This window comes from Typopeltis vanoorti, chromosome 13 (genome assembly GCF_054136105.1).
Source record: "Typopeltis vanoorti isolate ZY-2024b chromosome 13, IOZ_Tvanoo_1.0, whole genome shotgun sequence".
Taxonomy (NCBI): Eukaryota; Metazoa; Arthropoda; class Arachnida; order Uropygi; family Thelyphonidae; genus Typopeltis; species Typopeltis vanoorti.
Window position 1 is genome coordinate 37,691,980 of NC_143561.1, and position 482,403 is coordinate 38,174,382.

The window sequence follows — 482,403 nt, forward strand, 5'->3', positions numbered from 1 at the left end:
AGTCTGTGGTGGATGCTGTGACAGTGAATGAGTTTAAGGCGAGGTATGATAGATACTGTATGAATGTCGAATAGTTGTGATGAATATGATTTGGGGCCTCCCTCGATGAGTCTAATGACTCCCTGGAGTTGCCCGTAATAATAATAATAATAATAATAATAATAATATCACCCCTCCTTCGCCTATCGTCCAATCTCTGCAACCCACAAATCTTCAACCTATTCTCATAAGGTTCTTTCCACAGACCTTCTATCATCTTGGTCACTCGTCACTACTACTACTAATAATATATTGATGAGTCAAAAGTATATTTTTCAAGTGAAGATCTTATGCAATAATAATATCGTTTTTTGATTAGACATAACACTTATTTCTCAAGTGCTTTCCGTGTCTATTTTTATCATCTAAACTTGTAGCCTTTGCTTTTCGTCGCTATTATTAGATGGCGTATTTTATCTAGACTACGTATGTTAGAGTGTTAGATATCTTCGTTGTTGAATTGACTAATTTTTTTAAAAGGATGGCAATTGTTGAACCGTTGCTTGTAGGTAAGGATAGCAAATACTTTCTGAATGAATGTGTTTGTTTATTATTTTAGGTGTTCCCATCGTTGCCTTTTAAGAAGAGTTACTTGCAATGTACAACTGGTGTTAAGCATTTAACAACCATGTGGGACTGAAACACTAATAGTATCCGTAATATTGGACCCGGTGTATTGTTTCCAACTGTTTTAAAAAATGAAATAATATTTGAGTGGAGTGGGAAAATGCAAGTTTATGTGATAAAATTATTGGAGACTAAGTAGAACATTTTATTTTACTCGAAGTGCTTATATATATATATTGGACTCCCTGCAGGTGTTACATAATAATATAATATATATATTATTACATCACACCTCCATTTGATGATCCAGATTTCAGGGAGTCCAAAGACTCGTCGAGGGAGGGCATCTACTCTATATTTCTTCGTCTCACCACTCCACCAACCTTCATCATCTAACACCAATGCCATCTACCACCACTAGTACTTTCATAGACAATCACAAACATGTATGCCCACAGTAGGATTCAAACCCGCAGCCTTTTGGCTGGAGAGCAGATGCCCTAACCACTCTGCCAACCAGGCCGGCAATATATATTATATTACAGTATATATATTACAACCGTGTACAGTATACATGTTACAAATAGTTTTCCTTTAATTTGTTAAAAGTCACGACAATAATGCTCAAAAACCAAGTTAAACTTACCATCATGTTTACGGTAGCATTCCATATTAAGTTTCCCTGTCATACTGCATTGGTTTTGTAGGCTGGGGAAGTTTAAGATAATCACACAAATCGGAATTTGTAGTACATGAGTATCACGCAAAGTGAAGATATCATGTGGCAATCCACCTATAGACCAGATCATAGTATTCAAATGAGTTCAGACTGCCAGTCAACATCTTCAGGTCATTTAGGTGATGAAAATCATCTATCATGTAATGACTTGTCGCATTTGTGTAACAGTGATTCATACCCACACCCCCCATTAAATGCAAGCAGAGGACACCAGCAATCTACTCAGCTAGCAAAAGCATCAAGAAATAAGCATAAAGCATTTCAATGTAACCAGTTTATTTCAGTAGAAGATGTTACATATTATGCATTTCTTTTATATTATTATTTGGAAGCTTTATGGAGTCATAGGCTTATTTTGGGTGCTCCTTATTGTCATAATGTCTACCATATCATGCCCCAAACTCCCATCCCTCCCAGGCATTTCGGTCCATTCATCAACTGTTCTCCAAGCAATTTCCTCCATTCTTATAATCTCCCCAGTTGGCCCAACTCATTTCCTAACTCCCTCTACATCATGAAACATTTCTATATTGATCTGGCACAAATCCAAGTCACCCCCCCCAATGTGCTAAATCCATGCACAGTAATGCAGCTTAATGGAACCACTATCTCAATTGCTTACTCTCTGCTATAAGTCCACTATTCTGTCATCACAATTTGTGCAGTGCAGCCCTCAAATTTCAGGGCCACCAAAGACTACCTGTCTCCTCCCCCCCCCCCTTGCTCCCAAGGTGCTCTCACTACTATGTACAAAATCCCATCATTACCATCCAGATTTCAAATAAAAGTTATGCCTTGCAACCACAGCTCTGGAGTCGGAGTCAGAAGCATTTCTTGTTTACTGGGGTCGGAGTCGGTAAAAATGTGCTAATTCCAAATCATAATGAATTTAAATTGTAATATAAATAATATGTTAAAATTTACTATTTCATGGATAATAATTTGATTGACCTATTTTTTCCAGATTATATTTTCAGGAGATATATTTAATTTCAAGTTCTTTGCAAATTTCAAAATAAAACATATTTTATGATAATCTATATATCATATTAGTGAAAGCGGCATCCCATGAAAAAATTCACAATTGTAAAAAAAAGTGTCAATGGGGTCCACTGTTTTTGAACACTTTACAGTAACAACAGATGGGAAATATAATGTGTGTCAATATATTATAGAAGATGATTGTGAAAAAGCATGCGATGCAAAAATTAGTAGTTTTTGTGGTTCTGATAAAAATGCACCTACAAGAGCAACAAATTTAAAAAGACAGCATTTTCATCCTGAAGTGTTAGAAGCTGTGAATGAGAAAGACAGCAATAAAAACATTCCCTCTATTTCAGGGCTAAAGAAAGATCAGAAATCTACTGGAGGCCAAACACAACTACCAAGATTCTTTACATCTGGCAAAGTTATTGTAACAGTGATGCCAGAAAAGTTTAAAAACTACATAATTGAAATGGCAGTGAATCCTTTTTTTTTTTTTTTTTTTTCTCAACCAGCCTTTTTAGGCTTAAATGGGGAAATGGCTAGAAAACTTGTCAAACTAGTCAGTCAAATGTATTATAAATTGAGGAGTTGGAGTCAGAATTGCAGTTGAAAGTTATTTGTACTGACTCCACAGCCATGCTTGCAACTCTTTACCTGCTAATCTCCCTGCCTATACCAGTGGTATAGGCAGGGAGATTAGCAAGATTCTTCTAGAGAGATATTAGTATCACTCTAACTGCTGTATCATTCACAAACAACTGCACATTGCTATCCACACTCTCACAGCATCACTAACAGAGGTTTAACAGTAATGAGCTCAGATTTCTCTAGAAACAGGTGGAATAGCAGAAGTTGCTCCCAACTACCTTAGCGATGAACCAAAAGGTTCGACTACCAGTCGAAATGGACGCAAAATTGTTGCATTTCTTATTTTTGGAATCATTTAACTTTTTTACATCTGTTTTAGGCTGTTTGTGTAAGCTGAATGGGATACTGGAATTTTTAATTTAAGCCATTAAACATATGCTGCATTTTTATCATGAACTGGAGAGATGCTTTTTTTGAGAACCAGAGCTTGGATATGGGTTGAATGTTTGCTGTAGAGCAGGGAATAAAGGTTCATATTTTAACAAGGGCTATTTCAGTTATTAGTTCAGTGTAGCTGTTTGGATCAGGAGAATGAAAAACAATAATCTATGTATAACAGGCATAAAAATTCTGGAGGTCATCCCATTCTGCACAGTTCTTGTGCCATATGATACAAGACTGGGAGGAGAAGATTGAACTGTAGAGAAGTATGCTTAAATAAGATTGCAGTCAGAATTGCTGAGAGAAAATCAGTCATCTACAATATATTTGGAGGGTTAGCTAGTTAAAAAAAAAAAAAAAAAAAAAAAAAAAAAAAACTCTAGGATTGGAGTTTTTTTTAATAATGAGGATTGTCTAGTATTCTGGTAGATAGGTTAACTATTTGTGGTAGATCCCAAATACAGTGATACCCTGCATTATGACGCTTTGCTTTGTGAGGATTCACTCTTATGACCAGAGCCCCATTTATACAATGCTGCAATTGCTCATATGATACTTAGTGACATGAGCTCCTGTATCAACTGATTCACAGTTTTTGTGGACTAATTTTATAACATCTTTGCTCACTGCATCTCTGTTTTGCTGTGAATTATAAACTATTTATAACTATTTTTTGTTAATAATGGCAGATAAAATTCAAAGTAAGGATGCTATTGCTTCTGATGAAAAGATGTGTAAACTTATTACATTTCATAATAAGATTAAAATGATTAAATTTAGTGACGATGGTATATTGAGGTGTAACAATAGAAGTTACAAAGATAAAATTCTTAGTGAAAAAAGTGCTACTCTAGTTAATACTACAGTTATCCATAAACATGACAATCTTGTTACCGAAATGGAAAAATTTAATGGTATAGATTGATGATCAAACTGGTTGTTGTGTTCCCTTATAAGCCAAGCTATTCAGAATTACTTTTTCATTTGCAAAAATTCTGAATTTTTTTATTTCTGTATCGATGTAAATTAATCCTTTTTTTCTGTCATTCACACACTCATCTCACTGCTTGAAATGTTATTAAACCATTACATGCATCTACAAGTGACAGAAGAAAGGTGGTGATTCGCTATACTAGGTGAACTCGAACCTAATTCGTCATATGACCAGTGTGTATTTGGCAAATGATTCAGCTTCCTTTTACTTTATCTGTGAAGTTGGAGTAATGGAACTAGTTTGTTATGGTTATTAAAATGCCCTAGGAAGACATAAGTAATCAAAGATTGCAGCATGGTTGCCAGTTAAGGAAGCATTAAATGAAGGCTATGAACTGAGGTAAGGAAATTTTGAGCCAGAATTTTGAAAAGCGAGAAGACCAGGTTGTATAGCCTTTTGGCAAGGGATATCAGGTTTTACAAAAGCTCATATTCCTCCTTTTGTGTGGAATGCACAATGCCAAATGTAGTTGGGACAGTTGAAGTGGGTTGTGGAGGATACCAGTTGGTGTTCTATTAGAAAAAGGAGATTAGATTTTGATGTAAGTGATGATATATATCACTGATGTTTGTGTGAATGCCTCGAACATTGATGAAATGGATATGGAACTGTATTTTTTTTTGGATGATTTGATGTTATTGGGGGGGGGAGGCAGCATATTTTTATTATTTTTGCAAAGTTTAAAAAATTTCTGCATCTTAGGGCAGGATGAGCAACTTACAGATTATCACAACACTACCTGAGTCCCCTACCTCAGTGACACTTAATGGATAATTCTATTTATTTCATATGGGGTCCCCTCCCTCCATTCCTCCCCTGTCCTGCATAATTCAGGAAAATCCAGTAGCAAAATTTGATCCCACCTGATGAGGGATTAAGTATGTATTTTATGACTGTAGATCCGTGTGTGTGTTCACGGGGCAAGTTTGCCTGTTCTGAGGGATGAAAAACCTGCATTTCTGGTTTTTCATGTTTCAAGGTTCTTGGTATGTCATGGAAGAGAATCAAACCCAGGTCTTTCCGATCAAAGGGCTTCAATTCAGGAAAATCCAGTAGCAAAATTTGAGCCCACCTGATGAGGGATTAAGTATGTATTTTATGACTGCAGATCTGTGTGTTTGTGTTCACGGGGCCAGTTTGCCTGTTCTGAGGGATGAAAAATCTGCATTTCTGGTTTTTCATGTTTCAAGGTTCTTGGAATGTCATGGAAGGGATCGAACCCAGGTCTTTCCGACCAAAGGGCTTCATCTGTACTGACTGTGGAACGTATGCTCAATGGATAATTGATGTTTTATCAGGAAGTAGTTATGGGAGCTTTTGTCATAGAAGACAATGTTGTTGCTGGTAGACAACTAGACATGATATAATTTGTTACATGTAAATTTTTTAATTTAACATTAATACCACAAATTCTCTTCATAGCCTCAGGTAACCTTCCATGATCTGCAGATAGACCAGTATAGGTTTAATTTTAGTCATTGACTTCAACTTTTTCTAGGCATTTTTTTAGTCATTTTCAAATAGCCTCTGTAACTCAGTCGGTATAGACAAAGCCCATTGGTCGGAAAAACCTTTGTTTGGTTCCTGTCCATGACGTGAGGAACCTTTATTTGGTCTCTTGACTAAAGGTGAGTTAGCTGTGTTATATCTTCTTTCTTCTTCTTTGTGTGGCGTCACTTTCTTGTTAATTTTCTATCTTAAATCCTTGTCGTACCAACTAAGTCTGAAATCTCTAACCTATCTCTCTGGCACCGCTTCTCCATTCGGAACTCTGACAAAATTTATTTATTTCAGCTGCCTTTAACCTGGCTTTTCAATGAAAGTCTGGCTTCGACAAAGGTGCCCAGGGAATGGAAGGAAGGTAAGATAGTGCCATTGCATAAGGGTGGTAACACACTGGAAGTGTCTAATTATAGACCAGTCTGTGTGTCATCAGTAGTTGTTAAGATCTTGGAGAAAGTAGTGAGGGACCGTATACAGCACTGGGCAGATGAGGGTAATGTTATCTGTGAGAGTCAACATGGATTTGTGAGAGGGCGCTCTTGTTTTAGCAATATGCTAGCCTTTTATAATAAAGTTACAAGAACATTAGATGAGGGAAAGGCATATACTGCAATTTTCTTAGACTTAGCAAAGGCATTTGACAGGGTGCCACATGATAAGCTGATATTTAAGTTGCAACACATGGGTCTGGATGTCAGATTGGTCAACTGGATTGGCTGTCTGATAGGTATCAGAGAGTTGTGTATGGTGGAGCAGTTTCAAGGAGGCAGAGGGTTACAAGTGGGGTCCCACAGGGCTCAGTACTAGGACTTATATTGTTTAACCTTTATATCAATGATGTTGCCAGTGGATTGCAAGGGGATATTCAATTGTTTGCGGATGATGCAAAGCTGGGAAGGATTATTAGTAACAGTGCAGATGTGGTAGCCCTGCAAGAGGATTTAAATAAGCTAGATAGATGGGCAAATGAATGGGGGTTTCAGTTTAATGCAGCAAAATGTAAGGTCTTGAGGTTTGGGAAACATCGATGGGATGCTGCATACTCTATGGGATGAGTTATACTGCAGGAAGTAGGGGAGACAAGAGATCTGGGATTGATGATTGATAGAAACCTGAAGTTTAGGGGGCATATTGCAAAGGTGATGAAGGTAACACAAAGGATTGCTGCAATTATGAGAAGGACACTGACCTGCAGAGATAAGAGGGTTATCATTCCATCAAGTCTCTGATCAGGCCACACTTGGACTATTGTTCTCAGATTTAGTCCCCAGGATTTGAAGGGGATAAATTAACTGTGGAAAGGATACAAAGACAGATGACAAAGATGGTTTCAGGACTCTACAAGCATAGTTATGAGGATCGGCTGAGGGAATGCAGACTGCAGAGTTTGGTGGATAGAAGAAGGAGAGGTGATATGATTGAGACTTTTAAACTGTTGAGAGGTGGTTACAGGGTTGACACTGGGGAGTTCTTTTGCTTGGTTGAACAGCGGGAAGGAGTGATGAGAGGAGGCCATCCCTGGAAGTTACGAAAAGAAACTGTGAGCAAGAGGGTAAGGAGTGGTTTCTTTGTGTGGAGGGTGGTTGAACCATGGAATGCATTGCCTGATGGAGTGGTGGGAGCGAGAACGGTCAATGAGTTTAAGGAGTGGTATGATAGACTTTGTGTTTCTTAAGGGGTCCTCTCCTTGATGAGTCTTGACAGACTATGTTCTTAGGAAGGACCTCCCACCATGAGTCTTTTGACTCCATGGAGGCCTGAATAATAATAATAATTATGAAGATTACATACATTAAGCTTCCACACATCAAAGATATGTCATATCAAAATTCTAATTTACTAGCTAAACAATAAGGAACATTCTATTTATCAAAATACTCTAATCTTACATCTCTAGGTTAAATAAGTACACGTTCATCATAAAACACTAGTTCAAATTCTAAATAAAACTCGCTAACAAAGATCAATTCACATTCAACTAAGTGTTGCATGCTCTCATGCTTTCACACTACTAGATCAATATGACTAACACTTATATTCAAAGCTAATCAAGATCAATACTAAAAAACAGGTAAAGCAAGGCAGTGGTAATCAAACAGGCAAGTTATTTATACACTCTCATGATTCATCTAAATCACAAACATGGTTCCCGATATCAAATTAAATTAGTGCTACTATCGACCCATACACATTAACTAGGGTTTAGACAATCTAAGAACGTAGACTACCAGTCCAATTCAATCAACTTAACACATGAAACTGTCTCTAAATTCTCACTATCTTCTTTTCTAATCTCTGTCCATTTTCTCACACTCATCACTAATAGATAATACATAAAATGAGATTTTGTACATTTCCACCTTGTTAGACGATTTCTCGATCCTTCCATCTGTTCTTTGTTATGGCTTGTCCCTCTGTACGGTGATCTGCCGCCACGTGGAGTCACATGCTCATCCCGATTTTTTTCCTTTGTTTCCTCTGGGCTTACGAACTTTTCGCGACACTGCTTTTAACACAAATTATCTTCAAAGGGAATCCTTTGCAGCCTTCTCATCGGTTAGAACCAGACCAATGGCCGAAACTCGAAACAATGTCGTCATCTCATGCTCAACTTCTTCGATTTGCACCACTCAGCAACTAGAAACATGTTGTCGCCATGCCGTCTTATTGGATATCAGCCGTGCTGACCCGCCTCGGAACTACGAACATTAAACTCGCCACCCTGCCATCATATCAGATATCAGCTGTGCTGACTCGCTTAGGAATTACGAACCATAAACTCGCTGCCGCCATGCCATCTTATCAGATATCAGCCATATTGACCCACTTCAGAATTACGAACCATAAACTCGCTGCTGCTGCCATGCCGTCTTATCAGATATCAACCGTGCTGACCCGCTTCGGAACTACGAGCTAGTAACCCATGTGGGGGGGGGGACACGTGCGACCGGGGAACACCACAGGAACCAAAACCAGAAACGTAGAAGGAGCCAAGAGAGAGTCTCCAGCCCTGTGAGTTAGTTTTTAAACTCTTCTATAGTGCCCTCTTCCGTGCTCTAAGCTTGTCTATGATGCTTTCCAATTGGCTGTCACCTCCTCGCAGTACGAGGATCGCTCTCTTCAGGGAATGCGAAATTCGAGCGCCTTCCATGAATGCCTACTCATCATTTGTTACGTCACCTTTGGTGGTCACACAGCAACCTTTGTACTTTCGTTTGCACGACTATACGCGATTTTATACATGCCATAGTTTAATATTGGTGCTTTTGAAAGTTTAAGATTTCCATCTATTTTAGACAATACTTTAAACATAGTACAATCTAATACTTATTTCCTTCTTCAATTTCATTTTAATTTAGGATTCAATTTCTTCCTTTATATTTTAATTCTCTTCTTAAGCAAAGTTAACATCTGCATTTTTTACATATTATATCTGTTTTGCCAAGAATACAAGTGTGCTTTTGCTCGATATGGTTGTTCTTGTTAAATCTTGAATGGAGCAGTTCTATTCTTGATGGAGCCATCATTCAAGATCTAACAGCTGGTTTCATACAAAAGTAGCGGTTTTTTTTGTCCCTCAGAGCAGGCAAACTGGCCCGTTAACACATGGATCTACAGTCATGAAATACATTCCTAATCCCTCATTAGGCAGGCTCAACTATTCCTAAGGGACGGTTGAGGAAATGGGGGAGTAGCCCATACGAATAAATAAGAAATAAGCCATTTTCAGAGTTGCTCTTTGGCAAAGACAAGCATGACCCCCCCCCCCCCAGAAAAAAGTGTTGTTTTTAATCCTACATAATTCAAGATGATATCAATCTTCTGGCAGAAAGTGAAGAAGAATTACAAGAGGTAACCAGCCACGGTTTTGGAACATTAAAAAAATAGGGATTATACATAAACCTACAAAAAACAAAAACAATGATGACCTAAAATCAGACATTGAATTCTTAAAGATGCAAATTGGCAATAAACAAATTAAGAATGTAAACAAGTTCACTTATCTAGGAAGCACTTTGAGTCAAGATGGTCGCTCAAAAACCGACATTAAATACCGAATTGTTAAGGCAACCATGGCCCTACAGAAGTTAAAACCATTGTGGGGAGATTATTATTATTATTCAGGCCTCCACGGAGTCAAAAGACTCATGGTGGGAGGTCCTTCCTAAGAACATAAAGTCTGTCAAGACTCGTTGAGGAAAGGTCCCCCTTAAGAAACATTCTGTCATACCACTCCTTAAAGTCATTGACTGTTCTCGCTCCCACCACTCCATCAGGCAATGCATTCCACGGTTCAACCACCCTCCACACAAAGAAACCACTCCTTACCCTCTTGCTCACAGTTTCCTTTCGTAACTTCCAGGGATGGCCTCTTGTCATCACTCCCTCCTGCTGTAAAACCAAGTGAAAAAAACTCCCCAGTGTCAACCCTGTAAGCACCTCTCAACAGTTTAAAAGTCTCAATCATATCACCTCTCTTTCTTCTATCCACCAAACTCTGCAGTCCACATTCCCTCAGCCGATCCTCATAACTATCCTTGTACAGTCCTGAAACCATCTTTGTCATCTGTCTTTGTATCCTTTCCACAGTTAATTTATCCCTTCAAATCCTGGGGACCAAATCTGAGAACAATAGTCCAAGTGTGGTCTGATCAGAGACTTGTACAACGGAATGATCACCCTCTTATCTTTGCAGGTCAGTGTCCTTCTCATAATTGCAGCAATCCTCTGTGTTACTTCACCACCTTTGCAATATGTCTCCTAAACTTCAGGTTTCTATCAATCATCAACCCCAGATCTCTTGTCTCCCCTACCTCCTCCAGTATAACTCCTCCCATAGAATATGCAGCATCTCATCGATGTTTCCCAAACCTCAAGACCTTACATTTTGCTGCATTAAACTGAAACCCCCATTCATTTGCCCATCTATCTAGCTTATTCAAATCCTCTTGCAGGGCTACCACATCTGCACTGTTACTAATAATCCTTCCCAGCTTCGCATCATCTGCAAACAACTGAATATCCCCTTGCAATCCACTGGCAATATCATTGATATAAAGGTTAAACAATATAGGTCCTAGTACTGAGCCTTGTGTGACCCCACTTGTAACCCTCTGCCTCCTTGAAACTGCTCCACCATACACAACTCTCTGATACCTATCAGACAGCCAATCCTGAATCCAGTTGACCAATCTGACATCCAGACCTATGTGCTGCAATTAAATATCAGCTTATCATGTGGCACCCTGTCAGATGCCTTCGCTAAGTCTAAGAAAATTGCAGTATATGCCTTTCCCTCATCTAATGTTCTTGTAACTTTATTATAAAAGGCTAGCATATTGCTAAAACAAGAGCCCTTTCACAAATCCATGTTGACTCTCACAGATAACATTACCTTCATCTGCCCAATGCTGTATACGGCCCTCACTATTTTCTCCAAGATCTTAACAACTACTGATGACACACAGACTGGTCTATAATTAGACACTTCCAGTGTGTTACCACCCTTATGCAATGGCACTATCTTACCTTCCTTCCATTCCCTGGGCACCTTTGCCAAAGCCAGACTTTCATTGATAAGCCAGGTTAAAGGCACTGTCAGTTCCCTAGCACATTCTCTCTAATAGAATAGCAATTACAACCAGACTAAGACTAATTGACACCTTGGTGAATTCTATCCTCCTGTATGGTTGAGGTCTGGACTTTATTGGGGGAAGATGAGAGAAGACTCCTGTCTTTTGAAATGAAAACTTACCGAAGACTTTTGAGAATTCCCTATGTTGCTCACGAAACCAATGAAAGTGTCCAAAAACTGATTGATTCAGTAGACAGGAGAAAAAGGGAAAACATTCTGACAGTCATCAGAAGAAGACCGATGAAATGGTTTGGACATGTGGAGAGGGCCAATGGCATTCTAAAGCAGCACTAGAAGGAATCGTTCTGGGATCAAGGATTATCAAGAACAAGAGACTGAGATGATTGGAGGAGGTTAACAAAGAATATCACCTACCAGCCATGAGTGACCCAATGGTGCATTTAGGACTACAGGAGAGAAGAAGAATTCAAGAAAATCCAGTAGCAAAATTTGACTGTAAAACATACATAAGTATATTCAAATAAATCTTAAGAGACAGAATACCTAACCTATCTAGTTAGAATCTGTAGCAATGCGCTTAACCTTCTCATACATGAATTTTTATATTCATTTATAAAAAATTATAATGCATGCTACAGTACCATTTAATCTTACAGTATTACCATGAATTCATTAATTTTGCTAAATTTGTGTTATATATGTTATATTTATTAAACACAAATGTTATTTGTGTTTAATATATGTTAAAAATGATGTCGTCATATGAGGATATCATGCACCAACAGACTATAGACATATTTCTATTGAAATGACTTTGACTAAGGAATTTATTTTCATTGAAAGACATTACAAGTATGACACAACAGATTATAAACAATTTATATTTTGCTGAAACACTGCATGAATGATCAAAATTTGGTTTACTTAGTGCATACAAAAAAGTAGATCAATTAGAATTTGCATTAGAGTAAATCAAGAACAGTCTTATTCTCTTTGTCTCATTTTCTATGGAAAGACTGAAAACATTCTGGACAGATTGGAACCTCACATCTACCAAAGATGTGTCTTGTTTTACTCTTGCGGTGTACATCTCTGCAACGATTGGCATTAGCACCTGTTGTCTTCTTTGGGAAGTGTCCACCGCCGTCAAAACGTTTCTCATGTGACACAGAGCAAGTTTTGCGTTTTTTTAGTGCTGGTGGTGTCTTACTTGAAGAGCAGCCTCGTTTCATTGTACCTAGCTGAGCTAAACCTTGATATATCAAAGCAGTTGCCACTCTTGATTTGCATTCCAACAAATCCAATTTTTCTTTTTCTTCCCATTTCCAAATAATCTGTGCATTACAAACAAGTACCTTAAACATATGGGAAAAAATTCTCATATACCATCGTTTGTTCCTGGTATCATTTAGATACACAGCCACAAGAGAGTCCATAAGGTCCACTCCATCCATATGTTTGTTATCAACAGCTATGCTGTGAGGCAGTGGAATTTCAACATACTTTTTTTCTTTTTAGCTGAACCTCTGACATACACTGAGGCTCCTTTCCTAAGTAGCTAGATACTGTTATGTCCCTATTTACGATTGTTAAACTTTCTTTTATCCTGTTCAGGTGATTCTCTATTTCATCTTTATTCAAAACTATACCCGAGATATTACAAAATTTAAATATTTTAGCATTTTCTCCCATTAGTGTCCCTAATTTATATTACACTGCACCTTTCAGGACATTTAGTTTAAGATATATAATTCGAAAACAAGGAGCAAAATACAAAAATATGTCTGAGTGTGAAACTATTAAGCAGTCGTGATCCTTTATCTCGTAACATAACACATTAATTTCCTGCGATCGTACGTTTTTTCAAGGGGTGCATTAGGCAGCAATTTCAGACAACTATATTATTAATGAACAGAAGTTTATTTGAAATCTTATACATGGTACAATTCAATTTCTGTTATATAAAACACAATTCAACACTAAGAATAAAATTACAAAATTTCACAAGCGAAGTACAAGTATTAGGGCAAAATCCTATAAGGGAATTTGCAATCATGCTGTCATAACAGGCTTTATACATATAAATATACACATGTATTCCTGGAACAAAATTAACACTTTACTTAACCTTATACTAGTCAGAATGCTCTATATTGCTATAATACCATTGGACATTAATGTTTATATTCAGTTTATCTAACTTACAAAACAAACAATATAGGTTAAACTATCCTATCGCTATGCCCTTATGTTGGAGGTTTAATGTATTTTTTACAACACTCAAAAAGAATTAAAATAGAATTTAATACTTCCTATATTTCGTCCTAGTCACTAGGACATCTACGGGGATTACAAAGACAATTAATGTAACATGCACACAAAAACTTACAATACTAAGCCCAACCACGTGGGTGACAATAAAGTCCTATCTAGGTGGAGCGCCCTCTAAGGGCAGTTGTAGGTGGCCTGGAATGTAAGGTGGGACCTCTGGCGATGACTGTTTCCCAAATCTTCGGAAGCTTAATGCAACCTTATTTGTTAAGATTTGGTTGGTTTTTGAGAGCTGCTGCTTCTAAGAAAAGTCTCTCTTTCTTGAATTTGCTGTGGTGGAGCATGGTGGTTTTCTTCCATGATACTCTGTGGGTGGTGTCCAAAACATGGTCAGCCAAGCCTGAATGGCCATAGTTGTGTTTAACGATGTACGACTTGTGTTCCTCTAGGCGGATGGATGCTGATCTGCCTGTCTGTCCAAAGTACGCAAGCTTACAGGAACATCAGCATCCATCCGCCTAGAGGAACACAAGTCGTACATCGTTAAACACAACTATGGCCATTCAGGCTTGGCTGACCATGTTTTGGACACCACCCACAGAGTATCATGGAAGAAAACCACCATGCTCCACCACAGCAAATTCAAGAAAGAGAGACTTTTCTTAGAAGCAGCAGCTCTCAAAAACCAACCAAATCTTAACAAATACGGTTGCATTAAGCTTCCGAAGATTTGGGAAACAGTCATCGCCAGAGGTCCCACCTTACATTCCAGGCCACCTACAACTGCCCTTAGAGGGCTCTCCACCTAGATAGGACTTTATTGTCACCCACGTGGTTGGGCTTAGTATTGTAAGTTTTTGTGTGCATGTTACATTAATTGTCTTTGTAATCCCCGTAGATGTCCTAGTGACTAGGACGAAATATAGGAAGTATTAAATTCTATTTTAATTCTTTTTGAGTGTTGTAAAAAATCCATTAAACCTCCAACATAATGTCCTCACAGCACTTAAGCCTCTACACAAGTATCGCTATGCCCATACATACATTTTGACTTTTAAGACACTCTCATATGAAATACCATGTGCATACATAAATCTCTAGTACATGAATGCTTATCAAATAATATAAACTAGTTTACTCTGATTTGTACTAAAGTCCTAGTATATCTTCGACTGTCCAGTCATTAACAATGAATGCAACTATATGCAATTTCAAGATACAAGATTTTACAGTACCTCTTTTAGGACGAACCCTGGTTTTCACGATCTATACCTTTCGTGCTTGAATAAAGGACACACACACAGGATCTAGTCTATCATTATGGAACTCATCACGTGGGCACGGATTTCTGTATGGATTTTCTTTCCCTCGATACGAGTACTGGATGATGAGATACATAGACAATTCCTTCCTTCTTGTAACTATACGGCGTTCCTCGTCTCTTGCAATAGGAATACGGGATCGAATTCCCGCACACTTTGTTTCCTTGTTGCGTCGGACGGAGATAACTCCTACTCCGTCACTCAGGAAAACCTGTGTTACCTATACGAAAATTTCGTGAAGAAAATCTGAGGAAAAAAAGCCTCATGGGGGGGAGATTCCTCACTCTTTTATCTGCATGGCTCCTATCGGCACCTTCTTCAATTTCTCCCCCCCCCCCCCCTCTACTGGAGTTGATCCTATTCACCAATTAAAGTCGCATTTTTCTGCCCAAAACATGCTACGGTTCGCTTGCATGCGACTCTCACGTGACGACGTCTCACTTCGGGAATTGACCTTGAGCGATTGTCATTTGTTTTAAGCTAGCCTCTATACTAAATTAATCCCCCTTTTTGAATTTTTTGAATATTTTAATCTCCTCTTTTCAAGTGTTAAACTAGCCTCTCACATACAAATTCTTATATCTAATCTTCTTTGTCTTACTTAACCTATCTTTTTCATATCATTTTTTTTGTAATAAGATTTCCTTTTTTATTATTTAATTAAACAAACAATTTCTGCTATAATTAATTTTCTTGGATGCAATCATATTTTCTGTCTTTAAAGATCTTGTATTAACTACCTACATAAGATTTTATATTTTTATTTTTTTGAAACACCATGATAACTGAAATTTTTACATTCTTGGTTATCAGGGTGTAACAATGCCACATGTACTATTGAGTTATCAACCCATCTAGTGACAGTAATGCCATCAGAGGACGTGGTAACTGACATATTTCCTCATCCCATCTTCTGAAAATCCTTTTCATTTTTCAGTTTCTTGTCAGCACCTTGAAGTCTATTTCTTCTGCATGTACCCACATAATAAATATCATCTTCCTTTAGTTTCTTAATTAGGGAGATGCTCGTGAAGGAGTTGTCTACGTATACCTTGAAGTTCTTACCAGCATGCTATATTTTTACTTGCACTGAATCAGTCTGAATTTTGTCTTCCAGGATCTGCACCTACATAAAGATCAAAACAATATACATTGCCTAAAATGCCTGCCCTCACCCACGTTTTGAAACTCCATTTTTTTGGTTTCTTAGGTAAGTATTGTTTGAGTTGTGAACAACCTTTGAATAGAATCATCTCATCTACATTCTGAAATTCTTCTGGGCTGACAGCAGCATGGAATGTTTCATGAAACGTTTGCAGCACTGGTCTTATATGTATTGCTTTGTCTTTATTGTTTAGGTATTGTGTCTGAATCAACAAAATGCAAATATTGCCTTCTGTCCTCCCATCTGTTCACTGACATAGCATCAGCTATAACATCCCTGCAAGTCCATGTTCAGAAGACTAATACTGCCTTACACGTGGGTATTTTATGTATGTCATGACAAGTACAATTCAAGGTAAATTTTGAGTTCAGTCACAGTAAGTGCTAAATTATCTTTGCCTTTACGGCATGTAGATTAGTTTGTTTCACAATTTCATCCATCAATTCATCTGGAAACAGCTGTGAAAAATAATCTACAGGGCTCTCTCCCTGAATATTTACTGTGGTTCAGTACCAGCAAAGGGATTATCTTTCTCACTAAACCACACTGGTTGTCTCTGCAATGGCATATGACCAGCAACAGCTGTATTTTGCACACTAGCTGGACTTTGAATGTTGTGAGTCTAACCAACAGGGAAAGGATACTGAATATCATGGTCTTCACTTGAACTGTCACTCTCTGTAGGATCAACATCAGAATCACTCAGCTCCAAACCACCTTCAGATTCCTCCAACAGTTTTTCAATCTAAAGTGGATTGCAGGAGGATATTCAGTTGTTTGCAGATAATGCAAAGCTGGGAAGGGTTATTAGTAATAGTGCAGATGTGGTAGCCCTGCAAGAGGATTTGAATAAGCTAGACAGATGGGCAAATGAATGGGAATATCGGTTGCAGCAAAATGTAAGGGTTTGGTACACATCGATGGGATGCTGCATACTCTATTGGAGGAGATATACTGGAGGAAGTAGGGGAGATGAGAGATCTGGGGTTGATGATTGATAGAAACCTGAAATTTAGGGGACATATTGCAAAGGTAGCGAAGGTAACACAGAGGATTGCTGCAATAATGAGAAGGACACGCTGACCTGCAGAGATAACATTCTGTTGTATAAAACTGATCAGACCACACTTAGTAGTAATGAAAATCGGCTGAGGGAATGTGGACTGCAGAGTTTGGTGCGATAGAAGAAGAGGTGATATGATTGCAACTTTTAAACTGTCGAGAGGTGGTTTCAGGGTTGACACTGGGGAGTTCTTTCGCTTGGTTGAACAGCGGGAAGGAGTGATGACTATCTGTGATTGGCCACTTCTTCATGTCAACTTGACCATGAAAATATTGCGAGGTCCAAACGATGCCATATTTCACATTAACTTTTTTTTTTTTTAATCATCCAGCATTTCCTGTAATTTGTGGGTTTGTAATCAATTGGTTTTTTTTTCTAACTTTGGTTTTCCAAAATAGAGAAATAAATATTTTATTCCAATATATTTGTTTGTTTTTTTGTTGCATTAAAATATTTGTTGTATTAAAATAATTAAAAGTAATAAATAAATTTTTAAATACACAAATAAAGATTTTAGTTATATATTTTTTTTTAGTTGTTTATTTGTGCGTAATCAGATATCAGGTTGGGGGAACATGATCTATATAAGAGAGTAGATCGCCGAATAACTTATTATAGAAAATAGCTTGCGTAGTAAAAAAGGTTGAACACCACTGCCATACGGCATCTGTAGATGCCCAGTGAACTCTCACACACACACACATACAGGTAACCCTCGTATAATGTGGATGTTAGGATTCATAGAAATGCCGCGTTATATAAATCGCATTATGCGAGACTCAGATCACATAGAAAAAGTAGGGTTAGGTTCCGAAATCGTTTTTTTTTTTTTTTTTTTTAAGATTATATAAACAATGACATATCCAACAAAAAAATATTTTTATTTAATTCAGGTAATTCATGTAAGTTAAGAAAACATATAAACTATGAAACAAAATAAGTGTACACTTATAAAAATATAAATTTTACGTAAACTTCATTGCACATAATACATGAACGTTTTAGGCAAAATAAAATAAAGTGCATATTTTAATCGTCATCACTCTCTTCAAAACTAACATTCTGTAGATGTTCTTTATTTACGAGTGGCCGGACGTCTTCATCACTTGAAATCTCTTAGACATCATTTGCATAATTCTCATTGCATACTTCAGCTGGTTTAGTTATCAAGAAGTCAGTAATAAGACCTTGCTTACCACCATGCTGCAATTTTTTATTAAGTTCATAATACGGAGCTAAACAAATATCCAATTGTCTCGTGAATTTTCTGGAGTATCCATTGAGAGAGATAGTTATCAATAAAATAACTTTCTTGCCAAGTCCAATCCTTCTGCTAATGTCTTTAAACTGAATTCTTTAGTGGATTATCACAATGAGAATCTTCTGCAGAACTTTCCTCATTTTGACGTCATCTATAAATTGTACCAGTTCCTCCTCAGTGAAATCTATTTCCCCATCAATTAATTCACTAATTTCGTTTTCAACCATATTGCAAAAGCGCTCTAAGTGGCCATTACTATAAAATTAAATTTTTTTACATAAAAAGAAAAAAAAGCATTACATATTGTATGTAACTCATCAGAAAATAAAGTGCCTCAGCTTGAGATCAACACACTTATGATTTTTAATGTGCTTTCCTAGCAAAAAAACGAAGACAATTTTCAACAATAAACACTTTATACGGTAAACAATTGATGTACATGTGTGCTAAAGGGTATTTCCCCTAATATAAATTCGCTACTTATAACTACATGCGTGATACAGGCAGACACAAATTTAACGAAGATAAAATTTGATTTTTAAGTTGCGTGTTGAAAAATATATGAAAAGATAAAGGGCTACTACAGTTTGTAGACCATCTTATATCGAAACCGTATCGTATAAGTACCACGTTCAACAAATATATATACACACACACACATTACCAATCAACCAACAATGTCCTCACCTCAACAAGTTATCTTCTACACTAGCAGAGAACACAGATGACTGCTTTCATTAGTGGCATGTTAAACTACATGTTCTTTCCAGAAATACTATAATAATCTTTGAATGTATATAGATAAGAAGAAGAAGATATAATTAAAATACTTGCATACACAGCCATACATTTGCTTGGATTTTGTGTGATGATCTTTGAAGGCAAGGGCTAAAACATTAATGCATATAACACTGATTTAAAGAATTTAAAAATGAACAGGAAACAACAAAAAAAAAGTTTAGTTGCTTAGGTGGTAAAATATTTTACATATTTTATGCACTTCATCTGATTCCAAGAAAAAAAAATTTAAGGAAATATTTGTTAAAGGGGAATCTTGCTGGGCTAGTTTGAAGCAGAGAGGATACTAATGAGCAGTTGAAATATGACAATTGCCTTTTAAGCAAATTGAAGTTTAGAATTCTAATAATGTTCGTAACATTGATTTTAATTTATATTAATACAGTTTAAGATGAGCAAAATATTCTGAAGCAGAACATTTGTTTTAGAAACAAATATCTCACTAATTTTTATTCATTGAGCTTTTTTTTTTAACACCAAGCTAGGGGGACCAGTGGTCTTTCATTCATTCATGGACCTCCAACAAATGAAGATTTTGCAGGCTTTCAGAAGTAAGTCATTCTTAAAAATATCATACCTTGCCTTGTTACTATTCTCTTTTGGATATCTGTTATATCATTAACTACACTTCAATGTATTTTTTAATAATACTGACCACTGGAAAGTATTTCCTTAATTTTGTTTTGTTACAATTCTAATCTGTTTCTGCTTCATTCAGTAAAAAAAAAAATGTAGCTATTAGAACTGCAAACATTCTTTCAATCACATAATTTTAAACAGAAGTAATTGTAGTCTGGGGTCACTTAAGGATCAAAGCCAAATAACTGGGAGGAAACCTCCATATCGCCTTTCAGGAATTCAGAGAACCGACTGGAGCTTCTGAACTAATGTCCAATCCTCACCATCTCATAGTGCACCCAGTTAGTAGGTATCCACTGACTGAACGAATGAGGATGGACTGGCTGTTTGGGACTTAGCCAACCAAATTGCACACTCTATTAGCTTAAAGCCATAAATGCATAGGGTGATATGGCATGATGAGATTTCATGCTGGCTGGGGCATCGTCCAGTTAAACAAGGCCTGTGCTGTTTCGTCAGGGAGCCAGGGTGAACAGTGAAAATTCAGCTACTAGAATAAGCTCCGACTCAATATCTAGAACTGAAGGTAGGAACCATCATTATAAGGATTATTAATGGAAAGGAAATTGAGCTTGCAGAAGAATTGGAATAGTACCACTTTATGGACATAATTGGCATTATTAAGACAAAGAAGACAAAAACAAGTGAGATCTTCTAAATAAAAATGTATAGGATGTTATATTCAGACAATAATGATCAAAGAAACTAAGGAGTAGTAATACATTCAACACCAAACATGAAGATAAACTTCTTGATTGGAAGGCAGTTTCAAGTAGACTGATGTGGACACCCTTCAAAATGGGAAAAAGGACAACGAAACTTATTTGTGACTATGGTCCCACAAGAGGTTCTTCTAAGAAAGAACTCTAACAGTTTTTTTCAGTCACTAGAACAGACAGCTGACATTAAGAGAAGAAAGTGGTACTTGTTGATTTGAAATGAATCCCAAATGAAATTTGAAGAAAAGGACAAAGCTAGTAATAATGGTAAGTATTTGCTGGATTTCTACTTAGAATACAGACTAGTCATTACCTAACATTACATTCAACGTAAAGATTTGCACAAGTTCACATGGAAAGAAGAAATAAGGAAAAACCTCATTGTCTGTGTCATTGTTGATAGTGATATCTTCATGCTAGATCAAGATAAGAGTGCACAGAGGATTTGAAATTGGAAGTGTCCATTACTTAGCACTAAGGAGGATGAGGATAAAAAAATGGATATTACATTGAAATGAACAGTATGTAAAATGGTTTTAAAAAGAATTAAGGTTCAGCAGCTTTTACATGTAGACTTCAGTATACAAACATTATTGAAGAAAAAATGAAACAGATTGAAATCAAGAACCTTGGAATCTCAGTGTCAAACTCGGAAGAAGACATTGATTGATTCAACTAAGAGTTATGTTGTGAAATTGACTGCAAGGATCAAAAAATAAGAACTCCAACGGTAGATACAAGAAGTTAAAGAAGCAATTTTGGAAAAGAAAAGAAAGCTTACCAAAAGGTCCTAGCAAATAATTTGGCAGATGCCCAGAAAGAATGTAGAGTGAAATGTAAGATAGCTAAGCTAAGTGTAAAAGTAGCTAAACGAGTCATGGGAACACTTTGGTAAGAATATAGAAAATAAATATCAGGAAGGGGCAAAATATTCTGGAGGCTATTGAAAAAGCTCAGAAATGGAGGAAAGAGTACTGTTAAAGAAATCATCTTTATGACTGTTGATTTGATGAAAAACTGAAGATAAGGTTATCCTAGATGTTTGGAGTAATTACTTTGAAAGACTGGTAAATGAAACAATTAAGGATAGAACCATAATAAAACATTTTCAAGAGTAATGCAAACAGGAGTACATATCAATACCTGGTAGCCTTGGTTGCACACCTTTTGGCCTGAGGCACCAGGCAAGTGCAAAAATGAGCAGCCTCCTTGTGGCATTCCCTGAATACCTTCGGGTGACTAACTGGCTCATTACGCTATTCCTCCTATCTCTGGCTAGAACCCCGGGATGGGTTAGTTTCCTCACTTGCAATAATCAAGAAAATAGTAGGTCTGACTCTGATTGGTTAGATCCAGGAATTGATTCCAACTTCAGGATGTGTTTGATGACGTGCCTGTCTCCCATCCTTTCAGCGTTTCTAAATGCCTGCAAGAATCAACTCTTTTCTATCATACAAGTCATTGTTCCAGCAGGTTGGCAATTTCGGGCATTCATAATTTTATTTGACCTGAATGTAATTGTGCCTTTACTGCTGCTGTTAGACTTGGAGTGCATCATTCTTCTAGACATCCTGAGCGCATTAAAGCACACTGGAGTTCAGAGGAGGAGTGTATTCTTGCTGCCCATGAAGTTCGTTTGGTGGTGGTAGGTGTTTGGAACTTAAATGATGATTTAGTTGATGTACTGCCTCATTGTACTTTTCATGCTATTAAGTCATCAAAGACTAGCAGGTTACAAACAGCTTGTTAACGAATTTACAGAACTTTCTAGGGATGGTGATGGGTAATATCTTCGTACCTCCCACCACACCTTCAGTTCCTACTCAACATCAAGTTGATTATCAGCAACAGAGGCGCTGATATCCAAGTTAGCATCAGCTTTAGACCATTAACCTTTGTCAGAATATAATCATACATCTCTTAGAGACATTATTTGTACTCATCTTAATGGGTATGATATCACTAACAAACTTCAGGATTATCTCCAAAGTGTATTTTCCAAGTAGCAACATTGGCCTCGACAACCACGACACATCCCCAGTGTTATATCTTCTTCTTTCTTTGTCTTTGTGTGGCGTCACTTTCTTGTTAATTTTCTATCTTAAATCCTTGTCGTACCAACTAAGCCTGAAATCTCTAACCTATCTCTCTGGGGCTGCTTCTCTATTCGGAACTCTGACAAAATTTATTTATTTTAGCTGTGCCAGCCAGAGTCCTAGTACAGAAGAGTTCTTGTACAAAGAAACCTTCCCAGTGCCTATAGAAACTTCAACATTGCAGTCATGGCCCAAACTTTCTAAACTTTCTTTAATTTCCCCTTATTCACAGGTTCGAACTTTAGCGAGTGGTAATTTCAATCTCATGCTCAGACAAACTCAGACTTACATAGAAAAACCATGTTTATTAATTATCAAAATTTCATACAATAAACTTTTACATATCAAGATATGTCATATCAGAATTCTAATTCATTAGCTGAGCTATAAGGAACACATTAATTATCAAAACACTCTAATTTTACATCTCTAGATTAAGTAAGCACATATTTATCATGAAACAGTGATTCAGAATTCTAAGTAAAACTTGCTAACAAAGGTCAATTCACATTAAACTAAGTGTTGCATACTCTCAGGCTTTCAGACTACTAGTCCAATATGATTAACATGTTACCGAGCACAAAAGTCACTTAAAAGTTCTCTCTTTTTCTCAATCAGAAATCTGTTCTTCTCTCTTTGCCCCAATACTAATCGTTACAAGAATAAGGAATTTACTGTACGTTACCAGTGTCCTGAGAGGATATCGCGTTTCTTTTCATCTGTCCTTTGTAGTCAGATGTTTTCTGCTTTATCGAGTCGCGTCCATGTGGAGGTTACGCTGATCGACGCAAATCGCCATTCCTTGCACTTTGCCGTATAAACGCTCGTCTACTGGGTTGATATCATCATCTCGGCTGTCCTTTTTGGGGGACTTATTCCGCTGTTTTGCATCGGTAAACTTTTACCGATGGCCCTAGTTGGTGTCTGCCGTCAGCTTGCGTATAGCATGCCCGACTCCTTCAGCTAGCATCCGGAAAGGGGATTACTTCCGGTGCCGTCGATCAGTCAGCACTCTGCTTGTCCACACGAGAAAGCTGGAACAGAAAAAAATGGGGGGTTCAAACCCAAGTGAACTTGCTTTTTATTCTTCCTTTTAGCGCCCTCTTTTTGTAATGGAGGATCTCTCACTGTGCTCTCCTATTCGCCCCTACGTGATTGCATCACACTTCTGCTCCTTGAAGAGCGCTCATTTCGCCGAATGCGAGTTCAGCTCGCCTTCTACAAACGCTTCCATTGCGCCGTTACGTCATCGTAGGCAGCTAGCTAGCAACCTTTGAACCTTTGTTTGCACTTAGATTTACATTCTTACACAGTATAATTTAGACATCGATAATTTTAACAATATAATTCTATTTAGACATACAATTTTCTCCTCAACTTTAAGTCTAAGGTAATTGTAACAGGTTTTCTTTTATATTTTTCTTACTTAACTAATAGTGCAAACATTTCTAGCTCAGAATTGTGTTTCTTGTTAAATCTTGAATGAATGAATGACTTTTTTGTTGAAAGAGTCTCCCATTCAAGATCTAACACCAGCCTCTGTCGGCCTTCATGTAGGCGATTGAGAAAGAGGGTTATGCAGAAATGCAAGCCTTATATAAGAAGAATTGCAGGTTGTGTGTAAAGACTATATTAGATAGAACATCTCCACCTCCCTCCGAAGAACAGCACAAAGATTTTGTGGAATTTTGGAGTACTGTTTTCTCCACTCCACCTCATTTACCATATCAAGACCTGCTTGGGTCTGTCCCTGAATCAGCGATTTATTCTTCCATATCGCATGAAGAAATTGTATCGTCTTTACCCCTAGTAACTCATCTTCTGGCCCTGATGGCTTTCCAGTGTCACATTTTAGGAAAGTGCCCATTCAGATCCTTCAAGATCTTCTGAAGAGTTTCCTGTCAACTAAAGTTATTCCACCTTATTTAACTCAAGAACTATATTTATCCCAAAGAAGGATATCACTAGTAGAGCTGCAGATTACAGGCCTATTACAGTTTCTCCTGTTTTTCTTTGACTTTATCATAAAATATTAGTCAAAAGACTGCAAAAGTATATTCAACATGATGTTCGGTGGAGAGCCTTTGCCCTTCGGATGGCTGTGCTGAGAACATCTATATTCTTTCTATCCTTTCTCATTCCTGCTGACATATTAAGCCTTTGTTTATGGCTTCCCTGTACCTTCAGAAAGCCTTTGATAGTGTTTCTCTTCCTCTTTTAAGAGCATTATCTATTGCAGGCTGTCCAGATTCTTTTTTTTTTTTTCTCTCTCTCTCATATGTTTTAATTATATTCTAACAATTCTCTAACTATTAATATAGGGGCTTGAGCAAATTCTATTCCTGCAGTTTGAGATGTTTGCCAAGGTGACCTTCTATCTTCTCTTTTCTTCAGCTGCATCATTGAATTTTTTCATTCTCTACTTAACCATATTGGTTACTCTCTTGATGCTTCTTCTTTTAATGCTATGGCCTTTTGTTGACGACCTTATTCTCATGGCCTCCACTAAGGTAGGCCTGCAGGAATTCCTTGACTGGGCAGTAGACTTGTTTCATGTTGGAGGTCTTACCATAAATGTGGAGAAGTCCTACTCATCATCACTTGTCCCTTCGGGTCATGACAAGAAGCTAAAGGTTGAAAATCTTGAGTTTTTCCTGCACAGTAGGCCATTGCCTTGCTTTACTGTCCTGGAGGAATGGAAATACCTTGGTATTTTCTTTACACCAAAAGGATGGTCTTATATTCCTTCTCTTTAGAAAATGCTTTGTCATCTTTAAGAAAAGCTCCTCTCAAACCCCAGCAAAGGCTTTTACTCATTTCAAATAATTTGCTCCCTAGGTACTACTTTATTTTAAAAATCTTCTCACTGAAATGCAGTGCTACGTACTGCAGTCTACCAGAGAAAAGGCTGAAGCCAAAATACATCAAGATCTATTCCATGCCGGAATGAGGTATTCTGGACGTTATTTGTTGGTGACGATGTTGAGTTACCAGCGTGCCCTGCAAAGCTCTAGGCAACACGATCTTAATGTTGCTGAAGTAATGCCTATAGAAGTCAAGTCTTTGTAACTCTCATTGCACCATATACCATGTGGATGGTAGCACTAGCGAAATGAGGAACTACCCAGACTCCTCTTTAGTCTGTTGAGTAAGATCTATATTCTGCCTTTAGTATGAGACCTTGTTCCTATGACCGACAAGTGGGCACGCACCCAGTACCCACTATCTGTGCATCAGTAACCTAAACTGTTTCGTCGTTTACAATTAAATTGGGCTTTCTAATACCAACTATAGTCCTATGGCGCGGCTCAACCGCAGTATCTCAATCAAACATTATACAGAGCAATACATAGTCTATATTTAAGTTGTGAGTCAGCAGTCTGAATTGAAAGGAATACAGGAAGATGATTTTATGTAAAATCAGGTGTAAGAGAAGGATACACATTATCCTCACTCTTATTCATCATCTATATTAATCACATTATGAGAGAAAGTGGCATTAAACATGATATTAGAATCAGAGATATCAAACATAGCTCTGCTTTGTGCAGATGATGTTGTACTCCCAAACATATCCATTGTAAGCCTTCCAGGTTCTTTAACTAAATTGAATAACAGCTGTAACAAATTATGCATGAAAATCATAATTTGTTACAGCTGTTACAAAAAGACCAAAACTATGAAAATAGTCAGTAACATAGCAAACTTAAGCTGCATTCTCAATGGAGTGCCCTATAGAACAATAAAATATATCAGTTATTTAGGCAGTTTTTAGTTAAGATGGCAAGTTAAATCTGGAAATATATATATTATATATATTTTTTGCTGGTCTGGTTGGCTGAGTGGTTAGCGTACCCGCTCTCCAGCCAAGAGGCTGCGGGTTCGAATCCTGCATAGGCATGGATGTTTGTAACACTCGCCCAATATGGACTGGGTCACCATGGGAGTAGTAGACCCAAAACATCCTGCACTGGGAGAGGCCTTCACCCTGCACTGGGAGAGGCCTTCACCCTGCAGTGGGTAGAAATATATGCTGTTCATTTATTATTAATTTTTTTATTTATAATATAAATAAATGTACATATAGCTATATAACTGAGAGGAGACCTCCACACAGCCTTTAAAGGAATGCGGAGAACCGACCAGGGCTTCTAACCTAATGTCCAATCCTCACCTTCTCGTGGTGCACCCTGTTAGGCATCTACCTGGATACTGAATGAATGAGGATGGGACTGGCAATTTTGGGGTTTAGCTAACCAAATTGTATTTTAAACCAAAATATAAAATGACATTGAAGTTGAAAGTTTATTTTCCACTTGGTTAGAGTATAATAAATTTAGTTTAATCCTTTATCCAAGTGTGAGCAAACAAAGTTTGCGCCTGAAAGTATCTTCAGGACTGGGTTAAGGTGGTACACACCACGGCAACTCGTTGCAAAGGTGGAGCAAGCTACCAACACTCCTATCCTAGTATCTCCTATAATGCAAAACACATCTCCTTGCAGATATGTCTACTGTTATGCATTAAGGGAAGGGCCACTACCCAGACCGGTTTCGACCTTTATTGAGGTCTCTTCAGTGGGAGCCAGGCCCAAGTCGAGATATCAGGCAGAAGCATTAGCAGGTCATCTCCACCTATAGGAATTGCCAATTGGTGTGCCACCCTTTTTTAATAAATTACTCTGGATTTAGAGAAAGATGTTGAAAGTTTATTTTCCACTTGGTTAGAGTATAATAAATTTAGTTTAATCCTTTATCCAAGTGTGAGCAAACAAAGTTTGCGCCTGAAAGTATCTTCAGGACTGGGTTAAGGTGGTACACACCACGGCAACTCGTTGCAAAGGTGGAGCAAGCTACCAACACTCCTATCCTAGTATCTCCTATAATGCAAAACACATCTCCTTGCAGATATGTCTACTGTTATGCATTAAGGGAAGGGCCACTACCCAGACCGGTTTCGACCTTTATTGAGGTCTCTTCAGTGGGAGCCAGGCCCAAGTCGAGATATCAGGCAGAAGCATTAGCAGGTCATCTCCACCTATAGGAATTGCCAATTGGTGTGCCACCCTTTTTTAATAAATTACTCTGGATTTAGAGAAAGATGTTGAAAGTTTATTTTCCACTTGGTTAGAGTATAATAAATTTAGTTTAATCCTTTATCCAAGTGTGAGCAAACAAAGTTTGCGCCTGAAAGTATCTTCAGGACTGGGTTAAGGTGGTACACACCACGGCAACTCGTTGCAAAGGTGGAGCAAGCTACCAACACTCCTATCCTAGTATCTCCTATAATGCAAAACACATCTCCTTGCAGATATGTCTACTGTTATGCATTAAGGGAAGGGCCACTACCCAGACCGGTTTCGACCTTTATTGAGGTCTCTTCAGTGGGAGCCAGGCCCAAGTCGAGATATCAGGCAGAAGCATTAGCAGGTCATCTCCACCTATAGGAATTGCCAATTGGTGTGCCACCCTTTTTTAATAAATTACTCTGGATTTAGAGAAAGATGTTGAAAGTTTATTTTCCACTTGGTTAGAGTATAATAAATTTAGTTTAATCCTTTATCCAAGTGTGAGCAAACAAAGTTTGCGCCTGAAAGTATCTTCAGGACTGGGCCCTTCCCTTAATGCATAACAGTAGACATATCTGCAAGGAGATGTGTTTTGCATTATAGGAGATACTAGGATAGGAGTGTTGGTAGCTTGCTCCACCTTTGCAACGAGTTGCCGTGGTGTGTACCACCTTAACCCAGTCCTGAAGATACTTTCAGGCGCAAACTTTGTTTGCTCACACTTGGATAAAGGATTAAACTAAATTTATTATACTCTAACCAAGTGGAAAATAAACTTTCAACATCTTTCTCTAAATCCAGAGTAATTTATTAAAAAAGGGTGGCACACCAATTGGCAATTCCTATAGGTGGAGATGACCTGCTAATGCTTCTGCCTGATATCTCGACTTGGGCCTGGCTCCCACTGAAGAGACCTCAATAAAGGTCGAAACCGGTCTGGGTAGTGGCCCTTCCCTTAATGCATAACAGTAGACATATCTGCAAGGAGATGTGTTTTGCATTATAGGAGATACTAGGATAGGAGTGTTGGTAGCTTGCTCCACCTTTGCAACGAGTTGCCGTGGTGTGTACCACCTTAACCCAGTCCTGAAGATACTTTCAGGCGCAAACTTTGTTTGCTCACACTTGGATAAAGGATTAAACTAAATTTATTATATAAAATGACAGAATTTCATGCTGACTGGGGTGCCATCCCGGTTAAACAAGGCCCGCGTTGTTTTCACTAGGGAACCAGGGCAGACAACGAAAAGTCAGCTACTGGAACAAATCCTAAAACCCACTCCAACTCAACATCACCAGAGTTCAAGATTGGTGCTATCAACATACGAAGCCTGAATGGTAAAGAAATGGAGCTAGCTGAGGAATTGCTTAAGTACCGGATCGACATGATAGAGGTATATGCTATATAACCCTATCATGCTATACACTCTCCAGTGTATAGCATCCAGCCCTCCTTCCTCACTTTACCCAAATGCTTCTACAACTGTAAAATCAGTTAAAAATGAAACCTTCCATCAGATACATGTCTACTGAAAGAGTCTCTTTGTTCACAAAAAGTCAAAAATTATTCCTTAGTTAGAATGTGGTGTGAAATATGTTGAATAAGTTTCAACTTTAGAAAGTGTGAGCTTCATCATTATATGTAAGCTCACACTTTCTAACAGCTGAATTCTCGACAGAGTCGATCTTGAAGGCTCAACCAGAAAATTTGCTATACAACTCAGACACAACAATTCTGTATGTAACAATGGCTGGCTGAATAATTAAAATTGTGTTTATTATTAATTAGCACTGTTTTTTATTATGGAGAAATAAACTGTGTTTAACATTAAGTATATGGTTTTAAAGTTATAGACAAATAAACTGTGTTTAATATTAAGTGTACTGTACACAAGCATATTCATACAAATAATATCTAAATACATAATTATATTTTGGGGTGCTTAAGGGTCAAAGCTGTATAACTGAGAGGAGACCTCCACATAGCCTTTAAAGGAATGCAGAGAACCGACCAGGGCCTCTGACCTAATGTCCAATCCTCACCTTCTCGTGGTGCACCCTGTTGGGTATCTACCTGGATACTGAATGAACGAGGATGGGCTGGCAATTTGGGATTTAGCCGACCAAATTATTCCTGTTGGTTAAACCAAAATTCAAAATGATGGTACAACATGACAAAATTTCATGCCGGCTGGGGTGTCGCCTGCTTAAACAAGGTCCCCATTGTTTTCGCCAGGGAACCAGAGTGAACAGCAAAAAGTCAGCTACTGGAACAAATCTGAAAACAAATCCCAACTCAACATCACCGAAGTTAAAGATCGGTAATATCAACATAAGAAGCTCGAATGGCAAAGAAATGGAGCTAGCTGAAGAATTAGATAAGTACCAGATCGACATAATAGGAGTGACTGAAACAAAAAAGACAAAACCTGGTGAGATCTTTCTGAGCAATAAATACAAAATGTTATATTCAGGCAATGACAATCAAGGAAAAGAAGGAATAGCCATAGTATTCAACACTAAATACGAGGCTAATCTTCTTGAATGGCAGGCAGTCTCAAGTAGAGTGATGTGGGCAAATATCAGAATGGGGAACTGGACAATTAGACTTATTTGTGCCTATCCCACAGAAGGCCATACTAAGGTAGAAGTGGAGGTATTTTTTGAGGCTTTAGAGAAAGCAACTGACATCAAGAAAAGTGAAGAGTTGGTCGTTGTTGGGGATCTAAATAGCAGAGTAGGAAATGATTGTCAGACATACAAAAATATTTTGGGAAAATATGGAGAAAAGAGCAAAGCTAATAATAATGGCAAATACCTGTTGGATTTCTGCTCGGGACATGGACTGGTTATTACTAACACCATGTTCTAACATAAAAATGTGCACAAATCCACATGGAGAGAAGAGGCATGGAATAAGAAAACTCTCATTGACTATGTTATTGTTGATAGTGATGTTTTAAATTAAATTTAAACTAAATTATTATCCTATATAGAATTATAGTTGGGAACAGAACGGATATGTAAGGGAAGATCATGTGTAGACTCACCTTTTATATTAAAAATAATTATAGAAAAACATAGAGAATACAATATTGAAACATACATAGCTTTCATCGATTATATAAAAGTATTTGACAAAATCTTGAGAAATAAACCATGGGAAACTTTAAAAGAATATTACATTCCAAACCAACTATACAAAGCTCTATTAAATATATACCATAATAATGAAATAGCAATAAGGCAGAATGATATCATATCCACTTGGAAACCAATAAACAGAGGAGTCCATCAAGGCTGTCCTTTATCACCCATATTATTCAATATATACATATGTGAATAATGTTATCAAAAAATGGAGAGAAGTAAATACATGTGGTTTCCCAATCAATCGACATACAAAAATAGACACGCAACTCTTTGCTGATGACCAGATCTTCTTTGGAAAGACTGAAGATGAACTGCAGAAATCAATTTATAATTTAAATAATATTATACAACAATATGGCCTAGAAATGTCAACGGAGAAAACTAAACTCATGGCTTTTTATGGAAATAATTCTGTCAGAAGTAAATTAGTAATAAATAATAAAATAATTGAACAAGTTAATAATTTCAAATACCTAGACTGTAAACTAAACTCTCTTATATAAATGAAATAGATATTGATTTTAAGATGACAAACTTTATAAAAATCACTGGAGTAATTAACAGAAACTTTAAACCTAACTACGTACAGAAACACACAAGACTCTGAGTCTACAAAACAATAGCAAAACCTACACTATTATATGTAAGTGTGAGATATAGACCTTTGGAGAAAGAGATATATAGAGAATTCCTGCAGCAGAAATGAAATTCCTTAGGAAAACAGAAAAACTCACTCTATTAGATAAGAAAGAAATAGTGAAATAATTAAAAATCTCAAAATCAATCCCAAACAGACTCAATGATTAAATATAGGAAAAACTGGCTAGACCATATAGCCAGAGAGAAAGATTATCAAAAAAGATCTTAACATATAATCCTAGAGGAATAAAGAATAGGAGATGACCAAGAAGAAGGACTGAGTCTGGAACAGGCCATGAAATAAGAAGACGACAACTATTATAAATACAGGTAACCCTCATATAACGTGGATGTTAGGTTCCATAGAAATGCCACGTTATATAAATCTGAAAGCTAGAAAAACAATGACTTGATCAATCAAATCATTGTTTCTCTAGCTTTCAGTTTGAAATGTAATGCAGCTTGTCTTGTATATTTATGTATGTTCCAGATGATGATCTTGATATGAAGATTGAAACGTCGGGATAATAAAAAGAGTTATTTTAACACAGTTGTAGAATCCATAATTTCAAAAATGATTGAATTTATCCACATTTACGTGAATACAGTTTTTCACTGTGTTCCTGACTGGGATGTTTAATTCCATCCACGATGTGAGGAACGTACGTTAATGTATTTTCATTTTGAAGACACATGCATCATCATTGCCCATTGGTGTTCGATGCCTGTTTCACCCTCCTTTACTATTACTTTTTGTCCACTGCCAGATTACTAAAATCCTGCGAACTCTTTCACATCATCTACCCACTCTTGCTTTGGCCATCCTCTTCTATTTGTACTGTTCATTGTACCAAGCATCTTTCTGCTGCTATCCATTTTGCAGATATGTTCAAAAAAACTTCAGTTTCCTGTGAATTATTTTCTGCATTATATTTTCTTTGCAGTCTACTTTGCGATACAGTTCTTCATCTCTTACCTTTTATACCCATCCAATTCGAAGAATCTTTCTATAGCATGTTCTTTTGAAAGACAATATTTGTCTCAGTCTTTGACCATTACCAATGACTGACAACCATAGAGAGCACTTGTAAATGTACATGTTTCCAGCAGTCTCTGCTTTATGGGAAGGTTCATTGATCTACTCTTCCTTATCTTGTCCATTGCCTATAGGTTTACTTTAGCTTTTGCTATCCAGGATTGTATTTCTTTCTTACAGTCTAAATCATATCTAATGTTGTTCTGTAAGTATGTGAAGTTCCTAACCTCTTCTAGCACTTGTCTGACCTTTAATTGCTTTTTTCATCCTCTTCTCTCTGATTATCATTTGTTTTTGTTTTATCGACGATGTTCATTATCTGCCCATATCTTTCTTTCTTAACAGCAGGCACTGTTCTTTCTAGTTCCTTTTCATCTTCAATATGTCACCTGCAAATTGCAATTTGTTTTTCTTCGTACCTTGAATTGAAATTCCCCTTATATTATCCTTTATGACATCTATTGAAGATGCATTAGCTACATTCATGTGAGATGACAGTTTTTCATCCTCTAAAACAGGCAGACTAGCTTTGATGGCCTTAATGCTTCAGCTGTAATTCCATCAAACCAGATGTGTCTTGTTGCCACACAAGGTTAGAATTATTTTACTACTGTACTCTCTTTATTCAATAAAGAAAACTTTCTTTACTTTTTTTAATGATAACATCTTAAAAACCTTTTATGAAGAGGGTTTCAGTTCATTTCAGTAAAACGAATTAATTTATTATCAAATAGTTTAATATTAAATTCAAGCCTTATTTAATGTTTTTAATGAAAAGAGAAAATTATTTTGCACTGTAAAATATTTTAGTATATATATATATTGAATATGAGGTCTTTTAATATTGATTTTCAGTTTTTTTTTAACTCATTAAAAATTCTTTTCTTTACGATGTAGAGATACTAGCTCACTGTGTCGAGTAATGGCTTTCTCACAAGATGGGGGGCTTTTTGCTTGGTGTAATGGAAAAGAGTAAGTCATGTACTGTTTTATATAAGCATTTGTCTCAGATATAGTTATTACAATAAATGGCTCATAGTCTTCCTATTATTACACCCTTAACTTAACTTTATACCTCATGACCCAGAACAATCATAATAAAAATGAAATTCTGTTTAAATATAATATAATCAAAAGAATTATAAAAATTTCAATAATTTCATTATTGAAACAAATAATATAAATAAGAAATAGTTAAAATTAAACGTATGCAGCACAATTGCATACATAATATATACAGATTTTGTGTAATAAACAAAGTGAAAAATGTAAACATTGTTGAATTGAAAGAAGTTTTTAATCATCTTCTATTGTAGAACCTGAAATTTGAGAAATTACAGGGAAGTTGAAGAACCCGTGAAATCAGTATTTTTTAAAAAATTCAAAGTGAACTCAGAATGCATTTCTATTTTCATGTAGAAATATTATAGCTTACCACTTATCTAGTGGAAAGGCTGGGCTTGTTTTTCTGTGACTATTCATGGAGATAGAATGGCAATCCTCTGAAATCTTCCTGCAACTCAACTTGGATACCATATATTTTATGATCTTAAGAGTAGTAGCTAGATAACTGTCAGTAGGCTGCTACAGCATACGTATAAGGAGTGCAGAGAACTGACTCGATGTCAGTCCTCACCTTCCCATAGCACTCCTGGTTATTATCTATCCATTTAGATGCTGAATGAATGTGGATGGGGGTTACAATTTGCAACTTAGCTGGCTGACTGTACTGATGTTATGATGATACATCATTATCATCATCAAATATCATGCTATATGAGACACTGCCTAGTTATTCCTGCCTGGTTGGCTGTGTACTTAGTATATCTGATCTCCAACCAACACACTGCAAGTTTGATTGCAAGGAGTGCTGTGGACCTGAATGTTTGTGTTTGTCTTTAGATGGAAGATGAATTTCATTCCCCAGTGGGAGACCAATGCCCCTACATATTGGAGGCCTGAAGTGGCTTGAAAAAGTTCAATGTTTGGTCTCTTTTTACATAGTCCAGATACTTGGATGGCTATATATCAGTTTTCTGAAGGAGGCTAATGAACATATCTTTCTGGGTATTGATCTAAAGTGTTTTGAATTCCATTTCAGTGAGAAGCATGCTTCTGAAAGAACATGAAGAAGAGGAGAATGATTTACCACTGTTTTGGTGAATTTTTGTTACTAGTAGAAAGTATATTGATAGATCATAGTTTAAAAAAAAAAGTTAGACATCTTTCTTTTCATATTAAGACACAGAGCACATAAATCTTCCTTACCCCAACACCCAATAAAATTTTGCATATGAATATTCAAGTTCAGTAAGTTTGTTTTTTTACCTCCATTCAATCTTTAGTTTATTCATGTAGATACTATTTTAGTTTCATCTGTTTTGTGTATTGGATTGAGATTCAAAAAAAAAAAATAATAATAAGTAGGAGTTTAACATAATATGTAGATTAGAAATAAACTTGTTTTTATTTGGATGTAACTGACTACGAAGATAATGAAGCCTACTGATTTTGCCACTAAAATTTGCATGGAGCTCTTTTTCCACTCAGTGTGTGTGTGTGTGTGTGTGTGTGTGTTGGGGGGGGGGACAGAGATGAATAGCCAGGCTCAAGTTGTCTTCTCTGTTATTCTTGACATCTCCAATATGTTCTTTCTGTCTGATTTCATTAGCCTCTGTAAGAAAGACCATAAGAGCATGGAAAAACATTATAAATTACCTTCCAGAATGTTTGTAGAAGGGGTTGTGGTCATTAGGAGAGTGAAGTGAACATCTTATAGTCAAAATAGGCTTGAAAGATGTTGGAGTAGTATGTAGTTCTCCATTAAGTTTCTTTTCATCTCTTAGGATAGAGATCAGCTTTTTTTTTTGTGTGTGTGTGTGTGTGTGTGTGTGTGTATGATACCTAGCTTTTGTGACACGTGGTGCAAAGAAGATGAGTGCAGGTGTCAAGAACAACAGACAACTTGGGTCTGGCTTTTCATTTTTCCCACGCACACATCACACATTGAGTGGAATAAAAGATCCATGCCTTACCTGTAGGAATAGGCTTAAGATATACACCAAGGGAAAAGCGTTAATCTTTTTTGTTAATTAAAACATCAAGGAAGGATAGTTTCCCCTCACTTTCTAGTTCCAGCGTAAATTTGATTTTTTGGTGGAGTGAGTTGAATAGATGAAAGGAAATTGTGTAAATCAGCAGCATTATATTTCTAGATAATGAATATGTTATATATGTATCTCCCCCAAATTGAAGGTTTATGATTTGTTGATGCAAGAAAACGTTTTTCAGAATTTTTCCATAAATAAATTGGCACATGGAGGAGACTGGGTACTTCCCATTGTGAGGCCAGAAAGCTGCTTGAAAATTTTTGATCCCATCATCATCATTGTCTTCACTCTAATTACTTCAGAAATTCTACTCCAACAACTTGTTTGAAATGGATATGCACAGAAACCACAAATTGCCATTCTCCTGTTCCACAGAAAAATCGTGACATTCACTATAGGACTTTGGTTTCATCTCTTACATTGGTAAACTTTTTATCAAGATTGCTATTCTCTTCAAAGCTCATGACATCAGGATGGCTTTCATGCCTGTTTTGACTATATGATGTTTTACTTCATTCTCCCAAAGACCACAGCCCCTTCTACAAACATCCTGGGTTTATAATATTCCATGCTCTTGTGTGGTCTTTCTTACATGGGCCAGACATCACAAAGTTTTGAAATCAGATGGAAAGAATCCATTGAAAATGTCAAGAACAACAATGACAACTTGGGCCTGGCTTTTCATGTTTCCTACACACATCATAATATTGAGTGGAATTAAAACTCCATGCCTTACACAGAGGACAACTTTTCTGCTTGCAACATAAAAGAATCTACTGTGGTCATCTTTTCACAAGGCACTTGATGGGAATCATGGATTAATCTTGTATGATGTTTGGAAATCGCTTATCAGATCTTGTCATACATTAGCCTTCAACTTTTCAACCAACTACCACTCTACACACACAGTGCTCAACCAGTAGCTAACTCATGTCACCTCCCACATTCCATGTGATTTTTGCCAGCTTATATTGTAATGGTTCTACATAGTTTGTTTTTAGTAATGTTATAGTTCATGTTTACCTTTATTGGATTTATTTTATTTATATTTCACCCAGAAACACATTACATTTATTGACTTTGAAAAAGCATTTGACAAAGTTAAGAAAAGCATATTATTTAACATATTAAAGGAAAGACAAATACCAAATAATATTCTAAGAGCTATCATAAGTTTAGTTTAATCCTTTATCCAAGTGTGAGCAAAACAAAGTTTGCGCCTGAAAGTATCTTCAGGACTGGGGTAAGGTGGTACAACAACAGGGCAACTCGTTGCAAAGGTGGAGCAAGATACCAACACTCCTGTCTCAGTATCTCCTATAATGCAAAACACATCTCCTTGCAGATATGTCTAATGTTATGCATTAAGGGAAGGGCCACTACCCAGACTAGTTTTGACCTTTATTGAGGTCTCTTCAGTGGGAGCCAGACCCAAGCTGAGATACCAGGCAGAAGCATTTGCAGGTCATCTCTACCTATAGGAGTTGCCAAATGGTGTGCCACCCTTTTTTAATAAATTACTCTGGATTTAGAGAAAGATGTTGAAAGTTTATTTTTCACTTGGTTAGAGTATAATAAATTTAGTTTAATCCTTTATCCAAGTGTGAGCAAAACAAAGTTTGCGCCTGAAAGTATCTTCAGGACTGGGGTAAGGTGGTAAAAAGGGTGGCACACCATTTGGCAACTCCTATAGGTACAGATGACCTGCGAATGCTTCTGCCTGGTATCTCAGCTTGGGCCTGGCTCCCACTGAAGAGACCTCAATAAAGGTCGAAACTAGTCTGGGTAGTGGCCCTTCCCTTAATGCATAACATTAGACATATCTGCAAGGAAATGTGTTTTGCATTATAGGAGATACTGAGACAGGAGTGTTGGTAGCTTGCTCCACCTTTGCAACGAGTTGCCCTGTTGTTGTACCACCTTACCCCAGTCCTGAAGATACTTTCAGGCGCAAACTTTGTTTTGCTCACACTTGGATAAAGGATTAAACTAAATTTATTATACTCTAACCAAGTGAAAAATAAAATTTCAGCTATCATAAGTATATATGAAAATAATCAAATACAAATAAGATTTAAATCATGAGCTATCATATACGAGAGAGATAAACCAAGGAGTCAGACAGGGATGTCCCCTTTCAGCAACTCTTTCTAATATTTATCTAAATGAAATAATAATAAAACGGAATAAAAATTTCCATCAAGGTATTAAACTTTCTCCTACTGTGAGCTTACACTCTCCTTTTTGCCGATGACCAAATAATAATGACAGTTTCTAAAATACCTTTCTGAAGATAACTTACAGAAAGATATTTTAAATTTAAATGAGATGGCCAAAGATTATGGAATGATAATATCAACAGAAAAATCCTGAAGATACTTTCAGGTGCAAACTTTGTTTTGCTCACACTTGGATAAAGGATTAAACTAAATTTATTATACTCTAACCAAGTGAAAAATAAAATTTCAGCTATCATAAGTATATATGAAAATAATCAAATACAAATAAGATTTAAATCATGAGCTATCATATACGAGAGAGATAAACCAAGGAGTCAGACAGGGATGTCCCCTTTCAGCAACTCTTTCTAATATTTATCTAAATGAAATAATAATAAAACGGAATAAAAATTTCCATCAAGGTATTAAACTTTCTCCTACTGTGAGCTTACACTCTCCTTTTTGCCGATGACCAAATAATAATGACAGTTTCTAAAATACCTTTCTGAAGATAACTTACAGAAAGATATTTTAAATTTAAATGAGATGGCCAAAGATTATGGAATGATAATATCAACAGAAAAATCAAAAACGATGGCCTTTGAAGGACAAGATCCAGTAAGAACTAAAATAGTAATAGATAACAAAATTTTAGAACAGGTGAATTCATTTAACTGCTTAGGATGTATGATTACATATGAAAATGAAAAAGATATAAACCTAATCTATTTAGGTTTATATCTTTTTCCAAAATATTTAAAAATAACAGGTGTAATTAACTCTGTATTTAAACCAAACCTAATACAAAAACAAACCACACTAAAAGTATACAATACATTAGTCCTACTAGTCCTATTGTATGGAAGTGAAATCTGGACAATAAAACAAAAAGACAAAGATTAATAACAGCTGAAATGAAGTTTATGAGACAAACTGCAAAGTATTCTCTATTTGACCACAAAAGAAACGAAGAAATTATTAAAGAATTAAACCAGGAATCAGTAATAGAAAAATATAAAAAAAAAATATAAACACAAATGGATGGAACACGTTGAAAGAATGAAAACAGAAAGATTACCAAAACAAGCCTTAAATTACAAGCCAATAAGAAAAAGAAATCCAGGACTCCTCTTAAAAGGCCGGAACAGGCCACTCTAAGCTAAATCCTTAATAGGCATGATGATGATTTCACCCAGAAGAGCCACAAATATCTAGTTTTGCCACTAAATAAGTGGCAAAACTAGAGATTTCATTATCTTTGTGATCAGTTACAACCAAATAAAGCCCAGTTTACTATCTAATTAATTAATTCTGATTAAGTTTACTTTTTGATCAACAGTCCTCCATATTTATAACTTGCAGATATGATTGTCATACATGTTTATCTATTACTAGTGTTATGGAAATAAACCAAATGAAAAGCAATATGTGATGCCAAAATTGTTCACTTTTGCAATATACATCATTGTGCAATTTTTTTTCTTTCTTAACAGGGTTACAGTTATATCACTTGAATCATTCCAGGCTGTTGTGAAGATCAGTCAACCTAGGACAATTGCCCTTCATTTTTCGCCAAAAGGCAGTTTCCTTTCTATGTGGAAACCATATACTGGTAAATATAACTTCAGAGTAATATGCATTCATTAAATATAAATATTGTTTTATATAGATCAGGTTATATTATGTATATTATTGTTTTTTTTTTTTGAAAGGATGTCCTTTAATAAGCTAGGGAAAATATAGGACAGAAAACAGTGGAGAAAGTAAAGATTTTTCTAAAATTAGTATCTTTTAACTTGTAGTCTTTCCTTGTCCATATGGTTTTACAGATGATAGTGCAACCAGTAAATATAATAGTTACAGAAGTGTCTGTCACATGACTTGTTGAATACTCATGCCAGCCTGGTTGGCCAAGTGGTTACCATACCTGCTCTCCAGCCAACAGGCTGCAGGTTCAAATTCTGCCATGGATGTTTGTGATTGTCTTTAGGTGGGAGATGAATGTTACCGCCCAGTGTGAGACCACCTCCCACTTATTTGGAGGCCTGAAGTGGCTTGAAAAAGTTCGATGTTTGGTCTCTAGAGCAGGATTTCCAGCTATGTAAAAAAAAAAAAAAAAAAAAAAAATGAAAAATACAAATATATATATATATATATATAAATATGATAAAAAAAAAATAGTGGGGGGGGGGGTATATATATCCCTAACCTGCCCATGGTACAAAATGTGCTATAGGTTTACAAATAGCATTTCATGGGTGAGAGCAATATAAAAAAAAAAAAACTCAGTTCAGTAAATAGCAACTTATGGGCTGCATGAATATACATCTCTTCTTCATCAGCCATTTTCTGTCCACTGTTACTGAAATACCCCCACCCAAGTCTTTCATTCAGTCCTATCTTGAACATTTTTTTATACCACTGAGTTTCAGTCATCTCTTTAATTTCACACTATCTTTTTCGTCCTTCTGCAGCTCTTCTTTCATCTCTAGGATACTATTCAGATATCATCTTTGTCCATTTTTTAGTGTTACTTCATGTGATATGACCTGCCCATCACAATTTGAATCTTTTAATTGCCTGTAATGTTTCTCACCCTAGTCTGAGCTCTGAAGCTATATATATATGAAGCCTGATTTACTTGGTTGTTGTATACATTTTTATAAAAAGATTGAATGACTAGAACCGAGAGAAATGAAAACAAAGTTTATTAGTACTACACAACTAGTTTCAGCTTGTATCAGCCTTCGTCAGGTGCACATTAAAATTATCTTATTAGAGTGAGAAGTGAATCTCAAGCCGCCAAAATTCAAAATGACAATAAATTGAAACTTATTAAAAAATTCGAAGCCCTTAGAAAAACGTGAAGTAATTTGACTTCTTTGAAACCACACCTCCATCCTGACAAAGTTGTGATTAACAAATCAACTTATAATATTTCTGATGCAGAAAAAAGTGTCCTCATTAAAGGCCTAAATTTCGTTTTGTCTCCTAGATCTATTTCGCAAGAATTATTACTTACTAAGATAGAAAAAACTACCTCCTTTCTTCCTACCCAAGAGGCAAACCTACTCCACATCAAATCCATTTTTATCATCAGTAACGCCAAACCTCCTACAGACAATATTTCTTCATCAGAACGACAGGCTCTTAAGAAGTTACAAAACAACAAAAATATAATTATTCTTCCTGTATTAACATTGATGAATATCAAAATAAGATGATGGAATTGTTACGGAGTGACACTTACTCGATCCTTGAGAGAGAGAGATCCCATTCGTGAACTCCACAACCTGACCAACAATTTACTGAGAACTACCTTGAAACATTCGTCTTTCTCTTCGTTCTCTCCATCCGCTTATACCACGATTATATGGACTTCCTAAAATTCACAAGGCAAATACCCCCCACTTCGACCTATCGTAGAAGGAATTGACTCTCCAACATACAACCTTTCCAAATATCTAGCAAATCTCTGAAATGTTTTACCAGTAAGTCATCGTCCTTTATTAAAAACTTCGCGGATTTCGTATCATGTATAAAAGATATCATTATTAAGGAAGACGAAATCATGGCAAGCTTTGACATAGTCTCCTTATTCACCAATGTTCCTACAGACGAAGTTCTTGTTCTACTCAAGGATAAATTATCTAAAAAGATCATGGCCTTACTTACTCATTGTGTCAACTCTGGATACCATCTATAAACAGAATCATGGTCTTGCAGTGGGTAATCTGTTGTCTCCTGTACTTGCTAACATCTATCTAGAAGATCTGGAAGTTAAAACCATCTCTTCCTATCCTTTAAAACCAAGAATTTTGGGAAAGATATATTGACGACATTTTCCTGATTTGGAGCCATGGCCGTGATTCTCTCATGAACTTCCTTGAACATCTAAATAGTCAACACCAAAACATAAAATTTATGGCTGAGTTTGAAGCTAATGGTTCTTTTCCTTTTTTGGATGTCAAACTGACCCGTTCCTCAGAAAAACTCAAAATCTCGATTTACAGGAAACCTACACATTAACAGATATCTCCACGGTCATTCCCATAATTATCCTCCTCAAAAGTTTGGAATCATTTCTACTCTAGGACACCGCTTGCTCTGTTCTTGATGATGGGATAGAACTTAATAAAGAACTCAATTTTGTCAAGTCTGCTTTTCAACTAAATGGTTATTCTCAAAAAACTACTGATAAATTCCTATTTAATCCTCCTAGTCGCCATAATGAAGAAACCATTAGTGTAAAAGGCAATATTTTTATTCCATACATAAGCTCTGTCTCACCCAAATTAGCCACAGTTCTTAGAAAATACAACATAAGAACTTTATTTACTCCTCTTCCTAAAATCTGCTCCCTTGTGAGCCATCTGAAACCTAGACATCATAATCTTAAATATCCTGGTGTTTACCAGATCTGGTGCAACTGTGACATACCTTACTTTGGCCAAACAGAGAAGTCAATCTCGTTACGCAATGAGGAGCACAAGAGAGAGATGTCACTTACAAGAGAGCACGAGCCAGTGCTTTGTCTAGTCATGTTCTATTCTCGGCCAATTTTAATGAAGAAAACCCTAGCCATACAGTCCTATGGGACAAGTCTAATAACATTTTCCGTTGCCATGATGAAGTAGAAAGGAAGAAATCATTCTCAACCCCCTACATCTCAACAACAACCTGAGTTCAACCTTTCAGACTGTCACTGTGCTGTGATCAAATACTAGCATTCACAAGATGCTATACACATGCATATGCCCAACAATGAAGCCAATGAGGGAACAATTTTGAATGCGTAGACTTCAACGTTGAAATATATATATATATATATATATACACACACACACACACACACACACACACACACACACACACACACACACACACACACACACAGTTATTTCCTCCATGTATTTTTACTGGTTATTTCTTCTTTTTAATGTGCACCTGACGAAGGCTGATACAAGCCAAAACTAGTTGTGTAGTACTAATAAACTTTGTTTTCATTTCTCTCGGTTTTAGTCATTCAATCTTTTTATAAAAATATATATATATATATATATATATATATATACACACACACACACACACACACACACACAGCTAATTCTCTTTTTACGCGTTTTGGAAATAACATAGTATAGATAAATGCAATTCTATTTTTACACGGTATATTTTGAATTAACACAGTTCAAATGGTACTTATTTTTAAAATTTCTGTTTGGATTCAGTTCTGTTATTGTTGTTGTCTTGTCCTTTGAAGAGTCTTAGATATTTCCATGTGCTCCTTGAACTGCTTTGGCTATGTGGATGATTTTGTTCGTATAGAGCTGTTGTTCAGGATTAGGGTCTATTGCTTGCAACGCTGCTGTAATTGCTAGACAGATAAAAATGTGAGTGGGTGTCACATTAGGGCAATTATTGCAGTTTCTATATGTTCTCATATCATCTGTATTGATCTTCATTCCTCTAAAATGTCCTGTTTTCGGAGTCTTGCTATCGTGGTGGAAGCCTTTCTGTCAGCATTGATTTCAGGAATTTGGTGTTGTATCCCTGATTTTAATGGAATTAGTTTAGATTTTGCTAGTGCATTAGCATCAGCAAGAGTTATCATGTCAGTTTCCTGGATGAGTTCTCTGGCCTGTTTTGCTAATTTATTAACTGCTTCATTGTAATCAATGACTACATGAGCAGGAATCCATTGTAAAATGCAACTTTTTCCCAAACACTTTAGTTGGTTTAAGAGTTAGGGATGTCTTGTGTGAACTTTGTATTGCCATTTTTGATTGCCTCCATAGCTAATCTTGAATCACTGTAATTATAATTTCCTCAAATTGTTGGGATAATGGTAATTTTTAGTAGGCTTCAAGTGCTTTATTTATTGCACAAAGTTTGCTGGTAAAATTGGAAGCAATTCTTCCAAATCCAACTTTTATTGAAAGTTTTTCACCTTTCAGAAGTACAAGAGCAGCATCGCTTCCATTAATCATATTGGTGTCTGACGATCCATCGGTATAACAAATAAACTGTTTGGAGGATGAAAGACAGTTGATAGTAATTAAGGGGATAAAAATTCCTTGATGTTTTATAGCCTGCAAGTGAAACTCAAGATCGATGAGTTTCATGCCGAAAAATTATTCAAAATTTTTCGGCATGAAAAACTGTCCAAAATTATTCAAAACTATTGGCGAAACCAAGCGTAAGTGACCACTTGGTAGTACAACACCAAGGCAACTTGAAGCAAAGGTGAAGCAAGCTCTCTCAATATTTTTGATATTTTCTCATAATGTAAAACACAGCTCCTAGGAGATGTAATACTGTCATTACATTGTGAGGAGAGGTCACTACCCAGACCAGTTTCAACCTTTTTTGAGGTCTCATCAGTGAGTAGGTAGACCTGGAAGATATCAAAGCTTAGTGAAAAGAACTTACATACCTTCACTATACGAATGCCATAAAGGTGTGCTTATATTTTATAACTAAGATGAAAAGCCAAACGGTTAGTTTTCTGGCAACCGTAATAGAAATTAAGGGGATAAAAATCCCTTGAAGTTTTATAGCCTTTGCTTCAAGTTGCCTTGGTGTTGTACTACCAAGTGGTCACTTATGCTTGGTTTCGCCGATAGTTTTTCGGCATGAAACTCATAGATCGTAGTTCTCGATCTTGAGTTTTGCTTACTGGCTATAAAACATCAAGGGATTTTTATCCCCTTAATTTCTATTAAGGTTGCCAGAAAACTAACCATTTGGCTTTTCATCTTAGTTGTAAAATATAAGCACACCTTTATGGCATTCGTATAGTGAAGGTATGTAAGTTCTTTTCACTAAGCTTTGATATCTTCCAAGTCTACCTACTCACTGATGAGACCTCAAAAAAGGTTGAAATGGTACTTATTAAACGGTCTGGGTAGTGACCTCTCCTCATAATGTAATGACAGCATTACATCTCCTAGGAGCTGTGTTTTACATTATGAGAAAATATCAAGAATAGTGAAGGAGCTTGCTCCACCTTTGCTTCGAGTTACCTTGGTGTTGTACTACCAAGTGGTCACTTACGCTTGGTTTCGCTGATAGTTTTTGGGCATGAAACTCATAGATCGTAGTTCTCGATCTTGAGTTTCGCTTACTGGCTATAAAACATCAAGGGATTTTTATTTCCTTCATTTCGATTAAGGTTGCCAGAAAACTAGCCGTTTGACTATTCATCACAGTTGATAGTATTTAGGCCTTTTTCTTTGAGCGTTTCTTTTGATTCTTTTTTTGGACAGAGTTTTCTAAGGTTTAGATTTATGGAAGTATTTGAAGGTAAAGGACTGGAAAATACAGGTTCTTTGCTTATGTGGGCATTTAGGTGATCATGTGACCTATTTTCTTCCTGATAGTGTCATCATATTGTAAAGTTGATGATCTGTGAAGTCTGCATTTTTGATTCCAATGTTCATAAGTTTTTAGAGAGATATGATCACTTTGGTAGTTCTGATATTATTAATGAATTTTATGGTGGCAAATTTCTGTCTGTTTTCCTGCAGGTCAAGTCCACATTCCTATTGGGCTCTGATGTTGTTAGTGGATGAGGCTGCACCAATGATAATCTTGAACACTTTTGCTTGTACTTTGTCTAATTTTTCCTTTACCGATGAAGCCGAAGGTGACGAGATAGGTGCTGCATATTTCATTATTGGCCTTATTAGTGTAGTGTAAGTAGTTTTGAGAATTTTTGGCTTTGTGCCCCAATTTGTTCTGCAAAGTCTTCTCAATATATTTAGTGTTTTGAGAGCCTTATTGGAAGTGTCAGAGATGTGTTGTGCAAAACGTAATTCCTGATCAAGTGTAATACCAAGGTATTTTGGATTTGCGACTTTTTCAATTAGTCTGTTGTTGATCATGATTTTGAGATTGTAGGAATGTCTATTATTCCTGTCTGTACTAAAGGTGCTTAGTTTTATTTTATTTTATCTGGGTTGATTTTGAGTTTAAGTTCATCTGACCGTTTTTCGAATTCTCTCATGGATTTGTTTAGAATCTCTTCTGATTCTTTAATTTTAAAATTTCATTTTAATTTCAAATGGCACTTATTTTTAAAATTTCTGTTGGAATTCAGTTCTGTTAAAAAGGGTATTTCCATTATAATTATCATTTCCTAGAACGGTACATATGTACTTAAACTTGAAGTTTGGAGAACCTCTTCTTTGTTTTAAATATCAGGGATTACTCTATGCTACAGAATGTAGACAATTGTGGTGACAACAAAAAAAATCGATTTTTGTAATTACGATTCCCCGAAGTTAAGCTGACAGATGATTCGTTGTATTAACTTGCCGTTGGTTCCTGGAAGAAGAAGAGCTATGCTGATTCCTTGAAGTTAAGTTGGTCCGTTACAGGAGGCCTGCCTATATAAACCTGCTTGGAAGGAATTAAGCTGTTTGCTAAACAATTGTTTCTTGTTTACAATTTGAGATGTTTTGTTCGTGCAATAGAGTTATACAGGTATGAATTAAATTTTGAAGTTTTGTATGCATAATATCAAATTAGTAAAATTAATTATTGATTATTTTCAGATATTTTCATAACATTGCCCCATTAATCACGATGTCAGATAATTCAGTTAGAAGAAGAAAAGAAAAGCTATTTCTTTAGAAACTAAGATCCAAATTTTAGATCATTCAGCAGCTGGAGAAAGTTCAACATCCTTAGGGAAATATTTTGGATTGAACGAAGCTACCATGAGAATGATTAAGAAAAATGAAGAGGCCATTAGAAAATCTGTTCTTTATGGAACAAAATTAGATGCCAAGTTGTCATTGTATACAAGAGACATTATAAAAGTGAAGATGGAAAAGGCTGTAGTGATGTGGATAGAAAATTGCTCACAAAAAGGAATACCTTTAGACAGATCATCCATCAAACAGAAAGCATTACAGTTGTACAGAGATTCAGGAAAAGGAGCGAACAACAATTGGGATTTTTCTGCAATCACAGGTTGACTTACAAAATTTCTCAAAAGATACGTGCTTCATAATGTAAAAATAAAAGGAGAAGCTGCATCTGCAGATGAGCCAGCAGCTAGGGAATTTCTTTCAAAACTGTCCAAAATTATTCAAAATGGTGGCTACACTCCTGATCAAATTTGGAATGCAGATGAGACTGGCCTTTTTTGAAAAAAATGCCAAGTAGAACTTATATATGATATGAAGAATCTAATCAAAACAGGATTTCAATGATTAATTAGAGTTCGTGGTAAAAAAAAAAAAAAAAAAAATCAACCTTCAGAATTATTGGAAATTAGTGCTAATTCCAGGATCGCACAAAAGAATGCGGCTACTGTCAGAAAGTGATGGTGAATAAAATTTAACTAATAACCATGTGTGGATGTATTTGAGAATTTTTGAATTTCTGTTTTTTTAGTGATACACTCTTTTCTTTAAAAAAGATACATATGTATGTACTTTAAATAAGTATTTAAAATAAAAAAATATTCCATTAAAATTGCATAGTTCTATTCAATGATTTTCATATGTTTTGTTTGAAAATAACTTATTGTTCATATTGGGTTTTCACATCTGGAACCATTCTTCTATTTTTTCATATGCACTGTATTCTTTTTTACACGGTTTTCATTTACATTTTTTTTTTTTTTTTGGAACCATTCTACCGTGTAAATGGAGAATTGTGTATGTGTGCTTGCGTGCATGTAAACTTTGCCAGTACACCGTATATGACAAAATGTATGATTTATATAATTTTTAAAGACAGTAAACCATAGGATGTAAATCATTACTTTAACCAAAAACACATTTCATCTTATTTGCACAAGATTTCTTCATCTGGCAATTTGGGATTTAGCTGACCAAATTGTATTCTTATTGGCTTAAACCAAAACTTCAAATGATGGTACAACATGACAAAATTTCATGCCGGCTGGGGCATTAAATAAGGCCCCCATTGTTTTTGCCAGGAAACCAGGGCAAACAGCCAAAAGTCAGCTACTGGAACAAATCCTAAAACCCACCCAACTCAGCATCACCAGAATTCAAGATCGGTACTATCAACATAAGAAGCCTGAATGGCAAAGAAATTGAGTTAGCTGAGGAATTGGATAAGTACCAAATCGACATAATAGAGATGAATGAAATAAAAAAAAGGCAAAACCTTCTGAGATCTTTCTGAGCAATAAATACAAAATGTTACATTCAGGCAATAACAATCAAGGAAAAAAAAAATACCCATATTATTCAGCACTAATTATGAGGCTAATCTTCTAGAATGGCAGGCAGTCTCAAGTAGAGTAATGTGGAAAAATATCAGAATGAGACTTGGACAATGGGACTTATTTATGCCTATGGTTCCACAGAAACTTCTCCTGAGGTAGAAGTGGAGGTATTTTTTGAGGCTTTAGAGAAAGTAACTGACATCAAGAAAAGGGAAGAGTTGGTCGTTGTTAGGGATCTAAATAGCAGAGTAGGAAATGATTGTCAGACATACAAAAATATTTTGGGAAAATATGGAGAAAAGAGCAAAGCTAATAATAATGGCAAATACCTGTTGGATTTCTGCTCAGGTCATGGACTGGTTATTCCTAACACCATATTCCAACATAAAAATGTGCACAAATTCACATGGAGAGAAGAGGCAAGGAATAAGAAAAGTCTCATTGACTATGTTATTGTTGATAGTGATGTTTTCTCCCTGGTGCAGGACACCAGAGTGTACAGAAGATTTGAAATTGGAAGTGATAACCATTTATTCTTGAACAGGATAAAATTGAATTTCATATTGATAAGAAGAGCATGTAAGAAAGTTTTAAAGCAAATAAAAGTTGCACAGCTCTCAGATGTGAACTGTAGATTAAAATACACGAATATTATTCAGAAAAAATGAAAGAGATTGAGAACAGGAACCAAACCTTGGAGATTCAGTGGCAAACTCTGAAGAAAATACTGATTGATTCAGCCAGAATGGCTTGTGGTGAGATTGTCTGCAAGGATAGAAAAATCAGAACTCCATGGTGGACACAGGAAGTTAGATGCAGTGAAAAAAAAGAAGAAAGCATATCAAAAGTTTCTGGCAAATAAATCAGCTTTTGCACTTAGAGAATCCAGAGACAAATGTAAGAAAGCTAAATACTGTATAAAACTAGCTACACAAAAGTCATGGGAGGGTTTTGGTAAGAAGGTGGCAAGATATTCTGGAGGTTGTTGAAGAAACTCAGAAATGGAGGAGAGAGTGCTGTAAAAGGAATTAGAGATGATAAAGGTGACATGAAAACAGGAGATAAAGATATCCTTGAAGTATGGAGTAATTACTTTGAAAATGAAACAAGCAGTGATGACAGCGAAGTAGTAAAAAACACTGACCAGGCATGCAGTCAGAAATACATATCCATACTAGAAAAAGCCATCAAAAGCCTGAAATGTGGAAAGGCAGCAGGAGTAGATCATTGAGCAGAAATACTCAACTATGGAGGTATAAAAGTATTACAGTGGCTTCACTGCATAGTTCAGAAGGCTTGAACAGAGGGACGAATCCCAGATGATTGGAGTAGAGCTCTCATGGTATCCATATTTCATCATCATCAAATTCCTGCCATGTACCCTCAAGGGGTGTACAGGATATGATAGTACTACATGAAAAAAATTACATCATTACTAACTTCCTATCTACAATTTTCCTCCAAATCAGTCTTATTACTTGTCAAGGCTTCAACATTATCAGATCTTATATTTCTATCATCTAAGGCACTTTGTACCTTATCAATCCACCTATATCTTGGTCTTCCTCGGGGTCATTTTGCTGCCAACTTGACAAAGAACACTTGTTTTGCTAATCTTTCTTTGCTCATTCTGTTTAAGTGACCATATCACCTGAGAATAGCTCTGGTAATGCATTCCTGGATGTTGACAATGTCAAGTTCTTTCCTAATATCCTCTTTTTTAATATGATATAGCCATTGATGCCATCTGTTCACGCCTATAATCTTTCTCAGGACACTCATATCTGCGGTCTCTAATCTTTGGTCAAGTGTTTTACTTCTGACAGAGCTCTCAGTTCCATAAGTTAAAACTGGTTTGAACACTGTCTTGTATACAGCTAATTTAGTGTTCCAACTAATTCCTCTCTTATTCCATATGGATTTATTCAATTGACTTACTACCATACCAGCTTTGCTGATTCTGTTGTCTATTTCTATATTTAATTTACCATCTTCAGTAAAAATCACGCCTAAGTAGCTGAAACTTTTCACTTGTTCCACAGGTTCTCCGTTCACAACACAGTTGATATTTTCAATGATTCTGCCTATTTTCATTGTCTTTGTCTTTTTATTGCTGACCTTCATACCATACCTATTACAACAGCTATACAATTTAGTCAGAGAATCATGCTGACTTGTAGCGGATTTATTTAGAAGAATTGCATCATCTGCATAAAGCAAAGAGCTGACATTAACCTCTGAAATTCTGATATCATGTTTAATACCACTTTCCTTCATAATGTGATCCATATAGATAATGAATAACAGAGGGGATAATGTACATCCTTGTCTCACACCAGATTTAACATTAAACCATCATCCTGTACTTCCTTCAATTCTAACTGCTGACTTACAACTCAAATAAAGACTACATATTGCTTGATATAATGCCCCATTGACGCCATATAACTGTAGCGTATTGAATAGCTTATCTCTTGGCACCTTGTCATAGGCCTTTTCCAAATCGAGAAAACTTAAATACAGATCTCTGTTATATTCCCATGCTTTCTTGACTATTTGTCGTAAAGTGAAGATCTGATCCTGACAGCCTCTATTTGGCCTGAATCCAGCTTGTTCTTCACCAAGGTTTTCTTCCACAATTCTTCTCAACCATTTTTCAAGTATACTTGCATAGATCTTGCCAGGAACACTCAGTAGGGAAATACCTCTATAATTCTCACATTCAGCTTTATTTCCCTTTTTATATATGGGTACTATGAGAGCTCTACTCCAATCATCGGGAATTCGTCCCTCTGTCCAGGCTTTCTGAACTATGCAGTGCAGCCACTGTAAGACTCTTATATCACCATACTTCAGCATTTCTGGTCGAATATCATCTACTCCTGCTGCCTTTCCCCATTTCAAGCCTTTGATGGCTTTTTCTATTGTATGGATATGTATTCCTGACTGCATGCCTGGTCAGTGTTTTTTACCACTGTGCTGTCATCACTGCTTGTTTCATTTAGCAGATTTTCAAAGTAATTACTCCATTCTTGAAGGATATCTTTTTCTACGGTTTTCATGTCACCTTTATCAATTCCATTTACAGCACTCTTTCCTCCATTCCTAAGCTTCTTCAACAACCTCCAGAATGTTTTGCCACCTTCTTGATATTTATTTTCTATATTCTTGCCAAAGTCCTCCATGACTTTTGTTTAGCTAGTTTTACACAATGTTTAGCATTTTTGCATTTGTCTCTGTATTCTCTAAGAGAACAAGCTGACTTATATGACAGGAACTTTTGGTATGCTTTCTTCTTTTCCTTCACTGCCTCTTTAACTTCCTGTGTCCACCAGGGAGTTCTGATTTTTTTATCCTTGCAGACAACCTCATCACATGCCTCTCTGGCAGAATCAATCAATGTTTCCTTCAGAGTTTGCCACTGAATCTCCAAGGTTTGATTCCTGTTCTCAAACTCTTTCATTTTTTCTTCAAAAATCTTTGTGTATTTAGTCTACAGTTCACATCTGAGAGCTGCTAAACTTTTATTCGCTTTAAAACTTTCTTGCATGTTATTCTTTTCGATATGAAATTCAATTTTATCCTGCTCAAGACTAAAGAGTGATCACTTCCAATTTCAAATCCTCTGTACACTCTAGTGTCCTGCACCAGAGAGAAAACATCACTATCAACAATAACATAGTCAATGAGACTTTTCTTATTCCTTGCCTCTTCTCTCCATGTGAATTTGTGCACATTTTTATGTTGGAACATGGTGTTAGTAATAACCAGTCAATGTCTTGAGCAGAAATCCAACAGATATTTGCCATTATTATTAGCTTTGCTCTTTTCTCCAAATTTCCCAAAATATTTTCTCACAATCATTTCCTACTCTGCTATTTAGATTCCCAACAAGGACCAACGTTTCCTTTTTCATTGTCTCAGTTGCTTTTTCTAAAGCCTCAAAAAATTCCTCTACTTCTATCTTAGTAGAGCCTTCTGTGGGACCTTAGGCACAAATAAGTCTCATTGTCCAGTTCCCCATTCTCATATTTGCCCACATTACTCTACTTGAGACTGACTGCCATTCAAGAAGATTAGCCTCATATTTTGTGTTGTATACTATGGCTACTCCTTCTTTTCCTTGATTGTCATTGCCTGAATATAACATTTTGTATTTATTGCTCAGGAAGATCTCACCAGTTTTTGTCTTTTTTGTTTCAGTCATCCCTATTACGTCGATTTGATACTTATCTAATTCCTCAGCTAGTGCCATTTCTTTGCCATTGTTCTTATGTTGATAGTACCGATCTTTAACTCTGATGTTGAGTTGGGGTTTGTTTTCAGATTTGTTCCAGTAGCTGACTTTTCACTGTTCCCCTGGTTCTCTGGCGAAAACAACGACGACCTTGTTTAACCGGGCGAAGCCCCAGCCGGCATGAAATTTTGTCATGTCGTTCCATCATTTTTTATTTTGGTTTAACCAATAAGAATACAATTTGGTCGGTTAAATCCCAAATTGCCAGCCCATCCTCGTTCGTTCAGTATCCAGGTAGATACCCAACAAGGTGCACCACGAAAAGGTGAGGATTGGACATTAGGTCAGAAGCCCTGGTCGGTTCTCCGCATTCCTTTAAAGGCTATGTGGAGGTCTCTTCTCAGTTATACAGCTTTTAAAAAGGGAAATAAAACAATGTGAGAATTACAGAGGTATTTCATTACTGAGTGTTCCTGGTAAGATATACACAAGTATACTTGAGAAACAGTTGAGAAGGATTGATGAAGAACAAGAAACAAGAACTGGGTGAAGAACAAGCTGGATTCAGGCCAAAAATCGAGGCTGTCAAGATCAGATTTTCACTTTACGACAGATAGTTGAGAAATCATGGGAATATAACAAAGATCTGTATTTAAGTTTTGTCGATCTGGAAAAGGCATATGACAAGGTGCCAAGAGAGAAGCTATTCAATACACTACAGTTATATGGTGTCAGTTGGGCATTATATCAGGCAATACTTGGTCTTTATTTGAGTTGCAAGCCAGTAGTTAGAATTGAAAGAAGTACAGGAAAATGGTTTAATGTTAAATATGGTGTGAGACAAGGATGTACATTATCCCTCTCGTTATTCATTATCTATATGGATCACATTATGAAGGAAAGTGGTATTAAACATGATATCAGAATTTCAGATGTTAATGTCAGCTCTTTGCTTTATGCAGATGATGCTATACTTCTAAATAAATCTGCTACAAGTCTGCAAAATTCCTGACTAAATTGAATAACTGTTTTAATAGATATGGTATGAAGGTCAGCATTAAAAAGACAAAGATAATGAAAATAGGCCGAAACATTGAAAATATCAACTGCATTGTGAATGGAGAACCTATAGAACAAGTAAAACATTTCAGCTACTTAGGCACTATTTTTAGTTAAGATGGTAAATTAAATATGGAAATAGACAATAGAATCAACAAAGCTGGTATGGTAGGAAGTCATCCGAATAAATTTATATAGAATAAGAGAGAAATTAGCCAAATCACTAAATTAGCTGTATACAAGACAGTGTTCAAACCAGTTTTAACTTATGTATCTGAGAGATGGATTAGAAGTAAAACACTTGATCAAAGACTAGAGACCGCAGATATGAGAGTCCTGTGATAGAATAGGGGCACGAACAGATGGCATCAATGGCAATATCATATCAGAAAAACGAGAATATTAGGAAAGAACTTGACGTTGTCAGCATCCAGGAATGCATTAGCAGAGCTAATCTCAGGTGGTATGTTCACTTAAACAGAATGGGAGAAGAAAGATTAGCAAAACAAGTGTTCTCTGCCAGGTTGACAGGAAAAAGACCCACAGGAAGACCAAGATATATGTGAATTGATACAGTAAAAAGTGCCTTAGAAGAGAGAATGATAAGATCTGATAATATTGGATTCTTGACAGGTAACAGGCTCATTTGGAGGAAAATTATAGATAGCTACTGATGTAAATATTTCATGTAGTAATATCATATCCTGTACACCCCTTGAGGGTATATCAGGAATTTGATGATGATTTATTCACCTGTAGAAAGATAACTAACAGACAAAGAAAGTAAAAGATTAATATGGTGACAACCATTATATCAGTGGCATCACGTGCCCATTTCAGTTTGGTGTGCTGTCATGTGGGTTATGCAACCCATGCTACAAATGTCACATGAATTTGACTGTATGCATAGGTGTCTGCAGAAAATTTTCTGGTGGGGGAGGGGGGACAAAGCTTGAAGACAAATAATTACATCAATAAAATACCTTTCTTGATTACATCAATAAACGTATTTTAGCATTTTTTGATGTAATTATTTGTCGATGTAAACTATAAATGCAGTATTTACATTTTACATTGATTTTAATGATCTTTAATTCTTGGGAAAAAAAGTATTCAGAATTAATACGTTTTTAGCACAATTTCATATAAAAAAATTGACCAGCTTATTTTATTAAAAATCAACTAATTAATTAATCCCAAAATCCTAAATGAAATTATTTCACTTTAAAAGCAAAAAAATCATAAAACTAACAAGTAAAATAATATTAAATTATATACACTTAGCTTTTAAAAATGTATTTTTCTGTTTAAATTTGTTTCACTATAAATTTACAATTCACACTCCACTTAGTGATTCACTAGACACAGAGGGAAAATGAACACTGGTTGCTGTTCACAACAGTAATGAACATTTTTTTCACAAATCAGAAAAAGATGAACCAAAAGCAGGAACACGTGCTTTATTGCTGTAATAAAACACGTTCTCTGGCTACCCTGCCATGGGCCGAAACAGGCCAACCCATAATAAAATTTTAATACAGAAAAAGTGTCCCATGGTCGATGGTATAAGGTTACATATCTCAATCACTTTTACGTTTATAATTTGTGGAATTATTTACTCAGTCCTGGGGGGGGTTTCCCCATTGTCCCCACCCTGCAGATGCACATGAGCGTATGATTGCATTTTTATTGATGTATGAAGTTTTGAGAGTGCATATCACATCAGCACTCTCTTAATTTGTCCAATGCAATTAATTGCAGGATAACTTTGAATACTTCTGCAGTGGGTGAACAATTGGTTTGTTTTAGGATTTATTAGAAAATAATGAAGGAGAATGCTATATTTGGTTGGTACCCAACTGATGGTATAATACTACATAAATATGGCATCCTGCCCATCAGCAGTAATCAGAGAATCACCACAGAGAGCACCACTGCCGCCCCCCATACACATAACTGTTTTTGTTCTGGAGGTCATTTTATTCTCAGTTTTCACTAAGTGCATGTTCTCAAAGTGCCATTGATAATGCTAATTTGAGCTTTCAAAATGTTTGAAAGCTCAAACATTTTTTTTTTTTTGGTTATAATGAGCACTCCAGGACCAATAAAATTTCCTCATTATAACCATCACTCACTATATCAGTGATGAAATAATCTACCCCCTATTTTTTTTAATTCTCAATAATTTCTCCACGTAGTACTGAGCTTGTTGGAACACATGCAGCTGCTGCTCAACATCCATTCACAGTGCACCTTGAAACCCACAGAACAGGTTTCTTTTCCTCCTCCTTCATCCTTGCAACTACTGTATTGTGGAACAGTTTTCTCCTATTGTTTCCCAAGGAATACAATATATAGTCTTTTAAATCAAATTTAAACAAGTTCCTCCTTGCCCAACTCACTACCCATATATGATACTAATGTACTATAGGTTGATCCATTAGCCTCTCGTGTATGGGCTCAACATAAAAATTCGATAAAAAATACATTAAAAAAAATCAAAATCAACTAATGCCTTTTTGTTCCTGTATAGGGAGTAGACAAGGCTGTTTTTAGCCCTATCTAACTTTCAGAGACTGAGTGGGCAGTTCACTTTCCACTGGTAGCCAATCAGAGATAGCTGGCCTAAGGCTATCACTAATTAACCAGCATGCAGTAAAGAAGATGGCTAACAAGTGCGACTATCTCGTTGTTCCTAATCCTAACATAATATTTTTAACGTCTGAAACTAGTCTGGGTTTTTGACGGCCGATTTTCTTGAGTTTACGGGACGAAAAACCCAAGTTTTTGGGAGAAAAAACCTGCTTGCCCATGTCATAGATTGACTAGTTCTGATCAATAACCAGTTATAACTGTAAACATAATGTTTTACTCAGGGCTTTCTATACTGTAGTCAGCTAAGACCTAACACAAAGCTAGTTAAATTATTAAATGAATTATTAGACAACTCCCATTCTTGGGATATGTCATCAGTTGCAAAATTAAATGTTCATTATACCAGTTCCTTATCTATTTATGATCATCCTAAAGTGTACAAAGATTATTTCTGAAAAGTGATTGTATCTCCTGCTTACTACTTCTAAATTTCCAGTTTCCTTTGCAACTTTACTTGCTGCCCTAGATTGTACATTAAAATTAGTACCAATTTTAAAGATAAAATTAACGATCTCTTCTATTTGCTTGACCCGAGTATGATGATGATCCTCTCTTATTCATGAACATTCTGTTTCAAGAATCTTCATTTCTTACATTAAGATTTCCTGGAAGATATGGACTTATTTAAAGTTTCAATCAGTGCAGGCCTCTTTCACTTGGAAAAACAAGTTAAGCAAATCGAACAGAAAATTGGATCAGCTATGAACAGTCCTATCTCTCTTGCATTGGTAGATTATTTCATAAAACACTTATAAAGCCAAATATCACCTCTTAGTACCACATTCTCAACCTCATATCTAGCTTTATTTTGTGGATGACACATTTGCAGTGTGATCATACTCTGACTAAATTATTACATTTAAATAAAATTAAATTCCATTTACAATTGTATCAAGTTCACTCTTTAATATGAATCAGACAACTTCTTTTTAGAAAGAAGTTATTTTATTATCTCACTTCAAAGATAATTAGCTTTCTTTCTATGTGGAATTCCCCTTTTACTGGCTGATACATTCATTAATCCATCCATCTACACATTATCCATCACAGAAGACGCAACTTGTGTGCACAAATGAACAAAATAAAAATCACTGTAATTGCTAATGGATATGTCCAGTTTATAAAATAACTTCAAAACCATTTTGTAAGCTGTTCTTTTCTACCCTATGAAAGAAAAATTATCACCTCTATCCTTACTTAGCAATCAAGTATCCTATTCTTGTCAGCTGCTGTATCTTGGACAGACTGGCCATCTGCTGAGGTAGGAATTCAGGAACACCAAGATTATATCAGATACTTGAAATCTGACAAATCTAGCCCTAATGTTATAACACTAATCAGAGTTCACTGAAACTAAACTAGAATGCTTCACTCATTCTGATATATATTTTGTCTTTTCCTGGAGATGTGTGAAACTGTCTGAATCTTAATTGCTCAGGTTGTATGCCTAGATCCATTTTCTGGGAAGCAATCACTATTATTTGTCAATATTTTATTATTATTGTTATACGTATAGTCCTTGTATTATTAGAGTAACATATCTGCATTGTTTACTTTGAATTCTTAAGGGGTTTTTTCTCATACGGCTGTAACTTAACTAGTAAATGCATGTTTTGTAACACATACTTTTAACAATTGACAGAATATTAGAGGCTGTGTGTTAGGTTGATGGAAATAGCATTTGCATCCATACTGCTAGGCTGCTCAAAGGAGGACAGCTCTATTTTAGTCGTCAACTAGAGGAACTTTTTCCTAAACCTTTATTCAGCTGGTTCCCGAGTTAGTTGATCTGTGGCATGGTCAAGCAAGTTTTTTTTTTCTCCCAGAAACTCTAGTTTTTTTGTCCCATAAATTCAAGAAAATTGACCATGGGACCTACACTATTTCAGACATTAATATACTGCTCTAGGGTTAGAGACCATGAGGTAGTATCACTTGTATGCCTCTCTTTACCAGATACTGTAAATTAATGCACTCTTGTGTCAGAGATAGCTGACCCAAGAGTTCATTAATGGCACTCTTGGGTCAGCTATCTCTGATTGGCTACCGGTAGTAACTGAACCCCCCCCCCCCTCAGTCTCCAAAAGTTATATAGGGCTAAAATGGCCTCCCTTACTCCTACTCCTTATAGAGAGTTAAGGCTTAACAGATTTATTTACTTTTTTTTTTAAGATTCATTTCCATTTTGAATAACTGCTGAAAAGGAACGGAAGAACATATGGTCAGTGAAATTTAAAGATATATTAAATGAAATTTAGGTTTAAATTAATTGAACAGAAAAATTTTGCTGTATTCAGTGCCTTTTATTTGCTCTAAATTTTTTACACACTAATAAATACTTTAGAAAACAATTCATATCTAAAAATGACAGCATAACATTAGATATGTGCATGTAAGATTCTCCATGCAAATTTTGCATATGTTTAGATTATAGTTGATTTTAACTTTTTAATAAGTCTTATTTGACCTAAAATTTATATGAAGGGAACCAATTTTAGGAGTAAAGGAAGCATCTCAAGACAGTTCAAATCTACTTATTTGGGATATAAAAAAGGACATATGTGCTCATTCTTTTATTCAAAAGAAGCAAACTAACTGGTAAGTGGTACTTTTTTTTTCCTGCGTATTTTTTTTGTGTGTGTGTGTGTGTGTGTGAGTGAGTGAGTGATCATAAAATTCTACATATTTACCCCCCCCAAACCATACAGGATACTGTAATAATACCACATGAAAATTTTAGACTATTAGTAACTGCCTATTAGCAATTTCTAAAAAATTGGTCTGTCTTTCAGGACTTCAATATTGTGAAGTCCTGAAAGACAGACCAATCTGACTTTTAGCTGTATCAGCCTACCTACATCTTAATATTGTGTAATCAGGAATGCTGCTGATATGCAGTACTTGCAGAATGATTTGAATAGGCTGGAATTGTGGGCATGGGAAAATGGATGTCAGTTCGATGTTAGTAAACACAAAGTAATGCACTTTGGCATGATTAGATGTCTAATGTTATATTATATTGGTGGAATTATGCTAGAAGAAGCTGATCAGGCGAGGGATCTTGGAGTGTTAATAGATAGCAATTTGAAGTTCAGGGCCATGTAGCAAAGATTGCAAATACAACTCAAAAGATAATTGCAATGCTGAAACAAACTTTGCCATGTAAAGATAATGTCATTTGCCTCTTTACAAATCCTTGATAATACCTCACTTTACTATTGTACGCAGGTCTGGTCTCCTGGTTTCTATTGTAATTCTGATACAGTGGAGAGAGCGCAAATGAGACTGTTAAAAATGATATCAGGATTGTGGAATACTGATTATGATGGAATGTTAAGATTGTGGAATACTGATTATGATGGAATGTTAAAAATGATATCAGGATGTGGAATACTGAAATTGTAGACTGCAGACACTAACAAACAGAAGAGGAGTGATGTGATATGATTGAGACTTACAAACTTCTGAAAGGGTCATGCAGGATTTCAGTTGATGGAATTTTTCATTTTATGCAGGGTGAGGAAAGGATGCGAGGCCATCCATGGAAGTTGAGAATGAATGCTGTCAAGAAGGGAGTTAGAGCTAGATTTTTCTCTCAGTGCGTGATTAGAATGGATTGCTGTTGAATGTTGTGTGTGCAAGTACCGTGAATGAATTCAAGAACAGGTATGACAGTTGGTGTGAATAGATGTGCCTTCCTCAATAAGTCCCTGACTCCTGAGGTCTCTATTTATGAAAATGATAATGATCTTACAATATAATACATTGCTTACAAATAGTCAGCTTACTAATTTGACAACCATTGTAGGCTTTGCTGCCTTTCATGTGTGGGAGTGATTTATTTATTTATTCATATGGAGTGTCCTCCCTTTTCTCCCCTGTCCCTGTTGGGGTGAGTTGAGCCCCCCCCCCCCCTCATGGGGGATTTAAGTATTTATGGCTGTAGATCCATGTGTTCAGGGGGGGGCCGGTTTGCCTGCTTGTGGGCTGAAAAACCCCAGATAAACTGGGGGAAAAACCCTGCTCTCCATGCCCAAGACCGGCTAACTTGGCTATGGCTGAGGAAGATCCTTAAGCTCCTCACGTCGGCAACAGGAATCAAACCCAGGATACTCCTTCCTGAGGCATATGGTTGCGAAGCGCATAGCCTAGTGGCTATGCGAAGAATATATATTAATATATATAATACGAAGAATATATTAATATATTCTTCGTAATATATTACGAAGAATATATTACCACTACAAGTGCATCCACTTTTATCAAAACAAGAACCCCTTCCTCAGTCCCATATTAATTCCTTATATATATATATATAAACAAAATTACGACAATGAAAATAGGCAGACACATTGAAAATATCAACTGCATTGTGAATGGAGAACCTATAGATCAAGTAAAACATTTCAGCTACTTAGGCATGATTTTTAGTGAAGTTAAAGCCAGTATGGTAGGAAGTCAACCGAATAAATTTATATGGAATAAGGGAGAAATTAGTCAAAACACTAAATTAGCTGTATACAAGAGTGTTCAAACCAATTTTAACTTATGGATCTGAGAGCTGGGTTAGAAATAAAACACTTGACCAAAGACTAGAGACCACAGATATAACACTCCTGAGAAAGATTAGAGGTATGAAGAGATGGCATCAATGGCAATATCATGTTAAAAACAAGGATATTGGGAAAGAACGTGACATTGTTAGCATCCAGGAATGTGTTAGCAGAGCTAATCTCAGGGCTCTCTGTCAGGTTGGCAGGAAAAAGACCCAGAGGAAGACCAAGATATAGCTGGATTGATACAATAAAAAGTGCCTTAGAAGACAGATATATAAGATCTGATAATGTTGGGGTCTTAACAGATTGATTTGGAAAAAAAATTGTTGATAGGAAGTTAATAATGATGTAAGTTTTTCATGTAGCACTATCATAATATCCTGTATACTCCTTGAGGGTACATGTCAGGAATTTGATGATGATGAAATATTTTTTTTCTTTATTTAGAAATAAAGAGAAATTTATTTCTAAATATAAACTGTCATCATTCAAAGCAGGTGCTATCAAAAGCATGTTTCCAAATAAGTAAAACATTATTTAATAAATGACAAACTGTTAGCAAATTGTAAAATATTTAAGAAATAATGACTTTATGCATTGACTTGAGTTGCTGTTTTGCTTTGTTTTTAACAGTTGAGAATATTTTTCATGTGTATATTGATATTGTAATTTTAGGAATCCTCAGTGGACAGAAGACGAAGCTGTTTGTGCAAGAAGTGTGAGCAGTGAAGTTCATTTCTTTGAAAAAGGCAATTTTGGTAAATGTTTTTAATTCTTATTATTTTACTTGTACTTTCCCCATTAAGGGAAGATGACTAAATAAGATATTTTGCATTACATTCATACATCTGCACTGAAAGTTTATTTTAATGCTGATTCATACATTAGTGTAAGAAATGCTAGTAAACAAATTATAATTCATGTTTACCACTGGCTAGTGTTGATCTCATTGAACGGTCTTTAACAAACAGAACATTTTACAGATTTTAAGAAGCAAGTACTCATACAAAAATGTACTACTTAGTCTGCATCTTCATGACTTAGCTACTTGTATATAGTCTTCTGACTTCGTATCAAAGAAGATATAGATGAAGAGTGGAAAACTTTGAAGAATAGTATATTAATGCCATTTGAATGTCTCTTTATGTAATAGATTTTTTGTTAACAAAGTGCATATTGTGAGTGGATTTTGTTTGCCATAGCCTAGTACAGTGAACAAGTTGAAACTAAGATGAATGTTATATTATATAGTGACATTTACTCTTGCTGTAAATTCAGAATTTTTCTCTGAAGTTTGTGATAGCAGCAGCTTATATTTCATCGTATAAATTTGTCATATAAACCTAAACAGTACTCAATTCAATTTTTTTTTTTTTCCTCCAGTACAGACAGTAATTTCATTCATGGGCTCATCCTCTTGTCTACTGAAGTCAGGACATCTGTCTGAAAACTTATTTCACTCGCAGAAATGAGAGGTCCAGGGCCTATAGCAAATAAATGCTGTGTGTGAGCTAAACTGGTGTAATTTTTTTTTTTAAAGACAAACCTGCTTGAGAAAGGTTGGAAGTGTATATTGGGTTAGATGAAGGAACCCTGCTTTAGAACTGACCCTGATTATTCTGCCACCAGCCATGTTCAATAAATAATTGTATTTATTTTTTTTATTTCTTCACATATGTTCATTCTGTATTGTGAGCCTAGGATTAAATGAGACTGCTCTTTTTTTTATGTCGAGTCCATACACGAGAGGTTGGTTGATCAACCTATAGTACATTAGTACTGTATATGAGTAGTGAGTTGGGAAAGGAGGAACTTGATTACATTTGATTTAAAAGACTATATTTTATTCCTTGGGAAACACAAGAGGGGAAAGACTGTTCCACAATACTGCAGTTGTGAGGAAGAAGAAAAGAAACCTGTTCTGTTTGTTTCATGGTGCACTGTGAAGGGATATTGAGCAGCAGCTGCACGTGTTCCAACAAGTTCAGTACTAAGTGGGGAAATCTGCTATTTCAGATAAACATTTTCCAAGGAAATATTTGTAGAATATACATATAATGGAAACAATGTCTGTGCAAAAGTGGGGGGGGGGGTGAGTTGGTAAGAGATGGGTCATTAATAAGTCTAATTGCTCTCCTCTATATTGAGTCCAGCATTTTGAGGGAGCTTTTAGGGGCCCACCCATATATGAGAACAGTATTCAATAGCTGGGCAGATTTGTGATTTGTACACCACAAGGGTGGTCTGAAAAGTTATCGACCTCGACCATAGATGGCAACACTATAGGCAAGATTTTTTTTTTTTTCTAAGTTGCTACATCTGTCATAAGCATCCATGTGAAATTTCAAGTCATTTCTATCAAGTAGTTTGTTTTATACAGCTGTTTGAAGCAAAAGTATTGTCTGTATCCCTTGAAGTGGGTAAAATTGAGTATCGTGCGGTTATAAAATTCTTTGTAAAAGAAGGTTTAACACCAAAAGAAATTCATTCAAAGTTCGTAAAAGTTTATGGGCACTCTTCTCCTTCGTTTTCGACAATTAAGAAATGGGCTGCCGAGTTTAAACATGCCATACCAGCCTTGAAGATGATCCATGTGAAGAACATTCAAAAAGTGTAACAACACCAGAAATCATTGATCAAGTGCATGATATGGTATTCGATGACCGGTGAATCAAAAGTGCATGAAGTTGCTGAGACTATATGCATTTCAAAAGAACAGGTAGGATATATTTTGCATGAAGAATTGCATATGAAAAAGTTTTGTGCAAGATGGGTGCCATGCTTGCTCACAGTAGATGAAAAATGCATTCGCATGAAAATCTCTGAACAGTGCTTGGAGCATTTTAATAAGAAGAAAATTGATTTTCACTTTGATTTATTACTATGGATGAGACTTGGATTCACCATTACATACCAGAATCCAAACAGCAGTCAAAATAGTGGGCACTCTTCTCCACTCTTCTTCTAGAAGCCAGTTGTTCAGCACCCAAGAAGACAAAGTCAGTTTCATCACTAGGAAAGGTCATGGCATCGGTGTTTTGGGATGCTAAAGACATTTTATTAATTATCTTGAAAAGGGTAAAACAATAACCGGGGAATCCGATCTTTTAACCAGACCAGATGAAAAAATTCGTGAGGAAAGACCTGCTTTGCAAAAGAAAATAATCATCTTTCATCAGGACAATGCACCTGCTCACAAAAGTGTTTTGTCAATGGGAAAATGAAGGGATCTTCACTATGAATTGTTGGAACTTCCACCTTGGTCCCCAGTTTTGGCTCCCTCTGACGTCTATCTGTTCCCAAAACTAAAACTCTTCATCGCTTGTCAGTATTTTTTTTTTGAATCAAGAGGCGATTCCAGCTGTAGAGGGGTATTTTTGCAGATCTTATTGAGAACCACTACATGGACAGGATAATGGTGCTGGTGTATCGCTGGAATAAATGTATTAGTCATAAGGGAGATTATGTTGAAAAATAAAAATAATTTTGAAAATATAAATTTGTTTTTTCATTGTTAGGCCGAGGGGGGGGGGGGATGTTAACAGGGGTGAAGTAACATCTTGAGTGAAAGAGAAATCCTGTTTTTTTTTTGAAGTTGAGGATGCGATAGTTGTGATGTGCTTATGCCAGGAGAGGTTTGATGTCAGGGTAATTCCAAGAAGAGAAATCTCATATTGTCTGGATATTTGGATATCGTCAAAAATAATACAGGGAAAAAATGTTTCTTTTTTATGAGAAATAAGACACGACTGGTTTTTATTAGCATTGAAATTGATGAGGTTTCAGTGCATATGTTTGAGTTGGAAGACTGGAAGCAATAGTCCAACCATAGGAATGTGGCATAGAAGTTGCAGAGGCTGTCCCACTTGGCACTGTTATAATGCCAAACTACTCTTGTATGGGAGTGGCTGTGTAATTGTCATTGCATGGGGAGAAGAGATGAGCACTAGGTTATGGTCAGAATTACCTAGTGGGCCCACTGCTTTCACTGTGTATTTGTAAGGGTCATTGGTGAGGAAAAGATCTAGGGTACTTGGGGAGTGTTCTGGTTGGCATCCGAACAAGTTGTGTAAGGTCATTAGTGACGGCAAATGTTTCAGCATCTCTGCCTGCAAGATCTGTACAACTGGAGGAGGAAAAACCAGTTGGTGTTGTGGACATTAAAATTTTGTAGAAAGATAATTTCGCTTGTGAAAGTGGGACTGGAGAAAATCAGTTTCGAGGAGAGAAAATTAAAGAGCTCAGTGTGGTTGTTGTATTGGGAGAACGATAGAGACAGCAAATGAATTTGACTGGGCGGGGAAGGGATATTTTCAAATAAAGAAGGGCAAAGTTGGATGATTTTAGGTCAGATGCTCTTTGGCAAGGTATGTCAGAGCAGATGACAGATGCCACCCGTGGGTCAAGAGTGTGTAGTTAAAAGGTTGAGATGAATAGTACTGGGGAGGTGAGATTTGAGTTTCTGCCAGAAGGAGAAGGGATTTGGTAGACTGAAGGTGGTCGGTTAGTGGACACTATTAAGGGTGGAGTTTAGGCCATGGATGTTGGTGAAGTGGATATGCAAGGTTTTGTGAGTCATATATTTGACTGCAAGGTTCTTGCACATTTCCTCTATGGTGCCTGCATAATGGTTTCTATGGTGGCTACTAGTGGTGTCACTTGATTTTTGCACTAACTTAACTTTTTTTTGTAGTTGATGATCCAATTGTTGTCTCCATTTTGGCATTTTTCTTCAAGTTCTCTTTGAAGATTGCATCCTTGTTCCCTCTGGGCAAATGTTAGGTCTGGTCGAGCAGATATGCACGATTGGGGAAAGTGTCTTTTAACTTGCTGTCGATCACTGTTATTAAGTTAGATGTGCTTATCGGCATGTCACAAGTCACTTTTACGAGGCATGGAAACTTCGTTCCATCCTTTTATTTATAGGCCCGAAACAATGGCACCAATGATATTTTTAGAATCGATGCTGCATTCTTCTGCTAATTTGTTGATGTCTTTTAATGATTTTCCATTTTCTGTCGGAAAGTTCAACATAATGGTGTTTTGGCCTCCATCAAAGCATACACCATTGGTGCGATTAGATCGCAGAGTTCATTGATTGTGAATTAGTTTAAGCTTAGCTTCCACTGCTGTATTATGGAGGGAAAAGTTTCATTCTTAGCATTGATGTGCTTTTTGAGGCTAACTTGTTTACCTATGTTCAGGAGTTGTTTTGCATAAGGGAGGCACAGCAAACAGAAAAAGGGCTGGTTAATGTCAATAAATAGCTTGTGCGGCGATTCGTCTATTTTTGCACAGGAAGCGTGCAGCCAGTGCAACAGAACTTGAAGAATATACTCCCTTTTTTTATTATTATTATTATTTGTGATAATAATAAACATGCCACAACTGTGGCATGTTGTGGTTTTGTCAGCGATCAGTAGTGCTGCACTGGCGAAACACAGGGTGCTAGTTCGTCATTAGCTTTTGTTGCCACCATCTTTGCTTCTTATGCTCTACAAAGTAAATAACTTTTTTCATTCTCTTCATTACTATAGTAAGCAAGGTGATGGTTGTCTCATGCCAGGTAGCATAATCTGCCATCTAAAGACATTAATAAATCCCTGTCTCAGCTTTTCTACCCAAGTACAGTGTATATACTTATCCATTCAGGCTTAGTACCGAAACATTAGACAGCTCTGTAATGAATGCCACTATAATGAACACCACTATGAAATCAAAAATTAGGTTAGAAATTTAAATTCTGAATGAGGAACTACATGTATCATTGAACCTCTGTAAGGAAGCTGATATTCACTGCAACTGTGTTAATCACTTATTTTCTCCATCCCCACCCCCATTAGATTGGCTAATGCAGATGACTAACACAGACTTATGTTCATCACTTGTATCCCCCCCCCCCTGCATTTGTAATTCAAGGTAGAGTTAACTAGTTATATGAAATTGATTTACTGCTGAAGTTTTAAAGCTGGTTTTGGTTGTATAAACTGCACATATTTATTATGAACGTTTTGAAATTTAAACATTTTCATATTCTTCTGTTTAGTTCTTTTGTGGCCTATTGTTGCTTGCATTTGTAATTTTCCATGTTATCATTTTGTGTGCTTAATATATTGTTCCTTCAAATCCTTTGTTCTATTTTTTGTTTTTCATGATTGCCTTTCTTTCATGAGAATGGAGTGGGTAAGGGGGAGGTCTGTATTTTTTTTCTCTTAATTTGCTATAGCAAACATTGCACTATAAGTTATGCTTTCTGGTCCCTAGGGACTATAGCAAGCAACTACTGTAATTGACCTCTGTAGTTCAATTTGTTGATCAGTGGATTTTTTCAGACTGTACAAGGAAGGAGGATCACTTCACTGATTCCATAAATACTATAGTATTTTAGCAATATTTTGGTGTGAATGATAAATAGAGTGCTTCTTTTTTGGGATGTACACAATGATATGGAATATCAGAACTTTTTTCCATTCATTTGGCATGCAGATGAGTAAAAGGTTATTGTATTCAATAACCTTTTACACATTTACCTAGCATTCAAACAAGCTTAGTTATTTAATGAAATTTCCATTTATCACTGTCTGTTGTAAAGATATTTGTTATATAAAATTTTTATTAAAATGATAAATTTTAGTTTTTTTATATATACTTGAACAGTTTGTTTTTCATATTCAAAAAACATTATCATATATAAAATAAAATTATCAGTAATTTTACTTTATTTATTTTTTAATGTTCAAATTTTTTCCTCTAGTAAAGAATGAGTGCTGGCACTTACTTGTTTTACAACACTGATAATAATTATTGTTGTGAAAGCAGTCCTAACCTTAAATTCTTTCAGAATCTTGCTAGTTTTGACATCATTGTGCTTGTGTACTGTAAAGAGATCTGGCATGCATACTCTAAATTCTTTAAATTCCTTGTTTCCATGCAGTCTTCCTCCAAGTTAGTAGTAGTCTCTTTATATGCATACACTCACTAACCACAGTGAGAAATTGCATCACAAAATGGTTTAAGTTTTATCAGTTTGTCATTTATTCCATAATGATAAGAATTTAGATTAAATATGAGACATTTTCTTTGGATTTTATTGGACCATGATTCTTCATAAATATATGCATATAATCATCTACCAGTTTCACCAGTTGGAGTCTGTCTGGCTTCTTCAGTACGAGAGTGGTTACACTAACATTAAATGCTAACAGAAGAATGCAATAACGACCTTAAAATCAGTTAAAAAAATTGTAAAGGTCACGTGACATTAAGAGCATAAAGCATGGAGACTTAATCCTTGTAGAAAGGCTTATACGTTGGCAACACATGACTATTAAATTATTTAAGGAATTTGCAACGTATACTGGAATATTAATTAAAAGACAATTTAATAAATACTTCCCATATTTCGACAATGGCACATTGCCATCTTCATGGGAACATACAAATATGGCATGTGCGTGCAGGCACTACAAAAAGCAAATGAGGCAGAAGATAAACTATTTTTGTTCCTAAAGTCCTAATTGTGCCCCCCCCCCCCAGCGGGCTATATTGGGTTGTCTTGGCTGTTGGGCTGATGTTCTCATGACTATTTGGCCACATGGCTCAGATACACTCCACCCCTTCTTAACACATTAAACAACCAACACCCTCAGAAACCTTTTCACCCGGAAAAAGAGGAAAACAACCATCTCCCTTTCCTAGATGCTCGCCAACCTGATGGATCCTTGATTTTCTCTGTCTATAGAAAACCCACCCATACAGGCAGATACATTCACAAGCAATCCCCTCCCTCCCCTTCACAGCACTATGGGGTTATTAAAACACTATATAACAGGGCAAAATTAGTCTGTTCAGATGACAATGTCCTGACCACTGAACTAAACCTCATCCTTAATACTTTCTTAGCCAATGGCTACAACCCCCCAAAAAATATTAAAACCAGTAAACCACAACCCCCCCCCCCCCTCACAATAAACATTACACTAAATCTATCACCATTCCCTACATCTGGGGCACCTCTGAAAAAATAACCAAAATCCTTAAAAAAAAATATGACCTGACTTCTTGTTACAGACCATATAAAAAGTTGGCATTCTTTATCTACTCTACCAAAGACCAACCACTTCCCCTAGACCTACTTGGGATATACCAGGTCCCTTGCAGCTATAAATTTTGGCCAAACAGGCAGGATAGCGAATATCAGAATTTTAGAACACAAGCACTACATCCTTTTTCACCAGTATAGCCACTCTGGTCTTGCAGACTATGCTCTGGATACATACCACAGAATACAGTGGAAGAAAGCCACAATAATACACCGTAGCAAGTTCAAATTTGAAAGAAGACTTTTCATGGAATCAGCCTCAGCCCTAAGAAACAAGCCAAACCTCAACAAATTTGGTTGCATGAGACTGCCCCAAATTTGGGAGACTTATCATGAGAACATCAGCTCAACAGCCAAGACAACTCAATATAGCCCACTAGGGAGCACCATTAGGACTTAAGGAACAAAAGTAGTTTCTTGTAGTGCCTGCATGCATGTGCCATATTTATATGTTCCCATGAAGATGGCAAGGAGACTTAATCATTGTTAGTAAATCTCGTTTTATAATTTTTCGCGTAATCCAGTTCTGATAAACATAGGGAATTTATTAAGCTTTTCCAAATGTCTTTTAATATTATGCCTTGATTTCTATTGAGATTGTCTCCTGTCCAGAGTACCACTGTAGCTTCTTTAAAGTTTCTACATTTGAAATCTTCTTCAATGTATGGCATGGAGCTGTTGTCCTAATCAATGGAATGGTTCGAAATTGAGAAATGATGGGCTAATCCTGAGGTGTCTGTTCTGTTGTTGTTGACATCTCTGATATGTTCTTTTTTTTGGATTTCTAGGCTTCATGACGTTTGACCTACATAATTCAGTCCACAGGAACATGGGATGTTGTATACTCCTGCATATTTGTAGAAAGCGATGCTATCCTTAGGAGATCTTAATACCTGCCGTGTAGTTAAAATAGGTTTAAAGGCAACCCTGATGTTGAAAGACTAAAGTGAAGAATTAGAAGAAAACTATAAAGAAGCTGCAGTGGTACTCCAGACAGGAGACGATCTCAATAGAAATCAAGGCATGATATTAAAAGACATTTGGAAAAGCTTAATAAATTCACTATGTTTAGAGAAACTGAATTACGTGGAAAACTATAAAACAAGATCTACTACAATGATTAAGTCTCCATGCTTTATGCTCTTAATGTCACGCATCCTTTTCAATTTTTTAACTGATTTTAAGGTCTTTACTGCATTCTTCTGTTGTAGCATTTAATGTTAGTGTAACCACTCTCATCTTGAAGAAGCCAGACAGACTCCAGCTGACGAAACTGGTAGATGATTATATACATATATTTATAAAGAATCATGGTCCAATAAAATCCAAAGAAAATGTCTCATATTTAGTATAAAAAATGACCAAATATTAACAATCAAAAAGAGAATTTAGATTATGTTTTTGTATATATATACTTCACTTTTTTGATGTTCTTGAAATAATAATAAGCTCGGTTGGAACTAGTTGATGATAAAAACAAACTGTAAGTAATTTTTTATGTAATTCTGAAATGGTATAAAATTTAATCATATAAACCTATGGTATTATGATTGCTTTTTGTGCTAAGGGGCCACTTAAGAATGAAAGCCAGATAACTGGGAGGAGACCTCCACATTGCCTTTAAGGAATGTGGAGAACCAACTGAGGCTTTAACCTAATGTCCATTCGTCACCTTCACATGGTGCGTCCCATTAGTAGATATCCATTGAATGAATGAATGAGGGTGGGTTTAAGAATGTAGGAATTAGCCAACCAAATTATACTCTCTCTATTGGTTTAACCATTAATAAACCTGATGGTACAACATGATGAGATTTCATGCCTGCTGGGATGTTGCCCATTCAAACAAGGCCCCCTGCCGTTTTCTTCAGGAAATACCAACCCAGTGTTCCTGAAGATAAGAACCATCAGGTAATCAGTGGAAAGGAAATCAAATTTGCAGAAGAACTAGAAGACTGCCATATGGACATAATTAGTGCTACTGAGACAAAGATGACTAAAACAGGTAAGATCGTAATAAATAATAATTTATGTTATATTTGGGTAATAATGGTCACGGAAAGAGAGGAGAGGAGTTGGCTTCCTTCTTAACAAAAGAACTAGAGGCACTGTTAGGCTACAAACCAGTCAATGAATGAATCATAGTAGCAAGTTTTCAAGCAAAACCATTTAACATATCAATAGTCCAGATATATGCACCCACATCTGACAGCACAGATGAGGATATTGACTTATTTTATAAAGATCTGACAGAGACAATAGAAACAGTACCAAAGCAAGATGTACTGATTATGGAAGGATTGGAATGCCAAAGTCGGAATAGATAATGATGGTTGGAAAACAGTCATGGGAAAATATGGTTTCGGAGAAAGAAATGAACGAGATAAAAAAATATTACAATTTGCTGTGGATCATGAGATGTTGATCTGTAACACTAGATTCCAGCAAAAGGAGTGTAGAAAATGGGTGTGGCAATCAAATGATGGGAAAACCAAGAACATGATTGATATGATTTCAATTAAAAGAAGATGGATAACATCAGTATGGCAGTGTCGAACTTTTCAAGGAGCAGATATAGACTCGGACCATAGTTTAGTGATTGCCAACATCAAGCTGAAATTAAAAAAGAAATATAAACCCCATCAGAAACGAAGAGATACAGCAAGAATAAGTGAAGCAGAAATAAGAAGCTACAGAACAGTATTAGAAGAGAAACTTAAAAGTGTAGACAAAGAAAAAAATTCGAATCTAAGAGTGAAAAGAGTAATGAAGACGATAGAAGATACAATTGAAGAAACGTTACCAAAAGAAGAGAAGATCAAGAAGAAATGGATTAGACAAAAAACACTGAAGTTAGTACAGGAGAAAAGAATCTTGAACATAAGAAGGGATACATCAGAACAAATAGAGGAGCAATATAGAAGAAAGTGTAATGAGGTGAAAAAAACAGTCAGAATGGATGGAGAGCTTTAAACAAGGGAGATATACAAAACGATTAGAACCATTAATAGAAAGTGGCAACCAAAACAGACCACAATTAAAGATGAAAAAGGCAAAGTATTGATGAATAAAGAAAAAATTGTACAGCAGTGGACTACTCTAGTGAGTTAGTGTTGGGAAACTGACTGAAGAATTGAAGCAGATATCACCACCAGATAATGAGTATGATATGGACATTTTAAGAGGAGAGGTAGAAAAAGCAATAGGATGGCTAAAACACAACAAGAGTCCTGGTAACAATAACATCATTGGAGAAATGATTAAATATGATGGCAAAAGTATGGTTACAGAAATGCACCAACTATGTAATATGGTATAGAAGGAAGAGAAAATGTCAGAGGAGTGGGTAAAATCGATATTAGTGACATTATACAAGAAAGGAAATAAGCTAGAATGTAAAAATTATAGAACAATTGACTTGAACAATTGTCAATATCATCACTTTCCCAAGTCATCTTGGGAAAATGATGATATTGACAGAAAGATTGAGAACACATTTGGAAGCATACCTTGCAGACAAGCAAGCAGGATTTAGGAAAGATAGAACTATAATTCAACAGATCTTGACAATTCAGTTAATAGCAGAGAAAGCTAGGAGAAAAAACAAAAACATATATACTTGCTTTGTTGAATTTCAGAAGGCATTTGATAGTATTGACCAGAAAGTGACATTAGCAATTATAGAATCCTGTGGAATTGATAGAAAACTAATAATTATATTAAAAGGTGTTTATCAGAATGCAGTTACAGCAGTTAGAATAGGTGATGATTTAGGGTAATGGTTTAGAACAAGCAGAGGTACTAGATAGGGGGACCCAATATCACCAAGCATTTTCATTGCACATTTAGAAAGAACAATGGACAAAATGAAGGAAGATGCAAAAGGAATATCAATACACGGAATGAGAATTAACAATCTGAGATTTGCAGATGACATTGTTATTATTGAAGAAGATGAAAGAGAACTACAAAAAACACAAACTGTTAAATGAGGAAGGGAAGAGATTTGGACTTGTTATGAACTTGGAAAAAATTAAGACAATGGTATTTGGTGAGAAGAACATGAAACAAAAGATACAAGTGGATGGAATTGATATAGAAAATGTAGAACAATTCACATATTTGGGAAGTAAAATGACATGTGATTTGGACTATAAAGAAGAAATAAATATCATGATTGCAAAGGGAAGAACAAATCTGAAGGTCATGGATATCATCTGGAAAAGTAAAGTGATCAGCCTGCAAAAAAACTAAGAGTACTGGAAACATGCATCTTTAGCAGTGTACTGTATGGATCTGAAACATGGGTAATAAATAAGGAATCAAGAAAAAGAATTTTGGCATTTGAAAGAACTTGTTACAGGAAGATTCTAAGAATAGGATGGGTACAGAAAATCACAAATGAAGAGCTCTATCAGAAGATAAAACCAAATGAGAATTTAATGCAGAAGATTATAAAAACGGAAGCTGCAATTATTTGGACACATCTGTAGAATGAGTGAGGACTGGAAGATAGATAGATATTTATGTTGTTATGGATTGTGTAAACAGAAGAGGTAAACCATACAGAGAATGGATAGATGACATATTAGTGTGGAATGGGTGTACAAAAACTGCAACACTGTGCACTGAACAAAGAAAGGTGGAAGAAGATAGTGAAGGAAGCATCAGATACCAACGGGCAGTGAGCCCATGGTTCGTGATGATGATGAAAGAGATGAGTAGCAATAGCATTTAAACCAAATTGAAGATACTTTTTGATTGGAAATCGGTTTCAGACAGAATTATATGGAAAACTTCAAAATGGGGAGATGGACAGTCTTATTTTATGCCTTTTTTTTATATTTTACTAAATAATTTAAGGAAATTACAATGTCAACTAGGATATACACTAAAATAAATTTTAATATACTTCAATATTTTGGCAACGTCACATTGCCATTTTCAAGAAACTTAAGAACAAGGCACGTGCAAGCAGGCACAACAAACAGTAAGTGAAGAAGAAGCAGGAAGCTATTATTTCTCCTAAAATCCTGATGGTGCCCCTTAGCGGGCAATGTTGGTATTCTTGGGCGATTGGGCTGAAGGTCTTCTGATGTAGGTTTCCCAAATTTGAGGCAGTCTCATGCAGCCAAATTTGTTGAGGTTTGGATTGTTTCTTTGGGCTGAAGCTAATTCCATGAAAAGCCTTTCATATTTGTATTTACTACGGTGTATTATCGTGGCTTTCTTCCACCGTATTCTATGGCAGGTATCCAGTGCATGGTCAACAAGACCTGAGTGGCTGTATTGGTGAAACCGGATGTAGTCCTTCTGTTCTGAAATTCTGATATTTGCTGTCCTTCCTGTTTGGCCAAAGTAGGACAGCTTACAGCTGCAAGGGACCTGGTATACACCAGGTAGATCTGGGGGGGGGGGGGTGTCTTTAGTAGAGTGGATAAGGGATGCCAATTTTTTATATGGTCTGTAACAAGAAGTTAAGTCATGTTTTTTTAGGATTTTTGTAATTTTTTCTGAAGTACCTTGGATATAGGGTATGGTGATGGATTTAGAGTAATCCTTGTTGTGAGGGGGGGGGTTTACTGGTTTTAATATTTTTTGGATTTTGGGGGGGGGTAGCCATTGGCTGAGAATGTGGTCTAGTTCTGTGGTTAGGGCATTGTCATTTGAACAGATAAGTTTAGCTCTGTTGTGTAGTGTCTTAATGACTCCATATTGTTGCGAGGAGGCGTGGTGGGATTGTTGGTGAATGTATCTGCCTGTATGGGTGGTTTTCTATAGACTGGGAAAACCAAGGTTCCATCAGGCTGGTGGGTGACTAGTGTGTCTAAGAAAGGAAGGCGGTTATTTTTTCTTCTTCCAGGGTGAATTTGATTCTGGGGGTGTTGGTTGTTTAAGTGTGTTAGGAAGGAAAGGAGTGCATCGGAGCCATGTGGCCAAATAGTGAATACATCATCAGCATAACGAAGCCAAATGGTTGGTTTTTGTGGGGCAGAGTTTAAGGCTTTCTCTTCAAAAGTCTCCATATAAAAGTTGGCCAAGGGTGGAGAGAGAGTGAAGAACCCATGGCTGTCCCCTCTATTTGTTTGTAGAATTTTCCTCGCCAAACAAAATAGCCCGAGTTCATTGTGAACTGAAATACTTTTCTAATAAAAGTTGGTAAATCTAATAAAAACTTTTATTAGATTTACCAACTACAAATCATTCACATGGTAGAAAAATGTTTTATTTATGTGTAATATATTACTAAAGCAAACATCAATTTTTGACACACACTGTTTGTTTTGTGTAAATAAGTTCGTCATTTGTATTGTAAGGTATTTTTACTTCATGTACATTTTATCTGAAACCTAACAACACATTTGCACAAGAAAAATTAGGATATATTCATTTTTTTTGTTTTCGTTAGGAAGTATGACACTTGATAAATATCAGTAAAAATTTAAAATTACATGATATTGTATTTTATTTTTTATTTACCCTTCCTTTTTCTCCTTTCGAAATATCTTAGTAGGTAAACTCTGTTAATAGCTTGGGCTATCTAAACACAATAACAATTTCAATTACCTATGGGGAGGGATGGGGGGAGAAGAAATGTCGTGGGGTGACAGCATACCCCCAGGTGAGCAGTGATGTCATCCATAAAAGGGTGAGGAGTCTTGGGTTAAGAATGAATTTGGTGTTTTCCATAGTTAATCTTTTTCTGCTGTTTTACTTAGCATATTTATTAGAGTGTTTATTCAGTTTAAAGTCCCAAAGGCTATATGTTATAATCCTCGGGAATATAACATCTGTATGAAGTAAAGATTTGAGTTCAATATCTGTAGTTTTGATATCAGATTTATCATCATACTCAACGTGATGCATGTCAGTAAAAACATGAATATGAAGTGACCATTGTAGCTGAAATAACATAGATATTAATCATAAAAAATTTGAATGTTTCATTCACATGGCTAGTTGGATAGTTAATAGTGTACCATATCAATGATGAACAATGGAGGATAGCATACAGTCTTGTCTTACACCTAATTTTACACCAAACCATCTTTACTTGCTTCGATTTTAACAGCTGATTTACTATTTAAGCAGAATCGAATCTACACAGAATCTGAGAGGAACAAAGACCCATTTTTGCTGCCCCTTCATAATTTGGAAAATATGACTTTACAAAAGCACAGGTGTTTCGTATTTCAAGCAAAGAAAAATGTGGTATGAAAAAATAGTTTCATTTCTTCTTTGACGAAAAAAACAAAGCAAAAAATATTCACCAAAAAAAAAAAAAAGTCTTCAAATTTTACTTTGTAGACTTTGTGCTTAACAAATGGATTTAATTTGATCATAATTTATTTTATGTTTCTTTTTTGATGGATGGGATTGCTAGGCTTGATAAGCATTTGAATGTTGAAAAATTTCTCCATAAGTTATTTTGATACAAAAAAGATTAGGCTACATCAAGTGATAGAAGCCAAAATTTTATTTTATATTTAGTAAAAGCATACTACTGAACTGAAAGAATAACAATTAAGTTTAACTTCTTGCACTGTGATGCTATTATCATTATTTTACCTATTTTTATTTCTGGTTTTGTTCACATTCACCATATAATTTTAATTCTGCTTTCATTTTTGTCACCTCATCAAGTATTGTATCCTTCTTTCCCAGATCTACAAAATATAAATACAGATAATTTTTATATTGTAATGGTTTTCTTAACTGTTTGTTGATTGATAGCTCTACCCCAATCATCTAAAATTTTGACTATTTTATCAGACCTGAATTACATAGTGCAACTACTCTAAAACATTTATACCAAGATGCTAGTTTATTTAACGGTATTGATTCACAACACTAAATGATAAAATAAATATTTATTAACTTATTAGCTGATATTTTGATGGTACTATATCTAGCATCTTCAGAGTACAAGGAAAGTTTGTCACAGTACACAAAACAACAGTTTGGTATAACTGTGGGACTAGTTTAAAAAATTGTAACAGTCAGCACAAGGAACTAAAATTCTAATTGGCACCAGCTATTGTTGGATAGAGAGAGAGAGAGAGAGAGAGAAAAAAAAGTATTAATTAGATCTTAAAATGACTCTCCCAGATTTTTGGTAAATTGATACAGATATACTTGTTGAGCTTTGGAGTATGTTTCAAAGCTGCTGCTGATTCCAAAAACAATTTCTCTGACTTATGACTTCTGTGTAGCACATTTGTTTTCTTCCATATGATCCTGTGTGTAGGGGTGTCCAAGACATGGTCTGCTAAATTTGACTTGCCATAATGATAGTGCCAAATGTATTTTTTATGTTCTCCAAGGCGGATGTCAACAGATCTTCTTGTCTGCCCATAGTAAACCAGGTCACAAGAAGACACTTCCTGGATGTGATAAAGAAGAGACTTTGTCCTTAGGTGAAAAAATTACAATAATATAATCAGGAATTTGCATAAAAAATAATGTAATATTTCCCATAAAGGGGATAATCGAAGTCCATCAGATCTGTTTTAGTTACGAGTTGCCCCAGTCCTGAAAATACTTCAGGCACAAACTTTGTTTGCTTAGACTTGGATAAAGGATTAAACCAAGTGCAGTATATAATTTCTTGGTATCTTTAATATATAGTATAACCAAGTGAAAAAACTTCCAACAACTTTGATCTTTCTGCTTTACATAAATTGTAAAGTAAAATAAATAAAAACATACATTGCAGTGACTGCATTATAAACACTACAAATGTGACAAACAGGACAAATGTGTTAATTTAGTTGCTACGTTTAGTGCTACAATAAATCTGTTTTGCTTGCATGCAGCATGGTTTGTGGTAGGGGAGTGTTTTTCCATTGTGAGTGTTATTCCAGTTGTCTCTAATTACACTAATTATTGCTAAATATAGTACATAAATTGTAAATGTCTCTGTACTGTATTTAGTTATAAACAAAGCTACATGTTTTTCTTGCATCTGTTGAGGCTATACTGTTGAGCAGCTCTCAGATGTGAACTGTAGACTAAAATAGACAAACATTATTCAAGAAAAAAATGAGAGTTTGAGAACAGAAACCAAACCTTGGAGATTCAATGGCAAGCCCTGAAGAAAGCATTTATTGATTCAGCCAGAGAGGCATGTGGTGAGGTCGTCTCCGATCAGAACTCCAAGGTGGACACAGGAAGATAAAGAGGCAATGAAGGAAAAGAAGAAAGCATATCGAAAGTTCCTGGTGAATAAGTCAACTTGTGCTCATGGAGAATACTGAGACCAAGGTAAAAAAATCAAAACACTGTGTAAAACTAGCTCATCAAAAGTCATAGGGCTTTTGTTTAGCAAAAGTCCCATGACATTTTCTAAACAAAATGTTTAGACTTTGGCAAGAACATAGAAAATCAATATCAGGAAAATGGCAAAATATTCTGGAGGCTGTTGAAAAAGCTCAGAAATGGACTGCTGTAAAATTATTATTACATGACACCTCCAAGGAGTTCAAAGACTCATCAAGAGAAGGGCACCTACTACACAACAATCTGTCTCCACCAACTACTTTCCCCATCGACACCAATGCTATCTGCCACCAAATACCACCACCACCACTAGTATTTCCACAGCCAATAACAAACATCCATGCCCACGGCAAGATTCGATTGTGCAGCCTTTTGGTTGGAGAGCAAATACTCTAACCACTCGGCCAACCGGGCTGGCAGAAAGAGGATTAGAGATGGTAAAGGTGACATGTAAACTGGAGAAAAAGATATCCTTGATGTATGGAGTAATTACTTCGAAAAATTTCTAACTGAAACAAGCAGCAAGAGCACAGTGCTTAAAAAAAAAAAAAAAAATAAATAAATAAAAAATCACTGAATAGGCATGCAATCGGGAATACGTATTCGTACTTGAAGTAGAAAAAGCCATCAGAAGCCTGAAATGTGGAAAGGCAGCAGGAGTAGATGATATTCAACTAGAAATGCTGAAGTGTGGAGGTATAAAAGTCTTACAGTGGCTGCATTGCACAGTTCAGAAAGCCTGAACAGAGGGATGAATCCTAGATGATTGGAGTAGGGAATTGCAGAGTTATTTCCTTACTGAGTATTCCTGGTAAGATTTATGCAAGTATACTTGACAAACGGTGGAGAAGAGTTGTGGAAGGCAAGCTTTATTCAGGCCAAATAGAGGCTGTCAAGATCAGATTTTCACTTTATGACAGATAGTTGAGAAATCATGGGAATATAACAAAGATCTGTATTTAAGCTTTGTAGATTTGGAAAAGGCATATGACAAGGTGCCAAGAGAGAAGCTATTCGAAACGCTACAGTTATATGGTGTCGATGAGGCATTATATCAAGCAATACTTAAGTCTTTATTTGAGTTGTAAGTCAGCAGTTAAAATTGAAAGAAGTAAAGGAAGGTGGTTTAATGTTAAATCTGCTGTCATGTAAGGATGTACACTATCCCCTCTGTTATTCATTATCTATATGGATCACATTATGAAGGAAAGCGGTATTAAACCTGATATCAAAATTGGAGATACAAATTCAGCTCTTTGCTTAATGTGGATGATTTACTTCTAAATAAATCCGCTACGAGTCTGCAAGATTCCCAGACTAAATTGAATAACTGTTGTAATAGATATGGTATGAAGATCAGCAATTACAAGACAAAGACAATGAAAATAGGCAGAAACATTGAAAATATCAAATGCATTGTGAATGGAGAACCTATAGAACAAGTAAAACATTTCAGTTACTTGGGCACAATTTTTAGTGAAGACTGTAAATTAAATATGGAAATAGACAACAGAATCAACAAAGCTGGTATGGTAGGAATTCAACTGAATAAATTTATATGGAATAAGAGAGAAATTAGTCAACACAGTAAATTAACTGTACACAAGATGGTGTTCAAACCAATTTTAACTTATAGATCTGAGAGCTGGGCTAGAAATAAAACACTTGACCAAAGACTAGAGACCAAAAATGAGAGTCCTGAGAAAGATTAGGGCATCAATGGTGATATCATATTAAAAACGAGGATATTAGGAAAGAAAAGGACATTGTTAGCATCCAGGAATGTGTTAACAGAGCTAATCTCAGGTAGTATGGTCGCTTAAATAGAATGGGAGAAGAAAGATTAGCAAAACAGGTGTTCTCTGCCAAGTTGGCAAGAAAAAGACCCAGAGGAAGACCAAGAAATAGGTGGATTGATACAGTAACAAGTGTCTTAGAAGACAGAAATATAAGATCTGATAATGTTAGTCTTGACAGATTAATTTGGAGGAAAATTGTTGATAGGAAGTTTGTAATGACGTAAAGCAGGAGTCTCAAACTCAATTGGACCGCAGGCCATTTGCTATAAAAGTGTATCTCAAGTGGGCTGCAAAAAATTTTCGACTAAAAAAACCTGCACCTAATTAAAATTGAAGGGAATTGAAAAAATGAGTATAAATAAATTGGAAAATTAATAATAAAAATTTTATTTATTCTGAGTCATTACATGACATAAAATAATAGTATAATGATTATGACAACTCAAAAAAAAAATAATATAAAAAATTTTTATTATATTAATATTTAGAATAGATAGCATTTAATCTAAATTAAACCGAAATTAAATTTTATTCGAATAAATCAAATTTTTTACATTCTAAAAAAAAGTATAAACTCTCATTAATAACCATCACAAAAATTTAGAGCCTCCTGTCAGTTTGAAATTTTTTGTGTTGAAATAAAATACTTCTATATTTTTTTTTGTGGGGGTGGATCTATATTTTGGGAAATTTTTTAAATGTTACTGGAAATATTTTGGGGGAAAATAATATTTTTGGGTTAATATATATATATATATATATATATACACACACACACACACACACACACACATACATACATACTTGCATTTAAGTTTCAGTATTTTAAATACTGAAACTTTAATCCTAATCCTTGTCGTACCTATTAAGCCTGAAATCTCTAACCTATCTCTCTGGGGGCTGCTTCTCCTTTCAGAACTCTGACAAAATTTGTTTAATATAGCTGCACCAGCCAGAGTCCTAGTACACAAGAATTCTTGTACAAAGAAACCTTCCCAGAGTTCAAGTATTACCTAATTTTATTAGAGTATTAAGTGTCTATAGAAATTTCAATATTTGCAGTCATGGCCTAAAACTTTAATTTCCCCTTATTCACAGGTTCGAACTTTAGCAAGTGGTAAAATCAGTTTCATGCTCAGACAAACTCAGAGTTACATAGAAAAAACATTTTTATTAAGTATCAAATTGCATACAAATAAACTTCCACAAATCAAAGGTATGTCATATCAAAATTCTAATTCACTAGCTAAGGAACATTCTAATTATCAAATACTCTATTTACATCTCTAGGATAAATAAGTACACATTCATCATGAAACACTAGTTCAAAATTCTAAGTAAAGCTCATTAACAAAGGTTAATTCACATTCAATTGAGTGTTGCATATTTTCAGGCTTTCAGACTACTAGTCCAATAAGATTAACACATCTCTGAGCACAAAAGTCACTTAAAAGTTTTCTTTCCTTCCAACTATATATCTGTTCTTCTCCCTTTTCTTCAATACTAATTGTTACATGAATAAGGAAATTACTGTACATTGCCAGTGTCCTGAGAGGATATCCCGCTTCTTTCATCCGTCCTTTGTAGTCGGACATCTTTCTGCTTTATTGAGTCATGTCCACGTGGAGGTCATGCTGATCGACACGAATGTCATTCCTTGCACTTTGCTGGACAAACACTCGTCTACCGGATTGCTGTTATCATCTCGGGCGTTCTTCAGAGGAACTTTTCCGCCGTCTCGCATCTGTAAACTCTTACAGATGCCCCTAGTTGAGTTCGACGTCAGCTCACGTATAGCATGCCTGACTCCTTCAGCTAGCAACCAGGAAGGAGATTACTTCTGTCGATCGGTTAGCACTCTGCTTGTCCACACGAGGAAACACGAACAGAAAAAATGGGGGGGGGGGTCAAAACCGTCCAAACTTGCTTTTTATTCTTCTTTGTAGCGCCCTCTTTCCATATTGGAGGATCTCTCATTACGTTCTCCTAATCGCCCATACATGATTGTGTCACACTTCTGCTCATTGAAGAGCGCTCTTTTCGCCGAACATGAATTCAGCTCTCCTTCCACGAACGCTTTTGCTGCTGGCGTTACGTCATCGTAGGCAGCTAGCTAGCGACTTTTGAACCTTTGTTTGCACTTAGATTTACATTCTTACACAGTATATTTTTGACATCAATAATTTTAAACAATGTAATTCTACCTAGACATACAATTTTCTCCTCTATTTTACTTCTTTCTAAGGTAATTGTAACAGGTTTTCTTTTATATTTTGCTTTCTTAACTAATAGCACAAGTATTTCTAGCTCAAAATTGTGTTTCTTTTAAATCTTGAATGAATGATTCTTTTGTAGATAGAGTCCTCATTCAAGATCTAACAAAGGTCCCCCTTTTTTTAAAAAAATTTTCCTCCCCAAGAAAATTTTCTCTTTTAGTTTTCCTTCTTTTCTCTGGAGGTGACCTTTCCATTATGTCTGGGCCTTAATTGGTATCTTGGTGAGGGGGAATGCAGTGTTTCTCTGCAACTTGACTCCTCCTTTTTCCTCTGATCCCTTCAAACAGCATTATCTCCACGATTTGTGTCCAAAGTTTCTCTGTACCTGCCCTGTCTGGGAAGATATTCCTCTGAGAAGTTCTGTACCTCCTCTCCGTTGTTGTGTGCTCTGGAGTGGGTCTTAACTTTGTTTTCTTGGAAGCCTCTTCCTTCTGTTAGCTTCCCTCAGATGTTTTCTAGTGAATCTCCTAAACAAACTATCCTATCAGATCTATTCTTGTACAATTTCAGACAGTCCGAGTGGACGGTCATAGTTTTTCCTTGACGTGTTGTTTCTCTAATCCTGTATGTTACTGGGGACAAGTTTTTTTATAAAACTTGTCCCCAGTAACATACATAAAAAAACCTTCCAAACTTTCCTCCTTCTTGTGGAGTTCTGCTCCAGTAGGACCAAATTACCCAGATTTAAATCTTTGTGTTTTTTTAATCTGTTGGCGTATGTCCTGGCACGTTGGGAGCACATGTTGCTGGATTCGGCCCAATTCATGTGCTAATCTGTTTTTCTGGATGAGGTTGTTCAGATATTGGTCGATATCTGGAAAACCGGTGTTTTGCTGTAGAACCTCTGAAATCAGTGGGGAATAAAGGTTCAAACCCGTAGAGCACAACTGCAAGGGTGGCATGGAGAGCTGTCCTATAAGCAAAAAGGGCGTGTGCAAGATGAGTATCCCACTCCGAAACTCATCCTTCTGTCAGCTTGGAGAGCGTGAGTTTCAGAGTCCGGTTCATCCTTTCGCACATTCAATTCCCTTGGTGATGGTAGGGGGTGGTAAATAGCTTCTTTATCCTCAACAATTTGCAATATCACTTCAGCAGTGAATTGGTGTCTTGGTCTGATAAGAGAGTTTCGGGCATTCCATATCTTGAGAAAATTAGCTTGAAAAGCTTATTTGCCTCAGTTTTTGCCATCTGATTAACCTTTGAACCTTTGTTTGCACTTAGATTTAGATTTTTATACAGAGTATAATTTTGACATCAATAATTTTAAACAATGTAATTCTACCTAGAATACAATTTTCTCCTCTACTTTACTTCTTTCTAAGGTAATTGTAACAGGTTTTCTTTTATATTTTGCTTTCTTAACTAATAGCACAAGTATTTCCAGCTCAAAATTGTGTTTCTTGTTAAATCTTGAATGAATAGTTCTTTTGTTGAAAGAGTCCTCATTCAAGATCTAACAATAGAATATTTGCTGCAAACTTTTTTAATTCCAGATATTTTTGACCTAAATTACTGTATATTTTTGGTACACCAACTTCTTTGTATTTCGCTTTTAGAAAGGAATCATTTTGGAAATCAATAAGTTCCATTTGAATTCAAATAGGAGCTTTTTCGAAATTAAAGGAAAAGGGATACATAAAACAAAGAAACTTCTTCTTGCTCTTGAAAATCGGCTATCAAATTCTTCTTTTATCTTTTCTAGTTTGGGACAATATTGAGAAAAGGTAAAACTTTGATTATTATTGTTTAACTGTTCACACATAGGAAAGTAATTTAGAACATTCTCTTTTAAATGATTTTGAAACAAAACTAACATCTAAAACTTGTCAGTGCATCATACATGTGTGTTATTAACTGATCTTTCCCCTGAAGTTTGACATTTAAATCATTCAAATGTCCTGTAATATCAACTAAGAATGCTAGATCTTGTACCTATGTCTGATCATTAAGAAATGCAACATCATGATTTTTCATTTCTAGGAATAATTTGATCTCCTCTAAAAGTAAAAAAAAAAAAAAAGCTTTTTAGAATCTTATGACAAGATAACCAACGAATCTCTGTGTATTAAATTAGCCCTTCAAATTCACTCCAAGTCTTTTAGAAATTGTGCAAACTGGCAGTGATTGAGGCCTCTGGATCAGATGAAGTTCACAGTATTTGTCACAGGCTTGAGTACGCTGCTCAGTTCCAACACTTTGGGGTACAGGACCTGCTGATGAATGATGCAGTGGAAAGATTGCAGTTTTGGAATGTCTGGATACATTTTCTTTAACTTTACTGCAGGTCTTGACACAAAACCTTTATTTTTGCCTGTCATTGCTGGAGCACCATCAGTTGTCATTGCTACGAGCCTGTTCAGAGGAAGTTGGTATTTTTCAAAAATGTCTTCCCCTGTAGTGGTTCCATGGATTGGAATCATTTCCAAGAACTCTTCAGTGATATTCATATTGTCGTTGCAACCCCGAAGAAACAAAGCAACTTGAGCCACGTTGTGAATATCGAAGCTTTCGTCAAGTGCAATTGAAAAACACTACGTTTGCAGATATTTCTTGTAACCGGTCACACAGATTATCTGCCATTTCGGTTATTCTTTCCATCACAGTATTTCTGGACAAAGAAATATCGCAAAATACTTGCACATTTTTGGGACATACATTTCTGGCTGCTTTTATCATACACTCCTTAACCAAGGAACTGTCACTAAAAGTTTGGAATATTTCGCCACGAAATAGCTGATTTCATAACTGGCTCTCACTGCTGATTCATTATCTTTCATAATTTTTGAAAATACTTGTTGTTGACTTTGAAGTGAATTCCTCATACTTTTTCATTTTTCTTCTCTCAATTTACCCTCAAAGCATGGATATTGTTCTTTGAGAATTTTATCGTAGTGCCTTTTTATATTATATTCTTTGGTGACACTAATTGTTTCGTTACAAATAATGCTCACAATTTTGTTCTTTGTTTCAGTGCAGAAGTAATTTAATTCCTTTTTTCTTGAAATTGTCTCCTCTCATCAGCAATTTTTCTTTTTCTTGTTGGCTTGGAAAGCGATATTGTCTCGGTAAATAAATATATTATTAATATTATTAACAATTTTTATAAAAATGTTTGAATAAAACTCGCAAAACTGTAGACCAGTGCACGATACTATTGCAAATAAAAATAATAATAAAATAAAAGGGATTTTCTCACTGCTAGGTCTTTGAATCATGCGCACTGAACTTCAAATATCGCTGATTGACTGTAGCAGGCAATTATAAACTCGTAGCTGGATTCCCATGAGTGCGTATGCCGCACGTCACGTGAACAGCTGGTAGCCAATAGAAATCAACTTTTTCATTATGCTACCAGCAGCGTGCTATAAATTAACAATGAAAGCATAAATATAGTTTACGATTGATTAGGATCGGATCTAACATTGAAATTGCAATATAAATTTTTATTACTTCAATTACATTATAGCAGGTCGTTGCATCCATATTGTAACTATAAATGTCGTATGAAAACGAATAAATCGATACTGTATATACTCGAATATAACTCGCACTTTTTTTCCCCAAAATTAAAGCTAAAAAATCATGGTGCTAGATATGTGGGGATTTTTAGAAACTAAAGTTTTCAGAAAAAAAACTGAAAATGTGGATGACTTACCAAGAATCTCCTTTTCGTTATAGCTACTTCCGGTCTTGAGTGTGGTTTCCTTGTGTGTGCATTGTCATCTTTCTCATTATTACAAGTAATTTACAAGATTTCATATACGTAATGAACACCTTTCACAAATGTCTGAGAAGTGAAAGCAGAACGTAAAATAGACAGCAATGGTAGGCCAGAAGAGATAGAACAGCTATGAAGATGTGGATGTGATTGGTGCGGTATTAACAGAAGATCGTGTTACCAAAACACAAAGTCAAGCTGACATTTTTGAGCTGAAATGCTAATTCTCTTCAACCCAATTCCATATTATGTGAAACTGTCTTAACAACATTCACTCTATATGTCTTAGTTTTAACACGTTTACGAATTTTATTCAGCTTTGTGTTTGAGTTAGTGGGGCACTCACATACATCTAACTAAAAACAATAGATTTTAGTTAGATGTGTGTGTGAAACATATGGTTTTGCTTAAGTCTGAACAGCATGGTTAATGTGGGGGTGCAGACATGTGACTCATTAGTTAGTGCCATTTTTATACCAGTTGTCTCTAATCGCACTAAAGAAATATATTACACAGACAGCAAATGTCTCTATACTTTATTCAGTGGTACAATACTCATTTTTCTTGCATCTGCAGTATAATGGCAGTTGGGGAAGGTGTGTTGTTTATTACCGTGGGGAGAGAGTTATCATCCCGAAGCGAAAGTGGTTAAACTTTATTTTCATGTGCGATGTACAGTACATGCAAAACTTTTTAATTTCTTTTTTCATAAAGTAAAATCAGGGTACAGGGGTGAGTGATATGCAAGGGCGAGTTATATTCAAGTATTTCTGTTGTATTATAAAAAGCAACCATCCTTTTTTTTTAAATCTTTCCTTGAGGCATCAGGGATAACACGAAATTGCTTTGGGGGCCGCACGCAGCCTGCAGGCTGCCAGTTTGACACCCCTGATGTAAGGTCTTCATGCAGTGCTGTCATAATATCCTTTCCATCCTTTGAGGTTACATGTCAAGAATTTGATGATGATATTTACACCTCTTTACAAGAATTTTATAAATAAAATAAAGAATTCTTCTCAAGGATTAGGCATTTGCCTATTCTGGCTTCACTTTCCCTTTGGTCTATATCTATCCACCTCTTTTGGTGGCTGATACACAGATGTTCTTTCCATTTCTTTCTATATTTCATTGATCTTTTCCTTGATGTCATAAATATCTAGTTCTTTTTGATGTCTTCATTTCTTATGGTTCAGTTTTGTTCACCCTTAGTTGCTCTTAAAATCTCATCTCTACAGCTTGTATTTTTCTTTCATCTTTCTAACAGTCTGTTTCTGAACCATATAATAGAGTGGGAGTGGCCATTACTTATAAAATTTTAGTTGAGTTTTTCATCTTGGTTTTTTCTTCAGTGTCCTTTTAATTGTTCAGCAGATTTTCTGAAATTTTTTTTCATCTATATCTCTTAGATATGTTATTATGCAGCCTAAATAATTACACTATGTTATCTGTTCTAATATTTTATTTTCTATTTTTGATCTGACATGATCTCAACCTTTAAATACCATGACTTGTTTTCTTTCTTGAAATATTTAAATTGTATTGTTGGCTTATTTTGTTTAATTCATAAACTGATTTTTGAATGCCATCTTCATTGTCTTGTAATATAATCTGATCATTTACATACAGCATTGTATAACTGTTCTTCTAGGTTAGCTGGATACTTTTATTATTGTTTTCCATATTTTAATAATCTGATCAATATATATATATATTGAATAGAGTTGGAGATATGCTACACCCCTGTCTGAAACCCTGATTAATTTCAGTCTCTTCTGTTAATTTATTATCTAAGTATATTTTTGTATCTTTATATAAACTTCGTATAGTTTGTGTCAAATGTAACAGATATCCTTGTTTTTTTTCATTATATTCCATAGCTTTTGATAAAATACACCGGGGAAAAACATTCTCAATGTATAAAGGCCATATGGGTCTAAATTAAATTCTCGTCTTTTTTTTTTTTTTTTTTTAATTTGTTTCAAAACATAAATATTGTCTATACATGATCCTTCCATGTCTGAAACCATTTTGTTCTTCTGAGAGTAGATTGTTTGCAATATTTTTAAGTCTTTTATTTAGGATTTTACTGTATTTTGTAACCTGTATTTAATAAACTTATTCCTCTGTAATTTCCACAATCATCTGTCTCCATTCTTAAATATACATATATAACCTTAGCTTTTAACCAATCTGATGAAACCTCACATTTCTCCTACAACAGTTATTTATTAATTTTAAGAATCTGATGTCAATATTCTCTGCCATATTTCCAAAGTTCTGTATTTATGCCATCTAATCCAGTTGATTTTCTATTTTTTGATACCTTTATTGTTTCTAATCTAATTAGTCGGGGAACCAGGAACTCATCAAGGGAGGCCATAGCCATACTATTCGCACCAGCTGTCATACCTGTTCTTGAATACATTCACACTAATTGCACATGCAACATCAGTACTGATTTTTTTCATTATTATTTTCTGTTATTAAATTTGGGTCATACCATAAATTCTTATAATGTTCTATCCATTGTTTCTCTTGTATTATGTTGATTTGTGCTGTATCTCTTTCTTCATTGTTTGATTTTCTTAATATTTTGTAGGCTATGTCTTGTCTTTCATTTTATTAATGAATCTGTCCCAGGAATTTTGGTGAGCTTTCTGTACTATGGTTTTAGCTATATTTCTTTTATTTTTGTGTATTTCTTCTCTTTTATTGCATTTTCTGCATCTATGTTCAAGATTTTTAATGTTTTTCTTTTTAATATTTTCTTTCCTACAGTAGTACCTCAACTTACGAACTTAATTCGTTCCAGACCGCGGTTCGTATCTTGAAACCCAATTTTCCATTATGTTTCTGGGAAATCAATTAATCCATTCCCAGATTCAAAATTAAAAAAAAAAAAACTATTCTCAACTAAATGAAGAAAATGCAAAAAAATGGAGGAGGAGCATTTTTACACTATAAATATGCATTTTGTATACCATTACATATTAATTTTTATTTATGAAATCTTTGATTTTACATGATTATTATGAAAATCATCTTCCATTAAATTGTAAAAAAAGAGTCAATTTTCTTGTGGCTGGTTTTTGTGGTTCAGGAGTTTTCGATTTGTTGTCATCAGTTGCTTCTTTTTGTCTCTTAGGTGAGAGAGGTTTAAAAAACCTACCCAACATTGACTGAATCTGTCATTTCCTTAACACCCTTCTAAAGTGATTAATGACATTGTCATTGAAGATATTGGTGGCTCTAGAAACACCTTGATTTCGATGCCACTTGTTAACAATTCTTGCAATTCGCCCCAGTGCTGCAAGATTTTTTTTACATCACTTGTTGTAATTGCTCCCTTTTTTTGTTGCTGTCTTCTTCATCCTCTGAAGACATTTGCTTTTCCTCCTCATCCCCTGCTCTCTTCTTAACTCCTGTAGCTCTTCAGTGGTCAGCTCAACATTGTGGTCTGCTTCATCAGCTTCCAAATGCATGGTCTTGCCCAGGGAGACAACTGCATGTACAATGTCAATTGCACTTTCAGGTCCTTTAAATGCAGTTCCTTGGACACAGGTGGGCCATAACTTTTTCCAGGCTGATTTTAGAGTTCTCACAGAAACATCTTCCCATGCCTGACTAATAAGACGCAAACAATGAAGAATATTGAAGTGATTCTTCCAGAATTCCCTGAAGGTTAATTCTGTGTTGGTGATAACTTCGAAACATCTTTGGAAAAGAGCTTTGGTATAAAGCTTTTTGAAGTTGGAAATAACATATTGATCCATTGGGTTGTAGGTTTCACTGTGGGAGCAAAGACCTCTGTCATCCACTCACAGAAGAATTGCCTGGCTACCCAGGCTCTGCTGTTACCTCTCCACATACCGCTGAGTTTGTGCCTGTTAACTTTCTGCTTTTTAAAGACCCTAGGATTTTCAGAGGTAAACCAACAGAGGTTTTATTTTCAGGTCACCGTGGCATTGGCACAAAAAAGCAAAGTTAGTCTGCCTTTCATTGGCTTGTGTCCTGGTAATACCATTTCCTCCTTAGTGATAAACGTTCTCTTAGGCATTTTTTTTCCAGAAAAGCCCAGTTTCATCACAGTTGAAAACTTGTTCTGGTCTGTAACCTTCTGACTCCATCAGTTTCTGAAATTCCTTCACAAACCTTTCAGCGGCACTTTAAACTCTTCGCAGATGTCTTTGCTAGTGGATGGCAAGTTCTGTGAAAGATCTTTGTAAATAGTTTGAGCTTGTAAACAGATCATGTTTTGAGATACACTATCTCCTTTCAGTTGCACGTCATTAATCCAGATGAGTGTTAAAGTTTCCATTTCTTCCATAACTATTTCTTCTAGATGACACGATAGATACTCCTTTGGCCACATCCAGTTCCTTATAAAAATCTGCTTTCTTGACAATTGTAGCTATAGTGGATTTGGACAAGTCATACTGCTTGCACAGATCACTTTGCCTGACTCCTTGCTCATATTTTTCAACAATCATAATTTCTATTGTGATTTTCTTCTTCTCTTCTTTCTTAGTTTTCTTTGGCCCCATGTTGAAAATAATACGCTGATCAGTGAAATGACGCTTATCTGTTAGATTATTCAGAAAATAAACGTGAAGCTATAATAAAACAAGTCACTTATAAAAAGAAATACATACAGTACACATAATAAACACAAACCTAAAAAATCTTCAGAAAGTGTATTGTTTGTTTACACAAATACTGAAATAGATACACAAAAAAGCAAATACGTGCAGCGTTCATCATATTTCAGATAAATACGACGTAGTAACAATGATCGTTACACGAGACAGTTCAGTGCGCACTCAGCTAAATGTGCATACATATATGCTGGTGCTGTACTCTGCATTAAGCTTGTTTCTAGTACTAAGGGAAAAAAAAAAAAAGAAAAAAAAAAGCATAATGTAAAACAGGCTATAGTTCATTTGAAAAGAAAAGCATCATGGTTCGTATCTAGAGGTCAAAATGGAATATGAAAAAAGTTCGTAAGTCAAGGTACCACTGTACTTCAGAGGCTGCTTTATGGATTATCTTTATTAAAGTTTTCCATTCTTCAATATCTTCACTGATTTGGGCTTCTTTTAGATAATCTGTTAATAGTGATTGATACAGCATTCCAATGCTTTCTTCTTGTAATAGATATACTTTGTATACTTGTTTTATTTCTTTTATTTATTTATTTACTTCCTTTCTCCATTTTGCTAGTATTTCTATTTTAGAGACTACTGAATAATGATTTGAAAAAATTTCACTCTCTCGGTAAGTATGTGCATTTTTAATTAACTGTTATAACTTGATCATTTACAAAATTGCACTCTGGTATTCTATTTTTCTATTTATTATCTGTTAAAATTGCCACATCACTAGAAGCTCTGATATGGTGGTCTACTCCACTATATATAGTAAAACCATCTGTATCTTTTTGTTTCCTTTAATTTCTTTTTTGTTTCTGAAACATTAATAAATGCTGTATTAATGTTTTTAGTTGTTTTACTAATTCTAATTCCTTTGTTGTTATGCTTCATGCATTCCACTTGGCTACTTTTAAAATGTCTGAGATTCCTAATTGGTTACTTTTATCCTTACTTGATCATTTTCCATTGTATCGGTCTGAATTTTCCAGTTCAAGCATCTGAGTTTAGAAATTTTTTACTTGGTAAGGTAACCAGCCTTATGCAAAATCTGCAACTTGAAGAACCGGAATATCTCTCTTAGTCTGACCCCTACCTATTCACATGTCCAGCTAGGGAGGTTCTACCAGTAGCTTAGCTGCTGGCATAGCTCTTGAAGTCATTGGTGCATGCAATCCTCCTTACCGTGTCAAGATTGAGATACCATTAAAACAAAGAAATGCAATAACAAGCACAACAAATTTTGAGATGATTTGTTGCTCCATCAACCCATGTGTATTCACCCAATCAACATTATTAGATCATTAGATTATTTGCTCCCCATAGTTATTTACTGAACTACCAAATGTATACAGTGGCTGTTAATTATTTGTTATTTGCAGACTAATCTCGTTCTTTCTCTCTCCTTGTAAGTTTTTTAATTATGCCGTCATGAATTCACTTATGCATGTCTAAAATTTATAGAATCATATGCTATTCTCTCCACCCAACAGCTTATAGGACACACATAATATCACAAATGTTAATTATTAATTAATTTGTCAATAATGAAAGTATTTCTATTCACACTTGTTCTTCCTTTATATTTTCCATTCTCGCATGGCTTCTTCTTATTATTATTAAGAGACCTCGAGGGAGGCCATAATATTCACACTAGCTGTCGTACCTGTTCTTAAATTCATTCATGCTACTTTGCACACACAACATCCAACAGCAATCCATTCCAATCACACGCTACTCTATGAGAGAAAAAATCTAGCCCCCCCCCCCCCCCTTTTGACAGCATTCATTCTCAACTTCCATGGATGTCTCTGCATCCTTTCTCCATCCTCCATAAAATGAAAAATTCCATTAACTGAAATCCTGAATCCTTTCATAAGTTTGTAAGTCAAACTTCTGAAAGGATTCAGGATTTTCAATTCAAATTCTCAATCTGTCTTCATAATCTCTATTCCACAATCCTAATGTCATTCTTGACATTTTCCTTTGCACTCTCTCCAATATATCAGAATCACAAAACACACTCGTACAGTGTTGTTAATTCATACCATACATTCCCATTCTAACTTCAGTTTTGTTTGTTCTGGTAAATTGTATACCTTATGAGTTCTGAAATGCACTTATTAATATATACAATTTATTAAATTGTATATATTAATAAGATGTTCTGACTTCTGCTTACAGATCACTAGTCATTGTTTTGTAACTTCACTTAACTTTATACCTTAGGAACTGCTTCCCAAGAAAAGCATACAATATTCAGTGGATGATGCACAGAAGGCAATATACATATTTGTGTACTTGTATAAGACTGGAGATAATAGATGGTTCCTATATTCTGGAGCCTTCATACTTCTTGGTCATTTTCTGGTGCCATTTTCTCACACCTTCTTGAAGTTTACTGACCTTTTCATTTAGATTTCTTACAATTTTATTATATTTGTGTGTGTGGAGAGAGATTCAATTTTAAATGTATTTATTCAGAACAGCATCTTACTTATATTTCAGAAATTTGTCATTACACAGATGTCGTTTTGCTAATAACACCAGAATAGGATTTTATTATTATTCTCCAATACTGATTTTGAGGGTATTTCTTAATAGTCAGTTTAATTTTTTAATTTTTTTTATTTTAGATAAAATAGCCAAAAAAATTTTCATGCAGAAGGTTGTAGATTTTAGTGTTGCTCCTGGTTCTTCTCCTTATCACACAGCCTGCTATGTTCCTGGTATTAAGGTAAATTATTAATAATTGGAAAATAAAAGTTCATGTATTGATTAAAATAGTGTATTTATGCAAGTATTCTAATTAGCTATTATGAATATAATATAATTTAAACAAATTATATCCATATTTTACTTCAGGATGAAAGAAAACAGTAATTGAAATGAAGTTATCTCCATTTCAACTGCTGTTTTTATCTATTATCTACTACTACTATTATCTTCACTGTAATGTTTATTTACTAACAGTGGTAGACTTCATTACAAGTTTTACTAAGTATCTACTTAGTATAACAAAAACATATGCTTATCTAGCATACAAGAAAGTGTGTTGCCTTTCATGTAATTAGTTTTTAATTACATGAAAGGCAGTTTTTAATGTGTGTCTTTATCGATGTCCAGTAAGAATCCTTTGTTGATTCAAAGTTAATTTGGTGGCAAAAATCTTATTAAAAATGAAGATATTAGAAAGGAATTTGACAGTGTTAGCATTCAAGAATGAATATGCACTGCTAATGTACTGTAGTGTGATCACTTAAACAGGAGAGGAAAGGTTAGCAAAAAAAGGTGTTTAATACAAGAACATAATGCAGAGGGAGAGGAGTTCTAGATTTGAAATCTAAGTGATTGAGTAGTTCTTTAGAAGATCAGAATATAAGATCTGACACTGTGAGTCCTGATCAATGACAAATTGATTCAAAAGAAAATTGTTACTAATAACAGAGTGCAAACTTAATAATGATGTACCATCCATCTGTGCACGTGCACCTTTCCAAATAAAAATAAATATTCTTTTATGGTTAATGCTGTTTACATGTTTTACCATGTTAAAATTTCTGAACTATGTGTTAAATTGTAAAAGCAACAAATGAAAAAAGTGGTTCTTGTTGAAGATCTGAACAACCGAGTACGAAATGAATCCCACCATATAGGAACATTTTGAGGAAGGGGCAAAGCTACTAACACCATATTTCAACATAACGATGTGCACAAATTCACATGGAGAAAAGCCTCATTGATTATATCATTGTTGATAGTGATATCATAATACTAGATCAAGATGCAATAGTGTATAGAGGATTTGAAATGGGAAGTAACCATTACTTAGTACTAAGCAGGATAAAAAAAGATATTACATTGAAAAGAACAGTATATAAAAAAGATTTTTAAAAAAAAAAATAAAGTTCAGCATCTTTTACAGGTACATCGTAAACTCAACTATGCAAACATTACTGAGGAAAATTTGAAGGAGTTCGAAAACAAGAACTGTTGAAGTCTCAGTGACAAACTTTGAAGAAGACATTGATTCAGCTAGGGAGGTATGTGGTGAAGTTTTCTGCAAAGATAGAAACATAAGAACACCATGAAGGTGTTCTTATGCTTCTTACACACAGGAAGTTAAAGCAGTCCTGGAAAAGAAGTTGGAGACTATTGAAGAAGCTTAGAAATGGAGGAAAGAGTACTGAAGGAATTAAGGATGATAAAAGATGGCATAAAACTGAAGGTAAAGATAACCTAGATGTCTGGAGTAATTACTTTGAAAGATTGTTAAATGAACCAAGCAGTGACAAAACCATAGTAGAAAATTAATTAAATTAAGGGGAAATTAGATCCCACATTGTTTTAAAACTGAATAAGAAACTCAAAGATTGGAATCAGAGAGTTTCATGCCGAATATAGTATAAAAAACTATAAAAATATCGGTGAGTACTAGCGTGAGCCAAATGCAAGTATTCCTAGAACGTGGTACAAACACAGGCAACTCGTTGCAAAGGTGGGGAAAGTTCTGATCGCTATTTTTGGTATTTTCCATAATGTAAAAACACATTTCCTAGGAAATGTATGCTATTTTGTTATTACATTATGGTGGGAGGTCACTACCCAGACCGGTTTCAGCCTTTATTGAGGCTTCATCAGTGAGTAGCTAGACCAAATTAATACCAAAGGGTATAGCAAAAAGAACTTATATGCTCTGCTATGCACATTGTCCAAAAGGTGCACCCATTAAGTTACTTAAATATAAAGAGACAACAGGTTTCATTTTGGCGATATAAATATTAATTAAATTAAGGGGAAATTAGATCCCACATTGTTTTAAAACCGAATAAAAAACTCAAAGATTGGAATCAGAGAGTTTCATGCCGAATATAGTATAAAAAACTATAAAAATATCGGCGAGTACTAGCGTGAGCCAAATGCAAGTAGTCTTAGAACGTAGTACAAACACGGGCAACTTGTTGCAAAGTTTCCCGTTAATTTAATTAATGTTTATATCACCGAAATGAAGCCTGTTGCCTCTTTATATTTAAGTAGCATAGTAGAAAATTTTCAAGAGGAATGCAAAGAAGAGTACATAATCAATACTTGAGGTAGAAAAACTGTCAAAAACTTGAAATGTGGAAAGACAGTTGGAGTAGATGATATTCAACTAGAAATTCTCAAGTATGGAGGTATAAAAATTTTGCAGAAAGTTTTGCTACACTGCATAATTCAGAGGCCCTGGACAGAAGGTCGAATTCTCAATGAGTGGAGTAGAGCTGTCAGTACCTGTCTATAAAAAAAGGGAATAAACCTGAATGTGAGAATTATAGATTAATTTTTCTACTAAGTGTTTTAGGTAAGATTTATGCAAGCATTCTGGGAAAGAGGTTGAGAAAGATTGTGGAAGAGAAACTTGGAGAAGAACAAGCTGGATTCGTGCCAAATAGAAGTTGTCAGCAGCAGATTTTCACTTTAATACAAATAGTTAAATAATCATGGAAATATGACAAGGATTTCTATTGAACTATAAGTTTTATTGATCTGGAAAAGGCATTTGAATTGAAAGGAATACAGGAAGATGGTTTTATGTAAAATCAGGTGTAAAAGAAGGATGCACATTATCCTCACTCTCTTCATCATCTATATTGATCACATTATGAAAGAGAGTGACATTAAGCATATTAAAATCTGAGATATCAAACATAGCACTTTGCTTTGTGCAGATGATGATGTACTCCTAAACACATCAACCGTAAGTCTTCCAGTTTCTTTAACTAAATTGAATAACAGCTGTAACAAATTATGCATGAAAATCATAATTTGTTACAGCTGTTACAAAAAGACCAAAACTATGAAAATAGTCAGTAACATAGAAAACTTAAGATGCATTCTCAGTGGAGTGCCTATAGAACAATAAAATATATCAGCTATTTAGGCAGTTTTTAGTTAACATGGTAAGTTAAATCTGGAAATATACAACAGAATAAGCAAATCAGGTATGGTGAGTTGCCTGCTGATCAAATCTATGTGGAATAAGAGAGAAATTAGTCAAAATACCAAATTAGCAGTATTCAAACCAGATTTAATTTGTGGATCCGAGACTTGGGTTAGAAATAAAACACTCGAGAGACCAAAAATATAAGGGTTCTGAGAAAAATTCGGAGAGTGAATAGATGGCATCAATCGCAGAATCCTATTAAAAATGAGGATATTAGAAACGAACTTGACACTATTAGCATTCAAGCATATGTAAGCAGAGCTAATCTGAGTTGATATCACAGTTAAATAGAATGGTTGAGGAAAGATTAACAAAACAGTTTTTTGATGCCAAGATGGCAGGTAAGAGAATCAGAGGAAGACAAATGTCTAGGTGAATTGATTCATATCAGCGGTGCCTTAGAAGAATGAAATGTAAGATATGACAAAATCTTAGAGTGCTCAGAAGTAATAGAGTAATTTGGAGGAAAATTGTCATCATCAAATGCCTGATATGTATCCTCAGGAACTGTACAGGATAATTATCATAGTACTACATGAAAAAGTTACACCATTACTTCCAATCAACAATTTTCCTCCTAATTAATGTGCTATCTATCAAGACTCCAACATTATCAGATCTTATATTTCTGTCTTTTAAGGCACTTTTTCTGTATCAGTCCATCTATATGTTTGTATTCCTCCGGATCTCTTTCCTCTTCCATTCTATTTAAGTGACCATAGCACCTCAGATCAGCTCTACTAACACATCCCTGAAAGCTAACAATGGCACATTCTTTTCTAATATCTTCATTTTTAATGTGATACTGCCATTGATGCCATCTGTTGACTCCACTAATCTTTCTCAGAACTTTCTTGTCACAGGTTTTCGGTCTTTGATCTAGTGTTTTATTTTTAACCCAACTGTCAAATCCAGTTAAAATTGATTTGAGCACTGTCTTGTATCCAGCTAATTTAGTGTTTTGACTAATTTCTTAATTATTCCATAAAAAATTATTCAGCTGACTTCCTACATACCAGCTTTACTAATTCTGTTGTCTATTTCCATATTTAATTTGCCATCTTTACTAAAAGTTTTGCTTAAAGAGCTGAAATGTTTTACTTGTTCTATAGATTTGTCATTCAGGATACAGTTGAGGTTTTCAGTGCTTCTGGCTATTTTCATTGTCTTTATATTTCTGATTTTCCTACCAAATTTTTTAGGGAATCTTAAAGACTTGTACTGGATTTATTTAGAAGTATAACATCATCTGCATTAAGTTTATTTATTTATTCTTATTGCAAAAGGAATACAAAGCAGTTTCAGGTCAATGTCCAGTCCAGAAAGCCAATCCACGGCCTCATCTATCACCTTGTGGATGCCCTGGAGGTCACCACCACCATGAAATCGGTGCCTTGGGCAGTCATTCACAATAATAGTGATCGTCTTGGCCACGGGGAAACAGTGACAATAATGATGGTCTCACAGTCTCCATTTATGTAGTAGGTGGGCACATCTGTCCTGGTTAGTTCTGATGTTATATAGTTCAGATCTTATATTTCTATCGTCTAAGGCACTTTGTACCATACCGATCCACCTATATCTTGGTCTTCCTCTTGGTCTTTTTCCTGCCAGCCTGACAGAGAACACTTATTTTACTAATTTTTCCTCGCCCATTCTGTTTAAATGACCATACCACCTGAGATTAGCTCTGCTAATGTATTCCTGGATGCTGACAATGTCAAGTTCTTTCCTAATATCCTTGTTTTTAATATGATATTGCCATTGATGCCATCTGTTCATGCCCCTAATCTTTCTTAGGACTCTCATATTTGTGATCTCTAGTCTTTGGTCAAGTGTTTTAACCCAGCTCACAGATCCATAAGTTACAATTGGTGTGAACACTGTCTTGTATACAACTAATTTAGTGTTTTGGCTAATTTCTCTCTTATTCCATATAAATTTATTCAATTGACTTCTTACCATGCTAATTAAATGTAAACATTTAATTTACCATCTTCACTAAAAATAATGCCTAAGTAGCTGAAATGTTTTACTTTCACAATACATATTTTCAATGTTTTGGCCTATTTTCATTGTCTTTGTCTTTTTAATGCTGACCTTCATACAATAACTATTACACAACAGTTATTCAATTTAGTCAGGCAGTCTTGCAAACTTGTAGTGGATTTATTTAGAAGTATAACATCATCCGCATAAAGCAAAGAGCTGACATTAACATCTTCAATTTTGATATGAGGTTTAATACCACTTTCCTTCATAATGTGATCCATATAGATAATGAATAACAGAGGGGATAATGAACATCCTTGTCTGACACCAGATTTAACGTTAAACCCCCTTCTTGTACTTCCTTCAATTTAACTGCTAACTTAACTCAAATAAAGACAAAGTATTGCTTGATGTAATGCCCCGTTGACACCATATAACTGTAACATTTTGAATAACTCCTCTCTTGGCACCTTGTCATATGCCTTCCAGATCGACATAATTTAAATACAGATCTTTGTTATATTCCCATGATTTCTCAACTATCTGTCATAAAGTAAAAATCTGATCCTGACAGCCTCTCTTTGGCATGATTCAAGCTTGTTCTTCACCAAGTTTCCCTTTTATAATCCTTCTCAACTGTTTCTCAAGTAGCCTTGCATAAATCTTACCAGGAACACTCAGTAGAGAAATACCTCTGCAAATTTCATTTTCAGTTTTATTTCCCTTTTTGTATATGGTACTATTAGAGCTCTACTCCAATCATCTGGAAATTATTCCTCTGTCCAGGCCTTCTGAACTATGCAGTGCAGCCACTGTAAGACACTTCAACATTTCTGGTTGAATATCATCTACTCTAGCTGCCTTTCCATGTTTCAGGCTTCTGATGGCCTTTACTACTTGAAGTATGGATACATATTCCTGATTGCATGTTTTTTTTTTTTTATGTGCTGTCACCGCTTGTTTCATTTAGCAGTTTTTTCGAAGTAATTGATGTATGGATATCTTTATTACAAAGTAATTAAGATCCATACATCAAGGATATCTTTTTTCTCCAGTTTACATGTCACCTTTATCATCCCTAATTCCTTATAAAGGTGACATGTAAACTGGAGAAAAAGAAATCTTTGATGTATGGAGTAATTACTTTAAAAAATTGCTAAATGAAACAAGCAGTGACAGCACAGTGGTAAAAAAAAAAAAAAAAAAAAAAAAAAAAAAAAAACCTTGATCATTTTTAATTCCTTTTACAGCACTCTTTCCTCTATTTCTGAGCTTCAACACCTTCAGAATATTTTGTCTCATTCTTGATATTCATTTTCTATTGTCTTACCAAAGTCCTCCCATGACTTAGCCAGTTTTACATAGTATTTAGCTTTCTTGCATTTGTCTCTGTATTCTCTAAGAGCACAAGCTGACTTATTTGCCAGGAACTTTTGATATGCTGTCTTCTTTTTCTTCAGTGACTCTTTAACTTCCTGCATCCACCATGAAGTTCTGATTTTTTTCTATCCTTGCAGACAACCTCACCACATGCCTCTCTGGCTGAATCAATCGGTGTTTTCTTCAGGGCTTGTCACTGAAGAAAAAGAAGAATCTCCAAGGTTTTGTTCCTGTTCCTAAACTCTTTTTCATTTTTTCTTGAATAATCTTTGTGTATTTTAGTCTGCAGTTTACATCTGAGAGCTGCTCAACTTTTATTCGCTTTAAAACTTTCTTACATGTTTTTCTTTTCAATATGAAATTCAATATTATCCTGTTCAAGACTAAATGGTGATCACTTCCAATTTCAAATCCTCTGTACACTCTTGTGTCCTGCACCAGACAGAAAACATCACTATCAACAATAACATAGTCAATGAGACTTTTGTTATTCCTTGCCTCTTCTCTCCATGTGAATTTGTGCACATTTTTATGTTGGAACATGGTGTTAGGTAATAACCAGTCCATGTCCTTGAGCAGAAATCCAACCGGTATTTGCCATTATTATTAGCTTTGCTCTTTTCTTCAAATTTTCCCAAAATATTTCTGTATGTCTCACAATCATTTCTTACTCTGCTATTTAGATCTCCAACATCAACTGTCAACAATAATCAACAATATGATGTTGATAGATGACCAAATCTTCCTAGGAAGAACAAAACCATCCTGCAGAGCATAGGGATCTTCAACCAGGAAGCCATTTATTGGAAGATTGTTGGACCATTGTTCTCTCCACATGTCAGGTGTTGATGGTAAGACAGCTAAAAAGAGTTTATTCATGGACCAGAAAGGGTTTCTTGATTTTAGCTGAAGACTAAGTGAATTTATGAGAGTTTGGTGCAGGAGCAGATTGCTCGTTACTTTATTAAATTCTTTAATCGAGGCTTGTCTTCTCCATATATTTGATGGAGCAATGTTAGATAAGACAGGCAGCAGGGGAGAGAGGGGTACTTCTCAGTGTCACACTAATTGTGCACATGGTAGAATTTAGCTGGGTGTCTATAATGTTAGTGTGCGCACTTCATTCCCAGACGGGGGCACAGTATTCTGCTGCAGAGAATGCGAGGGCTAGTGCAGATGATCTTAGGACTTCTGCATCACAATCTCAGATTGTTCCAGCAAGCCTTGAAATGATATTTCTCATTTTAATTTTGTTGGACAGTTTGGTGATGTGCTTTTTATAGAGTGAGCCTGGCTTCTGTCCAGGCTCACTCTAAGGGGTTTAGGGTGAGGCTATGGTCTACCATTTTGCAACAGAAAGAGAGGTTGGGGTAGCGATTTGCCTCTGCATTGTTCAGGTGGAATGCTGTGGACAGTTTTTGTTGGATTTGGATTCAGGCACCAATGCTTGAAGGATGTTTAGGTCTGTGTTCAAGGTTGTTTCCAGGTTGGCAAAGGAGGTAAATTGGTGTAGGATTGCTAGGTCATCAGCGTACATATATTTTCTTGAGCTGGTATGTTGTAAGTCAGACATGTAGATATTAAAGAGTAAAGAGACTGGCACAGAGCCCTGTGGGAGACCATTGTTGAGGAATCTCGGCCTGCCCTTTTTTCCACCAATGTGGACACGGATCTTTGTGTTGGAAAGTTTTTTTACACCTTATAATATTGCCTAGATTTAGAGGAGCCCCCTGATCCAGACTGTCACAAGCTGATGTTAGGTCAATGAAAGTGACTCTAGATTTAAGTTTCTTCTGGAAGCCTGCTTAAATCTGTGTTGTCAGGGCCAGGACTTGGTCACAGCAACTTCTTCCCACCTGAAGCCAGCTTGTTCAATCTGGAGTGCTCTTTCAATCAGTGGTGAAATTCTTTTAAGGAGAATTCTTTCAAAGAGCTTAGAGGTGGAGCATAGCAAGGAGATAGGTCATAGATTTCTGACATTATTTGGATCTTTCCCTGATTTGGGCACAGCAATTATTTTGGCTTCCTGCCACAGTTTTGGTAATTTTCCAGTTGTTATATGCATAAAGTAAAGAGCTAAGATTATCATCATCAATTTTGATATCAGATTTAATATCATTTTCCTTCATAGTGTGATCTACATAGATAATGAATAACAGTGGAGATAATGCGCACCCTTGTCGCACACCTGATTTTACCTCAAACCCTTTCCCTGTACTTCTAAAATTCTAACTGCTGATTTCTAGCATAAATAGACTTGTATTGTTCAATATAATGTCCCATTTCCACCATATAATTGTAGCATTTTGAAGAGCTTTACTCTTGGCACCTTGCCATATGCCTTTTTTCCAGATCAACAAAAATACAAATCTTTGTTATATTCCCAAGGTTTCTCAACTATTTTGTTTTAAATATAGAAATATGATCCTGACAACCTGTATTTGATATTTATTGTCTGTGTTCTTACCAAAGTCTTCCTATGATTTTGTTTTGCTAGTTTTAAACTTGCTTCACTTTCTTTCTCTGTATTCCCTAAAAGCACAAGGTGACTTACTTACCATGAACTTTGATATGCTTTCTTCTTTTCCTTGCTTGTCTCTAACTTCCTGAATCCACCATGGAGTTCTGATTTGTCTATCATTGCAGATTTCCTCACCACATGCCTCTCTGGCTGAATTGACCAGTTTTCTTTAGAGTTTGCCACTGAATTTCCAAGATTTGGTTCCTGTTCTCAAACTCTACCATTTTTTCTTGAATAATATTTGTGTATTTGAGTCTACAGTTCACCTCTGAAAGTTACTCAACTTTGATTTGTTTTAAAATTTTGTTACTCTTTTCAGTATATGAAATTCAATGTTTTCCTGCTCAAAACTAGATAGTGATCTCTTCCAATTTCAAATCCTCTGTATACTCTTTTATCCTGAACCAATGGGAAAACATTACTATCAACTATAACATAGTGAGACATTGTATTTCTTGCATCTTCTCTTCATGTGAATATGTGCACATTTTTATGTTGGAATATGGTGTTAGTAATAACTAATCCATTCCCTGAACAGAAATCCAGCATGCATTTAACATTATTATTAGCTTAGAAATTTTCTCCAAATTTTCCCAAAACATTTCTATGCCTGGTAATCATTTCCTACTCTCTTGTTTAGATCTCCAACAAGGACCAATTTTTCATTTTTTTATTGTGCCAGCTGCCTTCAATGCCTCAAAAAAATTCCTCCATTTCTTCCATGGTAGAACCTTCTGTGAGACCATAAGCACAGATAAAGTCTGTGTTCAGTTCCCTATTCTGATATTTTCTCATATCACTCTAATTGATATTTCCTGCCATTCCAGAAGATTATCTCATATTTAGTGTTGAATACTATAGCTATTACTTCTTTTTCCTAATTATTATTGCCTGAATATAACATTTTGTATTTGTTGCTTAGAAAGATCTCATCTGTTTTTGCCTTCTTTGTGTCAGTCATGCATATTATGTAATCTGGTACTTATCCAATTCTTCTGGTAATTCCATTTCTTTTCCATTATGCTTCTTAAATTGACAGTACTGATGTTGAGTTGGGATGTGTTCCAGGAGGAAAATAGGAGATTAATAATAATGTAAACTTAATCATCTAGTGGTGTCATAGTAACCTGAACACCTCTTGGGATATATATCAGGAAATTGATGATGATGACAAATGTAGAATATTGCCATGCTTGACACATTGACTTTCAAAACGCATGTTTCATATGAAATGGTTCCATTGAACTTTTTACATGCAAGCAGTACGTGGACATATTTTCAGCTTTGAAGCATAATGAAGATCCATAAATGTAACTATGGCTTGTAGGTTTTTGCTGCTTATGGATTTTGATACCACCTAAGAATCCTCTTAAAAATGAATACATAGAAAAATGCAAGTTATTTCATATAGTAGACAAAAACATTCTTGTGAATGAAAAGTTTTTATTTTCTCTGTGTATCTCTTTATCTCTGATTAGTTCTTCTTTTTTTGGTTTCTAATTTTTTTCATTATCAGTAATTGTTACAATGCCTGTTGATATTTTCATCCTTGAACTCACCAAGCCAAGTTTTGCTTAATATATTTAGACATGTTCTGCAAATTATGGCAAATTATTTGCAGACTGGCTGGATTGATTTCTTTCAGCATTTGTTCCACTTGGACTGTTTACAGAGACAGAATGTTTTGAAATTATATCCAGTTGGAGCTGAGAAGTATCTTGGCTCCAACTGAATGGAATTTAATAAAAGTTGATATTTAAGATAGTGCATGTACAAGAACATGTTCATGTTATTCTTCAGTTGCAGTTTGATCATTTTTATTGGAAAAAATTGGCAGAGCATTTCAAGTTGATGGTAATAATTTGATACTAGTTGGAATTTAATATTCAGTAACCAAGTCATATCAGTTTTGGTTTCCATAGGACTATTTGCATTAGCAAAAAATAAATAAATAAAATAAAATAAATAGATTAATAAATTCTTCCCCTTTCCACTTGAATATTGCAGCTAAAGAGGTAAAAGATGCCTTTTGGTTGAAAAAAATATCTGCACCTGAATACCACACACACACACATGGACATTTAATAAGAGTTCTTCAAGTGAGGATAAATCAGCTGGTGTTGTACAGAGGAGGTGGTACAATTTTCTGTCTCCTAAAACAGAGTTCGACACACACACACACACACAATCTGAAGAATCTGATAGCCTTAGCAAGATCCTAAACAATGATAATAGCCCTTTAAAGAGACATATCTACACATTTTTGTTTATTAGTTGAGAGCATTTATACTCTCCAACTAACAGGCTGTGGTTATTATTACTACTACTAGCTACTTCAAGGAGTCTTAGACTCATTGAGGGAGGCTCTAAACATCATTATCTATCATGTTTTGCTTTGAATTCATTCACAGTCATGGCACCCACAACAGACTCTGGCAACCTAGTTCTAACACCCTTGCTAACTACACTCTTACTCAGTTTCCATGAATGGCCCCTAGATCTCCCACAACCAGACCTGTTGTGAAAATTTCCTCTGAATTAATCTTCTAAAAACCCCCAAGTAATTTGTATGTCTCAATCATCGTCCCTTTTCCACCTATCAAACAGTTTCTGTAACCCACAAATCTTCAACCTTTTCTCGTAAGGTTCATTCCATAGACCTGCTACCATCTTGGTCACTTGCCTCTTGATCATCTCCACCTCCTCATCACCAAAAATCCCTGGCACCCAGATCTGCACACTGTAGTCAAGATGGGGTCTTATCAAGGCTCGATAAAGAGGATCAATAATCTGCTTGTCTCTACTCATCAAAGTAATCTGAAGACCTTCTTTAGCCACTTTGCTATGTGCCTCCACTAACACTCCCAAGTCTCTGGCTTCATCACTTTCCTGGAGTACAGTTCCACCAATATGGTATACAGCTGGTAATCTTTTCATCCCAAAATGCATAGCCTTACATTTTGCTACATTAAAATAACATCCAGTCTGCCAATATATTCAAAATCCTGCAAAATTTTGACATCATCTGTATTAACTATTGCTCTACCCAGCTTTGCATCATCAGCAAATAACTAAACAGTTCCTCTCAGATCCTTTTTTTTATATATATCATTAATGAAAAAATTAAATGGTAGCAGTCCAAGAACAGAACTCTGTGGCACACCACTAATCACAGGCCTTCTTTTGGGCTCTACTCCTGAATTAACTACTCTGATATCTCTCCATCAACCACCCTTCTATCCATCTCACCAACCCTATATCCATTCCCATGTGCTGCAGTTTACTGATTATAATTCCATGTGTTATCCTGTCAAAGGCCTTGGCAAGGTCCAGTAGAATCACTGTAAACCCATTACCCTTTTCAGCTGTCACTGTATTATAAAGTGTGAGCAAGTTACTGAGGCATGACCTACCCTTTACAAAACCATTCTCCCCCCCCCCCCAATACAGTATCCTATTTCCATTTATCCATTCCTGTGTTTTGCTCTTGACCAGCTTCTCCAGTACTTTTGACGACAACTCCTGATATGCTGATTGGTTGGTGATTTGCTACATCAGTCTTTGAGCCTCCTTTATGCAATGGAATTATTTTCCCCTCTTTTCATCCTCTTGGGACTAACCCAGAATTGAGACTTAGATAAAACAATATGGTCAAAGGCGACAATTCCCTCACCACTTCACGTAAAACTTGAGCTGGTATACCCTCCAATCCCACAGCTGTATTCACATTAAGGTTCTGTAATATGCTATGCACCTCTATTTCATTTACCTCAGTTCCCGTATAAACCTTTGGCTCTCTCTCTCATTCCTGCAATATCACCACCTGGATGATATACTGTTGCACTTTCAATGTCTTTTGTGATCCAGAAAGACTTCCTCGTCATTCTTTTCCTTGCATTTATTTTTATTGAATTCAAGATATTTTTCATTTTATTCAATTGTGAAGCAGAGAAACATTCAATTGTTTTGCTTCTCTTATAACTTCCTGTATGTGTTTATATAGTTGTCATAACTTGAATAGATCTTAAACAATTATTACATTCATATACTATTACTATATCATCTTCTGTCAGCCATGTCTCACTAATGCTAATAACCTTTGACCAGGATGAACTAACTAATACCAAAGATTCCTCCTGTTTGTTTCCAAATGCTCCTGGCATCGTGTACATGAATAGCCTCACTAACATCATTAATTTTCATACCCAGAAAGCACAATTTTGTTGATCACACCTGTGGTACTAACTTAGGCATATTATATACATTCTTACACTCAACTGCCTCACTGATGTCTGCGTATCCACTCAACAGCTTACCCTCTCCCCATTAAAAGCTCTATTTTCCCTGATTCTGCACATCCACTTTCATTTCATTCAACAACACTTTTTCCTGTCTCTGAATACAAAATCCATTCAGATGCAAACCATCCTTGTATAAGTCCTTTCACCTGTCAAACTCACTCCACACATCCACAAAATCCATGCCACTCCTGTATAACCTACGCATTGAGTCATTTGTTATTATGGTCCTCCTTCTCAGCTCTACTTCATACCATGGCAACAGACTCAGTATCTTAACTCTCTCACGCTTTTCTTTTGTTACTTCCAGTAATTCTTTCATGTCCTCTCTCTCTCACACCATACTTTTCTCCTTTCAAATCTTTCGTTTCAGCCAATATGATCATCTCTTTCAGCTCACCCTTTTGTGCTCTATAATAGCCTCACTAATATTATTAATTTTCACACCCGGAAAACACAATTTTGTTGATCACACCTCTTATGATCGAATCGCCATACAAGACTCACTCCTTGAATTTTCCTTCTCTTGGTCAAGCCTTCATTTTTCTTATCTTGCACTTCTTTCTCTCTGTTATCAGCTGACCCACTTGCCACATTTTTCTGCATTTGTTCCACTTCCCACTAAATCTTGTGTATCACTCCACGTAACCGAGCTCTCTCCCTCATCACAGCCAACTTTTCATTCTTTACATCATACTATTCTTTCAATCAACACTTTTTCTCTCTTTCGCTCTCAATCATGTCGCATTTAATCTCTTTTGATTCTATCTGTTGTTACATCACACACATTTTCAAGTGTATTCTGAGTTCCATCCACTACTTTAATCTCACAACCTGAGACACACTTTTGACCTTCAGTCGTATAGCCTTTTCAGCACACTTTACCACCATTATCACTTTCAGAGCACTTTTTTGTGAGCCAATCTTGGCTGTTTTTTCTTCGGTTCTTCTTTTAAATGGTCCAAATTCTATTTGCCTTCAGTAATGCGTACATTTTGCAGACATTGAACTGCACAAAGTCCCTTTGGCTAAATTCTTTAAACAGTGAAACCTTGGACGTCATTGTTCTGTTTTGCATTGGTGCCATGTTCTACACTACATAACTTACCATGCAAAAGACTAAATTAACAATATTTAAAACATAACTTTTAACTTAAAACTAATTAACTCCACAATACAGTCTAATTCTAATACAATTTTTTTTAACTGATAATGCTAATTTTTTTTTTAAAACTAAACAACTTAGCTTTCAGAGTTCTCCAAACAGTCATACTCAATTATATAGTGGACAATTTTCATTTCCCATTACAAGACCACCGTTTTGCTTACTGAAGCCTGCCATGGATTGAAAAGTAACATATTTGGTCTTTAGAGTAAGATTCCTAGAATATCTAACCCTTAACCTACCCATAGAACTAAATGTATTATAAGCTTATAAGCTTTTGCGAGTTAGTATCATGAAATTAAAAAAGAAAAAATTATTTGTGTCTAAGCCCATATGATGGTTTTTGTTTATTGAATAAGTGATTTTATTAGATCACTCACTTTTTATAAGTAGTATTGCATTTTGAGAAGCATCGATGTATATTTTAACACATCTTGTCCACCATAAACCCAAACTTAAACCTGTTGAGTATTTCTGCTTGTGACGTGTTAGAATAGTCATTGAGAATTCTTTTGAGATGTGAAAACTACCATGGCATTACACACACAGCAATGATTCCGAAAATTGAAGATAAACCATCTCATTTTTAATCTTTAAGTCACAGATGGAAAGTCCTTCTTTATAGCATTTTAACCAAAATGTATAACGAACTGCATAAACATTTGCTAGTAATATGAACTTATGAAGTCTTGGCATGTGCAGTTCCAAATGCTTCATAGAATTCATGGTACATTGTGGATGTGCACTTGGATTCACATACTTGTCAAAAAAAAAAAATAAAATAAAATAATAATAAATAAATGATTTATACTTTCAGGGTCAGCCATCCTTTGTGAGATTATTTGAATATCCCAAGTTTGAAGGCAGTAGTGCCATAATTGCCCAGAAGAGTTTTTTCAAAGCAGATAGAGTAGAATACTATTGGAATAAAATAGGTTAGTATGCATTGTTTTCAACATAGTAAGGATAAATTCCTCTATCGTAACTATTTTATTTTGATACTAATATATGATGTTACTTGTATATAACAGTAATCAAGTTATGTTTGTAAGCCAGACAAAATGTTTTATAGAATCATTATGTGCATTATAATCAGAAACATGTGCATGCACGCGCATGTTTGTGTGTTGCTGTTTGACTTCTCTGTTTTATTGGATGATAATTGACTCTGAGAATTTCCTTCTGTTAAACTCATTTCCAAATTAAGACCTTTTTGCATTTAATGTGCTTTTCTCTCACTTTTGTTTTGATTTACATTCCTACTCCTTCACCTTATGACTGTCAGAGTGGATTTTCATCAGACTATATATATATATATATATATATATTTTAGAAGTTTTTTCACTTGGTTATACTATGAATTAAAGATACCAAGAAATTATACACTTGGTTTAATACTTTATCCAAGTGTAAGCAAACAAAGTTTGTGTCTGAAGTATTTTTTCAGGACTGGGTCAACTCATATAAGGAAGCTAAGACTTCACATCACTTGTCTTAGTATCCCATAATGCAAAGCACATCTCTTTGTGGACATGCACGAGAGTTGTTTGAAAAGTTTGGTACAAAAATAAGTTACACATTTTTTTGGAAAAAATCGCCTTTATTTCTCAATATAGTCTCCATTGAGGTCTACACATTTGGTCCTGCGAGTTTCCAATTTTTTCATCCCATCTAAAAAGTAGGATTTGTCAAATTGTACAAAATAGTCATTGACAGCCTTGATGACATCATTGTTCAAAGAAAATTTTTTCCCACTGAGCCAAATTTTTAATTTTGGGAACAAGAAGTCACACGGGGCAGAGTCCGGAGAATACAGTGGATGTGGAACCAATTCAAACCTCAATTCTTGCAATTCTGCCATTGTGACGGCTGATGTGTGGGACTGTGCATTGTCTTGATGAAAGAGCACTTTTTTGTGAGCCAATCTTGGCTGTTTTTTCTTCAGTTCTTCTTTTAAATGGTCCAACAATGACGCATAATAGATTTCTGTTATTGTCTTAACCTTTTCCAAATAGTCTACCTTGGGAATATGAAAAAACAGTGACTATCACCTTCCCAGCTGACAAAACGGTCTTCACTTTTTTCGGTGCTCTTTCACAGGGAATTGTCCACTGTTTTGACTGCTGCTTGGACTCAGGTGTGTAGTGGTGGATCCAAGTTAAGTCCACAATCATGAATCGACACAAAAAAATCCTGCGAATTGCGATTAAACATCACCTAACACTCCATTGAAATGTCTTTTCGTGTGCGTTTTTGATTGACAGTCAACAATCTGTGCATCCATCGCGCGCACACAGCTTTTTCGTGTGCAATTTTTCGTGCAGGATATTATACACCCATTCAGTTGAGATGTCTACAATCTGAGCAATCTCACACACTTTCACTCGGCGGTCTTTCATAATGATGCCATGGATTTTGTCAGTTATTTCCTTTGTAGTGACCTCAATTGGGCGTCAGGAGCGTGCTTCATCTTTGATGGACTTACGACCATGTTTAAACTCGTTTATCCAAAAATAAATAGTCTTTAATGCTGGTGCAGAGTCCCCATGAACTGCATCTAACTCTGCTTTCATCTGCACGGTTGTCCACTTCTCCAGATAAAAGTGTTTTATTCTGCACAAAACTTGTTTTTCTTCATTTTTATGGAAAATGCGAACACAGTCATTTTAAAGGTTTGCCAAACCAGAACTACGCATCTCACATGGCTAAAATTTTGCCAGGGGTCATGAAAAAGATTATACGTGCCAACACTGGTATGAATGAACGAAATTGTGTCACAGTCTATTGGAAATTTACCAAACTTTTCAAACAACCCTCATATAATGTGGGAAGGGTCACTACCAAAACTTTTATTGAGGTCTCTTCAGTGGGAGCCAGACCCAGAGGTGATTCAAAGGTTGAAGTAATGCAGAAATCATATTTTCATATACAAGTTGCCAAAAGGTGTCACACCTTATTATTAAATTACTCTGGATTAGAGAAAGTTGTTAGAATCACTTGGTTATACTATAAAATATAGACCAAGAAATTATATACTTGGTTTGAGGGGCTTCTGTTCTAGCTGACATCTGATAATAGTTGATGATTATTAGACTATAGCAGGGGTGGGGAACCTTTTTTCTGCCAAGGGCCATTTGGATATTAATAACATCATTTGCAGGCCATACAAAATTATCAACTTAAAAAATTAGCCTTCTATGTTTGATCAAACATTTAATCAACTCTCCTCTAATGTGATGGCTGGAACTGCTTCTCTTTGGTGAGGTGTGTTGTTGGATTCTGAATATATAGAGATTTGAGTAATTAATATTTACTTCAGAATCCAACATGATCTTCCATCACATAAGCTAGACTTGTAATTATTATTTAATGTAAATCACTTGTTTATAAATTAATATTTATGTAACTACCTTTAAGTTCTATTAATAATTAATTAATTAATCAAGGATATATAATAATAGTGAAAAGACTGTATTAAAATATTATTAAGTTTATTTTATTTATTGCTATGTTAATATCATAAGAATTTGTATTCCACATTTTAACTGTGTATTAATTGAAATGTAAATATTCCTTATTTGTTCCTGTATGTAGAGGCATAACGTTGTGCAGTGCCTCAGTTTTATTATATTTTGTTTTGGTTGTCATGGAGACGTATGTAAGATAGCTAGCGCGAGTTTAGAACAACAGAGCGTGGCAGATTGGTATTGAAGGGCTGGAAAGGATTTTAGTAGAAGTAAAGCATGAGAATAATTTCCGCAGGAAGAAGGGATATATAAGCGAAGAACAGAGAAAACGATTGAATTTTCGGGGGGATCAAAGTGAGATAATAGCGAGTAGAGAAATAACAGTGAGTCGGCGAGTCAGTCAAGTAGCTTGCTAAGGTCTACTAGTCAAGGAGCGAGTTAGTTAGTAAGTTGCAGAACAACAAATAAAACATCGGAAGATAGCAAAGTAGCAACTGGATGACTAGCGATAATTTTGTTGGGATTTTGATTCAGGACCGACCTTTCAGGGACACACAGAAACTTGAAGAATAGCATGGAGTAACTAAGAGAATAAGTAGAGGTAGCAAGGTTAAATTTAAACAATAGCTATGCTAAGAGATATAGTGCCTAAAAGATTAATTAAATGCTGGAAGAATAGGCAATTGTGCATAAAAAACTTCAAGTTAAAGAATTACTGCATGTTACCTTAGTTCATAAGTATTAGTAGAATATACTGAATTGGTCAAGTGATGTCAGAGATAGTACAAGCGTTTTGCTCCAAGCAAGAACCTTTAACTATGTGAATTGCAACCATTAATTTATTCAGTTATTACTAAGAGGATTTGTTTTTAATGAGTGCTGTTAATTGTTTAAGATGAATACAGTTATAAAAGGTGTCCGTTTATAAGTAGATGAACAAGGAAATTTACCGGTAAGAATGAACCAACTTGTTTACTCCTAAGCGGAGATGTGTGTTTGTGTGTGTTTGTTCCTAATATATCCCTACATTAACAGTAACTTTTGTGGAGACTAGCTGGAGTGTGGATTTAAGAGTGTATACTTGTAAAGAAGTGTTGCCGCCCTTATATTGTATTTGAAACATAAGTAACTATGAGATATTAATGTAATTGGTTACTAAGGAACTTTGACATTGAACTTTATCAAATAGTTAATTAAATTTTGTGAAAGCTGTATTTCAGACAACAGATTAACCATTGCCTGAAATTATGACTATATTACCAGATGAGCCAAAATGTTTGTAATACCTTATTCAGTGATTTAAACTAAAGTGTATTAAATGTTTGTTTTGTTGATCTAAAGTTGTACTTTGCCTGAATCTCTTTTACTGCACTGTTCATAAAATAATCGAACCAAAGCGGGTGAATTAAATAAGTTAAATAAACTCGGCCTGTATACTTAATAACAACACATAAAAGGGAAATAGTTGAGAGCTGGTTTTATTTTAATTCTTGGACTAATTTAGATATAGAGTGGCGCAGTCAATAAATACAAATTTTCTCTATATTTGGATTAGAAATCAACTAGCAACTTATTTTTTTTTTGTTAAGGAACATCTTAGTGACAAATTGACGGATCCAAAGTATAGGTTAAGACGAAAGTGGATCCAACAGTATGATGTTAGCTGGTATTGATGATGTTGCTACTCTCAATTGCTTTTCCAGGTTTGTGTTGGTCAGTCTGGAGCAGAGTCGACTCTTTGCGATGGTAAGTTTTGAAAAGAACTGCTCACAGCAGTAAGTTGTTCCAAACACAGATGCATATTTCAATGCATATCTCCTCAAAGTGGGAAATTCATCATTGCTTACGTAACGTTTATAGAACTCAAGCAGTGGGAGGTTGTTGTACCTAGCTCATCATGACTTTGCAGTTGAATGATTTCGTGTTGTAGGTTATCAGGCACATCAGTTGGTTCTACATTGAACGGTTTAGCAAAGATGTTCAATTCCATTTGTTTACTTTTCATGGCCTTGAATCTTTCATTAAATGCCTCAATTAGTTTTGCACATTCACCAGCATATTCAAGTGTCATAGAAAGCTTTTGTCCTTCCAGAGTGGGGAAATGCACTGTGTTATTCCTTTCAAGTTGCACTTTGCACAGCCTTAATTTAGCTTCAAATGATTTCAAAGCAGGGAGCTGAGAAGCTGGTTGGGGCCCTGCAGCATGACGTTCAGCTCTGAGAGGTACTTGGTAATGTCCACCATGAAACCTAGATCACACAGCCACTTGCTGTCATTGAGTTCCCTGACAGGTTTCCCTTCATCTCAATGAACTGCTTGTTTTCATCCTACAGTTCGTAAAACCTCATGAGCATGTTCCCACAACTGAGCCACTCCACTTTACAGTGATAAACAAGATCATCGTACTCAGACTCAAGATCATTCAGTAACTCCTTAAACTGGCAGCTGATTAATCCCCTGCTTTTGACAAAATTTATGCATGATACTACTGTTACATCACATTGTTGATCTGCAATGACCATGCACAGAGATTTCCTTGGTGTGTGATGCAGTGGCATATAATTAAATCACTTGAATCAAGACTGAGACGATTCAGTTCTTTCTTGACAAATGCAATTAACCCTTTTTAACTCCAACAATGGCTGGAGCTCCATCTGTAATAAGGCCACTTAACTTTTCAAATGTTAGCTCAAGTTTTTACATTGATAAAACAAGTCCTCACCTCTTGTAGTGCCATGCATGGCTTCCAGTGGTGGCAGTTCCTCTCATGTGTCAAACTCTGCAGTTATCCCACGAACGAAAATGGTCAGTTGAGCAGTATTTGTTATGTCCGTTGTCTCGTCACAAGCCAGAGAGAAAAATTGGAAATCTCCTGCAGAATCCTTCAATGTATTTTCAATATCTTGTGCTAAGGCAGTAATCTGATCTGAGATGGTTCTCTGAGACAAACTAACATTCTGAAACAATTTTACTTTGTCTCGTGCTAACAACTCTGCAACACTATGCACTCTTTCACAAACTCTCCCTCTACATGAGGCCTCAGCTTCTTTGTGATTAGCTCGCTCACTACATAACTCATCTGAATAACATTGTCTCTGTCACAACAAGGCCTAGTGAAAGCAGCTTGTCGTGATTCCAAACTCCGCTGAATAGCATTGCTTTTATCGAGACGCATTTGGCCTCCCTATTCATTGAGTTTAACATGTTTTGAGCTGTAATGACGCTCCAGATTGGCTCTTTTCATTACTGCTAACGTATCGCCACAAACTAGGCACACAGGTTTGCTTTTGACTTCAACAACAAAATAATAATTTTGTCCATTTCTCTTGGAAAGATCAACTTTTCTTTTCTTTATAGTTGTCATTTGTAGGATGTCACACCACTTAAGTTTTAATAACTATCCAGTGTGTGTGTGTGTGTGTGTGTGTGTGTGTGTGTGTCGCCAACGATGCAAATATTTTGCTTTGATCGCTGTTCTAATCCTGCATCTTGGATTTGAAACATATCTAATGTTCGTACCATTGACTCTCGAGGTCTTATGTGTCTGTCCCCTCGTGTACTCATGTATCCTGTCTATCCTGTAATGGACGTTCCTTGCTTGTCCCTCAAAATTAAGTCATTATTATGATTCACTTAATATAAATTTATGTTGCTATGAAAAAAGCTCCTAGATTTATTGAATTTCAAGCCTGCCTGCAGTTGCCTTAACAGGACCAGACCAAATGATTTCGCAGCCTTATACGGCCCATGGGCCAGACTTTCCCCATCCCTGGACTATAGTAATGCAGCTCCAGTACATTTGTCTCCATTGCACAAATCATAGAACTTAGTAGCATCATCAAATCAGAAGTATTCCAAAACACTATCTGTAAACATTAAATGAAGTCACCCAGCATTATTGAAATTTCGGACTACCTGGTTTTGTATCTCTTATAAAAGAACATATTAAAAAAAAAAAAAACTAATTTTAGTAAATTTTAATTAAATTATAACAAAGTGGCAGTTATTAAAAGTTAGTTTATTTGAAAAATCAATAATTTTATTGCTCTAAAATTCATTCATATCACAAATACTATCAACACAGCCTAAAAAATATTGTTTTTATAATGTATTATTATTAACTTACATCTTAGTAATGCTCATCACGTCATGTAGAATGAAGAACTGCTAAATCATAAACATGTAACTGTGGTATATATATATATTTTTTTTTTTTTAGAATAAATGTCATGTCTTAATATAAGTTAATTTACATTTTCACTGTAAAAATGTAAATCCACTGTTTAAAACAAAACTTTTCTTGCTTTCATATTTGCAAAATCACAAATAAGACCAGTGTAGTTTAATTTCTGACCAATTTCATGTTCAATTGAAATCATGGCAAGACCTTTCTATCAAGTTTCGGCCAAAGTAGAATGTAAATAAGTTTTAATAAGCTTTAGTTTTTGAAAGACTACTCGCTGCTTGCAAATGTTACCGGTAATGACAGTAATATTCTTAAGGCTACTGCATCATTAGGAGCAAAGCTATTTTCAATTATATAACATAGCACTTCAGTTGGTGGTGTATTTTCTGGTACTAAGTGAGAAACTACTCTTAATTCATCAAATAGCTCAATGGCATCAATGCCTATTTTCTTGATGCATTAGAATACTTCCTAGATTTTCACATTTGTTTAAAAGCTCATTTGTCACCTCAGATTTCAATTTAGGGATATTATATAAAAATGTGAACTGTGGTATTCCAGTTTCCCAAATCTTTCATCGATTTGGGCAATTGGAATACAACAGTTCACATTTTTCATACATCAACAATAAGAAAGAAATACTCAATTTTAAATTTAGTTTTGGGATCAGAAATAAACTCATCTTTTGCTTCATAATCCTGCTGTTTTTTCTGCCGGCGCACTCGAGTACCTTACAAATGTTGGTTGTTTCAAATTAGGATCAGCTTCAACTTTTTCAGCTAATGTTGTAGCATCTACAAGAAAATTTTGAAATGATTCCTCATTTCTTATATTCTCAAAGCTTTGAAGAACATTCTTAAAGTAGATATGTTAGCAGACAATTCTATTTTTATGCTTTGCAATAATTTACTAACAACATTAATTTCATTTAAAACATGGGTGTCATATAACCAAACAACATAAAAATTTAAAATCTCTGAGCTTAAGAGCAAGAGTTTCAGCTTCCTGAAATTGCTATTGACTTGTCATCAGCAATTTCTTTCAAAGCATCATAAAATTCCTCAATATAATATCTTAAAGGACAATAGGCTTCAATTATAGATTCCCAGCAGGTAGTACTTAATGATTTGGAAGTTAGTCGTAATATTTTTAAAAAAATTCTAAAACAATGTTGATGTGAGAAAAACACAGAATTTCTGAACTGTTTCAAAGAATGAAATCCCTTCACTAGATGACATAGCAGCATCATTGACAACTAACTTCAGAGAATGAGAAAAGCAAGGTATAAAAAAAAATTTCTAGAGTTCAAATTCCTAATGCGTTGGTGAACTCCTGAATGTTTTCCATTTCGTGTTTGATCCATTGTCGTAACCCTAGCCATGCATGTTTGCGATAGGAATATTCATATCTGACAACTTTTTAAGTATACATTTAGTTAAAACTGAGCCTGTAGTGGCTTCTATAGGAATGAAACCAACAAAGTGCTCATGGATATTTGATATCACCTGGATCCATATTAACAAATCTTACAATTAGTGTTAATTGTTCAATACGACTTACGTCGGGAGTACAGTCTGTAACTATGCGGTAATATTTAGCATTCTGTGCCATAGAAATTATTTTCCTTTTTATGGCTCCATAGAGAAGATAAATCAATTCATTTTGAATGTTTTTCCCAAGATAATGTTGGGCCGATCCATGAGATACTCTTAATAAATGTTCAGACATAGCATTATCGAATCTCACAGTTAATTCAACAAGCTTCAAAAAATTGCCGTTATTATGAACATACAATTTATCAGATGTTTCCTGAAAGGGCAAACATTGTTGAGCTAAAAATTGTACAATGGCAATTAGGCATTTTGTTATGCTCTTCCAGTGCCGAGTCTCTGCATTTAACAATTTTTGTTACGTTGAATCAATCATCTGTTCTAATTTAAGCCTAGATGACAACACAGTCAACTATGGGCCTCCAAGTGGTTTTTTGTGTTCATTAAGATAGATAGATATAAATGCCCTCAATCGTTATATCTGTTAGCAGTGAGTGAAATTTTATTATGAAAAACAACTTGCAGTGTTGTAAACAAAATACAGAATCTTTTTTCTTTAGAATACACTAATCATGATAGATTAATATATTCTCCATTGCTTAATTCCCTGGTGCAATGATCTAATGAAAATTTCTGACCATTAGAGCTGCACGGAAAAACGAAATCACTTTTTGATCTCGCCGGCAGACCTTTCATTACGATTTCCAGTCTTTCAGCATCACTTAAAGACTTGTTCATTTCAAGTTCATCACTTAATTTTTTTTTGAAGAAAGTAGATGTTAAATCAGTTTCGTTTTTGCCCTCATTATTACTAATATCAACATTACTGGAATCACAATTAGAAGTACTTGCCATGAACTCAGAATTTTTTGTTTCGGTCCTTTTGCTTATTTTCTCTTGTACTACATTAGCTGTTAGCTGTTTCAGTTTTTAGATATTTATGCAAAGCCCCACTTTGTTTCTGAATATCGCGTTCTTTTTTCCAATTTTTGTTTGCGGTATTCTGCGCCTGATAGTTTTTTTCTTTTATCAGACATATTGGAATGTTAAAATTATTTTAAAAGCCAAATCCTAATATCAAAAAAAAAATATTATTAACAATCACTACACAACTGTATTTATGTATTTTGCTACTATTTCTTTAATTGGTTTGCTTTTAACCACTTATCTCATTATGATCGTTTGGTCTCATTGGTCAAATGAGATTTACTAACTCATAGCAACAGTGAAATCGGAAATAAATGCAAGATAGGTGTTCTGATATTGTCACATCTTTTAATATTAACATTGACAGTGCAGTATTAAATGCAACATAATACTACATTATTTTAAATGATTATGATATTTTAAAAAATATACAGTACAATACAGTTTTATTATGTAAAAATTTAACAGAACATACTGAAGTCTGGTTTCAACAGAGAATAAATAAATTACTTTTTTATGATTTTTCGTATAGTTTAGGCCAATTTTTCTGCCTCGTGCAAATGCACCATCGATAGAGCCGGCCTTGCATGACTGATAAGCAGTTGAATCTTAGAATAGTCACTACAGGTTTTTATTTGTGAACTTACCAATTTAATGTTTATGTAGGTTGTAGAACCTATAGCAAATTAAGCTCAAGTGCAATTAAGAGAGAAGGAATTGTATTGATCTTTTTGAAGAGTTGCAAATTGCAGTCTATAGGATCATAGAGAAGGCTGTTTCCAGAGAACAGAAGTAGATGGAATGGAAGATCAGTGGGAATTGCAGGTTCACTGAGTTAACAGTTCAACTGTAAATGTTATGTTTGACTGCTGTTATTCAGAAATTGGAGAAGAAAATGATGGATGCCAGTTACACTGAACAGTGTCATGATGTCTATTGAAAAGATGCGATGCAGAAACAGACTGAGACTTTGACTTGACTAAGTCAGTTAGATAGGGATCATCAATTAGCCAATCTGCTCTCTTCAAGGATTTTGATGCTGACTAATAGAGGGTTCAGCAGGTTTTTTTTTTTTTTTGAGGATGAGAAATTGCATCTAGTGATGTGTTTGTATCAGGAAAGGCTAGAGAAATTTGTCTGTCCAAAAAGAGATCTGGTCTTGATAATTGAGCTGAGTGTTTTCAAAAGGTAAGGGAAGCAGAACTAAGGTGTTTTTTGTTTGTTTGCTTTTTATTAGAAAAAATATAATCATCTTGGGAGCATTGAAGGTGATTAGGTTATCATCACTACAATGAAAAATGGTATGAAAATTAGTGCTTAGAGCACTGGTTGTAGACTTTGAAGATTGGTATTAGTATTGCAGGATTTGTCATATAAGTAGGAGTAGAGAGAGAGAGAGTGGGTATGACATAAGCAAGAGACAGTCATTCGTGTATATAAGAAAGAGGGTGGATGGGTATTATAACAGAGTCCTGAGAACACCTACATCAGTAGAGAAATCTGAAGAGAACACCTATCATCACAGCACTGGATATTCCAAGAGAAAACTGGCAACGCACAAAGAATAGAAGGCAAACCATAAGATGGTATTTTACTGAGAAGCCTTCTATGCTAGACCCTATCAGATGCCTTGAGAATGTTAGATGCAACAGTGGGTTTCTACAAACCTTTCTATGACACATGGACATGGTGATGTAGGCAAAATCTGATGTAGATCCTGAATGGATGGTGGAATCCTTTATGATGTCACTGATTAGTTTTCCAGGGGATGAAGTTGGCTATTGATTACTTTCTCCACTACTTTACGGAGTGCACCAAAGTGAGAGCAGCAGTAGGTCAATAGTTTGATGGCCAACATTACTTATTGGCTGATATCTCTGTGGGATGGATACCAACTAAGTGCAATAAGATGTAGAGATAAAGGATCCTAAATCATAACACTTGTATTATTGTCAATAATTAAAAACAGACAGTCATTCGTATATATAAGAAAGAGGGTGGATGGGTATTATAACAGAGCCCTGAGAACACCTACATCAGTAGAGAAATCTGAAGAGAACACCTATCATCACAGCACTGGATATTCCAAGAGAAAACTGGCAACTCACAAAGAATAGAAATCAAACCATAAGATTTTATGGTTTGCCTTCTTCCTCCCCAAACTCTGGATTAAAAACCAGAGTTTGGGGAGGAAGACCTTTCGCCATACCAGAGATGAACTAATTTGGAAACGAGTCAAAGAAAAGTTTAGAAAAAAATTCTATCATCATCATCATCATCAAATTCCTGCCATGTACCCTCAAGGGGTGTACAGGATATGATAGTACTACATGAAAAAAAATTACATCATTATTAATTTCCTATCTACAATTTTCCTCCAAATCAGTCTGTTACTTGTCAACACTCCAATATTATCAGATCTTATATTTCTATCGTCTAAAGCACTTTGTACCGTATCAATCCACCTATATCTTGGTCTTCCTCTCGGTCGTTTTCCTGCCAACCTGGCAGAGAACACTTGTTTTGCTAATCTTTCCTTGCCCATTCTGTTTAGGTGACCATACCACCTGAGATTAGCTCTGCTAACGCATTTCTGGATGCTGACAATGTCAAGTTCTTTCCTAATATCCTCATTTTTAATATGATACTGCCATTGATGTCATCTGTTCACGCCTATAATCTTTCTCAGGACTCTCATATCTGAAGTCTCTAGTCTTTGGTCAAGTGTTTTACTTCTGACCCAGCTCTCAGATCCATAAGTTAAAACTGGTTTGAACACTGTCTTGTATACAGCTAATTTAGTGTTCCGACTAATTTCTCTCTTATTCCATATGAATTTATTCAATTGATTTCCCACCATACCAGCTTTGCTGATTCTGTTGTCTATTTCTATATTTAATTTACCATCTTCAGTAAAAATCGTGCCTAAATAGCTGAAATGTTTTACTTGTTCCACAGGTTCTCCATTCACAACACAGTTGACATTTTCAATGATTCTGCCTATTTTCATTGTCTTTGTCTTTTTATTGCTGACCTTCATACCATATCTATTACAAGAGCTATTCAATTTAGTCAGAGAATCTTGCAGACTTGTAGCAGATTTATTTAGAAGTATAACATCATCCGCATAAAGCAAAGAGCTGACATTAACATCTCCAATTTTGATATCATGTTTAATACCACTTTCCTTCATAATGTGATCCATATAGATAATGAATAACAGAGGGGATAATGTACATCCTTGTCTCACACCAGATTTAACATTAAACCATCTTCCTGTACTTCCTTCAATTCTAACTGCTGACTTACAACTCAAATAAAGACTAAGTATTGCTTGATATAATGCCCCATTGACACCATATAACTGCAGCGTATTGAATAGCTTCTCTCTTGGCACCTTGTCATATGCCTTTTCCAGATCGACAAAACTTAAATACAGATCTTTGTTATATTCCCATGCTTTCAAGACTATTTGTCGTAAAGTGAAGATCTGATCCTGGCAGCCTCTATTTGGCCTGAATCCAGCTTGTTCTTCACCAAGCTTTTCTTCCACAATTCTTCTCGACCATTTCTCAAGTATACTTGCATAGATCTTGCCAGGAACACTCAGTAGGGAAATACCTCTGTAATTCTCACATGCAGTTTTATTTCCCTTTTTATATATGGGTACTATGAGAGCTCTACTCCAATCATCAGGAATTCGTCCCTCTGTCCAGGCTTTCTGAACTATGCAGCGCAGCCACTGTAAGACTCTTATACCACCATACTTCAGCATTTCTGGTCGAATATCATCTACTCCTGCTGCCTTTCCACATTTCAACCCTATGATTGCTTTTTCTACTTCAAGTATGGATATGTATTCCTGACTGCATGCCTGGTCAGTGTGTTTTACCACTGTGCTGTCATCACTGCTTGTTTCATTTAGCAGTTTTTCAAAGTAATTACTCCATACTTCAAGGATATCTTTTTCTCCCGTTTTCATGTCACCTTTATCATCTCTAATTCCTTTTATAGCACTCTTTCCTCCATTCTTAAGCTTCTTCAACAACCTCCAGAATATTTTGCCACCTATTTGATATTTATTTTCTATATTCTTGCCAAAGTCCTCCCAACTAGAAAAAAATTCTAGTTGGCTACTATAATTGAACTTAGAATAGGCTTTCTTTGGTGGGGGGGGAGGGTAATGCTGTGGATTCAAGGGCTATTTCCACTGAGCTGCATGGTCACCTTGCATCATGAAATACTATAGAAGCTAAAGTGGCTTACTCTTCTGTTTTATGTACAGTACTTTGATTATATGTTTTTTTTGATACTTTAGGCCTACTTTAGAAATAAATTTGACCTACCATATTTACTCAAATATAACTTGCCCTTGTGTATACCTCGCACCCCTGATTTTACTTTATGAAAAAATAAATTAAAAAGATGTTGGAAGTTTTTTTTCCACTTGGTTAGACTATAATAAATTTAGTTTAATCCTTTATTCAAGTGTAAGTAAACAAAGTTTGCGCCTGAAGTATCTTTAGGACTGAGGCAACTTGTGGTAAAAGTGGACCAAGCTCTCATCACTCCTTGTCTTCGTATCTCCCATAATGTAAAGCACATCTCCTTGCAGACATGTATGATGCTATGCATTAAGGGAAGGTCAAAATCAGACCAGTTTTGACCTTTATTGAGGTCTCAGTCCTGAAGATACTTCAGGTGCAAAATTTGTTTGCTTACACTTAGATAAAGGATTAAATTAAATTTATTATAGTCTAACCAAGTGGAGAGAAAAAAAAACTTCCAACATATTTCTCTAAATCCAGAGTAATTTAATAATAAGGTGAGACACCTTTTGGCAACTCATATAGATGAATATGACTTCTACATTGCTTCCACCTTGTTATCACTACCTCTGGGTCTGGCTCCCATTGACGAGACCTCAAAGGTCAAAGCCAGTCTGGGTAGTGGCCCTTCCCTTAATGCATAGCATTATACATGTCTGCAAGGAGATGTGCTTTGCATTATGGGAGATACGAAGACAAGGAGTGCTGAGTGCTTGGTCCACCTTTACCAAGAGTTGCCTCAGTTCTGAAGATACTTCAGGTGCAAACTTTGTTTGCTTACACTTGAATAAAGGATTAAACTAAATTTATTATAGTCTAACCAAGTGAAAAAACCAACATCTTTCTCTAAATCCAGAGTAATTTAATAAGGTGAGACACCTTTTGGCAACTCGTATAGGTAAATATGACTTCTACATTACTTCCACCTTGGTTTCACCACCTCTGGGGTCTGGCTCCCAGGATTAAAGGATTAAACTAAATTTATTATAGAAATTAAAAAGTTTCGCATATAGTTTGCACACGAAAAAAGTTTAGAACTTTAAGAAATAGATACTGACTGTTCTTATGGCAGTTTCAGATATTTTGGAATCCGGTTGAACAGAATCAGCATTTCAACTCAGCAATCGTCGCCTTGCCTCTGTCGTTGGGTCGCACAATCTTTTGTTAATATTGCACCAATGATATGCATAGAAATGAAAGCAACCAGTAGAGGAAATGTGGAAATGAGGGTATTGACTTCTTGATCTTGGATTGCATGTGGGTGGATTAATATTAAGAGACCATCATTAGAACTGTTGTGCAACTGGATTTTGTGAGCTTGGGACATGATTGAGCCAAAAATAATTTAATTACAGAAGCATTGTTGCTAAAAGATTCAAATATTGGCATGATGAAGGTGAGTGGCTGATCACCTAAATAACGTTGATAATTAAAATTTAAATATATTCATTTTATAAATAATGTGAGCAATTAAAATTATAATGAATACTGAGGAATTAATTATAAACGTCAATTTAGTTTTTTCTGAAAAACTTTAGTTTCCGAAAATCCCCACATATCTCTCACCATGATTTTTTAACTTATATTTTGGAGAAAAAAGTGCAAGTTATATTAGAGTAAATACGGTACTAGTTTTGCAAGCCAAGTTTATTATCCGTTTTTTTAAAAAATTGAAAATTACTTTCTTTTTTTAAGTAAGAAAATCAATAGTAAAAATTGGAACTTGATATGCACTAATAAATTTTTTTCATTTATATAGTTAAATTTTGCCATTATTGGAAGAATACTTACAACAGTGCACATTAGTCTAATAGCTTTGTTCTCAAAATTTTTTTAAGGCACAGCCCTTTTATTGTTGGCAGTGTCTGATACAAGTGGATCATCATATTATGGTGAACAGATTTTGCATTATTTGTCTGTTAAAGGAGATACAGCTAAAGTCATTCTAGGTAAGTTGTTTCTTTAAGGTTTCCTTCAGTGACTGTTTGTGTAACAAGACTTAGTTGTTGACTATTATTTATGTTGTTGTCATTAATACTATATACACCAACAAAATTAACTATTCCTCTAGATTAAGACAACAGGTTTGGATGATAGAGGTACTTGCCACAAAACATGTGTTGCTACAATCAAATAACGTGAAAACAATACAAATTGTATTGGAAAAAGATAGAACTAATTGATTGTAGCAGCCACCTGCTGGGAACTACAGATATCAGTATACCCCAATGCCCAGATATCAGTATACCCGTCTTTTCACAATTCCTGCAACATGAAGGTTATAGAGAGGCAATTACAAATGGTGTCAGGTTTTTTATCACAGAAGACTATTTGTGTTCACTTTTGCCACAAATGTAATCTTGAACCTGACTCAGAATTAAGACTGGGACCAATAATAATCCCTGTTACAACAGAAACAAAGGTCTTAGGATTTACATTGTGACTAAAATTGGAACATAAAAATTCCTTCCCTCATATGCCATTTGCTGGATAAGTGCCAGAGAGCAGTGAATATTCCTTTACACATTGTCTTCCACCTCTTGGGGTGAAGACAGATGTTCCTTCCTTCCTGTCTCTACCAAGCACTTATCTGACTGATGCAGTATGGATCCATAGTGACAATTTCTTTCTGTGAGAGAAAGGGTGTTGCCGGTAGTTGTAGGTAAAGGCAGTAAAAATCTTATCCAGGCAGTAAAAATTGACTGGAGCATTTCAGACATTACCTGTTCATCAAAACATATGAACTATCACTCATTTTGACAATTGTCTTCATATCAACCCAAAATAAAATCCTTTTCAGATCATCCCATCTCGACAAGCATCTTATGCCCACATTGGGAAACCTTACAGGGTACACAGCAGACTGCCATGTGCAGAATATGGAGCTCTAGCCATTGCTGTATACAATATTGCATGAGTGCCTCTAAACACACTACTATCCATCACAGTGCAGTTTCTTTTTCTGCAAGGTATGAAAATACCCCCCCCCCCCCATCTACCAGAAGCAGTTCTTTCAAACTCACAGAACAAAATACTCTGATTTTTCTGCTGTTCAACACTTATAATTCAGTGTTGTCTTCACAGACAACATATCAAACTTCCTACAACATCTCTAATTGTATCCCACTGAAAGATAGTAGTTATATTGCCAAGGTGCATGTAGAGCTGACATTACATAAAATAAAGTGAAATGATGCCAAAGGTGCATTATTTCCACTGACTTTTTTTTTAAATTCTTTACAAGCTTTGAAACATTTGGTATACCATTTTAGGATCCTAGATGATATACCAGACTATAATATAATGGTATATCTTTGTTTTGACATTTGCATATTTTTAATTCCACGCCACATTGAGAGGGGGTGCTTAAAGGTCAAAGCTATATAACTGAGAGGAGATCTCCACATAGTCTTTAAAGGGATGCAGAGAACTGACCAGAGCTTCTAACCTAATGTCCAATCCCCACCTTCTCGTGGTGCACCCTTTTAGGTATCTACATGGATACTGAACAGCGAGGATAGGCTAGCAATTTGGGATTTAGCTGACCAAATTGTATTCTTATTGGCTTAAACCCACATTTCAAATGATGGTACAGCATGACAGAATTTCATGCTGGCTGAGGCATTGCCCGGTTAAACAAGGTCCCCCCCCCCCCATTGTTTTCACCAGGGTATACAGCGAAAAGTCAGCTACTGGAACAAATCCTAAAACTCACCCCAACTCAACATCACCAGAGTTCAAGATCGGTACTGTCAACATAAGAAGCCTAAATGGCAAAGAAATGGAGTTAGTTGAGGAATTGGATAAGTACCAGATCGATGCTGTTGGCACTCTCCCTCGATGAGTCTTTGGACTTTCTGGAGGTGTCTAATAATAATAAATAATTTCTTCATTTCTTTTGTGATCAAATAGGGTATTATTTCCACTGACTTTTTTTTAAAATTCTTTACAAGCTTTGAAACATTTGGTATACCATTTTAGGATCCTAGATGATATACCAGACTATAATATAATGGTATATCTTTGTTTTGACAAAATACTTTGCAGTTTTTCTCAGGAATAAATTAACATTCCCAGAGCTAATCTCAGGTGGTATGGTCACTTAATCAGAATGGGAGAAGAAAGTTAAGCAAAACAAGTGCTATGATGCAGGAGAAGACCAAAGGAAGGCCAAGATTTGGGTGGATTGATTCAGTAAGAAGAGCCTTAAAAAACTGAAATATAAGATTTCACAGATATAGATTAATTTGGAGGAAAATCGTGGCTAGGAAGTTAGTAATGATGTAAACTTTTCATGTAATACTGTTATAATATCCTATACATCTAATCAGGGTACCTATCAGAAATTTGAGGAAGAACCAGGCTTTCTGATTTATGCAGTGTCAAACTGTTAAGGCTCCTGATATGAGCATTTCTTGTCAAATATCACCACTCCAGCTGCCTTTTCATATTTCAGGCATGTTTTTTTATGGCATTTCTACCATTACTTGGTCAATTCTTGTTTCATTTAGTAAAATTTCAAAGAAATTGCTCCATTCATGTTTTTGTCTTCAGTTTTCATGTCAACTTTAATTCCTTATACAGTCCTCTTTCCTCCAGTTCTAAACTTTTTCCATAGTTTTCAAAACATTTTGCCCTCCTTTCTGATATTGATCTTACCATTTATATTATTATCAAAGTCTTGCCATTTTGTATTTGTACTTTTATTCCTTACTTTATCTTTTTATTTTTCTCTGTATTCTATCAGAGCTCATGCTGACATAATTGTTACACTTTCTTCATTTCCATGACTGCTTCTTTAATTTCCTGAGTCCATCATGAAGTTCTGATTTTTCTATCATTGCATTCAACATTATCACATGCCTCTGTCACTAATCAGTTTTCTTCAGAGTTTGTTGTATTGATTGTTTTGAAACTTTTGTCTATATTTGTATGTTTGAGTCTGTATTTCATCTCTGAAAGCTACTTCAGTTTGATTCTTCTTAAACTTTTTACACATTTATCTTTTTTAATATGATATTCATTTTTATCAAAACTAAATGGTGATCACTTCCTATTTCAAATCCCCTTTATGTTCTTGTGTCCTGAAGCAGTGTGAAGATGTCCCTATCAACAATAACATAGTCAGTGAGACTACTCTGATTTCTTGTCTTCTGTCCATGTGAATTTTTGCACATCTTTATGGTAGAACACTGTGTTAGTAATGATTAGTTCTGTTCTGAACAGGAATCCAGTGGAGCTTGTTAGCTTTGTTCTCTATATATTTTCCCATTATGTTCTTGTGTCCTGAAGCAGTGTGAAAATGTCCCTATCAACAATAACATAGTCAGTGAGACTACTCTGATTTCTTGTCTTCTGTCCATGTGCATTTTTGCACATCTTTATGTTAGAACACTGTGTTAGTAATGATTAGTTCATTTTGACTGAATCATTTTGACATATTCGGTATTCATTTTCTACTAGGCTGTTTAGATCTCCAAAAAAACCAAATTTTTCTTTGTCAGCTGCCTTTTCTAATGACCTAGAAACATACACACAAGTCTGATTTTCTAATTCCCCAGTTTGATATTTGCTCATGGTTTGATGTTTGATATTTCTTCATTCAAGATTATCCTTCTTGGGTTTGGTTTGATGTTGAATACTGTAACTGCTCCTCTCGTTTCTAATTTCTAGTTGAATAACATCTTATAGTTAAGAAGAATCTACCATTTTTGTGTTTGTTTTTGTAACACCGACTATGTTGACATGTTATACTTCTCTAATTTTTCTGGGAAGTCTACTTTTGGTCCATCAGTATCTCTTAAATTGATAGTGCCTATCTTCAGTTCAGTTGATGATAATAAGTTTGTTCCAGTAGCTTTCACTTGTCCTTTTTGCCTTATGAAAACAGCAAGGTTCTTGTTTATATGTGTGATGCCTCAGCAGGCAGGACATTTCATCTTGTTATACCATCATTATCTTTTGGTTTGAAGCAATACAGAATACAGTTCATTCAGCTAAATTCCAAATTGCCAACCTACCTTTATTCGTTCATTATCCAGGTAGAAAACTACTAATGAGATACACACTAAAAGGTGAGAAATGGACATGAGGTCAGAAATATCAGAAATCTTCATTCCTTAAAAGGCAGTGCAGAAGTCTCCCACTTATCTAGATTTGATATTGTAAGTGATTCTGATTACCCTTTTAACGTATGTCCATGTGTGAGTATTTGATTTGCTCTGTTACTTATTTTAATGAATATTTACTGATTTTAGTAATTTACCTGAGTCTTATACCCTCATACAAATTTTATGCAGTGTGAGAGTCTTATACCATCATCATCATCAAATTCCTGCGATGTACCCTCAAGGGGGTGTACAGGATATGACAGTACTACATGAAAAAATTACATCATTACTAACTTCCTATCTACAATTTTCCTCCAAATCAGTCTGTTACTTGTCAAGACTCCAACATTATCAGATCTTATATTTCTATCGTCTAAGGCACTTTGTACCGTATCAATCCACCTATATCTTGGTCTTCCTCTGGGTCGTTTTCCTGCCAACCTGGCAGAGAACACTTGTTTTGCTAATCTTTCCTCTCCCATTCTATTTAAGTGACCATACCATCTGAGATTAGCTCTGCTAACGCATTCCTGGATGCTGACAATGTCAAGTTCTTTCCTAATATCCTCATTTTTAATATGATATTGCCATTGATGCCATCTGTTCACGCCTCTAATCTTTCTCAGGACTCTCATATCTGCGGTCTCTAGTCTTTGGTCAAGTGTTTTATTTCTGACCCAGCTCTCAGATGCATAAGTTAAAACTGGTTTGAACACTGTCTTGTATACAGCTAATTTAGTGTTCCCACTAATTTCTCTCTTATTCCATATGAATTTATTCAATTGACTTCCCACGATACCAGCTTTGCTGATTCTGTTGTCTATTTCTATATTTAGTTTACCATCTTCAGTAAAAATTGTGCCTAAGTAGCTGAAATGTTTTACTTGTTCCACAGGTTCTCTATTCACAACACAGTTGACATTTTCAATGATTCTGCCTATTTTCATTGTCTTTGTCTTTTTATTGCTGACCTTCATACCATATCTATTACAACAGCTATTCAATTTAGTCAGAGAATCTTGCAGACTTGTAGCGGATTTATTTAGAAGTATAACATCATCCGCATAAAGCAAAGAGCTGACATTAACATCTCCAATTTTGATGTCAGGTTTAATACCATATTCCTTCATAATGTGATCCATATAGATAATGAATAGCAGAGGGGATAATGTACATCCTTGTCTCACACCAGATTTAACATTAAACCATCTTCCTGTACTTCCTTCAATTCTAACTGCTGACTCACAACTCAAATAAAGACTAAGTATTGCTTGATATAATGCCCCATTGACACCATATAACTTGCAGCGTATCGAATAGCTTCTCTCTTGGCACCTTGTCATATGCCTTTTCCAAATCGACAAAACTTAAATACAGATCTTTGTTATATTCCCATGCTTTCTCGACTATTTGTCGTAAAGTGAAGATCTGATCCTGACAGCCTCTGTTTGGCCTGAATCCAGCTTGTTCTTCACCAAGCTTTTCTTCCACAATTCTTCTCAACTGTTTCTCAAGTATACTTGCATAGATCTTACCAGGAACACTCAGTAGCGAAATACCTCTGTAATTCTCACATTCAGTTTTATTTCTCTTTTTTATATATGGGTACTATGAGAGCTCTACTCCAATCATCGGGAATTCGTCCCTCTGTCCCGGCTTTCTGAACTATGCAGTGCAGCCACTGTAAGACTCTTATACCACCATACTTCAGCATTTCTGGTCGAATATCATCTATTCCTGCTGTCTTTCCACATTTCAAGCCTTTGATGGCTTTTTCGACTTCAAGTATGGATATGTATTCCTGACTGCGTGCCTGGTTAGTGTTTTTTATCACTGTGCTGTCATCACTGCTTGTTCCATTTAGCAGTTTTTCAATCTAATTACTCCATACTTCAAGGATATCTTTTTCTCCTGTTTTCATTTCACCTTTATCATCTCTAATTCCTTTTATAGCACTCTTTCCTCCATTCCTAAGCTTCTTCAACAACCTCCAGAATATTTTGCCACCTTCTTGATATTTATTTTCTATGTTCTTGCCAAAGTCCTCCCATGACTTTTGTTTAGCTAGTTTTACACACTGTTTAGCTTTCTTGCATTTGTCTCTGTATTCTGTAAGAGTAAAAGCTGACTTATTTGCCAGGAACTTTTGATATGCTTTCTTCTTTTCCTTCACTGCCTCTTTAACTTCCTGTGTCCACCAGGGAGTTTTGATTTTTTTATCCTTGCACACAACCTCACCACATGCCTCTCTGGCAGAATCAATCAATGTTTCCTTCAGAGTTTGCCACTGAATCTCCAAGGTTTGATTCCTGTTCTCAAACTCTTTCATTTTCTTTTCAATAATATTTCTGTATTTTAGTCTACAGTTCACATCTGAGAGCTGCTCAACTTTTATTCGCTTTAAAACTTTCTTACATGTTATTCTTTTCAATATGAAATTCAATTTTATCCTTCTCAAGACTAAATAGTGATCACTTCCAATTTCAAATCCTCTGTACACTCTAGTGTCCTGCACCAGGGAGAAAACATCACTATCAACAATAACATGGTCAATGAGATTTTTCTTATTCCTAGCCTCTTCTCTCGATGTGAATTTATGCACATTTTTATGTTTGGACATGGTGTTAGTAATAACCAGTCCATGTCCTGAGCAGAAATCCAACAGATATTTGCCATTATTATTAGCTTTGCTCTTTTCTCCAAATTTTCCCAAAATATTTTTGAATGTCTCACAATCATTTCCTACTCTACTATTTAGATCATCAACAAGGACCAACTTTTCCTTTTTCATTGTGTTAGTTGCTTTTTCTAAAGCCTCAAAAAATTCCTCCACTTCTACCTTAGTAGAACCTTCTGTGGGACCATAGGCACAAATAAGTCTCATTGTCCAGTTCCCCATTCTCCTAATTTTTAAATTTTTACATGAAATCAATTTATGTACAAAGATTGTATATCCATTTTGTTAGGACTTTATTATCATCTACACTACAACATTATATACTTTAATCTTTTTATACCCTGACTTGATGCAATATTGCCTGTATTACTAATGTACCATGGAAGTTCAAATGACCAATACATACCCCTAATAGCACTTTAAATATCCTTTTCATTACAGAAGTCAGTAACAGTTACATCAATTAATGACCTGTCTCTCACCAATACATTGCATGCCCTTTCATACAGATGTGTGAATTCTGCTTGCATTTTCTCCAGATATTTTCTGTAAGCAAAACCTTTCACTGTTGATCTCAATTTTCTTCACTAATTCTTTCATCCTCCTCTTATTCTGTTTAACACATATGCATCTGCTACTCAGCACCTTTTCAGTTTAATTTCATATACAAAAAATAAATTTTTCTTCTTTACTCATTCCATTTTGTCATGTTGTACCATCATTTTTTATTTTGAATTTAATTTTGAAATCTGAAAACAAACCCCAACTCAATATCACCAGAGTTAAAAATCGGTACTATCAACGTAAGAAGCCTGAATGGCAAAGAAATGGAGCTATCTGAGGAATTAGTTAAGTACCAGATAGACATAATAGGGGTGACTGAAACCAAAAAGACCAAAACTGGTGAGATCTTTCTGAGCAATAAATACAAAATGTTATACTCAGGCAATGACAATCAAGGAAAAGGATTAGCCATGGTATTCAACACAAAATACCAGGCTAATCTTCTTGAATGGCAGTCAGTCTCAAATAGAGTAATGTGGGCAAATATGAGAATGGGGGAACTGGACAATGAGACTTATTTGTGCCTATAGTCCCACAGAAGGTTCTACTAAGGTAGAAGTGGAGGAATTTTTTGAAGCTTTAGAAAAAGCAACTGACACAATGAAAAAGGAAAAGTTGGTCCTTGTTGGGGATCTAAATAGCAGAGTAGGAAATGATTGTGAGACATACAAAAATATTTTGGGAAAATTTGGAGAAAAGGGCAAAGCTAATAATAATGGCAAATATCTGTTGGATTTCTGCTCAGGACATGGACTGGTTATTACTAACACCACGTTCCAACATAAAAATGTGCATAAATTCACATGGAGAGATGAGGCAAGGAATAAGAAAAATCTCATTGACTATGTTATTGTTAATAGTGATGTTTTCCCCCTGGTGCAGGACACCAGAGTGTACAGAGGATTTGAAATTGGAAGTGATCACTATTTAGTCTTGAGAAGGATAAAATTGAATTTCATATTGAAAAGAATAACATGTAAGAAAGTTTTCAAGCGAATAAAAGTTGAGCAGCTCTCAGATGTGAACTGTAGACTAAAATACACAAAGATTATTGAAGAAAAAATGAAAGAGTTTGAGAACAGGAAGTAAACCTTGGAGATTCAGTGGCAAGCCTTGAAGAAAGCCCTGATTGATACAGCTAGAGAGGCATGTGATGAAGTTGTCTGCAAGGATAGAAAAATTAGAACTCCATGGTGGACACAGGAAGTTAAAGAGGCAGTGAAGGAAAAGAAAAAAGCATATCAAAAGTTCCTGTCAAATAAGTCAGCTTGTGCTCTTAGAGAATATAGAGACAAATGCAAGAATGCTAAACACTGTGTAAAACTAGCTAAACAAAAATCATGGGAGAACTTTGGCATGAATATAGAAAATAAATATCAAGAAGGTGGCAAAATATTTTGGAGGTTGTTGAAGAAGCTTTGGAATGGAGGAAAGTGTGCTGTAAAAGGGGTTATAGATGATAAAGGTGACATGAAAACTGGAGAAAAAGATATCCGTGAAGTATGGAGTAATTACTTTGAAAAACTGCTAAATGAAACAAGTAGTGATGACAGCACAGTGGTAAAAAAACACTGACCAGGCATGCAAGCAGGAATACATATCCATACTTGAAGTAGAAAAGGCCATCAAAGGCTTGAAATGTGGAAAGGCAGCTGGAGTAGATGATATTCAACCAGAAATGCTGAAGTATGGTGGTATAAGAGTCTTACAGTGGTTGCACTGCATAGTTCAGAAAGCCTGGACAGAGGGACGAATTCCCAATGATTGGAGTAGAGCTCTCATAGTACCCATATATAAAAAGGGAAATAAAACTGCATGTGAGAATTACAGAGGTATTTCCCTACTGAGTGTTCCTGGCAAAATCTATGCAAGTATACTTGAGAAAAGGTTGAGAAGAATTGTGGAAGAAAAGCTTGGTGAAGAACCACCTGGATTCAGGCCAAACAGAGGCTGTCAGGATCAGATCTTCACTTTACGACAAATAGTTGAGAAAGCATGGGAATATAACAAAGATCTGTATTTAAGTTTTGTCGATTTGGAAAAGGCAGATGACAAGGTGCCAAGAGAGAGAAGCTATTCAATACGCTACAGTTATATGGTGTCAATGGGGCATTATATCAAGCAATGCTTAGTCTTTATTTGAGTTGTAAGTCAACAGTTAGAATTGAATGAAGTACAGGAAGATGGTTTAATGTTAAATCTGGTGTAAGACAAGGATGTACATTATCCCCGCTGTTATTCATTATCTATATGGATCACATTATGAAGGAAAGTGGTATTAAACATGATATCAAAATTGGAGATGTTAATGTCCGCTCTTTGCTTTATGCGGATGTTATTATACTTCTAAATAAATCCACTACAAGTCTGCAAGATTCTATGACTAAATTGAATAGCTGTTGTAATAGATATGGTATGAAGGTTAGCAATAAAAAGACAAAGACAATGAAAATAGGTAGAATCATTGAAAATGTGAACTGTTGTGAATGGAGAACCTGTGGAACAAGTAAAACATTTCAGCTACTTAGGCACAATTTTTACTGAAGATGGTAAATTAAATATAGAAATAGACAACAGAATCAGCAAAGCTGGTATGGTGGGAAGTCAATTGAATAAATTCATATGGAATAAAAGAGAAATTAGTCAGAACACTAAATTAGCTGTATACAAGAGACTGTTCAAACCAGTTTTAACTTATGGATCTGAGAGATGGGTCAGAAGTAAAACACTTGACCAAAGACTAGAGACCGCAGATATGAGAGTCCTGAGAAAGATTAGAGGTGTGAGCAGATGGCATCAATGTCAATATCATATTAAAAATGAGGATATTAGGAAAGAACTTGACATTGTCAGCATCCAGAAATGCGTTAGCAGAGCTAATCTCAGGTGGTATGGTCACCTAAACAGAATGGGCAAGGAAAGATTAGCAAAACAAAGTGTTCTCTGCCAGGTTGGCAGCAAAACGACCCAGAGGAAGACCAAGATATAGGTGGATTGATACGGTACAAAGTGCCTTAGACGATAGAAATATAAGATCTGATAATGTTGGAGTCTTGACAAGTAACAGACTGATTTGGAGGAAAATTGTAGAGAGGAAGTTAGTGGTGATATAATTTTTTCATGCAATACTATCATATCCTGTACACCCCTTGTGGGTACATGGCAGGAATTTGATGATGATGATACTCATTCCATGTATTCTTCTTTGGATCACCCTCCTTTCTTATGTATTTCCTCAAGTATAATTTATATGGTACTGAAATCCACTGTTCACCAGTTTCTTCTTTCTCCCCAACTTTTACTACATTTTTAACCATCTGTAGTGCATAATTATATTCATGAAATAAAAGAAATGCATATTACAAAAAGACTTTGCATAGAATGGATGTGATTAGATATAATGGTATAATTAATAGGTACAATTTAGTTTTTATACATTGATTACAAATTCTTAAATTTGACGATATCATCTACTAGATTGATTATCAAAAGAGATATTAGGAGTTCCTTATACACTGAAGTGTTACAAAAGAAGTTTAATTTATAATGATTTGTATTAATATATTATATTAATAGCTGTGTGTATTTTGGAATTATAACATGAAATTGAATTTTACACACACACACACACAAACTCTTGTTATAGTTGTATATAATGCCAAAATATGTTTCATTTTGAAGGCCAAATAGTATTAAGATATTAGTTAGCAGAATTGTCAATCACATCCTGTTTATTGAACTAATTTATTTTATGTACACTGACACTTGATTCATTTTTTCTTAGGTAAAGATGGTCCAGTTTATTCTTTAGCATGGGATCCTAATGGAGCAATATTTTGTGTTGTGTATGGTTGTATCCTTCAGAATTATGCAACATTTATACTATTAGTCAGATAAATTGATTTGTTAAAGTTCTAGTAATTAAAAAAAAAATCAATAAATGCAAGTGCAGTAGGAGTTCAGGGTTGGTTAAACAGCACCAAGATGCTTAAGGAACAATTTTGAATGCTTAAGGATAAAAGTATTACATGCTATTGAAAAGAAGTGCATTTTAATCATATTAATTATTGTCTATTGATCACTATGAATCTTGATTATTGATTATGCTGATATTAATTACTACCACTCTGATATATAATGACCTTAATCATGCATTCCATGAAATCATAATTATTCTTGGCATTCTCTGTGGATGTTTAAAAGAAATCATACTGTCAGTGCTTTTCTATTTAATTATAATAGAGTATCTTATTGTTTTGCAATGTTTATGTGAATAATTGAGGAATTCATGTAAATAATAATACAGAAAGATTACTCTTGCAATTATCATTAACATAAGATTAACATAAAAGTTCTTATCATTTTCTCAGTTGAGGGTGGTCTGAAATTCCTCTCTGCAGAACTGTTTCCATGTTTTTTAACATACACAATCACACATAGCTTGTATGCAATATTGTAATGATGGTGACGTTTTTCAGCCATAATTTGCCAAGAAATTTAGAAAAAATTTAACAGCAGAAATTTATCACCGTTCACAACTGCGACAGCAATTGGGAAGTTTAAACGAACAGGACACAGCTGTAATCGTCGATGGCAGCACATACGCATCCACTGAACTCTGTGTCGGTGTTTCTCAAAGTGTGGTACGCATACCCCCGGGGGTACGTGAAAGGCCTTCGGGGGGGGGGGTCGTGGCAATTTTCGGCTATGCATCATTAATGCATAGAATAAAAATCAATGTATCCGTGAAGTTCGAGATCGTAAATAATTCAGTGATAAACATTCCTGTTGTATCACTGAATAAGGTACAGAGACATCTGCAGGCTGTGCAATATGTTTCTCAACAAACAGTGCAATTAGAGACAACTGGAATAAAAATGGCACTAGCTAATGAATCACATTTCCCGCTCCCATAGAAAATGCTGTATGACTCAAGCAAAACCATATGTTGCACCGGTAACACATGGTTTTGTTTGAGTGAACGTGTTAAAATGAAGAAATATATAGTGAATGTGTTTTAGATATTATATAAAGAATTCAGTTGAAGAGAATTAGCATTTCAACTCAACTGTTGGCTTGTCTTCGTCATTTAGCAGCGTGATCTTTTGTTAATACTGCACCAATCATATGAACGCGGATGTGTGAAGTTTGAGAAACACTGCCCTACGTAACTGGAATGCTCTCTCACACACCGCAAGGAAGCAATAAAGAAATCGCATAACTCGGAACAGAGAAAATTTCTAGAAATGAAAATAATAAAAAACTGAGTATCGGCGTATAAGACGCCCCCTGTTTTTCAGACCTATTTTCAAAGAAAAAAAGTGCATCTTATATGCCGGCAAATACGGTACATCATCATAATCATAATAATCAAATTCCTGACATGTACCCTCAATGGATGTACAGGATATGATAGTACTAAATGAAAACCTTACATCATTATTAACTTCCTTTTGTAAACTCTAACATTATCAGATCTTATATTTCTATCTTCTAAGGCACTTTTTACTGTATCAATTCACCTATATCTTGGTCTTCCTCTGGGTCTTTTTCCTGCCAACTTGGCAGAGAACACTTGTTTTGCTAATCTTTCCTCTCCCATTCTGTTTAAGTGACCATACCATACCACCTGAGATTAGCTCTGCTAACACATTCCTGGATGCTAACAATATCAAGTTCTTTAATAATATCTTCGTTTTTTAATTGATGCCTTCTGGTCATGCCCCTAATCTTTCTCAGGACTCTCCTATCTGCAGTCTCTAGTCTTTGGTCAAGTGTTTTACTTCTGACCCAGCTCTCAGATCCATAAGTTAAAGTTGGTTTGAACACTGTCTGTATATAACAAATTTAGTGCTTTGACTAATTTTCTCTTATTCAATATAAATTTATTCAATTGACTTCCTACCATACCAGCTTGTTGAATCTGTTGTCTATTTCCATATTTAATTTACCATCTTCACTAAAATAATGCCTAAGTAGCTGAAATGTTTTACTTGTTCTATAGGTTCTCCATTCACAACGTAGTTGATATTTTTAATGCGTCTACCTAGTTTCTTTCTTTTTGTCTTTTTATTGCTGACCTTCATACCATATCTATTACAACAGTTATTCAATTTAGTCAGGGAATCTTGCAGACTTGTACCGGATTTATTTAGAGGTACTTCATCCGCATTAATCAAAGAGCTAAGATTATTATCTCCAATTTTGATATCAGGTTTAATACCACTTTCCTTCATAATGTAATCCATATAGATAATGAATAACAGAGGGGATAGTGTACATCCTTTCCTGACACCAGATTTAACATTACACCACCTTCTTGTACTTTCAATTTTAACTGCTGACTTACAACTCAAATAAAGACTGAAGTATTGTTTGATATAATGCCTCATCGACACCATATAACTGTAGCGTTTCGAATAGCTTCTCTCTTGGCACCTTGTCATATGCCTTTTCCAAATCTACGAAACTTAAATACAGATATTTGTTATATTCCCATGATTTCTCAACTATGTGTCATAAAGTGAAAATCTGATCTTGACAGCCTCTATTTCGCCTGATTAAAGCGTGTTCTTCACCAAGTTTCCCTTCAACAATCCTTCTCAACTGTTTCTCAATTATCCTTCATAAATCTTACCAGGAACACTCAGTAGAGAAATACCTCTGTAACTCTCAAATTCACTTTAATTTCCCTTTTTATATATGGGTGCTATGAGAGCTCTACTCCAATCATCTGGAATTGATCTCTCTGTCTAGGCCTTCTGAACTGTGCACTGCAGCCTCTGCAAGACTTTTATACCTCCATAGTTCAGCATTTCTCTTCAGATATCATCTACTCCAGCTGCTTTTCCACATTTCAGGCTGTTGATGAATTTTTCTGTTTCAAGTATGGGTTTGTATTCTTGATTGCATGTCTGGTCAGTTTCCTACCACTGTGCTGTCACTGATTGTTTCATTTAGCAATTTTTCAAAGTAATTACTTCATACATCAAAGATATCTTTTTCTACAGTTTTCATGTCACCTTTATCATCTCTAATTCCTTTTACAGCACTCCTTCCTCCATTTCTGAGCTTCTTCAATAACTTTCAAAATATTCCACCTTTTCCACCTATTCCACCTTCCTGATATTTATTTTCTGTGTTCTTAGGAAAACCTTCCCATGACTTTTGGTTAGCTAGTTTTACAGTGTTTAGCTTTCCTACATTTGTCATTGTATTTTCTAAGAGCTTAAGCTGACTCATTTGCCAGGAACTTTTGATATGCTTTCTTCTTTTCCTTCACTGCCTTTTTAACTTCCTGTGTCCAGAACTCCACCATGGAGTTCTAATTTTTCTATCCTTGCACACAACCTCACCACATGCCTGTCTGGCTGAATCAATCAGGGTTTTCTTCAAGGCTTGCCACTGAATCTCCAAGGTTTGATTCCTGTTCTCAAACTCTTTCATTTTTTCTTGAATAATCTTTGTGTATTTTAGTCTGCAGTTCACATGTGAGAGTTGCTCAACTTTTATTCGCTTTAAAACTTTCTTAAATGTTCTTCTTTTCAATATGAAATTCAATTTTATCCTGCTCAAGACTAAATGGTGATCACTTCCAATTTCAAATGCTCTTTACCTCTAGTGTCTTCACCCATGAGAAAAGATTGCTATCAACAATAACATATTCAATGATACTTTTCTCATTCCTTGCCTCTTCTCTCCATGTGAATTTGTGCACATTTTTATGTTGGAACATGGTGTTAGTAATAACCAATCCATGTTCTGAGCAAAAATCCAAAAGGTATTTGCCATTATTATTAGCTTTGCTCTTTTCTCCAAATTTTCCCAAAATATTTTTGCATGTCAGACAGTCATTTCCTACTGTGAGATTTAGATTCCCAACAAGGACCAACTTTTCCTTTTTCATTGTGTCAGTTGCTTTCTCTAAAACCTGAAAAAATTTCCTCCATTTCTACCTTAGTGGAGCCTTCCATAGGCACAAATAGGTCTCATTGTCCAGGTCCCCATTCTGATATTTGCCCACATCACTCTAATTGATATTTCCTTCCATTCAAGAAGATTATCCTCATATTTACTGTTGAACAGTATAGCTACTCCTTTTTCCTGATTGTTATTACTCGAATATAGCATTTTGTATTTGTTGCTTAGAAAGATCTCATCTGTTTTTTGCCTTCTTTGTTTGTCATCCTTATTATGTTGATCTGGCACTTATCCAATTCCTTAGCTAGTCGTATTTCTTTGCCATTCAGGCTTATGTTGATAGTACTGATTACTGTGCCTGTATTTCATCTTGGTCACATGAGCACAATGCATCTAACTAAGAATATGCATATAGCACATTATCAGGAAGTCAAACACATAGTATGAAAGGCAGGTTCCTGCAATCCTGAATGGTGCCCTGCTGAATATGGTGATGGAAGCCTGCTGACAGTCTCAAAATAAGTCTCCTATATTTTAGGTAAAGTGAAGCAGCCTAATTTCTTCAGCTTAGGTAAATGCTGTGGTGGATTCCAGGAATAATCTCTTTCTCTCTCTCTCTCTGATTTATACCTGCTGCTTTATAACAGTTTCTCTCTCTCTCTCTCTCTCTCTCTCTCTCTCTCTCTCTCTCTCTCTCTCTCTCTCACACACACACACACACTAGATCTAGCAATTCGTATCCATAGCATGGGCTAGTACTCCATTGGCAGTTCCTCCTGCTTGTTCAAAATAGTTAAGCTTGCAGGGACATAGGATGCTGTAGGTCCCAGATGGTCTAGATCAGTGATTCCCAAAGTGGGCGCTGAAGCCTTCTGGGGGGGGGGGGTATAGTGGAATCAGATGCATTTGGGGGCGTTCAGGCGGTTTAGGGGTCGGTGGCTCTTTATAGAAGAAATTAATAATATATATTTAAAAATTAATTATTTTCGTGATTTTGTGATTAGATAATCATTTATCTAATCGCAATTTAAAATTTAAGTATTGCATTTTAATTCATCTTATGCCCGTCTTACACGATCAATTTTTTTTATCAATTTTCTATTTCAATTATTTAATCATTTGAAAATTTACCATGTCAGATAGAAATAGATGTCAATTTTCTATGTCAATGAGAAAATAGAGCATGTATATATGTTTGTATAATAGGTTATGTTTACAGTAGCAAATATATTCGTTATATTTCATTTCAAAATATATATAAAATATATAAAACGACTTTTCTAATTGATTTGTACAAAAATAAACCCAATTTTATATAATTTAATATTACAAGTAAAATGGGGGCATTACAAAATTTGGGGTGTTATAATGGGGGGGGGGGGTTGCAAAATTTATGTCTTGCAAAGTGGGCGGTGGCCCAAAAAAAGTTTGGGAACCTATGGTCTAGATGATGGAAAGGATCTATTGTTGAGTAGATAACAATAGCTACTTCTTAATGTGTCTTGAAAACAGTATGTCATATCTTTTTAACACTCAGGAGATATTTTAGGAAGTGCCCAAGAAGAGAGGAAGTTGTCCTTGCTTGTCTCTGCATAGTTCGCAATCATGTTATGCATTTCAGATGCACAGTACTAACGTACTATAGGGTGACCAACCAGCCTCTTATGTATGGGCCCAACATTTAAAAAAAAAAACAACATTCTTATCTATTGAAGACTGATGAGCTGCCTATATGCAAAGAGCATAACATTTATCTTGCCATGTAATGTTCTTGTGGGCCTGCCAGAGCTGCACTCAGGAAACTGCAGTTTTTTACTAATCAGACTGAGCCACTATACACTCATGTAGATCTTGTCAGACTCAGAAAAATTACATGCGATTTTTAACTTTTTCCAAAGATTTTGTAAAAGTTAAAATTAATATTAATTTATGCCAAATTTTGATAATAAATTCATTTTTTATGTAGATACAACTTTAATTTCTTGTTTGTTTTCTTGTACATAACATCTTGTCTACATAACTGCGTAACTATTTTTTTTACCATGTATACTGCTGTAACCTTTGCAGTGGTGCAGTATGACCTTTGCTGTCCTTGCACCAATAAGCCACAAACCAACCAATCTTAGCTTACATCACCCACCACTGGACAAATGCAAAAGGTTTGGAGAAATGTGTGTTGTCACCCTTGACATTTCCAGAGCTTTTGATCATGTTCATGTCTTACTTCACGATCTGCTCATTAAATTGTCTTCCTTCCATCTAAATGCCACCCTCTGTGATTGGGGAAACCAGCTCTCCTGTTGTTTGCTCCATATCATGGGAGATGGAACTCTCTCCTACAAGCTTCACTGCCAATGCAGGAATGCCTGAGGACTTTGTTCTATCCCCTATCCTCTTTTTCTTATACATAAATGACCTACTCTACAGCATTAATATTAATCCTATCTACAACTTTGCTGATGATAGTATACAAGTAGTCCATTCGTGAAAATAGATACTTCACGTGCGAACATTTCATACACTGTTCATCCTCCTCATTTGACAAGCCATGCAGTATTCACATTCCAAACTTCAAGATCATCTGCAGCCAGTGCCTTAAACACTGAACTCTACCATCCTTCAGTACTACCAAAATAGTATTTTCCTTTTCTGTCATAAGAGAATCTCAGCTCACCTTCAGTAATACACAAATCACCAGACAGGATCAGATTATTATTATTATTTTTCCCTCTCTCCATGGATTAACATTTACCTCTGGCCTCTTTTGGCTTAAACCTATTACATCAGTAGCTTCTTCTCCCCCTGAAAAACTAGGCATTCTTTCCTGATGAGGACTACGTTTTACCTATCGAACTATTCATATGTTTGGGGTAATATATCTAAAACCTCCTTAAAAATACACTGTGCTATCTAGAGGAGAGCAATTTGACTCAAAAATGATCCTCTCTCATTGATTCACTTCAACTTCTGTTTCACAGATGCACTATTTCAGTTTTGTCTTTTTTACAGGTACTTCTAAGGACATTGCTCCAACCAAAATGGCAACAGTTATTCCTCTAGTTTCTTTTGGGCCTTTTAATATGAGATAAACAGCTATCCAGTATCTCTTTTTGCTACAATTGTAAACACACCTGCTTATCTTCTTTTATTCTATCTCTGCTCTCTGGTATAGCCTTTCTCACATATATATATATATAATGTTCCCCAACAACAACTTCCAACTCATCAAGACAAATGTCAAAAACTTATTCTTTTCCAACTGCCACCTCTGCCTCAAACATGTACTAATATGCTATAGGTTCTTCTGTGTGTGTGTGTGTGTGTGTGTGTGTGTGTGTGTGTGTGTGTGTGTGTGTGTGTGTGTGTGTGTGTGTGTGTGTGTGTGTGTAAAATACTTATGGGGACTTTTCAGTAGCTTGTTATAGTGGTGGTATCATAGCAAGAGTTGACTGTGGTTATCCATAATAACCCAGAAAGTCTAAGGTCATCATTGGCTTGGAAGTCATGTCACTTTAATTCCTGGTATGAGCTAGATTGATTTGGAATAATTAAGCTTGATTTCATATGAATTAATCCGTAATCTCTATCCAAAACAGATTTAATTAACTGTATCTTGAGAGGTAGTTTCAGCACATGATTTAAATGTCATGACCAGAATGATTTAAATCAAAAGCACAATTTTTTTTTTAAATCCATTCCATTAATATATTATAGGAAAGAATTATTACATGAGCAAGAAGCTAAGCAAAAGAGTAAAACATAAGAACTGAAATTAATCAGCTTTGGAGGAATGCTATAGCTCCTACTATGAATGAATGGAATTGACAGCTGATGATGCTGGGTGCAGAGATGACATATCACCCAGAAGTGGTGTGTAAATGCATGTCATTTAAAATTATTTTTTGAACGTGTCTTTGAAATTAGAAATCGATACTTCTGATTGGAAGTATTCAGATGTTATCCCAGTTCATTAAGAAAAAGACTGTCCACGCAGTTAGCCTAGTCGCTTTGCGCTTCGCAACCATATACCTGGGGAAGGAGTGTCCTAGGTTTGATTCCCATCCCCGACATGAGGAGCTTAAGGATCTTCCTCAGCCATAGCCAAATTAGCCGGTCTTGGGCATGGACAGCAGGGTCCCCCCCTCCCCCCAGTTTATCTGGGGGTTTTCATCCCACAAGCAGGCAAACCGGCCCCATGAACACACGGATCTACAGCCATAAATACTTAACATAAATAAATACATAAATAATGTAGATCCGTTTATCCCATAAATACTTAGCCCCCTTGAGGGGGGTTAAGTATTTATGGGACTCGACTTGCCCCCAACAGGGATGGGGGAGAAAAGGGAGGAAACTCTATGAATAAATAAATTAATTAATTAAGAAGACTTATCTAAAACAAAGAATAAGGCACTTGGTCTTATGTGTTATTTGATAAAGTAATGAACAAATTAGTTTTCATAAAGGATTCCCTTTTGATAAAGATGCTAAATTTTTATAAGTCAAAAGAAGAATTGCATATGGAAATAGCTAACATAATTCATATAAATTTTATCTGAGGTTTTGATAGCATTCAATGTGAGCATTCTGATTAAAATGTCCAAGGTGGGTACTGAAAATTATTTAGCAAAATCGATAGTGGGTGACATTTAAATGACAGATGCTTTTTGATAAGATTAGAATGTAATACTAAACTGATACAGATCGAGTGTAAAACCTTATAACCCTTTCCTTCGAAGAAGTTATACGATATATGAAGATTTGATTTTGAAGCTGATCTTAATATTAGGATTTTTACAATGTTAAGGCAACTAATAATACTCAGAATATTGCTGGTTTAGTTAAAAGGGACATAGGTTAAAAGAGGAGTTGCTTAATGATAAAAGCTAAATTACTAGGAGGAAACTTACATAGCCAGTGAATAATGCAAAGAACCACAAAGGCTTCTGACTCTGTTTCATTCTTGGCCCTTTTTTAATGGACTGGTAATTTGGGACTCAGGCAACCAGATGGTAATATGATGGTATAATACAGACATTGCTTTGTTATACAAGCCTCACATTTTCATCAAGCAAGCAAGAAAAACAGTGAAAGATTAGCTATTCGAAGAACCACAACAAAATTTAAGAGAGGCACCATCATAAGCATCAATGGAAAGGAAGTGAAAATAGCAAAGAAATTGGAATTTGATCAGTTGCTAGATGGGAAAAATATTGACAATGCATGGGAAGCATTTAAACAATACTTAAATGAAGCAATATCAGAATGTGTCCTGAGAGTTTGAAGAATAAATAGGGTAGGAGTCAAATGGATGTGTAATCTTATTAAGCAAGAGATTCATAAGGAAAGGATGATGTGGCAGGAATACTGTGTGCATAAGGATGCTGTCCATTATGAAAATTATAAGCAGCAGGCTAGAATAATCACAAATGTTGTACGGAAAGCAAAGGCTGATTATGAAAAGAAACTAGCTCTGCATATTAAAGACAACCCAGAAGAATTCTATCGATATGCTGCAAGTAAAAGAAAGGATGAATATTAAACAATTACTTTTCTAAATGCAGATGGCATGAGGGTTGCAGATGCAAAAGAGGTTGCTCAACAAATGAGTGCCCATTTTGTTAAAGTTATCAATCTGATGTATGTAACACTGCTACCTCTTCAGTGGATGAAGAAACTCAGGTGTATTGAGGACAAGGTATTAGAGCTGTTGCACAAACTGAATAAGAATCCAGTAATAGGGAATGATAGGATATCAGCATGTGTGCTAAGAGTGTTCAGCTGAACTGGCTATTCCTTTGACCAGGCTGTTTAATATGAGTCTCAGAACAGAGAAGATTCCACAGGAATGGAAAGAATATATGGTAATTCCATTGCACATGGGTGGTACAAAGACCAGTGTATCCAGCTATCGACCAATTAGTATCTCAGGAGTGGTGGTGAACATTTTGGAAAAATTCGTTAGGGCTCTCATTCAGGGTTGACAGTAAATCTCTACTTTGCAATGAGCAACCTAGGTTTACTAAGGGAAGATCATGTTTTAGCAATTTTTGCTCACATTCTATAAGAATGTTATCATTGAAATAAACAACAGGAATGGATAAACCATGATACTTCTGGATTTTACTAAGGCTTTTGACATAATACAGCATGGTAGGTGTGCATAAATTGAAGAATATGAGTTTGGGTTATAGAATATTAGCGTGGATAAGAGGATGGCTGACTGACAGATATCAAAAAGTCTACAAGGGATGTGAGTCTACAAGATCTAAGGTAACCAGTGGTGTACCACAAGGATCAGTGCTTAGTCCACTGTTATTCATTCTATACATTAATGATATTGAGAATGATTTGACAAGCAACATACAGCTATTTGCTGATGATGATGCAAAGATAGGTAGGGTAATCAAGAATGATGCTGATATGCGTTACTTGCAGAATGATTTGAATATGCTGGAATTGTGGCCATGGGAAAATGAATGTCGGTTCATTGTAAAGTCATTCACTTCAGCATGATTAGATAGCTAATGTCATATTATATTGGTAGGATTATGCTAGAAGAAACTGATGAGGCTAGGGATCTTGGATTGTTAGTAGATAGGAAGTTGAAGTTCAGGGGCCATATGGCAAAGATTACAAATACAACTCAAAAGATAATTGCAATATCGAAACAAACTTCCACATGTAAAGATAAGGGTCATTTTGCCTCTTTAAAAAGCCTTGATAAGACCTCACTTGGATTATTGTGCACAGGTCTGGTCTCCTGGTTTCTGTTGACATTCTGATATAGTGGAGAGAGAGAGAGATTGCAAAGGAGAGCATTAAAAATGATATCTGGACTGTGGAATACTGATTATGAAGACAGATTGAGAAATTGTAGACTGCAGGCACTAGCAAAAAGGAGAAAGAGGGGTGATATGATTGAGACTTACAAACTTTTGAAAGGTTCATGCAGGATTTCAGTTGATGGAATTTTTCAATTTATGGAGGGTGGGTAAAGGACGAGGGCGTCCTCGGCAGCTGAGAATGAATGCTGCTAAGAAGGGGATGAGGGCCAGATTTTTCTCTCATAGGGTGGTGCATGAGTGGAATAAATTGCCATTGGATGTTGTGAGTGCAAGCAATGTGAATGAATTCAAGAATAAGTATGATAACTGCTGCATGTAGGTGTGGCCTTCCTTGATGAGTCCCTGACTCCCTGGAGGTCTCTCTTAATAATAATAATAATTAGAAAAATATACTGTCAAAAAATTGTTACAGAAATTTAGTAATTTTCCAGTAGCAATATTGACAAATTGACAAAAAATATTTAATTTGGTATAAATTAAATATTTAAAAAAAAATCAATATTCCTGGTTTAATCCTTTATCCAAGAGTGCAAACCAAAGTTTGCATGTAAAGTATCTTCACACCTGGGCTAATTGTATATAGAGGCTAATGAGTAGTGGCCCTCCCTATAATGCATAGCATTATACATGCCCTCAAGGATGTGTGCTTTGCATTATGGGGATGTGTGCTTTGCATAATGACTTCACATCAATTACCAAGGCATCAATTGGTGTGAAGTCATTAGCCTCTATATAAAAGTATCCTAGTTGTGAAAATACTTTACACGCAAAGTTTGGTTTGCTTACACTTGAGTAAAGGATTAAATCAAGAATATAATTTCTTGGCATCTTATATTTATAATATAACCAAGTGTAAAAACTTTCAATATCTAACTGTAATCCAGAGTAAATTAATAATAAGGTGTGACACCTGCATTACTTCAGTGTTGGTATCTCTTCTGGGTCTGGCTTGCACTGATACACAAGTGAAAGGGTGTGTACTTTTCATTATGAAATACTAAGGCAATTGGTGCAAACTCATTAGCCTCTGTATACAAGTAGTCCATTTGTGAAGATAGATACTTCACATGCAAACATTGCTTACACTTGGATAAAGGATTAAACCAAGAATATAATTTCTTGGCACTTTTAATTTATAGTATAACCAAGTGAAAAACTTTCAACATGGACTCTTTAGTGCTTGTCGTTGGAAATCAAAAATAAATATTGTATGTAAAGATGGCAAAATGCTTAGGAAGCCATTTAGAAAGTTTAAAAATAGAGTGCCACAAAATTTGAATCAAATATCATAAAAAGCAATATATAAAAAAGAGATATTGGGAGTAATTTTTTGTGTTGTGAATCCCACTCGAAAAAAAATATCGTAAACCTATCATACATAAATACTGTTGGTGTGCTAAGGGCTATATAATTCAGAAACCAAACATGAAAATTTTCTACATTACTTCATTCCTCATTAAGTGAAGTGGGCTCATAGCAGGCATTGAAATTCATCTCCCTCTTAAAGACATTCACAAAATATCTATGCCAGTAGTGAGGTTGAAACACATGCCTTGAGTTCAAAAACATTACTATTCAATACTGTTATACACTTCTTGAAAAGAAGTTAGTCGACACCCCCATGGTCAAGTTCATCATGCTAATGTAATAAGTCGTGTTTCTTGCTGATATAAATTGAAGGAATATGATGCTCCCAAGTCAGTGGAATTGTGTCTGGGTGAAATGACTGTGAGAAGGGAACTGACAGAGTTTGAAAGAGGCATTGTAATATGATGCCATGTTTCGAGTCTATCTGTTGGGCAAATTCCTTACAAATTAGGCCATCCCAGGTCAATCAGTGATACCATACTGAGATGGAAATGCAGGGAGTCGAGTACTACTCACAGTGGGTCACCTACTACACTCACCAAACATGCTATAGGGTGCTACGAAGAATAATATGGAAAAACTGCCATTCTTCGGCTGCCAGGTTTAATGTAGAGTACTGGACATTGTTTGGAACACAAATCTGCACCAAAACATTCAGAACTGAAGCTCGTGGGATTCCATGGAAGGACCACAATATACAAGCCTCACATTACCCAAACCAGCATGCGACATCCTCTTCAGTGGTGTAAAGAGCATGTACAGTGGGACACAGAAGCTTGGAAAGCTGTATTATGGAGCGACAAATCATGCACCCTCTCTGCCGAGCAGATGGACTGATGTTGGTTTGATGGATGCCCAGTGAACGTCTCTTACCAAAATGTAAACTCCGAGTATGAAATTCGGAGGTAGCAGTATGATGGTATAGTCCTATTTTTTCTGGTTTGGCCTCAAGCCTCTGTTTGTGGTGCCACAAACCTTGATATTAGGTATCTGAATCTTTTGGAAAATGCAATGCTTCCCACTTAGTGGCGTTTCTGCAGAATTGACCATTGTTTCTTTCAGTGAGACAATGCTCCGTGTTATAAGGCTGCTGTAATTGCATGGTTTGTGGACATGAACATCACACTTGACTGGTATCCATAGATCCCTGATCTCAACCCTATTAAACATCTGTGGGATGAACTGGAGCATTGGGTGAGGTCAAGGGACATCCGTCCCACAACAGTCCAGGACCTCATTACATGCCCTACAGGAAGAATGGTCCAAAATGCCTGTTGATCGCTGTCCTATGCTTCTGAAAAGTATGCCCATGAGTTTTCTGTAGTCATTGCAGTAAAAAGAGGTTCTACATCTTAAGGTGGGTGCCATGGCTGTTTGTTCCTCACACTATGGTGTCCATTGACTTCTTTCCAAGTTTGTGTGTGTGTGTGTGAGAGAGAGATAACAGGTGATTAGATGAATCATATAAAACATTGAGAGGAATCTGATAATGAAGGCATATGAGTACTTGATTGATGGAATAAGTTCACCTACATAATCATTTATTTATCCATTCGCTTTTCTGGTTTCTTAAAAAAAAAAAAAAAAAAAAAACTCAATTATGCTCTCTGACTATTACATAAAAAATTCTGTCATCTCATCTGGCAACTTGCAAGTCTGGATATAATCTCTCTTTATACCATGTTTAATTGATGAAATGTTGAGTCTTATCAAGGAACTCTTCTTGAGCTTTATCTTCAGTCCATCTTCTTTAAATGGAACAACTGCCTTTATTATAAGCAACATTTTTAGGCTGGGAATCTCTTACCTCTTCCTTCTGCTGACCTTTTTATAGAAAAGTTAATTGTCCAGGCCCAAACAACCTACCATCTGGTGAAGATATGTTGATAACTTGTTTAGTTTGGAAACATATGTCTGATTTACACAACCTTCTTCATTCTCAACTCATTCCATCCAATCATCCCATTCACATAATTAGATTTTGAGAGTACAGGTAAACTACATTTTCTTGATGTTTTGATCTCAAAAAAATATAAGGCATCATTTCATCAACATCTTAATCACTTACCCACACATACTGGATGATATCTTCATGCTTTATCTCTCTTCCTCCGTAATTACACCCTTTAAAAAAATTTTTTTTTTTAAAGATGAAGATAAGCTAAAGGAGCAACTTTGGTCTCCTATGCCAGTTCATAAACAGATATTCCAGGAACACCATACAGTAGATTCTATTTTCTGATACTGTGCTCTGCCAAAATCCTAACACACTCAGTACAGAGACTTGTTTCCATCTCATAAATCAGAAATCTTTTCATCATATCATTACATAGAAAAAGTGGATATTAACGATCCAGCATTATTCAAAGCTGAATATTTGTAGAAACTATGAATATTTCGCAAAATTGACCAGAGAGCCTACGAGTATTCAGTCCTCGGCACCCTTAGCTTGCATTACTTAAAAGAACATGACTTCTGCCCATGTATCTGTATTTGATAAAGATTTCATTGGCCTGACACCTGTTTCGAACTGGCTGGTTCTCTTTAGAGGTCAGACAGAAACCTTCGGAGAGCAGAAACTCTCATTAAATACTAAAGAAATCCTGCATCAGAGAAATGTATTTTTCATAAGTGAACACTTGATCAGTACATAAAAGTAATTACTAAAGAAAGAGCCATACGACTTTATTTTTCTAGTTTCTACATAGTTCTTTAGAACTGGTTTCTATTAACATTCAGCTTTGAAATATTCACATACATACATACATCTTTAAGGCCCACAACTTTCCTAATTGGGTTGTGGGAGACAACAGCTGCAAGAGGAACTTCCAATGATTACAATCCTCTGCCACCAAGCTTAGGTGTTCTGGCAGGATTCCCAAACGTGTCCACCCAAGGTTTTGGATATAATCTATCCAGCGAGTCCTTGGCCTTCCACGTGGCCTCTCACCCTCTGACTTGGCAAAGAGGGCCTGCTGAGGGAGTTTCTCTTGTGGCATTCTGACCAGGTGCCCGTACCAACATAACTGTGATCTCTCAACATGGAGAAGCAGCAGTTGAGTATTGAGGGTTTCCCGAATTGCAGAGCTTCTGACTCTGTCGAGTCTTGTCAGCCCCACAACCCCTCGAAGGAACCTCATTTCAGCCACTCGGATTCATGTCCACATTCTTTCGGTCATTACCCAACTCTCATGACCATAGGTGAGGATGGGGACATAGACTGTATTGAAGACAGCCAGCTTTGCCTTCTGGCTTAACTCCCGCTTCAATACTACCGAATGGCCAAGCTCCCACAATATTGAGCTTGCTAAGCCAATTCGAGTATCTAGCGCTACGTCCCATTTTCCAACATTCGTGAATATGGACCCAAGGTATTTAAACTTCTCCACCTGCCTCATTGCAACTCCACTTACATGTAGAGTACACTGGGATGATTGTCTTGAGACCACAAATGTTTCAGTTTTGGCCACACTGATTTTCATTCCGGTGTCTGCACAAACAGCTACAAACCTATCCGGGGTCCACTGGAGGTCATCTGTGGAAGAGCTAAGCAGAACTAGGTCATCTGCAAAAAGCAGACGTCCAATGCTACATCTTCCAATTCTGACACACTCACTGCCTCGGCTGTGTCTATCAATCCAGTCCATAAATATTATGAAAAGGAGGGGTGACAGAACACACCCTTGGCAGAGGCCAACGGAGACTGTGAAAGGTTCAGTCTTTGTGCTGTTTACCCTGACACAAAACTCTGGGTATTCGTACAGGGACTTGATGGCAGCTAATAGTTGGCCATCCACTTCATACTCCTGTACTGCTTGCCAAAGCTTATCCCGAGAACCCGGTCATATGCCTTCTCCAAGTCCACAAAACGTGTAGACATTCTTGGCATATTCCCAAGATTTCTCAAAGACTTGCCTTAAAGTGAAGATTTGGTCAGTTGTGCTTCTACCAGGATGAAAACCACATTGTTCTTCCTGGAACTTTGACTCAACTAAGCTTTGAAATAACATTGGATATTTAATATCTATTTTTTTCTGTGTAATTCACATCACCAAAATGAAACTATGTTCTTTCTTCAGTAATTAATCTCTTCATAATCACTACCCTAATTAAGAATCGTAATATTATAAGCATATTCAAAGTCCATAGTCTCTTAGATCTCCAAAAAACATCATCCAAAAGACATCATTTATTAATGTAGGAATGATTGGTATAAGTAATTCACTTACCATTAAAAGATGCTGATATTGTTTAAATGTTGCCGATTTCTGAATTGTGAATATTAGTTATGATATTAAGTGATTACTTAATAAATAACTAAATTATTTATCCCATTATTTTTTTTAATAATAAAATATGCAGTCTGATAAGATGATTAAGAATTATCTACACATTAGCACAAGAAAAGTATATTTAATATACCGCCAGATATTTTACTTCGAATATAACAAACTATCATCAGTGGCTAGACAGAAAACAGTTTTTTACAAGGTAGAATACAAACAATTGATCATTCAAAATTAGAATGAGCCTTGTGATGTTACATCTTGTGCTAATGTATAGATAATTCATATTTCATCACACTTTTCTCTCAAAAGTAAAATAAGATGATTAATATGCAACTACATTATAAACATATTGTTCATTATTAACAGATTTCAGTATAGAGGTGATTAAGGTTTTAACTTGCTCACTGGTATGTTATTAGTGTCATTGAATTGATTTAGCTTTCATTATCTTCACTAGCTCCTACTGATGAGACCTAAGGGAGGATCAAAAACTAGTCTGGGTATTGACCTCTTCCCATAATGCATAGCAATATACACTTCCAAAAGAAAGTATACTGCATTATGGGATACAGAGGCAATTATCTAGAGCTACTTGTATATAGGCTGTTCGTTTCTATATACAAATAGCCTAATCGTGAAGATGCGTCACATGCCAATTTTTTGTTGGATTACTTGGGTAAATTATTAAAATTTGAATGTAATTTATTGTCTAGTTTAATTTACTCTCTAATCAAGAAAAAACTTTTCACATTTTCATTTTGTTGAAATGTAGTCCATAATGTTTAGTTGTATAATTTTTTTATCAACACGTTATAAACAGTGTCCCCCTTTTTTTGTTATTTCAAAACTTAGGCATAAGGAGGAATCAAGAGAATTTTGCTAAGAAATGGAATTAAATTTACATGTACAAATCCTAATGAATAGGAATGTAATCAGCTGTTGTGTTTGCCATGCTCTTGTTTTGCATGATTTTACAAAACTATGTTCTGTCCTGGGGTGCTTAAGAATCAAAACTGTATAACTGAGAGGAGACCTCTACATAGCCTTGAAAGGCTATGTGGAGGTCTCCTTTCAGACCTCCACATAGCCTTTCAAGGAATGCAGAGAACCGACCAGGGCTTCTGACCTAATGTCCAATCCTCACCTTCTCGTGGTGCACCCTGTTGGGTATCTACTTGGATACTGAACGAACGAGGATGGGCTGGCAATTTGGGATTTAGCTGACCAAATTGTATTCTTATTGGTTAAACCAAAATAAAAAATGATGGTACAACATGACAAAATTTCATGCCGGCTGGGGCGTCGCCCGGTTAAACAAGGCCCTCATTATTTTCGCCAGGTAACCAGGGCGAACATCGAAAAGTCAGCTACTGGAACAAATCTGAAAACAAACCCCAACTCAACATCACCAGAGTTAAAGATCAGTACTATCAATGTAAGAAGCCTGAATGGCAAAGAAATGGAGCTAGCTGAGGAATTAGATAAGTACCAGATCGACATAATAGGGGTGACTGAAACAAAAAAGACCAAAACTGAGATCTTTCTGAGCAATAAATACAAAATGTTATATTCAGGCAATGACAATCAAGGAAAAGGAGTAGCCATAGTATTCAACACAAAATACAAGGCTAATCTTCTTGAATGGCAGTCAGTCTCAAGTAGAGTAATGTGGGCAAATATGAGAATGGGGAACTGGACAATGAGACTTATTTGTGCCTATGGTCCCACAGAAGGTTCTACTAAGGCAGAAGTGGAGGAATTTTTTGAAGCTTTAGAAAAAGCCACTGACACAATGAAAAATGAAAAGTTGGTCATTGTTGGGGATCTAAATAGCAGAGTAGGAAATGATTGTGAGATATAAAAAAATATTTTGGGAAAATTTGGAGAAAAGGGCAAAGCTAATAATAATGGCAAATATCTGTTGGATTTCTGCTCAGGACATGGACTGGTTATTACTAACACCATGTTCCAACATAAAAATGTGCACAAATTCACATGGAGAGAAGAGGCTAGGAATAAGAAAAGTCTCATTGACTATGTTATTGTTGATAGTGATGTTTTCTCCCTGGTGCAGGACACCAGAGCGTACAGATGATTTGAAATTTGAAGTGATCACTATTTAGTCTTGAGCAGGATAAAATTGAATTTCATATTGAAAAGAATAACATGTAAGAAAGTTTTAAAGCGAATAAAAGTTGAGCAGCTCTCAGATGTGAACTGTAGACTAAAATACACAAAGATTATTGAAGAAAAAATGAAAGAGTTTGAGAACAGGAATCAAACCTTGGGGATTCAGTGGCAAACTCTGAAGAAAACATTGATTAATTCTGCCAGAGAGGCATGTGGTGAGGTTGTCTGTAAGGATAAAAAAATCAGAACTCCCTGGTGGACACAGGAAGTTAAAGAGGCAGTGAAGGAAAAGAAGAAAGCATATCAAAAGTTCCTGTCAAATAAGTCAGCTTGTGCTCTTAGAGAATATAGAGACAAATGCAAGAATGCTAAATACTGTGTAAAACAAGCTAAACAAAAGTCATGGGAGAACTTTGGCATGAATATAGAAAATAAATATCAAGAAGGTGGCAAAATATTTTGGAGGTTGTTGAAGAAGCTTTGGAATGGAGGAAAGTGTGCTGTAAAAGGAGTTAGAGACGATAAAGGTGACATGAAAATGGAAAAAAAAGATATCCTTGAAGTATGGAGTAATTACTTTGAAAAACTGCTAAATGAAATAAGCAGTGATGACAGCACAGTGATAAAAAAACACTGACCAGGCATGCAGTCAGGAATACATATCCATACTTGAAGTAGAAAAAGCCATCAAAGGCTTGAAATGTGGAAAGACAGCAGGAGTAGATGATATTCGACCAGAAATGCTGAAGTATGATGGTGTGAGTGTCTTACAGTGGCTGCACTGCATAGTTCAGAAGGCCTGGACAGATGGACGAATTCCCGATGATTGGAGTAGAGCTCTCATAGTACCCATATATAAAAAGGGAAATAAAACTGCATGTGAGAATTACAGAGGTATTTTCCTACTGAGTGTTCCTGGCAAGATCTATGCAAGTATACTAGAGAAACAGTTGAGAAGAATTGTGGAAGAAAAGCTTGGTGAAGAACCACCTGGATTCAGGCCAAATAGAGGCTGTCAGGATCAGATCTTCACTTTACAACAAATAGTCAAGAAAGCATGGGAATATAACAAAGATCTGTATTTAAGTTTTGTCGATTTGGAAAAGGCATATGACAAGGTGCCAAGAGAGAAGCTATTCAATACGCTACAGTTATATGGTGTCAATGGGGCATTATATCAAGCAATACTTAGTCTTTATTTGAGTTGTAAGTCAGCAGTTAGAATTGAAGGAAGTACAGGAAGATGGTTTAATGTTAAATCTGGTGTGAGAAAAGGATGTGCATTATCCCCTGTGTTATTCATTATCTATATGGATCACATTATGAAGGAAAGTGGTATTAAACATGATATCAAACTTGGAGATGTTAATGCCAGCTCTTTGCTTTATGCGGATGATGTTATACTTCTAAATAAATCCGCTACAAGTCTGCAAGATTCTCTGACTAAATTGAATAGCTGTTGTAATAGATATGGTATGAAAGTCAGCAATAAAAAGACAAAGACAATGAAAATAGGCAGAATCATTGAAAATGTCAAATGCGTTGTGAATGGAGAACCTGTGGAACAAGTAAACCATTTCAGCTATGTAGGCATGATTTTTACTGAAGATGGTAAATTAAATATAGAAGCAGACAACAGAATCAGCAAAGCTGGTATGGTGGGAAGTCAATTGAATAAATTCATATGGAATAAGAGAGGAATTAGTCGGAACACTAAATTAGCTGTATACAAGAGACTGTTCAAACCAGTTTTAACTTATGGATCTGAGAGCTGGGTCAGATGTAAAACACTTGATCAAAGACTAGAGACCACAGATATGAAAGTCCTGAGAAAGATTATAGGTGTGAACAGATGGCATCAATGGCAATATCATATTAAAAACGAGGATATTAGGAAAGAACTTGACATTGTCAGCATCCAGGAATGCGTTAGCAGAGCTAATCTCAGGTGGTATGGTCATTTAAACAGAATGGGCGAGGAAAGATTAGCAAAACAAGTGTTCTCTGCCAAGTTGGCAGCAGAACGACCCAGAGTAAGACCAAGATATAGGTGGATTGATACGGTACAAAGTGCGTTAGACGATAGAAATATAAGATCCGATAATGTTGGAGTCTTGACAAGTAACAGACTGGTTTGGAGGAATATTGTAGATAGGAAATTAATAATGATGTAATTTTTTTTTCATGCAGTACTATCATATCCTGTACACCCCTTGAGGGTACATAGCAGGAATTTGATGATGATGATGTTCTGTTCTTTGTAATGTTTAGTGTAGTTGATCATGTTCATCTTAAAGTGATACTCTCATTATTGATGGTATCACTTTAAATTTTGAGTAACTTTTTTTGTTTACAAAAATGCTTCCATCAGAAGATGCTTCTCATCTGATTTAAACAGCATAATTGTTAATTTCCAAATTATGTGCTGCAGTTATTTTGCTTCTTTTCTTGCATATCTGTTGTTTTGCTTAAGTCAGATGGTCCTTCATTAATGACCATCTGACTTAATGTGTGAAATATAACATAACTATATTCCATAGTTTAGTCAGAAGACATTCATACTTTTTTTTTTCTGCTAAGAAATAATGGATGCCATTTGTTTGTAACTATTTATTTCAAAATTAATCTGAAAATGCAGAATATAACAGAGGTTGAGAGATAAATAAGTGCCGCCTGTTTCTTAGAGTGGAATTACTTCAAAATGGCTGCAAGTCGCATCTTTGAAAATATCTTTTGTAGTTAATACAAACTAACTTTTGTCAGGGACAGTCTATGCAGGAAATAAATAAATTACATAAGATACTACCTTCTGATTGAGAACAAAGGTTTATTACATTCATTTGAAGCCATCTATGATCATATAATAATAGTGAATTAGATATTTTAAAATTATAAAAAAAAAACATAAATTAATTATGGGAAGAAAATACAGCAATATATTTTGAGCATTCAGTACAAGGCTGGAAATTCACTCACCCCTTATGTCTGACAACTCACTTGTGACGAATAGATTTCTAGAGATCTGGTTATAAGTCCTTGACATTTCTGTGCTTCCTTTATTTGCTTATGTGAAGGTATCCTCCCACTTATCTAGCTTAGATCCTTCAGCAACAGAAAACAGGTTTATTTAATAATATAAATGTTAAGTTAATGAAAATGGTTGATATTTTCAATTATCATGTATTTTCTAAACCCTTATGATTTATCTTGATTTTGTGGTTCATAATTTGCATAACATTTAAAATTAAAGAATTTTTTCCTTAATTTCATAACTAGTTATGCCTGCTAAAGCAACACTTTATAATCACAAGTGCGAAGCAGTTTTTGATTTTGGTACTGGTCCTCGCAATGCTGTTCATTACAGTCCTTTGGGAAACAATATCCTTTGTCATGTATAAATTTAAACACACTCCTGTCTAACACTGAAAACAGATTGTAATTTTTAAAAAAAATTACAGTCTGTTTTTGGAGTGGACTGACTAATAAATTTATAATATTAAATAAATCACTGTACAAGCTGTGTTGTGAAATGAATTTTTCAGTAGATACTTGGATTAATTCAGTATTTTTAATAATGCAACATAACCAACTTGTTTAATTTCTAATGAACCTCAAAAAAAAGTTTTGGCTCTAAGCATTAATCAAGTTTGTTTTTTAATTAAGTATCTTGCAATATGCTATTGTCAGTTAAATAATAATATGTGAAATACTTAAATTTTCTTCTTCCTTTTTAGAAATTTAGACCTTATTTCCTTTGGTCTATAATTCATTATGTTTAGGTATTTTTTCACATGACATTGTCTAATGATCTTTCCATTTCATTTCTACCATATAGAAGTCATAATTTTTAATTATTTCTGTGATTGGTGTCTGGTTTTGTTCTTTCAATATGTCTTCATGTTTGTTTTTGCCTGGTCTTGTATAACCTGTTAGTGACTTTTGTTGATCTTACTATGTTGATGGTTTAATATGTTAATTAAAAAAAAATTATATTGTTAGATTTGTTTAACTCTTCATTGTAAGTTATTTTATAATCTAATCAATTAAAATTGTCTGTAATTATTGTTTTTCTCTAGCTATTTGCTTTGTATATATGGTTTTAGTACTTCAAAAATGAATATTGACTGTACAGCAGCTTTAATAAATTTATAAGTCAATGGCTTGGCTGAGCGGAAGCATCTTCTCTCCAAACAACATGATGTAGGATTTTGAGTCCCATGGTTTTCATCATCTGGTGTGAGAACACCACCCTAGTTATTGGAGGTCCAAAGTTGCTTGAAGCAGTTCAATATTTGATCTCTAGATGTTTCCAGGTTTTCTCTCTCTCTCTCTCTCGTGAAGAGAGAGAGAGAATCCATGAAAGGCTCTTAGCCCATAGCACATTAGTACCTTTGATTGGCCGAGAGTTAGAAATGCTGGAATCTTACTCTAGAGAATTAACATGAACTTTCTCCAAGCCATTTCAGCCTCCAATAAGCAGAGTAGTGGTCTCACACTATGCAATAAACCTCATTTCTCACAGAAAGACATTCACAAAACATTATTCCCAAGATGTGATTTGAATCCTCAGCCTGTTTTTGGAGATCAGATATACTAATCACTCAGCCAACTAGACTGGCAATCCATTTATATAACTTTGTGCAGATTCATCTGCAACAGCGAAGTATCTAAAATACAATCTTTTTTCCATTTTACTTTGTTCTTTATACTCTGTTCATGAATTATTTCATCACATATATTCCAAATAATGTTGGATACAGATGATGTCCTTGCCTTAAATGTTTTGAACCTCGCCTCTTATGTTTATTACTATTTTCATATATAGACTGTAAATTGGTTTTATGAATTTATAAGGAAATGGATTTTTAGAATACCAATAATTTGACTGTTGTCTGATGTTTATGATTAATTTATTTCTAAGGTCGTTCTCTCTTTTGTCAGTTAATGTTTTAAAAGTAAATATATAGTTGATTCTGTTTTCCAGTGTTTTTGCATATATTTTATAACACAGTGTTTAATGAACTTACTCCTGTCATTATTATAGTTATTTCCTTTAAAAAAAAATTGCAAAGTTCCAGTTTTTCACAAGTATTGTGTGTGCACACACATACGCAACACACACACACACACACACACACACACACAGCTGGCCATAATTAAAGAGCTGTTTAGAACCCTGTAGCAAAAAAATGTATTGGATGAAATTCAACCAAACCAATTTTGTCACCAGGGGAGACATTTGGCTCTATAAGTGCATGGTTTGGGATTAATTAAACAGTAATGGCTAGAAGAGACGCAACAAAACAGTTTTCGTGTTCGTATAACTTAGAGATTTGGTTCAATATGTCCTCCTTTCTAATGTTCTAAGAACCACATTTTGTGAATGACATTTTTTACAGTGGAATGCAACAGAACTGCATTGATTTGCCTCACATGCTGCATTATTCTGTTGTTTCAAGGTTGCTAAATCAGGAACATGTCCTTCATACACCACGTGTTTCAGATGGTCCCCACAATCAAAAAGTCACAGAAGTTGAGATCAGACGAAAGAGGTGGCTATGTTGTGGAAAATGCATGTTCGGTGAAGTGTTTCATAACATTTGCTGTATCAGCAATCTAATACGAGATGGTGCTCCATCTGCATGAATATGGTAGTCAAGGCATCTTCACTGCTGCAGTTGCAGTACAACAAAGTTGCGCAGCATCTCTCGATACCTAATAGCAGAGATTGTACAAGTCACTGATCCTGTCGGGTGAAGTTCTTCATAAAAGTACAGACTGATAATAAACAATGCAGTGAAACCACACAACACTGACTTTCAGTGAGTGTAAAGGGGTCTGATAGAACACAAATGTTCTATCAGACCCCTTATCTGATAGAACACATAAGAATTATTCACAGTCCAAATGCGTTAATTGTGAGTCAACATGACTATTCAGATAAAAATGTGCCTCATCACTCTATAAGATCTTCCGTGGCCATGTGTCATCCACCTCCATTTAAACTAAGAACATCAGAGCAATCTGCAGTCAAGTTTCCACATCACCATCAAGCTTTGCTTCATGGTGATGTGGAAATGGGAGATCTTTTAGGAGAAAAACTTCAGTATTGATACAGGATTTTCCACATAGTTGAGTGTGGCATATCCATTTGCCTTGATATTGCCTGACCACTTCTGGATCCTTGTGAAAGGATCCAGCAGTGGTCAGGAAACTTGGCTGCAACTTGACTGCAGATTGCCCTGATGTTCTTAGTTTAAATGGAGGTGGATGACCCATGGCCATGGAAGATCTTGTGGAGTGATGAGGCACATTTTTATCTGAAAATAAAAATGTGCCTCATTTTTATATATGTGATTTTATATATATATATATATATATATATATATATATGTGAGTCAACATTACATTTTATATATAAAAAGTAATGTTGACTCACAATTACTGCATTTGGACTGTGAATAATCCTTATGTGTTCTATTCATTCCATGTTCCACAATGGCAGTTGCAACTTTCTCAACTTGTTGAGCAGTAATCTGTTTGCACCCTCATCCTGGCCTCACTGCTATTTTGAAATCATAAAATCATTTTTCCAAGATTGGTTATTGTCATTGGACCTTTTCTCCCATCCTTCAAATACCGGAATTCTCGATTGTTGATAGTAAAGCTCGACTAGCATTGCACATTCAGGTAAGGTGAGATCCATAGCACTTCAGTCTTATCAGAATGATGCAAATCCATTTTGGTCTTTCTTATATCCACCAACTCGTCAATAGAAACAGTCAGATTATGCAAATATCACATGCTTATAGCACCCATGCATTTTTTTTAATTGATTTGAATCCACAGCCTGTTTTTTTTTGGAGGAAAAAATTCCATGTTTTTTTGGAATTTTTTTCAAGAGCAAGGTTTCTGGATTATTTTTTATATAAGAATAAATATTTTTAAAAAAATAAAATTATTCTCAGCCTGTTCACAATAGTAATTTATTATAGGTTTACAAAATAAAGGTAGCTTTAAATACCAATTAAAATCTTGCAATCTTTATCAGCTTTTTATTGAAATTATGCAAAATGCCAATTTCTTTCATTCTTTCTGTGCTGCAGTCCAGAACACCAGATTAATTACACCAGAACACCAGTTCATTGATTAATTACACTATCTTTTGTTCTGCAATTCAGTACAAAAATTTAAATATCTTGCTTTTTATGTATTAAGGAAGTGTTCAGAATCATTTCAGTATTTAAAAAAAAAAAACATAACCCTCTCTTATAGAATGGATTGTTTATTCGTTATTAAGTTTAAAAAAGTAACAGTAATTATAATGACCCAAACAAATAACATCAAAATTGGCATAACTGAGACACAAAATTAAATGGAAGAAATTTAATAAGGCTCAGATTTCTGAATTATAAATTTTGAGGACCACTACATTGGAATAGCAAATGAGGTTTTTATTTTTTACGTTTCACATTCTACCATTTTCAATTTATGTATCAATGCAATTAATACTGAATCAAATACTTATTATTAAAAGTTTTTCATTTTTTCATTCCCATCACCTCCAACAAGGTTGAGATTTTATCTGAAAAGTAACAAGATAAGACTACCTCTCTGCAAGAATATGGTTGATTAGCTTCTCTGGCTCCAGCCAAACTCTTGCAGACTTTATATAAGTTACTGTTAGGACACTAAAATTTACATATATCTTTCATTTATAGCAAAGTATCATAAGAAAGTTGTTCCTCCCAACCTGGGGACCACAACCAGACTTGCACATTTTAGTTTCAAGTTTTAAAATTTTTCGGCTGCCAGTCACTACAAAAATTTGTTTAAGTACCTCACATCTGAGACACGACTTCTCACATATGATCGTAGAAACCCAGAACAACTGTATTCAACTTTGTTGAACGCTATTGTGCTCAACAGCTTTGGATAAATGTTGGAAGTTTATTTTCCACTTGGTTAGACTAATAAATTTTGTTTAATCCTTTACTCAAGTACAGGCAAACATAGTTTGTGCCTGAAATATCTTCAGGACTGAGGCAACTTGTAGTAAAGGTGGACCAAGCTCTCATCACTCAGTATCTCCCATGATGCAAAGCACATCTCCTTGCGGACATGTATGATGCTATGCATTAAGGGAAGGTCAAAACCAGCCCGGTTTCAACCTTTATTAAGGTCTCGTCAGTGGGAGCCAGACTCAGAAGTGGTGATTGCTTCTGCAATCACCACTTCTGAGTCTGGCTCCCACTGACGAGACCTCAATATAGGGTCCTCCTCCACATGGGTAAAGGATTAAACTAAATTTATTATAGTCTAACCAAGTGGAAAATAAACTTCCGTCTTTCTCTAAATCCAGAGTAAATGAATAATAAGGTGGTACACCTTTTGGCAACTCGTATAAGTAAATATGACCTCTCCATTGCTTCTGCCTCAGTATCACCACTTCTGGGTCTGGCTCCCACTGACAAGACCTCAATGAAAGTTGAAACCGGTCTGGGTAGTGGCCATTCCCTTAATGCAGGCCTGCACAACTTGATTGTCTTTGAGGGCCAAGCCCAACTTGTACCACCTGACCAAAGGCCAGATCACTTCGGACCTAGAATCTTAGACTAGTCCACTGCAGCTAAACTTAAGTAAATGTGTTAGGTCTACAGTAAATACTAATTAATATACATATTTAAATTTTTTAGAGAGTTACAATTAAAATTATTATCAAAATTATTTACAAACAGATATAGCTGCAAATTTTCTCAATAAAAACCACTTAAATTATTAGTAAACACAAAGTTTACTAATAATTTCACTGAGAATATCGCACTTATTCTCAGTGAAATATCAGTGACTGTCACAATTTGACACATTGCATTTCTTTGTTGCCACTATTTTATCAAAGTTTGGTGTCATGTTTTTGAAGTGGCCGTTCTTAATATGGCCTCTAAATTGATATCACTTAAAGATGAAAGCTGTCTGGTTTTGTTCAAAGTTCATATATGTGCGCCCAAATGCAAAATACCTGGTAGGCAGTATCCAACAAACTTTTAAATTTATCCTGATCCAGAATTGAATAAAACTCTTGTAAAGTACTCTCAATATGCTTGACCCGATAGTTTTCAGAACACTGGAGATCAATAACTCCCATCTGGAGTTCGACAGGTAGATTTCCTGCTTTGACAGAAAATGGATCCTCAACACTTTTATGCAGACTTCGTCTTCATTACTCAATGGCATTCTTTTCTGAAACTCCTCACTTAGAAGAGATATGTGCTTCTTATATTTTACCATTGAATGATATTCTGATGGAATATTCTGTCGACAAGTTAAGAAATGTGATATATCCCCCTTAGCAAGTTGATTTTCAAACAAACTTAATTTCATTTTGAATGCCTTTATAAGAGACATTAACTGAAAAACAAACTTAATTTTTCCTTGAAGCTGTAAGTTAAGGTCATTCAAGTGATCCAAAATGTCACACAAGAAAAATAAATCTTGATTCCATTCTTCATCCATTATTTCTGGGAATTTTTCCATATCTTCTTGAGATTCCAAAAATTCAACTAGTACAAAACTTTACCGCGACTCAACCAATGTACATTAGTGTGGTATGGTAGATCCCCGTACTCGGCATCATTTTCTTCTAGAAATGCCTGAAACATTCTGTGTTTCACCACGAGCTCGAATATAGTTGACCAGAGCAAATACTACTTTAATCACATGATCAAACTGCAAAACCTTTGAACATAACACTTGCTGATGAATTAGGCAGTGAAATTTTGTCAATGGTTTACCTGCATACTGTGCAATAAATGTTACAGCACCAACATTTTTTCCCACACATACAGTAGATGGGACACCATCAGTGCAAACTGCCACTAAATTCTTGAAATTTAAGGATAGTTTTTTGGTTTCATCATTACATTTTCTGCAATCTCCTTTCCTGTTGTTCTTCCTTTTATTGAACACAAACCAGCAAGCTCCTCTGTCACCTCAAAATTTTTATTAACACCTCTTACACATATTAAACGCTGTGTAGTATCTTTCACGTCAGTACTTTCATCCATAGCAAGCGAATAATAGACAAATTCACTAGCTGATTTTTGCAGGTTATCTTTAAGATCCTCGGCAATATCAGCCACCATACGCTGAACAGTCATACGGGACAAACTGATATTTTCAAAATTATTTTTCTTATCAGGACACAATTTGGAAACGGCAATCATCAGACACTTTTTTATCAACTCTCCCTCAGTAAATGATTTGCCAGCATGAACTATTTCTTGTGATATTTTTAAACTTGCCTTTGTAGCAACTTCATTTGCAGATGTCACTTTTTTAAAGGCTTGTTGCTCACCGCTAAGGACTTTCCATAACTTTGCTTCTTTTATTTGCTTTTCACTTGCATCCAACTTGCCAAGATTATGATGTTTCGATTCAAAACGATGTCTCAGATTGTACTCTTTCGACACAGCGATAGATTCCCAGCAAACAATGCACACTATTTTGTCCTTAAACAACGTAAAAAAATATTTGTTTGTCCACTCGGTTAAATGCTCGATCCGAATCTATTTTATGCTTTTTACTTAAGCTCGTGTCAAGATTGACAATATTAATTACAAAAAATTAATGATGAAAAACTCACAATAATGCAGGTTATGATAACAGTTATGTAATGTATTGCTCCATCTACAACCAACCACTCCACTGCCAAAGCCAGTCAAGGCACGGCAAACTTTGTGTAATACGATTCGTTTTTGTTTGTAGACATCAAGTCGTTATCACGGAGATGTAACTTTGAATTTCCCCACAGCGATGCTAGCACTAACAAAACTTCGAAGCGATTGTAATAATTTGTTATTAAATACAACAGTGGGAATAACTCCAAATGCAATTTATTGTCGAGTTGAAAGAAACATGATTGTGACATTAATCGCATGAACGTAAACATGCAGAGTCTTAATAAAAATTTAATTCAACGCTAGGAAAAAATCGTCTAATTTCATATTCCCCCGTATGATTAAATAATTCAATCAGGCAGACGGGCCCAAATAAATAGCATTGTGGGCTGCATGTTGTGCAGGCCTGCCTTAACATGTCTGCAAGGACTTTACATTATTTGAGATACTGAGACAAGGAGTGATGAGAGCTTGGTCCACCTTTACTACGAGTTGACTCAGTCCTGGCGATACTTCAAGTGCAAACTTTGTTTGCCTACACTTGGGTAAAGGATTAAACTAAATTTATTTTAGCTTTGGTTAAATGCTTATTTGTTTACTGAAGGAGCAAAGTCAGGTTGTGAATTTTGATCTTTTGCCATTAAATGTTTTTTCTCAAACTGTATTCATTTGCAGCAAGCAGTGTGTTTAAAATATTTCTTCGCAACTTTAATCAAGAGATTTTGAAAGTTCACGATAGCATGTTATAATTAGGTGTCCATAATAAGTCGTGTGTATTTGTAATAATATTGTTATTATCCTAATGCCCCATGGAGTCAAAGACTCATGTAGGAAGTCCTTTTGTCATACACACAGCTCATTATACTGTGCCTTAAAACCACTCAAATTCTCTGGAGGCACCACCCTTCTCAGGAAGGCATTCCAATCATTCACAATTCTGCATGCAAAAAAAAAAAAAAATTCTTGCACCACCCTTCTTAAGGAGGGTGTCAGCAGGAACAGTTTCTGGGGATGACCTCTGGTTCTCCCCTGATCTCCCACCATTTTCTGTAAAACCTCTTTAATGTTGATCCTAGAACAACCCCTTACTAATTTGTAGGTACTATAAACTGAACCCTGTAAATTGCATCTTCTCAACCCCTTTCTCATATTTGACATTCCAGATATCAGAAAACTACCTTACTCAGTCACCTCTGGACCCTTTCCAACATCTCTTTGTCTTGTTGAAAACCAGTTGACGAAATCTGTCAGTAGTCCATGTGTGGCCTAATCAGAGCCTTATACAGTGGAACAAGAATCTCCTTACTTCTACAAGTTAGTGTCCCCCACATCATTACTGTACTGAGGATGTCCCAAGATACTTGGGATGAAAAAATATTTACGTATTAAAACTAATCACTGTGGTTATGTGTGTTTTTATTGATGAATTCACCACAGGTTTCATTATATAAAAACGTATTAACATACAGGTTAAACAGCAATGGTCCTAAAACAGACCGTGAGGCACACTACTAGTGACTTCACTTCCTGGATATTGCTCCCCATACACAACTTGCTGATACCTATCAGATTGCCAGTCTCTGATCCAATGCACTAATCTAATATCCAACTCCATCTGCTCTAGTTTGACTATAAGCTTATCATGCAGTAATCTATCAAAAACCTTTGCAAAATCTAAGTATACTACTGTGTATCCCACTCCTCTCTCCAATGAATTTGTCACCTTATTGTAATAAGTAAGTAGATTACTAAAACATGACCTTCCTTAGCAAAATCCATGCTGTCCAAAGATAATACCATTGTTGTCAACCCAATTCAGGATCCTAGTTCTCACCAGCTTCTCCAACACCTTAGCCACAACATTTGACATACAGATAGGCCTATAATTTGATGCTTGAGTTTTATCACCTCCCTTATGAAGCAGCACAGTTTTGCCCTCCTTTCATTGCTTTGGAACTTGACACAGTGCAAGACTCGTATTAAAAAAAAAATATGTTAAGGCAGATGTCAACTCCTGGCACATTCTTTCAAAATATGTGGCGATATATTATGAAGTCCCATGGCCTTATTAACAAGTTTGCTCAATTCCCCATATACCTCTAGCTCACTTAGTCAGTCTCTCCTCCTCCTCAAACTCTGCACGATGTCACATTCACAAGAATGAAAGACCTTTATTATGAACTGCTCATTAAGCATCTCCACTATATTTTCTGCTGCAGTTGTTCTTATACCATTTTCTCCAATAAATATCATCCTTTTTTTTTTGCTTTCTATATATTGAAAGAACTCCTTAGGATTCTTTTTGGCTTCATTAGCTAACTGCTGCTCATATTTTACTTTTGCTACCCTTACCAACCAAGTCATCCTCCTTGCCTGGTCTTTGTAATCCTCATGGAATTGGTTATCACCACTTCTCTTATGCTGCCTCCATAATGCCTTTTCCTCTATATCACATTTTCTTAATCTCTTCATTCATCCATTTCACACCTACCTTATTTAACTTTCTGACCCTTGGAATAAATTTAGACATTACTTCTACTCCACAGTTCTTGAATATTCCCCAAGCTGAATTGATCTCCTTTCCAGCTAATTCCTCATTCCATGCTACACCTGCAAGCTGTCTCCTAAGCTCCTCATAATCACCAACCTTGTAGTTCCACTTATACCCTTTTCTCACAGAAGTCCTTACACTGCTGGCAACCACCTAGGTAATCATTTCATGGTCACTCTCACCAACGAAATGGTGATTTGACACCTCATTTATAATTGCATCCTCTGATGAGATGATCAAATCCAAGACCCTCAGTCCTTGTGTAACCTCTTTGTTCCATACTGTCTGAGGTAGTTGTCCCTCAAAAACTTGAAACTCATTTTCTTTACTTCTAGTTGCTATGTCACCATCCCAGTCTATATTGCATAATTAAAATCACCCATGACGATCACCCTTTTCTTAATTCTTGGCTAATTATGCATTTCATAGTCACTACCATCTACATTACCAGTCTATAACAACATCTAAGTATTTCATTCTATTCTCCTCTATTTCTCACCATACTGCCTCAGAATCACTGGCAGTATTTCCCTCTTGCATCTCTTTCTCTATCATCAATAGCATCCCTTTTTACCCTTTCTATCTTCACAAAACACATACCCCTTCCATCTCTATTCCTGTCAGGATGTCATCCTCATCAAACCAGTCTCACTTATTCCAACAAAAATTCTTGGAAAAACAAACTCAATTAATGCAACCATTTCATTTGCCTTGTTTCTTACGCTTCTACAATTTGTATACAAACATAGCAGCTCATCCCTAGATCGATAGCTAGTTCCACTGATACCACTTATTTGATGTGACTATATTCTTTAACTCAAGCCATTTCTTTTTCTCCTTATTCATCTTAGAACCTTCTTCAAATCCAACTAGTTTCTCTTGATCCCAGGTCATCTACTTCCTTTTTTGCCTTCACATGCATTCACATCCTCTTGGAGCATCAACCTTTCTTATGCTGTGTTACCCTGTCCGCTCTGAACCCCTGTCTGTCTTGCACACCTGTTCTCTCATTTTCTATACTCGTGCCACTCACTTCTTCATTCATAACCGCCTCTTTAATCTCTCCCATTCTTCCACATCACTTCCCACATGATCAGATTCATTCTCTGCACTCACTTCTCTTCCTTCCAGCAGCAGCAGTCTCTCTAAGTGACTCGCACCAGAACCATTCAAAAGCAGTCCATCACTCTTAAATAGTTTGCTCCATCCTTCAAACTCATTCCACACATTAGTAAACTGCACTCCTTTCTCCTCACACATTTCCACTAACATATCATTCATAATCCTTGCTCTCTGCCTCATCTCACCACTTTCATGCCTGGGCAACACGCTCCTGATATCCATCGAACATATTATTTGTCGGTCAAGTCATTTGTCTGTATTACAACTACCAAGGCTTGCTTGCTTACTTCTCATATCCAATGCCTCAATCACTCTACTCATTCTACTTCTAGGAAAGCAAACCTTGTGCATCCTCTCGTCCACAACACCTTTAATAATTGAATCGCCATACACTGTCACTTGTGGGTCTTTCATTACCTCTTTTATACCAGTGTTAATTGTTTTCATCATTTTCACTTTTCCATACATATCTCAAATTCTCTTAACTTCATTCCACCTCCATTTCATCTCTGAATATTTCTGTTATACATGAGATTAAGTTTTTGGAAATATTGTTTCATGTCTAAATGGGAATAGGTCTAAATCTGCTGATCTTTGAGTTGATTTTAAGTATCATGTTTAGATGTAATTATTGACCTTAACTAAATATCTAATGCTCATTCTGTCGGGATTTGGAAATTTAAGAGGAAATGTTGAAGTATGGGAACTGAAAGCTAAAAAACTTGTAGCTAAAATTCAAGCAACCGATTCAACTCATTTAATGTGGTGTCCAGATAACGAGCACATTCTTACTGCCACTACCTCTCCACGTCTCAGGGTAGGAAATGGGTTAGTATCATTTTGATTATTTGATGTTATTCTCATCATTAATTTATTTCGTTATGGTGTTTTGGCATCCTTGCAATGAAATGATAATTGATATCATGCTTGTTTATTAATTACTCACTGAATTATAATGACTACTTTTTATGTGGTAGTTTTTCTCATTCTGTTAACTAGGAAATTTTTTGACACCTGAAAATGTCTGCAAATATTTAAAACATAATAAAAAAAATTAAATGCAAATTTTCATTGATTCAGGTGGTTTGTCACTTAGAATATAAAATTTCATTGCAAGTATACAGGCACAACTTTATATTCTTAAAGAAAAGTTTGCTTAAGTGTCAAGATTAGTCTTAAAATCACATTTTTACTACTTTTTATATGTAGTAGTTTTTCTCATTCTTTTAACTAGGAAATTTTCTGTGATGCCTAAAAATGTCTGGCAATTTAAAATATAATTTTTATTTTTATGGCTATTTTGCCTGCTTCTGTTAGGAGTGTCCCTTTTTTTAATGTCATTGGCTTTTTACTCAGGAATTCTTAGGGCATTGCAGATGTATTTTTAGAGACAAATATATGTAGCATAATAGAAGAAATTCGCACATACCTTTTTTTCTTGGACGTTGGTGCCTGTCTTCTTGCTGCGGTGTGCATACTTCTGCTGTTATGGTGTTGAAAGGGGAGTAGGGGAGGGGGATTGGTAATGTGGGAGAATTAATTTGAAAACCCCCGGGTTTTTTTATATATAATATATACATATATATAAATAATTAAATATAATATATACATATATTTAAGGGTGGGCGGAGCACTTTTTTGTAGGGTGGGAAAAGATGAAAAAGTGGGCTCAAATTAGAAACTGTTTTTTAGCGGAAGAGTTTATGGGAAAAGGGGGCCGGGAATAGGGTTGACGGGGTGCGAGCCATTTCGACCGTGTGGGTCATCGTCTGAACTCATGGAGGAAGTGGATGTTATGTCACGTTGGCTTGGTGTTTCTGCCTTTGAAATGTTCGTATTATTGCCTATTGGTCGGAGTTGTGACTTAATTTTTATGTTGTGGAGATTCCAACACCCAGAGATTATGTAGGGCTCCCCTACATAATCTCCTAAGAATTCCTGAGTAAAAAAGCCAATGACATTAAAAAAAAAGGGCACTCCTAAACAGAAGCAGGCAAAATAGCCGTAAAAATAAGTTTTTACCAGGAGTAACATGGGAGTTTTCCCAGAAAAAATACCTATAAAATATAATATAAAATTTTATTAGATATACGAGGGTGGTCTGAAAAGTCCTCTTCCTCGACCATAGATGGCAACACTATCGGCAAGATTTTTTTTTCTAGGTTGGTACATCTGTCATAAGCATCCATGTGAAATTGCAATTCATTCTATCAAGTAGTTTGTTTTATACAGCTGTCTGAAGCAAAAGTGTTGTCTGTATCCCTTGAAATGGATAAAATCAAGTATTGTGTGGTTATAAAATTCTTTGAAAAAGAAGGTTTAATGCCAAAAGAAATTCATTAGAAATTCATAAAGTTTATGGACACTCTTCTCCTTTGTTCTTGATAATTAAGAAATGGGCTGCTAAGTTTAAACGCAGCCATACCAGCCTTGAAGATGATCCACGTGAAGGACGTCCAAAAACAACACTAGAAATCATTGATCAAGTGCACGATACGGTATTGGATGACTGACAAGTCGAAGTGGGTGCCACGCTTGCTCACAGCAGATCAAAAACGCACGCATGAAAATCTCTGAACAGTGCTTGGGGCGTTTATCAAGAATAAAACTGATTTTGTGTGTCGATTTGTTACTATGGATGAGACTTGGATTCACTATTACCCACCAAAATCCAAACAGCAGTCAAAACAGTGGACAGAAGCTGGTTGTTCAGTGCCAAAGAAGATAGTCTGTTCTATCAGCAGGAAAGGTCATGGCATCGGTGTTTTGAGATGCTAAAGGCATTTTATTTATTAATTATCTTGAAAAGGGTAATATAATAATTGAGGAATATTATTCCGATCTTTTCACCAGACTAGACGAAAAAAAATTCTTGAGAAAAGACCAGGTTTGCAGAAGAAAAAAATCATTTCTCATCAAGTAATGCAATGGAAAAATTAAGGGATCTACACTATGAATTGTTGGAACATCCACCCTATTCCCCAGATTTGGCTCACTCTGCTTCTCGACCTTTTGGCCAGCAAAGGTTGGTCGATTGGTAGAGTCTCTGCTACTAATGGCTTAAGGCAAAAGTTAAGCAAGTCTGAGTGCGGTTAGTAGTTGGATGGGATCCATTCATTCGATGCTGTTAGCACTCTCCTGATTACTGGCCATTCGCACAGGGTTAACTTCGGCCTATAAACTGACGTATGTCAGACCTCTGTGCCCTTGGGACAGGTGGAGATATGACATGACTTCTACTATCTCTTCCCAAAACTAAAACTCTTCCTCGCTGGTCAGCGTTTTTCTTCGAATCAAGAGGTGATTGCAGCTATAGAGGGCTATTTTGCAGATCTTACTGAGAACCACTACAGGGATGAGATATGGGTTCTGGAGCATCGTTGGAATAAATGTATTAGTCTTAAGGGAGATTATGTTGAAAGATAAAAATAATTTTGAAATTATAAATTCATTTTTTCATTGTTAGGCCGAGAACTTTTCAGACCACCCTTGTACAGGAGCATTTTTATTTTCTTTAAGAAACGTTTGCCCATGATGGCATTTTCTCAGAACCCATGTGTACCTTGGACATTCACTTGAATATTGAACAAATGGGGTTGGGCTGATAATTAGTGATTTAGGCAACCAAGTTATATATTGCAGAAATTATGATAATAGAAGATAATCAGGTAAGATGCAAGCATCTCTCGGTGTATCATTTGCCTCCCATGGCGTTTCAGCAAAAAGCATCAGAATTCAGACACCAGAAGAACCTTAAATAACCTAAAACCAGAAGTCTTCTGGTCCTTATGGAAACTCTGCAATTGTGTTCCAGACTTGTCATATCTCTACACTCTTCTACTCAACTAACATCTTATCTCAGTACACAGGAGCAAACCTAATCAACCCATTTGAAGAAGAAAAAAAAAAAAGTTATTTAGCATTAAACTACTGACCCATTGCCCTCACCTCAGTTCCAGTTTAAAACAATGGAGATCATCAGCATTCAACTTTGCACTATCTGAAGTTCTTCACGTTAATCAGTTCGTTTTCTACTACTCAAACATGAGCCCTGCTCAGTCTACCCTCTATAATTGTTAGGTCTCTCTCTCTCTCTCTCGTCATTCTCTATATATCATAATAAATGCCTTCCTCATGGTTCTCTTCTATTGCTAAATGACTGCTTTCATTGACCAGTAATCCTATCCATAGATAACTGAGGATAGTACACTCCATTTGTCCTACTCGTCTCATTTGATAAACCTTGCAGTTCTCAGATATCCCTAGCTTAAAGGTCTACAACCAATGTCCAAAAACCTAATTTCTACCATTTTCAGAATACAAGGATAACCTAGTCACCTTCAACACTACAAAACAGCAGTCTTGCCTTTTTTTCTCACAAAAAAGATCTGAAATCCTTATCTTCAGTAATGCACAAATCACCAGACATATCAGCTTCCCCCCCCCCTCCAAACTGACATTTATCTCTAGCCTAAATACATTGAATCAACAGCATCTCCATACACAGCTAAAAGAATAATAGACATTGCATCCATCAATTGGAAAAGACCTGTGTTCGATTCTCATCATAACAAGAGGAATCTTTATATGGACTTTTAAAATAGAAGTGAGTTAGCTGATCTTAGCTAGCAGGTGTTTCTCCCAGAAACTTGGGTTTTTCATCCTGCATATAGCCAGATCAGCCAGAGAACACTCAACAAATAACAGACAATAATACTATTAGTAGACACTAGATGGCATAGTTTATAGTGGCTTAATGTATAGATAGAGCAATCAAGTAGATGGTTTCTTGTGTGGTGTAAACTTCCTAATAATTCATTGAAAAGCATCACATAGGAAAACAGTAGATGGATACTATAGCAAACACCACTGTAATAAATTATATGCTGTAATGAACTAAGGAAAAGTTCCAGCCTAAGTCCTGTAGAACCTATGCTGTTTTAAGCTTCACTATTACAAACAGTAACGCTGAAAATCTTCACTATAGGAAAATGGCACATGAAAAAGTACAAATGCAAACAATAATAGTTTGTTACAGAATAGGCTTAAGAACGAGAAAAAAGTATGAAATTATAAGATTGCATGAAAATTCATCGAAAGACAGTTTACCGAATAGTAATTTGTCAGCTAAACAATTCAGTTAATGTCAATACATCACACAAAATTTGTTGCAAGTGAAATTGATTAAAAACCAATTCAATGATGAAGTTTGATGACCTCCTTTCATAGTTTATCAAATTTTTTTACAACAGTAATGGTCAGATTGAAATCAAAGTGATATTATTATAGACCTTAATCAGAACTTTTGTCAAAAAATAAGCTAGTAAACATCCTTTGCTAGCAGGAAAAGTTTGAAATTAAAACTTGTATGTCATGCCTTAATAAAGGTACCAATACATCATATCATTGTATACAAAAAAAAAAAAAAAACACCACTGATCTTAACTATAAAATTTCATCAGCCAGAGCAGAATTATTAATATGGTTTCAAAATTTTCTAATAAAAGTGAGTCAGTTGGAACTAAAGCTGAACTACGTGAACAACTTCTTGTATGTTTCACAAATCTCAAATTTATTGAATATCGTTGAGTTAGAAAGTTGTTGCAATGTATAATTTTGACACATTGTCCCCTTGTGATATAGTCAATCCAAATGGTTCAACAAAATTTTGTAATAATTTCAAATACCAAATCTGAGTAAAAATTTTCCCCTGGTGTATGGATGTCACATACTAATACTACTACTAGTAAGGTATCACTGAAGCCCTTTGGTTAGATATATCTGGGTTCAAATCCATCTTATGACACAAAGAACATTTATCAATCCCTTTCAACTGAAGGTGAGTTAGCCAGTCTCATACAGAGATGGCATGGTTTTTCAACTATTTACACACATGTACGTACATAAAGCACTTACCGGAACAAGCTACTCCTGGTAGCTACCTCACCAACCATTAATTGAGGAGACAGGAAAATGAGAGGGAGTAATAATAATCATTATTATCATCATCATCAAATTCCTGGTATATACCCTCAGGGGGTGTACAGGATATGATAGTACTAAATGAAAAATCCACCTATATCTTGGTCTTTCTCTGGGTCTTTTTCCTGCCAACCTGGTAGAGAACACTTGTTTTGCTAATCTTTCCTCTCCCATTCTGTTTAAGTGACCATACCACCTGATATTAGCTCTGCTAACGCATTCCTGGATGCTGACAATGTCAAGTTCTTTCCTAATATCCTTGTTTTTAATATGATATTGATGCCATCTTTTCATGTTCCTAATCTTTCTCAGGACTCTCATATCTGCAGTCTCTATAGTCTTTGGTCAAGTGTTTTACTTCTGACCCAGCTCTCAGATCCATAATTTAAAGTTGGTTTGAACACTGTCTTGTACATAGCTAAATTTAGTGTTTTGGCTAATTTCTCTCTTATTCCATATGAATTTATTCAGTTGACTTCCTACCATACCTGCTTTGTTGAATCTGTTGTCTAATTCCATATTTAATTTACCATCTTCACTAAAAATCATGCCTGAGTAGCTGAAATGTTTTACTTGTTTTATAGGTTCTCCATTCTTATTATTAATAAACATTTTTGTTATTGTTATTATTAAGTGTTTAATTAGGACTGTAAGGATTCCATGCAGTGAAGCATCCGAACCAGTACACTTTAGCCAGTAAATGACCCATTCAGTTTAACTGCTATTAATGAATTACACTCCAGTTTGCAAAATGTTGATATTCTGATGTTAAGGATAAGAAGATGCAATTGGCAAGCATTCCCTCATGAATTTCATGAACACAATGTGATGTTTTTCACAAATTCTTTTCCATGTTAGTTTGCTATGGTAAAAAAGATCATGGTTAAAGTTTGTATTTTATATGTTGATTTTATGATTTATAGTTTTTCATCCCTTCGGAAACAGATTATCATCTGGATTTTCTATTTGTGCGAAGCCCTCTACTTGCGTTTTTGATGAAGATGATTCATTTCATCTACTTATTTGATTGCTGTATTTTAACTTTAAATTCAATAATGGGAGGGGGAATGAGAATGGAAAGTCATTAAATAGTAACAGAACAATCAAAAGACATTTCTATAGGTATGGAGTGAGGAAAAGGATTAATAATCCTATTATTTTGTTACAATGAAACATAACCAGTGCAAATTACTGAAGCCATTAGCTCAGTGTAACAGGTAAACTGTTAACATATGAAGATCAGAGGAAGTAATATATTTATATCACTTCCTCAGGGTCTGTCTGTGTGCACGTGCATGCACACACAGATCCTGAGATATATAAATCTGTACTTGGGTAAGAAATTCACTCAGCCCCACATATTGCATCATCCCAGTTCTCATGTGTCTCTTGCTGTGAATGCATCTATATAGTGTTGTGCATATTTTCATGTTTTTGGTGTTTCATATAAATATTATTTGCAATAGTGGGTGGTAAATGTATCCTTGAATCAAAACGTGAACTATCTCGCAAATGTACTGCAATCAATCTAGAGATTAAATAATAAAGAAATATGAAGGTGGACAAAGATTATCAGGTATGGCACTTGAACTCAGTCTTGGGGTATGAGCAGTAAATACCATAGTAAAGAATGCCTCACATATAAAAGAACATGTTAAAGAACAGTCAGCATGAAAACAACCATAATAAAAAATAAAAAATGTGTAGGTTCACTAACAGAGACAGAAAAATGCTTGCAATATGGATGGAAGGCCAGATCCAGAAACATGTTCCTTTGAGGCTTATGACAATACAGGCTAATGGAAGAAGTTTCTTTAAGGACCTTAGGGGGAAATATCCTGAAGGAACACAGTCATTTGCTGGAAGCAATGGTTGATTTGCACATTTTAAAAATTGTGCTGGCTGTCAAATGGTTAAATTGTAAAATATATTTGGTGTGCTCGGTGTGTAAGAATTATCCAACTGGATATGGTGTAAATTTATCTTTTATGTATTTAATACAAGATGTATTAATCTATGTAGACAACTACTTTGTAGATATAAAAGAATCTGGTGATTTTAAATATATATTTCTAATGAAATTTTAAATTAATTAAAAAGAAACTGAACATGTTATGGGTGTTTATGCATTCATGTACCTAGCTATAGCTAAGTATTTGCTTAGCTACAGCTAGTATATGTATCGAACAAGCTGATACTAGGGTGTATATTTAGGTGTTTTGGATCCAAAGACATTTTTAGGGATTCCCAAATTCTTCTCTCAGTTATATTATAGCAGTGGTGTAATAGTTCACACTTATCCCATAACACTTGGTGTCTCATTGCCGAGATGTCTTGTTGGCCAGACGAAGAGGTTACGTGTTACAAAACTGAGGTCTCCTTCTTTGGTATTCAATATCTCTGTTGTGTTCTTCAATGCATTGTTCGATAGATTTTTCTCTCTGTCCATAGTAAGATGACCTGCATTCGCACCATAGTTAGTAAACACCTGGATATTTTAGTCGGTCATGTCGGTGTTTTAGGGATCTGAGTGGTATGCTATGCTTTTTGCATGGCTCCTGCCGGTCTTTTGTGTTTTGTCATCAGTAAATAATTTCCCACCATTTTTTTTTTCTCTGTTTCCAGTAATTTATTTCTTGTGAATTGTTTCATTCTATTATTGGCAATTTTCTTTATATTTCTCTTGATTTCCTTTGCCAAAAAGAAAATAAAAAAACTTTGTATACTCAAGATACTGTTCGCCAGCCATCCATAGAATACTGATCACAAGTTTGGGAGTAATGCACCAAAAACCTTCCCCCCCCCCCCCCCCCCCAAAAAAAAAAATATAAAAAAAAAAAAATTGATGCTGTCCAGAGGATAGTGATTCAGCTGATAGATGATCTCTCTCTCTCTCTCTCTCTCTCACACACAACCATAATTTCAGCTGTCTTTGGTAGAGATGCTTCTCTGGATACTGCTCCCCGAACTGGCATCTATAATTCCTCCATTTTCCATCGGACTTGTTAAAACACAATCAGTGGTCCAACATCCCTTTGTATTCCATCTGCAAATGAACTGAACCCGCTTTTTCTTCTGCTCTCTGGAATAGCCTCCCTCACAAAATCCCCCCTTCCATCCCAGCAACTCCAACCTTCCAAAGTTCATTTGATGGTCAACTTTTGATAATAGGGCCATCATTAACCAAGAATATTAATGATCTACCAAAAAAAAAAAAAAAAAAAAGCCGTTTGCAATACAAATAAACAGAAAGGAAAGTACAGTTAACTCTCAAGCTAACTCATAGGAAGCACAGGTAGTCTATGCTATGAATGGCTTGGTATAGCGAATTTCTTTGAGCATAGCATTGTACCTGTGGGTTGTGGTTGGGACTTTTAATTTTTTTATAATGAGTGAGTTTGTTATAGAGAGAGTCAACAGTAGAATGCTAAGATCAATGCCACCTCATATAGATCAGCATTACATTTTAAAACCTAAATAACCATTCAACGCATAGTGCAAAATGATTGACTTTACAACATGTATATTCAACTGATCATTTTAATAATAATGAATATTCTCAAAATTGAATCGGATATTTTCATCTGATAATAACAGTTTATGTGAATTATGACAAATTCAAAAGGTACAACAAATAATAGTGGATTTCATGTTCATGTAATGAGCTTGTGCATGATAGAAATAACATTACTATCGATGAATAAAGTGTATTTTGTGTTCATGGTATAAGCTTATAAATGATAGAAATAACATTACTAATGATGAACTATACCTAATAACATCATTTACAAATTTGAGGTGGCTCCTGTTTGTGATGCCTTTGCATTGTTCATGACTAGACTTATGGGAGTTCTGGTAACAAGTGTAGTATTGGTGTTCTTAAAGTAGTCTCTTCTTGATCATCCAGTTTGTCCAAAATATGTCAAGATGGTGTTCATAAGGCATGTGAAAGAATCTAGTTGGGTCTGCCAGTAATGCAGGTGTTTGGAACCCACAATGTTAAGAGTTGCATGGAGCCAGGTTGTGATTGCCCATCATGGGTTGGATCTTCTTTGAGGTTAAAACTGTTAAGCTACATAATCCTTTTGATGGTATCCAATTCCTGTTATAGGTCATCGCATTGAATAGTGTTTTGAATAGGGTTTTGCCTAATGCATAATTTTTAGTATGAATGATGCACAGAATCCTGTCAAATAGATTGATCTTTGTCTGTTTTCAATATTACAGCTTCCATCCCTGGAAGCTGTATTAGGAGGTTGTTCTTGTTCTCTTCCTATCTCCCGTCATGCTATGAAAAATCTCATCCACATTAATCTGGTAATTACTTCTTACCAACTTATATGTCTCATTCATGTCTCTCCCTCCTCCTCCTATCCACTAAGCTCAGCAATGTGCATTGTCTCAACTTGTCCTCATACGTTACATTCTAGAGACCAGAAAATGACTTAGTCGATCATCTCAGGATTCTCTCTAACAACTCTTCATCCTTTTGAAGACTAGATGACCAAATCTGTGCCCAGTAATCCGTATGCGGCTTAGTCAAACCCTGTACAGTAGAATTATGGCATCCTTACCTCTGTGTCAGTGTACTCTGCGTTATTCTCATAATCGCCGTGTTGTCCTCACAATTTTATCCACCATCACCCTCCAGATCTTTCATTTCCTCCACCTCTAAGATATCTCCCACCAATCCTATACTCTGCATTGCATCTGTTTCCCACCTTACACTTTGCCATATTAAACTGACATCCCCCACGTACACTCACCCTTTCAGAAAGTCTTTTCAAGTCCTCTTGTAAGGCTACATCTGCTCTACTTTTCATAACTCTTCCTAACTTTGCATCATCTGCAAACAACTGTATATTACCATTTAAGCCCCTTGCAGTGTCATTTATATACAAATTAAACAACAATGCCTCCAAAACAGACCCCTAGAGTACACTGCTAATGACTTTCCTCTTCTGGAATATCACTCCCCTATACACAACCTGCTGATCAGACAGCCAATCTCCAATTCAGTGCACTAATTACTATCCAACCCTGTCTTTTCTAATTTAACTACTATGCCATGTGGCAATCTATCGAAAGACTTTGCAAAAATCTAAATATACTACTGCATATGTATCCTCCTTGTCCAATGTATTCATCATCTTGTTATAATAAGCAAGCAGATTACTAAAACACAGTCTTCCTTTAGCAAACCCATGCTGTCCATTAAAGAGAATTCTGCTATTGTCAACTCAGTTTTGAATCCTTGTCTGACCACAACTCTTGACAAGCTAATTGTCCTGTAATTCAAAGCCCTAATCTTATCACTCCCTTTATAAAGCAGAACAATTTTGCCCTCTTTCCACTCCTTTGGAACTTGGGCTAGTCTAAGACTCATGTTAAAAAAGTAAATTAAAGCTGTTAACTCACAACATTCCCTCAAGACACATGATATACCATCAAATCCCATTGCCTTGTTGACATCAAGCTGACTCAATTCCTCGCATACCTCCTTCTTACTCACCATCAATGATTCCAGCACTATTCCCACTACTCTCAAGTTTTGCATTATATTACAATCACAAGGATGAATTACTTTAATGAACTGCTCATTTAACATCTCTACTATATATTTCTCAGTGTTCATCATTTTCTCATGATCACTGACCAACATCATCCTCCCATAATCATTCTTCCTTCTACTGGCCACTTATCAAAAAAAAAAAAAAAACCTTCATTTGATAACTGATACCCCCACTGCACTTTCACTACCCTTACCAAGCATGCCACCTTCCTTGCTTGCTCTTTGTACTCCTCGTGTAACTGATTTTTGAACTGATAGAATATACATATTCAGAAACCAAACATCTGTGCGAAAGTGGGGGAGTGAGTTGGTAAGAGATGGGTCATTAATAAATAATTGCTCTCCTCTGTATTGAGTCAAGCTCTTAGGGGTCCCACCCCATATGTGAGAGCAGTATTCAATAGCTGGGCAGATTTGTGATTTGTATAATCTTAACAGCTGTTCAGGGGTGAAGTAACGTCTTGAGCGAAAGAGAAATCCTAGTTTTTTGAAGCTGAGGATGCAATGGTTGTGATGTGTTTATGCCAGGAGAGGCTTAATGTCGGAGTAATTCCAAGAAGAGAAATCTCAAATTGTCTGGAAATTTGGATATTGTCAAAAAGAATACTGGGAAAAAATGGTTCTTTTTTTTTTTATGCGAAATAGGACAGAATTGGGTTTTATTAGCGTTGAAATTGATAAGGTTATCTGAACCCCATTGGAGGATGGCACAGAGATCAGAATTGAAGGCTGTGGTGGATAAGGTGATTTGTGTGGAGTAAGGTTTATCAAAAGAAAGGGAGGAGTGCAGTGTGCTGTCGTCTACAGAACTATATATTGGGTTGGAGATCAACTGAAGTAGGTCATTGATAGCAGGAAGAGGGTTGGTGAGAGGATAAGGAACCATCCAACCTCACACACAGTGTGTGTCCAGACAGAAAGTTGGCAATCTAACTACAGAAGTCCCGAGACAGACCAAATGATGGTAGTTTACTTAGTAAACCTTTGTGCCAGACCTGGTCAAAAAGCATTGGGGATATCAAGTGCAACCACTTTAGATTCGCCAAACTTCTCTGTGGCATTTGTCCAGAGATGGGTGACGTGTGAGCAGATCTCCTGTTTATTTATTTATTCGCATGGCATGAATAACAACACAGTACAATACACTGTCACTTTAAAAACCAATAAAATTAAAAGGTTACATCCATATTGATCAAATAGTTCATAGCTTCGGGTGTAGCACTTAAAAAGTCCAATTTGTCTCCTGAATATGCTCTGAGATAACACTGAGTCACAATATGGTCCACAGTTTGTCTTTGAGCTCCACAATCACAATGCAGGGATGGTCTTTACCCCATTTAAAAAGCATGTCTGCACATACACCATGACCAGTTCATATTCTATTAAGCGAGTTCAGGATTTTCATGGGAGGTGTGAGCAAGCATCAAAACTTTCTTGTAATTCTTTCAGAGAAAATTTTGTGATGTCATCTGACTGGCTCTCCCACTGTTCTTGCCACTTTTGCTTCAGGTCAAAGTTAGATTGTAGTAGTAGTTGGGCTAATTGTAGTGGTGGATGTCTTGATCTCAATCGTCATACACTTAAGTCTGGGAGATCTAAATGTATTGGTAGGGCTGTGTTCTCCAAGATTTTCTTATGTTCGGTGGAACAATGTTGCTAAGAGCTGGAAGCCAGTGTGTGTGCGCGTTGATTTAATTGTGCAAATTCTTAACTTAGCAGAAATGTTTGTTAGATCTTGCTTGTAAGAGAGCGTGCGGTCCAGGATCACGCCCAAGTACTTCGGAAGCTTATTGTGTCGTAGTAAACATCCTTCAAAGAAGATATGTAAAGTGACATCTGCCATGTGATTATTAAGGTGAAAGCTTGATACTTCTGTTTTGTCTGGATTGAGCTGGTACTTCCATTTTTTGTAATATTCACCTATTGTTTTCAGATCTTTTGTAAATACTTCTTCAGCCTGACTCATGTTTTTGTGTCGAATGGCAATTACAGTGTCATCAGCATAACAGAACTTGCGTGAGATGGTAGCAGGCAAGTCATACATTTATAGGTTATAAAGTAAGGGTGCCAATACTCGCCCTTGTGGTAGACCATTATTAAGTTTTTGTTGTCGGGGCATTTTGTTTCCTAATATAAAGAAACGTTCAGTGAGCATGGAGAAATTAAGTATGCAGTTCATTTACATGGGACAACGGTAAGAAATTTGTATATAAGACCTTCATGCCATACTGTATCATAGGCTGCTGTTAGGTCCAAGAAGACAGCTGATGTTTTCTCTTGCATCTGAAATCCAGCTTCTATGTATGATGTTAAAGTGAGCACTTGATCACAGCAACCACGTTTTTCTTCTAAAACCAGCTTGTTCACTCAGGACATGCTGCATAATTGGTATGGACAATCTGTTATACAGAAGGCATTCTAACATTTTATAGGTGCAACTCAATAAAGCAATAGGTCTGCAACTTTTTGCCTCCTGAGGTGATTTTCCAAGTTTAAGAATAGCAACTATTTTTGACTTCTTAAACTGGCTAGGTAGTCGGCCAGTCAATAATATATCAGAAAAGAATTCACAGAGCCATTTTATAGTATTTGACTCGCTATTAATCAGAAATTCAGGATGGACACCGTCGAAGCCTGGGGCCTTGCCTGCTTTGATATCTTTTATGATGGCTATAATGAAGATTGAGGCATATTGTGAGAAAGCAGGAGTCATTTGTTTTAAAAGCTCTAAGTTCTTTCTTAACTTTCTTGGTATGTTCGCGGTCCCTAGGTGCCCTTGACATATTAACGATTTGATTAGCTATTTTCTCATGGGAGATAATTGTGCTTTTTCTTTTAGGTAGGTTAGTTGTGGATAGTTGTTGGAGAAGATTCCAAGCTTTTCTACTTGATCGTTTGAAGTCAAGGTTTTCGACCGTATCAGTCCATTTTGTTTTTCAAGATGAGTTCAGGCTGTGTAGTAATTCATCTGCTATTTCAGGATCTTCACTTTTCAGGAACTCTCTATAGAGATATTCACTCTCTTCATTCCATCCGGGGACAAAATCTTTTCTGTAACCTCTAGGGATATATTTTTTCGCAGTTGATATGATTGCTCCTACAAATCTCTTGTACTCCACAACTATAGCAGGTATCCAACGAACACGTTTATCCAATTCATTGAAAAATTTCTCCATTTTGCTTTTTTAAAATTCCAACGCGGTCGTGGAAATGAACTTGTTATAGGTAGTGTCATACAAATTTCCAGTAACATTGGTCGATGTTGACTGTGTGGGAAGTTAGAAAGTACATATCATCTTGCTGGTAATGGTTGCCCTTCTGTGTTTATTGAAACAAAACATAAGTCTGGATTAGACTCTGTTTGCCATGCTGATGATCTAAAGGTGTTTCTATCCTTGGCATCAAATACAAGGTGTATATTATTTATTTCTGCCCATTGAACAAGGGTAGTACCGCAGTCATTGTTATCACGGTACTTCCATTCTTCATGATAGCTATTAAAATCACCAATCCATACTGTTTGATGTCTAGGTTGTGGGATAGATACCAGTGGAGTAAGAGAGAGTGTGTGTGGGTGACATAGGATAGGAGTCAGTTCTGGTGGGAAAACTTTCAGGAAAATTGGAGGAATGCTATCAGGGCCATGAGACTTTTTTTTTTTTTTTTGTGTCTAATTTGGACAGTATTTTTCTAATCTCTTTCTGGCAAAAGGATATAAGGGGCATTGTATGTTGGACATCTGAAATGGTTGGGAGACATTTACCATTGTCAGTTATACATGCACTGGAAGCAAAGTGTGAAGCCAGAAGATTGTTTTTTCTGTGGGTGATGATGATGCAATAGAGCCATCTGGGTATGATGTGGGTGGGAATAATGTTGGGCAGAAGTTACGGCGAATTGCTTTGGCGAGAGACCAAAAGGCTCAGCTGCTGTTTGGACAGGCTGCTAGTTTCCTGCTTTTTGCTCTTTCGAACTCTGTTTTGGAAGCATTGATTTTTTTTTTTCCCCATGTATTTAGAAGCTTTAGAGATTCAGTATTAGCTCTAAAGGATGATGGGTTCTTGATTTGAGCCAGTTACAGTATGTTTGGTTTTTCATTTGTACAGCCTTGACACATCTTTTGGGGAACCAGAGCAGTTCAGAGTAGTGTGGGGAATGTGTGTTTCCATGCTTATGAGGATTACTTTGGTGATAGGGTTGCATATGTTTGAGTTGGATGGCTGGAAGCAATAGTCCAACCATGGGAATGTGGTATAGAAGTTGCACAGGCTGTCCCACTTGGCACTGTTATAATGCCAAACTACTCTTGTATGGGAGTGGTTGTGTAAGCGTTGTTGCTTGGGGGGAGGAGATGAGCACTAGATTGTGGTCAGAATTACCTAGGGGCCCCACTAATTTCACTGTCTTCATGTTGGAGGCTTAATGGATTGTATACAGCACTCAGAAAGGATCAAAACAGAATTTCATACTTCCTATATCAGTCATTGAGACATCTTCAGGGATTACACAAAAAAACTAATGTAACATATACACAAATACCATACAATACTAAGCTCAGCCACGTGGGTGACTCTAAAGTCCTATCTAGGTAGAGCGTCCTCTAAGGGCGGTTGTAGGTGGCCTGGAATGTAAGGAGGGATTTCTGATAAATGTTTCCCAAATCTTAGGAAGCTTAATGCAACCGTATTTATTAAGATTTGGTTGATTTCTGAAGGCTGCTGCTGATTCTAAAAATAGTCTCTTTTTTGAATTTGCTGTGGCGGAGCATGGTGGTTTTTTCCATGAGATCCTGTGGATTGTATCCAAGACATGGTCAACCGGGCCTGACTGACCATAGTCGTGGTTGCAGATGTATGACTTGTGTTCCTTCAGGCGGATGGTTGCTGATCTGCCTGTCTGTCCAAAGTATGCCAGCTTACAGTAGCAGGGTACTTTATAAACTCCAGGCACTGAGAGAGAGAGGAGGGAGCTGATCTTTTGTAGAACGGATAAGGGTAGCAAGTTTGCAATGGGGCATAAATGTTGTGTGTAGGTTGTACTTTTTTAAAATCTTGGCTATTTTTTCTGATGTGCCACGGATATAGGGTATGGTGATGGCATTTCTAAACTCTTTCTGAAGAGAAGACCAAGGAATGAGGGAGGACCTGATTATTTTTTTAATACTGTGATCGCTGTAACCATTGGAGAGGAAAGTGTTGTGTATGTTGTCAAGCTCAGTTGTAAGGGAGGTTCCACTGGAACAAAGATTTTGGACTCTCTTGGTTAGAGTTTTAATAATGCCATATTGTTGAGAGGGATGGTGGTGGGAGAGTTTGTGAATGTGATCCTGTGGATTGCGTGTGCTTGAGTTTTCTGTATACAGTGAAAGAAAGTGTACCGTTGGGAAGGCATGTAACTTAGGTGTCTAGGAAGGGTAAACAATTGTTCTTTTCCTTTTCCATCGTAAACTGGATTCTTCGATGTAGGCTGTTGAGGTGACTGAGGAAGGAGTCTAATGTGTCTGGGCCATGAGGCCAAATAGAGAACACATCATCTACATATCTTAACCAGATAGAAGGTTTGAGAGGGGCTGAATCTATGGCTCGTTTTTCAAAATCTTCCATATAAAAATTGGTGGTGGTGGTGGGACCCATGGTGGTACCCTCTATCTGCTTGTAGATTTTTTTCTTCCAAGAAAAATAACCAGAATTGATGGCAAAGGAAAAGAGATCTAAGTTTTTTAACTTGTGTTTTTGTGGGGGTCGTGTTCTAGTGGAATGTAGGTAGAGTGATCTCGGAGGATAATCTCGATTTTTCGATTGTATTCGGTGGCATTAAGAACGACTGTAGCATTACCCCTATCCGCTCTGGTGATGACGATACTTTTTTCTTTCCATAATTTCATGAGAGCAGTGCGTTGGCCGGACGATAAATTACTTTTTGGAGGCGAGGATGTTGGCGACGTCAAGTCTGATGTTATTTGCCATCTCCGGTGCTAAGCGACAGATCCCACGTTTGATGTTATACATTACATCAAGCACCTGCACTTCTTTCGGTGCGACCGCGAATCCGGCCGCATAATCTTCACAGGCATGGAAACACACATTCCCCCACATTACTCTGAACTGCCATTACCTAACTAAACCCTGGTTCTCCAAAAGATGTGTCAAGACTACAATTTCACTGTGTATTTGGATGGGTCATTGGTGAGGAAGAGATCTAGGGTGTTTGGGGAGTGGTTCGGGTATTCTGGTTGGCATCTGAACAAGTTGTGTAAGGTCAAGTGATGGCAAATGTTTCAGCACCTCTGCCGGCAAGATCTGTACAACTGGAGGAGGAAAGCCAGTTGGTGTTGTGGACATCAAAATCTGATTTCACTTGTGAAAGTGGGACTGGAGAAAATCAGTTTTTAAGGAGAGAAAATTAAAAGCGCTCAGAGTAGTTGTTGCATTGGGAGAGTGATAGAGACAGTAAATGAATTTGACTGAGTGGGGAAGGGATATTTTCAGCCAATTGAAAATATTTTTAATGGAATGGAATTATAATGAGAGGGAAGCCTACATCAGAAGACCTTCAACCCAATCGCCCAAGAATACCAATATTGCCCGCTAGGAGGCACCATCAGGACTTTAGGAGAAATAATAGCTTCCTGCTTCTTCCTCACTTACTGTTTGTTGTGCCTGTGTGCACGTGTCTTGTTCTTAAGTTTCTTGAAAATGGCAACGTGACGTTGCCGAAATATTGAAGTATATTAAAATTTATTTTAATGTATATCCTAGTTGACGTTGTAATTTCCTTGAATTATTTATAAAAAATGCATAACCAACATCTAAGCCTTTCCACGAGCATGAGAGGGAAGGAATCCTATTATAATTCCATTTTGCTTGATGAAATTATTTGAAAGAAAATTATAATCCCCCTATCCCCTCCCTCTTGGCTAGAATTGTGTTTTTAATGGCAAAATTCCTCTGTGGCTTTTGGTGAAATGGAATTGGAAACTTTCCATCCCATCAATTTTCATTCCAGACCAAATGGAAAAATCTTGTAATTGTTTTACTAGCTTTATTGTTTCAGTCAGGCCATTTTAATGGCACAAAACAAAATTATTTTGCTCCTATATATCTGCCAGAGATGGCTCTAAGAAAATTGTTGTGTTATGGTGCATATAGAATGTACTTTTTTTACGATTGTTTACAATTATTGCCTACTTGGTATCACTCTGGTTTCAGAGCATAATCTTTTTAAAGGGTGAATTATTAGGGTGTGGTAAATATTCAAACAGTACTTATCTATATAATGACACGGAATTAATTTAATTTACTTTGCAAATAGAAACACAGTTATCCAAACCTTTTTGAGTTTATTTTCTATTATTTTCCCTCAAAGTAATGATTCCTGAGATGCTCTGGTCCTTGAACTTGAATCAAGTGTATCTGGTATAACTTTGCAACCTTATTCACATTGGATCTGTAAATTGTATCACAGTATTCTTGTTGAGATTCAAAATACATTAGAGGTGATTTAAATCTCAGACATCTCTAAAATTTCATGTCAAAAAAAAAAAAAAAGTAAATTCAAGAAAATTTTTTTCTGAAGTAGTTTAAAATGGATTTCCAGACTCCTTTTGACTTAATGAATGCTCTGCTGAAAATCTGATTTATAATTTAACACAGAATTTTACATCATAAGTCCTTATAAAAGAGGGTAGGGATAAATGCATGTGATAACAAGCATTTAGTGAGCTTTGATGTAAAGCAAACTTTATTGACATTATTAATGTCGATAAAAGAGCGACATGAAATTTCAGTAATCTTAGAATTGTAAAAAAACTGTGGATTTAAAATGAACTAGGTAGCATTAATAACTGAATTTAACTTTTATCTGAAATGGTCAAAAATTGAATTTTGTATAATTTGATGCAAATATTAAGTTAAATATTAGTAAATATTTACTTAAATATTTGCTATTAAGTAATAGCAAAGTATTAGTAAATATTAAGTAATATATATAGAAGTGCAGGCATCTTCAAGATGCATGTAGGTCTATATTTCAAATACTCATTTTTGTATTCATTTAAATTGACTACAAATATTTTCATTTTCTACTGTTCTCTAGACTTTGCATAGACTTCTTGTGGACTTATGTAAAATAAAATTAGTTGCCCACGACACCATAGTCTTAGTCATAGAATTAAGCACATGAAGAATGATTTTCTCATTAATTAGTAAATATTTTTTGTATGAAGAATTTGAAATTAATTCTTATTTTAGTTACAAGATTTGGCACTATACTAGCAGTTTGTTATTTGAGAAATCCTGGCATGTAGATGATGAGTTATTTGAAATAATCTGGCAGCAGTTTCCTGAAGGCACATTCAAAGAAAAGCCAGTTCGATACAATGCTGTACCAGGCATCCAGTCATCAGAGCCTGAAGGTATACAATGCAATATTGCACTTCTTGTTTTACAACCATTATTTCTTTTTTATTAAGTTTTATTAAGACTATGATAAAGAGCCAAGAGGCTATTTTTTCCGGCGGCGTAAATTAAGTTAAGGGGATAATAAATCCCTCATTATTTTAAAGCTGGATATGAAACTCAGAGATTGAAATCTAAGAGTTTCATGCCGAAGAACTATCCGACTTTAAAATAATGAGGGATTTATTATCCCCTTAACTTAATTTACGCTGCCGAAAAAAAATAGCCTCTTGGCTCTTTATCGTAGTAATAATATATGGGTACACCGTTCTTGCAATTCGTATAGTAGGGGTATGTAAGTTCATTTCACTTAAACCTTGATATTATCCAGGTCTACCTACTCAGTGATGAGACCTCAATGAAGGTTGAAATCGGTCTGGGTAGTGACCTCTCCTCATAATGTAAAACAGTAATACATCTCCTAGGAGCTGTGTTTTACATTATGAGAAAATATTAAGGATAGTGACGGAGCTTGCTCCACCTTTGCTCTGAGTTGCCCTAGTGTTGTACCACCCAGGTGTTGACTTACGCTTGGACTCACCGATAGTTCTTTGACGTGAAACTCTTAGATTTCGATCTCTGAGTAGTGCATTTCAATATATATTGCCATATACTCATTTATAGTCAACACATATTAGAGGTAATTCTTTATCATATTCATAATGTTTTTCTAGCAACTGTCAAGGAGTAAAAATGTGATCTGTTGTTGACTTTCACCTTACAGAAGCCATACTGATGCCCTGCTGTAATGTTTGAAGCATATCCATTAATTCTTTTTCAGATCAGTGTAGACAGTAACTTTTAGCAAGTATCAGAGAGATCTATAGTTAATTATTGGTTATGATAGGGTCTCATCTTTTAAAAATAGGGCACAGTATGGCTGTATTCCAGTCAACTGGAATTTCTTCTTTTTGGCATATCAGCTTGATAATTTCATAAATCTCAGTTGTTAAAGGTGTTCCTCCAATTTTTAGAAATTCTACTGTAATTTTATTCTCACCACCTGCCTTATTATTTATAGTACTTTAATAATATTCTCAACATCAGTCAGAGATGACTCCTCAATTGTGGATTCTTCAACATTTTCTTCTAAACATTGTACCTCCATTATAAGGTTTTCATTTGATAGTGGTGATGAGTTGTTAAGTAATCTTCTCAAAACATTATTTGAATTCCTCAACATTTTTTTTTACTTGGGTAATTAACCCTCCATGGTTGTGCTTTGGGAAAGGGAATGGTACGCAGTAGTACATGTACCATCACCTTTGTTAACACTGACACATGATATATGGATGCAGTACACTTAGAAATTTGTAATATCAGTACTTTCGTATGTGTTTGCCTACTATCCAGCAAGTTATTTGCTGAAATTTGCATTTTTTTTTACTATGTCTATTGTAAGATATTTGCCATATTAAATTTTCATTAAAAATGTATACATTACGTTTTACTCATTTTTTATATATTCTTACAATAATTTTATCTTCATTCAGCTGTTCAAGTTTTCCTGCTAGCAAATATTGAGTACTCACACTTATTGTTTTTTTCATATTTGATTCTGGTCTATATCCTCTTTTAAGTATTCTACTGCATCTGAAGAACCTCTCAGAGTTATATTTGTATTATTTTCAATTAATTTTTTCTCTGCTAGCATTTTCTCTGAACGCAGTATTTTACTAGTTAAATTTCTGCAGATCCTATAATTTTCAGTATTTTCTTGTAATGAGTCCTGTAAGCATTTTTAACCTCAACTTATGTTTCTTATAGTTTCTTTACATACATTATTGACCCATTTGTTTTTCTGTTTGTGAATTAAAGGATTTTTTTGGCACAACGAGTAATAATGTTTTATAATATAATACCTAAGATAAACATTTTCTATGTTTCTCTCAGATATATTATATTTCAATACTATATTAATTAGTATTTTGGTTTCACGCATTTCTCCATTTGACAGGATTTTAGCATGAAATGTGCTTATTTATTTAGCGTAATGGCTCACAGATGAAAAGTTACATCACATTAATTCTTAATATATATGAACGTAATAATAGACATGTGTACAATAATAAGACATAATACAGTCATAAAAGAGACACTCAAGACACTCTACAACTGTGTGTCTAGGTTGATTATCCAGTCAACTGCACTTGGTGTAGCATGGATGAAGTCCAACAGGTTTCCATTGTATGCACGTTGGGCGCATTCTAGTGTAATATGATTAATTTCTGGCAGGATGATCCAGAGTTGCACCTGGATGAAGCAATCATGCCCCATTTGTAAAGGTGGTCTGCACATCTGCCATGATTGGTGCGAATTTGGTTAAGGTAGACCAAGTTTTCCGAGGTAGGTCAAAACCCGAAGGCATCCGTGTTGGATCCACTGGAAGTCCTTGTTGAGTGTTACACCAGGACTCTTTCCACTTCTCCTTCATGTTGAAACTTGTCTCCGCAAGATTTTTTGCTGTTAACATTGGAGGGTGCCTTGACTTTAGCCTGTTTATTTCTAGGGGGTGTGATGTCTTTGTGGATTGGAAGATTTTGGATTTCCATGATTTTGCTGGGGAGGTTGGATGTTGCTTAGCACTGGGAGCCAGTATGTTGGAGTTGATTTCACAGTTCCAGAAATAAGGTGCATAGTGGTGTTAAGCTGCGCATCAACCAAATACACATGGGCGCTGTTCAGCCATACGGGTGAGCAGTATTCAGCTGTAGAGTAAATGAGACTAAGAACAGTGCAGCGAAGCGTTGTTGCTGAGGCATCCCAAGTTGTTCCACATAGTTTTTGCAGTATATTGTTTCGTGTTTTTAGCTTGGATGCTGTGTTAATGAGATGTGGTTTAAAAGACAGAGTTCTATCCAAAGCGATGCCCAGATATTCTGTTGTAGCTTAGTTTGTGGTTGAAGTAGACCATGAGTTCTTTCTTAGCCTGGTTATTGTTCAGTTGGAAGCGTGAAACTTCTGTTTTGCTTGGATTTGGGCGTAATCTCCATTTGCTGAAGTATTCATCTAAGACTGCAAGGTCATTTGTTAGTGCATTGTAGTAATATTGGTGTGTCTAGTGCCAATGGGAAACTTGGCAATGCTTTTCCTTGACCAGCTTGTCGATGTTCGCATCAATGTTGGAAGTCGCTATGTGCAGAGTATTCTCGAGATGTTGGTCTGTAATCTGAGTTCTTGTCTTGGACTTCACATGCTTCATTCTGGAGAAGAACTGCTCACATAAGTATATGCTTCCTAACAAAGCACACATCTTCAAAGCATGCTGGCGAAGATTAGGGAATGCTTCCTCAGAAATGTAGTCTTTGTAAAATGTGAGCAAGGGCACATTGAATAATTTTTCTCTCAAAGTAGAGTTGTTTTGGAGTTCAAGCAGCTCCATTGGTACTGAGCCTGGCATTTCAGCAGCATTGACACTGGATGGCATTGAAAATAAATCTAAAGAAGACTGTTGGTTACGAAAATCGCCAAATCTCTCTTCGAATTCACTTCACAACATGGCTAATTTTTGTAGCGTATTCATCAAGAGACGAACAGTTGGACTCAGCGAGAAGCTAAAAATGAGTTGTCTTTTTTTTTTTTTTTGTGAGTTGTGCCTCCCAAAGTTTGAACTTGGCCAGTAAAGCTTTGATGTGATCAAACAGAGTGTGCTCCAGTTGAACTTTGGATTGTAGCTGCATATTTAGATCATTCATATGCAACGAGATGTCGGTCACAAAGGCAAAGTCTGTCATCCACTTCACATCGTTGAATTCTGCAATTGGCTTCCCCTTGGTTTGCATGAACTGCTGTATTTCGCTCCTTAAGTCAGACTCTTTTAAGAACCCTCCCTCTGCTCAACCAACACACACCACTATAATAAACCACATCGCCATGATCCACCACTTCACACTCTTGGGTCAAAAACTCTTGGAATGGACGATGATTCAATCCTCTTGCCCTAATAATGTTGACAGCAGTCACAATAACTTTCATGAGATTCTCATATCCAATAGTTTTCGCACACAAATTCTCCTGATGGATTAAACAGTGGTAATGGACGAAATCTTTTCCTTCTAGTTCCAGTTCTTTCCGTAGCAGCGCAACAAACCCTTTGTTCTTTCCCACCATAGCAGGGACACCATCAGTTACCACACCCTCAAGGTTGGTTAAGCTGAGGTCGAAATGCTGAAGCATTTTCTTGGCAGCTTCAAGAATATCAGTGCCTTTCGTCGTTCCTTTCATAGGTACGAGTGCTAGCAGTTCTTCTGTCACAGTGAATTGTTGATCAGTGTCACAGACAAAGATAGCCAGTTGTGCTGTATCCTTCATATCTGTGCTCTCATCTAAAGCAAGTGAATATGACATAAATTCAGATGACTTTTTTTTTAAAGTTCCTTCAATGTCATTGGCAAGTTCTTCAACACGTAGTGCTACAGTTACCCCAGACAAACTTGGTTTTATAAACACTTCCTTATTATTTTTGGCACAGAATTTCCCCAGCAGCGATGACACTCTTTCACAAACTCACCGTCCAAGTAATTTTTTAGCAATTTTTTCAGCTATTACATAATTTACTTTGACGCATGCTTCGCTCTCTTCCCTCTGCCTTTTAAACATATCCTGCTGGCATTTTAAATCAATTTGGAGACTGTTACTTTGTCCACATGAAGCTTCCCTTGAAGGTGATCGAAATTGGATGCTTGTCTCATAGTGTCAGTTTATATTGTATTCTTTTGATACTGACACTGACTCAAATTAAACACACTGGCTTATTATCGATCGGCACAAAAAAGTACAAATTGGTCCACTTTTCATTAAAAACCGACAAGAATCACTTGATTTACGCCTTTTAATCGTAGACGCCATAGTGATGGAAGGTGAACCAAAAAAATTATCCAAAGTGGTCGTGTAATGGTTATTATCCACTGAATATGTCTCACACTAATGAAAAAAGTATGGCAATGTAAAAACACAATAGGCTATGGCTGACACGATGAACCTGCATGCACTTATACACAAATATCGCACTGCTCACGACTGATTAACTGTGGGTGAGATCCTCTTGTATTTATATGAAAATAACGAAGTATCGAGAACCTTCTAGATGTATCTGGAAGGCACTAGACAGCACACTCGAATGAACTACTGCTTCAGCCATCTACCTGTGACGTTAGTACTAGTACTTAAGTACTGCTTGGTGCTGGTAGATAGCTGAAGAAGCGTGTCTATTTAATATTTATTTTTATAGGATTTTATGTAAAGTATCAAATGCACAGCGTTCCTTGTGAATCTGGTAAGCATCTTACAATTCTAAATAATACTGCAGTATAGCTTAGTGGCCTGCAGGCTTCATTCAAATTATTTTTATTTAATCACGTTTTAATGTTAAGTAGTTATTTTTTCAGAATGGCTCGTGGGCTACAGGCGACCCGTGGGGCCATGTGTTAAAGACCCCCCCTGCCTTAAAGCATGTCGACTCACCATTATGCCATTTTTTGATATGTCACTTGGCCATCTTCTTACTCCAATTTATGCACAGCCTTCCATGCTGAATCTTGTCAAAAGCTTTAGCACAGTTCAAGTGAGGTATCCATTCCCCCTTGTCTAACTCAGCTGTTACATTATAAAATGTGAGCAAATTACTCATAGATAACCCTCCCTTAGTAAATACATGGTGTTTATTGCAAAGTATAAATAATTCTCTGTCAATCCATTTCTGTATGTGATCTCTTACCGCCACTTGATAGGTTGATAGTTACACATATCACTCTTTACACCCCTCCTCCTCTCTTATACAATGTAATTATTGTGTATTCACCCCCCATCCTATAGAATCTTCCATGTGCTGAGATTCAAATTATGAAATAACTCTAGTACTTCTTTCTCATGCACTTGAGTTTCTTGAGAGTGGAGGTAGCATTGAGCTCTGTGTTCCATACATTAGGTTGAATTCATTTTGCAAAATGGGTACTCATTAGTTGAACAATCTCTTCTGCATCTGCCACACACATACTTCTGCATTAACGAGACACACATTACATCTTTCACATTCATTCTTTCTTTTACTTGGAACATAACAATAGAATTCTTTTGGTTTCTGTTATGCTTGCAGAACCAGTTTCTTTTCCCACTTCCACTTCCTGTACAATAATCAACTCTTTTGGCTTGAGCCTAGTAAATTTTATAACCAACATCATTCTTATGCACAGTATTTCTTCCGCATAATCTTTGTCTTAAAAATCTCTTGCTTAATATGATTGCACATCTATTTTGCTTCAGTATTCTTAGTATTCTCCTCAGTTTGTCATAATTTCCTGCTTTATGATTCAGCATGTAATCTTTTCTAAATGGAATATCCACACACTTAGCTACTTCCCACGTCAGCACAGCATGATCACTGTCACCAAGCAGAAGCAGGCAGGACAGTGTTGTCTTTTATTGAAATCACCTTTGACACTAATCGGATCTAATATTCTTTGACTTCAAATTGCTTCTATCACAAGCGCTGCTGATGGAAGTTGTCATGCAATAGCTAAATTCATCTTCATTTTTTTCATGAGATTTTACTGCTACCCAGTCAATCTTCAGATAATTAGTGACCATGATGATTAATTTAGTACCCATTAGGAGATTTAATTGGGATGCATTTCATTATCAGCTGATCCACTAGGTCTGTAGTAACACACCCTGCCATGTATTTGATCTCGTTAGACTCCACCTCACACCAAATAACCTCAGATTCACTGCTACGTGGAAAACTGTTTCTAATATTGCAGTCACAGCTATCTACTCTAACATAGCTCAGATCATCTGATATGATAAGCATTACATCCCCTCCTCTTCTTTCTTGCTTATCCTTCCTAAAATATTGTACCTTTTACATTCATTACCAGGTAGTACATCTACTTCTGAGAGTCAATTCTCACTAATGCCAATATTTTGAGGCCACAACATATTCACTATGGCAACAAGCTCAGCCCCTTTGTTCCTTATAGTTTTGGTATTTGTGTACGGACGTTATCGCCATGCTTTCTTGTATAGTCTGCATGACAGTCGGACAACTTTCAGATTTCTGTTCGTATCTAATTCTTCACGTATGCAGACATCTTTATACATAGTCAATAAGTCCGAAATGGACAAACACATTCATCTTTTCATAATTATTTCCATTATTAAGCATATTCATATCATTAATACAGTTACATAACTTAGTTGCTCTTATGCATGGATTCTCCATATTAGGTCTCCTACCGATAAATAAGTTCTCCAGCTCTTGATACCAAATACTTTTAAGTGTAGGCTGTCCCTCTTATATAAATCCTTTTGTCTTTCAAACTTGCTCAACATATCCAAAAACTTTCAGTCATTCATTCTTTCTACATAACCTACACATCAAATTGTTTGCCAACATTCCCCAACATTAATCAAATAATTTCTTCCTAGCAGAACCACAATCTCTCTTTTGCTGCTTCTCAGTTACATTCATTAATTTTTTTGTTTTTTGTGTCTGGAAAAAAAGTAGTATCAGTCATCAATTGCATGTTTTTATAATCAATTTTATCTACCTTATTCAGTGCACTTTTGTTTACTCATGTTTACCTTTCTCCTTCCATTGCCTTTCAGAACTAGATTGCCTATATGTTCATTTGTTGTAAACCGAAACTAGACTGTGATGCTTGAAAATGTAGTGCATATGCAGTTAAACCAGAAAACTCTATACACTGTTTAGATGTTGATAATTAAGAAGGGATTTTAAGAGTAAAAGTAAATTTTAAGAGTAAATGGAAAGATATTTCAATATCTTCATTCTAAGAGAACTTGAACTTTGAATCGGTAGTGTTATAGAGAGATTTATTCAGAAATATTTAACTAGCAGGTGATAACAACCTATGAAAAAAAAGAGCTTACAAGGCTTCATCTGTATTGAAAACTATTAAACAAAAGGATAGTAAATAGCCATTATTGCATAATTGAATGTAGACTCTAATATGCTTGTGTTTGGCATTTTTAAGTATGGATTCCAGAAAGTCTGATTTAAATCTGAAGAGAGAGGGAGAAGAAAAAACTCCCTCCTATACAGAAACAGATTTAAATCAGATAGATTATTTCTGGAATCTGCCATGGTACTACAACATTCCCCAAACTTTAAATAACTTCAGCTGTCAAAAATCTGGATGACCATTATTTTGAGACCTTCAGCAAGTGTCCATCACTGCACCCATAAAGGGTACCAATTAGGACTGTAGGAGCCCACCTTTTACAATCAGTCTGTGTTTACATTACTGCTTGTGTGCTCATGCTCAGTATTCTTTGTGTCCCTGAAGATGCCTTGGTGACCAAGGTGAAATATTGACTTATTAATATAATTAGCATAACTAGAAATGAAGAAAAAAAACATCTAAAGCTAATAATTAACTAATAAATTTGTTAGTTATAACTGATTGCATGCAGCTATTACTGGCTTTAATATAAACAGACAAAGGAAGATGGAGATTTTGTTGATAACCAACTGCAGAATCTTCTCTCATACAGCTGTTGCACATGCATTGGAAAACTAAGCCTTAGATAAAGCACAAGAATTTAAAGTGGAATAGAAAATACAGTATTTGCCGGCATATAAGATGCACTTTTTTTCCTTTGAAAATAGGTCTGAAAAACTAGGTCCGTCTTATACGCCGATATTCAGTTTTTTATTACTTTTATATCTGGAAATTTTCTCTGTTCTGAGTTATGCGATTTCTTTCTTGCTTCCTTGCAGTGTGGGAGAGCATTCCAGTTACGTAGAGTTCAGTGGATGTGCTTAAAACTGCTTAAAGGAGTGTTTGTACATGTTCATGCAAAAGGCTGGATGGATAGAGGAGGAACGAAGTTATGGATAGCTAAACTTTGGTCTAGGTGCCCTGGTGGACTGTTGAAGAAGCCTGCCCTGCTAGTATGGAATCAGTTTCATTCTCACAGAACAGAAGATGTTAAAAATAAACTCAAGGAATTGATAACTCAGTTAGCTGTAATTCCAGGAGATCTAAGTAGTCAGCTTCAACCTTTAGATGTCTGTATTAATAAACCATTTAAGGGATTTATGAAGGAGAAGCGGAACAGCTGGAAGCAGTCTTCAGATTTTGAGGTTACGCTTCAGATTTTGAGGTTACTAGGCCTCTTCCTTCTTCCATCGGGAAGAAGGAAGAGGCCTAGCATTTCGCAAGTTTGTGAGTAGGTCAAAGCTTCATGGGATGCTGTGAAAACTGAGACATTGGTTGAATCATTTAAGAAGTGTGGCATTAGTAATGCACTGGATGGTACAGAGGACAATTTGTTGTATGAGGACTCAGATTCTGATTTCGAAGAGGTTTCATGTGTGTCTCTTCACTTAGGTCTGGAGATGAATTTCTTGGTTTTGACGAAGATTAAAAGTTGGGTACTCTTTCCTAGTTAGATTATATATTTGTTGAAAGTAGACCTACGTATTACTTTATATTTGAAATATTGTAAATTCATTATAATATTCAGTGATAAAGTTTTTTTCCTAAAAATGTGTACAAAAAGGGGGGGGGGTCTTATATGCCGGCAAATACGGTAAATGTTTCCATTCAAATAATTTCTTAAGTGATAAGTTTCACTGCATACATTTAACATCAGAAGACTGAAAACAAATCCAACCAAGGAAAGGACGAATAGAAATTATGAAGATCATCTCACTAGCATTCTTATAAGACCCAACATCCAGATAAAAGTGAGCTTTGAGTGTTGCTTCATGAAAGAAGAAATCACAAACAACAGTTGTCTTCTAGAGTTATGAGGTATTATTTGTAGGCATGTAATCAAATTTATATTAGATTACTGATGATAGCAAATGTCCTGCCATCTCTACCTGCTTAATCTGTGCATTCAGAAACAAATGCCAGATAGTTTTACTTCCATTGTTATCAGTTGTGTTTAGCATCGAGGAAAAAAATATTACATCATGTTTTACTTGAGAGTATAAGTGATTATCATAAAAATTTCTGGTTTGCTTATTATATGTGATAAGAAAGGTAGGAAGTGTGTTGCCTGGGTATGACAGTGGTGAGATGAGATGGAGAGCAAGGATTTTGAATGATATGTTAGCTGAAATATGTAAGGAGAAAGGAGTACAGTTTTGTTAATGTGTTAAATGAGTTTGAAGGATGAAGTGAACTAAGTAAGAATGATTGACTGCATTTGAGTGGTTTTGGTGTCAGTCGCTTGGAGAGACTGCTGCTGGAAGATAGAGAAGTGAGTACAGAGAATGAATCTGATCAAGTGGGAAGCGATGTGGAAGAGCGGGAGAGTAAGATAGGAGAGATTGAAGAGGGGTTATGAATGAGGAAGTGAGTGGCATGAGTATAGAGAATGGGGTGTGCAAGAGGAACACGGAAACAGGGAGGCTCAGGATGGACAGGGAAACACATGTGTAGACAGGAAAGGAATAGGATGACCTGGGATCAAGAGGAAACAGTTGAACTTGAAGAGGGTTCTAAAATGAATAAGCAGAAAGGGAAATGTCTCCAGTTGAGCATGGAGAAATCACATCAAATTAGTGGTATTAGTGGAACTAGCTGTAGATCCAGGAATGAGCTGTTGTGTTTGTATATAAATGCTAGAAGTAAGAAACAAGACAGATGAAATGGTTGCATTAATTGAGTGTTCACCCGAAAATTGTTGAAATAAATGAGATATATGGTTAAATGATAATATGATTATAATAATACGGTTAAATGAGGACGACATCCTGGCAGGAATAGAGATGAAAGGGGTATGATGTGTTTCATGAGGATAGAAAGGGTAAAAAAGGGAGGGGGGAATGCTGCTGATAGAGAAAGAGTTATGTCCATACAAAGTAGAAATTCAATAGGGAAATAGTACCTGTGGTTTTGAGGCAGTATGGTGTGAGATGGATATTATGTGAGAAAAGGTTATATGTGGAACAACTACAGGTGGGGGGGGGGTGATTATGAAGGGCTCAGGAGACAGCTTGCGGGTGTAGCATGGAATGAGGAGGTAGCTGGAAAAGAAATCATTGCAGCTTGGGGGATTTTCAAGAACTATCTAGTAGAAGCAATGTCTAAATGTATTCCAAGAGTCAGAAGGTTAAATAAGGTAGGTGTACATATAGCATGCGATACAGAAAAAAAGGGCATTATGGAGGCAGCATAAGAGAAACCGAAATAACCAATTCCATGAGGATTACAAAGACCAGGCAAGGCGGATGACTTGGTTGGTAAGGGTAGCAAAAGTAAGGTATAAACAGCAGTTAGCTAATGAAGCCAAAAAGAATCCTAAGGAGTTCTTTCGATAGTAGCCAGCAAAAAAAAAAAAATAGAATGATTATGGAAGTATGACATTGATTGGAGAAAATGGTATAAAGACAGCTGTTGTGAAAGATGTAGTGAAGATACTTAATGAGCAGTTCATAACAGTCTTTCAATCTTGTGAATGTGGAGAGATTGAGAGCAGTTGATGATGGGGAGGAGAGACTGACTGTAAGTAAGCAAGTGGGTTTTGGGGAGTTGAACAAACTAGATGATAATAAGGCTATTGGACATGATGATATATCACCATGCATTCTGAAGGAATGTGCCAGGGAGTTGACACCTGCCTTAACATATTTTTTTAGTATGAGTCTTGCATTGGGTCAAGTTCCTGAGGAGTGGAAGGAGGGCAAGATTGTGCCGCTTCATAAGGGAGATGATAGAACTCAAGCATCAAATTATAGGCCTATCTGTGTGTCAGGTGTTGTAGTTAAGTTGTTGGAGAAACTTGTGAGAACTAGGATCCAGAATTGGGTTGACAACAATGGTATTATCTTGATTTTACTAAGGGAGGTGTGTTTTAGTAATCTACTTACTTATTACAATAAGGTGATGAATTCATTGGAGAAAGGAGTGGGATACACAGTAGTATACTTAGATTTTACAAAGGCTTTTGATAGATTACTGCATAATAAGCTTATAGTCAAACTAGAGCAGATGGAGATGGATATTATTAGATTAGTGCATTGGATCGAAGACTGGCTATCTGATAGGTATCAGCAAGTTGTGTATGGCAGAGCAATATCCAGAAAGTGAAGTCACTAGTGGCGTGCCTCACGGTCTGTTTTAGGGCCATTACTGTTTATCTTGTATATTAATGATATTGGTGAAGATTTGGATGAGATATTCAGTTGTTTGCAGATGATGCAAAGTTGGGAAGAACCATGAAGAATAGAGATGATGTTGTGGCCTTACAAGAAAACTTGAATAGATCCAGTGAATAGGCACAATTTAAAATTTGGGAAGCAAACATGGGATGTAGAATTTATGTTTGGTGAGGATATACTGTTTGAGGTGGAGCGATAGTGGATAAGGATCTGAAATTTAGGGGACACATTGCCAAAATCGTGAGGACAACACAAAGACTTCTGGGAATGATACAGAGGATACTGACATGTAGAAGTAGGCAGAATCTTATTCCATTATATAAGGCTTTGATTAGGTCACACATGGACTACTTTGCCCAGATTTGGTCATCTGGTTTTCAGAAGGGCGAAGAGATGTTGGAAAGGGTCAGAGGCGACTGACTGAAGTAGTTTCTGACCTTTGGAATGTTGAATGAGTTGTTGAATAAAAATTGAAAAGATGCAATTTACAGTCTGGTGGATAGGAGGAAGACTGGAGATATGATAGAGACCTGCAAGTTAGTAAGGGGTTGTTATAGGATCAATGTTGGAGAGGTTCTACAGAAAACAGTGGGAGATCAGGGGAGAACCAGAGGTCATCCCTAGAAACTGTATAAAGAGGGTGTGAGCAGAGGAGCAGGTTTTTTGCATGCAGAGTTGTGAATGATTGGAATGCCTTCCCTGAGAGTGTGGTGTCTGCAGAGAATTTGAGTGTGTTTAAAGCGCAATATGATGAGCTGTGGGTATGATAATAGGACCTCCTACATAAGTCTTTGACTCCATGGGGTCTTGGATGATAATAATAATATACATTTCACAATTTTAGAATTTTTCTTATCTGTTTATAATGCTAGCTTATTTTTCATTTATTATAAAGTAATAATAAATTACTAATGAAAATTCTTTTCTTAAAATTATAATTTAATACAGTGGTATCTCGCTAATCCCAACCTCTTTAGTCTGAACCCTCCAGTAATCCGAACTGCGGTTTGAAAGAAAAAAAGTGTTGTTTATTACATATTATTATTTTGTGTACTGTTATTTTTATTTAATAATTATTATTTATTTTATTATTAGTACAGTATTTTTTTCATACTGTCGATTATATGGTTATACTGGAGGCCTATTTTGATGTATTGTGTGTTCACGTTTGCTTTTTTATACTGTGCAGTATGTACTGTATTGTCGGCATGAATCACAAATATACACAAAAAGAGGAAATTCAAAACGTGCATAATTTGGTTAAATATATAAATCCAGATGATGAAATTTCACAAACAGATGTTACGGACTGGATTTCAGGTAGAACCGAAAGTGAAATCGGTTCTACCTGTAATCCACTGTAACAGTAGATTACTGAACTGTAATCTTCTGTTACAGTACAGTAGCTTTTTTTCTATCAGTTTCTATCATTGATGTACCATTAGAATCTGATTATTTTTGTCTTAAACGCTAGTTATTGTTGTCTCTTGAGGGGAAATTTGCTAATCCAAACAAGCACGGCTTTTATTAGTTCAGATTAGCAAGATACCACTGTATTTAATAAAATTCTCACATTTTGTGAAAGAGGATCCCAAAACCTTTTTTTTTTTTACATCTTTCTCCCTAATGCCTGACCTGCATTTCATTTTAGAAATTATGGACTTTACAACCGTGTTATAAATAACTATTTTAATTTCCCGACGTTCGACCTTCAAATTAAGGTCATCATCTGGAGTACATACAAATATACAAGGACAAGCTGAGTTACATTTCACACAGCATGCTAAAGAGACAATGATTTGATCAACGGTTATTCTACTGGCATGACCTCTAGTGAAAATATAATATAAAAAATTAAAAGAATTATATGTATATGATTAATAAGCCCTGGACACCGCAAGGTTAAAGAAAGATGAGATGATGAGATATAATATATATAAAACATAAAATTAATTATTTAGAAACTGCATCAATTCTATTTAAGATAACATAAGAGAAACATTCTTTCATATAGATAGTTTTCTTACAGTAACAATGATGTCCTAGTTTAACATGACAATTGTTATATTAGATTTAAGATTCTGGATTAACTACAGTCCTGTTCATAGTTAATTCTTAAGGAGAAAGATTCCGTGGGTAGAATATGTGCCTTCCATATGCTTGGAATTTTTAGACCATCATTATTGTTTAGATTGGGGTGGTTGATAAGAATCTCACGGGCTTCCTTAAATTTACGTTCATATCATGTTTTAGTGTGATGTAAACAACTAGTTCTTTTCCAGTCAATTCTATGTAAAGTGTTCGGGGCATGATCAGAAAGGCCAGCTTCACCATACTTATTATATTTAATGTGTAGTTTATGTTCTTTTTGTCTGATAGGAATTGTGCATCCTGTTTCCCCTATATATGGTAGATTACAGGTGCAATAAATACGGTATACTCCAGGTTGGGCCAGCGGAGGGAGTGGGTCTTTGGATGAGTTGAGTAAGCTTTTTAATTTTGCAGGAGGTTTAAAGGTGACTTTGAGGTTGTATTTCTGTAGTATTTATTTTATCTGATGCCCCTTTAATGTAAGGAATGGTTATAGTTTTATTGTAGTCTGGTTTATCTTTGTGTTTTATTGAGGTCTTGTAGAGAATTTTGTTAATAGTGTTTTGACTGTAATAACCATTTTTTTAGGAAAGTATTGCTGATAAATTTAAATTCGTCTTTAAGCGCTTGTTCATTGGAGCAAATCTTCAACCCTGTTTTTTAGGGTATTAATGACACCTAGTTTTTGTGTTGGGTAGTGGTAGGAGTTTATGTGTATATATTGGCCATGTGTTAGTTTCTGGTAAATAGTGAAGGAAAGATTGCCAGAAGGAAGACGTGTGACAAGTGTATCTAGAAACGGAAGTGTGTTCTGCTTTTCAATTTCAGTTGTGAACTGTATGCGTTTGTGTTGTTTGTTTAGGTGGCTAAGGAAAGTGTCTAGTGTCTGGCAGCCATTAGGCCAGATCGCAAAAACATCGTCAACATACCTAAGCCAGACTTTGGTTTTAAAGGAGAAGAATCTATGAACAAAGGAGAGGAATCTAGAGCATGTTGCTCAAAATGTTCCATCTAAAAGTTAGCAATGGGGGGGGGGATAATGGCGAGCCCATGGCTGTGCCTTCTTTTCGTTGGCGTTTTGCCATGCAAAATAACCAGAACGTAATACATGAACAAAGAGTGCCATGATATCTGGAGGGAATTTTGTCCTGTAAAAGGATTGTGTCATTGATTGGGACATTCGTAAACATTACATTAGAAAAAGTTGATTTATTAGTCAGTTTTGATGTCTCTGCCCTTTTTATGAATGTCCCAATCAATGACACAATCCTTCTTTTACTTAGATGTTTGAAATTTTAAGTTAATTTTTAAAATTTCTTCTAGTATTGTTATTCTGTATCATTATTTCATTATTCTCTTATAATTAGTATGTTAATTTAATAATTTATATTTGAAAAATTAATGTTGAAAATATCACGTATTTACTTTTAATTTAAAAATTGGCCTCATCTTCTTTAAGAGGCTTGAAGTACAAGTAACTCAACTGGATTAAATTTGATGCACCGGAGAGTTATGATTTAGTTTGGGTTTCATCCTAATTCATATTTGGTTGTTTCTAAATACAAAGTGTCTTTGTTAGCTTGTGATCTTGTTTTCATTCCCAGTTATTCCTTCCACCAGTTATATTTATGATTAAAAGTAATCACTTTGCATTGTTTTCCATAGTATCCAAGCAAGTGTATAGGCCACCTTCTGCCAGAGGTCAGCCTTCCTCCTTTAAACTTCATGATGATGAACCCCCATCAAATCTTATAAATCAGAGTGGAGGTAAGTTTTTTTGTATACATAAATCTACATTTTTCAAAATGTTTATTTTAAGAGTATAGTTTTAATGGCAATTTATATCCCTATTACAACCATACTTTTTAAATAAACTAACTATACTAAAATACTTTTTTTTTTGTCATTTTCTAGGATTTTCAGAATTTTTGTAATTGATTTCCTTATTTTCTAGCATGTTTGCAGTAAAAGCAAAAACAATGGCTCTTGTCTGGAAAGATGTGAGTTCAGGTCCTGTCTCAAACATAAGAATCTGTATAAGGCTGAAGATAAGTCTCATATGGAGATAGGGAGGTGTTCTTTCTTTCTTTCTTTCTTTCTGGAAACTTGTTCAAATAGGTGCAGTGAGTGTGATAGAGAGATTGGGGGGGGGGCATGCATACTCAGCATCCTGTAGTTTCTGACCAATTTTGTATTATTTGTCTTGTTGACTTTTCAGAATTACCACATACAGAAGAATAAGCTCAGACTGCAAGTAATTTATTAAGTTAATATTGTGTTAGTATGAGGGTTGGTCTTGAATTTTTATTTTACTCAATATGGAATTGCACCTCTCAGGGGACCCTGTAACCCCTAGAGAGCGCGTCCCCTGGGTGGCGGATAGGGGAGCCCACCATGTGTGTGTGTGTATATATATGTGGTGGGGTGGTCCGAATATACTGAATAAGGACTCGTGGACCAACAGGGCCATAAGGGGCAATCATCTTGATTGTAAGGGAAGCAGCACTCACATGGACCCCTAGCTGGATCTATCCTCTCCTTCTAATTTGAGGAAGACCCACTTACTTTAATCTTTCCTATAAGGCCTTATCAGCCAACTCTTCTTACTTTATGACCCTTGTGCTATTAGAGTACTCGAGGGCCATGGGGTCTTTTCATTTCTGGCCTTACAACTATGTCCTCTCTATAAACCTTACTATATTTCTTCTATAATCTACCCTTTCCCCTTCAATATACCCTATTCCTCCTATGGGTTTAAATTCGGAAGAAGGCGAGTTCAGAAGTCTTACGGTAGCAGCCCTACAACTGAACTATTCCATCGTCAAGCTAGTCCCCTGACATGGAGAACATAACCATACTTGTAAGCTGACAGAAAAAGATAATCGGATTGAATCTATGGGAAACGACCCTGGAATGGAAAAGGGAAAACGAAAATGGAAACGACAAAATATAATACACATAGCAAACTGGAATGTAAGAGGAATAGCATATAAAGAAATAGAATTAGACCAGTTATTAAATGAAAGAAATTTTAAAATACCAGTAATCACTGAAACAAAAAAGAAATTAAAAGGAACTATGAGAACTGAAAATTTTAATGTGATATACAGTGGAGTTGACAGAGACCAAAGAGCACAAGCAGGAGTCATGATTTGGATTCATAACTCCCTTTCAAAACAGTTAAAACATTATAAATTATGGAATGAAAGAATAATAGAAGCTAGAATAAAAATAGATAGAGGCTATTTAACAATAATTGGTTTATATGCCCCAGAAGAAGGAAGAGAACAGGATAATATTGCTTTTTATAATCAGCTACAAAACATATATAATAAAATAAATAAAAATGATTACATAATTTTAGCAGGAGACTTAAATGCAAGAATTGGAAACACGAAAATTAATAATAATATAGGAATACATGGAGAACACACTCTAAACAGAAATGGTAAAAAATTGATTGACTTTGTAGTTTATAATAACCTAAAAATAATGAATTCCTTCTATAAACATAAAGACATACATAAATATACTTGGGCAGCAAGAGGATGGAAATCAATATTAGATTACTTCATATTAAATGAAAAGACATCAAAATTTTCACTAGATGTTAGAGTTCACAGAGGATATGAAATAAACACTGACCACTTCCTTGTTAAAATAAAATTAAGATTACCACCTAAATGGCTACAAGTAACAAGAACAGAAAGAAAAATTGAAACATTTGTTTATAAAACTAGACTATTGAATGACACAAAAGTACAATGGCTATATGAACAAAGAATTAACCAGTATCTAGATAAAATAAAACAAAATGAAGAAATAGAAATAGAATGGCTTAATATAAAAACGATACTAAATGCGGCAACAAATGAAAGCTTAGGAAAGACCAAAAAATTCAATAAAAGAAAAAAACTGAAGATCTGGGATGATACAATCAAAGAAAAAAGAAGCCTATCGCAAATGGTTAAGCAGTAAAAGATTAGAAGATGAAATAGAATATAAAAGAATAAGAGCCATAGCTAAAAGAGAAGTCAGAAAAAGACAGAGAATCATGGAATAAATTTGTTTCTAATTTAGAACATGATTTATATAAAATAAGACCCAATGTATATAAGATTTTGAAACACCTAAATGCAGATACCAAAGAAAACATAAAATTAAACACTGAATTGAAATTAGAAGAATTTCTAAATTACTACACAGAACTGTGGACAGACAAATATTTTAAAAAAGATAACTGGCAAACAATTAACGAAAATGAAAAGGAAATAACTGAAGAAGAATTAGAAATCAGCCTGAAAGAAACAAGAAACGGAAAATCACCTGGAGAAGATAAGCTAGGTTCAGAACTATATAAATACTCAGGAACAAGATTCAAAGGAAGACTTATTATTTTTAAATAAAATTTACTCAACTGGTATCCCCCCCAATAGAATGGAATAAAGCAATTGTGATTCCTATCTTTAAGAAAGGTAATAGAGATGACCCTAAAAACTATAGAGGTATCAGTATATTAAATTCCTGTTACAAAATATATAGCAGAATCTTAAATAACAAACTAATGAAATATTCCGAAAACTTTATTTTAGAGGTACAGAATGGATTTAGAAAAGAACGATCATGTATAGACCCAGCCTTCTGCCTAAAATTAATAATAGAGAAAAGAAGAGAATATAATTTAGAAACACATATTGCATTTATTGACTGAAAAAGTATTTGACAAAGTTAAAAGAAACATATTAAAAGAAAGACAAATACCAAATAATATCCTAAAAGCTGTCACAAGTATATATGAAAATAATCAAATACAAATAAGATTAAATCATGAGCTATCATATACAAGAGCGATAAACCAAGGGGTCCGACAGGGATGTCCCCCTCTCAGCAATTCTTTTTAATATCTATTTAAATGAAATAATAATAAAATATAGTAAAAATTTACATCAAGGAATTAAACTTTCACCTACAGTTAACTTAAACACTCTCCTCTTTGCAGACGACCAAATAATTACAAATTCTGAAGATAACTTACAGAAAGCTATTTTAAATCTAAATGAGATATCCAAAGATTATGGTATGATAATATCAACGGAAAAATCAAAAACTATGGCCTTTAAAGGACAAGATCCAGCAAGAACTAAAATAGTATTAGATAACAAGATCTTAGAACAGGTGAATTCATTTAACTACCTAGGATGTATGATCACATATGAAAAAGATATAAACATAAAAATTGCAAAATATTTAAAAATAACAGGAGTAATTAACTCTATATTTAAACCAAACCTAGTTCAAAAACAAACCAAGCTAAAAGTATACAATACATTAGCCCTACCGGTCTTAATGTATAGAAGCGAAATCTGGACAATAAAACAAAAAGACAAAGATTAACAACAGCAGAAATGAAGTTTATGAGAAAAACTGCAAAGTATACCCTATTTGATCACAAAAGAAACGAAGATATTATGAAAGAACTAAACCCAGAACCAGTAATTGAAAAAATTAAAAAATTTAAACATAAATGGATGGAACACGTTCAAAGAATGAAAACAGAAAGATTACCAAAACAAGCCTTAAAGTACAAGCCATTAGGAAAAAGAAAACCAGGATGTCCTCTTAAACGATTCAACGATGACTTCTAAGGCCAGAACAGGCCATACTAGGCCTAAATCCTTGATACGTATGATGATGATGGAATTGCACATTAAACTACAAACAGAACAGAGGCAGTTAATTCATAAAAATTAACTGTCTGTTTTTAGTTTAGTTTCAGATAGGGAGGTCTCATTGCATGCAATAATTTTCACATGCAGGGTTATACTATGTGAAGTATAATGAAAATGACAAAGGTCATATTAGATTTATTTGTGAGCATGGCTAAGAATAGCTGAATTAAAGTGATCTAGGTGGCATAACTTTTGATTGCATCTGGCATTGAGGCCTGCTAAGCAAACTTGCATTCTTCGGTCTTCCTGCTACCTATTGTAATTGGGGGGTGGGGGGTACCAAGGTCTCCCCTTTGGTCATTCACTGCATATCATAGTAGATGGCTTCCTCTTTTCGAGCTACACCACTAATGTAGGAGCAGGGCTCTGTTCCATCACCCACTCCCTTTCTCCTGTACATAAATGATCTATTCTAAATCACCACTGATCCAGTTCACAACTTTGCTGATGGATGGATTCAACCTTCTTATTTGACATCCATGTAGTGTTCAGATGTTCCAGGCTTCAAGATCATCTTCAACCAGTGTCTTAAACATTGATCTCTATCATCCTTCAGTGGAATGAGGACAGTCTGGTCATCTTCATTGCCACAAAATGCAGTCCACCCCCTTTGCGAGAGAAAAGAGATCTCAGCTTCCCCTTTTCTCTCAGTAATGCACAAATTTCCAGATGAGATCATACCTCTTTGCTTAGATTGGCATTTACCTCCAGTCCCTCATGGCATGAGTATATCATATTAGTAGCTTCCTCTGCTTCTAAAAAAACTGGGCATTTTCTTCTGCTCGAGATGTGTTTTTTTTCACATACATTTCAAATTTGTGCACCTAAAAACTCGTTGAAAATTATCAGTGCCCTCCAGAGGAAAGCAGTTTGGTTCATTTTGGGGGGTGGGGGGCAAAGCCAGTCTGTTCAATCGTGATTGTGTCATGGTAGATCTTAAATAGGTTTTTAAAAGGCGTAAGTTAGAAAATGACCTTTCACTGACACATGTTGTTGTTACCGGAAGCGTTGCAAATATTTTTAATAAGTTATAGATGTTAGGATATATCATTTTTTCACACTTTGAAACTGCATCAACGGCATTTTTGCATGGAGCTATTGCAAACGGTTTTTCAAATTTCTTATACCACAACTTGAATTCAGCATTCAAAATTGCTGGATTTGTATAAGGCAAATCACCTGCATAAAATTCACATAATCTGCTTCACATAATGAAAATGTTTTCATCTTTTCCATTTGGTAGAGGAGAAAAAAATATATTTCAAAATGTTGCGGTGCCGAGTGAAACGTTCATGAAATTGAGTCAATATTTAGTAAATAAATGGAATGAAATAGTTCTCCTGAAATACGCTTCTACAGAATCGGCTGAAACATTGGACCTTAATGTTTGTTTTGATGAAGTGACTGAAGTCCTTGGCTTTTTAATGTCAATATTAAGATTATTGGCTTTTATGCATGCTTTATCGTAAATATCTTTAAATGAAGAATCTGGCGTTTCACGAACGGTATTTAATTGAGCCACAACATCAACAAAATTTAGGGCAATTAAGAGGTCACTGTCAGATTTTTGCATTATTTTAGTCAATGGTAAGGTGCACGCAAATATTTTTTGCAAGCTAAATAATCATCATCATCATCATCAAATTCCTGCCATGTACCCTCAAGGGGTGTACAGGATATGACAGTACTACATGAAAAAATTACATCATTACTAACTTCCTATCTACAATTTTCCTCCAAATCAGTCTGTTACTTGTCAAGACTCCAACATTATCAGATCTTATATTTCTATCGTCTAAGGCACTTTGTACCATATCAATCCACCTATATCTTGGTCTTCCTCTGGGTCGTTTTCCTGCCAACCTGGCAGAGAACACTTGTTTTGCTAATCTTTCCTCTCCCATTCTATTTAAGTGACCATACCATCTGAGATTAGCTCTGCTAACGCATTCCTGGATGCTGACAATGTCAAGTTCTTTCCTAATATCCTCATTTTTAATATGATATTGCCATTGATGCCATCTGTTCACGCCTCTAATCTTTCTCAGAACTCTCATATCTGCGGTCTCTAGTCTTTGGTCAAGTGTTTTACTTCTGACCCAGCTCTCAGATCCATAAGTTAAAATTGGTTTGAACACAGTCTTGTATACAGCTAATTTAGTGTTCCGACTAATTTCTTTCTTATTCCATATGAATTTATTCAATTGACTTCCCACGATACCAGCTTTCCCGATTCTGTTGTCTATTTCTATATTTAGTTTACCATCTTCAGTAAAAAATTGTGCCTAAGTAGCTGAAATGTTTTACTTGTTCCACAGGTTCTCCATTCACAACACAGTTGACATTTTCAATGATTCTGCCTATTTTCATTGTCTGTCTTTTTATTGCTGACCTTCATATCATATCTATTACAACAGCTATTCAATTTAGTCAGAGAATCTTGCAGACTTGTAGCGGATTTATTTAGAAGTATAACATCATCCGCATAAAGCAAAGAGCTGACATTAACATCTCCAATTTTGATATCAGGTTTAATACCACATTCCTTCATAATGTGATCCATATAGATAATGAATAACAGAGGGGATAATGTACATCCTTGTCTCACACCAGATTTAACATTAAACCATCTTCCTGTACTTCTTTCAATTCTAACTGCTGACTCACAACTCAAATAAAGACTAAGTATTGCTTGATATAATGCGCCATTGACACCATATAACTGCAGCGTATTGAATAGCTTCTCTCTTGGCACCTTGTCATATGCCTTTTCCAAATCGACAAAACTTAAATACAGATCTTTGTTATATTCCCATGCTTTCTCGACTATTTGTCGTAAAGTGAAGATCTGATCCTGACAGCCTCTATTTGGCCTGAATCCAGCTTGTTCTTCACCAAGCTTTTCTTCCACAATTCTTCTCAACCGTTTCTCAAGTATACTTGCATAGATCTTGCCAGGAACACTCAGTAGGGAAATACCTCTGTAATTCTCACATTTAGCTTTATTTCCCTTTTTATATATGGGTACTATGAGAGCTCTACTCCAATCATCGGGAATTCGTCCCTCTGTCCAGGCTTTCTGAACTATGCAGTGCAGCCACTGTAAGACTCTTATACCACCATACGTCAGCATTTCTGGTCGAATATCATCTACTCCTGCTGCCTTTCCACATTTCAAGCCTTTGATGGCTTTTTCTACTTCAAGTATGGATATGTATTCCTGACTGCATGCCTGGTCAGTGTTTTTTATCACTGTGCTGTCATCACTGCTTGTTTCATTTAGCAGTTTTTCAAAGTAATTACTCCATACTTCAAGGATATCTTTTTCTCCTGTTTTCATTTCACCTTTATCATCCCTAATTCCTTTTACAGCACTCTTTCCTCCATTCCTAAGCTTCTTCAACAACCTCCAGAATATTTTGCCACCTTCTTGATATTTATTTTCTATATTCTTGCCAAAGTCCTCCCATGACTTTTGTTTAGCTAGTTTTACACACTGTTTAGCCTTCTTACATTTGTCTCTGTATTCTGTAAGAGTAAAAGCTGACTTATTTGCCAGGAACTTTTGATATGCTTTCTTCTTTTCCTTCACTGCCTCTTTAACTTCCTGTGTCCACCAGGGAGTTCTGATTTTTTTATCCTTGCACACAACTTCACCACATGTCTCTCTGGCAGAATCAATCAATGTTTCCTTCAGAGTTTGCCACTGAATCTCCAAGGTTTGATTCCTGTTCTCAAACTCTTTCATTTTCTTTTCAATAATATTTCTGTATTTTAGTCTACAGTTCACGTCTGAGAGCTGCTCAACTTTTATTCGCTTTAAAACTTTCTTACATGTTATTCTTTTCAATATGAAATTCAATTTTATCCTGCTCAAGACTGAATAGTGATCACTTCCAATTTCAAATCCTCTGTACACTCTGGTGTCCTGCACCAGGGAGAAAACATCACTATCAACAATAACATAGTCAATGAGACTTTTCTTATTCCTAGCCTCTTCTCTCCATGTGAATTTGTGCACATTTTTATGTTGTAACATGGTGTTAGTAATAACCAGTCCATGTCCTGAGCAGAAATCCAACAGATATTTGCCATTATTATTAGCTTTGCCCTTTTCTCCAAATTTTCCCAAAATATTTTTTTATATCTCACAATCATTTCCTACTCTGCTATTTAGATCCCCAACAATGACCAACTTTTCATTTTTCATTGTGTCAGTGGCTTTTTCTAAAGCTTCAAAAAATTCCTCCACTTCTGCCTTAGTAGAACCTTCTGTGGGACCATAGGCACAAATAAGTCTCATTGTCCAGTTCCCCATTCTCATATTTGCCCACATTACTCTACTTGAGACTGACTGCCATTCAAGAAGATTAGCCTTGTATTTTGTGTTGAATACTATGGCTACTCCTTTTCCTTGATTGTCATTGCCTGAATATAACATTTTGTATTTATTGCTCAGAAAGATCTCAGTTTTGGTCTTTTTTGTTTCAGTCACCCCTATTATGTCGATCTGGTACTTATCTAATTCCTCAGCTAGCTCCATTTCTTTGCCATTCAGGCTTCTTACATTGATAGTACTGATCTTTAACTCTGGTGATGTTGAGTTGGGGTTTGTTTTCAGATTTGTTCCAGTAGCTGACTTTTCGATGTTCGCCCTGGTTACCTGGCGAAAATAATGAGGGCCTTGTTTAACCGGGCGACGCCCCAGCCGGCATGAAATTTTGTCATGTTGTACCATCATTTTTTATTTTGGTTTAACCAATAAGAATACAATTTGGTCAGCTAAATCCCAAATTGCCAGCCCATCCTCGTTCGTTCAGTATCCAAGTAGATACCCAACAGGGTGCACCACGAGAAGGTGAGGATTGGACATTAGGTCAGAAGCCCTGGTCTATTCTCCGCATTCCTTTAAAGGCTATGTGGAGGTCTCCTCTCAGTTATACAGCTTTGACCCTTAATCACCCCTTAAGCAAGCTAAATAAAGATATTATAAATCTTAAAAGATACTAATATTATAATATTATAAACAACAAGGACGTCCTGTCTTTTAGGGGTATTGAAGAAATTGTGTACCTTTTCAATTATGCCAATGCAATTTCTTATTTGTCACAGATATAGCATTTCCAAGTGCCAAATTCAAACTATGTGATGCACAATGAACATATAAAGCTTGTCGATATCATTATTACATAACACCTCCAGGTAGTCCAAAGACATATCAAGGAAGGGCACCTACTCTACAACTCTCCTTCCTTCTTCACCAACCACAACTACAATCATCGTCATCTACACCAACACTGTCTACCTCCAACCACTACCACTAGTATTTTCACAGACAATCACAAACATGGATGTTTGTGATTGTCTGTGAAATCCATGTTTGTGATTGTCTTGCACACTCATGGAGGGTGCAAGGGGGGCAGGGCCCCCCTTGCACCCTCCATAAGTGTGCCACTGCCTATACAATCATACTTACTCTTTTCTTGTTCATAAATGATCTCTGACTGACCAGTATTCCTATATGTAGTTTTGCTGATGAAGTATGAAGTAAATTTCATTCTTCCTCTTCATTTGATAAACCTTATAATGTGCAAACAGCCTAAGCTTAACAATCATCTACAACTATTTCCCTGAACAAAGTGCATCCATGCTACCAAAACTCTTGCTTTTTATTCCTAGTAAAAAAAAAATCTCATTCCTTTCCTCTCCCCATATACACATTTTATTAATACACGGATCACCAGGTGATCCGTGTATTAATAAAATGTGAAGAACCGGAAAGTTTGTTACAGTGGTGTTAAGAACACTGACTAGACATGTCAGTGTAATTGGAAGACTGGAAAAAAGTCATGTCAACCAACAAGTCACGGTACACCTTGTTCTCTGCCACCAGTAGGCAGAGAGTTTGACAGAATCCCCATGGAAAAAACTTCCATGGGGCTTCTGTTTTTTCCAAGCTTCTGGAGATGGTGTCACGGTATGGAACAGGTCCCCTGATATTGCTGGAAGATTGGATATCCTCCAAAGAATATCTGAACGTTGTTGCCAATTAAGTTCATCCTGCAATATTGACTTTTTATCCATCAAGTAAGTTTCATGGACAACAATGCTACTTTTTTTTTTCATTACTACATGGATTGGCTTGATAATAAACAGATTTTTAACTCGTGTTTGTTTATTCTAGTTACATTTGCTCTACGTGTTTTGTTGTCTATATGACTAATGCCATCATTGGAAGGTTGCTTAACTTAAAGTAAAAAAAAAAAAGGCAAAAAATTGTTTTTTAACAGCATTTAATATCTATAATTGAAAAGATTGTATTGATAGTCTAATCGAGTATAATTAGGCATGCTAGATGCAGTCTCTCCATTGTTGTGTAAATTATGTATGTGATTGTTGGCATAGAACAGGTCTTTAATTTTACACATTAATGATTTCCAGATGTCTTGAAGGATCATCCCTTGATATTTATTTAGTGTGTCTTTTGTGTGAATGACCTTGGAGGACTCCTTGAACAACCTGTTGAAGTAATTCTCTTCTAAGTATGGCATGGAGATTTGCAGATTTACCATGTGATGTTCTTTGAGGATATACACTAGAGTCTACTTTTTTCCCATTTGTTTTCGACATCGCCCATATGTTCTTTGTTGTAGATTTCGAAACTTCTCCCAGTATGACTTACGTATATCTTTCCACAAGAACATGGAATTTTGTATTCACCTGGATGTTTATAAAATGGAACTTTGTCTTTAGGGGAACATAGAAAACTTCATATGGTTTTGACTGTTTTGAAGACCATTCTGATATTGACTGCCTTTAACATGTCAGCAGTCTTTCTTTCTTAATTCTCCTCTTCTACCTTTTACGGTATCGAGGTTTTTTATTCTTGCAACCACAACTGTATCAGAAGCAATCGAAATGGCTACTGAGGAAAAGCAGTGAGAAACTTCTATGAAATGATGAAGAGCTGGGTCAAAGCTTTTTGGAATTCAACTTATAATAGAGTTAATTTCAGAGGAAGATGCCTCTGCCTTACAAATTTATATAAAATAGAAATAGTGAATGTAAAAAAAACTGGAACTGGTTTAAAAGAGAGTAGCTCAAGATTTAGAAAATAATGAATTGAGATGGACAGAAATGGATTACTTTGATACTGATGATTTCATGATTTATTACTCTGGACATGAAACCCTTAGAAGAAATGGAGTAGCATTCATAGAAGAGAATATGAAAAATACATTTTGGGTTGCAACCCAGTGTCGGACAGAATAATCCTAATCATAATAAGTCATATCTAGTCAGTGTCACACTTATACAAGTGTTATATACCCAATACAAATGCTAATGAAAATGAGATTGAAAATTTTACAGTAGATTGCAACAAATGGTTTATAGTTTTGATAAGATAGATTGTCTATTGATATTAGGTGATTGGAATGCAAAAGTGAGAACAAAAGAAGAATGATGAATCACTGGAAAATTTGGTTTAGAACTGAATAATGAAGCAGGAGAAAGGATATTAGAGTAAAGTAACAAGAAAGAAAGAGAGATTGTAAATAGTTTCCAGAATAATCTGTTCAAATAGCAAAAAATAATTAAATCAGAGAAACAAAAAAAGTGTTAGACAGTTGAGTACAGATTTCCATAGACATGCTTAGAAAGATAAAGAAAACATCTAAACGAAAGGTGCAGGGTGATTGAAGAAAGTAACTTTACGGGAAGAGATTCGTTTAGAAAGATAAATTAAGTTACAGCTAAATTTATTCTTAGATTAGGAATAATAAATGGTAATTGAGTAAAAGTTTAATGGAAGAACAATAACAATTGGAAAAAAAAAAAAAAAAGTTGAAGTATGTAGAGGATTTGTACAAGAAATTAATATTAAATTGGAATTTGCTGAGGAATCTATGATAATGAAAAGTGAAGACATATGGGCAATGGAACTCCTGCCAAAAGAAAAAATCTCCTGGAGCTGATGGAGTGCCAGTGAAATTATTGAGAGCAGCTGAGGATGAAGTAGTGAATATATTAAGTGAGATTTGGAAGCAAAATGCTAGCCTAGAGATTGTGAGAATGACAGAACTATTGCTTTAATTTCATATACAAGTAAAGTTATGCTGAAAGTGATCCAAAAAAAGGCTGGAACCATATGTAAATAGAGAAATGCTAGAAGAACAGGTATGCTTCAGGAGAGGTAGAGGAACTAGAAACAGATAGTTATCATGAGATGAATTGTGAAAAGAAATTTCAGAAGATAGTATTCATCTATTTTGTTAATTATAAGGAAGCTTTTGATTTTGTGTATCACCACAGACTGTGGAATGTGATGGGATCATTGGGAATACCCAATGAGCATCAATGACAATTCATTGACATCAATGACAATATGAGCATCTAATTCTCTTGATTAGAGAACTATAACAACCAAGAAGCTTCAGTTATTTATTTATTTATTCTTATGGCAAAAAGAATACAATCAGGCTATATAAATCAATGTCTAGTCCAGAAAGCCTATCCAGGGTCTCGTCTGTCACCTTGTGGATATCTTGGAGGTTACCACGAAATTGGCACCTTGGGCAGGCATTCACAATATGAGTGATCATCTGTACTATTGGGGAACAGTCACAATAAGGGTGGTCTGACAGTTTCCATTTGTGTAGTAGATAGTCACATCTGCTCTGATTAGTTCTAATCCTCTTGACAGGTGATCAAATCTTCCTAGGAAGAGCAAAACTAGTCTGTGGAGCACAGGGATCTTCAACCAGGAAGCCATTTATTGGGAGATTGTTGGACCAGTGTTCTCTTCTCCACATGTCAGATGTTTATGGTAAGGCAGCTGAAGAATTTGTCCATGGACCAGAAAGGGTTTCTTGATTTTAGGCAAAGACTAGGTGGATTTTTGAGAGTCCTGTGCAGGGACAGGAGTGAGTTGCTCATTACTTTATTAAATTCTTTAATCGCAGCTCGTCTTCTCTGTATTCTTGGTGTAGCACCATTGGATTGGACAGGCAGCCAGGAGAGAGGGGGGGTTCTCAGTGTCCCACTAATTGTGCTCATGGTAGAGTTTAACTGGGTATCTATGATGTTAGTGTGCCTTCTTTCCCAGGTGGGGCACAGTATTCTGCTGCAGTGAATGCAAGGTTGTCTGCACTAGTGAAGACTAGTGCAGACAACCTTGCTTATGTATTATGTATTATGAAAATAGACAAAGACCTAGCAGGAATTAAGATTGGTGGCAGAAAATTTGTCCATGGACCAGAAAGGGTTTCTTGATTTTAGGCAAAGACCAGGTGGATTTTTGATAGTCCCGGACACTAATCCACTATTTTAATAATATAGTGATACATTTGGAAGATAACTAGTACAGCTAAGCAGATTGTAAGTTTAATTAAAAGAAAAATATTAAAACTATTAGACGTTATGACACTGTTATAAATGTTTCGTCAAGTCAATATTAAATTATGGGTTACAATTTTATTCATCCATATTTTAAATGCATGTCAGGAGAATAAAATTTATTCAGAGAAGATATACTAAATGTATGAAGTTTAAATGACTTTTCTCAAAGTTGGTATGAGAATTTAGTTGCTTGGTTGTAAACAAGATGCAGAAAATAAATGATTATTAGTAGTAGTATTATGTGACACCTCCAAGGAGTTCAAAGACTCATCAAGAGAGGGCACCTACTCTACAACTCTCAGTCTCCAATTCAATCCAACTAGAGCAAGCCACAACTACACCAATGCCATCTGCTGCCCACCACCACTAGTATTTTCACAGATAATCGCAAACATCCATGCCCATGGCAGGATTCGAACCTACAGCCTTTTGGCTGGATAGTGGATCGCTAACCACTCGGCCGACCAGGCCATTAGTTTGTTGAAAGGTCCAGAAGACTGTCAAAAAACTAGCTGTGGTATACAATCATTAAATTATACTTAGCAAGAAATTATATTTTGTTTTATTCCTTTATTAAACCATGAACAAACAAATTTTGCTTCTGAAGTATCTTCACAGCTAAGCTACATGTAAATGAAAGTAGATGGCGGCTACACATCAAATAGTCCTAATATCCCATACTGCTCAGCACAATTCCTGTTGTATATGTATATTATTATGGGAAGAGTCAAGTCACTACCTAAACCAGTTTTAGGTAGTGACTTGACTACTTGAGCTCTCTCACTGTTGAGACCCAAATAAAGGGTCTCAACAGTGAGAGCTAGATTCATAGAGATACTGAGAGCTAAATCAATGCAAAGCCATATTTTTCACATACAAGTAGCAAATGTATCACATATTATTAAAATACTGGATTAGTTGTAGAAAGATATTTTGCTTGGTTATAAAGTAAAATACTAAACATTTCAAAACTTGTTGGATAATGACACTTCCCTTTATGCTTAGCAAAATACACATCCAAAAAAAATGTGCTCTGCATTATGGGATATTATGGCAATTTAATGTCCTTGTCATGATTACCTCATGTGAAAATTTTGTTTGCTCATGCTTGGAAAAACAATTAAAATAGAAATATAATTTTGCCTCTAGTATAATTTACTTTGTAACCAAGAGAAAAATTTCTTCAGTCATTCATAGCTTTGAGATTTTCCGTAACCAGTATCTCCAATCTTCTTACTGCTGTGAACTGGAGCCAGGAATAAGGATAACCTCACAAACTTCAGTGCTACTAAAAGGTAGTCCTGTCCTTGCAAAAATAAGATAAACTCACTTTCCCATATTCTGGGTAACACCCATATCTCCAAACATGATTACATGATCTTGCACTTGATATCTTTAGCCTTTCCTGGTGCAAATGTCTCTCAGTTATAGCTTCCTCTATTCCCCCTCCCCCAACTCCCCCCAAACAAAACCACTTTTCAGGATATTATTTGAGCTAAAGTAATGTTGTAGTCTTTGGAAAGAATACTTTATTCAACTTGTTGGAAGAGCATGTGAGAAGAGATTATAGTCTGTCTCATTTTGTAATAAGTGTTTGGCACAGCTTTCTTTCTCAGCCAACAACTTATTATTCCTCGGCTTGGTTTTATTAGCTTCCACTAGAGGAATAGCTCTATTGTTAGCAAGTCTGCAGTATCCTAAAAATCACATGGGATGTTTTAAATTTGTATTGTAATATTGTGGACAGGTAGCCATAATAAGATTTATGCCAAGAAATTCTCAGCAGTATTAAACATTTTTAAATGGGTGGGAGCATTTCTTTCTTTTAATAAATCTTATACTATAATTATATTCTTGTAGATGGATTCTGTAAAGCAGCATCAAAAAATAAAAAAAAGAAAGATGCTAGAAAAGCCAGAAAGGAACAAGAGAAGGTATTGTAATTATATATAAACTTAATAATGAGCATTTGATTGTGTTTATTTCTTTGTATAAAAACAATTATTGTCTACTGCAGGCATGGCAACCTTTCCTAGTTCGGGGACCAAATTATCATTCTGTCTCCGAGTCAAGGGCCGGACTAAATTATTAAATAAAATAAATTAATATTAAATGAATTAAAACAAGTTGCTACTTCATATTTTATTTATTTATAATATAATTCTTTGGTATAAAGTTCTACATAAATTTTATAATATAATGAACAACATAACAATTTAATGTGAAGATTGGCCTCGTACTTCAACTACGAGACTATCATTATTGACGTTAATATTACTTAAGGATAATCGCATAGAATTTTCGAGGTTTTCTTCCGTTATTCTTGTCTGAATTTTTGATTTATTGTATTTCATCCTCGAAAATTTATAAAAATCCATCAAAGCAATGTTGTTAAATTGTGATTTTAGCACTAAATTCACCTGAAGCTCAATAAGTTCCATCTGTAAGTTTTCTGGCACATTATTTACATCAGCATCCATCGGACGAGCAGATATAGCGAATGTGGAGTCTTTGTTTTTGAAGTCAGCAAACCTTGTATCAATTTGCTCTATTAGTGCCTTCAGTTCATCTGCATAACAATTATAAGGGATATTTTTATGAGTTGCTAAAGTAGGAAAATGATAACAATTTTTAGCTCTTATCTGACTTCCCAACAATCTTAGTTTATTACAAAAAGCTTTGACATGTCCATGCAGTTCATGAACCAATTGTCCTTGTTTTTGCAATTTAAGATTCAGTTCGTTAATGCTAAATCACACACCCTCATCTTTTACTTGGTTAATTGTGTTTCCTTTTATGTCCATAAAATCTGCAATGTCTTGTCTCAGATCATAAAATCATTTTAACATTTTACCTTTACTCAACCACCTCACTTCACAATAATAAAACACATCTTCATAATCCAAAAATAGGTCTACCAAATACTTCTTAAATTGGCAGTGATTAAGTGCATGTGACTTAATAAAGTTAATACTGGCTACTACAACTTCCATAACATTTGTGAATTTAATCAATTTTGCACATAGATTTTGTTCGTGGATAATGCAGTGAAAATTTATTAAATTTTCCAGATGGATCTGTAGTTCTATTGCTCTTTCATGAACTATTCCAATAAATCCCTTCTGTGCACCAACCATTTCAGGGGTTCCATCAGTGCATATGCCAGATAGTGAAATCCATTTATGTCCATTTAAATCTCTCAAAGACTGTGTTGACTGTTTCAAATATATCTTCATCGGTAGTTGTTCCTTTTAACGGCCGAAGCGCCAATAATTCTTCTGTGATGTTGAAATCTGCATCAACTCCTCAAATAAATATTGCTAGCTGTGCTGTATCGGAGGCATTGGTGCTGTCATCCAAAGCAATTGAAAATGCTTCCAATCTAGCAATCTTCTCTTTTAAACTTTTTTGATATCATCAGCCATAATTTCTATCTGTCGGACAACAGTACGTCTCGACAAACGAATATTCTCGAAGTCTTTTTTCTTTTCAGGACATATTACACTTGCAACATCCAGCAGACATTCTTTGATAAATTCTCTGTTGTGATACGTTCTTTGCTTGTTGAACATTTGCTGCTGGGTATCCAAGTTCTTCTTCAACTTCTGTATTTCATCTTATCGTAGTTGTCCATCAATTTTTGGGTGATCCGCATGTCTCGAAGTAAAGTGTCTCTTCAAGTTGTATTCTTTGTTGATGGATATGGATTCGTTGCACAGCAAACATACAGGCAAACCTTTATTCAGAATAAAATAATAATCCTCCATCCAGTTGTCTTGAAATTGACAATTCTCTGCATCTACTTTTTTTGCAAATAACCCCTGACATTGTCCCAAATTTATGAGCGATATTCAGAACTGTCAAACAAAACTGTCTTCTACACCGCAGGCACTGAACAGAACACAACATCAACGCAGCCACCGAACAGAACACAACATCAATGCAGGCACTGAACAAAGCACAACGGCAACGCAAGTACCGAACTAACACGTTCACACACACGCCGCTAGTCAAAGTGAGAAAGAGACCTTGGTTGGAGAAAACATAGTGTGTTTTGCGCAAGTCATATGACATCAGCTTAATGTGAGTTAGTAGCATATACTATGTTTTCTCCCACAATGAATGAGACAAACTTCGCTGAAATAGATTAGGGCCGGATCAAAAGAAGTAGAGGACCGGGGGTTGCCCATATGTGATCTACTACTTAGTTATAATAATTGAAAATAATTAAATTGGAATTATTCCCAAAATTTGATGTGCAAATCATTTTCTTAAATGATTTGCACATGTATTTTAGAAAATAAGTCATAAAAGGATCAGTCCTGCCCTGTGTATATATTTTTAAAAAAATACTAAAAAAAAAAAGACTAATTTTTAAAACCTTGTTTAGACATGAAATTTTGCATTTAGTTCTGTTATGTATTCAACAGGACTAGCAAGAAATCTTTCTGAAGTGCTCACAAAAAAAAAAAAATTATAAACTCGGGAATAACTTGAATGAGTTGACAGATTGCTCTGTTATTTTGTATAGATGAGAAACAGCGAGCAGTTATCCTGCTTGGAGGGTGGCATTATCTTTTACTGCTTTTGAGATTTTAACCCTGCAGAGATCACGGCTGATCTGACAGATACAAACAAATTATTTAATATAAATATTCTTACACATATCCAGTGTATAGCTTGGAAGTCATGAGTAGCTGCGCATTCATATATTACGAGTGATATTCCACACTGTTTATGCGGTCAGTTTTGGTTTAACATGTGTTAAGTAAAGGTGTGTGACATTTGATAGTAAATTGTATCTGAGAGATACCGCAACCTCCGATGTCAGTATAATATTGGTTTTGTTTTTGTTTTTTTATTTACCATTGAAAATGGCTAGAAAAATATATCAATTGGATAATCCATCAGATGTTGAAGAGATTCAGCGATTTTGTTACTCGAGTCTGATGATGAGAATAATAGTCGAATTCGAAAGTAAAAGTGGTATTTGATAGTAAATTGTATCTAAGACCCCACGAACTCCGATGTCATTATAGTATTGGTTTAGTTGTTGTTGTTTTTCTTTGTTCAATAATTTCTAGATTGTAACTGAAAATAAATAAACCATCACGTATTATATTTGCAATAGTTTTTTTAAGTTTTATCGTATTTTAGCACATACTAGTAATGAATATCTCTCAGAGACACGTGACCTACGCTGCAATTTTTTCGACCGCGACCTCTGCAGGGTTAATAGAGTATTAAAGACTTTCAAGTTGACAGGTGCTGGCAATTTGGAAAGGAAATATTTACTTTTTTTTTTTGATTCTATAGAAATAGGAAAATGAGGGTTGGTGTTTTTGGGAAGTGAAGTTCCCTACTAACATATTTTGCTACACAAGGTTTAATATTAAAATCAACAGGACACTTTATAGAGTATGCAGCCAATAGTTAACAATGCTGGAATCATAGCAGTGATTTGGATGGGCTTCTCTATGTTTAAGTTTTCAGTAGTTGATGTATATTGGCATTAGTTTGGTTTTGGAATAGCACTTTTTTTTTCTTTTTTTTTAATATTAAAATAGTATTAAGTATTAATAAATTAAAGACTTAATTCTGTATGTTAGTCAAGTAAATATTAGTTTAATATCTAACGTTTCACTGACTGATATCTGTCAGCATTTTCAAAGGAATACACTGGTAAGCAATAGAAAGTAACAAAAACTAGGAAACTAACCGACAATTCTAAAAATTATATAAAGTTATCACTGTGCATGATACAATGATATAATACGCGTGTCGAAAGCGGAACGTTTTATTTGTTGAGATATTTAATGTAATTTTCATGAAAGTTCATTTCTTTTTGGTTAAATGATCTGATTAGAGTTTTCCATATATCTGGTAAAATTAAGCCTTGATTCTTATTTAAGTTACCTGTTGAACAGGTGACTGTAGCAGCTTCTTTAAATGTTCTGGAATGATAGTTGTCTTCTATGTAGGGCATATAACTCATATCCCATTCAATATTATGGTTGGTAGAGGCAAAGTGTGAAGAAAGGCCTGATATATCCTGTCTGTTATTCCTTACATAGCCTATGTGTTCTTTCTTTCTTGTATCAAAACTTCTAGATGTCTGTCCAATGTAATTAATACCGCAAGAAAATCCATAAAGAAGGCACACCATTACGTCCAATAGTAGATGGTATCCATTCCCCTACTTACAGACTATCAAAATATCTAGCCAAAATGTTACAAGAACACATTCACAACACGGATTCTTATATCAAGAACTCCCAACATTTCTTGGAGAAATTAAAAAACATCATTTTCTCTGAAGATAATATTATGGCTAGCCTGGATGCCACATCTCTGTTCACAAATATCCCAGTTTCAGAAGGCATCGACATCTTAGAAAACTTGTTCTCACCAAACATCTCCAATTTGTTCAAGCATTGCTTAACTTCAAATTATTTTACATGGCAAAAAACCTACTACAAACAACTCACTGGATTAGCCATTGGTAGCCCTCTCTCTCCTTCTTGTGCCGACCTATTCTTAGAAAATCTAGAAACTCAAATTTTATCCCAAATTAACCCTAAATCAACCACATGGTTTAGGTATGTTGACGACATCTTCATCATTTGGAATCACAAAAAAGAAGAATTAATAGATTTTCTAAACAGAATTAATTGCTTCCACAACACCATCAAGTTCACATTGGAACTAGAAAAAGATAATAAACTTCCATTCCTAGATGTCCTTATTAAGAAACAAACTGACAATAGCATCAATCTGTCAGTATATAGAAAACCTACTAACACTGGACGCTACCTCCATTTTGACTCGTCTCACCACATATCCCAGAAACTCAGCATTATCCATATGCTCAAAAAAAGAGCTATACAGTGTACCACAGACCCTGGCGACCTATAAGAAGAATTAATGAAAATATCCAAAGATCTATCCCTAAATGGCTACCCTACAAGAATCATCGACAAGATTCTCTTTAGTGACATACCGCAAAGACAACGAGATGTAACCCAATACATCAGCTCTATAACAATTCCATTTGTTAGTGCCATATCCAGAAAATTAGCTCTTCTTCTAAAACCATATAATATCAGAGTAACCTTCAAACCTATTTAAACCATTCAAAAGTTTATAAGATGACCGAAAGATAGCCATCCTTTCTACAAATACTCTGGAGTTTATAGCATACCTTGTTCTTGTAGTATTAATTACATCGGACAGACATCTAGAAATTTTGATACAAGAAAGAAAGAACACATAGGCTATGTAAGGAATAACAGACAGGATATATCAGGCCTTTCTTCACACTTTGCCTCTACCAGCCATAATATTGAATGGGATATGAGTCATATGCCCTACATAGAAGTCAACTACCATTCCAGAACATTTAAAGAAGCTGCTACAGTCGCCTGTTCAACACATAACTTAAATAAGAATCAAGGCCTAATCTTACCAGATATATGGAAACTCTATCAGATCATTTAACCAAAAAGAAATGAACTTTCATGAAAATTACATTAAATATCTCAACAAATAAAACGTTGCACTTGCGACACACATATTATATCATTGTATCAAGCACAGTGATAACTTTATATAATTTTTAGAATTGTCGGTTAGTTTCCTAGTTTTTGTTACTTTCTATTGCTTACCAGTGTATTCCTTTGAAAATGCTGACAGATATCAGTCAGTGAAACGTTGGATATTAAACTAATATTTACTTGACTAACATACAGAATTAAGTCTTTAATTTATTAATACTAGTAGTCAAGAAAAAGGTCATAAAAAGTGTTAAGTACTATTTTTATACAGTGAAACAGTATCAGCATTTTTGTGGAACTTGGGAGAGTAACCCAGATTTAATGAAATACATAAACTTTGTTAATGAGGATGTTGTAGAAATAAATGATTTTTTATTTTCTTTAAATTTTTTATATATTTTACTTATACCTGATTCTAAATATATTCGATATTATTTCTTTACTTATCTTCCTTATTTAACTTAACTTATTTAACAGTCGTAACTTCGAGTTGTAATCTCGTTGCTTGGTCTAGTCTTATCACCTTTAATCCTTTAGTCTACAATTTCATTCTCCCCCCACCTCTCAAGGTCGTAACTATGCCTCTTTAACGTGTGTATCGTATAGATTTAGGAATTGCCTCTGGCTGCAGCCAATTCCTTTGTCTAACTAGCTGGCTTTCTCTAACACTGATCTTTAAAAAATTATTTGTGTAACGACTGCGCCATTAAAGATCGCACAAAGGAATTGTTTGTCTTTCCTTAACATGTAAGAGAAATGCTCAGCGGAACACAGAAATATCTCTAAAATTCAGCTCTAAATCAAGCAACGTTTGAAACTTACTATTAGTCAGTTGTGACTACTTTTAACTTTAAGGATACATGGGTTCTATCTTTTTATGAGAAGTGCATTGGTAAGTCGAAATCAGGCAAGTTATTTAACAAACAAAACAATTTATTCCTACTAAGACATGGTAATTACAATTTAAAGGAAAAAGGATTCACACATATCAAATTTTTGAGGCTCTTTTCAATTCTGCCAAGTAACAAAGCAATGCACGTGTCTGGTTCCCAACTTACTTAGATCAGTACTTCTAGCCTTTAGCTTAGAGACAATGACAAATATTTATGTTCACATGTATGTCAGAAACGTGGTTTGTCTCATACACACTTGAAAATAATTTAACAATTTAACTTAGATCAATATCAGAATTATGCTTAACTAAACTTCACATTCAGTTTCTCCTTCAAACATTAACTCTTAACAATAACCTTTTAACATGAACAAATGCTCACCACTCTGCAGATAACTATTTCACAATAATTTAGAAGTGTGGTTTTCCGACTTCATAACCTTACAATATGCTAGCAACTATATAATCAACAATCCCTTCTCCAAGGTTCACAATCCATAACAGTTCTTGATACATTTCTCAGCCAGTTCAGCATTCACGATCCTAGAGATCACGAATATAATTTTCTTCTTTTCCGTTACAACCGCAAACAGACACTATTCCATGGCAATGATGATACAGCATTCTTGGAGATCGCTTAAGGAACTTTGTGATGGGATTCTGAAACAGGCCGACACCGTCGTTAAAAATCTCCTATCATCGTCAAAATACTGCTAGCAGGATATCCTCCCTCCATCCTTGGAACGGCTGTACCCAGGAACCACTTTGAAGCGACACCGGAACAAGTCAGGAACAAAGAGCCAGAGCCAAAAGTTAAGCCAGGAGCAAAGCGTCTGTCTCCTTTTTATTCTTCCTTGACGGCCTTGGAATTTCTTTAGATTGAGTTTCCTGGATGTTCTACCAGGGTACTTTTCCCCCCTACATAATTCGCTGAGTCATGGCGGGAAAACTCAGTAACTCGCTGACCTTTCCGCCTGGTAATAGCCTCAGGTCTACATTCTAATTCTGTCTGGGCTATCTCTTTGTTTGTACAACATTGGCGATCAAATAACTTAACAATTCATTCTAATCTTTTTATAGATTACATAAAACACTTATGAAAAAATGTTGATTAAACTAAGAGTATTTTGTATTGACTTTCTTCCTCAGGTAAAATCGGTATATAAGAATTTTATACAAAATTCTTTCTATACAAGATTTTACAATGTGATATCATTATCTCATGTTTTTAAATCAGTGAAACAATTTTTTAAGAGCAGGAATGTTAATGATAATTGTGATTCTGGTGTATATCCTGAAAGGGTATACCAGATATTGGCAATCTAAAATTAACATTTTGTGGCTAGTTTCTGATTGTACCTTAGTCTTCTAAAGCTAAGTGCTTCAACAATGCATCTATATCTTGATGTGATGTGCTGGTCTTTATCCTGAAATTTGCACTTCAAACATTGGTTTTGCTAATTGTTCAGTTGGTTTAAGTGATCACATTGTCTTACGTTAAGTCTGCTTACAAGGGGAGTTGAAAAGTTCTGATAAACACCTAGAACAAAAATGATACTCAAACAACTGATATAACCACAAGAAAGAACATATCTTAAAACTCTTTAACTCTCATGTTCATCAAAATGTAATAATTTGTTCTTTTTAATATAAGAAGACATGTCAGAGGTTTTGAAGAAATTCGAAGACACAGAGGTGTGAGCCATTATCACGTTTTTCGTGCTGCAAGAAAAGTCTGCAACTGAGATTCACCAAACTTTGTGTCAGACTTTAGGGAACTCTGCCCCAGCATATTCAACAGTTGTTGGTTGGGTGGCCAAGTTTAAAACTGGGCATCCTGAAACAAGATGCTTCCAGGTTAGGTAGACCTTCCACAGCAATCACACCTGAAAACATCAATGCAGTGCATGCCTTGATGATAGATGAATAACAGCCAAAAACATTGCAAAGACTATGGATCCAGGGAAAGAGTTGAGGTCATTTTTGTACACATTATTGAATAATAATGTCAAGTTTTTTCTGTAAGATCTTCATCTTTCTTTTAGGTCCAGTGGTTTGTCACAGCCGATAACTTCATATAACCTAATTAATGCTTTGATAGAACAGTTAATCCTGTCTGCATGGTCTGCTGTATCTGTCAGGTGTTTTCAGGATAGTTTTTCTCTTTTGTGCATGATAAAAAAAAAATTTTTTTTAAACCTAGAGTTTCCAGGAGAAAAAAATGCTGTCACTTCAGTATGAAGACCAGCTAATTTGCCTTTGGATGAAAATTAAAATAGATTTTTTTTTTTTTACTTTGTCCTGCCATTGCTATATATTCACTGTTTTATTTCAACTCTTAGATCCTCGTTAGAATTGGTCTGAACACCATCATGTATACTACTGGGTTGGTCTTTTCTATCTTGTTCCATAAAAATTTATTTCAGCTTACTTCTGCCAGTTAACTAGCTTTCTATATTAAATTAATCTCTTTCTATATTTAATTTGCCATGTTCACAAAAATTGTGATTAAATAGAGGGAAAGTTTAATCTATTTTATAGGTTCACTGTTGAAAATGCATTTTTTTTTTTTTTTTTAATACCAAATTTGTCAGAGCAGTCATTTAATTTGGCTCAAGACACTTGTAGCAGATTTATTTAAAGGAATAATGATATTTGCATAGAATAAAGAACTTAGGCTTAATATTTGCAATTTGAATATTATATTTAATACTGGTTTTATAATGCTGTAGCTATATCCAGTTCACCTTCCTATTCATCTCTTTCAGTTATAACTTCTGATTCATAAATGTATCACAATGTGTATAGGCCCATTGAGACCTTATAGTAAGGTATTAAGCTTTTTTGAGATCAGCAAAGATTAAGATTTTTATTATATTTCCATGATTTCTCATTTGTTTGTTCTAAGGCAAGTTACTTTCTTGTCAAAGGACAAGAAAGTAACTTGCTATGCAGATGATATAGCCATCTGGCACACTAGTGCTAAAATCAAAGAATCAGAGGAAATTCTAAACAAATCCATGAGAGGATTAGAAAAATGGTCAGACGAACTCAAACTCAAAATCGACCCAGACAAAACAAAACTAAGTACATTTAGTACAGACAGGAAAAATAGACATTCCTACAATCCCAAAGTCATGATCAATAACAAGCTAATTGAAAAAGTCACAAATCCAAAATACCTTGGTATTACGCTTGATCAGGAATTACGTTTTGCACAACACATCTCTAACACTTCCAACCGAGCTCTAAAAAAATTAAATATACTGAAAAGGCTTTGTGGAACAAATTGGGGTGCAAAGCCAAAAATCCTCAAAACTACTTACACTACACTAATAAGGCCAATAATGGAATATGCAGCACCTATCTGGTCACCTTCGGCCTCATCGGTAAAGAAAAAACTAGACAAAATACAAGCAAAAGCATCCAAGATTATCATTGGTGCAGTCTCATCCACTAACAACATCAGAGCCCAACAGGAATGTGGGCTTGACCTGCTGGAGGACAGACGAAAATTTGCCACCATAAAATTCATAAATAATATCAGAAGCTACCAAAGTGATCATATCTCCCTAAAAACTTATGAACATTGGAACCAAATTTGCAGACTTCACAGATCATCGATTTTACAATATGATGACACTATCAGGAAAGAAATAGGTCTTGATCAGCAAAATGTCCACATAAACAAAGAACCTCTATTTACCAGTCCTTTACCTTCAAATACCTCCATAAATCTAAACCTTACCAAACTCTGTACAAAAAAAGAACCAAAAGAAATGCTTAAAGAAAAAGGCCTAAATACCATCAACCTTCTTTCATCCTCCAAACAGGTTATTTGTTATACCGATGGATCATCAGACACCAATATGATTAATGGAGGCGCTGGTGTTCTCCTTCTACTCCCGAAAGGTGAAAAACTTTCAATAAAAGTTGGATCTGGGAGAATCGCTTCCAATTTTACCAGCGAACTCTACACAATAAATAAAGCACTAGAAGCCTACTTAAATCTATCATCATCTCAACAATCTGAAGGAATTATAATTTACAGTGACTCAAGATCAGCTATGGAGGCAATCAAAAATGGCAATACCAAGCTCACACAAGACATCCATAAACTCTTAAATCATCTAACGTGTTTAGGTAAAAGTTGCATTTTACAATGGATTCCTGCTCATGTAGGCATTGATCACAACGAAGCAGCTGATAAATTAGCAAAAGAGGCCAGAGAACTCAACCAAGAAACTCACATGATAACACTTGCTGATGCCAATGCACTAGCAAAAGCTAAACTAATTCCATTGAAATCAGTGATACAACATCAAATTCCCGAGATCAATGCTGACAGAAGGACCTCCACCACGATAGCAAGACTACGAACAGGACATTATAGAGGAATGAAGATCAATACAGATGATACGAGAACATATAGAAACTGCAACAACTGCCCCAATACTGAACTGACACCCACTCACATCTTTACCTGTCCAGCAATTACAGCAGCCTTGCAAGAAATAGATCCTAATCCTGAACAACAGCTCTATACAAACAAAATCACAGACATAGCCAAAGCAGTACAAAGAGCACACGGAAACATCTAAGACTCTTCAAAGGACAAGACAACAACATAGGTCCATTGAGACCTTATAGTAAGGTATTAAGCTTTTTTGAGATCAGCAAAGATTAAGATTTTTATTATATTTCCATGATTTCTCATTTGTTTGTTCTAAGGCAATAATCTGGTATCATCAAATTCTATTTATCAAAAACAAAATAGGTTTGTTTCTTAGCTTACCTCAAGTATGATTGTACTAGTTTTCCAGGAATGCTTAGTGGGGAAAGTCCTTCATAATTCTAATGTTGTTTCATTTTCCTTTTTATAAATTGGTATTATGAGAGTTCTACTACAGTCATGTAAAATTTGACCTCTTGGATTATGCAGTATAACGCTGCAAAACTTGATTGATTGTGAGACATACAAAAATATTTTGGGAAAATTTGCAGAAAAGAGCAAAGCTAATAATAATGGCAAATATCTGTTGGATTTCTGCTCAGGACATGGACTGGTTATTACTAACACCATGTTACAACATAAAAATGTGCACAAATTCACATGGAGAGAAGAGGCTAGGAATAAGAAAAGTCTCATTGACTATGTTATTGTTGATAGTGATGTTTTCTCCCTGGTGCAGGACACCAGAGTGTACAGAGGATTTGAAATTGGAAGTGATCACTATTTAGTCTTGAGCAGGATAAAATTGAATTTCATATTGAAAAGAATAACATGTAAGAAAGTTTTAAAGCGAATAAAAGTTGAGCAGCTCTCAGACGTGAACTGTAGACTAAAATACAGAAATATTATTGAAAAGAAAATGAAAGAGTTTGAGAACAGGAATCAAACCTTGGAGATTCAGTGGCAAACTCTGAAGAAAACATTGATTTATTCTGTCAGAGAGGCATGTGGTGAGGTTGTCTGTAAGGATAAAAAAAATCAGAACTCCCTGGTGGACACAGGAAGTTAAAGAGGCAGTGAAGGAAAAGAAGAAAGCTTCTGTCCGCAGCTTGTACTCTTAGAGAATATAGAGACAAATGCAAGAATGCTAAACACTGTGTAAAACTAGCTAAACAAAAGTCATGGGAGGACTTTGGCAAGAATATAGAAAATAAATATCAAGAAGGTGGCAAAATATTCTGGAGGTTGTTGAAGAAGCTTAAGAATGGAGGAAAGAGTGCTGTAAAAGGAATTAGAGATGATAAAGGTGACATGAAAACGGGAGAAAAAGATATCCTTGAAGTATGGAGTAATTACTTTGAAAAACTGTTAAATGAAACAAGCAGTGATGACAGCACAGTGGTAAAAAAACACTGACCAGGCATGCAAGCAGGAATACATATCCATACTTGAAGTAGAAAAAGCCATCAAAGGCTTGAAATGTGGAAAGGCAGCAGGAGTAGATGATATTCGACCAGAAATGCTGAAGTATGGTGGTATAAGAGTCTTACAGTGGCTGCACTGCATAATTCAAAAAGCCTGGACAGAGGGACGAATTCCCGATGATTGGGGTAGAGCTCTCATAGTACCCATATATAAAAAGGGAAATAAAACTGCATGTGAGAATTACAGAGGTATTTCCCTACTGAGTGTTCCTGGCAAGATCTATGCAAGTATACTTGAGAAACAGTTGAGAAGAATTGTGGAAGAAACGCTTGGTGAAGAACAAGCTGGATTCAGGCCAAATAGAGACTGTCAGGATCAGATCTTCGCTTTACGACAAATAGTCAAGAAAGCATGGGAATATAACAAAGATCTATATTTAAGTTTTGTCGATCTGGAAAAGGCAGATGACAAGGTGCCAAGAGAGAAGCTATTCAATACACTGCAGTTATATGGTGTCAATGGGGCATTATATCAAGCAATACTTAGTCTTTATTTGAGTTGTATGTCAGCAGTTAGAATTGAAGGAAGTACAGGAAGGTGGTTTAATGTTAAATCTGGTGTGAGACAAGGATGTACATTATCCCCTCTGTTATTCATTATCTATATGGATCACATTATGAAGGAAACTGGTATTAAACATGATATCATAATTGGAGATGTTAATGTCAGCTCTTTGCTTTATGCGGATGATGTTATACTTCTAAATAAATCTGCTACAAGTCTGCAAGATTCTCTGACTAAATTGAATAGCTGTTGTAATAGATATGGTATGAAGGTCAGCAATAAAAAGACAATGAAAATGGGCAGAATCGTTGAAAATGTCAACTGTGTTGTGAATGGAGAACCTGTGGAACAAGTAAAACATTTCAGCTATTTAGGCACGATTTTTACTGAAGATGGTAAATTAAATATAGAAATAGACAACAGAATCAGCAAAGCTGGTATGGTGGGAAGTCAACTGAATAAATTCATATGGAATAAGAGAGAAATTAGTCGAAACACTAAATTAGCTGTATACAAGACGGTGTTCAAACCAGTTTTAACTTATGGATCTGAGAGCTGGGTCAGAAGTAAAACACTTGACCAAAGTCTAGAGACCACAGATATGAGAGTCCTGAGAAAGATTATAGACGTGAAGAGATGGCATCAATGGCAATATCATATTAAAAACGAGGATGTTAGGAAAGAACTTGACATTGTCAGCATCCAGGAATGCGTTAGTAGAGCTAATCTCAGGTGTTATGGTTACTTAAACAGAATGGGTGAGGAAAGATTAGCAAAACAAGTGTTCTCTGCCAGGTTGGCAGCAAAACGACCCAGAGGAAGACCAAGATATAGGTGGATTGATACGGTACAAAGTGCCTTAGACAATAGAAATATAAGATTTGATAATGTTGGAGTCTTGACAAGTAACAGACTGATTTGGAGGAAAATTATAGATAGGAAATTAATAATGATGTAATTTTTTTCATGTAGTACTATCATATCTTGTACACCCCTTGAGGGTACATGGCATTTCATCATTTGATGATGATGATGAACTCTGCAAAACATTATTCTACAGTATTTCAGGTCAGATATCATATCTGGCTGCCCTTTCATATTTCAGGTTTCTGATTGCTTTTTCTACTTGAAATATTAATGTGTACTCCTGTTGCATTCTTCATTCCTCCTGGACATTTTCTATCATTCTTTTGTTAGTTACCTCATTTTATGTTATCAGTATGATCCTTGATTTTTTGTCATATTCTTTCCTTGATTTCTAACTTTATTATTAGTTTTGAATACATTTTATTCTCTTCAAAAAATCTTCTCTTGACTTGTTTAGCTTCTTTCACATAATATGTGCTAAGAAGCACAGGTCATGTGCTTCTTAGCACATAACCTGACACTGGTACTTTTTTGTATTTAGCAAGCCTGGTTGGCCAAGTGGATAACACACCTGCTCTCTAACCAACAAGTCATGGGTTCAAATCACACTGTAGCCATGGATGGTCGTAAAAGCCTGCTCTAGATGAGCTTGTATAGCTCCTTAAGTTTATAAGATTTCTCTTTAAAAAAATTACTAGCTAAGAACTTTTTTATTTATTTATTTTATAATGACCCCACATGTGAAAGTGTTATAGAGAACAGGATGTATAACAATACAGTGCCATGTGTGGGCAAATGATTAAGGAGAAAATGTAGCCTATTGATGTTTCTTAAAGAATGGGTGGTTGTTCTCAGCAAGGAAAACAGTATGGGAGAGATTGTCTCATATGAGAGAGATCTCATTGGAACAAAGGTTCTTGGAAGAACAAAATTTATAAACAGATAGAGGATACTTCTGGGACACCTCTTACTCCCTTGCCAATTTTTTGATAGAAGATTTTGAAAACAAGCTCTTGACTCAGCCCTCCTCTCAAACCTTTTATCTAATTATGTAGATGATGTGTTATCTGTTTGGTCTCATGGCTCATACACATTACACTTTTCTGTCACCTGAATAGTCTTCACCCTAGAATCCAAATTAAAATGGAAAAGGAAACTAATAATACTCTAGCTTTCTAGACACCTTGGTCACCCCACTACCTAATAGTAACCTGTTCTTTTCAGTATACAGGAAACCCACTATCACAGGCAGATACATTCACAACCTTTTCATCAACAATGAGAATTGAAACATCTCAATAATATCGTGTCATAAAAAACACTAACCTATAGAGCCTATAACCTTTGTTCTAGTGAGATTTCCCTTCAGTAGAATTCAATCTTGTACACCACACTATTTTATCTAATGGTTACAGTTCCCACAATATCAAAACATAATCAATCCTTCCCCTAATCCAGGACCTCCTATTCAGAAAGATTTTAGAAATACTATCATCATTCCCTGTGTCCGAGGCACATCAGAAAAAATAGCCAGAATCTTAAAGAAATATAATCTTTGCATCACTTTCACGTCCCACTTAAAACTAGCTAACAGTATCTGCTCCACTAAAGATAAACTCCTTTCTCTCTCAGTTCCAGGTGTATATAGAATTCCTTGTTCCTGCAAATTGGCCTGGCCTACTATGGATCGATAGGAAGATCAGCTGCCATCTGCATGGAAGAACATAAAAATAAATAAATTTTGCAGTTTTGACTGTGGTCAATCTGGCCTTGCAGAGTTGATATAGGCAGTACAGGATGAGTGTTAATTCTGGAGCACAAGTCTTGAGCAAAACTGGAAGAATACCATCTGAACCAGGAGCACTATTAGTATCAAGATTAATAAGAGTTTTCCAGATGCCCTTTTGATAAAAGTTCAGAGGAGGCATACAGTGGGCAGTTTGTGATAGTGCAGGAGGTGATTTGCCTTAGTCGTCCATGCAAGAGTTGGAGCAAAAAATTTCTTATTATTAATGTTCCAGGCAACTCCAAGGAGTCGACAGACTCATCGAGGGAGTCCCTAACATCATGTCAAGAACAACTATTCGACATTGACACAGTATCTATCATTCCGTGCCTTGAACTCATTCATGGTTGTAGCACCCACAACAGACTCTGGAAGCTTATTCCACTCATTCACCACTCTCCAAGTAAAAAACCTAGCTCTAACACCCTTGTCAACCATGCTCTTGCCCAGCTTCCATGCATGGCCCTTAGTCCTCCCACCACCAGTCATATTTTCAAAAATATCTTCTGGATCAATCTTATAGAAACCCTTCAATAATTTGAATGTCTAAATCATATCACCCCTCCTTCGCCTAGCATCCAATCTCTGCAACCCACAAATCTTCAACCTATTCTCATAAGGTTCATTCCACAGACCTGCTATCATCTTGGTTACTCGTCTCTGGATCCTCTCCACTTCCTCCCCATCACGAAGAAACCCTGGTGCCCATAACTGGGCACAGAAGTCCAGATGGGGTCTTATCAAGGCTCGATACAGAGGAACAACAACTTGTTTGTCTCTGCATGTTAAAGTATTTTTCAGAAGCCAAGCGATTTGATGAGCCGATTCAGTCACTTTTGCAATGTGCCCCCTAAACTTTAATTCCCTATCCACCAACACTCCCAAATCCCAGGCCTCATCAATCTCCAGGAGTATGGTTCCACCAATGCGATATACTGCTGCTATTCTTTTCACCCCAAAGTGCATAACCTTACACTTTGAAACATTAAATTGACATCCATTTTTCCTAGCCCTGTCCTCCAAATCATCCTGTAAAATTTTGACATCCTGTGCACTCACAATTGCTCTACCCAACTTTGCATCATCAGCAAATAAGTGAACACTTCCTCTCAAATCCTTTCCTATATCATTGATGAACAAATTGAAAAGCAGTGGTCCAAGAACAGAGCCCTGCGGCACACCACTAGTCACAAGCCGTCTTTTAGACTCCACTCCTGCATAAACCACTCTCTGGTATCTCTCCCTCAACCACCCTCCTATTCATCTCACCAACCGTATATCTATCCCCATCTGCTCCAGTTTACTGATTAGTGTTCCATGTGGTATCCTGTCAAAGGCCTTGGCAAGGTCCAGTAGTATCACTGTAAACTCATTACCCCTATCCAGTTCAGCTGTCACTGTGTTATAAAACGTGAGCAAGTTACTGAGGCATGATCTACCCTTCACAAAACCATATTGTCCCCCATACAATATCCCATTTTCATCTATCCAATCCTGTATTCTTTTCTTGACTAATTTCTCTAAGACCTTGACAATGATTCCTGATGCTAATCAGTCGGTAATTTACAACCACAGTCTTGGAACCACCTTTATGCAGTGGAACTATTTTCCCCTCTTTCCACCCCCTCGGGACTAACCCAGACCCGAGACTCAAACAAAATGGTCAAGGGTACTGACAATTCTTTAGCTGCTTCTCGTACGACACAAGCTGGCATATCATCCAATCCCACAGATGTATTGACATTGAGGTCTTGTAATAGACTACTCACCTCCACCTCATTCACAATTCCCGTATAAACTTTTGGTTCATTCATTTCTTCAATGTCACCACCACCTGGATGATATATACTTGCAAAGTGCTCACTCAGTAACTCAACTATATCAACTGATTCAGTTACCTCCCTACCATCGGCATTCTTTAAAATCATTCTGCCATGTACATTTTTCCTTTTACTTGCTACATATCTAAAAAACTGTTTAGGATTCTCTTTAGCCTGCATGGCCAATGTTCTTTCGTAATCCTTTTTTTGCTTTTCTTACCACACTCGTTACCCTTCTGGCCTGCGCTTTATACCGTTCATGTGCCTGCCAGTCACCTTTCTCCTTAAATTCCCTCCATAGTTTCTTTTTTTGCAGCTCAAGCTTAATGGTGTTATTCATCCATTTAACCCCTACTTGATTTATTATTCGGACTCTAGGTATACAGTCAGCCATTGCTTCATGCAAACACTTCTTAACTGCCTCCCATGCACTATCAACTTCTAGTCCTTGCAGTTGTACCTGCCATGGCACTGAACCAATCAAACTCCTAAGCTTGTCATACTTTCCAGCCCAATAATTCCACATGTACCCTGTCTTAATTGAAAATTCCACACCTTTAGTCACCTCCCAAGTCAAGACCCTATGATCACTATCACCAATTGGTGGTAATGTGGTCATATTTGTTACAGCCAAATCCTTAGATGTAATTACTAGGTCAAGCACTCTCTGACCCCTAGTATTTTCCATTACATGCTGTCGCAAATAGTTATCCCTTAATAACTGCATAAAATCCAATTCCTTCCTCCCGTGTGTCCTCTCCTGCTTACAATCAATGTTACCTTAGTTGAAATCTCCCATAATAATTACCCTCCTTCCACTCATTTCTTCTATTTGCTTGTACATACTGTCACCACCATCTTTTCCATCACCTGGTCTATAGCAGCACCCAATTGTATATTTAGTTCTGCTAGCCACAATCTCACACCAAATGGCCTCAAATGTGCTCTTTTCTCTATCCTGCAATTCAACTTCTATTCTCCTTGGCTATAGCTCATCAGCTATCATCAGCAATACTCCTCCCTCCTTTTTATTCTCCCTGTCATTCCTGAACACACTATACCCATCACATTCAATCCCACTAGCAATATCATCTACAGTCTGCCATGATTCACTAATACCAATAACCTGTGGTCTGGAAGTGCTAACCATGGCCAGAAACTCTTCCTTCTTGTTCCTAATACTCCTAGCATTACTGTACATGAATTTAAGACCCCCCATTAACCCCAACCATACCTTGATGCCTTATATTAACTATCCCACTCTGATTTGTTGTCCTTATTCGCTCAGGCATATTATATTATATTCATTCATACATTCAACTGCCTCCCTAAGGACTGTATATCTACCCACCCCCCTTAATAAATCTAGTTTCCCTGAATTTGTATATCCACTACATTCAGCAACACTTTCTCAAGACTCCTTATACCGTAATCATTCAAATGCAAGCCATCTATCTTATATAGATCCTTTCGCCCATTGAACTCACTCCACACATCCACAAATTCCACACCACTCGTCATACATAACCCACGCATGAAGTCATTCGCAATTTTGGCCCTCCTTTTAAACATTTCACTGTCATACCATGGCAAAAGACTAATCATTCTAACTCTCTCACTCTTTTCTTTTGCTACCTCAAACAATTCATTCAGGTCTTCTATCATTTCCATTTTATCTCCTTTCAAATCATTCGTACCTGCCACAACAATCATTTCTTTCACCATTTCCTTTTGCTCTCTAATAAACTCAGTTACATCCTTTATGGTCGCACCAGGTTGGTACGATTTTGTCAAATCCTCTACTAACACATCTTGTACTAACGAGTCTCCATACAGCACTCTATCCTTCATTTTTTTCATGTTCACACTCATACGCCTATTTTTCCTGTCATATTTTATATTATTGGCTGGTTCATTCAGTCGACTTTTGCTCATACGCTCTAGCTGCTGTTTTGCCCTTTGTATCGCACCATTCAACAATGTGATCTCACTCATTGCATCTCTCTCATCTTTTTTATTCTCTGTAAAACTATTAATACTATCATTCACACTTTCTACATTCACACTCTCACAATTCTCTGGTACAACCTCGCTGTTTCTTGTCACATCCCTATTTTCTTCATTCTGAAGTTTGACAAAAATATCACACTCACGATCCGAAATACACTTCAATTCCTCATTCTCCCTACATTTTCTACACACATTCACTCCTTTAGTATCATCTAACCACACTCTGACCGCAAAACGTACATTTCGCAGATAGTACACTGAATCATCTCCTTTACATTACCGTTCTTAAAAGAAGATGGCGAACCATCATTACTGGCCGTCATTTTCCTTCGTACTGAAGCCATACTTACTAGTAATGTATTTTATCAAATTATAAATTATAAACACCAAAAAACACACAATCAGATGCACTAAGATACGCAAGGCAAACAAAACTACGCAATATTAAAGTAAATTTATCAACGATAACTGAAAATAACGCTTCTGTTATCAGATGCTTTCACGAACACTACACACTACGAATCCCTCTAGTGGCGACTTCCCGACATAGATTATGTTATAAAACCAAATATTATACCAAGAGGTTTGCCTTTTGTGAACAGCTGTCGTGTCTACTTTCCTTGAAATACCTTTCTTCTTATCTCTAAATACTCTTCTGGCCGTATCTCTGATAAGAGTGAAACTGAGGTCTTGTGAGACAAAGAACTGCAAATGGCAGATGCCAATTTCTTTGTCTCAGCTCTGGTTCTATCTCCCTCTTCAAACTCAGAGAATATTTATTTGTATGAGCTGCGCCACTCTGAATCCTAGGATATATTGAAATTTATGACCAAGGAGATAGAAACTAGTCAGCATTCACTCTTCTCAGCTAAAATTTTATAACTCACAATCGTGACCTTAAATTAAACTGTTTCCCACCCTTTGTGTGGTTCATCTTACTTTAAGCAAGTGCAGTAGTTCTAGATAAAGACGAGACAAAATTCATAACAAAACCTTTTAATTACACTGATAAATCGTACAATACATTTAGAAAAGCTTAGTCAGTCATTCAATTAAAACCCTACATATATTACTTAACTCACGTACACATAGTTAATTTAAACACTGTTCATAATTATATCTCAGAACACAAATTCATAAGGTTTAGTCACTTAGTCTTATCTCTCTCATAATTACACATAAAATTCCAATTACGAATTCCCCTTAACAGTCCTATTCAATTAACACATTTATCTCTTTCCTAAACCTGAACAAACTAAATTAAATTTCCTTCAAACACATTTACGAGTCATTAACATATTCCCTTTCTAAATAATCAGCTACAGTTCAAGGAATGTCTCTCAGCACACAATTCAAATCTTCTCGTTTAATTCTCTAAGTAGTAGACATAAAGTTCACCTTCCCAGTTTGCAGCATTTTCTACTTAGGCCACTTCAGATCTTACATCAGGCTATTTCCTTGAATGGTCGTACTTCACTTCCATAGGACTTCTACTAGATTTCCCGTTATACTTCGAATGGAATTATTCACTCGTTTTCCACCATTAGGATCTGCTGGGCTTTGTTTCTGACTGGTAGTTTCACTCTGTCATTCGCTCGTATCTTCCACTAACAAAGGAAACCGACGTGGAACCTCCATACCAGTCGGACTTCCATGGCACAGGAATCAGCAGCTGGAAAGCATTTAAAAAGCCTGGTTCATAGTGTTCCCTCTGCTTTTAAACCACACGGCGTTTTTCTCTGTCATCATACGTTCCTTACATCTCGCTGCACTTAACGCCACTTGTGGAATCTTCTTGAAACTCTCGTAACTTTACGGTGGAAAGGGGGGGAGGTCACCGTGCTACTTAACAGATATACTGAAGTTGGCCGTTTCACATTTAACTTATTTTCTTGTTTCACTTTTGTCCAGCAAATAGTTAGTTGTTCACATATAAACTCAGACTAAGCAATTACATTAATTAGTACAACGAAATTTCACAATACTAAATAAAATTATATAAGACTAAATTACTTTTTTTTTTACGAGTTTCTTTATTTCTGTTAAATCATTATTTTTTCTATAAGAGTGATTACAATGTTAAGTCTTCCGACATAACACAGCCTCCCTTATTCTGTCTTTCCTCAAATTACAACTTTCAACTATTCAAAAAATATATCACAAATTTCTAATTTCTGCTTTCTTCTTACCTACACGGTGTAATATTCTACATTTTTCTTCATTGTTTTATCTATTCCTTTATCTACCTGTCTATTTCTTTACTTATTATTACTTCTTGCCCTCCTTTTATTCTGCTGCTAGTTAGACTACGTTTTGAAGATCTATCTAACGTGACAGTCCCTGAGCAATCACACAATATCAATTAAGAAATTTATTTATCTTAACGACTGCACCACTTAATTGGTATAATTTTGTTTGAAAGTCAGGGCGAGAAGAAGACAAAATTTAATGTAACACGTCTATACAATTTTCAAAAATGCAAGTCGTGGTTCGCTGTTATAATTTACTCCATCAGGTTCGCTAATAATTTTCGGGATAGTGCATTGGCTTAGAAATGAGAACTAGGTAGTTATAAAAACAAAACATGTTTATTTTCAAGCCAAAGATATAATATAGAGCATAGAAAAAATTGATTAAATATTAACTTAAACAAAATGCACTTTAAATCACAAATTAATTTGCTATCTGAACAACATAAACTGCAATGCTTTCACTAGCAGAATGACTCAATCTTGCTTGACATAAAAGTATCTTCTATGGCACAATTTAACTCATAAGCATGCACAATTATTCTAGGAAGGATATTACACTAAATTTTCTTCCAATACATTCACTACTTATATAAGACTATTTCAGACATTACTTCAAGCATCCTATGAATTAGACAACCTTAACAAATCAACTTCTTCCCTTATTAAAATATTCACATATAACTGCCATTTAACAAATAACCTCTTTCTTTCTATTACGTAGTTACAATCGTATTACAAAATGAAGGCTTACTTGTTAGCAAATCTCAGGAAGAAAGTCAGATTTCTTGAGTGATACACATAGATACTTTCATCAGGTCAATCTTCGATCATTTTCTTTTGACATGCGCACTGGAGTTCTGCCGCGGCTATCCGCAGCATAGAGCGAGCAGGCGGCAGGAAGAACAATCAATTTTCTACTCCAGAAGAAGCCCTCGTTGGTGAAGAGCCGAGATCCAAGAGAAAATCAGCTACAGGTCAAAAAGCCTTGAACCATGTGCTGTATTGCCCATTTATTCTATTCTTCAGTCCTTTGTTCTAAATTCGTAACATTCCCGGATTAGCCACAAGCAATGAATGAACCTACTTCATCCCTGGTCGCATGACCTTATGATTCTCGTGGCATTTGGTGCTAATCCAGCTTATTTCTTTTTAAGTTCTTAATAACAATAGAGTGCAGGTGCACTTTAAAAGCATTTATACTTTTACGATTTTATATTATTACAGACAAAATTTATTGTAAAATATTTAGTGAAAATTCTTTAAACAAAACTTATTTCTCGCGATATTTTACAAAGGCCACCCTTTTCTCTAAAAAAATTAAACTCAAAGGTTTAATTTTTTTGTTCTTTGCTTCCCCCGTTCTCTGGAGATGAATGACTAGTTTCTTACACTTTCAATTTTGAAACCTTTGTTGACACATACGACAATTTTTCACATAATTGCCGATATCATTTTTCATTTCTTTCCATGTGTAGTTTTCACTAATTGGTGCCATGTTTTATCAAATTCCTTATGTCCATTTGAATCATGGAACTGGTAAATTATCCATGGAATCATACCTCTTGGAACAAGAACCCTTTCTGCAAATTTTCCCAAGACTCTCCTCCTTGACAAGAGAAGTCCGTCTTTGTCTAGGTAAAGTGTTTTGAGGAATACTCGGTTCCTGGCAATATGGTCACCTCTCTTAATTTTTTCATATATATTCCTCAACTCAGGATCTCCTTTCTGAGCCTCTATAATATGGGGCTTACCCCAGGTTTGACGATGAGGAGGTTTATATAAGACTTTTCCTAAAGTCTCAGTACTGGTTAGCTTATCTATGTTACTGTCTTCCCTCTTAACAGGGTCAGCTAGTGCAACACTGGAAATCGTATATGTTTCAATAACCATTCCCTTTTCGGGACTTCCGTTTTCTACAGGATTATCGAAAGAGTCATTTGAGTCAGATCAACACTTGTCTTTATCTTTCTTTGTTTGTTTGTCTCTTCATCTTTCTGCCTTTATTTACTGGCTTGGTTCTCTTGTCAACCTTTTTTACCTGAGACCTAGGATTGCTGCTGCTCTTTTGTGCACATATAATTCCCTTAGGGAAATATTCCCTCTTTGGAAATCACAGGAGAAGTTGCACTTCTGCAGAAAATTCAATCCCAAAATAATTTGAATGCTCGGACAAGAGGACATAAGAAGAATTAACAATTCTTGGGAAACGTTCAAATTAAAGTCAGGTAGCTTAATGACTACTTTTATCTTTCTCTGAGTACATACTTCAGATTTTGAGATACCTGTTAGCTTGATTGGCTTTCTCAGCTCTATCACGTTATTTGTGATACGGGTACTTACTCTCTTGAAGAATGACCTGTTTTTATAGCTGAGACGTGGGATCCAGTAGGATATCACAAGGTATCCCTCTTACCAAGCCTTGAATAACTGTCAGAGAACTATCAGGTCCCTTTCTGATGTAATTCTTTTGTCTTCTCTGATAGTCTTGAGAACTTTTGTTATTAAACATGACATTTGATTCATATCTCATTCCTGTAGGGGATGAATTTCTCTTCATAAAGCAGAAAATGTCCTACTTGTTACAGTTGTAACATTTAGGTGGCTTTCTTCTGCCTTTCTCTTCACTTTCCCCCCTTTCCTGACATGGATTAAATTTTGGGGGCCATCATTTTGAGCTCACCTAATTCTTTGATAATGCCGTCTAATCGCTCCATTACCGGTTGATGTAACCTCTATATTTCTTGCTTATTTAACAATCTTACTGACTCCATGTCAAAGGGATCAGTTAACTTCGGTTTGGTGGTCAATTTCTCTTCGCTTACAACCTTAACATGAGCCATGTTCTCTAGGTTTATGTCCTTTCCTTCCACTTCTCTTGGGGGTTTTTCTTTCAGCATATCAAGAACCTTTTTTGAGTTACAGGTGGAATGACCTACTTGTTTAATTGAGTTTACTTGTTTGGGGATAGAGGCGGAATGTATATCACCAAGCCTTTCTTCTCTGTCTCTGACTGCAAGGTAACACTCTTCCAAGTTCTTTATTTTCTTTTTATGTGCTGTTTCTTTTAGTTCTTCCCTTAATCCCAATCGAAATAGATAGAAGACTGCCCAATCTAAATGTGGCTTATCCTCCTCAGAAACACTCAGACTACTTGCAAGAGTTAGTAATTTATTATAGAAGTCTGTAACACTTTCTTTGTTTCCTTGTCCGCATTTCTGTAACTTCCAAAGATTGGAGCTTACATTCCTCACTTTGGAATACTGAGATATTAAAGTATCCTTAAACTTTGAATACTCTAACGAATCTTTCAGAATAGGGGAAGCATTTAAAAAGATCTTTGCTTTATCAACCAGTTTGTTTCTTAGGAGAATCAGTAACTGGAAGTCCATCCACCTCCCAATTTTTCTTAATTCCTCTACAAAACCAAAATAGGAATGAATGTCATCATTTTCGTCCTCGATGGAATAACAAAGTGAGGATTTACAGTCCTAAAAAATTCCTTGTCATCCATTCTTATGTCAGTGCTGGTTACTTTACAATCAGTTGTATCACAATTTATATAAATTCAATTTCAAATTGCAAAAAATTTTCAACTTGCTAAACTTTACCTGTTCCTTAAGCCAGAACTATCCCAATCCACTTCACTTGAATTTTATTATGTGGATTTTATCCTGCCAACGGCTGCACCATTGTAATATTCTACGTTCTTCTTCTTTGTTTTATCTATTCCTTTATCTACCTGTCTATTTCCTTACTTATTATTACTTCTTGCCCTCCTTTTATTCTGTTGCTAGTTAGACTAAGTTTTGAAGATCTATCTAACGTGATAGTCCCTGAGCAATCACACAATGTCAATTAAGAAATTTATTTATCTTAACGACTGCACCACTTAATTGGTATAATTTTGTTTTAAAGTCAGGGCGAGAAGAAGACAAAATTTAATGTAACACGTCTATACAATTTTCAAAAATGCAAGTCGTGGTTCGCTGTTATAATTTACTCCATCAGGTTCGCTAATAATTTTCGGGATAGTGCATTGGCTTAGGAATGAGAACCAGGTAGTTATAAAAACAAAACATGTTTATTTTCAAGCCAAAGATATAATATAGAGCATAGAAAAAATTGATTAAATATTAACTTAAACAAAATGCACTTTAAATCACAAATTAATTCGCTATCTGAACAACATAAACTGTAATGCTTTCACTAGCAGAATGACTCAATCTTGCTTGACATAAAAGTATCTTCTATGGCACAATTTAACTCATAAGCATGCACAATTATTCTAGGAAGGATATTACACTAAATTTTCTTCCAATACATTCACTACTTATATAAGACTATTTCAGACATTACTTCAAGCATCTTATGAATTAGACAACCTTAACAAAACGACTTCTTCCCTTATTAAAATGTTCACATGTAACTGCCATTTTACAAATAACCTCTTTCTTTCTATTACAATTCTAGTTACAATCGTATTACATACTACAAAATGAACGCTTACTTGTTAGCAAATCTCGAGAGGATAGTCAGATTTCTTTAGTGATACACGTAGATACTTTCATCAGGTCAATCCTCGATAATTTTCTTTCGACATGCGCACATATTTTGAAATTTGTTTTTTTATATATTTGCCGTGGCTGTCGGCACCCTAGAGTGAGCGGGTGATGGGAACGATCATCCTTCTACTCCGGAAGGAGCCCTCGTAGATGAAGAGCCAAGGTCCAAGAGAAAATCAGCTACAGGTCGGAAAGCCTTGAACCATGTGCTGTATTGTCCTTTTGTTCTAAATTCGGAACATTCCAGGATTAGCCACAAGCAATGAATGAACCTACGTCATCGCTGGCCGCTGAACCTTACGATTCTCGTGGCATTAGGCGCTAATCCGGCTTATTTCTTTTTAAGCTCTTAATAACAATTCTAGAGTGCAGGTGCACTTTAACAGCATTTATACTTTTACAATTTTATATTATTACAACTAACTAAGTACATTCTTTTATTTTATTATTACAGACAAAATTTATTGTAAAATATTTAGCAAAAATTCTTTAAACAAAACTTATTTCTTGCGATATTTTACAACGGCACTGTACTATAGGTTTTGTAAGCTATGGTATATTGGTTGCGCTTGATTATTGAACTCTTGCTCTCCATACATTGCTTTCTGATACATGTGGGTTGTAGGTCAACCATTTTCTTATCAATGACATCAGTTTATTTTCCACCCCCACTTTATATAGTGTTCCATGCTATACCGTAACCTTTCATGCAGAATTCTCTCAAATGTAAATACCATCTTATCCAACATATTTTATTTTATGAATCATAAAGAACATCATTGTGAGTCAAAGAAAAAAGCTAGAAATTTGAATACAACAGAATAGAGAAACATGTGCATTACAATAGTTCTTCCTTCTAAATATGCAGTCACAACATAGTAGCTAGGATAAAATACCGTGTGTGTTAATAAAATAATAAACAAAAAAAAACTTTGTATATATAAATGGATTATTTAATACATTTAAGAATAACAATTTCTCCATCTTTTGATGTCGAAAGGCAGTGATTATGATTTAAGTTAGGCTATTGTGGTAAATCTTCGGCATATTCTGTGAATTAACATTCAGATTTATAGTTATGCAAAAGTTTGGTATTATCCCATTGGATCCCACTGCTTGTGTTGTCTGTTCTATGCTGAACTAGACCAGATTTGTGAGCTTTGATAATTTGGATATGTCTCTAGTGTTCTGAAGTACTTTAACTGATCCACCCATTTGACCTAAATAGATAAGTTATTGGATGGACTTGGTAAATGGGTTGCTAACTTATCTGGTTGTCCATCAACTAAAAACGAACTGAATGTTTAATAGAGGGCCATAAGTTTTATTTCTTCTGCCAAGTTCCATTTTTAGACTTTATACATAATGTAGATTCAAAGAAAGACTCTTATTATTTTTAAATAAAATTTATTTAGCTGGTACCCCCCCCCCCCCAATAGAATGGAAAAAAGCAATTGTGATACCTATCTTTAAAAAAGGTAATAGAGATGACCCTAAAAACTACAGTATACTAAATTCCTGTTACAAAAACAAAATATATAGCAGAATCTTAAATAGCAAACTAATGAAATATTCCGAAAACTTTATTTTAGAAGTACAGAATGGATTTAGAAAAGGACGGTCATGTATAGACCCAGCCTTTTGCCTAAAATCAATAATAGAGAAAAGAAGAGAATACAATTTAGGAACACATTGCACTTATTGACTTTGAAAAAGCTTTGTCAAATGCTTTTTCAAAGTCAATAAAAGAAGCATATTATTTAACATATTAAAAGAAAGACAAATACCAAATAATATCCTAAAAGCTATCATAAGTATATATGAAAATAATCAAATACAAATAAGATTAAATCACGAGCTAGCATATACGAGAGAGATAAACCAAGGGGTCCGACATGGATGTCCCCTCTCAGCAACTCTTTTTAATATTTACTTAAATGAAATAATAATAAAATGGAATAAAAATTTCCATCAAGGTATTAAACTTTCTCCTACTGTGAACTTAAACACTCTCCTTTTTGCTGACGACCAAATACTAATTACAAATTCTGAAGATAACTTACAGAAAGCTATTTTAGATCTAAATGAAATAGCCAAAGATTATGGTATGATAATATCAACAGAAAAATCAAAAACTATGACCTTTAAAGGTCAAGATCTTAGAACAGGTGAATTCATTTAACTACCTAGGATGTATGATCACATATGAAAATGAAAAAGATATAAACATAAAAATTGCAAAATATTTAAAAATAATAGGTGTAATTAACTCTATATTTAAACCAAACCTAGTTCAAAAATAAACCAGACTAAACGTATACAATACATTAGCCCTACCAGTCTTAATGTATGGAAGCAAAATCTGGACAATAAAACAAAAAGACAAACAAAGATTAATAATAGCTGAAATGAAGTTTATGAGAAAAACTGCAAAGTATACTCTGTTTGATCACAAAAGAAACAAAGAAATTATGAAAGAATTAAACCAAGAATCAGTAATAGAAAAAATAAAAATATATAAACATAAATGGATGAAGCACGTTCAAAGAATGAAAACAGAAATATTACCAAAACATGCCTTAAAGTAAAAGCCATTAGGAAAACGAAAACCAGGACGTCCTCTTAAACGATTCAACGATGACTTCTAAGGCCATAACAGGCCATGCTGGTGTTATATCCAGAGGGGGGGGGGGGGGGGATAATATTTTATTTTATATTCTATTTTCCTTCCTTTCATATATATATATTCTCTTTTCTATACACTCAATTGTTATTATAGTGATATTATATTTCTGGTGCGAATAAAAGGAGGTAGTATTCTTATGGATTAATCAACCCTTCTATTCTTCTGATAATTGATTCTCCTATTTCGACACAGAGAAAATTTATTTGTACTGCGCCACCCCGCGTCTAGATAATCGAAAGCGTAATATCCAGGAATCAATGATCAGAGAACACAATATCACTATTACTTTAAAGACTTACTATATATTTATTTCTATCCTTAAGCACATTACAGTCGTGGTCCTATATTAATAAATTGGGTTCCCGCTTAGATCCGAAATTTTATGAGTGGTAAAGATGAAATTAAGTCAGGCAAGCACATACTTCAAATTAACACAAAACATTTATTATACAAAAAAACATAGAAATTACACACACTTTAAGATCTTAACTCGCATTTAAATATCAAGGTTAAACTCTTTCTTTCTTCTAGAACAACACAACTCAAACTTCATTAGCTTATCTGGCTACCTAGCAGAATATCTCAGGATTACACTTAGCTCACATCAGTAGAACATACAATTTTATCAACTGAGATCAAATATAAACTCATATACATACAAAATATTTTTCAACTCGATCATACAAATTAATCTCAGCTCCTTCCCTATAAAATTCCTGAAGTCCTTTTCTCTAAATTTCGTTACTCTAAATAAATCTTATCAAACTTCCTACACATTCTCAAGGAACTTACATTATCTCAATACACACATTTCTATGAGCTTACATTAACTAAACACACGTTCTCAAGGAACTTATTAAGATATCACAATCCGTTCTCGAGGAACAAAGAAATTACTAAGCCACGTTTCCTTGGAACAAAATATTAAACTCTCGCATTCGTTCGACATGAACACTTATTAAGACTACACACGTCCCGTCTTTATGAATCCAAAATGCAAAGACAAAGAATTTCTTACTGAGACTGAAGTCATACTTTCCTTCTCAGCTCGATATCTGGAATGGTGGTTCCTCTTTCCTGTTCCATAGACCCTTATATTGGGAGACTGTACCGCATACCATACGTGGATGTTGCGTCTTTGTCAGTAACATACAACATGGCCCTGAGGTTATCTGCCTTGGCTATCACAGGAGTGCATACTTTCTGACTACACGACATCATTCCATAGGTTTACTACCTTAGGTCTCCGTGAGTTTCGGCGTCTACATACTGGAACACAGGAACACAAGAGCAAAAGCTCCGAGCTGGGAGACAATAGAGAGTGTTTGCTTTTCCATTTTGTATCTCGTGCTTTCTTCTGCTATTGGTTCTTCTCTTTTCTTGAACAGCGCATGTCTCTTTTGACAACTAGCGCCAAATTCACTGCCGACTATCATCCTTGCCACATTGCATGACGAGCAGCGCCAAATATACTCTAGCAGATGATATATTTTTTTGCGTGCATTAATCATACTCAGAATCTCGTGTCTTGCCCTAGGCAGGCACTCTAAATAAGGGGATTAAGTTCCAAGGTCCCGTGCATAGTTTACAGCATAATCCTTTTTGTGAACAGTACTGCTTACAATTCAAAGTTGTTACTTATATCTTACAATTTATTTTACAATTAAGTGGAGTACAATATTAGACAAAATTTTACTATTTAGTTCTGATTAACAAGAATTTGCTTTAGGAATGGTAGATCATGTTAAACTCTGAAAGAGATACTATAATTGTACAATTCTTCTCATTCAGAATTTATCACTGGGCCTAAATCCTTGATACGCATGATTGTGATGATGACATAATGTAGAAAGGAATATTAGTCATTACGAAAAGCGATTTGAAATATCCATTTATATCTTATAGCCATATTGCAGTTGACCAGAGAGATTGAGAATATCACCTATGGCATTAGAATAGCCTTGGTTTTCACTAAAGACATTAACTCTGCCCAGGAGACCACATATTTGCCTTTTATTAGTGCTATTAGCTTTCACTAGCTTGGCACACAGACAGCCTGACAACTGTTTCAGTATTTTGGTTATCATCAGAGATTAGGCAAGAACCCTGGGTTGGTTCAGTTATAAAAAGGATATTAATATCCATTTATATATTATTGCCAAATTACTGAGTGGTTTGGGGACACTTACTGATAAAATCAATCACCGGACAGCAAGATAACTGGGGTGGAGGGAGAGTTGGGAAGAGATATGGAGAGATAGGGGAAGGGCTGTAATAATAGATTAAGCTAGGATATAAGGCCCAGCTTCTTCCCATAAGATGTCAGGTGCTACATTCTCTATCTATTCCTCCTCCTTCCCCAAAATCTCTTTTCAATTAACATATCTTCAGTCTTGTCTGATATCTATATTTGTCAACCAGCATCATGAATCATCTGGTCTTTCTCTTTCATAATAAGGTGGTGGTGGTGGTGTAATTTAGAGATGCCTGTGGTGGCTTTGACATTTGCATACACATGATCTTGACAAAACATATGCAGTTTGTTAGAAGTATATTAGAATAAATAATTTATTCCATCTCCAGTATGCTGGAGATACATTATCATGGAATTAGAATTCCTTTAGAAGAATTCTTCTATCTTTAGCATTTTCTATTGTGGTTCAGTGGCTGCTCTTAATAATTGTTTAACTTGGTCATTCAGGTTGTTGTTGTTTTTTTAATGGAAAGAAATTGTACTTAAGAATAATATTTTATTTAATTATTAAACTATTAAATATTATTAATATAATTAAATACTATTAAATATAATTAAATAAATTATACTATTAAATTAAACTATATAAATTATTAAAATGTATGCATACAAATCTTTGCGTATGAAGTATCTTCATGAATAGTTACCTTAGTATATATGAGTATTTAATATTAATCATTATGCTACTATTTCACCAAAATATATGTTCTTAATGATTAAATAAAATTTAATTATAACCATGAGTGATAATTGGCAACTAAGTATTTTAGATTACTTCAGTTTAATTTAGTTCTTCGATGTGTCACTCTGAAATAATAAGTGCTAACTTTCAGATAGAAAAATAAGTTTCAATCATCATCATCAAATTCCTGACATGTATCCTCAAGGGGTGTACAGGATATGATAGTACTACATGAAAAACTTACATCACCACTATCTTCCTATCTACAATTTTCCTCCAATTATCAATCTGTTACCTGTCAAGACTCCAACATTATCAGATCTTACATTTCTATCTTCTAAGGCAATTTTTACCATATCAATTCACCTATATCTTGGTCTTCCTCTGGGAGTCTTTTTCCTGCCAACCTGGCAGAGAACACTTGTTTTGCTACTCTTTCCTCTCCCATTCTGTTTAAGTGACCATACCACCTGAGATTAGCTCTTCTAACAATAAGTTTCAAATACTTCTTAAAAAAGAAAAGAAAGAAAGTAACTAACTTTGTCAAGTTAACTCTGCAGCCAAAGATTTGATAGTCATAATTTTGTTCATTTAAGCTAAGTTACAATAATTTAACTATAAATAAAGGTAACAATGTTCCCTTAACAGAAAATGATTTCTGCAGTTATTCTGAAAGCTTAAAAAATATTATTTTATTGTTACAATAGCTTAGGAAAGGAAATATTTAAATTGATCACTTCAGTTAAAGTAATATTTTGTTTACAAATATTTATAGAAGGGTGTCATTACTTTATGTTGAATCTTGTGCTGTTTGTATTGTATCAGAAATAGAATATGAAGATCTGGTATTTAAATTCATATTTATCTTACTAGCAACAAAATGAAACTAAAGAAATAGATGAAAAAGTGACTGTGCCACAAGTAACTATGCCACAATTAGAAATGGAAATAGGAGATCCTGAAAAAATTAAAAGGATGAAAAATATATCAAAGGTGACAATTTCTTTCATAAAAAAAAATAGAAAATAAATCAGCTTTATACTTAACTTGAAAGTTCCATTAGTTATCATTTTTAGGTGCATTTTTAGCAATATGTAGTGTCTATTTAGCATTATTTTATCAGTTGATATGCATGTATAATATAATCTTTCTTATTTGGAAATTTTGATGAAATGTTTACATTTTGGATCTGGTTTGTTTTGGTTTTAATTTTCATGCATGTAAATGTCGACTTAACCTGCATAAAGTCAGCTAATAATTTTGCATTGTTGCACATTTGACTGTGGCATGATACTGAAATTTTGAGGCTTTGAGTACTTCATGAGAACTGGAGAGATTTGAAAAGCTCTTTGCAAACAGTTAGGATGGTACCAGAGAAAATAAAGCACACTAAGAAATAAAAGCAGACCATAAAGCAGAAACAAATAAAAGGATATATTTCAATGTATGGTGATTACATGATTAGAGCCATACTGGACAAGCAGTCACTGAAAACATGAGATTTTTGACATGACTGAAGCAATATATATGAAGATAGAATGATTGAATGAAAATGTGTTGCTCAGAACAAATGATTTTGAAATAATTAAAAGTAGGAAAGATATCAAAGAATCTTTTTTTTAAGCAGGGGAGGGAGAAAAGGGTAAAAATTGTGAGTTCATTGTCATGATGTGACAAAGTGAACTTTAGGAGACGTGATTACAAATGAATCATTGAGTGTAGAAGGAATGGTTTGGTCTCATTGCTTGAAGAAATTATTTGGTGAAGGAGTGAATGTGAATTAGGGAAACTAGATATCTCATGGTGGTTGCATGAAAGCATGTATGCCTGCATTAAATAAAGTGGTAGAAATTGTGAATGTAATGACATAGAAAATGAGAAAAATATACACTAATACCAGAAGCATTAGGAATAGAACAGGTATTTGGCTCAAGGCTGTTTGGTTGTGAGATAGAAATTAACATGCCGAGATATACAATTGAGTACTACAGACCATGATCAGCTGAAGAGGACTGAACTGCTAAAATAATGGATACAAAGAGAACTGTCATTATGGGCAATTTCATCTATGGGGATATATACTGGAGGGATGGAGAAGAAGAAAGCATCTGAGTCTAGAGAAAAATAATTTGTAGAATTACTTAGGATGACTACTTCAGGCAACATGTAATAGAAGGGACTCATGGTACAAGAGCATTGGATCTAGTAGTAGCAACTGAGAATCTGTCTGTAAATAAGTTGACAGTTATACCTCCATTTGGTGAGAGTGATCATGTAGTCTTGAATCAGGAAGTGACGAATATAAATGAGAGCTCGTACTAAGAAGAAGCATATATAGAATTAAAAGGCAGGTGATTATAATAATCGAGAGGTCAGCTTAATGCAGTAGTACCTTGGCATGAGAAACTGCATGGTAGAGGAATCAGCATGGGAAGTAATAAGTGCATGTTTGAAGCAAGCAGTATGTGACTGTATCCAAAGAATTAGGACAATAAACTGCACTGGAGTTAAACAGATGACTCATACTTTTAAAGCAAGAGCTGCATAAACAAAGAAAGTTGTGGATCTGATATGAAAAGAGTGATGACAGTAATTGAGAGCAGTATAAAGAGCAGACCAGGAGAGTGATAACCATTGAAAGGAAAGCCAAACATGAATCCAAGCGAATTTTATCACTACGTTTCAGATAAAAGGAAGAATAATTATGGAAGAATATCATGTTATTGAGTGTGAGTGTAATGTTTATAAATGTAAAGTTATGCTTATGTGCAAAGGTCATTGAAGACAGCTTACATTAAGAAATGATTCTAGTAGCAAGGCTTATACGTTGGTTAGACATAACTGGTAATTAGTTTACGGAATTAACAACGTAAATGAAGTATATTAATTAAAGGTAACTTTAATGAATCACTTCTATATTTCGGCAACGTCACATTGCCATCTTCAGGAACATAAAGATATGGTATGTGCACTCAGGAACCAACACAAAGCAAATGAGGAAGAAAGCAAGAAACTAATATTGTTCCTAAAGTCCTAATGGTGCCCTCTTGCAGGCTAATTTGGTAGTCTTGGCAGTTGGGCTGAAGTTCTCATAATGAAAGTCTCCCAAATTTGGGGCAGTTTCATGCACCCAAATTTGTTGAGGTTAGGACTGTTTTTTAGAGCTGCTGAAGATTCTTTGAATAATCTTTCGTATTTAAACTTGCTGCGATGAATTATTTTTGTTTTCTTCCAACGAATTTTATGGTGGGTATCTAAGGCATGGTCTGCCAGCCCAGAGTGGCTGTACTGGTGAAAACGGATGTAGTCTTGGTGTTCTGTAATCAGAACAGCAAGATTTCAGAACACCAAGACTACATCCATTTTCACCAGTACAGCCACTCTGGTCTGGCAGACCATGCCTTAGATACCCACCATAAAATTCGTTGGAAGAAAACAAAAATAATTCATCGCAGCAAGTTTAAATACGAAAGATTATTCAAAGAATCTTCAGCAGCTCTAAAAAACAGTCCTAACCTCAACAAATTTGGGTGCATGAAACTGCCCCAAATTTGGGAGACTTTCATTATGAGAACTTCAGCCCAACTGCCAAGACTACCAAATTAGCCCGCAAGAGGGCCATTAGGACTTTAGGAACAATATTAGTTTTTTGCTTTCTTCCTCATTTGCTTTGTGTTAGTTCCTGAGTGCACATACCATATCTTTATGTTCCTGAAGATGGCAATGTGACGTTGCCGAAATATAGAAGTGATTCATTAAAGTTACCTTTAATTAATATACTTCATTTACGTTGTTAATTCCGTAACTAATTACCAATTAAGAAATGTTCTGCAAGTAGCCATTGAAGTTACACTTGGGAGTTATAATCTACAGTGAATAAAAGTTTAGAAGTACACTACATAGGTGATCAAATCATTTACAAGACTAATCGGATCATATCTGGACTGCTGTGCAGAGATATATGTTCACTTGGGCTGAAGATGTAGGTGATATTTGAAAAGATCCAGAGATAGTTTACCATAATAACTGTCCTAACATTCAAAATTTGAGGAATAGACAGGTGAGAGGACATATGATAGAAAATACAAGTTAGTAATGGGTACTTAAAGTATACGTGATATTTTGCAGCGTATGGCTGGTACAGACAGAATGTGGGGGTCATCTTGGAAACCAGCTAATGGTGTGTGGAATAGCTACCATTGAATGTTGTGAATGCTTCCAAGAGTGGTATGGTAGCTATTTAAGTTTGAATAAAATGGTCCTCCCTCAATGAATTCTTGGACTCCCTGGAGGAGTATAATAATGCATAATAGTAATAAATGCAGGATCACATCACAAATCATTTTTTTGTACTTGTGTTTTATGAATTTGGAATTTTTCTTAATGGATTATAGAAAATATTCAAAGTTATTTCTAAAACTGTTTTATTATTACATTTATACAGAAATGCCAAGAATTTTATGTATTACATTATTATAAAACTAACAGAAATGTAATTGTTTGTTCTATGTATGTTGTACCTCTAGAATTTATGCAAATATAAAGAAATTATCATTTGTGACTTCATAGTGTTTATTCTTTACACTAATTATTTTAAATTAATATTCATTTCTTTTATTTTTTTATATTAACAACTAAGTCAAATGGGCGATCTAAAATATAAACTTACATTGTTTTAATGGGAATTCCATCTACAAGAAGTTGTTCAGTATATAGTAAATTATTAACTGTCTGTGGAGTAGAAATGTGAATTGAATTGGATTTTTGAAGGCCATCCATCCATCACTGGCTTTAACAGACACTTAAGCATCCATAGCTTTCCAAGTAGCCTTGGATTTCTTAACCATGATACGAGGATAAGGCAGTTACCTCTATGCCTCGAAGTATTCTTGTTCTGTAAATTGCATGTGTTCTACTGGGCCGGTTTTCCTGTTATGAGGGACGAAAATTCCGAGTTTCCAGCAGAAGAAACCCTCTACCTCCATATGAGACCGACTAACTCACATTTAGTTGAAAGAGACCAGATAAAAGTTCCTCACGTCATGGACGCGAATCGAACCCAGGTCATTCTGACTGAAGGGGAGCTACGGAGGCTCATTTTTGAAGGCCACAAGATTAAATTCTTTAAGAAATACATAAGAAGGAGGACTCTTCCAAAGGAGAGCATTAGAAGTGGAAGTTATGTTTTGCAAATTTGAGGTTTTGTGAAGAATGCTGAATAACTGTTGCACATCTGTTAACAGATTTAGAAGAGGATGAGGAAATTATCATTACCAGTTTTGATGAACAGTATCCATGAAAATAATTGCAGAAAATGCAAAACTGGTCTCTTCTGTACTAAAACAAGCATTTTTAAGGAGCTCTGAAGTATTTCATTTCGAGTGGGTGAACAATTTTGGTGTAGGGCTTGTCAGATGAGATAGGAATGCTGTGTACTGTCAACAAAACTATATTGGATTTGCAGTCAGCTAGAAAAGTCATCGATATGAAGAAGGAAAAGATGAAAGAACAGAGCATTATGGAACACACCATTTAGTTTCAAAGTTTGAGGATAGATCCATTCACCATTACATGGAATGTGCATCCTTGACAAAGCTGGAAACCTAGTTGCAGACATCAGAATAAAGACCATATTGATGGAAACGTAATAGCCATTTATGTCAAACTCATTGCCTTAAAGATACAAAGTGTAACCATTCAAGATAAGGTGAATAACATAAGCAAGAAGATTAGCCCCCCCCCCTTGATCACCAGTATTGTAACTGTTATGACAGTTGTTTATTAGTCGAGAGGCTTCAAGGTAGCATCAAATTCTTTCGTATAGAGGTAGCTTTTCTATCAAGGTGATAATAGAAGTTGAATATTAATGATTTTCTTCATTACATTAAAAGAGTTGCAGTTATTGAAATTGGACAGTAATTAGATGGTAAAGATTGCCCTCTGAGGAAATGATTTAAATCTGAACTAATTTCCAGGCTGCAAGATATACCATTGGAATAGGAAAGAATAAGAAGGCAACAAAGAACAGGATTCAACTATGGAGCACAAACCTTCAGTATAATCAGAAAAATGCCATCAGGACCAGGTGACTTTTTGGAATTTAGTTTTGCTTTTTAATGACTCCTTTGATGTTTTATCAGAAAAATATCAATGTCAGTTTTTCGAGACCAAGAGAAAAAGTAAGAAGCCACAGCTTGGGCTTTTTCTGTAGGTAACAATGAAATGGAATCTTTGAAGTGTGTAGAAGAGATGAAAGCACAGTCAGACAAAAGTTATGACCAATGGCTTTAGCAAGAGAACAAAAAAACATTACTGACATATGGCATGATAGGTAATGGAGATTTTGATAAGTTAGTTGCTGTATACCTAGTTCTTTAGTATAGCCTCAACACACACACACATCTAAAACAGAATCTTAGATAAAGGATAAAAATTACTTCTGTGATACAGTCAGTACAAACATTTGGAATTGAAGAGACTGAAATGATAATCCAGGTTTTCGAAAGCCTTCATGTTATAATGTGAGTCTACACATAAGGATAAAACAGGAAGAAGAAGAAAGACAAATGTTTACACATCATGTTTGTTTTGCAAGCAATTGATTTGAAGCAAAAACTAGACAAAACAAATGAACGGTACTTTCACATTTTGTGAAATGCGCCTAGAAAGATAACTTTCATGCTTAATTTAGGCCAGATTTCTTTACATCTGAATAGCCCTCAAGTTCATTATGAAGGAAGGTATTAAGTCTAGATAGATTCAAGATTTTGCACTACTTTTTTCAAAATAGTGGAAATTGCTGCTCACAAAGCCTGTTAGCAGCAATATAATAGAAACCACACAGGGTTTTTTCCCTTGCTAAAACTTTTTTTTTTCTTAATTTCAGAGATCTTTTAGATTCTTCACTTTAAAAAAAAAAATCAGATTTTACAGAATTAAATGTGAATAAATTTTATTTATATATTAGAATAAAATGTTCACAAAGTATCTAATAGTAAAAGAATGCCAAGCAAACCAAAACATTTTCTTCTAAAAATATACTAAATTAATATTCTTATTTTCAGTATATAAATAATAAAAAAATAATAATAATAATAAATTTTAGATATAAATTCAGTTGATTTCATTAACAGAAACTAGAACAGATTGCCAAGTTGAAAGAAGATCAGAGACAAGGCAAGGTTCTTGAACTTAATCAGGTATTCTCTCTCTCTCTCTCTCTCACTCACTCACACTTCAGTGTTAGTGCTGAGAAGTGATCAATTATGGTGGGGAGGGGAAAACACTGAGATTGTTATGTTAGCATAGATTATATCGAAAGATTTTGATGTGACAACTAGTTGAATAATTATGTAATCATATTCTTGATATTTATCTTAGGTGAGGTACAGGATATTGTGATAGTATTACGTTAAAAGTTTATATTATTACCGTGATCTTATCAACATTTTTCTTCCAAATTATTTCATCTCTTAGGACTCTGGTATTGTCATATCTTGTATTTGTCTCCTAAGGTACTTCTAACTATATGTATTCATCAAACTAACTACGTATTTGTCTGGGTCTTTTTCATGGCATCAAACACCTTTACTCTCATATTCTGTTTGTGAGCCATACCACCTTAGATTAGATATGCTCGCACATTATTGAATGCTAGAAATCATTTTCTATCATGATCATCATCACTTTCCTGATATACGAGGGTGGTCTGAAAAGTTCTTGGCCTAACAATGAAAAAATGAATTTATAATTTCAAAATTATTTTTATTTTTCAACATAATCGCCCTTAAGACTAATACATTTATTCCAGCGATGCTCCAGTGCCATTATCCCCCTCCCTGTAGTGGTTCTCAGTAAGATCTGTAAAATACCCCTCTACAGCTGCAATCACCTCTTGATTTGAAGAAAAACACTGACCAGCAAGGAAGAGTTTTAGTTTTGGGAAGAGATATAAGTCAGAGGGAGCCAAATCTGAGGAATAGGGTGGATGTTCCAACAATTCATAATGCAGATCCCTTAATTTTCCCATTGCCAAAACACTTTTTTTTTTCTTCTGCAAACTGGGTCTTTTCTCACAAATTTTTTTGTTTAGTCTGGTTAAAAGATTGGAATAATATTCCCAGGTTATTGTTTTACCCTTTTCAAGATATAATTAATAAACAAAATGCCTTTAGCATCCCAAAACACCAACGCCATGACCTTTCCTGCTGATGGAACCGACTTTGTCTTCTTTGGTGCTGAACAACTGGCTTCTGTCCACTATTTTGACTGCTGTTTGGATTCTGGTGTGCTATGGTGAATCCAAGTCTCATCCATAGTAATAAATCAACGCACAAAATCAGTTTTATTCTTGTTAAAGCACTCCAAGCACTGTTCAGAGATTTTCTTGCAAGTGTGTTTTTGATCTGCTGTGAGCAAGCGTGGCACCCATCTTGTGCAGAGCTTTTTTATTTGTAATTCTTCTAAATTCCAAAATATATCCTACATGTTCTTTTGAAGTGCTTATAGTCTCAGCAATTTTACCTACTTTGACTCGCCGGTCATCCAATACCATATCATGCACTTGATCAATGATTTCTGGTGTTGTTACATTTTTTGGACATCCTTCTCATGGATCATCTTCAAGGCTGCTATGGCCACTTTTAAACTCAAAAGCCCATTTCTTAATTGTCGAAAACGAAGGAGAAGAGTGCCCATAAACTTTTATGAACTTCGAATGAATTTCTTTTGCAGATAAACCTTCTTTTACAAAGAATTTTATAACTGCACCATGCTCAATTTTATCCATTTCAAGGAATACAGACAACACTTTAGCTTCAGACAGCTGTATAAAACAAACTACTTGATAGAATCACTTGCAATTTCATATGGATGCTTATGACAGATGTACAAACTTTGAAAAAAAAAAAAAAAAAAAAATCTTGCCAATAGTGTTGCCGTCCATGGTCGAGGCCGAGAACTTTTCAGACCAGCCTCGTATATATATATATCAAGAGGTGTTCAGAATTCGCCTTTAACAAACATTCGTGCTTAATACTGCTTCTATGAATGAGCTTGGTGTTCTTCCAAAGAATTCTATATTTAGCATTGTCACCATGATGGACTAAACCACATCTGTAAGATTCGCTATATTGGATGGAATTGTGATGTTTGCTAATTGTCTTTTCCAGAAAGCAGTCAGTATGACTGATATAAGAGAAGTTACACTCTCACCCAACATACACCAAATAAAATGAGAGAAACTTGTTTTTCCTTAGTTTGGGTAAAAAACTGGAAAATTTATCAATTTCCTGATATGTATCCTCATGAGGTGTTCTGATTTCTATGACAGCACTACATGATTAAGTTTACATTATTATTAATCACCTATCAACAATTTTTTTGCCAAACTAGTCTATTTCTTGTCCGCTCTTCAATATTGTCTTATCTAACATTCCACTCTTCTAAGGCTCTTCTTACTGAATCAGTGCACCTAGACCTTGGTCTTCTTCTGGGTCTCTTTCCTGCCATCTTGGAATCAAACACCTGTTTTGCAAACCTTTCCTTACACATTCAAGAATGTGTAACAACGTCAAGTTCCTTTTAATATCTTCATTTCTAATATGATTCTGCCACTGATGCCATCTGTTCACTCCCCTAATGTTTCTCAAAACCCTCATATCTGTGATCTCTAGTCTTTGATCAAGTGCTTTATTTCTAGCCCAATTCTCTGATCCATAACTTAAAACTGGTTTTGAACACTCTTTGTATACTGCTAGTTTGGTGTTTTGGCTGATTTCTCTTTCTTATTCCATATACATTTAATCAGCTGGCTACTCACCATACCAGCTTTGCTTATTCTGGTGTCTATTTCCTGTGCCTAAATAGCTGAAATATTTTATTGGTCTTTTGGTGCTCCATTCAAAATTCAGCTGAAGATTTCTATGTTCCTGCCCCTTTTGATAGTTTTATTCTTTTTATTCCCAATTTTCATGCCAAATTTGTTACAGCTGTTACTCAACTTAGTTAGAAAATCCTGAGGACTTGCACTGGATGTGTTTAGGAGTATAACAACTTCTGCATAAAGCAAAGAGCTAAGCTTAACTCCAATTCTAATATCCAATTCTAAACTTGTCTTACACCTTATTTCACATCAAACCATCTTTCTATATTTCCTTCAATTCTAACTGCTGAGTTACAACTTAAATATAGACTGAGTTGCTCTGTATAATTTTCCATTTACCCCATATAACTATAGTGTTTTGAAAAGCTTTTCCTTGAAGACATTGTTGTATGCCTTTTCCAGATCTACAAAACTCAAGTACAGATCTTTGTCATACTCCCATGATTTCTCAACTATTTGTCATGAAATGAAAATATGATCCTGACAACCTCTATTTGAGTTGAATCCAACTTGTTGTTCTTTCAGTTTCTCTTCTATACTTTTTCTCAACTTCTTTTCAAGTATACTTGCATTAATCTTACACTTGCTGTTGTTCCAGGAGAGAAATTCCTCTGTATCACATGCACCTTTGTATTTTTTTATAGACGGGAACTATTTGAGCTCTACTCTAATCATCTGGAATTCCATCTTCTGACCAGGCTCTCTGAATTATGCAATGTAGCCACTGCATCACTCCATATTTGAGAATTTCTAGTTGAATAACATCTACTTCAGCTACCTTTCCACATTTAAAGTTTTTGATGTCTTTTTCTACCTCAAGTATGGATATATATACTTATGCTTGCATTTCTTTTGAAAATTTTCTACTACAGTTCTCACTGCTTGTTTCATTTAAGTCTTTCAAAGTAATTACTCCAGACATCAGCTCGAATAGAGGTTGTCAGGATCATATTTTCACTTCATGACAAATAGTTGAGAAATCATGGGAGTATGACAAAGATCTGTACTTGAGTTTTGTCATCATCATCATTAAATTCCTGACATGTACCTTCAAGGGGTGTACAGGATATGATAGTACTACATGAAAAATTTATATCATTACTAACTACCTATCTACAATTTTCCTCCAAACCAGTCTGTTACTTGTCAAGACTCCAACATTATCATATCTTATATTTGTATCGTCTAAGGCACTTTGTTCCGTATCAATCCACCTATATCTTGGTCTTCCTCTGGGTTGTTTTCCTGCCAACCTGGCAGGGAACACTTGTTTTGCTAATCTTTCCTCGCCCATTCTGTTTAAGTGACCATACCACCCGAGATTAGCTCTGCTAATGCATTCCTGGATGCTGACAATGTCAAGTTCTTTCCTAATATCCTCCTTTTTAATATGATATTGCCATTGATGCCATCTGTTCATGCCTCTGATCTTTCTCAGGACTCTCATATCTGCGGTCTCTAGTCTTTGGTCAAGTGTTTTACTTCTGACCCAGCTCTCAGATCCATAAGTTAAAACTGGTTTGAACACTGTCTTGTATACAGCTAATTTAGTGTTCCGACTAATTTCTCTCTTATTCCATATGAATTTATTCAATTGACTGCCTACCATACCAGCTTTGTTGATTCTATTGTCTATTTCCATATTTAATTTACCATCTTCACTAAAAATCGTGCCTAAGTTGCTGAAATGATTTACTTGTTCCACAGGTTCCCCATTCATAACACAGTTGACATTTTCAATAATTCTACCTATTTTCATTGTCTTTCTCTTTTTAATGCTGACCTTCATACCATATCTATTACAACAGTTATTCAATTTAGTCAGGGAAACTTGCAAACTTGTAGCAGATTTATTTAGAAGTATAACATCGTCCGCATAAACCAAAGAGCTGACATCTCCAATTCTGATATCATGTTTAATACCACTTTCCTTCATAATGTGATCCATATAGATAACACTGTCCAACACAATTTTTGCTGACTTTTATATGAGACTTGTTTTTTACTAATTTGGGTGTGCTGATTTCAAATATCAAACCCATTTTTCTCTATCATGTCAGGTTTTTCCTCTATGGCATTTTCTTTTTGCTAATTTGTAAGTTTTTGATATTTTTAAGGAGGCAGTACTATTTAGAGGATCAAAAAAATCGATTTTTTAATATTATTTTCTGAAAGTATGTACTTTTAAAAATCTGTTCCTAACTTTTTATCAAGAAATTCGAAAAATTCCCGAAGATATAGCCTATTATTCAAAGCGGTGTGCAGATCAGAATTGGAGCGCTCACCGCTCTCGCTTGTTAGTAAACGAATAAATGCGTAACTAGTAATTAGTTTACGGAATTAACAATGCATATAAAGTATATTAATTAAAGGTAACTTTAATGAATAACTTCTATATTTCGGCAAAGTCACATTGCCATCTTCAGGAACATAAAGATATGGTATGTGCATGCAGGCACTAACACAAAGCAAATGAGGAAGAAAGCAAGAAAGCAATATTGTTCCTAAAGTCCTAATGGTGCCCTCTTGCAGGCTAATTTGGTAGTCTTGGCAGTTGGGCTGAAGTTCTCATAATGTAAGTCTCCCAAATTTGGGGTAGTTTCATGCACCCAAATTTGTTGAGGTTAGGAACGTTTTTTAGAGCTGCTGAAGATTCTTTGAATAATCTTTCGTATTTAAACTTGCTGCAATGAATTATTTTTGTTTTCTTCCAACGAATTGTATGGTGGGTATCTAAGGCATGGTCTGCCAGCCCAGAGCGGCTGTACTGGTGAAACCGGATGTAGTCTTTGTGTTCTGAAATCCTGATATTTGTTGTTCTGCCTGTTTGGCCAAAGTAGGACAATTTGCAGCTGCAAGGGACCTGGTATACACCAGGTAGGTCTAGGGGAAGTGGTTGGTCTTTGGTAGAGCGGATAAGGGATGCCAACTTTTTATATGGTTTGTAACAGGAAGTAAGGTCATATTTTTTGAGGATATTGTTTATTTTCTCAGAGGTACCCTGGATGTAGGGGATGGTGATAGACTTGGTGTAATCTTTGTTGTGGAGGGGGGGAGGGGGGTTGTGGTTTACTGGTTTTAGTATTTTTTGGATTTTTTGGGGGTTATAGCCATTGGCTAAGAAAGTGTTGAGGATGTGGTTTAGTTCAGTAGTCAGGGCCTTGTCATCTGAGCAGATTAATTTTGCCCTGTTATATAGTGTTTTTATAACCCCATATTGTTATGAGGGGAGGGGGGGGGATTGCTGGTGAATGTATCTGCCAGTATGGGTGGGTTTTCTGTAAACAGAGAAAACCAAAGATCCATCAAGCTGGCGGGTGATTAAAGTGTCTAGGAAGGTGAGGGTGTTGTTTTCCTCTTTTTCTAAGAAATTTTTCTAAATAATATCCTCAAAAAATATGACCTTACTTCCTGTTACAAACCGTATAAAAAGTTGGCATCCCTTATCCGCTCTACCAAAGACCAACCACTTCCCCTAGACCTACCTGGTGTATACCAGGTCCCTTGCAGCTGCAAATTGTCCTACTTTGGCCAAACAGGCAGAACAACAAATATCAGGATTTCAGAACACAAAGACTACATCCGGTTTCACCAGTACAGCCGCTCTGGGCTGGCAGACCATGCCTTAGATACCCATCATAAAATTCGTTGGAAGAAAACAAAAATAATTCATTGCAGCAAGTTTAAATACGAAAGATTATTCAAAGAATCTTCAGCAGCTCTAAAAAACGTTCCTAACCTCAACAAATTTGGGTGCATGAAACTACCCCAAATTTGGGAGACTTACATTATGAGAACTTCAGCCCAACTGCCAAGACTACCAAATTAGCCTGCAAGAGGGCCCCATTAGGACTTTAGGAACAATATTAGTTTCTTGCTTTCTTCCTCATTTGCTTTGTGTTAGTGCCTGCGTGCACATACCATATCTTTTTGTTCCTGAAGATGGCAATGTGACTTTGCCGAAATATAGAAGTTATTCATTAAAGTTACCTTTAATTAATATACTATATATGCATTGTTAATTCCGTAAACTAATTACCAGTTATGTCTAACTAACGTATAAGCCTTGCTACTAGAATAAATGCGTAAGAACCTGCAACGGCACATACTGGCACTTTGAATGCGAGAGAGGCCGATAATTAGATAAATAACTACTTAACAATATTCATTCAAAATTACAAGAATATTTATAAAAAAATAAAATTTTACTTACACATGAATTTCAGGAAATAAATTTTTGTTTGTAGCAATTTCTGCTGTGTGTTCTGTTTTGGCAATCCCTTTGAATACTCCAACAGTAGTCGGCCATCATGTGAGAATCCCATCTTCCTTGGTACCGATCTTCCATAGTTTTTAAGTCTATGTCTTAAATGTTAATTTTAAGTCTCGATGAAATCTTTCGCCTTGTTCATCGCTTACAGCACCTAAATTCTCGGGAAATCTATCAAGATGACTGTATAGGAAATGAAGCTTTATGCTCATGTTGCAACCTAGGCGCTGGAAATTTTCAAGCATTGTTTCCACTATATCTTGGTAATTGCACGCTTTTTTGTTTCCAAGAAAATTATTAGCAACCATCGTAAATGAAGTCAAGGCCTCTTTCTCAATTTCATTCATAGAGTTGATGAAATTTGGGTCTCTCATTAAAGTTCTAATTTGCGGTCCATCAAATACACCGGCTTTAATTTTTTCATAACTAAGTCGTGGAAATTTTTCACATGTATTGGAAACAGTCACCTTGTAAATCTAAAGCTTTAACATACTGCTTCATAAGACCTACTTTGATGTGTAGAGGTGGAAAAATTATTTTTTCTCTGTCGATTAAAGGTTAATTTATAACATTCTGTTCGCCAACATTTAAGGATATTCTAAGAGGCCAGTGTTGGTTTCTAGCTCAACTATCCCAGAAGCATAGAAAACACAGAAACTTTGTATATCCTCTTTGAAAGCCAAGTAAAAAGTTCACCATTTTAAGATCCACACAGATGATCCAGTTATGGTCTCTATATTTTAATAACTTTAGAACCTTTTTAACGTCCTCATATGTTTCCTTTAAGTGGACTGAATAGCCAATAGGAATTGAGCCATATACGTTCCCATTGTGTAGTAAGACACACTTGAGACTTCTGCTTGAACTGTCGATAAATAAACGCCACTCATTTGGATGATATTGTACAACATTCATTTCAGTTAGTAAACCTGACACATTGTTACAGTAAACAAACCCACACTCGTGTTTAAAATATTGTACAAGATTACTTTCCCTGCTACGATAAAAAGTTATCTTCGTATCTTGCTCCAGTAAGTTTTTTTTTCATTTAATCTTGAAGGTAACAATTCCGATGATTCCTTTGATAGGAATATCAAAGGATATTCCTATCATACCAAATAGATATAATACCAGATCTCTTACTAAGTCATTCAATTCCGCTTGGGTAAAATGTTGTGGTCCAGAACTAGATATTAAATTTTCATTGTCTAAATCAACATCCGGGTCTTGCTCCTCAAGAACATCTGGCATATCCCGATCATGCTCGTTCTCAAGTAAAGGAAGTCCTTTATAAATTGGCACGGCTATTTCATTGGAATGAGCAACTGGCCAAATTGCTGAGTCGAGATTTGGATACACAATTTTTTTCTTATTCTTCTTATTATAACCAGAAGTCTGAACTAAACAAAAATAGCAATCATCTACGTGATTTTTCGGTTCACGCCAAATCATTGGAATGCCAAAAGCTAATTTTTGGCGTTTTCCCTTGCTCCACTGTCATAAATTTTCTACACATGACTTACACACTTTATTTGGAGCCCATGACTTGTCCTGATAAGTAATTTTTACTTCAAAGTATGCAAAGTACACTTCCTTAACGAAATCAGAGATATTTGTCCTTTGACTGGGAACAGTAAAGCTGCCACAAATGTAGCAGAAGGAATCTACACAACTGACACAATTTCGAGTAGTAGACATGATATATTTTCTTCGCTGATGACTAACATGCAATTAACAAGACAAAAAAAAAAACCAGAGACTTTATTGAAACGTTATAAGTGCTCATCATACTTTCACGATCGATTAACGATTGACTGATTTTGATCGTTCTTTGTCCGCTATGACTCATATAACATTCATTTGTTTTAGGCAGTTGTCATCGCCTACTTTTCATCACCTAAGTGTATTAGGTCGGTTACCGGCCTCAATCTCGCATTTATTTGTTTACTAACAAGCGAGAGTGGTGAGCGCTCCGATTCTGATCTGTGCACCGCTTTGAATAATAGGCTATATATTTGGGAATTTTTTGAATGTCTTGATAAAAAGTTAGGAACAGATTTTTAAAAGTACATACTTTTAGAAAATAATATTAAATAATCGATTTTTTTTGATCCTCTGAATAGTACTGCCTCCTAAAAACTATCAAAAACTTACAAATTAGCAAAAATAAAATGCGGCAGAGGAAAAACCTGACGTGATAGAGAAAAATCGGTTTGATATTTGAAATCAGCGCACCCAAATTAGTAACAAACAAGTGTAAGATCATATTCAGCAGAAAAAATTTTTTTTGTTGTTGGCCAGTGTAATGAATAACAGAGGGGATAATGTACATCCTTGTCTCACACCAGATTTAACATTAAACCATCTTCCTGTACTTCCTTCAATTCTAACTGCTGCCTTACAACTCAAAGAAAGACTAAGCATTACTTGATATAATGCCCAATTGACACCACATAATTGTAGGGTATTGAATATCTTCTCTCTTGGCACCTTGTCATATGCCTTTTCCCAATCGACAAAACTTAAATACAGATCTTTGTAATATTCCCATGCTTTCTCAACTGTTTGTCGTAAAGTGAAGATCTGATCCTGACAACCTCTATGTGGCCTGAATCCAGCTTGTTCTTCACCAAGCTTTTCTTCCACAATTCTTCTCAACCGTTTCTCAAGTATACTTGCATAGATCTTGCCAGGAACACTCAGTTGGGAAATACCTCTGTAATTCTCACATTCAGTTTTATTTCCCTTTTTATATATGGGTACTATTAGAGCTCTACTCCAATAATCAGGAATTCATCCCTCTGTCCAGGCTTTCTGAACTATGCAGTGCAGCCACTGTAAGACTTTTATACCACCATACTTCAGCATTTCTGGTCGAATATATCATTCCCTGAATCAATCAGGGTTTTCTTCAAGGCTTGCCACTGAATCTCCGAGGTTTGGTTCCTGTTCTCAAACTCTTTTATTTTTCCTTCAATAATCTCTGTGTATTTTAGTCTACAGTTTACATCTGAGAGCTGCTCAACTTTTATTCGCTTTAAAACTTTCTTACATGTTATTCTTTTCAATATAAAATTCAATTTTATTCTGCTCAAGACTAAATAGCGATCGCTTCCAATTTCACATCCTCTGTACACTCTGGTGTCCTGCACCAAGGAGAAAACATCACTATCAACAATAACATAGTCAATGAGACTTTTCTTATTCCTTGCCTCTTCTCTCCATGTGAATTTGTGCATATTTTTATGTTGAAACATGGTGTTAGTAATAACCAGTCCATTTTCTGAGCAGAAATCCAACAAGTATTTGCCATTATTATTAGCTTTGCTCTTTTCTCCAAATTTTTCCAAAATATTTTTTTATGTCTGACAATCATTTTCTACTCTGCTATTTAGATCCCCAACAAGGACCAACTTTTCCTTTTTCATTGTGTCAGTTGCTTTTTCTAAAGCATCAAAAAATTCCTCCACTTCTATCTTAGTAAAACCTTCTGTGGGACCATAGGCACAAATGTCTCATTGTCCAATTCCCCATTCTGATATTTGCCCACATCACTCTACTTAAGACTGCCTGCCATTCAAGAAAATTAGCCTTGTATTTTGTGTTGAATACTATGGCTACTCCTTCTTTTCCTTGATTGTCATTTCCTGAATATAACATTTTGGATTTATTGCTCAGAAAGTTCTCACCAGTTTTTGTCTTTTTTGTTTCAGTCACCCCTATTATGTCGATCTGGTGCTTATCTAATTCTTCAGCTGGCTCTATTTCTTTGCCATTCAGGCTTCTTATGTTGATAGTACCGATCTTTAACTCTGGTGATGTTGAGTTGGGGTGTGTTTTCAGATTTGTTCCAGTAGCTGACTTTTCGATGTTCGCCCTGGTTCCCTGGCAAAAACAACGGGGGCCTTGTTTAACTGGACGATGTCCCAGCCAGCATGAAATTTTGTCGTTGTTTTATCATTTTTTATTTTGGTTTGACCAATAAGAATACAATTTGGTCGGCTAAATCCCAAATTGCCAGCCCATCCTCGTTCATTCAGTATCCAAGTAGATACCCAACAGGGTGCACCACGAGAAGGTGAGGATTGGACATTAGATCAGAAGCTCTGGTCGGTTCTCTACATTCCTTTAAAGGCTATGTGGAGATCTTCTCTAAGTTATACAGCTTTGACCCTTAAGCACCCCCTTGAGATTTGTAGATCTGGAAGAGGCATACAACAATGTCTTCAGGGAAAAGCTTTTCAAAACACTATAGTTATATGGGGTAAAAGGAACATTATATAGAGCAACTCAGTCTATATTTAAGTTGTAACTCAGCAGTTAGAATTGAAGGGAATACAGAAAGATGGTTTGATGTGAAATAAGGTGTAAGGCAAGTTTAGAATTATATATTAGAATTGGAGTCACCTTTATTAGTGAGTGTGAATGAGTGGAATGGGTTGCTCAGAGTCTGTTGAATACTTTTTGATGAATGCATTCAAAAATCATGATTGATATTGTTCAGATAGTGTGGTTCTCCTGCACATTCTTTGCTCTCTGTAGGTATTCTTGTGCAGTAATAGTAATAGTTAATTATTTTACTAATACCTTATTTGCTTAAACATGAATTAAAGTCTTGTAATATCTCAGATCTTGTTTTTATTTTATTCTAGCTTGAAAAAATAAAGAAGGAACAGGAATTGTTAACAGAATTAGAAGTGCTATGTCTCACGTGACAAAAATTTCTTTTGCAAATAAGTTACCTGATCATTTGTCCTTTTTTAAGGTTAAATTTTATGATTGTATAGAGTATTTTAGTAAAAAAAAAAAAAAAAAAAAAGTGAAAAGAAACGAAGAAAAAATCAAGTTTGTGGAACATTCAGCTGTTTTCTGAATTAAATATTGTTACCATTGAAATTTGTTTACATGCTCAGTTCAAAAGATATACATTTATTGCCTTTAATGGAATTGATTAGCAGTATCATTTTCATAAGCCAATTACATACATATGACAAAGATGAAATTTTAAAAAAAAGTATAACCAAATTGTCTTCAAATTTTTCATCTCACATCTCTATGATTTATACTGTCTACATGAGGTGATCATTATAATATATTTAGCCAATCCATATATTTGATAAATGATCTTTGTTTTGCAGTCTTAAATATTTGATTTTAAGAAAAAAAAATTATTTGTAAAAATGGATGGTACACTCCTAAGTTTTTGATTTCATTTTATTTACCTCTTTATTTTAAACATTTGCCGCTAGAGGGCCAGGGGAACGGTCGTGTTTTCAGGGAGCTCCCGAAAGCTAAGTACAATTTTGAATGGAAATTAGAATATATGTTAAAAATCATAACGTAATATTGTCTAAATTTGGTAGCTTGTTGTGTCTGTGTGATTTTGGTGTAAATTCTGTAAATTAATTTAGTCTTTAACGATACGTTTCATATATTTGAATATGGCGCCAATGCGATGTAAGATAATGGCGTCCAAAAATACGACGCCATTGTTCAAAAACTATAATGTGAGAGAATTTGTCCAATGTGATGTGTGTGGAATGTATGCATTCCCGAATGAGGCTGGAGTATGGATTGAAAGTGATAGTGGTGGGAGAATGTGTAGAAAGTGTATGCAAAGTGAGGAGTCGAAGTATGTGTCAGGTTGTGAGACAGTTATGGTTGAAGAAAGCCAGAATGCGAGTGAAAATAGTGGATCGATAGGGAATTGCGGTGTACAAGATGGCAATGTGAGCGGTGATATAAGAAAGAGCGAGAGCAATTATACAGAAAGAGAAAATGGTTTGAATGATAAAAAAAATGAGGAATTATTTGTAGGAAGTGATATCGCTAGGCTGCACGCAGTGATACAAGATGTGCAGCAGCAATTAGAGCACCTGCAAAACTCTTTCCAGAGTGATTCGGCTAACGTAAATAAACAGCGTGGGCGAGTTTCCGAAATGAAGGAGAGAGTGTTGTATGGTGACTCGTTATTAAGAGGAGTAATAGATGGGAGTGTAACTAAATCGTACTTACCGGGTGCGAAATTTAAGGATGTAAGTGAGAGCATTAGAGTGCAAAAACAGAGGGTGAAAGAAATAACAATTGTGGCTGGTACGAATGAATTGAAAGGTGATAAATTTTTTATGAGAGAGGACTTGAAAGTATTGTTAAAGGTAGCGAAAGAAAAGAGTGACAGAGTTAGAATGGTGAGTCTGTTACCGCGGTATAACAGAGAGGAGTTTAGAAGGAGGGCCATAATCGCAAATGATATTATGCGCAGGTTATGCGGACGGTGTGGTGTGGAATTTGTGGACGTGTGGAATGAGTTTGATGGGCGAAAGGACTTATACAAGATAGATGGCCTGCATTTGAATGGACTTGGTGTGCGGAGACTGGAAAAAGTGTTGCTGAATGAAGTGAAAATGGATGTGCAGAACCAGGGAAACTAGAACTACCAAGGAGGGGGGGAAGTGGATATCCAGACATCAGTGAGACAATTGAGTGTAAAAATGTATATAATGTACCTGAGCCAGCAATAAGGACAAAAAATGGGAATGGGATATTTAGAATAACGCATCAAGATAGGGGTGGGACAAAGGGAACACTGCAATTCATGTATACTAATGCCAGGAGTATTAGGAACAAGAAGGAAGAATTTTTGGCCTTGATTGGCTCTTCCTGGCCACAGGTTATTGGCATTAGTGAAACATGGCTGACAGAAGATGATATAGTTAGTGGGATAGAATGTGTAGGTTATAGTATGTTTAGGAGGGACAGAGAGAATAAAATTGGGGGAGGGGTGTTATTGATGATAGCTGATGAACTGCAGCCAAGGAGAATTGAAGTATTGCAGGATAGTGAAAGGAGCTCATTTGAGGCTATTTGGTGTGAGATTGATACTGGCAGAATAAAATACACAGTTGGGTGCTGCTATAGACCAGGTGATGGAATAGATGGTGGAGATGGTATGCATAAACAAATTGATGAAATGAGTGGAAGGAGGGTAATTATTATGGGGGATTTCAACTATGGTAACATTGATTGGAAGGAGGAGAGGACACATGTGAGGAAGGAAATGGATTTTATTCAATTATTAAGGGATAACTATCTGAAACAGCATGTAATTGAAAATACTAGGGGTGTGAGAGTGCTTGACCTGGTAATAGTATCTGAGAATTTGACTGTAATGAATATGACCATGTTGCCACCTATTGGTGAGAGTGATCATAAGGTCTTGACCTGGGAGGTGGCTAAAGGTGTGAAATTTGTAATTAAGACAGGGTATATGTGGAATTACCGTGCTGGCAAGTATGACAAGCTTAGGAGATTGCTTGGATCAGTGCCATGGCATGTACAACTGCAAGGGCTGGATGTCGATAGAGCATGGGAAGTGATCAAAGAGCATTTACAGGAGGTTATGGCTGATTGTATACCTAAGTTCCGAATAGTGAAACAAGGAGGGGTTAAATGGATGAATAACACCATTAAGCTTGAGCTGCAAAAAAAGAAACAACTATGGAGGGAATTTAAAGAAAGGGGTGACCTGCAGGCACACGAACGGTATAAAGTACAGGCCAGAAGGGTAACGAGTGTGGTAAAAACAGCAAAAGCCGATTATGAAAGGAAACTAGCTATGCAAGCAAAAGAGAATCCCAAACAGTTCTTTCAATATGCTGCAAGCAAGAAAAAAACTGTACATGGCAAAATGACTTTAAGGAATGACGATGGTAAAGAGTTCACTGAACCAGTCGATATAGTGGAGTTACTGAGCGCGCACTTTGCAAAAGTATATCATCCAGGTGGTGACGTTGAAAAAATGAAGGAACCATTAGTTTATATGGGAATTGTGATGAATGAAGTGGAGGCGAATAGTCTATTACAGAACCTTAATGTGAATACATCTGTGGGATTGGATGGTATACCGGCACGGGTCTTGCATGAAGCGGCTAATGAATTATCAGTGCCCTTGACCATGTTGTTTAATCTGAGTCTCAGGTCTGGCTTAGTCCCGAAGGCGTGGAAAGAGGGGAAAATAGTTTCACTGCATAAAGGAGGATCCAAGACTATGGTTGCAAATTACCGACCGATCAGCATATCAGGAGTCGTTGCCAAGGTCTTGGAGAAAGTAGTCAAGGGAAAAATACAGGAATGGATTGATGAAAATGAGATACTGTACAGAGGACAGCATGGCTTTGTGAAGGGTAGATCATGCCTCAGTAACTTGTTCAAGTTTTATAACAAGGTGACGGCTGAACTGGATAAGGGAAATAGGTTTACAGTGATACTGCTGGACCTGGCAAAGGCGTTTGACAGGATACCACATGGAATTCTAATCCGTAAACTACAACATATGGGAATGGATATAGGGTTGGTGAGATGGATAGCTGGGTGGTTGATGGAGAGATATCAAAGAGTAGTTTATTCAGGAGTAGAGTCCAAAAAACGGCCTGTGACTAGTGGTGTGCCACAGGGTTCTGTTCTTGGACCACTGCTGTTTAATCTGTTCATTAACGATATAGGGAAGGGTCTAAGTGGGACAGTTCATTTGTTCGCTGATGATGCAAAGTTGGGTAGGGCGATAATGAATGCAGAAGATGTCAAAGTCTTGCAAGATGACTTAGATAGATTGGAGTTCTGGACTAAGGAGAATGGATGTCAATTTAATGTGACAAAATGTAAGGTTATGCATTTCGGAGTGAAAAGATTAGCAGCAGTATACCACATTGGTGGAACTGTACTCCAAGAGATTGATGAGGCCAGGGACTTGGGAGTGTTGGTGGATAGGGAGATGAAGTTTAGGGGGCACATTGCGAAAGTAGCTAAATCAGCTCATCAACTCACTTGGTTGTTGAAAAATACCTTGACGAGCAGAGAAAAACAAGTTATTGTACCTCTGTACCGAGCCCTGATAAGACCTCATCTCGACTACTGTGCCCAGATTTGGTCACCTCGGTTCCTTCTTGATGGGGAGGAGGTTGAGAGGATCCAGAGGCGAGTGACTGAGATGATAGCAGGTCTGTGGAATGAACCATATGAGAACAGGTTGAAGATTTGTGGGTTGCAGAAACTAGTTGATAGGTGGAAAAGGGGAGACATGATTGAGACATTCTAATTGCTAAAAGGATTCTATAGGATTAATTCAGATGACATTTTTGAGATCAGGACTGGTGGTGGGAGAACTAGGGGACACCCATGGAAGCTGGGCAAGAGCGTGGTTAGCAATGGTGTTAGAGCTGGGTTCTTTACTTTTAGAGTGGTAAATGAGTGGAATAAGCTGCCAGAGTCTGTTGTGGGTGCTATGACAGTGAGCGAGTTCAAGGCAAGGTATGATAGATACTGTGAGAATGTTGAACAGCTGCATGAACATGATGTTTAGGGCCTCCCTCGATGAGTCTAAGGACTCCTGGAGTAGCCCGTGGTAATAATAATAATAATAACATAATGTGTCCATAATTTTAGGACATGGATTAAAAATATAAACAACTATTTGTAACTGTTCATTAGTAGTATGGTTACCTTAAAATCCTCAAATTTGTACATAAAGTAAATCTTTTAAAAAATGGTATAATTTTTAATGTCAGTAAATTCTTCTTTCTTTCTTTCTTTTGTATTATTATTTTTGTCAGAAGTTGTCTTTCAAAAAATACATTAATGACAATAATAGTGCATTATTTAAAATGGTCTTTTATAATGTACGACATAGTCAAAATGTCAGGTCACCTTGGCAACCATCCCATGAAATATTAACTGTTTTGTGGAAAGATATTCTATAATTGTTCTAACCGTTTTCTCTAAATATTAAGTCTGGTGCATATTGCTTGTCACCAAAACATTTCATCATCATGTTTATTTTTTTCTACTTCATAGTGGATCTTCTCTTAATGCAATTAGGATGTCCTTAGAATAAACATTAAAAACTGGTTAATAGCGCAGTTGAAGACAATTTGATGGGGAAAAAAAAAACACTAATAATATTCTTAATTATATGGGACAATCATAATAACTTGTATATCTCGTAAGACTACATTTTAGGAATTGATAATGATATAATGAACCTACTGACTCATTTGGTTAAGTCCTTTCATTATTACATGGTGATCGGTATTATTCTTTGTGTAGAATTAGAGACAATCACCCTGTTAGAGCACTTACTTTGCTTTAAATTAAAATAAAATAAAATAATGATCAACATTTCAAGAATTAAAAAATGATAGAGAAGAAAAAATGTTTTATACCCTAAAATACATATATACTTTATTTTTCCATTGACTTCCAGGTATTTTTGGTATCGTGGCACCAGTTTCTTCATACCATGTCAAAAACGTCTGCTGCCAGTGAATTCAACAATAAATCACGCTGTTCTTCAGTTCCTCATCTTCAAATCATTGAGATGGGAGCCACTACTTCACATGCAGGAACAAGAGGTAATCACTAGGTACGAGGTCAGGGCTGTAGGGAGGGTGGTCAAAAAGTTCCTGCCCAAACTTCTGAATATGCTGAATTGTTCATCTGAGTTTCTTCAGCATTTCACAATATGCATTAACATTAATTGTTGTTCTTTGCCGAAGAAAATCGACAAGCAAGATCTCTTTTCAGACCCAAAACACGGTGGCCATGTTTTTTTTCTTTTGACGAACAATGCCTGTTTAAATTTTTTTTTTTATTTCAGAGAATTTCAAATGGCATCACTGCATTGCTTTTTGTTTTGGCTCAACGTTTGTGTATGAAATCCATGTTTTGTCACCAGTTATGATATGAGAAAAAAAAAAATTAATCTCCTTCATTTTTTGTAATGCTTCAGAAATTTTTGAGCTTATTCTACTAGTTGCTATTTATGTGCATCGGTTAATGTTTTGGGGACCCTTATCCCAGCTTTTCTGTCACAATTTCATGAATGACTGAGCATAAAACTTCTGAGAATTCAAAAGAAAGTTCTATAATTGTGAAACGATGATTCTCACAAATTTTCATGTTCACCCTTTCCACCAAATTGTCTGTCATCACACAATGAGTGGACACTGCACTCATCGTGAACATTGTTTAAACTTTAAACAATGTTGAAGAAGTGTTTGTTTAAAACCCTTCTTTAAACAGACACCACCACCATTGCCTAACCTTACAGTCACTCATTAATGAACCTTGCAACTGGTGGGATTTTTTTTATCACAGCACTCAATATAAATTATTTGTAGAAGACGAAAGATAATGTGACAAAAGTAAAATGATCATCATAGCTAATGATCACTCTATGCTGCAACGTATGTGTGACCCCCCTCTCATATCTTATTTAACACTAAATTGTGAATGTACCTTACTTTCTCGTATATACAGGACTTGACAAATTATGTAAAACTTTACTCACTAACCTGATACTCCCCCATTTCTTAAATGATGATTTAAAATTACCATAAAATGAATACTAGTGCCATACCATGGCTAATTTTTTTAATCAAAAACAAAATATATTTTGTTCAGCTTGCAGCTGCTCATCAGCTAGCAAAATCTACCTGTCATGAGTGAGTAGGCAAGCATATTTGTCGACTCTGTATACACACACACACACGGACGCACACACACTGGGGCATAAGATTCACTATAGTAAGCTACAGAATTACAATTTGGGTCAACTGTTGACACTTAACTAGCCTGATCTCCTTTGAGGGAAAAGAAAAGAAAAAAATAACTTAAGTAGTGATTTATATTTCAATTTTTTTTTTTTCTGGTTTCTGTTTACGGTTACTTTGTCTATCTAATTTGTGTGTGTATCCTGCGAATGAAATTAACATAAATAACCTTTAGAACATGTTACTATATTTAATGTACTAGTGTATATATTGTTCAGTAAGCAATAGTGTGATGAAATGGTGGGATGGGTTAAATCTGCATACATGAAATATATGTTACATAAAGATTTGCAGAACATAAAGCTTAGGTAAATTGGGGTCAGTCTGTACTTGCTATCACTGTGACTGATGTGATGCTGATATTGGTAACTACACTCATGATTTGCCATCAATATATACTATGCTGATCTTTTTTTAAAAACGGACAGTAACCATTCATCAGGGTCTTGCTTTTGAAATAAAACTGAGTTTGTGTCACATCTCATTTACTAAAAAGTAACCATTCCAGTTACTATTTGCTTCATTGTCAATTGACTTGTAATTAAATAAGAGTCAAACAAATTTTTTTTACTGCTTTTAATCTGTAACAAAATTTATTAAAATGCTAGGTTAGTTTAAAATATGCAAGTTTTGGCTGTTTTTGTTGTTGTTTACTTTCTCTCTCTAATACTACATTTACCTACTAATCTACTGGTCTCCTTCAGAATAATTAGCAGGTGCCTTGGTGTAGCAAGTCACTGTTACATTTGTAGAAATCCTATTTTTATTTTAGTTCAAAGTTTTAGCACATTCTCATACATTTGTAAGTAACCATTTTTTATAAAATTGAATTAAAAAAAACCATACATTTCATTGATATGTTCATTTTTTCATTACACACTCTGTAGGTGACCACCTACTGCCATCTAAGTTTTAACATCTTTTAAGAACATTTTGTCAGCCCCAAAAAATCTTTTTTATTTTCCTATATTTGTTTGCATTTTATTTCCAGTTATTGTTTCAGTTATTCGAGTATTAAAGGGAGTTTACATATGATTCACACTTTATGCACTCTATGAAAGAAAGATCTAGCTCTCGCTCCTTTCTCGACTACATTCATTACAAACTTCCATGGATACCCTCTTGTACTCTCCTCATTTTGAAGGACATTTTCAGAACTAGCACTGTTAACCACACTACCTTAAAAACATAATCTGATGCCTGTTGAGGCACTTCATTTTACAAGAGCAACGATTCATTAAACTCACCCGTACTGTTTCATGGAATGAAAAGTAAAAGTGCTTCTAGAAAACAATTCATTAGTTACCACAACAATCTCAGAGAATCAGTTTTGACTTTCATTTTGGAAATGAACAGGTCATTTCCCAGTGCTTGCTATACACAAACTTTCTTGGTGAATGTGATGTTCTTCTCAGTTGGTACAGTGATTTCATATTTGAAGTATGGGAGAAGATTAAATGCTACTTGATTTCAAACTATCCAGGCACAGTGATGTTTGCATGTGAGAATGAATATTTTTGCTGAGCAAGGTTTTAGTGTAATAAACACATTGAAAGCCAAACTCAGGAATTGCTTGTAACTGAACATTTGGAGTTAGTACACATCAACAGCTGGCATCTTTGATGGGGGGGGGGGTCATTGAATTGGACAAAGTTTGCACAACATTGGTGTGTGGCAAAGATTACAGGATGAAACTGTGTAGCTTGTAGCCTCTGGATGTTTAAATTCTGCTCAAATTAGTATAAACTACTTTGCAGTTTATTAGAGTGAACCACACTAGTAGAATACCAGCCTGGTTGGCCGAGTGGTTAGTGTATCCACTCTCCAGCCAAAAGGCTGCAGGTTCGAATCCTGCCATAGGCATGGATGTTTGTGGTTGTCTGTGAAAATACTAATGGTTGTGGTCGACAGTAGATGGAGTTGGTGGATTGAGTGGTGAAGACAGTTGTAGAGTAGGTGTCCTCCCTCTGAGTCTTTGGACACCCTGGAGGTGTCACATAGTAATAATAATAATTTCCTATTGTAGAACTTAACCTAATTTGTTTATACATTGCATGTAAATGTAGCATTTAGTTTGCTCTTATAAAAATATTTAACATGCAACGTACGAGATCTTTTAACAAAGACATCGCTGATTTTAGGTGTATCACATTAAGAGCTTGTGGCCTGCACAAGTCACAAGTGTGGGAATCCTTTTACATAAAATGTTTTCATGTGCACACAGGCCAGCAAAAATTAGAGGGAACATTAGTTGATGGATATATCAATACACCAAAGTGCATAACTTTACATTTATTGACATTGAACTGACATCCATTTTCCTGTGCCCTACAATTACAGCTGATTCAAATCATTCTGCAAGTGTTGTATGAGAGTTGCACTCCTGATCACCCTGCCTATCTTTGCATCACCTGCAAACAATGTCTCCTGTACCTGTTAGATCCTTTACAATGTCATTACTGTAAATATTAAATGAAAAGGACTGATTCTTGGAGTCCACCACTGGTAATCTTAAATCTTGCAGACTGTCATTCCCCATACATCACTTTTTTATCTGTCAGTCAGCCATTCTTTCATCCAAGCTAATAGTTTCTAATACTATTCTTTATCCTAGAAGCATTTTTTCAATCCACTTCTCAAAAAAACGGACATAGAACACATTGTTTCAGATAACAGGACTGGTAAGGATTTATGATCATGAGATGGTGGCTGTTGTCTATTGTACACTGACTCCTGTGTGTCTAAAATGATGCTTTTAATGATGGCTAATCACAAATTTAAACTGGCTGAAGAAAGCCCAGTTCATAAATTTCACTTATAATTTCTTCCAGTAATCTGGCATTATTTAGTATTAAGAAAGTTTATTAAGGCTGAAAGAGTTCTGTTTACTCTCTTATGGATACAAAAGTGTTAAATTTTTTCTCCTTTTAAGTCGGTATGAGAAGTGCTCCACTTAATTTCTTTGAGAAAAATAAAACTTTTAGCGAATTTGTTTCAATTATGTATTAGAATTATGTTACATATGAATGCAGACGGGTTCTTTTTGTAGTATAATGTTTATTTAGGGCCATGCTTCCAAAACATTTAGTACACATGCCCATTTTAAAATTTCAGGAATACTGGCCATACCCCCCCCCCTTCCTTTTCAGGAAAAAGCAATTTGGGGAAACTAACATTTCATTAAAACACCAACACTCCTATCTCAGTATCTCCCATAATGCAAAACACATCTCCTTGCGGATATGTCTAATGTTATGCATTAAGGGAAGGGCCACAACCCAGACTAGTTTTGACCTTTATTGAGGTCTCTTCAGTGGGAGCCAGGCCCAAGTGGAGATACCAGGCAGAAGCATTAGCAGGTCATCTCCACCTATAGGAGTTGCCAAATGGTGTGCCACCCTTTTTTTAATAAATTACTCTGGATTTAGAGAAAGATGTTGAAAGTTTATTTTTCACTTGGTCAGACTATAATAAATTTAGTTTAATCCTTTATTCAAGTGTGAGAAAACAAAGTTTGCGCCTGAAAGTATCTTCAGGACTGGGGTAAGGTGGTACAACACAAGGGCACTCCTTGCAAAGGTGGAGCAAGCTACCAACATTCCTATCTCAATATCTCCCATAATGCAAAACACATCTCCTTGCAGATATGTCTAATGTTATGCATTAAGGGACGGGCCACAACCCAGACTAGTTTCAACCTTTATTGAGGTCTCTTCAGTGGGAGCCAGGCCCAAGTGGAGATACCAGGCAGAAGCATTAGCAGGTCATCTCCACCTATAGGAGTTGCCAAATGGTGTGCCACCCTTTTTTTAATAAATTACTCTTACCCCAGTCCTGAAGATACTTTCAGGCACAAACTTTGTTTGCTCACACTTGGATAAAGGATTAAACTAAATTTATTATACTCTAACCAAGTGAAAAATAAACTTTCAACATCTTTCTCTAAATCCAGAGTAATTTATTTATTTAAAAGGGTGGCACACCATTTGGCAACTCCTATAGGTGGAGATGACCTGCTAATGCTTCTGCCTGGTATCTCCACTTGGGCCTGGCTCCAACTGAAGAGACCTCAATAAAGGTCGAAACTAGTCTGGGTTGTGGCCCTTCCCTTAATGCATAACATTAGACATATCCGCAAGGAGATGTGTTTTGCATTATGGAAGATACTGAGATAGGAGTGTTGGTAGCTTGTACCACCTTACCCCAGTCCTGAAGATACTTTCAGGTGCAAACTTTGTTTGCTCACACTTGGATAGAGGATTAAACTAAATTTATTATACTCTAACCAAGTGAAAAATAAACTTTCAATTTCATTAAAACAAATAAGCATGGTGCAAATTAATTTTTTAATATTTGTTGTAATAAATTACATGTGAATATTTTTTTAATTGTATGAACATTTTAGTAATACGAATCCAATATACTTAGAGCAAAAAGAGAAATAAAGCCTGATTAGCACTTTGGAATTGGCATTCCTAGTCTCATAGCTCAAAGGACTAGGAATGCCACCTGAAAAAAGACATTTATTTAGATTTTAGTTCCCTGTAGAGGAACTTTTCTAACCCCTTCCTTTGACCAGTTACTGAGTTAGTAGACCTCAGCCGTGGGTGAGTGGTGTTATTTCCCCCCCCCCCCCCATAAACTCTGTTATTGTCTGCCTTCTCTTTACTGCATGCCATTTAAAATTGAGTGTATTGGTCCAGCTACTCTCATTGGCTAACGATGAAGTTTAATTTCCTCTCAGGCTTCAAAATTTAGGGCTAAAACATCCCTGCCTACTCCCTATGGGAATAAAAGGCATTAGTAAATTAATTTTATTTTCTTAGAAAAATTTTGAAATTTAATTTTTCAGTAAAATAAAATTTAATGTGACTAATAAAATTATTAACATCTGACCTTCATATTGTCAAAACTCATTGCTGGTGATCTATACTCTCATTCCATAAGATCATTGAACCATGCCTTCCACACATTCATATTTTCTTCATTCGCCAAAATTTCAGGCAGTGTATGTGGACTCGCCAATCACTTGATGCAGTGAACATGCTTCTCACACCCTCCTCGTACAGCTTCCAAGAATGGCCTCTAGTTCTACCTTTGCCACCCGCTGCTCTATGAAAAATGTCCACATTGATATTGTAACAACCATTCACCAACTTATCTCTCAATCTTATCCCATCTTCTATTCACAAGACTGTAAATTACATTCCATCGATTTCTACTAATATCTGACATTCCATAGACCTGACACTAAATTAGTAAATCTTCTCCAACCATCCTCATTCCCCTGAAAACCTGACCAAATCTGTGCACAGTAATCCATATGTGGCCTAATCAAAGCCTTATACAAGGGAACCATAACCTCTTTGATTCTGCATGTCAATGTCCTCATTATCCACAGGATATCTAAGAAGTTTTTTTAACTTGGCTATGCTACTAATTACATATTAGGTTTTATCCTTTATCCAAGCGTTAGCAAACAAAGTTTGCACCTGAAGTACTTTCAGGACTGGAACAACTCGTAAAGGTGTTATAAGTTCTCATCACTTGTCTTAGTATCTCACATAATGCAAAGCACATCTCCTTGCAGACTCTTGTATAATGCTATGCATTAAGGGAAGGGGCCACTACCAGACCGGTTTCGACCTTTATTGAGATCTCATCAGTGGGAGCCATGCCCAGAGGTGGTGATACTGAGGTGGAGGTGATGGAGTAGTCATATTTACCTATAAGAGTTGCCGAAGGGTGTGACACCCTATTATTAAAATTCTCTGGATTAGAGATAAGTTTATAGAAATTTTTTTCACTTTAACTATGCTACTAATTATATATATTAGGTTTTATCCTTTATCCAAGTGCTAGCATACAAAGTTTACACCTGGGTAGTGGCCCCTTCCCTTAATGCATAGCATTATACATGTCCGCAAGGAGATGTGCTTTGTATTATGGGAGATACTAAGGCAAATGAACTTATACCAACTTTACCACGAGTTTCCCCACTCCTGAAAGTACTTCAGGTGCAAACTTTGTTTGCTAACACTTGGATAAAGGATAAAACCCAATATATAATTAGTACCATTAGGATGTCCTTACAATTTTAGCATTGTGTCCCCTAAACTTCAAATCTTGTCCACCATCATTGCTTGATCTTTCATTTATACCTCTTTCAAAATTTCTCCATTAACTATATTCTGCATTCTAACCTTCCCTACCATATTTCAAGACATTGCACTTTTGAACATTAAATAGATAGCTCCACTCATTTGCCAAATCACATAGTCTACTTAGATCTTCCTGCAAGACCATGTCTGCTCTACACCTCATAGCCCTTCTGAATTTTGCATCATTAGTAAACAGCTGCACTTCACCAGTTATGATGGTTGCAATGTTGTTAACGTACAAGTTAAACATTAATAATCCCAATGCAGATTTCTGTTGGGGTTCCACTAATGACCTTCGTCTTTTGTATTACCACTCTTTCATATACAACCTGTTGGTAGATGTCCAACAGCCAATTAGCTGTCCAACTTATACCTTGGAAAGAAGTCAACAGACACCGTAGTTTGAGGAACAAACAGCCATGATACCCACCTTAAGATGTAGGCCCTTTTGCTGTGATTGTACAATAGCGATCAATGGGAGTTTTGGACTACACTTCCTTTTGAATGTAATAAGGTCAGCTTTTGTGGGGCAGATTGTCCCTTGACCTCACCCAGCACTTTAGTTCATCCCTCGTGTTCAACAGGGTTGAGATTGGTCTGTGGAGGTCAGTCAAATGTGATGTTCGTGTCCACAGACCACACGGTTACAGCAATAGCCTTATGACACGGTGCATTGTCCAAAATGTCAGGTACTTATCGAAGTTCAATGTTTGTGTCGCCATAAACTTCCTAGTCCAAGCCAGGAAAAACAGGACCTTCACACCGCCACCTCCAATTTCATAGTTGGGATTATGCACTCTGGTAAGAGATGTTCACTGGGCATCTGCTACACCCTTCCATATAAGAGGTGAGGTAGAGGTAGTGTGATTCCTCGCTTCGTAACAGCTTAACAAGTTTCTGCACCCACCGTATATGCTCTTACCACCACTGAAGACAATAGTGTATGTTAGTTCAGGTAACATGGGGCTTGCATATTGTGGTCCTACCATGGAAACCCATATTGTGAGCCTTGGTTCCTAATGTTTTTTTTGTCGATCAACGTATTCTAGTTTTTACATATCCATATCACCCTACAGTAACATTTGGTGACTGGTGGGTCATCCACTTGTGGTTGACTCCCTGTGCTTCCATCTCAGTATGGTATCATTTATTGTTGAACTGGGATGACAAATTTGCCAAACAGACTGCCTCAAACTGTTAGTTCTCTTCTTGCAGCCATTTCACCCATACACATTTGCAGACTTGGGAACATATTGGATGAAAGGATGCACAAGTTGTCAGAGAGAGAATTAGTGTCCATGATTGGGACAAATGATCTGATTGGGCATAGGGAGAATGTGATACTGGATATCAGCAGATTATCGAGGAGAGTGGAAGAAAGTGTGGTTGGAAGGGTAGTATATATGTGTTGCACAGGTATAATAATGAGTTGCAATGGAGAACAAAGATCTTAAATGGAATGATAATAAAAATGTGAAGAGAAAGGGGCAGTTTGTGAATGTGTGGGCAGAGTTTGAGAGAGGAATGGAACTGCATCTGAATGGTTGGATGGATTGAGTCATTTGGGGGAAGGTTGTTTCTGGAGAGGAAATGTAATGAATGATGCAGACAGGATATCAGTGGATGAGCAGGTGAGTGGACTAGGTGAGACAGGTGGTTGTGAATAGAAGAGATGAAATTTAGACAGGGAAACTGGGTGGACCAGGGAGGAACGAGTGGTAATGAATGCACCTGTGTGGAGGATCAGCCTAGGAAGGAATGGGCAGGAATACACAGGAGGAATTGGTCTTGTGTGGAATTGTGTGGAAGATGAGCAGGTGAAAAGTTTATGTGCCAGAAAATAGTTGGAATAAGTGAAACATTTTGGATGAAAAAGATCTTCACTGAAATAGAAATTATAGGATGTTTTTCCTAAAGATAAAGGAAGTGCTGCTGATGATAGCAGGCAAATGTCTGTGCAAGGTTGAAATACAAGGGGAAAAAAGTGGGAGTGATGTTGAAGCAGTATTGTGTGAGGTGGAGGTTGTTAGCATAATATATTTGGTGTAGTGTTGCTATAGGCCAGGGAATATGGAGACAAATATATAGGCAACGTAGCTTAGTGAACAATCAAAGTGTGATCGTTATGTGTGGTTTTCAACTACTGCAATATTGATTTGAATGAAGAGAGCATCAGGGAATAGGGAGATGCTCTCTTCATTCAAAAGAGAGCATCTCCCTAGTCTCAAATACAACGAGCTTAGGCAGTACATAACAGGGTTAGGAATCTTCGATCTTGTTATATCATCAGAGTATGTAATTGTGAATGAAGTATAATCTTCTTGCAGTTGGCGAGAGTAACCATGAAGTGAACCCCTGGGTTGCTGCCAGTCAATGTGCAGCTCTATAAAAAAAGGGATATATGTGGAACTACAAGGCTGGTGATTATGAAAAGTTGAGGAGACAACTGACAGCTATAGCATGGAAGAAGAGTTGAGCAGGAAGGGTATACACCTTGTATGGGCATTGATCGAGAGCTATATTTAGTATATGTCTGAGTATGTTCCAGGGGTGAAAAGGTATGAGTAAAATGGATGAAGAATGCACTGTGGAGGCAACAAAAGATGAATGCTGGTAATAATCAGTTGCATGAAGGTAACATGGTGGATAAAGGCAGCACAAATGGAATATGGGATGTTAGCCAATCAAGTTAAGATAAATCCTAGTGAGTTCTTTTGATATGTAGCAATTAGAAAAAAAAATCACTATGGGATATGCTAGTTAATGGTGCTGGCAGATGAATATAGTTGAATATTCAATGATCAGTGTATTTAATCCTTGTAATGATATCAAGAGAAGCTGGAGTGTACCAGGTATGGCAGAGGATGGAATGAACAGAAAGTATGTGGCGAATTAAGTAAACTTGATTTTCACTATATAATTTAAGGAAATTACAACGTACTAGGATATACGTTAAAATAAATTTTAATATATTTCAATATTTCGGCAACGTCACGTTGCCATTTTCAAGAACTTAAGTACAAGACGTGCACGCAGGCACAACACAGTAAGCGAGGAAGAAGTAGGAAGCTATTATTTCTCTTAAAGTCCTGATTGTGCCCTCTAGCGGGCAATGGTATTCTTGGGCTATTGGGCTAAAGGTCTTCTCATGTAGGTTTCCCAAATTTGAGGAAGTCTCATGCAGACAAATTTGTTGAGGTTTAGATCGTTTCTTAGGGCTGAAGCTGATTCCATGAAAAGCCTTTCATATCTGTATTTGCTACGGTGTATTATTATTAAACAAGACCTCATGGAGTCAAAGACTCATCTAGGTCTTTGACTCCATGAGGAGTCAAAGTCCTTTTATCTCACACACATCTCATCATACCAGGTCTTAAACATTCAAACTCCCTGCAGACACACTCTCAGGCAAGGCATTCCAATCATTCACAACTCTGCACGAAAAAAACCTGCCTCTCACACCCTCTTTATACAGTTTCCAGGGGTGACCTCTGGTTCTCCCCTGGTCTCCCACTATTCTCTGTAGAACTTCTCCACCATTGATCCTATAACAACCCCTTACCAACTTGTAGGTCTCTATCATATCTCCCCTCTTCCTTCTCTCCACTAGACTCTGCAAATTACATCTTTTCAATCTTTCCTCATACTCGACATTCCAGAGGTCAGAAACTACCTTAGTCAGTCGCCTTTGGACCCTTTCCAACATCTCTTCATCCTTCTGAAAACCAGGTGACCAAATCTGGGCACAATAGTCCATGTGTGGCGTAATCAAAGCCTTATACAATGGAACAAGAATCTCCCTACTTCTACACGTCAGTGTCCTCCTCATCATTCCCAGAAGTCTTTGTGTTGTCTTCACAATTTTGGCTTTCTTCCATCGTATCCTATGGCAGGTATCCAGCGCATGTCAACAAGACCAGAGTGGCTGTATTGGTGAAAACGGGTGCAGTCCTTGTGTTCTGAAATTCTGATATTTGCTGTCCTGCCTGTTTGGCCAAAGTAGGACAGCTTACAGCTGCAAGGGACCTGGTATACACCAGGTAGGTCTAGGGAGGGAGGTTGGTCTTTAGTAGAGCAGATAAGCAGATGGCCAACTTTTATATGGAGACTTTTGAAGAGAAAGCCTTAAACTCTGCCCCACAAAAACCAACCGTTTGGCTTCGCTATGTAGATGATGTATTCGCTATTTGGCCACATGGCTCTGATGCACTCCTCTCCTTCTTAACACACTTAAACAACTAACACCCCAGAATCAAATTCACCCTGGAGGAGAAAAAAAAAACAACTGTATTTCTTTCTTAGACACACTAGTCACCCACCAGCCTGATGGAACTTTGGTTTTCTCAGTATATAGAAAACCCACCCATACAGGCAGATACACTCACCAACAATCCCACCACTCCTCCTCACAACAATATGGAATCATTAAGACACTACACAACAGGGCTAAACTTATTAGTTTAGCCCACAGTTTAGATAACTGTGGTTAGGGCATTGTCAAATGACAATGCCCTAACCACAGAACTAAACCACTTTCTCAGCCAATGGCTTCCCCACCCCCCCAAAAAATATTGAAACCAGTAAACCACAACCCCCCCCCCACAACAAGGATTACTCTAAATTCATCACCATACCCTACATCCGAGGCACCTCGGAAAAAATTACAAAAATCCTAAAAAAACATGACTTAACTTCTTGTTACAGACCATATAAAAAATTGGCATCCCTTATCCGCTCTACTAAAGACCAACCTCCCTCCCCCCCCCCCTAGACCTAGCTGGTGTATACCAGGTCCCTTGCAGCTGTAAGCTGTCCTACTTGGGCCAAACAGGCAGGACAGCAAATATCAGAATTTCAGAACACAAGGACTACATCCGTTTTCACCAATACAGCCACTCTGGTCTTGCTGACCATACGCTGGATACCTGCCATAGAATATGGTGGAAGAAAGCCAGGATAATACACCATAGCAAATACAGATATGAAAGACTTTTCATGGAATCAGCTTCAGCCCTAAGAAACGATCTAAACCTCGGGGGGGGGGGGGGATAATACAGCTATAAACTATAGTCCTATCTGTATGTCTATGCAGTAATGTTGACAGGGTGTAGCATAGAGGTGGCCTGCTACAGACCACCCTCTTAATTAAGGGCGCTCATTCAGCCATATTATGTTAGGCACCGTATTAATATGTAATTGTTTTGCATTATTTTTCTTGTAATAAAAACAAAATAGCAATTGGAGGTGTTCTTATATTTTTATCTTATAATCCATCAGGGGCGATCTAATCTGGCGACGGTCCTGTGTCTATGGTTGTTAATATTTTAGAGAAGTTGGTGAGGATTAGGATTCAGAAGTGGGTTGATAATGCAGAAAATTCTTTGATAGTCAGCATGGGTTTGTTAGGTGATGGTCATTTTTCAGCAATCTGTTTACATATTACAAGGTGACAAATTCATTCGATAAAGGAGATGCATATACGGTGGTGTACTTGTATTTTTCAAAGGCCTTTGATAGACTGCCACATGAGAAGCTACTATCTAATTCCATGTTTCACTTTAGCTAGTGCTTGTCATGTGACATTTTATCAAAGGCCTCTAAGAAATAAAAGTATGCCACACTATACTTCGAAAAATAAAAGTGCGCTGCTTGGAACAATCAACAGGTATCTCCATGGTCTCTGGGCATCGTGCCATGTAACTAGTCGTGTTTGTAGCTGATATAAAAAATCAGCTAATGCCTTTATACCCTATCTAGCTTTTGGAGACTGAGTGGGCAGTTCAATCTCCACCGGTAGCCAATCAGACATAGCTGGCGCATGTCTATCACTAATTATAGGCAACCACTGATGAAGAGGCTGGCAAACAAGTGCTGCCATCTCTTGGTACCTAACCTTAACCGGATATGTTACTGTCTGAAATAATGTTGGTACTATGGTAGATTTTCTTCAGTTTCCGGGACGAAAAACTCATTTGCCCATGCCAGAGATCGACTAATTCGGGAACCGGTCGAAATAGGCTTAGAAAAAGTTCCTCAAGTCGGCGACTAGATTTGAACCTAAGTCTAATTTCGAGGGACCAAGCGCAGAGGACAACTACCCACTGAGCTGCACAGGCCTCTTCTAACTGATATAAATTGCAGAAATATGTTCTCCACTGAATATCTGCATCAGGTTTGATGGCTCTTGTGCAATATGGTATGTCCTAGTGAAATAGTGTTTGTGGGATAAAGCAAGATTTTCCAATGGAGTACTTTGGTTGAATTGTTGTATGAGTGCTGTAGATTTTGTTTATATATATATATGCCAGCTTGGAATTCAAACCTACAGCCAAAAGGCTCTGGGTTTGAATCCTGCCATGGGCATAGATGTTTATGATTGTCTGTGGAAATACTAGTGGTGGTCGGCAGTCGATGGATTTGGTGTAGTAGTGGTCAGTTGGAGGACTGAGTGGTGGAGACAGCTGCAGAGCAGGTGCCCTCTCGCGATGAGTGTTTTGACTCCCTGGAGGTATCAATAATATTGCAGGGTGTCTCTCCCATGCATTGTTCGTTTTTCCCAAAAAGAGAGCTCGGGATCTTCTGCATCAGGAGGACTGGGCATTATGTTATCAATCATAACAGCTTGCAAAGCATATTTAAGTTTGGATTTGGAAAGTGCCAGGCAAGGCTTGGAGAAAGAATATTATCCAACACACCTCGCTAGGTCCGTTGAGGAAAGAAAATCTCTCTTTGAATGATTAGGTTCCTTATCATCGTGTTGTGGAAGATGAGTTTTCCATGAGGATTTCAGGAAGGAATGCTGTCTTCACAGTGTGCTGGAGGTTTAACTTCTTTCATCTTCGAAGTGTCTCTTTATAGAGATTTGTTAGGCTCACTGGCACATGCGCTTTTGTCATTCTTAAGATTGTTGATGAAGAGAGACAGCTAGTGGCAGAACTTAAAATATATTTGGGGTGCGTTTGTGTGCCATTTCTTGTGGTAGGGTATTAAGGAAAAAGCGAGTACGGAACGTTGTTTTCCTGCGGTCAAGTTTTGGGCCCCTTCATTAAAAAACGTACTTAGCTGGAAGTAGGAAAGCCAGTACTTGATAGGTAAATAGATGTTTTTTTATTGTAAACTTCATATTATAGTGCAAAATTTTGAATAATAATATGTGTAACCTAAGGGCAATAGCTCGCTCAGTTTATGATATGCATGAAGCTACAAAAAGTTGTAATGCATAATCATTATACACACATATTATATATACATCCATATAATATGCATATTCATCATGCGTATCAAGCATTTAGGCCTAGCATGGCCTGATCCAGCCTTAGAAGTCATCGTAATATGCATATTATATAATGTAATAACATAAAATCACAGGACACATGTTAATATGTACAGAGGAAGTTGTGAAAAATCTCTCATGATAAGTGACTTTATGACTTGTCTGTTCAGTATTACATGTTTTTTTTTTAATTTAGGAGAATGCACTCAGAAAATTGTTAAATTTTTCCTAAAATTATACTTTCTCTCTCATATCATCTTCCTTGTACCTTCTGGTGTTGAGAGTTTATTAATCATCTGACCACAAACCGTTCAAAGGATAAGGTGGTCAGCCCTACCTTGGTGTATTCTGTGTCCTGTAGTGTTTAGTTCTCAAGGCTGGTTTGCCTGCTTTGCGGGATGAAAAAACCCCAGGATAAACGGGAAAAACCCTACTGTCCACGCCCAAGACAGGCTAACTGGGCTATGGCTAAGGAAGATCCTTCAGTTCCTCACGTCACCGACGGGAATCGAACTTAGGACACTTCTTCCCCAGTCATATGGTTGCGAAGTGCACAGCCACTAGGCTAACTGCACGGGCTATACTTTCTGTAATATAATGTATATTATTGTGTTCAGCTTTTGTTAAGAATAATATGATGCATGACGTCACCAAATAAGTCTAATGAGTAATGTTTAATGCTAAGATTAGTGAGAAAATTCTTAGAATTGTCATAGATGGAAAGTTCCAACAACCCACACAAGATGATGTTATGTCCAGAGGTCAATCCGTGACCATGGTAGCCTCGGACAAAGAATTCCTTTATAAGACAATTCGTCAGGAAGGAATTTTGTTCTTAGGGTTTTTCTAAGCTTCCTCTTTACTTGAGATCGCGATCGGAAGTTATTATTATTACGGGCGACTCCAAGGAGTCCATAGAGTCATCGAGGGAGGCCGTAAGCATCATGTCCATCACAACTATTCGACATTCACACAGTATCTATCATACTTTGCATTGAAGTAATTTACTGTCATAGCACCCACAACATTCTCTGACAGCTTATTCCACTCATTCACCACTCTAAAAGTAAAAAACCTAGCTCTAACAACCTTACTGACCACACTCTTGCCCAGTTTCTATGGATGTCCCCTAGTCCTCCCACCACAGTCCTGTTCTCAAAAATATCCTTTGAATTAATCCTATAGAAACCCATCAGCAATTTGAATGTCTCAATCATATCTTCCCTTTTCTGCCTATCAACCAATTTCTTCAACCTGTTTTCATAAGGTTCATTCCATAGACCTGCTATCATCTTGGTCACTCGCCTCTAGATCCTCAACCGCCTCCTCATTAAGAAGAAACCTAGGTGACCAGATCTGGACACCAATAGTCGAGATGGGGGGCTTATCAAGGCTCGATACAGAGGAACAATAACTTGCTTATCTCTGCTCGTCAAAGTATTCTTCAGCATCCAAGTTATTTGATGAGCTGATTTAGCCACTTTTGCAATGTTCCCCCTAAACTTCAACTCCCTATCCACCAACACTCCGAAGTCCCTGGCCTCATCAATCTCCTGGAGTACAGTATACTTTCTGTAATATAATATATGTTATTGTATTCAGCCTTTGTTAAGAATAATGTGATGTATGATGTCACCAATTAAGTCTAATGAGTAATATTTAAGTAAGTTTAATGCTAAGATTAGTGAGAAAATTCTAAGAATTGTCATAGATGGAAAGTTCCAATTACCCACGATCAACGACCAAGTTGAAAGAGAAGTGTTGTGCGGTCCGAAGTCGTTTATCTGGATCAACCACCACGTGAGATATTTGTATCGAGTCGTAAAAGGCAGGAGCTGCACTTCGCCACCATGTCAAAGATCCAAACAACAAAGTAGACTACTCGAACAAGGAAGAAATTTTGCGGAAAGGTAGGAACGAGTCAGTAAACGAATGGAAAACGAGGACTCCCGTATGAAAGAATGTATGCTGAACGAATATTGTAAGTAATTGTATTAGTAAACAAGACTCTACGAATATGTCAAGTGTCTATGTTTGTGAGATATTGTATAGTAATGGTAAATTAGGGCTTACAGAGGAATGTCTTATAATATAATATAATATAATCGAGTAATGTTATGCTATATGATATTTAAGTAGAGTAGAAAGAATTGAGAGCAGTAAGAAACTTGTAATGACTTTGTGTGTGTATATATATATATATACATACATATTAAGAAATAAAAATAAATCAGCTAATGCCTTTTATTCCCTTATAGGGAGTAGGCGATGGCTTCATACCCTATCTAGCTTTTGGAGACTGAATGGGCAGTTCAATCTCCACCAGTAGCCAATCAGAAATAGCTGGCCCATCACTAATTGTAGCAGCCACCGATGAAGAGGCTGGCAAACAAGTGCTGCCATCTCTTGGTACCTAACCATAACAAGATATGTTACTGTCTGAAATAATGTAGGTATTGCGGTCGATTTTCTTGAGTTTACGGGAGAAAAAACCGCTTGCCTGTGCCAAAGATCGACTAACTCGAGAACCTGTCGAAGAGAGGCTTAGAAAAAGTTCCTCCAGTCGGATATATATATATATATATATATATATATATATAATATATATATATAATATATATATATATATTTTCTTTATATATATATATAAAGAACACATTGGACTGGTCTTGTGAGTGCACTACCCTAAAAAATTTCGAATCTGCAGAAGAGAAGTTTATATGATTTATATTCATGCCACAACTAGTACAAAGTAGGAATAATTTTAAGCAGGGATTACAAACGATATCTACTTTGTCTTTGTTTTAAGATCTTACACTGTCGCACTCAATATATAGTTTAACTGGCGCAGTCATAAAACAAATAAATTTGTTGTTTGTTTATAGAGCGCTGCAGATAAGATATAGTAGAACTATATATATATGGAGGCAGTCGAGAGTTAAGACAGCCGACCATTAACGATTAAGTAAAGAAAAATTAAAGACAAAGCAGGGTCGTGGAAGTGCGTAGTATAAGAAAAGGCGCTGCCGGGAAGAATACTGAACGTATAACCACAGTTTTACAGTTACATAATATTAATTAGGTTTAGGAACAAAATGAAACAAAGTCGTTAAATAGTATTTAATTTTTGTAAATTTTACACATGAAACTGGATCTGTTTAATGCAAATATCCTAAACCAATAATATTTTTAATTATTTTGAACAGAAGCTCTTTCTCATATTTGTGGGAAAATAAATACAGTTGACTTTCGACTATCCAGCCTAATGTGGCGGAAGGGCAGGCCGGATAACACAAAAGCCGGATAGGCCGGAGTTCTACGCCTACCTTTTCATACAAATGTAAAAAGGTAGGCCTAAGATGAAAGAGACACAACTTATAGTTTTTGAAAAAGTCCTTGATAGATGACTGCTTTACCAATTTAGCCCTCTTCCGCGATGCAATGTCCCTCCACTTACGCAAGCAGATGATATCAGCTGGCGTCGCTTCCTCCTGCTCATTAATGTACTGCAGCGCTGCCTCAATCGTCTTGAACCCTTCCGAATGTGGGATGAGATTTTTCTTGCATCTAAGGATGCCTCCTCTTCTTCTTCCCCCTGTGTCACCATTTCCACAATATCGTTGTCAGTTATTTCATCAACTTCGTCGTTTGATATCCATTCTGTAATGTCCTCTGCATTGACATCGTCACAGCTCGGTACATTTTTGAGCAACGAAACAAGTTTATCGTTTTCATCTTCCACTTTGGTTTCACACACAGGTTCAAGGTTGAAATGTTCACCTTCATGGTCTAAAAGAATTTTCCATGACTTTACAAGTGATATGTTTCGAATCTCTTTACTAACAATTTACTAACGTAACCAGGAACAGTGGCAAACGTATTCCGCACTTGTGGACATCCGATACGCAACTGACGAAGCGGGGAAATGCGCACTTTGCATGCCTCAACTTGAGTTATGCACACGGCACGTAGGAGGATTGTAGCAGACGCCCGCTTGCAACGCCTTGGCAAAGTAAATTACAGTACGTATTCCTCATTTTATCACGGAGAATTATTGTATTATTATAATTCCCCGTGATACTGGGCTCCGGATAGTACGGAGGCCGGATGGTCGAGAGTCTACTGTATTCTTCACTAAAGTTTTGTATTTGTTTGGGCTGGTTGCATTTCTTATTGTTGAAGGCAGTGAATTGAATACTTTTGGTACTAAATAAGTGTAATGGTTATGTATTGCTTCTTTATTTGCGTTAGGAACTATATATTTTAGGCTCTTATGTCTACTAAGGAAAGCATCTTTCTTTATATTTACGTATTCGTTATTATTTTTTTAAGAATAGCAGTATCCTACAAGCGTATATCTAAGAGGTAGTATTTTGTATTTATTACACATTGCAGTATCCTGCAGTATCCTTGCATTTTTTTCTAGATAAGATTTGAATTACTTTATTCTGAGCCGAAACTAGAGGTTTCGATATAGTGCAATGGATTCTTCCCTAGCTTAAAATATCATATTGTAGTGTGCTTTGAATCCATGCAGAATATAATATTTTTAACATTTAAATTTAAGGATCTATTTAGGTAGTCAAGTCTGTTTAACATAATCATTATTTTCTTTACGACACTGGTGATGCACGGTTTCCAACTTAAATTACTATATTTTTAGTCCAAAGTAAATAACATTGACTTTCTAAGTCAAATGTAACTTTCTTTCCACACAGTTGCAATTTGAATTTGTCCTGCAATACCAATGATGCAAGAGTAATTGCCCAATGAAGTTTATACTTGGTGTATTTCGCAAATTAAAATTTACATATTTAGTTTTTTAGACAGTCAGACTGATTTCATATGACTGGAGTCAATTTATTACTTTTAAAAGATCAGTATTCACTATGGTTTGGTTTCCATTTGTTCAGCTCTGTCCATAGAGAAAACTAGGACTGTGTCATGTGCAAAAGCCTTTATTTTAATGTTTAGATTAAGATTGCGGAATTTATTGATATAAATGCTAAATAAAACTGGTCCTAAGACAGTTCCATGTTGTACCACAGTCTGCCGTTTTGGAGCTTCTATAACTATTGTTTATTTTTACAATTTGTGATCTAGCATTTAAGTAATTTTTGAATCAGTTCACGGCAGTACTTCGTATCCCTATGACTTCTAATGTTTTATTAAAATTTCACGTGATGCAGTGTCAAAAGCTTTGAATGTATCTAAAAATACTGTTAATGTTTATGTTTATCTAGGAGGCATAAACTGTGTTTGTAAATTTCAGCAAAGCATGTTCTGTGCTAAGCTTTTGCCTGAACCCAAATTGATTCTTTGAAAAGATGTTTTTCTTGTCCAAAAATTTCACGAATCTCATTTTAAAAAAAAATCCTCTAATATTATTATTATTATTATTATTCATGACACCTCCAAGGAATCCGAAGACTCATCGCAGGAGGACACCAACTACTACACAGAGCCTCTACTACCATCACCTACATCAACGCCATCTACCGCTTACAAACACGACCACCACCGCTAGTATTTCTTGTCTGTAAATTGCGTGTGTTCTGAAGGGCCGATTTGTCTGTATGCGAGATGAAAAACCCGACTTTGCGGGAGAAAAAACCCTGCTACCTCCGTATGAGATCGGCTAAATCACCTTCAATTTAAAAAGTCCATATATAAAGATTCCTCCCGTCATGACGAGAATTGAACTTAGGCCTTTTTCAATAGAAGGGCGCAATGTACCGTTGTTCTTCCAATTGCGCTACGGAGGCGCTTAATATTTTCTGAAAGATCCGTAGAAGGACGATCGGTCTGTAATTTTTCCAAGTTATTTTTCCATTCACTTGACCTTCAGAGGACTGTTGCTTGTGACATACCCCTCCCTGATGCAGCTCGTGGATGTGTGACTGATGGGTTACAGTTTCAAAGCAGCTAATCCTATCGTGTGAGAGACATTGTCCTTAGGGGGTGGCTGAACAAAAAATACAATCACACTAATTGTATCGGACGAAAAGTGGTAGTATAAAAAAATCTCAAATGCTCTTAGAATTATGATACTGATGAGTAAATTATCGACTGTTAGAAAGAACACTCTATAAAGTATTAGTTTGAAGTTTATGAGAGTGTGTGTGCTGAAAGGGTGTGGTAATCACCATCAAGGAATTGAGGTAGAACCACATAAATGTTCTACATATTTCCCATGAAATGTTATATACTTGTTATAATGCTGCTGCATTATAACAAGTATATAATGGATTGCAAATTTCCCTTATTGCACAAATCAGTCCTTAGCTGCTGATATGTCTTCTTCATCTCTGGTAAATTTTCTTCCTTTCAAGTGTTGCTTTAAATTTGGGAATAGAAAATATTCAGGTGGGGCCATGTCTGGCAAATAGGCAGGTTAAGCAGATATTGAAAGTCCAAGTTGTGTATTGTCTGTTGGGTTTCATGAGCAGTGTGGGCAAGTGCATTCTCCTACCAAAGCAACACACCTCTGCTCAGTTTCCCGTAGCATTTTTCCTTCAGTTCCGTCAGTTGTTCAGTAAACCGTTGCTACAACAGTTTCACATTTTTTGAGGTACTTGGTAAGGAGTACACCATCCATGTGCAAAAAAAAGACAATGGCAAGAACCTTCTCTGATGACTTAGGTTTGGAACTTCTATGGGATTGATGAACCCTTGTATCTCCAATCCACTGACTGTTGTTTGGTCTCTAGGTCATAGTGATGAACCCATGTGTCATCCGCAGTCACAATACGAACCAAAAAAACTAGCACCGGATTTCTCAAAATGACCCAAAATCCGTTGAGATAACATCACAGCAATACCTTTAGTGCCCCACTTGGCGAGAGCTTTTGCATGTCCACATGTTGGTGGATAATGACTCAAATCGTTCCCTGCGTATCGTCAGAGTCTTTGCAATGCTTTATTGGCTGGTATTCATCTATCATCAAGGATCATGGATGCACTGCATTGATGATTTCAGGTGTGAACGTTGTGACTTCCTGAACTAGGCATCTGTTGTCTTAAGACGCCCAGTTTTAAAGTTACCCACATGACAACTGTTGAACATGTTGGGGTATAGTCCCCTAAAGTTTCGCACAAATTTCTTGAATATCATTTGCAGACTTTCCTTGAAGCACAAAAAACTTGATGACAGCTCCCGCTTTTGTGTCTTCAAATTTCTTCAAAACCTGATATGTCTTCTTATATTTGCTAAAAGAAAAAGAACAAATTATTACAAGTTGATAAAACATGAGGTTGAAAGATTTTTAGATATGTTTTTTCTTGTGGTTATATCAGTTGCCTTAATATCATTTTTGTTCTAGGTGTTTGTGAGATCTTTTCAGTCTTCACCTCGTATTCATCCAGTTTTCCCTTTTCATACTGCTCAAAAAGTAGCTAAAAGAGTAACCATTTGAGGCATGTCCAGCTACTTTTGTTGTTCTGTGTGTGGGTGGGTGGGTCACACTATTCAAACCGATAAACGATAACTGACTATTGCCTTCCTCAGATGAGTTTAACAAATGCTTCGAAGATTCAATCTGAGACATTACACCTCACAATATTTACTTTTAAAGGCAGTTCCACTGTTCAGCAGTTACCCTCGCAATCCTCTTCTCCATTGTGAACGCTCATTTTAGGGATCTTCTTACATCCCTCTAAATGGTTCCCTCTACAATTCTTCATCTCCATGTAAGTCAAACCCGTCTTCTCTTCCGTCTTCTTGGTAATGATCAATGCATCACTCGCTTGGGTCATCTCTCCTATGGATTCCGTTGAACATTTCTCCTGCCAAACGGCCAGGACGTCTATAGACGTCCAGCTAAATCTGAATATGATTCAACCCACTTGTTGAAAGAACAGGGATAAAAAGTGCAATTTCACCGTCATGCCCATTAGAAGGTGTGATAAACCCTCATGCTGAAGAGAACAGTTAATTGTATTATCTCACGTTCATAGCTGCCTCTCAGTTGCCTATAGCAAGAAACGCACTTCCTTGTTCTATGCTGGATAACTGGATCTTAGTTATATTGGATAGACTAAATATATCGAAATTATTTATATTTTTGTTTTCTTTTTTTATTGTACAATACAATTTTAATGTCTGGACAAAATAAAGATCTTGCATAATTTCTTCACTTAAATATTGCCTTACCTTGGAGAACCAATTTCATTTTTAACTTTTTGCGCTAATTTTTTTCTAATCGCTTACTCGACAAAACATTTTTCTTTGTTCTCGAAGAAATTAATTCACGATAATTATTTGAAATATTCTTTTAAAAAAAGAAAAGAAAACCGGGTTGCCGACGTTCCAGATTATATTATTTTTATTTTTGTTCAAAATCATCGAAATCGAATAATAGTACCTCCGTAGCGCAATTGGAAGAACGACGGTACATTGCGCCCTTTGATAGGCCTAAGTTCGATTCTCGTCGCGACGGGAGAAATCTTTATCTGGTCGATTTCAATCGATGGTGAGTTAGCCGATTTCATACGGAGGTAGCAGGGTTTTTTCTCCAGGAAACTCGGGTTTTTCATCCCGCATACATACAAATCGGCCCTTCAGAACACACGCAATTTACAGACAAAAATTACTAGTTGTGGTGGTGTTGGAGGTGGGCGGTAGATGGCGTTGATTCGTAGTAGAGGTAAGGTGTAGAGACAGTTGAAGATGTCCTCCCGCGATGAGTCTTCAGACTCCTTGGAGGTATCAGGAATAATAATAATAATAATACTTCACAGATTTCCTTTAGAATAGCAAATTTGCTTTATAGAGAATAAAATGAAATTCTTTAATCATATAACTCTTAGTAAGGGAATACCGTGAGTAGATATATAAATACAAAATTAATGACGGAAAATCTCATGTAAAAAGATTTTTTTAATAGTATAATTTTCGCCTGTGTGCTGCAGGCATCTTCAGTACATGTTAAGCTGAAGTTAAATAATAACTGACAATTCCAAAAAGCGCCACCTAAGCAGCTAGTGTAAGATAACTAAAAAGGTCAATAAAATATCCTAACAAAAAAAAAAAAAAAACTATATATACACAATAAAAAGTTAGGAATGATTAACTGATTTGTAAAGTACTATCTCCCATAAAGGAGATAGACGTAACCATCAGATATATTTAAGATAGGAGAGTGGAGTAAAGTTTCACATGTCTCTTTATAAAGCCGTTCTATGAGGAACCGACTTTTGTGAAGGACTCTTGTCTTTTTTCAATGGACTCTATGTCTGATTAAGATGGCATGTTCTGTAAGTCCAGACTGTTCAGGTTTACGGCTGAATATAAGACTGGTGTTCTTCTAGTCGAATAGAGGCAGATCTTCCTGTTTGTCCGAAATAAGATAATCCACAAGAGCAAGGAATCTGGTAGACACCTGGATAATTAAAATGTGGAAGCTTGTCCTTAGGAGAAGTAAGAAAGGTGGAGATTTTTCTGACCGGTTGAAAGGCAACAAAAATATTTAGTGGTTTTAAAACTTTTGTTATACCCTGTGTACATAAGGAATAGGAATGCGTGTTATTTCTTCTGTATTTGAAGAGGAAGACATTAAAACTACTCAAAGCTATTTTGATGAAGGAATTCTTGTATCCATTAGACAGAAAGGAAGAAGTAATATATTGCAGTTCTTTCTATAAGAGATCATCTGAAGAACAAAAGGAGTTGGCCCGATGAACCAGTGTTTTAATAGTTCCTGCCTTTTGACTGGGATGGGGATGAGATTCAGCATGGATATAATGGCCTTATAATGAATCTTCTTACTATAGACTGAGAAATGTAGGTTACCATCTGGTTGGCGAAGAATTAGAAGATGTAACAAGGCTAACTGCTTATTTGATTCTATTTCAGGGTAAACTGGATTCTTGGATGAAGTGCATTTAACTTAATGAGAAACTGTTGAAGTTCATCAGAAGAGCCATGGAATGGCTCTTCTGATTAAGATATGGAATGAGGGTCTAACCAATGAGGGTCTGGAAGAAATGTTGTCAAAGAAACGTTTTTCGAAATGTTTCATAAAGAAGTTGGAGATAGCAGGAGAATTTTATTATTATTATTATTATTATTGTTATTATTATGTGACACCTCCAGGAAGTCCAAAGACTCATCGAGGGAGAATGTGCCAACATCATCGAACGATTTTCTCTTCTAACTACTAACCGTGCTCAAACCTGCTTAACTTTTTGCGAGCCATTAGTAGCAGGTGCTCTATTGCTGTTCCTTCAATTTGTTGATACAACTTATTTTTAAAGGAAAAATAGCCAGAATGTGTTACAAAATCAAATATTTTTACAATGTCAGGAAATTCCTGTTGCAGTAATTCAGTAATAAAAATAAAAATAAATAAAAATAAAACTTTTTACGTGAGATTTTCCGTCATTAGTTTTGTATCTTTAATCATATCACTAAATATTTTCTTTATATGGTAATCTACTGTTCTTTGTACTTTCATTTTTTTGTTTCCTTGTATAATTGGTCATTACAAAATGAAATTAACAGTTATGATTTAAATTTATATGTATATATTTTCCTCATAATTCAGATATTTTATTCTCCCATTTTTAAAGTAAGCAATACATTTGCTTATTTTTATCATTCAAAATATGTATATCAAATGTGAAATTTCATTTCCTTTTACAATAGAATTGAACTGTATCTCGCCTTTGATAGTTTAACCCCCCCCCACTCTGTTGCATCACTATCACACACCCGAAAACTGTTGTGAATAGGTACAGTTTTTATTTAATTTGTTATTTTTTTCTAGTAATTGTTCCACATAACTTTAATTTTTCGATATTGAAACTATGTGGTGATTATTATAAATTAGCAAATTATAAATCAGAAAATATACATATTATTTCCTGATTATTATAAATCAGGAAATTATGTGATATTCGGAAATAGGCGAAATTAATATTTAAAATCGCTGTCATCCTTCAAATGCATTATCAGAATAAAGAAAATGGAAAAACCAAACAAGAAATTTCTGCCTGTAAAATATTCAGATATTGCTTGAGGATCTTTAGTGTGCTGCATGTTCTATTGTTCTGTTTCTCAGTGGGGGGTTAGTAATCTCCATTAGCTTAGAGCTGGGCAGAAAGGAATAATTAGTAAGTATACCCAAGACAATTCATTTACGAGATGGCAAACAGCAGTAGTAGTAACATTCAGGTTAAGAAAAGGAAACTTCGTGAGAGTTAGAAAAGTTGGAGCCTTCGCCTTTCGAGCAGCTCTTGCTCTACCGATGAGGAGAGAAATCGTTCTAGCTCTGAAGATAGCGATTCTGTCTGTACTTTAGATATGTGTTCGTGCAGAAAATGGGTGATCGCCACTGAACGTACATCAGCTTGTCCACGGTTTCCCTTCATAGGTAAGCCAGGAATTGCTGAAGACTTTGACTCCAGCAACATTTTAAGCTCTTTCCATCTATTTTTAGACGATGATATTCTTTCCTTCATAGTGGAACAGACTAACCTTTATGCTTGCCAACAACATCAGCAAGTTGAGTACAGTCTGCATTCTCGCAGTAAACTTTGGAGCCCAATAGATATCAACATCCCCCTTACATTTATAGCACTCTTGATTGTGCAAGGTATCGTGAAAAAGCCCGCTCTCCAAATGTATTGGTCTACAGACTGGATTCTGAACACGCCAATGTTTCGTGATGTTATGACTGAAAACAATTCAGTCTCATCATGAAGTATTTGCATTTTCAGAATAATGAGGAATACGATCAGGCAACAGTCCTCAACAAAATTTCTGATTTTCTGATGAAAATCCGTCAGAAATGTAGTTCACTCTACATTCCCGAGAGAGACTTCAGTATTGATGAAAGCCTTATGCCATTCAAAGGTAGAGACTGAAATGTGAGCAGTATATTCCCAAAAAGAAAGCGAGGTATGGAGTACAATTTTTATGCTTTATGAATCGGAAAGTGGATATCTTTGGGATTTCAAACCTTATACGGGATAGCAAACTGTAATTGAGCATGATAAATATTCGGATCTCCCCTTGTCGATGCGTGCAGTAATGCAGTTACTAGAATTCAAGGAGAACCGGCCTACCAGTCTGGAACTCGGGGGGTAAGGACGAGCGCCCCCCTTTTAAAGCCTCGACACTACCCTGAGTGTCGAGTCTTCAAAATTCTAATCATCAGAATTCAAGGAGAACCGGCCTACCAGTCCGGAACATGGGGGGGGGGGGCGCCGTAATCCCCCAGAGGGAATAGCCCCCCCAGTTAATAAATAAAATATATAAATAATAACGTGAACATTTTCACTTTTTGATGTGATATGGGTTCTAAATTTCTTGTTTCAGATATATATATATATATATATATATTACAAAGTTTTGTAATAAAAATTTCTGCTACAATGAAGTTTGATAGAATCAACAATATTATTATTACCTTATTTCTGTTTCTCGTATGGGAGGAAAACGGTAAAATGTCACTCATATAATCATATCAGATGTTACAATGGCAAAAATAGTAAGAAAACAAATCATTTGCAATTTCTCTTCAAAACATACAGAAAGAACATTGTAAATTCAGCCAGTGGAAAAGAAAATACTACATATTTTTCTTCTGTTATCTGATTTTTTTTTTCTTGTAGTACAAAGAAGAATTCACTGCATATAACACTGAGTCTGCAGGAGGGAAAAAATCTGGAAATTGGTTACACTATAACGAATAGAGAAATCATGTCAGAAAAAAATTATTCACGTAAGATTCTAATATCAGCAGACATAACATTTTCTTCAAGATTAGATATCTAAAGTAACTAAACCTTTGCTACTATTTTACACTAAAATGAATGGGTATGTTCCCCAAGTAATTTAAGTTTGTAACAGTTGTCTTTCGAATGATTTATGAAATAAATTCTCTGAAATATCTGCAGACTGAATAGGCCAAACCCCCCCCCCCCCAAAAAAAAGAACATTATGAAACGCATATGCACCTTTTCTTTGAAAATAATTCAAATCCTCGTTTTCAAGATAATTGTATTTAATAATTTCTAATTCTTCGATAATAAAAGTGAAACTGATCATTATAAATTAAGAAATTATTTTGGCATAAATAATATATCAGCATGTAAAAGAAATGTCAGTATTTCTGTTAGAATATCTGTAATCAACAATCGAAAAGGAAACAAGACATTCTTGATGTATTCTGCACTATAGCTTGAGGCACTTTAGTGTTCTCTCTTTTCTTTCTCAATAACACTGAAAGTAATAAGTCTTCAGCTTTTCCTCCAGCTAAGAGGATATTACCAAGTATTTCTAAGATGTAGATTATTTCATAAATAGCAACCAGCAGCAGCAGAAGTAGTAATATTTAGATTTTTTCAAAGAAAAACAAACAAAAATAATACTACTGTACTTCCTTTTGTGTGGTATTCATATAAACAATTTTGCATGGTGAAAATATAGCATATTATTTTTAAAATTTCAAATTTCAAATAATTTCAGCAGACAGTCGAACAGATGGTTTTAGATTGCAAATAAATAGTACAGAATTAGAAGCTTCACGGTACGACCTGATTGCCGTATATCTTTTGTTAAAACGGTAAAATGAAGTAACAGAGTTTGAATACTGTCTAGAAAAGCATTCAAACCTGTAGAAATTTAGAGTAGTTATGCAATTGAGTTCCAGGAGAGGTTAAGGAGGGGGGGGGGGGAAGAATTAGAAAATCTTCAAAATGAGCAAAAATTATGAATCATCCCTTATATGATATTTTTCATATGATATTTTCAACATATCTACGAGGATATGCACTGGATATTATCGTAATATGCATAATACAAATAAATAAATAAATAAAAGACGAAGGAGAAGAATCACTGCTAAAATATCATTGGATATAAATTTTTGATACCAAAAAGACTCACAATCGGAAACCAAGTAATGCAATTCAGCATTTAAATTTTTTATTTTTTTTTATATTGTCTTTATGAATAACAAAAAATCGTTTCTAAAACTGAAATGTGATGATCCATATAATGCTATTTGGCTAGGAGCGAAAGCAAAAGAGGACATATTTATTTCAATAAATATTATTTAAAAATATAAATATTTGATATAATATTTTCAGAGCAAACATTTGAAAATTCTGAAATTCGAAAAAAATTGTTTCGATATTATAAGTAAAGTGAAAGAACAATCAGTGCAACTCTTCCGGTGCACTGATTTGTAGAATAAAATACACCAAATTTACTATCACTAAATAGATTCATTGCAAAGGCTGATCGGTGGTCATTTCAGGACTGATTATTTTCGCATATGTGAAATTCGTTTCAATTTTTGGGAAGAGACACAATAAATCCTTTTAGAAGCAAAAAAGTTTAAATATCTTAGGACAGTAAAGGAAATTCTATGCAACACAATAGACGTAAAGAGAGGGGGACACAAAGGTCACTTAGCAACAGTTAATCCACTAATGGCTATAGAATAGCCGTATCGAGGTTAATGCCGGAGGAAGGTAATGGCATGATAAAAGGTAGAATGCTGACGAAGTTTTGACCATGAAAAAAGCTAGGGAGAGCTGACTATTTCATCCACACCAGCTGTTTGATTGGTTAAACCACTGTAAACATTGACATTCCACGTGGTCAATAACATTTTCTTACAAATTCCATCTTTCCATGATGGCTTCATTTCGAACTCTCTGAAAACGAGGTGTACACATTCTTCGTCATAAAGCATCCATCTCTTCAGCTCTTATATAACTTTTTTCCTTACCGTGTAATGTCCATCCTCCCTCATACATCAAAATACTATCTATTGTCATGTGGAGTATCATCCTATTGGTTTTCTGCCGAATGTCTCGACTCCGTAACACACCATTCAGTTGTTTAATAGCATTACGGACTTGTTGACACGATCATCTACAGCATTCTCACATTTTCTCCACTTATGAATAATACTCGTAGATCCAAGTATCTGAAAAGATCTACTGTCCTGACTTAACTAGCTAGAAGATCTGAATCTCTGCCTTCTCCACCAACCACCAATTATTTTGTTTTGGTAAAATTTGGTTTTAGAACTTATATGCTGCAAATATCAACCACGTTTCTCATCAAAGTCACTGTCATCATGATCTTGAGCAATTATCACTTAATCGTCAGCAAACAATAGTGACTGAATACAAGTTTCCAATCTCAATCCCATAACTGTACATTAATCACTCCAATGTGTCACAACTGCATCAATGTAAATCTTAAACAGGGTTAGTGACATTCGATATCCTTGTCTCACGCCTTTAGATGCTACAAACTCATTTGTTACCGATCTTTCATAATTAATAGCTGCTCTGCTCTCTCCATATATTCTCTTAATGAAAATGATTAATTCGCTCACATTCTTCTTCTTCTTCTTCATAAAAGCCCCAGGGTTTACTAATGGGCAGGAGCGCGCCAGCCATATGTGCAATGTGTGCGATGCACACAGGCGCCAGGATAGTAAAGGCGCCAAAGAGGAGGAAATACTTTAAAAAAAACGGTTTTTTAAAGTAATTTTTTTATTGGAAGGGGGGGGGAATAGGCGCACCAGGCGTCGAACGCTACTGACGTGTAACTGGGTATAGGGGTGCCAAATAAGTTTTGCACACAGGCGCCAGACACTACAGGTGCGCCCCTGCTAATGGGACAGAATCATAGGCCTCTTCAAGGTCCACAAAAATCAACTGCCCTTTGGAAATTATTTTTTTCTATTATCTTTCTGATAAAAATATTATCAATAAATGATTTACCAGCAGTAAAGCCAGCCTCTTTATCTGACACACAAAAGGCAAATACTCTTCTCTAACCTTGCGGTTATAATTTTAACACCCTACTAATGGAGACCGCCACAATAATGTCTCTGTAATTTGAAGGATCCTTCTTATTACCCTTTTTTAAAGATGGGAGTTATATATGTCAATGATCACTCATCGAGAATTACATCTCTTTCTAGGATTTGATGGAATATTCTTGCTATTATTCTTAGCAGCTGATTACTTCCATACTTCCAGAATTCCATTTGTGGTGAATGAGAAGGGAGCCAGTCATGGCTCTTTTCCCATTATGTGACTTTGCAAGGCATCTCGAACCTCGCCTTCGAAATGGATCCACCTGTTATTGTACCCTCAAATCAACATCTGTATCTTCCGCAATGAATTCCTTCCTGTTCTCTGTCAGCAGTCCCATATGACCCATCCAGGTTGCCATAGGTAGTAACTCACTGGATGTAATCTATGGGTTGATGTTCTCCTCTACTTTATAGTCCTCCATGCCTGAGTCGACCTATTATATCCTATTGAATGACCAATGTCAGTAGTACAAATTAATTACTTTCCTCTTAATAACTTCATACTTTTCCAGATCTTCCTATCTTCCAGAACTAAGTTAAGCACTTTATATGCATACTTCCTCTCACTGATGGTATGAACAGCTTCTCCTGTCATACATTTCGCCTTACTGTGATTCAAATTCATTTCAAATCCAAGTGCTTCCTTAGCTGTCTCATGAACAATATCTTTAATATGATTATAGATTACATTAGCACTCCATTCATTACATGGATTCTATCTTTGATCGATCCTACTTTTATACCATAATCTCATCTTCAAGAAGGTTGATCATATATCAAGGTTCATCTAGCTTGATGTAACATACTGTTCATTTCTCCTTTTACTTCTTCCAAGCACAATTATCTGTGCAAGTAACACGTAGTATTATATATCACATTCTAGACCAATCAATACATCGTCCTTGAAGTTTTGTAATCACATTGTTGATAATATTCGTCTTGTATGTTGAACTCAAGTAAATCTATGTAAATCTTTATACAGGACGTATGAGTTCATCAACTGGCATTACTGTTCTAAAAACAATGCGATCAATCTTTTACCATTATCATTTTCTACATCTTCACCAAAAAGGTCCAACCGTTAAAATCCCAACCTTTCGACCAGTTCTACTGTTTAATTCATCGAGGACAAAAACCAATTGGTTATCTCTACATGTCTCCATTAATTCACTCAAATGTTCAAAATATTCAACTGTCAGTTGTATTGATATATCCTGTTTTGGAGCTTATGTTCATATCAAAACCATTTCCACTCCATATATATATATATATATATATATATATATATACTTGGTTATTTTACTGCTAATCCCAAGTAAGCAAACAGTTAAGTTTGCGCCTGAACATAGTTCAAGTCTAAAGGTGGTGCAACACCAGGGCAACTCATTGTAAAGGTGGGTAAAGCTCTGATCACTATTTTTAGTATTTTCCATAATGTAAAGCACATCTCACTAAGAGATGTATACTGCAATACATTATGGGTAGTGACAACACCCAAATAGATTTTGTATACAGTATATACAAAATCTACATACAATCAGAATTTAGTATTTCCAAAATGAGTTAATGTGGACAAAGAGTAAGTTATTTTTTTAATGTCTAAGTTTTAATATAAGTTATAAAGTGTTTTGCGATGGAATTAAAAACATGTTCATGAAAATACTTCAAACTGTTTTTGTGTTAAGTGAATATATACGTAGGCTGTTCAATAAGTAATAAGCCTATATTTATGCAGAAAACAGATTACCTTTAATCGACATCATTTACATGGTCTTTTTCGAAGTAACTATCGTGAGACTCGATGCATTTGTCCCAACGTAGCGTCCACTTCTTAAAAACATGTGAGAGTCCGTTTTTTGACCGTTCTTTCAAAACCGCCTCTGCAGCTTTTACACATGCTGTGTTGCTTTCGAAATGGCGGCCTCTTAGTGGTTTCTTGAGCTGAGGAAACAGCCAGAAATCGCACGGTACGAGATCAGGACTCTATGGAGGGTTGGTAGGATAACTGTGTTGTTTTTCTGCGAAACGTTCACTACACAACCAGCAATATGTGGCCTTGCATTATTGTGGTGCAATTAGAAGCCATTCTTCAGCAATGGACGCTTCCTTTTGACGTGCTTGATGATAATCGCAACTGTGTTGATCATTGTCTCTGTGATGGACGTTGAAAGTCTTCCCTCACGTTCAAGATCTTTCACATTTTGCTTTCCTTCCTTAAAAGTTTTATGCCAGCGATAAACACTTGCCCTCGACATTGCTTCATCGTGGAAAGCTTCGCGTATCATGTTAAAAGTGTCCGATGCCGATTTTTGCAAACGCACACAAAATTTCATCGTATAACGCTGTTCAAAGGATGCTTCCATTTCGAAGACTGGTGGCGCCTCTTAGGCGCGCCGATGAGTACTCGCGTTTAGTCACGTGACACTCTGGCACATCAGCCCGTATACGCCATCTATCAACCTCTTTTGTTAATACATACAACAACATTTCTTTATTCCACAGAAATTAATATTGTGATGAGTGGTTTCGCCACAGTAAAATTAGGCTTATTACTTATTGAACAGCCCACGTATATATACTGTATATATATATATATATATTTTTTTTTTTTTTTTTTTTTTGGTTGTTAGTGATTGGGAAAAGATATTGAAGGTTGTTATTATTTAGTAAAAGTGTGTTAGTGAAAGCATCTCATAGTGTCGAAATTGCAAAAACACATTATGATGAGTTACATTTATCTGAAATCGAGAAAATAAATTTTTAATGTCTTATTTTGAGGGCTGATGTTTAATAAAATTGTGTTGGTGAAAGCATCGCCTAGTGTCGATATTGCAAAAACACTGATATTGAGGGTTGTTATTTAGTAAACGTGTGTTAGTAAAAGCATCGGGTAGTGTCGAAATTGCAAAAACACATTATGATGAGTAACATTTATCTGAAATCGAGAAAGTAATTTTTTAATGTCTGATTTTGATGTTTAGTAAAATTGTGTTGGTGAAAGCATCACATAGAGTCGATATTGCAAAAACACTTTATGATGATTAACATTTATTTGAAATCTAGAAAGTAATTTTTAATGTCTAAGTTTTTAATATATAAGTTTATAAGTTGGTTTTGCATTGGAAATTAAAAACATGTTCATGAAAATACTTCAAACTGTTTTTGTGTTAAGTGAAATGTCCATTAGTCATTATATATATATATATATATATATATATATATATATATATATATATATATATATATATATATATATATATATATATATATATATATATATATATATATATATATACATATATATATATATATAATGACTAATGTCTATATTAGTGTCTATATATATATATAATGACTAATATATATATCTATATATATATATATATATATATATAAAAAATCAGCTAACGCCTTTTTATTCCCGTATACGGGAGTAGGCGAGGCCATTTAGCCCTATCTAACTTTTGGAGACTGAGTGGGCAGTTCAATCTCCACTGATACCAATCAGAGATAGATGGCCCAAGGCTATCACTAATTAAGCGGTACTCAGTGAAGAGAGACGGCTCAAATGTGCCGCCATCTCGTGGTCCCTAACCCTAACACAATATATTTAATGTCTGAAATAATGTGGGTTCTACGGTCGATTTTCTTGAGTTTACAGGACGAAAAACCCGAGTTTCCGGGAGGAAAAACCTGCTAGCCCGTGCCAGAGATCGACTAACTCGGTAACCGGTCGAAAAAAGGCTTAGAAAAATTTCCTCTAGTCGCCGACTAGACTCGAAACCAAGACTTCCTTCGTGCGGCCAAGCGCCGTGGTTGGCAAACGCCACATCCACTGAACAAAGTCAAGTTTGCACCTGCAAGTGATGCTAGTCCAGCTGATCCTACAGGTAGTGCAAGACCAAGGCAACTCGTGGTAAAGGTGGCATAAGCTCTAATCACTAATCTTAATATTTACCCTTAATATCAAAACACATCTCCAAGAAGGGGATGTATGACCAATCATGTAATTCTATCAAATATTAAAGTCTTCAATTGGAGTATCAAATTCGATTTCGTGATCTTGAACTGTTCTCACCGGAGTGTTTTTTTTTTTAAATGTTTCGAGATATGCTTAATGGGATCATTCAGCGTTTATCCAGTTCAGGAACTTTTTCTCACATTCGGTTGGGCATTAGTGCATTCAGTTTAGAAAGCAATATTAACTTACCATTCATATTGCTTTCTGAACTAACTATCCAAAGTAAAGTATAGTTGATGCATTTTATGGTGTCGCCCAATCGAAACGTGAGTTTCTTTTGGCAAATGATTTTGTTATCGATGTCATACTGATTAACATCTGTAACAATGGTAGCGGAAGAACCAATGTAAAAAGAACTTGCTTAGCCTGGATGAAGTTATGAAAATCAAAAGAGCTGTTGTAGAAATTAACAACAAAGACAATCTTTGCATGGCCCAAGCACTTGTTCTGGGTGTTTCTTCACACACTGATGATGTTGCAACATACAAACAAGTGCATTTAGATTTTAAAAATTCACAAACAAAGAGGACTTTAATTATTCACAAAATTGCAGGGGTTCTGGTCATTTCTTGCGGTGTTCCAGAAGCAGATCTCTTTCAAAAGCATTTGACTCCAAAATACCAAATCGTAATTTTTTCGGGAGATGCTAATTTTTCTGTGGTGTTTTGTGGTCCAAATACAAGTAAGCGATCTGTCTTTTATTTCGCGAATCTCATTATGATTTTGTGCATAGTGTGCCAGCTTCATTTGGGGGTGTCTATTATTGCCTCACTTGCTTAAAAACATACAAAAACGCAATCGAATTACAATTACATAGATGCCAAAATGTATGCATCCACTGTCGCACAAACGCCATTCATAGTGTGCAGAACCTTCTTTTGTGTGAGTCATGCAATAGATTATTCTACGGCAATGAATGTCTGAATTTGCACATACAAAATAATATTTGTTCAAAATTCCATCATCGCAGAGAGTGTTTGACTACTTTCTCTACAGATAAAAGCCACGTCTGTCCACCTGAAAATTTCTGCAGCCACTGCAAATTAGTTCACCCAAAACAGATGTGTTTTGTGCAAAAATCGGAGGTCTCAAATAAGCAAGTTTCTATGATTTTTTTTGACACAGAAACTATTGCTAAAAATCATCGTCATGTTCCAATATTATATATAGCTGATTTTGGTAGTCACGAATGCAAGGTCTGGGGTGAAAACTGTGTGGGTCAATTCCTAGATGAACTGTTTTCTGTTTTCATGAAAAGGGATCGAGATGATAAGATCATTCGGACTGTCAAACCAAAATATGAAAATGTCCGTGTGATTGCACACAATTTTCGTTTTTTCACAGGTATTTTATTTCAGAATATCTTTTTTCAAACAATTTCCAACCCCATGTAGTGTTTGATGAATCGAAGATGCTTGCTATCTATTATGACCCATTAAACATCATATTTCTTGACAGTTTTTCCTATATTAGTGTCGCACGCCATGTTCGTTCTCCCAGAAGTTTGTAAGGGTTTCTTTCCTCATAAGTTTCACACATCCGATTCTCTGGATTATCATGGAGTCATCCACGAAAAATCTTATTTCCACTCAGAATTTATGAACAAAGAAACTCGTACAGGTTTTCGAGACTTGGTACGAAAATCGGCTAGACAGTGAATATTGCCTGAAAGCAGAACTTTTAGCTTATATGAAAGATGACATATGTGTTTTGCATGACAGTTGCAACACTTTCCACTCTCTTCATACAGCTCACCCATATTGATCCCTTTCTCTATGATATTACAATTGCAGGAGTATGTTCGAGAGTATTTCTCCAAAACTTTTTGAAACCTAACACTTTGGCCATACTTTCTGCTCGGAGTTACATAGGGATAAACGTGCAAAGTCGAAACCCTTTCCAGAACATACAACAGGAGAAGAAATATTCAACAGTATAAATACCTTTATGCATTGGAAAAGTTGTGTTGGAATAAGCATGGATGGAGTGAAATCCATGGGCGGATCTAAAAAAGGGCTTATTTCAAGGATTCAAGCTGTTGTGTTAAATGCAAAGTCAACACATCGCTGCATAAACAGGGAGGCTTTGGCTACACATATGATGTCTACAGACCTAAGAAAAGTTCTTGATGAAGCTGTAAAAATCATAAATTATATTAAAGGCCGTCCTCTAAATGCCAGATTTTTCTCTCAACATTGCAAAGAAATGGGAAGCAACTATACACAACTTCTTTTCCATACCGATGTTCGTTGGCTTTCTTGTTGAAAAGTCCTTACTCGTTTATTTGAACTTCGAAATGAACTACAAGTTTTTCTTGATGAAAAGTTTGAATTGAAAAAGCATTTACATAATTGGAAATGGCTCAGTCAATTAGCATACTTGGCAGATATATTTACTGTATAAATAGTCTTTATTTATCTTTACAAGGCAAGGAAATTTCTATATTTCATGTCCAAGATAAAGTGAACGCCATGTTGGCAAAAATGAAGTTATGGCAACTGCAGGTTGGTAATGGAGAATTTGACGCGTTTCCATCGCTTCATTAATTGCTCGCAAGTTCAAATGAAAAAATTGATGATGATGTGAAGATTACTATCATGCAACATTTAAAAAGCTTACAAATGAATCTAGAAAAGTATTTCCCTGAATTGGACATTAATATGGAGTGGATAAGATACCCTTTCAATAAAAGCAAATTTATGCCAAAGGGTCTATCGTCAATAGAAGAAGAACAACTTTTAGAACTAGCTTCTGATGGTTTCCTAAAAAATAAATACAGCGAGAATACGTTATCATCATTTTGGCTACAAATACAGAATGAATTTCCTGAATTAACAGATAAAGCTTTAAGGCTCATTTTTCTATTTCCAGGTTCATATCTGTGCGAAGTTGGATTTTCGGCCCTTGTAAATATTAAGACGAAGAAGAGGAATCGTATTATAGATGTCGAACCGCATCTGAGATTGAAATTAACAACTGTAGAGCCAAATTTTGCTGAAATTTTATCTCACCATAAGCAATTTCACTCCTCTCATTGATGATAAATTATTTTAAGTAAGTAAAACGTTATACTATCTTTATAGAGTTTGTTCTGTTAAAAATAAATAATATTTTTTGTTTACATAAACATATAAATTCAAATAAAATAGATATTTAATTTATTAATTTTAATTACTTAATTAGGGGTACTTGGTAATAATGAAAATTTAAGAAGGGGTCCGCGGATATGTGAAGTTTGAGAAACACTTATCTACACCAATAGAATCTACTGCTGACGACCACTGCTTGTCTTTTAACTGACAATCACAAACATCCATGCCCACGGCGGGATATAATTCAAAGCCCTATCCTTATATTTTAAACGATTTTCTCTCAAACTTTCCATGTAAATGTAAATGATTATAGGTAATTTATTTACTTCTCTTCCCGTACTGATTACATATTTAGACATAAAAATTTTCATTTGCAGTATGTAGTTTCTGTTTCAGCTTATCAAGAAATATAGATTGAGTGATGATTTGTGGAGATGTATAAGTGACTTTTGCTTTAGGAGGGCGCTATCTGCGCGCATTTTATTGTTAGTCATCTCAGGCTCTCAGCTGTTGGAGTGTTTTTTTCTTTGGTGGAGGAATGGCGGCTGTTTGTTGTACAACAAAGAAACATAAGCATAATTATCAATATCCGTATCATTTTCATCCTTGTTGTAATGGCTCTGTTGTACATCCTAATCCTTTTCAGCCAAGCATATACCGAAATGGGATGGTCGTGTGTATGGAAATGTGTTTCTTTTGTTTCGATGTCCTTTACTGCCATTTGAATCAGTTTGAGCCCCCGCAGCCACCCAACTTCCCAAACGATAACTAGTAAGTATATACGATTTTATCATTATTTTCTATTAAATTTAAGCTCCTTTAAGGTCGTTTATTGTAGCGAACAGTTAGGTTCAAGGTCACATTAGATTTAAATGGAAGTTCTCTGTTTCCCTCCCCCCTGCTGAAAACTTGTGTGTGTGTGTATGTGTATATATATATATATATATATGTGTGTGTGTATGTATATATATATATATATATATATATATATATATATATATATATATATATATATATATATATATATATATACTTCTTCTTTTTTTTTAATTGAATTTTTGATTTACTTAATATGTAACTGTTTTAAGATGTAGTGAAGGGTTGTGCAATGTGGTAATGATAGCAGTTGCAAAAATTACTAGTCGGAGAGGTTAATGGGTATATACTTCAGAATGAATAATGGGAACTGATGGAGTGGCTTATAGCGTTAGTGGAAGTTAGGCGCAAAGTTACAAGAAAAATAGGGCCACCCTTGAAAGCAGGAAGTGAGTGTAAAAAAAAAAAAAAATAGGAGAGCTGCTTACTGCTGACCAAAGTTCTGTGTGAGAGCCACTTCAGGGGCTTGTCCGTATCTCTATTGATTTATATGACTGCTGCATAAAATTAGATTAAGGGAATAATGAAAACAGTCCGAATGGCTTGAACTGTTGAACAAATTACTTGACCCTCTTCAAATTTCATATGAAATGTCTTTAGAAGATGAAATGTTAATAGAAAATTGAGGAAATGCTATGAGTTTACTTATAATATAATAATTTCATGCGTGTTTTCTTCTCAACTCTTTATTTAAAAAATATTCAAAGCATAAAATTAAAAAAAAAACTTGAAATGTTAAAAATGTATCGTTGCCATTGAAGGTTATTCTATTTAATGTAATAACAGCAGTATGTTTGAAAGGTTGCATATAATTGATTAAAATCATTAAGTTCTATCGAATCTGCTTTTATTTATTTATTTTTAGATTGCCTGTCCTTAATAAAAAAAAAAAAAATGACAGATCGTATGGCTCAGTATTTTATCTTATTTTTATTATTTTTATTTTATTTATTTTTTCACTGTGAAGAACAAAAACATTCCCAGCAAGAGAAATTCTGCACATAAAAGTATTGAGAAGGCAGTTTATTTATTTAATTACAAAAGTTGTTTTATTTTATTTTTTTTAAATAAGTTGAAAAGGTATAATTTGGTGTGACAAAATTTCTCCAGCTGTTTAAAACCTGTTTACAGTGTATGGAAATGCATTTTATTAAGAGATCTATATTAAAAGTTATAGGTAAACTGTATACAAAAAAAAAAAAAAAAAAAGGTGTTAGCCAGAATGCTGTAATAAAATATTCTATCAACCACATTGAATTCAGATCATTTGGAATATATATAGTAAAAAATGCACACATGGTACATCATGCTACAGTGAAAAATTGTTAATCTGGAAACTTTGGTATCTCAGTGCTCATTGTGGGAGGTCAATTGTCTTATATAATACCTATAATTTTCTCTGAAATCATTATCCATACATACATGAATTCTTTCTTCTGGAAAAATCTCACCAGTTTGGAATATTATTATTATTGAGAGAGACCTCCAGGGAGTCAGAGACTCATCGATGGAGGCCACATATTACACACACCAGCTATTCCAATCACACACCACCCTCTGAGAGAAAAATCTAGCCCTCACACCCTTCTTGACGGCCTTTATTCTCAGCTTCCAAGGATGTCCTTTCCCCACCCTCCATAAATTGAAAAATTCCATCATTTGAAATCCTGTATGACCCTTTCAGAAGTTTAAGTGTCAATCATATCATCCCTCTTTCTCTTGTTTGCTAGTGTCTGCAATCTACAAATTCTCAGTCTGTCTTCATAATCAGTATTCCACAATCTTGATATCATTTTTAACACTCTCCTTTGTACTCTCTCCAATATATCAGAATCACAACAGAAACCAGGAGACCAGACCTGTGCACAATAGTTCAAGCGAGGTCTTATCAAGGCCTTGTAAAGAGGCAAAATAACATCCTTATCTTTACATGTGAACATTCGTTTCAGCATTTCAGTTTATCTTTTGAATTGTATTTGCAATCTTTGCCACATGGCCGCAAAACTTCAACTTCCTATTTATTAACACTCCAAGATCCCTAGCCTAATCCCATCAATATAATACGACATTGGATATCTAATCATGCCGAAGTGAATGACTTTACATTTACTGACATTGAACTGACACCCATTTTCTCATGCTTACAATTCCAGCCTATTCGAATCATTCTGCAAAGACTGCATATCAGCAGCATTCATGATTACCCTACCTGTCTTTGCATCATCAGCAAATAACTGTGTCACTTGTCAAATCTTTCCCAATATCATTAATGAACAGATTGAATAACAATCTGTTCATTAATCCACTTGGTCCACTGTCAGTACAGGATACTGACAGTGAGCCAATCACTGATTCTTGTGGTACACCACTTGTTACCTTTTAAACCTTGCAGACTCAGATCCTCCGTATACCACTTTTTGATATCTGTCAGTCAGCCAACCTCTTATCCATGCTAATATTGTATAACCCAAACCCATTTTCCCCAATTTATGCAGCAGTCTGCCATGCTGTATTCTGTCAAAAAGCCTTGGCAAAATCCAAAAGTATCATGGTGTGTCCATTCCCTTGTCTAGTTCAACAGTAACAGTTATACAGGGTATCCCAAAATTCACACAAGATTTAAATTTGGCGCCATTTGTGCGGTAAAGTGTTGCCAACGAGAAAAAAAAGACAACGTGACAGCTGACAGTTCATGGTTATTAAAAATGACCACATACAGCGAAGAGAGTGCGTTGAATGGATTATGGAACAGCAACAAGTGGATGCTTATTTTTCGAACAAAATCATCTTCAGCGATGAGGCTCATTTTCATCTCGATGGTTTCGTTAATCGACAAAATTGTCGCATTTGGGGTTCAGAAAATCCACGAGTGATTGTTGAGAAACAAATGCATCCGCAACGTGTCACTGTTTGGTGCGGATTTTAGGCTGGAGGCATCATCAGTCCGTTCTTCTTCGAAAATGCGGCTGGTAAGGCAATAACAGTGAATGGTGCTTGCTATCGCGACATGATAATCCAGTTTTTTGTGCCTAAATTGCAAGATATGGATGTGGACGACATGTGGTTTCAACAAGACGGTGCCACATGCCATACAGCCCGAGAAACAATTCAATTACTGCATGAGTCATTTCCTGGTCGTGTAATTTCCCGTTTTGGTGATCAGAATTGGCGGCCCAGATCATGTGACTTAACGCCGTTGGACTTTTTTCTTTGGGGTTTTTTGAAGTCTAAGGTTTATGCCAACAAGCCCACGCCCCCCACGCCTTGAAGGAGGAAATTGAGCGCTGTATCAACGAAATTCAGCCACATTTATGCAAAACGGTCATGGAAAATTCCAACAAAAGAGTGTGTATGTGCCAGCAAAGCTGTGGAGGCCATTTACCCGATATGCTATTCCATGCATAACCCTATACTGTATACTTTATGAATCAATAAGAAATTACAATTTTTAATTAAAAACCTGTGTTTTCTACCAAAATTACTTCTTGCGTGAAATTTGGGACACCCTGTAGAATGTGAGCAAGTTGCTAAAATATGACCTTCCCTTAGTAAACCCATGTTGTTCCTTGCAAAGTAGATATTCACTGTCAACCCATTTTTGAATGCAAGCCCTAACCAATTTTTCCAAAATCTTCACCACCACTCCAGAGATACTAATTGGTCGATAGTTGGATACATTGGTCTTTGCACCACCCATGTGCTATGGAATTACCATACATTCCTGCGGAATCTTTCCCTGTTTTGAGATTCATTAAACATCATGGTCAAAGGAATGGCCAGTTTGCTTATTTTCTGTCGGTACAGAAATATCTCCTTTTATTTAGTGTATAAATTCTCTACCAGATTGTCTTAATCATATCCCTAATTTTCTATGTTAACGAACAGCAGTTCTCACTTAGTTAACTATTTTATTATCATATTCAACATTTTGTAGAATATGCATGTTACCATCTTAGTTACTTGTTTCTGCATGTTCTCCATTGTTTTTACATCTCCCTGAAACCCAAGTAGTCAGACCTGTAAACATATTTCAGATGCAAATGCATTATTAGAGAACTTCCTTATCCAGTGATCAGTCCTGTTAATCCAGTTCTTTGTTATTCTTTGCTTTGTGATATTTACCTCTGAATTCGACCATCCTCTCCACTATTGCACATAATTCTCCATTGTTCTCAATCTCCTCTAATATAATTCCATAAGTATTTCTGGAATACTTATGGAATTATAAGTATTCCCAATCCGAAATGCAAAAATTTTGCAGTGACAAACATTAAATTGGCATCCTTCTTCCAGTAATTTGACTGAATAATTAGCTCTTCAGTCATCTGGCTGTAGGTTTGAATTTCACTATAGATGTTTGTGATAGTCTTAAAGTAGTAGATGAATTCCAACACCTGGTGTGAGACTACTGCCCTACTTATCGGAGGTCTGAAGTGGCTTGAAAAGATCCATGTTTTGATCTAGAGCAGGGTTTCAGATTATGTACAATATAAATGAAAATACTAAATATATAAAATTAATAAAAATAATAATAATAAAATTAGACTACTCATGGTGCTACTGTACTATAGGTTTACAACTATTTGTGGAGGTGGAAGTCATAAAAAAAAAAAATCGTGGGAATATGCTTAGTTACAGGGAGTTTTACACCACTGATTTGTTGGCATATATACAAATTAGTTTAAAAAAAAAAAAAATCCTCCACACCCAAGTATATCATCCAGGTGAATATCTTCTGCCTCTTTACTTTGATATTGATTCAAAATTATAGTACTGTACTTTACCTTAGCTATTGGGAAATTCTTTTAGTCACCAATTTCTCTTTAGTACATTATACATATAATTTATATGGTCCTATAATATTATCATCAGTTTCCTTATATGTACTCTCAAGGAGTGTACAGGATACTGACAGTAGATTGTCATATCTTATATTTCTGTCTGACATCAATCTCCCTAGATCTTGCTCTTTCTCTGGGTCATTTCCTTGCCATCATGGTAACAAATACCATGTTTTTAATCCATTCTGTTTAAGTGACTGTACCACCTTAAATTAGTCTTACTCACACATTCCTAAATGCTAACAGTGTTAAGTTTTTAATATGTTAATTTTTAATATGATTCTTCTATTGATTGACAGTTCACTTCCCTAAATTTTGTCTGTTGTCTTTGATCAACTGCTTTATTTCTAACCCAGCTCAAAAGGAGGGGAAGAAACCTATTTGATTAATAAAGAACGCTAGTTTTTCATTTGTCCTTTTCTTCTTTTAGGACCACAAGTTAAACTTAGTTTGAACCCTGTCTAGTATACTGCTAGTTTAGTGTTTTGGCTAATTTCACATATTCCATATAAACTTCAGCTGCCTCCCTACCATACCAGTTTTATTTATTTATTTATTTTTTACATAGAATGGATTAAACAACAAACAACAGTATTACATAGGAAAATGTTTAGTACTTCATTGTATTCATTAATTGTAAAATGAAATTGTTTTCATATTTTAATTTCCAGTAACAAAACCTCAGACCAATTTCTTATCAACCATTTAAATATTTGCACTCATCTGAGCACCTCAGTGTTAGTGCAGTCCATAGAAAGTTTTACTTCCTTAAAGCAGTGGGAATTTTTGCTCTGAACTTTAAACCATATATATATATATATATATATATACACACACACACACGTCTATAAATTATTTTACTTCTGTATACTTATCTTCTTAACCGAGAAAGTGGTATTCCACCATGATTAAAAGAAAGTAGATCTTGTAGTATAAATATTTTATATTTTCATATTTCAAGTTTATAGATGAGTTTAAATTATTAATTCCATATTTCCATATGAAAATAAACAGCTTCATATATCAACATGCCTTGTTAATAGCTTTCCTCGATAGCTCAGTTGGTAAAAGCCACAGATTGTTTACCACAAAGATTATTATTATTCGTGATACATCCAAGGAGTCCGTAGACTCATTGCTGGAGAACACCAATCTGGAATACAAAAATCTTGCAGTGGCAAACATTAAATCGACATTCTTCTTCCAGTAATTTGACTGAATAATTAGTTCTCCAGTCATCTGGCTGTAGGTTCGAATTTCACCATAGATGTTTGCGATTGTAAAATCTCACCTCCACCTAACCTCTACTATCAGTCATCTACATCAACAACAACTGCCCGCCACCACCACCACAACTAGTATTTTTTGTCGGTAAGTTGCGTGTGTGTTTTGAAGGGCTGATTTGTATGCATACAAATGGGTACAAATCTTGAGCAAGGCATTGATGTTTAGGGGAAAAAAAAGCTTTCTTTGAATTGAGTTTGTAATATTTGTTTTAGAGAGCCTGTGTAGCTCAGTAGAAGTGCCGTTCGCACTCTACACCACTTGACCGCACGACAAAAGGCATTCGAATCTAGTCGCCGACTAGAGAAACTTTTTCTAAGCCTTTTCTCGACCAGTTCCAGTGTTAGTTGATCTCTGGCATGGGCTAGTAGGTTTTTCCTCCGGGAAACTCGGGTTTTTCATCCCGTAAATTCAAGAAAATCGGCCGTTGAACCCGCACCATTTTCATACATTAAAAATATTGTGTTAGGGTTATGGACCACCAGATGGCGGCACTTACTAGCCACCTTCTGCACTGCGTGCCGATTAATTAGTGATAGCCTTGGGCCAGCTATCTCTGATTGGCTACCAGTGGAGATTGAACTGCCCACTGAGTCTCCAAAAGTTAGATAGGGCTAAAAAAACTCCCTACTCCCTAAACGGTAACAATTAGCTGATTTTTGATATTTGTTTTATGAAATTAAATTGACACTAGTTTTTCCATAGAGTGTGGACACTTTTATTACTTTCTTCCATAAAAAAAATAAAAAATAAAAAAACAGTATTGTATTACTTGGTGACCTAACCATTGATTGCTCTCATGTCATCATGCTTTCTCCATACTTTTTTGCTCAATTAATCTTGTTTATTGAGATTGACAAGTGAAAGTTCAGTCAGCAGTCATGATAAATAGGCATTAATAGCAGGGAAAATAATGCATCTTGTGCTTGCTGCATGTTGCACCATTTTAAATAATTTTGCCTTGAATATTAGCATATTAGATACTCATTTTACATCAGGATAGTTGGCATCCTTGCACTGCATTTTGTAATTTTTTCCCCTTAAATATCATAAGCTTAGAACTTTCATTTTCAAAGTGTTTATAATTATTGAAATTATGTTGCAATAGGAGTTGATTATTTGCATTCAGATTACAGTCTCTATACATTTTTTATTTTATATATATATATATATATATATATATATATATATATATATATATATATAAAACCCACCAATAAAAAAAATTGGAAATTCATGTATGTCATACTACATTTGAGACAGAGTTCATCTGGAATCCTTGTTTCTAGAGACTGGATCTTTCAAGAGCATTTCAGACCATCAGTAATCAGAGTGGTATTCTTGCACAAAAGGATGAAATTGATTTCATCCTTTAGCCTATTAGTTGGGAGCTCAGAAACTTTTCACTAGACTAGTTGGGCTGCAAGAATCTGAGAAGTATGGATACCCTTGTCTAGATTAATAGGGAATCTTCAGATTTTGAAGCATCACGAGAAGAGGATATGATAATGACTTTGACTGCTGTGAAAACATCCAATATGGCCTTTGCCACATGGACATTATTGTAGGCATGGTACCTGTTTTAATAGTGAGTTCTACACATTAAAATTGTTGATCGCATGGTATGTTAGTATGAATTGAGCAAACATTAGATTTCAAGATTTGCAAATTATGCTCCTTTGGAAATACATACAAGGGCAGACCATTCAAAAGGATGCTATCAGAAGAAATAAGACAGAAAATTTATTTGATTTTTAGAGCTGAAAACTTGTAGCTGTTGCATATGTTTTAACACATATACAGCAGCTTATTTAGAGCATAGAGAGGATATTATTATCAGTGCCAGTATCAATAAACAGTGACCATAGAATTATCTGGTGTAAGATAAAAGCTTACATATTAAAATAGTTGATGCTTATAAATCATGGGGTGCAAAGGGAGATTATTATAAAATTACAGATGTACCACAGTAAAAAATTGATTTAGTATTCAGATATTTTGTCTTGCATTTAACCAACAAACCAGCCATGACGTCTATAGATATCAGGGTTACCATGGATGCGAAGTGCATATTAAAATTGTAATACCATTGATATTACATTGAAATATGTGATGGATATGAAGTATATAGAGAGTTATGTTCCTCGTGAATAGGTGGGATATGATTGAGACATATTAGCTGGTCAGGGATTGTTATCAGGTAGATATGGAAGAGATTTTTCATAGAATGGGAGAAGGGAGTAGAACAAGAGGCCATTGCTGGAAACTGTTTAAGGAGGGTGTGAGCAAAGGAGTGAGAAGCAGGTTCTTTGCATGGAGGGTGGTTGGTGAGTGGAATGCATTGCCTGAGTGCATTGTGGATGTGGACACATTGAATCAGTTTAAAATGCGGTTGGATGAGCATAGTATGCAATAGTGAGTACCTCCCACGATGAGTCTCTGATTCCATGGAGGTCAAATGTTGATAATAATAATAATGTATTTTATCCATATGGCCGTTTGGGTGGTTAATTAAAAGAAACAGTGCTTGCATGCCATTGGAATCCTATATATACAGTCATATATTGGTGATAAACTATTGGGCTGAAAATGAAATTAAATTTGATAATTTTAAGTTGTGGAGGGGGGGGGGGACTTGTGAATACAGTTATCCAATTTAATTTTATTTTCAGCCTGTATCTTCAACATCTTTTACACCCAAGGTAAAGAAACCTTCTACATCTTTCACTCATCCATAGATTTTTATTAAGAAGGTCAAGCACCTTTTGTCTATTTGTATATGAAATATATGACTTTTGCATTACTTCAACCTTGAATCTCTCCCCGGTTTGGTTCCCACTGAAGAGACCTCAATAAAGGTTGAAACTAGTCTGGATAGTGGCCCTTTCCATTATGCATTGCATTATACATGCCTGAAAAGGGGGGGGGGGGATTTGCATTATGGGATACATACTAAGGAGTGATATGAAGTAACTAGCCTCTATATACAAGTAGCTTAGATGTGAATATCTCTCCCCCAGGTTTGGCTCCCACTGAAGAGACCTCAAAGGTTGAAACCTGTCTGGGTACTGGCCCTTCCCATTATGCGTTGCATTATACATGCCTGAAAGAGGGGGATTTGCATTATGGGATACATACTAAGGCAAGTGATATGAAGTCATTAGCCTCTATATACAAGTAGCTCAGACGTGAATATATTTCATGCAAAACTCTGTTTTGCTTCTTGGGAAAAGGATTAAAACCAAGCATAAAATTTCTTGGTATTTTTAATGTATTTTACACCCAAGGTAAAAAACTTTCTACATCTTTCTCTTATCCAGAGATTTTTATCTTTATTAAGGTCAAGCACCTTTTGTCTACTTGTATATGAGATATATATGACTTCTGCATTACTTCAACCTGGTATCTCTCTCCCAGGTCTGGCTCCTACTGAAGAGACCTCAATAAAGGTCAAACCAGTCTGGGTAGTGGTCCTTCCAATTATGCATTGCATTATACACGCCTGAAAGTGGGTGTGCTTTGCATTATGGGATACACACTAAGGCAAGTGATATTATTATTAAACAAGACCTCATGGAGTCAAAGACTCATCTGGGAGGTCCTTTTATCACACACACATCTCATCATACCGTGTCTTAAACACACTCAAACTCCTTGCAGACACCACACTCTCAGGCAAGGCATTCCAATCATTCACAACTCTGTACGAAAAAACCTGCCTCTCACACCCTCTTTATACAGTTTCCAGGGATGACCTCTGGTTCTCCTTTGATCTCCCACTATTCTCTGTAGAACTTCTCCACCATTGATCTTATAACAACCCCTTACCAACTTGTAGGTCTCTATCATATCTCCCCTCTTCCATCTCTCCACCAGACTCTGCAAATTACATCTTCTCAATCTTTCCTCATACTCAACATTCCAGAGGTCAGAAACTACCTTAGTCAGTCGCCTTTGGACCCTTTCCAACATCTCTTCATCCTTCTGAAAACCCGGTAACCAAATCTGGGCACAATAGTCCATGTGTGGCCTAATCAAAGCCTTATACAATGGAACAAGAATCTCCCTACTTCCACACGTCAGTGTCCTCCGCATCATTCCCAGAAGTCTTTGTGTTGTCTTCACAATTTTGGCGATGTGTCCTCTAAATTTTAGATCCTTATCCACTATCACCCCCAGATCTCTTATTTCCTCTACTTCCAACAATATATTCTCACCAAGCATAAATTCTGCATCCCATCTTTGTTTTCCAAATTTTAAAACCTTACATTTTGCAACATTGAACTCGCATCCCCATTTGCTTGCCCAATCACTCAATTTATTCAAGTCTTCTTGCAAGGCCACAACATCTTCACTACTCTTTATGGTTCGTCTCAACTTTGCATCATCTGCAAACAACTGAATATCTCCATCCAAATCTTTGCCAATATCATTAATATACAAGTTAAATAGTAATGGCCCAAAAACAGACCCCTGAGGCACTTCACTAGTGACTTTCCTTTTCCTGGATATCGCACTCCCATACACAACTTGTTGATACCTATCAGATAGCCAGTCTCCAATCCAATGCACTAATCTAATATCCAACCCCATCTGCTCTAGTTTGACTGTCAACTTATCATGAGGCACTCTATCAAAAGCTTTTGCAAAATCCAAGTATATTACTGTGTATCCTTCTCCTCTGTCCAAGGAAGCAGTCACTTTATTGTAATAAGTAAGTAGATTACTAAAACACGACCTCCCTTTAGCAAATCCATGCTGTCCATCAAAGATTATACCACTGTTGTCAACCCAACTCTGGATCCTAGTTCTCACAAGCTTCTCCAACAACTTAACCACAACACCTGACACAGAGATAGGCCTATAGCTTGATGCTTGAGTTCGATCACCTCCTTTATGAAGTGGCACAATCTTGCCCTCCTCCTACTGTTTAGGAACTTGACCAAGTGCAACACTCGTATTAAAAAAATATGTCAAGGCAGGTGTCAACTCTCTGGCACATTCCTACAGAATACGTTGTGATATATTATCAAGTCCCACAGCCTTATTTATATCTAGTTTACTCAACTCCCAAACACCTCTTGCTCACTTACAGTCAGTCTCTCCTCCCCATCATCAACTGCTCTCAATCTCTCCATGAAGTTGCATTCACAAGATTGAAAGATCTTTATGAACTGCTCATTAAATATCTCCACCACACACATTCTGCAACAGCTGTCTTTATACCATTTCCTCCAATCAATGTCATCCTTCGATAATCATTCTTTCTTTTGCTGGCTACATATCGAAAGAACTCCCTAGGATTCTTTTTGGCTTCATTAGCTAACTGCTGTTCATACCTCTCTTTAGCTACTCTCACCAACCAAGTTACCCTCCTTGCCTGGTCTTTGTAGACCTTATGAAATTGGTTACTTCCACTTCTCTTATGCTGCCTCCACAATGCCCTTTTTCTCTGTATTGCATGCTTAATCTCTTTATGCATCCATCTCACACCTACCTTACTTAACCTTTTCACCCATGGAATACATTTAAACATTGCATCTACTAAATAGTTTTTGAAAATCCCCCAAGCTGCATTGATCTCTTTTCCAACTAACTCCTCATTCCATGCTACACCTGCAAGCTGTCTCCTGAGCTCTTCATAATCACCCCCCTTGTAGTTCCACATATACCCTTTTTTCACAGATATGAATGATACGAAGTCATTAGCCTCTATATGCAAGTAGCTCAGGCACGAATATATTTCACGTACAAAACTTTGTTTTGCTTACTTGGCAAAAGGATTAAAACCAAGTATAAAATTTTTTGGTATTTTTAACATATATATATTATCTAATATATATTATATATAACCAAAAGTGTTGTATGGAGATTCCTTAGTAAGGTGTGTTAGTTGAGAGTTTAACAAAATCGTACCAGCCTGGTGCCAACGTGAAGAATGTGAGTCAATTAGAATGCAAAAGCAGTGGGTGAAAGAATTGATAGTGGTAGCAGGTACAAATGATTTGAAAGGAAACAAAATGGCTATGAATGAGGATGTGAAGGAATTGCTTGAGGTAGCAAAAGAGAAGAGTGGGAGAATTAGGATGGTGAGTCTGTTGCTGCAGTATGACAGTGAAGAGTATAGAAGGAGGGCCATAATTGCTAATGACTTTGTGTGAATTATGCAGTATGAGTGGTGTGGAATTTGTGGATGCGTGGAATGTGTTCGATGGGCGAAAGGATTTATATAAAATGGATGGTTTACATTTGAATGAATTTGGTATACGGAGACTTGAAAAGGTGTTGTCTAATGTAGTGGAAGTGAATGTGCAGAATCAGGGAAACTAGAGTTATTAAGGGGGGGTGGAGATATGCAGATTTTAGGGAGACAGTTGAGTGTGTGAATGTGTGTAATATGCCCAAGCGAGTAGGAAAGACCACGAATCAGAATGAGATAGTTAGTATAAGGCATCAAAATAGGGATGGGACAAATCGGCTTCTGCAATTCATATATACTAATGCCAGACACAGGTTATTGGCATTAGTGAAACATGGCTGACAGAAGATGACACAGCTAGTGGGATTGAATGTGAGGGGATATGGTGTATTCAGGAGTGACAGGGAGAATAAAATGGGGGGAGGAGTGTTATTGATGATAGCTGATGAGCTACAGCCAAGGAGAATAGAAGTTGAATTGCAGGATAGAGAAAAGAGCACATTTGAGGCCATTTGGTGTGAGATTGTGGCCAGCAGAGCTAAATATACATTTGGGTGCTGCTATAGACCAGGTGATGGAATAGATGGTGGAGATGATATGCATAAGCAAATAGAAGAAATGAGTGGAAGGAGGGGAATTATTATGGGAGATTTCAACTATGGTAATATTGATTGGAAGGAGGAGAGGACACATGGGAGGAAGGAATTGGATTTTATGGGATTATTAAAGGATAACTATCTGCAACAGCATGTAATGGAAAATACTAGGGTTCAGAGAGTGCTTGACCTAGTAATTACATCTGAGGATTTGGCTGTAACAAATATGACCACATTACCACCAATTGGTGAGAGTGATCATAGGGTCTTGACTTGGGAGGTGACTAAAGGTGTGGAATTTTCAATTAAGACAGGGTACATGTGGAATTATCGGGCTGGAAAGTATGACAAGCTTAGGAGTTTGATTGCTTCAGTGCCATGGCAGGTACAACTGCAAGGACTAGAAGTTGATAGTGCATGGGAGGCAGTTAAGAAGTCTTTGCATGAAGCAATGGCTGACTGTATACCTAGAGTCCGAATAATAAATCAAGTAGGGGTTAAATGGATGAATAACACCATTAAGCTTGAGCTGCAAAAAAACGAAACAACTATGGAGGGAATTTAAGGAGAAAGGTGATCGGCAGGTACATGAACGGTATAAAGTGCAGGCCAGAAGGGTAATGGGTGTGGTAAGAAAAGCAAAAAAGGATTATGAAAGAACATTGGCCATGCAGGCTAAAGAGAATCCGAAACAGTTTTTCGATATATTGCAAGTAAAAGGAAAAATGTATATGGCAGAATGATTTTAAAGAATGCCGATGGTAGGGAGGTAACCGAATCAGTTGATATAGTTGAATTACTGAGTGAGCACTTTGCAAGAATATATCATCCAGGTGGTGACATTGCAGAAATGAATGAACCAATAGATTATATGGGAATTGTGGTGAATGAAGTGGAGGTGAGTAGTCTATTGCAAAACCTCAATGTCAATACATCTGTGGGATTGGATGGTATACCAGCTCGTGTCATATGAGAAGCAGCTAAAGAATTGTCAATACCCTTGACCATTTTGTTTAATTTGAGTCTCGGGGTCTGGGTTAGTCCCGAGGGGGGTGGAAAGAGGGGAAAATAGTTCCACTGCATAAAGGAGGTTCCAAGACTGCTGTTGTAAATTACTGACCGATTAGCATATCAGGAATCATTGTCAAGGTCTTGGAGAAATTAGTCAAGAGAAGAATACAGGATTGGATAGATGAAAATGGGATACTGTATGGGGGACAACATGGTTTTGTGAAGGATAGCTCATGCCTGAGTAACTTGCTCACGTTTTATAACACGGTGACGGCTGAACTGGATAAGGGTAATGGGTTTACAGCGATTCTACTGGACCTTGCCAAGGCCTTTGACAGGATACCACATGGAACTCTAATCAGTAAACTTGAGCAGATGGGGATGCATATAGGGTTGGTGAGATGGATAGGAGGGTGGTTGATGGAGAGAGATATCAGAGAGTGGTTTATTCATGAGTTGAGTCCAAAAGATGGCTTGTGACTAGTGGTGTGCCACAGGATCCTGTTCTTGGACCAATGCTTTTCAATTTGTTCATTAACGATATAGGAAAGGATCTGAGAGGAAGTGTTCACTTATTTGCTGATGATGCAAAGTTGGGTAGAGCAATTGTGAGTGCACAGGATGTCAAAATTTTACAGGATGATTTGGATAGTTTGGAGGATTGGGCTAAGGAAAATGGATGTCAATGTAATGTGGCAAAGTGTAAGGTTATGCATTTTGGGGTGAAAAGATTAGCAGCAGTATATCACATTGGTGGAACCGTACTCCAGGAGATTGATGAGGCCAGGGATTTGGGAGTGTTTGGTGGATAGAGAATTGAAGTTTAGGGGAGGCACATTGCAAAAGTGGCTAAATAAGCTCATCAAATGACTTGGCTTCTTGAAAATTGGAATTTGATCTTTTTGTAATTTGAGCTGTGCAGAAGAAAGTGATTATTAATTGGTGAATAGTCTGCTTTTTTCCCCGTTTTTCTATGTTTTTGAGTGCTAAATTGTTTCTCTGAATACGAGTGTAATTCAGTGGTTGTTTTTTGGATGTTAGTTGCTGTCGCGATATAATATATTTTGGTACCGTCGGAATCGAACGCTAACAGTGGAAGACAAAACGAAGCTAAGTTACTGTATTTAGTTATATTTCATTTTATTTAATTATATTTAGTACTTAAATGTTCTGATGTTTGTACTTTTTTTCCTCTTATTTATTAATTGAATAATTATTAAAGATTACTCTACTCGGCAGTAAGGAATGAAGGTTGGTTCAGCAGCAGTCGCAAGTGGCGTAACGCCAAGTCTTCCGCAATTTAAGAACTCAATTATTAGCAATATCATAAGGGACTTTGTGGCATGCAGTACTTGCGGCATGTATGTGTCTCGGGAATTACATATGTGGCTTGTTAAAGAGAGTGGAGAGCGTATGTGCGCAAAATGCAGGCAGTTGGAGGAAATAAGTACATTAGATATATCGATATCCGACTTTGTTGCTCCAGGAACGGGGAATGAATGTAGAAAGACAAGTAGTATGATAGGAGAGAATGAGAAAATAATAGTTGATAGTGTGGAAGGCGTGAGTGACTGTGGAAGTTTAGGAGATGGTTTTGTTTGGGAGAGTGAATTTAGATTAAGAGTGACTGACCTGCAGAGGGAGATAGATGAGTTGAAAGAGGAGATGGAATGTCTTGTGAATGAGAGCAGAAGTATGAAAGATAAGATTAGGAGAATGGAAGAGATAAATGCAAGGCGAATCAGAGTAGGAGAGAGAGAGAATTTAGGGAGTATGAGTGAGAGGTATGGGGGTGCTAGAAGAGGAAAGAATGGAAACAGTAGAAGAGAGGGAATGAGAGAGAGGTATGGGAATGCTAGCAGACGAGAGGATGGAAACAGTAGGAGAGACAGAATGAGAGAGAGGTATGGGAATGCTAGCAGACGAGAGGATGGAAACAGTAGGAGAGACAGAATGAGAGAGAGATATGGAAGTGCTAGAAGAGGAGAGAATGGAAATGGTAGGAGAGATGGAATGAGAGAGAGGTATGGGAATGCTAGAAGACGAGCGGATGGAAACAGTAGTAGGAGAGACAGAATGAGAGAGGGATATGGAAGTGCTAGAAGTGGAGAAAATGGAAACAGTAGGAGAGAGGGAATGAGAGAGATGTATGGGAGTGCTAGAAGAGGAGAGAATGGAAACAGTAGAAGAGAGAGGTATGGAAATGAAAGAAGAGGAGAGAATGGAAACAATAGGAGCGAGGGAATGGTAAGAGGTATAATGTATGGCGACTCAATGATCCGTGATGTTCAAGATAGGATGCTTGAGGAGTGTTTGCCAGGAGGAACAATAGAAAGGGTGGCTATGGCCATTAAGTGAGGTGAAAGGGTGGATGAGATGATTGTCATGGTAGGAACGAATGACTTGAGTGGTAATGTAAGTCAGGCAGCGAGAGATATGAGATTTTTGCTTGAGACTGTACGGAAGAAGACAGAGAGAGGAAAAATAGTGTGCGTGTTGCCTAGGTATGATAATGATGAGCTGAGCAGAAGAGCGGTGATATTGAATGGCATAATAGCGAGAATGTGTGACAAGAGAGGACTGGTATATGTGGATGCTTGGAGTGCGTTTGAGGAAAGAGAGGAGTTGTATGCGAGAGACCGTTTACATTTGAATGAGGAAGGATGTAGTCATCTGGAGAGATTGCTGTTCTGAACGAGTCAGTGTGTCCCAGGGAGGATGATAGCAGGGGTGGCCTCTTGTGGGAATGGATACTTGGGAGAAGGGAGACAATGTCAGGTAACACTGAGCCCAGTGGAGTCTAGAAGGGATATAGAAACAATGGGTATAGAAAGCTGGGTATAGAAACAATGGCATTTATATGCTGTATACTAATGCCAGAAGTATCCGGAATAAGGGAAAGGAATTGGTGGCGCAGATAGCATCAGCCTGGCCAAAAATTATTGCGATCACTGAGACGTGGTTGACAGAAGGAGATATAACAACAGGAATAGAAGTCGCTGGGTATAGCATTTTTCGTCAGGATAGGAGGGGAAAGCGTGGTGGTGGGGTGCTGCTTATGATAAGTGATGACCTATGTCCTCTAAGAGTGGAGAATTTGGAAGGAAGTGAGACAAATGATTTTGAGAGCGTATGGTGTGAGGTAGAGGTAGGCAAGACAGGATATTTAGTGGGGTGTTGCTACACACCCAGGAGCACAGAGGATGGGGACCAGGAGATGTTTAGACAGCTAAGTTTGGCAAGTGCAAGAAGAATGATTGTTATGGGAGATTTTAACTTCAGTAGTATAAATTGGAGAGAGGAAGATGCATGTAGCAATAGGGGAATGGAATTTCTAGAATTCTTGAGGGACAAATGTCTTAGGCAACATGTAACAGAGGGAACAAGAGGTTCAAAAATTTTGGATTTGGTTATAGCATCAGAAGAGTTGATAATAACTGAGTTGACGTCTCTCCCACCAGTTGGAGAGAGTGACCATATGGTGTTGACTTGGAAAATGAATAGACATGCAGGAGTATCAAAGAGACGGGAACTTATGTGGAATTATAAGGCAGGTGATTATAATAGTCTTAGACGTCAACTTCGGGAAGTTTCATGGAAGGAGGAATTGGAAGGCCGGGATATCACCAATGGTAAGTTGTATACCACGAGTGAAGAAGAGGACGCAATTTGGAGTAAAGTGGATGACAAACAATATTAAACATGAATTGCATGCGAAAAAGAGGCTATGGAAGAGATATAAGGAGACAGGTGAAGAGATGCATGAGGAATATGAGACACAGGCCAGAAGAGTGACTAGTGTGGTAAGGAAAGCGAAACTGGAATATGAGAGGAGATTGGCCCTAAGATCCAAAGAAAATCCTAGGGAATTTTTTAGCTATGTGGCCAGCAGGAGGAGAAATGACTGTGGAAGAATGATATTGTGGAATAAAAATGGGAATAGAGTGACTGATGCAGAAGACATAGTGGAATTGTTCAATGAACACTTTATTGGAGTATTTCATCCTAGAGGAGTCAGTTTTAATGCTAGAGGGATAGGACTGGTATGAGGTCTGGAGGTACAGGAGGAGAGTGTGTTTCAGATACTGAGTACTCTGGATGTCAGTAAAGCTGTGGGACTGGATGGTATTTCGCCACGAGTTTTGAGAGAATATGCTAGGGAATTGACAGTACCTTTAACGTGGCTTTTCAATGAAAGTCTGGCTTTGGCAAAGGTGCCCAGGGAATGGAAGGAAGGTAAGATAGTGCCATTGCATAAGGGTGGTAACAGACTGGAAGTGTCTAATTATAGGCCAGTCTGTGTGTCATCAGTAGTTGTTAAGATCTTGGAGAAAGTAGTGAGGGACCGTATACAGCATTGGGCAGATGAGGATAATGTTATCTGTGAGAATCAACATGGATTTGTGAAAGGATGCTCTTGTTTTAGCAATATGCTAGCCTTTTATAATAAAGTTACAAGAACATTAGATGAGGGAAAGGCATATACTGCAATTTTCTTAGACTTGGCGAAGGCATTTGACAGGGTGCCACATGATAAGCTGATATTTAAGTTGCAGCACATGGGTCTGGATGTCAGATTGGTCAACTGGATTCAGGATTTGCTGTCTGATAGGTATCAGAGAGTTGTGTATGGTGGAGCAGTTTTCAGGAGGCAGAGGGTTACAAGTGGGGTCCCACAGGGCTCAGTACTAGGACCTATATTGTTTAACCTTTATATCAATGACATTGCCAGTGGATTGCAGGGGGATATTCAGTTGTTTGCAGATGATGCGAAGCTGGGAAGGATTATTAGTAATAGTGCAGATGTGGTAGCCCTGCAAGAGGATTTAAATAAGCTAGATAGATGGGCAAATGAATGGGGGTGTCAGTGTAATGCAGCAAAATGTAAGGTCTTGAGGTTTGGGAAACATCGATGGGATGCTGCATACTCTATGGGAGGAGTTATACTGGAGGAAGTAGGGGAGACAAGAGATCTGGGGTTGATGATTGATAGAAACCTGAAGTTTAGGGCACATATTGCAAAGGTGGTGAAGGTAACACAGAGGATTGCTGCTATTATGAGAAGGACACTGACCTGCAGAGATAAGAGGGTTATCATTCCGTTGTATAAGTCTCTGATCAGACCACACTTGGACTATTGTTCTCAGATTTGCTCCCCAGGATTTGAAGGGGATAAATTAACTGTGGAAAGGATACAAAGACGGATGACAAAGATGGTTTCAGGACTGTACAAGGATAGTTATGAGGATCGGCTGAGAGAATGTGGACTGCAGAGTTTGGTGGATAGAAGAAGGAGAGGTGATATGATTGAGACTTTTAAACTGTTGAGAGGTGGTTACAGGGTTGACACTAGGGAGTTCTTTCACTTGGTTGATCAGCGGGAAGGGAGGATGACAAGAGGCCATTCCTGGAAGTTACGAAAGGAAACTGTGAGCAAGAGGGTAAGGAGTGGTTTCTTTGTGTGGAGAGTTGTGGTTGAGCCGTGGAATGCATTGCCTGATGGAGTTGTGGAAGCGAGAACAGTCAGTGAGTTTAAAGAGTGGTATGATAGACTTTGTGTTTCTCGGGGGGGGGGGCTTCTCTCGATGAGTCTTGACAGACTTTGTCTTAGGAAGGACCTCCCTCGATGAGTCTTTTGACTCCTTGGAGGCCTGAATAATAATAAAAGACCCCATCTAGACTACTGTGCCCAGATATGGGCACCAAGGTTTCTTTTTGATGGGGAGGAGGTGGAGAGGATCCACAGACGAGTGACCAAGATGAATGCAGGTCTGTGGAATGAACCCTTATGAGAATAGGTTGAAGATTTGTGGGTTGCAAAAATTGGTTGATAGGCAGAAAAGGGGTGATATGATTGAGACATTCAAATTACTGAAGGGTTTCTATAAGATTAATCCAGAAGATATTTTTGAAAATAGGACTGGTGATGGGAGGATATGGGGCCATACATGGAAGCTGGGCAAGAATGTGGTTAGCAGGGGTGTTAGAGTGAGGTTTTTTACTTGGAGAGTTGTGAATGAGTGGAATAAGCTGCCAGAGTCTGTTGTGGGTGCTATGACTGAATGAATTCAAGGCCAGGTATGATAGATACTGTGTGAATGTCGAATAGTTGTTCTTGACAGGATGTTAGGGCCTCCCTTGATGAGTCTGTCGACTCCTTGGAATTGCCTGAAATAATAATAATATATAAGGATTCCAATGTTATGCATGCGCTCTGTTTCTTTTATTTAAATTACTTATTGTGGTTCACTTTCTGCACTGTTGTCCTATACATAAGACAAAATATCTGAATAAATTAAAGATGCCAAGAAATTAAAATTATATTCAGGTTTCATCCTCTATCCCAGTGTAAGCAAACAAAGGTTGTGCATGAAGTAACTTCACACAACTTGGCTACTTGTATATAGAAGCTAATGGCTTCACATCACTTGCCTTAGTATCCCATAATGCAAAGCACATATTCTTACTGATATGTATAATTCTATGCATTATGGGAAGGGGCACTACCCAGGCTGCTTTCGACCTTTATTGAAGCCTCATCAGTGGGAGCCAGACCCAGAAGTGATACCAAGGTTGAAGTAATGTCGAAGTCATACTTCTATATACAAGTAACCAAAAGGCATACCAGATTACTAAAAAATCTGGATTAGAGATGTTGAAAGTTTTTCAATTGGTGGTGTGATATGAAGTCATTATCCTCTATATACGAGTTGCTCAGTTGTGAAGTTACTTCACATGAAAACTTTGCTTGCTTACATTTGGATAAAGGGTTAAACCAAGAATATAATTTCTTGGCATCTTTAATTTATAGTATAACCAAGTGACAAAACTATCAATAAAAAAATATCTGAATTATCAATCAATTCTTTACTATAGTGCACATGTAATTCTATAATAAAGGATATCCTGCAGGTTTCATTATACATATCCAGAAGGAGATATAGATATGCAAGAACATGAGATGCATAGTCATTATGGGAGACTTCAACTACGGAGACACAGATCAAATACATAAACTGGTGGTATTCAGGATATTAAGAATGTGAATACTGCCATTGGCCTGTATGGGATATTGATCCATGTATTATGAGAAAGTACAGAAGAAACATTTGACCTTAGCTTTTTAGCACTAACACAGTCCCAGGAGTGTTGGTTAAGAGAAGTAAAAAATGAATGGATAGGAATATGGTAATTCTGAGGTACATCATGCCTTTGTTAAGGAGAGAGTCATGTCTTATTAATTGACTCACTTTGTACAGTAAAGTGACAATTGAGATTGATAAGGGAAATGGCTATATCATGATTTTGCTAGACTTTGCAAAAATATTTGATACGATCCTGCATGGAACTTGTATGTAATCGGCAACAGGAGTTGAAGGAGAAGGCAGGAGATGAGACTAGTGATGTGCCACCAGGCTCAGTACTTCAGCTGCTGCTGTTTAATTTGTACATAAATGTATTGGTAGCAATACTAATAATATCAAGTACCTGCTAGATTTATGTTCAGGACATGGACTTGTTGCTAACATCATGCTCCAACATAAAAATGAGCACAAATTCACGTGGGAAAAAGGTGAGAAAAATAAGTCATTAACTATGTTAATGAGACTTATATTTATATCCTCATTCTAGAAAGGCATATACTGCCATTTTCTTAGACTTAGCGAAGGCATTTGACAGGGTGCCATATGATAAGCTGATATTTAAGTTGCAGCACATGGGTCAACTGAATTCAGGATTGGCTGTCCGATAGGTATCAGAGAGTTGTGTATGGTGGGGCAGTTTCAAGGAAGCAGAGGGTTACAAGTGGGGTCCCACAGGGCTCAGTGCTGGGACCTGTATTGTTTATCCTTTATATCAATGACATTCAGTGGATTGCAGGGGGATGTTTAGTTGTTTGCAGATGATGCAAAGCTGGGAAGGATTATTAGTAATCAGATGTGGTAGCCCTGCAAGAGGATTTGAATACGCTAGATAGATGGGCAAATGAATGGGGGTGTCGGTTTAATGCAGCAAAATGTCAGGTGTTGAGGTTTGGGAAACATCGATGGGACACTGCATACTCCATGGGAGGAAGTAGGGGAGACGAGATCTGGGGTTGATGATTGATAGAAACCTGAAATTTAGGGGACATATTGCAAAGGTTGGTGAAGGTAACACAGTGGATTGCTGCAATAATGAGAAGGACACTGACCCTCAGAGATAAAACAGTTATCATTCTGTTGTATAAGACCCTGATCAGACCACACTTGGGCTATTGTTCTCAGATTTGGTCCCCAGGATTTGAAGGGGATAAATTAACTGTGGAAAGGGTACAAAGGCGGATAACAAAGATGGTTTCAGGACTGTACAATGATAGTTATGAGGATTGGCTGAGGGAATGTGGACTGCAGAGTTTGGTGGATAGAAGAAGGAGAGGTGATATGATTGAGACTCTTAAACTGTTGAGAGGTGGTTAGAGTGGAGTTCTTTCGCTTGGTTGAACAGTGGGAAGGAGTGATGACAAGAGGCCATCCCTGGAAGTTATGAAAGGAAACTTTGAGCAAGAGGGTGAGGAGTGGTTTCTTTGCATGGAGGGTGGTTGAACCATGGAATGCATTGCCTGATGGAGTGGTGAGAGCGAGAACGGTCAATGAGTTTAAGGAGTGGTATGATAGACTTTGTGTTTCTTAGGGGTGGACCTCCCCTCGATGAGTCTTGATAGACTTTGTGTTTCTTAGGAAGGACCTCCCATGATGAGTCTTTTGACTCCATGGAGGCCTGAATAATAATAATAGTTTAGAACACAATAATATAAAGAGGATTTGAAATTGGAAGTTATCTCGGTGTTGAGCAGGTTAAAATTGAATTTCACGTTGAAAAGAAGAGTTTTTAAGAAAGTTTTGAAAAAAATCAAAGTCAAGCATCTGTCATTGGTGAATTGTAGACTCAACTATACAAACTTTATTCAAGAAAAAATCAGAGTTTGAAAAAAAAAAGTCAACCCTTAAAGATTCAATGGCAAACTAAAAAAAAAAAAAAAAACATTGATTGAATCAGCAAAAAAAGGCATATGGTGAGGTTGTCTGCAGGGATAGAAAAATTAGGATTATATGTTGGACTCAGGAAGTTAATGAGGCAAACAAGTAAAAGGAGGCATATAGATAGTTCTGACAAGTTAGTCAACTTTTGCTCTTAAAGAATACAGAGAAAAATGTGAGAAAGTGAAGCACTGTACAACTAGCTAAACAGAAGTCATGGGAAGATTTGTGTAAGAACACACACAAAATAAATATCACGAAGGTGGTAAACTATTATGAAGACTACTGAAAAAGCTTTGAAATGGAGCAAATAGTACAGTAAAAGGAATCAGATAATAAAGCCGACATGAAAACTGAAGATGGATATTCTAGATATATGAGTGATCACTTTTAAAGGTTGCTTAAAATTGGAAGTTATCCCAGTTGAGCAGGTTAAAATTGAATTTCACGTTGAAAAGAAGAGTATTTAAGAAAGTTTTGAAAAAAATCAAAGTGAAGCATCTATCGTTGGTGAACTGTAGACTCAAATATACAAACTTTATTCAAGAAAAAAATCAGAGTTTCTAAGAAAAAAAAAATCAAACCTTAAAGATTCAGTGGTTTGCCATTGAATCTTTAAGATTTGATTTGAATAAAACAAGCAGTAATAAGCACAATGGTAAAAAAAACACTCAACAAGAATGTATATTCAGAACACATGCAATTTACAGACAAAAAAATACTAGCTGTGGTGGTGGTGGGTGGCCAGTAGATGCCACCGATGTTGATGATTGGTAGTAGACGTTTGGTGTAGTGGTGGAGATGGAGAGTTGTACAGTAGGTGTCCTCCCGCGATGATTTTTCGGACTCCTTGGAGGTGTCATGAATAATAATAATATTAATAATAATATCAGTATTAAATATGAAATAGTCTGAAATATGGAACGGTAACTTGAGTGGATATTTCACCAAAAAATGTTCAAATATGGAGGTATCAAGTTTTACATTGGATACACTGCATAATTCAGAAGGCTTGGTCAGAGTGTTGAATTCCAGATGATTGGAGTAGAGCTGTCATAGTACTCATCTATTTAAAAGGAAAATATAACAATGTCAGAATTAGAGGAATTTCCCTATTGAGTTTCCTGATAAGATTCATGCAATTGACTAAATTGGATAACTGTTGTGATAAATTTTTTATGAAAATTAGGAAATAAAATTTATTTATTTATAAATTTATTCATTTGACTTCTGATTGTACCAGCTTTGCTAATTCTGGTCTTTATTTCCAAATTTAATAATATAATCCACTACAAATTGTACCTAAATAGCTGAAGTATTTTACTTGTTCTTTAGGTTTTCCATTCAGGATGCAGTTGATGTTTTTGATGTTTCTACCTATTGTCATTGTCTACATATTCAGTTTGTATTACATTGTACACAAGTACAGACAGGGAGAAAATGCTGGCAACCTAATTAATGTCAGATCCATGAGATTGGAGCGTAATAAGCTTGTGCCAAATCTGATAAATGTGTTGGCAGTGTTGTCTATAGGATCAACCTGATAAGCAAGAATATCTGTTGATCGGTGAAATCCATACTGGTAGTCATTTATTGGTTCTATTTCCAGGAGCATAGAAATCTGCCTGCTCATGAATTTCTTCACTAATTTAGAGAAAGAACTGAAATGAGAGCATCTGGATGTTAAGTTGACTTTGAAGATTTTTCACCTTTCTTAGGAATAGGCCAGAATGTGATAATTTCCAAGTTAGTCACATTGTACTGCAATTGTGGTACCATTAATATGTTTCTAAATTTTGTCAAGTTAGTTACTTTACTTGGCAAAAAAATTGCGAAGTAAAGTAACCTTATACTGTAAATCTAAATAATTATCAGGGGGAATTTAAATTTTATTAAATCAAGAATGTCTGTTAATGGCAGATTAGTAAATAAGGAAGTTACATCAAAACTAACCTAATTGAAAGGGGCAGTCTGATTGGCTAAATGGCTAGCATACCCACTCTCCAACCAACAGTCTGTAGGTTCAAATCACACCACGGGCAAGGATGTTTGTGGATTCATCTCCCAATGTGAGACTGCTGTCTGTTTATTGGAAGCCTGAAGTGGCTTGAAAAAGTTTTCATATTTACTCTCTAAAGCAAGGTTTTAAGACTGTAAAAAAAATAAATTAAAAAGAAAAAAAATATAAATTTGATTAAAAAAAAAATTGGAGGTGTAATCCTTAGCCCGCTTAAGGTATACAAAAATGTACTATAGGTTTGTAAATACCCTTTTGTGGGTGGAAGCAACATTAAAAAAATTGTCTGAATCTTTAAGGATGTGATTTTTAATTAGTGATTTGAAATGGAGAAATTTTTCTGATAAAAATAGAGGAGTTATCAGTAAGGAGTGTACAAGTGACTTAGCTGATTGTTGAGCAAGTTTATAGGTAGGACTGTCTATACAATATGGTATAGAGCAGTGATGGCGAATCTTTTTACCCAGGTGTGTCAAACATCTTTTTTTTTTAAATATTGACCTTGTTGTTATGATTATGGTTATGATTCCGTTTATTAAAACTCTGATCAGACCACACTTAGACTATTGTTCTCAGATCTGGTCCCCAGGATTTGAAGGGGATAAATTAACTGTGGAAAGCATACAATGGCAGATAACAAAGATGGTGTCAGGACTGTACGATGTTAGTTATGAGGATGGGCTGAGGGAGAAGTGTGGGCTGCAGAGTTTGGTAAATAGAAGGAGGAGTGATATGATTGAGACTTTTAAATTGTCATGAGGTGGTTACAGGGTTGACGCTGGGGAGTTCTTTCACTTGGTTGAACAGCGGGAAGGAGTCATGACAAGGGGCCATCCCTGGAAGTTACAAAAGAAAACTGTGAGAAAGAGGGTGAGGAGTGGTTTCTTTGCATGGAGGGTGGTTGAACCATGGAATGCATTGCCTGATGGATTGGCGAGAGCGAGAATGGTCAATACATTTAAGGAGTGGTATGATAGACTTTGTGTTTCCTGGGAGGGACCTCCCTCGATGAGTCTTGATAGACTTGTGTTTCTTAGAAAGGACCTCTCATGATTGAGTCTTTTGACTCGATGGAGGCCTGAATAATAATAATAATAATAATAATATTAATAATAAATCCCTATATAGTGCCAATCTCAAACCATTTGTTACCTCTTTCACTTATCCATATTTCATTTGATCCTTGCATATTCTTCCATTCATATCTACCAGTCTTGTAATTTCACTCTGCATGTACTTCATCTCTTGCCTCTTCTAAGCTAACTCAGCTGTCAAGTCTTGCTTCACTTTCTAACCATTAGTCACACTCCATGTTAGTCTCCCTTGCTTCTACACCTCCATTGATGTACACTATAGTCCTAGTATGCTAGTATGGTACTTTTAGAATGTTTTTTTTTTTTTTTTTTTTTTTTTTTTTTTCATTAGAAGGTTAGCCAGTCAATCTCATATGAGGTGGCATAATTTCCCTTCTTGCAAAACAGGAAATTGAACAGAAACACATTTTACAGACATAATCCACTAACCTAAGACCTTGGTGTGCTTTGGCCATGATTCCAAACATGCAACAATATTTCATTGTTACATTTCATATTATCTTTCACTTTTTGTCTATCATTTACTCCATATTACCATGTTTCTTATGCTTTATTATAAAATGATATACTTGTATTTTACTTGTGCTGTAAAAGCAAAGTAATAAAAGTCGGTAATTGTATGTATAGTTCATTACTTGACAAATTACACTCAGGATTGAATTACTCAGTGCATTACATTCTCACTGCATTTATAACTACAGAAAAACCTCGCTTAATGTGATCGATTAATGCATGCTAAGCAAAATTGTCAATATTGTGTCACTTGCATACATGCATTATATATTTAACTACATAATCATAGTTGGTGACGTATACATATCATATTAGGCTATTTATTTAATAGGACATTGATATAAAATCTATGAATTCATTTTATAATTAATTTAATAAAGTGAAATTACAAACTTACATTACATTTAATGACTTTTCTGTTGCTGAGTACTGGTAGAAAGTTGCTTTATAGAAGGACTATAGTGTACATTTTAATGCTACACAGGCAGTGCTCAAATCATTGCTCAATCTATTTCTCCCTTTCGATTTGATATTATTTAAGGCAGAAAATTAAGTTTCACAAGAGTATGTAGAAGAGAATCTGGGTTGGCAGATTTATTACCGGTACATTCGTGGCAACCTTGTTACGTTTTAGTCTCTATCATGCTACTAAATAGCAGCTGTTTAATAGTTTTGTTGCAACGTCATCGTAAGTTGTTACTATTTGCATTATTTAACAAAATTTACTGAATTTATTGCAACTATAAAAATGCTTTCATTATTTACTCAGATAAATTCAATATTTAATGCTGTGAATTATAATTTCTGTTAAAGTGGTTTTAAATATGTTCAGAACTTGTATTACTCAGTCGAGAGACTTGGAATGCATGCATGCATGAACGAATTTCACACAGAAGTCAAATGAAAGCTTTAAGTTTATAATATATAAAGCACGTATTTATAAGTTTGTATCGTACAATATTGATAATAATTTTTATAAGTTTTTATAATATCATATGACTATGCACAAATTATAATGATTAAGAAAGAAAACGTAAACTTAAAAAGCTCGCTGTTTATAGGCTAGTTGCAAAATAAAATAGAAATAGGCTAACTGCAAAAGATAATTCTTTCAATGAATCAAAACCTACCTTCGCCTTAACTGAGAGTGATCTTACACAATTTGTTGCAGTTTTTTCATCATAATACCAATATCTTTCAACATCCAAGGTGTGTCACCTGAAACCCTCAAGTGTGTCAGTGCTGACACGCGTGTCATAGGTTCGCCATCCCTGGTATAGAGGAATATTAGATTTGTAGATTTTAGGCACCCCCATGAATAAAGAGAATTACAAAAACAAAACAAAAGCCGTGTCTCTTAGGTGACAGTTGTACTTACCAAATCATAGATCGACCCCACCCCACTATGTCTCATAAGAAAAGAGTTCATAAATTACTGAAAAAAAAAAGTGACTCCTTGGTCCAAAGAAATTAACAAAATAAAACCTCTTCATGTTAAACCACCCTGTATTTATATAGTACCTAAAATCCACAAATCTAATATTCCCCTGTGACCTATAGTTGATAGCATAGACAGTTCTACTTATAAATTTGCTCAACAATTAGCTATGTAGCTCCCCCCCCCCAACCTCCTTACTTGTGACGCTTACTTTTATAAAAATTCTGTCCATTCAAAATCACTGGTTAGAAATCACATCCTTAAAAATTAAGGCATAATGGTTAGTTTTGATGTCACTTCCTTATTTAATAATATGCCATTAACAGATGCTCTTTCTTGATTTAATAAAATCTAACTTCTTATTGATATTTTTGAATTATTTATATTTACTGTGTACTCAGATTACTTTAATCTATTTGTAAATTTTTTCCTTCTCAAGTAATGATTGCTTAGCTAACTTTTACATTGAACACTTTGAGAACCAAATACTTACTCCAGCTTTGGATTCTTTTGTAAATTACAAAAGAATCCGAAGCATCTTACCCATGGGGCCAAATGACAAACAAAGCATAACCACACTAAGGATTTGTAAGTAGCTGGATTAAGTATTTTGTTCTCAAAGTGTTCAATGTAAAAGTTAGCTGAGAGGTGGGGAAAGCCCATTGCAGTATCATTACTTGGGAAGGAAAAAATTTACAAATAGATTAAAGTAATCTGAGTACACAGTAAATATAAATAATTCAAAGATATCAATAAGAAAGATTTTATTAAATCAAGAGTGTCTGTTAATGGCACATTATTAAATAAGGCAGTGACATCAAAACTAACCATTATGTCTTAATTTTTAAGGATGTGATTACCTAAAACAGCCAATACCTAAAAATTCAATTCATAGCAGAAAAATAATCAAAAACCTGTTTGCCTTTTCTTGACACATTATTCACTCACCTTTCAGATGGTTCCCTATCATTTTCCATTTATAGAAAGCCAACACACACAGGAAAATATCTACACAATCATGTCATCATCCAGCTTAACAGTAGGGAATTCTAAAAACAGATAGTTGAGTTCAGTGGAAAGAGCTAATGATGTAGCTCTTTCCACTGAACTCAACTATCTTTGCTATACTTTCTTGGCCAATGGCTACAGCTCTTATAAAATAGATAAAATACTACATGGCTCTCCTCTCTCTACTTTTACTGCTTTTTTTAACTAAAGCAAATAAAAGTTGCATATCACCAAGTTCAGCCACTTAATAATTTGACTTCAACTTGTTTTCTCTAACCTTGGCTGATGGTGGGAATGCATATAATACTAAAGGTTGTAAAAAGTGAAGAGAAATTAGTTTGCTGAGTTTGTATATGAACATACAACAGTTAGTTGCTTCCTGTCTTTCTATCAAATATGAGAACAGTGACAGTAAATGACTTTAAGTGGAAGGAAGACTTTATAAATAGGTTCAGTTGAGCATGCTTTCATTATCAAATCTTGAGTGACTAGTGATTTATTTTATACCTATACATTTAGAATTAATAAGTATAAAATAAGTCACCAGTTTTCTTCCTTTTCTTTTAAGGAATCATAATAATATTTCAGAACATGCTAATTTATTGACATATCTTTTTATTAATTTTATAATACATTTATTAATGATAAAACAGTTCTGGTGGTGGGAGAACTAAGGGCTATCCTTGGAAACTGAGCAAGAGTGTAGTTAGCACAGGTGTAATGACTAGATTTTTTTTCTTGGAGAGTGATGAATGAGTGGAATAGGTTGTCAGAATCTGTTGTGGGTGCCATGACTGTGAATGAGTTCCAAGCAAAGTATGATAGTTATTGTGCAAATGTTGGATAGTGCTTGGCATGATGTGTAGGACCTCCTTATGAGGCACTCCATGGAGTACCCCATAATAACAATAATTTGTAAAGTATTAATTAATGTAAAAATGCAAAATTTTTATGGTAATTTTTTTCCCAAATTAATCAATTTGTGGTCATTTATTTATGTATTTCAGAGTTGTCAAACATCCCACTTCTGACAAGTTTTTTTTCCAGCCTGATTAGCAATCTAGATAGTATATCTCTGCTTTAGTCTCCAGATTGTGAGTGGGTTCAAATTTCTCTGTGGTCTGTGTGTTTGATGAATATCTTTAAGGCAGTTGATGATTTTTATTTCCTGGTATAAGACCATTCTACATAATAAGAACCCTTAAGTGGCTTGGAAACATATGCTAAGTTTTTAGTGCAGGATTTTAGATTATCTAATTCTTTGCCAACCCACATTATACTAATGTAACATAAGTAGGTTTAACTTTGTGGGTGGATTATCATTAGTTGTGTTTTTAACTGTTTACAATTTACAGATCACTTTATGTACAATGTACAGGTAATTCTTGAGCCTAACAAATACAAATTGAGTTGAGATTGAAACACTTGCAGTCTGTGAAAAATGTAAAAAACAAAGAATTGAAAAATGAAAAATATTCTAAGAATCCCTAAATGAATGCAGACATCCATTTGGGGATTCTTAGGATAGGAATAATGAGTGATCTCTCTCTCTCTCTCTCTCTCTCTCTCTCTCTCTGGATAATTGAGTTGCAAGATTTCCATGCATTATAAATATTATAATACAGTTCTGTTATTGCAATGCTATAAATTAAAATTGTGGAATGTGTGTAAATGGAGAGAAGCTTTTATAGAATATCATTGTTTTTTTTAAAAATAAAAAATTCAGTGAATTAAAATCTGAGAATGAGTATAACTATGCAGTTATAAGTAGGTAGTGTATGTTTATTTTTGGAATTCCCCTATGAGTACAATTTGCCATGGAGGGCACACATCGTGAATTTAAATGATAGGTGTATCTCTACTTAAATACAAATATCACTCACTACTTACAACCAGTGGTGAGCTATGGAAATTTTAACAAAGAGCTCGCATCATCAAGCTCGAGCAAAAAAAAAAAAAAAAAAAACCGTATTTCACATAAAAACTGTTATTAATACAGCTTGTGTACAAATTCCAGTCAAAAAAAGTATGAGAGGACAATCAACCTCTAAAGGCTATAATTTTTAAACAAATATTTCATGATCTAAACATGAAATATTTGCAAACAATCAACTGTGTTGATTTATCTTACATAAGAAAAACATTTCTTAACTATCAAAATATAATAAGAATGAAATCTTTTATAAAACATTTGATTGGCTACTGGTTTTACCATACGATTGGCTACGAGAAGGGTAAAGATAACACATGCGCTTATTTTATTTTCAAACTTGGGCACATTCATTATAGAGGAGTTGAAACAATAATTCCAAATAATCTATACATGCCGACTGGACTGATTTTTGTTAGGTTACTGTATGAGTTTGTCATTTAATGTTTCAAAAAAATTTTTTTTTTGAAAAAAGAAAAACGTAAACAAGAAGAACAAGGGGCTCGCAAATTTGAGAAAAAATTAACAAAGGGCTTGCGCAAGCCCCTTATAGCTCACCACTGCTTACAACCCTGATTGGCTTATTTTTTTTTTGCTACATAAGGATGCTTTTACTCTAACTTCCCCATTGCTATGCTATGCTGTGATCTGAAAAGTGTTCTGTATATTTTCTTCTGCCACTCCACTTTTTAAGGTAAGTTACATTCCCTCAGTCTGCTCTCACAGTCAGTATTGTATAGTTCTTATGTTCTGTTTCTCCTCTAAACATTCTTCCCATTTTCATCTTCAGAGATTAAGATAAAACCCAGGTGTAGTAATCCAAATGTTCCAAACAAGCCCTTCTACTATTAAAAAAAAAAAAAAAAAAAACAATGTTCTTATTGCAAGAATCCTCTATATTGTTATTACCAAAATGTAACATAAGTAGTTTTTGTGGCTGAACTAATATTAACTTTCTCAACACTTCTTTACCATACAGGTCAAACCAGTGTGCTGCATCTGTCATTTCTTCACTCTAATGCATTACTTAGCAGCAGTCATTTTCTACATGCTATCAATCTGTTAAAATCTTGAAAAAATTGTTTCATTCCTTGTCACTAACCTCCAATTTTGTGGCAGTTCAAAGGAAAACCTTTGAACCATGCAAAATATTTTTAATATGAAATGTGAAATGACAGTTGAGCTATAAATTCTGTGACTATTGGCACTCATTAACACATTTTATCTAAATAATTCATGTTTGTGAATGAATTAAGTAAGATGTATTTGGGGAAACTAGTGAAACGATTATGGGGAAGAATGAGAAGTTAGCAGTGGTTTGCAATGCAGAATGACCAACAGTCCTAATTTGAGAGGTTTTTTTAATTGATCTCCTACATGAGAGGTAGTAGAACACATTGTGTGTGAGAGTGATGCAACAGATGAGAGTTGGGAAAGAAGTATTTGCATTTTTGTTAAAGAGTTGGAGGTTGTAGTTATTTGGGATCTTTTCATGAAGGCTGTTTCAGAGAGCATAGGTAGATAGATTAGAAGAGGAATATGGAAAGTACATGGTCTTGCTATATTGGGCAGATGAGAGTAATGTTATCTGTGAGAGTCAACATGGATAGCGCTCTTGTTTTAGCAATATGCTAGCCTTTTATAATAAAGTTACAAGAACATTAGATGAGGGAAAGGCATATACTGCAATTTTCTTAGACGTAGCGAAGGCATTTGACATGGTGCCACATGATAAGCTGATATTTAAGTTGCAGCGCATGGGTCTGGATGTCAGATTGGTCAGCTGGATTCAGGATTGGCTGTCTGATAGGTATCAGAGAGAGAGAGAGTTGTGTATTGTGGAGCAGTTTCAAGGAGGCAGAGGGTTACAAGTGGGGTTCCACAGGGCTCAGTACTAGGACCTATATTGTTTAACCTTTATATCAATGACATTGCCAGTGGATTGCAAGGAGATATTCAGTTGTTTACGGATGATGCGAAGCTGGGAAGGATTATTAGTAAAAGTGCCGATGTGGTATCCCTGCAAGAGGATTTGAATAAGCTAAATAGATGGGCAAATGAATGGGGGTGTCAGTTTAATGCAGCAAAATGTAAGGGCTTGAGGTTTGGGAAACATCGATGGGATGCTGCATACTCTATGGAAGGAGTTATACTGGAGGAAGTAGGGGGAGACGAGATCTGGGGTTGATGATTGATAGAAACCTGAAATTTAGGGGACTTATTGCAAAGGTGGTGAAGGTAACACAGAGGATTGCTGCAATTATGAGAAGGACACTGACCTGCAGAGATAAAAGAGTTATCATTCTGTTGTATAAGTCTCTGATCAGACCACACTTAGACTATTGTTCTCAGATTTGGTCCCCAGGATTTGAAGGGGATAAATTAACTGTGGAAAGGGTACAAAGACTGATGACAAAGATGGTTTCAGGACTGTACAAGGATAGTTATGAGGATCGGCTGAGGGAATGTGGACTGCAGAGTTTGGTGGATAGAAGGAGAGGTGATATGATTGAGACTTTTAAACTGTTGAGAGGTGGTTAGAGTGGAGTTCTTTCGCTTGGTTGAATAGCGGGAAGGAGTAATGACAAGAGGCCATCCCTGGAAGTTACGAAAGGAAACTGTGAGCAAGAGGGTGAGGAGTGGTTTCTTTGCACGGAGGGTGGTTGAACCATGGAATGCATTGCCTGATGGAGTGGCGAGAGCGAGAACGGTCAATGAGTTTAAGGAGTGGTATGATAGACTTTGTGTTTCTTAGGGGTGGACCTCCCCTCGATGAGTCTTGATAGACTGTGTTTCTTAGAATGGACCTCACACAATGAGTCGTTTGACTCCATGGAGGTCTGAATACCCCCCCCCCTCCATGCTGCCTACAGAATTGTATGAGCCTAGTTCCATTGGTGGCGCTGTGCACAGCCAACATTTGTGTGTTTATAAGAAGAGAGAGAGAGAATTGTCTAGCTGCATGGGTTAATATACATTTGGGGTTGGGGGTATAAGAACCTTGTAACTGTAATAGCACTTCATATGGTTGGAATGCATCTGCCTGTTATTTTCAACATACTAAAATGCTCGGGATCACTAGGATGTTTAAGTATTGGACTATTAACCATTATAATGATACAGAAGATGTATCTGACCACCAAAGAATGGGTCGGCCATGTAGCATTAGGATGCAACAGCTTATGAGGGCTGTGAAGGTATGCCTCTGCTATAATTCTGGGAACATTGAGTGATGTTGCAAAAGATAAGTGTTTTGCAGAGAACAGTGTCATGTATACTAACTGATGACCTGACCTTGGGATGAGATACAGCACATGCCATAGATTAGAGAGGTTATCACCCCCCACATCATTGATGGTTTGCTAAAGGTGATGTATTGGGGGGTATCCAAGTTGCATCTCTGCGAGAAAGGGGTCAAAATGGTCAAAACCTATGCAAAGTTTATCAAAACACCATGCTGGAAATAGCATGGCCATTTCCATTCAGGTACACCCCTGAAAAACACCTTGTTTCATTGAAGGCAGTGGACCTTCTGACAGGACATCCCTGCACACAAGGCAAGGATCACACAACATTGGTTGGAGGCAAATGTGCCTGACTACATATTGCCATCTGATTGGCTGTCTGGAAGTTTTGATCTGAATCAGACTTGTAATTGTGATCAGAGCTTGAGAGAGAGAGTAAGTAGCCTGCGAGAACCGACACCACGACATTACTATCCTGAAGGTGGATTTGGAGCGGGCAGTGTTTCTGTCGGATGTTGTGCATGCTGCCATTGATATGTGGCCTCATAGACTTCAGGTGGATGTAAAGGCAAAAGACATTGAGTGTTGTTAAATGATGTGCACATTGTACACATCATTTTCATGTAGTTTGTATGTGCTGAAAGCTGTGAATGATTTACTGATAGATTAAAGATTTTTGCACTGTTCAAGTTGTAATAGTATGGCTAGACTAGGTGTGTGTGTATGTGTGTGTGATGTGTACGAAGGGAGCGGAAATGTTCTGATAAACACTAGAACATGGTTCTACCTCAGTTCTTTCATCGTGATTATCACAACTTTTCAGCACACCCTTGTATATATAAATTTCTTTTTTTTTTTTTTTTAATATTGATCCCATACACGAGAAGTTAAGAGACCTATAAACACATCAGTGCCGTGCGTGTGGTGCAGGTGAGGACTGAGATAAAACTTTATTGATGTTTTTTGAAGAGCTGCAGGTTATAGTTGTTTGGGAATACTTCATGAGGAAGCTGTTCCAGAGGACAGGTGGACGGAATAAGAAGACAAGAAGCAGGTTCGGTGCGTTTGCAGTAAAGGAATGTTGGGCAGCTGCTGCTCTTTTATTAACAAGTGCAACATTGGAGCCGTGACCATGGAAGTGTTGGAACACTGCATCTGTGAGATGGAGGGTGAATCTGAAAGAGAGGGATTATTAGTGAGCTTAATTGCTCTACTCTAGACAGCATCAAGGATTTTAAGGGAAATTTAGGTGCACCACCCCAAAATATGAGCAGTATTTTAAGCATGGGTGGATTTGTATATAGTTAGGGTTGGCATGATGTAAAATAGCCACTTGAATGAAAGAGAGTGTAGTGTGCCTAGTTTTTTGAATGCTGAGGAGGCTATTGATGTGATGTGTTTATGCCAGGAGAGAACTTTAGGTAAGTGTTAGCCCAAGCAAAGAGATCTGTTCTTGTCTGGTGTTATTACTAAGGGTAGGGGTAGGTGAACTGAGATCTCTTTTGTGAGAGAAAAGTCACGGCTGTGTTTTGGTGGCATTGAACATGACGTCCTTGCCCCATTCAAGGATAGTATGAAGATCAGTGTTTAAAAAACTGATTGTAGATGATCTTGTAACCTGGGATGTCTGAGTACTGCATGGTTTGTCAAATGAGTAGAATGAGTTGAGAGTACTATTGCCTGCAAAGCTGTGGATAGAATTAGTGGTGATTGTGAGTAGGTTTTTTATGAACAAAAGAAAGAGAGTGGGTTAAGAACAGAGTCTTGACCAGAGAGAGAGAGCCAGCTACTCAATTACAGAGGGCAGCAGGGAGACCATAGCATGGCAATTTAAGCAGGCCATGATGCCACACACAGTCTAAAGCTTTGGAAATGTCAAGGGTGACAGCACAAGTTTCTCCGAACCTTTCCACAGCACACATCCAATAGTGGGTGATGTAAGATGTATACAGTATTTGAATTCCAGTGTGGTAGGAGGTGATTTCCCTTGGTCATTTCTGCAGGAGTTTGAGGAAAAGAGTGATGCCAGGAAGTCAGCTTTATCTTTGGGCGAAGTAACAGTGATGCTATCAGGATGAGAGAGATGAGATGGAAGTGCAGGAGAGAGCAGAATTTGCATCTAATACCCTTAGGAAGAGACCACAAGACATGGTTTTCATTTGGACAGGAGGCAGGGTTTTTGCTGTTGACCTTTATGAAATCAAATTTGGATCTGCTGATGGCTGATTTGCATGCATATGTTGCATGCTTTTGGTATAGGATGAAGTATGAAGCTGGAGTTCGTGAAGTGAGCAACATGCAGTAAGCTAAATTGGGTTGAATTGTGGATGAAGGTCTTCATGCCAGTGAGAATAATTTCTAACGCATTCGCAGCAAGTGTTAGGGTCAGATGAGTGGAAACAATAATCAGACCCACAGAAAGAAGAGTAGAAATTCCAGATGGCATCATAGTTGACATTCTTTGTAATGCCAGAGGATGTGAGGTTTGGAGTGGTTGGAGCAGGGGCACTTTGTACAAGAGAGGAGACTTATAGATAATTGTGGTCCGAGTTGAGAGATGACTTCTGTGGCATATTTGGAAGGATAACTGGTCAAAAAATGAGTATTTGGAGATTGAAGCAGGTTATCAGGAAAGAGTAGGTAGGTGTACAATTTGTGTTAGGTCATTACTTAGGACAAAGACTTCTGCTTCTTGTCCAGCTTGGTTGGTAGTGTTGGAATTGTGGACTTTGTCAGATAACCTCACTATTTGGATAGCTGAATTGCATGTGTCAAGTTTCATGGAAAGAAATGTGAGCGGGTCTGAATGGTTATCTGTGTTTGGAGACTGGTAAATGCAACAAATGAATGTTACTAAATGTGATAAGGAAACCTTGAGCCAGAAAAGGTAAAAATTCTAAATTAGCCATTCTCTGGCAGGCGATGTCAGATTTCACAAAGGCACAGGTGCCACTGTTGTGACAAAAAGAATCGTGAAGTGTGTGTGTAGTTTGGATAGGGACAGAAACACAGATTACATGTACATGCAATCTGAGTTCCTGTCAGGAATGAGATGCCTGGTCCTAGATGGCTGCAAGTGGTGATGAACATTATTTATGTTTGTGTTAATGCCATAGATGTTAGTAAAGTGGATGCGAAAGCGAGTTTTTAGTGACGAGATTTTGGTTTGGTTTTGGTATGCTGTCTGTTTGTGATGTGACTTTTTAATTGGGATTGGTTTTTTGGCAGAGGTTCATTTTTGTTGCAGTGTTACTGTCATTGTCTTTCTTGTAGAGAGGCTTATACAAACAGATAGAGGTTTATACAAACAGAAATTATACAAACATGGAGGGGACAGCCATGGGTTCACCACTTTCCCCACCCTTGGTCAACTTCTTTATGGACTTTTGAAGAGAAATCCTTAAACTCAGCCCCACAAAAACCTACCATATGGCTTCGCTACGTTGATGATGTGTTCGCTATTTGGTCACATGGCCCGGATTCACTCCTCTCCTTCCTAACACACTTAAACAACTAACACCTTAGAATCAAGTTCACCCTGGAAAAAGAGAAAAACAATAACCTCCTCTTCCTAGACACACTAATCACCTGCCAACCTGATGGAACCTTGGTTTTCTCAGTTTATAGAAAACCCACCCATACAGGCAGATAGATTCACCAACAATCCCATCACCCCCCCTCTCACAACAATATGGAGTTATTAAGACACTATTCAACAGGGCAAAAATAATCTGTTCAAATGATCAAGCCCTAACTGCCGAACTAAATCACATCCGTGACACTTTCTCAGCCAACGGCTACCCCCCCCCCCCCCCCCCAAAAAAAAAGAATCCAAAAAATACTTAAACCAGTTATCCACAACCCACTCCCCCCCCCCCTTCACAAAAAAGATTACTCTAAATCCATTACCATTCCCTACATCCGAGGCACCTCGAAAAAAATCAACAAAATTTTAAAAAAACATGACTTGACCACTTGTTACAGACCATATAGAAAATTGGCATCCCTTATCCGCTCCACTAAAGACCAACTACTTCCCATACCTAGACCTACGTGGTGTATACCAGGTCCCTTGCAGTTGTTAATTATCCTACTTTGGCCAAACAGGCAGGACAGCAAATATCAGAATCTCAGAACACAAGGATTACATCCGATTTCACCAGTACAGCCACTCTGGGCTTGCAGACCACGCTCTGGATACTCGCCACAGAATAAGATGGAAGAAAGCCACAGTAATACACCACAGCAAGTTCAAATATGAAAGACTATTCATGGAATCAGCCTCAGCCCTTAGGAACATGCCAAACCTCAACCAATTTGGATGCATGAGACTGCCCCAAATTTGGGAAACATTTATCAGAAGAACTTCAGCCCAAAGGCCAAGAACTACCAATATAGCCTGCCAGGGGGCACCATCAGGACTTTAGGAAAACGGTAGCTTGCTAGCTTCTGTTCTCATTTGCTGTTATGTAGTACTTGTGTGCACTTGTCTTTGTATTAAGTTCCCAAGAAGATGGCAGTGTGACGTTTGCTGAAATATCGGAAAGTATATATTAAAGTTTATTTAATTTATATTTCTAGTCTACGCTGTCAATTCCTTAATTATTAGTTATCATGTCATTGTCTGTAGGAACCTTCATACATTTAATTTTGATTAGCTGGTAGGGTATATTGGAATCATACAGTGAGCAAAGACAGACTCTTAGACATAACTTCCATACAGATACCATCTTCACAACTCTTCTTTGCAGCCTTTCTGCAGCATCTTTATCTCCTCAAAACTCAGACAATCTGCACATAGTAGTCCAGGTGTGGTCATATGAAGCCCTTGTAAAGAGACAAAATAACTATCTCATCAGTGTTTGTTCTAGCCTTGCAGTTATCTTCAGTTTTATTTGCAATTTTTCTTATGACCTTTGAACTTCAACTTCTTATCCACCATCATTTCAAGATCTCTAGCCTTGTCAGTTTCTCCAAGCATAATCCCACCAATATAATATGCCGTTGGATATTTCATCATGCCAGAGATATCATAACTTTACACTTACTAACATTGAATTGACAGCCATTATCGTTTACCTACACTTCCAGCATATTCGAATCACCATGTAAATGCTATATGTCAATAGCATCTCTGATTGCCCTTCCTATCTTTTTTTGCATCATTTGAATGCAAATGGTGCAAACAGTTGAATGCCTCTTGTTAGGTCTTTCTCAATATCATTTAGTATGTAGAATAAACAAGAATGGTTCAAGGACTGATACCTGTCCATCAGCCACCTATTATCTGAGCCAATAGCTTATATATCCGGTCTCACATTCTCCAGTTGATGCAACAGCCTTTTATGTGTTATCCTATCACATGCTTTAGCAAAGTTCAACAGTCAACAGTATTATGGTATATCCCTTTCCTTTATCCAGCTCAGTCATAACATTATTATAAAATAAGAGTGAATTGCTCAGGCATGACCATCCTTTAGTAAACTCCATGCTGTTCTTTGCAAAAAATAGCTCATTTGTCAACCCATGTCTGTGTGCAAGTTTTTACCAACTTTTCTTTCCAGTCACTCTAGAGGTTCTCAGGTCAGTAGTTAGACACATCTTTCTATGCCCTGTTCTTGTGCAATGGAATTATCATACATTCTTTCTTTCTGTGGGATCTTTTCTGAGCCAGGACTTGCATTATAGAAACATGTCAAGGGCTTAGCCAGTTTGGCTGAATATTACTTTGGAATATATGCTGACATCTGATGTTGTCCCTTGCCAAATTCTTATCCAGGTTATGCAACAGCTCTGGAACTTCTCCACTCATGCATCTTTATCTCTTCATCCAATGTACTGGTAGCACTATGCTTCATGCACCAAGTTGGTAGATCTTAGCAGTGTGAGCGCTTTATTTGAATACTTGCATCTGCTTCTGACACAAGGATACAATCTGCATTCAGAAAAATTCTTCTGCATTCATTCTTACCCTTATTTGCAGCATAACAATAAAATTCTTTTGGGTTGTCTTTAATTTTTGCAGCCAATTTCTTTTCATATTCCAACTTAGCTTTACGTGGAATACTCATAACCTGGGGGGGTGCTGTAGGTGCCAGGGGCCATACCCCCCCCTAGTTTTTTTTTTAAGCCTAGTTTAGAGATCCTGCTCTAGAGACAAAACATGGAACTTTTACAAGCCAGTTGAGACTGCCAAATAACAGGTGGTGGTCTCACACTGGACAATGATGTTCATTGCATCATTCGTATCACTTGCATCTGTTCTCCCTAGCTGAATTTGCACATATCCTCGATGATCTAGTTTCCCTGACTCGCTGTATTAGGTTTCACTTCACTAAATAATTTCTCTAAGCACCTGATGCCAAATTCAAGTGCAAGGAGTCCATCTCTCTTTTACAAGTCTTTTTCTACCATCAAACTTAGCCATTTCTTTCCATAGCCTGCACATTTTATCATTTGCTGTTGTAGCCCTCCTCAACTCATTATTATCATATTTAGGTAATAAACTAACATTCACTTTCTTACTTTTCATTCTTGCTTCTTTTTCATATCCTCTTTCATATCAGCACTACCATCTCTTTTAGTTTTCTTTGCTATTTTTCAACAACAGTCATCATAATCATATCCTTTATTTTAGCTCTGGGAAGCTTGATGTAGTGTGTCTGTCATTCATATTAATTATTGAATTACCCTACTGTATTACTTCTTTTTTTCTTATTATTATAACTTATTAGTAATAGCGTGTGAATTTCTTCATTTTCCTGTTTCTTATTGTTTTCCATTTTTTTTCCCTCCTGTTTTAGTTCTTGTAGATGTTTCTCTAACTCCCTATTGGATTTTCAAATAATTCCTTTTAATTCTGAAATTTCATATGTTAATTTTTCTTCATTTATGTCATTCAGGATAAAGATTCTTGCTTCTAGATTCCATGATTTCAGCACCAGTTTTAAAAATTATCTTAATGTCTTAAAATATATTAGCAAATGTATTAAATACAATAAAATCGGTAAAAAAAACAGTATTATAGTAAAATACACTGGATTAATATAAAAAAAAAATGATTACAGAAAATCCCCCTTTAAAATAGCAACAGTCCTGACTTTTGTTACCATCTATGAACAAAATTAAAGCAAATGATAAATCTTTTAGAATTGCTTCAGATTATCTATAACAATTACGTAACTTATAGCAGCCTTGTCAATTGTCTTCCCTGATCTTGTTTTGATGCCTTGGATTATAGATGGCTGAGTGGTGATGACTTAGGGATGGAGATGGCTTACCTACCAGTTTCTAAAAGTTATGACTAAATTAGGATCTCAGTCTACTTCCTTTGGGGGGATAAAAGAGCTTGGTGGATGAATTTGTTACATGTACTCTGGAAAAGTATACTGATTTGTTCCTTTTTCATGTACTGTGAGCACTAGTTACTTGTTTGACAGCATCTGCATATCAAAATGATCAGTTCCAAACCAGTAAATTAAGCATCCAAACATTGTAATCTCATTGATGATAATATAAAAGAATTCCATTAATACCAGGCCGCCTCTCCTTCCTCCCTCCAGTCATTTGGTGTGAAAAATGATAAGATAAGATGCTAATATATATTAGCAAAACTAATCAATGAAACAGCTCCACTAAACTTGCCACCATCTTTACTCCACTTTGTTTGTCTTATTAAAACGAGCAACTGCCGAACATCCCTTTTCAGTACAACTGCAAATATGTGAACCTTCTTCTCCTCCCTCCTCATTTATTACATCTCTCTCTCTCTCTCTCTCTCTCTATCCCAAACGCTTAAGCCTACTTCTAATTCTACTTCTGTGAATGCTTTTTTTTTTTAAAGATTGTGTGGTGTGAATGTAGATACTATTTAATTTTGACTTTTTATACTGTATAAATCATGTGGCTTCATTCTTATAGCTGTGGATCTCTGTTTACCTTAATAGACTACAGGAGCAGGGGACTTTGTGCACTTCTGGGAAAGATAAGGGATGTAAAGGATCATTTGGAGAGCAGATAAGGAAAAGCTATCTTAGCTACTAAATCAAAGTCAGTACTTCAGTTGTAATTGTGAAGTATTATTATTTTAGGATGTGTCATGGATGTATGGAACCAGGACAGAATTAGTCTGCTTCTATGTGGGAGTTATTGGATTGGCTTTGTTTAATGTTACATGAATTTAAATCATTTGTTATGATTTTAGGGTGTAGTTTTAAGTTCAGTTTTATGAGATGTTTCCTGTTAGAACAGGCTTAGATTTTAATTAATCCATAATTTTGTTTGGGGGGTGGGGAGTTGCAATATGATTGTATCTGTATGGAAGTATATCACTCTCAGTTGGAGAAGGCTGTCTTGTCTGCAGGTAGCCAGAGTATTCTAAGAAAGAGTAGAAAGAAATAGCCTAGTGAGCACATCTAGGGGCCTTAATATCTCAACACCTATTTCTGACTTCTTAATGTAGTACCGTAATTTGTGTTGGTTCTCTTCTGATATTAATGAGATAAAATAACTATTAAGTGAGCATTTTCCCTCGTGTAATTCAATAGTGTTTGCAAACCAGTAAGCTTCCAATCACATCTAACTGAACATGATTTTCTTTTCATATTAAATAATGTGATACATTTATCTTTGTATAAATTACTATGAATACACAAGCATACTTGCTTGTGTATGCATAATAATTTATTTTTAACAATTTTTTTTTAACAAAAAAAAGATTAATTTCCTGAAATACATAAACAGGACCCAACAATTATGCATGTCCACTCACCTGTTGCAAGTAGCTGTATTTCTTATTTAATAAAAAGAACTTTCTAAATGAATCTGTTTTTATAACTTTAAGAAAACACGGAAGAATATTGTAATATAAAGGGCCATTCTATTAACAAAAATTGATGTGGCAGATTATATTTCCCAAAAAAAATTAATGTTTTAATGGATTTCTTCATATTCTTTTTATTATTGACTTCTCCATAGAATGGTTCTCCAAGCATCATTGTTCACTTTATGGAACTCCTTTCGACTTATCGGTATATATTATTATTATATTATTATCTCCATGGAGTCAGGAGACTTATCATGGTAGACCTACACTAAAGTTTATACACACAAAATCTATCATACCTCTCCTTAAACCTATTCACTGTTAGAGAACTGGTGACTAATTCTGGCAAATCCATTCCACTTGTTCACCACTTTCCATGCAAAAAATCTAGTCTGTACACCTATAAAAATCACACTTTTACACGACTTCTGTAGATGATCCTTAGTTTTCTGACTATTTGTCATATATTGAAAAATTTCCTTTCATCAATTTTATAAAATTCCTTGATAAATTTATATCATGTCCCGTCTTTTCTACCTATTGTTGGATCGTAGCTTCTCCTCAATCATGTTTTATCGTCTTATAGTTCTCTCTCGTTAGTATTTAACTAGTTGTAGACTGATATATCATCCGAACATAAAGAAAATTTGTATTATACTGCACCACTCTATGTTCTGAATTGCATGAGCAACTTTGATAAATCAACCTTCAACTGTACCAGGTTATTATAAAGCTGATTTTAGGCTGAGGTTTTCATTATTAAGCAAAGTTCCTGCTTTTGGTTTGAAATATTTAATTAGCGGTTCAGCGAAAGAAAATAAAGCAAACTCTAGGTTGATCCTAGATCAAGAAAAACATTTAATGCAGTGTCACGTATAATTACATCATAACACAATCTTCCAACAGGGACATTACAATTAAACAAATATAAAACTCTCATTAAGATACTAGTATACTACTCAGCTGAGCTTAAAATTTATAATTAAAAATTATATTAACAGATCTTATTCTTCTTGTTACAAAGAACTTCTATCACAACTCCACTCTGACCAAGGTTACATCTCAAAACATTTTAAATATCAAATCAGTTCAAGATATTCAGAAAGAATACAACTCATGAACCATCAGATATTCATTTGCAATTCTCTAAGCTCAGTCAATCAAAATTAGTTCTTGTAAGTTCAAGATTCCTAAATTACAACAAATTGGCTTCTCAATATTCTCATTCAGTCAATGAACACTTAATTCTATAATATAGCATTTGTCACTTGAAGTGGGAAAAGTCTTAGCACATCATACATTAAATCTTGACTCGCTGAATACAGCAACTAGGAATAAATTACTTTCGGCGGAATTAATTTTTGTTACTTCTCACTAAGTATATTAAAGGTAATCTTACCAGGATATAGCTTCATCACATCATAAGGAGATTGAACAACATCTTTAAAGTCCTTACTGACTTTTACTTTGTAGTGACACAAACTTAAAAGAATCTTCTATTTCTGCGAATTGATTTATAGGCTATGGAGAATATAACCTTTTTGCACTTGGTTTAAATTATCCACCCATTTCTTCCTTTTCTTATACATATTATCCTATGTCCTGCACTTTTCCACTGCTAGGCATTAGGAAGTTTTGGTAGAAATCCAACTTCGAAAAAGGTAAGTTAAAATGCCAAGCGATTCCCAGTCCTTTCAGTCTCTAGCTACCATTCTCTATACTCCCCCACTCCTTTCTTCTTTTTTACTTTCGTTTTTGTGTCCACTCGTTCCTTTTACCGGTGAGAACCAGTAACTGGTTCTCACCGGTTTAGCTCACATCGAACTTGCTTTTCCCTTGGTATATAGTAATATAGTAGTTCACGCTCTAACACGCGCTAGGAGAAATCTGCATGATTTCTCACAACAACCAATCAAATGATCACAAGGAATCTTCTTTATATCATGTCCCGTCTTTTCTACCTATTGTTGGATCGTATATTAAAATTACATACATCACAGTTTCTTATATTATTATTAAAGGAATAAAGCAAATAAAATAAATGACACTTTAATACAGAGCCTTTTCATGTCTATGATATACCCTAAAATTACATAAATAAAATTAACTAACAAAACTCAAAAGAAATTACATGAATAACATTTTATAAGCAAGAGACCAACAAAATAAATTTAAATAAGTCCTGCTTATGATATGGTAGATCATGTTAATTATGAATGAAGTGTTATTAATTATAAATATCTTCATTCACAATTTAACACTATCAACTAAACTCTGTAACCCACACACCTTCAACTTATCCTCATAGGGTTCATGCCTATCACCAACTTGGTCACTTGTCTCTGAATCCTTTCTACCACCCTATGATCCCCAAAAAACCCAGGTGACTAAATCTGTGTACATAGTAAAGAAGCAGCTGATCATAGCTTTATAAAGAAGGATAATAACTTCTCTATCTTCACTTGTTAGTGTGTTTTTCAATATCTGAGTAATCCCTTGAGCTATTTTACCAACTTGGCAATATGCCCTCTGAACTTCAGCTCTGTCTTCCATTATCCCCAAGTCCCTAGCTTCATAGATTCCTGTAATTTAGTACCATCAATATGATTCACTGTATGTAATCTTTTCAACCTGAATTTTACAACATTAAATTGACAATCATTATCCTTTGCTTATAATACCAGTTTTTTAAATCATCCTGCATTCATTTAAAAAAATGGAGACATCATGGGTGAGTAGGATTTGTATAATTTGTTGAGCCCTATATATAAATATTTTCATGCTGCATTGATTAATACTTTATATTACATTCTTTAATATCTCTTTAATTTGATTATTTCATTGTATAATAGAACCTTGTACATGAATCAGCTTTTCTTTATAGAAAACCTTTTGGGTTGGAAAGATCAGGATTTGAATGCCATCTAAGATCAAAAGAATTTTTATAAGGGATTTTCAACTGAAGGGAGTTAGGCAATAGTTTTTTCTTCTAGATGGACACATAAATATACCGGGCCTCTCCTACATAGCCTTAGGTGCTTCAGCTATAATTCCAACTTGAACTAAGAATGTTCATAAGTATTCTTGCATTGTTTCAAATGATAAAGGAGTGTTATGTGATTGAAACATTTCATTATTTAAATTAAGGGGATATTAAATCCCACATTGTTTTAAAAACCGAACAAGAAACTCAAAGATTGGAATCAGAGAGTTTCATGCCGAATATAGTATAATAAACTATAAAAGTATCGGCGATTACTAGCGTGAGCTAATGCAAGCAGTTCTAGTACGTAGTACAAACTCGGGCAACTCGCAGCAAAGGTGGTAAAGTTCTGATCGCTATTCTTGGTATTTTCCATAATGTAAAAACACATTTCCTAGGAAATGTATGCTTTTATTACATTATGGTGGGAGGTCACTACCCAGACCAGTTTCAGCCTTTATTGAGGCTTCATCAGTGAGTAGCTAAGTTCTTTTACAGTATAAGTTCTTTTTGCTATACCCTTTGGTATTAATTTGGTCTGGGTAGTGACCTCTCACCATAATGTAATAACAGCATACATTTCCTAGGAAATGTGTTTTTACATTATGGAAAATACAAATAAAATATAGCGATCAGAACTTTACCACCTTTGCTGCGAGTTGCCCGAGTTTGTACTACATACTAGGACTACTTGCATTAGCTCACGCTAGTAATCGCCGATACTTTTATAGTTTATTATACTATATTCGGCATGAAACTCTCTGATTCCAATCTTTGAGTTTCTTATTCGGTTTTTAAAACAATGTGGGATTTAATATCCCCTTAATTTAAATAATGTTTATATCGCCGAAATGAAGCCTATTGGCTCTTTATATTTAAGAAACATTTCATGTTATTTCTTCTCAATTGTTTGATTATTTATTTTTAATTCTCACTAGACTCAACTAAGATCATCAAACTCAGAAAACTGAACTTGGAAGTCAGGCTATGTTTATTATGAATGCTATTTATATATATTTTACTCCTAAAAATATTCTCAATATGTAGATTGAAATGCCAAGTCATTTTCCACTTGAAATAGTTATTTTTCTAAGAAATGACATTAAGAGTAGTGGTGTTGATTTCTGCAATTATATATAACACTAGAGGAATATTTTAACCACTGGACTGCATACCAGATGTCATTTTATAGCAATTACACAGAACTCATAAGTCCAGAAAAATTTTGGTGTTTAAAAACTGTGGTTATTTTTTATTATATGAATAAAACTTCTAAAAAGTTATATACCTATAGCACAAGTTTTGGAAGGAGAGGCTAAGGTTTAGACAAGCTGTAAACTCAGCTCTTAGAAACCAAACAGTATTATTTCAAACTATTCGAAGCCAGTAAGCTTTAGTATAAATCAAAGATACCAAGAAATTATATACTTGGTTTAATCCTTTATCCAAGTGTAAGCAAACAAAGTTTGCACCTGAAGTATTTTCAGGACTGGAACAAATCGTGCTAAAGGTGGTATGACTTCACACCACTTGCTTTAGTATCCTATAATGCAAAGCACCATCTCCTTCTGGACATGTATAATGCTATGCATTATATTATAGTGACCTTTACCACGAGTTGCCCCAGTTCTGAAAATACTTCAGGCACGAACTTTGTTTACTTACACTTGGAGAAAGGATTAAACCAAGTATATAATTTCTTGGTATCTTTGATTTATAAACTTTCAACAACATAAGCTTTAGTGCCGTGCACTGAGTGGTGAAAATTATCTGCTGCTCCTTTTTAATAAACTCATCGGTTGTGTGTGTGTGTGTGTGTGTGTGTGTGTGTGTGTGTGTGTGTGTGTGTGTGTGTGTGTGTGTGTGTGTGTGTGTGTGTGAGAGAGAGAAATGTTCATATGACTAAAACCAACATATGATGTAAACACAAAATAACTTCTAGATGTTTATTAACACAACTGAACAATAATTATATAACATAATTCACAGATAATTGGTTTGTAAAATTTTTCAAGTTTTTGCTTGTTTGATAAGCAGAGTACAGTATATTACATCATTTAATAACTGCAAGTAGCTGTTCATGTTTAAGTTTAATTCATATGCCTAGAGAGCCAAGTAAATAGTCATTTTTGGAATAGGTCATTGTTGAAAAATATTTCTTTGTACAAAATGCAGCTAATGAAATTATGACATCACCACTACTGGTGTCAATTTCATGTTTGCAATTCCTTTGTATTCCCTATTTTTGTCTGGTGCTTACAAATAGACTTCAGATCAAAATCTGAAGCCAGGTCACCAAGTCCTGTACCTAGCTGTCTTCCATTTTGCTATTCATTCAAAGTTGTATATGAGGCCCTCATTGATTGATACCAATTTTTTCCTAACCGTCATTATCTTTTAAAATAGTCATCTTGTTTTTGATTATTTGAGACTTGCTTAATTCCTTTTTTAGTGACATCTTGCATGTATCTACTTATGCATTCAACCTTGTGGAACTATTTGAATTTGCAAATATGTTATTCACTTTGACATATCACAGTGATTCTTGTCAAGATATCTCCCTCTCTGTATCTGTATAAAGTGGTCATATTATGCTTTAGATCATACTCAGGATACATCAGTTTCTGACTTATATTTCATTGTGTTCATTGTATTTATGTATAATTATAAACTGTTTATGATTTTTAAGTAATATTATATGCCCATTAGAGATGAACATCATTTATGGAACATCTTTTATGCAGGAAATAGATCTTTGATATTTTAAAATTAGTTAATTTTAAAACATTAGTTAATAATGACTGTATCAGGAAACATTGTTTCCTGATAGTTTTGAAATAAATTTAAGATATGCGATTAGGACATAAAGTGGTAGTGTTTGTTGAGAGCTCCTGATAAGATAACTGTTACTTTAAGTTTTCATTGACAATTTTGCTTGAATATTACGTAGTTTTGTTTGCTTTTCGTATCTTAGTGTGTCTGTTTGTGTATTTTGGTGTTGTTTCAATTATTAATTCGATAAAATACGATAGCACATGGCTCCGGTAAGAAGAAAAATGGCGGCTAGTAATAATGGTTCGCCATCTTTGTTCAATAACGATAACATAAAGCAGATTATTCAGTGTACTATCTGCAAAATGTATGCGTTGCGGAGAGCGGTTGGAGTATGGTTAATGCTGATAGTGGAGTGAATGTGTGCAGAAAATGTAAGGAAAATGAGGAATTAAATTGTGTTTCAGGTCGTGAGTGTGATATTTTTGTCAAATTTCAGAATGTAGAAAATAGCAATATGATAAGAAATTGCGATGTTGTACCAGAGAGCTGTGAGGGCTTGAATGTAGAAAGTGTGAATGAAGGTATTAATACAGAGTAAATTAATGGTTTAACAGATAATAAAAAAGATGAGATAGATGCAATGAGTGAGATCACGCTGTTGAGCGGAGCGATACATAGAGCAAAGCAACAGCTGCAGCATATGCACAAATGTCTACCGAGCGTACCAGCCAATAAAAAAAAGTATGATAGGAAAAATAAGAGTATGATAGTGAACGTAAACAAAATGAAGGAGCGGGTGCTGTATGGAGATTCGTTAGTACTAGGTGAGATAGTAGAGAATTTGACAAAATTGTACCAACCTGGTGCGACCATTAAGGACGTGAGTCTATTAGGGAGCAAAAGCAAAGAGTGAAAGAAATGATAGTTGTGGCAGGTACGAATGATTTGAAAGGAGATGAAATGGAAATGATAGAGGACCTGAATGAATTCTTTGAGGTAGCAAAAGAAAAGAGTGAGAGAGTTAGGATGATTAGTCTATTGCCGCGGTATGACAGTGAAGAGTTTAGGAGGGCCATAATTGCAAACGACTGTGTGGGTTACGCATGACGAGTGGTGTAGAATTTGTGGACGTGTGGAGTGAGTTCGATGGGCGAAAGGATCTATATAAGATGGATGGTTTGCATTTGAATGGATTCGGTGTAAGGAGACTTGAAAAAGTGTTGTTGAATGAAGTGGATGTTCAGAATCAGGGAAACTAGATTTATTAAGGGGTGGGGGGAAGTAGATATGCAGACCTTAGGGAGGCAGTTGAGTGTATGAATGAGTATAATATGCCCGAGCGAATAAGGACAACAAATCAGAATTGGATAGTTATTGTTTGCCCACCAATTAGAGATTCTTTGACACCTGCGCATGTCAGAAAAAGGAGAATCCATTCCGATAATAGGGTAATCAGTCCATATTGTGGGATGAGTTGTTTATTATTACAGGTCGGAAAATTAAACTTCTCTTTTATGATTATTGTAGTTAACTATGTTGCTTGTATAACAGTTGGAAAATTTTACCTATAAAGCACGTGATTTCGCATGTTGGCGACCAATTCGTACGTCCTTCATTTCGTTCTCCCCTTCAGCATGAATTGACTATTCTTGGCAAGACGCCAAGCAGAGACCTACAAACGGTGGCGAACTATAGTATAAGGCATCAAGGTAGAAATGGGGATCAACGGAGGTCTGCAATTCATGTATATTAATGCCAGGAGTATTAAGAACAAGAAGGAAGAATTTTTGGCCTTGGTTGGCACTTCCAGACCACAGGTTATTGGCATTAGTGAAACATGGCTGACTGAAGATGATATAGCTAGTGGGATTGAATGTGAGGGGTATAGTGTGTTCAGGAATGACAGGGAGAATAAAATGGGGGGGAGGAGTATTATTGATGATAGCTGATGAGCTGCAGCCAAGGAGAATATAAGTTGAATTGCAGGAGAGAGAAAAGAGCACATTTGAGGCCATTTGGTGTGAGATTGAGGTTAGCAGAACAAAATATACAATTGGGTACTCCTATAGATCAGGTGATGGAAAAGATGGTGGAGATAATATGCATAAGCAAATAGAAGAAATGAGTGGAAGCAGGGTAATTATTATGGGAGATTTCAACTATGGTGAAGCATTGATTGGAGGGAGGAAGGAATTGGATTTATGCGGTTATTAAGGGATAACTATCTGCGACAGCATGTAATGGAAAATACTAGGGGTCCGAGAGTGCTTGACCCAGTAATTGCATCCATGGATCTGACTAACGAATATGACCACATTGCCACCAATTGGTGAGAGTGATCATAGGGTCTTAACTTGGGAGATGGCTAAAGGTGTGTAATTTACAATTAAGACAGGGTACATGTGGAATTATCGGTCTGGTAAGTATGACAAGCTTAGGAGTTTGATTGGTTCAGTGCCATGGCATGTAAAACTGCAAGGGCTGGATGTTGATAGTGCATGGGAGGCAGTTAAGAAGTGTTTGCATGAAGCAATGGCTGACTGTATACCTAGAGTCCGAATAATAAATCAAGTAGGGATTAAATGGATGAATAACACCATTAAGCTTGACCTGCAAAAAAATAAACAACTGTGGAGGGAATTTAAGGAGAAAGGTGACCTGCAGGCACATGAACTATATAAAGCCCAGGCCAGAAGGGTAACAAGTGTGGTAAGAAAAGCAAAAGCTGATTATGAAAGAACATTAGCCATGCAGGTTAAAGAGAATCCCAAGTTTTTTCGATATGTTGCAAGTAAAAGAAAAAATGTATATGGCAGAATGATTTTAAAGAATAGCGATGAGTGGGAGGTAACCGAATCAGTTGATATAGTAGAATTACTGGAGCACTTTGCAAGTGTATATCATCCTGGTGGTGACATTGCAGGAATGGAAGAACCAACAGTTTATGCGGGGAATTGTGGTGAATGAAGTGGAGGTGAATAGTCTATTACAAAACCTCAATGTCAATTCATCTGCGGGATTGGATGGTATACCAGCTCATGTCGCACGAGAAGCGGCTAAAGAATTGTCAGTGCCTTTGACCATTTTGTTTAATTAGAGTCTCGGGTCTGGGTTAGTCCCAAAGGGGTAGAAAGAGGGGAAAATAGTTCCACTGCATAAAGGAGGTTCCAAGACTGCTGTTGAAAATTACCAGCCAATTAGCATATCAGGAATTGTTGTCAAGGTCTTGGAGAAAATAGTCAAGAAAAAAATACAGGATTGGATAGGTGAAAACGGGATACTGTATGGGGGACAGCATGGTTTTTGTGAAGGGTAGATCATGCCTCAGTAACTTGCTCACGTTTTATAACACAGTGACGCTGAACTGGATGAGGGTAATGGGTTTACAATGATTCTACTGGACCTTGCCAAGGCCTTTGACTGGATTCCACATGGAATTCTAATCAGTAAACTGCAGCATATGGGGATGGATATATTTTGGTGAGATGGATAGGAGGGTGGTTGATGGAGAGATATCAGAGAGTAGTTTATTCAGGAGTAGAGTCCAAAAGATGGCCTGTGAGTAGTGGTGTGCTGTAGGGTTCTGTTCTTGGACCACTACTTTTCAATTTGTTCATTAACGATATAGGAAAGGATCTGAGAGGAAGTGTTTACTTGTTTGCTGATGATGCAAAGTTGGGTAGAGCAATAGTGAGTGCACAGGATGTCAAAATTTTGCAAGATGATTTGTATAGTTTGGAGGACTGGACTAAGAAAAATGGATGTCAATTTAATGTGGCAAAGTGTAAGGTTATGCATTTTGGGGTGAAAAGATTAGCAGCAGTTTACTACACTGGTGGAACCGTACTCCAGGAAATTGATGAGGCATGAGATTTAGGAGTGTTGATGGATAAGGAGTTGAAGTTTAGGGGGCACATTGCAAAAGTGGCCAAATCAGCTCGTCAAATCACTTGGTTGCTGAAGGATACGTTGACAAGCAGGTTATTGTTCCTCTGTATCGAGCCTTGATAAGACCCCATCTAGACTACTGTGCCCAGGGTTTCTTCTCGATGGGGAGGAAGTGGAGAGGATCCAGAGATGAGTGACCAAGATAATAGCAGGACTATGGAATGAACCTTACGAGAACAGGTTGAAAATTTGTGGGCTACAGAAATTGGTTGATATGCAAAAAAGGGGTGATGTGATTGAGACATTCAAATTACTGAAGGGTTTCTATAAGATTAATTCAGGAGATATTTTTGAGAATAGGACTGGTAGTGGGAGGACTAGGGGCCATCCATGGAAGTTTGGTAAGAGTGTGGTTAGCAAGGGTGTTAGAGCTAGATTTTTTACTTGGAGAGTGGTAAATGAGTGGAATAAGCTGCCAGAGTCTGTTGCGGATGCCATGACTGTAAATGAGTACAAGGTGAAGTATGATAGATACTGTGTGAATGTTGAATAGTTGTTCTTGACATGATGTTGGGATTCCCTCGATGAATCTAAGGAGTCCTTGGAGATGCCCGTAATAATAAAAAAAAGGGAAACTTTCAGGTTATATCACCATTGTGCTTGTGAGTTCACTGGATATTACATTTTTTTATGTACTCATCCTTTGCAGAGAGTGAGGTATGCTTGTGTGCTACGTTAATTGTGTGTGTGTTGGAGGGAGGGAGGGGGATTCCCATTGGGAATTATTCTGGATATTGAAATATTGCTCTTCAGCATCAATTCTTAAAATTCTAGTCAGTCATTTAATTCATTGACAAAATTCGAACTTAACGTTCACAATTGCTTTTTATATAATCTTCCACTTGGGTGTTATTAATCCTCATACCTCTTATTGATTCAACAGCAACATTTCTTTGTTAGGTTGGTCTACAAGTTCATGGTTCTTTAATGCTATTAGAATGTTTTCTTTCCAAATTGCAAGTTTATTTTATTAGATAGATTTTGTTAATTTCCTGAACTACCGCTTGATGACTATCAAATCATCTGTGTTTTCTTATTTATCCATCCAAGTATATTCTAAAGTACACTGCAGCACAAAACATGTTATATGGAATGCAGATTCTTAGTTTAGGGAGAAGTGAGTTTGGAGGATAATTGCTTGAAATTCATTTTTGAAAGATTGAAAATGGACCTCTAGAATTTAGTTCTTTATTTTTTAGATGAATTTGGAAGGTGTAGTTTTTGTCTGCAGGAAAGCTTATTTTGTTAATTTGATTATCCTTTTTTTTTTTTTTTTTTTTTTTGCTTGTTTGTAAAAGATAAGAGGGAGTATGAAGTGATGAATTAAAGCATGTCTTTGACTTGTGCATGATTTTCTTAATGTATAGACTGACTGACATCTTGGAGAATATACTGCTGCTTGAAAAGATGTGGCTAATCTACAGATCAAAAAAGTGAGTAATACAAGAATAGGATTGAGTGCTATGAAGTGTTTAAAAACTAACTTAATTTTACTGTGTGTACATACGTGTACATAGAACTGCTGTTTCACCACTGCTATTAGTTATTTAGATATATAAACATATTCCTCCTTAGGATAAAACAGTTTTTTAAAACATGTAAAAACAAGTGCCCAAAACATGTTTGTTTTTCCAAGCATATTTAGTTTCAATCATTCTCATTTGTCTAACTGATTTAAAAAAAAAAAAATGTGAACCCTTGCTTTATATTGATTTTGACAGAGCTTGTTTACAAAGTGAATGCATTCTAAGTGGATCAAAATATTTTGAGATATAGCAAGTTACTTATTATCCAGCACCCTTGGGATCTGATTGGATCAGAAGTAATTGAACTAGTTGGGTATCATCTAACACTTTTATTGAGAATAACTGCAATTCAAATATATCCAAACATTTCTTCAAAGAAGCTGACATAAGCATGGATGGTGGATTCTGCCACCAAGTTCCCTTGGTAATTGGTGGCAGAATCCATACTGGTGAAACTGTTGGAAATTTCAACATCTTTCTCTAATCCAGAGTAATTTAATAATAAGGTGTGACACATTTTGGCAACTGGCATATGGAAATATGAGTTCTGCATTACTTCAACCTTGGTATCACCTCTGGGTCTGGCTCCCACTGAAGAGACCTCAATAAAGGTAGAAACCAGTCTGGGTAGTGACCCTTCCCATAATGCATAGCATTATACATGTCTGCAAGGAGATGAGCTTTACATTATGGGATACTAAAGAAAGTGATGAGAACTTAGTCCACCTTTGCCATGAGTTACTCCGGTCCTGAAGATACTTCAGGTGCAAACTTTATTTACTTACAGTTGGATAAAGGATTAAACAAAATATATAATTTCTTGAAATCTTTAATTTATAGTATAATCAAGTGGAAAAACTTCCAACAATGTGTAGAATGGTACATACTTCTGTATGTTCCCTTTGAACATGTACTAACTTACTAGTCAGGAACTTCTGACTAGTAAGTTAGAAGTAAGATCTGACTAGATCAGAAAACAATAATCCAACTGAGGAAATGAAGCATTGAAATTTAAAAGATTATCCCACTTGGTATTTTTCTAATGCCAAACTTATAAATGAGAAAGCTGCATATGTCTATTATATTATAGGAGAAGAAATCAACACTAGGTTGTGATATGAATTGCCCAGAGGACAAACAATATTCATGATATACCTATAAGGATCATCAGTGAAGAATTTCAAGAGTGGTTAGGGTTATCTGGCATTTTAGTTGGCATATGAATAATTTGAAAGCAACTTGTGATTGAAATACAACAGGCATTTCTAACTGTTATATCATGCAATATCCTAATATTAAAAATAATCAAGGAAGGTGAATTCAGAAAGTTGGATTGAAGAAAACTAGCATTTCAAAAAAGGAACTAATTGGTGGTAGCATTAGGAGAGCAACAGAAACAGCAAATCAATTTTATAAAATTGAGCAAAGAGATTTTTATTGTTGGAAGTATATAATTTCTTGGTATCTTTAATTTAAAGAGATTTTTAGCCATAGCCCATCAAAAATAGAGGGTACTCCAAATTGGAAGTTTTGACATGTATTATCAGTGCTATCATGAATGACACCTCCAAGGACTCACTGCAGAAAGACACTGTACTCCACACAACCCACTGTCTACACTATGTAAATTGCCATCTACACACTATGCTATTATCCATGATCTACATACTACTGCAATCCATTGCCCACTAATAGTATTTTTGTTTATTAATTGCATATTTGTCGAGTCTGTTTGTATATGCAGGAGGATGTGTCCTAAAGAAAAAAACTGCTCCCTCCATATGAGATTGTCTAACTCGCCTTCAGTTGAAAAAGGCTCATATAAAGATACCTTGTTTATCTTTGTTTGACTTTTCATGGATACTAATGAATTTTAATGGGATGTACTGTAATGAATAAAATCATACACATAGGAAGTTCACTAAACCCTTTGCAAATTGTGGCCCCATACTCCACTACTTGGTCTTTCTCTAGGCTACTTGGCAGAATAGAATGGTAGCAGCAAGATTAGAAGTCATCCAAGTCAGTTAGCAAATAAAGTATTATCATTAAGTTTGGTCCAGTACACACTCAATAACCATTTAATAGATTAACTGTTTTTAAGCTGTATCTTTTGAAAATAAATGTTGTGTGTCACCATGATGATGATGTATCAGATAATTCTGAAAAAGTCATTTATATTACATGCTGGAAAAAATGAGGTAAAGTATGCTGGGTCTTTGGAGTCCAAATGAAGTTTTTAGTCACTTTAGTCTTCCAATCAGTGGAACAGAGGAGATATGGGAAACATATATAGACTACTAAAGGGATTTTGCAGGAAAAATGCAGAAGTAATGTTTCAGTACATGAGGGATTACTCATGGAAATGGAAGTTGAGCAAGAGTGCGATTTGAAAGGATGGGAGGACTTTTTTACCGAATGCCAGTGGTCTTTGAGTGGTTGAGAGCAAATAAGTTTAATGAGAGTATGATGAGCATGTTTAAAAAAAAGGGGGGGGGGGCTTTGATGGTCAGACTTCACGTAGAAGTTAATAAAACTTAGCTTTCACAAGTGTGTGTGTGTGTGTGTGTGTGTGTGTGTGTGTGAGAGAAAGAGAGAGATTGTTTAAAAAAAATATCAATTGCATAACTATGCAGCTCTCAAAAATTTAAATTTAGCAGAAATAAGATGAAAATCATTAAATCAGTAGATCATTTATGATTCATGTTTGATATTTATAGTCCAACCACAGAAGCAACAGCTATCGTTGGCAGAATGCCGAGAAGAGTCAATTCATGTTGAAGGGGAGAAAGAAATATAAGGCGATATAAGAATTGGTCACCAACATGCGAAATCACGTACTTTATATGTAAAATTTTCCAACCTGTTATACAAGCACAATAGTTACCACTTTAAAAACTACCATGATCATAAAAGAGAAGTTAATTTTCTGACATGTAATGATAAACACTCATCCCACAATATGGATTGATTACCCTATTATCGGAATGGATTCTCCTTCTTTTGACATGCACAGAAGTGTTGAAGGGTCTCATATCTGTGGGTGTGCTATACTGTTGAGAAATCTCATGAAATCAACAGTCTCAAAGATATGAGATTAAGGTTGAACCTTCATTCGCATTCCTAATAGTGAAATCATATTACACTCTTTGTATTACACATCTGCACACAAGATAGTTGCTAAAATAGCAGCGATTGTCTCGTATTTTTCATGAGATGGAACTGAATTGCCAGAAACTGATGAGGCCATAGGCTTGGGTGTGAATGTGGACAGGAAGTTGAAATTTAGAGGGCATATTGCGAAGGAAACCAAAACAGAACATCAGATTACATAGTTGTTGAAGACCACACTAAAAAAAAAGCAGGGATAGAGAGGTTATCCTCTATATAAGGCTTTAATAGGGCCACATCTGGACTGTCTTGCACAGATGTGGACTTTCAGATGAAGTTGTGGAGAGGATCCAGAGGTGAGTGTAAAAGATTGTGTCAGGTTTGTGGAATGCTCCCAATGAAAATAGATTGATGGTCTGTAAGCTTCAAAAATTTGCTGATATGCAATAGAAGAAATGTGATAGAAGCATTTAAGTTATTAAAGGGGTTTTATAGGACTGACACTAAAGACTTTTTTTTTTTTCAGTACATGGTAAGAAAGGAGAGAACAAGGGATCACCAGTGAAATTGTGCAAGAGTGTTAGAACTAGAATTTTTTTTTTAATCTTGGAGGGTGAATGTGTGGAATTGGTTGCCAGAGAAAGCTGTGGGTGTTTCACCAGTGAATGAGTTTAAGGAGAGGTATGATAGGTATTGTATTAATGATGGCTAGTGTGTGAATAATGGATTTCCCACAATGAGCCTTCTGACTCCATGGAGATATCTACGAGGTCCGACATTAGAAAAAAACGAGACTGTGCCTATATCTCTTTATTTAAAAAATTGAGAAAATCAACTACAATCTCCTTCAAAATAGTTCTCTTCTGAGTTGACACACAGCTGCATATGATGCTGTCGATGTTCAAAGCAATTCTGCAGATTATTTTCTGAAAGGCTGATGAGGATCTCTGTCGTTTTTGCTTTCACATCTTCTACCAACAAAAAAAAAAAAAAGGGTTCCTTTTGAACACTGACTTGATCTTTGGGAAGAGGTAGAAGTCGCACAGAGCCCTGTCTGGCGAATAGGGTGGGTGGGTGGGTGGGTGCCTCAAGCACAGTGATGTTGTGATTAGCTAAAAACTGCTTCACAGACAAAGCATTGTGGGCTGGCATGTTGTCTTGGTGCAAAATCCAACCGTTTCTCCACAATTCTGGTCATTTCCTTCTCGCGTATCCACGCAATTTCGTCAAGACTTCAAGGTAATGCTGCTGATTTTCCTTCTAGCCACTGGGAACCTCCTCTGCCATTACAGTACCCTGGATATCAAAGAAAATAATCAACATGGTCTTGAACTTGGAATGACTTATGCGTGCTTTTTTCGGTCTTGGAGATGTTGCTGACTTCTGTATTCATTGTCACTTGGCTTCCAGATCATACATAAATATCCAAGTTTCATCATAAGTAATTATCGAAGTCAACAAATCTGGTTCATCCTTAATGTGTTGCAAAAGGTCCAAACACAACTCCTTGTGACGTTCTTTTTATCTGACAACATTTTTGGAACCATTTTTGTACAAATTTTTTTCATGTTCAATTCTTCCATTAAAATGCATTGAACACTTTCCTGTCCAAATGAACTTTCTCAGCTACAGCTCGAGCACTCAACCTTCTATCTTTTCGAATCGCATCTCACACTTTTTTTAATGTTGTCATCAGTAACTGCTGTGGATGGGCAGCCTGGGTGATCATCTTTCACTCTTTCTCTGCCTTCTGAAAATTGTTTGTGTCATTCAAAAATGCATGCATGAGATATGCACTCTTCACCATAAGCCTCAGTCAATAATCAAAGTTTCTGTCGTAGATTTCTTCAGTTTCACAAGAAACTTGATGTTAACTTGCTGTTCACTCTTGCACTCCAAATTTTCCAACCGAGGGTAAGAAAATGTCTATATTTGAATACGCGTCCACTCATACTGAATAAAGTAATGGAGTTGAGCCTTGTCTCACAGTGACAGGTCATAACATGCTCTATAACCATCTCTTTGTCTCTCTCACTCTCCCTTCCCATGCTATAGGGTTAGTCTCATTTCTTTTGTGTCAGGCCTCGTATATAATATTCCTTGGCAAAAAAGACTGGAGAAGAGGTGGGGGGGGATCAGCATTTAAGGAAAGGAAATCAATAGTTCCAGCCAAAACGAACATGGGATCCAGTTGGGATCATTTCGGTGGATAGGCCCATAATTTAAGATAATTAGATATCAGGAATATATGTTATTAAATAATATTTAAACATTAAATAATACATTTATTGATGATACTTTTCCAAAAAAAAAAACTAATTATAAAAAAAAAATTCTTGCCTTTTTTGTTCAGTCTAGGGGACCCTGATTATGTCCAGTCATTCCAATCAGATTAAGGCCTGCCCAGGAAATCAGAGTTTAGATTATTGGTAGTGTTATGAAAGCAATAGAAGCAAATGAATTTGGAGCAGAAATTTTTAGCCCAAGTAGCTCAAAACAAGGGTTCTAAATTAAATTGAAAGCCTCTAACAGTATTATTATTACGTGACACCTTCAATGACTCGTTGCAGGATTGTACACTGCACCATGCAATTTACCATCTACACTATTAATCCTTTATGTAAACAACTCCTCATTTCCCTCTGTGCTATACTTTTACACTCCTGCTACAGTATTATTATTATTATTGTATAATTCTGGATTCACTCATTAAGGATGAAGTTTTCATATCAGATATAATACTACTGTATCAAATATTACAACAAAAGTAATTATGAAAGGTCTACTCTGCTTGTAACATACATACAGGAAACTCGTTATACGCTCTTGTGTTATCTGTGTTTTTGCATATATGTGGTTTCATTTCTGTACATAAGGATTGTCACTGATCCAAAGATTCTGTGCATGTGTCTTATTTCCCATCTCCACTCATCTGCTGCGTACTCAATGTTCATTTTGTGTCCTTATTGCCATTTTCGTCTGCATGGTATCTATAAAGATGATACCACATAAACAAAAGATGAAAGCATCTGATTCCTTTTGCTGCAAGTTGTGTGTGGTTCAACTGCTATAAGAGTCGTTATGCAGATCACATTGTTGCTGAAGAATTTCACAATCTTTTAAAGTAAAGATAGCAAGACGAGATTACACCGAAGCAGGCGTTTAACCTAGATAACACTTTGACTGCCGTGTGCCTCACAGATACACTTTCTGATGGAGCCATGTGATACGTATCTGTTTCACAGGTTAACTTGTTATTATTCCCAGTGGCCTGTGAAGATGGAAAAAAAATTAGTATTTCAGCAGTTAAAGCCTTAAGCTAGCATGTTTTGCAAGCTTATGCCTAGTCGTACCTATTATTCATTGAAGAGAATACATGTCCTGGATTTAAAGCTGCCAAAGACTGCTGCACATTTCTTTGGATGCAATGCTTCCAAAAAGGACTATAAAATATGACCTCTTACCTCTCATGATGTATCACTCAGTCAGAGGTGTAGCTAGAGGGGGGGGGGGGGCAGTCCACCCTGGGTGGCACTTTGAACATTTCTGAACTTTTGCAGTTAATTCTAAAATACAGTCTCGAGAACTCAGTTCCAACTATTGTAATATTACAGCAAATTTTCCTCACAATTACTGTAAGTGTTGCTTGTTGTAAGAGGAGTTTTTCTAAATAAAATTGATTAAGAATTACCTACATTACTATGAAATAGACTTCGACAATGTCATCAATGATTTTGCTAACAGAAAAGAAAAATAACATTTTAGAATGTTGAAATTAAAGTTTTACTTCAAAAATAAACATGGTGTTTTAATTTATTCCCCTATACGTCGTTTTGACTTTTTGTAGTATTTTTGGTGTGTATTGAGAGGAGCGGCAAACTCGGGGACCGCCCCAGGCAGCAAAAGCTCTAGCTATACCACTGCACTCGGTAAACCCGCAAAGTGAATAAGAAGGGTTGGATAACATCACAGATTTTCAGGGAATATTTTACAGGAGAGCTCTGAAAATAAAGAACTAGTTATTTGTTTTATACAACTGAATATTTTATTAACTGCTGTTATGCCTTAATATGTATGAAAAATGGGTGCATTTTTGATTAATTTAATCTTGAAAGATGGGAATTCTTGCCTGCTTGGGAACACAACTTCTATTATAAGTTATAAGCCTCCAATTTTGCCTATTTTCGATATGCACATAGATTCTCAAGGACGCAACTCACATATAATGAACATTACCTGTATTTGTGAGTAATTTTTTAAATTCATTCACACTCATAGCATTCCCAATGTATTCAAGCAGCGAATTCTACTCACTTGCCACCACTCTCCACACAAACCATTTCTTGCCGTTTTGACTACATTCTTGTGTAGCATCCAGGAATGACCTCTACTTCTTGTCTTTTCCATGATTCTGCCATTTGAAATGTTTCTCCCATGTCCATCTAGTAATTACCTCTCAACAGCTTAAATGTCTGTTATATCATCCCCTTTGTCTTCTGTCCAACTCTTCAGATCACATACCTTCAGTCTCATTGATGACATACCACACACACACTCCTGAAATTATTTTTGTTAACTGCCTTTGCACCCTCTCCAAAAGCACTTCATTCTCTCCCAATCCTGGTGACCAGATCTAAGCACAGCAGTCTAGATATGTGCTATTTCATTACTATTCAAACAATTTTGATATTGTAATCTCTTTGTTGTGCATGTGGATTTCATCTAACAGATGAATACAGAAATCAGTGTTGCCATCAGAAGGTGAAGTACCATCAAAGTAGCAAAATCATGACCTGATGTGGGCTGTGGAACAGATCATGAATTGTTGAAGTTAAATTGATAAGAGCTAAGAAGAAATAAAAGGACTATATAAAATTTTATTTAAATCATATAAATGAAATATTTAAATAAAAGTTTAAATAGAAGTAAAAAACATCCTGCCGTGGGCATGGATGTTTGTGATTGTCTGTGAAAATATTAGTGGTGGTGGTGATGAGTGGTAGATGATGTTGGTGTAGTTGTAGAATAGTTGCCCTCCCTCGATGAGTCTTTGGACTCTGGAAGTGTCACATAATAATAAGTTGGAAAGAAATTTAAAAGTTTGGAGGAAGATAATTAAAAGAACTGTGGGATAAAACAAAAACATATGGTAATAGAAGCAATGAAGAATAAGTAAAGCAGCAAGAAAGAAAGATTGTAAATGGCTGTCAGAAGAAACTGTTCAAATAGCAGAAGAAAAATGTTTCTCTCTTCGGAGAAACAAAGGGTTTGACACTCGAGTGCATTTCATAGACATGCTTGGAAAGTAAAGAAAAAAGCATCTAAGCAAAAGATGCCAGGGAGAATTGAAGAAAGTAACCTTACAGGTAGAACATGAGATCTGTTTAGAAAGATATAGGAAAGAAGTTACAGGAAAGTTTATCCCTAGTTTAGGAGTAGTAAAAAGTAATTTTTTTTTTTTTGGAGGGGGGGGGGGCGGAGTTTGGAAGAAGTGAAAAAAAAGATGGAAAGAGTATGTAGAGGATTTGTACAAGAAAGATATTAATATTGAAGGAGAATTTGTTGAGGAATTCATGATAATGAAAAGTGAAGTGATATGGGCAGTGGAACATCTGCCAAAAGGAAAAGCTCCTGTGGCTGATGGAGTGTTAATGGAATCATTGAGAGCAGCTGGGGATGGAATGAGAGCATTGGAAATACCTAAACATCTAATTCTCTTGATTAGAGAACTGTATGATGATCAAACAGCTTAAGTAAAGGCAGTCTTCAAAGAAACAATGTTCGAATAAGAAAAAGGGATGTCGCAGGATTGTATATTGTTGCCCTATCTTTTTAATGTTTTTAGTGAATATATTATGAAAATGGCTAACTTAGACAAAGACCCAGAAGCAATTAAGATTGGTGGCAGAAAAATAAATAATTTAAGATATGTAGATGATACAACCCTCATAGTGGAAAATATAAGATCTGGAATGGTTAATTCTGTTGGTTAAGAGGGAAAGCAGAAAAAGCTGAGCTTAATTGAAACACCAGCAAATCAAAAGTGATGGCATCTGGTATTTGGATGAATTTATAATTGTGAGAGAACAAAATAGAGGTAGTTGGAAATTATGATTTACTTGGGTCCAGAATAAGAAATAGCCAATGGGAAGATGAAATTAAAAGAAGAATAGCTGTGGGGGGGAAAAACTATGTCAAACCTCACAAAAATTATGAAAGATAGTGGTGTTATTAAGGCCACAAAAGGCAGTAATATTTCCAGTATGGATAGGACGTATGGATGTGAAGCTGGATCATTAAAAGAAAAACAAAGTGAATTGATTCATTTGAATTATGGACATAAAGGAGACTTAAGAATCCGATACACTATAAGAATAATTAATAAAGAATATAAAGAAAGAATGCTTGTTGATGGCAATGATTGCTAAACTGAAGTTAATGTACTTTGGGCATATTATGGAAGCAGATGAATCATTGGAAAAGGCAGTTATGTTGGGTAAGATTGAGGACATGAGAAGGAAAGGAAAATGGTGAAAGAAAAGCGAGACTGAGTAATGGAGTGCCTTTGTTTACAAAATCGCTAAGAGTCTTTAACTCCTGGATGGTACCTATCAACAATCTTGTAATGTAAAAAAGTTAAATCGTTTTATATTTAACAACTTGAATAAAGTTTCTTAACAAAAAAAAGATTTAATGTAATTCTGAAGAACCAGGCCTAAGAGATGACAAACAAATCTAAGATATTAAAAAATATATATATTAATTTTATATTTTATTAATAAAAAAAAAATTTAACATGAGAAACAGTATAATAAGTCTCATATTATAATAGTCTACATTCAACAATGTTATGTATTACTACCACCAAAGATTGTAAACCTGTGGTACATTAACTAACACCTCTCTTATTGTAATAAGCATCTTATCTTCATCAGTGTGCGATATTTTTGAACATCCATATCGTTTTGTATCATTAACAGGTTTCTATATATATATATATATATATATATATATATATATATGCGCGCGCGCACACACACACACACACTACTGATTTATAGGAATTGTTAAAAATAGCTGTTGCTATTTCAACATATTTTCTTTATGCCTTTATTATGAAAAACTTATAATTCCTGATGGATGATGAAGATAGAGAATTTTTAAAGTTCTCTAACATTGAACAACTGTATATACAAACGTCCCTGCACTTGTAGCTGACTGTGGTGCCATCTGTCGTTAAAGAAGACAATTATCAGAGATATCGAAAAAATGTGAATTTCTAAAATGTTAAAGAACTATCTGAATTTTCTCTCATTTCTTAATCAACAAACTATACATTTTTACAAATAATTGTGAATGACTAATGAAAAGTAACATTTAATTATATTGTTACTTGTAAAGAATCTCTGCTTACAATTTATACTTCGAAAAGAATGATTGCCAGCCTGGTTGGTCGAGTGGTTAGCATATCCACTGTCCGGCCAAAAGGCTGCTGGTTCGAATCCTGCCGTGGGCTTGGATGTTTGTGATTGTCTGTGAAAATATTAGTGGTAGGCGGTAGATGGCATTGGTGTAATTGTGGTTCATTGTGGGTGGTGGAAATAGAGTTCTAGAGTAGATGCCCTTCCTCAATGAGTCTTTGGACTCCCTGGAGGTGTCAAGTAATAATATATTTGCCCTTTTTTTTTTTTTAATTCCAGAAATCCTGCTCTATAGACCAATCATGGGACTTTTTCAAGCCACTTTGGGTCTCCAATAAAGTGGAATGGTGGTCTCACACTGGGCAATGAAATGAATTTCTTGTTTAAAGAAAATTGTAAGCATCCTTCTCCACAGCAGATTCAAACTCGTTGCATGTTTGTTAGATAGTGGATATGCTGACCACTCCACTTGGCAACCATGCTATCAACATGTACCTCTTAGCCACAAAATAGGTTGGAGATGTGTAGTACATTTGTAATCCTTAGTGTACTCATACTCTAATCGAATACTCCTATTCTAGAGACCAAACATAGATTTAAGTCACTCTAGACCAGGGGTGTCCAACCTTTTAGCTTCCCTAAGCCACATTGGAAGAAGACGAGTTGTTTTGGGCCACACATAAAATACACTAATGATAGCTGATGAGCAAAAAAACGTAGAATGTATAGTTCATATTTAAGTAATTTAAACTTCATTAATTCATGAATTTTTTATTATAAAAGTAAAAGACAAGATAGCAACATGAAATTAGTGAGATGTTTGACATTGTTTTTGAGACACTAATGCTTCGATATTTGGTTCGATGGAAGTAGTTGCAATTCTCAGCGAGTTTTCAAGGTGCTGATCAGATATTTTGGTTCTAGTTTTATTCTTTATGTGCTTTATCCTTGAAAATAGCTGCTCACAAATGTAGGTGCTTCCAAATAGCGATGACATGAATAAGGCATGATTGTGAAGCGAGGGATATTTTTCTCTGGGAAGATATAGCTTATAGAAGTCCAGTAAAGAGACATGATTAAATTTTTCTTTTAAGTTGAATGTCAAATTGTAGCTCTATGCATTCAATTTGAAAATTGGCAGGTAATATGTTTATGTCGACTGAAAATGGAGTCGCAAATATATCAAAAGATTGATGATTTTTCCGGAAATCTTGAAACCTCTTCTCAAATTCCTGTATCAAATCGAAAAGCAAGGCTGCATATTTTTCGTTGTTCACAGGACCGTGTTTAGCCAATGTGTCGAAATGCATAAAATTGTTTGCCTTAATTTGAGATTGCTATAGTTTCAGTTTCATTTCGAACGCTCTTATAGTTTGAAGCACTGTATTGATCAGTTGGTTTTCACCTTGACGCATGTTTAACTCGTTTAAATGAGCGGCCAAGTCTACTAAAAATGCCAAATCTGTGAGCCAGTTTTTATCGTCAAGTTCTGGCACAAATTTTGTTTTTGATTCCATAAACGACTGGATTTCGTTTCGCAAATCATAAAATCTTTTCAACATTTTACCTCGACTTAACTATCTTACTTCCGAAAAGTAAATGATGTCCCCCATAGTCAGCATCCATAAATTTAAGGAATTCCTGGAATTGGTGATGATTCAATCCCTTGGCCCTTATGAAATTTACAGCCTTGATGACAATCTGCATGACGTTATCCATCTTTAAAGCTTTTGCGTATAAATTTTCTTGGTGTACTATGCAGTGATATTTCATCATACTTAAATTTTGGGAGGCAATTGCATCGTCTTCTATTAATTTTACAAGTCCATCTCTTTTACCTATCATCGCCAGGGCACCATCAGTAGCTATACCAGATATGTTCACAATGGACAAAGAAAATCGCTTTAATGTATTTTTCACTGCTTCGTATAAATCTCTTGATTTAGTTGTGTCTTTAATGGCACTAAAGAAGCCATTTCTTCAGTGATATTATATTCGTCATCAATACTTCTAATAAAAATTGCCAATTGAGCTGTATTAGTAGCATCAGTACTTTCGTCTATTGCCAAAGCATAAAATTTAAAATTAGCAGCTCTACTCTCCAAACCTTTTTCAACAGATTTTCCTATTTCATCAATTCGCCTGGCTATAATCTGGTGAGACAAACTAATTTTAGAAAAATCCCCTTTTTTATCAGGGAAAATTATATCTGCCACGCTTTCCATACATTGCTTAATAAACTCACCATCGGCATACGGTTTTGATTTTTTTGCTATCGAGTTTGCAACCACATAACTAGCTTTTACAATACAATCCGCTTCAGTTATTTTTTTAAAAAAACTTTGTTGAGATGATAGTTTTTTTCAGTTCCGCTATTTTTTGTCTTTACGACACATTCCTTGACACGCACTAAATTTCGCAGTATGTTTTTGCGTGTAATGCCTTTTAAAATTGTAGTCTTTGAAAACTGGCACAAATTCCCTACAAATTAAGCAGATTGCTTTAGTATTTGCCTCGACAAAAAAGTAGTTGCCTGTCCACTTTTCGTTGAACAATCTTCCTTCTTCTATAATTTTTCTTTTTTTTGGCTCGGTTTTATTTTGAGACGCTGTGGAAACCATGCTGGAATTTAAAAAAAAAATAGATTAGAAAATTAGAAAGCTAGGCTGTATTGATCAGTTGGTTTTCACCTTGAAGACGCATGTTTAACTCATTTAAATGAGCGGTCAAGTCTACTAAAAATGCCAAATCTGTGAGCCAGTTTTCATCGTCAAATAATCACCAAATCTCCAAATTTTTACTATTAAAAAATTTACTCGCCAAATCGCCACAAACACACATAACATCTGCACCTTTCTTCAGTGTCAACTCGACTGTTTACAATTGCACATTGAAAGCCGTACCCATGGCACACATAGAGAGACATCTATTGCGTGGTAAAAGTAGGAAGGAAGAGCGCTAGTGCCATTTATTATGTCAAGAAGTAACTACTCGCATGGGCGGCAATTTTGAATAAATACAATTATTTGAGAATGATTTTATGAATCTCTCATTGCTAAAGAATGTGTTAAATTCAAAAGTTCATTGCTTATAAATTAATAGCATGTTAAAATTGTATTTGTAGTATTATTAATGGTATTTTTAGTCACAATCTCATAAAGTTTGTAAGTTTATGATTTTTTGTTGGGCCGCATGCGGCTCGCGGGTTGGACAAGCCGGCTCTAGACCATCAGTGAACATTGTAGCCTTTTGTTGTGTGACCAATCATGCACTATCTTTAAAATATTCACAAATATACATGCTAACAATGGGATTGTTAGCATGTATATTTGTGAATATTTTAAAGATAGTGCCCACAGCTTCTCTGTTGGATAGTAGAGATACCATTTAAGCCATTAAGGACATAACTCTTGATTTCACTTTAACTGTTTTCAGTAAGCACAATCTATCTCCATATAATTTATATTTTCTGTGGAAGTATTATTAGATTATTATAGTTCTTCTCAGGTTGCTTAAGGGTCAGATCTAGATTAACTGGGACATCCACATCTTGCCTTGCCTATATGGAATTCAGAGAACCAATTGGAGCATCCAACCTAATATCCAATCCTGTGATGATGCTCTTCATTACTAGGAAAGCATTATAGATAATGATTCAATGCTGAAGAAGTGAGGATAGGCTGGCAGTTTTGGAAACTTAACCAATGTATTCTGTATTGGCTAAAACTACATATAGATTAAGACTAGACAGCATAATCAGATTTCAGATGGCATTTTATATATCATAGACCTCTTTGGAGTAAAGTGTTCATCCTGCTGTTTTAGGTCTTTCATTACCACATCTTGCCATCATACTTGGAATCTTCTTGCAGGTCTTTTCTTGTCAGGTTTATTTGTACGCATTATAATCGCTTGTTTATAACCACACTCCAGACATGGTCAAACTATTCAGTTTTCTTACTATTTATGAATGGTAATGTTAGGTCCAAAACAGGTTTCATAGTTCCTTGTTAATGTTTCATTCATACTTTCCAGTATTTTGATTGTAAGATGGACCAGAAATCTTTCTCCATACTTATTTTTCAAGGTGATAAGTTTTCTCTATCTCCCACTGAGTTGCTATGTTTCACAACAACCTTGGGCATCGTCATTGTATGTTACTTTTGCGCAAGCCTACACATTTTACTGCATAAGCTTCCGTAACTGATAATCCTGCAGAATAGGTTGGTTGCTCCTTATTCCCAGTAGTATCCCATGTCTGTCAAAGCAACCAACCTATTCTGCAGGATTATCGCTTGCTTTGCAGGAGGAAAAACCCTACTGTCCATGCCCAAGACTGGCTAACTTGGCTATGGCTGAGGAAGATCCTTAAGCTCCTCACGTCACAGACAGGAATTGAATCTAGGACGAACACTCCTTCCCCAGGCATATGATTGCGAAGCGTGTAACCACTAGGCTAACCGCGCTGACACCTTGGGCATATATGACAAATAATTTTTCTTTTGGTTTTCTTAATAGTATTCTGGATTTCAGATTTAGGATTGCAAAATATCCATGATTGGCCATCTCATTTCTCTTCTCTAGCTCTTGAAGCTGGTTATGTTAACTTCTAGATACTTAAAATATCCACTTGCTCAGAGATGTAATTATCAACAAGTTGGGTCTTGCTAGCAGGTCCTTGAATTCAATGTATACATTTTAGTCTTTTCCTGGTTTATGACAAGATTTAATAAGTCTTCTTGCCCTAAACACATGCTGTCACTCTTGACATTTCCAGAGCTTTTGATTGCATCTGGCATTGAAGCCTACTAAACAAATTGCCATCTTTTGGTCTACCTGCCACCCTCAGTAATTAGGCAACCAGCTTTCTCTTGTCACTCACTTCATGTCATTCCTCTCTTCTAACTTTTGCTGCCAATGCAGGTGTGTCTTGAGATTGTTCTTCACCAATCCTCTTTCTCCTACCCTCGATCACCACTAATCCTGTTCACAGCTTTGTTGATTGATTATGGTAAATTCCATTTGTTTACTCATTTGACCAACCATCTTGGGATTTCTTAGGCATCCCAAGATCATCTTCCCAGTGCCTTAAACATTGATCTCCATACCATCCTTCAATTGGGCTAGAATAATCTGGATGCCTTCAGTGCCACCAAAATTCAGTCTCCCTTTTACGTTCTCAAAGGAGCTCTCAGTTCACCTGCTCTTACCAGACAGAATCAGATCTCTTTGCATGGACTAGCATTTACCTCTCTCCACCTTCTCCTTGCATCAGTACCTTCTTAAGCATTTAAAAAATCGGGAACTTTTTTCCACTCAGGATGTTATTCATCACCTGGCTAGCTGGCAAAGGTTGGTTCGATTGGTAGAGCCTCTGTTACTAATGGCTCAGTTAAGTAAGTTTGAGCACGGTTAGTAGTTGGAAGGGGACCAATCGTTCGATGCTGTTGGTACACTCTCCCTCGGTGAGTCTTTGGACTTCCTGGCGGTGTCAAATAATAACTAGACAAATCCCAAATCTACTCATCCTTAGAAATACTGATGGTATATTTGAAGTGATGCATCTAAAACTGCTTTAAAAATTCTTGCTGCTGTCCATAGGATAGTAATTCAGCTCATAGATGACCCCCCCCCCCTCTCTCCTGACTCACTTAACCTCTATCTTACAGATGTTTCAGCTCTGTCTGTTCACAGATTCACTGAATTGGCAATCACCATTCCTTCACTTTCTGTTGGGCTTATTAAAACAAGGTCAGCAACTGACTCATCCTTTTTTTTTTTTTTTTCAGTAAAACTGCAAACATGCTGAATCTGCTTCTCCTCTTACTCTTTTATTTCATCTACCTCTTCAGACATTCATTTTTTTTATTCATTATTCAGTCATTAGACATGTAAGAGAAAATTAAATATAATTTATTATTCCTATATATTTGGCAGAGCCTCCTTAGCTCGGTCAGTATAGACGAAGCCCTTTGGTTGGAAAGACTTGGGTTCAATTCCTGTCCATGACACGAGGAACCTTTATTTAGTCCCTTTTCACTAAAGGTGAGTTAGCCAGTATCATATGGAGGTGGAGGGTTTTTCACTTGGATACTCAGTTTTTCGCCCCTCAGAATAGGCTCACATAAACAACTCTACAGATATAAGACACCCCTGGAATAAGGATTAACCAACCTATTCCTGTTTCGAACGCCTGCACGGTGAGGTGTGGGTCTACACAGCATAAATCAGGATGGATGGATTGATGGATATATCTGGCTCAGTATCATTAGCTTCTTTCAGGAAGAAGAAGACAGAAGAACTGGTAACAACATTTAAATTCATTCTGAATATAAGAATGAGTCATAGAACCTGCATATATCACATGTCTCAGTCGCAGCTGTACAGTAGGAGGAAACACTATTAGAGTTCGGAGATGTGAAAATGGATGTATAATTAATTCATTAAAAAATATACATATACAAATTATAAACAATTAACAGCAATCACTTCCCAAAACTTAGAGATAGGCATACATCTAAAGGAATCCAACATATGATAGAATAGGGATGCATTTCAGGACTTGGAGCATCAATAAATGTGGTCTTCCTCTATATATTTTTTTTCCTGACATCTTGGCAAGAAACACTTGTTTAGCTAATCTTTCCTCTTCCATTCTGTTTAAGTGGCCATACCACCTGAGATTAGCTCTGTTACCCATTCCTGAATGCTAACAATACAAGTTCTTTCCTAATAATCTCATTTTTAATATGATACTCCCATTGATGCCATCTGTTTAGTCTCTTAATCTTTCTCAAGACTTTCATATCTGTGGTCTCCAGTCTTTGATCAAGAGTTTTATTTCTACCCCAGCTCTCAAATGAATAAGTTAAAATTGGTTTGAACACTCTTGTATACAGCTAGTTTAGTGTTTTGACTAATCTCTCTCTTATTCCATATAAATTTATTCAGTTGGCTTCCTACCATACCAGCTTTGCTAATTCTGCTGTATGTTTGCAAATTTAATTTGCCATCTTCACTAAAAATTGTACCTAAATAGATGAAATATTTTACTTCTTCTGTAGGTCCTCCATTCAGGATGCAGTGTATGTTTTCAGTGTTTGTGCCTATTGTCTTTGTCTTTTTATTGCTGATTTTCATACCACATTTATTAAACAGTTATTCAATTTGGTCAGGAAATCCTGCAGACTTGTGCTGGATTTATTTCGGAGTATAGCATCTTCATAAAGTAAAGAACTGAGACTGACATCTCCTGTCTTGATATCAGGTTTAATACCACTTTCCCTCATAATGTGATCCATATTTATGAATAACAGTGGAAATAATGTGCACCCTTGTCACACACCTGACTTAACATCAAATCATCTTCCTATACCTCCTTCAATTATAACTGCTGATTTACAACTCAGACTGTGTATTGCTTGATATAATGATCAATTTATGCCATATACTGGAATGTTTTGAACAGTTTCCTCTTGGCACCTTGTCATATGCCTTTTCCAGATGTACAAAATTTAAATACCGATCCTTGTTATATTTCCATGATTTCTTAACTATTTGTCTTAAAATTGAAAAGCTGATCCTGACAACCTCTGCTTTGACTGAACCCGGCCTATTCTTCTCCAAGCTTCTCCTCTACAATTTTTCTTAGCTGTTTCTCAAGAACACTTCATAAATCTTACCAGGAATACTCAGTAGGGAAATACCTCTGTATTCTCAAATTCAGCTTTATTTCCTTTTTTGTAGATGGGTACTATGAGCACTCTATTCCAGTCATACTTTGTTTGACCCACTGACCAGACCTTCTGAATTATGCAGCATAGCCACTGTAAAACTTTTAGACCTCCATATTTTAGTGTTTCTGGTTGAATATCATTTACTTCAACTGCCTTTCCACATTTCAGGTTTGTGATAGTTTTTACTACTTCAAGTTCAAATATATATATATTCCAGATGGCTTTCCTGTTGAGTGTTTTCTGCCACCATGCTGTCACTGCTCATTGCATTTAGCACTCTTTCAAAGTAATTATTTCATACATCAAGAATATATTTTTCCTCAGTTTTTATGTCCAAAGTCTTCTCATGATGTTTAACTAGTTTTACACAGTGCTTTGCTTGTTTACATTTTTTTCTGTATTTCCTAAGAGCACAAGCTGCCATACTTGCCAGGAACTTTTGATGTATTTTCTTTTTTAACTTCCTGAGTCCACCGTGGAGTTCTGATTTTTCTGTTGTTGCAGATTACCTTAACACATGCCTCTCTGGCTGAATCTAAGTTTTCTTTAGGGTTTTCCACTGTATCTCCAAGGTTTGGTTTTCGAACTCTTCAACGATTCAGTTTTTCTTGAAACATATTTGCGTTTTTTAGTCTACAGTTCACCTCTGAAAGCTGTTCAACCTTGATTTGTTTTAAAACTTTCTTACACTTTTCAATATGAAATTCAATTTTATTTTGATCAAAACTAAATAGTGATCACTTCCTATTTCATATCCTCTGTATATTCTTGTGTCCTGAACCAGTGGGAAGCATTGCTATCAACTATAACGGTCAATGAGACTTTTTAATTTCTCTCTCTCTCTCTCCATGTGAATTTGTGCACATTTTTATGTTGGTTCATAGTGTTAGTAATAACTAGTCCAGGTCCTGAACAGAAATTCAGCAGGCATTTACCATTATTGTTAGCATTGCACTTTTCTCCAAACTTTCCCAAAGCATTTCTGTATGTCTGGGAATCATTTCCTACTCTGCAGTTTAGATCTCCAAGGCCCAACTTTCCTTTTTTCATTGAGCCTGCTGCCTTCTCTAATGCCTTTAAAAAAAAAAAAAAAAAAAAAAAAAAAAAAAAAAAAAAAAAAAAAACTCAATTTCTTGCTTGGTTTTTTTCAATTTCGTTTTTGCTTATGGTCCCTTTTGTGGGACCATAAGCAAAAAAAGTCTCATTGTCCAGGTTCCCATTCTGATTCACCATATCACTCTACTTGATATTGCCTGCATTCAAGAAGATTATCCTTATGTTTAGTGTTGAATACTTTGTTTACTCCCTCTTTTCCCTGATTGTTATTGCCAGAATATAACATTTTGTATTTGTCACTTAGAAAGATCTCGCCTGTTTTTGTCTTCTTTGTTTTGGTAACACCTATTATGTCGATCTGGTGCTTATTCAATTCTTTTACTAGTTCCATTGATAATTCCTATTTGATGGTGCCAATCTTGATCTCTGCTGATGTTGAGTTGGGGCTTGGGTTTGTTCCAGTAGTTTACTTTTTGCTATTCACCTTGATTCCTTGCCAAAAAACAATTGGGGCCTTGTTTAACCAAGCAACACCCCAGTTGGCATAAATTGGTGTTGTACCATAATTTTGAGAGTTATGCTTTAAGCCAGTAAGAATACAATTTTGTCACTAAATCCCAAATTGCCAGCCCATCTTATTCTTTCAGTATCTAGGTAGATGCCCAACAGGATGCACCATGAGAAGGTGAGGATTGGACATTAGGTCAGAAGCCTTGGTCGGTTCTCCACATTCCCCAGAAGGCCATGTGGAAGTCTCCTCCCAGACTTGACTCTTAAGCACCATCCCCATCCCCCCCCCTCCCCTCCGAACACACACACACACACACACACACACACACACACACAAACACACAAAATTAAACCATAGCCTACCCACAATATTCATGTACAATAGGTATACAACTTTTCACAGATGGGAATTCCTTAAAAAAATCTAAATATTAGTTGCTTGAAAGTTACATGAAAATAGTACAGAAATTAACACCAATGCAAACAAGATTGACATACTCAAAGATACATTACAAGAGCCATTAATGATGAAAAGTATAGATAGTTCAAGTATTGTGTTTTGAAACATTTGTTGCGCGCGCTCTCTCTCTCTCTCTCACATACATACATCCCCTTCCTGTGATTGAAGGAATAATTGAGCTCTGAAGTATTACGTGATCAAATAAGCAACTTCCATATATCTTGCTATGTTTAAGCCTTGATTCCTTTTAAGAGCTCCATGTAAATAAATAACCTCGTTAGATTCTTAAATCAACGTGCTATGAAATTGGTGCTGCTTTGCTTTTAAGAGAAACATCCATATAATGTTTATCCTGCCTAATTGCTAATTTTCTCCTAATTTGACTAGTGTATGTTTTTTGCAGAAACATTAGATTTTGTAGGAAGAGTATTTTTGAAAAGATTACTATCGTTTGGAAACCTCGGAGGCTACATGGTTTTTGACTACTTTGTAAACAACCCTAGCAGTTATTTTACTAAAGAAGTGTGTCTGTAAAAATTCAATCAAATTCCTGGTATGGAGATGGGTTCTTCTATGTTTGAGAATAGTGACTGCTCTGTATATAAAAACTTTCTTAAATGAATGATTTTATTGGGATGTTAAGGTCATATTGATTACACACTGTAGCTCTTCCTTTTTTGTTCTCTCTCAAGATTCATAATGCTCTTATCTTCAGTGTTGATCCCAAAGGTGATTTAGGAATTTAACATGATCTGTATTTGGGTTTACAGTAGATTTCCTTAAACACACTGCTTTTTGGCTTTTCTTGATTAGGCCCTCAATCAATTAAATTAATTTGGTTTTGCTTCAAAATTCTGTCTTTTGATGTGTTGAAGTGTAGAAATTCTAGACAATGAATTATCATTATACATTCACCATCCACATAACTAATAATAGTGAACAACAAGTTCAAAGACACTTGTTCCATTGCTCATGTGCTCGACCAGATTTAACGTTTGCACAAAGAGAACACGGATGCCAGCTTCGAAGACAACTTAAAAAAAAACGTCAAAATGGTGACAGTTAGATCATCGACTACAGACAAGTTAAATTGGTGCAAAAACCAAATGATGCCACTAGCAGCCACCGTGGAGACCAGTATGCAGGCACTGCACAGGAAATGTGCAAGAGCATTGCGGTCAAACATATGACTCACAAAACCCTACATACCCACTTCACCAACATCCGTGGCCTAAACTCCAACCTTAATAGAGTCCACTACTTTAGTCTACCAAACACCACCTACTCGTTCTTGCAGAAACTAAAATCTCATCTCCTCCAGCACTATTCAGTTCAACCTTCCAAACTACACGCTCTTTAACTCCTTTCAACCCAAGAGTGGTGTCTGTATATACATCTGCTCCGACATACCTTGCCAGAAAGCACCCAACTTTGACCTTTGGATGAAAATATCCTTTCCCAACTCGTCAAATTTATATGCTATCTCTATCGCTCCCCTAATGCAACCATCCACTCTGAGCTGTTTAACTTCCTCTCCTTAAAAATTGACTTTCTGCAGTCCTACTTTCCCAACAGCGAAATCATCCTCCTAGGAGACTTTAATATTCACAACTGGCTTTCCTCTTCCAGCTGTACAGATCTTGCAGGCAGAGATGCTGAAACATTTGCCATCACTAATGACCTTATGCAACTTGTAGAGATGCCAACCAGAATACCTGATAACCCAAACTACTATCCAAATACCCGAGATCTCTTGCTGACCAATGACCCAAATACACAGCGAATGTAGGTGGGGGGCCCCTCTACATTCGAATGTAGATTTTTCCCTCTAGTCAAAACTGACCACAACCTCTAGTGCTCATCTCTTCCCCCCATGCAATAATGCTTACACAGCCACTCCCATACAAGAGTAGTCTGGCATTATAACAGTGCCAAGTGGGTCAGTCTCTGCAACTTCTATGCCTCATTCCCATGGTCAGACTATTGCTTCTGACCTTCCAACCCAAACACATGCACTGAACTTATAACCAAAGTAATCTTCACTGGCATGGAAACATACATTCCCCACAGTACTCTGACCTTCCATTCCCTAACTAAACCCTGGTTTTCCAAAAGATGCGCCAAGGTTGTTCAAATGAAAAACCAAACATACCATAACTGACTCAAATGAAGAACTCCATCCTCTAGAGCAGCACTTCCCAAACTGTTGGCTGTCCCCCCTGAGGGGACCATGAAATAATGAAAACAAATTTAAAATGTTTTAAGACTGAGTGTGCCATGTCAAATGTGTATGTAAGATGCTAAAAATGTAATATTTGCATTTGATTTTTGCAATATTCGCTGTGTATATTTTGTATTGAATATAAATACAACAAATATGTCTGTAATACGAATTTTTTTTTTTTGATGGGGACCTTTACATCCAAAAGTTTGGGAAGCACTGCTCTAGAGCTTATACCCAAGCCCGAAATAAATGCAAAAAACAATCAATGCTTCCAAAACAGTGCAAAAGAGCAAAAAGTGGGAAATTAGCAGCCTGATCAAACAGCCGAGCCTTTTGGTCTCTCACCAAAGCAATCGGTTGTAACGTCTGCCCAACAGTATTCCCACCCCATCACACCCAGATGGCTCTATTGCATCATCACCACCTACATAAAAGGCCAATCTCCTGACCTCACAGTTTGCTTCCAATGCATGTGTAATTGACAATGGCAAATGTCCCCCCAACCATTCCAGATGCCCAACATTTAGTGCCCACTATATCCTTTTGCCAGAAAGAGATCAGTAAAATACTGTCCAAATTAGGTACAAAAAAAAGTCTCCTGGCCCTGGTGGCATTCCTCCAATAGTCTTAAGGGTTTGTGCACCAGAACTGACTCCTGTCCTATGTCACTATATATATATATATATATATATACTGTCTTACTCCACTGGTATCCATCCCACAGCCTGGAAATTGGCTGATATTCAACCCATTCCCAAAAAGGGCGACAAGTCACTGCCATCCAACTACCGTTTCCATCTCGCTCACCTCAGTCCTGTCTAAAGTAATGGAAAAAAAAAAATCGACTCCCAACTCCTACACTACCTTGAAGGTACCTATCTAATAAACGACTGCCAGTATGGATTCAGTTGTTGCCGATCAACAGGTGATCTGTTCACAACTGCTCATCATGTCACCCATCTCTGGACAAATGCCATGGAGAAGTTTGAGAAATCTCAAGCAGTTGCATTTGATATCTCCAAGGTGTTTGACCAGGTCTGGCACAAGGGCTTACTAAGCAAGTTTCATCGTTCGATCTATCTCAAGAGCTCTATAGCTGAATTGCCAGCTTTCTGTCTGGATGCGCACTGTGTGTGTGGTTGAGAATGGTTCCTTATCAATGACCTACTTCAGTTGACCTCCAACCCAATACACAGCATTGCACTCCTCCCTTTCTTTGATAAACCTTACTCCACACAACTCACCTCAATCTACAGAACATCAACCACCACTGCCCTCAATTGTGATCTCCAAGTATCCTCCAATGGTTTCAGATAACTTAGTCAATTTCACTGCTAATAAAACCCAGTACTATCTTTTTTCTCAAAAAAAAAAAAAAAAAAAAAAAAAAAAAAAAAAAGAATTTTCTCCCAGTCTTATTTTTGATAACACCGAAATTTCCAGACAAGTAGATATTTCTCTTCTTGGAATTACCCTGACATCAAGCCTCTCCTGGCATAAACATTGCATCCTCAGCTTTAAAAAAACTAGGATCTCTCTTTCACTCAAGACGTTACTTCACTCCTGAGCAGCTGTTAACCTTATACAAATCGCAAATCTGCCCAACCATTGAATACTGCTCCCACAAATGGGGTGGGCTCCCAAAAGTTCCCTCAAAATGATTGACTCAATACAGAGGAGAGCAATCAGACTTATTAATAACCCATCTCTTACCAACTCACTCCCTCCCACACTTTTGCACATACGATCAGTCTCTGCACTATGTGTATTCAAATATTTCCATGAAAAATGTTCATCTGAAATAGCATCAATAATTCCCCAATTAGTATTAAGCTCAGAACACGTGCAGCAGCTGCTCAACATCCCTTCACAGTGCACCTTGAAACCTACAGAACAAGTTTCTTTTCCTCCTCCTTCATCCCTGCAACTGCTGTACTATGGAACAGTTCCCCCCCCTTCCCCCCAATGCATTTCCCAAGGAATACAATATACAGCTATCAGCTAATGCCTTTTATTTCATTATAGGGAGTAGGCGAGGTCGTTTTAGCCCTATCTAACTTTTGGATACCGAGTGGGCAGTGCAATCTCCACTGGTAGCCAATCTAAATCAAATGTGAACAAGCACCTTCTTTCTCAACCCGCCACCCACTCATGGTACTAATGTACTGTAGGTTGATCAACCATCCTCTTGTGCATGAGCTCAACATAATAAAAATAATGCAGAAGGGTTGAGGTTAGTTTGAAATAGGACTGTTTCTTCAGACTTTACATACACATAGATTCATTTCAGGTGGAGCTACCCACTGCAATATTTTATTTTATTTATTTTTTTATTTTTTTGCTGTGTGTGTGTGTGGGAGGGATATATATCACGTAAATATTCTAGGTGTGCAGTGCTCATCCATCGAATAACAATGTCACCGATATATATATTTGCGTTTATTCCCATCAAAGACTCCACTAATTCAGTGGTTCATTCTAAACAAATAAGTTCCTGTGCCCTATACAAAATAACCAATTGTATTTATCTTTGGATGCTATCCAGGGAAGCTCCAAACCTCCCCGTCCCTTTCATCACGTGTTTGTAATCAGGTGACTGTTGATATTGACTTTATATACACATTCAAAACTGTAAACAATTGTTGAATAATAACACAATACTGTAAGCATAATTACCGTAAAGGGAGAAAAGTCACAAAACAGAAAAATGTTCCTACAAAATAACCAATTGATTCTCGTAGACAGGCTTATGCGTTGGTTATGCATTTCTAAATCACTTAGGGAATTGAACAACGTAGATCCGAATATAAATTAAATTATACTTTAATAAATATTTCCGATATTCATTAAATCCCATACAGGCAGATACATTCACCAGCAATTCCCCCCCCCCCTCCTCACAACAATATGGAGTGGTGAAAACACTATACAATAGGGCTAAATAATCTGTTCTAACGACATAGCCTTAAATATTGAATTAAATCGCATCCTCAACACTTTCTCAGCCAATGGCTACCCCCCCTCCAAAAAAATCCAAAAAATATTAAAACCTACAAACCACAGCCCCTCCCCACATACACACAACAAAGATTACTCTAAATCCATTACCATTCCCTACATTTGAGGCATCTCGGAAAAAATCGCCAAAGTTTTAAAAAAACATGACCTCACCTCCTGTTACAGGCCTTACAGAAAATTGGCTTATCTGCTCCACCAAAGACCAACCATTTCCCCTAGACCTATCTGGCGTATACCAGGTCCCTTGCAGTTGTAAACTGTCATACTTTGGCCAAACAGGCAGGACAGCGAATATCAGAATTTCTGAACACAAGGACTACATCCGGTTTCACAAGTACAGCCATTCTGATCTTGCAGACCATGCTCTGGATACACGCCACAGAATACGGTGGAAGAAAGCTACATAATACACCGTAAACTACTTAATACATCGTAGCAAATACAAATTCGAAAGACTATTTATGGAATCAGCCTCAGCCCTAAGAAACTCAACAAATTTGGGAGGCATACATCAGCAGACCTTCAGCCCAACGGCCAAGAACACCTACTTAGCCCACTAGAGGGCACCATCAGGACTTCTAAGAGAATGATAGCTTCATATCTTCATTCTCAGTTACTGTGTTGTAGTGCCTGCGTGCACGTGCCTTTTTGTAAGTTCCTTTTGAAAACGGCAACGTGACATTGCCGAATTATCGGAAATATTTATTAAAGTATAATTTAATTTATATTCGGATCTACGTTGTTCAATTCCCTAAGTGATTTAGAAAAGAAAAAAAATAACCAATTGTATTTACCTTTCAATGCGATCCACTGGTTGAGTGTCCAGTCAGCAAATCTTTGCTTTCATTCAGCGTATTAATATTATTGCATTGCAACTGATGGGAATCCTGCGTTTCTGTGGATTCATTATAGACTTCTTTCTCTTCAGAAAACTACACACAAACTATCATTACAAACTCGTTTTGTATTATCACTGTCATCCAAGCTATTTTTCCATTTAAAGAAGGTACCAATGTACTTATCCATAGTTGAAATACTGTATTTACTCGCACCCCTGATTTTACTTTTCGAAAAAAGAAATTAAAACGTTTCGCATATACCTTGCACATGAAAAAAGCTTAAACACATTCACATCAGGGCGATAGTAACTTGCTCCCGTAGTAAACAATAATAGCCACTATACTGCAGAGGCAAGAAAATAGAGTATTTTTATTATTTCAATGAATAAAGTACAAGCACTCTGTGTAATATATTTCTCAACAAATAGTGCAATTAGAGACAACTGGGATAAAAACGACACTAATTAATTAGTCACATGTCTCCTCATACAGAAACTATGCTGTATAGACTCGAGCAAAACCATATGTTGCACTGTCACACACGGTATCTAACTAAAAACTATTGTTATTAGTTAGATGTGTGAGTTCGCTCTGCAGCAATAAAATTCAACCGAACATATTAAAATCCGTAAACGTGTTAAAACTAAGAAATATATATATAGAATGTTATTGTGGCAGTTTCACATATGGAATTCGGTTGAAGAGAATTAGCATTTCAACTCGATTATCGGCTATCGTTTTATCTTTTGGTCGCATGATCTTTTAATACCCCATCAATCATATACACATCTTAATAACCTGCCATTGCTGTCTGTTTTGCATTAGGCTTAATTACCGTAAAGGGAGAAAAGTCACAAAACAGAAAAATGTTCCAGGGCCGGGTTCCAGAGAGCCCCGGCTGAATTTAACCATTGCCCTAATTGTTTCCAGACTCCACGTGATTCCTAAAAGTAAACGCAATATACTAATGCTTCATGAAGAGGACCCTTTTTGATGCATAAACATTGCATCACATTCGCATTAATAGCCTGGGTGTGCGTTCAAAATACATACACCTTTGAGCCCTTTGAAAAGATGTACAAATGGTGCAGCAGGTCAAATTCTTTGTGTTCTCGTAGTTTTAAGCCGCTCAGAAGGTGAAGCAAGGTGAGCTCTGAGACACCTAGAGACTGGTTGGTTATTGCGTCAACCAATCCAATCGAAATTTGTCATTTGTCGTGAGTTGCTGTTTTGGTTTTCTGAGTTTCATCTGTTTTGCGTGCATGATAGGCAGGTTTTTATATATAATACAGACAAGTTTTTAATATGTAATTTTCAATAAATTTATAACTTTTTTTGGCCCATATTTACAATGGGAAACAGTATTGTAGTCAAAGGAGGTAAGCCTCGTCCTCCTCTTCCAAATTTTACATCTGTGAATAATTCGAATATACCAACTAAATATAGCATTCTCCTTCATTATTGTTTTCTAATATACAGTATCTTAAAACAAACACATTGTCCTCCACTCTGCACAGATTTTGTTGCAATTAATTGATAAATTAAAGTATTCAAAGCTATCCTACAATTAATTGCATTGGACGAATTAAGATGAGCAATGATGTGCTGTACACTCTTAAAACTTTAATACATCAATGAAAATGCAATCATACAGTCATACTGATGTGAATTTTGTAATGCGTGTTGCATAAGTCACGGCAGCACACCCAACCGAAATGGGCATGCGATGCCACTGATATATATATATGTTTTTGTGTTGTTTTTGCTTATGCATGTGTGCACACACAAAGAACATGGTTCTCAGTCCTTTATTATCCATCATAGGTGTAATTCTAAACTTTCCATTTGAAGAAATTACAACAAATGCAATGTATATATTGGCCTAATGTAAATAACTATTTGGGAACATTGATCAAGTGTAAACGGATAAGTATTTTAATACAGACTGGTTTCACCAAACTTTAAGTTTGGTGAAACTAGTCTGTATTAAAATACTTTTGGCATCGTCAGAGTACAAGCACTGAGGTTAAAACCTATCACAAAATAGATCTTAAACTGTAAATTCTAAAAATTATAGTTAAGAACTAAAATAGCATTGAATGTGAATAATACACGTATCGCTTGTACATGATTTACTAGTTGTTGCTCAGGGACGTTCTATAGTTAGGCATTAAAGTTCATTTCTTGTGTGTTCAGAGATCTAATTAGGGTTTTCCATATCTCTGGAAGTATTAAACCTTGGTTCCTGTTAAGGTTATCTGTAGTGCGTGCGACTGTAGCTGCTGCTTTAAACATTCGAGAGTGGTAGTCTTCTATGTAAGGGGTACAACTTTTGTCCCACTCAATGATATGGAGAAATATGATGACAGGCCTGATATGTCTTGTCTGTTATTTTTAACATAACCAATGTGTTCCTTCTTTCTAATCTCAAGGCTTCTCGAAGTCTCGCAGATGTAACTCGAACCACACGAGCATGGAATCTTGCAGACTCCAGCTTACTTATAGAAAGGATGGGTATCTTTTGGAGATCGTAGTATACGAATTGTTTCTATAGGTTTGAATGTCACTCTTATTTTGTGTGGTTTGAGGAGATTAGCGAGCTTGTTAGAGATACTATACTGCTCACATATAGAATGGCGATTATTGTAATATATTAAGTGTCTTCTCGTTCTCTTTGTGGTGGCTCAGAGAAAATTATCGGTATTAAAATACTTATCCGTTTACACTTGATCAATGTTCCCAAATAGTTATTTACATTAGTTCTGTGATCAAGAAAATGCACGCTCATTATGTAAGTATTGGTCTGTTGGCATCTGGAGAAAATATGATAATTTTTATATAAATGAAGAATTCTGGCTAATCTAGATGCTGTACTTTTTATGGACTTGGCCATGCTGCTAATTATATATTGGGTTTTATCCTTTATCCAAGTGTTAGCAAACAAAGTTTGCACCTGAAGTACTTTCAGGAGTTACCACCTTTATCACGAGTTGCCTCAGTCCTGAAAGTACTTTGGGCGCAAACTTTATTTGCTAACACTTAGATAAAGGATAAAATCCAATATATAATATATAATTACTAGATGATGTACGGTAAGTATCCGGTTAGAATCCTTTGATTTCATGTCAAAGCAATAAACAATTCCAATTCTAACTACTTCAATAGCAAAGGTCAGATTTATAAGGGAGTGGGAGCTATGAAAACTAGCAGTAAAACTATTTCTTCCTCCTATGGCTCCACAGCCCAAATCGAGCCTTGGCCTCCTGGATTTGTTGCCTCCAATTTTGTTTGTCAAAAACCTTACTACTTCAGTTTGCATATTGCAATATGATGTTACTATTCTGACTGATGGTATCTGTTCATCCTGTTCTTGGTTTTTCTCTTGGTCAAGAATAAAGCATTTTACTATTTATAGTCTTCTTAAGAATGTACCATTAGAAATATAAACTTATGAAAATACGCAGGAACACTGAAAACATCAGTTACATCTTCAATGGGAAATCAATAGAATAAGTAAAACATTTACTATTAAGGCCCGATTTTTAGTGACAATTAATTAAATATGGAAATAAACAGAATTAGCAAAACTTGTAGGATTTTGAGTAAATTGAATAAATTTATATGGAATAAGAAAAGTTGGGAATCTTGGACATTTTAAAAGTAGCCATGTGGAATATACAAAGCATATCAACAAAGGAATTAGAATTAGTAAAACAACTAAAAACTATAAATAGTAATAAAGCCATGATAACAGAAACAAAAAAGATATTAAACGAACAAAAGATATTGATGGTTTTATTATGCTATATAATGGAGTGGACCAACGTATCAGCTTCTATGGTATGACCATTTTAATCGATAATTAGTAGAATACGGAAGTACAATTTTGTAAATGATCAAATTATAACAGTTAAATTAACATTTAGAAGCTACTTACATATCATAGGAGTATCTATACCCTGAAGAAGAAGAATAGGAAAGAGAATTCTGAACAATTTTATGAGGAAAACTACAAAAACAGTGAAATAAATGTAATAAAAATGATTATATATTAATAGCAGAAGATCTTAATGCTAGAGTTGGAAATAATCCAATCCTAAATGTCATTAGGAAAATATGGAGAAATGTGCATGAATAACAGTGGTTAAGAACTATTAGACATCTGCACTTTCAGTAATTTTAAAATAACTAATACTTTTTTCTTTTTTTCTTTTTTTTTTTTCAAAAAAAAAAAAAGAATATGCTGGCCTGGTTGGCTGCATGGTTAGTGTATCCGCTCTCCAGCCAAAAGGCTGTGAATTCAAATCCTGCCATGGGCATGGATGTTTGTGATGATCATCTGTGTAAACACTAGTGGTGGTGGGCAGTAGATTGTGTTGATGTTAGTTGCGGTTTGCTTTAGTTGGCAGATCGAGTGGTGAATTGAGTCTCCATTTAGCTAGTATTTACATTTTAAAGACCACTGAAATTATTTGAAAAAATTTCACTTCCTGGTAAAAATGTATATTTCTCACACGTGGAGCTAGTTTTTGATTAGTAATGATATAATCAATTATAGATCTTGTCTCTGCCATTCCAAGCATATTTATTTATATTTATTATTATGTGACGATCTATAATTGATTATATCATTACTAATCGGAAACTAGCTCTACGGGTGAGAAATATATGTTTACCAGGAAGTGAAATTTTTTCAAATCATTTCAGTAGTCTTTAAAATGGAAATACTAGCAAAATGGAGAAAGGAGGCAAATAAGAAAGAAATAGGATAAGTATAAAAATATATCTATTACAAGAAGAAAGTATTAGAATGCTATATCAATCACGATTAACAGATTACCTTAAAAAAACCCAAATCAGTGAGGATATAGAAGAAGAATCGAAAACTTTAATAAAGATAATCCATAAAGCAGCCTCTGAATTAGTTGGAAAGAAAAATATTAGAAATTGAACACAGATATAGAAAATGCATTGAAAGAAAAACAAATGGTATACAAATCACTCCTTCAAAAACATACAAAGAAAACTGAAGCAATATACAAAAACAAAAGAAATATAGCTAAAACTATAGTACAGAAAGCTCGCCATGATTCTTGAGACAGATTTATTTAAAATAGAAGACATATGTGGAAGACAAGTCATAGCCTACAAAATATTAAGGAAATTAAACAACAAACAAAGAGATACAGCACAAATCAACATAAAACAAGAGAAACAATGGGTAGAACATTATAAGAATTTATTGTATAACCCAAATTTAATAATAGAAAATAATGAAGAAATCAGTATTGATGTAGAATTCAATTAGATTAGAAGAACTAAAAGAAACAAAGGCATCAAAAAATAGAAAATCAACCAGATAGCATAAATACAGAGCTTTGGAAATATAGCAGAGAATATTTACATCACAGATTCTTAAAATTAATAACTGTTGGAGGAAATGTGAGGTTCCATCAGATTGCTTAAAAGCTAAGGTTATGTCTATATTTAAGAAAAGAGACAGAAATGATTGTGGAAATTACAGAAGAATAAGTTTATTAAATACAAGTTACAAAATATACAGTATTTTCTGAATAAAAGAATTAGAAATATTGCAGACAATCTACTCTCAGAACAACAATGGTTTTTGGCATGGAAGATCATGTATAGACAATATTTATGTGTTAAAACAAATTATTGAAAAAAATGAGTTTAATTTAGTGATAAAATACATAGAAAAACTATGGAATATAATTTTAAAAAAAAAGGATATCCATTACATTTGGTACAAGCTGTACAAAGCTTATATAAAGATACAAAAATACTTTTTGTTAATAAATTAACAGGAGACTGAAATTAATCAGGGTGTCAGACAGGGACATAATTTATCTCCAACTGTCTTCAATATATATAGATCAGATTATTAAAATGTGTAAAACAACAACAAAACAAGGTAGAAGAACTGTTATACAATGCTATGTGTAGATGAATAGATTATATTACAGGACAATGAAAATGACATTCAAAAATCAGTTTATGAATTAAACAAAATAAGCCAACAATACAATTTAAAAATTTCAAAAAAAAGAGAACAAAAGGCATGGTATTTAAAGATTTAGATCATGTTAGATCAAAAATAGTTATAGAAAATAAAATATGAGATAACATATGTTGTTATGCAGCCTAAATAATTAAACTGTCTAAAAGATGAAAAAATAAAGAAATTTTAGAAAATCTGTTGAGCACTTAAAAAGAATACTGAATAAAAAAACTAGATGAGAAAGAAACTCACTAACATTTCATAAAGTAATGGCCACTCCTGCTCTATGTGGTTCAGAAATATCAAATTCCTGACATGTATCCTCAAGGGATGTACAGGATATTATGATAGTACTACATAAAGAGCTTACATCATTACTAACTTCCTATCAACAATTTTCCTCTAAATCAATTTGTTATCTGCCAAGACTTCAACATTATCACATCTTATATTTCTGTCTTCTAAGGCACTCGTTACTTTATCAATCCAGCTATATCTTGGCTTCTTCTGGGTCTTTTTCCTGCCAATCTGGCAAAAAAAAAAACCACTTGTTTTGCTAATCTTTCCTCTCACACTCTGTTTATGTGACCCATCTACCTGAGATTAGCTCTACTAACACATTCCTGGATGCTAACAATGTCAAGTTCTTTCCCAATATATTAGTTTTTAATATGATATTGCTATTCATGCCTCTAATATTTCTCAGGACTCTCATGTCTCTAGTCTTTGGTCAAGTATTTTATTTCTAACCCAGTTCTCAGATCCATAAGTTAAAATTGGTTTGAACACGGTCTTATATATATCTACTTTAGTGTTTTGACTAATTTCTCTCTGATTCCATATAAATTTATTCAGTTGCCTTCCTACCATACCAGCTTTATTGATTCTGTTGTCTGTTTCCATATTTAATTTACCATCTTTACTAAAAATCTTGCCTGGGTAGCTGAGCTGTTTTACTTGTTCTGTAAGTTCTCCATTCAGAATGCAGTTGATATTTTCAATGCTTCTGCCTATTTCCATTCTTTGTCTTGTGATTGCTGACTTTCATACTAAGTGGGGTGTATGGGGTGTCGAGGAGAGATAGTACCTCTCCACTTGGACGGTCGCACGTAATTGTGGTTCAGATGGATTGGTTCTCACTGGACACCCAACTCTCACTTATGGCTCCAAGAAGCTACTGTAAACTGGTAGCGGCCACACCCTGGTAAACTGTGTCGACCCACAGGCTAAACTAAGTGAGGGGTAGCCAGATATGGCGATCTCAAGTAGCAACTGTATTCGGTGAATCGGCTGCAAACAGCATCTGCTCCATGTTCGGAGCGGCTGAATTCAGGTTAAGGAGTGGTGGTTGACACTTGATGAAACTTAATTGAAAACGAATGAACTCTAACCAACCTAAAGATACATGCCAGCTCGACCTTCACTCCGTCAAACAAGGGTTGTACCCACTATTAGGGAACCAAGATAGTGAAGGCGAAAAATATGCTATTGTAACAAAACATCACCTAGTAGACAGGAAAAACATAACAAGCATTGGAAATACTACTGCATGAGTTAGACAACTACTGGGAAGTGATTGGACTCTGCAAAACCAGATGGACTGCAAAAGGAGAATTCCACCATGGACAGTACAAAATCTTAACTTCAGGTAGGGAGGACAACAAACACCAAGAGGGAGTAGCACTTATATTAAAACTCTCTAGTCTTACAATCCTATCTCACCTAGGATAATTAAAGCAAGATTTAAAACATCAGTTGGATCACTGACTATTATTCAAGTATACTTGCTAACTTCAACATCATCACAAGAAGACATTGAGGAGTTCTACATAGATTTGCAAAAAGCAGTACAGCAGACATCAAGTCAAGATCTAATGGGGGGACTTAAATGCAAAAGTAAGCAAAGACTGGAATACCTGGCCAAGAGTAATCAGAAAGTTCGGGTATGGAGAAAGCAATGAACGTGGCAAAAGACTGCTTAACTTCTGCTCAAATAATAGATTAACAGTAACCAACACTCTTTAAACAACCAAAACCTCCAAAAAATTGGACATGGATATCACCAGACAGACAAACCAAGAATATGATAGACTATATTATTGTAAAACATAGATGGAAATCAAGTATCCTAAATTGCAGATCCTTTTCTGCAGAATGTGGATTTCTTGGATTACTTGACTGATCTTCGGACGGATAATACTGGCATAAAAAAATAATTACACCAGAAACTTACAAAATACCTTAATTGAAATGATAACCATGAAAAAATGAAAGGACAACTGAAATAAAATAAAAAATGGCAAATCAGCAGGAGAAGATGGGATAAACTCCGAACTGTATAAATTTGCTGGAAAAAAATTTCATCAAAGATTACTAAAATTTTTAAATAAAATATACAAATGGACAAATACCAATAGAATGGAATACAAGCATAGTAATATCTATATTTAAAAAAAGGGGATAAAACCTGCTAACTACAGAGGTATTAGTTTATTGAATACATGCTACAAAATATATAGCAGAATACTTAATGAAAAACTAAAAATATACAATGAAAAAATATTATTAGAATGTCAAAATCGATTTAGAAAAGGATGCTCTACAATGGATGCAGCTTTCTGTTTAAAACTACTTATCGAAAAAAGAAGAGAATTTAATTTGGAAACTCATCTTTTGTTTATAGATTATGAAATAGCATTTGACAAAGTAAAAAAGATATATACTGTTTGATATATTACAAAGAATAAATATACCTAATATTCAGAGCCGGCGCTAGGGTCTTTGCCGCCCACATGCAATGTCTATCTAAGCGCCCCTGTAACGATCCGGGCATGTCTGGTTCTTTTACGATAATAAAAATTTAAATTATTTGAAATTTCTTAAATAAATTTTGATAGAACAGCTACACGTTGGTTCGCTAAATGTAACGAACTGGGGGTGTTGACTAAGCAGGATAATCATTAAAAACCCGAATATTCAAAAAATTCTCAAAAGTTAAAGCAAATTTTGATAAAGCTACTTCACTTTAATCGTTGAATATAATGATACAGGGATTATAGCCTTCTAACCGACCTGAATCGCTAAAAAAATTAAAATGAATTTTAATTAAAGTTAAAATTTATTTGAACTAAAGTTTAAAAAATTCTTTCATTTTACAAGTTACTAAATTATTAGTAACTTGTAAAAAATTTTTAATAATTTTTATAAGTGAAACTATCTTTTAGGAAAATAAAAGAAACTAAAGATAGATGAGAAAATAAGAAAAGAATTCAGAAATAATTAGAACATTTAATATAATTATTCAAAAAATAACATCTTTACAGAATAACAGAAAATAAATTAAATTACATAAATATACTTGAAATTTTTTAAATTAAAATTTTAGGGTTTTTTGATTTCATATTCATAAAATTAGAAATAATAGTCTTAACGTCTAATTCCGCACATATATCATTTTCAATAGCTATTAACGCCAAACTAACAAGCCTTTTTTGTGACATACTTTTTCTTAAGTAGGTTTTAATCAATTTCAACTTGGAAAAGGAACGTTCACTGCTCGCTACATTAACAGGTAAGGTTAATAGTATTAAAGCAATTGAAAAGTTAGGGAAAGAAAATTATTGGACACAATAAAATTAAGAACATCGAAAGGGTTTTGAATATTTAAATTATCCTTCCGAAAAATATCCCGGAAAGCACATAACTCGTCATATAGTTCTATTGCATTTACGTCTTTATTGTCGCCGTCCTTCGAGAGAAACTCTAAATCGTCACAATTTTTTCGTAAATCTTCGTTATTAATTTGTAGTAATCTATACAAGAAATTGAAATTATCATATGTTTTTAGTTGTTCAAAACGTTCTATTAACGAACACATTGCAACATCTAGAAGTGTATAAAACACATTCACTCTAAATTTATCTTCTGGCGATTGTGGCGTTTCGTCATGATGCTCGTAGTCAAATTGTAGTGTCTTTCGTCGTTGGACTTCCGTACTAGTTTTAAATTCTTGTTCTCCGTCCACCTCTTCACTCAGTTCTTTTGCCGTTTTAGAACTTCTTTAAAATTTGTGTCTGATCGATACTCTTGTAAGAATATTTTTAAGTTTTCAACAGATACTAAAGCAAGTGTAATGTTCATATTTTTGTCTTGAAGCATTTTACTCACAGGGTTTATTCTGTTAAGCAAATCATGTCCAGTTATAAGAGAGCAAATAAATTTGTAGTCCTTTATTTTAGCACATAATGTTGGTGCTTCATGCTGAGTTTCTTTATTAAAATTTTCATTATTTAAAATTCCAAAAAGTGCATTGTAAATCTCTCATAACTGATATCGTAGAGGGCGGATCATTAATTTTACTTTCCCATCGCGTTTCTGATGGCTGTTTCAATGTTAATTTTTTACGAACTTGAAAAGGATTGCCCAATGTTTGTAAGAGAATGAAAAGAAATTGTATATTTCTTGAATAATTGCAAAGAAACTAATTGTATCTGCATTCACTTTGGCTGCATCATTAATGATTAAATTTATAGTATTAGCAGCACATGGCACGTAAAAAGCTCGAGGATTTTTCTTTAAAAGCAAATTTTGGAGTCCATATTTTTTCCCTTTCATATTTGCCCCATTGTCATACCTTTGACCTCACATGTCTTCAATGGGAATGTTCCATTTTTCCAGTTGTTCCATTATTGTTGCACATAAACCACGTCCTGTGGAATCTGATATATCTGCAAACCTTCGTTTTCTCTGATCTTGACAATTCCATTGTCACAGGAAACAAAGCGAATAATAATGATCATTTGTTCTGTTTTACTTACATCAGGTGTGCAGTCTAAAATTATGGAATAATATTTAGATTTTCGAATTGATAATAAAATTGTATCCCTGATTGCATTACTTAAAGTTTCCAATATTTCATTTTGACTGTCTTTACTCAAATAGTGTACTCTATTGTTTCGTTGTAGGGCCCTTTCAACATGATTTTCCATAACGGGATCAAACTTTGCAAACAGTTCGACTAATTTTTAAAAAATTGCCGTTATTCCTTTCATATAATTTATGTGCATTATGGGCAACTACTGTGCCCAGATTTGGTCACCTCGGTTCCTTCTTGATGGGGAGGAGGTGGAGAGGATCCAGAGGCAAGTGACTAAGATGATAGCAGGTCTATGGAATGAACCATATGAGAACAGGTTGAAGATTTGTGGGTTGCAGAAACTAGTTGATAGGTGGAAAAGGGGAGATATGATTGAGATATTCAAATTGCTAAAAGGATTTTATAGGATTAATTCAGAGGATATTTTTGAGATCGGGACTGGTGGTGGGAGAACTAGGGGACACCTATGGAAGCTGGGCAAGGGTGTGGTTAGCAGGGGTGTTAGAGCTAGAGTCTTTACTTTTAGAGTGGTAAATGAGTGGAATAAGCTGGAGTAATTGGGATTGGATGGTATACCGGCATGGGTCTTGCGTGAAGCGGCTAAGTAATTATCAGTGCCCTTGACCATGTTGTTTAATCTGAGTCTCGGATCTGGTTTAGTCCAGAAGGCGTGGAAAGAGGGGAAAATAGTTTCACTGCATAAAGGAGGATCCAAGACTATGGTGGCAAATTACCGACCGATCAGCATTATCAGTAGTCGTTGTCAAGGTCTTGGAGAAAGTAGTCAAGGGAAAAATACAGGAATGGATTGATGAAAATGAGATACTGTACAGGGGACAGCATGGCTTTGTGAAGGGTAGATCATGCCTCAGTAACTTGCTCGAGTTTTATAACAAGGTGACGGCAGAACTGGATAAGGGAAATGGGTTTACAGTGATACTGCTGGACCTGGCAAAAGCATTTGACAGGATACCACATGGAATTCTAATCCGTAAACTACAACATATGGGAATGGATATAGGGTTGGTGAGATGGATAGGTGGGTGGTTGATGGAGAGATATCAAAGAGTAGTTTATTCAGGAGTAGAGTCCAAAAGACGGCCTGTGACTAGTGGTGTGCCGCAGGGTTCTGTTCTTGGGCCACTGCTGTTTAATCTGTTCATTAACGATATAGGGAAGGATCTAAGTGGAACAGTTCATTTGTTCGCTGATGATGCAAAGTTGGGTAGGGCGATAGTGAATGCAGAAGATGTCAAGGTCTTGCAGGATGATCTAGATAGATTGGAGTTCTGGGCTAAGGAGAATGGATGTCAATTTAATGTGACAAAATGTAAGGTTATGCATTTTGGGGTGAAAAGATTAGCAGCAGTATACCACATTGGTGGAACTGTACTCCAAGAGATTGATGAGGCCAGGGACTTGGCAGTGTTGGTGGATAGGGAGATGAAGTTTAAGGGGCACATTGCAAAAGTAGCTAAATCGGCTCATCAACTCACTTGGTTGTTGAAAAATACCTTGACGAGCAAAGACAAGCAAGTTATTGTACCTCTGTACCGAGCCCTGATAAGACCTCATCTCGACTACTGTGCCCAGATTTGGTCACCTCAGTTCCTTCTTGATGGGGAGGAGGTGGAAAGGATCCAGAGGCTAGTGACTAAGATGATAGCAGGTCTATGAAATGAACCATTTGAGAACAGGTTGAAGATTTGTGGGTTGCAGAAACTAGTTGATAGGTGGAAAAGGGGAGATATGATTGAGACATTCAAATTGCTAAAAGGATTTTATAGGATTAATTCAGAAAATATTTTTGAGATCAGGACTGGTGGTGGGAGAACTAGGGGATACCTATGGAAGCTGGGCAAGAATGTGGTTAGCAGGGGTGTTAGAGCTGGGTTCTTTACTTTTAGAGTGGTAAAGGAGTGGAATAAGCTACCAGAGTCTGTTGTGGGTGCTATGACAGTGAGAGAGTTCAAGGCAAGGTATGATAGATACTGTGAGAATGTCGAATAGTTGTGTGGACATGATGTGTAGAGCCTCCCTCGATGAGTCTAAGGACTCCCTGGAGTAGTCCGAAATAATAATAATAATTTTTCAGATGATTCTGCGAAAAGCTAAATTTTGGCTACCAAGGAATTTTATAATTTCAATCAAGCGTTCTAAAACACTCGTCCAATATTTCTTTTCCATTGAGTCTGGCAATCAATAGTAGTTTTGTTTTTTAAATTTTTATCAACTTCCTTCCATTTTAAGAATTTTTTCATGTGAGTTAAACTAGTTTCATGTCTATGCAAAGTTGTACTTACATTTCTCCAATCGTTATAACCTTCTACGAGACTACTTGATTCGGTAGGTGCAAAAGGTTTGCAACAAAAGCAAAAAACATAATTTAAAGTTTCGAAATAAGTGAGCCATGTTCTTGGCACAAGCTCACTATTTTCCATTTTTCTATTATAATACGTGTTGTGAAATTTATGACCATATGTATCTCTGGGATATATTATATTTTTCTTTTGAACAGGCCCCATTTCAATTAAAACAACTCGGAATTTTTCATCACTATTTCCCCATTCACATGGATCTTCTAAATTTACAGAGACTTACAATATGTTAGTTTCGTGGTCAACCATAACTAAATCTTCTAACTGTTTTTCACTTAAATTATGCATCTTGTTATCTTGTTCAATAGTTGCCATAGTACTTTCATGAAAACTGGATGATGTGCACGGTTCTTCAACTCTTATATCTGATGTATCGAGTTGGTTACAATCTGCATCAGAATATTTTAACAAATTTATTAAGATCTGCTTCTTTCGCAGCATGACACGATTTTGTGCACCGGATAACTTTTTTTTTAATTTTTGATTCCATTTCTATTTTATACCCACAAGAAATTATTACACAACACGACACAGAGACGAAATAATTGTCTGCACTGCGCTACTGTCAGTAGCCTACTGAGATGCGTACCATATCACTGGTTAACTAGCAACAAATGTTTTGTACGAAAATTCATTTCTGCGCATAAAAACCGTTCACCGTTTTACTTTAGATAGACTGCAGTGGGCACAACATTCTGTAGGCAAGCATTTAGCCTGCTCTCGCTGCAAAATTGTAAACAGCCAGCTGATCAAAGAGGTGGCAATATACAATTTTTTTTTTTTTTAATTTTTATTCGGTGTATCCGGCCTTATTTATTTTAATATTGATCATTCTAAGAATTTTTTGTTTTCATGATAAAAAATTATGTTTCTTAAAAATGAACTTATGAATGGTGCCCCGGCGGCACCTGCATGCCCACTTCTGCTGACGCTGCTAATATTTGACGACATGCAATATTGAATATATATATAGATAATGAAATAAAAATAAATGAAAAGTCGTCTGAAAAACAATCTATAAACCAAGAAGTAAGACAGGGATGCCTTCTGTCTCCAACACTCTTCAATGTTTACATTAATGAAATATTAATACAGTGGAACACCTTAAACAATCAAGGTATAGAAATTTCTTGGAATAACAAAATAAATATGCTATTATTTGCAGATGATCAGGTAATAATATCAGATGAGGAAGACCATCTACAAATAGCAATATATAATTTAAACATTATAGTAGAACAGTTTGGAATGAAAATTTCCATAGATAAAACTAAAACAATGGCATTTTGTGGACAAACTCCACTTAGAAGCAAACAGATAAATACTTTCTTATCTTGGATGTGAAATATATGAAGCAGAAAAAAACATAATATTAAAAACATCAAAATTTTTACAGATTATAGGCCTGATAAATAGAACACTCAGCCCAAATATAGTACGAAAAGAAACACTCTTGAAAATATACAATGCTTTAGCAGTGCCCACATTATTATATGGCAGTGAAATTTGGGCAATAAACAAACAAGATAAATAAAGAATAAAAGCAAGTGAAATGAGATTTATGAGACGAACTGCAAAATACACATTATTAAATCAAAAAAAGAACAAAGACGTTTTAAAAGAACTTAAAACAAAATCAATAGAAGAAAAACTAAACAATTATGAACAAAAATGGATTGAACATGTAAACCAAATGGCCAACACCTGACATCCTAAACAAATGCTAAAATATAAGCCAACTGGAAAGAGAAGGCAGGGTAGACTTCAAAAAAGGATATTGGATGGATAATGAGACCGGAACTGACCAATATGGTCTATATCCGTAATTAGTGTTATGATGATGAAGAATAAAGTTAAAATCTGGAAGCACTTTTAGAGGCAAAAGGAGACTGAATGTAAAAAAAACTACTAGACAATAATATTCTAAGAAAATGTCAACTAGATAAAAACCTGATGGAACTACCAAAACAGAATATACACATTGAAGAACATTGGTGCAAATTAAAGGAAATAATATTAAAATCAGCAGAAAATACAATAGGTTACACAGAAAGAGTAAGTAAAATGGATTGGATCTTGAATGAAGTAAAAAGATTGAGTGATCAAAGGAAAACCATGAAACTAAAACTGAACTATAACAGATAAACCAGAGAAATTAGAAAACTTGTTAAAAGAGACGAGAATAACTGGTTAGAAGAAAAATGCAAATTGGCAGAGAAGCTATCAAAAGAAAATAACTTCCATGGATTATATATAAACAAATAGACCAAATTAGTAAGACATGAGGGGAAAAAATGATAATGATCAAAAAACAAAGCAGGACAACTAATTGAAAGTAAAACAAAAAGAATGGCCAGATGGGAAGAATAATTTATAGACTTATGTAATATAAACAGCTCCCTTTATATTACTATTTCAACCACTGAAATGGAAAAGGAAACAAATATCTTTACCAAAGAAATAATAGCACACAGCATAGAAAAACTTAAAACTAGGAAAGCACCTCGTATTGATCAAATACACGTAGAATTCTTAAAAGCAGGAAAGGAATAACTTTTGGAACCATATATATATATATACACACACACACAAAAAAGGAGATAAAACAGAATGCAATAATTACAGAGGCATTAGCCTCTTCAGTATTCCAAGTAAGGTTTTTACGAAAGTACTCCAAAAACAAATTAAGCCATATATATAGAACTAGCACTAGAAGAACAAGCAAGTTCCAGACAGGACGAAGCACAATTGATTAACTACTGAAATGGGTTGGCTAAGAAGATTACTTGGAGATGTCTGCTGGATAGACCAAGAAACGAAGATAAGGAAATGACTAAAACAAGAAATAACAATAATAGACAAAATCCAAGAAAGAAGACTGCGATGGTTTAGCCATGTGACCAGAATAGGAAATGGAAGACTACTAGCTAAAGCCCTGAATACAACGATGGAAGGTAAAAGATCCAAAGGGCAGTCCAGAATTCGATGGATAGACAAAATAAAAGAGGACCTGAAAACCAAATCGCAACAAGCGACACCAAACTGGACAGAATTGTTCGGACTCGCCAGAGACAGACAGAAGTGGAAAGAGTTCATTCGGCCTCATCGTCCACACATAGGTGATGGAAGAGAGAAGAAGATACTAAGCGTATTACAACAGTTATTCAATTTAGTCAGGGAATCTTGCAGACTTGTAGCAGATTTATTTAAAAGTATGACATCGTCTGCATAAAGTTATGAGCTGAAATTAACATCGCCAATTTTATATCACGTTATGTGATCCCTGTAGATAATGAATAACAGAGGGGATAATGTGCATCTTTGTCTGACACCAGATTTAATATCAAACCATCTTCCTGTACTTTATTTCTAACTGCTGACTTATAACTCAAATGAAGCTAAGTATGCCCCATTGACACCATATAACTTTTGTACTATTCTCTTGGCACCTTGGTTCAGAAATATGAACTTAAAAAGAAGGATGGAAGTAAAATACAAGCTGCAGAGATGAGATTTTAAGAGTAATTAAAGGATGCATAAAATTGAGCTATATAAGAAATGAAGACATCAGAAAAGAGCTAGATATTTACAACATAAGGAATGTTGTAAATATCTAAAATATGTAATATGTAAAAGATAAGGAATATAGAGAGAAATGGAAAGAACATCTATTTAGGATGGAAAGATATATTATGTGGTGACACCTCCATGGAGTCCAAGGACTCATCGCAGGAGGACACTCAACTCTACCTCACCAAATACATCTTACCCTCTCCACTGCTACTTAATTCTCCTACTATCATCAACGCCATATACCGCCCATAATCGGCAAGAACGGTAGTTTTTGTCTGTAAATTGCATGTGTTCTGAAGCCCAATTTGTCTGTGCGCGGTATAAAAAACCTGAGTTTCCAGAAGAGAAAAAATCCTGCTACCTCTGTATGAGATCGGCTAACTCGCCTTCAGTTGAAAAAGCCCCATAAGGATTCCCTTCGTAACGATGAGAATCAGACCAAAGTCTTTTCCTGGGTGCATTGAAGGGTGCAATATTGGCTACCAAAAGAGATGGATAGATATGGTGCTAAGGGAGGGAGAGAGAGAAAGATCAGTGAAGTTGGAACAGGCAAATGCCTAATCATTGAGGAGGAGGAGAAGAGAAATCAGTCAAACACACAGTACGTGCGTGTGTGTAAATAAGTTTTTTACCTTGGGAATAATGTATATTAGGGTTACCAAGTAATTTTATAAACTTGGTTATTTTACTCCTAATGAGAATTAGAATAAGAATCTCTGGAGAAGATTCTCATTCAAGATAAAAACACCTTGTAGCAACTTGTATAGGTAAAGTTGATAAGGCTTTGTATTACTAAAACCTTGGTATTTAGGGTCTAGCTACTCACTGAGGAGACCTCAAAAAAGGTTGAAACCGGTCTGGGTAGTGACCTAACCCATAATATATTGCAGTATACATCTCTTTTAGTGAGATGTGCTTTACATTATTGGAAATACTAAAAATGGTGATCAGAGCTTTACCCACCTTTACAATGAGTTGCACTACCTTTAGACTTGAACTATGTTCAGGTGCAAACTTAACTGTTTGCTTACTTGGGATTAGGAGTAAAATAACCAAGTTTATAAAATTACTTGGTAACCCTAATATATATATATATATATATATATATTTTTTTTTTTTAAATAGATTTAATGACTTAAAAACCGAGATTACTTATAAAGATTTAATAAGATTAATACAACTAGTTTCGGCTTATAATAGCCTTCATCAGATATTCTTAAAGGAAGAGAATAGTAATAAACATTGAAGTATCTAAAAACTTGAAAATACAGGTAAAATATTGCCACACATAATTGATACATAAAAAACGTATTTTTTCAAGTTGTTCTAACAGACGTGCCATTGTTTATTGCAAGTATGTGTGCAGACTCACGTGAACGCCAATATTGAATAACTGCAGCATGGCTATCTGCGATGTTATAACTCAAATTGTTGTTTAAGTGGACAGGATTCAGAAGGATTTCCCTTATTCTATAATTTTTCTCTCAAACTCATCATCAGAGCGAAAAATATTTTCTGATCTATCCCAGCAAACGGAGTGGCTGTTGATCATCATTAGGATTATTTGAAAAAAGAACATGACTGGATAACGCAGTTGCATGTGATCTTTTGTAAGAGATGTCTCTTTTATGCTCTTCTATACGTTGCTCAACAGATTTGTTAGTTTGTCCGAAATAAGGGATATTGTAATCGCACCATAATTTATATACACCTGGATATTTTAGGTTGTGATGAGGAGGCTTTGGATGACTGATTAGAGAACGGATTTTTGGAAGGGTGGTGAAGAACGTCTTGTTGATGTTATATTTTTTAAGGACTTTTGCTAATTTGTTAGAGACTGTGCTAATATATGGGATGGAGATGCTGCCTTTAAAATTACTAGTTCCTGTGGTGCACTGTCTAGGAGGATCCAGAAGAAATTTCTTAATCGTTTTTTCAGAGTAACCATTTTGTTTAAAGATAAGCGAAGATAGAAGAGCATAAAAGAGACATCTCTTACAAAAGATCACATGCAACTGCGTTATCCAGTCATGTTCTTCTTTCAAATAATCCTAATGATGATCAACAAAGCCACTCCATTTGCTGGGATAGATCAGAAAACATTTTTCGCTCTGATGATGAGTTTGAGAGAAAAATTATAAAATCAAGGGAAATCCTTCTGAATCCTGTCCACTTAAACAACAATTTGAGTTATAACATCCCAGATAGCCATGCTGCAGTTATTCAATATTGGCGTTCACATGAGTCTGCACGCATACTTGCAATAAACAATGGCACGTCTGTTAGAACAACTTGAAAAAATACAACGTTTTTTATGTATCAATTATGTGTGGCGATATTTTACCTGTATTTTCAAGTTTTTAGATACTTCAATGTTTATTACTATTCTCTTCCTTTAAGAATACCTGATGAAGGCTATTATAAGCCAAAACTAGTTGTATTAATCTTATTAAATCTTTATAAGTAATCTCGGTTTTTAAGTCATTAAATCTATTTTTAAAAATGTATCACAACAACCGAGTTGAAGCATATATATATATATATATATATATAGTACAGAAAGTCTACATCAATCTTTCTGTGAGGAATTGATGCAAGGCCAATACAATAATATGGTTTGATATGTCAGTATATATATATAAATGAGTGTTCAAACCAATTTTAATCTATGGATCAGGTTAAAATGACATCGATTAAAGACCACACTTGAGAGAATTATAAGAAAAATTGGTTATATTTTCAGCCCAGAGTATATGATCTATGCTTTGCTTTACTGAACATTACCATTTATTCACACTGTCAATATGTTCCAATTATTCAACTGATCACCTGTTTACTATTGCTTCTATCCCTTTTTCTCCAATTTAGCATCAACAATATCTCTCCAATATCGTTAATGTACAAATTAAACAACAACCCTGTGGCACGCCTGCAGTCACTCTAGTTTGCTCCACCATATACTTTGTCTGCCTTTCAAACACCCTCATATCCATCCCCATGTGTACCATTTTGCTTAATGATTTGAGAGTTATATCCTATGTCTATTCCCATAGTCTTCCATATTAGTTAATCTACATATTTGTTTGCCACCCCTTCCCGACCTATAGTAATCTCTCAACTATCCAACCACAGTAGGTGAGTTGTTTGTCAGGTCAGGTTATTAAAGGGTTGGTTAACTGAAGGTAAAATTACATGGTGTCATACCAGAAATCAGTTAAAACACTGATTCCAGGGGTTGGTTAATTGAAGGTTAATTCATTTGAATTTTTTTTTCAAAAGAATTAATCTTGTATTACAGCTATTGTGTATTTTATTGTATTGGCCTCTTCATCAATTCCTCACAGAAAGATTGTGTAGACTTTCTGTCAGCTTTTTTTTTCCTGCCATTTTTGTAGAAAATATAAATATTCAGCTAGTTCCCTGTGTATCAGCCTTATACTATCATCTGTTTTCATATTTAATTTGTCATCTTCATTAATGATAACTCTATTTTAACTATTTAGGATAATCTGTTCTACAGGTTCACTCTTTGAGAATGAAAAGAGAGATTTTGTGAAATTCCTACCTATTTTTATCATTTTTTATGTTCATTTTTATATAGATTTGTCACAGCAATCATTTAATTTGGATAGGGATTCTTTAACACTTACATAAGAGGATAATATCTATGTAGAATCAAAAAGGTACATCTGCGTTTTTGTTATTCAAAAATAGCTTGTTTCCAAGAATTGAATGTTTGTTTCTAGATATCAGTTGGCTATCTTTAGTCTTGACTCATACATATGGTTATAAAGAAATATTTTCTGCAGTAGTTTATTTATAATCATGTATAATGCCATAAGTATGCTCTTCAAGCGTGATAATTAGGTGTGAATATAATTTGGATTTGTATAATCACTCCATTGTAAACTTTTAATACAATATTCAACCACTTCCAGATTCAAATCTAGCTTTCTTAAAAGTTCATTGCACTTAGTTATTATGATATGAATAATTATATTAATTACTCAGATAGAGAGCTTCATCATTTAAGTAATTATTAAGCTAGGTATACCTTATATCTATTGGCATAATACACTATATTTTCGAATAATGGAGTGATTACTTTCTGAAAGTTTGAGCTGTATTCAAAGGCTAATAGGTTTTCAAATGGATGTGAATTTTGTTAGTTTTGCAAGATGGTATTTATTAATGATACTTTAAATAAAACAAAGGTTTAGCACATGTAAGGGAAATTAGAATTTATTAAGAACTATATATTTTGTTCACTGTAACATGAATCATTCAGGGAAAGAGCAAAGATTTTGTTAAAACATTCAAAAACATTAACACAAGAATGAGTCAAAGAGCATAAGTCATACTTTAATGTGTCTTGGTTGCAGCCAAGTGAACAGGAGACAACACTATTAGAGTTCAGGGAACCAGGTCAGGTATAGTTGTGTAATTAAAAAATAATAAATAATAAAAACCAAATAAATGAAATATTTATGAATAATTTATAGCAGTTACTTCCTGTTAGATTAAGATGGGTATGTAGTGTTTTGCTTGTTTCAAGGAATATATGATGGAATTTAAATTTACTGTAGCAGGGGTGTCCATAACATCGATCACATAAATATTTTTTTAGTTGATCACCAAGCGTATATTCATATATTTCACTTAAGACAGCAATTATCAAAAATGCACATGTGTTAAAAATGTTTGTATAGGCACGTGTGCATGTGGTAGAATTGAAAGTTGTAAGATGCTGCTTGCATTCTGATAACATTACCAAAAGTACATTCATTCTTAGAAATAATTTTCCTTGAATGGATTCACAACTCGTGTACCTTATTATAATAATAATAATACTATTATTATTATTACTCTGCGGCACCTCTAAGGAGTCCAAAGACTCGTCGAGGGAGGGCACCTACTCTACAACTGTCTTCCCCAACTACAGTGAGGGGGAGAGTTGTACATCTACACCAATGCCATCTCCTGTCCACCACTATTATTTTCACAGACAATCACAATCATCTATGCCCACGACAGGATTCGAACCCACAGCCTTTTGGCTAGAGAGCCAAAAGACTGCAGGTTCGAATGACTATTAGCAAAGCATAGTGTATGTTAATTATGTGAATAAATATTTTCTTAAAATAATTTTTTACCTCATGGACAAAACCAAAAAGAAGAAAACATATCACTATCATCAAAAATGGGAGCAAGGTTATTCTTTATTTTAAATACAAATGTTTAATTTGTAGTGTTAGTGTTACATTACTAAAGAAAGGAAACCTGGAATGACACATTAAACTTGTACTATGGCAACTATGAAATTAACTATCCACAAAATAGTGATTTGTACCAAGCCATACTTGCAGTACCAAGAACTGAAAGGGGAGGAAAAGAAAGAAAGAAAGAAAAGAAAACCTTGGCAATTAATTTTTATTAAAGAAGTATAGAAATTAAAGCCACCAACAGTATCCTTCTGAATATGTCATGTTGCTAAAAATAAACTTGAGTGATGGCACATTTTTCAAAAAAGCATTTTTAGGATTGGCTGATTCCTAGTTTTGCGACTTCAAAAATAAGTCCGAGATAGTCTGCCATCAACAGCATGCAATAATCTCGCAATACAATGAACTAGCTTCTAATTTAAAAGAGGAATTATTGCAAGACATCAAGGATTGTCAGTCATTTTCAGTTCAGTTGGATGAATCTACTGATATAGTGATGTATCCTAAATGATTATTTTTTATTACAATGTTTTTGGTACAGAAGAATTACAGTAATTCTGTTGGAAAATAAAATGAAAGGTGAAGAATTCTTTAACAGTCCTAAAAACTTTATTAAGGTAATTAGCTCACGTTAATAACTACCAATGAGCTATGATATATTATTGCAATGGATTTGTCATTATGTGTAAGAGTAACAATCCTGACTGTTTACATTATTAATGTATAATTCACCAACAAGTTCTGTGTGCTAAAATATTAAACATGAAAAGCTATGGATATAGCTTTCAAGATTGCAAATTTAATTCATGTAAAAATTCTGCAAAGAGAGCTTTTAAGGTTGCAAGTAGAAGAAAATGATGAAGGGCATTTTGAATTGTTTATGCATTATGATGTCAGATGGTTAAGTTTTATGCTGATTTCTGTTCTGCAGCAATTTAGAGATATTAGTTTCTTTCTGCAAGGGGTGATTATAAACAATTAGAAGGTGATATTTGGTTATTAGATTTAGCATTTTTGACAGATGTTACAAGCAAACTAAATGGATTACATTTAGAACTGTGAGTTATGATAAAACAATTATTTACATGATATGCTTGTAAGTGCAGAATCTAATTATTTAAGAGGAAATTAAATCTGTTCACATCCAAACTTGAAGACAATAACCTGTTTTCCACGATTTTAAAAAACTTGATAGAATAATTTTATTTATGACCAAAGGAAATTCACCTATCTTTTCATATGGATATTCTTGAACTTGAGGTAGAAATAATAACCATACAAAATGTTTTTGTCAAACCAAAGCCTTCAGAAGATCATTTTTGGAAATATTTGTGACAAGTATTACAATTTGAGAAAATGTGTATACCTGTTTTGATTCAGAGTACTTGCACAAAGCAGCACTTTCTGAAATGAATATAATTAAGACAAAGTAACAAACCACTTTGAAAGACAAACTCTGGGACTTCTGTTTACCAAATGTTCTTAGAAATGACACACCAAATTTCGAAAAAGATTAGACACATCGTAATATTGAACAAGCAATGCAAATTTCGAAACTCAAGAAAGTTAAATGGCAGTTTTGTTTATTTTTATTATTTTCTTTATTATTAATAATACTGTCATAAAAGCATTATTACCACCTATGTTATTAAAGAAGTCTAACCTACCATATACATCCAAATATTGTGAAAGAAGTTTATTTAAAGTTTATTGAAAGAAGTTTATTCAGCTTCTTGGACTTCTTAACATCCCTCTTGTCATTTGGATTCTTTAGGATGATGCATAGGTAAACTATTGAACATTTTAAGTAAAAATCAGTGGTGGCTCGTCTATAAGGGCTGCATTGAATGCAGCTCCAGCCAGTATCATTAGTATTACTGTATTACTAGTATACGCCAGTATTACTAGTGAGTAGTACTGGCTAGTATATTCGACACGAGCTGCATTCGATGCAGCCCTTATAGTCGAGCTGCCACTGGTAAAAATACATAAACAAGTAAATAATTTAAACAGTCTATTGCAGATGGATATTTATTGTAGAAGTAGATCTTGTGTAAAAATTAGTGGACAACACTGTCCCTTAGTGTAACATCTTTAGTCAAGTCTAACATCACCAATTTCATGATATGTACCCTCAAGGGATGTTCAGGCTACTATAAAACAGTACTACATGATTAAATCTACATTATTATTAATCTCTTATTTTTCCACCAACTTAGTCTATTACTTGTCAATACCCTAATATTGTCATATCTACCATTTCATTCTTCTAAGGTACTTCTGACTGAATCAATCCACCTAGACCTTGGACTTCTTCTAGTTCCCTTTCTTGTCACCTCGACATCAAACACTTTGTTTGCCTTTCTTCTCCCATTCTGTTTAAGTGACAATACCACCTCATATTAACTCTTCTCACACATTCTTGAATGCTTACAATATCAAATTCCATTCTAATATCTTCATTTTATATGACTATAATTGATGCCATCTGTTGAGGACCTAATTTTTTGCAAACCTCTCATATTTCTGGTTTATCATCTTTGATGAAGTGCTTTATTTCTAACCCATCTCTCATATTCATAACTTAAAATTGGTTTGAACACTGTCTTGTATTCTGCTAGGTTGGTGTTTTTGGCTAATTTCTGTCTTAATCCATGTAAATTTAATGAAATGGGCTCCCTACCATACCAGCTTTGCTAGTCTTGCTGTTGTCTGTTTCCAAATTTAATTTGCCATCTTCACTAAAACCATGCTTAAATAGCTGATACATTTTACTTGTTTTATAGGTTCTACAGTGAGAATACAAGTGTTCTATATGTCTACCTATTTTCATAGCTTTGGTTTTTTAACTGATTTTCATGCCAAATTTATATATGTTACAGCTGTAATTCAGTTTAGTTAGAGAATCCCAAAGACTTGCACTGGATGTGCTTAGGAGTACATCATCTCCATAAAGCAAAGAGCTAAGTTTGACATCTCTGATTCTAATATATCAGATTTAATTCCACTGTCATTCATAATGCAATCCATATAGATGATGAATAAGAGTGGATATAATCTGCATCCCTGTCTTACTCCTTATTATACATGAAGCCATCTTCCAGTATCTCCTTCAATTCTGACTGCTGACTTACAGATTAAATATAAACTGTACTGCTCTGTATAATGTTTCTTTTCTTCTCCTCTTCTTCTTTCCCATGTTCCATTAGGAACATAGAGATCCTGTAAATGCTTCCATCGGTTTCTTATCCTTGTTATTGGTCTTAATTCAACAAAACTCTTCTTCTCACATTCTATTAAAGTTGATCTCCTCCATGTATTTTTATGACGGCCACCCTTTCTCTTTCCTTGTCAATTCCAGGGCTGCGTGACAGATTTCTTGATGATCTTACCTAAGTGTATGTCCAGTTCATCTAAATTTTCATTTTCTGATTTCAAGGTTGACTTTTTGCTGATTTGTTCTTATCCAGAGATCTTCATTAGTAATAATCTGTGGCCACCAAATTTGAAGTATGCAGACATCGGTTTATGAATGTTTATAGTTTTCTTTGTATTTCCTTTGAAACTAGCCATGTTTCACATCCATATAAAAGAACTGATTTAACACATGCATGAAATATTTTTAATTTTGTATCTGTGTGAATATTTTTCGTTTTTGATACTCTATTATATATACAGTGCTAATATATGTAAATTATGAAATAGTTTAGATTTTTCCATTTTCAGTTGTACTTGGTGCTTGTTGTTGACACTGATTCTCATTTCTTTTGTTTTGTTTGTATTTATTTTCAAATCAACTTTCAGTGATCACAGACAATGCAGATATCTTTTGGATATCTGCATTGTCTGTGAGCAATTAGACATACATCATCTGCATAGTCTAGATCACCCAAAATTTTGTTTATTTTCCATGATATTCCTTTGGCATGTTTCATTACTGTTTGTTCTGGAAATTGATCTAGCACCAGTATAAATAATAAAGAAGATAGCTGACATCCTTGTTGCACTCCAGATACAGTTTGAAAGGGTTGTCAGATATCCATCATGCATCACCTAGCATTTCTTTGAAATTTATTATCTTCTGTGGCACTCCTTTGTTTTGAAGTGCATTCCACACACACAATCTCTAGCAATGCAGTGGAATTGATGGCTTTTTCATAATCCAATATTCCATTTACCTTATATAATTGTAGGGTGTTTTGAAAAGCTTTTCTCTGGGCACCTTTCAAATTGGCCTTCTGAAAAGTTCTAGTGGTCAGGCACCTAAAATATTTGATGATGTTGATTGATTTGGGCATTTGGGCTAGTTTCCTCGCTATAGGTCACATATTAATCATGAATATCGCACACACAGTTTTAAGCTTTTTTATTTTTATGTTACCATCAAAGAAACACTTGTTGCAGTTTACAGTAATCATGCTTTATGACAATACAGAAGCAGTCTGGTTTAGCAATGCCTTGATTATTGCTAAAGGAAAATTCATGCCATTCCCCTTATTCCATGCATATTAAAGTATAAATGCTACTGTGTGTGGCATTCTTGGACCATAAAAATCACTACATTCTTTCTCTGTCCACAGCTGAGATCTAATGTTTGCAATGCATAAGTCATAATAATCGAATGTATGCAATCCATAATAGTCAGTGCAATATCACTTCCTGCTGATAAAAATAATGAAAAAAAAAATTAGAATTCATCTTTGATTTATATATTCTGAAAGGTTTTTAACACCAAATATGTCAGAATGTTGACAAAGAATTTTTAATTTGTTTATGCTTAGAAATCTTTATTATAAACTTATATAATCATAATTTTTATTTAAACTAAGCTCTTGGAAAATTAAATATTAAAAGTGTGTGTGTGTGTGTGTGTGTGTGTGTGTGTGTGTGTGTGTGTGTGTGTGTGTGTGTGTGTGTGTTGAGATATGTAGCTATATTTTCCTGTCATATTTTAGCCCTCTCTTTGTAACCTGGAAGATTGGAAAAGACCGGAAGCTAAGAGGCTGTATTGGAACATTCAATTCCATGAATCTCCATGCAGGACTTAGGGAATATTCTGTTACTAGGTAAGTATTGAATATTATTTATATGCATATTAAAAATAATAAAAAAATAGTATTACAGGATATTTTTTATCATCATCATCAGACCTCTATGGAATCATGACAGGAAGTCCCACTCTCACATGCGCAGCTCACCATACCTTGATTCATATGCATTAACTGTCTGCACTCGCCACACTCAGGCAATGCATGCCAATCACCCCCCACTCTCCATGCAAGGAATCTGCTCCTCACACCCTCCTTATACAGCTTCCAGGGATGGCCTCTTGTTCTCACCTGTCTCCAAATATTCTCTGAAAAATCTCATCCACATTAATCTGGTAATTACCCCATTACAAACTTACGTCTTGAATCATGTCCTTCCTCTTTCTTCTATCCACTAGGCTCTGCAGTTTGCATTCTCTCAATCTGTCTTCATACTCCACATTCCAAAGACCTGAAACTGCCTTAGTGAGTTGTCTCTGAACCCTCTCCAACAACTCATCATCCTTTTGAAAGGTGACCAAATCTGAAGTAATCCATATGCAGTCTGATCAAAGCCTTTTAAAATGGAATCATAACATTCTTACATATCAGTGTTCTCTGCATCATTCCCATAATCTGGGTTATCCTCACAATTTCAAGTTCCTCTCCACTGTCATCCCCAGATCTTTATCTCCTCAAAGATATCCTCCACCTAGTCCTGTATACTCTGAATCCTATCTTTACTTCCCAAATTTTAAAACCTTTTGCCATGTTAAACTGACATCCCCACACACCTGCCCATTCAATCTATTCAAGCCTAGTCTTATCACTCCCTTTATAAAGAAGAACAATTTTGCCATCTTTCCACTGCTTTGGAACTTGGGCCAATCTAAGACTCATGTTAGAAAGGTAAGTTATAGCTATTGTTAATTCACTGAAACATTTCCTCAAAACACCATCAAGTCTCATGGCCTTTTTGACATCAAGTTAACTCAATTCCTCATATACCTCCTTCTCATTCACCATCAGTGATTCCGGTTCACGAACAATTCATCACACGAACTATTGATCACTGAAAATGTGATTCGCTAGAAAACTGAAATGAATTGCACTGATACCGATATATAAAAAGTAAATGCAGCATGCAAGATAAATTTCGCAAAATATCATTTTATTATGTATCTAGGTATTAGTCCATGCGGTTAGCCAAGTGGCTGGTTGCTTCACAACCATATGCCTGAGAAAGGAGTGTCCTGGGTTCAATTCCTGTCTCTGACGTGAGGAGTGCAGGATCTTTCTCAGACATAGCCAAGTTAGCTGGTCTTGGGCGAGGACTGCAGGGTTTTCCCTCCTGCAAGCAAACTGGCCCTGAGAAGATTACAGTTATAATTTTGTAACTATTAATATTCCATTAACAGAATCTGTAGTATCAAAGAAACAATATTTATACCATTTTAAGACAAAACAGAAATTAGGAAACTCGCCAATCAATAAAATATTACTTTTACTGTATAAGAATAAAAAATATTATGGAAATCTAAATAAATAATACATAGATCTATCCCTCTTTTACCTTTATGGTATCAAGGGTTTCTATTCCTTATAACCGCAACCGTTATACGAGGATAAGGTGGTTGGCCTGTGCCTCCCAGTGTATCCTATGTCTGTAGAAGCGTTATGTTCTCAAGGCCAGCTTGCGGGAGGAAAATCCCATATAAACTCAGGAGAAAAACCCTGCAGTCCTTGCCCAAGACCGGCTAACTTGGCTATGTCTGAGAAGGATCCTAAGCTCCTCATGTCAGCGACGGAAATCGAACCCAGGTCACTCCTTTCCCAGGCATATGGTTGTGAAGCAACCAGCCACTTGGCTAACCACACGGATTAATACGTAGATACATAATAAAATTATATTTTGTGGAATTTATCTTGCACTGCATTTACTTTTCATATATCAGTATCAATGCAATATCATTTCAAATTTCTACCGAATAACATTTTCATCGAATTTTTTCAGTGAACAGTACTTCACGTGATGATTTGTCCGGACACGGTGATTCCTTTCCCCATTCCCACTACTTCTGCATTATATTACAATCACGAGCAGTGCCAGATTATGGGGCAGGCTGACCGGGCAGCTGCCCTGGGCGCCAAAACTAAGGCCAGCAATAGAGCTTTATATCTGTGCAACTTTGAAAAGGCAAAGTAGGGTCTTATTTCTTATTAAATGTCCATAGGGAGAGTAAAGAATGTATTGATAGCAACAATAAACATTAACAATAAAATAAACCATCGCTAGATAGCAGGGACTTCATTTTATAACAGTCATCATCACTATTCATTATGCGTGATTTTTTTTTTAAATATTTAAGATAGGATGGATCGCAAAGAAATTAAATTAAAAATACCATGTGCTATAAAGATGTTTTAATTGAAGCTCGAATTATAAAAGTTTAGTAAACAAATCAAAAATGTACATAGCGTTCAGTAGGCGAGGTGGAAGCGTGCACAAAAGGTTGAATATTGGTACGACGTGGCGCATTGGTATTGACTAAACCAATTAACTAATTTAAAACTCTCTCGGAAAAGTTGTCAAACAAAGGCTTTCTCCATATTGATTCTAATTTTAGGTGTTAGTTCATTAAATTAGAATTATACAAGATTGTCTCTGTCCGTTCTGTATTTTGAAATTATTAAGTATTTCTTTTTATTTTATTTTGCCTGTCCTTGAAATTTATAATAATACTGGTGATTTAGTGGTAAGTTTTAATTTTTTATTATTTTTATTATTAAATCCCCTTTTATTGTTAATTCAATTTTTTTTTTTTTTTTAATCATAGAAATTTGGAATTTCTAATCTTTCAAAATGTCTTCTAAAAATTATCTGGAGCAGAAAACATAAAAGAAAATTAGAAAAAGAAAGAAATATTTCTAAACGTGCAAAATATTTAACTAACTTCCTAAAATCAGCAAATTCACCTTCACCTGACTCTACTTCTTTTAACATTTCAATAAAAGAAGAGGCATCACATGATGAAAATTCTAGGGAATTAAACTCTGATGATATAAGTCTAATTGAAAAAGATCAAAAAAAATTAAAATAATGATTTTCAAATTCTTTAAGTAATTTCAAAGAAAACCCGCAGAACATTTCTGAAAATACTTTTCAGTATAACGATCCTGCTACATGGCCTTTCTATTAAACTCTGCAGTTTGCGATTATATTTTATCTTCAGATTTACTAGAATGTACCAGAGATGAAAGTAATGATTTCGTTTATCCCAGAGACACAGAAAATCACTGTTTTTCAGCATCAATGTATTATAGAATAACTCCAAATGGTGAAAAATATTTACGAAAATGGCTTATTTATTCAATGAGTGCCAACAAAGTATTTTGTATTTGCTGCAAATGATTTTACTCTAATAAAGTAACTTCAGCCTTAGGATCAGTTGGTCATTGTAAGTGGAAACATATAAATGATTACTTAAAGAGTCATTAAAATTCACCAGAACATGTAAAAAGAATTATTTCAAATGGATTAAAACAAATACGAGAGTTCAAAAAAGTAAAACAATAGATGAAGAAATGCAATCAGTCATTGTTAAAGAACGAGAGCAATGGAAAAATGTATTGAAAAGGCTGTGTGATATTATATTATTTTTATCAACCCATAATTTGGCTTTCTGTGGTTCATCAGATGGGTTGATTTTTTGGGTTTGATAGAACATGTACCTCGCATTTTGTCAAAGGAAATGTAACATATTGCAGCAAAACTATTTAAAACGAAATAATTTCTCTTTTGGCATCAGTTCTTTACGATGATATTGTTAAGCGTGCCAAAGAAGCAAAATACTTTTCAATTATTTTAGATTGCACCCCAGATATTAGTCACAAAGAACAACTTTCTTTTACTTTACGATTCATAGATTTAACAGAGTCTATTTTAGTTATTCAAGAACATTTTGTTTCATTCTATGAAATCAATGAATCTACAGGAGAACCATTATGATAAGATCATTAAGTTGCTTTTAGATTTAAAATTAAAGATTAATGATATTAGAGGACAGGGCTATGACAATGGGTCCAATATGCAAGGGAAAAATAAAGGTATTCATGATCGTTTACGGCAAGTAAATCCCCGAGCATTTTACATACCTTGTGGCTGCCATTCTTTAAATTTAGTTATAGAAGATGCAGCAATGTCTTGCCCACAATCTGTTATTCAACGGCTTTATACATTATTTTCAGCATTCGTTGCTAGATGGAAAATTTTAACCGATAATGTACCAAATTTCACTGTTAAAGCAGTATGTGAAACTCGTTGGAAGAGTTGTATTGAATGCATAAAGTCAATTAGGGATCAGATTGTCGAAATTCATGATGCACTGATAATACTTAGTGAAAATTCAACCGATGCAACCACCAAATCTGAATCTTTAACACTAGCAGAAAAACTTTGATTATTCCTTTTTAGTTATGTTAGTGACGTGGTATGACATACTTCATTGGATTAACATACTTAGCAAATCAATGCAAACAAAAAGTATGGATTTAAAAACGGTTATAAATTTATTAAAATCATGTACAGAATTCATTAGACAATACCGTACACTAGAATTTGAAAATACTTTGACTCGAGCTGAGGAATTAGCAAAGCTTTTAGGAACGGAGCCAATATTTACTGAAAAAAAGAATAATTCGTAGGAAGAAACTGTTTAGTTATGAATCTGAAGACACTTGTTACTGTTGGTGAGAGAACAAAGTTTAGAATAATGATATTCAACATCATTTTGGACATGATCTTAACATCTCTTGAAGAAAGATTTGAACAAATAAAAATGTACAAGCGAAATTGGAGTTTTCTTTTTAATATAAGTAAACTAGGCGATTTAAATGAATTAAAAAAACAATGTATGGATTTGCATTTGATTCTTCATCATAAAAATAATGGTGACATTGAGAACGAGCTCTTTGAAGAAATTAAATCTCTAAACAGTTTACTTCAGAAAAACATCAATTTGCCATTGGAAACTTAAAATTAAAAGCAGAATAATTTTACTCCTTTGTGCTACCTACATATATGGTCCATTGGAAACAAAAATTGAGGCAACTTGACAAATGTTTATAAAGATTATAATTTCATTTATTTTTCCAACTAGAGTCTAAGAATAACTTGCATGTAGATGGATAGACACACTAGTAGGTGTTTCACAGGTAAACCAGCTAAAAATGACATTGCTTTTTAGTTATTGTTTCTTGTTAAGAACCAACTTCCGATGTTACACTACAATTTTTGAAAAGCTCCAAATTAATATATTAAACATAATTAATACATTATATTTGGATAAATAAGTAAATCAGGGTTATATTAGAAAATTGTTAGACAGTAACTAAATGGAAAAATCTTTGTTTCAACACCGATGGACTGTAGGCAATCTTATTTCAAGAATAAAAGGTATACACATTTAACTCAAATACCATATTTGTAATAATGTGATTCGGTAACTTTTGTTCTGTTTTATCTTATTTATGAGTTACATTAAGTGTTCACTTTTTTCTTTCCCCTCACCCTCCCAGCGCATTCAGGGATAGCCGTTTCACTCCAATAACTCGAGAGGAATTCCCCAAGCTCCATGTGTCAGTATCAATCTTGCGCCATTTTGAAGATGGACAAGACTACCTAGACTGGGAGGTATGAACATAAGTTTGAGAAGAAGAAAAAATAGTATTAATGTGTAATTCCAAAAATAAACTTATATATTAATTAGCATTCAGCATTATAAATTAATTTATACAATTACACTAGAAAAATTATGAAAGAACTTGTCATGTATAGTCAGCATCCCTAAAAATCTGATTTTCATCACATTTAATAAAAGAAGGAAAAGTCCTTAAGATAATTCATTTTGAGTTTTTTTTTTTTTTTTAGACTCTTCCTCAACATTAAAAAGACTAATGTTGAGGAAGCTGCTTATACCAATTATTATAATAATGTTCGTTTCACTGCTTTTTTTTTTAATCATGCCAGCTCTCACTCACTTTTTTTTATATATATATGTATTTATAGTGCTTTATCTCCTTTGTTGTTCCTTCAAATTTGTTTCTGTTATGGCCATATCTTCCCACTAGCTAAAATTTCTCATTTTCATTAACAATAATATCCAGGCTGCTCAGGAAGTTATGATTGTCTCAGCAGTACTTTGAGAAGAGCCCAGGAATTTCATCACTGCAACATGGATAAGTGTTGTCGAAGTGCACACTGTTTTATAAATCGCTACTATGGTTAAGAATGTTATCTGATACTTAAACATAAGATACATATTTTTGTGAAAATGAATTCACATGTCTGAGAGGTGTCATGTAAGTACTTATATACAGAGTTTCTGGTGCGGTCCCTCTGAGAATTCTTATCAAAACATTCTCATTTGTATGTCTCATACTATGACTCCAATAGTACTCCTTTTGTATCCTTAACTGCAAACTTATGTATACAGAGTATTTAAAAAGGCAGGTATAGAACTTTGAATGACAATAGAAGGTAAATAGCGATAAATAACAATTTTTATTAGTGTAAATGTTGCATACCACCTGAAGCTTCAACACAGACAGTTAAAGTTTATTATGCAGAATTAGTGAGTGCCTCCAGTAATTCTGCATTAATTCTGCACAGACATCCCATCTGTAATCAGTTTCCTGTCGCACGTGGCAGAGCATATCTGGCATAACTTCAGCAACTGTTGCAGTAATTCTGTAAAGCATCTCATTCAAATTGGCTGGTAAAGGTGGTACAAACACTCGATCTTTTGCAAAGCACTACAAGAAAAAAAACGAACAATGTAAGGTCGAGGGGGAACATGGTAACCATGCTACAGCCACCTCTCTACTAATCCATCTGTCGAGTTACAACCTTACGTCTGTCAGATGATGAAGAGGTGCTCTGTCTTGCTGGAAATGTAAGCGTCCGTCGTGTAATTGTGGTATGGTACCCTTGTAGCATGTCCAGATACACATTACCAGTAACAGTAGACTCAAAAAAAAAAAAAAGAAAGGTCTAGGATACCATGTGGATTTTTTGCTTCCCCAAATTCTGCAGTTGTGAGTGTTGACTTGCCCACTTATGTGAAAAGTGCACTCATTACTGAAAATGATAGTTCAAAAAGCCCTGATTGTGTTCTATCCCTGATCATTTCCATACAGAAATCCTGGTGTATCTTATTGTCTTTCTTCAAATATTGTGCAATGGTAAATTTGTAATTCCTTAAATGTAGATACTGTCATAAAACATGACACACACAGTCACATGTGGAATTCCAATTTGATAAGATGCCCATTTGGTTGACTTTCCAGGGCTTCTCTGGAAACTTTCCCAAACTTCTTCCACAACAGCATTGGCAGCACACAGCCTTCCTTGACCTTGGATGGTGCACAGAATAGCCTGCTTCCACAAATTTCTTGTGTCTCGTGTAGATCGTGCACCTACTAGGAGGTTCTTTGCTGTAGTGCCTGTGGAAATTCCTCTGAACTTGTGTTGCAAACTTTGTTTTCTCAAACCAAAACACACAACTTGCTTGCTCTGCACCATTGAAAGTCATCATTTTTAACTGGTGTGACATATCACGCCATCTAGTGTTGTCATTTGGTAATAAAGTTACACGACCAAAAATTGATTATGATACTCTCTCAGCTTTTATACATCTTCAGAGTTATTCTCTGTTTTCCCTGCAAAGTTGTGTACACTCTTTTGAAACACTTTGTATGTATGTATATCTTATGTGTGATTTAATGATTTGTGTGTGTGTGTGTGTGTGTGTGTGTGTGTGTGTGTGTGTGTGTGTGTGTGTGTGTGTGTGTGTGTGTACACAAATCATTTCCCCCTTGAAAAGTTGACATTTCGTTTGACTGCTTAACTGAGAAATTGTTCCCTTTCCCTCCCAAGTATAGAAAGATATTATTGACAAATATCAGTGCAAACATGATAAATTCTGTAAATTCCAGTTACACTGTTCTTTTTAAATGTTCTAAGTTAAATAACATTAATTGTTTGTTAAAGGCAGAAAGAAAACAATTCCTTTTGAAGGAGCTGTATTGTGATTACATTTTAGGTTAAACGCCATGGCATCAGTTAGATGTAAATATCTGCAACATTCATTGGGTATGAACAGGGGAAAAAAAGACTACTTGGCAGATGCCAACTCCATGGCAGCATCACTCTTCCATTTTAGAAATAGTCATTAACTTTTTCTTTAATTACTAGTCTGTGCTGTCGATTAAATTTCGGAATCCATGTAGTTGACAAACATGAATTAACATGATTACTGTTAATTTCAACAATCAACGGTAATTTTTGTGGGTGTGGTTGAAAGTTCCTGGAATATCTCCCTTCAGTCGTGACTTCCCTCTGTATGATTCACAATTTTAGACCTCAGAATAAGCCATGGAAAGAAAGTAGTTCAGTTTGACTGAGGTATAGCACCTCCCCCCCCCCCCCCTCCCCCAATGAAAGATTTGAAAATCTGCATTAATACTACAAAGAGGTCAAGAGTTAAGCCAGGGTTTTGTGTCACTTCAATACTCCATAGGAAAATGGTAAAAATCATACACTACATTTTTGTCAACCCTAGTGAATTTCACAATCCTCAAAAACAAAAAAAGTTTTATAGTCACTGTGGATCAGTGGGATTCACAGCTCTTTGAAAAGTGAATGGTTTAGCCATTCATTTTCCAGAACTGATTACTCATTTTCTCTTACTATGGCTGAATTATCCTCTGGACATGGTGGATGTTATGAACTTCATGTTTAATATAAAAGCTTCCAGAATTCTGCATGAAATAATTAGAGTAAATATTTTATGCATCTTTCCCTTTTTTCATTTTTACAATCCTCGTATAGTAAATTCTTGCTTATTCTGCTTAAATAGAACTATAGGAATTCATTATTATAGCTCTAATTCTGAAATATCCAAACCATAGCCTACAGAGGCCCATATTTTTGCACTCATTGCATTGGTAGTGTATTACATATAACACAACCCTTACAAATTTTTTTTTAAATTCTTCTTTTATTAGGGATTTTTTAATTATTTATTCTCTTCACAGGCTGAATAGAAACCTGCAATAATTCATCTCAAAAGTTATGAAACATGCATTTAATCACTTAACAAGAGATGATTAAGTTGTTTATAATGCAAAAGGGATAGGTAATTCTATCCCATCTTCCTCTTTTCATGTTAAACTTGATAACCTCTCATCAAATTTATGCTGGAAAAGGAAACTAATTATAATTTACCATTCGTAGACACTTAGTAACATTCCTTCCAAATGGTAACCTCACCTCAGTATATAGGAAACCCACTACACACAAGAAGACACGTTTACAAAACTTCCCCACCATCAACCTCTCAACAATATGGTGTTATAAAACTAATCAATAGGGCCTTCAACCTTAGTTCCAATGATACTTCTCTTTCAGCAGGAATTGACTATATGCTCTCACACCTTACTATTAGAAGGATTTCAGTAATGCTATCACCATCCTCTGTGTCCATGACACATTGGGAAAAATAGCCAGAATTTTAAATAAATTAAACCCCTGCACAACTTTAAAGTCTTCACATGAAACTAGCTACCATTATCCATTCCATTAATGATGATTTCCTTGTTCTCAGTGTATAGAGTTCCCTGCTTATGCACGTTAGCCTACTTATGGGCAGAGGAAGATCAGCCAGAACATAAAAACTACATCTCTAATCACGACTATGGTCAATCGTGTCTTGCAGATCATGCTCTAGATACTACTCATAGAATCAGTTGGAAAAAACCACCTTGCTCCATCGCAGCAAGTTTAGAAGAGAAAGACTGTTTGTATAATCAGCAACCATCCTCAAAGATTAGCCTAATCTGAACAAAAATGAATGCATAAAACTTCCCATTTGAGATCCCTGTTTACAATCCAAAGCCTCAAAGTGCCCACAAAGGGGTGTCCTACCTAGTTAGGACTGTTTGGTCCATGTGTACTTAGTTTTAATATTATACTCCCTAGAAATGTCTTTGTGACTTAGATGAAATATTGGAAGAATTAAATGGTGTTTTTAATTCTTTCCCAGTGCTTTTTCTCTATTAAGCCTACAATACGAGTTCCTCCAGCACTTAATCCTTAATGCACAAAAAGCTGCTAATGATGCGAAGATAGGCATGGTAACTTAGGATGTCAGAGATGCAACTGACATGCAGTACTTACAGAATGATTTCAATAAGCTGGAATTGTGGGCATGTGAAAATGGCTGTTAGTTCAATGGTAGTAAATGTAAAGTTATGCAATTTGGTCTAATTAGTTATCCAGTAGCATATTTTATTGATGGGATTATGCAAGAAGAAGCTGAGCAGGCTAGGGACCTTTGAGTTTTAGTAGATAGGAAGAAGTTGAAGTTCAAGGACTATATAACAAAGATGGGAAATGCAGCAGAGGAGAATTGTAATGCTGAAATGAACATTGACATGTAAGGAAGTCATTTTGCTTTTTTATAAGGATTTCGTGCAACCTCATTTGTGCAGAAGGGTCTCCTGGTTTGAGAGATAATGCAAATAATACAATGATGAGAGTGCAAAGGAGAGTGTTAAAGATGTATCAGGACTGCAGACACATTCAAACAGGAGAAATATTGGTGAATGATAGACCTACAAACTTCTGAAAAGATTATACAGGATACTAATGAATCTAATTTTTCATTTTATGGAGAGTAGCGATAGGACATTTTTCATTTCAAATCATGAGAAAATAACTATGACCAGCAACTTTCTACAAGACATACTGAATAGCTTCACACCCATGCATCATGCCATCCATGCACTACTCCTCCAATAAGAATCTAAATTCTATCTTAAGCTATGCCCAAAACACAAATGAATAGGAATACCAGTATTTTCATTTTAATTCTTAAAGTCAAGAACAAATACAAGATACAAGTAAACTTATGGAAATTATTTGTTGGTGTTATGGTCATTCCCAAATATCATAGTACCAAATAACATAGAGAAATCATAGTACTATATCAGCATATACAAAATTATGTTTTAAAAAAAAAAAAAAATTAATTAATGGGTATAAGAGTTGGGTTAGAAATAAAACACTTGATCAAAGCATTAAAGCTTAATTTGAGAGTTCTGAGAAATATTAGTGGCAATAAAAATAAAATGAAGACATCAGAATGGAACTTGACATTGTTAGCATTTAGGAATTCATGAGCAGAGCTGATCTAAGATGGTATGGTCACTTAATCTAGGACAATAAAAGTTGACAAAAAAGGTTTTCCTACCACTATCTGTTTGATGGCAGATAGTGGTAGGAAAAGACTAGGCAAGTCGAGATTCATCTAGATTGATGCATTCCCACTAGTGTCTAAGAAAACAAATTTAGGCTCAACATTTGGAGTCTTAACAAATAAGATTAATCTGGAAGAGAATTATTGATAAGAAGCTATATAATATAAGCTTAATCATGTCACACTATTATGGTATCTATATCACTTTGAACTTTGACAATACATAGGAGGAATCTGATTATGATAAAATGCCATAGATTATGGAGGTGCTCATTATGCTGAAGTTCTTATGGCATGTTACTGTAAGAACTTCAGCTGTTATTGGATTTTCTTTTCAACATTGTAAAATATCATGTGCATCTTCACAATGAAGATCGTTTTCATATTTGGAACAACCCACTGAATATGCTTAATCAGTTGAGCAAGTGTTTTCAGCACGTATGTAAAATTTTACTTCCAGCAGAGACTGCTTCATCCTTTATCTGGATTGAAATGACAGTTGGTTAATCGAAAATTCCATATACTTGAAAATTGGTAGTAAGTACGTATGAGTTTATATTATTATATCATAGTAGTATATACATTCCCTTGGAGGCACATATCAAGAATTGAAGAGATATTCACAGAGGATAAACATGCATTTTCTGTGGTCTTTAACCTTTACATCATATTATGTAGAATTTTTTATGTTGCTCACTGCCACTTTTTATGTGACTCTCAAAAAAAGTTGTACACTGTAGTGCATTAGTTCTGTGGATAGGTTAAGAATTTTTCTATTTTTATTAACTTTTATTTTTATTTTTTTTACCTAATCTGGAAACATCGCTCTAGAGACCAAATGTAGAACTTTTTCAGGCCTCCACTAAGTGGGGCAGTAGTCTTATCTCCCATGTGGGTATAGATGTTTGTGTATGTCTAAAGACATACACAAACATCTATACCCACATGCAGGATTTGAACCCATAAGTTGTTGGATGGAAAACAAATAGGCCAATTACTTAGGTATTATTTAAATACTGCAAATTACACATGCTTGCCTTACCTACAGTACTTAACAGGATACTTCAAATCTGTTGATAGATATGATTATGTAATTCACTTCTGTTCACAAACAAATCTAGACTTTATGAATATTTTTAGCAGTATATCTTGTATCATTCTTATAAGTATTTTTGTCTTTAGGTTGGTGTTCATGGTATTAGAATAGAATTTACCACAGAGAAGGGTTCCAGACGCACTGCCACCTATCTCCCTGAAGTTGCTCCAGAGCAAGGTGATCTATCTTATATTGTTAACATAATTTTTTAAAGTAAAAATTCAGTAGGCTGATTTTCAACTCTTATGTGAAAAGCATGTTAGATAGAGCATCACTGTACAGCTGAAGATGACAAAGCACAGGAGAAAAAAAATAGGATTATAATATTGTTGTTAAATTATTTGGTCACTTAACATTCAGATTGAGTTATATTCTTTTGGTTTATTAGTCGACCATAAATATTAAAAGATCTACACAATTGTCAACAAGTTTCACCAGATATTCTGTCTGGCTTCTTCAGGACAAGAAAGTCGGTACAATAACGTTTAATAATAAAAAAGAAGAACGGAGTAGCACAGTCAAATCAAGTAAAATTAAAACTGACCCTTAACATCATAAGTGTGGAGTCTCAGTCATTGTTCATTGAGCGTGTTGTATAGCTTTTTGCGAAATGAAATTCAGGTAAGCTAAGTGAATTTATTAGACTTTTCCAGATGTTTTTCAGTATCATACCTTGATTTCTGTTTAGATTATCTCCTGTCTGGAGTACAACTGCAGCTTCTTTAAAGTTTCTACATCTAAAATCTTCTTCTATTATAAGGCATGGAGCTGTTATCCCAATCAATGGAGTGGTGAGAAATCGAGAAATGATGGGCTAATCCTGAAGTGTCTGTTCTGTTGTTGTTAACATCTCCTATGTGTTCTTTTTTTCGAATTTCTAGGCTTCCTGAAGTTTGACCTATATAATTTAACCCTGCATATTTTGTAAAAGGCATTACTGTCTTTGGGAGATCTTAAGATGTGTCGTATAGTTTTGACAGGTTTAAGAGCAACTCTGACGTTGAAAGACCTCATGAGTTTGGCTATTTTTGTTGAAACTGAGCCAGCATAAGGGGTGGCGATAGATGATGCTTATTGTGTGACAGGAGGTAGTTGCTGTAGATTGTTCCTATAAGAATATTTTGGATTATATTGATTTTACTTGATTTGACTGTGCTACTCCATTCTTCTTTTTTACTATTAAGTGTTATTGTTCCGACTTTCTTGTCCTGAAGAAGCCAGACAGAATAGCTGGTGAAACGTTGACAATTGCGTAGATCTTTTAATATTTATGGTCGACTAATAAACCAAAAGAATATAACTTAATTATGATTATAATATCATATTTCTAATTGTATGGAAATTAACTTTCCTCAGCTATGGATGAGGACTAAGGTTATATTATGGGTATCAGTTAAAAACAATAGAAGAAGCATGGAATTTAAGGTTTAAGAGCCACACAACCTAGAATAAGAACTTAAAATAGTACAAATAAGTAATATTTCCTTAAAATAGTCCTGTGCCTAAACTATCCTGATATTAACTTCTAGGATTTGGTGAATTATTAGTGAAAATAATATAGAGGTGCATTTTGAAGCTTGATGCACACAGACCTCAATTAACATGCAGAGTGCAATTTTAAAACTAGTGCAAAAATTAACTCTTTTTTTTTTTTTAACGAGTAATAATTAAGAGGAATACTCACATACACTTGAAAGCTGTGCATACTGTTATTTCTTTACAATACTGCTATGTGTTTAGTCTACATAATAATTTTATAAGGACCTGGAGGTGGAATTTTATTAAAAACAACTAGCTACATGTTGATCTACATCTTAGTATGATAAATCTTTTTATAGCATTCAAATATCTTGGAAGTGGATCTCCACTCTTTCCAGCATTACATCATCTAACTCATAAAATATTTATTTAGATAGAATAACTAAATCTTCATTTGCCTTGTATCTTGTGTTTATTCTCAATGTTCATGATTATTTTCATCACTTTCTCATGATTTTTCAGTGATGTTCACAATATAATTTGCTAAATTTATTCTAGCAACTTTTGTCTTTGCCATCAGGTAAATATCATCATTTGATATTATGATATTCAGTAATAGTAGTTCCTTATGTGCACAAGCTGTATTAATGATTCATGTTTGGCATGGGGTGCTTAAGGGTCAAAGCTGTATAACTGAGAACAAACCTCCACATAGCCTTTAAAGGAATGCGGAGAACTGACCAGAGCTATTGACTAATGTCCAATACTCACCTTCTCGTGGTGCACCCTATTAGGTATCTACCTGGATACTGAACGAATGAAGATGGGCTGGCAATTTTGGATTTAGCTGACCAAATTGTATTCTTATTGGCTTAAACCACAATATAAAATTGATGGTACAACATGACAGAATTTCATGCTGGCTGGGGCATCGTCCGGTTAAACAAGGGGCCCTTGTTTAACCGGACGATGTTGTTTTCACCAGGTAACCAGGGCAAACAACGAAAAGTCAGCTACTGGAACAAATCTTGAAACACACTCCAACTCAACATCACAAGAGTTCAAGATCGGTACTATCAACATAAGAAGCCTGAATGGCAAAGAAATGGAGCTAGCTGAGGAATTGGATAAGTACAAATCGACATGATAGGGGTGACTAAAACAAAAAAGAGAAAAACTGGTAATATCTTTTTGAGCAATAAATACAAAATGTTATTTTCAGGCAATGACAATCAAGGAAAAGGAGCTGGTATAGTATTCTACACTAAATACGAGGCTATTTAATGTATACTATTTAACATCAAACTGTCTTCCTGTATTTCACTTCTAACTGTTGCATTACAACTCAAATATAGGCTAAATATTGCTCGATAGCCTTTCTCTTAGCACCTTGCCTTTTCCTTATCTACAAACCTAAATGTAGATCCTTGTTATTTTCCCATGATTTCTCAACTGCTTGTCTTGAAGTGAAATCTTATCCTAAAAAACCTGTGTTTGGCCCGAACCCAGCTTCTTGTTCTTTAAATTTCCACAATTTTTCTCATCTTTTTTTCAAGGTGAGAAAAATTCATGCTTGATTTAAGGAATGCTAGGGAAATTTCTTTCTCTATAATTCTCGCATTCAGTTTTATTATGTTTTAAAGATGGGTACTATAAGAGCTCTACTCCCCATCATCTGGAATTCAATGCAGTGCAGACACTCAACTTTTACACCTCCATATTTGAGCATTTCTGGTTGAATATCATTATTCCAGTTGTCATCTTTTCACATTTCAGTATTTTTATGGCTTTTCTATCTCAACCATGAGAGTACTTATCAATACTTGATATGTACTCTGATTGCATTCTCTGGAATGTTTTTACCACTGAGCTACTTCATTTATTTATCATTCTTTCAAAGTAATTACTCCATGCATCAATTTTTATCTTCAGCTTTTATGTTACCTTTATCATCTGTAATTCCTTTTACAGTATTCTTTCTTACATTTCTAAGCCTTTTAATAGCCTGCAGAATATTTTGTCACCTTAATGATATTTATTTTTTATATTCTCAACAAAATCTTCCTATGACTTTTGTTTTGCTAGTTTTACACAGTGATTCACTTTCTTAGTTTCTGATACTCTCTTCTTCTCCTTGACTGCCTCTCTAACTTCCTTGGTCTACCATGGAGTTCTGATTTTTTAATCCACCACATGCCTCTGTGGCTGAATTAATCAATGTTTTCTACATCATCTTCCATTGAATCTTTAAGGTTTCATTCTTTCATTTTTTCTTGAATAATATTTGTGTTGAGTCTACAGTTTTATCTCGATCAAAATTGAATAGGGATTACTTCCTGTTTTATATCCCCTGTATATTCTTGTGTCCTGAAAAGATATCAGCAATAGCATAGTTGATGAGACTCCTTATTTCTGGTTGACTGAGTGTTTAGCGAATCCACTCTCCAACCAACAGGTTCCCAGGTTTGAATCCCACTGGAGGCATGGATGTTTGTGATTGTCTTACCTTGTGTAACCTTGGATGTGGCACAGTATCACCTTTGCTGTCCATGCACCATCCAAAAAATCATGATCTTATTTCTGTCTTCTCTTCACATGAATTTGTGCACATAGTTGTTCGAACGTAGTGTTAGTAATGACTAGTTCATGTCCTGAACAGATATCCATTAGTTACTTGCTATTATTAGTCTGTGGGAACCATATTCACAAATAAGTCTCTCTGTCCAGTTCTCCATTCTGATGTTTGCCCACATCACTATACAAGATTATTCTTCTTCTATTTAGTGTCCTTCTTGATTGTTACTGCCTGAATATAACATCTTGTGTTATATTGAAATGTTGCTTTGAAAAATCAATATTCAATAACACCTATTATGTGTTTCTGGTACTAATGCAGTTCTGCTAGTTCCATTTCTTTTCTATTAATGATTCTAATGTTGATGGTACCTATCTTGAACTTTGCTGATGTTGAATTGGAGTTTGTTTAAATAGTTTACTTTTTGCTGTTCACCCTGATTTCCTTATAAAAACAGTGGGGAAGAGTTATAGGCTTTATTTAACTGGGCAGTGCCCCAGCCAGTATGAAATTCCATCTTGTTGTACCATTATTTAATTTTTGGTTTAAGCCAATAAGAATATAATTTGGTTGACTAAATCCTATATTGCCAGACAATCTTTATTTGTTCAGTATACAACTGGATGCACCACAAGAAGGTGAAGATTGGATTAGATCGGAAGCCCTGGCGCTTCTCATTCCTTAGAAGTTAGAATCCGGTGTGAAGGTCTTCCAGTTATACAGCTTTCTTTGGAGAAAAAGAAGCGAATTAGCTAACCAGAGATGTTCTGGTGGGCTCTAGCATTCCTTCATTCAGCTTCCAGGTGGAAGCCTTTTGAACACAACATGCCTTAAATTGAAAACTAATTTTTTTTTTTCAGGTGTTCAATTAAAACTCCTAATGTTAGAGAAAAAATATATCAGTAACTCCAGAGTAAACTCATGAGTAAGTCATTAAAATATAACATCAATTGCAGTCTATCTTTTAAAAGGGCAGGATGGTCTTGAAAGAACTAACTACCAATAGAGGAACGGAAAGTGAAATACTCAAGTGCATAATAGGTAATAAAAGCCAGGCATTTGCACAGTTCGGGGGGGGGGGATACTTCAAATAATGGATGTAAATATCAAATAAGCCAATTAATAAAAGGTCCCTTTTATTAATTTTCCCAGTTTTATCATTAGAGTGTCTATAAATATGAGCAGGACGATAAGGTTTGCCACATGTGCCATTCTCATAATACCTTCCATGGTCAGGTTTACATACTTCAACAACAAGATCAAGGACATTCTACTACCCATCTCCTTAAGGAAAAAGAGGGCCGGTGACTTAAGTGTCTTCCCCCCCCCCCCCCCCACTCCACACACACATCGTCTGTTTTGCAACCACCAGATTCTTGTTGGTCACTTAATGAATGAATACATCCAAGACCACGATACATAAAGAATGGATACGTCAAGTTATCAATCCTGTGGAATCCTGTGTTCATGTTGTGGTGTAATCTTTTGTCAGAGATGTGAAAAAATACCTTAAATCAGAGTATCAGAAAAACGTTTGATCTTATAGCATTTTTAAAATTTCTCAAAGTTTTACAGTGTCTGGATCTCTATTCTTAAGCAGTTATCAAAAAATCATATTAAAGGTTCCTCAACTTGTATGCTACCATATGTTCTTAGATGATGTGTAGAATAAATTAAAGACACCAAGAAATTATATACTTGGTTTAATCCTTTATCGAAGTGTAAGCAAACAAAGTTTGCACCTGAAGTATTTTCAGGACTGGGGCAACTCGTATATAGAAGCTAATGATTTCACATCACTTGCCTTAGCATCCCATAATGCAAATCACATATCCTTATGGACATGTATAATACTGTGCATTATGGGAAGGGGGTCACTACCCAGACCTAGGCTCCCACTGATGAGACCTCAATAAAGAGTGAAACCAGTCTGGGTAGTCACCCTTCCAATAATGCATAGCATTATACTGTCCTAACTTTATACTTTATTATAGATATATAGTATAGACATTATACTATATAATATCCAACATGTCCATAAGGATATGTGCTTTGCATTATGGGATACTAAGGCAAGTGATGTGAAGTCATTAGCTTCTATATATGAGTTTCCCCAGTCCTGAAAATACTTCAGGCGCAAACTTTGTTTGCTTACACTTGTATAAAGGATTAAACCAAGTATATAATTTCTTGGTATCTTTAAATTTATAGTATAACCGAGTGGAAAAACTTCCAACAACTGTCTCTAATGCAGAGTATTTTAATAATAAAGTGTGTGACACCTTTTGGCTACTTGTATATGAAAATATGACTTCTACATTACTTCAGCTTTAGTATTGCATCTGGGTCTCTCTCTCAAAGAAGCAACTGCTTTACCTTTGAAGCGGTTGCTGCATTGAGATATGAGAGTCTTGGTGGGGGGGGGGTTTGCTTCTCTGAGTGGGGCTGCCAATAGCAGGCTCAACCCCCACCACCAATCCTCAGTCAATGCTGAGGATTACTCTCTGTGGTAGGGGGTGGGTTTGTCACTGAGTGGAACCTCCGCTGAGTAAAATAATCCTTTGGATCACTAACACTTGCTGAGTTTAGAGTGATCTGGGGGAATCATCTAAGTTTTTGGAGACTTATTTAGTGAAACCGGTCTGGGTAGTGACCCTTCCCATAATGCATAGCATTATACATGTCTGTAAGGACATGTGCTTTGCATTATGGGATACTAGAGCAAGTGATGTGAAGTCATCAGCTTCTATATATGAGTTGCCCCAGTCCCGAAAATACTTCAGGTGCAAACTTTGTTTGCTTACACTTGGATAAAGGATTAAACAAAGTATATAATTTCTTGAAATCTTTAATTTATAGTATAACCAAGTGGAAAAACTTCGAACAATGCATAGAATGGTACATACTTCTGTATGTTCCAAGGGAACATGTACTAACTTAATAGTCAGGAACTTGCTATGTGATTTCTTTAAGTAGAAGCTAATGATGTATAAAAATAGCTGAACAGAAGGCATGAGAGGCATTTAGAATAAATCCGCAGACAGGTAATAAAAAAAAAGGATGAATTTGAAATCGTTAACCAAACATTCATAAATAATGGCTACAATAAAAAAAAAAGATTACAAGAATGCCATAGCCATATCTTACATTAGGGGCATTTCAGAAAAAATAGATAGAACCCTACTTAAATATAACATCGAGACAACCTTCAAGCCTCTGGCAAAATTAAAAAATTTACTTAGCTCCTCCAAAGATCCTCTTCCATATCTTGCCCACCCAGAGTTTACAAAATTCAGTGTATTTGTAACCTACCATTCCAAACAGAAAAGATGAACACAAACAGCACATTAAATACCTCCACTATGGTAAAACAGGCTTATCAGATCACGTACCCAATCATGCCACAGAATTGACTAGAAAAGGTACTAAGTCCCAACTGCACCAACACCTGGATTGAAAGAAAATTCAAAGAAACTTGTGAAAATGCTGAAACATCATCTAAATCTGAACAAAAATGGAGTAATTATTCCAAGAATGTGGAGGACCCATCTTCAACCCATATAACACCAGAACCACCCCAGACAGAAGAAAATCTCAACACAAAATGACTGTAGAAATTGTTTAATCTAGTTCCATTTTTTTTCTCACCACAGGTCAGGCTAGGATAAATGATTAGCAAACACTTAGGTTCATTTTACTTTTGTATAGTGCAGCAGCATGTAGCTTGTGTATTGTTCATATGTATGTTTTCCTGATGATGACTTCAATACAGAGGTCTAAACGTTGATTCAGTTAAGTATAATTATTTACTTAACTGAATGTTAAGTAAATAATTATACTAACACGTGTGTTGTGTCTCCATAAATTCTTCACTATGAATAATGTTTTGACTAATTTCTTTCTTATTCCATATAAATTTATTCAGCTTACTTCCTACTATACCAGCTTTACTAATCCTGTCGTCTATTTCCATATTTAATTTGCCATCTTCACTAAAAATTGTGCCTAAATAGCTGAAATGTTTACTTGTTCTATATGTTCACCATTCAGGATACAGTTGATGTTTTCAATGTTTCTGCCTATTTTCATTGTCTTTGTGTTTTTATTACTGATCTTCATACCAAATTTATTACAACAGTTATTCAATTTAGTCACAGAATTGTGTAGACTTGTGCTGGATTGATTCAGAATACAACATCTGTATAAAGTAAAGAACTAAGATTAACATCACCATTTTTGATATCAGATCCAATGCTACTTTCCTTCATAATGTGATCCATATAGATAATGAATAACAGTGGAGATAATGTACACCCTTGTCGCACACCTGATATTCCGTAAAAACATCTTCCTGTAACTTCTTCAAGTGTAACTACAACTTATAGCTTAAATAGAGACTATGTATTGATATAATGTCTCATTTACAGCATATAACTGTAGGCATTTTCTCTTGTTATTTTGTCTTGTTATTTGAAGAGCTTTTCTCTTGTTATTTTGTCATATGCCTTTTTCAGATTACAAAACTTAAATACAGATCTTTGTTATATTCCCATGATTTCTCAACTCTATGTTGTAAAGTGAAAATCTGATCCTGGCAGCCTCTATATGACATGAATCCAGTTTGTTCTTCACCAAGCTTCCCTTCCACAATCCTTCTCAACTGTTTCTCGAGTATACTTGCATAAATCTTACCAGGAACACTCATTAGGGAAATATCTCTGTAATTCTTTCATTGTTTCATTTCCCTTTTTATAGATGGATGAGAGCTCTACCCCAATCATCTGAAATTCGACCCTCTGACCAGACCTACTGAATTATGCAGTGCAGCCACTGTAAAACTTTTATACCTCCATATTTGAGCATGTCTGGTCAAATTTAATCTACTCCAGCTGTCTTTCCACATTTCAGGTCTTTCACTTTTTCTGCTTTAAGTATGAATATGTATTTCTGACTGGATTCCTATTGTGAGTTTTCTACCATCATGCTGACACTGCTTGTTTCATTTAGTAGTCTTTCAAAGTCATTACTCCAAACATCTAGAATATCTCTTTATCTTCAGTTTTTATTTCACCTTTATCATTTCTGATCCCCTTTTACAGTACTCCTTCCTCCATTTCTAAGCTTTTTCAATAGCCTCTAGAATGTTTTGCCATCTTCTGGATATTTATTTTCTAAGTTCTTACCAAAGTCTTCCCATTAGTTCTGTTTAACTAGTTTTACACAGTGCTTTGATTTCTTAGAATTTTCTCTATATTCTCTAAGAGTAGATGCCGACTTGCTTGCTAGGAATTTTCAGTATGCTTTCTTCTTTTCCTTGACTGTTTCTTTAACTTCCTGAGTCCACCATGTTCTGATTTTTCTATCCTTTACAGACAACCTCTCCACATGCTTCTATGACTCAATCAATTTTTCTTACCGATTTGCTGTTGAATCTGCAAGGGTTGGTTCTTGTTTTCGAACTCTTTCATTTTTTCTTCAATAATGTTTGTGTATTTTAGTCTACAGTTCACATCTGAAGCTGCTCAACTTTTATTCGCTTTAAAACTTTCTTACATGTTCTTTTTAATATGAAATTCAATTTTATCCTGCTCAAGACTAAATAGTGATCACTTCCAATTTCAAATCCTCTGTACACTCTGGTGTCCTGCACCAGGGAGAAAACATCACTATCAACAATAACATAGTCAATGAGACTTTTCTTATTCCTTGCCTCTTCTCTCCATGTGAATTTGTACATATTTTTATGTAGGAACATGCCGTTAGTAATAACTAGCCCATGTCCTGAACAGAAATCCAGTAGGCATTTACCATTATTATTGGCTTTGTGCTTTTCTCCAAACTTTCCCAAACCTTATTTATATGTATGGTAATAATTTCCTATTCTGCAGTTTAGATCTCCAAGGATCAACCTTTTCTTTTTCATTGAACCAGCTGCCTTCTCTCATCCCTCAAAAAAATTCCATTTCTTGTTTGGTAGAACCTTCTGTGGGACCATAAGCACAAATAGGTCTCATTGTCCAGTTCCAGTTATTATTATCTAACGCATCCAGAGAGTCCAAAGACTCATCGAGGGAGGCACCCACTCTACAATTCTCAGTCTCCACTACTCTACCAATTGCAACTACCTTCATTATCCTCATATTTAGTGTTGAATACTATGTCTACTTCCTCTTTTCCCTGATTGCTATTGCCAGAATATAGCATTTAGTATTTGCCGATCTGGTACTGTTCCATTTCTTTTCCATTGATGCTTCTTACATTGATAGTACCAATCTTGAACTCTAATGTTTTGTTGGGATGTATTCTGGGATTTGTTCCAGTAGCTGACTTTTTTCTGTTTGCTTTGGTTCCCTGATGACAACAGGGGCTTTGTTTAACCGGGCGATGTCCCAGCCGGTATGAAATTCTGTCATGTTGTACCATTATTTTGCATTGTGATTTAAGACAATAAGAATACAATTTTGTCTGCTAAATCCTATATTGCTAGCCCATCGTCATTGGTTCAGTATCAGGTAAGATACCTAGCAGAGTGCATCACGAGAAGGTGAGGATTGGACATCAGAAGCTCCAGTCAGTTATCTGTATTCCTTAAAAGGCTACTTGGGGGACTCCTACTAGTTTTGCAGCTTTGACCCTTAAGCACCTCATTACTGTCACTTTGGATTTAAAAAAAAAAAAAAACATTTACCCATAAGCCAAAATAAAAATCAAAATTTCATCCAATAGAATCCTCATCCATTTCATTAAGACTGGAGCATCAAAACCCAATCTCCTATTCCTAACTAAATCCCAGTTGGCATCCTCCATTACTATGCTCCACCTCTGCTATTGTCGCAACTTGATCTTGCATGATGATGCTTTTCTTTAAAAAATAAGGGGAACAGTCATTTGTCAGTTCCAATGTTCCTTGCCAAACCTTATCAAACCTGGAATTCCTATTTTTCATTCTGCTCTGCCTCAAGATTTTCTTGGCTTACTTTATAGCTTTCATGTGCTGCCTTTATTGCTCTCCTAATTCAGACAACCTGCTGCAATTCTTTGACTATTTATTTAGATTTCATACAGCCTAATTACCAAATCATTACATTATCTTCCTAGGAGGCTTGAACATTCATAACATACACTGGCTCCTCTTCTATAATTTCACAGATTAAGCTGGAAGGAAAGCTGAATCATATGTTGTTAGTCATGATCTTACATAAATAGTTAACCTATCAATGAGAACGTTCAATGTTGCGTGATGAGAACTGCCATTTCTCATCACGCAACAGGGCTTTTTCCTCATGCAGCTCATCCTTCTTTTCCAGAAAATTACGAACACTTTCTTTCAGCTTCCAAAATCTACTGAGAACTTGTCCTTTAGAAAGCCAGCGCACCTCACAATGAAGGATGAGATCAACATATTCCATATCTAGCAGTTCACAATATTCTCTGAATTCTCTTCTGTTCAACCCTCTTGCTCTAATTTTATTCACACACTTTACAACTGGTATCATAACATGCTTCAAATTTAGAGTTTTTCCACACAGAGATTCTTCATGTATAATACAGTGATACTTTAGTAGAGAACAACCTAAAAAAACCTTTCAAGTAAAGTTAGTCTCAGAAACTCTACCTACTATTGACGGTGCTCCATCAGCGCAAACACTGATGAACTTACTAGAATCTAGTTGTTGATGTTCTAGACATGACTTTACTTTGTCAAATATGTCTGACTCTCTGGTTTTTCCATGAAGTGACTCAAGACCAATAAGTTCTTCAAAGATGTTAAAATTACCATCAATTCGTCTTATAAAAATGCTTAATTGGGCTACATCACATATATCAGCGGATTCATCCAAGGCTAAAGAAAAGAAAGAACAAGCATGAACATGGTCTTTCAATTGCTCAGTAACATCATGGGAAAGTTCTTTGATGCGTCTTGTAATTGTTTGCTTGGACAGAGCAATTTAGTTTACTTTTCTTTCAACATTCTTATCACCAAGACATTTTGCAAATTTTTCGAGACAGGGCTTAACAACTTACTCTCCATCAGAGAAAGACTTGTGTTTTTTAGCCAACACAAAGACAATTTCATAAGACGCCTCCAGCATTGCCACACTTTCACAACTTTGTTTCACAAATATATTTTGTCTCTTTTTTTTTTTTTATTTCTTTCTTTTTCTTAACCACATATTCTTTCTGCAACTCAGACCCAGGAACTAACTTCAGTTTTTTTTCTAATTCAGCTTGATGTTTTGTATAGTGTCTGTTACGATCATGTCTTCTATTATCTGAGAGAGTGCTTTCACAAGCAATGCACAATGGTTTTCCTGAAGGACCTGCAATAAATAAGAACTCATTTTCCCACAGTTAATTAAACTGGCGCTTACTATCACCTTCTGCTTATTTTCTTTTGCAAAGTAATGGATAACTGACTGTAAAAAAAAAAAAAAAAAAAAAAAAAAAAAAAAAAAAAAATTATTTCAAAAAGTAAAGCTTATTATTAAATAATTTATTTAAATTATTTTGTTGTTTTAAACATGAACAATCAAAAACAGTTCTACAAGTTTAAGATAAGATTCCTGTTTTCATGAAGGTCTAATACAGTTCTATAAGTTTAAAAATCATATTTTTTTTTTTTTTTTCATAGAGAGTTTCATCTCTTTCTTGTGATATATTATGTCCAATGAAATACGAGATCGCTTCCTACCATAAAACAGTCGATCAGCTGGCAATCACACACACAACCCAAACATCCTCATTACGAAAGCTTTGCTGATGATCAGTTAAATTTTAGGAATAAACCTACTATATGTAAATAAAAAGGAAAGCTATTGTATAAAAAAAAACATAAAAACACACACAAATACACCGAATAATTGCAGGTTATCAGCAAATTAGGGGAGTGGGCAAGAACTTGACATACATGTTCAAAATGAAAAAATTTATTTTTAAATTTACAGAACTATATTAAGTCTTCATGAAAACAGAAATCTTATCTTAAACTTAAAGAACTGTTAATAAAAACATATAAGTTCGAAAACACAGAATTGTTCACTCACATCAAATCAGTAGTTCATCGAATGTTATAACACAAGAGTCAGCTGTAAGCTGATTGAGTAACTGGTGATGCATGTCAGCATTTGGGTGCCTGTTGCTTCAAGATCAAATAAGTATAATAAGTGTGCACTCTAGAATTCAATGGTAGATTAATTGTGTGTTTATATATATATGTATATAAATCATATACAAAATTTTTTAAAATTTTTCTCTGGGGTTCAGTGCGCCACTTCTAATCATGCAATGCGCCAAAAGTGGCGCATGCGCCATAGGTTGGCCACCCCTGGCCTAGACAAATCACCTCCTAACACTGCTTCTTTCACCAAAAGAACATTGATATAATTCCTCATTTAGTCTTGACGTTTCCTAGTTTTGGTGTGGTATCCCTCCAGTTGTGCTGCAGAATTAACATTCATCCTGCATTGCCTGTACAAGCTGTCATTTTCATCTTTTAGATGTATATTTAACAGTATGGAAACATGCCTTTATACGGCTTACCCCTTAAAAGAGAGATAAGTGAGTCTTCAAGTGATAGCTCCATTGCCTTCACCTGCAGAGTGATGGAAGAAGGTCACAACTAGCAACTTCACTGCCTGAGACCTATCAGTTAGTCATCAGTAATATAGATTCACCCATTCTAGCTTTACAGCAGACCTTGCTAACTCTACCCACCTTTGGATGCAGGCTCTGGAGAAACTTGTAGTTGCTCTTAATATTTCTAAGGCATCTAATCTTGTCTGGCATTGAAGCCTTCTCAGCATGTGCCATCTTTTTTTCCTTCTCTTATTTTATACCTATTTTATAAGTATTTCATGGCCATTACCATTCCACTGCTGTCTTTTAAGCTTACAACTAGAGTAGCCACTGATCATTATCTGTATGCAGTTCAACTCCAAACATATTGAACTTCATTCATTCATTTCATCTACCTCTGTTCTTTGGAACAGCTTTCCTCATGCTGTTTTCTCCAATGAGTATAATATCATAGTACCAATCTTTTCAAGAAATTTATTAGTGGTTAAGGAGAAAGAAGTTTCTCCTTAACCATTTGACCACGCAATGTGCTGTTATGTAATAGGTCTTCTTTTCTCATGTTGTGGGGTCATTATGTATATATTATATACAGTCATTCCTTGACTTACATCAGTGATCCTATAAGGGAATAAATAACATTTTTGACTATACTTTCGAACAAGATGCGAGTATAAATTAAAAAGGTTTCTATTTAGCAACAATGTATCATGCACAGTGGCAACAGTGCAGTCAGCAATCGGCACATGTTTCAACAGTTCTTCTGTTGATTTTTATTTGAGAAATAGGTTATTTGTGCATTTATCGTTGAATATTTCATGATATTTTGTGCAACCTGGCCCCTAAATGCCCAATCAAAAAACCTGGTGAAGAATCAGCAAAAAAAGTGAGCAATTGATCTTGAAATGAAGTTGCAAGTTATAAAGCAACACGGAGCTGGTAAGCCTGTCGATATGATCGCACTTGACTTCGGATGGTGTCATTCTACAGTGACAACCATTTTGAAAAATAAGAATAAAATCAGAGGCTGTGAAAGGATCTGCTTCCATTAAATTGATGATGGTGACGAAGCAACGACAAGATCCTATCAGTGATATGGAAAAGCTACTTGCATCATGGATAGAGGACATGAACCAGAAATGTATTCTCTTAGCACTATAACCATAACTGCTAAGGCACCAAGTCTCTTCAACATGTTGAAGAAGAAAGCAGAGCCCGATTACGACTACGAATTCAACGCTTCTTCCAGTTGGTTTGCGAGATTCAAGCAGAGTTTTGCGCTGCATAATGTGGAAATGTATGGTGAATCTGCAAGTGCCAATGAGAAGGCTGCCAAGGAGTTTGTGGAGAAATTGGATAAAATTATTATGGAGGAAAATTATTTGCCACAGCAAATATTTAATATGAATGAGACCTCCTTGTTTTGGAAAAAAAAATATCCAAGTGGACATTCATCCACAGAAAGCTAAAATCTATGCATGATTTCAAAGCTCCTAGAGACATTATTACAATTCTGTTAAGAGGTAATGTGGCTGGATAGAAACTGAAACCATTTGTGATATGGCACAGTGAGAATCCATGAGCCTTCAAAAACATTAGAAAGCATACTCTTTCAGTTCATTATCAGAGCAATAAGAAGTCGTGGATGACTCAAAAATTGTTTGAGGATGCCTTAATCAAATGTTATGTGAGTGAAATTGAAAGCCATCGTGTGAAAGAAAATGTATAATATAAAATTTTATTAATTCTAGATAATGCTCCAGTCATTGATGCATTGGTGATCTTCACCCAAGATCAATGGGTGAAGATCACCCATTCACCAATGTAAAGTGAAGATCACCTTACATTGGTGATCTTCACCCAAGATCAAGGTCATGTTTCTCCCTCCAAACTACTTCATTGAACCAAGAGATGGATCGGGAGTTCTTGCAGTGTTTAAGGCTTATTACACAAGCCATTTCTGCTATTGAAGGAAATGATCAGACTTTCATGCAATTCTGGAAAGCATTCAATGTTTATTATGCTATTAAAAATATTGCTGTGGCTGGGGATGAAGTGACTTCTCAATGTATGAGTGGCATGTGGGAAAGACATTAAAAAAGTTTGTGCACAATTTTGGAAGTTTTGAAGAAAAAAAAAAATACAGACCCTTGTAAATTGAGTGAAGAAATGATGAACCTAGCAAACAATCTAAATCTCGAGATGAATGATGACGACATAATTCAACTCATAGAAAGTGCCCCTTTGTTGGTCGACTGAAGAGTTGACCAACAAAGAATTGGTTGAACTGGAGGAACGTGTTGCAGAAGAGGGAAAAGAAAAACAAGAAGTACTTAAATAATTCACAGTAAAGGGTCTTGAAGAAATGTTCTCAAAATGACTGAAGACATGGACCAATGTTGAACGCTACTTATTAGTAAAAAGGAAAGTATATGATGCATTTGTTTGCTATAAACAAATTTATGATGAAAAGAAGAAAAGGAATAAGTAAATCACATCGGACATTTTCATCAAAAAAACAAAAGTTACACCAGAAGAGCTGCAACCTGGTCCTTCACATAGGGTAGGTAATGAAGATATGATTGTGGAGGAATATTTGGGTGATTATTCTCCTGTTTTATAGTGGCAGTAATACACACAGTACAGTTTTATAAGGTTTAAAAATTAAAAATGACAGTATACTTATTACGGTTAAGTCCCTAACCCCTATAACTCTGATTTAATGTATCGACTTACGTTCTGCCAGATGGAATGGAATCCCGATGTAAGTTGAGGGATGACTGATATATATATATATATATATATATATATATATAATCTTCTAATAAATCTCAGATAGCACTCTCATTGTCTCAATTTATAAAAAAAAAAAAAAAAAAAAAAAATTAATTAAATATTAATAACTATATTACAGAGCAATTTCCTTCCAAAGCACTGAAAGATAAATGTCAGCATACACTTGAGAAATGACAGACTAAAAAAATTTGAGAATGATGAACTGGGTTTAAGCTAAATAGTGATTGCCAAAACAGATATTTACCTTATGGTAAATTTTTTTCAACTACCAGTATTTTGTGGAATTTTTAACCAGTATCTTCAGAGCACAGATTACAACTGTTATAAAACACACAGCAGTTAACTAGGTTGTTGATATTGTTATTACAAAAGCAGTTTAAATTGTGACTGAAATTGAAAGGTTTGATCTGGGCTAAGAATAAGTAGTAGCTGAGTCTAATATTCTGTTCTATTCTGGACTATTTTAAAAATAGTCTCTCTCAGATTATGCAACACAGTTGTTTTCTTTCATTTATTTATTTCTATGAAAATAAATTATTTTCACAGAAATTTATTCCTGTGTGAAAAGATATCCATAGCTTGGTCTGTTTACATATAGTTCAAATTGTAGGCACATGGGATGTTATACTCTGGATGTGCAAAAGGATGAAGATGATCCTTAAGAAAATGAATAAAGGTTGCTAGCTGGTTTAATAGTGTGCGCATGCGTGCACGTTCATGTGGGTGCGCAGATTCATCCCTTGAGCTATATCTTACTTTTTATATTATGAATAGTTTGGAGATGGTCTTTTCTTTTTTATCTATATAATAACCTTCTTTAATTTGAATATGATTTACAGTTTCACTGAGGACAGTATGTTGTTCTGCTTTGTTTAATAAACCTTGTAGTGAAAGAAACAGAATTAAAAATAACACTTCAGCGTATTCTCTCTTCTTGCTTCCTTTCAGAAAAAAAAACTATATTGTTGATTAGCATAGATGCAGTTTGCAGCTAGTTTGGTAGTATACTAATTTCCAAAATCTGTACAAAAAAAAAAGATATGCTGAAAGCTTTCTGCTTTGCTACCCCTGAGGTTTTTTTTTACAAATGACACTATTAGTCCACAATAATATACAAAAAACAGTTGAGCATGTAAGAACATCATTGTTCAAGAAAAGTGCATGAAATTGAAATCATGCATGAAAGGTTCACAATTTCTACTAGTGTGCCAAAACTTTTTAAAGTTCTCTTTCCAATAATGACATTTTATTTCCAGGATTTAACAGAACCACTTGAAAGAATATTAATTACAGTCTGTCTTTTAATGTGTCTGAAACATGTACTGATTCTTCTTCTTATTATTATTATTTTTTAATAGGATGGGATCACATACAAACTATAGACTCTTTACTGCGTAAAGGAGGTTATAAAGGTATCATCACTACTGAAGTACGCAAGTCCATTCGTCTTACTCGCTACCAAAGTGAAAAGCTGACTGTTAGTTATCAAGAATACAAAGATTTCAGAAGAGGTCGTCATTGCTAGCACCACGCTCACGCTAGCTGTTCCCCACTAGCTAGCGTGAGCCTCCAGGAACTGCCTGCATCATGTACCGTCTCATCTTTTTTGTGGCCTCAGCAATCTTGGAACACACAGAATATGAACTATTCTGGACCATTTTCATTCTTCCAGGGTTTGTGGCATCCCTCAGCAACTGGGACATGTGCCACTTGGCAGTATGGGCCACATTCTTCACCATAGTCTGACTTGTGCCTCACTGCACATTAAATATGGGTTTATGCCTCATTGACTTGTGCTCATAATGAAGAGGCATGGATCTGCAACAGCAATCTATCATTGTTAAAAGACCATTCAATATACCCACTTGAGTGCCTTTCGTCTCCTTTTTCTGTGAATTCCTACCTTAAATTTCATGGCCTAAGGTTTCATTCTGTGCATGTTTTGCCATTTACTCCAAGTGTAGCTAATTACTTGTTAAAGTAAGTTGGTAAGTTTTTAGTGAACTAGTCACTCAGTATCCCAAAATCTCAGGAAATAGATCTGAAGCCATTTTTGTACTACTGTTTAATCGAAACAAGTTTCTAGAAGTGGTATAATTTGTCATGTAAGGAAAAAATGCACTATTATGTTTTAAAGTAGGAAAATTTTCCTAACTTGATGTTGCTCTGCCTTTATAAATATATTTTGCATGCAGAAATATGTGTGCAAAATTAGCATTAATTTCCAGTATTTTTTTATATCTGACAGGCAGTGCTGTAATTTCATTTAAGAATCGATTCCAGCAGTCAAGGTGAAAATGTCATACGTTGCTCAGAATATATGATCTCATTTCATACTTTATGCTGATGAATATATCTAGAGATTAAAGTTGAAACTTTGTGAGAAAAGATGATAATAAGAGGGAGTATCATTCTATCATCATCATTCTTCTTGATAACCATCACTGAAAACCGAGCCATCAGTCTTTCAACTCCTACATGAGGTTAGCAAAGGACAGCCTGAAGTAGGTGGGACAGATCATTCGGTCCTGAGGTGGCTGCTCTACTAGTTATGGGGGGAAGGGAGTGAAAAAAATGTGCTGAGATGGTTTGAAATATTTCTCATCTACCAAATGTACCGCTACTTCTTTTTTCTTTTTTTTTTTAAATAATGAAAATGCACTTATGCATTTATGGTGTAGGATAGTTTGAACACGAATACATCTAGAAATTTTCAAAGTTTTAGAAGTAGATGGGTTTTTTAGTTTAGATTTAAGATAAATTGTTAAAATGAGCTAGTAGATTTTACTGGAAATAGCTATTGTTATATCAAAACAGTACTGCCTCCATACTTACTATTCTAATAAAAAGTTATGTTCTTTTATGGTATGTGTGTATATATATATACACACACATGAAGGTTTATCACACATTGTGATAAACCTGCATGTGTGTATGTATATACACAATTATGAGTAAATGTTTTTATTTTTACTTTTTTACTATCTAATTTCATAATCAGTGTACTAATTTTTAGTTCATAATTTTTAGATAAAACTTTAAATTTAGATATGACTGTTTGTTTGTCTAATTGGAATATAGGAATTTAATTCCTATTGATTTCTTCATTTTTAAACTTATAAGGGATGATGAACTTAAAATCTGTTTGGAGCTTTCATTTATCTTGCTTTGCCTTACAGTGAATGAACTATATTTAGCTTTATTTTATATGATAGCTTGAAGAAAAAAAAAAAAAAAAAAAAAAAAGATGCATTTGAAATCACTTGCTGAATCAAGAATTTGAGATCCATCTTTTCCCAGCATTTAAGTTTTATTTGTAATTTGGTACTTGCTGATGCTACATAAGCCTAAATAATCCATTTAGCCATTTAAGTTAAGCTAAAATAAGTGTCTTCAATGTAATGTTATGTTTATGAAAGGCATAACTATTAAAATATTGGAGTATGACAAAATGTTAAAAAAAAGGGGGGGGGGCTTTGAAAAGATGGAAAGAAAGATGTGCTGTCAAAACTTGAGGGACAAACCTACACATCATATAGAAGGCACTGTAAAAATATCCTACATAAATGAGTTGTAGTGGCATTATATAACTTTTGTAAACTGCAAGCTTTTATATAATTCAGATAATTGTGTCAGTATGCAATATCCAAGCTAGTATTTGATTATCTGTGAATGGTCATATAAACTGCATGTAGAGATGAATCATTGCACACTTCGGGTCATATCTTCCAAGCTGAAAACGCGTTCCCGTTTTTTTTTTTTTTTTTCCCTTCTCTCTCTCTCTCTCTCTCTTTTCTTCTTTTCTTTAAAAAAATTTTAATGTTTTTTTGCATGAATGTCTACAGAATTTTGAAATTAAGTGTGGGTGACAAAATGTTATTTGTTCTAGCATAATATGAGATTGCTGTTTATTAAACGGTGTTCATCTTGAGTTTAGTTTGTGATTTTCTAAATGCAACATAAAAGAAAAAAAAAAAAGAAAAAAGTTTTTTAAAAAAAAAAGGCAAACGTATGTCACAATGTAAGTGAAATGCTTGTACACAGTTATTGGAATTAACATTGTTAATTCGATTACAATAAAAAAAAGACTGTGTTCTTGTTTTGCTAATTAAATTTTGGTGCAGCTGCCATTTAATGAGTGGGTGTTTGCTCTGTCACCCCTGTTTGCAGCTTTGCATTGTAAAAGTTGTGGAGTTGGTTTAAATTGTTAAACTCTTCTGTATAACTTTTATTGTACCCAGTCGGTGATTTATTGCTGTGTTAGAGAAACTTTTTTATAAACTGTGTTTGTGGACCAACTTGGTAAGTTTTATTGGAAGTTGAAATGTTAGTGGTACAGATATCTACATGTGGTTTTAATAGAGAGATTCAAGCATCTTTATTTTGTTTTCATCTGTGTCTATATGTGTAGTATGTATCAATGATAGATGATAAAAATTTAACTCCCTTTTGTTGTAAGAAATAGAAAAGCTCAGAAATGTTCCCTTTGACTGTTGGTTAGTGGAGTGTAGGATTTGTTGTTTGGCAATATATACATATATATGTACACATATACATACATATATCTATGCTGATATATGTTTGTGTGTATGCAAATATATATATATATATGTATATAAATAACTACTCTGTGTTGTTGGATGTAGTGTTCATTACTTGTATGTTGAGAGATACATGTTGCTCCCATGTGGAGAGACCTTTGGCAGACATGTATAGTTATTTGCACACATCAAGAAAATGAGGGAATTCTTAATTGACAATTGTTTGACTGGTTTCTTATAGCATGTGCAGTTTGAAGACTCATTTTATACATAGAAAAAAAAAAGTTTGCTTAGAGTGAACATTTAAAAAAAAGTATGCAAAACGTATTAATCATTAATGTCAAATATTACATTTTGACTAGCATTGCTTCCATGAAAGTTGTTTTATTATCCAGTTCCACATGTTGTGTCTGCCAAAGGTTTGAAAGCAAATATAACTTTCTTGGTATGTGATATTTACACCACATCTTGTGTGATTTATATGTCAATTTAATGAGTACTTAAGTAAAGTTGACTATTAAATGTCTTTGTGCCTTAGATTTGGTCTAGTACCAGAAAGACTAAACTGTAAGGTTTTGTTGTCACAGTTTACAGTGTATAACCAAGGTCAGTTGGTTGAAATTTATGTAATCATCAAAATGAAAACATAACCTACTGCTGAGAATGATTTTAAGTCATAGATCATTATAATTGATATATTTGCATCTTCGAGCCCTTTGAAATTCATACAATTTTTTTTTTATCAAGAATTTCTTTTTCTGCATAACAAAGTTGTATTATTTTATGAAATGGGACATACTAAAATCATGTCAATTGACCTTGGAAAGTCTGTCTTTTGGCATTCTGTCCATTGAGTGAGAAGCAGTAAAGGGTATACTTTTTTGTACTTGTCTCATTTACTTTTATTTACATGCACAACATGAGACATTTTATTGGATTTGTCTTTAATAGTACCTTAGTTGGCACTCAGGATATTTTCCTATAAAGAAGAGTGCTAATGGTGTCATTATAACATATGGCAAGTAAAAATATAGATGCAAAAGAACAATAATGAACTTTTATTGAGTATTTTTTTTTATTAAATCACAAATGATATTGTATTTTAGATGAGGGATCTGTGTATATAAGCAGCTGACCATATATATTTATTCTGCACAAAATACACTGAATATTAACAATGATGCAGTGATGATTCTCTCAGGAATTACAGAGCATGAGTACTATAACAAACTGCTAAATAGGGTAGTGATAAGCAGGATATTGCTATATGGTAAAAAACCTAGATTTCCAAACACTTGCATTTCTGCATTCTTAGCAAACCAGACGCTTTTCTACCAGTCTGTACCAAAGTGCTCTACTATGTAATGATGTTTCACAAATCCAGATCTCAACTGACAGTTTGCTCTCTCTCTAACAATTAATATCTCGACTTCCAGAATGATTTAAATAGTTGCCTGTAACTGCAGGAGATCTGATTCTGTAACTGCTTGTAATTGGAATTTAAAAGATCATTTTTAAATATATTGAGTGCAGTCATTACAGCTCTCCTTATTACACCTGAAAAAAAATGGCTAATATTATTGCTGATTTGGATAATGGATTGTATGTTAAATATGTTAGTGGATGGGGGGGGGGGGGGAGCTCAGTTCGCTCGTGGCATCCACATTACAACCACTAAATTCACTGATGTCAACTTACCTAAAAATCATCCACACATCGATATTCTGCCTATTTTTTCACTTGGACCGAATACCACCTGGAACTTTGGACACAAATCAGAACAAATGGGGGATGGATACGACACTGGTCAATGTGGATAAGAGGGTGACTGCCAGACAAATATCAAAAAGTGGTAAACAGAGGAGCAGAATCCAAGTGAAAACTGGTGACTAGTGGTGTGCTGCAAGGTTGACTGCTAGAACCACTGCTGCATAATTTGTACATAAATGATATAGGAAATATTCAGTTGTTTGCTGATGATGCAAAATTAGTTAGTGAATGAAGGCGATGTGGACAGCTTGCAAAATAATTTAAATAGGTTGTCAGTATGGCCAAAAGATAATGGGTATCAGTTTGACATAATTTGACATTTCATGTAATGAAATGTCAAATTATGCATTTCGGGATAAATACATTACAAGTTGTGTACCACATTTATGGAACTGTAAATACTCCAGGAAATAGATGAATCTAGGGATTTAAGGGTGGTGGTAGAAGACAGAATTTAAGTTTATCAATGGTGAATGATCTGTGGAATGTTCTCTATGAAGATAAATTGAGTGTAGGTGGACTGCAAAAGTTGTTTGATAAGCAAAAAAAAAAAAAAAAGGGATATGATTTACTTAAAGGATTTTATGAGATTGCAGGGGAAATGTTTCTGCACCTAGCTAGAGGGGATAGAACAAGAAATCATCCCTGGAAGTTCAGTTAAAAGTGATTAATAAGGGTGTGAGACTAGATTTTTCACTTGGAGAGTTGTAAATGAATAAAACGGGTTGCCAGGATCAATTGTTAACGTTTTGTCTGTTAAGGTGTTCAAGAAGAGGCATTGATAGATTATGGGGATAAATTGGGTCTCCCATGATGAGTCTTCAAACTCCATACAATAATAATAGTAAACCAACTCCCAACAAGCCTCAATCTTTAAACGATCATCTGTCAATGCCAGAGTCAAATCGTGTTTTTTATTATTATTATTATTCAACCTGACTAGCAGATCTGTGACTGTTTGTCATGATGAAAATTTTAATTAAATTAGATTCCATGAGTCAGAACAATTTGCAATTGTTCAGCATGCCATATCCACCAAACAATAGATCCTTTGGACGAAGACTAAAGTCTTACACAAAACCATTTTATTTGAGAACAGTTATACAAAGAAAGCTCTTAAACCTTACTCCATTGCTCTGTTCTGAAGAGATGGATTAGTCATCCTTCTTAAGGTAGTTATATCTTCTTTAATTTGGATGATTTTATACTGATAATGCCATTGATATTTTGAGGAAAATTCAATGAAATTCCTTGTCTGTCTTCCAGCAATATTTCTACCAAATTTTGCCTTTTTGAAATTTCATAAATTTGGAAACTTACTCTTCTCTTCTTCCTAGAAAAATATATTTACTGTACATGTTCAAAAGTCAAGGTTTTACTATGGGTGCAAAGCTTCATATATGAAGTAGGTCCTCTCTACACACATGATACAGCATCAATCCATTCAATGTTAGGGATTGAGATGGATGTAACATAGCATATTTATCTTGGGATATAATTTTATAAAATATCAAGTTACTGGCCAGATCTCAACTAGTTTGAAATTTTAGTTTGATTTGGTCTCAATGTTAACTTCTTTTCTACATGATATAGTACATCTGAGGTATTGGAAGCAGTTAATAATTTGTTCTAAAACTTTTTCACTTAATTTTACTTGACTGGAGATAGTGATGTTCCTTATCATTCTCTCTTCCAGGAATTTAGTCACAGTGATATGTGCTAGAATCATTCTACCTTTTACTTGGTCATCCTTGACTTCTGTGTCCTCTAAATGGATGGTGTCAAGTATCTTTTTTTGGAATAGTCTTAAACTGTGCATTCTTTCAACATGATCGATCTATTTCTTTCTGTATTCATACATTTTGTCCAGTAGTGAGCTTTTGTTTCTATGTTTAGGTTTTCATGGTTCATAATTCACTTCTTTACAGTAGAAAATGTCTTGCAAGAACTTTATAAACTCTTATTGTATTTTGTTTCTTTTAAGGTTGCACGGTGATCAGCATTCATATTTACGAATTTAGCTACACAAAACATGCATGTTGAAATGGTTATTTTACTAATTATTAATAAAATAATACTTGACGTTTCGACCCATGTATTGAGGTCATCATCAGAAGGATACGTGTATAGGGAACCAAGCTACATGCTCTTGCACAATTAACAGCATAGATTTAATTTACCGGTATAAAGTGCAAGAGCATGTAGCTTGGTTCCCTATACACATGTATCCTTCTGATGATGACCTCAATACAGGAGTCGAAACATAAAGTGTTATTTTATTAATAATTAGTAAAATAATCATTTCAGCACGTGTGTTTTGTGTCCCTAAATTCAAAATAAAATTAAATTATAAATTCGTTTTTTATTGTTAGACCGAGAACTTTTCAGACCACTCTCATATAGCTCCACAATCCAGTTTAAATCCCGGTTTTATATTTTTCTTCAATTTCTTTACTGTTTCATCTGTATAGCTTTTAAATAAGGGTGGTGAAAATGAAAAGGGGTGATGATTCAGGCTACCCTGAATCCTCTGTTTCCATTCTGTAACTTTTCCTTGCTGATTCTTACAGCTGTTTAATTGTATTGATACAGGTTAGTTATTGCTGAAAGCAACAGATGTGGATTATTTAACTTCCTTCGTTTATTTAAATTATCTTCTATAATTCCACACCTTTAGCCACCTCCCAAGTCAAGACCCTATGATCACTCTCACCAATTGGTGGCAATGTGGTCATATTTGTTACAGCCAAATCCTCAGATGTAATTACTAGGTCAAGCACTCTCTGACCCCTAGTATTTTCCATTACATGCTGTCTCAGATAGTTATCCCTTAATAACCGCATAAAATCCAATTCCTTCCGTGTGTCCTCTCCTCATTCCAATCAATGTGACCATAGTTGAAATCTCCCATAATACCTTCCTTCCACTCATTTCTTCTATTTGCTTGTGCATACTGTCACCACCATCACCTGGTCTATAGCAGCACCCAATTGTATGTTTAGTTCTGCTAGCCACAATTTCACACCAAATGGCCTCAAATGTGCTCTTTTCTCTATCCTGCAATTCAACTTCTATTCTCCTTGGCTGTAGCTCATCAGCTATCATCAACAATACTCTCCCCCCCCCCCCATTTTATTCTCCCTGTCATTCCTGAACACACTATACCCATCACATTCAATCCCACTAGCTATATCAGCTACAGTCAGCCATGATTCACTAATACCAATAACCTGTGGTCTGGAAGTGCCAACCATGGCCAAAACCTCTTCCTTCTTGTTCCTAATACTCTTAGCATTAGTGTACATGAATTTAAGACCCCCATTAGCCCCAAACCCTACCTTGATGCCTTATATTAATCCCACTCTGATGTGTTGTCCTTATTTGCTCAGGCATATTATATTCATTCATACATTCAACTGCCTCCCTAAGGACTGTATATCTACCCCCCGCCCTTAATAAATCTAGTTTCCCTGAATTTGCACATCCATTAAATTCAGCAACACTTTCTCGAGTCTCCTTACACCGTAACCATTCAAATGCAAGCCATCTATCTTATATAGATCCTTTCGCCAATCGAACTCACTCCACACATCCACAAATTCCACACCACTTGTCATACATAACCCACGCATAAAGTCATTCGCAATTATGGCCCTCTTAAACATTTCACATAACATGGCAAAAGACTAATTCTAACTCTCTCACTCTTTTCTTTTGCTACCTCAAACAATTCATTCAGGTCTTCTGTCATTTCCATTTTATCTCCTTTCAAATCATTCATACCTGCCACAACAATCATTTCTTTCACCCTTTCCTTTTGCTCTCTAATAGACTCAGTTACGTCCTTTATGGTCGCACCAGGTTGGTACGATTTTGTCAAATCCTCTACTAACACCTCGTACTAACGAGTCTCCATACAGCACACTATCCTTCGTTTTGTTCATGTTCACACTCATACGCCTATTTTTCCTGTCATACTTTTTATTATTGGTTGGTTCATTCAGTCGACTTTTTCTCATACGCTGTAGCTGCTGTTTTGCCCTTTGTATCGCACCATTCAACAACCCGATCTCACTCATTGCATCTATCTCATCTTTTTTATTTTCTGTTTTCTTCATTCTGAAGTTTGACAAAAATATAAATATCACACTCACGATCCGAAATACACTTCAATTCCTCATTCTCCCTACATTTTCTACACACATTCACTCCTTTATTATCATCTAACCACACTGACCGCAAAACGTACATTTCGCAGATAGTACACTGAATCATCTCCTTTGCATTACCGTTCTTAAAAGAAGATGGCGAACCATCATTACTGGCCGTCATTTTCCTTCGTACTGAAGCCATACTTACTAGTAACGTATTTTATCAAATTATAAATTATAAACTCCAAAAATGCACTAAGATACGCAAGGCAAACAAAACTACGCAATATTAAAATAAATTTATCAATGATAACTGAAAATAACGCTTGTATCTTATCTGGAGCTTTCACGAATCTCACTACGAATCCCTCTAGCGGCGACTTCCCGACATAGATTATGTTATAAAACACTTTAGTACACTAACTACAATAATATACTAAAATTACACAAATCTAACAAATTAATAAATCAACAAAAATCGCAAATCTTTCAGGAGCTCTCCGACAGTACATCCTTTCACCAGTTAGCCTGGACCCCGTAACGATATATAATGTGTGTGTGTCAATATATCGTATATTTGCAGTGTTTTTTCTTTTTTTTTACTGCTTGTTTGCCGAGGTCTGGAGAGTCATTTTGCTTGTTATCGTAGAATTTATGCCGATAAGAAAAAAACTAAGCCTGTTCAAACGATTCTTGAACAGGTTTAGTAAAAAAAAAAAAAATGCAGTAAATAATGTAGGTACAAGTATTTATTAAACATTTACTTTGCATTCATTTTTTAACTTTCCTTAAAGAGTATCATATAAAACGAATTATTAATACAGTAATTGATCATGGACGAATTATAATTTTTACCATTGATTATTAGATTTGATTAACGCGTTAACATCGAGGGATATCTGTATAAGAAAACCATGGATAACTGAAGAAATATTAGATTTAAATAACAAAAATCAGCAACAAACTGAAAAAGGCCACACATAATGCCTTAATAGATAAGAATAGTAAACTAATTATTTATTCTGAAGAAATATTACAGGAATGGAAAAAAATATCTTGAACACCTGTTTTTCTCCTTAATACAGGAAGAAAATGACAATGAAGCTGAAGACAAAGTGGACCATCAATAATAAAATAAGTTTGAAAAAGCACTTAAAGACAACCCAGAAGAAAAAGTCCAGAAATCGATAACAGCCCGCGTGAAGCCCTTCGAAATCTGGATGAGGAAACAAAAAATGATAAACTTGAACTAATGTAACCAACGCAGAACAATAGCCCTGATTACTCACAGCAAAATCCTATTAAAAATAATACAAAACCGAATATAGATTCACAACTAGAGGAAGACCAATATGGATTCAGGAAAGGAAAAGGAACAAGAGAAGCAGTACTAAGCCTGAGAACTATAATCGAAACAAGAATGGAGCTAAAGCAAAAAACATGTTTCATGGATTTAGAAAAAGCATTTGACAAAGTTAATTGGAAGATGATGTGGAATATCATGAAGAAAAAGTCACATTGATTATAATTATAGAAGAGTAATTAAACAGATATATATGTAAGACAAATGGGATACATAAGAACAAATAATAAAGAAGAAATCATACATATTAGATGTGGAGTAAGACAAGGGTGCATATTATCACCCTTGCTCTTCAACATATATGTATATTGAAAATGCCATCAGAAAAGTTAAAGGAAAAACAAGCAGTGGCATAAATATTGGTGGAGAGGAAATATATTGCCTCAAATTTGTAGATATTGTAGATGCATAGCAAAAAGCAGAATAAGACTAAAAAAAAATTAATCAAAACAGTAAATGAAATATTTAATAAATACCACATGAAAATAAATGTTGAAAAAAAACAAAATTCTACTTGCAAGCAAGAAACCAAACATCATAAAGAAAATTAAATGGAAAAGAGATAAAACAAGAATCACAAATAATCTAGTGAGTACAATACATGAAGGAAGATCAAAAGAAGACATAAAGATAAGAATAGGCATAGCAAAAAAACCAATTCACTAAAATAGAAAAGATATTAAAAGGAAACTAGGAAAAAACATGTGGATAGCACTTTATGGCAGTGAAACATGGACAATGGGAACAGGAGATATCAGAAGACTGGAGGTATTTGAAATGTGGTGTTGGATGTGAATGCAAGAGAAAATGGACAGACAAAAAATCAAATGAAGTGCTTAAGGAAGTAAATGAACCTAGAACACCGATAAAGCATTAATAACAAGAAGAGACAGATGGATTTGATATCTCTTACGACATGAAAGTGAAGAGAAGAATAATAGAAGGCAAAATCAAAGTAAAAAGAGAGCAAGGAAAAGATACTTTGATCAAATAAAACAAAGCACTGAGGAAAGCAAACAGAAGAGAAGAATGGAAGGAAATGCTGCTGAGTTATAAGACTGATGATGTAATGTAATACAAGAAGAGAACTTATATAACTAGTATATTTAAGAAACTTATTCTACTAACAGGAATTGTTTTAGCATAGCAAGTGTGGAAAGAAGTTTTTCCAAGCTTAAAACATTAAAATTCATTTGCGAACAGCAATGACCCAAGAAAGATTGGTTGGTTGGTCTAACAACTATATCGACAGAGGTGGACAGAGATTATAATTTAAATTTAGAAGAGCTTATAAAGTTTTATTGTGCGATATCCCCCGTAGAGCAAACATTTAATTTATTATGTAATCGTCTTGCATTAATGTTTCTCTTGTAATAAAAACAAAATAGCAATTGGAGATTTTCTTATATTTTTGTCTTATGATCCTATATAATATAATATACTAATATTATATTATATAGTATATTATAATTTTTAATCTTGTTTCCCAAGTGAATATATTATATGTGACTTCACCATTTTGTATTTGTACAAAATGGAATGTTCCCTACTCTAGCATTGAAATCTGAATAAAAGACATCTTCGTCTCTTCTTTCCTCTGGGGCATAGACACCAATAAAACAATAATTGTTATTCTCTTATCTATTAATGTAAGTTAATTGGATTTAAAAATCTTCAGTTTATGCCAAATTCTTTCACTTATCTTAGTACAGGCAAGTCTATTCTTTCCGCATGAGAAACTAGGTAACTACCAAGCTAGCTTGCCTGCATTATACTGTGAAATTTCTTCATGCAAATAAAAAATAATAATAAAAAAACTAGCTTACAGATTCATTTCACAGCTATGTGGAATGAATATGAGCTACGTTTCTTTTTTAGCCAGCCGTATGCCTGAAAGAATAGGATAAGATAGGAAATTTGTAACTGTATATAGCTACTAAAATAAAGAGCCAAAAGGCTTCAGTTCGGCGATGCAAAATTATATAAGTCAAGTGGATATTAGATCCAGCATTCTTTCAAAGCTTAATGTAGAAACTAAAGGTTTCGTAAGGTAAGTTGACCAGAGAGTTTACTGGAATACATTCCCCAGCATTCACGAGTTGCCTTTGTATGGACCACATAGAAGACATAGGCACCACCCAAGCGTCCATCTATATATATATTCGCCTTTTGAACTCAAGCCTTTCGGTTCTTTATTTTAGTAAGTACTTTTACGCACCAACCAAGAGTTCGCGTACGAAAAATATATCTTTGACATTTCAAGTTCTTTGGTACTGAAAGAGAGTTTTTGCTCTCTTGAGGTTTCTACCTGATCTCTGAGGAGAACCAACCAGTTCTAAACAGCTGTCAGGTCAGTGAAACCTTATCAAAATGGACCGTTAAAAGTAGCCTGGCCATACGTGCCGTCCCGTCGTTTTAATAAAAATGTCAATTTTGTTCGTTTTTAATAAAACTAAATATACTTTAATATTGGTCAATCATAAATTATTATTCATAACCTATAATCGTACATCGATCTCATGGATACTAGTAATTTGAATAACCACGGAGTCACATTGTTCGATACTTAATATCGATATCTGCAGTGATTTATTCAGAGAAAATAAATACATATTGGCAACATTTGGGCGTCTCAGACGCGGTGTCTGTCTGTTCTGTTGTAGCGTTTTGTTTTGTCTATACGCTAACCTAACCGGTGGCTTTGTTATTCAATGCCGGTGTTTAAATTTAGTATTTTTTTTAAAAGCTATTTTTTTAAAGTCTATCCTTGCAATATCAAAGAGCTGAAATTGCAGTTTTAATGAATCTCCAGAAAGAATTCAAATTTATTAAACTGGACAAGCTGTGCAGTGATGAAACAAAAGTGGTATGCCAACATTGTAATGTCAAATTTTCCGTTGCTCATAGAGGCAGAAGTGCCTTCAACATGTGCATATCCAGAAACATAAGGATGCTGAAAACACGGCTTCAGTTTAAATATATATATATATATATTAGCTCGTTTATGGTGAAACATGATCGTGATAAAATTGCAGCAAGTGAAGCTCTTGTTGCTTATCATACTGTAGGTCAGGGCCAAAGTGTTCGCGCAAATGTCAGCTTGTCGACATTGATCAATAAAAGTTACGAATGAAAATTTTCTTCAGCACTTACCAAATCAGAAGCAATAATTACCAACGTTTTATCACCATGCATATTGGGCAAAGAAACTTTTTATCGTCTCACTTTTCCATGAATACAGAATATTTCATAACTCCCCCCGTCCCGTTTTTGCTTCAAGGAAATATGGTCAACCTAATTAAGAGGCGAATATATATATAGACGCTTGGGCGGTACTTCTATGTAGTCCATACTAAGGCAACTTGTAAATGCCTGGGATTCTCCTGTAAGCTCTCTGGTCAACTTATCTTACGAAACTTTCATAGTTTCTACATTCGGCTTTGAAATAATGCTGGATCTAATATCCACTTAACTGATATAACTGTACATGTAGCACTTGAAAAACAAATAAATGAAAATTGCGGAGGGGGGGGGATATGATCTTTTACAATAAAACTTCAATAGTAATTTTGATGATTGTTTACTTTTGTAACTGCTATTCTACAATTAAAAACATATCACACATTGCATCTCACGGTTAGTTATACAAATTAGTTATTAAAAATTTTTACTTTATTTCATATTCCCCTTTACTCACTATATTGTCATCATATGGTCTACTTTCTATCCTCATTGAGTATCCAGTTTTCTTTCCAGTTATATTCACTGTCATAGCATTTCCTCTTTTCAAGCTTCTTCCCCATGGCAAAGGCAATGCAGGGCTCTGTTCTATCACCTGTCTTCTTTCTCTTCTACATAATTGACCTATTTTCAATGTCAAATAATACTGTCTATAGTGTTGATGATGGTGTACTATTCATTCAATAAATAATAAAGCACAGATATCCGGAGCTTCAATATCATTATGCTATCCTTCAGTGAAGTGGGGAGTAACCAAGTCGTACCTTCAATGCTGCCAAAACATTTTTTTTCTAAAGGGATCTCAGCTCACCTACCTCCCAACATCAGTAATACACAAATCCGACAGGATCAGATCAGATTTCATCTTTGCACTAACATTTACCTCCAGTCTCTTTTTTCATAAATACATCCTGAAACATCCTTAAAATATGCCCACCCCCAACACGCTGACTTGTTTTTGTGTGTAACCTCACCAGAGTTTGTAGGATGAGTCCAAGTATTTTTTTTAAATTGTGTTATACCCAGGAAAGGTTGTAAACCTACAGTTATCTAACTAATGAAATGATATTAATGGCTTTTTCATTTCAGTTGATTCTTAAACCTCAAGACCAAACGTAGACCTTTTTCAAGCCACTTCAGGCCTCTGGTAAGCAGTTTTGCAGTAGGCAATGAAATTCATCTACCACCTCAACACATACATCTATGCCCATGGTATTATTCAAACTTGCAATTTGTAAGAGAACCAATTAAACTGGAAAATTTGTAAATAAACTTGAAACCACTAACACCATTTATTTTCCAAAACGAGTAGGTGAGACTGTATTTACTTCTACTCCTTCAAAAGCTAAGGAGTAACTAACCTTCAATCAGTGATACCAGACGTAACCTATCAATGATATTATATAGCATTTGTTGAAAAGGATGGCAAAAAAGCTGCCACCATCTCATGGACCATAAGGAAATGTATTGTTTAAAATAGTGTTGGTTCTTTCGATTTTCTTTAGTTTACAGTAAGTAAGGGTGAACAACCGAAGTTTCTTGGAACCTCCAATAAGTTGGATAGTGGTCTTTTGCCATGGATGAAATTCATCTTCCACCTAGAGACATTCGCAAACATTGATGCTAATTGCTGGGTTGAACTTGTAGCATTCTGGAAAGCTATAATGACTGATAGGCACTCTTTTAGTTGTCTCCCATTTACTTCCTTTTTCATTTCATTTTCACTCCACCCCATTTTCATTTCAGTTTTGAAACACAAGTACCTACTGCTCCTCTTTTATTCTGTCCTTTGGAATGCCCTACCTCATGAAGTGTTCCTCAACACCGATCTTCAATTTTACAACGGGGTAGAGGAAACGTAAAATTTATTCTTTCCCAATGATCACCAGTACCCATCATGACGCTCATGTCATATTCGTTCTATCTGATAGGAGGACGATAAAAAAATTCAAAAACACTCAGTAGCCTGACAAATTATGTAATCGCCTCATAATTCACCCATTTCAATGCTACGATTAGTTAATCCTATCTGCATGTTGATTGTGTTTCAGGCTATTTTGTTTTATAGCATAAAATGTTTCTTGAAGAAAATCCCTACCTCTGTGAAACTAACAAATTCATCTTCATTTGAAGAGCCATTATAGAAATTCCTTGTGTCCAAAATGGGAATTAACTTTACTTGCCAACCAAAGTAAATCAATACCAGTTGCGATATGGACACCGAGAATGATTTCGTTTGGATTATTTTCTTCTGTTGAATTAATGAAGTGTAAGCTTCTGATATACTTAATTCACCACCATTACTGGTTGGGTAATTAATTCGCGTCTATTATCACTAAACAATAACTGGATTAAACTGTAATAGATTTCTCAGCATATTGAATTGCAGTATTTAAACATATTATTCTGTGCTAGGTTGGAAACGTATTTGCATACTGATTAAAAACAACTTACTAGATCCACACTCACAAACAGAAAAATTCGGATCCATATTGGAGGAAGGAAAAGCAGGCCCAGATACCTTCAGAATGCCAGGCTCCAAGACTCTGTTTTGGCACCAGCTCTTTTTAAAGTCTATATTTCGGACATTCCCTCAACAAGACCAAGCAAACATGCTGGGATGGTCAGACCAGTTCTCGGCCTAACAACGAAAAAAAAAAAAAAATTTATAATTTCAAAATTATTTTTCAACATAATCTTCCTTAAGACTAATACATTTATTCCACCGCCATGCAGATCCCTTAATTTTCCCATTGCCAAAACATTTTTGTAGGCAGGAGCATGTCCTGATAAAAGATGATTTTCTTCTTCTGCAAACCGGGTCTTTTCTCACGAATTTTTCCGTCTAGTCTGGTTAAAATTCCCCAGTTATTGTTTTACCCTTTTCAAGATAATTAATAAACAAAATGTCTTGAGCATTCCAAAATACAGATGTCATGACCTTTCCTGCTGATGAAACAGACTGCCTTCTTTGGTGCTGAACAACCGGCTTCTGTCCGCTGTTTTGACTGCTGTTTGGATTCTGGTGTATATAATGGTGAATTCAAGTCTCATCCATAGTAATAAATCGATGCACAAAATCAGTTTTATTCTTGTTAAAACGCTCGAAGCACTGTTCAGAGATTTTCATGCTAGTGCGTTTTTTGATCTGCTATGAGCAAGCGCAGCACCCACCTTGCGCAAAGCATTTTTCATTTGCAATTCTTCATGCAAAATATATCCTACACGTTCTTTTCAAATGCCTGTAGTATCAGCAGTTTCACTCACTTTGACTCGCCGGTCATCTAATACCATATTGTGCACTTGATCAATGATTTCTGATGTTGTTACACTTTTTGGACGTCCTTCACGTGGATCATCTTCAAGGCTATTATGGCCACGTTTAAACTAGGCAGCTCATTTCTTAATTGTTGAAAACGAAGGAGAAGAGTGCCCATGAACTTCGAATGAATTTCGTTTGGCGTTAAACCTTCTTTCAGAAAGAATTTTATAACCGCACGATACTCAATTTTATCCATTTCATTGGATACAGATAACACTTTTGCTTCAGACAGCTGTATAAAACAAATCACTTGATAGAATCATTTGCCATTTAAAATGGATGCTTAAGACCGATATAGCAACTTAGAAAAAAATATTGCCGATAGTGTTGCCATCTATGGTAGAGGCGGAGAACTTCTCAGACCACCCTCGTATGTATGCTGATGATTTGGAGATATTTCACCAACCTTCTTTCGACTCTCTGCAGGATACCAACACAGATTTTAAGATTCTCCAGAAATATTACAATCAATGGCACTTAAAGCCAGATCTTACCAAAAGAGTGTCCACACCTATCCATCTTAACAACAAGGAGGCACCCCCCCTCTACTCAATGTAATTTTCTGTGGCTGCCCAATCAAGCATGATCCTAAACTGCAATATCTAGGGATGAACCTGGATAAAAATGGAAATCTGACCTAAAAAAATCACATTTGTAAAGTAAAAAAAAATAATAACGAGGAACATCAACATCATCTGAAAACAGTGGAACTAGCTGGAGTTGCAGAGCCGAGGTACTTAGGATCGTGGGCCAGATCCTTCTTTACTCTGCTACAGAGTACTGTTCACCAGTCTTTGAAACCTCAACTGAACATAACCATGTGCACGATTAGTGGCACCTTGAAATCTATCCCTCTGTCATGGCTCTCAGTGCTTTGCAACATAGTTCCACCAAAAATATACTAAGATAGGTTTCAATAAAAGAACTGGAGAAAATCACAAAAACAAAATCACTTATAAATTCTCCTAGAACCCAGCTGAAGTCAAAGTAAACTTTATGGGACGTAACCAGGGCCTTATCTGGCTCAGCGCCTTCAACTCTCGACATGTGGAACCAACAATGAACTATGAACTTGTCAACAAATGGCTCTTTTGTGAAATATCCCTACAACTACCAGGCTGGCTTCATTATTACTAGAAGACTGGACAGTTATCAACATAATCAAGGTGAAGCAAAGCAGATGTGGATGCTTATTAGGTAAATGGAATATGGCAAATAGTCCTTGCTGTGGCTGCACCCATATCCTACAGACTACCAAACATATCATCAGTGACTGCCGTTTCTGCAGGAGATACATGAAGTGTCAAAGGAGGCTCTAGTATGGCTTTCAACATTAGATAGCGAACTATAGCTGAACTCTGCCATTAGAGTACGTACCTACTGAACGTCTTTTCTTTTCTAAAATTGTTGCGATTAAAATATAATCTGGATCTTTCATGCCACTTAAATTTCTCATATAGAAGAATAGTTGATTTTAGGCATGATATACATGCAAAAAGACCTAATTTATCAAATTTTTTGATACCATAGAATCAGAATGCTATGTAAGTGCAAGTTAATGAACTATCAGAATAGTGGATGCAGTCTTGTTAATTTTTTCTTATTAATTTATTAATTGTTAAATTAAAAATTTAACAATTTTTCCAGTCCTTTAATCCCACGATTTTCCATGCTTGTTCACAACAGCAGAAATTGGAAGTACAATATAAGTATGCATTTAACAAGATAACACTAGCAGTTTGCAGACAAAAATAAATATAGATGGTGTATTAAGTGGTATGGGTGGTTTCTGACATAGATTAGAATGAAATATTTGCTGATGAACAGTCCTTAGAGGTGCATGTAATGATTATTATACGTGCTATAGTGAATGTACGTTGATCAACCACGAGTAAGTGAGAGAAAAGTTTGCAATTAATATATGAAACTTCAGGGGAAACACGTGGGGAGAGGGATAATGACTTCATGAAAAATACCTACAGTGCAGCGAATGATTTTCTTGGAAGAAATAGCTGTCATTTCTGGGTTTTGGAGCAACGAATTTGCGTTCTGGTGAACGCTTGAGTGGTATGTAAGATATACATTCTAAAGTGTCTATGTAAGGTATAGACATTCTAAAAAGCCTATGCAGTTCAGTGGAAGTGGCGAGTTCTCGAGTTAGTCGATCACTGTCACAGACGAGTGAGCTTTTTCCTCCCGGAAACTCGACTTTTTCGTCCCGTGATTCGAGAAACTCGACCATTTCATTTCATATGCAACATGTGTTGTTAGGGTTGGGTATTAAGAAATGGTAGCACTTCTTTCCCCGTCAATTCATCAGTTGACGCTTATACCAGGGTGTATGTGTGTGTGCTAAAAGGTTGTGATAATTGCACTGAAGGAATTGACTTGGAACCATGTTCAAGGAGTTTATCAGAACTTTCCCTATTTGGGACAGTAATGGACCAGCTATTTCCGATTGGCTATTGGTGGATATTGAACTGCCTACTCAGTCACCAAAAGCTAAATAAAGTTAAGAGGCCACGCTTTCTCCCTATATGGGAATAAAAACCGTTAGCTGATTATTGTCAATTATATTCCTGTTTAATTCTATCCAATTGCAAGTAAACAAAGTTTGCCATGAATTATATATTCGTGACTGTCTACTTATATATATATATATATATATAAAGGTTAACTTCTTATCAATTGCCTCAGTTTAATATGAGTCTCAGAACAGGGAAGATTCCACAGGAATGAAAGAAATGTATGGTAATTCCATTGTACAAGGGTGGTGCAAACACCGATGTATCCAACTATCGACCAATTAGTTTCTCAGGAGTGGTGGCGACGATTTTGAAAAAATTGGTTAGGGATCGCATTCAGAAACGGGTTGACAGTGAATCTCTACTTGGGAATAAACAACATGGGTTTACTAAGGGAAGGTCATGTTTTGCTCACATTGTATAACAATGTTCCCACTGAACTAGACAAGAGGAATGGATACACCATGATACTTTTGGATTTTTCTAAGGCTTTTGACAGAATACAGCATGGTATATTGTTGCATAAATTGGAGAAAATGGGTTTGGGTTATGCAATATTAGCATGGATAAGAGGATAGCTAACTGACAGATATCAAAAAGTGGTATACTGGGGACCTGAGTCTGCAAGGTTTAAAGTAACAAGTAGTGTACCACAATTATCAGTTCTTGGTCCACTATTATTCAATCTGTACATTAATGATATTGGGAAGGATTTGACAAGCGACATACAGGTATTTGCTGATGATGCAAAGATAGGTAAGGTAATTAGGAATGCTGCTGATATGCAATACTTACAGAATGATTTAAATAGGCTTGAATTTTGAGCATGGGAAAATGGGTGTCAGTTCAATGTCAGTAAACGTAGTCATTCACTTCGGCATGATTATATATCCAATGTCATATTATATTGGTGGGATTAGGCTAGAAGAAACTGATAAGGCTAGGGATCTTGGATGTTAGTAGATAGGAAGTAGAAGTTCAGGGGCCATGTGGCAAAGATTGCAAATTCAACTCAAACGATAATTGCGCTGAAACGCTTTACATGTGAAACGTTCACATGTAAAGATAAAGATGTTATTTTGCATCTTTTCAAGGCCTTGATAAGACCTCACTTGGACCATTGTGCGCAGGTCTGGTTTCCGTTGCGATTGTGATATTGCAGAGAGCACAAAAGAGAGTGTTAAAAATTATATCAGAATTGTGGAATACTGATAATGAAGACAGATTGAGAATTTGTAGACTGCAAACACTTGTAAACAGGAGAAAGGGGATATGATTGAGACTAACAAACGTCTGAAAGGGACATACAGGATTTCAATTGATGAAATTTTTAAATTTATGGAGGGTGGGGGAAAGGACAAGAGGGCATCCTTGAAAGCTGAGAATTAAGTCCGCCAAGGAGGGATGAGGGCTAGATTTTGTTCTCAGAGGATGGTGCGTGATTGGAATGGATTGCCATTGGATGTTGTGAGTGCAAGCATTAAGAATAAGTATAATAGCTGGTGTGTGTGTGTGACCTCCCTCGATGAGTCTCTGACTCCTTGGAGGTCTCTCTTAATAATAATAATAATAATAATTTTTTCAATCAAACTTTTTTATTTATATATAATATTTATATTACATTACATGACACAATTGTGCATAACAATTGTATCCCAATTCATAAACCAGGTCCTTACCTGGTTTATGAATTGGGATTACATCAGCCTGTTTCCAGCTGGTAGGAAAATAGTGAAATCTTAAGATGGCATTAATGATTATAGTCAAGGGCACTATAGCTTTATGGGGCAGTAGTTTGATCACCCTATTTGAGATACCATCTGGTTCAGGAGCTTTATTGTACTTTAGTATTTTAATAATATCATATAATTTAGCAGGTGATGTGGGTGCAATATGGTCAGCACTAGTATCTGGCAGTTTTAATACGTGTCTTATCTGTGGATTTTATATAAGTTATTGAAATCTAAGTTGTCATATGAAGGTTTGCACTGCTCCTCTAGATTCTTTACTGTGGCTTCTTCTTGCTTACATCTGTGTGAACTAGGCCTTGGTGAAACTTATAGAAACTTGGTTTCTATAAGTTTTAAGTGCATCTCTCACTGTCCTGTTCAATCTATTAAGAACTGTTTTGTCCAGAGGTGGGAGAATGTTACAAAATCTCTTCCTAGCTTTGTTCTTCTCTCTGATCAGGTCCATAATATCCTCGGTCAAACGAGCAGGCTTGGGGACAGATTTGTAGAACATGGCAACCGTTATAACGGACTTAATCTCTTGGGTGAGACTAGTAACTCCAGATTCCACATCTTCTGTGCATATGTGAGGGACAGGTTCAATTTGATCCCTAAGTGCTTTAGACAATCTGTACCACGATATGCATGAGTGAGAGGGAGGAGACAGGTATTCTTGTTCTCCCAGTTGTAGTAGAATTGGGTTGTGATCCGATTAGAGCTCGTTTAGTGATTTAATTCGGTACTGAAGTTTAATGTCTTGCAGGATAGCTACTATATCCAGGATGTCAGCAGTGCTAGACGTACTGAGATCAGTTGGTTCGGTAGGTCCAGCCACAACAGCATAATTTGATCCTATGTAGTTGGAAAGGATGCAGCCATTCTTGTTGGTGGTTCTAAAATTCCAAGCAGAGTGTTTGGAGTTTAAATCCCCAGCAATAATGATGGGTACTACACACTGATCTAAATGGCATTTAGATGAGTGTTCAGTAGAGTTTTTAAGGGTGGATTGTAAGGTAAGTAGATTTTTAATATGCCGGCAGAGCTGGTGAAAACTTCCACGCATGTAATTTCAAGGTTAATGGTTGGTGGGTTGTTCACAGAATGGTACTTAATATAATTTTTAATGAAGATGGCAGTGCCGCAGCCTCTGTAGTTTGATCTGTTATTTCTGTGCATGAGATAACCCCGTATTTTCGGGCTTTCTGAGGGTCTAAGATGTGTTTCACTGATTAGTATAATATCTGGTTGGTATCTCCAGGTGAAATCTTGTAGCTTCAGAATTTTGTCCCTTAGGCCGTTTGCTTTCCATGCAATGATCTGAAGAGAGGCTGGAATGAGTCTGTTTTTATTCATTTATGATTGCTGTGAGGATGGCCTGTGTTTCACGTAGGAATGGTTCAGCAACCTCCATTAAAATCTTTTAATGGAGGTTGCTGTAGACGGGCTGAAATCTTGTAGCCTGTTAGCTAGAGAGGCCGTAATAACTGCTATCGGATTAGTAGGTGCTGTTGGCTGATTTTGTTCTGATGTTGGTTTGTTTGTGCGGGCCACATCAGCATAACTTCTCGTTTTCCTTTGGCTTCCACTGTCTTTGAAGGTCACAGACTGTTGCTGCCGAGTCTCAGGCTGTGGAGCGGGGGCCTCAGGTGTTCTTTTTACTAGAGGAAGAGGGCGGTTTAGCTATCTCCATCCATCTGTTCTTTGGGTGCTGAATATATCCCTTGTAGTTCGCTGGATGAGGGCCACCATGTAGTTTTTGGCATTGTGCAGGTGTTCGTGGGGGGGTGGTTCTTAGCACATTTCCGGCATTTGTACTCTGCCTTGCAGAGTCTTTGAGCATGGTCAAATTTTGGCACCTATGGCATTGACTAGTAGATGCCCCTTTTACGGAGTGGCTCTGGGGTGATACGGAGTCCACAGACTGATGTTAAATCATAGATATTCTTATAGGCTTTGTGGATTTCCACTAAGACCAGATGCATAGGGGTTTTGTCCGCTTTAGTCATTCTGCTGATCTTAATAAGTGGTAGGTCCTGGTGGTGGAGGTCAGCCTCAATTTCATCTGTAGTTATATCCTTCGGACACCCCACAGTACCACCTTCAGATTTTTCTCCGAACCAAGAGAAAAGGTCGGCTACTGTAGTCTGTCACAGTAGCCGACTGAATTTTTATACCATCATCCGTGTTCTTGGCCGAGAGATATTGTATCTGTGAGTTAATCACAGTGGACCTTAAGTGTATATATCTCTTCTTTTCCCGGAGGACTATCGGTGGAACCCTCTCTTTCGTGGCGGTCGAGGGACTGGAACTGGGTTTATCCTCTTCCATACCAAAATCTATGAGAGGTTTTGTGTGAGCGGTTTTGCGCTTCTTGCGCATACGTACGTCTTCAAAGTCTTGGGGGAGACTGCAACTGAGTAATGAGCTCCTCACTTGTATAGTCTGAGTTATCTTCTGTGATTGCGAAGGGTGGGAATGAATCAAAAAGCTTAACTTTTCCCGGCAAGCTATCACTGAGCAGTTTTCCTACTCTGAGGAATTCATTGTAAACCTACTCGAAAATGGCTGGTTTAGAGGTTTTGCCATGGTAATGAAGCATTCGAGCAAATTACAATAATCCTGTGGATTGGATCCACTAGCAAATCCCATAGAAACAGTCTAGTATCTACCAGCAGTACGATATATAATTTAGTATGCCCTGTGATTAGGCTTAGAATATGGTTTCCGATGGGACTAAAGGTTTTGAAATTAAAGTATTTACTCACCTGCAACATACAAAAATTTTCGTAATCAAAATGCTTGATCAACACATGTGATCTTAATACTCGTCACTAAAGCATAAATCGCTAAAAACATTATCAATCAAATTCGCAATTCACTATCAATAATACATGAAACTAACACGGGAGCCGCCATCTTCCTCGATATCCTTCAGTACTAAGAAACTTTGAACTTAATTGGCTGATTGACTGACTCCTTGACTCTTTATCCCTTCATCTGGATTTTAGATTGTGGGTGATGAGATTATTGTGGGTAATTTACCCGCTCATTGTGAGCACTGAGGCTGTATCAGCTTTCTCTTGCGATGGAGAATTTCGGTTTTTTTATGTTTGAAATGATCTGGGGGGCTTGTAGTCCGCTGCCTGTCGAACTAGCTGATTTGGGTGATTATCCGTGATTGTGAAGAATATCTCCGCAATGCCTGTCATGTAGGTCTTAATATCTGGAAGGTTGGCTTCGTGATGTAACTGGATGTTTCTGACGAACCATGGGGCATTTAGATATGATTTGATAAGTAGAACTAGTGGTAATGGAATACAAACTTCGTGTAGTTTAAAAATTAGTCCGTGATGCCACATTCTCTCAAATGCCTGAGTGATGTCCAGGAAAACTGCGCCAGAGTGTTGGTGCCATTCATACCCTTGGGTTATATGTTCGATAATTCTATAAATTTGTAGCTTTGTGGAGTGACATTTCCTAAAGCCGAATTGTTCATCTTGAATGACATGGTTGATATCTGTTGCCTCTTGAACCAGTGTAAGAATAGCACGTTCGGCTATTTTACCTATGCATGAAAGAAGGCTGATTGGTCTGTAATTTTCAGGAAACTGTGTATTTTTTCCAGGTTTGGGAATTAGGAAAACGTCGGCAATTTTCCATCGCTCTGGGAAATAATTTAGCCGGAGGATGGCATTAATGATAGCTACTAGATGTATAACCCCTATGCGGGGAAATAACTTGAGTACCTTGTTTGTTATTCCATCTGGACCCGGAGCCTTTTTGTTATTAATTTTCTTAAAATCTCATATATTTCTGTTGGTGACACGGATTTGTTATTCGACTGGAGTGAGGCATTTTTATTTATTTTACGCACTGAAATTTATAACTGTATTTATATATAATTGGGGCTGTATTGTTTTTCTAAACTGTCAGCAAATGCTTCAGCTTTTTCCTTGTAGACAACATTAGATTCACCTTGGATTGGAGGAAATGTAAAACGCTTTGAATTAATATGGAAAATGATTTCATCATTTTCCATATTGATTGATCCTCTGTGTTTAATTGGTGAATTTTGTTATTCCAGAGTTGGTTACGGTGGTCCTTTAGGGCATATTGAACCTGGTTTGTTGCTCTATTGACTGCTTGTTTATCCGCTGGGTCCACTGCTCTCTGATATTTTCTTCTTAATCTGTTTTTCTCTTGGATAAGACGTTTTATAACCTCTGGGGGTTTATTTGATGGTGCACATTTGGTTATATTTATTACCTGTGTCTGTCAGTAGTTGTTTCTCAAGAGTTTTCATTGCTTTTTCTATATCTTCGGCAGATGTTATATGCGGTATTGGACCAAGGTTTTCCTGGAAGGCTGAGGGAAGTTGTTTCCAATTTATAAATGTGGTGGTGTTTTGCGTTAAATCTTGTATGGTGCCTAGTTGTAATATGATGGGGTTATGATCAGAACTTAAGTCGTTGATTGCATGTATCTGATAGTTGTACGCTATGTTTTTTAATATAGCTATATCTAGTATATCAGGACGTCCGGTTGCTCCGTAATGTGTGGATTCAGTGGGTCCTATTACTGTTATATTTCTTGAAGTGGTGTAAGAGTTGAGCATTCTTCCGTTAATATTTGAGTTTCTGCTGTTTCAGACTGAATGTTTGGCATTAAAATCTCCGGCTATAATCACTGCTCTGCCTGTATTTAGTATCACATCTAAGTCAGAATCAAGGAGTTTTTTTTTTATTTTGGGGGTTGTAGGCTGCATATATCGTAATGCTGCTTCTGTTTTCCATATGTATTTCTATTCCATAGTTTCCATGTGTTCTGTTTGGGATTCGGCAATTGAATTATGTTTTATGTTTCTTTTCACAAAGATGGCAGTTCCTCCACCTCTAGCAAAGCATCTGTCTGTACGGTAAGTGCTATAAACGTTGATTCCGATTTTGTCACTTGGACGAAGATGTGTTTCATTTATGAGGATGATGTCTGCTTGGGTTTCTGCTGCAAACTCCTGCAGCTGCTGTAATTTGATAAATAAACCATTTGCATTCCATGAAACAATTTGTAACGATTTCGATTTTCTTTTAGACGTATCCATTAAGAATTTCCATAAAGAGTGATTGTGTGTGCCTTAAGATGATATCCTTGTCTTCCTGAGTTGGGTTGGTCTGTCAGAGTTCAGCAAGCATTTCACCTAAGTGGCTTGTTATGTTCAGTAGGATAGGTTTATTGGTTTGCTGTGAATGATTTGGTTTTGGGTCTTTTTGAAAGGTTGATCTTGTTACTTCAGCATAATCTGTTGTGGAGACTATGGTTTGAAGGGTGGACGTGCGTTCTTGAAGAGCTTTACTGGTTTTGAGTTGTATCTTTTGGTTTTGGGGAAATGCTATACTGCCCCTATAGTTTGCAGGGTGTGGTCCTCCACAGTTTGCACACTTTGCTCGATGTGTGCGGGGTTTATGGCATTCATTTATGCATGTTTGCCACCACATTTCACGCAACGAAATTCAGCCCTGCAGCATCGTTGTGCATGCCCAATCTTCTGCCATCTATGACAGTGGGTTGTAGTTGATTTATGTTTGAATGCCTCAACTTTTATGACTAGATCACAGATGGTTTGGAGATTATATATATGTTTTTGGTCTTTGCTTATTTCCACCAGAATTAGGGAATAGGGTGTTTTATCAGCTCCCCACATTCGGCTGAATTTAATCTGGCTAAATTCCTTAAATTGGAAGTCTGCTGTGAGGTCTTCTATTTGTAATGTTTCAGTAACTCCCGTTAATACTACTTTTAAATTTTTCTCACTGTTGAGTGCAAAAGTGTGGTATGGCAGGTTGTTGTTTTCTAGAAGTTTGGTAATTTTTCTGTAGTCTGATGACGTTTTAGTTTGTATGCGTATCCCTTCTTCTGTGTTGGTGGCTTTCATGAAGGTGATATCTAAAGATTTCAGTGCGTATGCAATGAACGTCCAGTGCTCCTTGGCCCTTAGAATGACTGGGGGTACCCTTTTCTTTAAATTCATTAACTGGTTCGATCTCCGCTGTCTTGAGTGTATCTGCAGTAGAGGAGATTTCCCTTTTCTTTTTGACTGTTTTGAATTCTGTGTTGGTTTCCAAAAACTGCGGAGTATTATCTAGCGATGCAGCATACTCTATATTCGTGGAGTGTCTTAATTCTGGTTCAGTCAACATACTTCCATCATTTAAATCATCCGTCCTATCCTCTATGACTGCTCTAGTGGGGGAATATATCTAACAGCTTTACTTTCCCTCGCTAGTTGTCGCTCAATAGTTTTTCCTAATCTTATAAATTCTCTGTAAACTTCTTTGAATATGCTTTCATTGGGGGGTTTTAACATGTCTGATTTGAGGTAATAACTCTGTTAGAATAAAGTTTGATAAATGGGTCCTAGAGCCCAGTGTAAATATCCCGTAGATTAAATCGATCTACCTGCATAGGTAGCAAAATTTTCAAAAAAACGTTTGAAAACTTTTGAAAATTTTGCAAAATTTTTAAAAGTTATCTGAACAAAATTACTTACCGAATCTTAACGAAAACTCAAGACATTATTCGTCAAAGTAAACGATATTACATTCACTAGGCTTTATACGACTCAGCTAATCCTAATCTTAACTCCTAATCCGCGATAGCTACCTGGAATCAAAATTGAAATCGTTTTATCATAATCACAACACTAACAAGCGAGCCAGTTTTTCAAACGCGCCTAATCAGTACTAAGGAACATAACATCATTGGCCAGAAGGGTGAAGCAATATGCTTTTATTCCCCGTTGTCTGATAGGAAGGATGAATTGAAGGAAAGTTTTATGAGCTGTGAGCTCGCCCTGGGGGTGGGGTACGGAGATTAGTCATTGTTGCAAGTATTCAGGATGGCTTTTGGCCTCTTGTATTTGAAGATGTCAGTATCGTCATAGTTTGCTGCCTGTTTAACTAGATCGTTGTGGTGGTTAGAGATTTTTGAGAAGAATTTTTCCGCTGTAGTTAGTAGGAAGGAGTAGATGTACGGGATGTTTGTGTCTCTATGCAGTTGGACGTTCCTTACAAACCACGGTGCATCCAATATCATGCGCAAGCACTTATTTTCACTCTCTGTAGCCTGAGGATGTTGGTGTTGGATATGTGGCTCCAGGGTGGAGATGCATATGCCACTATGGGGCGGATCGTAAGCAGGTAGAGGAGTACTTTGATTCTAGTATTTAGTTTGCTTCTATTTATTAGAGGGTAAAGTTGTGCGATGGTTTTAGATGCTTTCGCACATAAGGCTTTGATGTGTGGGTCGAACGTTAATCTTTTGTCTAGAATTACCCCTTGGGAGTTGCCAATCTTCTGGTGAACAGTATCGCTATACTCTTTTGGGGATTCACTTGTAATCTCCATTTGGAGAACCATTGTTCTAGTTTTAGTAGATTTTCTTGCAGTTTCTTAGTGACAAGATGTGGTTGTAGAGATCTGGCAAGTACTGCTGTGTCATCCGCATAAAATGCTAAGATGGATGACATTGGGTTGGGTGGGATGTCTGCCATATATATCGAGAATAAGATCGGTGCCAGTAAGGAATCTCGGGGAAACTCCCACAGAGATCCGTCGCTTACCTGAAACTGTACCATTTATTTTGACTTGTATGTGTCTGTCCTGGAGGTAAGATTTAATTAGGTGGACGATTCTTGATGGTATGCCTGCTGAAATGAGTTGTGTAGTAGTCCCAAGTGCCGTGTTCAGTGTGCTGGTGCCAACTGTAGCCGGTGGTGATGAACTCAATTATCCTATGAATCTGTTGAGTAGTACTGTGATGTTGTCTAAAGCCAAATTGTTCCTTAGAGAGGATATTTAACTCATTTACTGAGGCTTGGAGTTTAGAGAGGATAATTTTTTCGGCAATTTTGCATAAGTTTGAGATTAGGCTGATGGGTCCATAGCTTTCAGGCAGGTGTGGATCTTTACCTGGTTTATGCACTGGGACCACATCTGCGACTTTCCAATAGCTGGGGAAATAGTTAAATCGGAACATGATTATGGTGGTGAGATGTACGACAGCTCTTCGCGGCAGCAGTTTAATTATTCTATTTGATATGCCATCTGGGCCAGGGGCTTTTTTATTCTTTAGCTTCTTTAGAACTTCATAGATTTCCGCTGGTGAGGTGTTTGGAAGTAAGTTGTTGCAGGTATCGGTGACTTTCAGTGCATGTCTGACATGGAGGTGGATTTTATAGACATGCTTGATGTCCAAGTTGTCGTATGTAGGGCTACACTGTTTTTCTAGGTCCTTTGCTATTTCTTCAGCTTTTTCTGCGTGTGTGTACTAGTCCCATGTCTGACTTGAGTGGGGGGAAGAGATTTGTTTTCGTTTTTGAGACTTCTTAATATGTTCCAGAAGGAG

At 35.8% G+C, this 482,403-nt stretch overlaps 2 protein-coding genes across 3 annotated transcripts; both read left to right on the plus strand.

Moving 5' to 3' along the window:
* The first annotated feature begins 257 nt into the window (after nt 1–257).
* On the plus strand, nt 258–270,821 carry eIF2A (eukaryotic translation initiation factor 2A). The gene is made up of 18 exons (XM_090402822.1): nt 258–548; nt 19,816–19,885; nt 33,582–33,656; nt 39,507–39,625; nt 58,673–58,772; nt 61,406–61,488; nt 93,186–93,286; nt 108,706–108,823; nt 124,185–124,295; nt 135,482–135,550; nt 157,529–157,629; nt 169,254–169,429; nt 188,405–188,568; nt 204,504–204,605; nt 219,827–219,900; nt 252,646–252,765; nt 258,906–258,971; nt 270,578–270,821. Exons 1-18 carry the CDS (start codon nt 521–523, stop codon nt 270,638–270,640), a joined length of 1,740 nt encoding a protein of 579 aa, XP_090258948.1. The 5' UTR covers nt 258–520; the 3' UTR covers nt 270,641–270,821.
* Nucleotides 270,822–314,430: 43,609 nt separating this feature from the next.
* On the plus strand, nt 314,431–456,788 carry LOC150100057 (nuclear protein AMMECR1-like). 2 transcript variants are annotated; one of them, XM_090402694.1, is made up of 5 exons: nt 314,431–314,697; nt 422,453–422,563; nt 428,102–428,216; nt 435,025–435,115; nt 452,720–456,788. In XM_090402694.1, exons 1-5 carry the CDS (start codon nt 314,465–314,467, stop codon nt 452,884–452,886), a joined length of 717 nt encoding a protein of 238 aa, XP_090258820.1. In that variant the 5' UTR covers nt 314,431–314,464; the 3' UTR covers nt 452,887–456,788. The 2 variants fall into 2 exon arrangements, with proteins under 2 accessions (XP_090258820.1, XP_090258821.1); XM_090402695.1 differs by having other exon boundaries at nt 453,610–456,788.
* The last annotated feature ends 25,615 nt before the right edge of the window (nt 456,789–482,403 follow it).

Bases quoted from the DNA above. Each gene is read 5' to 3' on its own strand.
- LOC150100057 (XM_090402694.1), top strand. From the start codon at position 314,465: ATGGCGGCTGTTTGTTGTACAACAAAGAAACATAAGCATAATTATCAA. The intron at 422,564-428,101 runs GTAAGTATTGAA...TCACCCTCCCAG, and splicing joins AGGGAATATTCTGTTACTAG to CGCATTCAGGGATAGCCGTT. The intron at 428,217-435,024 runs GTATGAACATAA...TTTTGTCTTTAG, and splicing joins AAGACTACCTAGACTGGGAG to GTTGGTGTTCATGGTATTAG.
- eIF2A (XM_090402822.1), top strand. From the start codon at position 521: ATGGCAATTGTTGAACCGTTGCTTGTAG. The intron at 93,287-108,705 runs GTAAATTATTAA...TTATACTTTCAG, and splicing joins GCTATGTTCCTGGTATTAAG to GGTCAGCCATCCTTTGTGAG. The intron at 135,551-157,528 runs GTATCCTTCAGA...TTTCATAACTAG, and splicing joins ATTTTGTGTTGTGTATGGTT to TTATGCCTGCTAAAGCAACA.